General features: G+C 40.4%; 4 protein-coding genes and 1 long non-coding RNA gene across 11 annotated transcripts; 1 reads left to right on the top strand and 4 right to left on the bottom strand.

Moving 5' to 3' along the window:
* Nucleotides 1-42,012: 42,012 nt before the first annotated feature.
* On the bottom strand, nt 42,013-154,836 carry TJP2 (tight junction protein 2). 7 transcript variants are annotated; one of them, XM_033122868.1, is made up of 25 exons: nt 154,264-154,836; nt 150,189-150,301; nt 125,999-126,101; nt 78,227-78,280; nt 76,004-76,128; nt 74,357-74,459; nt 72,304-72,943; nt 68,799-68,902; nt 67,995-68,148; nt 66,634-66,742; nt 66,395-66,528; nt 64,672-64,738; nt 63,688-63,838; nt 60,015-60,123; nt 58,480-58,690; nt 57,627-57,814; nt 56,880-56,975; nt 55,935-56,014; nt 55,317-55,527; nt 49,690-49,790; nt 48,241-48,453; nt 46,920-47,030; nt 45,400-45,732; nt 43,924-44,009; nt 42,013-42,997 (listed from the first exon to the last, which is right to left on the bottom strand). In XM_033122868.1, the coding sequence occupies exons 2-25, from the start codon at nt 150,209-150,211 to the stop codon at nt 42,832-42,834; spliced, it is 3,672 nt and encodes a 1,223-aa protein (XP_032978759.1). In that variant the 5' UTR covers nt 150,212-150,301; nt 154,264-154,836; the 3' UTR covers nt 42,013-42,831. The 7 variants fall into 7 exon arrangements, with proteins under 7 accessions (XP_032978759.1, XP_032978764.1, XP_032978757.1 ...); XM_033122873.1 differs by lacking the exon at nt 150,189-150,301 and having other exon boundaries at nt 154,264-154,454; XM_033122866.1 differs by lacking the exons at nt 150,189-150,301; nt 154,264-154,836 and adding an exon at nt 154,013-154,140.
* Nucleotides 154,837-173,164: 18,328 nt separating this feature from the next.
* FXN (frataxin) lies at nt 173,165-188,354 on the bottom strand. Its single transcript, XM_033123941.1, has 5 exons — nt 188,037-188,354; nt 186,623-186,720; nt 182,230-182,350; nt 174,890-174,987; nt 173,165-173,638 (listed from the first exon to the last, which is right to left on the bottom strand). Exons 1-5 carry the CDS (start codon nt 188,205-188,207, stop codon nt 173,488-173,490), a joined length of 639 nt encoding a protein of 212 aa, XP_032979832.1. The 5' UTR covers nt 188,208-188,354; the 3' UTR covers nt 173,165-173,487.
* An 18,121-nt stretch (nt 188,355-206,475) lies between these two features.
* PIP5K1B (phosphatidylinositol-4-phosphate 5-kinase type 1 beta) lies at nt 206,476-488,522 on the bottom strand. The gene is given in 16 exon segments (XM_033123070.1): nt 206,476-207,222; nt 221,375-221,492; nt 280,339-280,483; nt 285,004-285,159; nt 294,218-294,302; nt 296,703-296,751; nt 296,868-296,951; nt 298,325-298,536; nt 320,234-320,533; nt 324,518-324,585; nt 324,588-324,669; nt 332,693-332,810; nt 346,480-346,610; nt 384,359-384,427; nt 389,477-389,561; nt 488,017-488,522. Coding segments are annotated over 14 exon segments (1,620 nt in total). The 5' UTR covers nt 389,477-389,561; nt 488,017-488,522; the 3' UTR covers nt 206,476-207,219.
* On the bottom strand, nt 421,415-422,706 carry PABIR1 (PP2A Aalpha (PPP2R1A) and B55A (PPP2R2A) interacting phosphatase regulator 1). Its single transcript, XM_033123071.1, has one exon. It carries the CDS (start codon nt 422,569-422,571, stop codon nt 421,708-421,710), a length of 864 nt encoding a protein of 287 aa, XP_032978962.1. The 5' UTR covers nt 422,572-422,706; the 3' UTR covers nt 421,415-421,707.
* Nucleotides 488,523-488,617: 95 nt separating the features above from the next.
* On the top strand, nt 488,618-495,073 carry LOC117032162 (uncharacterized). The gene is made up of 3 exons (XR_004424689.1): nt 488,618-489,053; nt 491,643-491,786; nt 492,584-495,073. It is a non-coding gene; the product is annotated as an uncharacterized LOC117032162 (long non-coding RNA).
* The last annotated feature ends 27,870 nt before the right edge of the window (nt 495,074-522,943 follow it).

Raw genomic sequence — 522,943 nt, 5'->3', positions numbered from 1 at the left:
CGGAAGAATTCTTAATGTGTTAGAAGTGTTCTTATAGGTAAAACAATGATAGTAGATTTTTTTTCCAGGTTAAGAACCAGAGAAGTGTCGTTTTCCAGTAAGTCAGTTTCAGTGTTAGCTCGTTTTCTCAGAAGGTGAGGGTATGTAACATCCTCCTGCCCAATAAACCAAGGGAGATGTCTATCTAGTTCTATGCCCTGCTTACAAAGGCTGTGTTTATTTTGGTCATTACTCACACTTCAACCCACAATGGGATGCATTGCCAACGTGCGTGTTGGTTTACATGTACACTTTCTGGATTATTAAAGCACCAGTGATTAGTAATCCTTCTTTTACAAACTTCAAATCCTCCTTGGAAACAAACTTCAAATTCTGGAGAAAAGGAGATCTGTCTTTTAAAGTAAATGCAATTTAAAAACACCTTACAGTACATGTTCTTAAATTGCATGTAACGGTAAATTAAAAGCTGCTTATACGCTGAGTTTATTATACCTTTTATTTTATACACAAGCTCACAGGTATTTAATGTTTAAGATTCTACTACACCGTGCAATATAAAAAGTCTGAGTCTTGAGAAATCCTATCAGCTTAACGAATCTATTCCACTGGTCAATCCTTAACACTTGAAATTTACTATTAAAAATGTCGTCTTTGTGTCTAGGAATGTTGGTGTTCGAAATCAGATAGCCTCCTTCCCTTTGGATGGTTAATGACTAGAAAGTAGGAGTTCCAGGGGAGCTGATAACCATCTGTTGTTTGTTGCTGTGGGTACTACTTAAACAGGTGAGGTTCATTTTGAGAAAATTCATAGAGTTACACATTGTGCATGCCTTTGTATTTTATGCTTAAATACTTTAAAGTATATCTCAGTTCTTTACCCTTAAATTTTTTGTCTGTTTCCCTACATAGAAACAGCTGATAGCAGAGGTAATTAAAATCTATTGATAGTTTTATCCAATAGCTTTACTTATATTTTTCAGGCCACTAAACCTTTTCCAAAGCTGCTAATTAAGAGTTGTTGCACTGTAGTTTTCTTTTCTTTTTTTATTATTGGCCTCATTCATAGCTGTGGGTTTCATTTTCTGCTTATCATAAATACAAATCCATGTAACATTGCCCCAACCTTTAAGGTTATACCAAATAACATTCTTGAGTATTTGAGCTTTGGATTTTTGGATTTTGTAACCCAAGCTTAATTCTTCATATCCTCCAAACACTTGCTTACGTACAATAAATCCTTCGTTACACCTGATTAAGCTGAACTGTATGTAACTAAGCACCCATAGGGTGAGTCAGAGCCATTGATTTCATATTGGTTAAAAAAAATAAAATGAGGAGTTTAGAAAACTGTTTTGCAAGTCCTCAAAAAGTTAAACACAGAGTTATCATTGGACCTAGTAATTTCACTCCTAGATATATATATAACCAAGAGAAATGAAAACATATGTCCACACAAAAACTGATACACAAACAGCATTACTCACAATAGCCAAAATGTAGGAGCAATCCAAGGGTGGATGAATGGATAAACAAATGTGGTAATCCATACAATGGAATATTTTTGGCAATAAAAAGGAATGAAATATTGATACATGCTAAAACATGAACAAACCTTGAAAATGTGCTAATGCTAAACAAAATAAGTCAGACGGAAAAGGACAAGAACCATATGATTTCACTCATATATGAGATATAAAATGGAAACAACAAATAAACAAAACAAACTCCTAGACACAGACAACAGTATTGTGGTTACCAGAGGGGAAGGAGGGTAGGAGGAGGTTGAAAAGGGTAAAGGGGGTCAAATACATGTTGTCGGAAGGATACCCAAATACATTGGGTGTTGAACACACAATGCAATATACTGATGATGTATTATAGAATTGTACACTTGAAATTTATATAATGTTATTAGCCAATGTCACCCCAATAAATTTACTTTAATAAAGAAAATATTATGCTAAGTGAAAGAAGCCAGTCACAAAATACCACATATTACCGTGTTTCCCCCAAAATAAGACCGAGTCTTATATTAAGTTTGGCTCCAAAAAACTCATTAAAGCTTATGTTCAGGGGATGTCCTCCTGAAAAATCACGCTAGGGCTTATTTTCCGATTAGGTCTTATTTTCGGGGAAACATGGTATATGATTCCATTTATATGAAATCTCCAGAATAGACAAATCAACAGAAACAGAAAATAGGTTAACGGTTGCTTATGGATGAAGGGTGGGAAGATTAAATGGGGAGAAGGTGATTGCTAAAGGATATGGGGTTACTTTTGGAGGTGATAAAATGTTCTAAAATCAATTGTGATGATTGCACAACTGTGAATATACTAAAAACCATTGAATTATACACTTTAAATGGGTGTATTGTATCTCAATAAAGATTCATGTGATTTATATCTGAATAAAGCCCTCACCCAAAAAGTTTTTAAAAAGTAATGAAGAACATATGGAAAAATGTTCTTTTTTCCCAGACATTTCATTAATATAGGTGAAAGTTCAAGGAAACTGTAGTTATTGTTCCATGGAAGCAAGCTGCTAGCTTTCCTCAAGATCAAAGCCGAAATCCAAGGAGAAATTTCCACCAACTCTTCCCTTCTCTGTACCTCATTTTTTACTGTCTGCAATCAAAGCCTTTACTTCTTAGGAGTTTAGGCTCTTTCGCTAAGGTTTCACTAGTCACCATTAAACTCCTCAGTGCCTCCCACCCTTTCTCAGAAGACCCAACCTGGCAGCTAATTACAGGAGGTTATTCCCTGGTAGAGTGGGAGCTGCTGCTGAAACTCCTTAAAACACGTTCCCTGGCAACCTGCCTCCAGTGCTTCAATTTAAGAAAGAGAAGAGTTTCTCTGAGTAAGGCACAGTGGACTTTAGACATCCTCAATTCATATGGTAGCTCTGGAACGGCTTCTCAAAGTATGGTCCACGGAGCACAGAACCACTCAGAGAGCAGGTCAAAATGCAGCTGCACGGGTTTCCCCCACACCTGCAGGATCTGACACTCTAGATGGAGGCCTGGGAACCTGCATTTTAACAAATGCCCCAAACCATTCGTGGATGAAACTACTCATACTCCAGAATTTTCATACGGGAATTTTTATGTGGCAGGGGACTAGAGGGAGCAAATTCGCTGGAAGGGGAAGGCAGAGGATTTGATTGAAAACAAAGTTAGATGTAAATATGCTGGGAGTAGGGATTTTGCTGGTCCTCAACCAGGCACTGCTGCCCAGGTGATTTTTATGTACAGGAAGGATTTAGATCACTGGCTTCTAATGGAAAGGGCACCACATATTAGGAGCCAGACATCCTGGGCTGTTGCCCCTCCTCTCCTCAGGATCTTGAGCCGGTTCCAAGCATCTCTGGCCTCACTTGCTGCATCTGTCAAATGCAAGTTTGTGATGCTTCATCTGCCTGAGGCTGGACCATGCCATCCTTTGGACTCCCCAAGACCTGCAGTTTTGAAGTTCAGCCATTCTCATTGCCATGGTTTCTCAGATGACCAGCAAGAGAGCAGGAACCAAGAACAGCAGGTGAATTGGGGTGTGGAATCATTACTTACAGACCCCAAAAACTGAAAACTTAGGCCTCAGGTTCCGTGGCTTCATGGGTTTCCATGAGGGACAATGTTGTATGAAGATTGTGTTGCGGTGATGATGAAGTGGGAACTTCAATGAAAACATTTCACTTTGCAGAGAAAGTAATATAGGAAAGGGGCCTGAGCACTATTTTTACAGAAGAAGCCAGGAGGTTGTATTCCAAACCAGCTGATTACATGCTCCAAGACACACCACTCAGGCAGACGTTTATCAATCGTACAGAACAAACCATCCAAAGGCTTTATTAAGCAAAGAATCCGTTCCTATAGGTAAGCCCACTGCAAATAAAATACAGGTTGTGGCTTACAAAGGTTAAAGGTAAGCCTGCCCCTATTTTTCTTGCATCTTACAGAAGTTGCAGATAAACTTACTCTTGTTCTTTTTTCCTCCTTTCCCCCCATACCAATAAATTTTCCATGGAAACAGAAAACACATATAATCCCTAGCCTGGGAGATGGAGGAGTCTCTCTTCCATTCGTGATTAGAGACCATCACTCTGTCTGTGGGGTGGTCTTTCCTCTTTTTCTTACTTACTCTCAGCTAAATACATTTATTTTCACTTTAAACTTTATATCGGCTCATGTTGGAATTCTTTCTATGTGAAACCAAGAACCTTCTTAGTCCAGAGTTTGAGTCCCCACTCTGAGGGGGGATTCAACCCAAATCTGGCGTCAAAAGGACTGTGGCACTTTTTTTTTTAATTAAGAGAGAGAATGGAAGAAAGCAATCCTGAGCAGAGCTGGCCAAATTAGGCATTCCATTATTTCTGAAATAATAGTGCAGACTGGTTATTAAGGATTTTTAATGCCGTTGGCCCCCAAACAGACTTACTTGTTAAACAGAAGAGCTGCACCCATACTTTTTTCATTGTTGAAATTAAATACTGAAAATGTCTTATAACACAAATCCCGCAAAAACAAGTCAGCTGCCCTAAAAAGTATTTATGGCTTGTACATTTCTAGGGGAGATAAGCTAAGCACATATATACCGTGTATCCCTGAAAATAAGACTGGGCCTTAAATTCATTTTTGCTCCAAAAGACGCATTAGGACTTATGTTCAGGGGATGGCCTCCTGAAAAATCATGCTAGGGCTTATTTTCCGGTTAGGTTTTATTTTCGAGGAAATGCGGTAGTAAAGGATGTCTTATAAGTGTGTGAGAGTGTGTGAGTGTGTTTGTGTGTGTGAGAAAGAAACCTCCTAATAGCAGACCTTTCTGCAGGATCGAGTTTCTGTAGAAGTCAAAGCTATAATTCACCTATGAGCAGAGACCATTCCTTTGTTCTGGGGCAATCCCTTGAGCAGCCTTGTAGTGGGGCCAATGTGAAGCCTAGACCCTTGGGAAACAAAGATGTCTAAGAAAAAGCTGTAGGATAAAAGAGGCTGTCTTTGCCTGGTCTGAGAGGAGCTGCATATCCTCCTCCACTAAGGTACACTTGGTCTAGGGTACTGGTCAGACTCAGCAGGAGAACTTTCAAAAATATGTACAATTTCTAAGGCCCTAGTTGCAGAGATACTGACTTATGAGGTCTGCAGAGGGGTGAGGCACATGCAGATATATTTAATAAAAGCTCCCCAGAGGTTGGAGATGTCCTCAAAAGCTATGTCTCAGAGACCAATAAACCTTTCTGCGTGTGTGTGTGTGTGTGTGTGTGTGTGTGTGTATGTTTCTATGTGTTCTTCTTTCCAGTGACTATTCTTAGAAGAAAGGACCGTAGGCCCCCAAAGATAGTCCAAGGATGGGCATTCCTGCTCTTGAAGCTGGAAGAGAGACAATGAGAGGAACCTGCTTTGCGCTGAGCCCTGCCCCTGTAAACTGAGCTATTGATGTCCTCATAATTGCATTTTTGTAAGACTAACTCTAACCTTGGGGAATGTACAAATTCATGGATTTAAAATGTCATCGCCATTGACCCACTGAAGATTACAAAGCCACCTAAGGAGAGAGAGGTGCAGTCTACCCTGAAAGGAGAGGTGACAACTGCTGCCAGCCATCCTGTGACAGTTCCAGGTCATTGCCAGGACAGGAAATGAGAACTGAGGAAAGTGGAGTTTAGGATGTAGGAAGGGAGGCAACGCCTTGCTTTCTCTGAGCCTCCGGCTAAAGTAGGTAGTAGTGGTTTTGATGCTCAGGTTTTGTTATTAGGCTTTGTGTACATTATTTCTAATACTCACAGCATCTCTACTGGGTATCCGTGGCTTAACTGGGCCAGAAAGGAAGAGAAAGAAACAGAAAGCAAATTATTAATCTTTGTGCCTCTAGCACTCATAATCCCTATTTGCCTTTCAACAGTCCATATGGATAGCAGACAAATAAAGTTGCTCTCCATAAAATATTATGATGCTAAGTCACTCTCCCAGCTATTCTGATCCAAAAACGGCTGCCCTTGGTAGCAGGTGTGAGTTCTGTGCATTTGAAAGCCTTTCATATAGTCCTTCCCCCACCTTGTTCTGATGTAATAAATTTGCATCCTGACATATATGTCAGTCTTTTGTGCCAGGTTCATTTTTACTTTTGAAGTTTTAAACATGCTGTTTCCTCTGCCAAGGACACTGTTCCATGCTTACTCCCTTGGTCCCCAACTCACATACATGTTTCCCCGGGACACTCCTACCCATCCCTAAATTACACAGTGGTGCTCCTGTGCTCCAGAAAGTCACCTTCAATATCCCCACGAGCTGCTCCAGACACTAGATGTGTCCCTGCTTTGTGTTTGACATCACTCTCTACTTTCATCATAGCTTTTACTACACCGTATTGCTATTACCTGATTTCTTGTCTAAATTTCTGTCTAGATTCTACATGCAGGAGACACTCCATAAATGGCAGCTTGTATTTTTATGGCATGATCAAGACAGAATCTTTTTTGAAACAATAGAGCACTCCCGTTTCTGTTCAGCCACGGCAGTGATGGCTGATGAGGACATGTACTTTGCTGTACCAAATAGAGAGCTGGCCATGTATACATACCCTTCTTGCCAGCTTGAATGAGTGAACGAACCAATGAACAGTCTTTGCCTTTTCTCTCACTTCTATGTGATCTTAGACAAGTCACATCACCTCAATGGGCTTCAGCCTTTTCCATCAATGAGGCGTGGGGTGGGGGTGAATAGGGAGGGGTTTAGACTAGCTTACATACACAGTTCTTTCTAGTTCTAACATAAAATTCTAAATGCCAGCATTTAGAATTGCTCTCTTCTCAAGGTGCCTTGATTTCCTGATTATGAATCATGTCAATGGGAAAGTAGAAAGAAAGGTGTGTGTGTGTGTGTGTGTGTGTGTGTCGGTGTCTGTGCGTGTGTGTAAATGAAGCTGAAAGAGAACCCAGGGCCCTGAAACCCTGGTGTCAGGCTACCTGCCACCCGAATATCAGGTGTCCACTAACACTGGTTATGTTATCTGTCAGCCTCAGAACTTAGCTCCAGGGAGCAGGAGCTGTGTCCATCTCCAATTCAGAGTCTGCAATTTAGGATCTCACTAAGGATGAGCTCACTGTGACATACTTTTGAGGGGACTGATGTAATTAACAACCAAACTGTCTTTGCTGGGATTGGGTGGGTAAGTGGAGACCAGGAAGCAAGGGGTGGAGGGGGAGGTGGCAGGCAGTGGTGCATGATTTCCAATATTCTTGGAAGTGGTGGGTGGATGTATATGGAGAAAACCTCTGAGGACCCTAACCTCTGAGGAGGCCACTAACCATGAACCTTGAAAACAGAAACCCCAATGTCAACATGAAGTAGAGGGTTAGATGGTGAACAATGCTGAGTGCACTTAACCAGAGTTGAATCAGAAACAGCTCCAGAAAGCAGTGGGCTATGGAGCAACCAACCATGCAGGATATCAAGAAACAGAGAGAGTGAGAAGACAGATACTGGACACTTATATGCACTTATATGTTTCGTAACGTTTGTATTAATCTTTCAGGTGCATTATCTCATATAATATCACCAACATGAATGATATTATTATTCATTATTATATACATCATTGTTATACATCATTATTCATCAAAAATGAATGTTATTTTTATTCATTTAAAGATGAAGAAGATGAGGCTCAGAGATATAGAGTGACTTCCTTAAATTCAAACTGCAAAGCCAAAGCAAAAACCTAGGCCTTCTGACTTCTAACCCAGTATCTTTCCTAGTACACCACAGCAATATTTTATGCGCACCATTACTCATCATTCAGGAAAGCATGGGAAAGGGTCCTCAGATGGCTGAATTAAAGAAGATATCTTCAATTCTGCCTGTCTGTCCCCATTTCCAGGGACTACTCTTTCCCTTATCCCAACCATGTGGTCCCAGTCAGGGCTGCCACGTTCTTCAACCCCTGTCTAGAGATTGGGTCTAGGTCAGGCACTTGACCTGAGGGTGCCCTCCCAGCACCTCACCTCTGGACCACAATTGGTCCATGTCAATAGAATTACTCCATCACTGTGACTGCAAGTCAGACAAATCCGTATGAGATGTCCAAATCAAAAAGTAGAATATCCCTTGTAATATAGCCCAAAACAATATTTGATCAACTTCAGCATCTATTTCTCTAAGTGAAAGAAGCCAGTCGCAAAAGACCACATATTATATGGTTCCATTTATAGTAAATATCTAGAAAAGGCAAATTTATATAGAGACAAAATAGAGTAGTGGTTGCTTAGGATTGGGGAGAATGGGGATATAGCTAAAAATTATGGGATTCCTTTTTGAGATGATGAAAATGTTCTAAGGTTGACTATGGTGATGGTTGCCCGTATCTGAATACTCGTATACTAAAAATTATTGAATGGTACACTTTAAATGGGTGAGTTGTGTAGTATGTGAACTATATCTCAGTAAAACTATTAAAAATCCATTTCTGTCTTTTAAAAACTCATAAAACAAGTGACAATTTCTTAAGATATATCTATCTCAAATCATCATTGAGAGCATATAAAACAATTTCATAAAGTGTAGGAATAAGTTAAGAATGTCAGTGTTCTCCACTTGAAATGCTGTTTTAGGCTTCCTAGCTAATGAGTGACAAATATTTCAAAGCAGAATAATTATTATAATTTCAAATATATGACTTATACCTGGAAAAAGTACAATAATCCTAAATATCCAGAACATGAAAGAATAAAAGAATCTGTGTAATTCAAATATCTTTAAAGTTAAATGAAAAAACATTTTTAAATCTTATAGGCTCCCATCAGTTTCAAAGTGGGATGGAAAAAAGACATTTACTTGTTTTTCAAGTTTTGAAGTCATGTCACAGAAACCAAAAAAGTCACTCTCAGTATGACAGCAGTGTCATATAGAAGAAATGCCCTCGGCATCTGCAACTCAGGTCTCATACATAGCCTTAATTTCTAGTTTTAAATAATGTCACTTAGCTGAGATGATACCATAGTTCATCCACTTAAATTTAATTTCAGATAGCATTATTTTATGTAACGCGAAGAAAGACTGCATGCGATCAATTAAGATGCCATTAATTGTAAGACATATCAAATTTCAGAGATGTTAAAACGTGGGGGGGAAAGTACATCTGAGAAGACATGAAATTTCCTCAATGAGTGAGCATCTTTTAACCCTGGAAGAATTTAGAATGAAATATTCTGAGCTCTCATGAATTCTACTAGTGTTTCCAGGTTTTCATTCTGGAAATATTTAAAACTAAGCATTACAAATTTTAAGGGGGTCAAAATCATGCGTTAATACTTTGGTGTTTAGAAAGACCCTGTACATATTTGATATTCTATATGTTTGCAATATTGAAAAGAATTTGGCCTATTAGTGGGAAAACCTTTCAATTCTGGTTTAAAATATACAACTGAATAACTAAGTTAGACTTACGATGCGATATTGAAATCCTACCAAGTTCATGCACAATATTGGAACACCTAGGAGAACTTCAAGTTTTAATTATTTATAAGGTTTATTTATTGTATTTCTAAGAGTTAAAGCCTCAAGAAGATTTGCTTGTTTGGTCAAGCAAAGGAAATATTTTAGGAGAAAATCAAATATATTAAATTGATCAACATTGCTTGAAATGTTGAAGCAGTTTAATTAACTGAGTTTTTTAACAGACCAAACAACATTTAAATATCCCTTAAAAAGTCATTGTTAACAACTGTTAGACTTATAAGTAGAACAAAAAGTTCTGTAAGAATTAGAGATATAATACATTAAAAACAACTTATTTAAACCAAAAGTAAATTTCTGAAGAGTCTTTTCAGCAGATAAAGCCCACCCTCAATGTTACCAGATAGCTTGTATTAACAGCCAAGAGGTACACATGTCCCCAGTTCACCAATCAGAGATCTTGCCTAGAATTATTCAAACTGGAGCTGGGAAAAAGCTCTCTGGTGGTGAGAGCTTGGAGCCCAGGGTCTCGCAAGTTGCCTGTAGCCTTGTCTTGGGCTATGAGGAGAAGCCCAGCATGCATGGAAAGAGAAGCTGATGGACAAGAAGAAAAGCAGGTAAGATCCAGAGAAATAGGTGTGTGTGTGTGTGTGTGTGTGTGTGTGTGTGTGTGTGACAGAGAGAGAGAGAGATTGAGAGAGAGAGAGAATGTGTCCTGTTCAAGTTCTAATTCCAGCTGTTCCTCAGGTCCAGCTATACTTCACACTTCTTGCCATCAGGCTGTTCAATTCTTCCTTCAGTTACATGAAATACCTCAATATCTTTCTAACAAAATCCCCTTTGTGACTTTTATGATTTGGATTTCTGCCCCTGGCAACACATATTTAAATGGCCACGAGCACATGACCAAAAGATGTTCTACATCATTAGTCATCAGGGAAAAATACCATAATGAGACACCACTTACATCCACCAGGATGGCTAGAATAAAACAGACAGACAATATCAAGTGTTAGAGAGAATGTGGAGAAATTACCACTCCCACACACGGCTGGTGAAAATATAAAATGGCGCAACCTATGGCACATTCTACAGGATACATTGTATGTTGGGCTACAAAGCAAATCTTAACAAATTTAAGAAGACTGCAATTATGTCAAGTATGTTTTCCAACTACAATGATACAAAACTAGGAATAAATAACAGGAGGAAAATTACAAATGTGTGGAAATTAAACAACACAATAATGAACAATCAGTGAATCAAAGATGAAACCAAAGGGGAAAAAGTATCTTGAGACAAATGAAACTGGAAAGCTGGATATCCACCGGCAAAAGAATAAAATCAGACCCGTACCTCATACCCCACACAAAAATTAACTCAAAATGGATTAAAAACTTAATTGTAAGACCTGAAACCATAAAACTACTAGAAGAAAACATAGGGGAAAAGCTACTTGACATTGGTCTAGGCAATGATTTTTTTGGATATAACACCAAGAGCAGATGTAACAAAACCAAAAATAGACAAATGGGATTAGATCTAACTAAAAAGCTACTGCACAGCAAAAGAAACAATTAATAGAGCAAAAAAGCAATCTATGGAATGGGAGAAAATATTTGCAAACCAGATATGTGATATGGGGTTAATATCTAAAATATATAAGGAACTCATATAACTCAATAGCAAATAAACAAATAACCTGATTTTTACATGGGCAAAGGACTTGAATAGACATTTTTTCAAAAGAATACATCCAAAGGCCAAGAGGTATATGAAAAGATGCTCATCATCACTATTCATCAGAGAAATGCAAAATCAATATCACAATAGATATCACAATAGATAACAGGATGGCTGTTATCAAAAAGACAAAAGATAACAATGTTGTCGAGGTTGTGGAGAAAAAGGAACCCTCATACACTGCTGGTGGGAATGTAAATTGGTGCAGCCACAGTGGAAAACAGTATGGAGGGTCCTCAAAAAATAAGAATAGAGCTGCCATATGACCCAGCAATCCCTCTTCGGCGTATCTAACTGAAATTTTTGAAAATATTTATTTATAAAGATATATGTACCCCTATGTTAATTGTAGTATTATCATGGTAACCAAGACACGGAAACAACCTACGTGTCCTTCAATGAATGACTGGATAAAGAAGATGTGGTACACGTATACTATGGAATACTACTCAGCCATAAAAAGGATGAAATACTGCCATTTGTGACAACATGGATGGATCTTGAAAGTATTATGCTAAGTGAAATAAATCAGATGGGAAAGGACCAAAACTGTATAATTTCACTCATATATGGGATATAAAACAGAAAGCAACAAACAAACAAACAAAACAAACTCATAGACACAGCCAACATTATGGTGGGGAAGGGAAACCGGAAGGGAAACATTATGGTGGTTTCCCTTCCCTCTGGGAAGGGAAATGGGGGGGGATGAAGAGGGTAAAGGTCAAATATATGGTGACAAAAGGAGACTAGACATCAGGTGATGAGCACACAGTGCAGTGCACAGATGGTATGTTACAGAATTGTACACTAGAAACCTGTATAATGCTATTAATCAATGTCACCCCAATAAATTTAATTTTAAAAAAAGAAAAGCTGTGCAAGAAGCACATGGATTGAATGCATGTTACAGGTACCACCCAAAATGGCACATAAAGAAGACAGAAAATAAACCATCACCATCTAGATAGTCCTATCCTCCTCTCTGTTACGTTAATTGATTACCCTGGAAGACTCCCAGAGCTAATCACTTAGCTGGGTGGCTCTTTTATTTTCAATACACTATTTCGAAGTGGGTTATATTGCCCATGCTATTGTTTGCTACTTCCATATAAATGCCAAAATGTTTAAATATAGTCTGCTCCAAATTCTACTAAACCACCAACAAAGTGCACACGCACAATTAACTGTGTCAAATAGTTCCTTCCTTACAACCTCATTCTTCTTACATTTTAAATGTCTGTTGAAGAGAATTACCTAGAATGTCTATTTTCTGAAAACAAGCTAAAGAGCAATCACCTTGCTTATCCAAAGGAGCCATACCGTGTTTGGTTTTTCCATTCCAAAAATAACACAGAAATTTTCGGAGACAGTCTCATGGCAGGAAACCAAGAGTTGGAATGCAAAGGCTTCCTGTCTCTTCTGGAAAGCCTCTTGAGTCCTTAAGTAGTTACATTCCAACTTCACAAGGAAGCTGAAGTGGCAAATGCAGGGAGGAGAGTGTTAGAGGCAGCCCTGGCATTCCTCTCCTGGGAGATACCAAGTTTGGTCATGCCCTAGAGAAGTTAGGGTGCCCTGCAAGAGGGGTTGCCATCACTAGTCCCTAAGGCTACCTGGAGAAAAAAGGTGTCTTCTCCAAGTTCCAAACAGCTGCGTATGACTTCTTCAAACACCCACTTGGTTGCTGCCCTGTTTTACTCCTCACAATCCTTCCTCACTCCTTAGAATTACATGACAGCCTATGTTGCTACTTCATCTAGTGGCACACGTGCAGATCAATTTCTTCCATTCTCTTTCCCACCATACTTTCTCCCTCTTAAAAATGGAAAATGCACCGGTCAAATGCCTCTTTACGTTCCTTCATTTCGAACAGCACTTAACTCAGTCAATTCCTCCTTCGGCAATCCTTGCCTCTTACCTAATCATTTTTATCCCAGGGTTCCTAAACCTGCCACCACTTATGCTCAATTACATCATTAAAATCTCTCTGTCTCTCACTTGTGAATGAAAAACACATAAAAATAAGAACACTTTCAACAAATGGTGCCGGAGTAATTGGCTGTCCACAAGGGGAGAAAAAAAGCATTGACCTAAACCTCACACCTTATACAAAAAATTAATTCAAAATCAATCACAGACTTAAATGTAATATTAAAATTATAAATCTTTCAGAAAAAATAGGAGAAACTCTTTGGGATCTAGGGCTAGGCAAAGAGTTAGTTTGGATACCAATCATACAATATATAAAAGGAAAAACTGAAAACTGGACCTCATCAAAATGAAAACTTTTGCTCTGCCAAAGTCCTGTCAATCGGATGAGAAGACAATATGAAGTAAGGGAAGAATTTGCAAATCATATATCTGACAGAAGGCTAGTATCTAGAACATACAAAGAACTTCAAAACTCAACAATAGAAAGACAAAATCTAATTAGAAAATGGGTGAAAGACATAAAGTGACATTTCACTGAAGAAGATATATAGTGATCATTAAACACATGAGAAGAAGTTCAGCATAATTATCCATCAGGGAAATGCAAATTAAACCCACAATGAAATACCACTACACAACTATCACTATCACAGTGACTAACAAAAAATAGTGACAACACCAAATCCAGCAAGGATGCAGTTTACTGGATCATTTATATACTACTGGTAGAAATGTAAAATGGTACAGCCACTCTGGATAATAGTTTGGTAGTTTCTGGAAAAACTAAACATGCAACTACCATGCAACCCAGCAGTTGCACTCATGGCATTTCCCCCACAGATGTGAACTCATATCTTCACGTAAAAACCTGTACATGAATGTTTGTAGCAGCTTAATTTGTACACTCAAACTGGAAGCAACCGAATTTTCTTTAAATTAAACAAACTGGGGTACACTGATATCATAGCAATAAAAAGGAATGAACTGTTGACACACACAACAATTTGGACGACGCTCCAGGGAATTATACTAAGTGAAACAAGCCAATCTCAAAAGATTGTGTACAACATAATTCTATTTATGTAGCATTCTTATAATGACGAAATAATACAAATGAAGGGAAGATTCATGGTTGCCAGGGTTTAGGGATGGCAAAGGGAGCAGAGGTAGTTACAAAAGGTCAAGAGGGAGCCTTGCAGTGATGGCACAGTTTTATATCTTAACTGTGGTGGTGGTCACCAGAATCTACACGTGATAAAACTACACAGAACAAAACACAGGAACACACACACACACACACACACACACACACTCACACACTTGAGTACATGTAAAACAAAACAATGGGATGAAATCTCAATAAGGTGGATCAATTGTATCAATGTCCTTTCCTGGTTGTGATCGTGTTCTATAGTTAAGCAAGATGTTACCACGGGGAACCCATGGAAAGGGTATAGGGGGTCTCTGTGTTATTTCTTACAACTACGTATAAATCTCCATTATCTCAAACTTAACATGTAAAAAAAACAAGCAAGCCTGATCATGGCTGATAAGCATAGGTAGGGTTAAGGAAACACCTGGATTAGTGAAGAGAAAAGGCCATAAATTTCTGAGGTAAAACTGGCCTCACCAGATAGAAGCAGCTTGGGAAAAAATGTCCAGAATGATCTTTGCCCTATGGAGCCGAACAGGAAGTTACCCTGTCTGGAAGGCCATAGATTTTTATTTACAAGGTACTTGCTTAAGACTAGGTCTAACCATTGGTAACTCTTTTTTCCTACCCATGGGAAGAGGAAATGAAGAAAACTGCTCTGAAAGGCCCGTGTCGCTTCCTGAAGCCCAGGAGCTGAGGCTCCCTTTCCGCCCTTGAATGGGTGCTTCTGGTCTGTCTTACCCAGGTTTTCCAAGACCTGCCTCCTCAGTCAGCTCCTCCAGCTCTGGGAACCTGCACAGGCTTCCACGTGCATCACTACAAAGGAAGGAGGGATCAAAGGAAGGAGGGACAAGCAACGATGTGCAGCTGACCTCACGCTGTTGTCTCTGTCTCCCCATCTTCCACCCCAGAGGAATCCAGTTATCCACACCTGATTGAGAGGGAAAAGGAGGTCCACCTCAGCCAGGCAAGCGTACATACACACAACTTTCAAGAATGTTCTATCAGTTATTTAATTCAGGCTCAGGCAATATAATCCAACCCATGTGAGCTGCAAGGTAATAATTCCCCTTTCTATGCTTTAATCTTAGAAGTGCCAGGCTCAAGGAAAGGGGTGGAGAGCAGTGGGGAGGACATACAAAATGACCACAATATAAAGTACCAGAAGGTGTTTTGCAGCAGGGGGATGGATGGATTAGGCAAGAAGTGTCAAGATATCTTAGAAAATTAAGTCACATTATCAAAGAAGTAACATCAGCATGATGGCAGACTAGGAGGTCCCAAGCCTCATTTCCCCAGAAAACAATTTAACAGTGTTTGTACGTGATTGAAGTTAAATTGCTATCAACTTAAAATAGATGGTTGCAACTACAAAATATTTCATGCAAGCTTCAAGTTAACAAGAAAGAAAAAACCTATAATAGATACACAAAAGATAAAGAAACAAGAAAGCAAATCACTACGAAAAAAATCATCAAATAACAAAGGAAAACAGCAAAGGAGGAAGAGAGGGACAAAAAAATTGCAAAACAGATAGAAAACAACAAATAAAATTAAATTAGTAAGTCTTCATCTATTAATAATTACTTTAAATATAAATAGATTACACTCCCCCATCAAAAGGCATACAATGGATGAATATATTTTTTAAAAAAGATTCAGTCATATATTCTCTATAAGAGATTCACTTTAGATTTAAGGACACACATATTCTTAATGTGAAGAGATGAAAAAAGATATTCTATGTACACCTGAAACTAATATAATAATATAATTTTAAAACCGTAAAATTGTGTGTACCTTAAAATAATTAATCATGCAATTCTTTGTTTTATGTGGTTTCCTGTATTCTTGTCAATTTAGTTTGCTTGAAAACTGAGCAACAAAAAAATTTAAACATAAATCAGAACAACAAAGAAAGATATTTTATGCAAATAGTAACCAAAAAAAAAAAAGCAGAGATAGCTACACTTTTATCAGAAAAAATAGACTTTAAGTCAAAAATTGTCTCTAGAAACAAAGTAGGTTATTATATAATGATAAAAGGGTTAATTCAGCAGGATGATAATAACAATTATAAATATATATGCACTCAACATTAGAACACCTAAATGTATAAAGCAAACATTGATAGATCTGAAGGGAGAAATTGACAGCTATGAAAAGATAACGGGTGCTGGAGAGAATGTGAAGAAGGAACCCTGCACACTACTAGTGGGAATATAAATTGTTGCAGCAATTATGGAATTCAGTATGGAGTTTCCTCAAAATATTAAACTATGACTACCTTATGATCTAGCAATCACATTTCTGGGTACATATCCAAAGGAAGTGAAATCTGTGTCTTAAAGAGATATTTGCAGCATTATTCACAATAGTCAAGATATGCAAACGGAGCAGCCTGTTAGCCCGGTTGGTTAGAGCGTGGTGCTCTTAACAACAAGGTTGCCAGTTCAATCCCTACATTGGCCACTGTGAGCTGCACCCTCCACAACTAGATTGAAACAACTACTTGACTTGGAGTTGATGGGTCCTGGAAAAACACACTTAAAATAAATAACAGTTTTTAAAAAAAGATATACAAACAACCTAAGTGTCCACTGACTGATGAATGGACACACATTGTATATACATTATCTATATACATTATGAATATCTATCTATTTATACACACACACAATGAGCACTATACACACACACACACACACACATATATACACACACCAGAATATTATTCAGCCTTAAAAAAAAAGAAGGAAATCATGCTATTTATGACAACATGGATGAACCTGGAAACTTAGTGTATGTAGAATCTAAAATAGTCAAATTCATAGAAGCAGAGTAAGTAGAATGGTGGTTTCCAGGGGCTGGTGGGAGGAAAAAATGGGGAAAAGTTAATGCCTGTTGACGAGTCTTCCCTGGGCCGGGCTGTTTAAGATCCAGGCTAGGGGTGTTTGGGAAAAGATGCTTCACCGAGGTTGTACCTGGCATTCAGAAAGCCTTTGCTTCAAGAGCCTCCTGGTGACAGATGGTGTCTTGTCGTTTTGCTCCTGGCCACTCAGAGCCCACATGGAACACATAGGATCAGGCCCATACCAACAGCTAGTGTGCAGGTCAGAATAAAATGTCCAGACCTGGCCCATGTTGAGCTTTTGTTAACAACTACAGATCTGTACAACACTGATTAAACCAAAACTGAAAACAAAACAAATGTTTCTGGTCTGGTTGTCACATGAAAACATCTTTGTTTTAAGTCGATAAAAGTGGTAGCTGAAAAAATTGCTACAGTTTTTTTCATTCCCACAAACACAGCTGCTCTCGCCCCAGATCAGAATGCTTTGTTTTATCACTTCCACTGCCAGGAAGATAACAAAGCAATTTAGAGCCTAGGAGAGGAAGTAGATTTGACCTTGGCACAAAGCTTTTCGTCAAGTCAACAGATACAGACACTGAGCATTCTCTAGACCATGTCTTTGAGTATCTAGGAACGGGAAGATCAGAGCATTACAAGAGCTATTAGCCCCAGGACAACTACAGGGACGAGACTATAGGCTCGGGAGCGTTCACCCCACAGGGTGTGGGTGGGCCTGTACCAGTACAGTGTGCCAGAAAGAGAACCTGGTCACAAAGCCCAACTGAATGCTTTTGGTACCCAGGGGAAGGGTCCAGACAGGGTGCAGGTATGTGTTTTATGGACAAGTTGTTGAGATAGTCAGATGGGTCTCTCTGTTGTCCAATTTTTGTCAACAGTGTTGTTATGGGGGAAAAATCGTCATGGAGTATTCCATTATTTGCAGTCCACTTGATAGTCTAAAATATCATCTTTCATTTACATCTCATCATCTGAAAGCTATACACCAGGACTGCAGTCTTCTGGCCATGTCTGGAGATTCCTTAATGACATTTACTTCTGTCTCACTGCTTTCTCACATTCCAACACATTCAGAAAGAGCCCCTTGAAGCCACCTATTGTTTTTGTGAGGGTGATTATGAGGATATGGTCCCTTACATCACACAGAACCTCTTGGGAATTATAGGAAAGGAAGTTCCAGGAAAAGTTCTGATTCTCCTGAACAGCTGGTTTGTTTTCAACAATTGTGTGATTCTTGTTATTGATGGCATTGTCCACTTTGTTTTGACTGCCAAGAAGGTCAGTGTCAAATCTGTATCACACCACCAGCAAAGAACACAAGATCCTGTGACACTCATTGTGTATTCCCAGTGCCATCTTATTTTCCTAAGCCATGCTTTCTTCATTGTGATGGCATCACCTTTTAATTTTCTAATTCTATTGCACTCTACACATCTCTGAAGCCATTTTAAATACCCGGGGGGAGACATAATGTATAAATAAATGAACAAACAAATCAGGTGGATAATTGATAGAAACAACTTATTTTAAAATACTTTTACCCTGCCCCCCCCCCTTTTTTTGTGATCTTGCCTTATCTGTCTTTCAACGACTGTGTTTACAAACCAACATCTTCCACGTTGAGGTGTAAAGTGTGTTTTTAAGTGACCACTGGTATTTTTCAGTTTGATAGATTTATTCTCACTTTTGGACTCCCTCCAAATGATGCAACATAAAGAGCTTCTACTGAGTTCTGCAAGAGCCTTCCGGGAGTTTTTTCCAAGACAAAACAGACTTCTAGATAGTTCTGGGAGCACAGACAAACCTGGGCAGCGGTGAAAGTCAGCACAGCCAAGTGAATGAACCCAGAGGTCTGAAGTAACATGTGTGAAGTGCAGAGAATAGGAGCAGGTCACACTTATCTAACCCATCCCACTGCTTCCTTCCTCTGGCCACAGTGAATGCTCCATCGAACTCCTCTGGGCCTCAGGTTTCTCCTCAGAAAAATGAGAAGAGTTGCCTGATGGTTAGGTCTGGCTAGAAGGAGAAAAAGACAGGCAGAGCATGGAACCCTCTCTGAGAGGGCAGGCTTTGCAGCTGGGAAGGGCACTGAAAGGATGGCTGAAAGGCATGTCAGAGAAGCGCTGCACTTCACTATTTTGTCTGCGACTGGTCTCTGAGGCACAGTGGCTCCTGACTCTGAAGCTCAGGGACTTTGGGGGAAGAAGGTCAGGACAAGAGAATCAACCAGAGAATCTGTTTAAGGAAATGTCAATATGTATGAGGACGGAAAGGATTACCACAGTTTGTAGAGATCAAGCAATGTTTATCACATTCACAGATACTTTGAGTTTTTCTCTCTACTTCTCTCTTACTAAGACCATTTTTAAAAACTAGACATATTTTCAAAAAGAATTGTATTGTGCTAAAATATGTATAACGCCATTTAAAGTGTACAATTCAGTCAATAAGTACATTCACTAAGTACATTCACATTATTGTGCTACCATCTCCAGAGCTTTCTTCCCAAACTAAAACTCTATACCTATTAAACAATAACTCCCATTCCCGTCCAGCCCCTGGCAACCACAATTCTACTTTCTGTCGCTACGAATTTGACTATTCTAGGGACCTCTTATAAGTAGACTCCTACAATTTGTCCTTTTGTGTCTGGCTTATTTCACTTAACATAACATTTTCAAGGTTCATCCATGTTTTAGCATGTGTCAGAACTTTTTTCCTTTTTAAGGCTGAATAATGTTTGATTACATATATATATTTTGTTTGTCTGTTCAACCATCCATGGACAATTGGGCTGCTTCCTCTTCTGGGCTATTGTGAATAATGTTGCTATGAACATGGGTGTAGAAACATCTGTTCAAGTCTCTGCTCTCAGTTCTTTGGAGGTGTATACCTAGAAGTGGACTGCCGGTCCATCGACATATCTTTTTTAAAAAGTGTTTTTGTTATGGAAATTTTCTAACATCCACAAAAGTAGAGAGGACAGTATAAATAGCCCCATGTCCCTACTACCCACCTTCAATTATGACTGACCCACTGCCAATCTTTGTATCCATACTCTACTCCCTTCACCAGTGGAGTACTTTAAAGGAAACCCCAGACACCATATCATTACATTCGTAATATTTCAGACTCTACTTCTAGCAGAAATGATCTATATATTTATTAGGGAGTAATGTACATTGTGAGCACCTAATGAGTAAACACCAATATGGATAAATACTCATTGAATATTAATCATTATTTGGAACTTTGTTGAAAAGTGGCAGCCTTTTAAAGAAATGCTTCATTTAAAAAATTTTCAAAAGCATTACAAACTAGAGAGAATTGAACAATAATCTACCATGTGCCCCTCACCCAGCTCCAATGACTGCCAATAGCAAAGTGGTACTGCTTTTAAAGACCTAGACATTAGATTGCTCAAATGACATTGTGACATTTTATTCCTTTGGAGGCGAGAACCAGATAGGAATGGAGCTAACAGCAGGAAGAACCCTTTTAATGCTAGAAAGGTTTATCACACGTCACTAAAAACACATATTTTTAAATGACTGAATGTTTGTTATAAATGCTTATAAATATCAGTCTGAATTCCCAGCCACAATGTGATTTGTGGTTTATCTGAGCTCACTTGTCTTTCCTCCCTGGCCTAAAACTGGGTGACTTTCAGCTTTCCCAAACTAGATGGTTATTTACAGAAAGAACAATTTGACATTTAAATAAAGGCAATGGCTAAGGAGTTAGTATTTCTCCTTTTATCCCAAGCACAGAAAATGTGTGGTCAAAAACGGATGCTGTACAGATGTCTAACTTTTTATTTAATGAGGGATTTGTATAATTTTAGAAAGAGATACATGTCCTGGTTATTTTTATAAATGGTTATATCACTAAGTTTTTGTTGCATAACAAATCACCTCCAAAATTTAGTGTTTTAAAACAACCACCATCAAGATGGAAGGATTTTCCCTGTTAGATATCAAACTTATTATGTCGTTGATTCTAAGAACTATTTTAGTATCTTTGAAATTAGGCTGCATAGATTTAACAGCCTATGAAATGGTGTGATTACTCTTTGCCAGGCAGCAGTCAGGACATATCTACTGTTGCCTTTACAAAACAGAACTTGGTCGTGGCCGGTTACGCCATCATCACTTTAGCTGAGCGGTACACAATGTGGTATGCATGTGTTAAGTAACCTTCAAGAAGATTATACTATAATTCAGCATGGAAATGAGAAGTTATTGTGAATCTAGAAAAGTGCTGAAACAGATCAGTTGGGTAGAAATTTGAAATTAGAAACAAATTTTCATTATTGGAGGAAAGACCTTGATTAGATAGGTATTTCCTTGCAGAGCTGTGCTTCATGAGACCTAAGAAAGGTTTAGATGACACTGCCACGTTTTGCAACTGAAATACATGCAAAAGAATTATGCATCACATACTAAGAAAATGTTCAAAGTGAGTGTCAGAAGCTTAATCAAAATAACAATAATAATAATAATAATAATAATAAAATACTATAATCAACAGTTGAGTACTTCTTTAAGAAGTGCCACATCTTCAGTGCTCCTCATGACTGACAGAAAATCTCAAATACCACTGCTTCAAGCTGTAAGTTTGTTTCTCTGAGATACAAAGAATTCCAGAGGCAGCCTATAGAATTGGTCACAAAGTTATCAGGGATGTACGTTTGTTTTATCTTGCTGTTCTACTGTTTTCTGCACTTAGGACTCCTGCCTCACAGTGTAATATAGCCACTTCATATCCAGACATCATGCCCATATTTCAGCTAGCTGATTGGAGAAAGACATGAAAAGCAACCAAAGGGCAAAAGCTGACTTTCTAGGGAGTTTCTCAGAAGTTGCCACAGAATTTATTCTATTTCATTGATCAGAACATAGTCATAAAGCCACTCCTAGGAAGCCATCCCTTACTAATTACAAGGAACGTTAGTAAATGTCTTTTTTATTCCAAAGAGCCACGCACTCAATTCAAAATCAGAGATTCCATTATTGAGGAAGAAGAGAAGAATGAATTTGGAGAACTGGCAGCCTCTGCCACATCAAAGTTTTCTAATTTATTGGCGTGAAATTGTTTATAGCATTCTCTTTTTATTTTTAAAATCTCAATTGTGTAAGTAATCATTTTCATTATTTTGTTCCTAATATTTTATATTTGTGTCATCTTTTTTATTCTTTCTTGCTCAGTCATACCAGCACTTTGTTTCATATGTTTTGTTAAAGTACCACTCTGGTATTATTGGTCTTCTCCACGGATTCTTGTTCTCTATGTTATTAATATTATGTTCTTTTCTTTATTAATTCCTTTCATTTTCTTACTTTAGGTTACTCTGTTCTTTTTCTGGCTTCTTGAATTGGATACTTAATTCATTTATTTTCAACCTTTATTTTGTTTCATTTTGTTTTGTATTTTAATTTTTAATTTTTCAATTACAATTGACATACAATATTATATTCGTTTCAGGTATACAACATAGTGATTACACATTTATATAACTTATAAAGTGATCACCCTGATAAGTCTAGTATCCATCTGATACCATACTATTTATTCAAAATAATAATAAATTAGACTGTATATGTTGCTTTAAAGGCAATAAATTTATATATATATGCAATAAATACATATATATATTACTTTCATAGTCATTTAGTTCTAAAAATTACGCTAGTTCCTATGATTTCCTCTTAGACTCATGCAATAAATCATTTTTAAAGTTCATAATACATGTGTGATTTTAAACTATCTTCTTAATTTCATTTCACTGTAATTAGTAAAATGTTGTCTGAGCTGTAATATCAATTCTTGGAAATGGGTTATGTCTTCTTCTGAAGGTAGTATGTGGGCAATCTTTTGTAAATATTTCATCTCAAAAGAATGTCTAAAAAAGTTTGCTTGTTAATTTGATTGTTAAATTTTTAAAATCATTACTTTTGTTGTCTGGTTTTTAATACACCTCTACTAGAGGGCTGTTAAAATCTTGGTTTGTGTTTGTGGATTTGTTCATGTCTTCTTGTAATTCTGTTAGTTTCATATTTTGTAGTTAAGTTGTTAAGTAGAGTGTTCCTCTTTATACCTATTAATGCTTTTGTTTTTTATATTTCTCTGCCATAAGAAGTTTTCTTTTGGTTAGTATTTGCTAACCAAAATCTTTTCCCATTCTTCTAGTTTCAACTTTTCTGTGTGGTTTTGTTTTAGTACATAGTATCTGTTGTTAAGTATAGTTATACTTTGAAGACCCAATCTGATTATCACTGTCTCTAATAGGTAAATTTAATACATTTAAATGTATTGTACTAGTTGATTCATTTTTACTTATTTCTACAATTATAGTACATATTTTTCTTTTACATCCCTTTCTTTGCTTATTTTTCCTCTATTTCAGACTGATGAGTTGATAATGTTTTCTTTCTCCCTCTACTGGTTTGTATGTTGTATTTGCATTTGTAATTTTAATATTACCTTTAAGGCCATCCTTTTTCTTTTTCCTGTGAATGTTGAAAGTTACTCAATATTTCTATGCTACCCCAGGACTTGGAAAAGACCTCACCACAATTTGCACATAGTAACTCTTCCCCCACCTCCCATTCCTTCATGTTATCGTTAACCTGAATTTAAATTTACCTTTCCATCTAACAAAAAAATAGCTGTACTTTTGAATTTATAACATATAAAAATGTAACAACCGTGACAACAATAGCACAAATGACAGAAATGGAGCTGTATTTAAGCAAAGTTGCTATATTAGCAGAATTAAGTCAGTATCTACAGGAGGAATATTATTATAAGTTAAAGACACATGTTAAAATTCCTAGAGCACCACCAAAAAAAAAAAACCGTAAAAACAAAAACAAAGCCTAAAAAATACCTGAAAAATCAATAGAGGACACCAAGAACATAAGCGACAAAAGAAAAACAGATAAATTGGATATTATCAAAATTAAAAACGTTTGTGCTTCAAAGAATACCAATAAGAAAGTGAAAACACAACCCACTGAGTGGGAGAAAATATTTACAAATCATGTATTTGATATAAAATATATAAAGAACGTTTACAACTCAATAATAAAAAGACAAATAACCCAATATAAAAATGAGCAAAGGGCCGGCCCGGTGGCTCAGGTGGTTAGAACTCCATGCTCCTAACTCCGAAGGCTGCCGGTTCGATTCCCACATGGGCCAGTGGGCTCTCAACCACAAGGCTGCCAGTTCAATTCCTCAAGTCCTGCAAGGGATGGTGGGCTCCGCCCCCTGCAACTAAGATTGAACACGGCACCTTGAGTTGAGCTGCGGCTGAGCTCCCAGATGGCTCAGTTGGTTGGAGGGCATCCTCTCAACCACAAGGTTGCCGGTTCGACTCCTGCAAGGGATGGTCGGCTGTGCCCCCTGCAACTAGAAAATGGCAACTGGACCTGGAGCTGAGCTGCACCCTCCACAACTAAGATTGAAAGGACAATAACTTGACTTGGAAAAAACGCCTGGAAATACACACTGTTCCCCAATAAAGTCCTGTTCCCCTTCCCCAACCAATAAAATCTTAAAAAAAAAAAAGAGCAAAATACCTAAAAAGGCATTTCTCCAAAGAAGATATAAAAATGGCCAATAAATATAAAGAGATGTTCAACATGGTTAATCATTAGGTAAATGCAAATCAAAACCACAATGAGATATCACCTCACATCCTCTAGGATGGCTAAAATGAAGAAGGTAGATAATAAGTATTGGTAAGGATATGGAGAAATTGGAACCTTCCTCCACTGCTGGTGGGAATGTAAAATAGTGCAGGTGCTTTGCAAAACAGTTTAGCAGTTCTTCAAAAGATTTAAGGTAGAGTTACCATATGATCTAGCCACTCCTAGATATATACCCAAGAGAACTTAAAATATTATGCCCACTCAAAAAGTTGTATACAAATGTTAATAGTGGCATTATTCATAATAGCCAAAAAAGTGGAAACAACTCAAATGTCCATCAACTGATGAATAGATAAATACAATCTGGTGTATCCATACAATGGAATATTATTAGTCAGTAATAGAAAGAACAAAGTACCGATACATGCTACAACAGGGATGACCCTTACAAACATGTTAAGTGAAAGAAGCAGTTATAAAGTACCATATAGTATATGATTCTATGTATTTGAAATGTCCAGAATAGTAAATGTATAAAGATAGCCTCTTCCTCCTTCTTCCTCCCTGGAAAATTTGGACAAAAATGTCTGGATCTCCAACGATGACCTTGAAGATGGAAACCAGTGCTAGGAAGGATGGGGAAGCCTCCCTCTAGGTGCCTGTGGATCCACCATACCAGCCCTGCAAAGACTACTTCCCAGCTTCTTTTCCTCGAGAGAGGAAAGTTCTGGTAAGTCACTGTCATTTTGAGTTTTCTGATATATGCAACTGAACCTATCTTCACTGATAAAAGAACTCTACTGTGAAGACGGTGGGTGGGAACGTATGTAGTGACGTGGTTAAGAGAGGCACGTCCTCAATAACAAAAAGAAGTCACCAGACAGAAAGGAGATAAACCAAGAAAGAGCAAAAGAAGCACATTGTTTAGAGAAGGGAGGAGTAAGAATTAAAAAAATAAAATAACAGCTAAATGGTTTGAAAACAATTGCCTTAGACAGTGGAACTGAGGCATGGGAACAGACAGGGCAGGGGCTACTTCATTTTGTCATAGGTTTTTTAAAAAAAAGTTTGATTTTTAAATTTCATGCACACATGACTTTGATAATAATCAAAATTCACTCCTTTGAGAAGAAAAACATAAATAACCACAAAACATTTCTCTCTGGGAATGCACATCTAGACTCAAAAATCTGAGGCTTTCTCCTTCAATTTAAGACCAATCCTCTTAGTTCTCTCCCTTGCTGCATACCTGGCTGGTCCCTGAAGGGACACTCAGAATAGCTGTTTACCCATTTACAGATGACCCACTCCCTCTTCTCAGAACCTCGATGTCTCCAAACTCGAAGTCTGCCTCAATTAAACTGTCTCTCCCTATAACATAATTGTCCCAATATTGGTGCAAGTGTTAGAAACAAAATACATCAGGGGTGTCATCACCTTATGCAAGTTCTCCATCTTTTCTCCTCATGCTCTTTTGACCATGAAAAGTCTAAAGGGAGGAAAATGAATTAATGTATCTTTTCCTGTTACGACACATATTTACTTAATCCCTCCATGCGCTCAGTGCCGAAGCTAAAATGGAAGAAAAAGAAGTTCCTTCTCTCTAAGAGATGAGAGCCTAGAGGAGGAGAAAGACTTTCAAAGGGCAATATTTAGAATGATTTAAAATCATTGTTTAACAATGATTTGTTAAATGATTTGTTAAAGGGGAAGCAAAGCTGCTCTGGGAACCCATAGTAGGGCCACATACTTGGAAGTCTTCCTGGAGGAGACAATATTTAAGATACCTAAAACAAGAAAGAACAGTGCTAGTGGAAGTTGCTGAACTCCTGAGGAGGACTAGTTACATTGAAAGAAGTAGGAATCTGGGGGCTTCTGTAGCTCCTTTTAGGTGAAGGAAGCAGAGCAGAGAAAGCACAGAAAAAGAGAGACACAGAGGAGTTGAAGACCCTGGATAAGTTGCTCTTCAGCTGACTTCTGAAGGCACTGAAAAGACCTTGTAACAACTTGATAAATGTTTTATAAAGGAAATTTCCACGAGCACAGCCCTGGTGGTCTGAGCCTGACTCCCTGGAATGTTCTAAGCCAGAGGCTTCCCCACGCCTTTCTCATATTTCCTTCCAAACCCTTGGTCTGTGATTGTATCATTACCTGCAGAAGTGTGCATGGCATGTAGGAAGTATATTCCACTTGGGGCTGGGCATGAAAGAGTGGGTGTGAGCAAGAAGGCATTTGATTTAAGGATTGAGACGAGAGGCTTGACCAAGAAGAGTATGTGGAAGAAGCTTGCGGAATGCTCCAAACCGTGCCAAGAGCCCTGAGCAATTGGAGATTCTAATTCTCAACTGTGCAATTTTCTACCTGCATCCCCAGTGGCTTCAGTGGGAGCGGGAGGAGGCTATGTTGTTAAAGAAAAGAGTCCATACAATCTGGGTCTCCAGGAGAGAAGAACCCTTCCCCAGCTATCCACTGTTGTCTACTTTAGGCCCTAAACGACATCAGCAGAAAGTTACCTGCGAGTCGATGTTGAGAACCCAGAGCATACTTTGTGTGAACTTTTCGCTAAGGGGTAGTCCCAAATTCGCAGTAAAAAGAAGGGAGCAGAAGTTTCAGCCTCAGTCTGTTCTCCTCCCTCTTCCTCAGGTCACCTATCCCCAACTCTGATTATCTCTAGTTCTTCTTTCCTTTGGTGGGCATTTCCCTCTCAGACTCTAGAGCAGGGGTGTCCACCCTGCGGCCGGCGGGCCAACTGCGGCCCATTGTCCATTGTTAATTGGCCTGCAGCAAATTCCAAAAATATATTTAGTTTACTTAAATAATCCAGGTGAGGCAATACGTACTTCACCTCGAGTGAGTGGCCCGGCCGTTTGTGTATTTTACCGCATATGGCCCTTGGTGAAAACCGTTGAAAAAAGTTTGGACACCCCTGCTCTAGAGACTAATCAGGCTATGGAGTCAGTGAGACACAACCTTACCCATATCCAACATCTGGTGCCTAACAATCACTCAATAAATCCACCCAGGTTATGTGAATCTAGGCAATTAAACATGTTCCCTCTCAGCAGAGAATGAATTTCTAACGGAGTCATATCCAACTGTCAGACCGCTTCCTGAGGAAATGGGATGAATGAAGCATTCGGCCAAAGACACATAGGAGTCTCAGGGTCCTCTTCATAGAGCACCCCAGAAGTTTACAATCCTTGTGTGACCTCTGGAATGTCAATATATTGACAGCACAAACTCTCCCTTAGGACACTCAGAATGTAACCTAGCCGTCAAGCTAGGGACACAGCCTTTATTCTCAGATCTCTGCCAACACCCAACCCTTTCCATGGCCCCTTCTCCACATGTGTTGCTGAAGTTATACGTGCGAGGCTCTTTGAACGCATTTTAGAATGAGGCAGACTTGGTCTTTCAAGTTTGTCAGAAGATTCAATTGTTTAAACTTAAGATCTCTATCATGGGACAGGGTGTTTTGACAGACCAGGTGACTTTTTTTTTTTTTTTTTTTTTAACGTAGCATCCTTCCTTTGGCACTCCTTTTTCTTGGACTTTCTCTGAGGGATTTTGCAGGGAAACTAGACCAAACATTATCTTTGTTTATCGCGGGGGAGCCAGCCATGGTTCCTTCCCAATACTGTCTCCTTTTTTCTATTTCAAAGAATAATTATCCAAAGTCTTGGAAGCACCTTGATATAGTCCTGTAGTGACCTGTAGGCAAACATGGCAGACTGCATTTTCCAAAAACAATCACAGGAACATTTTCAGTCCCACATTCTTCTAGAATCTAGCCTCTCTCCAGATTCCATTTAGTCTCCCCGTGAACTTGAGTGGGACATAAGACTGCTTCAATTAATAGAAAGTGGTAGAAGTAATGACACGTGACTTATGAAGCTAGGTCCTGAAAGGGGAAAGCATTTCCTCCTGGCTCTCTGTCTTGGAATGTTTGCCTTTAGAACTCAGCTACCATGATGTGAGGAAGTCCAAACCAACTCGCACAGAGAAACCACATGGGGAAATTGAAGTGGAGAATCTAGGCCTCTGGCCAACAGCCAGCATCTTTGACTAGACATGGCTGTGAATGAGCCTTCAGACGATTCCAGGTCCCAGCTTTCAAGACCTCCATCAGAGGCCCCAGCCATTGTGGAACATAGACAAGCTGTCCCTGCTGCACCGTATCAAAATTCCTGACCCAGGGAATCCACGAGCATTATAAACAGCTATTCCCACCCTTCAAGGTTAGGGAAATTGATTAGACAGCAGTAGTCACTAGAACAGAAAACCATGCATGAAATGTGAAACCTTCCCAGGTCCCTTCACTACACTGCCATCTGCAGACTTCTACGCATCCTCACTGTGTCACAGCAGGAAGGCCCTGATATTGGAGGGACAACCACAGGAACGGTTCTGCTGCCACAGCCAACTCGACCATGAGGGAAGCAAAGAAATGGAAAATGGGAAGAGACTTGCCGAAGCATAAGAATGACTGGGAATTAACTGTATGATGTATGGAATGTAATTGCCCAACACTGACCATTTCTAACCCTTATGTTGTATCTGCTAAAAACTCTATTTTTGGCATTTTATAATCTCCCCTGCTTGTTTTTAAGCAAGAAGAAATGTGGGGAATGGGGCTTTGAATCAGTACATCCTCCTGGGCCTTCTCGTCTCCAGCTTTCTGGCTTCCTTCATAGGCCTCTCTCCAGCTCAAACACCTCCACTCCTTACCACTTAACTTCCTAAAATCAGAATTTACAGAAGTTAATGAGCTTCATATCCAAGTTAGGGGCAACATCAGCAACGACCCCCCCAATAATCTCAAATCAGCATAATTATTATCGATATTGTTGTCATCAGAATCTTTGAGATGATCAAACGATTCTTAATCTTATAAAAATTGTAACTACAAACCACTTCAGAATACTCTGCTGCTTTGACGCATTTGTAGGTATCACACTCTCGGTTCCCCCAAGCAGAGCCCAAGACACAGACCTCTGTGCAGGAAGTCTGTATGGGAGGTGATCCCAGGGAGCCAGAAGGAGGCCTGGAAGGTGGGAAAACCAATATAAGGGAGTATTTTTGAGCTCGCTACTCTAGACAGGGAAGCGTGGTTCCATGGGACCTCTGTTCTAGGCTACTATTAGCTAGCATCTGTTGGGCACTGATAGAGCTATGTGTTTCCAAACACTCATTTCATTGCCACCACCACACTGTGAGGTGGGTTTTAATAACCCCCCATTTTACAGATGACAAAGCTGAGGCTCAAAAAACTTAAACTGCCCAATGCTACAGAACTAAGCTGAGATGGAGCCCCGCCCTCTGACTTCAAAATCTTGCGGCCACTTTATAACATCACCTACAGTGCAAAGAGGGCAGTTTCAGTAGTTTTTCCTCAGACGCCCTTGGAGAAAACAAAAATTCGCATTTGCAAAAAAAAAGAAAAGAAAAAAGAAAAAATCCTTGTGGCCTCAAATCAAAAGCCTCTGAGGGAAAAAGTCCCCAAAAGTACAATAGAGAACTAACTGTTTAGCCAACTTCAACCCAGGGCTCCCAGCTGGAAGCCTGGCTGAGAAGGAACACACTCTGAGACCCTTGATAAGCTTCTCCAGCCCATATTATTTGTGTGATTATGCAGCTGACAAGACTTCACAGAAACGTATGGAACCACAAAACCACAGACCAATGGCAAACCTAGGAGCAGAGAGCAAAACCGAGTTGTAGGTCTTTTAAAGAAGACTTGGCAGAGAACAGAGTTCCTCATGGCCCCTTTGCTCTCGCCCGCCTGCATCAGTCACAGCCCTATTCTTAGCTTGAGGTATCTCAGTTGTCGCTGAACTCTCAACTGGCTGAATAATTACAGTGGCCCAGAATAGCACATTGGAAGCGGGAAGAGCGAGCCAGCAGGCGCTGCTAAATTGTTAAGTGAAACTGGGCGGATAGGAGCAAGATTCTGTGAACACTGAGGATCCCAGAGCCCGCCTGTAACAGGCCTTGCTTTTTACTTAGGGAAAAAGCCAGAATAGCCTGTTTTGTTGCAAAAATAATGCTACAAAGGAAGAGAAGCAAATGCAAAGTACAGAGCTGTTATAGGACAAAAAAATATATGTTTTTATCCATGTGTTGCCTTTTGTTCATTTTGCCAGATTAAAAAAAAAAACAGAAATAACTTTGTTGCCTTGTGGTTATAAAATAAATATTTCCTCATTGTAAAAAAATTCAGATATAAAGTATACAAAAGAAAGTAAAAATCCCCAGTAATACCATTATCCAAAGCTCAGAGATACAAACACTATTTACTTTTTGGTGTTTTTCTGTGTGCAACAACTGGTATTTGGTACACAGAACTTTCTCCTCTTCCTCTATGACAAGTTCCCCCAAACTGTCTTTGGGATATATTCTCTCCCCTTAGTTTTCATCTCGGTGGTTTAGGCATTGCCTCACTCTCAGCTCCACTGCTGGGTACTCAATAGCTCATGCTAACCGTTATGAAAGTCCATCACCCTGGCCAAGGAATTTGGTTCAGGAATGACCACGTGGCCCAACACAGTCCAATGACACTAAAGTTCACGTCATTTTCTGGGACATTGAAAGAAAGAGGCTCTCGGCTTCTTACCAGACCTGAATGAGGAACCACGTAGCCCTAGGAACTGTTGGCAGCCACTTAGGAATCATGAGAAATAAAGCAACTCCATAGAATGCAGAAGAAAAGACAGAAAGAAACCAGACCCTTTGGGACAGTATTGAGCCCCTGGAAATCTGCCTTTTCATGTATAGAGTCAGTAACTTATTTTATTATTAAGTCAGCCTTGAGTCGGGTTATCAGTTACTAGCTCAGGGGTTCCTGGAAGTAATGCTGTGGCTACTGAGAGGCGATTGTAGTTAAGTTTGGGGGAGTCAAAAGTTATATGCAGATTTTTGAATGGGCCCCTCACCCCTGAGTTGTTCAAGGGTCAACTGTATAGGCCAGGTCCTGATGAGTGCTCACCTATATTATAACCTGTGACACACACAATCAACCCTTTGGGATAGGTGCAATTTTTACACTTAGCTTATAGATGAGGAAACTGAGGTGATAACAAAGAGTTACAGAATTAGCCAAAGGCCACATAATCAGTCGTTATCAGAGAGGGATTCAACCACAGGCAGTCTGCTCCACGGCCAACATTTTCAATCCCTGTGTTTTGTTAATTCACTGCCTTCAGAGGAATTCTACGCCCTACGCTTTGTCAGAGAAGAAAGGAAGCTCACATGTATTAATGGTAGGATTGGGCTAATATTTTTGTAGTACCTACTCTGGACTGGTCACTTACATCGATTCCTCATTTAATTCTCACAACCACACTTGGCAAGAAGAACTACTGCTATCCCCCATTTGACAGATGAGGAGCCTGAGGCTCAGGAAGGTTCGGCAACTTAGCCCAGGTCACAGGACCAGTGAGTAACTGCAGCCAGATCCGCTGAGATGTCAATCCTTGCTCTGAGCCGAGGATGGAGATGACTAGCTCTATCTGAGCCACTCAGGCTCTCTCACGGGACCCTTTCCCTCAATTAGCTCAGTCATCTGAGCAGCAAATAAGAAAGTGATGGATAGGGAGAAGGCACTTGCCTCCCCTTCCTGTCCCACAGAACGAGCACTGCCGTCCTTCCATGTGACCCCCTTCCTACCCAGTTATTCCAATTGCAGAAGACTGTAGAGTTGGTTTCCTTTCCACTCTTGTCATGTGCATAGCTACTGATGGCTAAGTAATGCCTAATTTATGAGATATTAATTAATTTAGGCCTGAACAGGAACACAGGCACTGGAACACAAGTCCTGCAACTGGACCTACTACTACTATCTAATCTGCTGTTAATGTACTAGACATTATGTTTCTTTAGAGAATTCTTCAGAATGCATTTCCCCAGACCGAGTCCACAATTCTGAACTTCGCAATCATCTTGCTAATAAAGATGGACGGCGACCCCTCAGAAATCCCATTTAGTCCTTATTCAGCTATTTTGGGAGGTAATTTTCTTTTTTAAAAAAAAAAAATTTATTGGGGTGACAATTGTTAGTAAAATTACATAGATTTCAGGTGTACAATTCTGTATTACATCATCTATAAATGCCATTGTGTGTTCACCACCCAGAGTCAGTTCTCCTTCCATCACCATATATTTAATCCCCCTTATCCTCATCTCCCACCCCCACCCCCTTTACCCTCTGGTAACCACTAAACTATTGTCTGTGTCTATGAGTTTTTGTTTCTCATTTGTTTGTCTTGTTCTTTTGTTGTTTTTGGTTTATATACCACATATCAGTGAAATCATATGGTTCTCTGCTTTTTCTGTCTGACTTATTTCGCTTAGCATTATACTCTCAAGATCCATCCATGGATCTTGCTGTCACAAATGTTGTCACAAATGTTCCTATATCATCTTTTCTTATCGCCGAATAGTAACAAGTGTTGGAGAGGCTGTGGAGAAAAAGAAACCCTCATACACTGTTGGTGGGAATGCAGACTGGTGCGGCCGCTATGGAAGGCAGTGTGGAGGTTCCTCAAAAAATTACGAATAGAATTACCATATGATCCAGCAATCCCTCTCCTGGGTATATACCCAAAAAAATCTGAAAACATTTATACATAAAGACACGTGTGCTCCAATGTTCATTGCAGCTTTGTTTACGGTGGCCAAGACATGGAAACAACCCAAATGTCCTTCGACCGATGAATGGATAAAGAAGTTGTGGTATATATACACAAGGGAGGTAATAATCTCTAGGTCTTATTCCAACCGATTCAAACCGTAACAGCCACACAGAAAAGGACTGAAAAAGATAGGCTCCTTAGTTTCCTTTCCAGCCAGGTGAAATTTCTGGCCCATGATGTAGAGTAAGTTGCAAACCTGCCAGAGTTCCTCCTGCAGGTTCAGAACGCTGGCTTCCCTGGCAGCTGTGTGGATGCTACAGACTGCTTGGTTCTGGGAGGAGAATGGGGACGCAGGGAAAAGGAGAGCAAGGTTTGCAAACCCCGTGCCCTCAGTGATCACAAAGGCCCTGTTCGTGAGTGATGCTGGGTGAGTGCTGTCTGTCTGAGGCATCAGCCACCCAGCTCCAGCCTACAGTTGTCATCCAAAGGTATGGGTCCAGAACCGCCAAATCTATCATTTTTTAAAGAAAAGCCCCAATTCTGCACTTGTATGTAAAATCTGCCAAGTTTTTAAATAAATAAAAAAATTTCATTGCCCTGTGTAGGCCAAACAAAACACATTTGTGAAATAGATTAGTTCCATGGATTCTGGCAATTTGCAGGCTCAGTTCTAAAGTGCTATTTTGTTTGTTTGTTTGTTTGTTTCAGGTGTACAAAACAATATAGTGACCAGACATTCACATGTCTCACACAGTGATATCCCTAATAAGTCTATTACCCTGCTGACACTGTACATAGCTACGACAACATTATTGACTGTATTCCCTGTGCTGTACTTTACATCCCCATGACTATTCTGTGACTACCAATTTGTACTTCTTAATCCCTTCTCCTTTCTCACTCAGCCCCCGAGCCCCTTCCCATCTAGTAGCCATCAACTTGTTCCCTGTACATCTGAGTCTGTTTCTGTTTTGTTTGTTCATTTATTTTGTTCTTTAGATTCCACATATAAGTGATGTCATACGGTATTTGTCTTTCTCAGTCTGACGGTATTTCACTTAGCGTAAAGTGCTTTTCTTAATTGTAAACAGAAAAGTATACAACATGATCAACAAACTACTTTGAGAGATCCTCTAGAAGGGACCTCTAGATAGAAAGTGAGGAAGCCTGGACTTGAAGCAGGAAACTTTGTTTTGAATTTAAACCACACTTCTGATCCATTAGCTGAAGGATTCTGAATAAGTTGCATAACTATGTTATGGATTACTCATAAAAGTGGTATAGGCCCACCTGCCATTTTTACTATGCAGGGCTAAAAGAAAAAAAAAGGGTAAAAAGAACAAATTGGACTATCAAGTCAGGAAATTCTCATGCAAATAAACAAACTTATAATTTACAGACTTTTGGAAAGCAGAGGATAGGCTACATTCAGCACCTAGTGCTTGTGTTTATCTGCACACAGACATACTCAATAAATATTTTTAATTGACTTAGCTTGCCAACATGCCTGCTATAATCAAAATTTAGAGAATTAAACTTTTAAATGATCTACAAAATAGTATGTGTGACTGTTAAGCATAATAAGTCATGTAGTGGCTGATTAGTGCAAAAACTATTGATCAAAGTTTTCAGACTTAGTGAAATTACATGATAATGAATAGATTTCTGTCTGGTACAGATACAAATAATTTCTGTCTGGTGGAAAAGATATCTGCAAAGGTTATCATTTACTCTTCTGTAGGATATGAACCAGTTTTATATTTAATTCAGAATTTTTATTTTAATATTCCTTAATTAATTGCTTGTATGTACCTGGTTCCTCAAATGCTCTTCAAACAAGCATTAACATCTTACTGGCTCCTTCATTAAGTAATGGGTTGAATAAAATTGTTGACGTGTGTTCCTTTTATATTTGTATGAGAGTCATAATTTTATCGTTTTGCAAATTATAGTTTAATATTAGCCTGTCTTTCTCTAGCCAAACTAAATTCTTAGCAGTTTTTGTCAACTTGTTTTACTAATCTTCTCCAGTTTCTATCAGTGGTATCAATGTTGAAGTTTAAACAGGGCACAATGTCAGAAAATCATTATGTCATTGACCAGCTTTTGTGATAAAAGACAGACATTACATTTCAATGTATGTCTCCTTTCATTCATTCATTCCATTTTTTACAACAAACATGTCTGGAATACATGCAGGACACTGAAGAGGATAAAAAGATAAGTAACAGACACACACACACACATACACACTCCTTTTAAGGAAACTCAGAAGTGAGTGGGGACAAGATCTGTACATGGATAACTAAACTACCAGCAGATACAGACCAAGGGTGGGGGAAGCTTTCTGAAGGAGTCAGTGTTAAACTTGACAGGGGCCATCAAAGAAGGCCTGACAGAGAATGTGACACATTAGCTGGACCTGGAAGAGTGACTAGGATTTTGAAAGATGGTGAAGAAAAGCGAAGGGTATTCCCAGTGGCAGGAATAACAGAGAATTCAAGAAAAGTATTGGGGACAAGTTGCCCTATGAAATTAGAACATACATGGACTTTGCAGAAGAGAGTTACCTGAAAAAGGATTTGGCGATCCAATGCTGCATAACAAACTATCCCAAAAGTCAATGGCTTAACACAACACCTGTTTACCATTTCTCATACATTTACTGACCTAGGCTCCACTCGCTAGAATGTTTCTGCTCCACATCCTCTCTCATCCTGCTCAGGGGACAGCAGGTGGCCTGAGGAGTGTCCTCTCATGGGATGGCAAAGGCGCAAGAGAGCAAGTCACATTGTCAATCCAGAGCCAAGCGTTGAGGAAATAGATGCACACTCTTTAGTGGAAGGAACAGTAAAATCACACGGCAAAGAATATATCTACAGAGAGGGGTGAAGAATTGGAGCCAATGATGCATGCCTTCTATCACAGGGACAGTAGAAAAACCTTGATTGCTGTGATAAAGAATTACACTTTGTTGCTAACAGACTAGATCTTAATTGCTTTCACCACAAAAAAGAAACGATAATTTTATGATATGATAGAAATGTTAGCTAAAGCCAATGTGGTAATCATATTGCAAGATATAAAGGTAACAAATCAACACATTGTATACCTTAAATTTATAAAATGTTATGTACCAATTGTATCTCAATAAAACAATACAAGAATTAAACTTTGTTCTAGGCAAGAGGAAGTCATCACTGTCTTTTTAAGCAGAAGAGACATGTTCTCAGATCAATGTTAGATGATTCTGCCTGCTACCTGGGTGGAGGATTAGAGAGTTTACAACCATCTGAACTAGGATAGTGGCTGTGGGAAAAGGGACAGAGGGACAAATTAAAAATAGTTTTTTAGTAGAATAAAGTAGGTCATCATTTGGAGGAAGAATAAGAAAATCAAAGACGTCAGTCAGGTTTCTAAATTGGTATGGTAAAATTATTGATAGCTATAACAGAAGCTACTTTTACTGAGCACTTATTTTGCGCCAGTTACTATTACAAATATTTTATGCACACCATTCTATTAAAGTGCCACCAAAAAACGTATGACATAGTGTTAGTTAGTTTTCTACCCCTATTTTATAAAACAAACAAACAAACAAACAAACAAACAAAAAACCCTGAAGCTTAAATAATTTGAGTAACTTGCCAAAGGTTCAAAGCTAACTGAAAAAACTGGGGTTTGAAAATAAAATTGCTTTGATTCCACAATCTGAGCTCATCATCTCTCTGCGCTGCCTTGTCAGGACAGGGATAACAAGGAAACCAGCTCCTTTAGTTCCAAGGGAAGAACTAACATTGAATTTGGGGAAAGGACTGCGTTAGTGACTTTTATATATTCTGGCCCAATATACTATTTTTAAGTAATAAATGCCAGTGTATTTGTTGGTGCAAAACATCATTTTGACGTTTTTAAATACTTGATATTTGAATCATTTACATTTTTTGACCCAAAGGTGCATTCATTTGGAAAGCATTCAGAATCCTTCCCTCTTGTTTCAAACCCTTCCCAAGTATCTTGCAAAGGTTGCCATTCCCTGTGTTTCTAATGAGGTTTAAGTGTATGCATCAGTAATGCTTTCTATAGGTCCTTTGGGTGCTTCTATATTTCCAACTGTCCCTAATGGAGTTGTTTTAGAATGGCTGGTTGGGGGCAGCTGAAGAGGAAGGAGCATGCATGTGGGTGGGGGATTAGAGAAGGAGGAGGACAGGGTGTTGGGAAGTTTCTGGCTCAGCCAGCCCCTCCCGCTCATTTTTTCCAGTTCCTCCTTCTCTCCACTCCTCTTTTCTTTTATCCTCAGAGACAGATCTACTCTCAGAAGTTCAACTCATCTCTCGGGATCTTACCCAATCATCCTTCCTAGAGAGACTCATACTCAGAAGAACAGAGGAACCATGTTTTCTGGCCCCCTCAGAGGTGAAATGGCATCTGAAGACAATGTGGAAGCAGTGAAACCACATCTCCCTTTTTATTGCACAAAATAAATACCAAAATGGTGCTATTGCCATGCAGTCACGAGTTTGGGGAATGTAAACTGTGCCGATTTTACACTGTGCCAATTTGACCTCTATGGTTATGTAAATTTCTTTTAAATCTCACGTCTTTCAGTGAATATTATTTTTAAATGTCAAATAGTTTATTTTTATTGGGATCTCTCAACTGTAGTATTTGAATCCTTATTCTTCTTGTTTTTCTCTTAATTTTTAAGGCTTTTCTACTGTTAAAATTAAATTTACTCTTCTTTATTTAAAACAAAATATAAATATATAATATGTGCACATGTAAAGTATGTAAATATACCATATAAAGTCTTTTCATGTGTCTAAATATGTAATTCTCCCTTCTTCTGGTTCATACCTCCCTTCGTTCGTTCGTACTTTAACACTGGACAAAAGTACAGTTGCAAGGGTGGCTTATGAGGTAAAGGGGGTGCGGTACTGTGATGGTTAATTTTTTGTGTCAGCTTGGCTGGGGGGAGTCAAGGGGACCAGACTATTTGGTTAAATGTTATTCTGGATGTTTCTGGAAGGGTGTTTTGGGGCTGAGATTAACATTTAAATCAGTGGATTTCGAGTAAAGCAGATTGCTCTCCCTAATGTGGGTGAGCCTTGTCCAATCAGTTAAAGGCCTGAATATAGACCAAAGACTGACCTTTCCTGAGCCAAGCAGGAATTCTGCCAGGAGACAGCATTTGCACTCAGACTGCAAGTCTTCCCGGGGTCACTAGTCTACAGGCCTACCCTGCAGGTTTTGTATTTACCAAGCCTCCACAATCATGCGAGCCAACTCTTTAAAATCTCTCTCTCTCTCTCTCTCTCTTTCATATATATATATATATACATACACATATACACATCTGTTGGTTGTTTTTCTGGAAAACCGTAATTAATACAGGTATGGAAGCTTCCCCACCCCCGCCCGCCGCCACTCGCCCTAGAAAACAAGCCTCCAGTTTTTCTCCTGTCTCTCCCGGCCTATGACCCCGTGCAGAAAAACCTCTCACCTGGAGGACTCAGTAGATTCACAGCCCAATCAGCATCGAGGCTCCTCTCCCCAGGTCTTGGACCCCTGAGGGTTCCAGTCTTTCAACTGCCATGCACATTTCTTTGCTTGAAGCAGGGTGAAGCGGGGTGAGGGCACCCTGAACCCGACCAACACAGGCAGGGAGGCCGGCAGGCAGGCAGGCGGGCAGGCGGGCAGCTAGCACACACGCACGCGCAGAACTGCCCTCAAAGCCTGAAGCCAACTGGTGAACACATAGCCCAGCTCCCAGCTGCCTGGCTGGGAAAACTGGGAGGCACATTTTATCCCATTCACCTGCTCACCTGCGTTTCTTGGGGACATTAAGTCTGGTCTCCCACTGCAGAGTTTCCTTGTATTCCCCAAATGACTTACATTCAAAGCCTGGTCTTAAGGTTTGCTACCCAAATTTAAACCCAGCCCAGCCCCCAAATTACCGCTGTTCATTCACCAAACAAAATTGGGGTTGACAGAAACAGTAAACTGAAGGATGGACGGAAAGTTATGCAACACTTCTCTAACTGGCAGGGACTGACCACGCTGCTTGTGAAGTATGATTACAATGCAGACTCCAGACTTCTCCGGGGGGAGGGTGGAGGACGTCGCCCAGAGACCCGCTGAGAGTGCAACATTTCAAACGTACGACGTTTTATCTTACAAGTTAATGGGAGGTTTGCATTCTGCTGTATCAGCTACCCTTCCCCCTCAAAATCTTTGAGTAAAAGGGATTTTCCAGAATCGTGGATACATGGTTACCTTGGCGCTTCATGCCTGTCATAACGCTATTTGGGAAATGTTGACCCTAGATATTCCAGAACTGCTCCCTAGATTAGGTCATAGTGCAGAGTGGCGATTCTATACTGCAGCTTTGGGTGTTTTCTCCAGAACTTTCACTGAGTGGCCCTTGGAACTGCCCTAACATGAAAGAACACAGTAAGAGACCTCCAAAATCATCCTTGCAAGTAAGTGGCCATGATTGCGTGATGCAACCTAAGACCTCACAGGACAAACAGAATGAGGAAGGGGAGAAAATGCCCAACAACTTTCCCCTTGGGGACGTCCTCAATCAGATCGCGTCCGTGGCATCTTGTGCCCCACACTGGCCTCCGAACAGCAGGCACCCGGACAGAGGGCCGTGACCACCACCCTCACTGGCTTGGGCTTCCCGATTTTGTTATTTTTCCCTTTCTTCATATGCCTAGCTCCCATTTTTTCCTTAATTGTACTACACATATATTGTAGACAGCCTGAAATCCTTCCCTGAACAAAGCAGAATATGAATGAAAAGTGGGGGGGCAGAGACTGGTGGCTTCTCCGGCACACTGTGGGGACATCATGGGACATTATGCACCACTTGAGATATCACAAAAAGGTGCTGGATCCAGATGACAGCCCAGCTACTGCTGAAAAGCCTCATCTCCTTCCCTCCCTGCGTTTGCAAAAGGTCTCATTCCTGTATTCGAAGGACATAAGCAAATTAAATCATCACGTATTTAACCATTGTGTTTTTTCTATCCACAAAAGTGCCTTTCATTGACAGAATATGCAGATTTGAGTCAGTGCCTTGAGGACTGCTCAGAAATTCAAGGTTCTGCACTAAAGGGTTCATGAATTTCAGCACCCAGATTGATAGAGACACAACCGAGGACGTATTTATAATGTAACTCAGTTATGAGTAAGCTGAATTTCTAACTCGACTAAAACACAAGCTTAAAGCTTTTATGTCAATTCATATTGTATAAAAGACCCTTAATGGAACCAAGACTCTTCCTTTCCTAAATTCAGTATACTTTTGATTCATACAAGCCTAAATTCCTAGGCTGTCTTGCTTAAATTCTAAACATATTTTAGGCTTTAAAGAGGGAATGTGGGAGTATAAATTGATGCAACTTTTCTAGGAAGCAATCTGTCAATAAACATTGAGAGCCTTAAAAATATTCCTATGCTTTTGCTCAGTAATTCCACTTCTGAGAAATCTACCTGCAGGAAAGGATTGAAATGCTGATCATTGATATTTAAAAAATGGATTATATACAGAGGCATATTTCATGTAAAAGAGGGAAAAAACTGGAAACAATACAAACAGCCAATAATAGCAGCAGTCTATTGATGAAGCAGTCACACAATGTATTATTCTACAGTTATTTGCAATGATGTTTGCATGAGTTTTAACTACCTGAGAGCAATATTCATAATAGAATGTTAAATAGAAAAACTAAGAAACTGCAAACAGTTTACCCCAAATATAATACACACAGACATCCACAAATATACAGAGGGTACCAAAAAAATGTACACACATTTTAAGAAAGGAAAACAACTATATTAAAATTACGCTGATGGTAACCACTTTGAGCACCTCTTCTAACTGTGGAAGTAAACATGACTTGTATTCATCTTTTGTTATCAGTATGTATTGACTGTTACAATTTTAATACCATTTTTTTCCTTTCTTAAAATGTGTATACATTTTTGGGGCAATCTCTGTATAACTGGAGGGAATGCACCAAAATTATGAGGAATGGGATTATTGGTAATTTTTGTTTTTCCTATATCTCCATTTTCCAATGTTCAGCAGTGGGCATGTTCTCACTTTTATGATCAGTAAGTGAAATAAAAGTTACATTTAAAAATAAGAATTAGAGTCCAGCCCAGTGGCTCAGGTAGTTGGAGTGCCATGCTCCTAACACCTAGATCGCCGGTTCGATTCCCACATGGGCCAGTGAGCTGCGCCCTCTACAGCTAAGATTGTGAACAACAGCTCTCCCTGGAGCTGGGCTGCCGGGAGCAGCCGGAGGTTGGTGTGAACTGTGGGGAGCTGCTGAGTGCTGCTGTGTGCCAGCCGGCGAGAGCTGCCCTGAGCTGCTGTGAGCGGCCAACCGACGACGGACTGCCTCAGCCGGGGGAAGTGCAAGGCTCATAATACCAGCCTGGGCCAGGGCGCAGTGTCCTACACAACTGGACTGAGAAACAATGGTTTGAAACAGAGTGGGGCAGGGGGGAGGCGGAAAGAAAGGGGGGGCGAAGAAATTAGTGTAGAAATCCAACACAAAGCAAATTAATTGATTGCAATGTCCTCCTTTTTATTAAATTATAAAACTGTTGTCAATACACACACTTTTGGAAATAAAATGTGGTTTTCTTGAGTATATGCTTTTGTGGAGCACATAGTTTTATACAAACAAAATTTCTATACTTATATCTTGGTCTTCAAGCTGTTTAGCAATGGTAGCCAAACTACCAATAATAGCTCTGATATATACAGTCAGAATTTGTGGAAAATATTACAAAGACATACGCCTTGAAAAGATGACACAGTGCAGAGGAAACCATAGCTATTAAACTGGTACAAAAATTTAGTCAAAAGGTTTTATAGTCCATTATGGCTTTGCATAAAGCTTCAAAGGAAGAAAATTTAAGACACTTCTCGTCAAAGGCACTTATAGAGTTGTAATAAAACACTTCTTTGAATTTAGTTGGAGTCCGACAGTATTTTTATTCCTTTTTTTACATTCTGTCTCACATTGAAACAGTTCTTGAAGACAGACAGCTATTAATGAGGAAAAATAGTTATTACTTCTTAATATACATGTTAAAAATATGCAAACAGAATTAATACAGATTTTGGTCCACTGAAGCAGGTAACAGTATCAAACTGTAGTGTTTCTCTGAATTCTGAGCAAAAAAGCCATAATCTCCCCAGACCCAGTCCCACAAATAGAGTCGTCAGTTCTGAATTTGCATTGGCTGTCCCCTGGATGGGAGCTCAAGGTCCCACTTTTGCACAGTGCATTTTAACTGGAAAGAACACCCGGTGGCTCCGCAGGTGTGCTGCTCTGAGGTGGCAGCAGCAGGGTACATAAGAGTCAATTCTCAGATATCTACAATTCTGTGTCCCGGTAGCGGGATGCCTGGCCATAATAACCGCGCTTTGAGTGTTCTGACAGCTGCTGGCGGTATTCTTCCTCCTCCGCATCACTTCCATAACTTCCTCTGGCATCTTGATAGAGTCTGGAAGGACCCTTCTGTGGCTCAGGGGGTCTGGAACTAAAAAACACATTGAGAGGGCTAAATGCTCAGTGGGCAATCGCCCAAGATGGCTTACCCCTGAGCCACACTCTGTATTGACAACCCAGGGACAGTCCTGGCCCCACTTCAGGTTCACAGTTATGGGCGTGGGGGTGGGAATAAATAGGTCAAGACTGATGCCCACCGGGGGAGTGAGGGAGGAAGCCAGCAAGGTGCTCCCTAACCTAAGTATTCCCTAGCGAGACCCAGGGGCTGGGGGCTCTCCAACTCTAAGTTCATTGACCCAAGTGCCACAGTTCAATTGGTAGAGATATTTGCCGTTAGTTTTCCATTGCTGTAAAACTACACTCTAGCTTCCAGTCAAAAGAGTCACAAGAAATGTGATTTATTTACTTATTTGTTTACTATTCTCGGAAGCAGGAAATGATCCAGTGTAAAACCTCAACAGGAAGATGCTGTGGTAATTCCTAGTGCTTATGTAGCATTTTTTAAACGCAGCATCTTACCAATACCGGTCAATGGATTGTTACCCTCCCTTCAGACCACAGTTCAGCACAAGTGGCCTGACTTTGCTAAGTGATAGAAAGGAATTAAGGAGCTTGGATAAGAGCCCAGAAACAGTAGCAACAAAACAGGTCTAGGCCCCAGGAATTTTGCTCATGTGTTATTATCCTAACACAATTTCACATATCTGTGCTCCAATGTGTCAAAGGGAACTGACTTGAATATCAATGATTACACTTTGTCAGAGTTTTTGCACACAAGCAAAATTACCATGAAATTTTGATTCTGTGATCTTTACAATTAAATTTGTCTAAATAAATAAGTTAACCACAAATAAAAAAAAATCTTATTACTTTGAAATGCAGGTAAAAAAAATTCTTAGGAGTCCAAGTCCTAGGAAAGCCCCTCTTGTAGACCTTTACCTGCCAAGCAGCCTTTACCTTGTGTACTGGGGCAGGCCAGGATCTGGCTTGTGGGTTTTGATCGGAACTGCATAGATATCAGGATGCTTCTGAGCAATTTCAATCTGTTGTGATTAAGGAAAAAAATAATAAGAGGGAAAGAATGAACCATTAGATAGTCAACTTGTTGATTTTCTGCTGGTCCCATTTTCCAATGGCATTTCAAGGAGAAGAAGAAAACCTGAAGCAAGTCTCTAGCTTCCATGCTGCTGTGTGATGTCCAGTGGTACATGTCAGAAAGAAAAAATGTTTTAAGCAATGAAATTCTGACACATGCTACCACATGGCTGAATCTTGAGGACATTATACTAAGTGAAAGAAGCCAGTCACAGATGGACAAATATTATATGATTCCCATTATATGAGGTTGTTAAGTAGTCAAAATCACACAGAAAAAAAAAAAAAAGAAAGAATGATTACTAGGGGCCGATGGGGGCAGGTGTGAAATGGGGAATAACCGTTTAATAGTTTAGCAGATACAGAGTTTCAGTTGGGGAGGATGAAAAAGTTCTGGAGATGGATGACGGAGATACCTGTTTCCCCGAAAATAAGACCTAGCCGGACAATCAGCAATAATGCTTCTTTTGCAGCAAAAATTAATATAAGTTCTGATACTGTATTGTATTATATTATATTATATGAGACCAGGTCTTATAGTAAAATAAGACTGGGTCTTATATTAATTTTTGCTCCAAAAGATGCATTAGAGCTGATTGTCCTACTAGGTCTTATTTTCGGGGAAACATGATAGTTGCACAAGAATGTGAATGTACTTAATGCCAATGAATACTTAAAAGTGGTTAAAATGGGAAATTTTATATTGTATATATTTTACCACACTAAAAAAAGAAAGAAAGAAAGAAAGAAAAATGCTAAGAAGCACTGCTGATGTTGTGACAAACTTAAATGAAGAAAACTCCCATGTCCACTGGGCACAATATGCTCCACAGACCTTGACATAAATTCTTCTTTGACTTTTGAAAGGTTATATCTGCACATGGTACAAAAATACAAATAGTATCAGAAAGTATAATCTATGGACCTATCAATTGTAGAACCCAAGGTTTGCTTGGTTTCTACTATGGCAAATCTGGGAGCAGATTAGAACTCCGCGAACAAACATACCAAATGTTTTAACAAACAATAACTCCTGAGAGACACTGATTCTCGTGTCACACATTCCAGAACCCGACATAAAGTTCTGAAGTACAAAGAGCAGAATCTTATTCACCTATCGTGTGAGGTTTTCTTGATTGGAAGAAACAGGGATGCACAAATAGCTGACAATCTGCAAATGACACGCACAGGATGTGCCTTTGGTGTCATGCATGTGAACATCCCTTTTATGTCGGTGGCAGTGGAAAAAGGACTGCGAATCATTATACGGAAATGAAGCCCATTTAAAACACTGCCTGTTGATGCGCTAAGATAACCTAGTGGTGTACAAACAATTACCCTTGCATTCTGGGCTTCTTGGAGTTCTTGCATTCTCTGTAATCTTGCCTTGTGATCCATCTTCTCAAATATTTTCACTTTGCCCAAAACAGACTTGGGTGTGTTATCTTGCTCCTCACTGCCCTCTCCCACCTCCTCACTCTCCGGAGGAGGGACGGGAGTGGAGGGCTTCAGTATAGACCGGCCAATGGCAGGTTTCGCTGCAACAGGAGGAGGATGACTCTTGGCAGATGCACCGGGAATTTCGTTCCCAACAACAGCTGTGGGGGAGTTTGACTTGTATTCATAGGACCTGGAATAGTCAAAGGACTCTTCTCGGTTCTGGGTTCTGGCCTGCAGAGAGCAATGACATATTTTTACCTTGGGCTTTCAGTTTATTTTCACATCTATATTAGTGATTTAATACACTCCATTTCCTGATCAGTTTCCAATGGTGGTCAACAAATACCATTCCGACAAAGAATCAAATATGGCAGGGCAAACAGCCACTGGGCGGGCATCCTGATCCCTACCTCACGGCCTACAGAAGAGTATGAAGAGCTCTGGAAACGAAGAGGATGCTGAGGAAGTGCTGGGAGCCCTGCAAGTGCTAGAGGTAGACCAGAACTATATCATACTGGAGGAAATTTGAATTTGGAAGACGACCTCAGAACAAGTCAGGCTTCAGGATGGAAGAGTGGGTCACTGAGTTCACACCACACTGAGGGTACATGCCCTGGCCTGGAGGTGAGGCCCAAGTCCAGTCAGGAATGAGACAGGGGTGGGGCGTGGGGAGGGCATATCATGCTAACAGCCACTCTCCCTCCATACTTCGACCCTAGGCCTGCTTGTACATTTTCACTGATATGTTGTATGAGGTCACTAATTGCACTTGATAGCTCATGCAATCAATTATTACTTTCTTCTCATCTAAAATATTGAGTTAAATGGAGAAATCTGATGGGGTTGTAAGGTAAAAACTATAGTCATAGCTTTGATTCAAAGAGGAGACAAAGAATCACATGACATACACCCATGTGTGCTGATAACTGATTCTGTTCCGGATAACGATTTATTTAAAAAATCAATTAAGCTGCCATTGTAATAAGAGGCATTGTAAGCAATGGTGGTGATTGTTTTTTTAGCAAATCATCAGTAAGGATTTTCTGGTGCATCTATTTCAGACTGTGGGCAGACAACTCTACTTGGACAGAAAAAGAAAAACAGATTCTGAGATTGCTGATTCTGTGCACGCAGTATTTGTCCAACTTCCCTTTCTACATCAATTAATTAATTAAAAAATACTAACAATCCTAAAATCATACACTCTCCTAAGCCTTCCTTTCTCTCCTTCCTATCTTTTCACACTTCTCTAATTTTTGGATTCACCCAATAGGCCAAAAAGGCAGGTTCTAATAGAGAAATAGTCAACAACATAATTCAACACCATCTTATTGTGCGTGCTCTTCCCTGGCTATGCAGGGAGCTCCAGGGGCATCTGCTTCCTTTTCCTTCCCATGCTGGACTTCCCAGCCACGTACCTTGGGCGGCTCTGGTTTGAATGCCGGGGGCGGGCTATTGTCCCTAAGTTGATCTCTGCTAGTATCCCTCCTCATCTGAGCTCGTGGCTCTGGGCTGGGTTTCCTTATGCTCTACAAGACATAAAGGTTCATGCACAACAAGAACATCCCAGCAGAGAGAAAAGAGCACTCGTCTGCTTTGCTGGAGTTCTGAGGACTTGGCATAAGTTCAGATCTGAGGTCCATAGCTTGTATAAGCTGAGATACTGACCCAGTGCTTCTTTACTGTAAAGGCAGATACCAGGCATGTTCCCATTAGCAAATGCTTAAGATACATTTTTCAACTAGATGCATCCACTGTAGTAGTCTCTTCATTCAAAGTACAAAAAAAGTCTAAAGCTAAAGTCTAAACTCTCTTTCGTCACATATAGCTGTTAACATTTTTTAAGCATTAGATTATCTATATCTGTAGACATTGAGGAGTTAATTTAGTCTTTATAAGTTGTCCAGTGGTATACACTAATTTTTTTGTCATGGTGGATTTTATTCCCACCTTCAACTTAATTTTTAGAACTTCCGTTTCATAAAGAATAAAAACATTCACTGAAATGAGCTAAATTGCTCAAGGAAAGTCCATAGCAATAATTATCCAACTATATGGATAACCTCACCTACGAAGATTGTTATCCCAATATTCTCTGAGGTGCAACTAATAATTGCTCTGGTTCTAACTTAGTGCTTGTTGATGTGATTCCTAGGATCACAGAAGCCGTCTATTCACTGGCCCGTGGATGCATAGTATATGTGATCAGGCGTATATTTGATTATGAACTCAATTCAAAAATTGAAATACAAGAGAGAAGGAAACTGATGGGGAAACACTCAGGAGCTTTGGCAAGATTAGAAACGTTAAAGGTAGGATGGAGAAGAAAAGGCAAGGATACCTAAGAGTACAGAGAGAGAGAGAGAGAGAGATACCTAATCAAAGGTTACAAGTAAATACAACAATATTGTATTTAAAAAATAATGTTCCACCTGTAATTTGGACGCCGGCTCATAAGGCCGTTCAGGTTACCCTCGTGCCCCAGGGCACGGGTGTGAGGAGTGCCGATCACTCATCGTCGCCCAGCGCCTGGTTCCTGCCCCGCTTTCCCAAGGACCACTACTGCCGTCATGCAGGCATTAACTTGGAATGAGACTCCCTAGAAGTCATCTGTTTCAACCCTTAGGAATACCTTCTACAGCACCCTGAATTAACAGCTGTCGAGAAGAATTCGAGTGAAACACCAGAAACTCCTTTTCCTGCCCGTGGCCTCGCAGCCTGTGGCCTGCCTCGCCTCACCTCCTCATGCTGCACCGGCTCCGAGGAGCGGGTGATGGAAGACACCAGCGGCTCCTCAGCTGGCTCATCCAGCTCATTGTCAGTGTAGGCGCCTCCTTCGCCGTCGGTGTCTTCAAAGTCACTGATGAGGCGGCTGTCGCAACTCAGATAGTCCGCGCCCATGGCGGTTAAGTAGGACATGCGGTCTTCGGGATCATCATCCATCCCTTCCATCTAGAGGAATTTGTTTCGGAGGGTCAGTGGTGTGTGCCATTGGCTCATGGGAGTGGGGACTCAAGAAAATTCCCAAGGGCACAGCCAAGTGACTGAAACCGTGACATGTTCTAGAAAGGAAAGTCACCTTTATTTTCCTGAAATCACTTGGCTTTAAATAACTATGTTAATTTTTGTGCAGGGACTCAAATTAGGAACCCTCCACCCTATCTATCCTTGCTACTGTCCAAGCTATACACTGCTACTGTGTCACGCTTCCTCACTCCTCAGACTGTTGTGCTTTTCTTCCAGAATCTGGCTTCTCTCAAGCTTCTTCTGCTGGTACTTGTCCCCTAGGCATAAATGCATACTGTCTTGTGCTGCACACCTCTTCGTTCAGCCACCAGATTCTCAAATCCTTGAGGGCAGAAGCTCTGTCCTATTCAACTTGTCACCACAGAGGCTAGCACAGAGCCTTAGCACGCTGTAAGGGCTCAGGAGATACTAGACACCTTGACTAAACATGCGGTTCCCAAAGGGCAAGGCTAGGACTCAACCAGCTCATTGGCTATTGACTCACTGCCACAATGAAACTGTACCTCTGAAGTCTCACCAGCTACCTCAGTTCAGCGGGACTACAGAAGATGAGCACCAAAGGCTCCTAAAGCCACAGGAAATTATACACTCTCTCTCTCTGCATCCTCCCTGCAGTACGGCTATGCGTAAACTACATCCACCGATGAGAAGCTAGCCAATTTTAGAAGTCTATATGAGTTTCCTGACGCCCTTTTACCATCTATTCAAATGCCTAGGACACATTCTCTGCCAGCCTTCTTTCTCAGCAAATGATTCCACCTCCGTTCATTTTTCTTCTTTCCATTAATTTTTAACCATGTTCTCCATGCCCCTCCACCTCACCTCTCACCTCCACTCTGAGTTTCCCCCGTCCTTTGTAAGCCGTGGAGCTCAGCTAGAGATCTTGTAAGCTCTGATTAGTGTGCTTGGAACACAATACTAGTTACTACGTTAAAAGTAAAAAGGAAGTGAATGTAGGGTTGCATATATCACATTCTGCTTTTCTTTTAAAAGCCCCTTCGTTTTATTACTTTTTCACAGAATTTATAAAATTTCAAACTTGATTGGCTCATATGTTGAAATCACTTCAAATGGGCATGGCTTTACTACATTCACTACCCTCTTGAGAAAAGATTCAAAACGCGAACTCTCACCTCACAGCAGAGTATCTAGGCCACATACCTTTCCTTCAGAGACCCAAACTGCTTCTCCTTGCTGATGCTGAATTGCGTCCTTCAAGCTGCCAAACCAGCTATCATTGGCTGAATTTAGGTTGATTGTAGCTATAGAAATATAGGCAAAAATGTTTGCATCAATTTCCAGAGCAATGTTTACGTAAAAACTTATTTGACATAATTTATACCCATTTCTGAGTTAAAACTTTGGCAAATCAAGAGAAAGTTCGCACATATTTAAATAGTAAATCCCTTTAAGTTGAGTTTACACTATGTATGGATCTTATAAAGCCAAAAATGGATGAATTTCTTTTAAGAATATCTATTTTTCAGAAAAGTTACCTTAAATATGTATACATACATATATGTATACATGTTTTTAAAGAATATATTTTCAGGAACCAACACATCTAAAACAAATATAAAAGTACCATATTTTAAAGATCATTACATAGACATGTATATTATATAAATCAGAAAACTATTCACTAATGTGCTGGATAGCTCCGATAAAATACTGAAGGTAACATTTAAATGTATACCATTTTGATAGTGTTAAACATTTCAGAATATACACACAGGTGTATATTTAAGTAATGTACAGTTTCTACTCAGAACAAAATGTATCTTACAGAATAGCACTTGCTACGGGTTGACCAAGCACTCTTCCAAATACCTTACATAGATTAGCTCATTTCATGCTCACATAAACCTTGTGAGGTAGGAATTGCCATCATCCCATGTTACAGATAAGAAACAGGCACAGCAGTGAAAGTAACCAGCCCCAAGCCTCACTCCAAATAACTGAAGAGGGACTAGATGCAAACTCAGAAGTGTGCTTTTAGAGCCTATGGCCTTTGCCACCGCACGACACAGCCCATCTATCTGAAAACATGAATGTAGAGCACCAATATAAAATACCGGCCAAGTACAACAGATGCAAATCATTCTTCAGCAATATGTATTTAGGGGCCAAGTGGGGATAAACCAGACAAGTAAACTGGTCCAGAATAACAAACTAAAATGGACCTAAAAGATCAAACAGCAGGGAAATTAGGATTTTGTTTTGTTTTGTTTTGTTTTTGTTTAACTACAATTCCAAGGCTTTTTATTAGAGGGTATAGCATTCTGTGTAACACTCAAAAGAAAATTGGGGCTTGCTGGTAAAAGTTGTTCAGCACCCAGCTCCATCTATCCTGAAGTCTACATAATTCACTATAGATAGCCAAAAAAGAACCATGAAAAAAATTTTGTAAGCAACTATGCTTCAAGTTTTCTTCCTAGTAACATATACCTTTCTTTCATTTAAGAAGTTCTAACACTGACCTTGGAAAATCCTGAATAAGCTTATAATTTCCCTGGTTATTAATTATTTACAGCATTAGAATAAACTGATACATTGGACACCTGAAGGAAAATTAACCTTGATTCCTTGGACTTTTGCATCCTTACTACAGTACTTTGCAGATTTTTTTGTGCTCTTGGGTAAAACGTGATTCCATAATATTAAATATAGAAGTGAGATTGTACACCCCAGAGACAAAATGAGTGATTTGCATCCATTGCATACAGAATATTAAACTGCCTTTTTGAGCTTTAAGCAGGAATTCTCTGAGTTTAGTCTGTATTTATCATGAGGAAAACTTAATGTTGAAAGGGCCGTTTATGAAAGCAGAAAATATGTTCACGCCCCCTGGTAAAACGAAAAAGGTCATACAACCTCTTGCTGAATTGACATTGAGTCAAGTACATGAAAAGAAAAAAAAAAGGAAAGGAAAAAGAACTCCACTGTCGCTAATTTCCTAAGCCCCATATAAAGGTAACATCTGACTAGGTTGGTAACATCTAACTCATGCACTTGACCTCTCTTTAACAGGTAGGCGCACAACTACGACGTTACTTTCCTTTGACTTGGAATCAATACCTTTGGTTAACTGTTGGCTTTTGCTCATTAGATCTCAGCCGGGAGTCCTGGAACTTTGAGGAGATCCATTCCCAGCCCTGGCACCCGTGTGGTCACTCCTCCCTCCCCAGCCCAGGAGGTTCGGAAGTGCCAAGGACAACAGCAAAAGGCGAGATTTAAAGCTGGACTGGACGGGGACGGAGGGAGGAACTGGGAATGGCTGCTAATGGGCATGGGGTTTCTTTTTGGGGTGATGAAAATGTTCTGAAATTGATGGCTGTACAACTCTGAATATACTAAAAACCACTGAACTGTACATTTTAAATGGGTGAATTGCAGGATATGTAAATTAAATCTCAATTAAGCTATTCATGTGGCAGGGACGCCCTCTAAACAGGCAAATGTCAATCCAGGTGCCTGGCCTGACAGCCCAGCATCTTCCATCTACTTCCTGTGGTCTCCAGCGTCTCTACATTCACTTGGGAAACCAACAATTGCCTACTGCAGTTTCGGTTCTTTCAGCTGGTATAATACAAGACCAATTTTTCCCCCCAAGCTTTTTCAAAAATTATATAATGACACAGAACTTTTTTTATAATATGTAACATTGAAAGATAATAAGTATAAAGTAGTATCACTAATAGTAATCGTAGTTTGTTCAGCACTTCCAGAGTCTCCGGACCGAACTGTACAAATTTCACACTCACAAAACCTGTGAAAGCTTATAAAAGTGCTAAAATACCCTGTGGTTCTTTAAAAATCCCATAATTTGACACATAGAGTGGCCCTGCTTGGGTCTTTAAGTTCACAGTTCCATTTCCATGATCTTTAAACCATGAACCGAGTGCTTCAGGAATTCCAAGAAAACATGTAATTCAAACTTTATGTTTTAATAAATAACTTTTTCGACATGTACATGCAAATGTATTCTATAATAAAACATTTTAAATTGGGGGTGGAAGGGGTCAGCCTACCATTTTAACCTAGGTTGACAAGTTAACTTGCTTTTGGGGAAATCTCAGAACAAAGCTTCTTTTCTCATCTCCACTTAATTGTGGAGTACCTTGAGTTTGCTAGGACAACCATTGTAACATTGTCATACTCATCTGCAGGAAATGGGATTTTCTGGTTACTGTGCAACAAGGGAAAGAGGATATTGAGCCTCGTGAGACTACAGGAAACACAACTCTTGGTTTTGAATTATGTGTTCATCAAAGCAGCTCTATTATTCCTACTTATTAATTCATAAAAATGCCATAAATTTAAAATCATTTGAAAAAAAAAACACCCTCTGACTCTGGAGCAACACGATCACCACGTGGTCTGGCTGAGCGAGACATGGAGAACAGGAAGCACTTAGTGGGGCAGGCCATCCACGCGGCTTTGAAGACTCCCACGTAGACATTTAGAAGAATACTGTAAAAGGCCATTGGTGGACAACTGGGGTTTGTCGGTACAGTTATCTGTTCCCTGCTTCATCTATCCTTGAAGACTGCATAATTCCATAGCAGAGCTGGCAACTTATGGTGAGGGCAGGTCACTTCAAAGTTCTAGATGAAACTGGATGCTACATTTCCATTCCTGCCTCGGACTCTAGTTATTGTAAAAATTTCAACTTGTTGATTAGCTTAGGCAAGACATGGTTTGGTGCACCAGAGGTAGTTCTCATTAAGTCACGGTGATGCCCTGCCCATTGGCTAGGCCCAAGGCTGCCTTTGGCACACAGAGCTGGGTAATGTATGGTCCCTGTGTTCAAGGATCTCATAATCTGTTCGGGAGCTGAATCAGGATTTGTCAAACCCTCTACACACCTGGGCCCCTCCAGATCCTCGATCACATACAGCCAGCAATTGTGGTCTGGACTCCAAAGAGCCAATGATGCTGACTCCAAGGTAGATAAAGGGAGGGCCCCAGAGTCACTGGCTAAGCTTCTGCCCTGCCCTCCCCCGCCTCACCAGCCTCCTTCGGCCTGCTGCTTCCTCCACAGCCCATTACCGCCTTTTCTGGTGTCTCGTATCCTCACGTGAACCCCAAATTCAACTCTCTGAGAGAAGCCCCTAGCCATTCAACGGACTTAAGTGAAGGTGGAGAGTGGGGGATAACGAAGTAGACGTAGGCCTAACATGCCACAACCGCGTGAGCGTTAGTTAAATGGACACATTGTCTGTTAAATGGAAGAATTGCACCATGTGATACCTTTCGGCATTAGAAAAATACGTCTGTGCTGTAACAGGTGTAGAATATGGGACAGAAAGTCAGAGATACCAGTTTCAGATTGGGCTTCACTATACATTAGACGTGTGACCTTGCAAAAGTCACCTTTCTCATTGCCCAATAAGACAGGGCACAGGAAAGGCTGTACCACTATTAGCTATTACTATAATAAAAAAATAATAATGACTATTATTGTTATAGTATTATTATCATTATTATCATTAGTGGCAGTACAAACAACAACAGAGGAAAGACTATGAATGAATAAATCAAAAGCACAAGGTTTTATGAGTCTACATTCGCAAAATTCTAGTTGAGGATGGACCAGTCCCTCCTTTGCATTTGGCTAAATGACCTGTGAAAGCATTTCACCATAGTGGTATGTAGCGCATCTCACTCTGTCACAAGAAAAGCCAGTGACAGTAGAACAAGAGTTTAAGGTGGACGTACACTCATTCACACCCTCCCCCACCCCCGCATTGTCAGAGATGCTAAATATGACACAGGCCGACAACGATTGGTGCTGGATTCAAAAGAACTATCATTATCTCAAAGATATCACATCCAGACAGTCTCCTGTGGCTCCCACAACCTTGCATGACCCAAAACTTCAATAACCCTTTAAGCCCTTAATTATACCATAGTCACAAAACTAGTCACTCATATCAGTAGGGGACATATTCAATTAATAAAACTTGTCATATTCTTAAATCATTTTACTTTCATGAGTAGTGGTGGGTCTTCATTTCAGGAACTTTAAAAAAAAGACTCTATTATGGAAAATTTAAACATACACAAAAGTAGAGAGAACAGTTTCATGAACTCCTGTGTCCCCACCACCGATGGCCCAGTTCATCCACTCTCAGCTCCTGGCCAGTCTTGTCTACAGCCCTACTCACTCTCCTCCCTCAAGATTACTGATGCAAATTCCAGACGCCCTATGCCATCACCTGTAAGTATATATTAGGTCATCCATAACTATTTTATTTAGTAAACATTTCTAAAAGACAAGGACTCTTTTTAAAAAATATATTCACAATATCATTATCATCCCAAAACAGGAGTAATAAATCCTTAACATCATTCAATAGCGAGAGTGTTCAAGTTTCTACTGTGGGGACATTTTTTAATAACGAAACCAAATTCCTAACACTTTGTAAGTCAGTGCATGCACAGATGGTAAGTGGAGAACAACGACACAATCGATACAGAGATGTAGGCGCTAGGCGGTACGCTAGGCTCAATCACCAGCCTTGCAGTCCCACACTCATCAACATGACCACTTACTGCATGTCATGGATCTTTATGATCATTTTCAAGGAAAAGTCAAAGTTACATATACAAACGCCATGAGACGAATATACACATTTTGTAGGATTAGCTACTTTTCAAGGAGTGATGAAGATTATTTCAGATTACTATTCTCCACTCAGATGAGTTTCTTATTTCTTTCTTAATTTTTCAGTTCTCTAATTTTCACCTCGGAGCAAAGAGACTACATTTGAAATTCCACTTACCTGTAAAAAGATGTGCACAAGTTTTTTTAAGCTTGTTGGCTTGATCATATAACTTGCGAGAACTTTTGTTGGATGTTGGATTCAACCTTTGTCTCATGGTTTTGACACCCTGTCTAGAGTCTGGGTTGAAAAAAATCACAATCGGAAACCACTGAGTATAATTCAACAGGTCCACAGCTTTAGGAGTCACATCCAACAGTGCATGCTTATCCTGTTAGAAATGGGAAAACGTTATGTAAATGGCATGTAAAATCATATAGCACCGAAGAGTTTGTCTCAATAAGTAAAGGCTGCAACAGATAAATCTTGTCAATTTAATTCAAAACGCGGAAAACGTTTCTCTTCACATTATGTCCAGTTATTACCAACCTGTTAGAATTTCTGAGAAAATGAATTAACAGGTTATTTGGTATCGTGCTCAGAACTCTGAAAAAACCAACACATCACTACTACAGACTATCGACTAGTTTCCACACAATGAAACAGCTTGCGTTTACACTCATTTTTTATCATTAACATTTAGTGATTATTAAAACACAGAGTCTATTCTAAAAAAGACTGCAGCAAACCATGACTTAATTCTTTCAGACAACATGGCCTTCTGACGAATATTCTCACCTGTTCAATAATTTGCCGTACAGTATTTAACCGCACTACCCCGCTGGATTTCTCAGATCCTGCATCTTTTGGTTCTGTTTCTGCAGAAAGCAAAAACATGGGGTTAAATAATGTTTAATGTCAGTGACATGCCAATACCCCAACCTAGCATGAGCAATGCCTGAGATAAGGTGCCACCTAATGAGAGACAAAGGGAGGGACCCACACCAGCTGTTTAATCAAAATCTGATCATGAGGAAAACAGGCAGTCTCACATGTAAGGCAAGTGGCTTGGACTCTTCAAAATATCAGTCACCAAATAATTCAGAAAAAAGGAGATGACTAGAAAGACATGAAAATCAAATGTATTGCAGGATCCTTGGTTGCATTCTGAATTTTTTTAAAAAGCCATGAAGGACTACATCGGGACAATTGAGAAAATTTGAAAAACTGACGACATGCTAAATACTATTGTTGTATCGGTGTTAAATTTCTTGGCTGTGATAATGGCAGTGTGGGTGTGTAGGAGGAGAACGTCTTTAGTCTAAGAAAATTCACAGGGATCAAAGGTGTTTATAACGCCTGCAACTTAAACTTTCAAATGGTTCAGAAATTTTATTTTTTATTTTAGTAAGATTTTTATTAAAATATAGCTAACATACAATATTACATTAGTTTCAGGTGTGTATCATAGTTATTCTACAGTACCCACCTAGCACTACACATAGTTATTACCATATGATTGACTATATTCCCTGTGCTAAAGAAGTGATCATCATGGTAAGGCCGGCACAAATGATTCAGAAATTTTAAAAAGTGTGTAAGTGTGTGTGCCTATGGAGGAAGAGTGTATATGGAAAAATGGTGACTCCAGGTAAAGTTATGTGGGTGTTCATTTTTTCTGTAGGATAGATATTTTTCAAAATAAAAACTTTGTGAGGAAAAAAAAATCACGGACAGACTTACTAGCAGTTTGGAACAGGTCAGGTAACTCATTTGCCAACTTTTCCAGTGCTATATCTGCTATGGGGCCAAATAAGACCACAGGTCTCTTGAAACCAGCTGTAATGAGACAAGAAAGGCCATGAAAACACATACACTTCCTTAGCTGTTAAAGAAGAAGCAAAAATATTTTATAAGCTATTGATAACATGACTAAATGAAAGAAAGTGTGTGTTCTCCCACCCCCAATTCAGCCCAGCTACCATGTTTCCCCAAAAATCAGACCTAGCCGGACCATCAGCTCTAATGCGTCTTATGGAGCAAAAATTAATATATGACCCGATCTTATATTATAGTAAAATAAGACCAGGTCTTATATTAATTTTTGCATCAAAAGATGCATTAGAGCTGATGGTCCAACTAGATCTGATTTTCAGGAAAACACGGTATTTTCTGAAGAATATGCCTTCGTTTCCCTGACTGTCGTGAAAGATAAACTTTGCTACAGGTAATGTATAAAAACTTTTAAAGGGCAGTATTGAAAAAAAATAAATAACTGAGGTTGTGGAAATAGGCCTCCATTTACAAGTTTGCACAGCTCACATTTTTGTTAAGTCTTATTTTGTGTTTGAACATGATTCCCACTCTATAACCTGGCTTTGGTCTAAATGATAACGGTAAGTTTCAACTTGACAGTTCTAATCTAAAAATGAAGAAAGGGAGGCTCAGAGCCCAGTCGGACCAGTTCCTGGCCCCACCTGCCCTCCTCACCTTCTCGTAGCAAAACCCTCTCATAGGCCGGGAACTTGGTGCTAACTGACACAACAGCGGTTAGATCTTCCCGACTCTTCCTTAAGTTCTTCTTCACGCCAGATCTCTGGCCGCGCATTCTCCAGAAATCTGCCCTGTCACCAGCGTTGTCTCTCTGGGCATTCTGAACACTGGCCATCTGTTCAGCTCTGAAGGAGGAAATCACAGGTAGTAAATCTCTAGAGCTGGAAGAGGTGCATGTCATTCAGTACTTCTCATGAGCTTGGATTAGAGAAGATGCAGCTTGACAATGAAAAGGTTTCCCAGTGTAGGAAATGTGGGGACTCTCTCTTCCCAACAGAGGCAGATAAAGGCTGGGTTCCCATAAAATCCACCAGAAGCTCAGCAATAAACACACTAAATGTGGCTTGTTCTGGCAGGATGGCATACAGTAAACAAGACAGGAAACCTGTGCCCGAGCACCAGTGTCTTTCCTATTCTCCCCACTGCCAGCCAACCAACAAGTGTGCACTGGGGTAGAGGATGAGGGCCGGGCACTGGACAGGGGCAGTGTATCCAAGAGATGTGCTGCTGTGCTGCAGCTACGTGACGTCTGATCACGACTTTGCCTCACGGAATTCATTCAAACACCAGCCCGTCGCAACCACCCACCGAGTGATGCTAAATACAGAAACCAGCTGGTGGCTATTCCACAGTTCCAGGCCACTCCTCATAAACAAGAAGTACATGATGGGAGAGGACATGAGGACAAATAATGAAGCCATGTGTTGCTTCCTTTTTTTGGGGGGTGGGGTGGGATTGCAGTTTATTTGTGGGGAGAAAGTGTAGAAGAGGGGCTTGTGGGGTCAGATACCTGCTTTTGTTGGGGATTAAGCCTTTCTCCAATTCGTTTCCGATCCTCACGGCCAGCCAGTGGCCCAGCTTGCCATCATACAGCGTGTCTACCACTCGGAAGACCTCCCCCCTGGTGAAGGCCAGGCTCTGTGGAGTTTCCTTCTCACATTCAAAGTGGCTTCTTATAAAAAACGAATCCCCTCTGCCACAAGCCAGTATGTCTCTATACACTGAAACACAAAAGCATCATTGTATACTGTATTCTGCTTAGCTAGAGGTCTTTTTCTCCCAATTACAGTTAACATTCAATATTATTTTACATTAATTTCAAGCGTGCAGCATAGTGGCTAGACATTTATATAATTTATGATGCGACCCCTAGATTAGTCTAATAGCCACCTGGCACTATTACTTATATTCCCTATGCTGTACTTTACATCCCCATGACTATTTTGTAACTACAAATTTGTACTTCTTAATCCCTTCACCTTTTACACTCAGCCCTTCCATCTGGCAACCTAGAGGTCTTTTCTTAAAGAGTTATCAGCTTCTCCTATTTCTGATTACCCTCTTTACCTTCTCTCTGTTTAGTGAACTCAAGTGTATAGGCCCTATGGGAATCATGGCTCAAACAGGAAGAAGGATAAAAAACTATCTTTAGGCGTTGCTGTGATGGTTAATTTTATGTGTCAGCTTGACTGGACCATGGGGTGCCCAGATATTTGGTCAAACGTCATTCTGGGTGTTTTGGGATGAGATTAATGTTTACATTGACAGACTAAGTAAAGCAGACTACACTCCCTGGTGCAGGTGAGCCTCAGACAATCAGCTGAAAGTGAATACAATAAAAAGGTGAATCCTCTCCTGAATAGGAGAAAACCAACTCTTCCTGCCTTTGAACTGGTACATCAGTTTTTTTCTTGTCTTGAACTTAAACGGAAATATCACCTCCCCTGGGTCTCCTGCTTGCCATTCACCCTGCAGATCTTGGGGCTGGCCAGCCTCCATTATCAATCAATCAATCTATGAATCAATCAATCTCTACACACACAGACACACACAACCCTATTGGTTCTGCTGCTCTGAAGAACCCTGACTAATACAGTTGTCAATCAACCCAGAGAAGGAAGATACCATCAACCCTCATTTTACAGATGAGAACAATGAGGCTTGGAAAGGTGAAGCCACTTGTCAGACTGATAAGGGTTAATGTGGGAGCCAACCAGTGAGTTGGCTCTTTGCATCCATCTATGGAAGGTATGAAAGACTCAAAAATAACTCTAGGCAGTACTTAAAGATGAACCACTGTTCCGAAAAGCAGTTTTATTCCAAATTGAAACAACTAGTGAAATTATTTCAGTGGGTGCATAAAAAACATTTCTATAGAAAAGTTACACGGTACCCAGATTGTCTCCAGAGATTAGGTGTTAAGATCTACTTCAGTTTTCTTTAATACCTAGATTTACCTATTCTGATCCCAAGACTCCCCTCTCGTCCACCCCACTATCTCCCCGCCTCCCCGCCGCCATTACACTAATGACCAAACTTGCTCACCGTCAGCTCGGCTCTGAGCTAAAATGGTCACCATTTCACCTTTGGGGATTTCTAACAGGTAGAGAACAGCATCCTCCCGGACCAGCCCTCTGAAATCCTGTGTGTTCACCTGATAGAAAGGGCAAATAGGAAGGGGGGGAAAAAGGTGTTTATAAAAAGGTGCCATCTGAATTTTTGTATTATCTGTTTGGCCTGCCCAGTGCAAAATCCAGATGTAAAGACGTTCTGTAGGTCTCTACACAAACCCTCCCAACACCCTGCAATGGGCATAGGCTATGTGGGCAACTTCACACTTTCCTGCTTCCCCACACTGCCAACAACCCTTAGGAATATACATTCCATCAAGGGCCTGTCACTGGATCGGTTGCAAATTTTTTATACTTGTGTGTGTCTCCCTGTTTTCTTTGAGTCTCCCAGAGAAGTGGCCAGGGAGATAATAATCATGAAACAGATAACTGTAATGCAGCAGGCCGTGGCGGGGTCTACGGCAAACTGGCACGCTGGCCCAGCTTACGGCGTGAACCCTCTTTTTAAGTTGGTTCAAAGAAAAGCCTGAACATAAGCATTCTGACCAATTCTACCTTTCTCCTATAGCTTCTATTACCTAACAGGTGTTTAATATGAGTTCATGAGATTGAAGTGCATTCGCCTTACATGGCAGACCATTAATTTAATATATAGGCTTATATATCTAATCTTCTGACACACACTTATTTCTGGCAAGGAGCCCCCATTTATTCCCCACTGACTGAGGTGGGGGACACTGTAAACAGATTTCGGAAGATACATTAGAAAGCAAGTAAAATTGAAATGTGGCACAAAGAAAAAGACATTTTGGTATCTTTGTTCTGTACCTTTAGAACCATTTTAAAAGAGAATAATTACAAGTAAGTAAAATGCAAGCATTATTTTAAAGTACTCAATATTTTAATAATGTATTACAGAAGTGACAAGATACAAAATTCCTATGAAATATTTTCTTCACTCATTGAGCACTGTAGAATCCTTTAATCGAAGAGTAATGCTTTAGTACTGAAAAAAGATCGTTAACTGAGTCTAATTTAATGTTAGAATTTATGATTAAATAAAAATAGGCATTAGATGAAAACTTACTTGGTGTTTTTAAAATAAAGCGATTTGCTAAAGCAATCATGTTGACTTTTCCGTTGAAACAATATTTAGCATTTAAGACAACTGTCATTCCCATTTCTCCATCCCCCCAATTAGGGACCATTGCACTTTGGTATCTAACCCTTTCTTACACCATTTCATTTGCAGATCTATATCTGTGTCTATATAGGGCCACACGTATATTTTTAGTGCACTGTATATGCTTATGTATATTTAAATCAGACAGGGCCATAGGGCTGGCGGAAACCCTGAAGTTCCCTGTGTCCATGTCTACGGCCACCTGAGACCCTAATGGTCAAAATTAAAGCACACATGGTAGCTACATTTAAAAATCTACACGGTTAATAGGCAAACTTAGAGGACTTCTTTTCTCTTTTCCATCCCCTAAAAGTTTCTGAAAGAGAAATGACAACCATACCAGATAAATAAGAAGCAAAGAGATAGTAAAGCCCAGCACAAAAGCACGTCTAATTCTGTTACTTATACGGCACATAATTCTGCCACAGCACATTCATGTTTTCCTTCCCCATCCCAGGCTGTCACCTTGACAAAAGAGCCGCACTTAAAAAACCGGCGACAGAAAAAAGAGGTTAGTATATGTTCACAGTTCACCAGATATATTCAACTTGGCCATGAAAGAGTGCTGAACCAAATTCAAGTCAAAAAGGCCAGGGCAGCACTTCGATACGTGAAGGTTAGGGTGTCCAGTTCTCTCCAATAAATATCCTCTTTCATTATCTATTCAGTAGTCTACAGGGTCTGCTGTGTCTGCTGGGAGCCTGAAGTGGATTCTGTATCAGCTAAGCTTCTGACTGTGCAGAAGTTTCTCTGCCCCAGCAGACGAACTCTGTTATTTTCACCCCTTTGTAAACCTGACGGCTCCTTTTGTAGTCAACAGAAAATGTATTTACAACCAAGAATGAGGACCATTGCCTGACCTTCAGATAGGATAACTGCAAAAAAAGCCACTTCCCCAAGTTTCTTCCTTGTCTCCAGGTGATAAGAGGAAACAAGACATTTTCTTAAGTATAAAGAAACACTGCCTACCATAACTTGTAGCTGTGGAAGGGACTCTCCCCGTCTTTAACAACTTACAGAGAGGTCACGCAGTCAAGCACCGAGGTGAATTTTCTATTTTCTTTCTTGAAAATTCAGAAAATCATTTTACCCCCGGGGTACAAAATTATTTTATCCTTGAATCTTCATGAGCAAAGGCTTCCAAACTCCTACCTGACTTCCTATGGCCCCACACTTGTTAGGAAACATGCGTTTTCTTTTTTGGCATCAGCCCAAGAGTAAATTGGTATGAGCTGGCCCTCGGATGGGATTCTTATCTGTGGCACTTGGTAAGTGGTGTTTCCTAGGATCATGTGGTACCACGAGGTTCACTCAGGTACACTTAGTCTTCTAGGATCCTGCCCAGAGCCAAAGAGGGTCTAGAATGTCACTGGAAAGCTTCAGCAAAGCTCATGATCAAGGTTTGCCCTTCATCTGCTCCAGAAATGAAATCTGAACTACTGCAATCGGGCCCAGAGCCAGGAAGGAAGAGGGCTCTGCTGCTTGCCTCCTCAGGAATTCTACAGCTTTTATTCCCTTTCCTTTGAGGCTAGATGCTCTTACCAGACCTCCTAGTAACTCTTACATAAGAAATGCTAGTTTACAGAAGCAGGAATTCCAGTGAAGACACTTCCCTAGCGGTCTGTATTTGTATAGCCACAAGGTACCTGACATTCTTTAAGTTTATTCTGAGGTCAATGGAAAATACATTACCCGTATCTCATAAAATGGCAAAGCTGAGTCGGTTATCATTTTTTTAAAAACCAACAGATTATATAAACGTACATAGAGTAACTTTAAAAGTACCATTATCTGAGTAACCAAGAATTCCCCCTCTTGGACAATTATAGAGGTAAGTAACATATTGAAGGACCGCGACTTATTATTTTCCAATGGGGATAATAAAGTGACCTTTGGACTTTGCTAGGTGCCTTGTGAGTACTACCTATTCTAATTTTCCCAGGGTCCCTGCAAGGCAGGTATTCTTACCCCCAATGAACACATATAGAAACCTGCGTCTCAGAGGTTGAGCCAGGGTCACAGAACTAATGAGAGGCTCGGATGCGATCAAATCAGAAGATCTGGTGCCAACACCCACCTTTGTTCAATTACAGTACACTGCCTTAAGAGGGACAACCAGGCAGGGGAATCGATGAAAAAACAAACATTAGCAAGATCTTTTGAAAGATCTTCCTCCTGACCTTTAGTTAAAGAGTCTCAATTTTTTTGTTAATCAAACTGTTAATAGTAAAAATATTTGCAAGGGTGTTGAACATTACATAAATTCCCACAGACATAGCAGTGAGTTTTGGGTTCCAGGACCCCATTTTAGGGAAACAGAGACCTTGATGCTGGACATCAACAAACTTGCAGCTGATCTATTTTCACAAACTTCCCCACGTCCCCCATCCTTATGTAAGACACCCCGCCAGAAGATCCCACTCTTTCCCAGTAACTTCTAGAAACAGGGCCAGGCTTTCCTTACCTTCAGAATCTGGTCCCCTTCTTGAAGGCCTTCTTGCTCTGCCGAGGTACCCTCTTGAATGCCAGCCACAAATATCCCAACGTCATTGCCACCGGCCAACCGAAGGCCCACGCTGTCTCCTTTTTTGAACCTCACCATTTTGGTATTGGGGCTGCAATGGTTTTGATTGCAGAAGAGAATCATGTGAGATTATTTTTGTCAAGGGGGACCAACATTAGCAGATGATGAGAGATTTAATTTCTTCTATCTATGGAGTGATTTATAGTTTAAGACACTCTCACTTTTCTCATGTAATCTATAATGTTATTCTCCTTGGGACTGTAAAATGACTATAATAGGCCCACTTTATCAGAGAAGATGTAGAAATACAGAATGTTAACATGAGCTCATTCAAGATTAGAAAGCAAAGAAAGGGCAGGGTTAGGGCTAAAATCGAGGCCATCCGACTCCCAGTTCAGGATTCTTCCAAAGGAAAGCATGTTGCCCCCCCAGGGCTCTTGTCAAATGGACACACAGCCTGGGTCCAAGGAAGCCAGAGGCTAATCCAGGAGCTGCTGCTCTTGACCACTGAACCGGGGGGTTCTCAGTGTCAAGTGCAGCGGGCGCTGCGTCACTTCCCTCCCCCCACTCACATCTTGTCACGGCTGCCCTCACAGGGACACCATAGTTAAGGAGTACTTCATTTAGCTGGGAGTTACTGATCTGGCAAACTCAAATATTCAGAATCACATTCTGGAGAAGAAGCCAGATAAGTGACAAAAACAGACAAAATTAACATCACAAACTTTACCTACTTCTACATTTTACTATTCCTACAAATGATTTCTCTTTCTCATAAGTACTTGTAATAGGGGTTGATGAGATGCGAAATCGCCATCTTTAATGAACAAAAAACAACAACATCATTCTTCTGGATTTCAGTTAAGGAGACAGAGCTGTGTGGAAGACGAAAGAGGAGAAAAAGAGAGAGACTGAAACACATACCCGTATATGGCTTCATCTTCAGGACTAGGACGAAGAAAAGTTCTCGGCACTGGTTTTGGTTGAGGAGCTGTGGATTAAAAAGCACCTGTCATCATCAACCTGGACTAAAAGGAGTTTGTTTATTTGTCTCAAAACACAAATCTCACAAAACCCACCAAAAATTTGAGTCTGTACCTTATGCTGCATTTTTATTATCACATCAAACAACAAAAGTAAGTCTTTAAAGCGAAGTTTAATTTTAAGACGTGAGCAGGTACCAATGGTTTCTCGATTAGTTTCTCAAAACCAATTGGAGGAGAAATGAACATCCAATAAGTAAGGTGCATAATCAAATGTCCAAGAAGATAGCATTTTTTTATACCTAAAAAACCCACGTAAGAATGCTGTCTTTCCAAGGATAGATACTTACGCAGGCAAAGTCATGATGATAATTTTAGGGTGATAGGGGAACAGTTAGGGGATGGGGGTGACATCAGAAATGGGAGATAAAAGGAACTCAACTAATCAAATATGACAAAATGTGACTGCCATAATTAAAAATATATATTTGGTCTTTGCTCCCCATTCCTGAAACAAAATTCCTAAAAATCCCCATAATTTCCAGGTGCCAGGAGGGCCAGGGGCATCTTTTGCTGCAATGTTTGGTCTTTGACACAGAGTTCCTACATCCCTTGGAATATCCCAGGTGATAGGAGGATCCTTTGTTCTAAAGGGATGACTCCTGCGGGATGGCCTCGGGATAGAGGCTGGTCGCCAGCATGAGCAAGCCATGATGAGAAGCTTGGAACTTTCAGCTGACCTGCCCATCATCCAGGGAGGGGGCAAGGGGCGGGAGATTGAGTAAATAGGTTACTACAAAAGTAACGGCAGTTTAGAAGGTTAAAAATAATTGCAAAAACCGCAATTACTTTTGCACCAACCTAATAATTAATGATGCTCATGACAAAGCCTCCCTAAAAATCCATAAAACTATGGGGTTTGATTGCTTCAGGGTTGGTGAAGACATGGAGGTAACGGGGGGCAGGGGGGTGGTGCTGGTGGTGGTGACATGCCAGGAGAGGGCATGGAAGCTCCACGCTCCTTCCCCATACCTTGCCCTATGCATATCTTCCACTTGGCGGTTCCTGAGCTGTGTCCTTTATTTTTAAAAAACCAGTAATAGTAAGTGAAGTGCTTTTCTCAGTTCTGTGAACCATTCTAGCAAATGGTTCGTGGCAAGATGGCAGGGTGGGGGAGTGCATGGGAAGTCCGGTTGGTCAGAAGTAAAGGTGATAACCTGGGACTTGTGACTGGCATCTGAAGTGGGGGCACGTTATGAGACAAAGCCCTTAAGCTGTGGGGTCTGCACTAACTCCAGGCAGTCAGTGTCAGACTGAATTGAAGGGTAGGACATCCACTCGGTGCCTGGAGAATTCGAGACATGGTAGTTGGGGGAAACATTTGGTGTCAGAGTGTTATAAGCAGAAACAGTGCAAAGGTAAGATGAAATATGGGAGACAAAAGGACCACAACTCATCAAATGTAACAAAATGTGACCTAGCTGTCGGCATATAGAAGGGCTGTTATTCTTTGTAGTTTTTCAATATTAAGAGAGAGAGACAGGAATTCCCGTTGCATGTTTGTAAACGATTTTTTTTTACCATTTCTCTCTCTCCTCCCAGCCACCCTCTGGATTTACCGAGCAGAAGAAACTCTGAATGCGACTGTGTAACATGAGCCTCACCTGGGGCTTCCTCTTGGTATCTGGGTTCCTTGCTGGTCTCTGTGCCCACTGCAGCTGCAATATCCCCCGTGGACTTAAAGGGAGTGGGGGTGGCACCCATCCTGGACCACCTGCTCTGCATCTCCTCTCTTGAACTTAAGCACATGTCATGTTAATATCTCATAATACAGCAGATTCACAAATACGTACATGTGTACACTCTGAGTGACATGTGCAAGGGAAAATACCCGTGACCTTACTTTGGCCTTTCCTTCAGTTTTTCATTTGAGGAATGATAATCATAATCGGAATACTGCCGCCGTCTCTCCTCTGGAGAAAACGAATGGTTTGACTCTATTTCCGAGATATCTGGTTTCAAAATAAGAAAAGACTTTTTAAATTAAATATTTAAGACCTGTACCAAAAAGTATCTTATTCTCTGGGTAGGAAACATGGGAAGCGGAAGAGAGGCAGGCAGTAAATGTGCTATTAGCCTAATAGTCTTCCTGAACTGAAAAATAGCTGATAGTTTGATGGGAACAGTATTAATTAATAAAGAGGAAGCCAAATACAGAATGTGACATTCCTCTTTCATTACACTTTCCATTAAAGCTGCTACTGAAGAGTCACAATGCAATTACTGGGCCATATACGTACACACTCATTTCAACCACACAGACCAGTGTTTCTCAAACATCAATGCACATACAAATCACCTGGGCTCTTGTTAGAATGCAGTTGTTCTGGGGTGGGGCCTGACACTCAGGGTTCAATCAATCTCCCAGATGCTGCTGGTGGACCGAGGACCACACTTTGAATAGCAAGGAGATAAATTGTAACCCCCCAGCACGCTGGGATGACTTCTCGTGCTCCTTTGGTTTTCCTGCACTGCACTCATGGCAATAACCCACGACTTAGACTTTTGATATAATGGAAGTTAAACTAAGCTTTATTAAGCAATTCTTTTAAAAGTCAACATCTGTTTTAAAACTTGAGAAGTTAATATGTTTGTTCGAAACTTTCCTGCACAAAGACAATACTAGACAGTTAACTAGGAAACACCATGATTATTTCTATTGGGAATTTGTATGTGGTTAAAATGTTATCCTATGTATAAATTCATATTCAAGAAATGAATAGTTTCATAAAACAGAAGAGGTGACACGATTGCTAACCAAAAAATACAATCTAGGCCATTCTAATTCTTTATAGCGTTGACCTGTTCCTGTTATCCTCTGCATGTCTTCTCTTTTTTGGAAATATTAATGGCTACCTTAAAAAAACCATGAGAAAGTGCAAAAACAAGCAATTTACAAATGTATGTGGTTAGTTCTTTGAATTGCTAATACAAACATTTTTCACATTGTTTTCAGTGGCCCAATCAGAGTCCACTGGGAGTTCACAAGTACACTAGAATTTCCTATTGGAAACCTGATTTCAACAGACACTTTAATAAGAAAATAATGACCAAACGCACTTATCTTGTGGAATTAAAGTTTAAAAGAGAGGTTTTCGTTGGAAATGTAACTCGCAGCTGGTGGCTATGCTACACAGAAACGAGAATGCAGACGCAACAGGCTTCCTGGATTCCGGCTAAGCGCCCAGCCTCCTCCTTCTTTACCTTCTATTTCTGAGTCACTGTCATTTAACGATGGGATGTTGATGAGTGTCTGCTTGCTGTCTCTCAACACCACTAGCTGGAGCTTTCCTCTTGACTTTTCTATCAGTTTTCGAGCATCCGTTAAAGACATGTTCTCAGTTACAGTTCCATTTATCTGTGTTTGTAAAGAATAGTAACGTTATATGCAACACAACTATTCACGGCGCAACAGAAAATTTCCTATTTTCCATTTTGAAAATGTCTAAGGCTTTGTTTTTCTCATCTGTTCAAACAGACATGGGCTTCAGGATGACTGCCTAAATAAAAATGACTTATCCTTTAAATTAAATATAACCCTGCATGCGTGGATCCCAAATACAGGCGTGAGGGAGCTGTAGTGTACTTAAGTTACTCTGCTAATTTATTTAACTTCCAAGCTCAAGACGATGGTTTGGTTTACTACTGGAACATGTTTCCTGACCGGAGAGGCTTACAAAAACTATTAAATATTCAGCATTCATATACCACCAATGCTCCCTCTCATCTTTCCTTAGTTTAGGGAATAGGAGCTTAAACTTTAAATAAACAGGGAAGAAGAAAGGCATTCGTTGAGATATTTCTTAAAACTGACATTAAACTATTACAAATCCCCAAGTCTGGTTTTTCTGATAAAAATGATCTCTCTCTGCAGCTCTTCCCTGCCTGTCTTACTATCGACTTTGACTCCCATTCCAGCAAAGTTTCACTGTATTGGCACTTAAATGTGAAAATGCAGACTATGAAGCCAAGCATGAGTCTGATTGTCCTCTACGCCTGTCTGCCCACCTTGAGAATTATGTCCCCTTCGTGCAGGTTGCCATCTTTGGTTGCCAGACCGGTACCAGTCATTTCCTTTATGAAGATCTGACTCCCAAGGCGGAGACCATACTCTAGGAGACAAACACATAAACATACGCATAGTTCATCAACTTGTTCAGAAAACTTAGCTTGGTTTTTACAACTATTTAAACATGTTTACGAAAAATCAGTTTTGCATGTGAGGCATTCTGTAAGACAACTTGCCTGGAATCATTTAAAAAGTCAGTGTCATTAAAAAAAAAACACAAAAGAGGCAGAGGGACTATTCTAGATTTAGAGACATAAAAACCAATCGCAATGCATGAACCTTCACCAGATCCTTGACTCAATGTGGGGAAGAGGTGTGTGTGGGGGCGGGTAGGTGGTGGTTGGGTTACATTATTTTGGAGCAACTTCAAAATGAACTGTACTATAATATATTAAAAGAAATAGTAATGTTAATGGGATAAAGGCATGGTTATGTAGGAGAATACTCTTACCCTCAGGAGGTACCTGCTGAAATATTTAGGGGTTAAGGGTTACACTGCTTGCAACTTACTTTAAAGTGGTTGCAAACCACCACTGACATACAGGAGAGGTGGGGAGGAAGGAGAGGGAGAGGCTGGAGAAAGGGGAGAAAAGGAAGGAGAAAGGAAACAAATGTGGCAAAACGTTAGCAACTGGTAAAACTAGGCTAAAAACTATATATGAGTACTTGCTATAAAATTAACACTTTTCAAAATAAAATGTTGGGTCAAAAAATCCAATTCAGCACATCTTAACAGGCATGTTATGCGGACAACGCAGTTGTCTAAGGAAAGCATTGCAAACAGAATAGACTTCATCTGTAACAATTTAGATTGAGTGGGGTTTGGTACTGAAAAAATTTCAGTGTGTGAAGAAAAGGGTTAAATAAGCCAGGCAAAGCAAAAAAGTATTTGACTAAAACCAGCATAGCTCTGGAGGTTTCCGGACTTTGAATTACTCAAAAGAAAAAAACACTGCATTTACTAAGTATGCATGTTTTAAAATGTATTAAATACTACTCAGGCTATTCTGATTTTACTTATTCAAGTTGTAAAAATACATATTTTAAGAATAAATTTTGGTTACTTTTTTGGAAGCTACCACAATCTAGCAGGTTTTTAAAAAGGCACATTTTAAAAAGGCACATTCGTATTATTACTAGTCTAGACTCAAAAATCTTACAATTATGAAACAAAGTAAATTTTTGTCGCTTAGCAAAGTTATGAAGTAGGTTTAAAGGTAAGTTTTAAATGACTTACAGTAACATCAGATCTAACCATAATGATTAAAAGTGGTGAGGTCCACCCACACCTCCTTAGGAAGCTGATACTCAAGAAAATAAGGGTAAAACAGCATCTTCTTTCCTGGATGACAATTCCCTATTGGCCAGGACAGAAGGCTGAGACAAGCTCGGGTGATGACTTCTTTCTCATATATCAACAATTCCTTTCTTAAAAACTGCACTTATATTGTAAGGTTGCAAATAGATTAACTGTTGTGTATGTGGACATCACTTCAATGAAGGAAAATAAAAATCAGTTGACCCGCTTCTAAGACATTTACCAGGAGGCTATTTGGTACCCATGAAATGCAATAACTGACCATACACATATGAACAGATATTTTTCTTTATCAAATGTAGGTCTTGTCTACTGCCATATTTCTTTAAAGATTAATTCGTATGCAACGCTAGCCAGTGATAGCTAAGTTATTCTGTAATCTCAACAAAGATGGCAAAAAAAATCTTTTAAAAAGTAGAACTTTTTTTTTAATGAATTCTAAGTTTGAGGAACAAAATGGCCCAGGAGTAAAATGCTGTATCGGCAAAGGGGCATAACCCTCGTTTCCTGGATAGTATTACTAAGACCAGGCATGACCTGGGCAGTCTCTTCGGACAATGTCTTTTTAAATTGTGGGTCACGACTCATTAGTGAGTCTTGAAATCAGTGTAGTGAGTTGTGCCCAGCATTTTTAAATTTCATGTAATGGAACCTCTCAGAATGCATCACATAAAGTACTATTTCCATGAAACTTCTCAAGTTTTTATATGCAGATACATCCAAGATTGCTTGCAAAATGTGGTTCTTACTGCGGCAGGAGGAGGAGGGGGAAAAAAAAGAGGAAGAGGAGGAAGGGAAGGGAAGGAGGAAAAGAGGAGGAAGAAGAAGAGGAAAGTTTGAAAAGCATTGCTTTACGTAACTCAAGAAAATGGGGTGCAAGTCTTACGGAATGTGCAACAGACCCCTCTGAAGGAGGTCTCATGCCTAGTCACCTTTCTCAAAACTTCTCTACAGTCCACCTTTCAATCTGGGAGCAGAATGGCTTTGCAATTTCTTGGAGGTTGATGAATTAATACGGCATTATGAATGGTTATACAGATTCTATAGAATCCTTAAACCTCCTAAGATGCACATTCCTCAGAGGTAGGCTAGTTACAATGCAAATCCCCAATCTGAAAATCAGTAAGTCTTTCCCTTTGTATTCTCGGGTGCTCTTCATCTTTTTTTCCTCTTAGAAAGAGAACAATTAGAGAACAAAAGGAGGTAAACCATTTCTCACAAGGAATTTAAAAAGTCAGAAGCCAAGAATCAATGCAAGGAACAGCTAAACACCAGGCTCTAAAGCCCTACTTGTTTCTTGTTTCCTACCATCTATTTCCAGGAGATGGAGCTTGAGTTCTAGTCCACCACTTACTGGCTTTAGGCTGTGGGCAAGGTGCTTGCCCTTTCTGAGTTCTAGGACCTAAACTGCGACAGCTCGGAACTTCTCTGGCTGCCACACAGGACTTTAGTTAATTCTGGGTGTCATTAAGTATGTGCAGGTTCTCCAGCCATGCAACGTCCGACCGACAGACAGCCTGAGCCAGAGCCTGCCTCATGCATGGCCATAACCCCAAACGTCTCTGAACTTTGATACTCTCACCTGTAAAAGAGGAATGGCGTCTCCTACTAACACACAGGGTGCTGGTGAGGATTAAATGAGATGATTCAGCATATGCCCTGGCACAGAGCAAAAACGTGATCAAGATTAGCTAGAGTATTGTCCTCGATTGCGGTTTCATTAATTCAAGCCGCACCAGGCTCACCAGGAGAGGTTGTTAAGACACAGACTCCAGGGCCCACCCCAGTGTTTCTGGGTCAGTATGGCTGGGCTGGGGCCTCAGAATCTGCATTTCTAACAATTGTCCAGGTGATACTTATGCTGCTTTGAGAACCACTGGCCTAGTAGTTTAAACGGAATTTCTGCAGCCTATACAAGTTGTGTGCAAGTCAATGAACTTTTCTGTGCCTCAGCTTCCTTGTCTATAAAGTGAAGATATGAGTGACTCCTACATAAGGTGGTGATGGAGATGAAATGAGCTAATCTGTGCAAAGCATTTAGGTCAGTATTTGGAGCAAAGTAAGTGCCATGTAAGACTTAGCCATTATGATTATACTAGTGCTTTGTCTCCATCAAGCATCACTACCTTCATTTGCTTTGCTTTTCGTCAAAAGGACCCCGATGGGCCTGTCCGTTTCCGGATGGCCTGGGTGGTCTGGCCGTCCTCTGGGCTCGGGGCTGGGGCTGCGCAAGCGGAGGTGCTCACGGCTGCGGCTCCGGGACACCTCGTACCAGGCATCTGGCTGTGCCCTGCGGCTGTACTCCTCCTCCGGGCTGTAGGCCCGGTCATAGGCCTGGTCAGCGCTCCGGCCGCGGCTGCTTTCTCGGGCTCGCCCATAGTCTTGGTCCAGGCCCCGCTCCAGGCTCCGGCCACGGCTCCGGTCTCGGGCTCGGCCATAATCATCATGGTCCAGGCCCCGCTCCAGGCTCCGGCCACGGCTCCGGTCTCGGGCTCCGCCATAATCATCATGGTCCAGGCCCCGCTCCAGGCTCCGGCCGCGGCTCCGGTCCCGCTCCCGGCTGCATGGCCGATCGTGGGGACGCCCCCTCTCCAGGCTGTCCTCCCAGCTGCGGAGCCGGCTCCTCTCGCTGTACCTCTCACTGTACCCGCTGCGGGTACTTCTACCATCAAACTCGTCCATCACCTCAAAAGCCCGGTCATCTTCACTGAGAGGAGGGCCGGCCTGCGGCGGGGCCAGCTGGACCTTCCGGGGCCTCTTGACCACCTGTTAACCAAACATAGTAGGGATGCAGGACAATCAATTAAATGTAGAGAATGCAGTGGTTCAGAGCTCTGGTTCTCCTGCCAGTAAAATTGTGTGTCCCAATATCAGTAAGCCTCCGGTTCCTCGTGTGGAAAACAGGGCCAGTAAAGACCTCATAGGGTTGAGAATAAAATCAGACAACGATTATAAAACTTTCAACACAGTGCCTCAAAAACTTGCTTCTACTCAGTGTGAAAAGCACCCAGGGGCTTTAATTCACTAAGTTATAAAGATGGGAATCCACAAAGCGAGACGTTGTATATACAACTGCCTAGATTCTTGCAAGTCAATGTCATTTTAAAAAGAGGAGTTGGGGAAGAGGGACGGGAAAGAGGAACCATCCCAGAAGGAACTAAAAAATAAAGGACCAAATGCAATGAATGAACTTGGAATCCTAGATGGGGAAGAAAAAAAATCTGTCAAAGACATCTTAGGATATGGGCTGGATAGTACATGATATTGTAGTTATTAATTTTCTTAGAGGATAATAGTATAACAGTCACATAGAAGAAAGTCCTTATTTAGGAGATACATGCTAAAGTAGGATTGAACTCTCATGTTTGCAGCTTCCCTTCAAATGGTTCATTAAAACTGTGTTTACATACATTGTAAAATCAAGAGAAAAATCGAGTAAATATGGCAGAATATTAAGAGATAGAAGATATATGGGTTTATTACATTAATCTTTGAACTTTTCTTTTGTTTGAAATTTTTCATAATGTAAAGTTGAAAAAAAAATGGAATACCACCTACTCGGTGCAACCCCTTAGCAAGGCCCTTAAACTCACTGGATTCCAAACACTCCGTTTTGTGTGTCCCCTTGCCCCACTAGAGTAAACACGCCTTGCAGCACAAACCTGCTCCAGGGCCAAGTGGCACCTGGCTCACACTTGATTCTCAACCAATGTTTGCTGAATGAATGAGTGAGCAAATAAATGAATGAATGCTACAGACTGCCAATATTTGCTAAGAAACTCTAGTTTATGAAAATATAACATCTTGTTTGGGCCTTTACAAATGAGTTTTTGAGCTGAAATTTATTTTCTAAATTAATGCTGTTTTACCATTGTTCTCAATCTAGTTCATTCTTATAGGGAATAATTGTCTAACCTGTCTTGCAAGGCAAACTCGCTCAGAGAAGAGAATCAATGGCCTTAAGAAGTTAGAAGAAAGACAAGGAAGAGCCACGGAGGAATTACATACATCTTTATACATCATCCATTACATCACCCTCGTAAAGTACTGAGGATGCAAGACGTAGCGGTCCCTAGATTATGTAATTCTGTCCAGGGTTTAAAAGCAAGTGGTAATTTTCTTCTGTGCATTAAAAACAAAATGCTGTGGAGGCAAACAGAAAACAAACCCCGAACTTACAATGGAAGCAATCTTCCCACTTTTTCTCAGCTGCTGAACAGCAAATGAATGGAGCACACCCTCCATGGGGGTGCCATTAACCATGACCACCCTATCATTTTCTCTGCAAAGAAAAAAAAAATAAAAGGAAACGGGATGTGAAAAACTCCCATGTGTTCACTCACTGTAAATCATTTACTTAGGAACAAATACAGGCACCACATTGATCTGAAATGCTTATTAAAGGGCTCGGTGTGTGATAACTCCCAAGGTTTAATCAGTCAATTCAGTCTGAGATCTTCTGAGGAAGAAACCCAGGAACCACCCAGTCTACTTTTTGACACTTCTAGTGTCTACTAGAAACCAGTCAGGGAGAAGGACCCACCACAGGGTCCCTCCATGAGCCACTTGACAGTGGCGAGGTCTGAGCACAAATGAACTCCTGCATCAGGCCTCCTGAGCCCAGGTGCACAGTGGGCCTTCAGGAAGTCTACAAACAAACTCCCACCACCCGCCGCCCCTGAAGAAGATTTATATCCTCTTGTGTTTGGAACGGGAAGAAGTGAAGAGCTTGCCTCAGATTCTTAAAGAAATTTGGAAGTCACAGAACCCTAACTCTTAATTTTTTATCATCTCAAAAATCATTTTAAAATTCTACTTTGGTCTCTATGAAAGATTACTAACTATGATAGACTCATAGAGACTTGAAATGTCAATAGAACCTAAACTCTGGGGCTATCCGGCCAAGGCAGTCACGTAATTAATTTTAAATTCTGCCCTGAGAAATGAAGCTGAGGGACTCAGACATGCATTTGTTTCAAATGGCATTATGTCTTCAGACCAGAAGGCTGGCAAGTGGAAAACTTGTGTTTTCATGTCATAAATTTTCCAAATTTCCACAGTCCTCTTACAAAATCAGATAATCACTAAGTCAGAGTTTCCTCATTAAATTCTTAATGAACATGAATTAAAATAAATATAAAGTGTAAGGTAGGCATTAGGGCAAAACAAAAGCATGCCAATGTTATACTCCACGTTCAGAAGTGGTCCCGAAATCTAGGAATGATAGTTGTGACAGAACAATCTTCCTATGGAAACAACTGTTCTTCTTACTCCAAAATTTGGATGTTCCCAAAGGACTAGGGATTGTTAAAACATGGTGTGTTATGGGCAGCCAGTTGGCTCAGTTGGTTAGAGAGCTGTGCTCATAACACCAAGGTCGCCAGTTTGATTCCCACATGGGCCAGTGAGCTGTGCCCTTTACAACTAGATTAAAAACAACACCTTGACTTGGAGTTGATGGGTCCTGGAAATACACACTGTTCCCCAACATTCCCTAATAAAAAAAAAAATTAAAAACAAAACCAAAAAACATGGTTTGTTATGGTCTCAATTCCCTCTTGAAGACATATACAGAGAGGGTGCCAAAAAAATATATACACATTTTAAGAAAGGAAAAAAAACTATATTAAAATTGCAATACTCAATGTATACTGACAACAAAAGATGAATACAAGTCATGTGTGTACATTTTTTTGCTGGGCACACACACACACACGTAGGTTTTTTTATTTTTTAATTTCAAAAGTGTACACCACCCAAAACCCCTTGTGTGGGGCTAACCAGTGGGGCTGGCAGGGGTTGGGGGTGGGAAGCAAATACACTCACTGAAGCAGCCCATCAGCGGGTCCACCCGGAAGTACGTCAGAAATGACGATTGATGTTTCTCCATTTTCAAAGTGGGGGTTGTCTCTGCCTCCAGACACTGCAATTCCAAATCCTCTTTTGGAATCCTGTTCGTTAAAGTTGAGGGAAAAAATTGAAAAATTGACAAAAACAAAACGAAACAGAAAACAACAACAAAAAACAAAAACCCAAACCTTCCATAAGTGGTTTTCAGGATTTATTAGAAGCACTCAATAAAATAAAGGTTAAACCAATCACCGAGACAGCTCAGGAACAGTGGGTTTACAGAAACAAAGGAGAAACAAAATAAAGCAGCATCATAGCTAGCTGACAGGTTTATAAAGGGAAATTCCTTATCTAAAAGAAACAGCCTTGTGAAAGCTGGAAAAGATTGATAGCACTGACTGGAGTTATCACTATAAGCTGGCAGGGGATGGGAAATAACATCTGCTGTCCAAATAGGGCTGTGCTAATCAAATCACCAATCATATCTGTTCTCATATCCTGGCCTGAGCTGGAACACCTTCAGCTACAATGGAATCCATGCTAAAACCATATTTTCAAAGTACACCTTTGGCTTCTAAATTAGATGAGCTGGTGGTTTCGTTTTAATAGAGGGTGAAAAGAAGTAAATGGGTTTTAAAGGTAAAATAAAATCTGAAGATAAACTTAGTTTGGAAATCTTATGAGACAGCAAAGCATTAAATTCTTTTCTACATGCATGCAAGATGAAAATAAAGATTAATTACACCCTGATAGGTCTAGAAATGTATAACAAATGAACCCAGATTAAGACATCATCCTAATTCATTTGAGTGTTTAGAAAAAGCTAAGCTCCCAGATTTCCTCCCAGGATGATACGGGTATATGCGACTATAACCCTAAATCAGGGTTTGATTTATGTAAAAATCTACTCAGAGAATAAAAGACAAATGTCCCTCCAAGAAAAGTTCCCACATGGGGCCCACTATGTCCACTGATGACAATCAATAACCAACACAAAACAGGCTGGGTTGTTGTCCAATAATCAAATGGCTTTGAATTTGGCAGCACCATCAACAGGTACCTGGTTTTTTACGCAGAGGAAACTGCATCCTCCATACCAGGTCTAAAATGTCTCTCACTTTTGTAAATTTGGGGTCCATGACTCGAAGGGTATGTGAAACGCTGGTGGAAAGGGCACAGAGAAGCATCAGAAGATGACTAGAACTGAAAAGTGAGACCTACGGGGGGAACCCCCAACTGAAGAAACTGATTACTGCCCCAGAAGTTTCAGCACCTGAGCACTGATCTGTTTTCTTCTATCTGGATTAATTTAATACCTACTGATTCAGAAACCAAATTTTCACTGAAGACAGCCCCCGAAGTTGAAGAAAGAAGACTCCATGTAAGGAACTTACAATCCTTCTAGGAAGCGACACAGACTGGAGGGATTCAGATCAGGAATAAGCCCTCTGCGAGGCCCAGGAAAATCACAGAGATGCTGATTTTGATGGAACAAAACTTGGGAACCATGAGTTCTAGCCCAGCTCAGCTGCGCACACAAATCACTCACACACACTCGGTGGCTACCCTGGTTTGGAGTGGCGTTCACACCTAGCGTGCCTACCTTGAACTTTGCTGTCAGAATAAAAAGGCACAGAGCTAACGTTTATTAAGCAATGATTATGTGCTGGACTCCCTGCACTAGAAGCTGTTTGTATTACATCATTTAATCAAGACGGACAATACTTGTGAAATGACTCTAAAAACAAAGTCAAATCTCTTTACGTGTGGTATGACTTCTACTTTCAATCCCACTGGGGGAGTATTTTCAAGAATCTGATGAACTCAACATCTCTTAATATAATCAGGAATGGGACAAGGAAAATAACCCATGTTACCTGATCCCTAAACCAAAGTTTTAAAATTTAGTTTGGACTTAAAACTCACTGAGGGGGGTTATAAGTTATAATTAATATTTAACCTATACAATCTATAATTTTTTCCATATTATACAGACCTTAACCAAAAAAATGAAAGAAAGAAAGAAAAAAAGAATAGCTTGCAAATCTTTGCTAATGTGGTAATTACTGCCAGATATTACCTATAATGTGTTATCCACCTCAAGGGGAAAAACACTGTGTCTTGGCAATAAGAAACAGGAGCCATGATCTGTGAACTCAGGAACATGTTTGTAGCATATATGACATGGGCGGCACTCACCTTTTGTAGGGTCACAGTGTACTGTTCCCATACCAGTTCTTCCATGCCTGGGGCCTATTTGAAAACAAGCAAAACCAATTTGATTAAAACCACAAACATTTCAGTACTAGAAATAAAGCTATAATTCAAAATATCAAAATATAATTCAAAATATAAAGTCCAGTTTATACTTTCAAACTACCAAAAAGAGCTAACGTTTTTTAGGAATAGTATGCTGCCTATTTTCAAATACACTCTCCTTCAATGAAATGGCAAGTCTTAACTGGAAAATTAGTAAAATATGTAGCGAGAGATATACGTTAAAAAGAATAAAAATTAAGTGTTGAGACTTTTTATTATCACCACTCCAAAATACTGTCATTATAAAATCCCTTAAAAAGAGAACTAGATAGTTTCAAACGGACAGTTTTTTCATACTTTTTTTTGTAAACCACTCCTTCCTGCTCCTGTCAAAGGTAATCTCCTAGGCAAGTTTCCTGCATTTTTGTGTCTCAAAGAGTCTATGGCCTTAATCACAGAGAGTGACCAGTTGGGTAACCTGTGAGATACCTTTGCTCCATCAGTACTGCTGGGTGTGAAAGGTGAAAATGCCTGCATAAATATACCACTAGGGCTTCAGTTTCTAACAATAGTCTAAAACAAATGCTTAGAAAAACTGGAAAATAGTGGATATCATTTTTTTTAAATAATAATAATCCAATAATGCAGGTGGCCTCTAAGGGTAAATCCTTAAAGCCTAGAAATGCCAAGAAAGCTCAAAGCTGGAGAGAGAAGCCAGCACTGAAGCAGGCATTAAAACAGGAGGCTGGGAAGAGAGATAAACTTATAGGACCCAAACAGGGTGGAGATCAGATCAAAGTGGATGTACTAGGGGGACAAAAAAAACACCACCAGACAGATGCAGATGGCAGGGACACTCACAAGTCTCATCCTTAGCTCTGGGTAGAGTGGAAATAACTAATAATAGCTCCCTGGAGATAGGAGAGTTGTTCTCACAAAGGCCTGGGACTGAAATTCATATTCTGCATGCGAACACCCACTTCCCCCAAAAAAGAAAACACCGCTCTCAGCCCAAAGTGCTTCTGTACTGGTAGTACCCAAGTACACAGAGGCAGATGCAAATTCTTTCCAAGGAACTAATACACAGGCTTCAAAGAATCCCCGAGATAAGCAACTGAGGAACATGAGTTCACAATTTAAACACACACATAAAACAAGTCACCATGAGCGAGAGTTAAAAGAAATTTTAAAACTGCAGAATCAAAGACGGTAAATATTGGAAATATCAGTCACAGACCCCAAAAAAGTATGTTAAATACACATCACATGTTTATCATAAAAAATTAAAGGGTATATTGAAAGTATAATGAAAGAACAAGAGACCATCAAAAATGACCAAGCAGGGCCGGCCCGGTGGCTCAGGCGGTTAGAGCTCCATGCTCCTAACTCCGAAGGCTGCCGGTTCGATTCCCACATGGGCCAGTGGGCTCTCAACCACAAGGTTGCCAGTTCAATTCCTCGAATCCCGCAAGGGCTCCACCCCCTGCAACTAAGATTGAACACGGCACCTTGAGCTGAGCTGCCTCCCGAATGGCTCAGTTAGCTGGAGCATGGGCTCTCAACCACAAGGTTGCCAGTTCGATTCCTCGACTCCCTCAAGGGATGGTGGGCTCCGCCCCCTGCAACTAAGATTGAACATGACACCTTGAGCTGAGCTGCCGCTGAGCTTCCGGATGGCTCAGTTGGTTGGAGTGCATCCGACACAACTAAGACTGAAAGGACAACAACTTGAAGCTGAACGGCACCCTCCACAACTAAGATTGAAAGGACAACTTGACTTGGAAAACAGGCCTGGAAGTACCCACTGTTCCCCAATAAAAAGTCCTGTTCCCCTTCCCCAATAAAAAAAAAAAAAATCTTAAAAAAAAAAAAAAAAAGAAAAAAGAAAAAAAAATGACCAAGCAAATCTGAAAAAGAAAAAAGCAAGTAAACTTTGTAGCAATGAAAAACTGCAGCAATTAAAATGAGACAAACAATGGATTAAACCACATACTACACATAGATGAAGATGCTAATCAATGAACTGGAAGACAGATATAAAGAAATTACCCATAACGCAGCATAAAACATTAGAAAAGTGGGACATGTGAACGGAGAGTGAGAAATGTCTTAGAATGTGTCTGATGAGATTTCCTGAAGATGATCAGAGAATGTAGAAGAGAGACAATACTCGAAGACATAATGGCTCTTCCAGAATTGAAAATGTTTCAGGTTCAGGAAGCCCAGTACATGACAAGCAGGGTAAATTTTTTAAAAGAAAAACACCCTTTAAACATGATAATTTCACTGCAGATCTAGAGACTTGAGAGTAGCTACACAGAAGAGGTTACTAATAAAAGAACATCAATGAGAATAACAGCCAACTTCTAAACAGCAGTAATAGAAGCCTGAAGCCAGTAGAATACCTTTAAAACACCTGTTGATTTAGAGGACAGAAAAGACATTTAAAAAAAAACTAACAAAACAAAACTGGGACACATTATTACCATAGACCGGCAATTTCCAAAGGATAAATTTAAGAAATTAAAAAAATTAATCCTAGAAGACCTAAAATACAAGAAGGAATGTAAACCTGCTTAAACACATATTGGCTGTATGAAATTCTAGTAACAATGTACAATGTGTGACAGTTAAACAAATAAGATAGAACTAAAGTACTGGGCAAAATGGTTATGTAAATCCAGAAGGCTTTAATATGATTATTCTAAATGTTTTATTTAGAATGAGTTAAACTGTTGATCAGTTTTGAACTTCACTGAGTTGAATCTACACGTTAAAATTTGTGGGGTAACCACTCTAGGAATAGAGTATATAACTTCTAAAATAGCAAAGGGAAAAATAAAATGAAAAAACAAAACACACTCTTAGGTTTGGGAGGAAAAGAAGCTTAGCACCAAAGGCAATTCTATCAACTGACACACTGGAGCAGATCATTTGCTTCCTTTGGCAGAAGGGGGTTAGGACAAGACAATTTCGTTTGTACAGTAGAAAGGTAATCCAGCCTGCTCTTGAATAGCCATAACTGATTACTGAAATTGAGAGAAATTTACAATCCTTTCTTTTCCCCATTCACCCATGCACTCAGTTTGGGGACATTTCCATAGCTAATGCCATCTGGCTCCAAGAGATCATAAGTCTCTTTAAAAATTTAACATTAAAAAACAGAAGTCAAATCACCTAGGGGGTGAAAAAGAAAACATAAAATGGTGCCTGGAAAAGGCAAGAACTAGGATCTGTTACCAGCACACCTGGTAATGGTGCTATGGTGGTGAGAGAGCACGACCATCCAGGAAGAGGTGATGTTTAGGCGAAACTAAGGCCCATCGACACAATGAAATACGTAAATATTCAAGAAGATCACATCTACACTGTGTACATCACCCCAATTACTTCTGTTCACCGTGACTATTGTTTCTCCATTTAAAAAGATGAAAGTGGATTTTCAGGTAACATTTTTATACCTCACTCACTTTTGTCCCATCTCTCCGAGAACTGTCTTTGGCACACAGAGTAGGCACTCAAAAGGTTTTCTTTTCAATAAACTAAGAGATGGACACACTACCCATTTAGCACTCAATTAATATGACGAAGACACTGATTAAGGAAATTTCTATTACACTGAGTGGCCCTGTGCTCGCACACCTGAGGTGGTTAGGCTGGAAACTCAGGTGCTTCTGGTCTAGTGCTCTAGGTGTTCTTTGCAGCCATTCTCCTCTGGAATTTTGTTGTCTATGTCTAAAAGAGTATTTTCCAATGTGTGCCAGCATAACACAAATGCTCCAAGATTTTAATAAAGTTTTCTATTTAAAAACGAGTTTTCTTAAAGGGAAAGAGTAAGCAGAAACCCAGTTCATCAGAACTGATCATCCATTTCCACAGAACACCTCCTAACTCCTTGGCACCTTGGTTTCGATAAGGCCTTAAGAAAATCAGTCCACTACCACCTGGAAATGACCTTGCTAGCATGGGTGCCTCCCACGTTCATCTTCTCAGCATTGTACTACACCTTAAAGCTGGCAAATGTCAACAAAGTGAATTATTCTCCAACTTGTTGTAAAATAAATATAGTTGCCAACTCTTCTTTAAATATAGTTATTTCACCCACATCTTAAAAAAAAAAAAAAATCACACAACACCCTCCCCAAAATACTTATTTAAAAATCAGCAGGTAAAAACCAACCCCTAGGATTAAGCAGCGCTAGGGGGTTGAGGGGACAAGTGTCCAAAAAGGGAGTGAATATTTAGGTTAAATAAACCAACACAATGAAATACATGAGGAATGTAAATAATTATTTAACTCCCATCAATCTTTCAATCTTTTAAAAAGTTTGTTCATCACGACGACTGGGTTTTCTGTTAGAGAGAGTTACTTTTATATTTTCTGGTCTGTCCACTATGGGTGGAAGCAGTGGGAATATAAATTAGTACAAATCTTCCAGGGGGCAAATTGCCAATATGTATCAAAATGTAAAATCTGCATAACCCTCATCAATCAATTCCACTTCTAGAAATTTATTCTACAGAAATATTTGCACAAGTGCACAAAGACATACGCATAAATTTGTTTACAGCTGCTTATAATTTTAAAAATAGATATAATCATGAAATGTCCAACAAAAGGAGATTGGTTGTATATATAGAGATCTATACTTAAATGTCTATTAGAGGGGGGAAATCAAGATACAAAACATCATTGTTTTCATATACGCACTTATATAAGAATATAGGAAAAAGACAGGAAGAATAAATACCAAAAAATATTAAATTTCCCCACGAGCTGTGGTATGGAAGAGAATTATTTTTATTTGAGCACATTAATTTTAGAAGACATTTTTATTTTAAAAATTGAAACAGCAAACTTCCTTTTCAAAGTTTTGAACTTAAATGTTTTTATTATTTAGCCGAACAAATGAATTGCTACAAAATTTCATTTTAAAATGTTACCCACGTAGAATAAACCTGGCTTTTGAAATTCACTGTTCTTCCATAATAAGATTATACTGTCTTTAAGTATTCCTGTGCTGCCTATAGGAATTACATTTGCTAGAGAAGATTCATCTCCACCAAGACTACAATAGGACTGAAGCAAATTTTTAATCAATCAGACTTTGCCAGGTGCCTAAAGGCCTTAACGATTTGATATGACTCTGAGCAGATTATAAGGGGTTTCTTACCCAGGGTTAATGGGTTGGGACATAAACCATCAACTATTTACACATCATATTAAAAGAACATATGTTCTGTTAAGCTAAGTGATACATTTAAAATCTTAACTTAAAAGGTGAGGAAATTGGAGTAACACTAAATTTTAATACCTCCTTGGAGCATTAAAAAATACCATTGCTATGTATATATAGTCGGAAGAGCTGTGACTGTTTGCAAAGGTCTCAGAGGAAACCCTTCATTCATTTATTCACTCATTCATTCATTCATTCAAAAATACTAAGTGAGCACTCACTTAGTTCCAAGCATATGGTGCATGGCACTTGGGATACACTGGTGAATAAAAAACAGCCAAAGTCCGTGTGGAGTTTACCAACCATGGTGTGCCCCCAAAACAAAACCCTGAGTGTCTTCCCTGCCTCTTCTATATATAGTATTATCTTTTCAGAAACCTAGAGCACCCCACATAATCACACGTATCCCTCAGAACATCAGCTCTGTACGCCTCCCCGGGGTCGGGCTGCCAGCGTGCAGCATGTTGGCTGAGAGCTGGCGCTCACACCTTTCCAACTGAACCTCTGGGCTTGGGCCCCACCCAACCTGTGCTGGGCTGTGCACAGACCAGAGAACCCCTATCAATATTCAGACACCCTGAGCGAATACCGGCGGGCAGCTGCTTAGCAACAGGGGAGCGTAACATGCAGTCATAGGAAGAGCACACATATCTCAGAGTTAAAGATATTCCATATTCCACGACACACTGATTCCTCTCCCAGACAGAGGCCTGGGAGAAATGTGCACAAGGAGACACACAAAAAGTATTCATAGCAGCAATGTCCTCAACAGCCAAAACCTAGAAACAACCCAAATAGTAGTCAAGAGCAAAATGATCAAATACATCGTGATATATTACTAACGGGAATGTCAGACCGCCACGAAAGCCAACTAGAGCCACACATACCACACAGAGGCATCTCAAACATCACATTCAGTGAAAAACATCCTAGGAGAATTTGTCGAGCGCGATATTTTTATATAGTTCAAAAAGCAAACAATGTTGCCCAACAATGTGAATATACTTAGCACAACTGCACTATATACTTAAGAATGGTTAAGATCGTAAATTTTAGGTTATGCCATTTTTACCACAATGGGGAAAAAAGCCAACAAAGCTAACCTTTTGTTTAGGAAATATGTATGTTTGTGTGTGTGTGTGTGGCAAAACTATGAAGAAAACGCCAAAAAAATAAAAAATAAAAAACGCAAAAAACAAAAGAAAAGAAAAACACAAAATTCAGTTTGAAGTGACCCCGGAATGAAGTAGAGTGCGATAGGGAAGGATACAAAAGTGTGTGTCTGTCTTTGGAAGGGCCCATGGGTATGTGTGATGAGCTCCTGGGGATTCGTTTTATAATTATCCTTCATGATTTACCTATATAATACTTTTAAATACTTTTATGTGTACCAAACATTTCGGAAGTTAAAAACTTTGGGGGGGGGTGTACATGAGTTAATATCAAGGGGGTACCTGACTCCTGGCCAAGGACCTTACGCCAAGTATTTTTTAACGCAGTACAGATTTTGCAAAGTGAAAGAGAAGACAATGTGATCATTTTGACTAAAGGGAGGGCACGACAGGGGATAGCAGCATTAATTTGAGAGAGGTGCATAGAAGGCATGGAAGGGAAAGAAAGGTGGACAATCAGGTTAGCTCTGGGGGAGCAGCAAGGCACAGAAGAGTACAAATCTCCTTTTCACCCCCAGAGTCAAAATTCCAGGCACAGGACCTTTATTTTAGTGTGCTTTTCACCAGCTTCTTCTCATCACTTTCACTTTTCATGTAAGTAGAGTGAATAACAACCCCCTCGATATTACAGAGTCATTCCTAGAGGACTGGGAAAATTAAGCGAGCTAATTTTTCTACCATAAACAAAAAAGCTTTGTGTTAACAGCTTGGGTAAGGGATTTCTGTGAAAAAATGAAGAGAAATGGACCAAGACAAATAGTTATCTGATCTGTCTTTTTCAACTAGCCTCTAGTTGTTATAAAGTCCCTTTCCTTTGAAAAATCTTGGCCACTTGGGGAAAGCCCTATATTTTATACAAAGAATACGGAGGTGTGTTAAAAACCAACCAGAAGACAGATACCAAAAGTCTTCAGTGCCATAATTCCCCCGCAACAGGCAACTTTTAGGCTTTTTATCCACAAACTGCCGCTTCCCAGTGATGGAAGTCAAAGCTAAAGCTAAAGAAAGATTAATTGAAATTGGCCCTAGAGCGACATGCTTGATAAAAATCCCAAGCCATAAACGTAAACACACACATTACACTACATTTGTTCAAACTGTTAAGAAAAAAAGAACATGTGAAAACTTTTTCCCTTGTAACATAGAAGCCTAGACATAAGAAGAAGAATGAAGATTTCTGCAGCATAATGAAGCAAAATGTTCCACCTCCTACAAGAAATTCACAAACAAGCATCTTATACAAGGCAGTATGTTAATTCCGGGAAGCAACACCAGCTTCCAGATTCCCAACACCTGGAAAACAGCAGTCTTTGATTCACAAATCCCATACGCAGTTAACAGTTGCACATAACTCTGCTAAAAATGAGACAAGTGTTTAAAAAAAAAAATCCCGCCACTGACTACAACCTGCAACTTATAATTTGTTACTGAAAGCTGCCAGAAGCACACATAGAGGAGAAAGCTGTCACTGTGGCAGAAATTTTGCTGCCTCCTCCCACTTCCTGAAAGGAAAGGTTGGGAAAGAAAAGGTGCTGAGAGAGCTTGCAGAGAGGGACTCACATGGCCTTTCAGTCTCCCCAACTTTTTAACAGCCTGGGTCCACAGCCTGTGCAGGATCTGAGCAGTCTTCATGGCCTTTGGGAAGTACTCGGCCAGGCCACTGCCTACCCCCGGGCTGCTCACCCACTGCCATCACTCCACGTGGTTACGGTAACGGAAGGCGGATACAATAGTGGCCCACATTCCCAGCAAATCCCGTTGTCATCTCGCAAAGCGACACATCCATACAGCAGGGATGCCAAACGCTTTGAAAAGCACCCGTTGTGAGGGGAAAAAAAGAAAGCAGTTTGGATTTGCATCCCTTTCACCGTTTTTTTTTTTTTTAGTTCCTCCCTCACTCCCATGTGACGGGACCGGAGAATCAGAGTGAACATTCCTTTCAGACATATAAAATGATTCAGTATCTAAAGTAGAAATTAAGTAAGTAGGTCATTTTAGAGCAATACTATAGAAAGGAATGTTTGCAGAAGTATTTATATAGAAAACACACTCATGCAGTGTAAGCTGGTTGGAAATAAACTGGTAGTGTTTCAGGTGAACTGAATTGCTAATGTTACATAGAAATTAAACGGTACGAAGATAAGATGTTTCACATCCTTGGAGATAACTAGGCCTGTACTCCAGAGGAAGATAAGACTTGGGGAGTTGGTGCAATGCAGAGCCAACTCAGGGGACAAAGTGCTCACTCAGCAGTTTTCCCTCCAACCTTCCTGTAAATGTAGCAGATAAAAAGAAAAAACAAAGAGCCCTGCTATCTGCTTCTTGCTTTGTACCACATAGGAAGTATTGGAAAGCACATTTGAGGTCTCTGAGCATCTAGGTAAGATTTTAAGGGCCACCTGCATTTGCAAATTGGGTGTGCGAGTTGGGCAGCAGGGTCTCGGGGAGCCGGGGACCATTCTCACTACAGTAGTTACATGTTACACCAAGGGACCAGACTGAGCAGTTTCCAAGGGAGGAGTGCACCATCTGATTTGTTGGAGGTTGACAGGTGTAATAATTAACTTGGACCATGAAATAGAGACCATATAGGAAGCAACCAGGAACAGGGGCAAGAATGTGAATTTTAATGGCAGAAGATCTGGGGTACATCCTCTGCTCTGTCACTTAGCTTCGATATCTGTCTCCTTCTTTATAAAATGGGGATAATAACCATCTACATCTCAGAGGAACAATGTCAACGTGAAACGAGACAACTTCTATAAAATGCTTGTGCTGAACAGGCACTCGAAACGTTCACGACAAGGATAAATTCTTCCTAAGTGTCCCAACAGCAAAACAGGATGGGCCATGAACAAAAGTTTTCCCAGTGTTACACTGAAGAGAGCAGGAAGTACAAAGGAGCCCTGCTGAAGGAGGGCCCTTGGAAGCTGAACCCCTGCCCGGGACTCAACCCGGGCTGTGTAGACGCTGGCAGGTTCCCTGATCATCAGCCAGACTCAGCCCTGGGCTCTTTATTTCACTGGGCCCTGGTGCAGAGAATCCAGTGTGTGTGGCGGGGGGTGGGGGGTTGGGGGTGGGGGGGCACTTAAGGCAGCTCAATCCTACATCTGCCGGTCCTTAGGAAATCACTTGAGCTTCCCTGGTGAAGAAATAAATACTTCTTTCCCTTAAATTGATGCATACTGCCCAGAAGTCTTAGGCATCCTACAATTTAAGAATTCCAGATTTCCAGAAATCAGTTTCTCCCTGCACTAATTCTTGTTTTTAATTGTGCTAAAAAAAACACGTAACAAAATAATTTAACCATTTCTAAGCGTGCTGGTAGTAGCGTTCAGTCCATTCACATTGTTATGCAACCAATCTCCAGGACGCTTTGATCTTGCAAAACTGAAACTCTGTTACCAACTAAATAACTCCCCACTTCCCCCTCCTCCCAGCCCCAGGCAACCATCATTCTACTTTCTATTTCTATGAATTTGACTACTCTAGATACCTCATGTAAGTGGAATCATAGAGTATTTGTCTTTTTGTGTCTGGCTTATTTCACTTAGCAGAATGTCTTCAAGGTTCATCCTTGTAACGTGTGTCAGAACTTCCTTCCTTTCTTAAGGCTGAATAATATCCCATTGTATGTACAGACCACCTTTTGTTTATCCTCCACCTGCCAATGGACACTTGGGTGACTTTTACCTCTTGGCTATTGTGGGTAATGCTGCTATGAACATGAGTGTACAAATACACTATCACTAATTCTTTACTCATTCATTCAACAAATGTTTGCCAAGTGCAACGTGCCAAGCTCTGAGGACCAAATGAAGGTCACTACACGTACAGCATTGCCCTCAGTAAGCTTGGCAGGAGACAGCATCTGATCCGGTCAGAGTGGGTGGGGAGCGCAGGGTGTTTTCCAATGCAGAGAACATTGAGAGGAGATCTGAACAATGAATAAACTGAGGGTGTGGGAGGGTGAGGGATGTGGGGGGAGGGAGTGTCAGGGCCCAAAGAACAGCACAGGGCAGGAACCTTGAAAAGGGAAGGGAGAAGGCAGAGAGAAAGGCCATCAAAACCACTGCAGTCTGCTCTGACTAGCAGTTGTCCTACCGGTGGCATCAAAAGGGCATTTTGTGGCACACAGCTGCCTCCATGAGAAGATCTCAAGAATATAGGGATTTACTTCTCAAAGATTCCAAACTTCCACATTCATATATTCAAGAGACATTTATTTACTGAGCAGCAACTGACCCCGTGGACCGAACAAAAAAGTACACGAAGTCATTACCTACGGCAGTCCGGGTCCAGGGGGGAAGTGAGGCTCGGAGACCATAATGCCCACTCAGGGCAGCTATAACCTCAGACAGATTTACAAAGCTCATTCATTCAACAAACTTTCCTGGAACACCCCTGCTGTATCAGGCCCTGTGCTAGGTGTCGGGGGGATACAAGCCCAAATCTTTCCCTCACAGGGAGGACTGTAATGGAGGAAACAGACAATAAACAAGTAAATATATATTACAATGTCAGGGAGCAGTTAAGTGCCATGGGATGTGACATTGGAAAGAACTAACCATAAGCACATCTGGACAGATCGCCGAGGAGAGGGAACAGCAGATGCACAGGCCCTGAGGTGAGAAACCGGGCGACAGGAAAGCAAAAGAACGATGTGGGCCTGGACTCGGATAAGCGATGAGGTAATGGCAAGCACCTAAACTGAAACTGGCGGCCTAGGTGGGAGTTATTCCCGGGGGCTGGGCGGGCTGGGGTGGGGGGAATGTGCACCAACCGCAGGGCAGGCCCTCTCTCCCACACGGAGTTAGCTCTCGTGAGCTCCGTGCTGAAGGATGGCTCACCTTTTGGGTGGGTGGACATTCTAGGAAGAGAGAACAGCATAGTTAGAGCCAGGAGAGATAACCGGCAAGGTGTGTTCTAAACACTGCCAGCACTCAGTGTGGCTGGGAGGTCAACTGTTTAATCACACACATGAGGCTCTACATTCTCAGCGTGGAGAGACATGTCAAAACAACTTAATCGATAGCTTGGAAGTCTTAAAACACACCCAGCCCGAAAACACAAGGCCAAATGGTTATGAGAAGTGGACAGAAAGGCAGGCATTACCATGCAGCAGAGCAGCACACCAAGGACTCTGGACAATTTGTCATGGAACGCCCACAACCCGGTGAGCTAGCGATGATTGGCCAAAAGAGGGAACAATGACACCACCAAATGCTAGTGAGGATACGTGCAACAAGTACTCTCATTCATTGGTGGTGGGAATGCAAAATGGTGCAGCCACTTTGCAAAACAGTTTGGTGGGTTCTTACAAAACTAAACATACTGTTAACCGTGGGATCCAGCAATCATGCTCCTTGTATTCACCCAAAGGAGTTGAAAACTTATGTCCACAAAAAAATCTGCACATGGAGGTTTGTAGCAGCTTTCTTCACAATTGCCAAAACTTGGAAACCACCAAGATGTCCTTCAGTAGGTGGATGGATAAATAAACTGGTCCATCCAGACAATGGAATATTATTCAGCGCTAAAAAGAAATGAGCTATCAAGCCATCAAAAGACATGAGGGAAACTGAAATGCACATGACTAAGTGAAAGAAGCCAGTCTGAAAAGGCTACCATACTGCACGATTCCAACTATGTGATATTCTGGAAAAGGCAAAACTAGGGAGACAATAAAAAGAGGAGTGGTTGCCAGGGGTTAAAGGGGGGGAGAGATAAATAGGCGGAGCGCAGAAGATTTTTAGGGCAGTGAAAATACTCTGTATGATACCATAATGGTGGGATACATGTTGTTATACATTTGTCCAAATCTATATAATTTACAACATGAAGAGTGAACTATAATGTAAACTGTGGACTTTGGGCGATAATGACATGTCCGTGTAGGTTCATCAACTGTAACAAACACACCACTCTGATGGAGAAAGTGGACGGTAGGGGAGGTTATACATGAGTAGAGGCCGAGTGTATAAGGGAAATCTCTCTACCTTCCCCTCAGTCTTGCTGTGAAACTAAAAATTCTCTAGAAAAATAGTCATATATATATGTGTGTGTCATATATATGTGTATGTAATTATATATTAGGTTGGTACAAAGTAATTGCGGTTTAAAAGGTTAAAAATAATTGCAAAAACCGCAATTACTTTTGCATCAACCATATATATATATATATATATATGTATTTATATATAAAATCTCCTGAGATATTAAGGAACTTGAACGTGGCCCTACAGCTAGCAGGTGGCTGGTCCAATCTGAATCCAGACTTGCATGAGTCCAATTTTAACAAGCTACGAGGCAAAGAAACATCAGCAGATAATTACATTGAAGACATCTATGTTCATAGTTCTGATACACTGAGCTATAAAGTCTAATTATAATTTAAATAGACCATTCTTATTTGTAATTACAAAGCAGCCATTAATAATAAGCCAAAAAGGAAGGTGCTAATTTGCAAACACAGACACAGCCCTGTCTACTCTGTGATTTTAAACCTAAGCCTATATGACATTACAACACAGCTTCACTTTAAAACAAACAAACAACAATAACAACAACAAAAACTAAACACGCATACAAGCCACCACCCCATGGCAGGCACCAAAAAAGAGAAAATTATCAACTGTCAAAAGGCAGGTTAGAAAACCAATTATTAGAGTGCTCAGCTAAAGCCTGCCAGCAGGTTGGCCCTGTATGAAACACACGATGTAAACTGTCCCTCCCAGACCCAAGGCCACTTCCGAGGATGATGGCTCACACAGAAAACAACAACATGATGCTATCAATATGCCTTGTTCATCCCCAGAAAGTCAGCAAGTCTACATACAGCGTCCTGAACCACAAAGACACGCCTTTCCTATCCGAATCAGGGGATCACTGCAGGAACTTGAAGACCCTAACCTTTAGACACTGTATTGCCAGCACCTGGGAGCTTGTTAGAAATGCAACATGTCAAGTCTTCTCTTGGACCTGCCCGGTAAGAATTTGCATTTTTACCAAAAGCCCCTCTGTGACTAATATGCGTATCAAAGTCAGAGAAGCATGGGTCTAGCAGCGCTCTCTAGCAGAACCAGTGGCTACTGAGCACTGGAAATGTGGCTACTGCAATTAAGGAACTCAATGTTGAACTTAATTGAAACTTGTGAACAGACACATTTAGCGTATAACGTATTAACCATATCCCTAGCAGTCTTTTCAACTGTTTTCACTTTTTGGCTACTATAACTAATACTGTGGCAAACACTGGTGTGCAAGAGGTGCCCTACACCCCGTGTGTTGTAGTATTTCTAGATGAAAGAGCATAAACATATGTACTGACCCATTACTTTTCAGAGAATTCTAGCAATATACAGGTCTGCACCAAGATGTGTCCAATGCCATGTTTTTCAAATGCTATTTTGAGAAGAAAAAAGAAAACTACTTATCTACAGAAACAGTACTTGCTTCCATACTTTAAGGCTCTTTTTGATAATCTCTTAAAATTTTTGCTGCAAGGAAAAAAAAAAGACCAGAGGTGAGGGGTGGGGGTGTGTAGGTTGTGAACTCCTTGTGTAAGCACACTGATAAAATTTAGGAAATGACACTTTGAAAACACTAATTTAACCAGCTCTCAGTAAGACACTCAATGATTTTATATTAAAACACGAATCTGTGGATAAGATGAAAGAGCTTAGAATTTATGGCTTCAACTGCATAAATGTTTGTTACATATTTAAAATATCATAAAACTGATAACTGAATGCGTTCTTGCAGGGTACCTTTAGCCCAAGGAGTGTCCACGGCATTTCATGGAAATTGAGGGAGAAAAACAAAGAACTGTGAGTGGTACTAGAACACACACCATTAAGGAGAGGGGGCATCAAGGACCAGGGACAGGAAGGGGAAAGGTGAGATTTCCTGCATTCACCTCCCACCCAGATGACATGTGGGAGCCCAAGCCCAGCTATTAAAAATAATGAAAACGCAAATCAAGCCTTACTATATAAAGACTTTGACTTACTGCTAACACAGAGTGGATAAAATTGAAGCAAGCTACGTTAAAATATTAGGCTTCTGATTTTTGTTTTCTCACGACAAAATTTTAAAAAAGAAAAAGTTCAGATGTTTGAAACAGCCTATTTCTAAACTTAGAAGAAAACCTCATTCTTCAGTCTTGTATACCTTTATTATATAAACTGAGAGCCATAAACAAATGTGTAGGACACCCCCCCTCCCCCAACTCTATTGTTTTCCTTTGTTAGTAACAGGGAAAATTTCAGATATGGGGCAACTTTTTTTAAAATTCTGAATTAAACAATGTTGGGCTCATCTCAAAAAATTTGTTTCTGCCTAGTAACATAAATTGTGGGCAGAAATTGTACGCAATCTTAAAGCATAAAAAGATACCGAGCATTTCCCTTTTGTGGAATTGTGATTAACAGGAAATCAGCCAAGGCCACCGCACAGTAACAGACACATAATCCACTAGGTGGTGCAATAATGCAAAACAAAGGTGGGGGGGGAGATTGCTGTTTCCCTTCCAATTTAAAATTTCAAATGTAATTTAGAGGAGATTAGAACGGACTTTAATAATACAACAAAACCCTTCCACTATAGCTTTTATAAGAGGCAAGGTAAATTTGCAAATAGCAGGAGTGAGGGATGAGAAGGAGAAGACTAAAAGTGAAAAACTACTAAAAGTGAAATTTAGTTATCGTTCATTAGCATGAAACGAAAACACAAAAGCATGCTACAATCAATCGACATCCTACAATGTTTATGACCCTGCTCTGGGTGCTGTGGGATAGTCAAAGGAATTTAAGCCATCTGGAAAGTAGAAGACAGCACTTTCGAATTGCTGATCTTTGGACCTAATTGGTATGGAAGAAGATAATTTCCGGAAAAAAGAGCTGCAGGAGTTAAAGTTTCACGTAGAAGGTGGGATCCATTCATCGGTTCATTCTATAAATATTTATTAAGCATCTCATTGATGCCAGACTCTGTATTGAGTACGAAAGAGTAAACAGTAAGGATAATAAACGTGGGCCTGCCTTCATGGAACTCACAGGCTACTGTGTTTCCCCGAAAATAAGACCTAGCTGGAAAATCAGCTCTAATGCATCCTTTAGAGCAAAAATTAATATAAGATCCGGTCTTATTTTACTATAAGTAAAATAAAGTAAAATAAGTCTTATAATAGTCTTATAGTCTTATAGTAAAATAAGACCGGATCTTATATAATATAATATATAATATAATATAATATCCAGTCTTATTTTACTATAAGACCAGGTCTTATAATATAATATAAAATAGTATAATACCGGGTCTTACATTAATTTTTGCTCCAAAAGACACATTAGAGCTGATGGTCCAGCTAGGTCTTATTTTCGTGGAAACACGATAATGAGGGTCAGCCGTAAATCAAGGAGCCAGTCAGCAACTGTAGAAATAAAACAATGAAAGGAAAGCACAGAAAGGTCTAGAATGGGAGGACTTGGCCTCTTCGGGGAGATCAGGGAAGGCTTTCCTTCTCAGTGACCCTGTGGAAATAATAAAAAGTCTTAAGTAGGTCAATGGGACAAGTGGATTTGTATTTTTATTATTTGAGTCCCGATTCCTCATGTTACTAAGAGGCAGGGAAAAAAAGTAAGCCTAGGTGGGCAGCCCCAGCAGGACACAGGAATTAGGAAGTAGGAAGACCTGGCACTGAGTTCTGCACGCAATGATGGCTTTCTCAGGGCAGTGGAGGCCTAGGGGCCCATCCAAGGGTGTAAGCACCAGTCAAGATCCCCTTTTACTGTGAAGAAAGACTAAAGTGAACTATCATTTCTAATCCCGGTTCCACAGACAACTTTGTAGTATGTTATTTAAGGGTGGCCAAGAAACTGGTATCACAGCATGCAACAGAAATGTTTCTGAGGCATTCTAAGAAATGGATATACACAACAAAACATGTCAAAGGGCCAGGAGAACAAACTGCACTATCAAGAGTGTTCATCCGAAGAAGAGTCATAGCAACAACCAAAACCTGTCTTTTGAAAGAAAATCCAGGGAAGGACTTCTGCATTTGTCAAGATGACCCAGGCTTCTGCTTCCCTTTGGGGGCTGGGGGGTAAACAATAACACAACACACTACGCTTTCTCCAACTGTCCTAGTCTGTCAGTGGTCCAAATCCCATTTGTCACTAACCAGCTACGTGACCCCTAAATTATCTGAGCATCTTGGGTGATAATACGCACCTCATGGAATAGAGCTGGAATTTTATGTGGATTTTTTATATAAACACTAACGTACCACAAAAAAAGAGGGGTGCTGAGCTTATTAACAGATTTTTTAAATAGATTGTATTTAGTCATTCAATATTTAAGTATGTACTGTGCACCAGGCTTTGGAAACAAAGGCCTATTGACAACTGAGTTCCCACCCTCAAGGATGCTTGTGTTGGGGATGTAGAAAGGCTTGGAATCATATATGCGTATTGAGTCAGGGTACCAGTCACTGATAATGTCTATTAGTCCAAAGCCTTTCCAAATGCCCTGAGCCGGATGAACATCCTCTTCTGAGCTACATTTCTACAGGACTTTTAGATGGTGGGTTATTGTAACTTTGAAGTTTTCTCTGACAGGAAAGAATGGTTTAGAATTGAAATAGTCAACAAGGAACAACAGCATCCCTCCCAAAGGTGGCAAACCAGAGAAATAAGAGCATCCAAAACCTAGACAAAAATGTGCTACGGTCAAGGCACATTTCAGTTTTATGGCCTTTCTACAAAATGCGCTTTTAAGTATACTTTCTCTACATTTTCTTGTACTGTTGTTACTGCTTAACCAGAAAGTCCACACTCATAACTTCTCAATTGGCCCCTGTTGTCAGTCATCTCCCTTGACTTAAACCAGAAGCAAACCAGCCCTTCCTCGCTCACAACCAACCCCTTCTCCCTTCAGTTTTCCCACAGTCAAGAGGGACCACACAAGAGCATCCTCATGAAGCCAGAATCTTTCACAAGTCAGCACCATGACATGCAACGTGTGATCAAACAATACAGTGAATGCTTAAATTAAAAAAAAAAAAAAATTATTAGAGTAAAAGACACATTGCCATTAATCCCCCTCAAAATACTCCCCTTTGCTTCGAACACGTTTATCCCATTGTTATTGCCTCTTTCTGAAGCAGCTCTGGAAGTCCTCTTTCGTGAGTGTCTTTAGTTGTGCTGTCGTGGCTGCCTCCATGTCCTGAATCATTTTGACTTTGGGGAAGAGCCAGAAGTCGCATGGTGCCAGATCCAGTGAATAAGGTGGATGGGGACACACTGTAATGTTTTTATTTGATAGAAATTACCATATATCAGAAACGATGTGTGACACAGAGCATAGTCATGAGGGAGGATGATTTTCCCTTTAAAACACACCTTCTCTCAACTGTAGCTCACACCTGACTGACTGCACTGAACAAGTTGAAACTATTACTAAAGTTCGATGCGCTGCTTCCCGTATTGAAGATCCCTGCCTTTCCATTGGATGGCACTCGGCAGTAGTATTCACCATATTTTTTTTATCACAATGGAAAGGCTCTGTGTCACTCATCGCTTCTGGTATACATCAATTTCTGTCAAATAAAAACATTATGGTGTGTCCCCATCTACCTTATTCACCGGATCTGGCACCATGGAACTTCTGGCTCTTCCCCAGAGTCAAAATGACCATGAAAGATAAACTTTTTGAATCAATTCAGGACATTGAGGCAGCCACGACAACACAACTAAAGACACTCACAAAAGAGGACTTCCAGAACTGCTTCAGAAATTGGCAGTAATGATCGGGTAAGTGTGTTAGAAGTAAAGGCGAGTATTTTGAGGGAGGCTAATGGCAATGTGTCTTTTACTGTAATAATTTTTAAAATTTAAACATTCACCATATTTTTTGATCACATCTACTTCTCTGATGGCAGAAGAACAGATGAGAAACTTCGAGTTCTGAACCAGGGGCCAGGAAACATATTCTTAAAGGGCCACATAATATGCATTTTAGGTTTTACAAGCATTATTTAGATACTTATATATCACCATTTAAAATGTAACCATTTAAAAAAGTAACAATTCTTAGTAGGCAGGGGGCGGAAAAGCAACTAACCAAACAGGCAGCTGGCTGTAATTTGCCTTTAGCCTAAACTTACGCAAAATTTAGTGACCCAAAGACTGATATGCAGGACCAAGACGCTGTCTTTACCTGCAAGGTGCTCACACTGGTACCGAGGGAGGTGCACACACTTGATTCTTACTTTCTTTCACCTCGGTTTTCACTTCTATCTTCAATAAGTCTTAGGGCTGTCCTTAGCATCCAGTCACTGTCTGGGGATAATCCTGTTTTGTTTGCTCATTTATTTCTTTTCTTTTTTAATTCGTGAGTGGTAAATTCTTAGTAGGTACATAATCCAAAAGCGAGGTCAATTCAAAGTGAACGACACTTGGTTTTGGTAGCCATGGAATTTCTCTGGTTCTATTTTATCTAAACTAAAATCTGAACTTGTTCACAATTTCCAATCACACTCTGAGGGGGAAGCTGGCCGGAGATCAAAATCTTGCTTCAGATTTTCCTCAAAGTAGATAATTAACTACATGTGTTAGTATTATCAACACATGTGTTGGGCAAGACACTGTGCAAAGAAATGTGTTGGATGCAGAGACGTAAAAAGCCTTGGTTCCTGATCTCAGTCTGGAAAACTGTCTGTGTACCCTCACAAAAAGACAATGAGATGTGGCACCCACGACCCAAGGCAAACACTGCTTTAGAAGAAATCTTTGAAAAAGAGGGGATAAAACACTGTACGTTTCCACTACCCACCATGAAGTTAGAATCTGGTCAGAATTACATATTCAGCATTTGTCCCGGCTGAGCTTACAACCAAGAAGCACTATTTCATACAGTGTCGGCCTTATTAGACCATCCGTGGAAGCTCGTTTAACTCATCAATTCTGGGTCCTGGGAGGAAGAAAGCCATGTGGTGAGGCAGTGAGGAAGGGACAAAAGCACCCTTAACAGGATTCTGGCGGAATAGGAAAGAAAGTTTATATTTGTAGGTTTCCTGGCTCTTTCTAACCCCTGTGCTCGGGGTTTCAGTGTCCACCTATCCTACCACCCCACCTTTTCCAAAGGCAAACCCTGGCATTCCATAATGGCTGCCCCATCACCAAAATGTTCTGGTTCCAAACACCCCTCTCTATCTTTATCCCCAATCAAAATTCTCCCTCTATCAATGCACATGGTCTCAGCTAAATATCAGAAGAAAGCTGACGGTTCTACTTCACACTGAAGAGTGAGTGCCTTGGAATCTCAACCTCTTGGAGGAATGTGATGTTTTCGAAGATGTACTTTGAACTTCAGGAAACTTGTGATGCTGTTCTGATCCCTAACAGACAAGTTCCCAAACAGAGCATATCTAAGATGCTCTTTCTAATTCTACAACCCATACGCTTTGTAACCACACAAGTTTTTCTTGACATAACACTTGTGTGGGGAGGAAGGGTTGATGGAATAACACAGTCATTTCTAACTAGAAGCAGTGGACTTGAAGAAAGTAGACTCTCACTTGACAAGACATAGTCTCAAAATTTCTATAATAAAATTGTGATTTTAGCTCATTGTCTATATAATCTACTTCCCCATAGGGCTGTGTCTCACTCATCTTACAGTCTTTGGGGCCTCATACAGTAATGGACACACACAAAAATGAAAACATCTCTCAACAGCATTGTTACTCACGATTCCCCAGGGGAAAAAATGTACGGACACTTTCAATGATAATGTTTTAACTCCTAACAATCAACAGAGGGCCTTCAGCTTCGTCCCCTATTTCTTTGTTGGTCTGATTCTGAAAAGCAGAGGCTGGTGGAGTTGAAAGAACCTGCAGGTTTCAAATTAGTCAAACGGACGTTGGCTCAAATTCCCTCCCGGTCCACAAGCTGTGTGACACCGGGCAAGTTACTCAACATCTCTGAGCCTCAGTTTCCTCCCCTATAAAATAGCTTTAACACCTACCCCCAGTCAGTTGGGAGTACTCAGTGAGGTCTGTACCAAGGGCCTAATACTACACCAGCCACGTGGCTTCCTTCCCTAGCCTCCCTAGAGGCAAGTGAAGAGAAGTCTTAGGGCATAGAGCAAAACCAACTGCATCTGACTCTGTGTTCAGGGCTCCTTCATGATTAGGCATCTGCTGAACACTTGGGAACTCAGCTGGGAGTCTGGCCCCCACACGCCCATAATATTTATAGAAATCCAGGACATGGCACAGAGCTGTTTTACAAGCTCCATTGGTGCGTGCATATTTTAGATTTGTCAGTCCAATAATGCAGTTTTGCAGGTTCCAACAGTCTCCATGCCACCTGCAAAGTGCTTTTCTGGGGGGAGGTAAGGAATCTAGTAAAAAGGGGAGAGACTACACATTCATGCTGACCACATTTCAGTCCTCTGGAACTCACCTTCTCCTTTCTCTTCCTTTATCTACTGAGCCCCTATTCTCTGCTTGGCCTAAGAATGCAAAAAGCCACACTTGGCCCTCAAGAACTCACCATCAACCCCCACAATGTTAAAAGTGAGCCACCTCCCCACACCAGGCAGAATCCAGGCCTCCCTGGAAACACGCTGCTCTTCTGAAAGGAGACATGACTGAAGTTTAGGTTACACTGAGCATATTTTTTGCAGTTCACTGCTTCCAAGCATTCATTTTGATTAAGTCCATCCCAATCAAAAAGCGTACGTTGCTTCTCATGAAGATAATGGACTACCCAGGTAGCAGACTACACATACAGAGCCCGCATACCCAAGTCGGAAGAGACGAAAGAGAGACACGTGACTGCATCCCAGTTTCTACGACACTTCACTGCATAAATCATCATCCCAAATATAAAGCCAAAAGATCAAGTCTGGTGTCTGTCTGGAGTGATACGTTACCATTTTTCACAGGACAGGTCATTGCTGGGACAGAATCCAATCAGGTCAACATTTACATTTAATCATCCAATCACACTCAAAGACAACTTAGGACAACAATGCAATTGTTACACGTGGAGCTGACTACTAAGCCCAATGAGCCGTATACCCCATGCCCCGACCCCCACCCCAGTGACATGTGTACTCTCCTTTGCTCCTGTTCTATTAATAGGCCAGAGATAGTCTTTGAGCAAGTGCATGCTGACTGCAAATATTCTGTGGTAACACATAGGAAACACATTGCCAATTTGTCTTCTGGACAAAGTAAATCACAAACATGATACTTAGAAATTTAGCAATGCCCAAGTTAATTTTTCTTTTTAACCCAGTTCTGTTTCCCCACATTTCAGAGAGGAAAGGCCCACAGAGAATTTTATCTTTAAAAAGCGGGTGACTAACCAATTCCCGAATGTGAGGAGGTTTCCGGGACTGGGGAGAGTGACAAGGCAATTTCAGATGCCTTTCTTAATTCCTTAACTTCTGAGTAGCAGTTCAGGTCAGAACTTGACTTATGCTTCAAAACAAAATTTTTAAGGACACTGTCAAATAAAAATAAAGGCCATACTTCACAAAAATACACAAAGCAGCACCACACATCCTTTCTTTAGGCTGTAACACTACTAGCTAAAATATTTCTAGACAGACCAGAAGTATATATACTGCCAAGAAAACCGTATATATGTTTTAAGAAAGGAAAAAACTATTAAAATTGTAATACTGAATATATACTGATAACAGAAGATGAATACGAGTCACGTTTGACTTCTGCAAGAGGTTTGACTTCTACAAGAGGTGCTCAAAGTGGTTACCATCAGCGTCCAGACACTTCCGATTACAGTGAACTACTGCTTGAGCAACGTTGACCAAAGTGTCCACTTGTATACATTTTTTGGCACCCCGTATGTGTATGTATATATATTTAAAACCAACCATTTTTGTCAAAGGAGTGAATTAGGTCAATGTCCTTAGGAAACTCCCCTTCAGCTCTATTTTCTACTCTCCAAACAGTGAAGCCCTTTGTCCATTGTTTTAGCCACTGTAAACTGTTTGGACATCCATTGTTAGCCCTGGTCGACTGGGTAAATCTGGTGAAAAAGAGATAAAAACGGGATTCTGTCGATATAGTTCTAGTACAAATTTAAACAAACTTTACAAAGACCCAGCTCACTCCAGCTGCTAAACCAGCGGCTGAAGTTACTGGTCATGCTTATCTCAGCCCTTAGAATATTTACTTTCCTTATCACTTCAAATTTCTCTGCATGGAGACTTCAGAAATAACACTATGGATACAAGCCTTAAAAAAAAATGTTAATCAATAAATCACTCGGCCAGTCTGTTTCTTGCTAACCACCTCAAGGCAATAACAGTAAGGTCCCTAAAAAGTAAAATTGGTCAGGGTTACAGGGAAAATTAATGAGAGAGAAGATTCACAGACATTCTAAAGAAAAACTCAGTTCTTTCCACATATGACATCATAGGGAGGATTTTGCCGGAATTGATTCAAGATTTTTAAATGTCTCGAGAGCAATACATTATAGCTCATATTTCATAATATAAGCTAGAAATAGGACAGCCACTATTGCCAAATGTGTTGTTAGACTACAACATGCTGTCAGTATGAGATTTGAAGCCCAAAATAGGATAAAAATCTCATCTCTTTCCATTTTGTTTGTCAAAAGATAAAGGACGTTAAAGACCAAGGGAGAAAAAGGGAATATCCTCTTTAGCCCACCTATAAATCAGATTTATATATCACCGTTTACTTTATTAAAAGCTAACAAATCAGATGACTTCAAAAATAAAACACTCATTAAGTGTCATAGTTATACATCAAAGCAGTTCTTAGAATTAAGTCACCTTCCAGTTTCTGCATTAATTTGTCGGCTTGCAGATTACAATTTCTCAAAGCATGTTCATACAGAAAAGTCTCTAGGGGCTGGATGGCTCAGTTGGCTATAGCGCGAGCTCTGAACAACAGGGTTGCCAGTTCGATTCCCACATGAGCCAGTGGGCTGCTCCCTCCACAACTAGATTGAGGACAATGAGCTGCCGCTGAGCTGCCAGAGGGGTGGCCTAATGGCTCAGTTGGTTAGAGTGTGAGCTCTTAACAACAAGGTTGCTGATTCAATTCCCACATAGGATGGTGGGCTGCGCCCCCTGCAACTAAAGATTGAAAACGGCAACTGGACTTGGAGCTGAGCTGCACCCTCCACAACTAGGTTGAAGGACAATGACTTGGAGCTAATGGACCCTGGAGAAACACAATTAAAAAAAAAAAAAATGTCTCTAGAATCACAGAGTAGTAGACAAAGAAACTGAGATCCTTCAGAGAAACAATGCCTTATATGACAGATAAGTTTCCCAGGTAAGTCTCCTTATATGACAGATAAGACCATCCTCTAGCAGGTGGTCACAGAGAAAGGACTGCTTGGACTGCTTCTGGACATGCCTTATAGAAAGCTGTCTCACGACTGCAGGGGCATCATTCTTTCAGTAATGATGATGATACTATAACGGCTGCATTTAGGTTGCCACCCCAGGGAGCATCTACTGCATTTCTCGTTTACTGGCACTCAGCTTCCCTTACTCCCAGAGGTCAGCACCCCACTCCCACCCCTTGCCAACCGGCGTACGTATTTAAGATCTGGAAGGATGAAAGAAAGCAGGTGCCATTTGTTTTCTTTTCCTATAGCAACAGTCTCAGGCAAAAACTGGATTTCCGAGACCTGAGCTTTGCAGCTGTCTCCAAGCTCCCTACCATAGCAGCCGTCGTGGGGCTGCAGAGGCTGAGATGGTCGAAGGGTTTTCTGAAGTTCCTGGCTCTGGGTGGCAGCAGTTTTCTAACTTCCTATCCTCCTGTGGGGCAAATCTGAAAGCTAGTGGTGAGGCCTTGGTGTTTCATCCCTCCAGCTTTTCCATTATTCTGTAGATACTTAATTCTATTAAATCCCTTTCTACTTGAAATAGCTGGAACGTCATCTCTTTTCTTCACTGAACCCTGACTGAGCGAATATAGAATGTTCATTTTATAGCTAAAGCTGAGAAAAGTAAATTACCTGAGGCCACGTAAGTAATTAGCAAGACGAAAGAATTGAGATCCAAGTTCATCTGACTTCAAAGTGATAGAATGAAAGTTAAACGTATCTCCAACCCATGACCCAGCAATTTTAGTCCTAGAATTTACACAGATGTGTGCAGAAGTCCACAACAAGGTATAGGTGATTTTCATAGCAGCTTGATTCATAATAGGAAAAAAGAAAAACTGACAACCCAAATACCCATCAATGAAAGAAGGACTAAACAAACTATGGTCAATTCATATCAATGGAATACTACGCAGCAATGAAAAAGAACTGTCAAATCACCTCACAACACACAGATGAAGCCAACAAAGGTTAACTGAGTGAAAGAAGCCAGACACAAAATCTTGATTTCATTTATATGGATCCTCTCAAAGTCAAGCAAAAGTATCCCACAGTGAAAGGAGTCAAAGAGAGGTTCCTTTGTGGGTGGAATGGTAAGGCTCAGAAAAGTGGCAAGAGACAACCTTCTAGAGTGATGGAAAGTTTTATTTTTTGATCAAGGTGGTAATCACACAAGTGAATGCATTCATGTATAAGTTCACCCAGCTCTGGAACTAGATAGTGGTTGCAGGACATTGTGCATGTATTAAATGCCACTGAATTATAGACTTTAAAATGGTTGATTTTATGCTACATGTATTTTACCACAATAAAAAAATTTACCAAGCCCTCCACTTGAGATTTGTACATTTTACTGTATATAAATTATACTTCAATGAAACGTCATAAAAATAATAATATAGAAAAAGTTTCCTGATGAGTAAGCAGGCTTGGGAGGAGAGACTCCGGATGACCACTGTTTCTATGAGAAATTTTTTCTCGGTTTCGGGCAAATTTTTTTAACCTCAGTTCTGTAAATTGAGTCAACCTTTCCTGCCTCTTCCTGACTGTGCAGTAAAGAAATCTGCAAACTACGCCTTAAGCCATATCAATAGACTCAATATTTCTCCCAGACCTTTGATTAAAATTCAAATTTAGGTTCTGCTAGAAAGAAGTCCACTGATATTCAAAACGAACTCAGAGCCTCTTCATTTCAGTGTGTCACCACTTGCCTGTTTTTAGACTCTAACAATAACACCAGAAGGAAAAGCACAAATGTTTCCAGTTCCATTTCTGGAAAATTTCAATGGGTGTCTAAGATGCCACAAATCTCTCTCCCCTCTTAAAACTCACCCAGACACTAAACAGACCAGCCCAAGGTAGGCAAAGTGCTCTGCCTGAAGTTAGGCTGAAAAAGTGAGATGTGCCTGGAGGGATGCTGAAACTCAGACGACAGCGAGTGATTTTAGAATAGTGAGCAGTGAGGTCTCACAAGAGTAACCAGTAGGCTCGCTCATCTTCAGGGCATTTGTGAAAAAAACATCAGAAAGGGCTCCCAGCTGCCTGCCTGTCTTAACTTCTAGGCTCATGCTATAGTTTACATGCTCCTCGGGAGAGAGGTCCATGGGAACACAAGGGGGTGGTGGTGACTCCCAGAATGCAAGCTTTTACCGGGAAGGACAGAGGGGAAGAGGACGGAGAAACGATTCTCATGAAGCTCAGCAAGACGGTTCTGGTTGCTGGCTTGGGCTACCGAGTAAGGAAGAGAATACAGCACACACCGTGCTGGTACATTATTTAAGCTGCAACTGAATAATAGATCTTTCCATCACCCCATGAGCTAAACAACTATAGCCACTCGGGTTCTCAGTTTGTCTTTGAGGCAAATGCCTTTCAGAGAGAATCCACTGGATCTCAAAAAAAATAAATAAATAAAATAAAAAAGAAAAAAAACACATTTAAGAAGCATGAATGCACTCCAAGATAACAAGAAACCAACAGAAATTATTTAGAATGTTCTCTAGGTTTTACACCCAAACACTCAGAACCCTCAGAAACTTAAACACCACAAAGACTTCAGAGACCATCAACTATAACTGCTCATTTCCCCATTTAAAAAACAAAACAAAACTGAGCTACAATTATACACCTTGGCTAACGTCACCCAGATAATTAGTGGAACAGCTTATACACCGCTACAGAAATGGACTATGTATAACTCTACACATTTCTTTTCCTTACTCACATGCTATCATCCACTGACTAGAAATGTCAGGAATCCACTCGTCGAATTTCTCAAGGCATCTTCAGTTCTTCCTAGTTTACACAGTAAGCCTTTCCCAAATCAAGTCAGCTGGATGACGTGGTAAATACTCTGTGATGTGCTTGGTGCCCTGTCAGTTTCTGATGACTCAGACCAGGGAGGGGCTCCCGGCTGAAGGAAGTGATAAGGGCGCTAATAAATACAGGCATGTGCGCGCTGACCAATCGCAGGCAGGAAGGTGGTTGATTCAGCCTGAATGAAGAAGGGTTAGGGAGGAACTGGACTTCTAAAAATGAACTCACCAGGAAGTTCCTTCTACACAAGTCGTTCTTTTCCAAAACAGAAATGGTTAGTTTTACTAAATTAATTCCCTCAAATAATTTCAGGCTGCTTTGCCAGATATATTTAGGAATAGTCTTTCCAGGTTTGGGAATGGCCCTTTCCCCCTTCTCCCCATCATCAAGCTCCATCCACCTGGGGTACATGCTGCTATATAAGGCACCCCACAACCTAGAATTGAGAAGATGGCCTTTCAGACGGTGATAATCAATGACTCGCAATGAATGGAAACACACAGCTACATTCGGAACCTTATTTCTTCCTCTGAAGAACAAAAGTCCTAGAAGCTGTGTGTCCTAGAAGAGTTCATTAATTCCTACTGATGACTAGAAAGCACTATGTCCTTTGTTCACCTTCAACTCAAATGACAACATCCAGGATGAATATCTGCAGTGTTCTCACATCTCTATCAAAGCTTTCTTTAATACAACAACAAAGCTATAACTGGCTTTTAATCATGATCTATTAACCACAGCCTAATAACTGTTACCTACCAACATCTATCCCAGTAATTCTGTCCCACAATGTATTATATACTATATTCCCTCCAAACGCCTGACTTGTGACCATATTATCATTAACTATAAACACATAACTACAGTATGTATTTAGTCCCATGCTTATACAGGGTATCTAACAGATGAGGGATGCTATAATTAATGTTTCGAAAGATGATGCCATTTTTTCTTGTGAACATAATGTTTATATTTCATATGGCTGATTAAAGTCCATAATAGAAATAATTACCATATTCATTCATTGTAAACCCATGTTTACATATGTATATAGGTAAAATTCAGTAAACATTTGTATTCAAGGATGTGACATGAAATCTTTGCCACGATTCACGGTATGATTTGAAATTTTTTAAGATCGCCAGCTTCCTAAAACACAAATATTTTATACATGAAGGATCTACCAAGAATATGTTTTCTCCACCACTATCATTCCTGCCACAGTCTCAACACCTCCCCCGACACGTACACACACACACAATGTTGGGAGATAAGAAACACAGAAACTATAATGCATGAATATTCTAATCAGGCTAAATATTAGTCTGAAAGATAAAATAAACATTATTATAAAAATGTATCTTCCTATACTCTGCAACTTACAATGGTGTGTAAGTGATGAAGGAAAGTTATACTACTATATTTTTAAGGTTAAAGACCTTATTTAACTAACCATCTGGCAGAGGCACTAAACAAATGTCTATGCTGATTTAAAATGACTGAAGCACAAGTTACTAATTGAAAGCTTACTTAGGATTTCTCATAAATGGTGTGGGAATGTGCGCACACATACACACAATTAGGGATTTTGGTGACTGAAACAAAGTATTATCTATTCTGGTTTTTATTTACCTATGTGAACTTCAATCACTCAATTTTCTAGGTCAACGCAGGGTTACTTTGTTTCTACCTCAAGACTTTCAATTCCTCTGACAATCCTTGTTAAACCCTATTTTACATACCAATGTAAGCTACATTTTTAAAAAGTTAAATACATTTACATTCTTAAGCACCGATGCTGAAGACGAGCAAGATGCACTTGATAACAGAGCCATGTTCCTCAGGTCCTCTGTATCCTACAAATGTCATACCAACAAACCTTAAAAACTGCAGAATGGCTTGTGAGAAGCAGAGAAAGGAATGAGAATTAGACAAAACAACAGCTTCGCAAAGTCTGCAATAACAGATAAGGAGCTCAGGGGAAAAGAGCAAGATGCACATATTAAGACAAAGTCTGTCAAATTCCACCTTCCTGGCTTTTCTGGGCCACTCTGTGCCCGACTTTCCTGAAGGTATAGAGCTGGGTCGAGGCATACCCAGCTCTCCATAACTAAACGTCACACGCATGTTTGAGGCAGTATTTCCCAAGTCTCAGATTTCAACGGTTATCTTCACAACTTTTGACTTATACCAATCACCCTGGTAATTTACTATTTTTCTTATATTGAACTCATTGTTTTACTTAATACTTATTTTTAATTCATTCTAAGCAATCTATCGATGAAATAAATGAGTTTGGTGGCTGGCTTTATGTTTATTATTATTATTATTCCTAAAGTACAATATTTGTGCACAGCAATTGAAAAACAGGATATGCCCTTTCCTGTGCCACCTGTACGTCTGTCTGTATGGAACACTCTGGGAAACAGTGTTTGGGGGACAGCAAAAGAGGCAGAGAAAATGCTTAATCAACCTCTTAGGTATTTTTTCACTGACAGTCCTCAGTCTGTCTTCTGAGCTCACAGGTTATCCAGGCCCATGAAGCTTTGGGTGCAATGGCTGGCTGGATGATGGAGGCACTAGTTCTTTAAAAACCCAAATGAAACTGTCATCTCTATGGCAAGGCCCACGTAGGCCTCCTGGCGCTGTAACAGTCAGTCACCAAGTTATAATCTAAGGAGTGCATTTCCTAATCAAGTTAAGAAAGTGGGAGCAGGTACTTTCCAACTCAGAATGTCCCTTCTCCTGCAATAATGTAGGTGGCGTACAAGCTTCATCAACAGCTTTCCTAGGTAACCTTCAAAACTGGAACTAGCGCTTCCTGCCAGTACCAGTTGTTGGGACTGAGCACCTGATATCGATTTCCATTGCTGTTACATGGTCTTTTAAAAAATGTTTAATGGGGCGACCATCTCACACCATCATACATTTGCTGGGTATATACCGGTCGGCGTCTACCAACAAGAGGCATCATACAAATTCTTGTGGGGGTGAAGTAGGCCCCAAATAGTTTTAGGGAAGATTTCTTTTTCAACCTTAAAAAAAGTTCACGTAAATATTGACGTTTTTAAACCAACTATATACATGTGAAATCTGACGTCTGAGTTTTGGGGCGTTTCTTGTTTCCTTTTGTTTTCTGACTCTTGACCCTTGGATAGGATCAAGAAACTCACTCAGTAAAACACCTGAGATAATCATTCTGCCCCACCCACCCAATTGCCCAGGGAAACTGCCTGCCTCTCAACACCAGGGCTGACTGGCCCAAAGCCATTCTCACCAGCAATTTCTGGCCTCCTGATGACTGCTTCGAGTCTCATTCATCAATGAGGCATTTTAGAGGGAGTCAGCTCTCAACCTAGATAAACTGATCTGTAGTCATACCTCCTTCCCTGGGATTTGTCTTAGGCATCAGGCAGAAAAAATCCCTGATGGCTCATATTCTTGGTAGAAAGTATGTTGAAAGTTTCAGCAGTGATTACTAACTCTTTCTACTTCTTCACCCCACCCCAGGCACTCCCACAGCTCATGCCACTCCTGGACCAAATCTGCATGACTTTTTAAACTACAGTACACAGGACTAAAGTGGCCCCACCTAGTTTCCAGAACTTATCTGTCTCCTAAAAAGAAAACCTGCAGGGGAGAAAACCTTGCAGACTCAAAAGTCACTGAAGGAATTTTATCATCTCCCTTGCATTCCCAAGCACTTCTGCGGACGATAATGGGTGGCCAGAGACCTTTTGTCAAATGTATAAAAAAACTAGATCAAAAGTTAAACAAATGCAGGCAGAAGTCCTCGCAAATGGAATTCCCTGGAAAGGGGGAGGAGGGGTAATGTAAAAATTCATTGGTGTGAAGCATATGAGGGCTTCAAAAGCAGTAACATTCCCTGTGCAGGGGGTGGCGTGGAGTGTTTGCTAAGCAACTTGTTCGCTTCTTTGTAGGAAAAGTCGAGTCATTAATACCTTAGGGATTTCTAAGACTTTTTTTTTTTCTTTTCTCAAAGTTCTCTTACTGGCATTCAAGGTCTTTAAAGAGAATGTGAGCAACTTTCTCTTTCCCTCAGCTCCTGCCTTTGACACCTACCTGGCACCTCCTACCTATACTTGTAGGTCCCACCTCCCTTATCGACCCAGGACCCAGCACTTACATAGTTACTAGCTACTGCTTACTTAGCACCCACTACATGCCAGGCACCCTACGTCATTCAGTCGTCACTCGACCCTATGAGGGAGGGGCGTTATTAGTCCCATTTTCTGTACTGGCTTACATTGTGAGGTATCTGATCAAATGCCACGCGTTTCTTCCCAGCAAAAATCCTAGAGTGCAGTACAGGACGGTTGCACTGCACAGCCCCTCTCTCAGCCAGGTATCCCAACAGAGAGTCTGCAGAGTCTAAAACACATTTGCAGAACTTTCAGGTCTAACAGACTCTTGAAGGCAGAAACTTAGTCTTGCTCAGCCGGTACCACCTCAAAATGACAGCTACAGTAGGTGCCCATTACGTTATTAGCTGCCCAGTCCTGAAAAAGTTGCAGGCAGTATTTCAGGGTGAAAAAAATTCCCCTTCATCGATCTCTGGCAGCTACTCTGAAAAAATTCAAGAAACACCTCAGAAGCCGCTGTTGCCTTAATCAGGCATCCCATTCTTTCATCTCCCAGAGAAGGAAAGCTGCAGCGTCCTGTCCATATTTCTAGTTGGAACTCATCAGTGTTAATTATTTTCAAGTTTCCCCAACAAGACTATGTAGCAGAGGCCCCTCTTATTGTATTCCCCACAGTGAAGTGAAGTTGTTCATGAAAATGTACTGAATAATTGAATTTCATTCTCTTAGGCAGGATATTAAATGGCACTTTGCTATAAATGCAATCACTCCTACAAACACGTCACTTAAAACACCTTCCCAGGTGTGCAGTAGATGTTACCCTGGGAGAGACGTGTCCTCACAAAGAGGGTCCTGTTCTCCCAAAGTGGTGGTCAGTGCCCCCAGCACAGACCACCTAAAGCCTGAAGAAGAGGGCCTCTTTCTCTGCTGGGATTCCCCCGAGAGGAGGGAGGCACTGTGTGATCTGGGGGCAGTCTTTATGATGGGAAGAGTCTCCGCTGGGAACTGGGGCGAAACCACAGACATTACTCAGGGAGACAGCTGCCAGGGAAGCAGCACTGCCTAAGAACTGAAGCTAAAATAGAGGTGGGAGGCTGTATTCCATTACTAAGCCCTGGAGTATTCACTCTCAAGTTCGTCCACACTTCAAGAATGTTAAAACCCTGTAGTCAAAACCCTGATTATTTATAACTTCAACTACTGTGTAAAAGCCGAAACTCGACAAACGAAGACATAAAAAGAAAAGGAACTGGTGACAGGTAAGATAATACCAGAGTAGAAAGCATTCATCACTCCCTTTTTGTGGTTTCTTACAAAACTCCATCTCCGCTCCCCACTGACAATAACTTTTACTTATATTGCAGAAGTAGGTGATTAAAAGGGAAAATGACGATCCTGGCTTCCAAAGAGATGTCAGTTTGTCTCAAGCACACATGACTGTAACTTTGCATCAAGTACAGAGTGTAGTTTGAAACAGAAAAAGAAAACACAAAGGCATACTTGCAGCAGGCGATACAGCAGACTCAACGAGATGCCCCCAAGGTAGCAGAGATACAGGGTAGAGTTCAAGATAGTTTCCCCTACTGGAGTCCTAATCTGAAACCCAAGTGACTTCAGAGAACAGAGAAAGAATCTAGGAGCCCTGGAGACCAGGAGCCTACCCCCTTCCCATGAGCCCCTCATCCCGGTGGGAGAATCCCAGCTACCTAGAGTAAGTACATCAGGGAAGCCCACCACGCACTCCCACGCGCACTCCTGGCGACCCTCTCCCAACCAAATGGACACAAGAGGGCACTTACATGGAGCCACGCTGACAGCTCCCGCCGGGGTGGAAATCCGCGATCTCCTCGCACCAGCATCTTGGGCGCGAGTCCCGCGTGGGCCCCGCTCCTCCTCCTTCTCTGCGCAGTGGATCAGTCCCGGGACCTGCTGCCTGGGTGCCAGCCCGAGGGGACCCACCCCTTTGTCCCTCCTCCCGAGGAGGCGGCGTAGGTCCGCCCTCCTCCCCAGCGCAACGCCTCTGCCCGCCGCAGGGCCCGGGAAACTCTCAAATAGGCCGCTACCACCCCCGCGGGGCCCCGGGGGAGGCCTCATCGGCGCCCAGCCCGGGAGGAGGCGTCCCGCGCGACTCCCGGCTCGGGGAGGGAGAAGGAGGCTGCGGCTAAGAGATCCTGTGGCCCAAGCGTCCCGCCGCCCCCACGGTTGCACCACTACCCTCCCCCGGCGTGTCCGATGGTTCACTCCGCGGCGCGCACTGGGGACAGCAGGTCCCGCTCCAAACGCGCGCGCCCTGGGAAGCGCTGCAAGTTGAGTGATCTTGGGGGCTGGCCTGCTTGTCTGCGGATTCTTGCTTTGAAGTCGCGTGCGCATCCTGGACGAACACTTTTTGGAGAGGTTTGCAGAGCCTCTTCCTTTCTCTTCTGAAGGGAGGAACCGGGAAAACCCCAAAGTTTTCCGTTCTGCCTAGAGGCCTGCCCGACCAGCCAACATACACGGCATTCATTGTGCCCCAGATTTCTCAGCTCAGGCACGGATTACCCAATTCCGAGGGTATGTTAGTGTTAAATAATGAAACACGACTTTTGAGGGAATATACTCCAGGTTATCTCTTTGACACATTTCCAACAACTCCAATAAAGAGACTGAAACTCCTCTCCCATCATTCAGCTTCTAAAAGGCTACCAGGCGGTCACAAATGCTTAGCCGGCAGGATCTAACGCAACTCAGTACCTTTATTCATTTTAGAGTTTTCTATGCACAAAGAACTGTGCAAGATAAATAAAAGCTTCCTTATTTTAAGGGCAATGTAAATTATTTGGAGAATCAAAACCGGTACACCGATTAAAAATATGACTTTGGGTGTGAAGTCTAAGGAAAGCACGTCGTGAGAGAAAAAGATGCGGCCCACACGGCTCTGTCCTTAAATTGAAAAGCAAAATTCCAGCGAGGCTCACTGGTAGAAGGTAAAAGGTCCGATTGCTGACAAGATACAGATGTTAGGCTCTCTCCCTGAAAAGTTGCTTCACTTCCTGCCTAACCAAAACAAATTTGGCAGTGCATGTGGAAAAACAAGTCCAGCAGATGCCTCTCCACAGTGTTAGGCTTCTCGCCTCTCTTGGAGTAGCCACATAAGTGCATGCCTCTGAATGAAAAGCACTGTGAGTAACATTTCTCAGTTTCCTTCAGGTCTCCAGACTTAGGCGTTTTGGTTGTATTCCTTGATGTAAGTAAGGTGTTACTCTCCTGATCTAAGCACCACTTAAAAAATGTTTCTCAAATGAGGTGGTGCTGACTAATAATAACAATGACAGCATTTGCGAACTGGTCACACCTTCGTGATGAGCTTACACCACTAGCATTTAAAAAGGAAGAAAGGAATCCAGAAGGTAGCAATTACATATGCCCAATTATTCCTTTTTTCTCTCTAGCGTTGCGCTGTCCAATATGATAACCACTGGCCACATGTAGGTACTTAACATATTCAAATTTACATTAACTAAAATTAAAGGAAATGAAGTTTCTTAGTCACACTAGTCACATTTCCAATATTGAGTCAGCGGTCACGTGTGGCTAATGACTACCATATTGGACAAAGTAGATACAGAATATTTCTATCATCACAAAAAATCCTAATGGACTACAGCACTGCAAATGATGAAATATTCGTACCGTACAAAGACCAACATTCCAGCATAATAAATAGTTCTGACTTAGCTGGTTGTGGGGAAATGATTCACTTGACAGAGAGTAGTATTGCTGGTGGCAGTATAAATCAATACAACTCTTTGGAGAAAAAATTTATCGTACATATTTTTCACATGTGGATTTGCACATTTGAACCCCACTCCTAGAATGTGTTTCTCCAAAGATCTTCTATCCAACAAATAATTACTGAACAGAACGCCTATCAAGCCAGAACCTCCTCATAAAAAGACTTATGCTCTCACGTCATGGAGCTCAGTCTATTGCAGTAGACAATCAGAAAACAGTAAGAACTCATGTTTTAAAAAGCAGGAAAGGAAGGAACTATTTAAGTGCTGAGATTCCTGGCAGGCTCAGCGTGGTCTGTGGGCTTTCAGGAGAGGTTCCTCACCCATATGAGGGGGAAGGGAATTAGAGACAGCTTTCCAGAGATGCCTTGTGCACTCTAAAGGATGGGTAAGAATGAGTGTGTGAGACAAAGAGGGGGGAAAGCTTTCCAGGTGAAGAGAATAAATAACAAGTGGAGAAACAAGAAATGAAGAGACTGTGGACTTGCTCTTGAGGTGCCAAGAAGTGAGGTTGCCCAAGCAAGCATGGGCTGTGTTCTACTGTGAACACAGAAGTGGGATTAGACCAGCATTTTATTATATGTAAACATCACTGTCAGTTTCTTGGAAGACGGAGGGGTCAGATGGGAATGTGGGGATGGGTGTCAGTAAGAATGACAAGACCAGCAAAAAATCAAAATAAAAATAAATAAAAATGCATTTTTGTGGGAATGCAGGTGACAGATGTCATGGCTATGCAGTAAAGCAGTGTTAAAAGGGAACCAATTCAATAGAAATTAAGGAAGTATAATCAGCAGACAGGATGACTGTCTGATTAGATATGAGGTAAGGAAGAGGGAAGTGAGTGTAAAATGACTCTCAGGTTTCTGGTTTAACTAACCTGTTTCCCCAAAAAGAAGACCTCGCCGGACAATCAGCTCTAACGCGTCTTTGGGAGCAAAAATTAATCTAAGACCCGGTCTTATTTTACTATACTATATAAGACCGGGTCTTAGATTAATTTTTGCTCCCAAAGACGCGTTAGAGCTGATTGTCCGGCGAGGTCTTCTTTTCGGAGAAACACGGTAAGTAGATGGCAATGCCGTTTAGTAAAACAGAACAAGTAGTGGAAGCGCATCTCGGGAGGGGCTTGAGGAAGGAGGGTGAATTTAATTAAGGACTGACTAAGTTTTGAGGGTTACAGTTCCTCAAGGTGGAGGTGTCCAAGTGTCCACGATTTGCTAGGCATTGATGAATACGTGGGTAGTGAGATTTGGGATAGAGGAAGAGATTTGGGAATCGCCATGCATCAAGAAAACTGAAGTCATTGAAGGGAATGAGACCACAGGCATACGGTAGAGATCGTGCAGGTTCAGTTCCAGACCACATTAAAGCGAGTATCGCAATCAAGTGAGTTGTAATCTTTTTGTTGGGGGAGGGTCTTGCCTTCGATTTGTAAAAAAACACAACATCTATGAAGTGCAATAAAGCAAAGTGCAAGTCAAACTAGGTATGCCTATATTCAGACATGCTGTAGACTAAAGCAGGTGAGAGGAGTAAGGATAGGACCCATTCCTGGGAATGTCCATATTTAGGGGGCAAGTTCAAGTCCCCAGAACAGACACCAAAGAGGAACTGCCAGGAAGGGAAGAAAAAAGCCCTCTGGTGGGGGCAGAGTGTCCAAAAAGTCAAGGGAATAATGAATTTCAAGGAGGGGAGAACAGCAAACAACACGCAACACTGTGGTCAGTTAACAACAGAAGATGTTAACCAAGAAGAGGACCTTTGCTCACCTTGGCCAGAGCTGTTTCAATCGAGTGGACTAGAAGTTAGATGACAGCAGGGGCCTGGGAGGTGAGGTAGCACTTCATTGCAGGTCTATTTATAATAACGTAAGATGAAAACCATCAAAGCTACTCCTTTACAGCAATCAACTGAACTGGTATAGCAAGTCAGCATTTAAAATTATAATACGGAAGTCTCTATGGCCACACGGAGAATAATGATACAATGAAAACTATATAAAACAATTGGGAAGTATGTGGAAACATGACTCAATGAAAGGATAGGATTGTGTGCATTTTTTTCTTTTTAAATTGTAGTTATTATTCGTCCAATGGATAGTTTTTCAACACTTTTTTCAGCATGTATGACAATGTATAAAGTTTCTGAAACAACTTGGTCAAAGGATCTCAAATAAATGTGACAAACCAAACACTTTTAAACATCCTTGTATCTCCTGAAGAACATGAGGATTTGGGGAGACACACACACACACACACACACACACACATATTTGTGTATATACACATATGTGTATATTAATAATATGATGACAACGTGTCAAATGAGAGCAAAGGAATCTGAGGTTGAAAAGTTTACAGGTTCACTGAACCATTTAGTTGGCCTGTACACTGAACGGCAGACTGGAATCATAAAGACACTCTCTCCTTCAACAAACATTTCTTGAGCGCCTACCAGGTAACCTGAGGTAGGCACAGAGAAGAGAAAGGCAATATGAAATGGGGGGCGTGCTCACAGTTTAATAAAGACAAAGACACGTAAACAAATAATAAGAAGGTACGAGAACTGCTCAAGTACAGGTATGACTGCAGTGCTGAGGCAGCAGCTAAGACTCTGCCCAAGGGAGGGGCCCTTTTCAAGATAAAAGGCCTGGCATTCCCTCATCTTCCCAGTGGCCGCCTCTTCTCTCCTGGCCTCTCTCACCCTTCTCAGCCCAAACAACCATATCAATAACCATGCATATTCATTCACTTTCAGGATTCTTTCCTCCACTAGCAGCCACCCCACAGCTCCTACAAAATAACATCCAGGAGAGACGCATCGCAAGTTCTGCTCTGCCCCTCATGCCTTCCCTTTTAATTATTTAGAATTATTCTTACTCGCGTTCGAAGTTTATACTCTACGTGCATGCATTTGGGAAAGACCACGTGAGCACACAGCAAGAAGGTCGCTGTCCACCGTAGGAGCCAGGAAGAGGGCCCTTCCTGAGAACCCACCTTGATCTTGGACTTCTCAGCCTCCAGAACGGTGGGGAAAAAAATGTCTGTTGTTTCAGCCACCCAGTCTGTGGAAAGACTGCCTCCAGATCCTATATATGCGTTGACCTTGCTGCCTTCTCCAACCTCAACACATCCTGCACGCTCCCAAGCTCACTTCCTGGAGCCTCCCTGGCCTTTCTTTGTGGCTGTTGGTTTTGAGACCCTGCCAAGCTCATTCCTGCCCCAGAGCCTTTGTTCCAGCTTCTCTGCCTGGACCACAGAGCCAGCTCCTGCTTAGATTTCTCTTTCCATCTAACGTAGGCAGCGTCACCTAAGGTGGCTACCGGGACACGATGTTCTCAGGAGAGAGCCAAGTTTAAGTTAAAGCGAGCAGGTGGGGTCCAGCTGAGTGTTTCACTAGTTGTGAAACAAGCATTTGAGAGCACAGCTTAGGGTAAGGGAAGCCTAGAGAGGAGCTAGAGCTGAAAGGGAGAAGAGCTCAGACAAACCAAGGAGCCTATTATCCACCTCTCTATCTCTCTCTCTCTCTCTGGCTCTTTTTAAGTTTATTATTACGATTGGTAATACATTGGCATGGCTGTTGTTATCACCACAATGAAAAGATGTTAGAGCACGTGCAAAAGTTATGAAAACTTTTGTAGTCAGACTCACAGGGAAAGTTCTCAGTTCTCAACGAATAGTGCATTCCGTTCCCTCTCCTTTCCCTACTACCGAAGGCACGAATCCCAAACCCTGCACTCGCCTCCTGGTGTTTCTGGGCATGACGGGTTTAGCTGGCTACAAAGTTAACGAAAGAATTAGCTGTGCAATTCAGAGTCGCCTGTGCGCTGGATGGATTACAAGTCTAAGGAGACCTGGACAGGTGTTGGGGAGCGTTCTGATTGGAAGGAAATGGCTGTAGCTCTGGGATGACTTCGTGATGCCAGGTTACCCCTGGGCAGGCTCCTAGGGGACTGACGGGGCTGGTCTGGGAGTGCTCAGGCCGGCAGGCAGAGGCCAAGGTCAGCCTGGTCAACCAGAGCTAAGGCAGAGCGTACTCCAACTCCAAGCTGGGAGATCCTAGTAGCCTCTTTTGGAGCACAGTCTGATCTAGACAGATCCTGCTAGGGAGAGAGCCGTGCACCGTGGAGGAATCTCTCCCTCCTGGCACGGTGCCCTGAGTCCTCAAATGCACTGTGCTCTGCATTTCGACTGCTTTTATTATTTTACTACTGTTTACATTGCAGGCTATATGAAATCCAACTCTTTCAGAGTCAGAGCCACTTCTTCACCCTCCATTAAGAAAAAAAACAACAAACCAGGAACAGGGAAAGACAAGGATCAATGAAACAAACACTGTGTGCCAAACGTTTTCAAACACTATTTTAGCTCAGTTAATGTAAATCCTCACAGTACCCCTGCCCTCCCTTTAGAGATGAAATAACTGTGCTGCAGAGAGGAAAAGCAGCTTGACCAAGGTCAATCCCAGGGTACATGGTGGGTGGAAATACAAACCCACATCTGTTGGATTCAAAGCCCCTTCCGTCCCTGCTCTCCAGCGCCTCCCTGTGTTCTCTGCCTCTGCTGCACTGAGATAATTGCTCGGAGTGAGGGCGGGGAAGAGGTGCGTTTTTTGTTACAGTTTCCCTTTTGGCTCCTTTTAACAGAACACAAGAGGGGTTTTGCTGACACAGCAATTGAACGAACAATGTTGGGGCATCATCGTTTGTCAAACTCTTCCCATGCAATATTAAAAAGGTAAATGCCACAAATGCCATTTGACTCCAGCCGATGAGCTAGTAAATTCGAATCCTTGATTCCAATGTGATTCTGATGTCTAACTGGATTTCAGAGCTCCCTCTGCCAAAACAAGTACATTTAAAAAACAAAAAACAAAAAACCCCACACATTAATAACATTTTCACTAAGTGAAAAGGCCCTCAATCTCACAGGTAAGGAGGGAATCTAAGGTGAGAGAGACCCAGGGGACTGTCTGCATGAGGTACACAAGTCCTCCAGGGAAACTAGAGGGACCTTTGGCAACACCTGAATTGCTTTAAAAAAAGAAAAAAAAATTATCATCAGAATCCTTTAGCCCTAAGAATTCAGTATCCCTGATGGACACGGATAAAAGTTGTTGAAGAGTCTCCTACATTTTCAAAGAATTCTCAGACCTGAAAGGGGCCTTAGAAAAAACCTGCCAAACAGATAGTTTCCCAGGGCAGCCATGCAAATTAGCACAGGCCTCTTAAAACAAAGGAAGCTGGGTCTGGACAAAGCACTTTCAGGAGGCATTCAATAAAAATGGAAAATGTGGCTTGTAACATTTCTGGTTCTATAGGAAAGCGGCCTAAATTCTGCTTATGACAAGAACCACCTGACGCATCCAAGACCTGTCCCCTGAGATTCTGATTCAGTAGGTCTGAAAGGGGAATTGATATTTTTAGCGTGCACCCCCAGGTGAGTCCCATCATGAAGGAGGTTTGGGACAGTGTTAAGATTCTCTGACACCAGACAGGAAGATGACCATTCTGAAGGCAGGTAACACATTTTGAAGGTTTGAAAATAACTCTATTTGCAAAATGTTGTCTTTGGTTTATAAAAGAAAAGGTCTAATCCTACAATCTTTTTAAATGTTTATTTACATATACATTTGTGTACATACATAATTTGGATTTCAATTATATTTATGTATAAATGATACTTGTTTATTTCCCAAACCATACAGTAGATCATAAAAAAGTAGCCAAAGGCAATTAAAACGTCACCATCCAGGACAAAGTACTTGTTAGTAAGTGGAGGAGCATCCTTCCAGGTACCTCTCTTCACAGGTAAGCACGTAGGTATGTCGTATACACCTGCATTATACACCTGGGCTATACTAGACATGCACTTTTGTTACCTGTTATTCTACATAAGAACATCACTAGACTATTTTTTCATGACAATACATATAGAGCTATTTCATAATTTTTCTAGCTGCATAATATTACATTTGGATGAATATAGTACTATAATCTGCTAAATAGATTATTTTATGTAAAGTTCTTTTTAAAATGGGTGTAGAGGGGCTGGCCCAGTGGCTCAGATGGTTGGAGCTCCATGCTCCTAACTCCGAAGGCTGCCGGTTGGATTCCTACATGGGCCAGTAGGCTCTCAATCACAAGGTTGCCGATTCAACTCCTCAAGTCCCACAAGGGATGGTGGGCAGCGCCCCCTACAACTAACAATGGCAACTGGACCTGGAGCTGAGCTGTGCCCTCAACTAACAACTAAGTTGTCCTCCAGGGAACAACTAAGACTGAAAGGACAACAACTTGACTTGGAAAAAGTCCTGGAAGTACACACTGTTCCCCAATAAAATCCTATTCCCCTTACCCAAGAAAATCTTTAAAAATAAATAAAATAAAATGGGTGTAGAGCACAAGGAAAAAAATGAAATGGATGAAACCTCTATGATGTACTTCACAGTGATAATGAGGAAGCAAGTAGCTTATAAAACTCAGGTAGAATTCATAAGATGTGTGTAGTGTAGACAGTAAGTAACCTATAGGATGTGTTAAAGATAAAGAGAATAAATGGAGAATTTGTGTGTTAACTACAGATGAAACACATGAGAGTGGTACTTATAAATAGAAGGGGATGGAAGGACAAATTAAATCTTAACTAGTAATCAAATTTAATAAAATATTAATACATTTAATAAATATCTCATTTATAATTATATTTTAGGTATCATATATAATGTTATTATATAACTTATAATTTATAGTGTTGATAATAAATAGTTCCTATTTAATAAAATATTAATAATATATAATAAAGCCCAGCTCATGTTATGTCCAGATTGACAGCTATGTCACCCCTAAATGCATCACCTATTGATGACACCCATTATATTCAATTCTGGACCCACATATACTCTGCGTCGAAATGCAGACAAAACAGAGATCGCTGGTGAGCTACAGGTGTTGGCCAAGCACACTTGCCCTCCAGTCCTCCGACAGAGCAAACATGTGTTGGCTTCAGATACCTGATGATACCCCTTGTTGAACCTCAACTCTGGTCTTTGTGACCACGCCATCACTGGGGAAAGCTGACACTGCAGAGAAGGACACGTGAACATTGCAAGGACACGGTTCCAGAAGTGCAGACCTTTTACCCTATGTGCATCCCAACCTAATTATGTTAACGTGTTCTAATCTTTATCCCCTTGCTTCTCCCTGAGTGTTTTCAAATTGAATTAATCGAATCAATGGTGTGAATGGAAAACTTGATTTTAGTCTCTGAGCCTTCGTGTCCCTTGATCTCTGGGAGAGCTTGCCTGCCAACATCCTTGGAGGCTAAAACTACATCAAGCTGGTTTCCACCACGCCTAGAGTAATGAAGAGAAGCAAGCAGGGTGGGGAGCCACGAGGTTTACAGAAGGTACCTCAGATTCTTTGCTCATCTGGGAGGTGAGAGTGAGAATCACACAAGAGTGAAATCTTTCATTCAATTTCCGGCAATGGATGGGGACTTTCAGCTTTTCCTGCCTCCAAAGTTACCTGTTTTTTAACAAGTCGATCAAGATTTAGTTCCAAGAGATGCAGAGCTCTCTGAGACTTACATTCTGCCCAGTAAATCACATAAACTAAGTGTTTTTCTATTATTTTTTCAGAAGCAATCCTGACTATTATTCCCAATGACCGTATTTTTTACCTATCTTTTCTCTCCTTGACCTAGCTCTGCCTCTGCTAGAACCATCCTCCAGTGCCTAAGTATTTTGATTCTTGTTCAAATCTTGAGAAAGTCAAGATTTCTTACCGTAAATATTTTCTTACCATGTATATAGTCTGCTGAGCTAAGCCATTAGAAGAGACAAATTTACCTCTAACATACTATGAAGCCTCTTTCAAAGTGGGTTCACAAAGTTATTTTAGCAACCGAATTTAAGAGCTGAAGCAAAAATAATCATACATATATAATTATGTTGATTTCTTGAATATCAATAATTATATCACAAGTATCAATAACAAATACGAATAATTATAACCAAATAATTGTTTTCAAACATCAATAAGTTTTTCAAGTAGCAATATAATTATGATTAGGTGGGAAAAATCTTGTCCACAGTGTTTTGTCTAACCAAACAGATTACAACCATACAGTACAACCAGATTACCTTTAAACAAATAAAAAATTGGGCTGAACTGAAAACCTCTGTCACCAATCACTCAACTGATGCAAATTTGATAAAGTACCAAAATCAGGGCTCCCATGATGGCACCCCTCCCAACCAGAAGCTGGTTGCAAATTCTTTACCTCAATTTTATCAATTTAAATGGGAATCTGATAAAATGGTAAGCTGCCTCCAGGCTCCCCCACACAACCACAGACCACGGGCACAGTACACGCAGCCACACCGCACTGCATGTGGCGGCTGACTGCAAAGTAGACGTAACTCCCAACCAGGGAAGAGCTGGACACCATGAAAATTTTCTAAGGCAGTGCAGTGCCTAGCCCACAGGATACCTGAAACCAGTTCACCAGACCCCGAAGTGGCTGGAATAGGTGGAGGAAAAAGTGTTGGAGAGAAGGGCAGGGCAGGGTAAGGAAAATAAGCACGGAGAATCCTTTTAAGAAATGTGGCTCTGCAAAATAAGAACAAGAGGACTCTAGGTTTGCAATCCCCAGGTCATCTTTTAATTCGTAGGCTCTGGATTCTCTTAAACGTGTAGGAGTATAATTACATTTATGTTTCAGAAGCTAGCTTTTGAGTATTACTGATCTGTGTACTATACTGAAAAATGTCCAGACATCTCAGATTTCCAGAGATAGGCCAGGTGGCCAAAAATTTGTCTTGTTGATTTCAGGAGTAAACCATGCACTCGAATTTTTGTTTGGAAAACATGTGAGACTATAACTAAAACATTTGAAATGAAGAATAAACTCGTCTTATTTTTTTCTTCCACTTAAACGGTATACCAATTTTTCATGATGAAAATTTGCTAGAATTGCTTAGAATGACAAAGTTTTTGTAGGCAAATATTTGGAGCAATGCTCTTTCATTTTAAATACTTAGAGAAGAAAATATGGAATTATTGTGTGGGTTCTGATAAAACTACTTGTCTGAAATGCTGATGGCTAGAAATTAAGTAGCTTGAAGCCCTGAATGCTGAGAAAATTCTAAGTACTTATAACACAAGTATAAGGGCTAATACATTGTTTACAAGCATTTAGGCTGTTTTGAGAAGGAAATTAAGAATAGGACATCGATATTCAGATAACCTGTTACAGGTATTTAACATTTTAATAGCAAAACAGCACACATCATCTTGAAACATACAGCGCATTTCTTTCATGAAGTTTCAATGTTTCATAATACTCTAATAATTTCCCACAGTCTTCTTAACCAGAGAAGATAGGAAACTGAAATATAAAGTATCTTATTCAAGAAATCATCAACCAGAAACTAACAGGATAGCAGCTTGGTACCTCGACCTCCGCAGCACTGCTTTTCCCAGTAAACCATGAGGAAACATAGCAAAACACAACGAAAAAAAACCACAAAACTACAAGCCAGCAAAGCACAGGGTGAAAAAGCACAACTATGAGGTCAGACCTGAGTTTCAACAAGTCCCAGTTCTGTTACTTCTTCGGTTTAACCCATGACAGTGCCACTGTCCGACTGGTTTTGATCTATAAAATGGTCAGTTTTCATGGTCCAGCCTAATGGCTGTATGGCTTGGGCAGCTTACCTAATCTCTCTAAGCTTCCATTTCTTCATCTGTAAAATGATGTCATGGGTAATACTGGGTAGCCTCAAAATTTATACATTGAAGTCCTAACCCCCAGTACCTCAGAATGTAACCTTATTTGGAGATAGGCCTTTACAGAGATAAGCAAATTAAAGTGAGGTCTTAGGGTGGGCCCTAATCCATTATGACTGGTATCTTTATAACAAAGGGGAAATTTAGACACAAAGCCTGACGCACAGGGAGAAGATGGCCATCTGGAAGACCTGGAACAGTCTTCCTTCATAACCCTCAGAAGGAATCCATCCTGCCAACAGCTTGATTTCAGACGTCTAGCCTCTAGAACTGCTCGACAATAAATTTCTATGTTCAAGCCACTTAGTTTGAAGTCATTTTTCACTGCAGCCCTGGAAAACTAATACAAAACGGGATGATAGCTGGACCCAAACCTCCAAAGGTGGGTATGAGAATTAAAGGAAGACAACGCAGGTGAAACATTTAGCACAGTGCCAACCACACCATAATAGCACCCAAACAAACATAAAACTTTCACTGCTATTGCTACTATAGGTTGATCCTTCACTTTATACTGGAATTACAATGGAATTCTCACCACAAACACCGTAACTTTTATTCTAGCCTAGTGCAGCATCTCTGTCTCTGCTCCCCAGGCTTTCTTCTCCCCTCTTTTCCCACCTGGTGAACAACTTTTCATCCTCAAGTTTCCTCTCAAATATCACCCACCTCCCCCAGGAGGAGGCTCCCCTCCGTCACGGTCTCAAGCCTTTGGCTCAAAGAGACTGTAAGGGGTGAGTGCGGCCCTTTTCACATAGCAATGCAATTACTGATTCTAAATTAGAGTCCCATGAGCCCCAAGACAAGCCTTGATATATCTCTAGATTTCCCTCAGGCAGTGCTGTGTGAGATGCTCATTAAATGTTTAAGGAAGAATCCCTTCACCACAGTTAGGGAAAAACACTGGCCACAAACACCACCTATAAATAAGCCCATGCTCTAAAGCAGCTGTTAGAAGTACTTTCCAGGTGTGGTCCAGAAACCAGAAGTATCAGCCTGGTTGGGGACTTGTCAGAAATGCAAATTCCTGGACCTCACCCCAGACTGATTGAAGCAGAAATTCTAAGGGGTAGGACCCAGGAATCTGTTTAACAAGTCCTCCTGGTGATTCGGATGGGGATCAAGTTTGAGAACTATTGCTCTGGGTCTATCCATTTCAATATGAGGAGCTTTGGCTGCTGCTGTGAGCTCCTCAAGTATTCCTGTAGAGTGAGGAGCCCCTAGCAGAGAGGGGGACTGCAGAGGGCTCCCAGGTGCACAGAAGTAAAAGGTTTAAGCTTTCACTTTCAACTCACTTTTCTAAGCCCACGTTGTGGGGCGAGTCTGTGATGATGCTAAAGTATCTAAATGACCTAACAATGAGAATCCATGTCTAGGAAATGGGGCTCTGCCCAGACTCTTAGCATCTTTCCTGCATGCAGAGACATGGAGATGATTTTGCCATGTCAGAAAAGTGATCATCAAAGCCCCTTAAAAGTACCAAGAAGGAAGCATCAGGCAAACAGTGGTCTCCAGACTCCAAGACTATAAAGGAGGGCAGAAAAGGTAGAGGCTGATGATGATCAAAACCCCAGGCCAAGAGCAGGCTCTACAGGCATCTCCCTCTACCCATGCCAGACATTGCTAATGGATCCCAACATTCTTGTTCAACAAACTCGGACAGCACCTACGAATCCTTAAGTCCAGGAAGCCACTACCCAGTGATCAGAACTGGCCCTTGAGAAAAACCTGTTTACTATCCGAGCTTAGGAGTTCAATCTTCAAGCCCTGTAGAGTGAGTGTAGGCACCAGCTGGTCTTATAGGAATCTCGCTGAACCTGGGAGTCAGGGGCTGTGCAATCTTGGGGAAATCATTTAAAACCTTTGAATCTCAGTTCCTTATTTGCAAAAGGGAGCTGGTAATACCTTCCTCTCAGGGTTGTTCTGAGGATAAACAATATGGGTGAAAACACCTTGCCCAGTGCCTGGCAACTAAAAGGCTCTTAATAAATGTTTGCTGGATCTGAAACTAGGGTGACGTGAGACGCTCTAAGAAAAATCCTTACCACCCAAGCTTGCCTGAGGCTAATTCATCCTAGAAAGCCACCCTGAAGTGTTTGCAGATATGAAAGAGCTTTTGGAGTAAAGTGTTGACTTGGGAAACCAAACTCACGTTGACGAGCGTGTGGTCACTAATACAGGAAATCCAAACGAGGGAGGTATTTATCAGAAGCCACTTTGCTTGAAGGGGAAAGAACCTTCCCTCCAACAGACAATGCCAGCCCCAAGCCCCCTTCACATACTCCATGCTGTCCCTTCAACTCATTTGACTCAATCAACAGATCCTACCTAGAAATCTACCCGCAGGAAAACCACTTCTGGAACCTGGGCAAGTATCTGTCTTCTTATGTTTAGAACCTTTAAGAGCTCCATAGAGGACAATGTCTCATAAACAAAAATCCATTCCCAGTCCTGTTGAATCAGTGGAAACTGAGATTTTTCCCCATTCAAGTGTCCCTATTTGGACAACCAGACTCCAAGAAAGGCCTCGGTATGTGCCCAGTGCGTGCTATACATTAACCCATTTAGCTTCATATTAACACTCCTTTTTAGAGATGAAGAATCTAGGGCTCAGAGACATTAAGATGTGTGCCCCAGATCACACAGTTAGAAGGCAGGAGCAGTAGGATTTGAACAGCTGTGTCCTAGTCACACTCCACTGAACTCCAGCTCTGTCATGTAGCTGGAATCCACCCTAGCAGGAGGGGGTGTGAGTTTCAACAGACAGGAATTATGAAACAAGCAAATGGAAAAAAAATTCCAACCCCATTCCATCCAGCAATGGACTGTCCTATAATCAGGGGTTAAAGAGTAACTAAGAACAAATACATCCCAGCATCTGTCAAAATAAAATTTAATACCTTGTAAATCTCATTTAATTCGTACTTGAATTACTTGAATCAGTAAATAGATAATACTCACTCTTAATCTTTAGCTAAAAGCTTGTACATAATTAATCTTTGGAAGCCAACATGACTGATGTCTTTTATGTAATTCTGCTACCTCAAATATCATGGAAAAAAGTCACCTACCCTAATGACCCATAACCACAGACACAAAAATACCTTGCTAGGCATTTATTCTGAACCATGGGAGTTGTACTTACATGCTTTAGCCAGGAAGAACCTCAATTAGCCTTTACCCAAAGTTATACATAGCAATTCAGACCATAAATGCAGGTAAGATGTTTCTGCTCTTTGGTAAATAGGATGTTACAATGAAGTTTTCTTTGATAGTAAACAATTTCTCTGCCAGCGACAGTGAAAATGATGGTCGTCATGACCTCGAGGATATGAACTAATTTACATCAAACTTTTGGTGGAGGAGAGCCAGTAACTAGTTTTGATGAGAGACTGAAAAGAAAAAAAAAAGCAAGTACCTGGTAACGCAGGCTGTGTTTTGTGGAATACTTGTGCCAGGAGGTACAGCCGGGGTGCCAATCCCACTCACAGGGAGATGATAACAATGTGGTATGCTGCACCCTGAAAGAGAAAGACAGTGTTGTTAAAAACCCAACATAGTCATTCCCAGCACGGTGAGATCTTGGGAAACGCACTTAAGTTCCCCTACTGTACAATTCGCCCATGCATTGTATGGCTTTCAGTATATTCACAGTTGTATAACTACCACCACAAGCCATTTTAGAACATTTTCATTACTTCAAAAAAGAAACCCCACACCCCTTAGATATCACCCGCCATCCTCCAATTCCCTCCCCTCATCATATCCTGGTCCTAGGAAACCGCAAATCTAATTTTTGTCCCTATAGATTTACCTCTTCTGGAGATTTCACATAAATGGACTCATACAATATGTGACCTTTTGTGGCGGGCTTCTTTCACTTATCATAATATTTTCAAGTCTCATCCACGTTGTAGCATGTGTCAGAACTTCATTCCTTTTCATGACCAAATGATATTCCATTGTATGGATATATGGTACCATATTTATGTATCTCTTCATCAGCTGATGGACATTTGGGTTGTTTCCACTGTTTGGCTATTATGAACACACACACACAAGTGTGTATGTGGACATAGTTTTCATTTTTCTGGGATCTATGTCTAGAAATGGAATTGCTGCCCTTAATATTTTCAGTCTTCAAACATTGGAGGAAATGAGTAACCATGTAAAGTTTGGCATCATCGATTCCCCTGAGATTCATCCCGAGGAACAAGATCTTATAAGAAACTCACTTTTCAGGTTTAAAAAAAAAAAAAAATACTCAGCAAGTGGGAAAATACTTAGAGAAAGCTTTTTTAATTGTGGTAAAATACACTTATCATAAAATTTACCATTTTAAAATATGCCATACACATTTTAAACTAAAAGGGAATTCATTCTTCACTACATTTATAATACTGGCTCATCTTTATTTTGATGTGTGTGGGTTGTACACAAGCAAAAAAAATGGCAAATACTTTTCCTTTTTACCCCGTATCTTAAGAAAATCCAAGAAATCTCCCTTCTGACATTTTTATTAATCTTGCATGTGCCTTTCCAACAGCACAAGGAGACAAGCGCACTTCAGGGCTGGGCCTGAGCCCCAGCAGCTGTGAACAGGGCAGTCACAGAGAACTCTTCTAGTGGGAGGAAGAATGTGTCTTCTCACCAGTTCTGGACATACTCTTCTGTTTGCTAGACAAAGTGATATTGTGGCATGTGTGCAAAACACTCCCTACACAATAGAAGAAAAATAAAAGATGGTGTCGATTTTATTTGTACAGGCAAGGGATACATTTCCCTTCCCTAAGGATCAGCAGGAAATATAGGCACTGGCCAAAGCAAGGCCATCTGGACATCCTACAAAGCAAGCAACAGGATTAGAGCCCAGCCCATACGTAGTTTCTATTATTACTTCCAAAGATAAGTAAATGGCCAGCAAATCAAAATGGGCTTGGTTATGCTTTGGGCCTTAATATGAAATTTTTCTACAAGTATCAGCTCCAAAGAGAGCTTGCTTCTTTTATTAAACTGGCTTGCCTTTTAATTAAGTCAGTGCTTTGCATTTCTATGACACCCTGATTTTGATTTTCTTTTATAATATTCCTGAGGTTTTCGACATGTATGGGAACTACCAATAACAACCAGCCAATTCTAGTGTACGACATGATCAACTAAGGCCACCTTCCGGTTAAGACAATACTTGGCAGAAGGAACTCAATTATATTCTTGGTTCTCAATAGTAGTAACAGATATAAGTAAAATTATTGTCAGATAACATGAGTGAGACCTGAAAAAACTACAAAATTTCACAAGGAAAATCCATAGGCAGCTCCATATTTTTGTGTTTGGCTATCAATTCCTTTCATACATAGTTTTCTTCATCTGTGACTATGCTGAAACAGAGTAAAGAAGCATGTGCAAATATTTACTGAGCACCTACTCTGTGCCAAGCAGTGGGGTAAATATGCACATGTATAAATCCTCTGATTTGTGCTTCTGTGAACTTGCAACATTCAACCAATTGATTGGTGATTTGGGCCTGTGAATTTACAGGCCTACATGACTATACAGTTTGCAGAGTAGAAGGCCAAGCACAGTCCTGCTGGCAGACAGCAAGAAAAAGTACTAAAACGTCAGGAGCAGGGGGCTGATGGTGAATGAATTCCAGGTTTTGAAAACAGAATCTAATTAATCAGATCAAAATGGCGGCGTGAGGTGAGCCTCTATAAATCTCCCCTGGAATTTACAACTAATCGAACAACTATAACTCCACAAAGGACAGCCCACACAGCAGACAGGCAAGACAAAGAAGCCCACTACTGAATTCACCTGAAGGTGGGCAAACCACACGAGCTGGGGAGGAGGGAAGGGAGAACTGCGGAGACGGGGCCGCGCGGGCGCAGGACGCAGACCTGGCTCAGTGCTCCGAGCTCGCTGCATCCACTATCGCACCTGCGGGAGAGGGAAGGACTCGGACTGCTAGGGCTCCGTTTATGGCCCACAGGGCTGAGGGGGCAGCATATAACACGGCTGAACCCAACGTTCACGGCAGAGACCTCGGAGAAAAGACTGAGGGAAGAAGGCTGAAAACGGTGGTTTAAGCCCTCACTGCCAAGCAGAGAATGGAAGCCTTAGCACTGAGACACGCCGCCCCCTCCCTACCCTCCCAGAGTTGCCCCGCCCCCACCTGCCCGGTGCTAGAAGCGGAACAGTAGCAGTGTCAGATCAAAAGAACAGAATATTCGCTGTTCTGAGAACTGTGGACCGCAGACACAGATTCGCAGCCCAACTAGTTCCGGCAAAGGGAGGGAGCTGTGGAAGCAGGACCGGCTGTGGTGGTGGTCCCTGCCATTGCTCTGCGACACCTCTCACAACTCACCCCGCCCCTGGCACCACCTATCTGGGCGGATCCCTGCAGGAGTAAACAGAACTGCTGCAACATATGGGCTCAGAATCTGGTGCAGGAAGAGCTTTGGAACTTCAAAAGCTCTCCACATACCCACACGGACACTGCGCCTTGTGACCCAGGTGAACTATTAACAGAGGAGAAACCCATCTTCCAGGGAATCCCCCCATGGTGTGAGAAGCTGGAATAGTGCAGAGAAAACATAGCACTACAGTGTGAGAGAAAAAATAGGCTGCAGTGGGAAAGAAAATAAAACATTCTACCAACAAGTACTGGAAAACAAAAGAAAGACCTCTTCCTATCAACCTGTTGCAGAAGCCACTCCTGTAGATGTCTAGGAAGAGAAATAATAAATCACTAATTGCCATGAATAACCAAGGCAACAAGACAGCTCAGAAAGAAAGTGAAAAGTCTCCAGAAAAGGAACTTAAAGATACGGAAATACGTGACTTAAATGACAGAGAATTCAAGATTGCAGTTCTGAAAAAACTCAATGAGATGCAAGAAAACACAGAAAGGAAGTTTAATGAACTCAGAAACACAATCAAAGAACAACATGAGCATTTTACGAAAGAGATTGAAATTTTAAAAAAGAACCAAATAGAATTTCTGGAGATTAAGAACTCAAGAGAAGAAATTAAGAACGATATAGCCAGCGGTAGTAGAGTTGACCAGATGGAGGAAAGAATCAGTGACATTCAAGATAGAAACCTGGAAATGACACAGATGGAAGAAGAAAGAGACTTGAGACTTAAAAGAAATGAAAGAACTCTACAAGAACTTTCTGACTCCATCAGAAAGACCAATATAAGAATAATGGGCATACCAGAAGGAGAAGAAAGAGAGAAGGGAACAGAGAATACATTCAAACAAATTGTCGATGAGAACTTCCCAAACTTATGGACAGAACTGGATCCTCGAATCCAAGAAGCAAATGGAACACCTAATTAGGTGTTCCAAGGTGTGCTACACCGTCAAGGTGTGCTACACCGCCAAGGTGTGGAGAAGGTGTGCCTTCTCCAAGGCACATTGTATTGAAGCTGTCTAAAATCAACAATAAAGAAAGAATCCTCAAGGCAGCCAGGGAAAAGAAGACGGTAACTTACAAAGGAAAGCCCATTAGATTATCATCAGATTTTTCAGCAGAAACTCTACAAGCCAGGAGGGACTGGAACCAAATATTCAAACTATTGAAAGAGAGAAATTATGAGCCAAGAAAAATATATCCAGCAAAGATATCCTTTAGATATGAAGGAGGAATAAAGACCTTTCCAGACATATAGAAGCTAAGGGAATTTTCTAATACACGACCTGCACTACAAGAAATACTAAAGTAGGCTACTCGACCACCATCAACAGGGACAATTTGTGGCAACCAAAACGTAAAAAGGGGGAGAGTAAAGGCCTGAACCGGAATATGGGAATAGAGAAAGTAAACGTGCTGAAGAAAATGGAATACTCTAAATATCAAACTTTCTTTTACATAAACTTAAGGGTAACCACTCAAAAAAAATCCAGAACTGAAATATATACTGTAATAAAAGAAGAAACAGAGGGAAACATCATAGAATACCACTACGCAGAAATAATAGACTACAACAAAAAGGCAAAGAAACAATGGAGACACAGCCTTACCAGAAAACTAAAGATAGAATGACAGGAAATCCTCACATATCAATAATCACTCTAAATGTAAATGGACTGAACTCACCAATAAAAAGACACAGAGTAGCAGACTGGATGAAAAAACTAAACCCAACCATACGCTGTCTCCAAGAGACACATCTCAGCTACAAGGACAAGCATAGACTCAAAGTGAAAGGGTGGAAATTGACACTCCAAGCAAATGGTATCCAGAGAAAATCAGGTCTAGCCATAGTGATATCAGATGAAACAGACTTCAGGGTGAAAAAGGTAACAAGAGACAAAGATGGACATTTCATAATGGTAAAGGGGACTATACAACAAGAAGACATAACAGTCATCAATATTTATGCCCCCGATCAGGGAGCACCGAAATATACCAAGCAACTAACTACTAATAGAACTAAAGGGAGAAATTGACCAAAACACAATTATACCAGGGGACTTAAATACATCATTGACAGCTATGGATAGATCATTCAAACAGAAAATAAATAACGAAACAGGAGCCCTAAATGACACATTAGATGAAATGGACATAATTGACATATATAGAGCACTTCATCCTAAAACATCAGACTATACATTTTTTTCCAGTGTACATGGAACATTCTCAAGGATAGACCATATATTGGGACATAAAATCAGCCTCAGCGAATTTAAGAAGATTGAAATCATACCAAGCATATTCTCTGATCACAAGGCTTTGAAATCGGATATCAACTGCAAAAAAAAAGGCAGGAAAAAACACAAATACATGGAAATTAAACAACATACCTTTAAAGAACAACCGGGTCAAAGAAGAAATTAGAGGAGAGATCAAAAGATACATAGAAACAAATCACAATGAAAATACATCCTACCAAAATTTTTGGGATGCAGCGAAAGCAGTTTTAAAAGGGAAATTTATATCATTACAGGCCTATCTCAAGAAACAAGAAAAATCCCAAATAAATAACCTCATGTTACACCTTAAAGAACTAGAACAAGATGAACAAATGAAACCGAAAGTCAGCAGAAGAAAAGAAATAACAAAAATCAAAGCAGAACTAAATGAAATAGAGAACAACAAGACAACAGAAAAAATTAATGTGACAAAGAGCTGGTTCTTTGAAAAGATTAACCAAATTGACAAACCCTTGGCTAGACTTACTAAGATAAAAAGAGAGAAGACACTAACAAAATCGGAAATGAAAAAGGGGAAGTTATCACGGACACCACAGAAATACAAAGGATCATCCAAGAATACTATGAAGGACTATACTATGCACCAAATTCAATAACCTAGAAGAAATGGACAAGTTCTTAGAAACATATAGCCTTCCTAGGCTGAACCATGAAGAACTGGAAAATCTAAACAGACCGATCAACAGTAACGAAATTGAATCAGTCACCCAAAACCTTCCCAAAAGCAAAAGGCCTGGACCAGATGGCTTCACTCGTGAATTCTACCAAACTTTCAAAGAGGATCTAATATCAATCCTGCTCAAACTCTTCCAAAAAACTGAAGAAGAGACAGTACTCCCTAACTCATTTTATGAGGCCAACATTACCCTGATACCAAAACTTCGTAAGGACAACACAAAAAAAGAAAACTACAGACCAATATCTCTGATGAATACAGATGCAAAAATCCTAAACAAAATTCTAGCAAATCGAATACAACAATGCATTAAAAAGATTATTCATCACGACCAAGTGGGGTTCATCCCCGGGGCACAAGGATGGTTCAACATCCGCAAATCCATCAATGTGATAAATCACATAAACAAAATAAAGGAAAGAATCGTATGATTATATCAATTGATGCAGAAAAAGCATTTGACAACATACAACATCCATTTATGATTAAAACACTTAATAAAATAGGTATAGGAGGAAAATACCTTAACATAGTAAAGGCCATATATGACAAACCCTCAGCTAATCTCATAATTAATGGTGAAAAACTGAAGCCCTTTGCTCTACGTTCAGGAACACGACAGGGCTGTCCCCTATCACCTCTGCTTTTCAACATAGTGTTGGGAGTCCTTGCCAGAGCAATCAGGCAAGAGAAAGAAATAAAAGGCACTCAAATTGGGAATGAAGAAGTTAAATTGTCACTCTTTGCAGATGACATGATGCTATATATAGGAAACCCTAAAGACTCCACCAAAAAGCTATTAGAAACAATCAACGAATACAGTAAAGTTGCCGGCTACAAAATCAACATACAAAAGTCCATTGCATTCTTATATACTAACAATGAAATCTCAGAAAAAGAAACAAAAAACAATTCCTTTTGCAATTGCAGCGAAAAGAAAATACCTAGGAATAAACTTAACCAAGAATGTGAAAGACCTATATGCTGAAAACTATATGACATTTTTAAAAGAAATTGAAAAAGACACAAAGAAATGGAAAGACATTCCATGTTCATGGATTGGAAGAATCAACATAGTTAAAATGGCCATATTACCCAAAGCAATATGCAGATTTAATGCAATCCCCATCAAAATCCCAATGGCATTTTTTAAAGAAATAGAAGAAAAAATCATCAGATTTGTGTGTAACCACAAAAGACCCCGAATAGCCAAAGCAATCTTAAGAAAAAAGAACGATACTGGAGGTATCACACTCCCTCACTTTAGCTTGTACTACAGGGCTACAATAATCAAAACAGCACGGTATTGGCAGAAAAAAACAGACACATAGACCAATGGAATAGAATCCAGAACCCAGAAATAAAACCACATAAATATGGACAGATAATTTTTTACAAAGAAGCTAAAAACATACAATGGAGGAAAGACAGCCTCTTCAATAAATGGTGCTGGGAAAATTGGATAGCCACGTGCAAAAGAATGAAACTGGACTGCTATCTGTCACTATGTAGCAAAATTAATTCAAAATGGATCAAAGACTTAAGCATAAGACCTGACACAATACACTGCATAGAAGAAAACATAGGTACTAAACTTATGGACCTTGGGTTCAAAGAGCATTTTATGAATTTGACTCCAAAGGCAATGGAAGTAAAAGCTAAAATAAACGAATGGGGCTATATGAAACTTAAAAGCTTCTGCACAGCAAAAGAAACCATTGACAAAATAAAGAGGCAACAAACCGAATGGGAGAAGATTTTTGCAAACAGTGCCTCCGATAAGGGGCTAATATCCAAAATATACAAGGAACTCATGAAACTCAACAACAAAAAAACAAGCAACCCAATTGAAAAATGGGCAGAGGACCTGAAGAGACATTTCTCCAAAGAGGACATACAAATGGCAAATAGACATATTAAAAAATGCACAACATCACTAGTCATCAGAGAAATGCAAATAAAAACCACAATGAGATATCACCTCACCCCAGTCAGAATGGCTATCATCAACAAGACAAATAGTAACAACTGTTAGAGAGGCTGTGGAGAAAAAGGAACCCTGACTGGTGCAGACTGGTGCATCTGGAATGCAGACTGGTGCAGCTGCTATGGAAGGCAGTGTGGAGGTTCCTCAAAAAATTACGAATAGAATTACCATATGACCCAGCAATCCCTCTCCTGGGTATCTACCCCAAAAAACCTGAAAACATTTACACATAAAGACACGTGTGCTCCAATGTTCATTGCAGCTTTGTGCAATGAACATTGCCAAATGTTCCTTGTCTTGCCAAATGGTGGCCAAATGGTGGCCAAGACATGGAAACCAAAATGTCCTTCGATAGATGAATGGATAAAGAAGTTGTGGTATATATATATACACAATGGAATACTATTCGGCGGTAAGAAAAGATGATATAGGAACATTTGTGACAACATGGATGGATCTTGAGAGTATAATGCTAAGCGAAATAAGTCAGACAGAAAAAGCAGAGAACCATATGATTTCACTGATATGTGGTATATAAACCAAAAACAACAAAAGAACAAGACAAATGAGAAACAAAAACTCATAGACACAGACAATAGTTTAGTGGTTACCAGAGGGTAAGGGGTTGGGGGGTGGGAGATGAGGGTAAGGGGGATCAAATATATGGTAATGGAAAGAGAACTGACTCTGGGTGGTGAACACACAATGGGATTTATAGATGATGTAATACAGAATTGTACACCTGGAATCTATGTAGTTTTACTAACAATTATTTTGTCACCGCAATAAAAAAATAAAAAATACACTAAAAAAAAAAAAAAGAAAATGGAATCACGACCTGACTTCCAATTATGTTTTAAAACGAAAAGCCAGCTGCTCTTGAATACTATGCGTATTACAAGTACAGCAGATCCTTGAACAATGTCATTTCTTTCAACATTATAATGTGGATAAGAAAAAAAAATCAATTCCCAGCCGGGGCCACTCTCTTTGTGGGTCTGCACGTCCTCACCCTGTCTGCACAGGTTTTTTCTGGGGATTCTGGTTTCCTCCCATTTCCTCCCACATCCCACAGATGTGCATGTGACGTGAACTGGCATGTCTACATTGTCCCAGTCTGCATGTGGGATGTGGGTGTAAGTGTGCCCTGTGATGGAAGGGCATCCTGTCCGGGATGGGTCCCATCTTGCACCCTGAGGGGCTGGGAGACTCTCCACAACCCAGGACCCTTAACTAGAAGCAGCAGGTTGGGAAAGAATTTGCTTATCTAAATCTTTCTTAAAAATTTGTACAGCTCACATTTATTATAACGTTTAATATTAGAAATGTTTTGGGGTCTTTATTTAGAAGTTTGGTGATGTTTTTGAGACCAGAAATATGCCACAGGAACTTAAATTTTGTTTATATCCATTAGCCTATAGTAAAATTGTGTTTGTCATACATTGGTTCACTTAAAGCTGGTTTCCAAAACCCTATCAAAGACGCTAAGTGAGGACTTACTGTATATTGTAGTGATTGGAATACTTCTTGAAAAGAATGAAAGGGACAGAATTCTTTGGAAGAAATAGCAGCCTCACTATTTAGTCCACCAGCCCAATAGAAATCTCTGGGCAGAATGCTCATGGGCAGATTTCCCACCACAGAAGCATAGCCAACCACCTACCTTCTTACCGGTAAGATCTCTACCACTGAGGTCTCTAACAACTGCAGGTAGGGGAGGCATTAGGACTAAAAGTCCTCAGGAAGATCAGAAAGTTCAAGGTCAAGAGAAAGCAAGTAGGCTATTATAAAAAGCAGTTCTCTAGAGGCTCGCTCCTCAAAGTGTGGTTCATGAACTGAAACGTGAACATCATCTGGACCATCCACTGAGCATCAGCCGGGCTGACAATATTACCCGAAAGCTTATTAGAAGGCAGACTTTCAGGCCCCTCCATACCTACAAAATTAAAATCTGCATTTTTAACAGAGTGATTCATATGCACATTAAACTTTGGGAAATAAAACATTAAGGTGCTTCTGAACGATGTAGAATTAATAAAATTAATCAGAAGATAACCCCTCCTAGCATACCCAGAAAGGAGAGTTTACTACAAGCTTAGTGAAGGATATTAGTATGTCCAAAGGAAGGCTGTGTCACGTGACAAGGGAGTAGCAAACAAAAAAATGGGGACCAGCAAAACCATGGGTATTCAAAGTATTCCAGTTACAAGGAAAATCTTGTCCTGTGATACAGTGCTACTTTATCAGGCTTAAGGGAATGTGCTCTTAAAAAAAACACAAAAAACAAAAAACAAAACAAAACAAAACAAAAAAAACATTCACCTTCCCTTACTAAGGATCGTACTGGAATGAATAACTTAACTTCTGTCTGACTTGACTTAGGGAAATGGAGCAAAGCAGAGATGGTTCTATTTAGGGTACTCACTCATTCCAATTGCTGGACAAGATTATCTCCAAAAAGAAATGAATAATTTGGCAATCAATTCACGCCTCTGAACCATGTGAGTTTGTTTAGGGTGAATCCCTTAATGAATGACCCTGAGTCAGAAACTAAGAACATCCAGTTGTTGTTTGAAGGCCAAGCCCTCAATCGTGACTCAAATGAGGCTGAGTTGTACACATGTAAAATTTGAAGACTACATGAGCATTAAGGAATGGTAAATGTATAGACCGCGTGGAGCAGCTCCCCATTCTCCAATTATATGTCCAGAACAAACATCCCTCATCAATCATGATATTCTTTTCCTGCTAAGCCCAAAGTTGGCCTTGGGGTCCTCCCTTGACACTGGCTTTGGTGTGCCATATTCTACCTGTTTACCATTCCTGGTAAAAGGTTCTTTCGGCTCTAAACTTCCACCATTCTAGGGCATATGTCCAGGTTACAGTATGTCTGATCTCTAGGGGCTCCTTGAAGAATCACAATTTGGTCATTACAACAGGTTTTCCATAAACCCCAAAAAGAACATTAACCCACATGGACTATCCTAGAGTCACCATATGCCCCTTGCCTCCTCCATACATATAAACACTTCCCTTTACTTTCCAAAAGAAGAATAAAATAATAATAATAGTAATAATAATAATGCTGTCTCAGGATTCCATTCTAAAGCATCTCTAACATTTCCAGAAGAAATACCTCATTTATTTCTAATAAAAACTACCTTTTAGATGGGAAGAAAATCTCCCTAAATCGCATCTCAATAGCAGCACTATTGACATTTTGGGCTGGACAATTCGTTGCTGTCGGGGACTGGCCTGCACGTTGGAAGATGGTGGGCAGCATCTCTGGCTTCTACCCCCCTGCAGTGATCCCCCCTCCCTGCCCCTTGTAACAAAAATGTGCCCAGACACTGCCAACTGTCCCCTGGGGGGGCAAGTCCCTCCAACTGGCCCTCTGCCCCCATTGAGAACCACTGACCTAAATAATTACAGCAATTCTCTTAGGGAGATGGGACTATGGGTGATTTTTCCCCCCTTATTTTTTTGTATTTTCTAAATCTTCCATAATGAATGCAAAGTGTTTATATGATTTTTAAAAATAAAATCATATAAGTAGAAAGTGACTTTCTACTTTTTAAAAAGAAATACGAGCTACTTACATGTCTTGAGTTGGTTGATCCTTGGATGAGTGCCAATGTGTGGCTCATTCAGTTTAAAAATTAAATTCAGTCCCTAAAAATACTGTCTACCACATAAGTACCTTAAATTAAACTTCTCCTCAATGTGTAAAAGACACAAAAGGGGGACTTCAGCGAAAAAAGTCGAGATTGAAGCCGCTAGCCATTCATAAAAGAACATTCAAACCCTCCTTACACTTGGTAGTGAGTGTGAGTGAGTGGGGCTTTAGAAAAAGACATGAAATTAAAACTGCTGCTTCAAGAAAAGTATTGACCCGAAACATAGTCTGCACATACACGTTAGTCAGAAAAATACTTGCATGGTAGAAAAAAAAATAAGGCGCATTTACTTCATCTTTAAGAATTGCTACATTGCTAGACTATATAAAAAATTTTCAAAATTAAAACATCTAGACTTAAAAATCATCTTTTTGTCTGTTAGGCCAGGAATTTTCTTAGAGTATTCTTACCAATTATTTCATTACTGAATTTTTAAATTGGTATGAAAAGGCTATATCTGCCAAGTTCTCAATGAAGAACTCAACATTTATTACCCTTACGATAGAGATGACGCTTTAATCGTTTTAGGCTCCCAAACACCCACCAAGCATCTTGTGGGCTCCTCTGCTTACCCGGGATGCTGCCAAAGGTTCACGTGTCTTCTGCTCTCAGGTAGGAGTTCTCTTTTGTTAAGAGGGGTGATACCAACTGCTGCTTCCAGAATAGCCATGTATTTCTTATACCTCATCTTGTCTCTCTCTCAATACAAGGTCATGCAAATTTCGGTCACTGTTCAGATGAAGCAACTGAAGTAATCTGCAATACTGGAAGCTGGAAGCCGCTGTGTTTTTAGATGCTCTTTGTATCCCTAGCCAGAGCTATTAAACTCTAGGTGGGGGGTAAGGGTGGGGGCCAGGCTGAGGCCAAACCACAAATAGATAAAGAAAAGGCTGGTTCAGATTTCCCTGCAACGTCAGTATTATCTAAGGCTAAAGAATTTTGAATAAAGGCCTAATATAAATGATTTGCAGGACAACCGTGGTTCTAAACACAGCAGTCTGAGGTACACACTCCCCAATTAATCCGCACGTAAATCTTTGAGGCCGATAATCCTTCAAGTACTAATGGTGCGGGAGGTGATTTATCTCAAGGTCTGGTAATAATTGGTCCGAAAAGCCTGCATGCCTCTGGATGTACTAAAATCAGAAGCAAGATTTCCTCCTTCTACAAAAATCTCCCTCTAAAAGGCTACCTTTTGACAAATGAAGGCGGTCCCGTTGCCATTTTATAGCAATGCATTTCTAAATGCTCTAAGCTCTTGCTTGAGTCAATAGCAAAGATTAATTAACTGAGAACCAATTCTGTTTGGGATTCTTTTTTTTTTTCATATTGTTTTAAATATCTCCAGAACCCAACATGGGTGAGCTCTGCTATAATGAAAATACATTGCTTGAAGATGTTCAGAATCTACTCCCTCCTCCGTTTTTGTAAGTGTCTCTCCTCAGCTTTCAGGACCTTTCTTGTCCTCTTTTCAGGGGGTAAAGGTGGCTCATCCATCACAGTGGCCCAACTAGTGGATCATCATACACATGACCTAGACTGGGCCGCCCAGTTTACCCTGGGATGAAACTATGACATTCAGAGCAACTCTCATTGGAGTTGCTAACCAGGGCACATAGGACGTTAGGGCTATTGGCAGTCATGTTCCCCACCTTGTGGAGAGAGGGCTCATCGCTAGGAACTGAGAAAAACAGTACCAACAGCAATGTGGTAACATCATTTGAGCTTCTGGATCCAGCTATGCCTAAAGGCCACTGTCATCCCAGGAGATACCAGGCACAATTTTATTAAAGCTAATAACTGACCTTTTTGTGAAATTTAGTTTTCATTGAGTTGCTGTCACTCTGAATGAGTTCTGACTTAAATACCTCCTTGACCAATTTCTTCAAGCTATTTTTTTCTATTTACCATGTTTCCCCAAAAATAAGACCTAGCCGGAAAATCAGCTCTAATGCGTCTTTTGGAGCAAAAATTAATATAAGACCTGGTATTATATTATATTATATTATATTATATTATATTATATTATATTATATTATATGACCTGGTATTATATTATATATTAGACCGGGTCTTATATTAATTTTTGCTCCAAAAGACGCACTAGAGCTGATTATCTGGCTAGGTCTTATTTTCAGGAAACATGGTACTATGTGTAAGAGTTGTGCTGCTACTTGTCTAAACTCATACAAAGGAACTAAAATCGAAGAGAAAGTCATTACACAGTAATTCTGATTAACCTAGATATCCACAGAGAATAAGTGTCCCAGACCTTTCTCCAACACCCCAAATCTTGAACCTCCTTCTACAGATCGCAAGCTTTTTTTTTTCCTTTTTTCCCCTGAATGACCTAAAATAGTGGTCTCCAAAGTGGGGGACACACAGCAATAATCTTTAGGGTGTGGAAAGAAAATATTAAACTATTTCCTTTTTTTCTCTCATCCATTAAAAATTTAGTTTGCGTATTTATATTTTTCAATATTCATATTTACTTTGAGAACTAATTTGAAATTACATTAAGGTATATCATTTATAAGTGAATATACTCATATGTATTATAGGGTATGCTTAAAAATAGGAGTGTATGAGCCAAAAAGGTTAAAGGTCAGTAACTGAAATAGCCCTTCAACTGCTCCCTAATCTTCCATTTCCCTATTTATAAGATGAGAGGCCTGAACAGATTAATGCTAAATTATCATCCAACAACAACAAAAGACTAAGAGCTCCCACTTCACTTGGCCTGATTATACCAATAATCTGACCACAACAGAGCGGTGAAAACAAGGGATAAACCATTTGGACTTGGAATATTTCATTTCCACAGTATTCACGAACATTACTCCCACTGGTTGCTCTGCAAACAATTAGTACCAGTTAGTCACAGGAATTCTTTTATAGGCTGAATTTGGTTGGCTACAGCTGCCACTGCTGAAAAAGGCTCTAATACAACCCTCATTTAATCATACAGGAAGATGTAATTATACTTACACAACAGTCTTTGTTCTAACAAATTGTATTTCTAATGACGCGTGATAAAAATTACTATACAACCCTCTCAAATAAGAAATGAAGCCTGAGCTAAGAAAAAAAAAATCCAGTTAAACTCGCTACCCGTTGGAAGCTGTTTTACTACAATGAAAGTGACACAATACTTTATAAATGGCATGTTTTAATGTTCTATTTTTCATAGGAATTTTTGATGCATTTAATACACACTCTTACAAAGTGATTCTTATCTATGATGATCGCATACAAAATTAAAATTGGGCCTTTCATTAGGAAAAGAAGTCTGCCTTAGAAAATAATTAGGAAGAATTTTTTTTTTTATAAATGAGATCGTTCATTTTCGTTATTTATTTATTTATTCATTTTTTAAAAACTGTCATCTTTGTGAGAACTCCCTCAGAATAGTACATAAGGACAATAATAAAGAAAAAAACTCTAGTTAACATACCCCATCCGGATATGTAATTACATGGCATTTTCTTTATAATTCTAGAAATTCTTTAGAAATATGCATTTATTTGATTAATTCCCTTCGAGTTCTAGAAAGTCTTTACAACTGAAACTATCTGATTAAAAATCACTTATCTATTTAAAAAATGCCTAATACACATGATCCAAAAATATCTTTTAAGTCGGGATGCTTCAAGATCTGTTTCTGAGTGATTAAAATTGAACATAAAAATTCACAGACCAGACGAACATTTCCTTTGAACTGATTATTTCTACAGAGGAAAACAGTCGGCATCCTTTTTCACTGGATCGTTTAACTGTTCCTGTACTTTAGAAGGATAAAAATGGAAATGAACTAATGCCACAAACAGGCTGTTTTACCGGGTGTGGTCTGCTTTTCAAGGAGCTGGAAAAAGCTTTACTGAAAGTAGAAGAGTCAGGGAAACAGCTATTTTTCATTTTTTTAAAGCTCTACTACTAGTGAGTCAGATGACTATGCAAGTCATTTCACTCCCCCCTTAAAATCTTCATATGTAATATATGTTTACATATTTGCTACTCAGGTGAGCCACCAGACATCTGTAAGAGAAACAGGCTACATGATGTAAAAGAGTTATGCAAGAGTTCAAGAGAATTCGTTGTGGTTCCTGGATTCAGCCCGAGCCCAAACTAGCCCTCTCTTCACTTATCTATTTAAAAAATACCTAATATACATGATCCAAAAATATCTTTTAAGTCGGGATGCTTCAAGATCTGTTTCTGAGTGATTAAAATTGAACATAAAAATTCACTAGCCCTCAGAATGCACTCACGACTGGCTTTATACTATTACCTTCAACTGGATGCCACCGAATCTGTCATTGCAATCGTGTCCTCCCACCCGACTCAATAGATTCTGCAATGACCCACTGCTCAGCCCCCAACAGCAGCCACCTCGCACCTTTTCCTGTGTGTTGCATCTTCCTCCTGGTTCTCTTGGCATAAACCTTGTGGCCCTGCTCAGCTGTTTCTGTGGTGCCCAATCATACCAACCATGCCACAGGGGACGCGAGCTGCGGTTTAGTGGGGAGGCTCGCTTTGGACCCCACCTGTGCTGTTTAACACCTGGAGACCTTGAACGCGGGACTTGACGCTTCGAACCTATGTCACCATCGGTACAACTGGAATAACACAATAACACAAGGGTGGTTTTCATAACACATGGGATGACGAACATGCATTCAACGGGTATCATCTCCTCCCTCCCGCCCCTCCCTCCACCTCTCCCATCTGTCCTTCTGTTTCCCATCCCAGGACCTCTTCAAGAACCCTTCCTCAATCCTCATTTCTCTGCAGGCAAGAACAAGGTGCATTTACAAACCTCTGCCCCTGTCCTACAGCTACAACTTCCTTCAACACCCCGTGAAAGAACCAGAGAAGCCCAAGGCTGAGTGGTTTTGTGGGAAAAACAGAGACTGAAAAAAAAACAGGCTGGCTGAAAGATACAGGGACCTCAGCACTAGGCTGAGGGCTGAAAACCCTTTAAAAGAGGGAAACATAAGGTCTTGGGGTCTCAGGTGGTACCCACCCACTGGGGAGGTTCTCCCTTACAATTTCCCCAGATTGTTAACCTCTGCTACTGAATAACTAAAAGCCAAACTTAAAATCACTTAATTGACTGACCCTCCCAAATAACTTGCATAATAATTCATAGATTCTTTAAGGACGCTCACTCCTAAGAAATAAAAAACAACCTGCCAACTCATTATGTGAAAGACATCCACTCCCTATTACTGTTGGTAGAAATTGTGTTCATGTTACGTTTCTACTCTGAACCTGAGAGCAGGTCACCAATGAGGCATTGCACAGAACTTAGCACTTTGAGAGAAGCTGGTTTAAGAAGGACTTGGCTGGCCATTCGTGGGGTTGGAGAGATATCAGTCACCTCTGCCCTGCAACTGTAGGAAAGGGACAGAGTCTTGGGAACTTGGTAGGGACTACCTGGTGTGAAGTGTTGAGATATAGCCCTCTGCTGTCAGCAGCTGGAGACAGCAGTTCTCATAATCCCATGTTCCACCTGCTGACACCCCCCTCCCACTCCCCAGTGTTAACTGAGGCACCACACTACCCAGGATTGAAATTCCACCACTAATTAGCTGTGTGACCCTGGGCAAGTCACTTAATCTCTGCTTGGGTTTCTTCATCTGTAAAGTGGGGTTAGTAATAGCACTGACCTCATAGGGTTGTTTTAAAAACTAAATCAGTTATTACATGTAAAGTAATTAGCACATGTAATGGCCAGCATATAATATACGTCATGTAAGTTAAGTGTGTGTTATTTTCTTTCCCTTGCTAACTAGTTGTGGCTTCAATCCTTCCAGAAAGCTCTCGGGTTGAACTCCCCTGGTAGTATTGTATATTTTGATACCTGTTACCATCATTAAGTTATTCTCATATATTATAAACTAGTATATTATAAACTAGTATATAACAAACTATTATAACAAAAACAGTAAATTTTAATTTGATGAGTCAGCCCACTAGCCTCTAAACAATGTATTTTTTGTGAGTTCAGCCACTAAACATACTCGAAATAGCAAAACACTTCCCTCTGCCAGAGTCAATGTACCTCAGTTCAAAGAAACGTAAAGAAATATTCTTGTTAGTCTTACTAAATTTTAGTTGACTTCAAAAAATAATGTTTTTACGGGTCTGTCTCCCTCAGCATTCTCTCACAGCCTAAATGGTTGGTACAATGTCATATTCATCTTTGTATCTCTAGTGTCTCTTGCTCAGGAATTAACATAAAACAGAGACCCAGTAATATTAGGGTTTACTTTCGAATTAAGAAGCAGCAGGGTGTAATGATTAAGACCCTGCACTCTAGAAGCAGATTGCCTTGTTTGAATCCCAGCGTCAAACTTACTTAGCTGTGTGACCTGGGCAAGTCTTTTTTTTTTTTTTTTTTTAATTTATTGGGGTGAAACTGGGCAAGTCTTTTAATCTCTCCAGCGCCTCTGTTTCCTCATCTAAATAGCAGGGGATGATAATAGCACTTATTAGTTAAGGTTGTGTGAGAATCAAATTCAATGAATATATGCAAAACACGTAGGACCTAGGCCATCCAAAGTGCTAGTAATGATTATTATTTACTAAGCAAATATTTACTGACCCGGGTTATTATGGACTGAATAATGTGCTCTTCCCCAAATTTACATCCAAGCCCTAACCCCCGGTGTGATGGTCTTTGGAGGGGGACCTTTGGGAGGTAATTGGGCTTAGATTAGGTCAGGAGAGCAGGACCCTCAGGATGGAATACAGGCCCTTATAAAAAGAGGAAGACAGAAACCTCTTTCTCTCTCCATGTGCATGTACCTACGAAAAGCCATGTGAGCAGGTGGCCTTGTGCAAGCCAGGCCGAGGGTCCTTACCGAGAACCTGACCAAGCCAGGGCCAGCCTCCAGAATACGAGAAATAAACGTCTGTTGTTTAAGCCACACAGTCTATGATATCTTGTTATGGAGCCTGAGCAGACTAAGGTCCTAGATCCAGCTCAGACAGGTCTTTCAGTTCACAGGGTGCCATTTCCTCAATCAATCCTGAGTTTCTCACCCCAGTTTTCCGTGCTTTCAAGTGGACCACCACGCATCCATTTAGATCTCCTTGTGGTACTGCCCTTTGACAGCTGAGGTGCTGCTAACCTTTATCCACCTACCAAGCCCCATCTGAGGGATTCCTGGTGTGGCTCCCTGCCTGCCCAGTCCCTCCAGCCTCCAGAAGACAACAACACCCTGCCCAGGGCATCGATAATGTGGACCTCCCACTTCTTCCTGGTCCGGCTCCCCTCGCACCTGCTGCTGGACCCAACTCTGTTTTCCTTGAGTCATTTCTCAGTCTCTAATCGCATATTTGTGTTTGCCTGGTTACCATCTGTCTCCTCTAGACTGTAAGCTCTGTTCTGAAGGCAGAAACCGAGTTTGTTGATATTGTATGCATTTCCTGTTGCATTTTCTAGTCTAGCCTAACACTCATTCATTTATTCACTTCCCGGACAACCACTGAGCCGCTCCTTATCAAACCCTGTGATTGACATTGGACATACAAATACCAAACCATTCCTGCCCTCAACAATCACCCACTCTAACGGAGCGACAAGTAACACAACCCAGCATGCTGAAATAGAGATGTGTAGCCATGAGTAACCGTGGAACAGGGACACGACAAAGGGAGGGTGGATAATTCTGTCTGAGGATCTTAGCGTGGGAAAGACTTCACAGAAAAGGTACTTGAGTTAAGTCTTAATAATATAAGTAGACATTCCTTTGGCTGACAGAGAATCTGAGGTATCCCAGGCAGAGAGAAAAGTATCACAAAGAGCCAAAAAAAGCAAAAAAATGCAGTGTTCTTGGACCAGTAGGCAGAATGAGCTGGCAGAAACACAGCCCACAGTGCACCTCTGAGCCCAGGGCTGGAGGGAGGCAGGGATGCCTTCTGACATTCGGCTTTGCACAGAACAAGGGTAGGGCAGATGTTGTTCCCTCTGGCTAACACACCCTTTTCCTTGCCTGGATGTCACCAAACCACTCGTTAGTAAACATGGCCACTATGCCAGCCACTGAGATAAGCACTCTACACGCATTGCCTTATTTACATCTCACAACAGCCTTAAGAAGTGGGTATAAAGTCTCCCTGTTTTCAGATGAATAAACTCAGGCACCAAGTGACTAAGGTACTTGCCCGGCGCCACAGAGGTAATAAGTAGTGGAGGTGTAATTCCTACCCAGGTTACAAAATTCATGCCTTCTGACACCCATAACCCAAGGTGCCCTGGGGCCCTTCGTATGTCCCTGTCATAATGAAATGTACTTGCCTCTTGACTTGTGTGTCTCCCTGTAGTCGTGGGAATCATGAGGGCAGAGGCTTTGCTGTGCTCACCACTGTATCCCCAGCGCCTGGCACAGCGCCTGGCAGAGTACAGGCATCTACAGTGCATATTAAGAAGGAATGAATGCATGCACGAAGATGGCTTTGAACTCAGCCAAGGTGTACTCTAGCCCTTCTTCTCTGTCCCTGTAGTAAAGGAACCCCACTTATCATTCTGAAACCAAGATCTGAGTGCAAAATCCAAGTTCCTTTTGGCCCCATCCCACTTTGGTCAGAGGGAAGAAAGTTCCTGCAGCACCAGTCTCGGAAGCTGCATAAACAAACTTCTTCCCAAGTGCAGGGGTGTCTGCCACCATCCTCACTTTCCGCCCTCATCCCCATCTGTGCACAAGAGTTAACATCCTTTGAAAGGTCTGCTTACAAGGTTGCCCTTGGCTGGCATCTGGGACCTTGAATTTCGGGAAGGTTCCCACCATTCCCAGGACTGATAAGCGTGGCTCACTGTCCCTAAACTGTTTGCACAAACATTGTAGTTTATGGTAACCACCTGCTTCCCTTCGGGGAATGTGAACTTTTGGGTACATGCTATGCAGAGGATGCCAACATAGCAAGTCCCGAGCACAAACCCTGGACACCGAGTCTTTAATGAATTTCCCTGGCTGACAACATTTCATGTAGTATCGTCACAACTCCTTGCTGTTGGAATTGAGCATATCCTACGGGACCCACTGGGAGAGGACGCTGGAACTTGCTCCTGGTTTCCTGGGACTTGGCTCTGTGTATCTTTTCCCTTTGCTGACTTTGCTTTGCATCCTTTCACTGTTATGATCATAGTGGTAAGTATATGCTAAGTCCTGTGGGTCCTCCTACCGAATCATAGAAACAGGGTGGTGGTAGGGCTCCCAACACACTCTCTCCACAGAAGCAGGATTGTGAAATACTCCCTGTCCAGTCCTGTCCAGCAACCAGAGAGGGATCACACACGCCGGGTCTGCAGGGGCCAGGCACGCATGGAAAAGTGTGCGACTGGCTGCGTGGGATTGGGGACACCAGGCGAGTCTAAAGTAGGCAGCTTGTTCCACCAGCAAGACCCAGGCAGAGCTGGGCAGGTAGTTTACAATCTGATTAAACCCTTTCCCTTTGCTAACAGGTGCCTCCTACGATAACACAGAACACCCTGGGGGCAAGCTTTGACCTTTATCCCAAAACCAAGAGAAATTGCCTTACATCCTCAGACACAATGAGGATTCCCGTAAGATAAAATATACAATAAAATTAGGAGATATTTGTCTCGATTTTGTAAAACCAGAAGGAAGGGTGGAGCATAACTCAGTTTCACAGGACCCACCATCCGTGCGCCACCATCCTTCTTGGATTTCTTTTCTGCAGCAAACCTGACCTTCATAACATGGATTGTCAGCACCTGCTCTCAGAATCGGCTTATACACCAAGTTATGCTAAGGAGACTAGACACATGGTAGCACAGATATTAAAGCTATTAAGCTGAGCAGGCAAAAGACAGATAGGAGGAAAACTAAAACTCGAGGGCTGCTCCTTGCACAAAGGACTCTTGCTTCTGGTTTACAAAGCTCACGTTCCTTCAGGTTGATGATGATTAGAGACAGGCAAGAGGAGGGAGCATGGTCAGTTACGACCCCCGGACTGAGGCCTCCGGCCTATTTTACGAAGGGAATTCCACACTTGACCCTGAGGACCCAAGCAGCACATCCACCTACCGGGTGATGCTGGACTTCCTGAAAGTGGTGGAAAGGCAAGACCTGCACAGCCACCACAGCCACCATCCAGGTGACAGCCCAGTCCTTTCTCTGCAACCAACATCCCAGACATATCCTCACTCCTGTTTCCTCAGTTGGTGGGGCCTTCATTAGCTCTGGTGTCCTCATACCCCCACCCCCCACCCAGTCCTTCCCTAACTCAGAGGCTGTTCTTCCAGCCATTGCTCCCCACCACATGCCTACATTTCAGTCCTCAGCACTTGTCTGTGCCCCTCCACCCCCATGATACCCACTTCCCTGGCTCCACCAAGCTCCTGTGTGCACAGGATGCCCAGGCCAACCTTGAGCCTTACCCCTGCCCTCACCCTTGCTCTGTCCTACGCTTCTAAAGGCCTCCAAACCACTGATGACCAGAGTGTGGTCCCCAGCCCGGCGGCATCAGCGTCATCCAGGGACATATCAGAGATTCTGAGGGGCAGATCCTCAGGGCCCAAACCCAGACCTACTTGAATAGAAAACTCTTAAGAACTCAGGACAGGGCCCAGCGATGTGTTTTAACAAGCTCTCCAGGTGACTCCGATTTGGGCTAATGTTTGAGAACCACTGTACCACACACTTCCACTTGCCTATCCCGTGGCTGTCTCAAACAATTCTCAAACTGAAATCATTTTCTTTTTCTAAATCCTGCCGATTTCCCTATTTCTCTTAATGCTTACCTACATTTACCAGCAATATACGATCAAAACAGCACAACCCAAGTTCAGTATACTGGGCCTCCAAAATCCAACAGTTGTTTTAAAAAATTCATGACTGATTTGTAATTGTAGAGCATAAAGTTAATTCTCTGCATGACTATAGAGAGGGGAAAAAACACTGCCATGCAGCTTGGGAAAGAAAGAACAAAAGTATACTAACTCATACAAAAATGTTCATCAGTCTACCTCCTTTTGGAAGCACATGAAAATAAAATAAAAAGTACCCCAATAAAATAAAGTTTCTTAATATTTTTAAATTGATTTTTATATTATTATATATTTTAATAAGTAGAGTGGACAGATATTAACCACGGCAATATCAAACAATATTTTTAAATGTTTAAAATGTCTACCATTGTACCAATGCATTTTTTATTGTTATTAACATTTGAGAGGTGCATGATTTTTTAGTGGGCATTAAATCGCCATGTAGAATAATATGTCCCTGCTACTGACTCCCCTTCACCTCCAAGAACCTGTATACTCATTACTTCTTCACTCAAATCCTGTGAAACATCAGGTGCTACATGCACTAGGTCCTAAAGCAAATAAAACGATATGTCAAAACTGAAATACATTTCAAAAGAGCAATGGATTCAATTTACATTTTCAGTATTCTTCTAAACCACTGAAACTAGGGAATCTACTCAAAATTGGCTTTCTTCCTTATCTAGTTTTCCCTTGGAAAAGAATTTAAAAAAAAAAAATCAAGAAAGAATGGCCTTATAAATAAGCACACAGAGGTGCTTCTCCATCATTAGCCATCAAACAAACGTGAATCAAAACTACTTCACACCAACTAGGATGGCTAAAATAAAAACAGGCATACAGGAAGTGCAGATGAAAATGTAGAGAAATTGGAATCCTCATGCATTGCTGATGAGATTGTAAACTGGTGAAGCCACTTTGGAAAACAATCTGTCACTTCCTGAAGATGTTAAATACAGAGTTATCATATGTTTTCTACTTGTAGGTATGTACCCAAAAGAAAACACATGTCCACATAACCTGTACATAACTGTTCATAGCAGCATTATTCATAATAGCCAAAAAGTAGGAAAAACCCAAATGTCCATCAACAAATGAATGAATAAAATGTGGTATATACATACAATAGAGTATTATTTGGCAATAAAAAGAATAAAGCACTGATACCTGCTACAATACAAACCTTGAAAACACGCTAAGTGAAAGAAGCCAGACATTCAAGACCACATGGAATTATATAATTTCATTTATATGAAATGTCCAGAATAGGCAAATCTATAGACAGAAAGTAGACTAGTGGTTGCTTAGGGGGGGGGAGATAGGGGATTGGGAGTTGCCAGCTAAGGAGTGGAAGAGGTTCATGGAGATGTGGGTAATAAAAAACATATCCTAAAATTGATTGTCGTAATGGTTACACAGCTCTGTACATATATTCAAAACCAATGAATTGTACACTTTAAATAAATTGTATGGAATGTGAATTACACTTCAATACAATTTTTTTTTAAATGGCCTAAAGCTAGAATTACAGACTCAGTTCACTAAAATGTGTTAGGTACCTCAAATGTGAGACTTTTCTGTCCCCTTTGCATGTAAATTTCTCTCCAAAGAAGGTATGAGGTAGTTTTTTATTATCATTTGACAATTTGCAAGCACTTTTACATATAAGGTCCTTTTGAGTCCTGACTATAATCTTAGAGGGAGATAATTATTCCCCTAATTTGATATTCTGGGATGTGGCAGCTTGCCCATTTGAATGATTTTCATTCATCCTTTTCAATCAAAAGAAGCTGTAAATTTGAGGTTTACTCCTGCTCAGTCAGCTGGTCAGGGTAGATGTCAGTTCTTCCACACCTAAATCCTGGGCCATGTAGGGTACCATGTAGACACTGTCAGGCCGATATGCATAGATGGCACGGCTGATCAATCTCAACAAGGAGAATACCCATGACTTGATTTTTCTGGGAGCTGGCCCAGCTACACTAATGCTACATTCAAGCCAAGAACAATCTTAACTGATCACTCATCAGAGGTCTTGTGGTACCATGGAAAGAACCCTTTGCTCTTTTGGAATTTATTTGTTTTGGCTCATCTTCTTATTTTCCTCAGGGCCTAGTGCACATAGTACCTGACGTTCCAAAAGATATTCATGAATACATAGATTCTGAAGGTGAAGGGGAGTTAGCAGACAGAGATTTATTATTCTACCATGGAACTACCATGGACAGAACCATGGTCTTGAGTAGGAAGACCCAGGTGGGCTTCAGTTTCCTCATCGGTAAAACTGAAGAAAACAAGAAATTCCTTGCTCAAGGTCACTGTAAAGATTTAATGAGAATATATCTGAAAATACTTGATTCACAATAGGCACTAAAGTGTTCGTTGACACTAAATCAAATAGCCCAATACCTTGACCTCTCCTATGAGTTTTTCTGGACGTTCAGAATTATTAACCTCAGATCTTAAGAATGATGATGAACATTAAGAGGGGTTGATTAGATTTGCCAAGCCTGAAATAACAACTACCTAATTTTAAAGAAGAATTCATTATTAATTTTATATCACGTTTAATATAAAATTGTACTCTCTTGTACCTTCAGATTAATTTTCCAATATCTTAGTTTGCATGAATGTGTATGTTTATCCTACCAACTCCCAAACCTAATTATACATCAGAATCACCCAAGGTGTGATTAAACCTACAGATTCCAATGCAGAGATTCTCACTCAGGTCTGGAGTAGTTGGGAGAGTTTCAGATTTTACTAAACTCCCCAAGTGATTTTCCAGGCATCACTGAATCACTGAACAAACCATTCACTGGACACTTTCTAAGGAATTTTTTTCTCATGTGTGGACTACAAAATAGAATTTGTTCACCAAATAAAACACTGAACTATACTACAATTTCAGAAGAGAACATAGTGGAGGAAGGGATAAGCTTTTCTCTCTTGCCATACTAGAATTAAAAGGAAATAACAATCTGAAATCCTGTGAATGCAACAATCTACTAAAATGGGAGAAATTTTCTGCCAAATCTTGCCCATTTGAATGATCTTCATTCATCATTTCAAAGGGACTTTTCAATCGAAGGAAGCTGTAAATTCCTTCCTACAAGCTGATAGCCTCATTCTGACAAGAAAGTCATAATACAAGAAAAGTCAAGGGTCTTAGAATGAGAAAAAGAATCTGGGAAGAATTTGAAGAATCTGCTATTATTTGGCTATGTGTTAAATCTTCCCAATATCCCTGATCACTTATGTATTCTGAACCATAGTCTTGATCTTTAACAATGACTTTCTTAGATCAAGAATGAAACCACTTTTATTAGTTCGCAAATTCACATGTTCTCATCAAAAAGCATGCCCTCAAATCACAAGTTGGACAATTTTAAGTAGATGCAAACAGATGACTTTTCATTATTACAAGGTTTTCCTGTATACAAGCATTTTTTCAACTAGAAATAATGTTGTTGGACCATTAGATTCATTTAACATCAAAGCAGAAACAAAATAATCTGGGGTATTTTAGAAAAATTGTTTCAAATCTTCTTTCTATGACCTCTTCCATATACATATATATACCAAGCAACAACTTTTTTTCTTAAGGTTTATTTCAACTACTTTCAAAAATAAATTTGAGTCAGTATAAAAATTAAAAAAAAAACACACACTAAACTCAATATAAACAGGACATCTAAAATAAAACCAGTTAAAAGACGCACAGAGAGATTTTACCAGGCATCTACGCTTAGTTAATTAGTGCAGTTTGAGCCCTGGGTAGCTCCATTCTTTTCCAGCCAAAGCAAAAAAGAAACTCTCGTGGGTTAATGTTGTCTCTATTAAAAGAAAGCCCATGCACTCTAAGAACCTGGAACTATAGTGCCTTGTTCACCAGGCCAGTGACCAAGGAATTTCCAAATGTTTGTTCATATTTTGGGAACATGATTTTGCTTTTACTTTATATTCCTAATCAAACTTTTCTGTACTCTACAAAAAAATGTCATTAACCATCTCCAGAAGCTCAGGGGCTGGAGATAGGGGGAAATGGAGTATTGTTTAATGGGTACAGTTTCTGTTTGGATGGATGAAAATGTTCTGGAAATGAATAGTGCTGATTGCACAACATGGTGAATGTACTTAATGCCACTGAATTGTATACTTGAAAATGGTTATAAAGGTCAATTTTATGTTGTGTATGTTTTATCATAACAGTAAAAGAATAAAAGTTTTGAGAAACAAAAAAACTCACCAGCTGGTATGCTACCTGTCCAAATCTTGCTAGGGAATCTGCCTGCCACCCTGGGGCGGAAGGGCTTTCACCCACCAGCTGTAATGTGTTTGTCCTGGTCTGGCAAAAAGAAGGTTTAAATGCAGGACTGGATGGAAATGTGTATCACTTCATTAGACTAGACACAAAACCTCCGATGGTGCTTCGCAAACATAAACATGCAAATGATCCCCTGGGGATCTTGATTCAGCAGCATATAGGGCCTAAGATCCTATATTTTTAACAGGTCCCCAGTGATGCCACTACTGGACCCTGGGACTCATGTGAAGCACCAAGGCCCCAGGGCACTTGAAAGTAAACAGAATGTCACCCTATCAGCCTAACCATCTAGAACCAGGTCCCCTCACCGGCCAACACAGTGGGTTGATCTTATCTTTCAAGCGAATTGGTGGTTAAGCACTTAATTCACCTCCCAACCACCATCTGTAAAAGTGCGTTGAGAAACTGGGATAGAAGGGGGTTCCCGAGAGAACCCACCCACCTCGGGGAGTAAGCAGCAGCTACAGATGATATGTAAGCGTAATTGACACGGGCAGTTTCGCAGAAAGCCCTCATGCAGACTTCAAAACAATCTTGAAACTACCCTTCTCAGGCTCGAAGAATGCCTGGAATTCAGTGGCCTTTATCCAACATAAAGATTCGCAACTCGGTTTTGACTGGGTTCCCTATAGAAGAACCTTGCAATGGAGCCCTAGAGAACTGACAACGCCCAGCATGTTGACAAGTTCGCCTCCTCCCCCTTACAAGTGGGTCAGAAAGTGAAAAAAGAAAAAGAAAAAAAAGGTTCTCCAAGGCTGTGCCGCACAGGAGTGCACAGATCCTGGGTCTGCGGGCCCGCGAGCCCTCCAGGGCGATAGTCAAGCTCCCAGGTGTGCGGAGAATTTTCAAGGCCCGCAGCTGAAACTCCGCTGGCAGCTCAACTCACCCTGGACCCGCGTATACCCCAAGGCACCAGCTCCGGCCCCCTCCAGATAGTACTGCAAACAAGGGCTGTGCCAACAGAAACTCAGAGGCTCTTTAAATCTGGTTAAAAAGAAGCTCAACAGGAAGTGAACCAGTTCCCATCCCTTGGGGGCGATGGAGCAAGGCCAGGTAGGAAGGAAAAAGAAAGTGACTCTCAAGTACCTGTAGTTGTCCCAGGTGCATGCTCGAACCCGCTTCCAGAGGATTCCCCAAGAGAAACCCTATGAAGCGCTGTTACACATACCCCCGGGGGGCGAGAGTGGGGCGGGGAAGCAAAAATCTGCTAAGCATCCCACAAAAAGGGATAAAAAAAATCAATACCCAATAAAGTAGAACCCGCGGAGTTCTGGAGCGGAGGCATCAACTCGCATTTACTCGCGCTGCCCCTCACCTCCGTCCGCACAACGGATCCAGGGTGCCGGCCACACACCCCGAGAATCCATCTCCCTTGCTAAAGCCGGGGCGAGAGGAAGGTCTCCTGGCGACGCCCGGGCTGCCGCGCCTGGCAGCGCCGGGACGCCCTGCCCGCGCTCCCGGGCCGGGGAGGGGAGGGCGGTGGGTGCACTACTCGCCTGGAGGTGGGTGGCGGCCGCGGTCGGCGGAGTCGGGCGCAGGGTGAAGGCAGCTCTGGGCGACGCTTGGACGCGCTCCGACGCGGCACTGGCTGCTGGGCCGCTGTCGCCTGCGCTCCCCGCGCGCGTCTCTGGCGGCGCCTTGTCCGAGCCGCAGTGCGGGAGGCTGCCCCGGGAATGGGCGGGCGTGAGTGGCCTCAGCGGCCGCTCCTGTGTATTATTGTGACTCAAGCTATTTCCTGTTTGGAGGTTTGGGAGAAAGAAAAAAAAAAATCCAAGGTGGGGGCAGGGGAGTTGTGCAGCGGCGTCCCGGAGGGGACAGGGGTGCACAGCGGCTGTCACCTGCTTCCACGAGACCCCGAGGGTGCCAGGTGCGCGAGCCCCGGCAAGGAGACGCAGTTTACTGCAACTTTGGGGTGTCGGGAAGGACGGAGAGGGTCCACCCAGCGGTGGGCTAGGGGCTGCGGCCGCAGGAACCGCCTGGTCACTCCAGCCAGCGCGCCCACTGACCTGCCTCTTCCCTTCTCTGTAAAACTGCGCTGAGCTTTCTTCCCGCCCAGGGCAGGCGGAATGGGCTGTGCTGCTTCCTTTATTCCTGCCTGGGGTGAGCTTTCTAATCCTCTCCCGGAGTGTGCGCTAGAAAGGGGGTCGCTCCGCCGCTCCTCAAAACACCACAGGTGGGAGGGTTGTGGGCCATTGTGTGTTTGGTGGGGTTGGGGTCTTTGTTTTTCGGGCAGGGATGTGAAGCAGGTTAAGGATTTTGGTGGAAAGTTTTGAGATCGGCTTCCGTTCCCCTCCCCCACCAACCTCACCCTTAGCCGGGATCACAGGGTCTGAGGCCCCAATCCGGAAATACCGGTTCCTCCCGCTGGGACAATAGGTGAGGGCGGGAGTGCTAACCCCGGAGCCTGCTTAGTCACAGGCGGAATCCCTGCTCTGCCGGGAAGGCAGAATCTTCCTAGTTAGTGCCCCACTGCACCTGGCTAGCAGGTGAACCTTTCATCCAGTCTTGTTAACAATCCTGGGAAGGTAATGGGGAGTTACTGTTTAATGCGTGCAGTTTCAGTTTAGGATGATGAAAAGGTTCTGCAGGGTGGTGGTGTTTGCACAACAATGTGAATGAATGTACTTAATGCCACTAAATTGTATGCTTAAAAATGGTTAAAATGGTCAGTTTTATGTTATGCATATGTTACCATAAAAGAAAAATTCCTGGGAGGGTCATGCCTCCTTTTTTCTAGACCGCTTTGCTTATGACTGCCAAACCCTCCTTCCCTCCTCCCTACACAAACCTTTGCCTGTAATGGAATGAGTAACAGTGCTTCTTAGACAACTCAGGTTCACTTACTTTAGACCTCTGTGGGTACCTATCAACAAGTTATTCCAAGAAGTGGGTAGATTGAGCCTAGAAAACAGTACAGTTTTTTAAAAAATGAAGAGTAGTTTGTCAGAAACAAAGTGTTAGCAAGATGAATAAAGGTGTAGATAGTATACCACTTTATCTAAGAAAGGAGAAACAAACATACATGCGTTTGCTTATGTTTTTTTTTTAATGGAACGAGAAGTTAATAAATAAAATGGTTACCTATTTGGGAGAGAGGGAAAAGATGCAAAATACAAGATAGAAGCTAGACTTTTCTGACTATATCTTGTTTTGTAGGCTTGACTTTGGCATGATATAAATTTTACATAATTATGAAAAACTTAAATCAAAACTTTAAAAAGCAAAATTCAACAAATGAATGTGGGTATCAACTTGGCGGCTTAACCATGTAAAGAGAAATTTTGTCAAGTGACTTTAAAACACAGTTATTTGCCTCTACATCCCTTAGGTATATACTCTAGGATGGAGAGAATGTTAAAAACAAAAACTACAACAACAACAAAAAAACCCTGCTTTTCAGTCATCATAGTGTAATTATATTAATGTCTTTAAGAATCAAGATTTTTTTCAGTATAAAAGATAAATATAAAATCAGAAGTAGAAGTTAATATTAAGTTTGAATTGGAATTATAATTTAGAACTCATGATATATTTTTCTTTAAAAAAAATAATTCCAAGGTCTGTTTTACTCAAAACACCTACCACCAAGGGACCAACCTGGTAGGTGGTCACTGCAACAACTTCTAGATGGTCTCTACCCAGCTTTATGCAGAAACAACGTGAAAGAGCCTCACCTCGTACCTCCCACCCCAGTTTCTCTGTTAATGCCAGTGTGGGGAATCCATGGAAACTTGGTGCCCAAGCATACACCACCCCGAAGGGTGGTTGAGTTAATGTTTCATGGTCTAACCTTCCACCAGTGGGGGATAAAAGCTGATAAGTAAGTATTCTTCCCTTTTCCCCCAGGAGGAATGATCCTGAGACTCAGTCTATAACACCTCTCAGAACAGGCCCCCCTGAGTTGGCTCTCTCTGCGTCCCAGTCCCTCACTCCTTTCCCGAGGACCGTGCTCCCCAATAAAGCCCACGTTTCAAGGCTTTGCTTCCTGGGAAACCCAGGCTAAGATATGTACAAACTGTATCTCGAGATAACCAAATAGTTGGTGAGGAAATGATTCTACTCGGTCAATAAGGAATGAACAAAATTTGAACCCCAGCATTTCCCAAATCCCTACTAAAATAATGGATCAAGGCCACTGACATCACAGAAAACATCGCCAGACATTAGGTGCCATCTGATGGAAATGCACAACACTACACATGATACAATCTTGCCCCTAAAAAGCAAATCAGAGTCTGATCAAGGTTCTAGATCCAACTGCCAATTTATAGAAAGTACTGGAAGAGAGGAATGTGTTAACATTACTACTGGGGTAGGATCAACAAAATCCAGAATGTGGGAAACTCGAAAAGGCAAATGACCCACTTTCCTAAACAAGTAGCAAGGCATTCAACATGAAGGGGGAAGAAACCTATAGATCAAAAGACTTAAGTAATGTCCGTGAAATACAATGTGTATTTCTTGTTTGGGTCCTGATTCAAGCCAACCAGCCACTAAAAATTAATGAGATAATTGGAGAAACTTGATATTCCCTAAATTAGTAAAAACTTAGGAAATTTAAAAAAATGTTTTAATCCATGCCATTGACTTAATCTAGTATACGGTGTTGATGCTGCTACCACATGTATTTGGGTGGTACATTTATTTTATATACACCCACATATGCATATACACAAAATAAAACACCTGTTGAATTTACTTCTGTATCTGAAATTAACATTTCAGAGAAGAATAGGATTTTGGATTTTCTTCGAATGTGTTCAGGTTGGAAGAAAAGGACTCTGGCTGGCGTATCTGGTCACTGACATTATCTTTGTTTTTTCCCACCCACTCTTTTCATTCCGGGTACATGCTGTATGTATTGCTTTGTCTGTGCTTTCCTGTCACCAGCAAAATGCATCTTCAGTAACTCATAAACATTTCCACTCTGAAGACTAAACATTTCAAAATCTGCTCAAGGAAACAAAGAGACGCCTCCATGGGCCACAGGGGCAGTATTGTGAAAAATGGGGCAAGAACTCTAGGTTCTGACTGAGAGCTCAGCAGAGGTTTCCTCCCTGCCACTGGCACCAACGCAGTCCCATAGAAACCATCTTGCTTTCCCTGGAGACAAAGCCCTATTCTGCTGCCTCCTGTGACAGGGAGCTCTTGTGTTCTGTGTCCTGAGGTTCTGAAACTGATACCGTGCTTCACCGGCAGGCTGGAGAGACAGGGTGGGGAAAGGGTCAAATCACAGTCTAAAGTGGGGCACTGCCTTGATAAGACAGGTGTTTTCTTTACTGGCAATATGTGCACCACAAAGCCGCAGACAGAGCTTTGTTCCTAGTCTTGACTTTGTTCCTACCTGCTGCCTGTGTGACCTTGAGTTTTGCATTTAACTTCTCTGCGTCTCAACTTGACTCTCCTCACTCTTTGACCCAGCAACTCCATTGCTAGGTATCTATCCCCCTCCTCAATACTCACACAAATATTGAAAGAAATATATTTAAAAATGCTTATTGCTCTGTGTTGGAATAGCAACAACAACAACAACAAAAATTAAATTAAAATTAAATGCCATCAAAAGACTGTCTGGATAAACAATTGTACATCTGTACAATGTGCTAAATGTATTTTGGTCCCTTTCAGGATAGTTTTCTGTGTGGACTATTCAAAGGTTAGCTTTGTTTCCACAATGAATATTCAATGAATTCAAGTTACAAATCTCAAACCCTGGTTGTTCTATAGGCTTAACTTTACATGTTTTGTTATTCTGTTTTGCAAGTCTAGCTGTCATTTTCACTTATAAAATTTTATTATGTAATTTTTGGATACATACAAATTCATGAATGTAACATCTATGTAAGCTTAGGAGCATATAATAAAATGAATACATGAACCCACCACACAGTTAATCGATTGAATTACCAGTGCTTTTGACCACACCACATGCTTCCAAATCCTTTTCCTGCCTCTCCATCCATTTCAAGGGGATCATTATCTTAAATTATGTAGTCAATTAAAGAGAAAGTTTTACCAAAACATGTAATCTTCCCAAACAATGTATTGTTTGGATTTGCTTCTTTTGAGCTTTTAAAAAATAGAATCACACTGTATTTAGTTTTTTGCAATCAGTTTGTTTCATTGCAAATTATATATCGAAGATTTATTCACATTGCTAAGTATAGCTATATTTCATCCCACTTTATTGCTGTGCAACATCCCATTTCTACATTTGATTTTAAATTTTCCTTTGGATTAAAAGACGCCCACCCTCTTAGGCAGACAATTACTTTCTTGGTCAACTTTGAAGAAAAGATGTCAGATCATCACAACATCAGAATTGGTAGACGACAAGAGTGATTCTTCTTTTCACCCACCATAGAAATACATGTATCATCCCATGTTATTTGAGGGTTTTGCCTTCTAAGTACGTCCAAAGTGTTTTACTGTGCTAGTCTTTCCACTATTTTGTATGTTTGAAGTTTTTCCTATATAAAACTGAGGGAGTTGAGTTGAAATGATATCTGGATGTCTTTCTTGGCTTTGTCTGATTTGGGGAGTCACAACGTTTTAAGGTGTATGTGCCAAGGAATGCCTTCCGCCAGTTAAAAGCAGTTATATACGAACATTCATTTGAACCAATAAGTATAAATCTCCAAGATGCATCGCTAAGGATAAAGGCAAGCTGCAGAACAATGCTACGGTATGAATATGTTTACATATTAAATACATGTGTACATATGCAAATGAGTAGGACAAGGGCTGGCAGGATGCTCAGCCTCAGTGGTTCTGGGAAAGGTGAGCGGGAGAGGCTGTGATTTAGGGGGATGGGGAATGGTGGTGAAGACTGATGTACACGTTTTGGGTGCTGCTTTGAATTTAATTAAAAGCAAAAGTAAAACAAATGCATGGGGGTAGACTAGAAGATCTGTCAGTTACCTTCTGGTTGACACTTGCAGTGACCCTATTGGGATGGAGGACATCTGTTTTGATGGGGATTTGGTGAGAGGTCTTGGTCACAGTGTCCTGGTGCTTCCTGAAGATTGAACGGGGACAGCTGCAGCTCTCAGAAACAGCTTGGCCATGAAAGCTTGGGTCACGTGATGGCTGAATGCTGTTTCAACACTGAACCCTGGCCTCACTCACACCTGCCTGGCCTGAGGGCAGGGCTGCCCCTGGGCCTGGAGATCTGCCAGTCAGCTCGCTAGTTGATTAAGGGATTCTTCCACTGAAATCCCAGGTCCCTCCTCCATGGGGCCAAGGCAGGCAGTAGTCCCTCCTTCTCCCCATGCAGAAGCAGAAATGGGGCAGGTCAACACCATACATGTAGCTACCAGTCACGGTGTTGAGAAGAAAGGCAAGAAGAGTAGCCCAAGGCATTCCCTTCTCCATGCTCAGCAATCAATGGGTTAATTAATTTGAGCCCCTTTAACACACTTTATAGTCCACCTATATTGCTGTTGATACCTTAGGTTGTGCACTGTATAATTCTGTATAGAGCCAGGGGGGGGACCTCTAGATTCATTGTTCCTATGGCCAAAGCTTTGGATGTTTTTCTTTTTCTTTTAAACTTTATTTAAGTGTGTTTTTCCAGGACCCATCAGCTCCAAATCAAGTAGTTGTTTCAATCTTCTTGTGGAGGGCACAGCTCACAGTGGCCCATGTGGGGATCGAACCAGCAAACTTGTTTATAAGAGCACCGAGCTCTAACCAACTGAGCTAACCAGCCGCCCTGAACATTTTTCTCAGAAAAATGTCAGTTCAAGTAAGTGGCACACTGCCTGCTTTATGGCATTCAACGACGTTACTTATTTGGACTTTGACCAACGGCTCATAAAGAAATAGTACTTTGTGTTGGTCACTTGTTAACAGGTCAAAGATCACTGTAGTTTTAGTTAAGCCTCTGGCGAACACTAATTTTAAACACACATGATAAGCAGAGGAGTTTCGCTGGAGCTGGAATTGCCTCTAAATTTCCAGGGAGAAAGATGGAGACAGAAATATAGAGAGAGATATGGATAGAGATAAATTCATTGAATGACTTTGCAGAAAACAAGGATCTGATCACTTAGTGTAACGTAAAAGTCATCTTTCTCATTAGGAGGCTCAAAAAGCTCTAAACAACCAAATAATGTTAATAGTTCTGTAATAATTACAACTAACATTGTATAGGCCAGGTGTATGGGCCCCGCATAGAAATTAGAAGCTGAGATACAGATGATGCTTATTGTGTATTGCATGACAGTCGGGGTAGCGGTGACATGACCAAAATAATGGGCTCACATTTTAATGGGTACTTATTTGGCGTAATATTCCTGTGACACTAAACTGAGCTTGATAATTGATTAAGGGATTCTTCCACTTAAATCAATAGCAACAATTTGGAACCAACAAAAACCAGGGCAAGTGAGGGTGTGGTGAAACTGCTACATTGTTATTGCCATTGTAAACTGTGCCTGCCTTTCAAAAAGCATTTTCATAAAACGCATCAAGACTTGATAAAAAAATTGCCCAAATTATTTGGCTCTGTCATTTTACCCTGGGCCTCTATCTTAAGACCATAGTACAAATGCAAGAGAAAACTATGTGCACAAAACTTGCCATCAAAACATTCAGAAGAGCAAAAAACTGAAAACAATGGAAAGACCCAGCAATTAAGGGAAAGTTAAGTAAATTAAATCATATTCACGAAAAGGAACATTATATAGGCATATGTACGTAGGTTAACTATGAAGTATGTAGCAATATTTATTCAGTCAACAAATACATATTGAGCCAGCTTTACTATATCGTGTTAAAACACAGGTGACACAATGATGAACAAAAAATGGAAGTTTTGCCCTCATGGAGCTTGTGGATAATACTTGCAACGTAATATTCAGTGTAAATGACAGAATACAAAATTCACATACTTTGATTATCACGATGCAAAAATGAAATGCATTGGCCAAAGGACAGGAACAAAAATAAACCAAAATGCAACCTAAGTTTTATCTGGGGTATTTATGGCACAGATTGGTCCCTCCCTCCCTTCCTCTCTCTTCTCATTTTACGGATTGCATTCTGCATTCAGTATTTTAAAATTTACAATATAGTGAGACATATAGAAACATCAAGAAATACTATTGCTTGGGGTGGCCGGATGGCTCAGCTGGTTGGAGTGTGAGATCTGAACAACAAGGTTGCCAGTTCGATTCCCACATGGGCCAGTGAGCTGCACCCTCCACAACTAGATTGAAGACAACAAGCTGCGGCTGAGCTTCCAGAGGGGCAGCTGGCCGGATGGCTCAGTTGGTTGGAGCGCAGAGCACGAGCTCTTAACAAGATTGCCAGTTCAATTCCCTCATGGGATGCTGGGCTGTGGCCCCTGCAACTAGAAATTGAAAACGGCGACTGGACTTAGAGCTGAGCTGCGCCCTCCACAACTAGATTGGAGGACAACAACTTGACTTGGAGCGGATGGGCTCTGGAGAAACACACTGTTCCCCAATATTCCCCAATTAAAAAAAAATACTATTGCTAGCTGAAAAAAGCAGAATTATTATGTATAGAACTTCTACAGTTCTGCATGCAGATGAACAGGGACTAAAAACACTAAAAACAATCATGCTAAAAGGAAAAGTATTATGAAAAGCCCTAGGGTCTGAGCTAACGCATTTTTCTTTTTAACAAATGCTTGTTAATGCTGTTGGTTCAAGGTCTGATAACAATGTGTCCTTTTAAAACAGACTTGGAGGAGTCTCTTCCTCTGCCAAGTCCAAGACCTCTAGAGAGGCACGTGGTACAGAGAAAGAGCAGGGGCGCTGGCGTCCCGCTGGCCTGGGCACATGTCCCAGTGTAGTCACTTTCTAGTTGTGTGACTGAAGCAAGTTCGCTGGACCTACTTGAACCTGTTTTCCCTTTTAAAAATGAGGATAATATTACCTGCCTCTTAGATTGTTGTTAACGTTAGAAATTATATATCTATACATAGAGAAAAAAAGCTCCAGAAGGATTTTGTATCAGGATAACGACTGGTTACAAATAACAGAATCTCAACCACAGTGGCCACCAAACAAGATAGGCCTTCCTTTTATTTCACATCAAAAAATATTTGGAGGCAGACAGTCCAGTTTTGGTATAGCAACTCTAAGGTTAAAACAGGGCACAAGCCTTTACCAGTCTTTCTGCCCTGCCATCTTTGCCTCTGGTTTCGATCCTTATAGGTCCTATATGGCATCTACTATATGGCATTCTTCACCTTCAGGCATCTACTTTTTGCATAGCGTAGGCAAAAGCTGGTGCCAGCTGAATCTGCCTATAAGCTTTCCTGGAATCTTTTCTGCTTATATCTGGCACAGTGACATATAACATGTGCGCAATAAATAATGTGTGTTGAATTGAAAAATTGAGTTGTCTCATCAAAATATGAATTCCTCTATGAATACTAAATCAAAAGTTAACTACTAACTTCTTGACTCAATATGACTAAACGCTCCTGTCAAGAAAGTTCTATATGTTCCTTCACTAGTGTGGAAAAAAACAAAAATCACCCACAGTGCAGAAAAAACAAAAAGCTACTTACCTGGCTCCCAAGCCATCCTACAAACAACATTGTCCAGGTTGCTTTGCCTTGCAGTTGCTAATCTGAAACCCAGGAGATGGAAACCCAAGGTAGTCCAGTGTGTGGCCTGTTTGGAGAGCATGGTCCACACGCTCCCTCAGAAATGGAGGACCCACAGGTGCCACGTTAAACTTCCAGAAGAAATATGTCTTGAGTGTGGTTCTGACAATTGTTAGGCAGCCATGTCTGTGAGAAATTGTATCAAGAACTGAAAGAGTCACTAAAATGAGGAGCTGAGTTAATTATCCTTACCTGTGGTTCCCAAGGCAACAAGGCAACAACCCCCTTAGGATCCTGGGTAATAAGATCCTTTCAAACTCTCTTGGGAGATATCGGTTGTCTGTGCCCTACACCTGCCTTGCTGGATATGATTCATAAGGTTTCTGCCTTTTGGTGAGTCAGATAAAAACACCCTGCATATTAGTACTTACTTGTGTGTTTTCTGGTCCCACTGCTATAAATATCCCCAAAGGACCTCTGGTTACAGACACCCACTGTGTGTAGAAGGATGTCAATATTAAGCCATTCAGATGCAGTCTTGATTCAGAGCATTGTGGCTAACTTAGGAGATTGGTTTGAGCAATTCCTCGCTTTTTTGGAATTACACAGAAAAAGGTAATATAGAGCCACAATTCCTTAGCCACAATTCTGAAATTTCAGAACTTTGTCTCAGAAACCAAAAGTTTGGTGCTTAAACTAATTTGGCAGCACAATCTGACCTGAACTAATGATGTAAGTCTGTTTATGGTCCTTACTTATTCTAGTAGGTATAAATAATCATACATTTCACTGGGGACATGTCCATGGATTTAATTATGGGGTACCACCCCTGACTCTGCAGGAAGTATGTCATGCTATGTATGGACACCATATTTCTGAAAAACTCTGAATTCCAAAATATGTGGCCCACAGGTTTCAGATAAAGGATTGTGGACCTATAAAACCAAACCTCAGTTATTGATGGGTTATTCAGCACATCAAATTGCACTTGTAGCACCATTATAAACTGTAGATTCTTTGCTTTCCCTGCCCGAGCATACAGTATGTCTAACCCTGACTGTTGTACGCTGTATCAGCCTTGCAGAAAATTCTGCAGATTCATTATACACACCCCAAAATTGTTATACTACGAATTTGCACTAGCTCTGCCTATATTTATAAGGGCTACCCCTCCTTACGGGCAGGACAACTCCATTTCCTCTTACTGCTTTTCATATCAATAAGAAAACAAGCATCCACCTAGGGCAAATATACTCAAGTTTCTCTGCAAGTTTCCAGGGGAAGCAAATTAGAACAACTGAAAGGAGGAGAACATGTTCCTTTTCTTTTGTGTATTGCCCGATCTTCTTTATGTGGCTGTGGCATGGCACTTGGTTTTGTGACTGACTTCTGTACCCACTACCACAGCAAGGTCATTTTTCAAATATCCAGATAATTCAGAAATCATGATTTAGATCTTTCATTGAACAGGAATCAGGTGCAGAATGCAGAGCACATGAAGTTTTCACGGATGACAAAATTATTAGATTGGATGAATGGATCAAGCTTAAAAGGACCTTTATTAAGGCTGAATAATATTCCATTATATCTCTCTATCATCTATCTATTTATCATCTATGTATATGTGTGTGTGTATCTATATATATCTATAACTATATATCTCACATTTATTTAAAAGTCAGAGGAGATATAGGCATTTCCCTGTTGTCCTCAGAAAAATGGATTGTACTCAATAATGTATGACTAGTTGCTCCTGTCACAGATGAAACACATACCAATAGGCCAAAGGACATTCCAAAGACTACTCATGGCTCCTTACTCATATCTCATGGAAGAAATTCCTATAACTCAAAAAGGAAAGTCAGTACATTTGCCTCATACGTTTGCATTCACAACTACCATGTATTCTCTGATGCAGGATCCCAGGACAGTTATGAAATCCTCCGCAGGACGAAAGATCTTGTGCTTAGCACGCAACTGTCTGTCTCTTCATGGACCTAGGTTGGCCTCTTTACTAAATGAATTACTTCCTGGAGAAAGTAATTGTCCTTTGTGCTCTGGAGGTGGGGTTTCCGCTACACCAAACCTTTTTGTATCAGCTCTTACTAGGCTATTGCAACAGTCTTACTGTTCCCCTACTGTTTCCCGGGCCTAGACCTTGCTTCCCTGAGCTCAGAGCCTGTTCTCACTCTTCATTCAGGCTTCTGGTCAGAGTCTACTGTGTTAGAAAAGCCTTCAAGTACCCTATCAAAAAGAGCTCCGCCCAAACAAGTTCTGGAGATGGATGGTGGTCGTGGTTAGGCTTTCCAGGCGGGAATTCCCGCCCGTTCTCAGGAATATTTTTCGCTTTCCCGTTCCCAAATCCCGAGAAAAGTTGGTTGGGAAATCGGGAAAATCGGCTCCTTGAACCCAGGTGGTTGGTAGTATCGGCCGTCACTTTGTGAAAATGATTCATCATGGAGAACAGAAAATAGTTTACATCTCAGGATTCGGGAACCAGAAAGTGAAAAAACTTCCTCAGAACGGGCGGGAATTCCCACCTGGAAACCCTAGTCATGGTTGTACAACAATGTGAATGTACTTAATGTCATTTAATTGTACACTGGAAAATGGTTAACATGGTAAATTTACGTCATGTACATTTTACCACAATTTTTTAAAAAGGAGGGGAAAAAAAACTCCACCCAGCATGTTCCATCCTTCTCACCTGTTTCCTTTCTCTTCTTAGCGCTTATCAGAACCCCGCACTGTAAGTGCGTATGTCTGTTGTCTATATTCCCCCAGAAGGAAGCTCCAGGAGAGCAGGTGTTCCATTTGTTTTCTTCACTCTCATGTTTGTGATACCCAGAACAGTGCCTGGCACATTGTAAATCCCCCTAAAGATGTTCTGAGGATGGCCAGATGGCTCAGCTGGTTGGAGTGCGAGCTCTGAACAACAGGGTTGCCAGTTCGATTCCCACATGGGCCAGTGAGCTGAACCCTCCACAACTAAATTGAAGGCAACGAGCTGCCGCTGAGGTTCGGAGGGGTGGCCAGATGGCTCAGTTGGTTAGATCGCAAGCTCTCAACAACAAGGTTGCCAGTTCAATTCCCACATGGGATGGTGGGCTGTGCCTCCTGCAACTAATGATTGAAAATGGCGACTGGACTTGGAGGTGAGCTGCGCCCTCCACAACTAGATTGAAAGGACAATGACTTGGAGCTGATGGACCCTGGAAAAACACACTGTGCCCCAATATTCCCCAATAACAAATTTAAAAAGATTTTCTGAAGGAATGAATGAAAGCAAGCAAGTAAGCTAGGTCTCAAATTAGTATTCCCATCTCTAGTTTCTCTCCATCTAATGCAATTCCTCATAAACATTGACCCTAGAGTTATCTGAGTTATCTTTTTAAAACATAGATCTGATACTATTCCCATCCCCCCAAACTCTCCGTTTAGAAGAAAAACAAACACTATTTTTAAAAGAGAAGAAAACAGTAAGTGCTAACCACAGAATGTTACATACATAGATCGACTCTGAGAAATAACTTCCTAATTTCTCCGCATGCCAAAGTCTCATGAAAGACTTAATTAAAAACACTGAGTCATAAGCTATCCAACTCCATGAGTAATAATCACAAAAAAATTCTTCAAACTAGCAGTGGCATAAAGTCCACATTGAATAGATGGCTTGACATCTTAATTTCTTTGAATGAATGTAACAGTTCCAGTACAATAGTTAATAAAGCCATGTAATTTATAAGCATGTCTCCTCCTTCCCCCAAATAACTGTATGGAGCAGGAACAGAGGTGCGTAATCCAACTCCTCTTTAGCTACAGCTTCATGGCTTCTACAGTCTAGCCCCTATGTATCTTTTCTATCCCGTCCACCCAATGCCCCCCACACTCCAGCGACACTTCTCTACTTACTTTATCTGATCCATGTTCTTACCCTGCTCACCTCTGCCCAAATCTCTCCCCCACCCAGAATGCCCCTACTTCTCCCTCCAGCTGACCCCTTTCATGGAGTGCCTTTATCCTCCACCCTTCTCCACCTGCCATAATTGCACTCAGCTTCCAAGGCCTTCTCCTCTAATCTTGCCCTACATCAAAAGCAATTGCAAATTTCCTTGAGTTCATATGGTATTTTTCTTTTAAGCCTCTCATTGAGCACTATGTTTTGGATCCAAGTCACATATGCCTCTGCCTCTCTTCCCAATTGTCAACTTTGAGAGGAGTATGGCAATGTACACAATCTGTGCTCAAAGCCATCCTTGCTGTGTGTGTCTTCAGAACGTTACACTCCCCTTCTAGACGCTATCAAAGCTATTGTTCCTCAGCTCTTGATATGGGTGCTGGTGGCTGTGGCCACAACACAGTGGTGCCTGGTGTGACTTCATCGCAGGTGCCTATTGGCAGAGGGAAGAGACGGCCCTGTCTGCATGCACCTGACTGAGCCCCTAGGCCCGGTGGAATTTCAAGGAGAGAGTCAAGAAGGTGGATGTTTCCTGTGTGTCATCACAGGAAAATGAAGGCTTCTGATAAGCGGATCCTGAAACTGGGGAAGGCAGAGCTACGTCGGTGTTTCGCTTTGAGTCAGTGTGGAGAGAGAAGTCAGTTTCGACCCACAAAAACCCCCATTGTCTGGTCCCCATCACCACACGCGTCTGTCATGGATCGGGGTCCTATCAATGGCCAGTGGAAGATTAGATGGAGACAGAGACTCAATCTGGTGAACATCCGTTTGTTCTCTGTACCTTTGAGTCTGTGTCTATTTTGTTTGTTCATTTATGTTGTTTTTTAGATTCCACATCCGAGTGAAATGATAGGGGATTTGTCTTTCTCTGTCTGACTTATTTCACTGAGCATAATACCTCTAGGTCCATCCATGTTGTTGCAAATGGCAAGATTTCATTCTTTTTTATGGCTGAGTAACATTCTACTGTATACATGTACCACCTTTTCTTTCTCCGTTTGTCTACCAATGGACACTTACGTTGCTGCCGTATCCTGGCTATTGTAAATAATGCTGCAATGAATATAGGGTGCATGTATCTTTTTGAATTAATGTTTTGGATTGCTTCGGATAAATACCCAGTAGTGGAATTGTTGCGTCATAAGGTAGTTCAATTTCTAATTTTTTAAGGAACCTCCACACTGTTTTCTATCGTGGCGGCACCAATCTACAACCCCACCAACAGTGCACAAGGGGTCCCTTTTCTTCATATCTTCACCAACACTTGTTTGTTAATTTATTGATGATGGTCATTCTGACAGGTGTGAGGTGATATCTCATTGAGGTTTTGATTTGCATTTCCCTGATAATTAGTGAGGTTGAGCATATTTTCATATGTCTGTTGGCCATCTGTATTTCTTCTTAAGAGAAATGCCTGTTCAGGTCCTCTGCCCATTTTTAAATTAGATTGCTTTTCCTAAAAACGTCATAACAGAAGTACAGTTGCTTAACATTCTCCTATGGACGTACACACCTGGATTTTAAGTCTTACAATAAGTTGTAGTTATTACAATATTTAGTGGGAAATCCGCAGTGATTTACTGAATGAACACCAGCGCTTAGCCCACCATATATGTGGTACAAATAAAATAAAAAAGCTTCTGGGTTTTGCCCTAGCAGGGTAGCAACACTGCTTTTCTCTTCTCCAAGAGAAACAGTAGGAAAATGCAAGAGGGTGAGTGAAATCTCCACTAGATCGATGGAGCACCAATCTGGGGGTCTCCAACTCCCAACCAGGCATCAAACCAGGAAAATGCTGCAATAGGACCTCCTCTTCCTAACTCTGCTCTCCAGCTCACTCTCTAGTGTTCTAATTCCTCCTACCTACCACTTGCTGATGACCAGAAGACCTATTGAAAATGCACAGTTACTAGGTGGAATGATCTCCAGGGTATGTTGTACAGGAAAAAACAAAACAGAACCCGAGATGCAGAACGGTTTGTACACTGTACTGCTACCTTTTAAGATTTAAACAGCCGCCCTACATATCCTTGTGTTAACACCAGGTGGTCTCTGTAAGCTTATAGTACACACTCTTTGCACTGCATTTTATTCGGTTTACCTTTCTATTTCTTTTGTGAGATCATGACTTCCTTGAGAGGAAGGAATGCCTGTATTCACCTTTGTATCCTAGCATGTGGCTTGGATCAAACAGGCAATCAATAAAAGTCAGTTGAATAAATGAATATTAAATACAGGTATAAACACTGCCTTTAGCAATTTCCTTGTCTCAGTTAAATTTGCTAAGCCAATTTTTTTTAACATAAACACAGATCCATCAAGGGTGTTTGTCACTTCTTACCTCTTTAGTTTTTTTTTCTTTAAATCAGGGAGAGCCAGAGGCAAAAAAAAAAAAAAAAAAGTCATGAAATTACACACACACACACACACACACACACACACACACACACGCCAACATCTAATTAGAAAGACCAAAACAAAAGCAATTTACAAGCCCCAGCTCATCATCTCACTAGATACGTGCACGGATCCTATAATTTATGGCTACTAAACACTGTTATTTTCCTTCTCTGGGCATTAGGCAACTCAGGATAGGGTTCCAGAAAAATTTCAACACTACTGACATTCATGATGATTACTATTATTAATACTGTTTATTTTTTTTAATGGCCCATCTTCTAAACCGGTGTATCCAACCTTAGAGAAGAATGTATTCGTAGAATTGCAGCCAAAGGCAGCCCTGAAGTCTCCCGCCTTCCCATTATCCACTTGCTTCCCAAAGTCCCTGGGAATCTCCCCTCCTTTTCAAGCGGCCCTAGCGATTTTTCTTTCAGGTCTCCTTGTCACTGACACACCCCAAAGGCCCACTACGGAAGTTCCGCCTGTGCAGCTTCCTAGCTCTGAGGTTTTTCTTGGTTCCAGTGCCAGTCTGGGCTGGGAGGGGCGGCGGGGGGGGGGGGGGGAGAGAAGTGAAAAGCGGGTGAGGGGCGAGGCAGGGGATATTAGTAATGCCTAGTTCCAACTTCCTCTGTCTCCTCCCTGCCGAGACCACTTCCCTCCACCAGAGGTGCCTACTGGTTCCAGGAAATAATTGCTCTCGTCAGCCCCCTCTCTGAGCTGAAAGGAAAGGTCTGGATTCTCCTCCTTTTAGGAAGGAATCCACCCACCCTCTTGTATGGTTTTCCAAATAACCTCTCATAGCATCTCTAAGGCCCTTGATTTTTCTCCTGCTGCAGGCAGAGCAGCTTGAAAAGAAGGGGCCAAGAAAAATTGTTCTAGGGAATCAGAATCCATCACCAAGGTCACAAATGAGTATTTCCACTAAGTTTGAGGTGAAGAGAGGATGTCATAAATATACTGTGGGGAGAAAACTCCAAATTTGAATATGAAATTATCTGCACATGTGATAACAATATTTGTCATGCACTGGGTGCTCTGCATGTGGGCCCAGGCACAAGTTAGATATCTACATTTTAAAGATGAGAAAACTGAGGATAGGATTAACAAACAAGTGGCAGAGTTTGGATTCAATTTTTAAAATCCTGATGAAAAAACTCAGGTTCTGTTTTATACATCCCAGTGATTCTCTGTATTTTCAGAGAGAGGTAAATAAGTCATTCTGGATAGTTTATTTTCTAGTGGCTAAGGATCTATCCACTCAGGAAGCTAAACATAATTGACAGCTTTCTAAAATTATATTACACATTTTCTTGCCTCTTTTGTTATACTGAAATGTTTACAACGTTTTCCTGAAAACCCATCCTTCACATGGGTGATACCATAAAGGTAATACTTCCAGGGTCTGAGGTGTGTGGGTGCCACATGGTGGTGCTTTTCCCGTTTGTCAGAGTATTTTTATTTGCCCCCATGGTGGCTGTTCCTGTGCTTGCAGTCCTTTCACTGACGTAACAGGAATCTCCCAGGGCCTTAGAAACTAAATAAACCAGTTAGCATTGTATGTAAAGTAAAAGTAAATAGGCCTGAAAGGCTGGCCCATTAGGAAAGCATCAAGAGCACAGATTCCCTGACTTTCATTTTGAATCTCCCAGGGCCTTAGAAACTAAATAAACCAGTTAGAATTGTATGTAAAGTAAAAGTAAATAGGCCTGAAAGGCTGGTCCACTAGGACAGCATCAAGAGCACAGGTTCCCTAACTTCCATTTTCACGTCACAGCAGCCTGATTAAATACCTAAGTTTTATGTTGTGTCCCAGATAGATGAGCGGCCCATGCAACTGAGTTCCAAGTGAGGTACAACAAAACTTTCATTGAGACACACACACACACACACACACACACACACGATTTTCTCGCTGGTCCTGACCTACCACACTTAAAATTTCCACCAGACTAAACAATTTTATTTCTGAAGAAAGGAAATACTTTAAATACCCATTAACATTTGTTTGTAGTGTTTTATTAAGTTTTTTCTAACAGTGGAATGTTTTTGGTTTACCCACTGCAAAAACCTTTGCTACACATTTGCATAGACTTCTAAAAAAGATGAATAACAGGAGTGTAACTTCGGATGAGTTTTAATGTACCTGCATGTGAGTAAGTATTCAAATGAGATCATATGGTATCGCAGGCCGACCCCGGCCAGGCCATCCAGGCTGCTGTAACAGAATACTATCGACTGGATGGTTTAAAACAACGGAAACTTATTCCTCAGTTCTGGAGGCTGGCACGTCCAAGGTCAAGGCCCCAGCAGCTTGTGTCTGGTGAAGGCCCCCTTCCCGGTTCTCAGACAGCTGTGCCCTCATCTGGTGGAGGGGCTGCGGGAGCTCTCCAGGTCTCTTTTGTAAGGGGACTGATTGCATTCAGGAGGGCTCAGCCCTTAAGACCGCATCACTTCCCAAAGGCCCCACCTTCTAATAGCTTTGCGGGTTAGGATTCAACATCTGAGCTTCGGGGGAACATAAACATTCAGTCTATAGCGTAAACTTAGCACAGGACGGGAACAATAAAGGATGGTTATTATTTGAACATGAATGCAACAGAAATTTGAGTAATTCCAATACCCATGTATTTACTCTACAGGTTAAAAAACTTGTTCACTGTCATCCCCTCATCTGCCAGAGGGAATTAAAGCTAGCCTGCTGTTGCCCGACAGGAAAACTCAATGTCTAAAGTGGGAATTAACGATACTCTATCAAGTTCAACGCTCTCATTTAACTCATGGGAAAACAGAGAGGTCCAGGGAGTTCGTGAAATTTGCCCAGAGACAGACAGCACTTTGGGCTGGGCCAAGTGTAGACCAGGGTTCTTGGCGTTAACACAAAGACGTCTTTCATTTATGTAGCCCTTCACAATTTACAAAGCACCCCCTCAGCTCCATTACTTCGTTTATTATACAATATCCACGAGCTTATGGAGATGCCTTTTCCCCCCTCTTGTCTTGGGGAGATTTTTTGGCATTCCCAGACCTGTGTTGCAGTAGCTAATTCTATACTGACCTTTAAATGAAAAAAATTACAAATATATGTATGTGTACACACACACACACACACACACACACACACACACACACTCTCTCTCTATTTAAATGTGCATGTGTACATATGTGCGTATTTATGGGAGAAACAGCACACATCTCTGAGTCAGCCCTTGCAGGCCTACACCTTGGCAGACACAAAGCACAAAGAGAATGGTCGTTGGTTTCAGAATTCCTGAGTTGCCACTGACTTTCCAATACTAAAGGGCTTAGAAGTACGTATTTCCATTTTCAAGAGGCGTGGGAACATTTCTAGGCTACTCTTTAATGAGTCTCATTTTGAGACAGAATAGTGATGTCGGCCAGCTGCTCTTCATGCAGCTTTTCAGTAAGTCCTTCAAAGAATGAAGAGTGAAGCCAATTCATTTCTCCTCTCAGCATTTTTCCTTCTTATTATTTTTCTTTGTTGTAAGGTTATATAAAAAGATATGGATATATAGACATGATAAAGGTAAGGGATATCATGTGAAGGAGGAAACCAGACAATAAATCCAAAAACACTACGGAAATTAAAAATCCAAAGTCAGGGGGAGGGTGGGAGGTGATGTAGTCTTTTCACAGAGCTGTTATACACAATGTAACTGTCCTCAAAAGCAGGAATGGAACAAACTAGACATTCAGCTGCAGAATGAAGCTGGGGTCTTGGCTTAATAGTTTTTAATGTCTTTAGAATTAGGCTGGGCATCAAGTGTCTTTTCCAGAATAGGCCAGAGAAGATAAGTCCAGTTTGGTTTTCAAGGCTTTAGTCATCTCCGTGGCCAGCAGCTCGTGGAGGGACACACCATCGTGGGAGTACACCCAGTTTTTCCCAGTCCAGTCATAGCGCTTGGGTCCACTGCAAGACAAAAACAGTACGCAGAGCGTAGCCCAGAAGGAACACTGATTCCACAGATGTTACCACCAAGAATTGAGGGAAGTTCTAGAAAGTAATACTAAACGAGGCATATATTTGATTTCTTATCTTAGGGTCTTTCTATTTAAGAATAATTACACAATTTATCTTCTGGAACAATTCTCAAGACCTGAAAACATCTGAACTCTATAGATAAGGGTTAGGACAACAGTTTGAGGCAGAGAGAGCAGGCTAACTGGTCCACACAGGGTAAAACCCCTCAAATAAACTGAGTCTAAAAAGCAATACAATTTGTGAATAAGGGCCTTGCTAGAAATAACAGTGATTTCCAGAATTGTTTTTGTTGAATTCTAACATACTTCCTAGATGAGGTGGGGATGAAGAAAGCATAATGCTTTATTTATTTGACAAACAGTATAATATTAACTGTTGGGGCAGGGGAAGAGTTAAATGTTTTAAAAATGCATCAACATGAGGCTTACAAAGAACTCCAGGGGTAGTTATATTTGGGCCTTTCCCAATTCATAGTCAATATGTTCTCTTTGGAAGTGCTAATGAATGACCCCCAAAAGTTGGCCTAAGCTTTCTGTGGTCGTCTCTCTTACTTTCATATAAACAACAGCAGCCAAAAGGATGAGGAACCCTCTCTCCCTGCATGTTCTCAGGACTGGAGATGCAACACAAGCCATCTCCAATACAATCTTTTATTCCACTAGATTAAAAGCACAGCAACGGAAAAGGCAGGAAGAGTTAAATATGGAACAGCAGCTTAAACACTCTCTCATCTCCACAGAGCAAACAGTCCAATTCTGCAAATGGAATTTAACTAACCTTTAACTGAGACGCTCCAAACAAACTAGGGGTCAAACTTTAACTTGCTTTGAAGACAAAGTGCAGCTTGTTCAGATGCTGCAATATCAAAAGTGGCTTTTTAAAAGGCAGGGCAATGATCTAATAGGGAAAAACTGTCTAGGCCGGGTTCTGAAAAGTTGTATAATTTTCACTTCAGATCCTGTTAACAACCCAATATCTGCTTATAGCAGCCAAATGATCCCCAGCCAGACGTTACAGAAACAGAGTAAACTTTCCTCCTGAGAATGAGACATGCTGTCAAACACCAGGAAAGTGTCACTTACATAGACACTAACACATGAGGGGGACACTTCTTAAATGGTCCACAATGTTATGTTTCAAACAAGCTGAACAATAAGAGCTTTTGATTTCTGAACATACCTGGATGGCGAAGACAACCAGATTTGCTTGTTTGGGGTCTGCTTGTTGATCACGTAGGTTCCCAGATCTCCACCCAGTTTAATTGTTAAAACACCACTCTAGTGGAGCAGGTGGAGAAAAGCATGAGGTAAATACAGTAAGACAAAGTTATCACTTCATCACAAGTGCTTCATATTTTGTTGTATGTCAACACGTTGCACTTACACAAGTATATAATATACATCATAAAGAAACGTCTTTAATTTAGTGTTTAGAAATAGGAGATCACGCAGAAGGAACACGATTCTCAATATCAGACTACGATTACTCTCACAGTGCTTTCCCTCATTCTGAGAGGCTGGCAAAGTAAGAATGATCCTTTTCCCCTCTAGAGACGAGGAGACAGAAACACAGTGCTCAGTCACTTGTCTGAGGCGTCACAGCTGGAAAACGGGAGGATCCGCATCCTGACTGCTGCCTTTTTTAATCAGAAAAAAAGATTATTAAAAAAACAACCCAATCGGGTCCTCGCCTCCCATGCCTGTCAGTTATATTCCTATTGGTACTTACTCCACATTTTCAATAGCTCCTTGTGAACTACCAGCCAGAACAGACTAGAGGACATTGACAAATGCAGAAACCAACTTTCCTGGAGTACTACATCGGCTCAATCATTGGAGAGCACAAATTCATTATCAAAAAAAAAAAAAGGAAAAAAGGCAAGAAAGAAGGAAGTAATCAAGCCACCTGCTTTGCTCGTCTTAGCAGTAGCCTTAGTTCTGCTGCTCATTGAAGACACATACGTAAGACTACGGTGTTTATTTCCAGACCCTTCCCACATATCTCATAAGCTTCTCAGACGCTCCTCTCCAGCTTTATTTTCCTCTACAGGCACCTTGAATTCTTCAAAAGACCAGTTGGCCCACCTTTGCTTCATAAATGCTCATTGAAGTTTGCAAACACTCTTTCAACAAAGGAGTCCTTCCCTCTCAAGGCCTGAGGTCTCTTTAGAATGCACAGGATAATGACGAAGCAGCTACACAGCTCAGTTCTCTTTCTTGGAGCTGGTGAACTGGGAAGCCTTTCCTGTTCCCCAGCCCGAGCGTAACCCGCAGAGACACAACACGGTGGCCTTTCTCCGTGCTTTCTGGAGCAGCCCCGTTCCAACCAAGGGGCCTTGAATGGTTCTTAGAACATTTTGTGTCTGGTCCAAGAACAGAAGGAGCTATTGAAAACATGGAGACAGCACTACTACTAATATAAGTAATAGGCATGGGATTGGGCGGACGCTAGGGGGTCCTTTTAATAACTTTTTTTCTGATTAGAAAAGAAACAGAAACTGTAGAGACACTGGAAATACAGATGGTATAAAAAATGTGAAAACATCAATAAAAATATTAACCACTATTCCGTTCCCACTGTGTGCCAGGTACTGTTTCACACTTTGTGTAACATTGACTCTACCTGGACCATACCCATCGGAGGTGGGAATTATCATCCCAGTTTTACAGATGACGACAACTGAGGGGCAGAGTAATAAAGAATACTTAGTAGCTGGCCGAGCTGATCTTAAATCCTGGTCTGTTTGGATTTAAAAGGTGCTCTTCTTTCCACAACACGAAGTGCTCTCTCAATCCCACCAATCAGTGAGACGAGCTGTTCGCTCTCAAGTATTGGCTGCCAGCTTTTATTTTATTTTCTAAAAACATCATGCACAGGTTTTATTTGCCACCGTGAGAAGTCTGAACTTTAACTGGACCGGGGGCTCAGCGGCGTCAGCTCGCTCGGCCTCAGCACCGGCTCCGCCCCGGAGCCCGTCCCAGCCGGGCCCTTCCCCGTGAAGCTCCGTGAGTCCCCCCCGTTCACACTCGGGCGTCGTGGGCACTGGCACTTCCCTGGCAAGGCCGGCACGGGCGGCCGGACAGCCTGGCAGGCCTGCTCGGCGCCCTTGCAGGGCCGCCCGGAACCCGTGTACTGACCGCGCCTTGCACGTCCCGTGCCGGCCCCTCGGGCAGGATTTCTCTCGTCCGCTCCGGACTCGGCCGGCCTGTTCACGCGGGCCATGAGGTCTTCCCAATCCGACTGTTGGGTTTTGTGGTGAAACCAGCACAGAACAGACGAAGCAAATAACCATGGGTCGTCCTGACAGCGACATGCGCTTCCGGCGTGGCCGGCCATCTTTTGACCATGGAGCACATTTTGTCACCGGGGAGATCCACGCCAGGGAAATTAGCCAGGCGGTTTTTGCCCTGAACACTCTCAGTAATTAGCTTGAATTTTCTAAATGCAACTCTTCATTCTGCAGATCAGCTCGGCTCACTTCAAAACCACGGCCCTTGAGACCATCAGATGCGATTTTGGCTGCTTGAGTTTGCATGACAGGTATTTTCCCAATATTTCTTATACTGAACGTAGCGGGTGCTTTCATATCATACCAATGTTTCTTAGAAAATGGCTCAAACACTTTTTTCTTGGCTTCCTTCTTGCCGCCTTTCGTAAGGGGCTTATTCTTGCCGACCACCACAGTGCTGCTCAGAGAGCCCAAAGTCTGGGCTGCCAGTTTTTAAACTTTTTAAACGCATTTTTTCAAAGGGCTACGATCACAGTGTACATAAGCTTTTTGTTTTTTGTTTTTTAAATTTTCCCGAAACCCACCTTTATTATTTTGGTAGGAATACATTTCATTTCTTTCAAAATTTCTTAAAACTGTGTAATTCAGTAGTTTTTAGCATTTCACAGTGTTTGCATAAAATATGCAAACATCGTCGCTATCTAATTCTGGACTACTTCTGTCATCGCAAAAAGAAACCCTGCACCCAATTAGTAGTCATTCTCCATTTGTTCCTTCGCATGTATACAGTGTTTAGCTTATTTTTCCCAGCGATCTCAGGCTCAGAATCAAGACGTAATTGTTTCTAATTTGACCTGTTTGTGGCCCTTATCTGCCCCACTGTGCGTTGCACCCTAAACGTGGGGAGGTACGTGATGCAGCAGAAAAGGCAGGGGGCTGGGTCTAGAGTTGAAAGTCCTAAGTCTCAACAACCAGCCTGCTCCGTCAGGACAACATCTCTGCTCCTTCAGAGAGTGTGCAAGGACGGAGGGGCTGATGGGTGCTCCAGGGTCCTGCACAGGCTCCTGGTAACCATCATGCCTTAGAACATGAGGCCAAATCGGGGACGGCAGATACAATCCGTGAAAGCCAAAATCCACTCTTTCCAACCCCACATTTGAGTGACTCCAGGGAATAGGCCACTCATGAACAAAAAGGCCACTTGTGAACAAAAAGCATACTAATACGACCACCACAAGAATCCTTCTAGATGCACAGGTTCCACCTGGCACTTTCTCTGCAGTCCTCTCCCTCCCTGCACAAGACCAGCAACTCCTCTGGCTCCGGGTCCCACCCGAGGGGCCTCTGGGAAGGTTACCCTACCCTGATGCCCCTCAGCAGCGGCCAGGTCCTGTGTGTGTCCCCACAGCCTTTCATGCATTCCTCACTGCATCTGAGCTGCTGGCTTGTTGGCTGGTCACCTGCCCCTATTCTCCACCATTTCAAGCATCTGAGAACAGATCTGTCTGGTCACCCCATCATCGTCAGTGTCTGGCACATCCATTCTTTGTGCAAAATACTGGACGGATACAAAATACATTTGTGGAGAAATGAACAAGCAGATGATAACCAGGCACTGGGATAACATGTGCCAAAGCTCAGGGCAAGGTTACACAAGGTAGAAAGTCTCAACACTCACTCCCCTGCTTCCTGTTCACTGTATGTAATTAGGTTTTTTCCCATTGAAGTTGAGCTGTTTCCAAAGGAAAGTGGCAAGAGAAGGAAGGAAAGAAGGTGCCTTACTGGTTCCCCAGGAGTTCTTACTGCTTTTGGAACTGTCTGCAATAGACCAGATGAAGAGGGCGTTTTGTTCGTTATTAGTATTCCTTACGTGGCAGTCTGAGTCTATTTTGGAAGTGTGGACAGACTTCAGTGCACGGGAGGGGGAGAGAGGGTAGAGACAGTCAAAATATTTAGCAGCTGCTGAGACACGGGCACTAATGAGAGCAGACCCTGGCCACTGGTGAGGCTTATTAGTTCCCACCAATCACTATCAGCCCTACCCACGCAGAAGCAAAAGGAGCAGTTTCTGCTGTCACCAGCTGATCTGTATAGACATATGGGGTGGCGTATTAAATTAGGGGATTTCACGTACACATGGCTTCCCACATACAGACACCGACCTCCCCTTAAGGGATAAGAATAATGAATATGAAGCACGTTTTTGTCGTATTAAATCCTAATATGATACCAGAGAAGTAGAGGAATGTCACAGATGATGAACCTGCCACTCACAGAACTTAGATAATCACTGACGGGCTCTTGGAAGGAACATCCATGCCCAGGATGCTAAGCCAGACCCTGTTTGCATTTCCAATAAATGCTTTCTCTGAGCAAGTGTCCAGAACCTGAGACCCAGAGGTGGTTTTCAGGGGTCTGCAAACAGCCCCCACCCTGAAGCGGCAACGATGCTCATGGATGTGTGGGGAAGTTTTTCTTGGGAGAAGGTCTAGAGCAGTCAGGTTCTTACAGAGGGTCCTGACCCAAAAAAGGTCAGAAACCTGTGCTCCGTAGCAGTAATATGCTAACAACTTAGTGAATGAACCACATGGTAACCAGCAAATCTCACTTCAAAAAACAACAACCAACTAGTGTGTTCCTGGGTGTATCTAGATTACTGCTCTCCTTTGCTGACTTGGCCAGTAGTTAACTTGGTAAAACAATGCTACATGCTGAGTAGCATCAATGAAAACGTGTTTTAGAAAAGTAATGGGCCCCATTTCATTTACACAGTGAACCAACATTTATTACTTGGCAATGCCCCAGGCACTGGGAATACCAGGCAAGAATGGACAGTGTCCCTGCTGCCAAGAAACTTGGTCTGGCCACAGGAGCTGATGCATAAACAGACAATTACAACACAGGCTGATGAGTGCTCCAGAGTCAAGCTCAGAGAGCTGGGCAAGGAAGAACAGGTGGTGCCTGCCTGGAGCATCTAGGAGGGCTTCACAGAGGAGGTAACATCTCACTGAACCCTGTAGGGATTCAGAACAGGCCTCTCCCCAAAACGTGCCACTCTGGCCTGTGACTTACTTTGAGCTGAAGGCGATTGAGACCCTGCGAGCCCAAGAGAAACTTTTACTTCTCCCATAAAGAATTTAAATTTGGGGCCTCGCCCACAATGAAAGCTATGACCCGAGATAACTTTTGATGACCCATCTGTCTGGCCGGGCAAACTTCTCATCACTTACCATTGGCTCTTCCCATCGTCCTGCATGACCTCCCTCCCCTCTGAAACTCCAAGGCGTCTTATCTCACCTTTGGCTCACAATGCCATGTAGCTCACTTTTACTTTCTGTCTCTGAACCTCTAACGTATGTGGCATTTCCACATGTAATTAAATTTGGTTATTTCCTCTTGTTAATCTGTCTTATATAAATTATTAAACCTAGTGGGGTCAAGTTTCTTCCTCCCCCGCAACCCTGAGGGCAGGGAAACACTGCACTCCAACAAAGCTTAAGTAAAGCACCTGATGGACTCTAATCAGGAATTCATACCCCAGGGTAGATACTTAGCATTTCAAAGTATTTAATCAGAAGTCCAAACTACGGAGGCAGGTACTGCATGCCTTAGCTTTCTATATCTACACTAGAGAATTTCCTAATTAGCAAATGACTTGCTACAAATAATTTTTTGCCAGTGAGTAGAATGTACTCAAGGTATACGGATTGACTTAGGAAAAAAAACAGGGGCCCCTTCCCTTGCAGGAATGTGTCACAGGCTTTAGAGAGCCCAGCAGCTGAATCACTCCTCAGAGAGTTACCAGAGGTAGCTAAGGTCCTGTGACCCACCACAGAGCAAAAGCTTTTGCTGCTGAATTCAATGAGGTAAACAGAATCCAGCTGCTAGAATACTGGCACAATTGCTTCCAATGAAGCATTTATGCAGAGAACTTGGGTCAAGGTGAGGCTTCACCAATACTCTGAGAACAGGTGGTGTGACTGTTTCTGTGGCATGTTAATATGTTTGCCTGTGTGGCACATTGTAGCCTGACACTTGGCTTCCCTGGAGCTACATACAGCCTCTGGTAGGGAGACAGGGAGAGGCAAAACCTGTAAGTTCCACAGTTGCAATCATCTCACAGATGGTCAAGTTGGCCAGGCCAGTTTGTAATGGTTCCCGGGCAGCTCTGCGCTCTGGGGCTGTTTGCATAAACACGTCTAAAACCCCGCCTGGACACTGCTGCATTTTCTGCTGCCGACAGCAATCACTGAAACCACCTGGAAGGCATTCATTCCTGTCTTGCCTCCCACTCTATTTTTACCAAATTCCTCACTGTCCCGACAACCAGGCCTTACACCTCCAAGACTTTGCTGCCTGCTCCATCTGAGAGAGTCCTTTTCTACCCAGCACTCCAATAGCAATATCCAACAGCATTTCTATCACTTTAGTCTGACAGCTGGTTGTCCTAAATAATTCCACGATTTAATAAAAAATGCACACTTCATGACATTTTCTGGTATTAATTAATTGCTGTCAAGAGGATTAACCTCTGTAGGGGATTTTTCCCACTGGCATAAAAGAACTCCCTAAGGCCAAGCGTTAATTCTAAATCTAAAGGCGGCCCATTGCTCAAGTCTGCCACCTGGTGGTCAGTCGATAGGACCAGCACTCTCTTGGCGTCCAGAATCTATCTGGGGCTCAAGTTTCATCCAGACCAGAGGTTTTCACCCACGCTGCATATTAGAATCACTTGGAGTGGGGATTTTAAAAACTTAAAAATCCCCAATGCCTTGCCTGGGTCACACCCCAGACCATTAAATAAAAATTCCTAGGGGCGGGACCCAGGGATGCACATTAGAATTGTAGGTAAGCTTTTCAAAAATATGCTTCCTCTGAATGCACCCTGACCTACTGTATCAGAATCTCCCAGGAGTGGGGCCATCTCTGTGTGGTGTGAGTACCACTTGGGCAATATCTTACCCTGCTTAAGAACTAGTGCTTTAGCTCAGTGTTCCCCATGCCTGCTTGATGAGATAAACACATGCTGGGTCCCTTTCTGGTTTCCCTTCATGGGTATTGAGTGAAGCTGGAGAATCTGCACTTTGAAGCAAAAATGAGGCTCAGAGAGGCTGAGTGACTTGCTTAAGGTCATAAACCAGGTAGCGCAGGGTAGGAATATAAAGCCGAGTCTTACGGTCTCACCCGTAACCGCCTGCTGCTGGATGCTTAACTCTGCTGGAGGGGAATTCGTTAGTGAGCTATAATTCTTAGGGAGGAAACAGAAAAATAAAAATAAGTGAAGAGGTACCCCAAAGGAGACATCGTAGTCTTCAAATGTGTAAGGTTGGTCTGCAAGGTCTTCAAAAAACTCTGCCAAGGAGTCCAGTGTCTCCTCTGCCAGTCTTTCATAGGTGGTCTCATCTAGAGCACTGCATGGAAACAGAACCACCAAAAACATGTGATCACCACACCACTCCACTTTATTAACATCAAATCACCATGTTTAGTTCTTAGATTTTAGAAATTGATGCAAAATAGCTAATATGTAGAGCAAAAATTTAAACAGCATGCCAGGGTTAACAGAAAAGTAAGACTTTCTTCCCAAATAGGCAGCTGCTATCCCCAGTCGACTATGATGAGTCTTTCTTGTATCCTTCCAGAAAATGTATATTCTTTTTAGTATACGAATGAAGCACCTTTCAGTTTTCATTTACTATGCCTTGCAAATTATTTCATTTGAGCACATATGGATTTTCGTAGTATTTTAGTTTATGTTATTAATTCAACCCGTCCCCTTCAGCTGGACATTGCGTTGTTTCCATCGCTTTAGTGATTCACATTTTTGTTCAGCAAACCACACAGTGGGAGAAAACATCTGCATTACATATCTCTGAAAAAAGCCTTATTTCTAGAACATATAAAGAACTACAAGTCAATAAGAAAGAGAAAACCCAATAGAAAAATGGGTAAAATACTTGAAAAGATTTAATTAAAAAACGGTATCTAAATGTCTAACAACCATGTAATAAGATGTACAACTTTATTAATCTTTAGGAAAACACAATAAAAAAAATCACAATGAGAGACCACCAGGATACTTAAAATGAAAGAGATAATGTCAAGAGTTGGTCAGGACAGGACGTAAAGCAACCAGAGCTCTCAGATACTGCTGTGGGCCAGTAAAGGGGACAATCCCTTTGGAAAACTGTTGTGCAGTATCTATCTATTGGAGTTGAATACATTCATATGCCATCAATTCCACTCCTGGGTATACACCCAAGAGAAATGCGTACGTAGGAAAAACAGACTCTAGATATAAGAATAAAATGATGGTTGCCAGAGGGGCGGGGTGGGAGATGGGCAAAACAGGGGAAGGGAATTAAGGTACAAACTTCCAGTTATAAAACAAGTCTCAGAGATGCAATGTACAGTATAGGGCATAAGATTAATAACATCATAATAACTTTGTAGGGTGACAGATGGTTACTAGACATATCGAGGTGATCATTTTGTAAGGTATGTAAATGTTTAATCACTATGTTGTACTAAAACTAATATAATATTGTATGTCAACTACACTTTAATACAAAAAAAAAAAAAAGAGAAATGCGTACCTTGGTTCACCAAAAGACATGCACTATACCAGAATGTTCATAGCAGAAGTACCCGATAGCCCCAAACTGCAAACTGCCCGAGTACCCACATGTAATACAATAGATAAACTGTGGTATATTCATACAATACTGTAGAGCAAAACAGAACTGCCTACAAATGTAACAATATGGACAAATCACAGAAGCATAATGGTGACTGAAAGAAGCCACACATAAACATACTTAATATTTAATGATACAATTTTATACAAAGTAAAAAAAATCAGGCAAAACTAATCCAGGCTATTGGAAATCAGAATGGTAATTACTGTGGGGCAGGAAGGGGTTAATAAGTGAGCAGGAGGCTTGCTTTTGGGGGTTGGTAACATTCTATCTCTGGAGCTATCTCTTGAGTTACATGCTATGTTCAGTTTTTGAAAATTTATCAAGCTGTATACTTATGACTTGGAGACAGTTTTGTATATATACTATTTTTCAATTTTTAAAAATTGCTATAAATCCATAGAGACAGAAAGTAGATTAGTGGTTGCCAGGGGTTTGGGAGGGGAGTCATTATTAATGGGCACGCTGTTTCTTTTTGGAGTGATGAAAATGTTCTGGAATTAGATAGTGGTGAAAATTGCACAACCTTGTGAATATACTAAAAACCACCAAACGGAACATTTTAAAATGGTAAATGTTATGGTATGTGAATTATAACAATAAAAATACTGCTCTAATAGACATCCTTGCATGAGCTTTAGAGCCCCTATGAGGATATATCTGTAGGTTGCAAGAGGTATCCCAGACACCTCCATCATCTGAGAGTTACCAGGAGGCCTAAAGTAAGACACCAGTGGCTGCTAGACAATGAATGCAAGACATAAAGATTTGCCATGTGACCATCCCCCACCCAACCTGTCACCTGCCTCAAGGGTATGTGAGGAAGGTTACAGGACTGTTCCGGAGATGGTGAAGGGCTGTTCTTTAAAGAGTGGTAGGCCTTGTTAAGTGTGGTGGAGAGAACCTGGAGAAGAGGCTGACATATGTCACAGACAGAAGAGTGAGAAAGTCAAGAGTTTGGCAGGGGCTACCCAAGAGCAGCCAGTTGGGCCACTGCAGAAGTGGGCTGTCCTCCTATATGTGGCAGGACAAAGGTATGCTTCCCAGAAATAGACCCTGAAGAAGGAACTGGACGTGGGGCATCCTGCAAGGCCCCTACCCAACTAACCTCAGAGGACCGCTTGTAGGAGTGAGGGTAGAGCAGCAGAAAGTCTGTGCAGAAAAGAGATGCAAATGGTGCCACCAAAGCCAAAACCTAACATAGGGGGCATATAGCACTCACTCAGAGGCTATGTGGAGGGGCCACCAGACACAGACACAGTAGGCTGGGCGCTCATGCGGCCCTCTGTCAGCCCACTGCCTGCGATAACCTGGAAGGCCAGCATATGCTGCTTCTGAGCCTGTAGTTGTGGGGACAGTTAGAATGTTCCTGTGTAGGGGTGGCTCCTTGCTGCTGTTAGCTGGTGTGACATGAAAAGGGCGAGGCAGGAGAGAACTGGCATGTCTACAGGTCAATGGGATGAAATGGAGTGTTTGGGGATTAAAGACTGCCCCGAGATGGAAAAGCCAAAGGGAGAATGTAAGGCTCTGAACTACCGAGGCCTCTCATTGAGCCAAAAAGAGGGATCCAAACCTGTTGCAAAAATCAGGTTGAGAGAGCAGAGCATGGGATGAGGATGCAAAAAAATAAGGCAACCTGAGGCTTCATCCAGGGAAGAAATTTGGATGTGATTATCCGCAATGGGACTCACCGGGAGTAAAGAGATCGGTTTTTGAGAAAACCCTGTTATCAGAGAAAAATGAGTCTGGTGTACAAGAGCCTACTGAAGCCTTAAGACGTAATGGCCTCTGTGAGCTCCAACTGCCAGCAGTGGGGACACACTTCCCACCGCCTGCCTCCCCTATGGCCAAGTGGGGTAACGGACAAGGAGGAGACTCCCAGGGGGCAGAATTGGGGTTTCTTGGAGGACTGTCCCCCTTAGCTGGGGCAGAAGTCGTCCCAGTGGTGCCCAGGGGGACTCCGTCACTGCCATAGACCAGGGACACATCTCTTTTCTGAATGGGAGTTGTGGTAGTATTTTGTTCCTCTCCGTTTGTGGTGTGTGTGTGTGTGTGTGTGTGTGTGTGTGTGTGTGTAAGTCAGAGAAGCCTAGGCCATTCCTAGTCTTGGAGAGAGGAGTGCATGGCACCTGGAAATCGTGGTCTTTGAGGTGGATGAGTGACCACACGGTCCATGGCTGCAGCCTTGGGGCTGGAGGCAGTGTGTCTGGTGTGTAGAAAGAGGGTCTGTGTAGGTGTCAGTGGCAGAGGGTAGAGTGGAGCAGTGCCTGGCAGGCTTCCACCAGAACCCTTCACCTCCTCTTCTAGGTCGCCCACGAAACCAAATTTCCCAGCCTCCCCTGCAGCTAGCTGGGGTCATGTGACCAAGTCCTTCCCACTAAAATGTGAGTGCGGGATAAGTGCCACGTCAGGCCTCCCGTGCTCTTGTCTGTTTCTGTGGAACAGAATCTGGACAGGGCGACCTGGCCTTGACCATGCAGAGGATAGTAAAGTACAGACAGGTGTTAGGAAGGTGGAAGGAGCCCGGCCCCCTGAATTATTTCAGAGAGACACACCCACCCTGGGCTGTCTGGAAACGGGGACACAAACCACTCCTGGTCTGAACCATTACAGTCTGGGCCTCTTTGCTACAGAAGCTTGGCCTACCTTAACGACTACGATATCAAAGCTAATAGTAACACAACTTGGGAAACAACCTAAATGTCCCACAATAGGGGACTGGGTCAATGACTTATGGTGCATCCATAAAATGTAATACTATTTCATTTGAAATAGTGTGGTACATAGTGATGTGGAAAGATGCTTGTGAGTGCTGCTGCTAAGGGAAAAAACAGATTCCGTATGCGATGGTCTTTTTTCTTTTTTTTTAAAAAGGTAAGAGAAAGAGAAAAAAAAAGATAATAGAGGTGTGTGTATGTGTGCATATGTTGTGTATTAAGAAAGAGAGAAGGAAGGGATCTCTGAGGTGGAAGGTGTTTATCTTACCCCGGGTCGCCCCACGTTCCTGTTGTCCTCAAGGTCATCAAACAGACATTCTGCTTTTTGACATTCAGCATCTGGTTGAGGCAGTGGAGGCGCAAACTCTAAAAGACAAAATTAAGACCACTACCATTTTTCAGTATATTACAGTCCATTAATGTACGGTCTAAATATTGCCACTTCTACATTTGAGAGTAACCATGTTAGTGTTTCTCAAGAGTATGTCTTAGGAATTTTTTTCACCTTTTGATGCATTACACTGGGTTCTCCCCGGCTCTCTCTAAGCCTGGCTGTCCAGCATGGTAGCCAGGAGCCACATGCAGCATTTAAATGTAAATTTGTTGAAATAAAATAAAATTTAAAGTCAGTTGCTCAGTCGCACCGGCAACATTTCAAGTGTCCTGCGGCATCACATGGCTAGTGGCACAGACAGAACCAGTCCGTCATTGCAGGAAGTTCTACGGGGCGGCGCTGCTCTCGGCTGTTCGGGTTCCATGGTGGTTAGCACAGGTGATGCGGGGAAGCATCACTACCCCTCCTGGCATTGGACTAAAACAAAGCAACAACACATAGCAAGAGGCAGCAGTCTGCTGCCATCCAGAAGAGAGGTTCTGACTGCCGACGGCTGTCTGACAGATCTGAGCAACAGGATCTGCAGGACACAATGTGACCTGTCGATTTCTTTCAATACGTAACTGCTGAGTGGCCAAGGTGCCAGCTCTGAGGCTGGTATGAGTGGATTATGTCCAGCCCTACTGACCAGCTGGTGAGACCAAGGAAATAAGGGGGAGAGGGAGGCGGAGAGAAAGAGCCCTCGCAGAGGGACCTATCCATCCCAGTGTGGGAGGGCACGGAGTCTGTGAAGGGAGACAAAAGTGGTACAGCCGGAGTGGCGGCAGCAAAGTGATGGAGAAAGGCAGCGGCCACAGGGATTCATGAAGGCCCTTAGCTGGACTTCATCCTGGGAAGGCACCGGAGGGCTTTAAGAGATAGGCGATAAGAGTTACATTCTCCCGAGGTCACTCCGGTTGCCACTATGAGCAGGGGTCAGAGGCTGTCCTTATGGCTCTTGAACCATCAGTGCCCTTAGCAAGAAAGGAGACGGCAGAGGACACGGGGCTGAGAGGTGAGCAGAGGAGGAGGAAACGCGGGTGCAGAGCGCAGACAGTGTGTTTACAAACGTTGGCTCTGACGGAGACGTGAGAGCCGTTGTGATAACCACAGTCACGCCCACCGCACATTCCAGACGGTTCACTACCCGCGGGCCACTGTCCTCACGTCCCTGCAGCGGCCGACCGGCTCGGCGCGCCGCCGCACTGCCCGCCCGCGCAGCCCAGCGCCGGCCCCGGGGACCGACGCGGGCGCGCGTGCGCGCAGCGTCACCGACATGCGCGGTCTCCGTCCGCCGGCGCGTACTCACCGCAGGGCCAGGCGCGCAGGCCGCGGCGGTCCCCGCACGCAGGTCCCGGCGGCCGCAGAGTGGGATGTTCTTCGCGGCCCACGATGCCCCCGCGCCGCGGGTCTTGGCCGAGCCCGCGGGCGCCGAGCGGGACAGGAGGCGGGTAGCCGTGCGACGTCCGAGCGTCCACATACTCCTGGCGATCTGCAGCCGCTCCGCCCCCCGGCTCCGGGACGCCGCGGCGACACCTGGTGGCCACGGGGCGCAGGCGCGGCCACTCAGCTCGGCGCTCAGGGCCCCTCTTCTGTGGGCTTTGTGAACCGGCCAGAGGTTCCCGTGTTTCCCCGAAAATAAGCCGTAGCCGTTATGATAATCAGCTCTAATGTGTCTTTTGGAGCAAGAATTAATATGAGACCGGGTAATTAATAATTAATATAAGACTTATTTTAAGACCGGGTCTTATAATAACATAAGACTGAGTCTAATGTAATACAATACAGTACAATACTGGGTCTTATATTAATTTTTGCTCCAAAAGACGCATTAGAGCTGATTGTCTGGCTACATGTTATTTTCCGGGAAACATGGGAGACCTCAGGAAGAACTTCCCAGCATTGTACTTTTTGTGTATTTAATAAAATGGAGAGCCTACTTTGTTCAAAGCATGGAGCATACCTCTTGGGCAACATAGTGAATGAGTAACCAAGGTTCACGACCTCGGAGGCCTTAACCTAATGAACCACTGCTGCAGAAATTCTATATAGGAGGAATTTGGGAGCTGCAGTCTTGCTGGGAACTGGTTGGGGTGCAGATCTTGAAGCTGTAAAGTGGGGCTTATAAAAGTTTCTGCTTCATAGGATTGTAAGGATAAAATGAGGTAATCATGTAATGTTGAACAGGCCCTGGACCCTGATAAGTGCACAATGAATATTAAGTTGTTAATACGTTTTTAAAAGAAAATTTTACTTAGGTCGTATATTGCAAAAGAATACAAAGTGTGAGGGTTTCCTTCATATTTTGTATATGCTTTAGAAAATGTCACATGTACATACCAGAGAATATCATTTATAGAGGGAAGGTAATGGGCAGAGGAGACCGGTAATGGGCTAAAGTTCTTCCAGAGTCACCGTGGTACTTTGTGAATAGTGGAATGTGTAAATACATAGGACACTAAGTGACAAGTGTTAAAGAAGAACACAAACTAATGGGTATCATCAGCCTTGAGTGAGAGAGTACATATAACTAAGGGTGAGGGCAATCAAGGAAGTCTTCACAGAAGAAGTGGTATTTGTCACAGGGCCTCGAAAAATAGGGTAGAAGAGGTGGGATTTGACTATCAGGTAGTCCAGGGCATTCTTTTGGATGAGAGACATTCTCCTGCATTTAATTAATTATAAGCAGCCATTTACTGAGCACATGTTAATGTATATACGAGACATGGAGAAATCATTTTAACGCCTTGTAAAGAGTCTGAGGATGCTTTTGACTGTCACAACAATGGACGGGAAAGGTGGTGTGTGTGCTATTGGCATCTAGTGGGTAGAGCTCAGGGATGCTGTTAGATATCCAGCTGTGCACAGGACAGCCCGACCATGACTGAGAATTATCCAGTACAAAATGTCAGTTGTGCCAAGGCTGAGACTTCCTCACCAAAGCCACGTGGGAAAAATCCACTGAGGCAAAGGAAAGTTTTGGTTGTTGGCCAAGGCCCCAATCCTGCCATACTAACAGGGACGCCCCCCCTGACATCCTCAGAACTTCATTATATACTTGGAGAGTTGTACTATTATTAACCAGTGTGTTTAGCACTGTTCTGGCACAGAAAGGGCCTGGCACATGCTCCTACTTCATGCAAAGTTGATATCACTGCCCTATTGTTTCAGCCACAGAAACAGGCTCAGAGAAGCAGAGCAGAGATTAAGGCCTCACAAGAATCTGTCCTTCTCCACATTCTTGGAAGTGGTCAAAGGGAATCAGGCACACCTTGTAAGAAGCTGGGGCACAATGGCTTGTGCAGACAAGGGTTTTGAGGGACCCTATAGGACCCTGCACCATTTCCCTCTCTCTGGGTTGCTTCATCCCTAGGGCAGGTGCTAGGAGGTGGTGCGTAGGCCATCCCAATGCCTGTCTGGTTGGGGGTGGGGGAGAATTTCCCCAGAAATCACATTCCCTGCCCTTAGGGTACTTTGATAGGGCTTATTCTAGGGCAGTGGTTTTCAAAATGTGTGGACCAGCAGCTTCAGCATCGCCTGGGGACTTGTTAGAAATGCACATTCTCCGTAAATCTATCCTGATGTACTGAATCAGAAACTGGGGGTGGGCCCTGCAATCTGTATTTTAACAAGCCTTCCTGGGACATATGATGCATCTTAACCTTTGACAACGACTGCAGTAGGGTACGTCTTGGGCAAAATTGTAAGTTGAGCCAGGGTCACCAGGGTGATTTTTCTCAATTTAAAAATCTAAATCTAAAATGTTAATCTAATCATAGGACCCCTGTCAGTTCCCTTTCACCACCATCAAGATAGGTAAGTGCTCTTTCTACTCCTTCTGTGTACCCTATTCTCCAGCTAATCTGAGTTTACCAATTAGGATTAGGTTTTGCTGAGTATAATAGAGAACAAGAAAATAATATTTTACACAATCGAGAAGATTATTTCTCTTTCACATCCAAAGATGTCAAGGAATTGGCAGTTCAGGGTTCTTGGGCAGTTGAACAAAATAATCAGGGATTTCGGCTCCTTCCAGCTCACTGCTTTACTAACTGGGGTGTGGCCCTGGTCCTCCTGGTCTAAAACAGTTGCTGGTACTTCAGCCATCCCATGTGCATTCCAGGCAGCAGGGTAGGTGGAGAGAATGACACCTCCACCTTTAAAAGACACATTTTGGAACTTCCACTTAATATTTTCACTTGCATCTCAAAGGCCAGAACTTAATCATGCGACCTTATCTAGCTGCAAGGTAGGCTGGGAATATAGTCATTTAGCTAAGCAGCCAATGTATCCAAGTAAAATTTGAAAGTCTTGTTAAAAAATAAAAAGAGAGAATGGCTATTAGGAGGCATCAAAACATCTTTGTCTCTCCAAACTACACGTGGTTCCCAGAATCAGCAAAGCTTTCTTTCCTGAACTATGGGTTCTCCCTCATGTTGTTCCCTAGTCTTCCGTCTCTTTTGCTGTGGAAGACTGGATTTCTCAAAGAGGGCCACACTAATATGTATCCCATCTCACATGATCTTTCAGACTTTGAAACTCCCTAGAAGTGATGCTGTGCGACTTCCAATTCTAAGTCATAAAAACGATATAGCTTTTTGGGGTATTCTCCTCTCTTTGGGATTCTTGCTCTGGAGACCAGTCATCATATTTTGTGGAAATCCAAACTACCCAAGCAGAGATATGATGTAAAGAGGGACTGAGGCCTCCAGCCAACAGCCAGCATCAACCACTCAACATGTGAGTGACCTGGTGTTCAGATAATTCCAGCCCCGCCCTGGAGTCTTCCAGCTGCTGTCCCAGACACCATGGCACAGAGACGAACTCCCTGTTGTGCACTGTCTGAATTCCAGACCCCCAGGTTCTGTCAACATAAAAGATATTGGCTTGGGTTTAGCCAGTATGTTTTGGGGTCATCTGTTACACAACCATAACTGGAACACATGGCTGTCTCCTCCTCATTCTCGAGCAACTCCAATGCCAGATGTGACCTCCTCTAGTGTCTTTTCTGAAACGAACCTCTCTATACCCATGAGTGTGTTTTAGGCACCTCTCCCCACCATGTGTTTCTACAGCCTGCAATGTAATTGTGAATTTTCTTATTTAGTGAGTATCTCTGATACATAAGGGACACTCTATTGAAGAGTGAATGAATGAAAGAAAAAAATGAATGATGTTCTTCTTTGTTGGTCTCCTACTTCTTCAGTGGTGACTTTCATGTCCGGTGGCTCACTGCCAATAAACAGTGTGGAATAACTGATACTGACCAATAATGATTTACAGAGTAAAATCCCCTTCAAGACAGTTATTTGCATTTTACTTAGAAGCTTAAAACTTTCAAGACCCAATGAATGGATTTTAAAATCTTACCCCAAATCTGAAATTTCTCCAGTCTATGCCATCTCAGTAAATAAAATCTTTAGTCACCAAATGGTTCTTTCCAGTAACCTGGTGTCATCCTCTCTACCTTCCTTTTTCTCGCTCCCACACCTAACCCACCAATGAGTTTTGTCAATTTTATCTCCAAAACGCCCAATCCCAGCCAGTCATTTCTTCATACAGAAGGCAGTGTGATTTCTCTTCCCAAAACAATGACTTAGTGTTTTGCACAAATGATCTATGTTTTACAAAAATTCAGGAAATAAAAAAAAATGTATTCAATAGAAAGCAAGAAATCACCCCTCAGAAATAACCACAGTAAACATGTGATGAACACCGTTCTAGACACTTCAGTAGGTGTGTTTATTTTGTTGAACAAGCTGGTCTCAGAAGAATGCAAGGTGAAATCAATCTTATTCTTTTTTAAATGCATGACTCTACCTAACTAGAATACAAATTACATGAGAGGAAGGAACTTCTCTGTCTTTGTTCCCTGATATGATTCCAGAGCCAGATAAGTGCCTGGTATATATTGGCACAGCTTGGTATATTGTGCTTCACTTTATGGCACTTCAGATTTTTTTTTTTTCTCACAAATCGAAGGCAAGACCTTTCCCCAGCAAAAAGATTGTGACTTGCTTTATTGAGATACCTATTTTATGGTGGTGTCTGGAACTGAATAAATTCTCACTCATTCTTACTTGGCCTTGGGCTTCAGCTCAGTGCTGTGACTCAGAGCCTAACACTTCCCGTCCGTCTTGCCAGGAGGTGACTTCAGCTACCGGAAAAAGCAAGCCCATTGCATTTGCTTGGATTGATTAATAAGAGAAATTGCTGGGGAAGTTCTTCTCTGACATTTGCTCAGGGCAAATTTTTCTCTAATGAGGGATGAGAAATAGCAGTGTGTCCCAGGAGAATGATTATGGGACCAATATCTGAATCCCAGCTCTGGCATGCAGTTTGATACATGATCTTGACCTTAATCTAGTTTAAATTCATAAGATAGCAAAATTAATCGATCAATAATTCCAGAATGTTTTGGACAATAAACATGAGCCATGCAAATTATTTAAATAATGTGCTAATTATTGAGACTTTCAGTGGCCAGAGAAAAATGAGGTTTGGATTTATTGACTGAGAAAGGTTCCCTGCAGGATCCCTTGTGGCCATGCGTGATAATGTTTGATCTTGATCTGATGGATTCAGAAAGCTTCAGGCAAAGGACTCTCCCTGTACAAAAACTCTTAATGGAGGTTGGTTGAGAAGACAAGAAAAAACAAGCAAATATGTATCTGAAATATCACTTGAGAGAGTCATTTTTCTTGTTGAATTTGTGTTAGTACATCAACAGCCCTCAAAGAAGCAGCCTGGTGTGGTAGAAACATGGAGACTTTGAGGACCCACACAAGATATACTTGCAAAGCATAATTTTCAACAAGTTACAAACATAATTCTCATTCAAATATGTACCGAGCATGTGTCAAAGATTAACTAGTTAGAGAGGTGTTATGGGCTGAATTGTGCTCCCCCAAAATTCATATGACGAGATCCTGACCTTCAGTACTTCAGAATGTGAGTATATTCGGAGATAGATCTTTTAAAGAGGTAACTGAGGTTAAATAAAGTCATAAAGTTGGGGCCCTTATCTAATATAACTGGTGTCTTTATAAGAAGAGGAAGAGACATCAGGGGTGATATAAGAAGAGGAAGAGACATCCATATCTTGGACTTCCAGCCTCCAGAATGTGAGGAAATGAATTTCTGTTGTTTAGTCTACCCAATCTGTGGTATTTTGTTTTGGCAGCCCTAGGGAAGGATAAGAGAACCAGCAGGAAGGCAAAGCTGGTTTCAAAGAGGGTGGCAGAGACTGATCTGTATAGTCAGCGATAATGAGAATGCTGGAGGAAGATGGCTACGTTGGATACACGACTGCTCAGTGTCCTTCATCCCTTCACAGGTCCTAAACTACAACCTGTAGGTTTACCTTCTTAGCAATCATTTGCATCTTACCAGTTTTTTACAGGTTGACATTCTTGAGGCCTCATTAATAGCAAATAATAAGTCAAACATAGTCACGTTGTCATAGAGCAGTTTCTCAGTAGTGCACTATTGTCATTGTGGACGGGACAATTCTTTTTTGGGGGGCTGTCACAGGCGTTGTAGATGTTCAGCTGCATCCTTGGCCTTTACCCACTAGATGGCAGTAGTATTGGCTCCTCCATCCACTCGTGACAATGAAAAAACGTTTCCATTGTCAAATGTCCCTTGTGGGGTGGGCAAAATTGTCCCCTGTTGAGACCACTTTCCTAGTATAACTTTGAATTAAAGACCCAAAGCCATCTTTTTGCCTTACTTCGAAGTGTTAGGTAAATGTGCTGTTAACTGTGTGCAAATCCCTACCCTGCCCCTTGCTGTGTGTCCTTGGTCTGTTTTTTTCACCTGTCTGAGTTGTAGTTTCTTCACCTATAAAACCAAGCAAATACACTTTTACCTCAGAGGTTTTCCTGAGGATAAAGTGTAGTTATATGTGCAAAACAGAGACATCAGCAAACTCAAGTGACACATTGGGTCTCATGGTTGGCCGTGTTGCCCTTTGAGAGGGATGTTCACACAGTTGTGGCCCGGGAGGGCAGAAAGCACCTTGGGACCGCGTTGGCAGGTGGGTCACAGACATCCAGGTCTGGGCTTCAGGGGACTGCAGGCTGGTTCCCATCCCTGAGGAGCCAGGTCCCTGCAACAGATCTGGTCATTTCCCTTCACCACTTGTGCCAGGGCAGAGTGGGTGGTCCTTACGAGAGCCAGGTGAAGAGAGGAAGCATGAGTTACCCTTCCTTTAGCCTCGGCCATCACAGTGTGCCAGCTCTGTCCTCTCCTCTCCTGCTAACCTGATGCTGTGGTCAACCCCTCCACTGCTTTCTGCCAGCAGTAAGGGCCTTCCTTTCTTTTTCTCCTCTGCCCTAGACACTCAAGAATGACAGAGTATATAGGGTCACATGAAAGTGTAACTGGCATCTTTGTTGGTGTTTTTCTACTTTTGATTATCAGAGGTGAGCTTATTGATCAACTGAATTACATTTACATGCGTATTGTTAAAATAGTTTATGCCTAGGTAGTTAAGGGGAAAGGAGCTTTTGTGGTCTCCAGACCCTTCCCTAAAGGAAACAACGGGATTACTTAGGAAACCACTTTAAGACCAGCCCAGATACCTCCATGGGACTCCACTGTCCAGCAGCGGCCCTGGGACTGGATATGGGACTTAGGAAGGGGTTATGTGGAGGTTTCTATTTTTTTAAGCTGCTAAATTTGTGGTCATTTGTTTTTTTATTAAAGGGGAGGTTCACAGCTGGTTCAGCCTAGTGTGGTGCAGCCCTCTCCTGTTCTATGGGGACAATAGCTCCTCATTCCCTGTGTATAGAACCCCAGCTGAGGCAGCCTATACTGGAGGCTCTGGCCTGGACCTACTGCAGAGTGCAATGAAACTGCCTCCAGACAATGGAGAATTGTGTTGGCGTATTCCCATGGTATCTTCTCTCCAGGCTTCTCAGCTCCGCCTTTCATTCCAGCAGTGCCTGGCTTGCCTGAGTGAAAGCCATGTGAACTAATATGAACTATTAATTATATGAAGATGTGAGCTGACAGTGAACTGTTCTGTGTGGCTCGTAACTCGTCAGTCCTGCAAAATGCTGCACGGTGCAGCGGGGAGGCCCTGGGAGAGGGAGTGTGCAGGGCAAGGGCTGGGGAACCGGCTCCAGAGCCACCAGCACCATTGCTCACCCTGGATTTCAGGTTCCTTAGGAACACAATGGGGGATACAAATGCTGCCCTGTTTTCCGCAGAGAATGTGAAAATCGAGCACAAGGATTTCTTTTTTAAAGTGGGGGAGATACTTAAGAGCTATGCTATTCTGGGTGGGAACTCGAGCACATTTCTCGTAGAAGTGGTGTGGCTGGGTGAGTCATTATTCACCATTTAACAAATATTTAATGAAGCCCTACTCTGTGCCAGGCACTGCTCTAGGTGCTGACGATACAACAGAGAATAAAAGAAGCAAAAAAAATCCCTTCCTTCTTGTGTTCTATTGTGGGGAGACTGAGGATAAACAAAATAAGCATGTTGAATAAGGTGTTAGTTGGTGTGAAGAAAAATACAGCAAGGAAGAGGGAGAGGAAGTGTAGTCGCCAGCCCCGAGTGGCCCTCACCCCTGGTATTTAACCTTTGTGTAGTCTCTTCCCAGGTTTGGTCTATGCAACCAATGGAATGTGGCAGAAGTGATGGCATGGCACATCTGAGATTAGTGAGGTTTTAGGAGACTGGCTTCCTTCTTGGGCTCTCTCTCAGATCACTCAATCTGGGGGAAGCTGGCTGCCATGCTGTGAGGACCCTCAGGCAGTCTATGGAGAGGCTCACAGGGTGAGGAGGTGAGGTATCCAATCAAAAGCCAGTGAGGAAAAGAGGCTTGCCAACAGACTACAACTTCACGAGATACCCTGAGCCAGCACCTCAGAGAAAGCCTTTTCTTCAATACTCTAGAGTTGAGAATGTAGACTGAATGTGTTCTCTGCTCTGACTCCCATCACTAGGCACTGAGCTAAGTGCTTTATGTAGACTATCTCATTTCATTCTCTCAACAGCCATACTGATGGTTATTATTATCTCCATTTTGCAGACCAAGGCTCAGAGGCGAATTCACTTGCCCCAATCCTCCAGCTAGTAAGTGCCTGAGCTGGGACTCACACTGGGTCTACAAGCTGTTAGGCAATTCTGCCTTTCCTTTGTCCTTTGGACATAACACTAACTCCACTTTTCCTTTCCTCATTTTATCTTTTGTCCTCCAACTTATTCCTAAACAGTGACATTTATTGAGCAATTTGGGCCCAGGCTACAGTCCTCCCTGTATTTCAGCCCCGGAGTATCAAACGGTGAGTCCAATATTCACAGGGATGTTCTATCTATTGCACACTTCATTTTCACAGTTTCTGAAATCTTCTTTCTGCCACCCTTCTCAAGTTGCTACAGCTTCAGCAAGCCCTTCCCATGTTGGGCTGTTCATTGGCCTCTTTGCTCTTAGAACCATTCTCCTCCATTCCTGGCCTATTTTTCTCTGTATTGCAGGAGAGCTGATCTCTGCAAATCACATTTCCGAAAGCCCATTGTCAATTAACTTAATAATAAATTCAGCCAATGAGAGGCATTTGTGGGAAATTGGAGGGTGGGTGGAAGAGAGAAGCCAGGGAGTTCCTCCCTTCCTTCCATTTCTGTCCCATCCTTTTAGGCAGCTTCTCTAGCAGTCAGTGGGTTTCCTCTCTGGTTCTACCTCTTACTGGGTAGGCCACCGTGGTTTCAATCCTTTGCTTATTTTTTTAATTGGGTTATTTGTGTTTTTTTTTTTTTTTTTTTTTTTTTGCTATTGAGTTGTAGGATTTTATTATATATTTGGATAGTAACCCTTTAGCAGAGAGATTTGGCTCCAGCTCCCTTTGCCCCTTATAATGGACACAAAGTTGTCAAACTTCCTGCATTTCCTTAGTTCTGGAACTCACTGGTGCCCTGGTGTGCCTCTTTTTCTCCTCACTGTGTTTATGTAGCTGTCTCTTGTAGTAGAGAGCCATCCAACTATTAAGATAGAGCTGGGAGCTCTCACTTCTCAGCTCTTTGCTCTATAGGCTAAGAGGCATTTTGGTGCTCCTGCTGGGAAACACATAGATTCAAACCAAGGGCACACACCCAAATGCTGTAGGGACCAGGCAGGCGCGGGGAATGAGTGGCAGGCCCTATGGACCAGATGGCCCTCCTGGACTGCCGTTTGCTTTCCTGCTTCTGGTGGAGACACCGTGATAAGCACTCCTATTTCACCTCTCTTCACACTGATGTAAGAAAACCCACAGTGCAAGCTGGATGATAAGCAGCAACGGTCAGTGGCCCTGTGCTGTGGCGATAGCGGGGCAGGAGGTGGGGAGGATTAAGGAATGCAGGGAAAATGCTTATATCTGGGGTGGCTGCAACTCAGCACAGTTGAATAGTGTGTCCTGTGGGAATGCAGGCCTACTGTGTACAGCGATGCCAACAGAAGCGTGAAATCTGGATGACTTGGGGGTATGTGAAATTGACTAACTGTAAACATACTGTACAGGCCACTGTAATGCCGATCACACAAAACATATGTCTGGGCTCATTCAGTGGTTCTAAACCTTGGCGGCCCAGTAGGATCACCTAGGGAGCTTTTAAAAGTCCAAGTCACACCTCTGGCCAATTAAGTCAGACTCTTGGGAGGCTAATTGGACTCTTGGGAGGCAGAATGAATTATGAGTAACTTTTAAAAAATGTTCCAGGTGATTCCAACATGCAGTTAAGACTGAGAACTACTAGGCTTGATGGACATCAGTTTGTGACCTCTGATTTAACATGGCATATTTTAGCAGAAGACGTGGTGCGTTCTCTGCTGACCCGGGGCCTTTTCCAGTGTTAATTGGCAGATGTGCAATATCATCAGATGTCAAGTGCCTTAGATGAGACCTCTGAAGGAGAACATCAAGTGCTCTCCTGTTTCTCTGGAGGGCTCCAACTCTTTATCGTGGAATGTGGGTTGTTATGGTGATGGCAGAAGGGGTCGCTGAGAAACTCATATGCTGTTTTATCTTAAATGATTGCAAAAGCTCCTTGCACAGTCCACACTATCTGATCTAACATCTTGTCCTGTGCAATTTCTTATTCAGTCACCTGGCTACACTGTCTATATGTCATAGGATAACGACTAGGCATCATGCATGTGCAGTCACACTGCAAGCACGTGACTATACCCAGTTGGTAGGTATGCCCAAGAAATTTTCTTCAAGGTCTCATCAGATACAATTATGGTGGGCAAATGACAGTGTCTGATATTCTTTCCCCCATCCTCAAATGGCGGTGTTTCTCACGGTCCCATCCTTGATTCTGTTACCTCTCTCGAATCACATATTTTGGCTAGAATTCTCATCCCACTGTGCTGCCAAGTCTTATTCTCTGCTGAGTTCCAAACCCATATTTCCAATAGTCTATGAGACATTTCCACCTGAATATCTTATAGGAAACATGGACTCAGTGTGATCTTTCCTGAGTTCATTATTGTTTTCAATAAATTTGTTTCTCTCTCTCCATTTGCTTTGTTTTAAAAAAATAGAATCTGCTAAAAGGACACGTAAAGGAAGAATTGAAAAACCAGGGCTCAGATAGACAGGAGCCCAGGAAACCTGTTGGTTAATAGCCTCAGAAACACACGGGCCACCTCTTAAGATACTGCCTTTGGATGATTCATTACAAATGCCTCCAGTCCCCTTGTGTTTCTGCTCACGATTCAAATTCCTGAGAGAGATAAATGGATTGGCCTACTCTGGGTCATGTGGCACCCCTGACCTTGACTCAAGTGTGGGGGGAGTCTGTGATTGGAAACCCCACCAGAATCAGATAAAATGGGATAGGAGAAGTCCCTCAGAATTCTGTTACCAGGAGAAGGGGGAGAACTTCCAAAATAGGGGGAAAAGGATTTTATAAAAATTGTCCAGTTTTTACTGGTTTATATATTATACAAGTAGCACATAAGGAACTGTATTTGTAAAAGACCAAACAGTGAAGAACGTCAAAGACTACCTTGTTTCTCAACCTACTCTCATCCATGGAGGTAAGTACTACTAAGTTATGGTGTATTCTTACATTTTTACAGATCTTTTTTGTGCTCTCAGGCATATGTGTAAATATATATGTAAAAATATATGTACATGTATATGCATTGATATAACTCTTTTCCCTTGAAAATGACTTACTGTTTTCACTTAATGTACAGATCTTTATGATTTCACAACTTACAATTCTGTCTCATTGCTATTTTACTAAGTAAAGTAATTCATGGTCAACATTAAGTAGTTCAGAAGTTTATAAAATGAAAAGTAAAAATTTGTCTCCCTGTAATCCACATTTTCCTAAACTCCTAGTGCTATATTCCCTAGAGGTAATGACTGTTAACATATGTATATACATATATATGTATGTATATATACATATGTGTATATATGTATGTATATCTACACATATATATGTATACGTATACATACATACATATATATATATATATATATATATATATATATATATATATTTAAAAAGCTCTTAGGTGAACAAGTGGGGCTTATTTGTAAGACAGCTTTCTTTTCATATCCTGAAAATATTACTGTGCTGATTATTTTGTGTGTCAACTTATGTCTACAAATATTAGAGCAAAATCAGTGGTACCACTGTATGGATGATCGCCAAGATTTTTGTTAAGAAATGTGCTTCTATATAAGTTATTGTTAAATGAACTCTTTCTCCATCTTCTAAACTTCCTGACTCCCATAATATAATTTTGTCCTCTTTCATATAAGAAGCCATGCCAATTTTTAAAATCAACATTTTATGGATATGCTTGCTGTTTATAAATCTGACATAGAAACCTGGTAGTCAAAGATGTTCTCCACTATTTTCCTAATAGAAAGGAAATATACCAGAAGCTGGCTTGTCCAAATCCACTTATGATAAGTATCTCTCTGGACCAGAACATGCAGTGTTACACAGGGAGATAGACATTTGCCATTTTGTTTGTTTGAATTCTAGGGGAGTTCTTTGTTCCCAAAGATTATTTGGCAGATAGAGAGGAAGGTAGAACTGAATAATATACAGGCATGTCTCATTTTATTGAGCTTTGCTTTATTGTGCTTCACAGAGGTTGCGTTGTTTACAAATTGAAGGCAAGACCCTCCACAAGCAAAGATTATGACTCGTTTCATTGTGGTGGTCTGGAACGAAACCCACAACCTTTCTAAGGTATGCCTTTAAGGCTTCTTTTCTATTTATTAGCTAATGTGAAACAGCTACATAAATCGGAAAGAGGAGAATCAGCTGGTGTGACTGCTGGTGAGCAATTTTTGCTGAGCAATTTTCGGGGAAGAGGATATCTTAATTGCTTTTAAATGGGCACTCAGGAAGCAGGGTTCGCTCTCACCTCTTCGTTTGGTTCCAGAGCCAAGCTCCAAGAGGACGTTGTGGGCACATGGTGTTCTGTTACTCTAATCTTTTCCAATCAGATAAAATGGTTTATTGGAACGTAAAGAGATCCCCATTCCCTTGGGCACGCTAAGGACTCCCCTGCTCCCCAGACCATGAAGAAAATTATAATTGAAAATGGAGAGAAATAGTGTAATTATTCTGCATGGGTTCTGGGACAGCTACATGCTTGATGTTCTGACCTAGAAACAAAGCACGGTAATGTTTCTAGTACGCTAAGCTCACTCAAGACCCCTATGTTTCTTCTTGTTGAGCTTCAGGGACTCATGCCATGTGAACTCGTCATACCGTACAGTGGCACATGGCTGCTTCTAAACTTCCAAGGCATGGGACTACTGCTAAGAGGTTAACTTAGCAGTATTTGCTCTTTGTATCTCAATTCTATTGAATAATCTTGAAGTGTCAGAAAGGGCAGAATCTTAGCTGATTTATTGTGATGAAAGTGAAAAGGGGCTCTCTAAGGTTATTCTGTGGGGAAGACTGAGGATTCTCATCTGCCAGTGGATTGCCTTGACCTAACACACAGAGAGCCAATGGACCTCCAATATGTTCGTCTTGAGGGAAGGTGGGTTTCCCTTTTGTGCAAGTTGGGCTCCTCTTGTCATTAACACTAGGACTTTTCTCCTTCCTTTCCCCCTCAATCTGATCCTCTCTGAATACCCCAATCCCTACTTACTGGCCCAGCAATTAACCAGAAGCTCAGAACGAGGCCTTGTACACGGTACACACTTGCTTGACCAACATTTGCTGAGTTGACTATAAAGAATTCACAACCACAGTAGAAGCCTTCCAATCTGGAATTCCTCTTCATTTTTTTTGGTTCCAGGCTGCAGGGCTGGGTGAAAGAGTGTTGTGTTTACTTGCAATAGCTCACTGTGCTGTTGCCAGGGTGGGTAATTAGGACCGAAGGTATGCAGAATTGATTGTCAAACTTAAAGGACAAGATGAAGAGAAAATGAAAGGATAAATGGTTGTGTCTGTAGCTAGGCATTTGCAACGTGGGACACAATCTATTGTATTAGCACCAATTGGGGAGGGCATTTCAGAACTCCAGTGTGAACTCTGAGGGCATGCTGGCTCGCTTCTGGTGGGTGCGGTGGGGCTGACGTGGTGGGCTGAGGGAGTGGTGCGGGAGGGCCCACCACTGACGCACTCTGACTTCTCATAAATTAGTACAAATGGAAAATCTAGATAGACCATATTCTGGGCTATAAAACCAGTCCCAATATATTTAAAAGGGTTTAATTCCTACAAAGCATGTTTTCTGATCACAGTGGAATTAAATTGGAAATCAGTAACAGGAAATTCTTTGAAAAAAATTTCTCAAATATTTGGAAACTAAATAATACACTTTTAAATAGCCCATGGATCAAAGAAATCAAAAGGGAAATTAGAAAATACTTTGAACTGAATGAAGATGAAAATGACATATGAAATTTGCGGGATGCCACTAAAACAATATATAGAAGGAAATTTATAGCACTAAATGCTTCTTGTATTAGCAAAAAAGAAAAATTTTAAATCAACAACCTCAGTTTCCATCTTAAAACTAAAAGGAGCATATTAAACCCAAAGTAAGCAGAAGAAAAGAAATATATTTTTTAAATATAATTGACTTATATTAGTTTTATGTGTACAACATAATTTGGGATATGTATATGTTGTGAATTTATTACCACTATAAGTTTAGTTAACATGTTGTTACCTCATATACAATTTTTTTTCTTGTGATGAGAACTTTTAAGATTTACTTTCTTACCAACTTTCAAATATGCAATACAGTATTGTTAACTAATCACCATACTGTACATTACATCCCCAGGACTTATTTATCTTCTAACTGGAGGTTTACACCTTTTGACCTCCTTCACTCACTCACTCACACCCCATCCCCCCACACCCTGTCTCTGGCAAGTACTAATCTGAATCTTCAAGTTGGAATTTTTTAGATACCATATAAGTGAAATCATATAGTATTTGTCTTTCTCTGTCTGACTTATTTCACTTAGCATAATGCCCTCAAGTTTCATCTATGTTGTTGCAGATGGCACAGTTTCCTTCTTCTTCTTCTTCTTTTTTTTTTTTTTATGGCTAAATGATCTCTCTCTCTCTCTCTCTCTCTCTCTCTCTCTCTCTCTCTCTCTCTCTCTCTCTCTGAGTGTGTGTCTGTCAGATTTTTAAAAATCCATTCATCCATCATCAATGGACATTTAGGTTGTTTGTATCTTGGCTATTGTAAATAATGCTGCAATGAACATGTGGATGTTGGTATCTTTTCGAATTAGTGATTTTGTTTTCTTTGGATAAATACCCAGAAGTGGATTGATGAATCATATGGTAGTTCTAGTTTTAATTTTTTGAGGAACCTCCATACTGTTTTCCACAGAGGCTGTACCAGTTTACATTCCCACCAGCAGTGTGCAAAGGTTCTCTTTTGTCACATCCTCACCAGAAGCTATTATCTCTTTCCTTTTTTGATGATAGCCATTCTAACAGGTATGGGGTGATATCTCATTGTGGTTTTGATTTGTATTTCCCTGATGATTAGTGATTTTGAGTACCTTTTCATGTACCTGTTGATCATTTGGATATCTTCTTAGGAAAATCATCTATTTAGTTCCTCTGCCCCAGTTTTAATTGCATTATGTGTATTTTTGGTATTGAATTGTATGAGTTATTTATATATTTTGAATATTAACCCCTTATCTGATACATGGTTTGCAAATATTTTTTTTTCCATTTTGTTGGTTGTCTTTTCATTTCGTTGATTGTTTCTTTTGCTGTGCAGAAACTTTTCGGTTTGATGTAATTCCATATATTGATTTTTTTTGCTTCTGTTTGTGCTTTGGTGTCACAGCCAGAAAATTGTTCCATGAACAATGTTGAGGAGGTGCTTTCCTATGTTTTTTTCTAGTTTTATGGTATTAGGTCTTATGTTTACATCTTTGAGTTAATTTTTGTGAGTGGTGTAAGATAGGGCACAACTTCATTTTTCTGCTTTTGGTTATCCAGTTTTCCCAACACTATTGAAGACACTGTCTTTCACTATTGGGTGTTTTTGGTACACTTGTCAAATATTAGTTGACTATACATGCATGAGTTTAATTCTGGGCCTTCTGTTCTGTTCCACTGGCCTGTCTGTTTTAAGGCAGTATCATACTTGTTTTAATTATTTTAATTACTATAGGTTTGTAGTGTAGTTTGAAATCAGGAAGTGTGATGCCTCTGGCTTTTTCTTTCTCATGATATCTTTGACTATTAGGAGTCTTTTGTGAGTCCATACAAATTTTAAAATTGTTTTTTCTATGTCTGTGAAAAATGCCATTGATATTTTGTTAGGAATTGCATTGATTCTATAGATGTCTTTGAGTGGTATTGACATTTTAACAATACGAACTTTTCCATGAGCACAGAATATCTTTCCATTTGTTTGTATCCTCTTATTTCCTACAGTAAAGTTTTGTATTTTCTGTTGCATGGGCCTTTCACTTCCTTGATTAAATTTATTTCTATGTATTTTACTGATTTTGATGCATTGTGAAAGGGATTGTTTAGTTTATCTTTCAGATGTTTTATTGTTAGTGTATAGAAAAGCAACTGATGTATGAGAAGCATACAGATGTATGTTGCTTTTTATATCCTGCAACCCTACTTGAATTTGTTAATTCCAACAGTTTTTTTGGTCATCTGTGATTTTCTGTATATGAGATGGTATCATCTGTAAATAATGACAATTTTACTTCTTCCTTTCTGATTTAGATGCCTTTTATTTCTTTGTCTTGCCTAATTGTGCTGATTAGAACTTCTAGTACTATATTAAATAAGAGTGGTGAGAGTGGGCACTCTTGTTCTTGATCTTGGAGGAAAAGCTTTCACTACTGTTGAGTATAATATTACTTGTGGGTTTGTCATATATGGCCTTTATTATGTTGAGGCATGTTCCTTCTATACCCAATCTGTTGAGGGTTTTTTGTCAGGAAAGGATATTGTATTTTGTCAGATGCTTTTCCTGCATCTATTGAGATGATCATGTGATTTTTATTTTTCATTTTGTTATGGTGTTTCATATTTATTGACTTGCGTATATTAAACCATCCTTGTATCTCAGGGATAAATTCCATTTGGTCATATAAAGGTGTATAACTCTTTTAATGTATTCTGGAATTCAGTTTGCTAATGTTCTGTTGAGAATTTTTGTATGTATATTCATCAGGGATATTGCTTTATAGTTTTCTTGTAGTTTCCTTCTGTGGCTTTGTTATCAGGGTAATGCTGGCCTCATAGAATGAATGCTTTTTAAAAGATTTTTATTTAAAATATAGCTAACACACAATATTATGTTAGTTTTAGTTGTACGCAATGGTTATTCCACATTTATATGCCTACAGAAGTGATGACCATAAGCCCAGCAACCATCTGACACTGCACCATGTTATCACAATATTATTGACTATATTCCCTATGCTGTACATTACACGCCCATGACTTATTTGTTTGTCTGTTTTTTTCATTTTTTTAAAATTGGGGAATGTTGGGGGACAGTGTGTTTCTCCAGGGCCCATCAGTTCCAAGTCATTGTCCTTCAATCTAGTGGAGGGCGCAGCTCAGCTCCAAGTTCAGTTGCCGTTTTCAATCTTTAGTTGCAGGGGGTGCAGCCCACCGTCCCATGGGGGAATTGAACTGGCAACCTTGTTGTTGAGAGCTCGTGCTCTAACCAACTGAGGTATCAGGCTGCACCCCCCTCGCAGCTCAGCGGCAGCTGGTTGTCTTCAATTTAATTGTGGAGGGAGCAGCTCACTAGCCCATGTGGGAATTGAACTGGCAACCCTGTTGTTCAAAGCTTGTGCTCTAACCAACTGAGCCATCCGGCCGCTATGTAAGCAACTTTTAAGCCGACGCTTTATGAGCTCCCATTACTTGGTTCCACTATTACTTTTTCCTTCTGCTGTAAAAGTGGCATGTTCTAGATAGGGACTGCTCTGGATCCCTTATCCAGAGATTTTGGGATTTACTGATATTTTTTGTTAGTTTATTATTATTTTTTTTACCACAACATAACATTGTAAATGCTAACACACCAGGACATTTGGGAAAACCTCTTAACAAGTTGAGCAGAACTTGCTACTGAGTCTTTTTTCAGGGTCCAGAGAATTGTCTCTCCATTTTCATCTGTCATGAGAGTTTTATTTAGGATTCCAGAATATCTAAAAATGAGGCATGTCTCAGTTATTTCTTTTTAATTAATAGGAGGAATTATAAAAGACCATAAACCATTGGAATCACTGTACCACCACAAGTGAGAACAAAATATTTTATTTCTCTCAATAAAACTATAGTTTACAATAGTATTTACTAAATAAATTATATACTTTCTTTTACAAGCAATAAACTAAATCACAAATATTTCAAAGACAATGTATGTACACGACATAAAGCCTTTTATAAATAGCATTGCCTTTCTCATTTCACTAGTAAACAGTGAAAATATCTTTATAGAAGCTAGTTATCTATAAAGTATATGCAGACCTATTATACTGATCTTTATATGAAACCAATTTAAACTTTTAATGACATGGACTATGATTATAATTTTGCAAAACAGTAGAATTTGTACTTTATTTACCATTTTGCACGATGGATTCTAAAAAAAATAAGCAGATTACATATGTTGCTTATGTATAATCACTGGAGGCATGCAAAATGAAACAATGCAAGTGTCAATAGGAAAATAGCACTTTCAAGTCCAAAAAGTGATTGGCAACGGTATAGAAAGCAGCTTAAATATAGTTCATGCAGTTCTTCACAGTTCAGCAAGCAACAGCAAATGACAGAATAGTGTGGTATTTTTCACATCACATCTGCTGATCAGCCGATGGACGAAGGCTCCCCTGACATCTCGCAAACTCCTAAATCCCTTTGATTAGTACTTGGTGTGTCGTGGGGCTCAGCCAAGTTCTTTTGGGTAATTCCGGAGTGGAGGAACTTCTCTACCACGAATTGTTCATGTCTCATCCGTCTGCTCACGCAGCCACCACTTTCACTTACTGAGGGAAAAAGAAAGAAACCAGCTGTCACACTTGGTTTTGGCATTGATTTATAACTGCGCCTCATGAGTAGGAACACAAGTGCATTATTTCTCCCCATGACTTGTTCCTGGGAGATATGCTGGTGGAAGTGGGAGTGCCTTAGGCTGGGATTCCGCTGCAATGATAGCGTACACTTCTCTGGTGGATTCCCAACATGGTAATTATACCAAGGTTTGTCACGTCCCTGCTAAATCACAGCACTGGTAGGGACTCAATCCTGGCTAAGACATACTCCTGCCCTCCCAGTGCACAGGGCTTTGCGGATGTGCTGTGGTACGTCGGGCCCCAAGCCAGTTGGAACAACGTGAACATGGTCTTGGACTCATGGGTGCTGTGTTCATTTCCAAACACCACCCCTGTGGCCAAGGAGTAAAAATATGTCCAGTATATAGTGAATCCAAAACGAGAACCATTGAAGGTCAGAGGCAGCTAATTCAACCTGGGATAGTTATACTAAGAGACATATGGGGAAGCAGTACCGTGCTCAGTCTTTAGAGACAGACACAGTGGGTTAAATCTACTGACTTCCTAAGTATTACAGCTATAGGGCATTCTGCAAGTTACTTAGCCTTCTTGGTATCTTATTTATTTGTAAAACAGGGGTAAGAAACACCACTTTATAGGGTAGTTGTAAGGAGTAAACTTTTCTATGGAGAAATATAGTGTGTGTGCACACATATACACACAGATACAATACACAAAAATTATATACATGTCATTTAGCACAGTGCCTGGCATATGCTAATGCTCCCAAAATGGTAGTTAAGAAGGTTGGAGCTGGATCACGGGGATTGTGTGGCCCAACACCTTCATCTGGAGGCTGAAAAGGCTTGAGGAAAAAGTTTGACATGACTCTGAAAATTATTAGGAAAGAAACTATATCAAATAAAGAGGATGCTATTTAAAAAATGAGTATTTTATCATGCAATTTGAGCCTGTTGTTAGTTGTAATTTTTACTAGCTTGCCACTTTAATAGATCATTCCCTCTTACTAACTTGTTACTAACGGTTACTCAGACATCAGCTTGCAGGAACCGCTTGAGTGTTTGGTGTTGGAAGCTATAGCAGCAGGCGAATGGAAAGTTGCCTACATCCTCAGGACAGATGTCCCTAAGGTGGACTTTCTTTAGGTTCAATTGTATCCCTTTGATGTGCTCACATGATGTTTATCAATCAGTGACATAAAAACCCCACAGAAAATGGTAAGGTCCTACTAATTAGATTTGAGTCCTGGTTTCTTAAAACCACAAAGTAAAAGTAGGTAGGTGATAGTTCAGCTGGAGTTCTGGGTCCGGTTTCTAATGCCAAACCCTCAGAGGGACATTGTCCAATCTGAGTCATGCCTGAGAAGATCCACCAGTGAAGGGCTCCAACTCCAGGACCCCATGGAAATGGCTGCACACGTGGGCTTTTTGGTCTAGAAAATAGGAGATGAAGAGATGGAGCATAATAGTTGTCTCTGAGTATCTGAAGGCTAGCCACGGGAAAGAGGGGTTAGGTACCAGTTTGGTCCCAGGACACACGGATGACAGTGTGACAATGTCATCAACAACAGTGGCACAGATGGTCATGATCCTTGGGGTAGGGGCTGGGCTATCAGAATGTGGTAAAGTTTTGCTCTGCCCCATCCCCGCCATCAAGCATCCTGATACTCAGACCCATGGCCTCCCCCAGCACATGGGCCCAATTTGCCATCGGTTGAGACCCAATCGGTGAGACTAAATGGCTCCAAGACCAGAACTGGGACAAATGCGTGGAAGCTAGTTTTGCTTTATCTTGGAAGTGCTTTCCAATCAGAGTAAAGAAACGAGTGGTCACTGAAGAGGGGCAGTTGCTGTCCCTGGGGGTGAGGCTGAGGCTGACGGGCTTCTGGGTAGAGCTGAGGCAGGAAGCTGTATGTCCTACACCTGGTACCCAAAGGCATTTGACTGGTCAATGGAGAGGTCGAGCAGTTATGGCTGCGCTGTGGCAGATTATCACAAAGTTCCATGTCAACCACAGATTCTATTAAATACTGTTTGTACAGTTTTTTTGTATTTTACATTTATTTTTTACTTAAGTATAGCTAATATGCGTTTTATATTTCAGGTGTACAATATAGTGATTTGACATTTTTATACCTTACAATGTGATCACCCCGTTAATTCTAGTAATCATCTGTCACCATGTCAACTTATCACAGTATTATCAACTATATTGATTACAATTCTCCTTCATCTTTTTACCCATCTTCCTCCTCTCTGGTAACTATCCTTTCGGTCTCTGTTTCTATGAGTCTGTTGTTCATTTGCTTTGTTTTCTTAGATCCTACATATAAGTGAAATCATACTTTATTTGTGTTTCTCTGACTTATTTCACTTAGCACAATATCCTCCAGGTTTATTCATGTTGTCGCAAATGGCAAGATTTCATTCTTTTTTATTGCTGAATAATATTTGATTGTGTGTGTGTGTGTGTGTGTGTGTGTGTGTGTGTGTGTGTGTACTGCATCTTCTTTATCCATTAAGTTATTGATGGACACTTAGGTTGCTTCCATATCTTGGCTATTACTAGTAATGCTACAGTGAACAGAGGTGCATACATCTTTTCAAATTGGTATTTGTTTTCTTTGGATAAATACCAAGAAGTGGAATTGCTGGATTGTACGGCAGCCCAATTGTTAATTTTTTGAGGAATCTCCATACTGTTTTCCACAATTATTGCACTAATCTACAATCCCACCAGCAGTGCATGAGGGTTCTTTTTTCTCCACATCCTTGCCAACACTTATTTGTTGATTTATTGATGGTGGCCATTCTGAGAGGTGTGAGGTGATATCTCATTGTGGTTTCAATTTGCATTTCTCTCATGATTAGTGATATTGAGCATCTTTTCTTATGTCTGTTGGCCATCTGTATGTCATTTATGGAGAAATGTCTGTTCAGGTCCTCTGCCTATGTTTTAATTGGATTTTTTTTTGGTGTTAAGTTATATGAGTTCCTTATATATTTTGGATATTAACCCCTATCAGACGTATCATTTGTGAATTATTTTCTCTCATTTCATTTTGTTGATGGTTTCCTTTGCTGTGCAAAAACTTTTTAGTTTGATGTAATCCCACTTGTTTATTTTCTTTTGTCTCCCATGTCGAGGAGACATATCTAAAAAAATAGAGCAATCTCAAGGAGTTTCCTGCCTATGTTTTCTTCTAGGAGCTTTATAGTTTCAGGTATAATATTTAAGTCTTTAATCCATTTTGAGTTTACACTTGTATATGTTGTAAAAAAGTGTTCCAATTTTATTTTTTTTGCATGTATCTGTCCAGTGTTCCCACCACTTACCCCACTGTATATCCTTGCCTCCTTTGTTGTAGATTAATTGACCGTATAAGCGAAGATTTATTTCTGGGCTCTCTCTATATGTTTTTATGCCAGTACCACACTGTTTTGATTAACCTTCAAGGTTGATGTTCTTTTAAAACTGCAACTACCTCAGGATTCAGCCCCAGGATGCCATGGAAGCAGGATCTTTCCCTGTCTGGTGTTCAAGCACCTTCTCATTTTGGTTTCAAGTTGAAATTCTTTGCCAAAATACTCTGGAGTAAAGCATTTTTCTCCAGGCCTTATTTCCTTTTCTTATTCCAAGCCCGTTTCCACCAGCAATTCCTGACTTCTGTTTTCCCCACCCAGCCTTCTCTGTTTTCTATTTTCTATGTTTCGTATTCTTTGGGCCGATGTTCCTCCTGCCGCCATGAGGACACAGCAACTCGTCCTGCCGCACCACTCATTTCAGTGTAAACTCACACACACATAAAGCCTTCACAATGCCTCATGCTGCCTCTGGAGTCCCCTCCATCTCTGGGTCACTAGACAGCCCTGTGTTTGAAATTCAGGAATTTCTGAGAAAGCAGCTCTGGGAAGTCTTTTCTTTTTCCATTTACCTAAGGCTCTATATTTACATTTTATCATATTCCTGTCTACCTCAGCTTGGGGGTTACTTCACAAGGCCCAATCACTTGGGGATAGACTAGAGTGGGGAGTTTCTCTTTGGTCAACAGCAGCAGGAATCCAAAGCTCACCATTTTCTTAGGAGGTAAAATGACTACACATGTTAGTGCTACAGAAATCAGGACACAGGGTACAAATGGAGTCAGATGGCACTGCTATGGGATTTTATAGATGGAGGGAACTTAGAGAAGCCTGGGTCCAAATGTCCTACCTTTGTACTTAAAAAAAAAACACAAAAAAACTTAGATTCAATCAGAGGGGAAATTATTTCCCGAAGGCCAGGGCTGCAGGCCTTTAACTAACAAGCCTTGAGGCAGAAGGGGGAACTTGGAATGTCCTTGATAGGTGTATACAATTGGGATGAAAACTACCATATTGTGACCCATCTGGGAGAGTGCTGTCGTCTGAGGTGTTGGCAGCACGTGGAGCACCAAGCCTCCTGCCAGCCTCCAAATGCCCTAGCAAAGCGTTCCATACCAACCAGCAGCTAGATGACTGAGAAGACGAGAACAGACCCAAGAAAAAAGCTGGCACTCACCGTGGACGTCTTATGGGATGGATTTAGGATTATGGCCTGTCCTTTCAAAACCGTTAGTGCAGCGGCAATATTTTAGCGCCGTTCCCTGCCTGATTAACTTGTTTCCTGAAGACCCAAGGGATGCCTCAGGGCACCAAGGATTTATATGGGCTGACAATTCTACAGCAGACTTTCCAGCATGCGAGTGATTTCTGCTAATTGTAAATCCAAATGGTTACCTTATTACCTAATATATCACATAGCTCTGGGGCCATAACCGAATTCACTCCGACTCCTGCCTCTGCCACATTAGGAAACTGTGCTGGGGAGGAATATGGGCCTGGTCTCATTCACCCGGGAGCAGCACCTTTGGACGAGGCCACTGGCTTCTCTCGTTCATACGTAGTAGCAGGAAAGCATAAGATGCCAGCGGGCCCCGGCCATGGTCTCAAGGGTAGGAACTAGAAGTTCAAGCCCCACCAAGCCTTTTCCTCTCAGCACTTCTAGCAATTATAGGTTGAGTTGTCTCCCCCAAATTCATATGTTGGAGTCCTAACCCCCAGTATCTCCGAATGTGACACTGTTTGGAGATAGAGCCTTTACAGAGGTAGGCAAGTTAAAGTGAGGCCCTAATCCATTATGACTGATGTCCTTATAGAAAGAGGAAATTTGGACACAGAGACACACATGGAGGGAAAACAAATGTGAAGACACTGGGAGAAGATGGCCATCTATAAGCCAATGAGAACAGCCTGGAACAGATCCTTCCCTCACAGCCTCCGAAGGAGCCCACCCTGCTGACACCTTGATCTTGGATTTCTGGCCTCCAGACCTGGGAGATCATAAATTTCTACTGTTTAATCCACCTATTTTGTGGGACTTTGTTATGGCAGCCCTAGGAAACAAATACAGTAGCCATTACTGAAATGTAGAAAGTTTCTTAAAAATTAAGACTCTGTATTTGAATTTTCTTATACTCAATCCTATCCCCTATAGTGGATTACTTCAAAAGCTACAGTCACCTAGGAGTTGAGTGGCTCTAAGGGATGACCTGCCAAAGATTTAAAGTGAAGAAAAGGCTTTTTCCACCTCTTGTTTATCGATACTTTGTTAAAGTTGCTGCCTAAGGGGTAGAAAGAAGCACTTTCTGTGTTGAATCCCCAAACTCCCAGGGAGCCCTTTCAAAGAGGCTCAAGTGGAACTGGCCGTGATGGATGAGAAGGGCACACCTGAATCTGAGAGAAGATCGGCCCCTTCAGTTTTGTGCCTGACTGTAACTGCAGCCTTTAGTCCAGCGTGGAAGGTGGTAGACGCTGGGCCTGTCAGAGGGAGTTTCCTTTGACGTTTGAAGGATGTGCTGAATGTCCCCGCACAGCTCTGAGAGGCTACAGTGAAGGACCTGGAGTGGAAACAGTCCATTGAGCGGCACACTCACTCCTGATTAGCTTTCAATTCAAGGGCTTCAATCTCGTATCCGCCTTGGTCAGAGGTGCCTTCCTACCAGTAGATGGAAGTGGGGCGTGCAGGAAGCAGGAAGACAATCATCAGCCCAGTTCAGAAACTTGAATGTGGTAGGAGCCTCCTACGCACTTCAGAATCAGGTGCATTTTTTTCCTCTAATGTAAAGCAAAACTAACTGGCCAACCATCTTAGGAGGGGACCCCGGGGAGTGACACAGCTCTCACTTACATCTAGCACAGAAGAATTACAGGATGCTCAGCGCTGGAGAACCCTGTCAACCTGCTCAGTGCATCTCAGCCCTGGATGTGTGGAGAGCTTTTAAAAATACCAATGCTCTGGTCCACCTCAGGGATTGCATTTCTAACACAAAATATGTCCCCAACCGGTGACTGTATCTGCTAAAAGGTTCATTTACCTGATGAACTGTAAAAGGTTCATTTACCTGACACCTTTTTGTGAGGATCCAAAATAATTTGGAAACATCTACCCAACTTCATAGGGACTTAGCCGGGGAGATGAAAAGCGAATGGACAAATGGGGCCACGCCTGGTAAGGAGTAGTCCCAGGCCTCCTGAGGAAGGCAGTGTAGTTGATTCAACAGTGTCCCCCAAAACTTCATGTCTACCTGGAACCTTGGAATGGGACCTTATTACAGATATAATTACATCTACAAGTTCAGACGAGGTCACATGGGGTTAAGGTGGCCCCTCAATCCGATGACTGGTGTCCTCATGAGAAGAAGAGAGGACACGCAGAGGCAGAGTCACAGGAAGAAGGCCACAAGAACATGGAGGCAGAGATTAGAGTGTTGCAAGTCAAAGAACACCAAGGAGCAGGTGGAGCCACCAGAAGCTAGAAGAGGCGAGGAAGGATCCTCTCTTAGAGCCTTCAGAGGGAACATGACCCTGACGTCTCGGCTCCACAACAATGAGAAAACAAATTTCTGTTGTCTAAGCCACCCAGGCGGTAGTTCTTTGTTACAGCAACCCTAGCAAACAAACACAGCGGAGACAAACCAAAGGGCAGCTAAGCCCTCAGATCCTTACTCCCGAGTCCTCCTCATGCCGGTCATCACTCCCCGGAAGCCTTATATTTTATTAAGTGCAGTACTTGAGGCATTCTCCCTTCTACCACGTTTTCCCATTGCGCCTCAGATGCCAGGCGACCAAAGTGTATGAACGATGACAGCCCTGTGCTCTAGGCCCACGGCACGATTGAAATGTGCTTTCCCTAAAATTCTCATTTGTTCCTAACCTGGTTCATTTTGCGTTTGTTTCCTGCAGGCTCAGGGCTTGGTAGACCCCAAGTTCACACCGTTAGAGACTGTTCTTCCTCAAACGCTCTTTTCCCAAGAGTTGGAAAGACTCAGGAGACTAGAAAACACTGGCTTCCCATGACAAGGTAGGAAACAGAAACTAGAAAGAGAAGCAAAAGGGAGCGTCTGGAGGCAGTGGGCAAGGGGGGAGAGGCCAGTGTGAGGTAAGGGATGGAAAATGACGGGGCTGCCTGTGGAGCACCTGGATGTGATAAGACTCAGGCCAGCTGCACAGCACAACTGGCCTTGGAGAAGGCGGGGATCAAGCTGGCCTGTGAGGCCACAATTCACTGTAAAGCTGGGCAAAACAAAAAAGTACTTAGCCTCGCAGGCTGTTGTTCAATTGCTAACTCTGGGACTAATTTAACTGATAAACCAGAATGCCTTTATAATTCCAACTCCAGTTCCGTAAGCTCACCCTTAAACAATAGTTTAATGCTGTGGTTTTTTTTTTTAAAGAAAATTTTATGGGTGCCCTGCTAATGCAGACGGACAGGTTGCCTCATTAATTTGAAGCGTGCATCTCTCATTTCAGTGCGGGCATCACTTCTAGGTGCTGTGGGGCTCAGGCAGCGGGATTCATTTTTTTCAGCTCTTCCATATGTCTTAGAAATATTATTCAGCCAATGACTAAATGGGGCCAAGCATTTCTGGAGATTAAAAACCAAAGGGCCCCGTTTTGCCCTTTCTGAAATCTCATTTCTCAACAAGTGGTCCTGTGGTGGAAGGAAGAGGCATTTTGGTTAAATGCCTGACGAGCCAAAGGTAGGGTTTTCCTCTTCTCTTCCTGTTTTGCTCTCACTAAAATCTACCAAAATCCTGAGCAGCATCAATGGTGGGAAATCTAGGTCTCTGCCGAGAATAGAATTGCCACTGTTTCAAATAAACACCCCTTGCAGCAGCCAATACTGGCTCAGACAAGGAGTGATTAAAGGGATCCGATACTTCACATATTAAGTCATTAACTTCAATGCCAATGGAAGCAAATCCAGAAATGCAGTCTCTCTTGCCAAAACGTGCCGCTGAATTTTCTAAGACCCCTGTGACCTAATTTACAATGTTTTTCTTCTTTTTCTCAGGCATAATAGCATGATAAGCTGTTAATTCAAACATTTTCTATTCTCTGCCACCCTTCGTGCTATGATCAAAGAGTACTATTAACCACCCTAAAGACACATTCAATAACCACGCTGTCGAACAAGTGCACATCAGAGCACTAATTCCCAATCCTGGCTCGGCTCAGAAATCGCTTAACTGTTTCTTCTCCTTTGCCCACAGCTACTTTTGCATTGCAAACAGCCATTTTGCAGAGGCACATATCTGGATGAAAGTACCTATCATCGAGAGCATGTTAATACGGAAAATGTAGAAAGAAAGGGCATATCCTCGGGACTGAAAAATAGAGGCAAGAAAGTCACTGTTGTGTGGCAGCCATCTTTCAAATTTCTATAATTTTAAGAAAGCAATCCCCTATCTCCCACTTATCCATCCATCCACGCTAGTCACCCATGACATTTTTCAACTAACAAGTTGTTCCTCTTCCCATTAACACCAAATTGCATTCTACATCAGGCAAGGAAGCTGTCTTAGGAACATTTCAGCTGTTATTTCAAACAGCTACTGTGACAGCGTCAGTGCCTTGGAATATCAGGGACTATTCAAACAGTGGAATCTAGCTCTCTTATGAAGGCTGTGTGATTGCCTATTTTAAATCAATAGAGTCTGCTCATCTCTGTATTCTTTGAAATACCCTAATCTATGTCATCAATTCAAAATTCAATGGAAAACACATTTTTTTTGGTCACTGAAAATCATCTTCTAAAAACACCTCCCTTGATTTGAATATTTGCAAATGATTCAGATAGCCTGGAACTCTAGAGCATGAAGGTGAATGGCCTTTTCAAAGCAGTGCAGGCTAGCTAGGAACATGGAGCCTGACCTAAATGTTTTAATAAGGACTATGGAACAATTAGCTTCCTGTTAAGGTAGTCTACATTTTTAATTTCATATCAAATCACAGAAAAAAAGCAGGATAGCTGGCCTAATTTACATGCACATAATGTGGTTGGATCCTTAAAAAGGAAACTTCAGGTGTTATATGGTGTGCATAAACCATCTGGGTTTAAATCGTATACTTTTAACGGGATATAAACAGTATTGTCCACTAGTATACAACTAATAGCACCTGGGGATTAGATTACAACTACCAATAGAGAAATGCTATATCTGAAAGGAGGAGAAACATTACAGGAGAAATCTATGATTGGTTCACAACACTGAACATGATAAAGCCTCCAACTGGCCTTCAGGTAAAGATGACTATGATTAAGAGGATTCTAATTAGGTCAAGAGGAGGGAGAGTCAAAGATGTAGGCAAGATTGGTTTTCCCTTCTCGTGCTTTTCTTTTCCATTCACTCTTTCATAATGTTGAGGCAAATGAAAATAGTGAAGGGAGGGCAATGAGCTATATCCTTTCAGATCTGGATGACCATGTAAAATAAAAAATAAAAATCATCCTGGAATTACAAGTTAATGGTGCAGAACTTTCTAGATGTATTGCCATAAAATGTGACTTTAACTACTGTGAAGGTTTATAGTAGAATATGTGATGAAACAGCGAAATTTGGAGAAATAACGTTAGCTACTCTGGAAAAACCTTATTTCTGCAATTTCTTGTAATTTAGAATAAGTCATAGCTGGTCAAAGCTAGAAGGGGTCTTAGAGATGAATTAATGATCCATTTTATAGATGAGAAAACTGAGGTCCCAAAAGAGTTTATTCAAGGTCAATGACTAATGAGCAGCAGAGACAGGCATAGAATCCAGATGCCTATTTCTCTCTAATTCATATCCCATTTGGTTCTGTAACGTGAAGAGACTAAGTATTAAGACAACTGTGGGGGGATGGGTACCATTTCTGGGGACCCATGAGGTCTAACTATTTTCCTATCAATACCAAGATGCTATTTGCCTTTTTATTCTTATTTCCTCTCATGGGTGTCCAGTGGAGTACAGTGACGTGCCATATCGCAATAGACTAATGTAGAAACATATGAGAATCCAGTTTCTAGTAAGTCAGACATTAGGGGTTGCAAAAATCTAACATAATGCCTCTCTTCTCACTCAATTTAATTTTGTCCTGGAAAATATAATTATTTTCATAAAAACTTATTTAAATTAACATTTGATAGTTATTATTTTGAATGAATTAATATTTAACATATTTCTTGTTTTAATATTTAAAAATATGAACTCATACAGAAAAGCTCTTTGGGATCCTCAGTAATTTTTAAGAGTATAAGGGGGTCCTGAGATCAAAAGGTTTAAGAATGATTGTACTAGAACTACCGTGTTTCCCCGAAAATAAGACCTAACCGGAAAATAAGCCCTAGCATCATTTTTCAGGATGACATCCCCTGAACATAAGCCCTAATGTGTCTTTTGGAGCAAAACTTAATATAAGACCCGGTCTTATTTTCGGGGAAACATGATACAAAAAACCCCCACAAAACCCAGAAATAATGATGAAAGTGGAGTTTTATAGAAACTTCTCTCAACATAAACCCCTCTCATTCCTTTCCTTCTTCCTTTTTGGATCTATCTCTCACCTTCATAAGGAGCATGATTCCTATGAGATGGATGTGAGACTTGTTCCAAGCATCAGGAACAACCACAGAGATAGGGTGTGGCATGGTTTCAAGTTTAGGTAGGAGCTGGATTCGAATTTTGGCTCTGCCATTTACCAGCTCTAAGAACTGCCAGTTCAACTTCAGTTTCCTTAGATGTGTGGATGGAGACAAATGTAATACCTACCTTCATGACGGAGCTAGTGTAAGAAAAGGACTGAGACAGTGCTTGGCACATTGTATGTGCTTAGTTTGACCATTATTAGTGTTCAAAATCCTATGTTCTTCCGGGGAGGCCAGATGGCTCAGTTGGTTAGAGCGCGGGCTCTCAACAACAAGGTTGCCAGTTCAATTCCCGCTGTGCCCCCTGCAACTAAAGATTGAAAACGGCGACTGGACTTGGACAAGCTGACTTGTGCCCTCCACAACTAGACTGAAGGACAACGACTTGGAGCTGATGGGCCCTGGAGAAACACATTGTTCCCCAATATTCCCCAATTAAAAAAAAAAATCCTGTGCTCTTCCAACAATACCAAACTGTTTCCCTGACACCATCCTTGAACTTCCACATTCTATATTGAAATTTAAAAAGAATCAATGTTTATTAACACAAATTTGTCTCTGTAACCTTTTTCCTCTATATTTTTCATGCCCCGTTACCTTATTGTGAAACTTTGAATAAGTTATTTAAGGTCTCTGGGTCTAATTTGCATATTGCAAAGGCCGGATGATTCTTAATCCAGGTAGCATAGCTCAGCAATGGAGGCTCTGCACTGGTCTCCATTGGTTTGAATGCCAGTTCTCATTGATCACTGGCTGCATAACTGGCGGCAAACTGGATAATCTCCATGTGCCTTGATTTCCTGATTTGTAATTGGAGCTAGTAACCACATCTGCCTCATAGAGTTGTTGTGAGGATAAATGAATTAGTATATATAAAGTATACTATTTAGGACAGTGCCAGACATGTAGGAAACACTCAAAAAATGTTTCCCAGCTTATTGTTATTAGCTACAAAACAAGATTACACTGATCAGTTTTTCTCCAATCTTGGTGAGAAAAATTTCTACTGTCTTGTTACTCTATCCATAGCCTGACTGCCCTCTCCCTTTTCCTTTCCTTTCTTCAATGTTTCTGAACCACAACAAAAGCTGTGGAGACTGCTGGAACGCTGGTCAGGGGACCACACCAACCTGCCATCTCTCTCAGTTCTAAACTCCCATAACTCCTTTTTGTCTAATTGGTCCGCAAGTGCTCTCGAGACAACCAATGATTATCACTGTGGCTTTTCCTTATGGCTTCTGAGGCAAGTGTTATTATCCTTTTCTGAAATGCTTTGCGTTTCAATATCAAAGAAATAAAAAAGCAATAAAATTAGACACTAACAAAACCAAATAGCAGTGATCTCATAAACTAAACTGATAGTAGCAAGGAACAACCAGAATGACTAATAAGACAACAAACTTTTCTACCAAAGGAATAAGGGATAAAGGATGAGGAATCGGCACCAGCAACGCCATTTAACCACCTCACGTGCCACTCAGGGGTAGCACGTGCCCCTGGTAGGTGCAAAGCTGGTTTTTATGAAGCTACACACAAGTGGCATGAACCCTCAGCTCATGAAGGTGAGATTTCACTTATTTCACTTGGTCTTTCATTTCGGCTTTCCTGATTTCTACTTTCAGATGAAATTTACCATGAAACCAAAAAAAAATACTGTATATATTTTTCCCTATTTAATTCCCTATCTTCTTGGTTATGGAAAAAAACCAGCTCTTCTGTAAGGATCTTGCAATATACTATACCTTACTTTCTTTAAAAAAGTGGGGGCGATGTGGGGAGGAGCATTGCTCAGTGGAAAGAAATTCTGTGTACCACAACCATGATATTCAGGGGTTCAAAAAATCCTTTCACAGTGGTGGGTGAGGGTCTGCTATTTTATATAGAGGCTCAAGGAAAAGCCTCTCTGAGAAGGCAATGTTTGGGCTGAGACCTGAAGGAAGTGAGGGAGCAAGCATAGGTATACTGGAGATAGTGTCCAGACAGTAATAGTACATGCAAAGGTCCTGAGACAGAAATGTGCTTAGTCTGCGGGAGGAAGGCCAAGGAGGCCAGTGTGGCTGACACAGCATCAGGAAGGAGGATAGAGGCAGTAGGGAGGACGCCAGAGAGGCGGGGGAGACCAGGCAGGTGTAGGGTCTTGATTTGTCTCCAGGAGAGGTGGGAAGACACTAGAGGGCTTTGGGCCGAGGAGCAACATTTTGGGTGACTGATGTCTTGTACATTTGAGGAAATACAGTGCTAGGTTGGAGGATATGGACAGGCATAAAAGGAGGTGCGGAGATGTGCTACTATGAGACAGTAGTGCAAGTCCCGATGTCGAGCTTGCTTCCTAAGAGTGATGCAATGTACTGGTTCAGGCTGGGCAAAACGTTTAAAAAGGAGAAAATTCCAAATCAGCACTTTCCCTGTTTCATGATACTTGGTGCAGGTCTACAAGGACATGGAGAATGAGTGTGAGATGTACTTTGCAGGAAAAACACTCAGTCTCCTCTTTCACAGTCTAGCTATCAGAGAATCTTTCTAGGCCTCATCTAACAATTCAACTAAGCCTCTAGAGACAACTTGGCGGGCACTAAAGGGTGTCCACACACAATCACTCATGGTCCTCCAAGAAGCCTTGTGAGGTGAGCAGGGCAGGCATTATTTCCCACCTTTGACAAATAAGGACACACGGTAGGAGAGGTTCCTGCTCAGATCACATGGCTGGCTAGGGGTGACAACTGAGGTTGCCAAGGTTCTTGGTGCTGAATTCAAGTTCTTTACCTGATTATCAGGCTACCAAGATATCAAGGCAGTCATTCCCCAGTGAAGAAGATTCACACATAAAGGGATGCAATAGAGTCAAAGAGGACATTACTTTGGGAATAACTCCGAGGAATCCCCTGCCCGGACGTTAGGGGATTTGTTCTCTTATGACATATGGTGAATTAGTATCTTACCCTAGATATTTTTTTGTGTAATTTTCTATATGAATGGTGGGAAAACGTGGCTTATGAAAAGATGCACCATTTGTAAAAGGGAAAAGGTGCCACTGTTTCTTTTAACACCCAAGCACAGCTGGCCTACTAGAACTTGTTCTTGTGTAAGCCAAGGATCCATCCGTAAACCAGAAGGGAAGGGGGAGAAACTGAAAATTACTTACTAAATAAACATCGAGCACGGAGGCATTATCATCCTGCATGTCCACGGCATTTGGCTCAGAAGTCAAGTAGATGGTTCCCTCTTCCAAGGTAAATGTTGAACTGGAAGGTAAACCTTTACTGAAAAAATAAAGAAGAAGAATGATGAGATGTGGCCTCCAGAACAAAATCCAAGGACACCTCCAAAGTTGGGGTTAAAGAGGCCAAGGTGGGAAACTTTTTGGGATAAAAAAAAATTATGGGGAGTTTGAAAGAAATACGGTCATGCCTGGAGATATGCTCACTTGAGTTTAAATTGGTTTTACTAGCAGTGAATTTTCTACTCTGGTGCATGAAACATCTCTTCACATTTCTGAGAGGTGATTTGTGGGTCCCATGCCTTGTGATGGAGAATTGCTGTGAATTTGGAGGCCCACTGGTCACCTTTGACTTTGAATAGTTTGTTCTCGCTGCTTAAGTTCTCCTCTCACAGTATTCATGTTTTGCTAGTTTATAAACGATAACCTTGTTTATCATTCACATTGATGATTTCTTTCTAATGGTTTTTCTTTTTGGTAAGAAATGTTCAATTACATCCATGGTTCTCATCCAAACTTTACTGTGTGCCGGAATCCCCTGGAGGGCTGTTTGAAACCCAATTTCCTGGGCTCCAGCTCCCAGAGTTTCTGATTCAGTTGGTCTGATGTGGAGCCCGTGGATTTGCACGTCTAGCACGCCCCCAGGTGATGCTTCTGCTGCTGGTCCAAGGCCTACACGCTGGGTAAGAATTACATAAATACAGAGCATTGTATTATGTGCTCTGTGAGGACAGCCTAAATGTGCCCTTAGTAACAACAACAAAAGCCAAAGGAATGCAGGTAGATAGTTGTATTGAAGACTCATTTATGAAAGGAAACCACTTTGTTTTGTGGTTTACATGATATTATATGATATTATATGTTATATAATATGTAACTATATTATAACTAGTGTTAACTGTTTAAGTAATTGGTCTCTTTTCATGGTATTTAAATCGGGAATGAAGAGCTCAGGAATGTACAGTCTTTCCCCTACCGAAATAAAAGTTAGTTAGGTTTTAACCTATGGAAATTTGCCATGTGATGGTTTTGCGGGAACAAAATTTCCACAAACAAGGTTAGAAGTGGGATACTGGTGTTAGACAAGCTGGGAGAAGGGGCCGGCCATTGACCACATGGAATACCTCGATGGCAGAGGGCTGTGGCTTTCTCTGGGCAGTAGGGCTGAGAGCAGGAGTGCAGAAGACTTCACTCTCGCATCTTCCACGTTACCGGGACCTGTCCCCCTTCTGGGCTCAGCTCAGAGCTCACCCCTTCTGAAAACTCCCATCTAAAGTCATGTTCTGAGTTACTTGTCTGAGCCTCTCAGTTAGATGGGAGACTACTGAGGACATTGTAGTCCTCTGTCCTTCTTTACTCTGGGAACTACAATAATTCTATTTCTGTACATATTTAGCTAGTAATTGAAGGTTTGTGAACTAGATATCCTGACCTTTTCAAAAAAAAAACTTGTCAAAAAATTAATAAAGGAGGTTCATTTGTATTTTTTTCCCGATCATAAAAGACATAATGAGAAAATTGTAAAACTACAGGCTAGTGGTAGGAGGAAGTAGGGAGATCTCTCTTAAGTCTTCCATTTGGTGATATTTGAGAATGTGGAAATCAAGGGATTAAAGCCACTTCACTTTTGGCTTGATATATTTTCTCCTAAATTCTAGACACGGTAAAAAAAAAATTTAAAAAGTCCTTTCGCTTTTAAGAAACCTCAGATGGGTCATGCAATATGGGAAACAGTTTGTTCCAACTGATTTTAAAGGGCAGGGTTAATGCGGCCTTCTCCCATTGAGCTATCGACTTTATGTTGTGAACCTTTACAGATTTCTTGCCTTAAGTAAACCATCAGTTTTCAAGGGACATTGTTTTGAGAGGCACTGTGTAGCAATAAACATTGCTCAGGTTATTTTTTGAATCGAAACAAGGATGCAGTTATGGGCTTCATTTGACTTTTGCCTTTCAATTGTTAAGATGCCATTTGCTACTCCTGTGGGTAGGAAATGATCCTGCCTCGTTAAGCCTTATGAGAAAGATAAATTCTTCATCTACTGAAACATCAAAACAAACAAGGTGGTCAGAAAATATGTAAATTGTGTCATGCCCCTTGATTTATATTTCTATTTTTTGAGGGTTTTGTGTTTTGTATATAATTAAATACAATTTTAAAATATTTAATTTATATTCTTATAATTAAAAAAAAAATCTCTAACGGCTCCTGGGTTATTTTGTAAACATATAATTTGATGAGATTCAAAACTGTTTTCCCCTTCTTGTTTGAGTTTTTAGTTATGATTTTTATTTCCCACCTAAGATTAAGGGTATATCCAAGAATATTCTAGAAGTGCTTTTCTTTTAAAACCTTTTTTAATGGCACTACCTGTAGTGTAAAATATTGCTAAAAAGTAATCCTCCTCTCTCTATTGTCCTCTTGTGATCCAGAGTTCACCTCCCTAAAAGTAAACTCACTTTGCAAGTATTTTTCAATCCAATATTTATATTTTACTCTTGGAAACTATGAGTTAGCTACTAGAATGTTTAAGACAAAATAATAGAAAAAAGAAAACCCTAGAGTATTCTTTGGGATTTAACAGGTACATTTATGAATTATTTTAGCTAAAATACAATATGATTACAGAAAGAAGATGGTCAAATACACGGTCAAAATTTGATAAAATCTAACAGGCATATTAAAAAAAAATTATTATTTACACTTTTTTTAAACATGTTTTAGAATAGTTTCCTATCTTAGTAAGTACTGTAAGTAGAGTATTCTAAGGATTTAGGGGACAAAAAAAGAGACTCACAGGGATTTGTATCAGATTATATAAAAAACTCTTATAACTCAACAATAAAAAGGTAAATAACCCCATTTAAAAATGGGGAAAGGATCCGAATAGACGTTTCTCCAAAGAAGATATACAAATGGCCAATCAGCACATGAAAAGATGTTCAACATCACTAGTCATCAGGGGAATGCAAATCAAAACCATATGAGAGAGCACTTTGTACCCACTAGGATGTCTCTGAAAAAAAAGACAAATGTTGGAGAAGTAATGTAAAATGGTACAGCCTCTTTGGAAAACAGTTTCGTGGGTCCTCAAAACCATATGAACCAGCAATTCTACTCCAAGGTATACATCCAAGAAAAATGAATATACCGGGGGTGCCAAAAAAATGTATACAAGTGGACACTTTGCTCAATGTTGCTTAAGCAGCAGTTGGCCATAATCAGAAGTGTCCGGATGCTGATGGTAACCACTTTGAACACCTCCTGTAATTGCAGAAGTCAAACGTGACTTGTATTTATCTTTTGTTATTGGTATATATTGAGTATTACAATTTTAATACAGTTTTCCTTTCTTAAAGTGTACACACATTTTTTGGCACCCTCTGTATATAGCCACACAAAAACTTGTACATGAATTTTCACTGCAGCATTATTCATAATAGCCAAAAAGTGGAAATAGTCCAGATAAATAATTCACACAATGGGATGTTATTTGGCAATAAAAAATAATGAAGTACTGATGTATGCAACAATATGGGTGAAACCTTGAAAACATTATGCTTAAAGAAAGAAGCTGGTCATAAAGGACCACATATTATGTGATTTAATTTATGTGAAATGTACAGAATAGGCAAATCTATAGAGTTAGCAAATAGATTAGTGGTTGCTAGGGGCAGGGATAAGAGGGGACTAGAAAGTGACTTAGGTATGGGGTTTATTTTTTGGGGTGTTGAAAATGTTCTAAAATTAGATTCTGGTGACAGTTATGTAACTCTGGGGATATATTAAAAACCACAAAACAGTATACTTTAAATGGATGAATTTTATAATATGTGAAATATATCTCAATCAAGTTAAAAAAAAAGTTTCTTAAGGGTCATGATTTTAAACTAGCTCTCTCAGCTCATACTATTAGAAATACCAGAAATTTGATGGAATAGATATTTTAGGTCACATACATTTTAGAACTGTTTTGAATAAAGCGCTCATTTATTTTCCAGTCTTTCAAAACACATTTTCTTTTTCCTACTAGAGAAAAAATTCCAGTTGACCTGACAACATGAGAGAGTTGGGCTCTGAGATTTCCAGCCCTGAAGAGACCATGTGTGCCGCCCGTGGAAGCCTGGGAAACCTACAGAGTCACAGGCCAGTGCTGCTGCAGCACATGGCGTAGGTGAGGGGCCCTCCATCCTGGAGGATGTCCAGCCTAGAGGTTGCAAACCGCTGACCCACAGACCTGCTCTGGCTGGGACAAGTGTGTTTGTGGTCCAAAAAGACTTTCTGAGTTTGAATTATTGCTAAATTCAGAAATAGGAAATTCCCACAAAAACCCAGTTTTCCACTACTTCTTATGAGAAACCAGAAGAGCTGGCAACTCGGAGCCCATATTTTTTGAGTAGCAAAGAGGTTGTGGTTGCCCCCTTTAAACTGGGCATGTCTTCTTAAGTTCTCCATCATTCCCACTACGCTCTTCTGTATCAAACCAGGCCTGTTCTACTCATTTGCATCATCTCTGTCTGGCTCCTCTGGGTACTTGTCAGCCCAACACGTTTATTTCACAGATGAGAAAACTGAAACCCAGGGAGGCACGGGAGGCACAGTGGCTTGCTCAAGGTCACACTGTAATGGAACAGAGTTAGGATCTGAACATTGTTTTCCGATTGAGCATGTTTTCTATGGTCATCTCTGCTGAAATGTGCCCAAACCAAGGGAGCTAAGGCTAATGTGTTAGAAACTTGAAAATCATATAAACCAGCAAAACCAAGGGCAGTATATGATGCTTGGTGTGAGCTGCGGTGATCTTTATTCTCTTGAGAAGAGTGTGATGGACTGAAAATTTTGAGGAAAAATAAGTAGGCAAAATATGCTTTACAGAGCAACATTTTTTGGTAGTTATATCTTTGTTATGTTAAATTGTAAACTGGGTGTTCTAGAAACAAATATGTCAATGGTCAGAGTTTGAAATGTTCCATGTTACTTGTTTTACACTTAAAAGGTATATATATATATATACACACACACACACACACACACACACACACACACACACACACCAGTACTTTTAAAAATTAAATGTATTGGGGTAACATTGTTACTAACATTATATATGTTTTAGGCATACAAGTGTGTAATATGTCATCTGTATATTGTACTGTGTGCTCACCACCCAAAGTCTAGCCTCCTTCCATCACCATATATTTGACCTCCTTTACCCTCTTCATTTTCCCTCATCCTCCATCCCCTCTGGTAACCACACTTTTGTATCTATTAGTTTTTTTTTGTTGTTGTTCATTTGTTGCTTTGTTTTATATCCCACATATGACTGAAATCATGTTTCTTGTTCTTTTGTGTCTGATTTATTTCACTCAGCATGATACTCTCATGATCCATCTATGTTGTCACAAATGGCAGTATTTCATCTTTTCTTATTGCCAGTAATATTCCATTGTATATATGTACCACATCTTTATCCAATCATCCATCGAAGAACAGTTAGGTTGTTTCCATGTCCTGGCTACCATGAATAATGCTGCAACGAACATAGGGGTACATATATCTTTGCAAATAAAATGTTTTCAAAATTCAGGTAGATATCCAGAGGGATTGCTCTGTCATAGGGTAGCTCTATTCTTAATGTTTGAAGAACCTCCACACTGTTTTCCATAGTGGCTATACCAATTTATATTCCCACCAGCAGAGTATGAGGGTTCCTTTTCTCCGCAGCTTCTCCAACACTTATTACTTGTCTTGTTGATAATAACCATTCTAACAGGTGTGAGGTGGTATCTCATTGTGGTTTTGATATGCATTTCCCTTATGGTGAGTGACATTGAGCATCTTTTCATATATCCATTGGCGATCTGTATGTCTTCTTGGGAAAAGTGTCTGTTCAGGTCCTCTCCCCATTTTTCAATGGAATTGTTTTTTGTTAAGTAGTCTGAGTTCTTTATATATTTTGGATATTGGCCCTTTATGGAGGTGTTGTTTGCAAATAAATGCTCCCATTTGGTTGGTTGTCTTTTTGTTTTGTTGATGGTTTCTTTTGCTGTGCAGAAGCTTTTTAGTTTGATATAGTCCCATTCATTTATTTTTGCTTTTAGCTCCCTTGCCTTTGGAGTCAAGTTCACAAAAACCCCTCTGAGACCAAGGTCCATAAGTTTAGTACTTGTGTTTTGTTCCATGTATTTTATTGGTTTTGGTTTTATATTCAAATCTTTAATCCATTTTGATCTTGGACTTCTAACCTCCAGCACTGTGTGAAAAATTTTTGTTGGTTAGGACACTTAGCTTGTGGTACCATGTTATGGCGGCCTTAGCAAACCAATACACCCACGTTCATAGCAGCATTATTCACAGTAGCCTATAGGTGAAAGCAACCCAAGTGTCAACTGACAGACGGAGACACAAAATGTGGTATTATATACCATGGAATATTATTCAGGCTTAAAAAGGGAGCAAATTCTGACACATGTCACAACAAGGTTGAACCTTGAGGACATTATGTTAAGTGAAATAAGGCAGACATAAAAAGACAAATATTGTATAATTCCATTTATATGCAGGTCCTGGAGTACTCAAATTCATAGAGATAGAAAAGAAGGTAGAAGGGTCGGTGCTGGTGGCTGGGGAATGGAGAGTTGTTAATGGGCACAGACTTGCAGTTTTACAAGATGGAAAAAGCGTGCTGGTGATTGGCTGTACAACAAAGTCAATGTACTTGATGTAACTGAACTGTACACTTAAAAATGGCTAAGATGGTAAATTTTATGCTATATATATTTTACAATTTAAAAAAGCAACATATTTTAAAAATAACAAATATCTGATATTTAGTAAGAACTATAAAACTATTTAAGCTAATAGTTTAATACTTAAACAAAAAAACTCTGTATAGAGCCCTATGTAATTAGGCCTTTATATAGTAAAGTCCCATTCAAAATATATTCTGACTAATCTGACTTATTAACATGTCTTGGCATTGAGTGAAATCTTATTATCCTCATTATTCAGTATGTACTAAGATCAGAGTACAGAACTGGCATTTTACTTCTCTAGAAATCTTAGATTGGGTACTGTCTGCCACCTAAGAAAGGATGAGAATACATTTCAGGGAAACAGACACCTGAACTGATAAAGCATGACAGGCAGAGGATGAAATCGGGAATCAGATAATTTACCTTTAAATTTTGGCTCTTCTACTTTGTTCAGTGTGAAATTTGACACATTTCTTAAGCCTTCTGGGTTCTAGTTTCCCACGTGTAGAATCAGAATACTATTGAACATGCAGGTTTATAAAGTGATAATGAGTGTACGGCACAAATACCCATTGAGGTACTAGGATACAGCAGATACCAAAATAAATAAAAATCTCTGCTGGAATCTACATAGTATTGAGGAAGACAGACAATGAAATAAATGCTTAATATATGCTATATTTATGTTGGTCCAAAATGCTAAGGAGAAAAACAAAGCATGGAAAAGAGAAGAGAGGGAGTGAAGGGCTTAGGAGGCCTTCTCCAAGCAGCAAACTCTGCTTGCTCTGCCCTTGGAGTTTGTAGGATCTCAGGCCTGAGTCAAACACTAGAAAGAACTATATGTCCCTTATACTCCCTAGGGCACATATCAAGCTCTCCAAAGTATCTCACTCAAGCCCCTTTCCCTGGGCTGGGAGAAGCATCCCCAGTCCCTGACTGGTCTCTCTAAAGTTCACATTCTAACTTCCAACTCTTTTCTTGGTCTCTCTGACTTCTTTTAAAGGCTGGAGGTAGCTGGTCTGCTAACGATTACAAAACTGGTTTTTGATCACTTCCTTTGTGAGTCCTGTAGTCTCAGACCTTGCTTTTGTTTTGGGTCTCAGTTGAAATTGATAGTCAAAATATTTCATTTTAACATTCTATTATGCTATTTTTAGCAAAAAGATTAATTGGTAAAGGTCATCACATAATTGAAAATAAAGGCGTATTTTTTCCCTAATCAAGAGATATTTCATGCAGGACATAAAGTATTCTTTGGGCTTAAGAAACTTTATCCGTGAATATGTATGTTTATGTCCATTGCTACTTATGAAAATTAATGAAATGTAATTACTAATAGAGTAGAGAGATAATGCAAGAATAAATCATCCAACCCAAATAAATGTACCCAGAGCCTTCCTTGGCGATGCCCCAAGTAATAAAGGTCAAATGTGTTCTAGAAAGGATTTTTACTTAAATATCTGTGCCACCGATCAATTTCATGTTTGTTTCTCTTCAGTGCTGATATTGGGAACTATTCTGTTACTCCTGTTTTCTTACTGTAATGTTGGTTTCCTGGGCATAAGCCTATTTGGAGTCAATTTCTAATTTCTCTGGCTGAGAATTTCCCAGATTCCATTTTAGGGGTCACTTATAAGTGAGGGCACCTCTCTTGGGAAGAATGCCCTCAAAATCCAGAGGTCAAGTCAGAGGCCCTGCCATTCTTCTGCCTCCTAGCTTGGGAATATCCATTTCTAGCAGCAGAGTTACATGACTGGGTTGAAGGGTCTGGCTGCCTGCCTGGGTTCTGCACCAGCGAGTTCTGCCACAATTCCCTCCAGTCAGACTGTCTGAGGGCTAATTGCACCTAATTTGTAATAAGGCATGGACACTTAATCTACCCGTTCTGTTCTTCCCTTGTAAAAGCAGAGGAGCTGCCAATCCTCTTCAGCTGCTCTCTGCTCTGCTCACATCGCAAACTTGTCACAGGCAAGAGGGACAGGAGGGGGAATTTGACGTCCTCCAAAAGCTCTCTCTGGGAGCAGACGGTAATGGTTCTCTGATGCCACGCAGGCCTCTGTGTCATTTACAAAAATGTTCCTTTCTGCGACCAGTAACATTAGCTAAGGCTCACTGAAGGGCATTAGCCTGGCTGGACTGCTGAAAAGTCATCAATCATTTTATAGCCTGGAACAGTCTGATTTCTTCTGTTTGCAGACCTAATGAGTGTTTTATAGCTAATTCGCATAGGGGCATTTGCTCAGAGAACATAAGGTACGATCCACAGTTTTTGTCTTTTAAAAGTCATCCTCTCAGTGCCTTTTTAAATCAAAGTAATTATATCAATATATATCACATGATACAGATGACTTATGATGAAATAAACAACCTCCTGCCCCACCCTACCCCAGTAGCCCCAAGGGGCAGCTCCTTTAATGATTTCTCTTTTCAGCTCTTCTGGTGGTTCCCTTCATATCTTTTGATAGATCAGGGAATAAAAGCTAGTCTCAACCAAAGCATCTATTGATTCCAAATGAAGGACATTGACCCTCTCCTACTCTGTGCTGCCTCCTGACATTTACTGTTTCTATGTTTTTTATTTTGTTACTGTGAATAATATACTAAATAACCTTTTTTATTCCATCAACCATACACTATACATCCTTTCATTTTCCACATTATTTCATCTTTGTCCCTGCTTTTCCCTCTTACTTTGTGTTAGGTACACTTAAATTTTTTTTATCTCTGCTTTGTCATGGCTGTTGTTATTTATATTCTATTTTGAAGTTATAGCCAAATTTTTCCTGCTTTGCCCATGGATTGGCTCTAAAAATAGAAAATCAATATACATAGTTTATATTATTATGACTATGCAAATGCTGTTAATGCCTGGCCACAAGGGAGTTAGGGTTACATTCCCCTCCCTGGGTTCAAAGTCATGGTTGCTGGGCCATGCAAAGTCAAATGTTCCCAACATCAAAGTTAAATGGAGTGTCTCCTCTCCCTCACTTTTGCTTCAATTCAGGACCAGAGAGTGTTTGGACTAAGAGCAGAGGCCTAGATACAAGCCCTGCTTCTCCAATTATTAGTTGTAACACCAGGCAAGAAATGAAACTGAGCTCCTGGTTCCTCATCTATAAATGAGAATGACAGTTCCTGCCACGTCCAATTCACAGGGCCATCAAGAAGACCAAGTCAGATAACGCAATGAAAGAAAGACCGACAGAGGGTATGCTCTTTTGTATAAACAACGGGAGTAACCCTGTGACTTCCACCTTTGGGACTCTGCCTATTTCCTGGGGAGGGAAGGGGCTTTGATGAGCTCTGGGTGCATAGACACGATTTTGGAAAGAATTCCATTTCTACTCTTCTAAGTTTAGCTACCAGAACATTAATTGATAAGAAATGTGGGTAGGAAAACTCTACCTGCAGAGAAAACCCACAAATACAGCTGTCTCACTTGTTCAGTCCTAAAGCCACCTTCTGCTTAAGGGAGGGCACATGCCAACATGACTCAGGCATTTCGGATGTGATGATTGGCAAGCCAATGCAGTGAGCCCTCCTCTGGGTGGGGCTGCTTTAGGGTGTGGCATTCTGAAGCGCAGGCACTGGTGGTCCTATTTGTAGCCTGGACGGTGTCAGGTGTAGCTCATCCCATTCCACCCTCTCCCCCACCCCCAGCATGGAGCATCTCTTCCTCAGCTCCTTGCTGAGTGTACAGCCAGTCTGCAAGACTCCCCAGCATGGATCCAGAGAAGTGGGAAGCCCTTGGCCATGGTCACTGTGTGCAGACTTTACACCCACCTTCCTAACCCACCCTGCCAAACGGCCTCTCAGAGGGATCTGTTTCTTTCTCTTTGTCTTTTTAGTCATGAGCACGGCTGCTGCTCTTCCATGCTTTCCCACTTTTGCTAATTTTAGACCAGGAGGCCTTCTGCTTCAAATGAAGGCAAGCAGAGCACAGGTTCTCTCTCTGGAATGCACTAATGGCTGCCATGTGAGTGTAGATCTTGGGTTTAACTGGGTGCTGCCACGTCTGTTTGTGAAACTGGTCCCTAACACTGACACTGGACCCTAATAGTTTTTTTCTTCTTCTAGTTTTGAGTGTGTTTCAGGAGATAACAGACCTCCTCACAGTGCTCCAGAAACTACCAGACCAAGCCAGATCAAACTGGTCCCAGAGGCTTGAGCAGGCACAGTTCACAGCTAAATAACCCTAAGCTGACCTCAAGAGCACAGCGCAACCAAAATTTATGGAACTCAAGTAGCAGAGCTGCTACTTTTACCACCCGGAGCCCATTAAGAAGCACGAAGTCCATCAATAAGCAAGATCCAGTGCAGGGACCAAACGTGGACACACAGGACTGATCAAACTCTGCCAGATTGGAATTTCTTTGTTCTGTTTTGCCCCTTCCACATCCCTAACCTTAGAAGTCTTAGTTCCAAGAATACCCAATCAGACCCCCTGAATTAGACTAAATAAATAAATATGTATAACTTCTCCTTACCCTCACCTCTTAAAATTGATCCCAACCCTTTGTTCAGGGAGGCTAATTTGAGTTTCCCCTATGGTCTCCTCATTCAGCTGGCCTGATGAATAAATCTCTTTCTCTGCAAAAACCTGCTGCCTTGGACTTTTGGCTTCTCTGTAAGTGACAGGCATCAAACTCACCACCTTTGTTCTGTAACATTAGTTCTGGGGACAGGAAGCCACCGTTGTTCAGAGAGTGGGCAGCAACTGAGCTCCCACCACTGGCAGCCTTAGAACTAAGCATAGAAATGCGGTGAGAGCCCTCTCTTTGAGGACAGTATGTATACGGGTGTGGGTGGTGGTAGAGGAAGAAACTTTTTCAAAAAGGAACCCTTATCCAAGTTCAGGGAACTTTTTCACCATATTGCTCTATAAGGTTTATTTTTCTTTCCAACAGCCACCCACATACATTTAAAGCCAGCAGTCACCACTGACTGATATTTATACTGAGATGACTGTATTATAGGCATTATTTCATCTAATCATTAAAGTTAACCCTGGTAGGTTGGATCTCTTCCTATTTATTTTGTGCATGAATATTAAGGCTAACTGTCTAAACAGTTAATAAATGGTGACACCTGGATTTGAACCCAAGTGTGGGGACACAGTCCCAGACAGCAGTTTCCATGCTCTCGGCCTCACGTGGAAAGGTGCTGGCTCAGTTATTAGATGGCCATCTGCTGTAATCAGATGGCCATCCACTGTGGCTGGGTGGCCATCAGCTGTTACCAGTTAGCCATTGGCCACTAATATAACTGCCGTGGCTACGTTAGGGGGTTGGTTGATGGGTTGGTGAGTTGGTTGGTTGGCAGAGAAGCAGATGGCAGATTGCGGCTCCTGCTTCCTGTGTCTGCAACCCAGTCGCCAGCAAGAATATAGTGATATGACTCCCCTATCTATGGCTCATTTGATGTTCCTTTTGGCCTTTCCATATCCTGCATTCTTATGTGGGGAGCTGGACCTAAGACCCCGCATAGCACCAAAGCTGACTCTGGAGCCATGTGCAACATATATTGCCTGAAGCCATCTGACCACAGCAGAGAATTAGCCGTTTTTCTGTGTTTCTAAGGTAACCCAGCAACAATAGCTCACTGATAAAAGAAAAAAGTAGATTTCCAGTCAAGATAGCACAATAGGTAAACACGGTGCTTGCCTCCTCCCACAACCACGTCAAAATTGCAATTAAATTACAGAACAACCATCATTGAGAAGCACCTGAAGATTGGCTGAACAGAAGTCCTATATCTAAGGACATAAAGAAGCCACAGAGACTGGTAGGAGGGGTGGAGAAGTGGAAAGGGCAGGTCTTATACCTTTGGTGTGGCAATCAAAAATCAGGAGGGACATCCTGGCTGTGGAGGTCTCCCCCAAGCAGCACGGGGTCCCAACCCCACAGCTGGCTCCCCAGCCTGAGGAACCAGTGCTGGGAAGAGGAGGCCCTACAACACGTGGCTGTGAAAACCAGTGGGGATTGCATCCTAGTAAGACAGAGGGCTGCTGGAGTCCCAGGCATTCCCTTTGAGGGGACTGCACATGGACTCGCTCACTCACAGACTCACTCATTCTGGGCTCCAGTGTCAGGGCAACAGCTTAAAGAGCACCAGGGACAGATGGGGAGGAACTGAATTGACTGGCTTCAGGGCAAGGGCTGGAGGGGCAGGGGTCAAGGCAGCTCTCTCCAGGAACTGAAGTGCTGACAGGCATCATTGTTCCTTTGTTGAGCCCTCCTCCCACCTAGCAGGCAGGTGCAGGTGGGCACCAAATCAGAATTCTTCATTAATCTAGCTAACACCATTCATCCAGCCCTGATGAATCCCTGAGACCCTGCCCAATCCAATTCACACATCTAGCACGAGCCACTCCCAGCAGCTTTTCCACACAAGTGACCAGCTTTGGCTCATGATGTGAATTTTCCTAAAATCTCTTAAAGGTCCATAAACCCCAAACAAGTAGTGGCTGGCCTCAGCATGCCCTCTACCTCTTGATAAGCGACCGCATGCCTGGTACAAGTGGCAACCAGCCTCAACTTGCATTGTAGCTCCCATCAGGTCGCCCCAAACCTGGCATAAGCTGCAGCCAGTATTGGCTTGGAACGTAGCTTCCACTAAGTGATCACAAGCCTGGCACAAGTGGTGGATGGCCTTGGCTCACATCATGATGCTGGCCAAAGATTCCCAAGTCCAGCATTAGTGGCAGCCAGCCTCAGTTCACAGCATGGCCTCTCCACAGCATGGCACCTCTAAGTCCAGCATAAGTGAGAGCTAACTGCAGATAACTTTGGAGCTCCCACCAGGTGAGGCACAAATGGAAGCTGACCTTGTCCTACACCACTGCCCCACGTACGTGGCTGCAGAACCAACACACCTGGTGGCCAGCTTCAGACCACACCAGTGCACCACCCCACGAGCTCCACAAATGACATGCTTGAAGGGCAGACTCGGCTGGCACCAGAGCCCCACTAAAGAGACTCCTGCTCTGTGGGATCATCCCTGAACAACAGCTTGTCTGCAGCCACTCAGCCTAGGGGTGAATCCCACTCACTGATGGACCAACAGCAATGAAGGTTCAACTACAACAGGAGGGTATACAGAACTCACACAAGGGACACCCCGGAACATCCACCTCAGGTGAGCAGGAAAATTGCACCACTGGGCCCCACAGGACTACTACATAAGGCCACTTTGCCAAGACTGGGAGACATAGCGGCCCTACATAATACATAGAAGCAAAAACAGGGAGACAGAATAAGGAGACAAAGAAAGATGTCCCAAAAGAAAGAATAGGACAAAACTCCAGAAAAAGAACTAAATGAAAGGAAGACAAGCAATCTACTAGATGCAGAGTTCAAAACAATGATTAGAAGGCTGCCCAATGAACTTAGGGGAAGAATAGATGAATTCAGGGAGCACTTCAACTAAGATAAGAAACCATAAAAAAAGAACGAGTCAGAAATACAGAATATAATAACTAAAATGAAGAATACATTAGAAAGATCAATAGCAGGTTAGATGATGCAGAGGATCGTATCAGTGACCTTGAAACAAGGGAGGGGAAAACACCAAATTGGAACAGCAAACAGAAAGTAGAATGCAAAAAAATGAGGATAGTTTAAGGGGCCTCTGGGACAATATCAGTGTACCAACATTTGTATCATATGAGAAGAAGGAGAAGAGAGAGAGCAAGGGATTAAAAATATATTTGAAGAAATAATGATGGAAAACTTCCCTAACCTGGTGAAGGAAATAGACATACAAGTCCAGAAAGCCCAAAGAGTCCCAAACAAGATGAACCCAAAGTGTTCCATGCATCATAATTAAAATGCCAAAGATTAAAGACAAAAAGAATCTTAGAAGTAGCAAAAGAAAAGCAGTTAGTTATGTACAAGGGGAACTCCTGTAAGACTGTCAGTTGATTTCTCAACAGAAACTCTGCAGGAGGGATTGGCACAAAATATTCAAAGTGATGAAAAGCAGACTTACAAACAAGATTACCCAGCAAGGCTATCATTTAGAATCGAAGGAGAAATAAAGTTTCCCAGAAAAAGCTAAAGCAATTCATCACCACTAAACCAGTTATTACAAGGAATGTTAAAGGGACTTCTTTAAGTAGAAAAGATAAAAAATACGAATAAATAAATACTAGGAAAGAAAAGAAATGTCACTGAGCTAGTACAAAGGTTAAAAGGCAAAAGTAGAAAGATGTGTAATTACATGTGTAATTACAACAATAAATCAAGAGATACATACAAATTTTACTAACAATTGTCACCCCAATAAATTAAAAATAAATTTAAAAAAAAGAGATACATACAAATACAAAAAGTAAAAAAGGATGACAAAAACATAAACATGGAGAGAGTAAAAATTATAGTGCTTTTAGAATGTGTTCAATCTTAAGTGACCATCAACTTAAAATAGCCTGCTATAAGTGGGGTTTATTCCCAGGATGCAAGGTTGTTTCAATACCCGCAAATCAATTAATGCGATAGAATACATAAACAAAATGAAAGATAAAAATCATATATCATATCAATAGATGCAGAAAAAGCATTTGACAAAATCCAACATCCATTTATGATTAAAAAAACTCAGCAAAGTGGGGATGGAGGGAACACACCTCAACATAATAAAGGGCATATATGACAAACCTACAGCTAACATCATACACAATAGTGAAAAGCTGAAAGCTTTCTCTTTAATATCAGGAACAAGACAAGGATGTCCACTATCACCACTTTTATTCAACATAGTATTGGAAGTCCTAGCCATGCAATCAGATAAATGAAAAGAAATAAAAGGCATCTGAATTGTAAAGGAAGAAGTAAAACTATCATTATTTGCAGATGATGTGATACTACATACAAAGAACCATAAAGATTCCACCAAAAAACTCTTAGAACTAATACATTCAGTAAAGTAGCAGGATATAAAATTAATATTCATAAATCCATTGCATTTTTGTATACAATAACAAACTATCAGAAAGAGAAATTAAGAAAGCAATCCCATTTATAGGTGCATGAAAAAGAATAAAATACCTAGGAATAAATTTAACTAAGGAGTTAAAGACCTATACTTGGCAAACTATAAGACACTGAAGAAAGAAGTTGATGAAGACACAAATATGTGGAAGGCTATACTGTGCTCATGGATAGGAAGAACTAACATGGCTAACATGGCCATACTGCCCAAAACATGGCCATACTAGCCCAAAACATGGCCATACTAGCCCAAAACAATATACAGATTCAATGCAATCCCTATCAAAATACCAATAACATTTTTCAGAGAACTAGAACAAATAATCATAAAATTTATATGGAACCAAAATAGAGCCAGAATTGCCACAGATATCTTGAGAAAGAACAAAGATGGAGCAATCACACTACCTGACATAGAGTTATACTACAAGGCTAGTAATCAAGACAGCATAGTACTAGCATAAAAACAGACATATAGATAAATGGAACAAAATAGATAGCCCAGGAATAAACCCACACCTACACGGTCATTTAATCTATAACAAAGGAGGCAAGAACGTACATTGGGGTAAAGACAGTCTATTTAATAAGTGGTATTGGAAAAACTAGACCACCTTCTTACACCATATACGAGAATAAACTCAAAATGGGTTAAAGACTTAAGTGTAAGACCCAAAACCATAAAACTCATAGAAAAAAACTCAGACGGTACACTCTTTGACATCGCTCTTAGTAATATATTTTTTTGGGGGGATATGTCTCCTTGGGCAAGGGAAATATACAAATGGGACTTCATCAAACTAAAAAGTTTTATGCATAGGAAAGGAAATAATCAACAAAATGAAAAGACAACCTACTAATTGGGAGGAGATATTTGTTAATGATACATCTGATAAAGAGTTACTATCCGAAATATGTAAGGGACTCCAAAGGGAAAAAAACACAAAGAAACACAACAATCTGATTATAAATGGGTAGAGGACCTAAATAGACATTTCTCCAAAGAAGACATACAGATGGCCAATAGACATATGAAAAGATATTCAAATCACTAATCATTAGGGAAATGCAAATATAAACCACAATGAGATATCACCTCACACCTGTCAGAATGGCTGTCATCAATAAATCAACAAACAAGTGTTGGTGAGGATATGGAGAAAAGGGAGCCCTCATTCACTGTTGGTGGGACTGTAAACTGGCACAGCCACTATGGAAAACGGTATGGACCTTCCCCCTAAAAATTAAAAATAGAGCTACCATATTACCCAGTGATCCCACTGTTGGGTATTTATCTAAAAGGTAACAAGAGACAAAGATGGACATTTCATAATGGTAAAGGGGACTATACAACAAGAAGATGTAACAGTCATCAATATTTATGCCCCCAATCAGGGAGCACCGAAATATACCAAGCAACTACTAACAGAACTAAAGGGAGAAATTGACCAAAACACAAGTATAGTGGGGGACCTAAATACATCATTGACAGCTACGGATAGATCATCCAAAGAGAAAACAAATAACGAAATAGCAGCCCTAAATGACACATTAGATAAAATGGACATAATTGAGATTTTATCCTAGAACATCCTAGAGTAATTCATCCTATAACATCCTAGAGCAATCCATCCTAGAACATCAGACTATACATTTTTTTCTAATGTACATGGAAAATTCTCAAGGATAGACCATATATTGGGACATAAAACTAGCCTCAGCAAATTTAAGAAGATTTAAATCACACCAAGCATGTTCCCTGATCACAAGGCTTTGAAATTGGATATCAACTGCAAAAAGAAAGCAGGGTAAAACACAAATATATGTAGATTAAACAACATGCTTTTAAAGAACGACCAGGTCAAAGAAGAAATAAGAGAGATCAAAAGATACATAGAAACAAATAAGAATGAAAATACATCCTACCAGCGAAAGCAGTGAAAGCAGTTTTAAGAGGGAAATTTATATTATTACAGGCCTATCTCAAGAAACAAGAAAAATCCCAGATAAATAACCTCATGTTACACCTTAAAGAACTAAAAAAAGAAGAACAAATGAAACGCAAGCTCAGCAGAAGAGAGGAAATAATAAAAATCAGAGCAGAACTAAATGAAATAAAGATCAAACAGACAATAGAAAAAACTAACATGACAAAGAGCTGGTTCTTTGAAAAGATTAATAAAGTTGACAAACCCCTGGATAGCCTCACTAAAATAAAAAGGGAAAAGACACTAATAAACAAAATCAGAAATGAAAGAGGGGAAGTTATCACGGATGCCACCGAAATACAAAGGATCATCCAAGAATACTATGAAGGACTATACTATGCACCAAATTCAATAACCTAGAAGAAATGGACAAGTTCTTAGAAACATGTAGCTTTCCTAGGCTGAATCACAAAGAATTGGAAAATCTAAAGAGACTGATCACCAGTAAGGAAAGTGAATCAGTCATCCAAAACCTTCCCAAAAGCAGAAGTCCGGGACCAGATGGCTTCACTAATGAATTCCACCAAACCTTCAAAGAGGATCTAATACCAATCCTGCTCAAACTCTTCCAAAAAATTGAAGAGACAGTACTCCCCAACTCATTTTATGAGGCCAACATTACCCTGATACCAAAAGCTGGTAAGGATAACACAACAAAAGAAAACTACAGACCAATATCTCTGATGAATACAGATGCAAAAATCCTAAACAAAATTCTAGTAAATCAAATGCAACAATGCATTAAAAAGATTATTCATCACGACCAAGTGGGGTTCATCCCAGGGGCACAAAGATGGTTCAATGTACGCAAATCCATTAATGTGATACACCACATAAACAAAATAAAGGAGAAAAATCATATGATTATATCAATTGATGCAGAAAAAGCATTTGACAAGATACAACACCCACTTATAATTAAAACACTTAATAAAATACGTATAGTAGGAAAATAACCTTAATAAAGGCCATATATAACAAACCCTCAGCTAATATCTTAATTAACAGTGAAAAACTGAAGCCCTTTGCTCTACGTTCAGGAACACGACAGGGCTGTCCCCTATCACCTCTGCTTTTCAACATAGTGTTGGAAGTCCTCACCAGAGCAATCAGGCAAGAGAAAGAAATGAAAGGCATCCAAATTGAGAATGAAGAAGTTAAATTGTCACTCTTTGCAGATGACATGATGCTATATATAGAAAACCCTAAAGACTCCACCAAAAAGCTATTAGAAACAATAAACGAATACAGTAAAGTTGTCTGCTACAAAATCAACGTACAAAAGTCCATTGCATTCTTATATACTAACAATGAAATCTCAGCAAAAGAAAGAAAAAAAAATTCCTTTTGCAATTGCAACAAAAAGAATAAAATACCTAGGAATAAGCTTAACCAAGGATGTGAAAGACCTATATGCTGAAAACTATAAGACATTTTTACCAGAAATTGAAGACACAGAGAAATGGAAAGATATTCCGTGCTCATAGATCGGAAGAATCAACATAATTAAAATGCCGTATTACCCAAAGCAATATACAAATTTAATACAATCCCCATCAAAATCCCAATGACATTTTTTAAAGAAATAGAACAAAAAATCATCAGATTTGTAGGAACCACAAAAGACCCTGAATAGCCAAAGCAATCGTAAGAAGAAAGAACAATGCTGGGGGTATCACACTCCCTGACTTTAGCTTGTACTACAGGGCAACAATAATCAAAACAGCATGGTATTTGCAGAAAACAGACACATAGTCCAATAGAATAGAATTGAGAACCCAGAAATAAACCCACATAAATATGGACAGATAATTTTTGACAAAGAAGCCAAAAACATACAATGGAGAAAAGACAGCCTCTTCAATAAATGGTGTTGGCAGAATTGGAAAGCCACGTGAAACAATAAACCGCATAGAAGAAAACATAGGTACTAAACTTATGGACCTTGGATTCAAAGAGCATTTTATGAGTTTGACTCCAAAGGCAAGGGAAGTAAAAGCTAAAATAAATGAATGGGACTATATAAACTTAAAAGCTTCTGCACAGCAAAAGAAACCATTGACAAAATAAAGAGGCAACTAACCGAATGGGAGTAGATTTTTGCAAACAGCGCCTGTGATATGGGGCTAATATCCAAAATATACAAGGAACTCATACAACTCAACAACAAAAAAACAAATAACCTAATTGAAAAATGGGCAGAGGACCTGAAGAGACATTTCTCCAAAGAGGACATACAAATGGCAAATGGACATATGAAAAAAAATGCTCAACATCACTAATCATCAGAGAAATGCAAATAAAAACCACAATGAGATATCACCTCACCCCAGTCAGAATGGCTATCATCAACAAGACAAATAGTAACAAGTGTTGGAGAGGCTGTGGAGAAAAAGGAACCCTCATACACTGTTGGTGGGAATGCAGACTGGTGCAGCCGTTATGGAAGGCAGTGTGGAGGTTCCTCAAAAAGTTACAAATAGAATTACCATATGACCCAGCAATCCCTCTCCTGGGTATCTACCCCAAAAATCTGAAAACATTTATCCATAAAGATATGTGTGCTCCAATGTTCATTGCAGCTTTATTTATGGTGACCAACACATGGAAACAACCAAAATGTCCTTCGATAGATGAATGGATAAAGAAGTTGTGGTATATATACACAATGGAATACTATTTGGTGGTAAGAAAAGATGAAATAGTACCTTTTGTGACAACATGGATGGATCTTGAGAGTATCATGCTAAGCGAAATAAGTCAGACAGAAAAAGTAGAGAACCATATGATTTCACTGATATGTGGTATATAAAACTGAAAACAACAAAAGAACAAGACAGACAACTGAAAGAACAAAAACTCATAGACATATACAATAGTTTAGGGGTTACTAGAGGGCAAGGGGGGAGGAGGGTTATAGACGAGAGTAAACGGGGTCAAATATATGGTGATAGAAAGAGAACTGACTCTGGGTGGTGAACATACAATGTGAGATATAGATAATGTATTACAGAATTGTACACCTGAAATCTATGTAACTTTACTAACAATTGTCACCCCAATAAACTTTAATGAAAAAACAGAAAAGACATTTGAAAAATAGATACACCGATCCATTTCTGAATGACAAATCTATTATTATAAGCAAGTCTTGATGATCTGATTTAATCAAGAGGAGCAGGAATAAATATTAAAGAATAGCAAGAGAAACTTTGGTACCCACATATGCCAAAATTAAGTCGAAATAGATCATAGACAAGATGTGAAAGCTATAACTATTACGCTTCTAAAAGAAACCAAAGGAGAATGCCATGACCTTGGGGGTCATGACTAGGAAGGGGCAGAAGGGAACTTTCTGGTGTAATGGTAATGTTCTTTATTTTGGTCTGGGTGATGGTTACTGGAGTGTACAAATTTGTCAAAATTCATGGAACCAGACACTTAAGACTTGTGCATTTTACTATATAAAAGTATTTCAATAATGAACTGTCAGCATTAAAAACTGCTTTTCTACTTAAAGAACTATAATATCACCTATTCAAATATACACTGAATGCCTACTTTGTCTTAGGTACTGAGCTGAAAGCGAAAATAAGTTGGCAATAGTTCAGACCTGGCTGGGTCACTGACTAAGAAGCTTTTAAAGAAAAGGAGATAATAAATGTTAATAAGAAGAAAATAACTACATATATCATTACTGTAAAATATAAAGATGCAAAAAGCCCCACCCAGAACAGCAGCAAAAAATTAAAAACCTTGACAATCAAAGTAATTTCTATTGGACTTCACAATACTGAATGGCCTCTGCTCTTTTAGAAAATGTGCTTTCTTGTTCACATTTGGCAGAGTCTAATGTCAGAATCAGTTCTCTTCTCTGAGCTTTCACCTATGGAGTTGACAGATAATATATTCAAGTAGGTCCCAGAGGTAAGGCCTGGGGGATAAAAAATTGTAATATGAGCGGTCCCCAGATAAGTGGCATGCACTGAAAAGTGTTAATTGTACTCTCTCCTAGAGAAAGGTCCCCTGTTAAATCACAGAGGAACCGTGGCCTCCATGGCTGGGAAGAGCAGCATGGTATGTAGAAGAAAGAGCTAGAACAAGGGGCAGGGTAGCTGAGTTCTGGTACTAACCAGGCACTAAGCAGCCAAGTGTGCTGTATTTGGGTGAGCCATTTAACTTCCCTGAGCTGGTTTCTTCCCCTGTAAAAATAAGGACTTCGAATTTGATGAGGTCCTTCCAGCTTCCAAAAGCTGTGATTCTTAGCCTAGCTGGTCCTCTCTCAACTCCCCTGGAAAACTGAAGTTTGGTATCAGAGTAGCATATCAGAAACACAGTATGCTGACATGGAAAAGCCCTTTGCTGTATAAACAAATGGAACTAATAAGTGTTTAAGATAAAGTGAACAAAGAATTTCCAACTACAGCATCTCATCTCCAGTACGGCACCTCAAAGACTTAACTCTACAGATGGTGGTTTGCAGTCAGATACTCTGCAATTTCTTTACATCTCTTGCTATTAGAACTGAAAAATCCTAAGAACCAAGATTTATTCAGAGAGACGGTGTTATAGGTTGAATTGCGTCCTGCCCTAAAATTCATATGTTGAAGTCTCAGCACCCCAGTACCTCAGAATTTGACCTTGTTTGGGAACAGGGTCATGGCAGATGGAATTAGTTAACGAAGTCATAGTAAAGTAGGATGGGCTCTAATCTGACTTGTGTCCTTATGAAAAAGGGAAATTTGAACACAGACATGCATACAGGGAGAACGCTATGTGAAGACAAGGTGGAAATTGGGGTGACGCTTCTATAAGTCAAAGAATGCCAAAGGCTGGTAGCAAATCACTAGAAACTAGGCCACACACGAGGCATAGCCTCTCCCTCACAATTCTCAGAAGGAAGCAAGAATACCAACACTTGGACTTCTGGCCGCTAGAATTGTGAGACAATAAAGTTCTGTGTTTAAGCCACTGGTGTGTGCTACTGTTTCGGCAGCCCTAGCAAACTTAGGAAACAAAATGTTTAATGCAGGTGGTATGAATGAGTAAGGGCAAACCCTGCCTTGGCAAATAGACTGGCTCACTCATTTCCCTCCCTTTCCTTAGCCCATAAACACCAGTAATGGCAACCTGCAGGAAATGTATACTTCGGGTACCTGAAAAAAGTACCAGTCCAATTCTTTGCTAAACACCACATTTTCTATCTTTAAAAAGTAAGGCCCTTCTTCAGCAACATCCACCAAATATTTGTTGAGTCTTTTATTATTTACCAGGAACATTTAGACAGTGCTTGTGCCTTAGCTTTTAGACTTTACTCAGGTCCTCCCCGTATCAATGTGCTAAAAATGCACAGGCCTGAAATGACCACCCTCAGCATAAAAGTGGCATCATTTAGTAAAAACGCAGAAGCTGCTGGAAACAAATAATATGAGAACATTTCACAAGGCAGCTTTGCCATTACAGATGTATGTTATAATTATAATTGTTCAGGGCTATTGAAAAACCATAAGCAGAATTGATTTTGAGTGTGCTTGTTAGCTTCAGAAAGGTGCAAGATGACAGGAAGGTTTCTCATACATGGCTAGGCTCATGCCAGACTAATTACAAGCTCTGACTTGAATAACAGGAATATGTCACAGAAACTACGGCTCCTTGCTGGTCAGGTGAACACCCTGTCCTGAGTCATTAGGAACATAAGCAGTGTAGGGAGAGAGAAATCGAACAGAACCCCAGTGAGCAAAGAATGAGAGGTACTTGGCTGAGAGGATTTGGGAATCTCAGTACAGTACTGGTGTCTCCGAGAAGAACTGGGACTTACTTGGACTCTCAAATCGTGGCTCAGCTTTAATAATCTCTGGCAGTGGCCCTTTTATACACCAAAACCCTTCCTATAGGTTAAGGAACAAAGCTAGGTGTTGTACACAAATTGGTGACCACAAGATTGCCACGGGGATACGAAAGTCAGTTTGGGGAGTATAATCAATAATGTTGTAAAGATTTTGTAGGGTGTCAGATGGACACATGTCTTATTAGGGAGACCACTTCACAGACAGTGTAGATGCCTGACCACTGCACTGTACATCTGAAGCTGAAGCTGAAGAACAATGAATGTAAACTATAATTTAATATATATATAGTCACAGGATGTGGAATACAGCATAAGGAATAGAGTCAGTGGAATTTTAACAGCTATATACGATGTCAGGAGGGCAGTAGATTGGGGGAGAGGGTTATCATTTTGTGAGGGGTGTAAATGTCTAACTATTACATTATTTCGTACGCCTGAAACTAATAATATAAAAAACCCCCAAAAACAAAACAAACAAACTAGGAGCTGTAGAATCAAAGGTCAGTACACGCCCTGCTTACTTAAACAGTGGTTCTCAAACTTGAACGTGTATTAGAGTCGCTAAGAGGCCCGGGAAGTGGCGTTTTTAACAACATGCCGTTTTTGAAGTAGGTGGTTCTAGCACCAATACTTTAAGAAATACTGGCTTACAGACACAGAAAAATAATGCTGCGTGGTCTTGCTTATATGTGGAACCTAAAAGAGTTGAATACATAGAAGCAGAGAGTAGAAGGGTGGTTATGAGGGGCCGGGAGATGGGGGACATGGCAGATGTTGATCAAAGGGAACCAAGCTGTGGCGACTGTAGAACGAGTAAGTCCAGAGACCTATGTACAGCGTGAATGTACATATTAATGCTGCTGAACAGTACCCTGATGCATACTGAACATTTGTTGAGAGTAGATTTCAGGTGCTCTTACCACACACACAAAAAATAGTGGTACAAATTTCCGGTTGTAAATAAGTCCTGGAGAGGTAATGTACAGCATGCTGACTTGAGTTAACAAGACTGCATTGTATATCTGAAAGTTGCAAAGAGAATAATCTCAGATAAAAACAAAAAACCCAACCCAAACCAATCAACCAAAAACAACGAAACACAAAACACAGTCCCTATCTTCAAGAGTCCATAATCTAATGAAGGAAAGAAACAAGCTATCCTTGAATAAATAGATCCAAGCGCTTGGTCTCAACTACAAACCCAAAAGGTAACTATGTGAAGAGATGGGTATGTTAACTAGCTTGACTACAGTCAGCATTTCACTATGTATGTGTATATCAAATCATCATATTGTACACTTGAAAGTATATACAATTTTTTATTAAAAATATATATTATAAAAAATAGTTCTGAAGGAGAACAGTTTGTAATCACTTACATGTGAAATAGGAAAAATATATTTGGAATTACGATAAATTCCAAATATAGCTAGCATGATAGAGCGTTGACGAGTTGCATATGTACTATTTCTTATGTAACCTTTTGGAAACTAGTACTTTAGAGAAATTTGTCATAGAGATTCAAAATTAATGTATCAGGTTGTCATAAATAAATACTAAACTCTAAAACAAAAAGAAATACTGGCTTAGAGGAATGATAAGGCAGTGATAGGTGTAGTCCAGAAACAATGTGATATACTTCTATGAATGACCAAGGGCCAGAATAACCCATCCTGGGGAGTCTGGCAAAGAATGAGGAGGAAGGTGCTGGTTATTGCCCAAGGCCCTGCCTGTGCTTTTGGGATTTGATGCTGAGAGGACCTGGAAAGGTTGGCCGTGCAGGTCCTTAGACTGGGCCTGGCTGGGTTTAGGAGCTGTGAATTCCACTGACTTTACTGGGCTCAGATACGTGTCACACTCAGTAAGTTCTACCTTCCAGAAAGCACACAGAAGTAAACTAGTATATGATTAGGCACTTTGGAAAACACCATAAAACATGGTATCCAATTAGTTTATGTTGTTCATATACCTGACTTTTTGTGTGTCCATGTGCTTAGCAATCTGTAAATACAGATGTTATGTTTAAAACCTGTCACTGAACTATATACCCTTTCCCATTTATTTTACCTACTGTGTTTCCCCGAAAATAAGACCTAGCCAGACAATCAGTTCTAATGCATCTTTTGGAGCAAAAATTAACATAAGATCCAGTCTTATTTCACTATAAGACTGGGTCTTGTATAATATAATATAATATAATATAATATAATATAATATAATATAATATAAATACAAATACTGAGTCTTGGGAAGATGTGGAGAAAAGGGAACCCTTGTGCACTGTTGGTGGGATTGCAGATTGGTGCAGCCACTATGAAAAACAGTATGGAGGTATCTCAAAAATCTGAAAATGGAACTACATTATGACCCAGCAATTCCACTCCTAGGTATCTATCCAGAGAAATCCAAAACTCTAATTCAAAAAAATGTGTGCACGCCTATGTTTATTGCAGCACTATACACAATAGTTAAGACATGGAAACAACCGAAATGCCCATCGGTAGATGACTGGATTAAGAAACTGTGGTACATTTATACAATGGAGTATCACACAGCCATAAAGAAGAAGGAAATCTTACCATTTGCAACAATATGGATAGACCTAGAGAACATTATGTTAAGTGAAATAAGTCAGACAGAGAAAGGCAAATACCATATGATCTCACTTATATGTAGAATCTAAAGAAAAGAATAAGTGAATGAACTAATCGGAAACAGTTTTGGAGACAAAGAGGAAAAACTGAGGGTTGCTAGATGGGAGGGGGGTGGGGATAAGAGGGAAGGTGATGGGATTAGAAAACAGTCAGTAACCACAAGATGGCCACGGGGTTTTGAAAATTAATTTGGGGAATGTAATCAATAATGTTGTAAAAATTCTGTAGGGTATCTGATGGACACTTGTCTCATTAGGGAGACCATCTCAGGGATGATGTAGATGCCTGATCACTGCACTGTACACCTGAAGCTGAAGCTGAACAATAATGAATGTCAACTACAATTTATATATATATATATAGTTACAAGAAGCGGAGTACAGCATTAGGAAGAGACAGTGGAAATGTAATGGCTGTGTGCGATGTCAGAGGGGTAGTGGATGGGTGGAGGGGGGTTGTCACTGTGTCAGGGACATAAATGATAAACGTCTAACTATTACATTGTTTTTTGCACCTGAAACTAATAAAAAAATGTTAAAAAAAATAAATACTGGGTCTTATTTTACTATAAGACTGGGTCTTATATAACATAATATAATAAATATAATATAATATAATATAATATAATATAATATAATACTGGGTCTTAAATTAATTTTTACTCCAAAAGATGCATTAGAGCTGATTGTCCAGCTGGGTCTTATTTTCGGGGAAACAGTAATCCTGAGAAGCCTAAATTAGGCATTTTTGGAGTCTGATTTAAGCTCTAGTTATTTTGGATAATGCCTATCTTTCATGTGTGTGTCTAAGTCCTATTTACATGAAATTTCTCAATAGCTAGTAATAAAAATGCTCTCATTTAGCGTCCTCCACAGCTTCCTTAGGTGAAGTTGTTATATTACCTCTGAATTGATTTAGGAGGAGGCACTTGAAAACTTTGGTTTGGTTCTCCCCTTGTGGTTTCCCCTTCTAACCAGGGTTACTTTGCTGTGATTTGGGCTTATTCCATATCCACATAATAGTGGTAAAAGTCATTTTCCTATTTACCACAAGGTTGATATGAATAATTTATATGCAAGTGTCTACCATGCTCCTTGCCCTTGGAAGGCACCTAGTAACTGTCCTCTTCTCCACTTACGCCGGAGATGCCTGAACGGACCTTCCTTGCTGTCTCCTTGTGTCTGTATAAGAGCATTTGAGAGGACTCGGTGAGGTAACTTCTATGAAGTCTGTCACTTATGTTCAATACATTTTAGCTGTTATTAGTTTATCACTGAAGATTATTCTAATAAAGAAACAGACATTTTATGGATTTCAGTGGCACAAAAGGAGTCATATACCGGTAAATGTTCACAACCAGACTTCTGGGAAGAATATATGTGGGTGTATGTACATACATTTATTACAAATTTTACTGACAAAAATTGTGTAGCACACAATTTACAAATAATAAAATATGCAACAGTTTTATTGTGACTTCCATATAACGAATTGATTGTCAGAATGCTTTTGCTGATTTTTGTAGAAATTTTGCATCTACATAGCCAACTTATATTTGCAACTGATGAATGTGTAAAGCTAACATGATGTTGCTTGATATTTTTCTTTACACTAATAAAGACAAAAATGAAATGAAGACATCTGTCAGAACTTCACTCATTTGTCAATGATATGAGCTACTTCTCTGACGAATGGGAGTGTAGTTTTCAAATACTGGAAGAATATTTCCTCAATTTTTTGTGCTACTTACAATGCGACAGCTATAGACACAACACACTTTTCAGTTTAAAAAACAGACAATCAACAAAACGATAAATCCAGCACTGACTTATAGCACTTGACAATTGCTGTGGAATAAAGACTTCTACTGCAATCTACCAATGTGATGTCACTGAACCAGCAGCTGGGAAGAAATGCACAGCAGCACACCATTACAGTATAGAGTACTTCTAGTACACAGATACAATACACATAAATAGAGCACATAATAGTGGATACGTAGTAAAATAACTAGAAAGGGATGACTGCTGAGTCTTACCTTTTAAAATATGTTACTCATTTAGTTGTAAGTTTATAGAATTTAATTTCTTACAATGGCTGTGCTTAATAACTGGTTCACGAAATTGACAGGTGACTCTCACAAACCAGAAAGAGCAGGCTCCAGCACACCACTGCACAAAGGCAGAAGAAAACCTAAGGAGCCGTTCTTAGTACAGCCTATTGATGTTGCTGCTTCCATTAGAGTCACCATGTCTGCTTACAAAATATTACCAGTCAGCGAACCACAGAGCCTGGTGGGATTTCAGAATAATCACGAGGGCCACTCAAGTGCATATGTCCATATGTCATTTCTTACTCAACAGACCCTAACGACACAATTATGTGAACATTTTGACTTTGACGAGTTAGAGCCCCCTTTTTTCAGTTCTAAAAACTGAGAAGTAAAAAGGTGTGTACACTTTCGTGTACGGAAAAAAATATGTATTAAGGGAATAAAATCCACCACATTTGGATGAACAAAAGTTCATCTGTTTTGGTATTAATGACCTACTTTGTCTTGCCAACACTTTTCCTCACACTGAGGGAAATATGATCTCAGATGATTCACTCTAGGCAATATTGCTTGCGTAGGATGATTACTTACTAATTTCCAGGAACGACCGAACAACTGTGGTGATCAGCAAAGCTTAGGTCAGTCCTATTACAAGTACATAATGAATAAGCATCTAAAAGACTTGGCATAATGCCTGGTATTGACAACCTGTAATTAACCGTAGCTATAATGCTAGATGGCACAGAGTTTCAATGAAAAACAATGTAAGGGAAAACAAATGCTCTTTGAAACAATTTTAGACTTTATCCGTCAACGATTTTAGAAAGTCAGTATCATCCCTTATAATATTTAAGAAAAGATCATTGGAAAGGTCGCTGGATTCAGAGTTGAAGGACCTACAGTCTGTTGTTTTGTTTTGTTTTGTTTTTGTTTTGTTTTTACCTAAAGTCTGGTCTTGATTCTGACACTACCTATCTGGGTGATGTTGAAATGATATCACTTCTATGTACCTTAGTTTCCTAATTTTAAAAGTAAAAGTGTTAGGCTAAATAATGGCCAGTGTTTTTTTTTTTTTAAAAATAAGGACATCAAACTCCATAATCAAAAGAATTTCATGTCCCATGATGAATTAAAAACCTCAACAAATATATCCTCAATGTTATTCCCTTGAACAACCATGAAGATCCTCTTACAGATTTTCAAAGTCACACTCCCCTTTGTTCTTCTGAACAAACACTGATTCCTCTAGGTTCCAAATGTATATTTGACCTCCTTTCAAATGTGTATTATCAATTTTCCCTTCTGAAGTTTGTTTACTTGTGAGAACAAGGCTATCTTTTCCAGTGGATCATAAAGCAATTGCCGGAAGGGGCTGGGGTGGGAGGCATAGGATATGCTCAGATACAAAAGATAACTTACAATGTTGATGCATTAGGAAAAATAGGGTGTGGTGGTCCCAGCTCCTGGGCTGACGAGTATTCTTCTAGCTTCTGGCAATGCAGTTCTTATAAATGGCTTAGTCTTATTTTAAAGTTCTGAGTCTGGTCTTTTTTTCAACACTGTTCAATAAAATAAATCTATAGTTTTAAGCATATTGTGCCTGAGACCAAACAACAACGATAATCACCATCCTTAATAATAGTAATAGCTCCCCCAATTGAGGTACTAACCTGGCACTTTACATATATTATCTCTTTTACAGTTTAGCAACCCATCGAGATAGGTATTATCACTACAGTTTCATACATGAAGCAAATCAGGTCCTGAGAAGCTGAATACTGTGCTCAAAACCCAGGTTTGGCAGGCTAGTAAGTGTATAACCTCCCTCACACTGCCTCCCACGACACATAAACCTCAGAATGATCCAGGTAAGACTGATGCCTGCCTCGGTTTTGAATGGGGAAGGCAGAAGTGGAACAACTTGGAGAGTTTGCATGCCTGGTGATTTCACTTTTAACATCTCTCCTGAGACACAGCTGGGAGCTGGGATGGGTTGCCTATCCTGAAAGGGCCAGCGTAACACTTGACCAAAGCTTTACGGTTACTACATGCAAAAAAGGATTCAACCCAGTAAGGACTGTCCAATACACTGTCCAACCCAGTAAGGATTTCCATGCAAAGATAAACATTAGACCAGCAGAATGGACTGGAAAACCATTTACTAGAAAAGCATGAAAAATATCGGTAGATGCTATGTAGATTTCACAACTGAGAGAAAATACAACTAATTAAGCAATTTGCAGAACAAACTCTCAACTAGCTACTAAATGTGATCCAGATTTAAGAATCAAAACAGTTCCACGATAATGCCAAACATAGGCAAGGATGTGATGCAACTAGAATTCATATGTATTGCTGGGGGCAGTATAAGTTGAAAACTAAATGAACACTCGCATACCTTTTGACCCAGCAATTCTAATCCCAGATATATACCTCATAGGAATGCATTCATATAATACCAAAAGTCATGTATGAAAATGTTCTTAGGAGCTTTATACAGTAGCCCTAAACCAGAAACAGTCCAAATGTCCATTATCAAGAGAATGGATAGACAAAGATTGGTACACTCATACAAAGGGTATACAAATTCTCATTCAGCAATGAAAATAAATACAGCCACACTAACCAACATGGATGAAACTCACAAACATAATATTGAGCAAAGAGGCTAGATACAGAAGAGTACATACAGTATAGTTCTGTTTATACAATATTCAAACCCAGGCAAAATTAATGTACAGTATTAGAAGTCAGGAGGGTGACAAATGGGAAAGAGGAAGGGAGTAGTGATTGCAAAGGACCTTGAACAAGTTTCTAAGAAGAACAACAACAACACAAACAACAACAAACAATTCTATGAGATAGGGATTATTATTTCCACTTTATATAGATGACGAAAGGGACTTTTAGAAAGGTTATGGAAACACATCCAAGGTTATACTTATTTATATATAAGTAGCTCTGGCCAGAATTCTCAGCCAGATCTGAGCTTTCTCATTCCTGTCTTCACACTATTAATATTAAATATGGTGGACTTCTCTTTTTGCCCACCCAGCACTTGTTTCCTCTGTTGGTAAGCGCGGCCCACTTAGTCTTTGGGGAACCAGGCTTCCCCCATTCCATGTGGACCTGTTGAGAATGCCTATCATGACATGTCACCCCTGAGGGTGAGCCTCTGACCAACCTATGTTCATCAGACTCTCTGAGGGACCTGAATCTTGGGTATTGTGACGAAGGATGGATGAAAAGTGTAGGAGTTCAGTAACAACATCAGCAGGCGCCAAATGTGAGGCTGTCCATGAGTCTGCTTCCTCCGGGAGCAAGCTCAACGAGAGCAAAGGCATGACAGATCCCCCATGCTCCTGTACCCTCAGCCTGTCGTGCAGGCCTGGGACACAGCGGAGGCTCAGTAAATATTGGTCAAGGAATGAATGAATCCACTGAGCTGCTGCATTTCATCTTCTCCCCTTGGCCTGAGAGTTTAGCCTTTCCTTCAGATTGTGTGAACTAATTGCTATTTTCTCAGTGACTTCCTTTTGCAATGCCAATTTATCTTGCTTGCAAGTAAAGAACCCTACCTGATTTCTATTATTTCCACAGAATGGTTACATGTGCCATAATAGTTGAGGACACAGCCTTATGGAGTCCTTTTTTCCTGCAGCAATACACTTTACCCATTATTCTCACCTGAAAGAAGGAAGCTGATAGAAAAGTCTTTAATTGGAGCATCAAAGTACCCATATAAACTCTTAGGAGAGAGAATTTATTAAGTGGCATACAGGTCCCCACGAAAAAAGACCACGTACACTATGGGGGGAAGTAGTTTATCTCTATACCCTACTTGATTCATTCTAAAGTCAGACTAACTTCCACATGTTTATACAGGGAAGTCATGCAAATGAGACCAATGCAAATAGCATAAGAGTTCACAGGAAATGTTAACGTTTTCTCAGGAAGAGATAGGCTCATTGTTTCTGAGAAAAGATATAAAGATATAAAAATCAATAGTGTGCAAAGACCCAGTTTCAGAGAAATCATATGCCTTCTTGCTTTGACTTTCATCTCCTTGAAGGTGAAAAAAGCTGGAATTGATGCAAAAAGAGCACATTAGAGTAATACGATGACAAGTATTGCCAAGTCAGCAGTCTATGAGTAAAGTTTCATAAGCCTGCAGCATTTGGGATACAGTCTGACAACGTACACCTTTCTCTCAGGAGATACATGGCCTGGTTTTCTATATTTGGGACATAGTGCAGTTACAGCTGTCTGTATGTCCAATATAGGCAGCTAAATAATAGCATGAAAATTTTGGGGTGACCAGATGGCTCAGTTGGTTAGAGTGTGAGCTCTAAACAACAGGGTTGCTGGTTCAATTCCCACGTAGGTTGGTGGGCTGTGCCCCCTGCAACTAAAGATTGAAAATGGCGACTGGACTTGGAGCTGAGCTGCGCCCTCCACAAGTAGATTGAAGGACAACGACTTGGAGCTGATGGGCCCTGGAGAAACACACTGTGCCCCAATATTCCCACCCCCAAATTAAAACAAACAAAGTAAAATCATGAAACTTTTCCTACCCTTGGCATGTATGCATGAAAAATGTCTTTGATCCAACCCAAAATACTGGAAACTGGGAAGTTTGAGCTATAAGAACCAAAGTTATCCATATCCAGCCTTATGTGGATGAGATTCCATGGCAGGTTAAAATATAACCTGCATAATACACTAATCACAGTTCAGGCTACTTGCAAAAAGGTCATACTATTTGACAGATTACCAAGTTGTCTGTGTGTGTACAACTGATATACTAAGTACACCTCATTTCAAATAAATCCTCAAGAGGAAGTTTTAAAACATGATCCCCAACACTCACACTACAATGAAATACTACTGCAGTGTACCATCGGTGATGTCACATAGGTTTCGGTGATGTCACTTTTAAGGAAAATGTACCAACTATTTAAAACAACACTCCATATCGTATTCGAACTTTGTAAGTTTTCTTTAATGCTGTTTTTATGTTCCCTTCAAGATATCACGTTACAGTTAGTTATCTTATCTCTTTGGGCTCCTACAGACTGTTACTGTTTCTATGACTTTCCTTGTTTTTGAAGGCCTTGACAGTTCTGAGTACTTCTTAAGTATTTTGTAGAATGTCCCACAATTTGGGTTTGGCTGAATGTTTTCCTCATGGTTATACAGTATTTATAGGTTTCTGGAAGGAAGATCACAGAGGTAAAGAACTATTCTCATCACATCGTATATACAATTTATATGACTTATCACTGATGATAGTAACCTTGATTCCCTGGTCAAGATGGTATGTATCAGGTTTCTTCACTGTAAGTTACTCCCACGTCCTCTATTATTTGGAAGCAAGCCGCTAAGTGGAACCCATTTGTAAGGGGAGTTATGCTCCACCTATTTGATGGCAGGTCACTACATATGTTATTTGGAATTTTTCTGTATCGGAGATCAATCTCTTCTCTCCAATTTACTTATTTATTCAACCATATAGTAATATTAATATGGACTCTTGTATATTTACTCTTTGGGTTATAATTCAGTGCTATGTTATCTTAGTGTTCAAATTGTTCCAGCTTTAGCCATTGGGAGCTCGTTCAGTTTGCTCCTGTGCCTTCTCACCTATTCCCATTGTTTTGCTTTTTGAAGACCAACTACTTTTTTATTTTATTTTAATAGAGAAGGGTAGATATCTGAATTTTTGGATGGCTTATGTATAGAACTAGGAACTAGGTTGACTCTAGTCTAATCCTTAGTAAATACAGAGTTCTGATAATTTTACAGTTAATCCAAAGATTTAAGACTGACCTCATTTACTTGGTCATTCATTTACTGGACAAACTTTGCATGCTTCGTATGTGCTAGAAGTTTGGAACTAGGTTAGTTTCCTTAAGCCACTCCTAGTCCATGACTGGTATTAATTCTGGCGGAAAGGCTAGGCTTTTCAGAATGAGGCTGCCCATCAGAGGTGGCAATGGTAAAGTAAACTCTGCTACAACATTAGCCTTTTCAGGGATCTCCTTTATCCCCATCTTCACCTTGCACTTTCAAATTGAAGTGCAGCTTTACAATCACTGGTTGGAACCAGTCCACTGATTGAAACCAGCTTCTAGATTAGAACTCCAGGGATGAGGTAAAAAGAATATGAAATTATTCATCCTTGGGTACTCTGGAAGTTCTAGGTGTCCTCTGATCCTGCTTGTTGGGCACAGTGCCCAGCACATAGTATGTCTACAAAAATGTTGGAACGATTATCTTATTAAAAAATGGTATTTGAGCATAAGTTGTATTCTAGGCATTGTACTGGATAGTCATATACATTTTCTCATCTTATCTTCACAAGAACTTTGTGAGGTAGATATGATTATTGTCTTGCTATAGGTGAGGAGATGGAGGCCCCGGAGGTTAAGTCATGGAGCTGGTGAATGGCAGAGTGGAATTCTAATTCAAAAACCTCTATGCTAGGTTAACTGTCTAAACTGGAAATCATGGCTCTGTAATCGTACTGTTTCCTTAGAGGAAACACACTGTGCCAAGTGTGGCAGTGTAAGCCTCAGGTCTATTTAAGGCCACATGCTTGCTGGTTTGGTTTCACTCCAATTAGAAGGAAGGAGAGGGGTTATACATGTGTAGCAGACTTCTTTCTCCTCCCTTGAGGCTCTATATTTGTTGTACTCAAGTACTCTTCTCTTGGGAGTTGCCTGAAGACAGACTCAAACTGCAGGGTTACAAGGAAACCTAAAGGCATTCTAGTTAAAAAAAGCCACATGACGTTTCTCTCTCCCCTACAGCACTCCTCCCAGATGGTTGTTCAGCTCCAGTGAGAGGCTTAGCATTTTCAGAGGTAACCTATTTCTTCTATAACCGCACTGCTAAACTCTTCCTGCTATGGAACAATCATCTCTTTGTAACTTTCATGTGTGGGTCTGGACTCTCTCCCTTGGGTAGAATAGCTCTCAGCCTGCTTCCCCGTGCCAGCTCCATCAGCTTCCTGGACTGCCCGGGGAGTCAGGTTAGCACTGGGTCAGCTACTGCTTATTTGTGGAAGCCTCAGGGGAGCACCCTTCACAGCAAGGTGACCACAGAACTGAGTTGCCAATTTATTCAAAATTCAGTTTATTAATACATGCCCCTGTTCTGAGATAGCTAAGATGGGATGTTTACTCGTGATGAATAAAATGTCCTTAGGGTCTTTATTTCTCTTAATGATATCATAAGCATCCTTCTGAAACCCTTACGAGACATTTCAGTCCACTGTGTTCATGCAAAGCGCCTTGGTGGGTGAGGGTGGAACCACATACATTTCTAAGTGTCTATCAGACTCAAAGTTCAAAACAAATAAGTCAAGGAAATCGGGGACATGCCTGAATATAAAAGCGGTCTTGAAGAAGAATGATGACTTACTGGCAAAAGAGAAGGAAGTTTAAAGACTGCCACCGGGGAAGAAAAATACTATTGATTTCATTTCCTTCTGATATGAATAACAGGTGCTCAGATGCACTGAGCAGAAAAACAAGTGAGATGTGGGGTAAAATAAATAGTTCTGCCAACCGCCAGGAGCTGAGAAATAGGAGATGTATTTTTATTTAAGTTGTTTTTCCCTTGGGGATCGTATCTCAAGTTTTAATTTAATTTGGCTTGAAGACTTTGACTCATTGAAAGCTACTGTCAGAGCAGGAAGAAAGCACCTGAAAATCATCACCACCAAATACTGAATGCGCTCAATGGGAAGCGTGCAGTCTAAGAAGCTGTTGTCAGAAGTGTAATAGCTCTGCGGGTTAACTCTAGGAAGTACCTGAAATGTAGAGTCTTAGGCAATGGCTGTATAATTAATGTCCCCAGCTGCTCTCACAGTAGAAGTCCCTGAGCAGGGGAACTGTTAGTCCCTTTAATGGCTGAACCAAAGTAAACTAACATCGGAAGAAACATCAAGTGTCTTCCCTCCAGAAATGGTTGCAGGGCTAAATTCATGGACATATGCCCTTAGAGGGTCCCTGTGTTTGGTTTAATGCTCTGCTGTTGCCATCTTAAAAAATGTTAATAATTTTGAATCAAGGCGCCCACATTTTTATTTTGCATGGGATCCTGCAAATGATGTAGCCAGTCCTGAATGGCTGCAATGCTTTGGAAAGGGCAAATGATTCTGCATAGTAATCTAAATCAAATAGAAGTTTCTTTTATCAATGTAGTGCGGTAAAGGTCCTTTTCAAAAGTAAAAGAAGAGTGGCATTTTTGGTTGAAAAACAGAATCATAAGGTTTTAGAGTCTGTGGTAATCTTAGAAATCATGGTTATTAACAAGCAGAATTTGACCCAAGGTTATATTATATGGAAATGTTTAGTTGGAAGTGAAAACAATTTCGAATTGTCTTGAAGTTATCAATATATATGACACAATTGCACTGTTAGGTACGAAATGGTTCCCTCTCTTCTTATTCATTTGATAAGCATTTAAGAAATATTAACTGGATACCAGGTGCACCAGAAAATGCAAAAAATCCTAGGCACCAGAAGTGGAAAGAGGAATTAAGTCAGCGCCTGGCCTCAAGGTCAAGTGTCATAGAGGATGATAAGCTTGGCCACTGTCCTTCCCATCATTTTAATACCTTGTGCTCCAGATTCAGCCTAGACAGGCTGAATGGCTCACTTCACATCAAAGAATCACACAAGAAGAATATTTAAGGCAAGTACTAAACATCTAATTTTATCTATGGAAAATTAACAATAAAATCTATCTAATCTTTATGAGGCAGTCAGAATTTGAGAACTTTGATCACTTGCTAAGGTAAAGAAATGCTTCATAACTTGAGAAGAAGCTAACTTCATCTATTTATCTTCAATCAGTTCATTATAAGCCTTAAAATTTTTAAAGCACTTTCCTGGTTCTCTGAATTCAGAGAGGATTAATTTTTCCATTTGCATATGAAAAATATTAATATTTCCTTCTTTGGTATTGTCAAATCTTTGGATTCTGTATCAAACAGGAGTATTCTATCCAGAAGCAAATGTTTATTCTGTTTTATTTTTTTCCAAATCAGAATTTTAAGTGAAAAAAATCTCAATCATATATAGTTATGTCCCTGAATAACTGCAGAACGCAAACGTGTATTTATGTTCAGGTAAAAATGGTGTGGACACATGCTTTCACCTTTGTTTCTAACCCCAAAACACAAAATAGAGGAAAAAGCCTAGAACCAACCTGATTCACAGAACTCAAAAAAACTCAGGAATTGGAGGTACCAGGCATCTCTGAATGTGTGTATGAGTCGGGGGACAAATAAGATAAGTATGTTTGATTGTAAGTCTGATTAAGAAGCAGGCAGATCATCTCCCCACTGCCTACCATGGGGCAACTGGCCTTTCTCAACCTTGGTGATAAAAAAAAAAAAAGAAGAAGAAAAAAAAAAGGATTCATTCTCTACAATGGATAGAACAGCGGGTCTCTGGACTGACGGGGTCTCTAGGTACAGTGGAGGGCTAAGGGACCATACTGAAAATGAGCTTAGGTGTTAAGTCTGCTGGATTCAGAGACAGCTGTCTTCCCTCACTCAGCTCCCAGAAAGCTGGCAGCCAGATATTTTAGGTGGAGGGCACTGAAGATTGGTAGTTTCTTTCTTAGGGAATCTAAATAATTCAAGAAGAAAGACAAAGATACTGGTATTAGAGATTCCCCCAACTAAATAGGCTCAGCCAGATCACCCTACAGTGAAACCCACAGATGACAAGCCCCAGCCATGTGCTTGAAGCTTTTAATCTTGTTTGTGTCTTACTTTTTTGTTTGAAATAGTTTCATTGAGAAATTATACACACACCATACAATTGATGCATATAAAGTGTGCAATCCAATGCTTTTAAAATATATTTAAATACAGTGGTACCTTGGTTTTCGAATGTAATTCGTTCCAGAAGCCTGTTCAAGTTCTGAAACATTCGAAAACAGCCGACAGGTAGGCCTCAGGATCTTGCACTCAGCGGAATCCGTGTGATACGTTCGATTTCCGAGGCGTGTTTGAATACTGAAGTATTTACTTACAGGTTTATGGCGTCCGTAAACCGAAAGGTTCATCAACGGAGACATTCGAAAACTGAAGTACTACTGTATAAGTAGATTCAGCTATCACTACAACTATCACTACAACCAACTGTAGAACATTTCCATCACTCCAAAAAGAAAATTATACTCTTGAGCAGTAATTCATTTTCCTCAACTCCCCCAGCACTAGGTAACTTCTAATTTACTTTCTGTCTCTACAGATTTGTAGGGGAACACTTTTCAGTATAAGTGGACAATCAAGGATTACCAGAAAGCTGATAAAAGTCACCATTGTAATAGAGGTTGAAAACCAGAAAAATACTAATTGGAGGGAAACTGAGATTATGCTGGGAGAGGACAATGCCAAAAACCCACATCTCAATTATCAATTATATCCTCAGGTAAGTTACTGTAACTATGAAATAAAAGAATATGATACTTAAAAAAGAAATAATTGAAACAAGAAAGAGGTCTTGGAAAATAAAAATATAACAGTAGAAATGACTCAATAACAGGGTTGTATGAAAATTTGAGGAAATTTCACCCCAAAATGGAGCAAAGGGACAGGGTGACAGGAAAAAGCAACAGAAATACGGAAGACCAGTCAAGTAATTTCAATTTTCAAATGAGGAGATATAGAAAAAGAGAAGAGAGAAAACAGAAGCAAGGAAATCATCAAGAAAATGTCGTAGACCTAAAAACAAAAAACAAAAATAAAGGAAACAATAAAATTTTTATAAAAAGATTTCCTACGCCTGAAGGACATGAGTGCACAGAATGAAAAGTCCCTTGAATATACTTTCAAATGTATGAACATATGACCCACTCCAAGGCACTTTATCAAAAAAAAGATCTAAACTTTCAGAGAGTGGGGGAAAAATGGGTCCTATGCAAAGAATCAGGAAGCAGAATGACTTTGAAGTTCTCAACAGCAACCTGATGACAAAGGAATAATGCCTTTAAAAACCTAAAGGAGAACTATTTCCGAAATAAAATTCTATACCCTGCCAAATTATTACTTACAAGTGAGCTTAGCATGAAGACATTTTCAGACACACAAGATCTCAAAAGTTTTACTTCCCACGAATCCTTTGCTAAAAAGGTACTCAGGGATGTGCTCCACAAAAACAAGGGAGGAAGAAGCAGAAGATATGAGAACTATGAAGCAGGAGTGCCAACATCAAAACCAAAGGGAATCCTCAGAACAAAGGTGAAGAAAGTTCCCAGGATGACAGCTGTGCACTAGGCACAGCAAGCAGACTGGATAAGGTCAGAAGGCTCTGGGGAGAGATTCTTCAGGCGAATGACAGTGATGCCATGTCTGATGCATATGAACCAATCAGACGTTAGTGAAGAGCTTGAGATTCAATTAGTAAGACGTACATAGACTACTTGGTAAACAAAACAGAACAGAACATCATTCATTTGGATAAAAATACAAGGAAAAGTAATGATACTTTACAACAGGACACATTGTGAACAGTGTTTATGACATAATAAGGTATACAACAATGTAACCAAAATTAGGATGCAACTCTACTAGGAGGATAAAGGGGATGAAAAGCGTTAGTGGTAGGCAGGGGTGATAAAAGAGAGCTATATTATCCTCTCCCAAAGGGAGAACAAAAAAAAAACACCATGAAGTATCAAAATAAGCATTTTGTTTAGAGACGAAGGGGAGCAGCATTTACCACTCCAAAATATGCCTCTTTGGAATATTGATTATTTTAAGCCGATTATATTTAAGTCCTGGAAGGCTCAAGAAGAAACTTTGACCTTCCCCCTAACTGCCTAAACGAATTTAAGATAGAGACTTGTTCTGAAGGAACTGTCACCATAGATAACTACCGTGTTTCCCCGAAAATAAGATCTAGCCGGACAATCAACTCTAATGCGTCTTTTGGATCAAAATTAATATAAGACCTGGTCTTATATTATACTAAAATAACTCAGTATATATTATATTATATTATATTACATTACATTACATTACATTATTATATTATATTATATTATATTATATTATTATATTATATTAATCATAATATATAAAACCCAGTCTTATATTATAGTAAAATAAGACCAAGTCTTATATTAATTTTTGCTCCAAAAGATCCATTAGAGCTGATTGTTCAGCTAGGTCTTATTTTTGGGGAAACACAGTATAGTTTAATCTGAATTAGGTGTGGTGGATAGGTCCATTTAATCCAAGTCCTCTGTGTCCCACTGCCTCTAGATGGAGTAGCAAACATTTGTTTACTAAACATTAACTCTTCCTTTACCCCTGAATTGCTTTACTTCCCTTTGAAATCCTAGGCCCCTACCTCCTCCTTTGTCCAGAATGACATATATATATATCATTTTGCCTTACTATATTTGGGATTCTTCATGTTTATGAGACTTCCTTGTGTGTATGCATTAAAACTTGATTTCCTCCTGTGAATCGACTTATGTCATTTAAATTATTCAATCAGTCATAAGAACCAAGAAGGGGGATTTCCCCTCTCCCACAAGGAGACAGAGAGAAATAGCCAAAAAGTTAGATGAACAAGGCAAAAGTGATTACCTTTGGTGAGGAGGAAATCGGGGTGGGAAATGAATGGGATATATTTTTATCAAAGTATACCCTTGATAAAATAAAGCCTATGAAAACATGAAAAGAAATATGAAGAAAATATTTAGTGTCCTAGAAATATGTAGGATATAATATAAAGTGGCATTTACATTATGATTACAATAATATAATGAACCACACATATCTGAAAAGAGCTTGACTGGGGTTTACAAAGGCATTAAAAATTGTATGAAGATGGTGGGATTAAGAAAAACTACTTTTTCCCCAAATTCCCTATCCTATATAATTCTTACATAACTTTTGTAATCAGAAAATAAATTCACAAAGTTGAAAAGGTTTATTCCTTATCATAGACTAAAAATTGCTTCAGTATTATTTCTATTTTTCAAATCCAAGATTTCAAGTTATCAAGGAAAAATCCTGGGTGGCTGGTGTTTTCTTTCTTTCTTATTCTTTTTTTTTCAAGGTAGCACTGGGAATAGTATGAAACAATCCTATAAAAATTATCAATTAATCAAAGGTAATGGTTATGTTCAGTTTCTCCACTCTGTGCCGCGTATGTCTGAAACGGTCTCTGCAACACAATAAAAAATAATACTTTGCTCTGTGACTTCGGAGTAAATGAGAAAAATATCTCCAAATATGCAAAGTTAATACCACTTGAATAAAGGAAAGTTAACCTTTTAAAACTTGTGGTGTGAGACATTTGTATTACAATGACTTTCACTTTAATGTTTAAGAAATGAAACAAACTGAGCTCTGTGGTCCAACTCTTGACACCTCACACAACATTCTGAAGAGCACATCAGATTTAAAAATAATTAAAAATAGCAATGGCTTTTCATTGCAAATGTAATACATGTTGAAAAAATTAGTAAACGATTGAACAGGAGGACAAAAAGCAAAAAAAAAAAAAAAAATCATACCTAGTTCTACTAACTCAAAGCTACAAATCACCCCTGCTGCTTGTCTCTGAATGAAAATGAATACTGAGAAAACTGAAATTTCTTTGACTAATATTTCCACAAACCTTTCTGTTATCGGTAGGATGTTCTATTTTAAACCCACTTCCCCAGAGGAGGCTTTCAGTTTCATGGGTAAATGATCGCGTTGGTGATATTTTAGCAGAAACAGTCTAAATAATTATTTAAGAAGCAGAAAATACGCCTCATCAAAATTTTTTTTTAAAAAAATCCTGGCTCCTTCCTTCCAGGCTGTCCGGCACTACCACTGGTGCTTCTACAACCACCATAGCTGTCTGTCTTTGTTAACAGAACGCCCAATTTTGAGTTCAGCTGGGGGGTGGAAATCAGTAGTGTCAGGGCAGGTAGGCCTCTTCCCAGTCTCTTTGGCAGCAAGAGGTGGTCATGCGATCTGCTAGGGACACGACTGGGAAAGCTCCCCCCAGGTCCCCTCCACACGGGTAAAACAACAGATGCTGCGATGAGAAACACCCTGCCTTGTCTTCTTTGCGTTTTGTTTCTTTTTTGCATAAACCCATGGAGTGAGGACATGATGTGTGAGGCTGTCGCAGCCAGCCATCTTATGACTACGGGGCAACAGAGAGGAGAAGCGACAACCAAAGGCAGCTGATGGCAAAGCAGAAAGATGGGAAGAGCCTGGATCCATGTCACTGGGCAGCTGCACTCACCCTGGAAAGCATATTTCTGAACTTTATGTCAAGTAAGTGACAAATATCCTTTATTATATTTTGGGCCAGTACTGCCCAACCTTTGTAGTGTCATGACATTCTTAGGACATGATAAATTGGAAACATGGAGCAGACTGCTGGGGGCTTTGGCTGCCAGGGGATAAACATCTCTGCTCATCTCTTTGTGGCTCACCAGTGGGCCTCACCATATAGGTTGTGCCTTCTAATGCGTTTTCTGTTACTTGGGCTGAAAGCATTTCTGTTACTGGGCTCACTTCTACTTCTCAATGCAAAGTGATAAGACTTCATAAAATACTGGTCGTTCTTTAGCAACATATACTACATGCAAAGAAACCATGATCTAAGTTTAAAGCACATCATAGGATTCCACTGATTGGACTATTTGCTATTTAACTCGTGTTCTTTTTTCTCAGTCATGGGGACCACTTTCTAAGTGACAAAGGTTACATTTCATGAGACCCCAAAATAAGAATGCTTTCAAGTGATGCATCTGAGACTATATTCATAATGGTTGAAGAATTATAGATTTTAAAGGAAAAAATTTCATTAGTATCTTGAAGTTCATTTTATTGTTGAAGTTATGTTGTTTATAGTCTTAGGCTTGGATACACACGGCCTTGGTAATCACTGACTGTTTTATGTCCCTGTCATATATGTAGTAAGTCCCTTTTAGTCACTCTACCAGTGCTTACCTTATAGGGGTGACAAGTGCATTAAATAAAATAACATCTGTAGAATGCTCAGCAGACTAAATAGTGTAGAGTAGGCATCTATAACATGTTCTTAGGATTATTATCATAAACAAAATATGTGAAAACTGTGCACTAACAGTAGCCAGAACTCATCAGTTTTCAAAAAAATTATCTTCCATGTTTAGTAAAAGGCTTCATAAATATGATTAGGTAAGTGCTACAAAAATATGAAGCTCTCACTATCCTGCAGAATTCATGTCAATATTAAATCTGAGGCCAGCTCCCAGGTGACCTGTCTTCCTGTCTTGGCAAAGAGGTGCCACACTCCAGTTACATCGGAGAGCTGTATGTTCTTCAACAAAAATATCCAGTTCCCTTGTTCTCCAGAACTCACACTGAGAGGGCTTTATGTGGGAGCCCCTTGTTTATTAAGAACTGTTTCCATGTCACTGAGGCAAGGAAATGAATTTTAAATCTCTCAACCACAGAATGACACTTGGGACTATATGACAATTCAGAGCAAATTGGAGAACCCTGCTATCTCACAGTCCCTGCGGTGATAAACTCAGTGCATTGGTCTGCACTTGAAAAAGTAGATGTATAATCATTGTTACAAACATGGCTAGAAGCAAGTGATCAACACACAGCTTCCTGGAATTAAACTTTTAAATAAAACAGCATTTCCCTTTTCAGGATTCCTTCTTCGTTCAACCAAGACAAGCATCTTAAAAGTAGCATTGGATAAGGAAGAAACATTTTCTGTGTCCTTATTTTGCCAAAGACAATGGACAATATTATCAGGGATATGCAGTTTTTGCTTTCAGCATTCTTCCTGTGCCACGGGCATCACAGATAGCTCCGGGCAAGTCATCTTTCCTACTCTGTCCTCCTAACTCACTTTGCATAGAATTTTCTTTGAACTGAATACCACTCATTTTCTCTTGTATCTATTTATATAAATAGAGTTTCTCAAGAGCATAAATTTTCCATCTCTTCCATCCTCTCTACAGTCCTATACAACACCCTATGACTAGAAGACCCTCCCAATGTTTGGGGATATTGGATTAAAGTATGTGAGTATGTGTATTATCTATATGAATAGATGGGGTAAGGATCTGAGCTTGAGACTCTGGGATGCAGCAATGTCTATTTGCAGGATTTAGATCTCTCTGGTGGGCATGCCCAGTGCAAGTCTATTTGCTAAGGGTTGAGGAAGGTCTATAAGAGCAAAAGCATTGAATCACGTTTTAGTTATCAGAAGGTATGTGTAGTTCACTGTAGCAGGCTAACCATAAGGACTCATGATTGGTTCCTAGGATGAGAGACACAGAGAAAGTCACAGAGTGGGAGCGGGGAGAGGGACAGTGTGAGCAAGCAAGAGAGCTTTAAGGAAACACCAGAAAGAGCTATTTGACTAAAAGTCTACAAAACATCAGGCCCAAGTAGTATTGCTTTGGGGCCCCTCTGACAAGTAAGGGTGCTCTCCTCCATGTGACAGAGCTCCAGGACCTCCTGTGTGGAGGGCGAGGCGAGAGGCCCAGCAGAAGGTAGATGGGACCTCTGATGACTGGTGGGAGACTGTGGTGCCTGCTGAGGGATGAAGGAGAAGTGATGGCTCTCAGTGGGACTGGACCTGTTGCTGAGCATCCAGGAGACACCTCTGGAGACTTACAGGCATATTTGGAGGGTCCTTTGCACAGCAGATGGGGCAAGCACCAGAGGAATCTGGGTATCTGGCTGTAACCCCATTTGTTCTCACATGTTGGTGAGACCTGGGACAACTCCAGTTACATGGAAAATTGAAAAAGCACAAAAGTTAAACGCAGGATAACTTAGCATAGCCACTGCTGTCTTATCAACATTTTTCACTAGCCCTTCCCTTCTGTGGGGCTTGCCTGTGGAGCATGAAGGTGTTGGGAAGACCTTAGACGCTTCCTGATCTGCTGTCTCCTCATGAGACACCAATCAAAGCAAAAATGCAAAGGACTATTTACAAAAAAAGCCTTTTAAACTCTTTGACACCGAACCAGGAACATACTCATTGTGGGTGAATCCATTATTGATGATACTATTTTGAAAGAAGCTGCCCTGAATAAGGAAGTACTGGTCCTAGTTCCGGATCTGCTATTAATTTATGTTGCAACCTCAGAATCCTCACTCAGCAACTTTTGGGCCTCTCTTAATTTATAGACAAAGAAGCGAGGCAGATGGAACACATGTCAAGTGGAAGGATTAGGAGATAAAGTAGAGGAACTCTCTCAAGAAAGTACAACAGCAAGACAAATAGATGAAAACAAAGAAAGAAAAATAAATTGGAGGACAAATAGAGGAGATCCTATATGTATAAAAGGAATTGCAAAGAGACTAAAGTAGAGGGGGAGGAAACAAAAAATGGTTAGGAAAATTTCAAACTCAAAAGCATGATTATACAGATTGAAAAGGCCCTCTGAGTGTTCAATACGATGGTTGAAAATAGACTCACACCAAAGCATATCATTGTGAAACACTGAGACACTAGGGGCAAACTGAAGAGATCATAAGCTTCTGGAAAGAAAAATACAGGCCATATACAGAATATAAGGAATAAGAACAGCACTGGATTTCTCAATGTTAATCAGAAACTGGGATAATAGAACTAAGACTTCACAATTTTGAAAAAAAAATATTATAAAGAGTTCTATATCAGCTAACGTATCAGTCAAGTGTTAGGGTTAGAATAAAAACTTGTTTAGACATGCAAGGCCTTGGATATTTTGCCCCCCATGAATCCTTTTCTTAGGAAGATACTGAAGGATGTGCTCAACCAAAATGGGGGAGTAAAACAAGAGAAAGGAAGACACAGGATATGATAAATGGAAATCAACACACACCAGAGATGATTAGGATCCCCAGGATGGTGGAGAAGGGGAGATTCCAAGTTAACATATGTGCTTCTGGCCCTAGCGGACAATCGGTCCAGACTGGAGCAGGTCAGAAGGCTTTGGGGGAATTTTCAGGAAGACGATGAAATTAATAGGACTTGATACAGCTAAACAGTTTGAGAAGCAATTAAGACAATTAGTGGAGAGTTTGGGATCCTATTAAGAACAAATACAAAGAAAGCTAAGCAAACAAAAAGAGATGACTATTTATTATAAGGAAAGCAAAAAAGTCATACGGAAAAGAAAAATCAAACATAGTATTCACATAGTCCTAATAAAACATTCAATATAGATCTAAGCACAACCGTGATGTAACTATCCTGGACGATTACAAGGGTGCCCAGTACAGTTACATCATGGAGAAGGGATGGGAAGGATGCATGAAGTGATGGTGTGGTGTCGGCCAAAGACAGTTAAATCTGTATCGTCTATAGTGGGAAATTATTAGCTAATGCCTAAACCTGAACGATCAAGAAACAGCAATATAACCATGCTATCTATCTATCTATCTATCTATCTATCTATCTATCTATCTATCTATCTATCTATCTATCTATCAATCATCTATTTATTTATCTTTTAAGGAGGGTGCAGCTCACAGTGGCCCATGTGGGGATCGTACCAGTAACATTGGTGTTACCAGTACCATGCTCTAACCAGCCTGCTAACTGGCCACCCCAAACATGCTATTTAGAGACATGGCATTAATAGTCAAATGAATCAACTAAAAGAGCCCAAGGTGGTTGCATCCGGGGACAATAAAGTATAGGGGATGTGAACAAGATGTGCTCAATTTTCTAAAAAACTTTATACAATTATACCACTGTTAAACTTGGTGTATAGAATTTTGATACAAAAATAAAAATAAAAGAGATGGATGTCAAAAAGTCCCTTCCATTTCCAAAGTACCATGATTCTTTGAGGACCAGTTGTACTACTAGGATTGGAAAAGCATCAGGAGGGTGGGCAGGAAAAATGCAAAGAAGTAAAAACTTGATCCATTTCACAAATTAGTGTTGCCTTAGCCTTGGAAATATGCCTGCCTTCCCTCATGTCACAACTCAGTGATGGCAAAGAAAATGGCCAGTGACAGCAGTTAGAACTAGTAGGGCACCAACCCAGATGCACCCACATATGAATAAAAGATAAACTCCTTTTCCCAAACTACATGCCTAAACACGCAGAAGCACTCTTGCAGTGTGATGAGAAAGAATGAAAGAACAGACAAATTCTAACATAGATTTTTCTCCGACTAGCCATCAGGGTGACATTTTCATTTTAGCCATAACAAGTCCGGTCGTTTTAAAGTTCTTTTGTGACCTTCCAAACACTAATTTTTAACATGACTGGCCAGAAAAATAATGAGCTCCTTTACATCATTATGTATTTCATTTTTATTACTTTATCCTTGAAAGTAGGATATTAAATAATTATATTTTGAATTAATATTATTCTGACTTGAGATTTTTATTATTGCTTCCTAAGTCCCTCATTATACTTACCTAATTCTCCTAATTCTCCCCTTACCCAGACTATCATGAGCTAGTAGAAGCAAAAGGCTGATTGTGTAGATGTGTTCAGTCTGCCCGCAGGGGGGGCTGGGTCTGTTAGTTTCTCTGAAATTAATAAGTCCTCTGTAGCAGATTTACTATGGACTTCCACTGTGAAATTCCTCCCCGCAAAGATAAACAAGTCATCTAAATTATTGGGAGATAGAGCAGGCTATTGTGGAGATAATTCTATAGGTAATAGAAGGATGAAACAGATATGTCAGGGTTCGACTTTCTTCTAGCCTTGGAAGAAATTAAGTTTGTTGTCCTTTCAGGTACATCAGAGAAGCAAAATTAAACTTCGGATTCTGGCAGAGCCTGGCACCAGAGGGTGCCAGGGGTGGAGGAGAAATAACAGGAACTGGAAAAGTGAGCATGGAGGAAGTTCACCCATCATGGCTCTCAGGCCCAGGCAGTTACCACTACTTTGTATGTGATATCAGAGCTAGAAGAGAGGCGATGGCTCAGAAGGCAAATGGGCTGAAAGGGGACACCTCAAAGAGAGGCCACAGCAGCTGATGTGGACAAACCCGTGGTGCTGCCCTGTGTGGGGCCACTGGGGCAGGAGCAAGACACCAACTTGTATAAGACCAGCTTAGCCAGAGGGTAGAACTCGCTATTGAGTGGGATGTGGAGAAATCAAAGGCAGAGGGAAATGGTCAGGACTGAGAGGGCAACTTCGGAAGGACGAAATGGCTCTCTACGCAGAACAAGACAGTAAGTGAAGCCCATGAGATCTACAGAGAATGACTTTGCTTGGCCACTGCTGAGTCAAGGATCTCTGCAGACTCAGAGATGTCAAGAATAAAGACCTGTGTGCTCCACTGTTCATTGCAGCTTTGTTTACGGTGGCCAAGACATGGAAACAAGCAAAGGGTTCTTCGATAGATGAATGGATAAAGAAGTTGTGGTATATAAACACAATGGAATATTATACGGCGGTAAGAAAAGATGAAATAGGACCATTTGTGACAACATGGATGGATCTTGAGAGTATAATGCTAAGCGAAATAAGTCAGACAGAAAAAGCAGAGAACCATATGATTTCACTGATATATGGTCTATAAAACAGAAAACAACAAAAGAACAAGACAAACAAATGAAGAAATAAAAATTCATAGACATAGACAATAGTTTAGGGGTTACCAGAAGGTAAGGGAGACGGGGGGCTCTAGGAACGGTTAAACGGGGTCTAATATATGGTGATGGAAAGAGAACTGACTCTGGGTGGTGGTGAACACCCAATGTGAGATATAGATAATGTATTACAGAATTGTACACCTGAAATCTACGCAACTTTACTGACAATGGTCACCCCAATAAACTTTAAATTAAAAAAAAAAAGAATAGCTGCTGAGCAGAAAGGTCATTTGGTCTGAGGTCAGACGGGCTGGACTGAGAAGTAGGTTTGGGGCAGGCTGGGGTATTCCCCAAGTGTGCTACTAACCTAAACTACCTTTAAGGCAAGGAAACCGTTGTTTAGGGTACGTCCAGGGCGGGTTGAGGTACGAGAAAGGAACTGAGGTCCTGTCTCCTCACTACAATCTGAAAACCCATCCACTTTGCTGTGGTTTTGTATTTTGGGCATTACATGTTACATCCTCTTAATTCCTTGAATAATCCCAGCTGTGTTTCAGCTGAACAAGGCAAATAGCTTCCATCCTCAGTACATATAGAAAAGGAGAGGAGTATCTCCAAAGAATTTTTGTTCTTAAACTCGAGTGTGCATAAGGATTCCTTGAGGAGTGCACTAACATCTAGATGGAGGAACCAATCATACGTTGAGAAGCATTTTTCTAGAGATTTCAATGAAGGAGGGCAGAGGACTGGGAAGGACCTACAGAGATACATCCACAACCAGCAAACCATTCTTCCAGAAAGTAGCACTTGTGGCTGAAGTCAAGGGAAATAGAGATGCAGTTTTTCGGTCTCAGAATGAAAAGTCAGAAAATTGATGAAAGATGTTAATTTTGAAAAGATAGGATATCCAAAGGCTGGCCAACATTTGCCTTTTTGTTTTTTCAATATCGCTTACCATAAATTGGATCTATTAAAAAAATTTAATACATGAAAAGCACCTAGTAATACTACCATGTACCAATTCATCAAAAAAAAAAAGTAAGTGTTCTTTGAATTAATGTTGAATCCTAAATTATTCTTCATAAAATGCCAGAGAGCTGAAAAATTCATTTCAGTTTCCTGCCCATGCCAAAATATATGAGGGATCATTCAAAAAGCTAATCACTTTAGAAGTAATTCTGTAGTCTGTAAAACAAAAAACCCGAAAACAAAAGGCATCTAGTAAAATTCAGGTGCAGACTATGTGCTGTACCTCCTTTAATTTCCCCTGCGTTGAAGAGGGGAAGCTAAACTAACAGGCATATTACGAAGCTTCTATCAGGTTCCAATTTTCTCTGCAGGTGCCCCAGTCACAACTGGAAAGAGACGTGACACCACTTTTAGGTTCATCTGTAATCTCAGCATGCCGAAGATGGTCCTAATTCCTAAAATGAGAGGCTGGGTAACAAAGCAGGTTTCTGCTTCAGGACTCTCCGGAGTGTTGTTCTCTCCCAAACATGGATCATCATTTGCTTGGGGACTTAGTTTCCTGTCACTGGAGAAAAGTTGACTAAATCCTTCTCTACACCATAAGAAGAAAGGAAGTACACCATATCACCCCCTCCTTCCACTGTGCTTGTTCCAGACTGAGTTATATTTGGTTGATGAGATGGGATGGCAATAAAGTAAAGGTATTTTGCTAGAGCATGAGTGATGGCTGCTATCCTGTCCCCAAACTATATCTCCTGCTCTATCAGAGCTGGCTTCACCGGGGTTCCCCAGGCTTACAAATCTTTGTGGAATTTTTGAGCTGAAGAACCTTTTCATCTATGCCATGTGCCTGGAATTAGCGAAATCATTTCTATAAGCATTTATAATCTGCATCTTCTCTAGCACAGTACCAGAAAAGCATCAGACAGATTTGTTGGTAAATACTGGAGTCTCTAATTGCACAGATTATTAAAAAAGAAATCACGGCTACTTTTATACTACTCTTACATTGTCTATATGATTCCTTTTATAAGAGTCTAAGTCGATTTCTATGCTTGCACACACATTCTACCTTTGTAAAGCTTTGACTTTTGCAATTTTTTTTTTTTTTGTGTGTGAAAGATCTTACATCTATATAGTTTTTGCTCTGTGTACTGTGGCTGTTATTTATATCCTGTTTCAACTCTGCTTTGCAATGCTGGGGTGGAGAGTCACAAACTATATTCCTCAGGCTCTTTTGCCAGGTTCCACCAGTGGACGACACTGGCAGGAGATGTGAAGGAGCGAGAGAAGCCTCCTCTCACTCATTTTTTTTCCTTCCTTCTTTGGGTGGTGGCTTTGGAGGCGGCTGTGCCTCTGCCACTATCCCAGCTCTTTAAGTGATATTCTCCTCCACTGTTCCTGCTCCTAAGGTGGCAGCTGGTGCCCTGGTGGGGCCCACCTTCCTTGGTGAGTCCAGGTTTTGGTAAGGTAGCAGCGCTGGGAGCTGTCTCCTGCAGTTACTTATTTGGGTTTCTGAGACTACCTCCTTTCATTTTTTCCAGCCTCTCCACACTTGGTAACCAATTCCGTTTACTACATTTTCTTTGAAATTCTAAGTGTGTTTGCTGTTTCTTTGACTGGAATGTTATCAGTCAAAACTAATAAAGTATGCTATAACGGCTTTCTGCCAAGAACAATTATATCTTGCCCCTGACAGTGGAACTTACTGGAAAGCCTCAAGGTGTTAGAATCTGGAATGACATGGTTATTTTAACAAATACTTTGATGGTGCTTACTATGTGCCAGGAAGTGTTATAAATACTTTCCAATTATTATTTTATTTAAACTTTATAATAACCCTTTGGGGCACTAGTATAATAATTCATATTTTACAAATGAAAAAACAGGCATATAAAGGTCAACTGACTTGCCCAAAGCTAGATTGCTAGAAGTGGCAGTTTGAGAGGTAATACCCTAATTTGCAAAGCCTCCTTCATCCATAAACTGAAGATAATAAATATAATCACCTTACAGGGTTGCTGTGCGAATTAAGTGATTTGATGCATGTATAAATCACCTAATTGGTGATTTATAATAATGAAAATGCAAGAGAAAGACCCAGCCGGAGGTGGTGGTAAGAAGGTCTGTCTGCATGGTTGGAGTAACCAGATTAAGAAGCAGAAAAGCACAAAGAGTGTGGAGAGGTCAGATTCAATTTTAGCATTATGAGGAGGGCTGCAGAGACCTTCCAAGGGCCCAGTGCAACCCTGGATTGGCATCCAGGTGTAGCAGGTAGCTGCCATGGCCATAGTAGGTACTGCAGGCCTGTGTTGGACCTTCCCTGAGGTGATGGTTAGAAAACTGAAATTACTAGAAAGTCCTTGCAACACCTTTCTTCACTTTTCTTCTATCTTGCACTGTGTTTCCCCGAAAATAAGACTGAGCCAGATGATCAACTCTAATGTGTCTTTTGGAGCAAAAATTAATATAAGACCCAGTATTATATTATATTATATTATATATATATTATATTATATTATACCTGGTCTTATATTATAGTAAAATAAGACTGGGTCTTACATTATTTTTTGCTCCAAAAGATGCATTAGAGCTGATTGTCTGGCTCAGTCTTATTTTCAGGGAAACACGGTAGGTAATGAAGGTTCCTGCTAACCTTACTATGTCAACAGATGATACAAGATTTTCTAAATCAAGCAGACACATACGAAACAGAAGTCTCTTCTCAATGATCATGTAACGATTTGGAGTCCACCTGGAGAACTGGAAATAAAAACTTGAGGAAATACCTATTTTAGGTTTCCTGTGACTTTAAATTAATATGTCATATTTTCAGTCTTTGAACACTCAGTCTCTGATGTCTTAGAAAGTGAGAATCCTCACTCAAAATCACATGAAAAAAGAAAAGGCAAAAACAAATGAGGAAGAAGTAAACTTGTGCATATGTTACTGAATTTCCATGAAAAGCATCATCTAAAAGTCATCTTGTCTGAGATGTTTGACAATATGGATGAGGGCAGCTGTGGAATAGCTGAGGCTCGTGCCTTATATTCTGTATCAGGGCTGTGGGCAGAAACCATGGCTCTACTTTTTAGCCATTTGACCTCAGGAAAATTACCTAATGTTGCAAAGCATCCTTCATCCGTAAACTGAAGATAATAAATATAATCACCTTACAGGGTTGCTGTGCGAATTAAGTGATTTGATGCATGTAAAGAAATTAACACAGACCCTTAATACAGTCCAATAACTAGCGATTATTGTAGTTATAGTTATTAAACTATTATTGATGGTCTGAAGTATGACTAGTACTATGACAGAAAAGTTCCCATAGCCATCATGGTTTTAATAAGCAAACTTAGCCAGTGACTTTTAGAACAAATGCCATAGGTAGAGAGGGACATAAGCCCACTCCTTTGTCTACTGGAAATACTTTAGTTATTAAGCAGCAAAAATTGGCTCAAACACAGGGCCAGAATTCACGTTAGGAAAAAAAACAACCGATCAACCTTCTATGCATATCATACACAGCAAGGATAAGACCAGAAGAATTTGGAGGCCATGATGGAAGGGTGGTACGGTAGAAAGAACACGAGGCTAGGGACCTGTGTTCCGGTTTAACTCCTACCAGCATATTGTATGACCTTGGATATGTCACATAATGCATATCATTGCATTTCTCTTTCCTTATCTTTTAGACAAATTTGTAAGATAATGGGTCTGTCTAACCTTCTTGGGATTGGCTCTACGCGCGTGTGTCTTTAAATTTGAGTGGTAAGCGATTTGTGGGGAGGGGCTTGTGGCTAGAGGCAACTGTTGCACTTCTGTATTAGGTTTATGATACTCGACTGGCAGGAAGAAAGGGGCACAGACCTGCGGTCAGATACACTGGGTCAGCCTCTGAGATCTAGAATGGTAGACTTGTCATTTAGGGCGATTTTCCACCTGTCTACTGATGTGCAAATGACCAGTGGCTTTTCTTTTGATATATTTGCCCTTCTCATAAAATTCCAAATGTCTGCAGGGTGAGCCAGCTATTAGGAATAGCCACTAACAAAACAGGGCACTGGACAGAGTGGAGCTGTTGGTATAAGCATCTTTGATGGGAAACTATAATTGTCAGAGGGTCAGCTTTGCTACCAACATTTGCACAACATTACATTAAATGGTTCTTAATGTTGAGATAAAACACATGTGCCTCTGCATTTCTCAGTGCTCAATGTATACCTCTTTTAAAAAACAGTTCCCCTAGGAAAGAAAAATTTAAGGATCAAAAATTCAGAATTTAAATCTCACTATTTGACTGGGAACCATGTACCCACAACAGTTTCTCTTTATTCCCATGAATTGCACTCTTAACACAGAACTGTGCAGTGAAACTTGAAAATATGTACTCCCAATCATCAGGTTAAATATATATTTTAAAAATAACACTATTTTTTCCTTTGTTTCCTAGTCAATTTTTTTTTACATAAAAAGATGGATTGCTGTTGACGTTTTTGAAGTTACAAGGAAGAATCCTTTAAAAAAAAAAGAATCTTTTTTTTTTTTTTCCCAAGCGACAACAGTTTCCCACTGTAGTATATAATTTAGGTGTGGAGACATCCAGGCACTAATCAACACCTTTCAAAGTTAAGCATTCTAAAAAGTATGACAGAATGACAACCGCTAGTTGAAGTATATATAGCTTATTTAAGGGTGGATATGTATAGCACAATGTTAAAATGGGAAAACGACCATTGGCTTCCACAGAATAATGACTCAGATAAAAAAGAGAAAAACTAAACATGTGAATTATAACACCAATATTCAACTCATTTTCTTTCCAGGCTACCTGGATTAAGCTTTAAAACTTAGTAGGGCAGATGAGGCTTAGCATATACTGTGCATTTATTGCTTCGAGAGACACCCCTATGACTAGGAGGTCACTCAAGGGAAAAATGACAGAAACAAAGTATGATCATGTCTTTTCAGTTTGCCGGTAAGGTTCCCTGTTGAGCAGTGAGGGTTGGCTGTGGTGGGTGGGGAAGGGGAATATTGATTCTCAGGAGCTGGCACGCCATTATTTCTCTTGGGAGTTCTTTGTGCCTTCTTTGCACCATTCTTTATGATTTCCCTGAGGCAGTGGTTAAGATCTCTGACTTCTCTCCTACATCAAGGCTAAAAGCAGAAATGCCCACAGGAGAGGCAGGCAAAAAGCAGAGATGAATGAGATGAATGAGGCAGAGGGTGGTAACCTGAGGGGCTCATGCTTTTCCTCTCCAGCTGGGAAATGGCAGGAGGCAGTGGAACCAAGTGGTGCCAAAGCTAGTGATTTTTTCAAATGAATCCGAGTATTTTAGTGAAACTGCTGACTTTTTAAACGATAGCTTATTTTAAAAACATTCTGGGTTCACCAAAATGCTTTTCTCTGGCTTGCATTCTGTTGGCTGGGCACCCACTTGATTGTGGAGAAGCTGCAGGGCTGCTGGGGGACCAGTTGGGTGGTGTGTTCCAGGAGTCATTTCCTGATGTCCAGCCGGGAGTGCACTGCCCCAGTCTCTCCACAGATCTCGTAAGCACTGAATTTCCTCTATCAAATCCCTTTCTACTTAAGATAGAATGGTTTCTTGTTCTTGCAACTAAACCCAACCTGGACTGATAGGTGTCAAATTGGAACCTGGAGGTACAATGCCAAAGAAGACTTATTTCAAATAATTTGCTTCAAAAAAAGAAAGGGGAAAATATCATAGATAACACTGATGTTTTCCCCATCCAAGCATATATTATAACCAGTGTCAGCATAAATAAAAGTACCACGAATTACACCACAGGCCTGGAGTTTACAAAAGTCGAGCATGCATGGGGGCTCCCAAGCTGGCCATGAAGGACTGGGGGTCAGCAGGAGGCAATGCCAGACCCACGGGGAACCTTACACATTCCCGAGAGCTGAATACTTCTGGCCAAGAGACTGGACACTTAGCCACAACCACAGCCACCAAAAACAAGCAAAAATACCCTTTAAGGAAAGTTCTAGTAAATAATTTAATAGCATATCCAAGTCCATGTCCCTGAAAATGAGAACAGAAGCAAACAGTAAGTAACCACCACGGCTTCACATGAAAATTGTTGTTGACCTTGCAAAGAACTTCCTGTGACTTTTCAGCCATCTCTCGAGCTGCTATTTATATTTGAGAGCAAAAGAACAGTGTTCAGCTGAACTACAGACAGGAAAAACTGTAGCTTGACTGATTTACATAACAAATTTGAACAGTCAAGGTACACATTAATGTTAGGTATAAGTCACCTTAAACTTTTCTAATCCAAGGAAGCTAAACAAATTACTTTTACAGTTCAGGTGAGGTGAATAATTTATGATGGAACCTTACTTGTTGGCCCTGACAGTATAGCTATCCAAACCGAAGCCCAGCTAAGATCTGTGGCTCACCTGGTGATTTGTTCCACTTCTCCAGACCTAGACAGGCTGCCTCACCTGCGATCAGCTAACTTGTATCTAGCTGAGAAAGGGGGAAACAGCAACAAAAAAGAATTTCTACAGAAACTCCAACTACAAACCTTAACTTGCCAAAGGACTAAGCTAGAGTCTATAAATATGCATATATTAAAAATGAATCTACCATACCGAGTCCTTTTTCTGGAAGTGAACCAAGCTGCCAGGCTGGAGGTGGAAAATGACTTACAGTGTAAGAAGCACTTTACCTGCACCAATTTGACCTTGATACTCAAGAGCTAGATTTCACCAAGAACTAGTTCAACATTCACGGATAACTACTGACAATGTATACAAAGTAGTCCCCATCCTGGGATCAAAGCTAATTACAAAATTGTATATGTAAAAACAGAAGTAAATAAAACAGCTAATCCCACAATGTTGTGAACGCTTTGAGAAGATAGCATTTTCTATTCTCCTAGAGCCAATGTTTGGGAACATTTTGTTTAAAAAGGAAAAATATCTAATAACAAATTAACTTCTATCTTTAAGAAATTTCAGTAACCCACCCCAATGCTCGAATTCACATTAAATGTTTGAGAGTCACTATATTAGTTTCCTGTTGCTGCTGTAGCAAATTATCATAAACTTGCGGCTTAAAAGAATAAGAATTTATTATCTTACAACTCTGGCAGTCAGAAGTCCTATCATTCAGGGTGTTGGAAGAGTTGTGTTCCTTTGTGGAGGCTTAAGGTAGAGGCCTTGCTTTTTTTTGGCTTCTAGATTCTCTACCTGCATTCCTTAGCTCGTGGCTCCTTCTTCCATTTTCAAAGCCGCAGCTGTAGCCTCTTCAAATCTCTCTCTGCCTCTGACCACAACCCTGGCATCACATCTTCTTCCTTGACTCGAATCTTCCCATCTTCCTCTTTCAAGCGCCATGTGATTACAACTGGCCTATCGGGATCATTCAGGATACTCTTCCCATCTCAGGATATTTAACTTAACCACATGGGCAAAGTCCCTTTTGCTATATAAGGTAACACAGTCACAGGTTCTGGGGATCAGGATGTGGACAACTTTGGGAGTGCCATTATTCTGTGTATTATAGTCACTAAGATCACCCCTACGAAAAGAGAATATTCAAATATCTTTGCAACTATTGGTGTAATTTTAACCAAGAGTGCTTGCTTAAAAAAATCTACTCACAAGTAATTACAAAATGGAAAAAGAAAAAAATAAACAAATAGGACTACATAAAACTGAAAAATTTTTGCACAGCAAGGGAAACCACCAACAAAATGAAAAGACATCTTATTGAATAGAAGAAGATATTTGCCAATGATACATCTGATAAAGGGTTAATATCCAAAATTTATTTTAAAAAGTCATACAGTACAACACCAAAAAACACAAACAATTAAAAGATGGGCAGGGGACCTGAACAGACTTCTCTCCAAAGAGGACAAACAGATGGCTGGCAGAGATATGAAAACATCTCAACACTACTAATCATCAAGGAAATGCAAATCAAAACCACAAGGAGATATCATTTCACACCTGTCAGAATGGCTACCATCAATAAATCAACAAACAAGTGTTGGTGAGGATGTGGAGAAAAAGGATCTCTTGTGCACTGTCGGTGGGATTGTAAATTGGTGCAACCACTGTGGAAAAAAGTATGGAGATTCCTCAAAAAATTAAAAATAGAATTCCCATATGAAGCAGCAATTCTACTTAATTTATCTGAAGAAATCCAAAACACGAATTTGCAAAGATATATGCACCTCTATGTTCAATGCAGCATTATTTACAATGGCCAAGATATGGAAGCAACCTAAGTGTCCATAGACAGACAAATGGATAAAGAAGTGGTACATACATTACCCAGCCAAAAGGAATCAGATCTTGCCATATGTGACAACATGGATGGAACTAGAAGGTATTACGCTAAGTGAAATAAGTCAGACAGAGAAAGACAAATACTGTACGATCTCTTTCATATGTGGAATCTAGAAAACAAAACAAATGAACAAACAAAACAGAAACAAACTCATAGATACAGAGAACAAACTGATGGTTACCAGATAGGAGAGGGGTTGGGAGGTTGGGTGAAAAAGGTGAAGGGAGTAAGAAGTACAAATGGGTAGTTACAAAATAGTCATGGGGATGTAAACTACAGCATAAGGAATACAGTCAATAATACTGTAATAACTATGTTTGGTGTCGGATGGGTACTAGACTAGTCAGGGGATCACTTCACAAGTTATATAAATGTCTAACTATTGTGCTGCATAGTTGAAACTAATATAATATTGTATCTCAACTGTAATTGAAGAATACATTTAAAATTATTAAAATAAAAATGGTGAAAGATTGTTTTCTTCCACAGAACCAAGTATATAATCTCTACAGGACATAAAGATTAACTATAAAGAAAAATCAGGAGAGTCTTCCCTCAGATGCATTTCTTGCCACAGTAAAAATCAAGCATGTTCTCCCTCTCCCTCCCCTTCTCTTGCCCTTGTCCCCTCCTCCTCCCCACAGAGCAGGTGCCGGGCACGTCCTGGTTGTTAGGGACAGCATATTCTCATTCAGAGATATCAGTCTAGTGATGTTGACGTGGTAACAGCCAGATTGGTAATTTGATCGCGCTATTACCTGTTTGAATAAAGTGTAGTCCTGTCGTGAGAATAATGTTCGTTGACATATAAGGAAGAAGACGAAATTGTGGTCGCCAAGGAAGCAGCTTCAAACAGCGACGGTGTGCTAGGCACCAGGTCTGGCCGGTGTCGGGATCCCAGCGCTGCGTAACAAAAGCAACACACACACACTCAGGAATCTCAGTAATAAATGCTGCTTTAGTATCTATGATAATTTAAATGAGTCAATTTAATAATTTAAATGAGGATTAATTTTACATATCAGGGTGCAAATTAAAATATTAATTAACTGTGCTCTTCTGAACTGCAGCAGAAATGTACAGTAGCTTCTTGCAAACAAGTTAAACAAAAAGGAAATTGCATTAATTTACACAATGGCTTATGGAAATGACATTATGAATGCTCTTTTCAAAACCTAATAAAGTGATTTACTGTTTCAAAAGATGACATAAAAAGCTCCTAGGGGCTTAAAGAGATAATTTGACAGAGATTAAAAGGATGATTGGCAAATACATAAACAGAGAGAGACCCTGCTTTCCCCTTCCTGGGAGAAGCACGTATCTGTGATTCTCAATTTAGATCTAAGAACTCAGACTTTTTAAGAGCCAGGAAACAGGCTTCACAGCCCAACAGCTGGCTTATACCTTAACCCTGTTTGAGGCCACATATATCTTTTTTTTTTTTTTTAACACTTAGACGTTTATCATTTATATCCCTCGCACTGTGTGAACCGCCCCCACACATATCTTTTGAACATTATCCACTGCTCTTCTTGACATCATATTTTAACAGCAAGTCTGCCCTTGTAAAAATGAGAAAACTCTTATTTTTTCTTCAAAATGTCAGTGCCTATAAAAATACATATATAAGACACCCCCCAGCCCATCAGGAAGTTGGAATATGTGAGGCGGAGCAGTGACCTATGCCTACTTTATCTGAGTCTATGTGGTTTCTTTCTTTCTTTCTTTTTTTTTTTTTTAAGAGTTGAATGTGGGTCATCTTAAATCTTATTCTAAACTTTAGACAAATTTACATCCATTATTGGCCATCCATTATTGGTCAGACAGTCCTTTAATTAAAGGTCCAGTCACACAGAACAGAGCTTCTCTAAAAAGAGACGTGCATGTCCCCAGAGAGAGAACACTGGACAAATCCGATCCTTCAAGTTCTGCAGTTGGGTTCACTCTGATTTTTTTTTTTAACCTAGACAGATATTTTATTTTTTAATGAGAGCTAATTGACATATAACATTACATTAGTTTTAGGTGTACAACATAATGATTTGATATATGTGCATATTGCGAAATAATCACCACAATAAATTTAGTTCACATCCATCACCACACAGTTACATCATTTTTTTTCTTGTGATGAAATCTTTTAGAATCTACTCTCTTAGCAATTTTCAAATATATAAACAGTATTGTCAACTAGTGTCACCATGCTTTATTGCGGATTGTTTTTAATCATTCCCCCAGACTACACTAAAACAGACAATAATAAATACAATATAACTTTAGGGCGTTTCTGGCATTCCTTTTTAGACACAACAGGGTCAAAATGATGTATTTTCAGGAAGTGTGTGAATGGCAACTGATCCTAATAGGCACTAATACATGAGTGTGAGGTGTGGGATTTTGGATTTGAAGGGGAAGAGATGGAGAGGTGGAGTGAGGCATGGAGGAAAAAGGTGGCCACCACAGAAAGACTGGACTCTGGACTAGAAGACTGGATACACATTAAAATGTATGAGATGGTGCAGCTCTGCCTCCGACTCAGGTCAAAATAAAGAACTGCTGTTAAAAATAACAGATGATAATCATATAAAAATATGAGTAAACAAAGTGTGCAAAAGGCAAAAATGAGAAAGGCTTCAATTTAATATGACAGCTGGCTAGCAATCTTGATCCCACCTTCTCATTAAATACAGAGAAAAATATGAAAACTCTCAATAACATTGAAAACTGGGTCTGAAAAATAACCTCACATCAGATTCCAATGAATTGCCACTAAATATTAAAGCTGATGGAACTGAACTGACCTGAGAACGACTAATGCTGACTTGGCGTGACTTCACAAATCAGAGGCCACCTGAGTGATATTACATAGAAAAACACTATCCGTCCACTGACGTGGGCCCAGGTCATACATAACCCGAACACTGGGTAGCTGATCCCTCAACACCTTATGATAAGCCTTTGAAGCAGAGAACTGACTGTTTCTCCATGCCTTTAGTTTTTTAAAAACCTAGTATGGTAGGCAGAACTCTAGGATGATTCCCCAGTGTACTCTACTCTCCTTGAGTGTGGGTGGAACTGTGAATATGATGAGAAATTACTCCTGTGATTATTTTATCTGACATGGCAAAAAGAATTCTGCAGATACAATTAAGGTTACTAATCAGTTAACTTTGAGTTAGTCAAAGAGGGGATTATCCAGGTGGGCCTGGCCTAATCACAGGAGCTCTTGAATTATGCGTCTCGAGGTCAGAGATGGTGATGTCAGAGATTCAAAGAATGAGGGAGACTGACTTGCGAAAAATTCACTGTTTGAAGATGGAGGGGGCTGCATGGTAAGGAATGTGGATGATCTCCAGGGGTCAAGCGTGGCCCTCGGCTGTCAGCCGCAAAGATACGGGGACCTAGGGCCTACAACTGCAAGGACGAGAATTCTGCTGGCGATACGATGAACCCACGGGAGGATTCTTCTCCCGCACCTCCAGGTGAGAACTCAGCCTGGAGGAAATCTTAATTCCAGTTTTTGAGACCCTGAGAAGCTGTGCCCAGAGAACCCAGGCTAGCCTTGTCAGTCTCATGACATACAGAACAGCGAACTAATAAATGGAGGTGATATTAAACTGCTAACTTTCTGGTATTTGTGACATGGCAATAGAAAACTAATAGAACCAAGATATACTGGGAATGACAGAAAACAAATGATTAGAAACGAGAGGGAAACGGTGACGACTTGGTGCCCTGTGAAAGAGGAAGTCCCCAAATATAGAGCAATATAAATAGGATGAACTTTCGGGCAAAATTGGTAGATGCATAGAATTGTCAAGATAAACACATTTTAAAATCGCATGTTAACTTTTTCAAAGAATATGCTCAATAAGTTTTTCTTTCAGAGATCTTGTCAGGTGAACCACCTTTCAATTTAAGCACTGAGTCCAATAGTTCATCTGAAAAAAAAAAAAAAGCGCACTATGTGCCCTACTTTCCATGTTCCCAGGCTTTCTGGATGCTCTGCAGTGCATTTATCATCCAGATTAATATCAAGACTCACTGCTCTAACTTTGGAAGTCATATTAAACATACTATTTGAAAGTAACCAACACACTTTAAAAATAAGCTTATCCTGTTTCCCAGACTGCAGATGCCTTACAGTTTTAGGTGTGTTGTAAGAAAACCAGGCATGTGAGATGGTAAGGAAGAGATGCCTAGAGAAAGAGGGTAGATGTCTGCCAGAAGGTGGAGCCATCAACTCAGACTGAGAAGCAAGGGCAATTCATTAGCTCTTTTGTTGAAATCACTAAATCTGGGTGAGAGTAGGCTTATAGGAAGATGAGAAAGAAAGAAACCCAACATGGCACATATGGATAAGTGCCACAGAAGGGAACAAGAATAACATCCTATTCTAAAGACTCTGAGGAAAAGACAACCCAGAGAAGAGATCTAATCTTCTACAGGAAGTAGAAGAAAATTTCAGGAAATGTTGCTATTCTCAAAAGAATATACTACACTGATAAAAAAAGAAATCTAAAGTGTCACATCCTCTTACAGGATTACAAGAGAAAAACCAAATGATCCAGTCATTGGATAGAGAAAAGTATTTGATAAAATTCAACAGTCATTCTTGATAAAAACCTTTAGCAAACTAGGAATAAACAGGAACTTCCGTAACCTGATTATGAGCAAACTTCTCTCTCAATAGTGAAACATTAGAAGCATTCCCTTTAAAATCAGGACAAGGCAAGGCTGCCACAATCACCACTTCTGTTCTTCATTGTGCCAGAAGTTCTAGCCAGCAAGTAAGAAAGAGAGGAAAAACGATGTGAGGTCTATGCAGTAGCAACGAACTGCCAGAAAACCCAAATCTTAAAAAAATACTATTTGAAAAGACACAAAATATAAAGCTATGTCTATATATCCATCTGAGGATAAATCTAACAAAAGGGAGGTATGTATGACATGCAAGGAGAAAATTATCAAACTTTGATTAAATTCATTAAAGAGGACCTAAATAAATTGATAATTCATCGTTAATTGTGATTGTATATATGTATAAGTATGTGTATATATGCATATAATGTGTATGTGTATTTGGAAATAAAACATCTACATGCACAGAATAAAGTCTAGTAGTAAAAACACCAAAATGTTCAGATTTGTTACCTTCAGGTAGTGGGATTATAGATCTCTGTATTTGACTATTTCACTATCTTTTAATTTTTTTTTACCATAAACCCCAAATTGTATTGTTCATGCATTTAAAAAATTTTACATTTACTGTATCATACTGTAAATATCTTTTCAAAAGTTAGTTAATGGTCATGTTTCTCACAGCAGGTATTTTCTAATTTTTCTACTGTGAGTTTATATTACTTGTAAAAAGAAAATCACAAGAACTTTTTTTCCTTTTTTTTTAAGTTACATTTCTTTACCTTCTTCATCAAGGCTGCTAAAACTTTGCCCTTCGGTCAGTAAATCCCGCTTCTCATCCTTCCATTCCTGGCTCATTGAGGACACAATCTCCTGTGAGGTTGCCTTCAGGGCAGCGATGGAATTGCACCTTTTTTTAGAAGGAGAGGCCTTCAAAGCTAGACACAAAGGAAAAAGGAGACAAATAAAGATACTTCTTGTAAAACCACATTATTGTTTTATTTATGAAGATTTTACTTACCCTTTATAAACATTTTAATCATGATTTGAGTAGAATGCAAGAAGCTGTGTTTTATACACATAGCAAAGGGAAAGGAAATTGTGTTTTGGAAATTTTATTTGTCCAAAATGACTTGACTTAAATCAGAATATCTTAGAATAAATTCGAGTTGAAACGTCTCTCCAGATTTTGAAACAAAGTCTTATTTGAGGTGAAATTCAAATGTTTTGCTGCTGAAGAATTATTTTTCCTCCTCCAAGCAATGCTTTTCTACTGCCAGGAGGAGGTTGGGTGGGCTGGTAAATGCAGATGGTAAAAGAAGGAGAATTTCTCACGACCCTAGTTTTATTAACTTGGGACTGGGAATTTCTCAACATGCCAATCTTATACTCGTGTTGCCCAATTTAGTCCAGATACTTCTGGTTGCTTTTTTCTTTCAGTGACTTTCTTCTGAAATTTCCTGCCCTTTGGGTTTTTCTAGGTCACAGTGACGTCAGATGTATAATTTAGTCCCGATCTTTGTCTGAACAGCATTCTACAACTTCAGAAGTGTGTTGGGAACCTGAACCAAGGCAAACGTACTTCCCATCAATCATGCTCACTGATGGCTGTGACTTTACTTGTGATATGTCAGTGCGTGCTGTGTCAGCTGCAGCTGGACCATCCCCATTTACATTCACTCTTTGCTGCAATAATTCCTCTTGGCTTAATACTGTTAGAGAATTTCCTTGGAGGTTAGGGGGAGAGGAAAGTTGAGGCTTGTTTATACTTTCCCTTGAACTTGTTTTTGGCAGTGTCTCTCCTCCTTTGGAGGTTTGCATTTAGGAGTAATCTGACAGAGGATGCTTTAGAGTAATTGTGTTTGGCCTTGGGAATCGCAGAGTTTAGATTACACAGAGGCCAGCCCATAGGCAGCCTGCAAAAACTTAATTGGAGAAGGACTTTGGGACACACAAATGAGGGCAGAATAGAAGGCAATCTCTCCACTTACAGAGAAGGGAAGGTTTATGTATCCCGTGAGCATTCTTATAATCATAATATTATCACCACCATAAATAACTTTTGTAGAGGGCTTCAGAGTTTGGAAGTCAACATTCACATTCCATATCTCAAATTGTCCACAAGGAGGTAAGCCCTGTCGTAGGTCTAAAAACTGAGGGAGGTACGCTTTTTTATAGGTCCAGAAACTAAGAGTAGAAACGTAATGGCCTGTTCAAGTTCACAGAGCTAGAAAGCATGAAACCCCAGGTATCTTTCTTTGTTTCTTAAGTTGTATAATTGGCGGTTCACTTCATAGCTCTTTAGCATTCTATTTTCTGGTTAAAGTAAAAGAAAAAAAAAAGATAAAACGAGATTTTTTTCTTTGAGGAGATTTTGAATGTTTAAAAACAAATTAAAATTGTACTTAATAGTAAATAAGTTGGACCAAATAAGTCACATTTTTCTTAACTTCTCATCCTATCAAAACTGTGTTCACACTTGCTCTGTAGGTGTGAAGTAATCAAACAGACACTGGTTCTTGCCTTTTAATATTTTATCTGCTAACTTTTATAAACCCCCAACTCTTGTCTTTCGATACAGTATTTTCAAATAAAGTGGGGAAGTGGACGGGGGCCACCTTTTCCACTGTGGCAGGACTATAAGCATTATCAATACTATCCAAGCAATAAAAGAGCGATAAAGTATTCAAATGTGCTTAGAAGAGGAAAGACTTTGTTCAATAAATAGTACTGGGACAATGGTTAACTACTCAGGAAAAAACAAGGTTAGATCTACCTTGCTTCATACATCATAGTAATACCACATAGATTAAAGAAAAACAAAAACCAATCCATACAAGAAAAACCAAGTACAAGAAAAAAATGAGTGAACATTTATCTGATTCCTCAATGGGGAAGTACTTTGTAAACATAAGAATGAGTAAGAAAACAATTCTAGTTATAACAACCTTAAAAAATACTTAAGAATAAATTCAACAAAAGTGCAAGACTTATACACTGAAAACTACAAAATATTGTTAAAAAAAATTAATGAAGTCCTAAATAAAAAGACATCTATATTCATGGACTGGAAGACTACATACTGTTAAGATGGCAATCATTCTACACATTCAACACAATCTTTATGGAAATACCAGCTGCCTTTTATTTTTCTGCAGAAATTGACAAGCTGATTCTAAAATTCTTAGAGAAATCCAAGGGACCCAAAATAGCAGAACAATTTTGAAAAAGAACTCACATTTTTGAAGGATTCACACTTCTGATTTCAAAACTTACAATACAACATTAAAATAATCCGGACAGTATCTTACTAATATAAGGATAGGCATACAGATCAATGGCATAGAACTGAGAATCCAGAAATAAATCCTAACATTTGTGGGCAACTGATCTTCTTCTACAAAGGAACAAAGATAATTCAATGGGGGAAAGAATAGGCTTTTCAACAAATTGTGCTGGGACAAGTGGCTATCTACATGCAAAAGAATGAAGTTGGGCTCTACCTTATACCATATAGTACTAAAAATTAAACCAATAGCTGTAAATCATGTATATGGTACCAGAAACTTGTGTCCAGAATATATAAAGAAGTCTTAAAACTCAACAATAAAAAGACAAGTAATTCAAGTAAAAATGGGCAAAGGATTTGAACAGACATTTCTTTAAGGAAAATATAAATGGTCAATAAGCACATAAGATATTCAACATCATTAGTCATTAGAGAAATGCAAATCAAAACCACATTGAGATACCACTTTATATCCACTAGGATGTCTAAAATAAAATAGCCAATAACATACATTGGGAGAATGTATATAAATTGGATTTCTTATATGTGGATGGTGGGATTGCAAAATGATGTAGCTGCTTTGGAAAAGAGTTTGGCACTTCCTCAAAATGTTAAATGGAAATTTACCATCTAATCTAGCAATTCTACTGCTATATACCCAACAGACATGGAAACATAAAACATATGCCTATATAAAACCTTGGACATGAAAAACTGCATTACTCATAATAGCCAAAAATGGAAACAATGCAAATATGCATCAACTAATGATGGGAATAGTCATAAAATGGAATACTATTCAGCAATAAAAAAGAATAAAATACAACAAGATGTCTAAACATTGAAAACATGTTAAGTAAAAACAGCCAAACACCGAAGATCACATACTATATGATTCCATTTATATAAAATATCCAGAATAGGCAAATCCATAGAGACAGAAAATAAATTAGTTGTTGCCAGGGGCTGGGAAAAAGAGAATGGAGAATGGCTGCTAAATGGGTATGGGACTTCTTTTTGGGATAATGAAAATGTTCTAAAATTAGATAGTGGTGGTGGTTGCACAGCTTTGTGAATATACTCAGAATCACAGAATTGTACACTTTCAAGGGATGACTTTCATACTAAGTAAATTCTATCTCCATAAAGATTTTATAAAAAAGTAGACTGAAAATCAAAATGAGAAAAAGTCAATAGATTTGACTGCTTGAGAAGTAAAATACTTGTTACATTAAAAACATACAAACTGGGTAGACTGGCAACACATGTCCTAGTTCACGGAGTTGAAGACCACTGATGGTGCCACTGATTTATATACTACTACTAAGACGGCAAAAACACGGTTCTCCCACCACCGGTCCTCGCAGTTCAGGCAGCAGGAAGAGCCCTGGAGAAGTCTGTGATGTTGTCAGCTAAACCTGTTCCTAGGAAGCCAAAAAAGGCTGCAGGAAAGGATGAATCTGCAAACAAAACAGTGCCAACAAGTGGGAGAAGGGGGAGCACAAGGAAAACAGGCCGAAGAGGCTAACCAAGAAACTAAAGATTGACCTGCAAAAAACGGTGAAACTAAAAACGAGGAAAGTTCAGCGTCTGATGAGGTAGGAGAGAAGGAAGCCAAGTCTGATTAATGTCACGTATCATGTCTTATCAGTGGCCCCTGTTCCCCTTCTTATACAATCCAGAGGAACATTTTAATCAACCATTGTATAAATGCAAGTTTTTTTAGTAGCTCTAGAATCATTTTTAAACAGGAGGGAATTTCCCCTTACCCCATTTTTTAAGTGTAAATGCTTTTTTAAGAAGTCAAATAATTTGCTGGCTGTTTAGTTTTTGGTACAACCGAAAATTAGTGGGATATTGAATATAGAAGGCTTTGATTGTCTTGGGTGTCAGCTTAACATTACACAGATGGGGGTAGTTTTTATATCCTATTATACGAAGCATACTAAGTGGTAATTTGGAGTCAGTTGTTCATTTAATATATCTTGAACATTTTAAATTCTTCTATTCCTGTGTTTTTGGCAGAATTGTTTCCTAAAGAAAACCATTCCTTGATCTTGGCTTTCCCTGTCAGAATTCTGTGCACTCTGTGACATTTTTGGTTGTAGTAGTCCAGTTTTCCTAGTAACTTTGTTAATGTGTTATGAAAGATTGAAAATTTGATTATGTAGTGCATATGATATTTTTTTTTTTTTTAAATTTATTGGGGTGACAATTGTTAGTAGAATTACATAGATTTCAGTTGTGCAATTCTGAATCACATCATCCATAAATCACACTGTGTGTTCACCACCCAGGTGCATATGATATTAAATTGAGAATTAATGGGACTTTGATGCATATCAACAGTGTATTAACATTTGAAGACATTGGTACTTGATATTCTATTAAGCAAAATTAGCTTCAAAATTTTAAGCTGCAAAGTCACTGGAATAATTGGTTAGAAAAGAATCACAACTATGTGACTTTTTAGGTTTTTGGTATGTATGTTAAAAATTGTGTACATATTGAAATGTCTGAGTACTTATCCTCAAATCAACCAATAAAATTTTGATTATAAAAGAAAAAAACAAAAGAAAGAAAAAACTCCCATGATAGGGAATTTCATGGAGGAGTCTCACTAAAGCTGGGACATTGAGGGCCACATCCCCCATAAACCTACCAGGGGCCACAAGAAAAGTCATGCTTTTCCAACTTGGCAAAGGGTGAAGGGACGCAGAAAATCTGCCTTGAAAATTTGAACCACAAGTTGATATTCACACAGGCATGCAATCTTAATAAACACTATAATATCCCATGGTCCATCTTAGGCAAACCAAACCAAACCAAACCAAACCAAACCAAACCAAACCACACCAAAAAACCAATAAACTTTCTTAAAGAATTTAATTTAATTGGTCTTAATTTGAGACCAATTTTAAGATACCACTGAGATAGTCAAATGTGAAACAAAAGTTTTTCTTAGAATAAGATTGAAAAAAGATTGATATCTTTAAAATGTAGAGTTCATATAAATCATTTGGAAAAATAATAAACAGCTACTATAAACAGGCAAATATTATGAAGCTCAATTCTCAAGGGAATGACAAATGGCTAATAAACATGAATAATGGTTGAATGTCACCAGTACTTAAGAAATGCAAAAGAAAACAACCATATAACATTTTTTTTTTCTTTTCAGGGTATTATAATTTAAAGAGAACAATTTTGGCTAAGGGTTAGAAGGGTGCGGACTCTTGTGGAAGTCTACAGTGACACAATCTTTCTGTGCAGTTATGTGCATTTTAACCCCCTCGCATTCCTTCTTGGAATCTATCTTAATCATAAATTTGGACACAACATTTATTTGAAATGATGTTCATAAAATGTTAGTTAGAAGTAGAAAAAGGAGAAACAATTTAAATGTCCAATAATGAAAGAATGGTTAAATAGATTACGGCACACCCATATAATTTTAATCTTGTATCGCAATTTTGAAGGGCGTTTTTGTATAATAAAATATACAATGATACGGGAAATGACGTTATAATATTATGCAAAAAATAGAGGAAATATACATAAATTCATACACCATTATACTATCATTTTAATAGAAATACACCTAGCACCGAAATAAAGATTGGTAGGAAGTACATACATTAATATATTAGTAGTGGATATTTCTGGGTTACGGGATATCAAGTAATTTTCATTGTTCTCTAAATTTTTTTATAGTTTCCAATATTTTTACACTGAAAGGGTTTTACACTCACAAAAATTAACTCAAAATATATTAAAGACTTAAATGTAATGTTTGAAACCACGAAACTCTAGAAGAGAACACAGGGGAAACAAGCTCCTTGCCATTGGTCTTGGCAATGATATTTTTGGATATGACACCAAAACAAGCAAAAAAAGCAAAAACAAACAAGTGGGTTACATCAAACTAAAAAGCTTCCACATAGAAGAAGAAATAATCAACAAGATGAAGAGGCAACTTACAGAACGGGAGAAAATATTTGCAAACTATATGTTAGATAAGGGGTAACATCCAAAATATATAGAGAATTCATAAAACTCAGTAGCAAAACCCAAATAATCTGATTAAAAAATAGGCAAAGGACCTGAATAGATATTTTCCCAAAAAAGACATATAAATGGCCAACAGGTAGACAAAATGTTGCTCAACATCACTAATCATCAGAGAAATGCAAACCAAAACCACTGAAGTTGAAGCTGAACAATAATGAATGTCAACTACAATTTTCTAATATATATAGTTACAAGAAGTGGAGTTCAGCATTAGGAATAGAGACAGTGGAAATGTAATGGCTGTAGGTGATGTCAGAGGGGTAGTAGACGGGGGGAGGGGGTTATCATTGTGTGAGGGATATAAATGATAAATATCTATTACATTGTTTTGTACACCTGACACTAATAAAAAATAAAAAATAACAACAACTACAAAAAAACACCATGCAGTATCACCTCACACCTGCTAGGATGGCTATTATCACAAAGATGAGAGTAAACAAGTTCTTGGCGAGGATGTAGACAAAAGAGAACACTCTGCACTGTTGATGGGAATGTAAATTGGTACAGCCACTTTGGAAAATAGTATGGAGGTTCCTCAAAAAATTAAAAATAGAACTGCCGCATGATTCAGCAATCCCACGTCTGGGTATGTAGCCAAAGGAAACGAAATCACTGTACTGAAGAGATATCTGCACTCCCAAATTTATTGCAGGATTATTCACAATAGCCAAGACATGGGAACAACCTACGTGTCCACTGACAGATAAGTGGATAAAGAAAATGTGGTCTACACACACACACACACACACACACACACACACACACACACACACACAATGGAATATTATTTGGTCATTAAAAATGAGGAAATCCTGCCATTTACAACAACATGGATGGACCGTGAGGACATTATGCTCAGACAGAGAAAGACAAATGCTGTGTGATCTGACTTGCCTGTACAATCTGAAAAAGTTGAACTAAGAGAGACTGAGAGTAGAAGAGTGGTGACTGGGGATAGGGGGTGTATGGGTGAAATGAGGAGATGTGGTCAAAGGGTACCAACTTGCAGTCATAAGATGAATAAATTCTGGGAATCTAATATACAGTATGGGGACTATAGTTAACAACACTGTAGAAAGTTGATGAGAGAATAGATATTAAATGTTTTTATCACACACACAAAATTTGCAATTATGTGAGGTGATGGATGTGTTAAGTAACTTAATTGTGATAATCATTTTGCAATGTATATGTGAATCAAATCATCACACTGTACACAAACTTACACAATGTCAATTATATCTCAATAAAGCTGGAAAAAAATTAAAGCCTTAAAAAAGGAAAGTCCTTTACTTTCATTAACAGAAATAAACTTCAACAAATATTATTTAAAAATCTGTCATATAAATATAAAATATGAACATTCTACTTTTTCAGGCTTTTTTGTGTGGCTAAATTGTCATGTTTTGGGTTATGAAATTGGATCACAGAATACCTAAATGATAAAAATAACATATGTAATAATAGGTTATTTTTTCCTTTTCACATAGCTTACAAACTTACTACATAAGTAGTACATATCCCTTGTGGAAAATTTAATAAATATTGATGTAAGGAAAAGAAAATCCACATAATCCCATGATTCCGAATAACTATTGTTAGCTTTGGGTTTGAGCATCTTCTTCTAGTTCCTCCCTAATGGTTTAGTTAGGGTATGGATCTGCGACCTTTCTTCTTTTTTAATGTAGGCATATAAATTCCCCTCTACGCAAGCACTGCCTTCACAGCATCCCATATTTTTGGTATGTGTGTTTTCGTTTCCACTCATCTCTAAGCTTTTTCTAATTTCCCTGTGCTTTCTGCTTTGCTCCACTGGTAATTTAAGAGTGTGCTGTTAAATTTTCACCTATCTGTGATTTCCCAGTTTTTGCTCATTATCGATTCATTCCATTGTTATTGGGAAAAAGGAGAAAGGGATTAAGAAGTACAAACTTCCAGTTATGTACAGCCTAGGGAATATAGTCAATATTACCACAATAACTATGTACTGGGACAGCTGGTTACTAGATTTATGGTGGTGATCACTTCATACGGTATATAAATGGTGAATCACTATGTTGTATACCTGAAACGAATATAATATTATATGTCAGCTATAATTAAAAATAAATTTTAAAAAAGATTCTTTGTATAATTTCAATCTTTTTGAATTTATTGAGAATTGTTTTGTGGCCTAACAATAAAGTCTATCCTGGAGAATATTCCCTGAGAATAACCACTGTTAACATTTTGATATATCCCATTAGAATTTATTGTGCATTTAGATATGCAGACCAATAAGTATATATTTGTGAATAAGTCTATATCTATAAGAATTAAGTGTACCTTTAATACACCATTTTTATTTGTTGCACAGTTTTCCATTATTTTATTGTGTTATAATATATTTAACAAATATATTATAGGGTTGAACATTTAGGCAGCTTCTAATTTTTTCCACCACAAAATAGGATTTTAATGATTATGGCATCAATAAATATTTGACTGGGATGCTTAACCATAATTACTAAATGACAACTGCTATTGGGAAATAAATAAGGCCAAACCCTTCCAATAAAAATCTTGCAAAGACACACATAGTGAAGTCAGTATGTAAGTGCTAAAAGAAAAAAAAAATTTCATAAGAATCTTACCTTGAATTTTCTTGAAAACTCTGGAATTCATAAACTTTAGAAATCTGTCTGCATAAAAGCTTGGTCTATGAACTGAAACGGTGTCCTGAAAAGACAAACCAGGTATCACAGATTCACATCTCAGACAGTTCATTTCAAGCTGGAAGAAAGAGCTATGCAATTGGTTTTCTCTGAGCCAATGTCCTTAACGAGAAGGTGTGGACTTTGAGAACCAGAAAAGAGCAGTGTCCTGTGTTCTGGGGGCCCAGGAGTTGGGCTGGGGAAGAGGCACAAGATTCAATCTAAGCAAAGATTCTAGATACTCATGATGAAATAAGAGCATGAAGAGGGGCAGGGGAGACACAGCAAAAAAACCCCTGCTATTTTATAAACCAAAACAGCTGATCCTCATTCTATTGTGCGCCATGAGGAGCTTTCAGTCATTTTTTTACATACAGGCCGACAGTGCCCCAAGTGTCATCCAGAATGCAGGATAACACTTTCAGTCAGGAACAAAAACTGGGGACATAAACAAACAAAACCACCCTCATGTAAGAGTGAGATCTAGGTCAAAAAAAAAAAAAAAAAAAGTGTGCTGGTTTCACCTCCCAGGAATAAGGTGCAAAGACACTGGGAAGATTCCTAGGAGACAAGGCTGGCTGATGACCCCTGTTTTATTGAATTATCTACTAATTACATAGAGTTGAACTGCATTAGATCCTTAACGCAACTCTCTCATGCGTGGTAGGAGTCTTTAGGACTGAAGAAGCATTGTATTGCAAATTCAGGGAGAGGGATGGAGGAGCTACTTCTGTATGTTATTCAGTAGTAATTTATTTACTAGCCAAGACATACATTTCTAGAAATAGTATATTTGCTTATTTAATGCGCCATTTTGATTACAGTTTTGTGAATTCCTGTAAGTAAACTTCTAAAAATTAAGTTTCGATTCTTTACAATATCTGCAGTGGGTTTGGAAGAAAAAATATACATTGGACCAGAGGTGTTAGCTCTAATGTAAAAAAGCTGTGGGATCCTGGGAAAAGACAGTGTCTTGGTGCCTCCGTTTTTTTCTTCTGTGAAGTAGGGTGTTCATGAAGCATAAAGTAACTGTAATCAGCATGTTACGAAGGACATGCCATGGAGGAACCTTCTTTGGTTAAATTACAATGGAGGATGAAACAGCGTGTTTACTCTCTCTCTCCTCCATATTCAAAGAATTATGTAGTCTCACCTTTCTCAGCCAAAAGGGAAAAAAAAAATTAACCCTGGCCTTTTAACAGAAGGAATAGTTGATCTGAATAATAAGCCTAAGTTTAATTCTTAGAAACTAACTTGTGAACATGTTGTTTAAAAGTGCATTCTGATGGAAGTCATTCCTTAGCATTTGGACAAAATACAGACATTTCATGCCGAAAGGTTATTACCAGTCTTCCACAGAACTGAGAAAGTGGGTATTCTTCTCCAAGAAAGGAGAAGAATAGCATCTATGATTTATCCTCTTTCAAAGGAAAGCATCTGCTAGCATCTTAAAAAAATGTGTGAGTGAATCTTTGACCAATATATTCTCTGGAACTGTCACTTCAAGTTATTAACCGAGGGAGGCTGAGGCCAGTGAATGTTCTGTCAGCAACAGGAAATTGAAATCTAACATTTAGATAGGAATGCGTGTGTGCGTGTGTGTGTGTGTAGAGGGAAAGAGGGGATAGGAGGGGAGGAGAGAGAGAGAGAGAGAGAGAGAGAGAGAGAGAGAGAGAGAGAGAGAGAGAGAGAGAGAAACTGCTCCTTGATAATTTTCTTCTGTTAATGCCAATTCTGGGTCCAAAGGACATCCTCTGTCAGTCTTAGTTGTGTATAAAAATCCATAACAATTTAAAAGTTTTCACTTCCCATGTCTTTATTATGTGTTGGGTATCAGGTTGAAAACTAAAGTGCATTATTTTATTTAATCCTCACATCAGCCCTATGAGGCAGGTACTAGGTACCATGACTATGTCCCTTGTACAGGTGGGAAAGCAGGCGAAAAGAGGCCAGATAACAAGCAATGTGTCTGGGTCACATGGCTAGTAAAGTGGTGAATGCAGGGTTCAAATCCAGGGCTCTCAACCATCAAAGTCAGGTTCACATCCTTCTGTAGCTTGGTCTAATGAGAACTTCATTTCAACTGTCCTACTGATCTTACCATTGCCTATGAAAAGAGTCTCCATTTTCTCATGGTCATCTCAAAATCGGGCCCTTCAGATTTCACACGGAAATAAGACATCATTTTGTTTTCCTGGCTTCTACCTAGCCACCAGGCTGGATGTCATCTATTTGAAGAGCTATTCAAATTTATGTTGTCTTTGTTGTTACATTTGAACCTATCTGCTAGTCTGATTCTGAGTTTAAAAAGACACTGTTTCCTCTGCTCTTCAGGTCTAGTGACACAGTTTCCTAGACATACTCTGAAGTCTCTGAGAAATCAGAAAAACATACAGTTTAACAAGGAACATGATAAGCCACTTACCCCATCATAAACAAGAGCTTTCCAGGAATGTTCTAACTTCTTCATTAACCTAAACGCAAACAGAAAGACAAAAATGAGAATGTAAAATCACTCCCACTTGAATTTTCAGAAGCTTTTGTTACTTTATTTTGAAATAATAAAACACTACTTCCCCAAATTTCTTACCTATATGATTGCAGAATATCTATAATGCCCATAAATAAAAGTAGTTTTTCTCCCTTATGGCTTTTAGCTGGAATGCCTCCCATTCTGTTGATAGAGCAAAAGAGAAAATATTTTATAATATAAGAATAGGATGTTAAAAACAATTTCTAACAAATAGACTATAAGTAAAAATGGACAATCTTTAAGAATTCTAAACTCTCTCTCCCTTCATCATTTTTTTTTTTTTTTCTGGAATCAGTTAGTCTTCCTGGGAATCTAGAACGATGTACTTCCCACAAAGGGGAAAGATATGGGTGCCAGCACTGAAGAATTGGGTGGAAAGAACCCAATTAAAAAATTATTCCTATTTTAAAACCATGAGCAATAATTTAAAAAGTATTTAAAAATATTCCTTTTAAAAAAACGTAACACTTTTATATATTTACTGTGAGATTTTAAAATAAAATATAGAAAAGCACAGAGAAAAAATATATAAAGAATCCATACATAGGATGCAAAGAAAATCACTATTAACATTTGGTACACCTTTCCTGTGTGTGTGTGTGTGTGTGTGTGTGTGTGTGTGTGTTTATTAACCCACAAAAGTCATTAATTTATCATGTTTTATAACCTGAATTGTTCACTTTCTAAGTGATAAATATTTCCTCATATTCAATGCTAATGTGATTTTAATGGCTGTGTGGTATTTCACTCTACTGAGAGAGAATAATATTTTAAATCAATTATTGGACATTTAGATGGATTTACAAGCAAGGATTTAAAAAAATAGTTTAATATGTAAAGATTTCCTTTATAAAAGTGAAATATGCCTGTGATTTAGTCATTGTTGAAGACTCCTGGAAGGCACACTTATGGCCAAGGAAAATGATTTCTTTCTGTCTCCTTGCTCAGCTGGTACACACATGTGATGCAGTCAACCAGTTCAATAATTTCTTTGGTTGTAATTGTTTCTTTTAGTCACTATGTACTTTATACATGCAAACTCATCCTCCAGTTACTACACACCTGCCTGAGGCGAGAGACCACATTTGCCAGAGGACAGGACTAAAACAACAGAATCCTCTTACGCAGATAAGAAGCTCTGAATTGCAAACATAATTCCTATCATGTATTTGCTTAAATACATGTTTATTCACATTCAAAGTATATTCTCCCTGCTGTGGTGGATGTTTTGAATATGTAGTAAATGGGGGTAAAAACATTTTCAGCCATTGTTAAAAAAAATGGAGCCACTGAAACAAGGAAACCATGTGAGTAAAAGAATGATAACTCAAAGAACTGCCACTCATCTAGTTTTCCACAGATGAAGAGAAATGAAGGCTGGCTCACTCCATTTCAGCACCAGCTAGGAATCTAGTCCCAAAGAGCCATCATGAAGGGAACACGATTGCATTTAATTACCCAATGACGTGGGCTGCCCCAATGAAGAAGGTGTGTGGGTGAGTTGCGGTACTTACGTGTCAGGGTTCTCTGTGATGCCTGCGTCTCCAGATTTCCCTGGACCCTGGATGGATTCCATTGCTGTTGAATAGAGGACCTTCTGCATCCCAGGCCGCTTAGCATCAGGCACATTTTGTGGGGTCTCTTCTTCTTTCTCTTTGAGGGAATGGTCCAAGATATGGATTCCCAGTAAGAGGCTATAGTCCATGATCTTGAAGCTTTCCAGTACCTGAGAAAAAAAAAGAACCAGGAGGCTGGTCAGCTTGAATGGTCCATAAGTCTCCTCTGCACAGAATCACTGCACTCTTGACATACAGACACATAGACACACAGCTCCTGCATCCCTCCCAGGGGGTAGCCCAGAGGAAACATCACAGTAAAAACATTTGAGGGTATTAGTAGCTCATGTGCAGTAAGGATTATCACAATGACTTTGAGATGATATTTTTATACAAATCCAAAGTAAGCACATCTTTTCGTAACCCTCCATGAATGTTTCACTAATAGTATTTATTGAACACTTTCCATGTAGCAGGTACCAGTGGTTGACTTGACTATGACTGTCTCTATTTTACAGATGAAACAATTGAGACACAGAGAGATAAAGTAATTTGCTCAATGCTACACAGCTCGTAGTGGCATTGTCAGGATTTGAACCCAGGCAGTCATCTCCAGCATCCACACTCAAGCGCTAGCGCAGAGAAACCAAAAACCAGGGGTCTCTACAAACGTGTAGCCCCCTCAGCATGAAGACTCAGCTGGAATGTGTCCCTGTTTGAATTCTGTTCTTGACATCTTAATCTTGATGGAGTTCATTGGTCTCCCTTCCAAAGCTTGTCTTTCAAATCAGCAAGTCTTTTTTAAAAATTATGATCTCAATGAAAAACAGGACTTAATGCTTAATTATCCATTCACCAAACAGTGGGGGAGAGAAGGAATTAAAAGTAATTGGATGCCACCAGACAGAAAGAGTGAAGCTCTGATAGGGAAGCAGGGGGGGACAAGGGCAAGAGCAGAGGCAGGCAACGTGGCTTCTGAGTATGGTGGGGCTTGGACATCAGGACCCTGGAAGAGTGTGCAGGAGGAGAGCCGAAAAATAGGGTAATTCCCTCTATGATAAAGTTCTTTCCCTAGTAGCTTGCATATGGTTCTCTTCTGCAACAGAATTTTCTCATTTATTTTTTAAATTAAATTTACTGGGGGGTAACATGGGTTAACAGCATGATATAAATTTCAGCTGTAAAACTTTATAATACGACATCTGTATACTCTATTGTGTGCACACCATCTGAAGCCTAGTCTCCTTCCATCACCAAATATTGATCCCTTTATCCTATTCATCCTCCTCCCATACCCCTTCACCTATGGTAACCACCAATCTTACAACAGATTTTTTAATGCCTGGCATTTCTTATACAAAACTGCCCAGGCAGTAAGACAATCCTGTGTGGCAGAACAATTGTCTCTGAACCAATATCATCATCTATCACTATGCCCCAGTTAGGAAACGCATTTCAGGATCAGAGTTCACAGGTACTTGTTTAACCAGGGTTTGAATACCAAGAATTTCTTATGCTTCTCATTCTCCCTCAGCCCAACTGCTTTTTGATCAGACATTTATGATACTACAAAGAGGGTCAGGCCTGAGGAGTCAAATACCTGTGGCTGCCACTTCATGGATACCATCTGACAGCAGAACTTTGTGAACTATGGCACACGTGGCCTTGGAAACATATGGTCACATCTCTGGGCCTTATGCATCTTTGCTGTCAATGAGGAAAACTGAAAGTGGGCTGCAAAGGAGTATCCATTATCCCAGAGTGTTCACCCTTCATCTCTCAGATACTGAGTACTTTCCGAAAGGAGGCAGGTAAGAGCTGAGAGGAGAGTTTTAAGAGGTTTAGACCATGGAACTTTCTAACCCAAGAGATCAGAGTGGCCCGACAGGAATGTGGCACCAACTTCCCCAACCTACGGAGCTGTGATGCCAAGATTGTTGGAGAAGGAAGCAAGCACGATAGGAACGGTTCTTCACCACTGATCCAACGCTTTGGCATCAGACCCATTGGTTGGTCCTCCATGGAGATTTATCAGCGCTTTACCCCTCCGTAAAGTAGCACAGAGCCGTGGAAGAAGAGAGAGCACAGCTTTACCCTGGGGTTGCCAAGGAAAGACCCAGTCGCTTGAAAGAAAACACTAATAGAGACTGGATGCTTATTTCAGACAGAAACAAGTGTAGAAGGATCTTAGCCTTTGTAATTCTCAACCATACTGAAAGGATGGCTTGGGAATCGTGCCCACTCAGACAGCTCCATAAAGCTGTACAATGATCACCACCTGCAGATGCCATTTTGTCTGCTCACATTTATTAGTGTTAGTGCGTCCCTTCCTAGAGAGACTGTTGGATAAGGACATGCAGGATAAAGAGCATGGACTCTGTGACCTTAGGCCGCTTATATCACCTCCCTGTGTCTCAGTTTCTTCCTCTATAAACGGTGACAGTAATATTACCTCGTACGTGGGGTACTTGTGAAAATTAAATATGGTAATGCAGGTAAAGTGCCCAGAAAAATTCCTGGTACAAAGAAAGTACTCAGTTAACTGTGAGTGGCCATCCTAATTATAAGTCATGGTGACTCGTTGCTCTTATTAGTGCGAGAGACCAGAGATGTCAGCTGGAAGTAACGCCTGGAGTTACACTTCTGAAAACAAAAATTCGTAAAAAGCCAACAAAAATAAGACTGCACTTCTAGCTGCTTACCAGGTCCCTTTTGGTGTGCCCCGATTCCTTTAGAAGTTCTGTTAGTAGGTACCCAGTAGCATCATTTAGATGTTCAACAGGAAAAGGTCAGCTGGCACTAGAGCACTGCTGGTCACGGGGCTATCCAATGATGGCCCCATGATCCGTCCAAGGGTACAGTGTCCTTTTCATGGGCAAACGCCACAGCCCTGTGCCCTGCGCAGCCCAAACTACTTATTGGTCTGAGGATGTTCCCTCCAAGCAGTGAACTGGCTTCAAAAGCAGACTGTAATCAGACCCTGTGACGACGTGGGGAGGGTCCCTCACAAACATCCAGAGTGGTACAGTGGAGAGGTAAACACACAAGGCACTCCGGATGCCACTGTATTTATTTCATTTTCTTCCGCAAAGCATCCACAAATTAATTCTGCTTGTCAAAAACCTTTTTTTTTGAAAATAACTTTTCTTATATTTTTAATGCACTCTTTAACCTGAACTGGTTGTAGTCGCAGTCTCTTTTCCTGTCCAAGGACAGGCCAAAGAGAACATGTGCATTTTAGAAGTGATACAAAGTCAAGCTGGGGTCCAACGGTAGCTATTCATGCTGTCCCAATGCTTTAAGTCGTCAAATATTTGTACTGTTTTTTTTTTTTTTAAATTAACTTCAAGAGAGAATTAACTAAGAAAAAGCTACAGATAAATTTTAAAAGAGATTCATTTTTCTCTCTACTCTTAAATTGGATCGTCGGCATTCCTCAATGGTGCTGAACTGTCCTTAGGACGTCAGTCTCCTACTTTCAGAGTGAAAGGCTTAAAAATGATCAATTCTGTTCTCACGGTATGAAGAGCTGACCATGATAGTTAGCTTTTGGGTTAGGTAAAGTCACCACCCGTTAAAAAAAAAGTTAAGGAAGCAAAAGATAAACATATAGGCATATATTTTTAAATCAAATTCAAAACTTCTGTAATGGAAATTTCTGGGAACAGGTTTTAGTCATGTGCATTGCAGATCTGCATCAATTAGGAATGAAATAGTTCTGTTATTCATAGCCCTTCATTTCCTTAATTAAAGGAATCTGTAAATCTGCCAAAATCTTAACATTGTGATCTTTAAGAGTACGCAATATTCTGCAACATGACAGCCACCAATCCGTCTAGTCTGTCCCTCAGGCACATATTTTGTTCCAGACTGTCTGCCTGACCTGGCTGTTGTTGGTGGATTCTGTACCTGTGCATCTGTTACGCAAAATACAGGTTGCAATGCAAATACAGCTGCTTTTCCATCTACCTTGGGGAAGACTTTATTTCTTCAGTTGTTCCAAAAAAAAAAAAAAAAAAAAAGCAGGAACGGTTCACAGACATATGTAAAACTGAAAGCAAGTTGGAATACCACAAAGTTTTCTACTGTCAAAGCCAGACGTTTTTTTCTCTCTCAAGGATAAGTTAATAATAATAATGGAATGTAGTAAAAAAAAAAAAAAAAAGTCAATGTCAAAGCAGCTGTTACAATATCCTGAAGACATGATGGAAACTATCTGTTCCTGAAATAAAAGCATACTCTCCAGTCCCTCTCTTGGCCAGTGATGCATTAGGGAAGCCCTATTCACATATAGTTTCTGTAGATTTGGTGACCCGATGTGGGAGGAGATGTTCTCACTCAGAATGACGGACACTGCTGTCCTCTTTTCACGGCCAAAGGTCATAGAGAGTGGCCGGCCCTCTTTTCCATCTTTTCTGCCCTGCTCCTTAGACCTGCACACTGTTACCCGTCCACTGCTAGAAGAAGCCAGCGTAGCTTCACAGTGGTTAAGACTCCATGCTCTGGACCCAGGTGGCCTGGTTTGACTCATGGCACTCCCATTAGTTTATCCTTGGGCAAAGTATGTAACCTTTTCGGGCCTCAGGACTCATCTGTAAAGCAGAGGTAGCAGGAATACCTACTTCACAGAGTTAGTGACGAGACTAACTGAGGTAATCCATGTTAAGTCTTAGGACACCAACTGGCATACAGAAAGCACCCAGTAAGTGTTAGCGATTCTTTATTGTCTTTGACACTCCTCTACCTGTAGAATCTCCCCTAGAATCTCCACTTACCCTCAGCTACCGTGTCCTGCCTTTTCTTGATTCTTTGCCTTTCTGTTTGTCTTTCCTGCTTTTCCTTCTGTGGCCTAAAGATGCTCACCAGAGTTCTCTCTTCAACTCTTTTCTTTCTCTACTTTTCAGCAGTGACATTCACTCTTTTCTTGGGGGGCAAAAAAAAATGAGTATCCAGTCTGTGCCATCCACCATGGAAGTTGCTGGATCTCAGAGGTAAGTAAAACAGACAACTAACTACACTTGTCCTCAAAATTACACGAGGCTGAATTACAGATGAGAGTAAGGCCTAGGAGGAAAATCAGGGTGCTGGGGAGATACCTCACATAAAGAGTACCTACTTTTGACTGGGGAGTATTTCAAAAGTACAGGTAAGAGATGGTGATACTTGAATGAGGTGGCAGCAAGAGAGTTCAAGGCAGAAGTGGATAGATTAGAGAACAGTTAGAGGGAGATTCTATCATCTCTCTATACACAATTCCTAAAATGTTATCTTTAGTCCGAACTCACTCTTAAGCTCCAGGCCTATATATTTCCAGTGGCCTCTGGACAATTCTAAATTTGCATTAGAAATGTCCAGACACCCTTTCTGACCCCCTTGCTTGACCAGGTCACCTCACACCCCTACTCAAAGCCTTCTGTCTCTCAGCACTGCTTGGTGCCCACGCCTCATTTTGACATCGAATGTTTGCACGACTACGGCTCCAGCCAACTTCTCTATGTTATTTAATACTTGCCTAGAGATACCTTCCAAGCTAGTCAAACTGGAGTCCCTTAATGATCCCTAAATGGGTCCCAAAGATGTAACCCCTGAGGTTTTGGCCATGTTATTTCTTCCGAAGGTCTTACTATCTCTTAAAATCTTACTAGTTGTTCAAAGCCTATCTCAATTCTTACTTCCATGAATATTATATTCATGCTCTCAACAAAGTGTTGGGAACACATCTTCTCTCTGAAAACCAAAGCCCATTACCAGTGTCCCTCTATGGAATAAAACTTTGACCGCACGTTGTACTTGTATTTTTCTATCATACACACAAGAGAGCTCCCTCACCAAAGATTTGTTTTACTTTGTGCTCCCTGCTGTGCACTCTGAACACGGCAGCAATGCAAATTTGTTATATTGTTTTTCACGTGAACAAACAAGTAAATACCAAAATTTCAGCAGCAAGAATGTATAGCACATCTATGTCTTAGATATGAGAACTTGATCTTGTGCTTCATGATTACCATGCTCGTGAAAAATCTTCAGCAGTGAAAGCATTCATTATGACTGTGTGCCCTACGTTGTCAGAAAAATGAAGATAATCGTCTGCAGTATTTTCAAACCTATCTACACCAGAGGTATTTAGACACACCGTGTCAAGGGCAAAAATCAAGCTGTTATTTACAGAGACTTTTAATTGTTGTTTTGTAGGCACACAACGAAATGGCAGATAAAAAGCTTGTTTTGTTATAAACTAGGCAGAGTTCAGAGTTGGGTAAAAACATCACTTTTCTTTTTAGAAAGCCTTTGCAAAGAGAGTGCATCACAGCCTGGGTCAATAGCAAGAACTCAACCATCCGAGAGGTCAGAGGGTCGTTGCTGGCCCTAAGATGGGGCTCCGTTCTGAAGCCCATCTCAGGGCCTCCTTAGCTTTCCTGTCCTCTGTTTTCTTCGCGTTTCCAATATGTAAGGAATGCAGAGTTAAGTTGGCATAAGACTAAGAAAGAAGAATCATCAGATAAGTCTAAAGGACTTCAAAACATAGATGCATTTAAAAATTAGTAGCCAGCACCAAAAGACATGGAATGGAGCATACAAAAACAATGCAACTCAAGTAATCTGTAAGTGATGCTGTATGCAAAATAGAGAAAGATGGTGATTCTAGGATGAAAAGAGAGGCTTTATTAATTGGATCTGAGGCAAGCAAGGTTTCTATCAAAGGCATGCAATAATTTCCCATGTCATGGAGTTCTTATTAATCCATTCAATCACTATGCGCCAGGCACGCTCTTGTTTAGAAATCCTTTGAGTATGCTAGCTAATGTGTGATAAAATGATAACATCACCATTTTACAACCCCTAATGAATTAATGGATTTAGTCAGTGGTCAACAGCTGCTAAATCACAGAAAGGCATTCTGACATTATGTGCCTCCTGACTGTGAGAAACACCGCCAACAGAAGTCAAACCTAAATTTGACCAAACCGCTAGGTTCACCAACCAATCTACTGGAGAAACAACAGAGAGAAGCATGAAAAAAGAAACCATGGGGATGTAATCAGCAAAATATTGCCTATGGATAAACAAAACCAATTTCTTCAAAGAATACTCTCACATGAAAAAAATAAATAATGGGGGAGGGGCTTAATAAGTGAGTCCTATTTAAATCCTGATCAAAAGTAAAAAAGTCATTTCTCAACAATTAGAAAATTTGAATATGACTATGTATTTGATGATTATTAAGAATTATTATTTTGTAAGGTATGATAAAGGCACTATCTTTTTTTTTTTTTTTTTCTTTTTTAATAAAAGGAGTCCTTAATTTTTAGGCTTCTACTAAAACATGTAAGGGTAAAATGATGTGATACCTGGGATGTGCTTCAAGCTTTATGGGGAGGGGGACAGTGGGATAAAACAAGATTGGCTATGAGCTGAAAATTATTGAAGCTGGGCACAGGTTACATGGGGGTTCGTTGTAATATTCTGTCCATTTTGTATATAGTTTAAGTTTTAAAAATAATTGTAACATGCCTTGTTTGAAATGCTTAAATGAAATGCATTTATATACCTGTTTAGTGTTAACTTATCATCTCTGCTGAGGACAGGGTAGAGATGGTACAGATAAGAAATAAAAATTAATATTTGGGATCTTAAACTCAAGTGGTTAAAGCAGAAAAGTTGCTATGTTCTATACTCATCTCATTCGACCATCCTTTGATAGAAGAGCTAAAGAAAAACCAAGTTAACAAAATGTGGAGCTGACAGGAAGAGGTATCAAGGGCCCTGAGTAATTTTTTTAAACTGGACTAGTATAGTCCTTGAATGACGAGCAAATGATCAGCAAGAACATTGTGTTAATTCAACAATATAAGATGATTCAAAATAGTGTCCTAGAGAATTTAAGCAAACAGACATCCCTGGACACATTGGTTGAGGGGAAGAAGGAATCCAAGGTTCTGTCATTTCTCCCACAGTAGGCCCCTTGGAGTACAGCTCCGAGTACTTGCATGTGTAAGTTAAGTAAATGCTGAATGTTGCCTTTTAAATATAATTTAATTTCTTCAGTAAAGCTCAGAATGTTTCTTTGATAATGTAATAAAGAAAAAAAAATAACAGGCTGTGATAAGCCATACAATTTTGGCTGATAAAGCAGACTGAAATAAATATTCCATCTATAGCCTAGTTATGGCAAAAGATGTGTTTTTCACCTGTGTCTGGCACAGTGATCTAGAACTCTGGTCTGTGCTGGATTGAGCTGTACCACCACTATTTTGCTCACTTAGAAAGCTTTAAGTAATAGAAGAATATCTTATAGGCATTAGAAGTGGCCATCTATCATTTCCAAATATTGTATATGAATGTGAGGGGTGTGTGTTGTGTGTGGTGTGTGTGTGTGTGGTGTGTGTGTGTGTGGTGTATTTATCAACTACTACCGTGTTTCCCCGAAAATAAGACCAGCCAGACCATCAGCTCTAATGCGTCTTTGGGAACAAAAATTAATATAAGACCCGGTCTTATTTTAATATAAGACCAGGTATAATATAATATAATATAATATAATACCGGGTATAATATATATAATATAATATAATATAATATAATATAATACCAGGTCTTATAATAATTTTTGCTCCAAAAGATGCATTACAGCTGATGGTCCGGCTAGGTCTTATTTTCAGGGAAACACGGTATATTGGATGAGTTTTGGATTTTTTTAAATAGACGCTTTGTTTCTACAAATAAAGATGTTTTAATAAATTATTTTCCAAACACTTTCAAAGTAATATTTTATAATAAAATTGCCAAGTTTTTCTAATTATATATCTTCCAGTTGGCTTCACCATGAATGATTTGTGGCTTCATGGCTGAGAGCCCAGGGGTTGTCCAGCTGTCCAGTAAGACTCAGAGGCCGCTCTCAGTCTAAGTTTCCACATCCACTTCAATGAGTGAGGTGGAATTCCTGAATCCTCACCACTGTCTACTACAGTCCACCCCCTCTGAAGAACTGCCTCTCTGGGGAAGCATTCCTGCTCCCCTCTCCACTTACTCTAATGGACAAAGAGGGGGAAGGTATAATAATGGAAGAATTTACCCATAATAAATAAGGCTTTCATAGCTTGAACTTAAACTTTAAACTTGAAGCTTCTTAGAGGTAAGGACAATATCCTATTTATTTTTTGTACCTCCCATGCACTTTGCACAGAGCCTTATGCATAGCAAGAATTCAAATTATTGGTTCAATGAGCTATAATTAACTCAGAAGGAAGGTGAGGCAGGCTTTATCAAACGAGATTCCTGTGGTGGTCTGAAGCCCGAAAAATCAAGCCGATCCATGTTCTGAGATCATCAAGTTTCCACAGGGCAGAAAGAATCTTAGGTCTGGAAAAGTCACCATTGGCACTAAACAACTTATAATTTAAGAACAGCAGCAAGTAGCTACCTACAGGATGAGGTTTAAGGAGAGGTGGAAAACTTGGGCTGTGCAAGTTATTACTAGAAATGAATTCTTTTTTTTGAGGTCTTATCATTTACTTTTAAAATATTGATATATAAATACATTCTCAAAATTAAAGAAAGTATAAGAGATGGCTCAATGCCACATCCCCCTTAGCAATGAGGGCGATAATTTGAGAGGGAAATAGATATCATAAGTGGAGGGGCCTATAGCAAATATTCTTGTCTTTGTGAGTCACCAACATGTGGTGGAGAGTCTACATTTCCAATGGTGTTTACCTCACAAGATGGAGTCACAAGAAGGACAATTTATACTCACCCTGCAAGCGAGTTCAACCTTGAGTAAGGAGACTATTTAAATTAAGAGGTGACTGCTTACACTAGAAGAGACTGTCATGTTATGAATTGGTAAGTTTAAGTTTGGGGAAGGAGATTTCAGTGAGCAGAATTACTAGTGGAAAATTAAGAAACAAAGAGGAAAAACTGAGGGTTGCTAGATGGGCGGGGGGGGTGGGAGTGGGAGGGAGGGTGAGGGGATTGGAGGGCAGTCGGTGACCACAGGATGGCCACGGGGTTTGAAAATTAATCTGGGGAACGTAATTTAGTGGTTACAAGAGGGTAAGGGGGTGGGGGGGGGGGGGATGAGGGTAGGGGGGATCAAATGTATGGTGATGGAAGGGGAACTGACTCTGGGTGGTGAACACACAGTGTAATTTATGGATGATGTGATACAGAATTGCACACCTGAAATCTATGTAATTTTACTAACAATTGTCACCCCAATAAATTTAAAAAGAAGAAAAAAAAGAAACAATTTTCCTGCACATCTGAGCATAGAGAAAATAAATCTGAAATCTGGATCAACAGCTTTCTCTGTTCCTTGAAAATTAGGTTATTGGCAGCTTTTTCTGAAATTGCTAACAATCTAGAAAAAAGTTGGATAGCTGTTTCAGAAAGAGGAATATTTATTACAGGATGGTGACTCTCTACCTCCACAGAACATCAGTCATGATCTGAAGACAGATTACCAGGTACTGGTGAAAATGCAGCAAATGTTGAGTTGGCATCTAGAAGAGTTTGTCTTGGAACAGCTGGAGCAGACCGAACACGGGCAAGCTTACAAATGAGATCTTCGTGTGGAGAAATGAAGGGAAGTTAACGAGATGCAGACTCCAGCCAGGCTCACATTCAGGCTGGATGAGGATGTTTTAAATAAACATTAGGTTTTTGACTTCCCTGCATCCCTAATAGCTATGGACAGCTAACATGTCCAGTGGACTCTATATTATTTAAACAACTTTTGTGAAGTATACATGTAGAAAAGGACATAGATGTATCTTCTCTAATGAAAAGTTGAAATTTAATATATAAATGCGTTAGTAACAGATTGGTTTTGGCTATTTCACTCTTGGGGGAGGCAGCAATTCTCCCATGGAGATTTTCTACCTCACCATGTAGAAGTGCAGATTCTAAGAACAAAAGTGAGGAGAGAAGAGTTATAATTGCTGGATCAAAACACTTAACCTCGAAATGTCTTGGGAGGGAGAACATTGGTGACATCAATGGGACATTCACTTATAGGGGGACGGGGCGTATAGAAAGCACTGACTGATTCGGACAGGAATGCAGAACCATACACATGAGCCAAAGCCTCTCAGAGGCCAGCAGTACGTGACCTTTCTGAAAAGAACTAGAATCAATGTGCAACCGAATGAGTACCTTGCCTTTCCCAAGACAGTCGAGCAAGTGCCATTCCTACGACCCCCACTGAGTGGGTACTCAGTAAATGTGGACTGGATGTTGAATGAATAAAATAAAGCCCTACAAAAATCAAACCCATTTTCCTCTTTAAAACTGTTCCCGGTTGCCTAAGTTGAAGATAGGTTGTGTTTGACAGGTGCACAGCAAGTTGAGTAACACACCACAGGCATATTTCAGAACCATTTTCTAAACTTTGTAACATTTTCCCAGATCCTGGAAACCCTCAACGCCTTACTAACTCTCTGTAACTCAGTTATCACCAGATTCCAGAAGTTTCTGCAAGCTGTGGAGACTCAACTCCATTTTGTACGTTGCTAGGGTGTGCCACCCTCTGTTTCCTTTAGCCTGGGGTATTTACAGCCCTGCTCTATTTCACGTGGTCATCTGTGTGACTGACTTACCCTGGCGTCCACAACCGGATGCACACTGGCTAACCTCAAAAGCTTTCCAGACACATCTTGAAAGCCAGGGTTATTGCTGTCATCACCCCCACCCTGCTCTGTGGCCACTTCTCCTTCCTACTAGCGTTTTTCTCTCTGGTTTCCCAGCATTCCCAGTAGGGAAGAGGATATGGCCTGTGGGGACATTTCCTTCCCTTTGCTCCCTCCCCTCAGACACTTGGTAAGTCCTATTTGGCACCTACATTGACCTTACCTCTAGAATCTCCAAAATCAAAGATAGGGAGGTTCTTTTCACACAAAAGCAGGAAACCCCAATATACGTACTAGATATAGCATCATTCTATTTCATAAGCCAGAGATTTTAGCTAATGTTAACTTGGATTATTATGTCTTTATATTTCTACGTGACAAGTTACTTAAAATGAAAGGTAGCTGGACACTTTACCACCACCACCACCACCACCACTTCAGGAAATATGTGAGTTCTCTAATCTTTAGGGATTATTTTTTTTCTTTTTCAGGAAAAAATGTTTGCCTCTTAGGGTCAAGGAAGAGTGTTTTCAATCTCCCCTTCCATTCTTTCTGTTAAAACGTTTATAATACTTCACTGGGTTTGAAATGAGGGTTAAAAAAAACAAAAACAAACCCAAAACTACTGGCTTGATAATACTTCAATTTTTGTAGTTAATGAGAATTCTCAAAAGCTGCTCACACAGGATTCAATGGCACACATCTAGTCTCATCTCGCATGCCACGAGATATGAAAAACAATCACTCCACTATAACCATTACATTCTCAGAAAGAAGCTTTGCTTTCAAGTTAATAGGATTTCATGTACATACATGTTGGTAACAGCTGGCAAGTGTCAATGTGCTTGATTATACTTTGCATTAAAGTTTTAAAATTAAATGTTTGGATCACTAACTTTACTTTGTATTCCTCAGTTACTTGGCACTATTTTCCTCTCTCCTGCCCTCCTTGAGGTAGGCTGCAAGATTTCATTAACTCATTGCCCTGGCTAAACCAATTCCTCTATTCTGATAGAGTCCTTTCTTAATTCCTATAGAACCTTCTCCAACGGCTCTTGTCAGAGCTAGAAAACCAGTCATGGGGCACCTCCAGCCCTTCCCGTCTCTATCTATGTCATTTACTTAAACATTTTCATTTCAGCAGACTTTCCCCCATTACACCTACAAGGGTCTTAAAGAGAGTATACTGATAAAAGAACCTGTTTTGGAGTTAGAGAGACCTGGGTGTAAACCATGGCTCCAGCACTGCCAGCTGTGTGGACCTAGAAAAGCTTCACCTCTCCCAAGACTCCACTTCATCTATCAAAAGGGATCGTGCCACTAACTTTGCAGGGCTGCTCTGAAGATTAATGAAAGAATCCACCTATACTGTCAAGCATTGCCTGGCTCAGAGCAAGCCCACAATAATTGATAAGTGAACCAACCTACGGATGAATAGAGCCTTGGAAAGGTGTCCTTACAGTCCACAAAATTATGCATTAAATACTGTATTTTGTATATGTATTTTCTGAATTTATATTATGTATGCTGTGTTTTAAATGTTAAGCTACTTTGGTATCCATAGGTTACAACTAAGATGGAACCCTCCCTCCACCATAACCGGGAATAGCTCGTTTTGAAATACTGAGAATTACTTGTCAGGCTCAAATTGAGGTATGTCAGGCAATGAACAACAACAACAGAGAGTATTTTGATTTTCGTAGCTACCCTGAAACACACTCATCCTGAGCATCATGTCCTTTCTGTTATGCCAGTAGAAGCTACTTTCCATCACCCACCTGCAGCAACTGGCAAAAGCCTGGACAACATCGGCCCCTTTCCAGGGCCGATGAACAGCTGTGTTGTACAGTCTTAAATGGAGACCCCAGGCACCACCTAAATAAACAACTGAGTAGATTGCGAGGTCAACACAGTTGCAATTGACTAATTTTCTGGTCACTAACAGACAATGGCCAAATGATTATCCACAAACGATTATCCACAAATGATTCTCACAAATTCACAATGTTGATACGATGATTGACACTGGTTGGTCGCATACCAAACCGTGGATAGGCTATTACCAAAACCTGCTCTTATTACGTTTACTGATTAGGTAAGATTCACATTTTTAAAAATGTTCACCATTGTTATCTCTTAGGCTTCATCAAAAGGCTAACATTGAGACAATTGCTATCCTGTTAAGTGATTTGAAGGGTAGAAAAATGAAGTCCCCAGTTCCTGGTCTTGCAGATAGCAGACTTCAGTAGGCAAACATAAACATGGACCCAAGTAATTACAATATAATGTAGAAATACCAATGGCTGTAGAATAGAGTTAAATGAAGCGCTATGACCCTGGCAAACTCTCACAGAAATACTTATTATTAGAAACACACGGTAAATTCCTGTATCTTAGGCCTCTCCTTCTCGGGAATTCCTAGCAATTGCATTAAGTCTACCCTTCAAATCACTTAACATGCAATTGGACCAAAAATAGAGAGCTCTCCTGTGCCCTGCACCTAGTTTCCCCGGTGATACCATCTTGTACAACCTTACCACAATAATGGCAACCAGGAAATTGACTTTGATACAGTCCACTGACCTCTTCCAGATTTCACCAGTTTATATGCGCTCATTTGCATGTCTGCAATGGATATGTGTGCATGTAGTTTTATGTAGATTTATGTAACCCACCACAGTCACGTAAGAACAGCTCCTTCACCAAATCCCTCATGTTACCCTTTATATGTAGCCACAGCCACCTTCCTCCCTCACAATGCCTCCCCAGTCCTTTGCAACTACCAGTCTGTTTTTCATCTCTATAATTTTGTCATTTCAGGAGTGCTATATAAATGGAATCATACAGTATGTAACCTCAGAGATTGGCTTTTTTCACTCAGCATGATACCTTGAGATCCATCCAAGTTTTTATGTGTATCAGTAGTTTGTCCCTTTTATTGCTGAGTGATACTGCATGGTATGGATATACCACAGTTTAGCCATTCACCACTGAAGAGCATGTGGGTTTTCTTTGGTTTTTGACTGTTACAAATAAAGCCGCTGCAACATTTGCATACAGGTTTTTGCATAAGCATAAGTTTTCATGTCTCCAGTATAAAAATTGAGTGCAGTTGCTGTGTCATGTGGTAAGTACATGCTTGGTTTTGTAAGAAACTGTCATACAGAGTGGCTTGTACCATCTTACATTCCCACCAGCTGTGTATGAGTGATCTACTTTCTTTTCCTCCTCACTGGCATTTGCTGTTGTCACTACAATTTTTTATTTTAGCCACTCTGATAGGGGTGTATTTAAGTCTCTTGTTAAAAAAATTACTTGAGTGTGTGCTCCAGCAAAGCAAAAGATAAGTCCAATAAAAGAAGCAGTTTGGGGATATAGGAAGAGTGGTGAAAATGAAACAGAAAAACTTACAGTTAAGTAATGTTTGCCTACTAAAATCTGCTATCTGCGAGACCAGGAACTGGGGGACTTCATTTTTGGTAAGTAATCTTTTTAAGGCATAGGAAAAGATGTGGAGTCAATGATATTCCTGTCCCATTCACATGTTTTAGCTGAAGTCTGAAAACAAAATCCAATTCCTTAATGATAAAGGAAATAGCTTAAATGTCAGCACTGTCATCAGTAAGAGAACTTTATATCTCTTTTCTTTAGGTTGAAGCACTTTTTCCTGTTTAATGATAACTGGGAAAGCAACCACATAAAAAAGAGCAGAAACTGCTAATTAAATGCAAAAAGAAAAAACACCCAAAAAACCAATAATAATAATAATGTTAAACAAATTATGGGTGGGGCTAAGCACTAGCCATAATGCTAAATTAAGTATTATAGAAAATAAGCCCCAGTGCAACCCACACAAACATAGCTGAGAAGACTCTGATCTCCAAATTTAGAACTTGTCAGCATAGTTAGATTCCCCGTTTGCACATCAAAGAGTCTCAGTATTCTTAAGATTGGCTTCATTAATTCTGAAACCTATTAATATTTATGGTGACAGACATTTGTGTGAAAAGAGAAAATTGGTTCCACCCTATTTAAAAATTAATAACTTTTCTGCTCAACAAAAAAATGATAATAAATGTAAAAATAAGTCACTTAGGTCATTAATTATCAAGACTGTGTCTGATATGACTCCCACGTGAAGGAATAAGAAATATTTGGATTATAAACACAGTTCTCATTAATGCTCTTTGTCAATGTTATTTCCTCAGTTATCAATAAATATTGCAGGATATAACACTTTATCAAGCTAATGAAAGCATATGTTACTCCTCCGGATTACATTAGAGAAGAAATAATTACAGTAAACTAAAAATGAATACAAAACAGTTCCTAATTGTTTTTCCAAAATTAACACATACGTATTTCCAAATAAAAGAGTTTTTATTATAATCTTGTAATATGTATTGAGTATCTACAATAACCAGGTACTACAGCTGCAGAGAGGTAAAGGAATGAGCTTTGGCCTTTTGAGACATTTGCAGTCTAGCTGCAGACAGTACATACACTTAAGGGAGACAGGGGTCAGTATTAATGAAATCAAGTCTAATGACTATTTGCAACATTGCTTCTATGGGTAAATAATTGAAACATAAATATACTTTTGTCACACCCAATAACTCTTAATTGGGATAATAGGTCCAATTTTTCAAATAATCCCAAGTGATTCAAAACAGAGATCATCTGCTTTTTAAATTCTCAATGCCATATTTGGCAGGCATTGCAGTGGAACTTGCTCCAAAATAGGCAGAGGCTAACAAACAGCTAATACACAAGAGTCACCAAAGATAGATTTTCTTGGAGGTATATGCAACCTGTCTTTGTCATCAGATAGTTTTTTGTGTTTATTCCTTTGTTCAAATAGAAATTTCAATAAACTTTTACTAAGTACCAGGCAATGAGAGTATAAAGACAGATTAAGGTTTGACCCTCAGACTCAAGGATCTATGAATGAATAAATAAAACAATATGTAAAATCCCACAAAAGAAGTAAACCCAGGAGGCATGGGGGACTTAGAGGAAGTGATGCCTGCGTAGTCCTGAGATGAGTAGGCAAGGACCAGGTGAAGAAGAGAGCAGAATCGTCTAGCAGATGAGGCAGGCATGGAAAGACCAAAACCTTTACAGAATGTGTCCAGTAGATCAGAATGGCTGGAGAATGGGGGGTGATCCAGGAGACGGGAGAGAGAAGGCTGAAAAAGGAAGCCGCAGGAGCATCTGGAGCAGGGGGCAGGGACCAGATTAGGAAGGATCTTAACATTCCAAGTTAGGAAGTCTGGGTTTGGGCCCCAAAGCAGTGGAGAATTTCAGCTAGAGGACCCTAAGGAGCTGGTGGTTTCCTGATCAGAGGATCACTCTGGCAGCTGTGCTGGGGAGGGGCTGGAAGGCAATGACATTGAAAACTACTGCAAAACTCTGGGAGCTGAGTTATCAGGGTCTCAATAAAGACAGTGGCTGTATGTATGAGTACGGAGAGGAGTAACTGAGGAGGCAGACTGGATGGGACATGGTGATGTACTCTGTGGAGAACGAAGAGAGAGAACACAGGAAGCCAGGAAAGGGTAGCTTCAGGGTACTGATCTGCCAACTGGCTGCATGATGAGCATGTTGCCTGGGTCACAAAACACAGGAAGAGGAGCAGGCTTGGCGGTGGGGGGAGAGGGTGGAGATTATGGAGTACTTACGAAGAGCAGTTTTCAAATAGGATGTGCCTCTCAGCTTGTTTGTCACATGGGGGCCGCAAGGGACGGTTTGAATGAATCTTACTTCCTGCTTTTGATAGCAAGTGACCTGTGATATCTAGCAGTACTCTCTGCTGTCACAACTTTCAACCTGGGCTGTTCACTTAGGGGTGTAGATGGCTATCACAGGGGCAGAAGGTGAAGCTAAGGGAGACATTTACACGTCCAGAAACATGGGGGTTGAGAAGAACCCCAAGAGCTGAATCCCTGATTTTGGAAAAAGCCCTTTGTTTGAATCCCGTGGGCTTGGCAGGGTTGACACAAAAAGCAAGTTCAGTTTTCTAGAAGAGTGCCGGGTGGCCAACGTGCTATATGGAGGACTTGGTCAGGGATGGACCATCACTGAGGGCGGGCATATAGACAAGGGCCCGAAGCTGGACTGGGGAAGCTGGGGAAAGGGTAGGGGAGGGGGAAGATGTCACCTGTCAAAAGGTAATTCAAGCCATTTCAGATGCAGAGTCCAGAAGCAGCGGCTCTGATTGGGAATCAGGGATGTAAGTCTGTGGGGAGTGGGGACCACTGCACATAGTCAAGCTGGGTCAGTGTGTCATGCAGGTATCTTCTGGCCAGCAGTCATGCAAGGGAAGTGGAATCCTGGGGTCTCAGACAGCAAGCCAAAATATGAAAGAACAGATGGGGGGGCAGGAAGTAAGAGGAAGTCAGCAAGAGGTTACGAGGCTTATAGTATCTGTCTGGGAACAACAGAAAAGCTGAGGGCCTAAGGTCTGGGATTCTTGAATTTGCCACTTCTAAGCTCTTAAGAGGACCCTGGGACCACCAGAAAAATCTTTTGACATTGTTTGCCTCCTGAATACATTTCTCTCCTACCTCACATGCTCTCACTCACTGTTACACCAAAACACTCGAGTTCTTGGAACGTATCATGCTATTTCATGCCTAGCTTATAGTGTTTTATCTTCCTAGAAATACACTTCTACTGCTTTACTACTTGGAGAACTCGACTAATCCTTCAAAACCAAGCTATGGGGCTGGCCCGGTGGCTCAGGAGGTTAGAGCTTCCGTGCTCCTAACTCCAAAGGCTGCCGGTTCGATTCCCACTTGGGCCAGTGGGCTCTCAACCACAAGGTTGCCAGTTCAATTCCTCGAGTCCCAAAAGGGATGGTGGGCTCCACCCCCTGAAACTAAGATTGAACACAGCACCTTGAGCTGAGCTGCCTCCCGGATGGCTCAGTTGGTTGGAGCGTGGGGCTCTCAACCACAAGGGTTGCCAGTTCGACTCCCGCAAGGGATGGTGGCCTGCGCCCCTTGCAACTAGCAACGGCAACTGGACCCGGAGCTGAGCTGCGCCCTCCACACTAAGACTGAAAGGACAACAACTTGAAGCTGAATAGCACCCTCCACAACTAAGATTGAAAGGACAACAACTGACTTGGATAAAAGTCCTGGAAGTATACACCCTGTTCCCCAATAAAGTCCTGTTCCCCTTCCCAATAAAATCTTAAAAAAAAAAATAAAAACCAAGCTATGATGTCACCTACTCTGATTCTCACAAGGCCTTAGAATATTATCATTGCACTTAATATGGTATCTGGCAGGTGATTAAAATGGAGGTCACTCACCTCCTGGTGGCACGGAGTAGACCTGCAATGCACGTCTGATAAGGGAGTTAAAGGATGTATACTAAAATGGCACTATTTCACTTTTCTCTGGCTGGGCTGCTGATACCGTAATACAGTCACCTGAATGATTTGTTTCTAGAACCAGCCTCAGTAGGACCACCTCACTTAGACAGAGAAATGTTAACAGCAGAGATTCCAGACCGATCGTTTGGCACTGACCTCAGCCCTGCGGTGACCTCATAGCCTCCCTGATCTCAACAGCATCTCAGCTGGCATGAAATCTCAGGTCTGCAAAGGGAGGCAGATGTCAGGGCAAGGGATGCTCCAGGCAATGTCAACCACAGATCCCATGCAGGGAGCTGGCCGACCTGAAGGAAGAGAGGGATGACGGCTGCATGGCTCTAGGATGGGAAGTGTGTGAGGTGTGTGAGTGTGTGTGTGTGTGTGTGAGTGAGAGAGAGAGAGAGAGAGAGAGAGAGAGGAGAAGGAGAGAGAAAGAGAGAGGAGCGAGAGGAGAGGAGAGAGAGAGAGAGAGAGAGAGAGAGAAGGGGAACAGTGAGCCCAGGGATCCTGAACTGAAATGTGGACGGGCATTTCTGAGGAGACCGTTTACAGCTTTCATCAGTTTTGCAAAGCGGTCCATCACTATTAATACTAGGGCCTGCCTTCCAGAAACGTGCCTTCCTTGAGGCAGCGCTGCTCAGAGAAAACCGTGCTGACCTCAGATCACAGAGGCCTTGGTCACCGTCAAGGCGGATCCTAGAAGGGGACTCAGGCTCCCCTGCAGTGCAGCACTTACACGCTGCCATACCCCCAGAAAAGCCTTCTGAAGAGAACACCTTGTGTGCAATTTAAAGAATTTGCATGTCTGTGTACTGTACAAAATCAAAGAAATGAGTGAGAAGAGTTAGCTTTAGAATACCTCTACGATGACCTTTATGTTCCTTAGAACAACAAATATTCCAAAAAAATAAAAGGCAGATCTCCAGGGTTTCCCTCTTGATGAAAAGTTGTGTTTGAACTCGTGCTATCGGTATTGGGCCCAGGGAACAGTAATAAACAGACAAATCCTGTGCCATGGCTCTTTTACACTTGACCTTTCCTTTTCTGGTGTAGAAGCCTATGGTTTTAGAAGACAGCAGAAAAAAAGGCTTCCCATATTAAAGAGGCACACACACACACAAACACACACACAGCAAATCTAAAACTGGAGAGGCTTGTACTAAACCCTGGGGAATTGAGAGTCACTTTTCACCCATATCCTGCAAGGGCAGAAAAAGCACAGGGAAAGGTTTCCACTAAAACGTATGTGTGTTTGTTTTTTCTTTTTAAAAGAAAACCATAAATCACTCCTATATACCCAGATATCTGAAGAACTCAGCCGGGCATTTTTTTGTTTTCTTGGTTCCCACTGTTCCCCTGACTCCTGAAAAAATAATTTAATAAAATCCTTACAGTGAATATTTACATTTCAATTAAGAGCACTGGCTTTGTAACCAAACAGGTGTGGTCTCTGCCACTGACTTGCTAAGTAAGGCTGGACAGGTTGGTAATCTCTTTAAGAAGCTAATTATTCATCAATTAAAATGGGAGTATGAATAGTAATAACTTCTGGTTGCTGAGAGAATTAAATGAAATGATGCATTAAAAATCTCAGACTAGCTTGACACATTCTAAGCATTTACTAAATGGTAGCAAAAGAATAGGAGCTGCGAAGTATACCTTTTCCATCAATGAAAAAAAAAATTCCAAGGACATATCTTTGTACATTATCATACATGTCAGAACATGTAGAAAGAAAAACAAAACAGAAATGGTAAGGTTGTGCTTCTTAGTGAGGATGAGGATTGCCCATCTTCTATGTCACAAAACGTGGTTAGACTGCCTCCTTCATCTTCAGGTGAGCTCAAGTCTGGCAGACAAGGGTCCTTCCCTCCCCTGCAATAACGGGTCATCTGTCCAGGTCCACAAAGGGCCCAGGAAGCCACGGCCTGGAAGGCACACCCTTTTTCCCAGTGACCTGGCCCTCTGATTCCAATCTGCTCCTGCAGAAAGCCCAGGCCATGCCAGGGCCCAAGCTGCACCACAAGCCTTCTGCCTGCCTCCACTATGCTCAGAACCTCGATGGTTCTCCTAAGTTCATGTGGGCCAGGAAATGATACTCCTGAGAATTTGTTAATGAAATGATCTTCATCCTTAAGAACTCAACAAGTCGCATTTGCATCTTTTCCTCCAAAAGGACTTTTACCTACTTTCTGTAAATTCACCATGTCAGCAAAATCTTCCCAGGGTCTTACTCTCCCTTCCTTTCCCCCACCTGCAGTACTGCAGTACTTAGTCTGGGGACATCAGATGATGAATTTCTCAATCACTTTTGACAAGAACTCTGGCTAAGTTTGCGCAGACTGGTATGTGCTCTGTCAGGCCTCGTTCCTGATCGCCTTTTATTCAGATGGCATAAAACACTTGGAGCAAATGGGCTCACCGTAGGGTCCTGCATCCACAATGGCTTTCCAGGGATCTGCTATCAATACCACCAAGAACATTTCCTCTAAACTTCTCTCCACGGTTGGAACCTTGGTTCTTCCAAGATTTCTATGTGGCCTAATCAATGCATTAAACCTACATTTCTTTTTCCCCTAGCTTAATTACCTTCCCCACAGGGGTGAACAAAAAGAAAATTCTTGTTTCTAAGACGAAATGCTGAAATGTAAAGAAAGCTGATGTAGCTTATTAGTAAAATCAACAGACACGCCAGACAATTCCCTCAGCACCCACCAATTCCTTCTCCATCAGGGGTGCATAGAGCAGCCCCAGGATTGGGACTGATGGATTTCCACGTGTCCGCTTTGGACACTTCTTACAAAGGGATATCACCACAGATGACTTTTCAAAGAAACCACAGCCATGACGTTTCCTTACCCGGCAGTCTCTCTGAAGCGTTTTCATGAGCGCATTGTATGTGTCTGTATCAAAATACAACCCTTCGTGCATGTCTTGCAGGAAATCTAAGTCCTTAAACGTGGGGTTGGATTTCTCTCTCTCTTTTCGGGATGCTCTTCGCTTATAGGTTGAGCCTTTCAAGTCATATGTAAAGTGCATTCTCATGGAGCGAGGCAAGACATTGTTCATCACCACGATCCTGATGTTGATGCCCCCTGACTGCATGCAGTACAGTCCATAAAATTTTGGCAAAAGAGTCCTTGGATTCTGGTTTAAATTCTAAATAGAGAAAAAGGAAAAGCAATAGTTAAAACCTCCTATTTTTACAAAATAAGCTCCACTAAAGAGGTGTTCTCATCTAACATGGGAATTAAAAATAGAATGTGATTATCTTTATTAATGGCCATTGCTAAAATTTTGCTGCTTCTGATCTATCTAGTTCTTAAATTGGCTTATTGGAATAGCAACTTTATCATTCTAAACTCAGGGCATTAAACGTGGCTGAATTGAAAATGGATAGAAGGTCCCAAATTAGCTGCAAGCAAAAAACGGGCAAAGAAACTGATTAGTGCCACGTGTGATTATTCTCTAAGGTAGCCAAAGAGGAAATTAATTGCTGGAGTATAAGAGATGAACATTTAAATTTTAATAGCTCCTGAAAAAAAAACAACCAAAAAACTGTCTTCCAACGGGCCAGACCGATTTGCAAGCAATCTTTGTTAAGATTACATATTTCTCATCACTCTTCCCAGTGCTGAGTCTCAAACTTTAAAATCTTTGCATGACTGGTGAAAAATGGAGACTTGTTTTTAATAATTTGAATACCACTGATCATTAGAGAAACTGAATATTTTCTAAGTATTTTTGGCCACCTCAAAGATAATTTTGTGTTAATATCCTATTGCTCATTTTTTTCTATAGGTTTTTGTCCCTATCAGAGTTCTTGATAGTTACCGTTTTCCTATTTTATATGAAGTAAATATTTTATTCTGGTATGTTGTCTTTTTTTACTATAAAAACAAAAAAATACATGCCTGTTTTTGTTTTACTTTAAAAGCAGGTGAGAAATGAAAGAGTATATCTATATAATGAGAAGTCTCTATTGTCCCTGATCCTTCCCGATTCCCCACTTTTGAGGAAACTAGTATACCCACTTCCAAATATTCTATGTGCTTATCTTAATTTTGTGCCTGGTATTTTTTTCGATATATAGATACTTTGTCTTTTGATGTAGTCACATTTATGTACTTGTTTCTTGTGATTTCTTTGGCTTTTTGTTTAACAAAGCTTTTTATATCCCAAGGTTAAAAATTTCTTCTATTTTCTTCCGGATCTTTAATAGTTTTAGTCACTACATTTGGTTTTTACACCATGTGGAGTTAATTATTTGTGTGTGAAAGATCTGATATAGGCAATTTAATTGTTTTCTCAAATGAGCAACCATTGAATGAACAGTCTGTCCTTTCCTAATTGAGCTTAAGTCCCTCCTATATCATACAAAAAGTTGATAAGCACCTGGGTTTATTTGTGGACACTTTATTTGAATCCACTGATCTACTTGTCTGTGCCTGTACTAATATAGTTCCATCACATTGTTAACATTTGTAAAGCTTTACAGATTTTTGGTATATGTTAGGGCAGGCCCACCATTTTCCTTCTTTATCAAAAATGTCTTGTTCAATTCTTACAACTTTTCCCTTCCACTGTTTAATTTTTTAAACTCTTTTAATACTTGTTTTTACTTTTAAATGAATCACCTTTGTCAAATTCTGGGTAAAATCCTACTGGAATTACACTAGATTTATAAATTTATTTGTGGGTAATTAAAATCTTTACAACACTGAGTTCAGGAATGATGTATATCTCTTTACTATTTCATAATTCTTTTATGTCCTTCAGTAACATTTTGTAGTTTCCTTCATATTATTAGTCTTGTACATTTCTTTTAGTCTTGTACATTTAGTCATGTACATTTCTTTTTATAGACTCAAGTATCTTAGAGTTCTTATTACAAACAATCTTTTTGGATTATTGTTTATATGTTATACTTACTATAACTTGCTTTCCCAATCAGAATTGTAGTATGTCTACATTTATTTATCTTTATTTTTCTATTAATGTTCATTATAAATTATTTTTATCATGATGGGATCTCCTTCCCTTCCTCCCCATTATATTCTCCAACTCTATATGATCTCTGTAATAGAATACAATGGATTTTGTAGACTTATCTTCTATCTTGCAATGCTGCTGGACTCTCATTATCTCTAGAAACTACGGGTTTATGTTCTTGCAGTTTTGCTCATTTTTAATTTTATCATATGCAGAAAACAGTGTTTATACTTTTCTTCCATTTTTTCTGTACTCCAAATTTATTGCAAGGAATTCTAGCAAATACATCAGAAAGGACCACCGATGAAGGGCATCCTTGTCTTTTTCTATTATTTCCGGTGAAAAGGCTCTTGTTCTTCTCCATGAGATATGTGAATTCTTGGAGATTGATAAAGGTATGATATGTGTATATTCATTTATTTGCTTATTATGTTAACAATTTTGCTGCCAATTTTTAGAATTCTAATTAAGAGAAGATGTTGAATTTTGAGTGCCTTAGTATCTCTTCAACGTCTATTTGGATAAACACATAATGTTCCCATTTTTTCTTGTCAAGGGGATAAATTATATTGTTTGTTATACTACCTTACTGGGATAAACTGGGATAAAACCACTGGGATAAAACCACTTGTTCATGTAAATTTAACATTTTTATTTAATCTTAATTTAAATTTAACAGCCACATAAGAGACTAGTCTAAGCTTAGAACTATAGAAGTTTAAGATTTACTCACTTAGCAGGTTAGCAAAGAGTGCAATGTCAGTTTGATCCCAATTTTAGATTATTTTAAAATGTGTGTATGAATAGAGTACATCTGAAAGGATATATACCAAATTATGCCAAATGTCAGTAATATGTATCTCTGGAAAAGCAATTACAGTTGGTTGCATTCTTTTTCCTTTTCTGTATTTTCTATATTCGCTAGCATAAGGTAGACAATTTGCTCTAAAAAAAGTTAAACTACTTGTTCAGGATCAAAACCTTTTAAGATCCGAGCACTCTGTTCACTAAGATTTTTATTTAGATGTTTGATTCCTATATTTATATGTAGGACTAATTTACAGTATTTAATGTACTCTCTAGCAGATTTCGGAATTAAATTATTTTTTTCACATCAATGAGTTGTGTGGCATCTCATCAATTTTGTTTTGAAACAAAAGTGACAGTTGTCACCTCTCAAGCAAGTGAATAGCTGACTGGGGCTTTTGAAATCTATACTTCGTCCTGTTGCCATTCCAATCACAGATAATTAATAACTGTTATGAAAGAACAAAGAAATATAAGATGTATGAAAATGACAAGATTACTCAGGAAAAGTGCTTATTTTTGAAAAATTGGGACTTGATGTCTAGTAAATCCACCTGGACTAGGTGACTGTTTCTTTGTCTCTAAAACATTACATGAGACGTGATTTTTCACGGGATCATATTTAACCTGAATTCTGAAGTGTAGTGACTAAGAATAACTAATATTGAATACCTGCTGGCATATCATGCAGGGGTTAAAGATGCAGCCTTTTGGAACCCTACCACTTGTGTTCACGTCCCACTTGTGCAGCTCAGTAGCTGGAAAACCCCTGGCAACTTACTCCATTTATCTTTGTCTCAATTACCTCATCTACAAAATGGCAACGACTGAAGTATCCAAGGTTGCTGTGAGGATTATTAAATGGATTAATGCATGCAAAGCACTTACAGCTGTGTATAACATATAGCTTAGCATTCAAGGAATGGTAACCATTCATATTACTACCATGTGCTCCGTGCAAAGAGCTTTGCAATGTAGTGCTTCCTTTATCTTACATCCTGTATCTTTATCATGACCACCATATAAGATAGGTATTTCCCAGCTTTCAAAGACGGAGGGGATGAAGGCTCAGCGGTTACCTTATTCATGGTCACAGTTAATTGATGGCTGAGCTGGGATTTGAACCCAGGACTGAGTGAGTCAACAGTTACGCTCTACTACTCAGCTCTACTTTGCTTTTTAAAATCTAGTCAACAAATGTCATAGTGGACTCTAAATGCAAAATAAAGTTTACCAAAGAGAAAGAAACATGCCAAAGAGTCACTGAGGAAGAAAGCACATGGAAAAAAACTTTTGAAGTAATTAAACCTCAAGTAGAAGCGTTAAGTATGTGCAGTTACGTACCATGTAATAGCCTGGCAGTAGCTTCTGAAGGAACTCTGCTTCTTTATGCTGAACTGTTTTGATGATAATTCATCGTCACTGGTAACAAAAAACAACGATCCACTGGCTCCGGGGTTGGATAGCTCTATTAGAGGTTCACTGCAGATGGAATACTACAAGAGTAAATAAATAAATGTTTAAAAATATATTTAACGTACATGATGCTTCCAAGGAGGAAAATCACAGCATTATCTATCTTGGTCATTTTATAGCTCTCCATGAGCTTTAAAAAGAGGGTCCAAGTATACTAAGAAGGCTCTTGGTGAGATTTCTAAAACTTTAATTGATCCATTCATCTTAATAATTCTATAATGGGAAACAGACATGCCCTTCCCACCTCCAGTATTATATGATAGAATCATAAATCATATCTATTCAATGAGATAACTCACTCAGTAGTGCTGACTAAAGTGCTTTGTTTCCAGCAATGCTCATAAAATAACTAAAAGTATGATCCCACTGTGTTTTTGTCACTTGAACACCACCCTTTTCTCACTATTCTCCTAAGGGATGTCATGCACTCATGGTTTCAACAAGGAGATGACTCTAACATGTGTATGTCCAGCCCAGATCTCTCTCTAGGGCTCCACATGTGTACACTTAACTTTTAAACAGGTATTTATACTTGGTTATACCACAAACAGTTCATATGTAACAAGTTCAAGATCAAATTCATCTCTGGACTGTGGTTAGCCCATAAAGTGCCTTAGTGGTAATTAAAAAACGGGGCTTCTTTCTCCTGGCAGATGTAGTGCTGGGCCAGATACTAAGATGGTGAGTAGAAAGGCTAGATTCCAGGCTCCACTCCTTCACTTTGGCCAGGTATTCTTGGTCAGTGCACACCCTGCACAACCATACATGGTGACTCTAGATCATCGCTGTCTGCACCCCTCCCCGACAAAGCGATGCTCTATCTTCTCCCTCTTTTCCCTATCAGAGAATGGAAGCATTATTCACTTGTTCCCCAAATCAGAAACTTAGGCATCATCCTGAATGCCTCACGTTTCTTCACCTTGCATATCCAGACTACTGATCATACCTACCCTCTTCATGCCATCTCTTTTGCCAATTCCCTAAGTTCAATGGCTTCATCATTTCATGCCTTGATTACTATGGTAAGCTCCAACTCATCCCAACTATCCACTCTCCACCCCTCCAGTGCATTCTCCACCAGAAAACCATCTTTCTAAATACAAATCTGATCATGTCCTTCCATGCCTTCATATCTTTCAATGGTTTACACTCTCTTGACAGAATACCCCAGCTTCTCAACAGAGTTTTCAAGGCCATGAATGGCCCAGCCCTGACCTCCAGCCTTCTCTCTCATCCTTCCCTCCTTAAATTCTAGCTCTAGTCACAGAGAGCTACTTCCCATTTTCTCAAATGTTCCACACACTCTTGACTACTGGACACACCTCCACACTACCTTCACCTGATTGACTACTACTCATCCATGAACTCATTCAGTATTTAAAATGTCTATTGAGCATCTGTAATGTCCCAGGCACACAAGAAGCTTCTATCCTTCTTAGTAGAAGGAAACAGACAGTAAACAAACAAGTAAATAAATTATACATCAGAGAGTAGTATTATCAAGAAAAATGAAGCAAGAAAAGGGGGCAGAGAATACCAGCAACGAGTGAGGACTGGATCGCAATACATTTTCAATAGGGTGGTCACTGAAAGCCTCATCAGGAAGATGGCATTTGAGCCGACGTCTGTGGACATCTGGGATAAGGGCGTTTCAGTAGAGGGAAGGACAAGTGCAAAGGTCTTGAGACCGGGAGGGTTCACGGCACAGCAAAGAGACCAGTGGCTGGAGCAGGTAAGCAGGGAGGAGAGCTGAAAGGATGCAGGCAGAAAGGTCGAGGTGGCTAGACCACACAGGGTGTCACAGGCCACTGTAAGGATGATGGCCTTTTCTTTAGGGGAGCTGAAAGCCATTGGAGGATCTGCAGCAGAGCACCACTCTGTCTGCTCCACTCAAAGTGAACAAAAGGAAGACACGGAACACAGAGAGGAGGCCATGAATGACTTTGGCTTTCAGTGTCTGCTAGACAGCAATCGTTCTAGAAAATTCTTCCTGGTTCTGTGAATCTATATCTTCTAGGTTATCTGCTTACCAGCACTGGACGTTCTCATCACAGAAGTTACCACAAAACACCTTAATTGCCCATTTACTTATTCCGAGCTCCCATATGACTGGAGAACTCTATGAAGGCAGAAACTATGAATAACTGATACTGCGATACAGTTCAGGACTTGTGCCTTGCACACAGCAGGCATTCAACAAGTTTTTGTCAAATAAATGACTCAACTCCACCAACAATTGAAGGGCTGTAAATCTCAACTAAAGTGCCAAAAACTAGCAGAGAAATCAATTTTTGGTTATTGAGCTCAGTGTTTATTAAACAATAATCCAGATTACTGACTAGAGAAACACTAGGAACAGAGAAAGACGTAAGGAGGCCAAATGCGTCTGATCAGACTAGCCTTGGTGAGTGGCCAAAACAGGGATTTAAAGAACCATAACCTGAGGATGAAAGCCTCTGAAAATGCCAGGACGGAACAGCCCCCAAAGTTTTTTATCTGGGCTTGCGAATACCTAAGTCTGCATCATGGAAAAATCTGAGAGGAGGGGTGGGAAGGCAGGAGGGAGGGGAAGGGAGAAGAGAAAGGAGAGAGAAACTGGGATAAAAATGATTAAAAGGCAGTTTATAGATATTACCTTTGAAATTATCTTGTTTTGGGAGCACTGTGGATAAGGGAAACAAAATTCTCCAAGAAAAGAAAAGAAGCAAGTGTTTGCTGCCTTCCTAAAAATCATTGGCAACTTCTATCGTCTACCTCCTCCTTTTTCCTCCAGCCTTGATTCTTGATGCTCTCTTGCAAAGCAGCATTAGGACCTCAGCTAATGCTGGACGAGTGGAGGATAAGGTAGGAAAACAAAAATAGCCATCAGACTGCACACAGGATGCCATAAAACCCCAGAGGAAGCAGAAGGCACTTTCCCTTCTGTGAGCGCAGTGTCCACGTGGCAGGGTAATCATGTGGGAAGGGCATGGGACTCAGAATCAACTGATGTCTGTAAAATCGTGGCTCTGCCAGTTGCTACTTATGTAACCTTAAGTAAGTAAGGTTCGCCTCTTGGAGTCTAAAGAATCTCCTCTCTAAAACAAAGATAATAATACCTACATGAAAGCTGTTGAACGTTTTTAAAGGGGACGCTTTCGAAACCCCTGGCAAAGAATGCCCACTTCGCTGTTTTTTTATTACATGATCATTCGCAGGGCAGAGGCACAATCGGTACTACACACAACCCACCGGCAGGTGAGGAACGGCGGGCAGTGCCTTAGGATGTCCCGAGGGCTTCAGCCTGACTCCCACGGCAGGAGGGCTACCCAGGCATACACTGGGACGTTCTTAGAGAAGCAAGAAAAAAGGTGGGTCTTTTGTATAATCATGAACTTGAGATCCTGTAAAATAAAGGTGCCGACCCCAAGCTCTCATAAAGAGTGAAGGTAGACCCTGGACTCTCTTTAGAAATTCTGACTCTTTGTTCCAAGGGGTTTTAATTCTTGCCTCAGAACCTTCTTATAGAGAGGAGTAAATGTTGTGAAAGTACAACAACAACGAAGAATGCAGAAATTAGAGGCTGCAGACAGAGAAATGACGGGGTGATTCAGGAGGAGCTGTCTAGAGAAAAGTGGATTCAGACCTAAACATCTGCTCCCAATTAAAGTCTCAGATTCTTCCATAAGCAGTGACATAATCTGGAGACTATTTCATTGGTTACTTAATTGTCAAATACTCCTTGCTTATGTAATTTATAAATTAATGTGAAGGCAAAAATAAATTATTTGACCCATTTTAATAACCCTTTTTTGGGGGGGTCTCTACTAGTACAGCATTGGTGCAATAAGAAACTGGCATCATGTTGCTGGAGAGGAATATTACTTTTGTCACCTACAATTCTATGGTTTCGCACCCTACAACTTGGCTACCATGTTCTGTCCTAAGCAACCTTCCCTGAAATGTTGCCTTTTAAGAGCAAATAACGAGGTGAGCTCGGAACATTTTAATTAGCCCTGATCAACAAGACTCCATGTGCATTCCCGGGAATTAGGTGCCTTCCAGGCACTTCCGTCTGTGCCAGCTGTTCCAATGTGTTAATTCTCTGGCTTCTATTTCCTGCAGGGCCTCCCTGCTATACCCACCGAAAAGAACACAGAGTACAACCCAGCTGGGCGCTGCCAAGGCAAATTAACAATGTAAACTTGCGCAGTGTGGGGCAGGTCATTTTTCCTGCCATGGCTTCCCCCTTGACAGTGTTAAATATTCACCCTGATCTCTTTCTTATTGGTGTTGGTGAACCTGAAATGGCGTCATATAAATCACCCTGGATTTTGGAATACCCAGGCACCTGGTGGAGAAGGAAATGAACCAGGGCCTGTCGCCCAAGCAGAAATGAGAGAAAAGGCTCTGGGGCCCTTTGGCCTCCCCTTGGGAGGCATTTAGGAACAAATAAGAAAGAAGGGCGCTCACACTGCTATGTGGGACAGGCAGAAGCACCTTCACTGTGCTGTTTCACAATCCAAATTATGCATGTTTCAACATGACACTTGAAATCAGCATGCACGTGGAGAATTTTAGTAGTATGAGAACGTAAACAGAATAATTCAAGCTGAAATCCAGATGCGATAGCAGAAAACTAAGGAGAAATACGCACATATCATGGGGATCCAATACCAACTCTATCTAAAGAGTTATCAATCACTATGTAATGTTACCCCTCCCCCATTTAGATCAGTATATCTTCACAAATTTGGGGTTGAACAGCCCCCGTTTGACAGATGGCAGAATGTATTGTGAAATGCACCGTTATCCTTTTTTGCTTACAGTTTTTCAGGGGATGTCTTATTTCATTTCTCTGTGCTTTATTTGGGCTTAACGCTTCCAAAATGTGCTTTGTTAGGAGCGTTTGACCTCTTTGGCCTCAGAGGGATAATCACAGGTCACAGTTTGACGGGCTAAGGAGTGGCTCCCACACGAGGCCATGGCGAAGGGAAAGGAGCGAGAGGAGGAGGAGATGGAGACCACTGCTATGGTCTTCTGAGCTCTGACGCCACAATGCGGGTAAGCGTGGGCACCTCCCTTCACTGATCCCCGCTTCACACTCCTCTTTAAAGTGCAGGGTTGGGCTAAAAATTCGCTGAGGGTGATACCTGACTCTCTGACGCATGCTGTGTCACGTGAAAGACCCTTTCTCTAACTATCACACTCCAGATCAGCAGGTGAGGCTCCCAGATTGAGTGGTTGGAGGTGAGCATCTAGAAACTCCAAGATCTATAGGGGGAGCTGCGTCAGTCCTGGGCTGTGGGTGTCTCCAGTGCAGCGCAGGTGGGTGGCTATAGCCGTAGCCACTGGTGGTGACCAGGCCCTGTTTAGGTAGAAGGCCACTACCCCTTTTCTGTTTCTTGCAGGTCCCAGAGATGGGTCCAGTTATTGGACTGCATAAGGGGAGGTGGAAAAAATGAAATCAAACAAAAACATACTTACCTGCCTTGACCTATCTGTTTTCCCTCCTAACTTTTTATTACGGACAATTTCAAACATACTTAAAAGTAAAGAGAACTATATGAGCAACATCCATGTATCTGTCTTCCAGCTTCAACAATTACAACTTACAGCCAATCTTGTTTCCTCTGCACTACCAACCACTCACTCTCCTGCCTGCTTCTCTCACATTCTTTTGAAACAAATCCCAGACATCAAATCATTCCATCTGTAGATATTTCAGCATGTCTCTAAAAGATAAGGACTTCTTTTAAAAACCAGAACCACAATATCGTGATCCTACCAAAAAATAATTCCTCAGCATCGTCAAATATCTAGTTAGTCTTTACATTTCATTCATTTCCTATAATTAAAGAAAACTGTTTATTTGAATTATCTGGCCCTATCTTTCTAATATTCCTGATCAAAACCATCCCCTCCTGCTGTAGTGGCCCAGTTCAAAGTCCTTCTAAACATTTAATGCATTTGCCTCCCTGGTATCAAGTTCTAATCTCCCTCTGGCCCCCTCCACTGTCTTTCCCTTCTTTTCTACCTACTCAAATCCCCTGTAACTTTAAAATCACAGTTAAACCATACCACGCCCATAAGAAGCCCTCCTATTTATGGATCTAACAGAGAGAGATGCCTCCCTCCTCTGAAATCGTGGAGCATTTAATGTCCTTTCAGTCCTTTTATTTACTGCCTGGTAGAATGGGTTGTTTTCTCACATAAACCAATCACTATTCCAACTGGATTCTAAGTTCTCGGAGTGTCATGTTTTGAATGTCCCTATAATCATTTGCAAAGTATTTTGGTTACAATAGTGTTCAAAACACCTAATAATTGATTAATTTACCTTTTATCAGGTACATGAAGGAGGACTTTTGCTTTCAGAAACAATCAGCTTAGTCTCCGGTGCCCCTTTTTAAATACTCTAACCTCATTATGAAAGTAACTTTCTAGCTTAAAGACTCCTTAGGAAACTGCATATGTTGTGAGAGAAATTGTTCAGAAAAGGGCCTTCCCAAACGACAGCAACTTTCTGAGACAGAACACGTTAACAGATGGGCTTCCCAGCCCGGAGGTCAATGGTCAGGGAGGGCATATGGATGGGTAAAAGGAAAACAGGTCACCATCGCAGCATACCGATTCAGTCGGGGTTATGAAATGCAAGTCTATGGCAGCTTCTTGGCTGGCAGAAGGTCAAGTAAACTCGGAAGGAGAGAGTCCATTCATTTCTAATGTGTGGCAGAAGATGAGGGATTCATCTTGTTTTCAACAATATGAGATCAAGAACCAACTGGGTTACCCTGAATGATGGTTACCCTTAGTATTCACAGAATGGCCAGAAAACAATCTTCTAACACACACACACACACACACACACACCTACCTGGGTGTGTTTCTGCACTAGAGTGGTTGGGAGGGCAGGGTTGGTAATGCTGGGAGGAGACATCTCAATTAAAGGGTGAGGCAGAAAGAACATGGACACACATTTAAGGGCAGCAGAATGCCCAGTGACTCTTTATTCAGGTCTCACTGCTCTATGAAGACTTATTAATGTGTCTTGAGGAACCAGTATTATTTCATCGGGCAGAAAACATATGATTTCCTTAGAGCCCAACTAAAGAAGAGGGTCATTCATGAGTTTTCATCGGCACAGAACAGAATCAGCTTGGAATTTAGTCATTTACATCGCATACCCAAATTATCAGATGCATCTTAAATACTCTCAGTTACAAGTGACAAATGGTGCTATACTTCCTTTGCAAAGCATCATTCCAGGATGTAGCTCAAGTCTTATTACGATCATTCAGAACGGGATGAACAATAAATATCTGATGGCATCCTTCCTACAGCATCTTGAAAACCAATTTTGCAAAGCCCCAGGGTGTTAACTGTGATCAATTTATGAAATAAACCATTTTCCTCTTGAAATAGAAAGGAAGTTCCTGGCTCCTTGGGCAGGAATAAGGTAAAACTCTGAGGTCACATCAGACTACCTTACACAAAGGCTGTTATGTTGGTACCTGCTGCACGTCAGAAGGAGGACAGGGAGAAAAGAAAAGTCTAAGGATAAAACATGCCCTTGTACCAAATAAAAGCACGTTTAAAAAGAGGCTACATAAAGAGATTTTGAGAACAAAACTATTCAGTTTCCTTAAAATGATATTCAATTGTAGGTCAAGATGAAAATGGTGGACCAAGGCAGGTTTGAGACGAACGGTATAAATAAGGCAATTAAAATAGGAAGGCTTTCAAAAAGAATCCAATCAGCAAAATTCACAGGAGTATTTAGAACTAATTATAATATATCTGTTAGAACAATTATCTGAAGTAGCAACCAATACCACGGTTATTTAAATATCAATTGCCATAGCAGATTTTGTAGCTATCAGTTAAAAACTGCTGTCAAACCTCATTTTGAAGCTAAATTTATAATCATTATAAAACTTGGAACTTTCACTATTCTCCAGAGCTTTATAAAATAAAAGACACAAGTCACTTGTCGCTGTTGCTATGAGACAAATGTTTACATCACATGTTTCTGGAAAAGGAAGGAAAATTATAGGTTCTTACCAAGTAATCATCAGGCTTTATACCAAAAAGTTCTCTGAAATATCGGAATGCTAGTGGAGCATATGTCTTAAATCTGAAGTCTGGGTAATGATGTGCTGGGGTCAGATTGCTCCCTTCGCTGCAGTTAAAATATGTAAAAAAAAAAGAAAGAGAACATTAGCAAAGACAATTTTGACTTCAAATTCTAGCTCTACTCGTCCTGGGCCAATTTCCCCTCTAGGAAAAACACCCCCTGATAGTGGGTCTCTTGAAGCTCATGTCACAAAGGCTAGTAGCCATCAGGTAAAAACAGATGCTAACTCAGCAAGGGCCAATCCAAGCAGGCATTGCCTGCCAATCACAGTGTGTCTTCAGCCTGAAAATTCTTCATCATTCCTCAGTGTCTCCTTCCTGGGGAAATCAATCCATATTCCCTGCAGAAACCATAGTTGTAATGGTTTAGGTAAAAGATCCAGGGCCCTGTGTGTGGAGCAATTTTAAAAATGCATTTTTTAACCATGAATTTTGAACACTGGAGAAACATTTTTAGCTAGGCATACGTAAAATAATTTTTAAAATATCTCACCAACAGAGAGAACCATCAAAGTGGAAATGGTCACAAGTGTACATAACGGATTCAGCAAATGCATGCCTATAATTTATGTCACAGATGAATGACATATGTGTACCCGGTTATTCATTATAACATTACTTGTAAGGATGAAGGATTGGAAGCAATGGATGTCTCTCAGAAGAGGACTGGTCAAATTAATTATGGTCAGCCACACGTTGAAATACGATGGAGCTATTAAAAAAGAACAAGGAGGCTTAACATGTATTGAGATGGTGAGATCTCTAGGATAAATTAAGTGAAAGAAGCATGGCGCAGATACCGTGTGTGGCAATGCCACCATTTGTTTACAAAAGGAAAAAATATATCTTTGGCATGTATATCATAAAAAAATCCTTGAAGGATAAACATGCCCCTAGTGACAATGAACGTGGGTTAGACATTGGGTAAAAAAGGCACAGGGGCAAAAGGGACACGTCCCACGGTATTCCTTTTAAAAGCAGCAGCAGGAAGATTAAACCCTTCTGTGTACTGGTTAAACCCTTCTATGTTTCCATTCAAAACATTTCAAAAAATTCTTCAAAGTTAGGGTTAAAAGCCATAGCCTGATATACACCCCACCCCGCAAATATCTCTGCAGAAGGGTTTGCTTCTGCATATTAAGCTGCTCTGGTGAATAACAAATACCAGCATGACTTGAATGAAGCTCTACACAAGGAAATGTAAATTCATGGGACTGCTGGCCCCAGCCGGAGTCTGTCAGGAGTTACAATGCACAGGAGCAGAACCAAACAGCAGGTCGTGCGAGGATCAGCCAGCGGACACCAACCTGGGTTTTCTGAGGTCACGCACTGGGTGTGGGTGCTTGGCCCACAGATGTCCAGCACAGAGGCTCCTTAGCACATGTATGAAATGGTCAGCTAAGGCACTTAAACACAACCACAATCAGCTTTAGTCTGCTGGCCATCAAAGAGCCCCCTGGACTCCTGCAGGCGTTCCTTGCTTGAGCCTGGGCTCGGAAGACTGTGCCCAGCACCTTGACCTACTCAGCAAAAACCAAGTCTACCGAAGAGCAGACTTCTTCACAACGTAAGATTTATAACATGTTTCTTCAATGCATTCATGTATTTTTTTGGGGGGTAAACCCCCACTTTCCCGTCTGGGCATAAAATCGAGGCTTTGGAAATTTCAGCTGGAAGGTTTTCAGTGGTGGTTCTAGATGTCTGAATCCCAAAGGGCTGATAAAATGTCAACAATAAAAATCTGGAGGCCAACGTGTAATTTCCAATTTTGTTTCGCCAAGGTAAGCACCTACATAATTAAGCGAACACATCGTCCTATCCCTATCAAGTTATAACAGAAAGGGTATGTTAATTCTATAAAAGGAGGAAGAAACTTTGAACACAGAACAGTACTTTTCTCTCTTATTTGTCCTCTGTTTGTCCCTTTCTCTCTTATTTCATCGAGAAGCAGTTAACGCTTGATCACGGACTAGTTCTGGCATTTTGATATTCACCTCTTCCGAGTAGACTTCAATTTTAAAGGCCAAAGCCAGTGTTCATCTGAAGTCCAAAAATACCCATTTCTTAATGGCATCAGATGTTAGAATTACACAATGTTGAAGCCTGAGGAAGCATTAGCTGTTTGTCTGGAATTCCCCATTTAGCAGATAAAGAAATCCAAGTCCAGGCAGGAAAAGTAATGGCCTCCCCTGGTTAGGAGCAAGCAAGACTTGGAGACTAGATCCACACCAGAGCAGTGGAAAAGTCACAAGCAGACAGGTTCACCTTAACATTTCTCCGTGTATCTTCCTTTTTAGGATCTAGTCACAGGTTTCGGGGTACAACCTGCCCAAATACCCAAATCACTTCTCCATGAGTGACTCACTCTGCAGGGTCAGGTGGACTGAATTTGATTAATCTTCTCATTTGTTTGTCCTGTGAACACCTCAGTTTGTGTCTGTGGTTTTGGAGCCTGATAACCAAGTGCTATTTTTGGTGGCACTGGTGGAGAGATTTGATGCTAAGCACAGGCGTGAAACTAATTTAGTATCTCCAGAACACTTAAGGGGTCCAGTTTTAGAGCTCAGACCCAGAGCTTTGATGTTTTAGAAGCAGCATTTTATATATGGTAAACTTCCTTGATTTCAAATTGTAACTGTCAGTAGTGGGTCAGCTATTCGTAGGTAACAGATTTATTATGAGGGATTGGTTCATGTGATTATGGAGGCTGAGAAGTTCCATGATCTGCCATATGTAAGTTGGAGGCCGAGGAAAGCTGGTAGTGTAATTCTAGTCCAAACCCGAAGGTTGGAGAACCAGAAGAGCCAATGGTCAGTCCTGGTCTGAGTCTGAAGGCCCGAGAACCAGGAGTGCTGATGTCGGAGGGCAGGACGAGATGATGTCTCAGCTCAGCAGAGAGTGAATTAGCTCTTTGGCCACCATTTTGTCCTGTTCAGGCCTTCAACAGATTGTATAACATCCACTGGAATTGATGAGGTGGTTTTCTTTACTCAGTCCACTTATTCAAATGCTAATTTCTTCTAGAAACACCCCCACAGACACACCCAGAAATCATGCTTGACCAGCTCTCTGGTCCTCTACCTCTTAGCCAGTCAAGTGGACACATAAAATCAACCGTCACAGCAAGCATGACCACACCCCCTATGAGGCAGGATAAATGAAAAGTGCTTTGTCCTAATGTACAGATGGTGACACTGAGACAAAGAAAATTTAAGTGGTAATACAGTCGGACAAATAACACCATGTTTCAGGAACAAACTGGTGGTGACACACAGTCTTCAAACTGGACCTTTGAAAGTCAGGGTCTGTAGAAGCAGCTTAATTCTCTCTGACAATTCGGGCAAGACGAGATCCCTTAGTTTCCCCATATGATTCTACCTAACCAGTGAAATAGAAATTGGTCCTCTTTCTTGCCAAATTAGATAGTGCTCTTGAATGGAAAAACAAAGCAAAACAAAAGACAAGTTTCTTGCTGGTGCCAACCTCCCTCTGCTGAGCTGCCTTGTGCAACAGGAGGCTGTACCATCTTTTGAGGCCAGTCAGCTGACAGCCAGTCTTTAGAAGTCAATAGCTGAAAATAGCTTCAATTCCAAAACAAAGTAATTCATTCTGGGGTGTCATTTACTGGGAACATGTGATATTATTGATTATCTAAATGTTAAACTTCCCAAGCAGTTATTACCAGACTGGGAAATTGTGTTTGAAGGCAATTTCAAATAAATGAAAAGGTTATATAATATTCAGCATGTGCAATAAATCTTTCATTTTCAACTAAAGGAAGAGGTATATAACTGTTACTAACAGGAAATCAGTTTCTCTCCTCCACCACTACATACGCTGAACAAATATTTAAAGAGTTTTGACTTGAAGGGACACCATATTATTGGCTTGCCTAGTGACAGCCAAGCCAATATCTCAATGCCGAGAAGAACATTCTGGTAGCTTTGTGTTCTGTCCACATATACATAAAACCTGGTGCTGAAGTTTGTATAGATCAGGGGTTGGCAATCCTTTTAGAGTCTCTGTTGCAACTACTCAGCTGTGGGAGAAAAACAGCCATAGACAATATACAAATGAAAGTGGCTGCATTCCAATTAAACTTTATTTATAAAAAGAGGTAGGGAGCCAAATTTGTGCCATGGGCTACAGTATGCTGACCCGTGGTATAGATACGCTTCTTGCATGAGTTTACCTCAGCATTACTTGAAATGCAGGTAGTTGGCTAGCGTTTCTAAACTATACTATCCTACACTGATATCTGGCAATGCTTACAGAAACTTTTGACATCCATGTTTGCTTGTCATTTAGAATAATGTTTTACCCTCACAGTCGTTCTGTGGGATTCCCTTCCACAGTGGCCGTGTTACTGTAGACAGGAAGAATAGGGCTGCAAAGGAGTGGGGAGAAAAGGAAGGAGGAGGTAAGGTCAGCAGTTAAGGAAAAAAAGCCCATTACAATTCAGCCAGAACTGGATTTCCGCAGCCAAGAGAGGATCCAGGAAGCCATCTCTCCACTTTGGGTGAACTTTTGCTGATTATAATAGATTATAATGCTATTAGCATGTGGCCAAGAAAAATCCCCCCCCCCCCACCATGGCAGTTCTGAGAGAGCCACATAAGGACAAAAATGCCCCCTCCCAAGGAGAAGGAGTGGTCAGCAAGGACCAGCATAGGAACACTGACAAAGCCACCTTAAGACCTGAATACGCCACCCTTTTCACTTGAAGCGTAATAAAGTCCTATCTTGGGGGCAGCTGCTCTTCTCTGAGCCTATCTGCTCTCGCTATCTTGAGCATGCACTATCCTTTTAAAATAAATCTACTGCTTGCTTGGCTTACTCAGTGCGCCCTCAGTGAATTCTTTCCTGCAATGAACACCAAGAATACATTTCCAGCAACAAGGGTACTCGCTACCATGTTTCCCCAAAAATAAGACCTAACTGGAAAATAAGCCCTAACATGATTTTTCAGGATGACATTCCCTGAACATAAGCCCTAATGCGTCCTTTGGAGCAAAAATTAATATAAGATTCCCTCTTGTTTTCAGGGAAACACGGTAGCTATTCAAATAAATCCCGAAGAGCACATTCATCAAATCTGAGGGCAGTCTATTTTCTGCAATGATCCTCACAGCAAGTTCAACTCCATTTTACAAGTGAGATTACAATGCAGGAAAATTTTGTGAATTCCTCAGTTAGATAGTTATTCCTGAATATGGAAATATGTAACTTTTACTGCCAGCGTTCAAACCATACTTTCTGTCCCAGAGAAGGCAATGTCTCCTGGAGGGGAGCAGAGGAATGGAGTAGAGCTGGCTGTCAAGGGGCCAGCGAGACAGATTTCTGTTCACAATTCTGAGGTAAAAGCTGGATACTTTTTCCATTCAAAAAAGCAGAAATGCTGTTCCTGTGCTTTATTGCCATAGTGCAGGGGAAAAAAACCCAAACTTTGGAGCTAGCCACCCCTGAATTCAAATCCTGGCTTGATCATTTATTGGTTGTATAGCCTTGGGTTAAGCCACTTAATATCTCAGGGCCTTTCCTACTTCATATGTGAAATGGGCTTTTTTTTGGTAAAGATGAATGTTAATAATAATTTAGCATTATATCATATAATTATTATATCAGTAAAATTATTCTTGGTTCATAGTTGTACTTAAATCTTTGCCTCTAATTGCCACCTCTTTTGCAACTACTAAACATGTAAACATGGTGCAAAGGTTATGAAACATTCACTTTCTTCCTAATTCCATTTACACATGAAAATGTATCTATAACATGGAGTTTCTGATCGCAGCACAGAATTTGGGGTCAAAAGATTAAGATATGGTCATGGTTCTCTTACTCATCTACTTTGTGATTCTGGAAGATCATGGAACCAAATTGTTGAAAGGGATTTTAGAAGACCCTTCAAATCTTGAACAGATCTGGAGCTGTTTCCATCTACAAAATGAAATAATCTGCAGAACAAATACATAATATCTAAAACTAGCTTTGAGCCATATATAAACAAACAAACAAACAAACAACAATGCATTTAGTTGCTAAGGGAAACCGATTCTGCAGCTTCACAACAGAAGTAATAAAAATATCTCAAGGCACCCCAAGCAATCAGTTTCTATGACGCAGATAGACGCACCGAATTTTAGAGCCCCACAGGCTTCAGAATGTTTCAGTTGCTTACCCCAAGAGCCAGTCCAGCCCACCTTCCCTCACGTTCCTCCCCAGGCAGGGGTAGAAATATGGATGAGTAGGGAGGAAGCATTATTTAGCAGATTTACTGAGGTATAATTGACATATTATAAAGCATACAGTTTGTTAATCTTCTCATGTGTATACTCCCCATGAAACATTGCCACAATCAAGACAATACATTTATTATTCATCACTTTGTGGGGCATTCTGATTGCTACAGTAACAAGGAGATACACTAAGTCCTCACTGAACGTCGTCGATAGGTTCTTAGAACTGCTGAGAAACGATGCATGAGGAAACCAATTTTACCACAGGCTGATTGATATAACAAGAGTTAAATTCTCACAGCATCTCATGAACATTATAATGAAACAACACTGAACAAAATGATGTTATTCTACGACCTACTATATGTATTACTGGCATGGCCTGGAGATGACAAATATCCTGAAATGTGGAGTCCTGCACAAAGAGTTTTCTCATCCAAAAAGGCCAATAGAACCTCCACTGAGAAATACTGGGCCCAATCCTATTGCTCAACTCTTGAAGAAACTGAGCCCAGATGAGGAAACTGAGATCTATGTAAGTTTCTTCTGTTTATATGTAAATGCATCCAGAGCACGTATTAGTTAAATAAACATAGTGTTTGCTGAAAGAAATTCTTGTCTGAATCAAATGTTTAATGTCATATTGACATTTACAAGCTATACATACTTTAAAATGGTACATTTTAAATATGACAGTGGATTCCTCTAAATAGGGTAAGTTTCCTAGGTACTCCTCTCCCTTGTGACATGCCTGCCATTCAGCTGCTGCTGCTGCTACCTTGCTATATACAGTGAAGGTGAACGGTACAAATTCCAGACATGTACAACTTGGGCTTCCTACTCCAGAAGAAAAAGGTGACAAATGATCTCATTTTGTGTTAATTATAAAGGTGCAGCATACTTATAATGAATAATCCATGAACACAAGGATTCACGACACCCAGAAAGTGCCTATGAAGAGAAGTGACAACCAACACCACAGAAATACAAAAGATGATAAGAAAATACTATGAAAACTTATGTGCCAAAGAATTGGACAACATGGAAAAAAATGGATAAACTCATAGAAACATATGATCTTCCAAGACTAAATCAGGAAGAAACAGAAAATCTGAACAAACCAATAACTACTAACAAAATTGAACCAGTATTCAAAAAAAACCCCTGCAACAAACAAAAGTTCTGGACCAGATGGCTTTACAAGTGAATTTTACGAATAATTCAAAGAAAAATCGATACTTATCTTTCTTAAACTATTCCAAAACATTGAAGAGGCAGGAAGGCTCCTAAATTCATTTTACATGGCCCTGATACTAAAACCAGACAAAGACATTGCAGAAAAGGAAAATTATAGGCTAATATATAATACTTGATAAACATAGATGCAAAACTCAACAAAATATTAGGAAACCAAATTCAGCAATACATTAAGAAGATCATACACCATGATCAAGTGGGATTTATTCCCGGGATGCAAAGCTGGTTTGATACCTGCAAATCATTTAATATGACACACCACATAAACAAAATGAAGGATAAAACTCATATGATCATATCAATAGACACAGAAAAAGCATTAGACAGAATCCAATGTCCATTTATGATAAAAACTCTCAGCACAGTGGGAATAGAGGGAACATATCTCAACATAATAAAGACCATATGTGACAAACCACCAGCTAACATCATACTCAACAGTGAAAAGCTGAAAGCTTCTTCTTTAAGATCAGGAACAAGACAAGGATACCCACTTTCCCTTTTTTATTCAACATAGTATTGGAAGTCCTAGCCATGCAATGCGACAAGAAGTAAAAGGCATCCAAATTGGAAAAGACAAAGTAAAACTGTCATTATTTGCAGATGACATGATACTATATAGAGAGAACCCCAAAGATTCCACCAAAAAACAATTAGAACTGATAAATGAATTCAGTAAAGTAGCAGGATACAAAATTAATATTCAGAAATTGGGTTATATTTTATATACCTTTCAGGAACTACCAGAAAGAGCAATTAAGAAAACAGTCCCATTTACAATTGCATCTAAGAATATAAAATATCTAGGAATAAATTTAACCAAGGAGATAAAAGACCTGTATTCAGAAAACTATAAGACATCAAAGAAAGAAATTGAAGAAGATACAAATAAACGGAAGGCTACACCGTGCTCACAGTAGGAAGAATTAACATCGCTAAAATGCCCATACTACCCAAAGCAATCTCCAGATTCAATGCAATCTCTATCAAATAATACTAATGGCATTTATCACAGAACCAGAACAAATAATCCTAAAATGTATATGGACCCACAACAGATCTCGAATATCCAATTTTGAGAAAGAACAAAGTTCAATGTATCACACTACCTGATATCAAACTATACTACAAAGCTATAGTACTCAAAACAGCATGACATTGGCATAAAGACACAAAGATCAATGGAATAGAATACAGAACTCAGACCTAACCCCACATCTATATGGCCAATTTATCTACAAAGGAGGCAAGAATATACAATGAGGTAAAGACAGGCTCTTCAATAAATGGTGTTGGGAAAACTGGACAGATACATGCAAGAATGAAACTGAATCACTTTCTTGCACCATATACAAGAATAAACTCAAAATGGGTTAAATGTATGACCTGGAGCCATAAAACTCCTATAAGAAAATACAAGCAGTAAACTTTTTGACATTGCATCTTGTAGTATTTTTTTTTTTTTGGATATGTCTCTTCATGCACAGGAAACAGAAAAAAATAAACAAATAGGACTACATCAAAATTAAGTTTTTGCACAATGACGGAAGCCATCAACAAAATGGAAAGACAACCTACTGAATGGGAGAAGATATTTGCCAACGATACACTTGATAAGGTGTTAATATCTAAAAAATATAAGAAATCATACAACTTAAAACCAAAATACAAACAATCCGATTAAAAAATGGGCAGAAGATTTGGATAGACATTTCTCCAAAGAGGACATACAAATGGTTAATAGATATATAAAAAGATGCTCAACACCACTAATCGTCAGGCAAATGCAAATCAAAACCACAATGAGATCATCTCACACCTGTCAGAATGGCTATCATCAATAAATCAACAAACAAGTGCTGGCAAAGATGTGGAGAAAAGGGAACCCTCTCCCACTGTTGGTAGGGCTGTAAATTGGTGCAGCCACAATGGAAAAGAGTATGGAAGTTCCTCAAAAAAAATAAAAACAGAACTACCTTGTGACCTAGCAATTCCACTTCTGAAGAAACCTCAAACACCAATTTGAAAAGATATGTGCACCCCTATGGCCATTGCAGTATTATTTACATTAGCAACCTAAGTGTCCATGAGTGATAAAGAAGATGTGGTCCATATATACAATGAAATATCAGTTGCAGAAAAGAATGAAATTTTGTCCTTTGTGACAACAAGGATGAACATAGAGAGTGTTGTACTAAGTGAAATAAGTCAGACAACGACAAATATCATATGATTTCACTTATATGTGGAATCTAAAAAACAAAATAAATGAACAAAGAACACAGAAACAAACTCATAGATACAGAGAACAAATTCATGGTTGCCAGATGGGAGAGGGTTGGGGTAAATGGGTGAAAAAAGGGGAGGAGATTAAGATATTCAAATTGCTAGTTTTAAAAACAGTCACAGGGATGTAAAGTACAGCATAGGGAACACAGTAAATAACATTGTAACAACTAGGTATGGTGTCAGATGGGTACTAGACTTATTGGGGTGGTCACTTCGTAAGTTAGATAAATGTCTAATCACTGTGTTGTACACCTGAAACAAATATAATATTGTATGTCAATTGTAATTGAAAAATTAAAAAAAAAAACTTTGAGAAGTGCCTATGAAGACTTTATTTATGTGCTCCTTACCCGTAAAGTATCTCATAGGGGGTCATGTATTGTTTCATTGCTAATTAGATGTAATTTTAATATTTAAGATTAAGCTAAAAATCATTCGGAGTTTTCATCATTGCAAGAATCATGTGGTAAGTCTAAGAACAAAATTTGGTATTTACTAGAAAGATTATCTCTCTAAAATGGGAAGAAATATGCTAGGTCCGTAGTCCTCCAATTTTCTCGTGCTTAGAATCACTTGGAGGGATTGTTAAAATAAATTCCTGGGTCTTAACGCCAGCATTTCTGATTCAGCTGATCTGGGGTGAAGCCCAAGAATCCTCATTTCTAAAAAATTCCAGGTGATGCTGGCGCTGCAGCTCTGGAGACCACATGCTTGGGCCATGCTTTCCCCCAGGGCCTGTGAGCGCTTGGCTGTGTTGACCGGACGCTGTGAGTAGCAGATCAGCAAGGATGGAGCACCTTGCCCTTCTTTATACACCCACCTTCAGCTGGAAGTGCTCCCAGCACCCTGAACTCACTGCCAGCACCCTCCCCCAAAAGGCCCTCCCATCCCTCTTGCTCTTTGTAGCTGAAGGAAAATATAGGCTTGACATGTCTGGGTAGAGGCCCTAGGAGACCATGACAGCTAGAACATCCTGCAACCACAGTTATAGGAATTAGGAGTCTAACAGATCATACCGTGTTTCCCCAAAAATAAGACCTAGCCAGACAATCAGCTCTAATGCGTCTTTTGGAGCAAAAATTAATATAAGACCCGGTCTTATTTTACGATCATATAAGACAGGGTCTTATATTAAGTTTTGCTGCAAAAGAAGCATTAGAGCTGATTGTCCGGTTAGGTCTTATTTTCGGGGAATCATGGTACCAAAAGATTAAGATACATTCATGACATCCTGACTTTAAAAAGAGAATATATAGCTAATACATTAATTTTTTGGAATGATAAACAGATCATCGACAACAAAAACAAAGAAAAATTTCCAGTTATAGGAAGAAAAGTAGAGCCATGAGCAAGCAGGATTATATCTTAGGCCTTGAGATCCATTTTCTGTATGGAAACTAGTTCTTGTACCTGCTAAAGGACCCTAGAGAAGCAAACTTCAAAATTTCTGATAGACCAACTTTATTCTTCAGCCAAGAGCATTTAAAGCAAAACGAGTCTCTCTAGATTCATAGCTGACTTTCTTTTATTTATGGGCTCCTCTGTGACTACATGGGCACGGTCACCTTAAGGCTTCATTTCTAGGTAGTTGACACCTGGACATACAGGTAAATGTTAAGTAGCCTTCCTTGGAAGATTTTTTTTTGTTTTAAATAAGGCAATATGAACAGTGAGAGTAAAAGTGTTACCCCAACCACTTTCACACAAGTCCAGTAATAATTGATAACAAAAGTGGCTTATTTTGGAGACATACATTTAAAAAATAAATGTGTCTGACAAGTCAATCCTCATAGCCCCAAAGCCAAGAATAATTACCCCCAATCCCCTTGACTGAATTTTTATTTGCTAGACTATTTTATTTGCTTGACCATTTTCTTTGAAAAATCCTTGTCTGCAGTGGTGAGATTTCCAATTTAATAATGATTACTTCTCTTCTTATACTAAGCTAGTACTAGACTTAAATTTTTTGTTTATTTATTTTGGTAAAGTACACATAATATAAAGTTACCATTTTAACCATATTTAAGTGTACAATGCGTGGCATTAAGAACATTTACACTGCTGCACAACCATCATCACCATCCCTCTCAGATATTTTTGTTGAATTGATTTCCACCCCCCCCCCGCCAAATACAATAAAGTTAGAGGTGACATGTATGGGTAACTTGGATGTTTTTGTAAATATGATTATCAAAATACTGAGGTTCTCATAAGGCTTCGTGAGGAAAGTTAAGTTAAAAGAATTATTAAAAAAGGGGCTATATCAGTGAACTCAGATGTGAAGTCCAATTATGGGCCCCCAAACTCATCTTTTAAATTCGGGGTAGCAGAAACCTGATACCAGCTGCTGCTTTTTGGATGCCCTCTCCTAAACCTGTGCAGACATTACTCTGATTACTGCACTCTTTCCCACCACATCTCAAAGTCTTTCTCCATACAGTCTCCCAGGCATTAGCACAACTAATTATAACTGGCCCACAGGACGGAACCCATTTACCATCTCCATATAGAAAATGCAAGCCCCCTGATTAACAGAAAAAAACAGTCACTTATTTGGGCTGCTTTGGGCCTGCCAAAGGTCCATCATATACATCCATGCATTACACATGCACTGGTAGAAAAGTCTTCAATGTGGGAGGTTCTTTAGCATGGAAAGTTTCTTTAGCATGAAAGGTTCTTTAGCATGGAAATCATCACAAATAAAATCTTCTTACCCTTGCTCGAGGGAAGTAAGAGAAAAAATAAACGTGGGATTATATCAAACTAAAAAGTTTTTTCACAGCAAAGGAAACCATCAAGAAAACAAAAAGGGATCCTACTGAATGGGAAAAGATATTTGCCAATGATATATCTGATAAGGGATTAATATCACAAATCTATGAAAAACTCACTCAACTCAACTCCAAAAAAACAAACGACCCAATTAAAAAATGGGCAGAGGACTTGAAGAGACATTTTTCTAAAAAGGATATATAGATGGCAAATAGACATATGAAGAAATGCTCAACCTCACTAACCATCAGAGAAATGCAAATAAAAACCACAATGAGATACCACCTCACGCCAGTCAAAATGGCTATCATCAATAAATCAACAAACAACAAGTGCTGGCGCGGATGTGGAGAAAAGGGAACACTTGTGCACTGTTGGTGGGATTGCAGATTAGTGCAGCCACTCTGGAAAACAGTATGGAGGTATCTCAAAAATCTGAAAATGGAACTACCCTATGATCCAGTAATTCCACTCCTAGGTATCTATCCGGAGAAATCCAAAACTCCAATTCAAAAATCTTTATGCACTCCTATGTATATTGCAGCACTATACACAATAGCCAAGACATGGAAACAACCAAAATGCCCATCGGTAGATGACTGGATTAAGAAACTGTGGTACATTTATACAATGGAGTATTATGCAGCCATAAAGAAGAAAGAAATCTTACCATTTGCAATAACATGGATGGACCTAGAGAACATTATGTTAAATGAAATAAGTCAGACAGAGAAAGATAAGTACCATATGATCTCACTTATTTGTGGAATCTAAAGAAAAGAATAAGTGAATGAACTAATCAGAAACAGTTTTGGAGACAAAGAGGAAAAACTGAGGGTTGCTAGATGGGTGGGGGGGTGGGGGTGGGGGGGAGGGTGAGGGGATTGGAGGGCAGTCGGTGACCACAGGATGGCCACGGGGTTTGAAAATTAATCTAGGGAACGTAATTTAGTGGTTACCAGAGGGTAAGGGGGTTGGGGGGTGGGAGATGAGGGTAAGGGGGATCAAATATATGGTGATGGAAGGAGAACTGACTCTGGGTGGTGAACACACAATGTAATTTATAGCTGATGTGATACAGAATTGCACACCTGAAATCTATGTAATTTTACTAACAATTGTCACCCCAATAAATTAAAAAAAAAAAAATCTTCTTACCTGGGTAGGAACACACTTTCCACCACATAAAAGTCTTGCATGAGAACATCTCTGTCTGGCTTGGAAGTGAGGTTACCCACTGTGTATCCTATTCCCAGCTGAATAGCACCTTTGATAGCAGATGATGCAGTCTGGAAAGAAAACACAGGCAGGTCTCAGAGTTAGCCTTACTGGTTGGGGCCTTGTTCAAGGTCACAAGCAGCAAAATCTGGAGTTTGATTTCCATGCTTGCTCCTGAGCAACGAGGAAGTTAGGTTTGGAAAGATGATTGGTTGCTTCTTTTGATGGAGAATTTACTCCATCAAACATGAAGGACTCTTCTGGCCATGAAATTATTTTTGTGGTAATCTTTCCTATCAACGTTCCCAAGGACGGATTATTGTCCCAAACCTCCATCTTTCTTTTACTAAGAATTTAGAAATTTGGTAGAACACTTGCAGTATGTAGCATTATAATGTCTACCAAAAGATAAACGGCACAGTCACATTAAAAAAAAAATCAGAACTTCTATAACATATCTATGGTCAGGAAGAACATTTTATCTTCAAAAGAAATGAAAGAGCAAAGAATCATTTGAGTCTTTGGAATACCCAAATATAATTTGGAAACTGCTTACTAGTCTTGCCATAGATCCATAATCAAATTTTCCTACACGGACATGTGATAAAGCATATAGCATTGCAACACCAATATTTCCAATTACTACTTGTCTAATATCATTCCATAATTGACATAATGTTAACTGGGGGAATAACAGCCACATGTATGTGTATATGTATATATACAAATGTATATATGTGTGTGTATAAACATATGTGTGTGCATAGATATATAGATATATAGATATAGATATATACCGGGGGTGCCAAAACAATGCATACAAGTGGACACTTTGGTCAACGTTGCCCAAGCAGCAGTTCACCATAATCAGAAGTGTCTGGACACTGATGGTCACCACTTTGAGCATCTCTTCTAATTGCAGAAGTCAAACGTGACTTGTATTCATCTTTTGTTATCGGTATATATTGAGTATTACAATTTTAATACAGTTTTCCTTTCTTAAAATGTGTATACATTTTTGGCATCCTCTGTGTGTGTCTGTGTGTGTGTATGTGTGTATATATATATATTATATATATATATATATATTATATATATATATTTAACCAACACAATAGGAGAAAATAGCAGAATAAGAATTTAGGAAAATTAGAATACATTGTTCTTAATGGTGAAAGTGTGTGATATTTGTATGCCTTGCAGTGCCTAATGTAGTACCATGTATATAGTGGGAGCTGAATAAATACATAAATCAGTGGTTCTCAAGCAGGGACATGTGGCCTTGTCTGAAGACATTTTTTGGTTGTCATAACTGGCGATGGCAGTGTTACTGCTGGCATCAAGTGGGTAGAGGCCAGAGACGCTGTTAAACACCCTACAATGCACAGGACAGCTTTTTATAACAAAGAATTATCCAGCCCAGATATCAACAGTGGCGAGGTTAAGAAACCCTGACTTAAATGAATATAATAAAGATCGTCCGCTTTATAAAAAGAATACTTTCTTTTTGAGTTAATATTTTCACTTAGCAAATTCAAGACCTATCCCCACCTTCCCACATGCTTTATTCTTTTTAATTTCTTCATGCTTTTAACATTAAAGAACATATCTCTCTTCTTGAAAGAAAATGTATCCTCTTGATTTCTATGATAGAACATGGTCTTGGTACAACTTCTACCTTTTCTGATGGTCTCCCATTTCTTCACTGATTTCTCATTATTTGCTATAATCGCAGTGTCCCTAAAAGTTTGTTCCTTGATCCTCAGATTTCCTTAATTAAGTAGATAATCCATTCTTTTATTTACTTTTTAAATTTTTTAATTATGTTTCAGGTGTACAAAACAACATAATGATTAGACATTTGCATACTTCACAAAGTGATAACCCCCAACAAGTCGACAACCCATCTGACACCATACATAGTTATTATAATACCATTGACTATATTCCCTATGCTGTACTTCACATCCCATGACATATATGTGTATATATGTATATATTTATAATTATAGTTGACATTCAATATTATTTTATATTAGTTTCAAGTGTACAGTGCAGTGATTAGGTATTTATATAATTTATGAAGTGATCTCCCCGTCTGACACCAGAGTTTTTACATTATTGACTCTATTCCCCATATTGTATTTCACATCCCTGTGACTGTTTTGTGACTACCAATCTATACTGCTTAATCCTTTCACCTTTCTCACCCGAACCCCCCTTCCATCTAGCAACCATCAGTTTGTTCTTTGTTAGATAATCCATTCTTAATGGCTTCAAAAACTGTCTTTATACATATGACTCTCAGACCTTTTAATCCTATTTGGATGCTGTTCTATCAGCACAAACATAGTAGATAACAGAACCAAACTAATATCTAACAATATCTTCCACCCCAGCCCCAAGACTGGTTTCTTTTCCTAAGGCACTGTAATCCTCAGTCACCCAAGGTTGAACCCCAAACAAACCACATCTAGCACAGGGCTGGATCCCTAGTTAACACTTGTTGACATCACCTGAAACGGCCATGATCAACCAGTCCTGTTCAGTCACACCCATCACTTTCCCATGGAGTCGTCATTTAATTGCTTTGCTTACTCCGCTGCCAATATTACATCACCCTTGGTCTGAGGACAACTACCTACCCTCTTCCCTGTAGGAAGTGGAAAAATGTCTCGGTGTTTTTCTTTTTGCACATGCCTGTTTACTTAAGATCCAGAGGCGGCAAGATGGGAAAAGACTGAGACTCAAGCCCATGGTGCAGCTCGTTCTTAAAAGACAGAGCATTTGCTATTTTAATATTCCCAATCTGAGCTCTGCAATGCTACCAACTGCATCAGGGACCTTTTGTACCAACAGCTCTGACTTCTGAAGGCTGACATGATTTTCCTCCTTTTATCTCACATAAGAATTCAAAAGGCATCTCTTCTCCTATCCATCATTCAAAGTGTATGGCAGAAGATGTGTCATCAACACTTTCCAGAGGACCCAACGTCCCAAAACATTTTGTTCTAGACCTATCAATAGGCTCACGTGCTCTCAAAGTGCTTTTCCCTCCCCACACCTCATGACTCTGCTTTCAAGAACTACCTGTATTTCTGCTTAATTTAGTCAGTTAATAACTCTTGGGCTGGAACACCTGTCAAACAACAGATGGCATACCCAATTCTTTGTTCACATCCTCCCCACTGACTGCCAGCAATAGAAGGTGGTCAAAGTTGTAAGAGTCTATTTTTGGTGTTTTCAAACTTTAGAAAGCATAAGAATCACCGCGACATGTGTTAAAACGGACAGAAGGCAAAACGGGAGAGAGGAGGGATGAATAAGCAGAACAGAGGATTTTCAGGGTAGGGAAAATACTCTGATACTATAATGGTGGACAAGTCGTTATACATTTGTCTAAACCCGTGCAACACATTGTATGAGTGAATTGCAATGTAAATTATGAACTTTTTATGAACTTTGGTGATTATGAAGTGTCAGCATAGGTCTTCAATTGCAACAAATGCATGATTCTGGTGGGGGATGCTGGTAACAGGGGAGTCTGTGCATGTGTGGGGACGGGGTATATAGGAAATCTCTGTACCTTCCTCTCAGTTTTTCTGTTAAACTACAACCACTCTTAAAAAAAAAAAAAAAGCAAAAAAAGTCAATGGGTATTGAAAACCAAAACCAAAACCAGAAACAGATGGAAGGGTTCCATCCCCAGAATTTTTGATTGAGAAGATCTTGGGGGAGGTGCAAGAGTTTGCTCTTGCTCTAAAGGCTACTGAAAAAAATCTTTCTCCTTGGGTATAAGATTATATTTTGAGTCCCTGAAGGAATAAGAACTTTGGGAAAGATCTTGTTGACATTTGCTTAGTTGAACCAAAAAACAGACTTGAAATACTATTACTTTTCTTTCAGCTTCCTTAAAATTCAAGTGGTCTGATGGGAGAAATAATAGAAATTGTAATAAAAGTTAATCTTTTTTGATCAACTCTTTGTGCCAGGCACCTAATATATGGATAGCCACAATTATTATCACAATCTAAGCACATACTTACATAGTGTTTACTAAACGGCAGGCACTATTTGAAGTGCTTTTCGTTATATAAAGTCCTCGATCCTCACGACCATATGAGGTAGGTACTATTATTATCTCCACTTTACTGACTCAAGAAGGTTTACTAACTTATACTAGGGGAGAGGTAGAGGTGGGAATTATACCTGGGGATGAATCCAAGTTATAAACAAGTACACTGCTGTCTGTGTTTAACCCTTACATGGACTCTGAAAATTAGTGACACTCACACCCATTTACAGGTGGGGGATTTAAGGCTCAGCAAGATTAAGTGACTTGCCCCAGTCACATGGCTAGTGTGTGGTACAGTCTGGCTGTAAAGCCCACACTGCTTATACACCTGTTTTTTTTTTTCCAAAATGAGCCTAGCATCGAAGTCAGAAGTTCTCTTTTAAGTCTGGCTGTTTGACTTCAGTAAAGATAGCAGCTTTGTGGGAGCCATTCCTTTGGATGAAATAGGGATAAAATCGTTTATTGGCCTCTAATCATACCCACCCCTGGGTAAGGCCAAGAAAAAGAATCTTGGAAACCACTTGGTAAACCAGTATTACCACCACCGTGAATGTCACTACTAGTAGCATGAGGAGATATACACGAAAGGAGCTGTTTTGCTGCCGCAAGAGGAACGATGCCCCCGAGGTTTCCTTCTCCCCATCTCCATGTAAAACTAAATGCTTTAGCATTGATGTATTTGGGTATAATTAAAAATCATCTTGTCTACTTTATGCAGTGTCCGGTTGTGCTCAGTGTGGTACGTGGCACCTCGAGTCACGGGAATACAGGCCCCATCACCTGACATCTTCCCACTGGACATGAAGCACAGCAGGCGGGTGGGCGAGGCTGCAACATTTTCTTCCACAACCATTCCTGAGCAAGATGTGCTTTAAAACTGAAAAACTGAAATGCTCCTTGGAGTGTCTCTGATGAGCAGACGAGTAAGTCATGAGGACGCCAAAGAACCTTCTGTGGACTGCTGGTGGGTGCTCTTCTAGAATCAGCAGTTCTTCCCCTATCAACTCTGAGCCACTAGCCTTCTCCTGCTTTTTAGGGGCCAGCCACCAGCAGACGACTGAGCCTGCTGTGCGTCAATGGCTTCACACGCACGTACGCAGCCCTCCCAGTGTCCTCTGCACGGCTTTGTGTAGGCTCTCCAAGTGCTGGGACATGATCATTTCCCCGTCTAACTCCAAAGGGGACCTTTGACTCCTTTAAAACAGATAGCTGTAGATTTCAGAATGCAGAAAAGCAGAATCAATTTTTAATTCAGGATTTTTCAAGGGCTAAGTGGGAGTAACATGCTGCCTGGGTATTAGAAAAATCTCTAAAGCATTTGATACTTGGAGGGAGAACCACAGAATAGCACAAAAGCTAACCACAAACATTTACTTCCATAGCTCCTCTTTACTAACCCAAACTTGTTCAGGGATGACGGTACAGGGGGAATTAATGTCAGCTTGCATTTGTGTCACATGTGAATATTTTTCAACGCAGTATCTTTTTTTTTTTTGAACTGATATCACATTGTGGGTTATTTATTTTTTAGTATTTTTTAAATTAGTTTCAGGTGTACAAAACAATGTAATAGACATTTACACCCCTCACAAAATAACCCCCTTTCTCCAATCTACTACCCTTCTGACATCGTATGCAGCTGTTACCATTTCATTGATACTATTCCCTATGCTCATCCCATGACTACAGACATATTAAAGTATAGTTGACATTCATTATTATTCAGCTTCAGCTTCAAGTTAATCTTTTAATGATTGCATGTGATGATCACAATTGTTTCGTAGGTAGGGTTTATAACGCCCATTTTATAAAAGAAACTGTGGCTCTGGGAGATTCACTTGATCTAAATCCCTTGGCTAGTGTGTGATTGAACCAGGAATGATATTCTGGTCTGGAAGGGCCCCAGTTCAGCGCTCTACCACTGCACAGTGCTTCAGTTGCCTGAATTTTCTCTGCTGGAGATGAATCTGGCTGAAGCCGAGAAGTACATGAACCATGAGATAATAATGACGATAGTAACAATAAGACTAAACATCTATGTAAACCTGCTATTAGGAAAGCAAAGATTCTGACAACAGTAAGATTTTAATGATCTTACATTGGTTATAGGAAACTGCTTTCTACAGCACAATGTCTACGAAATCAGATAATTTGATACGCTATCTCATAGCATTAGTTTTAAAAGGAAGTACTGAGATATGTCATGTGAACAGCATTTTTCTCCCTAAGGTGTCCTGATGAACTAATTATGGGATTATAGCCAATATGAGTGATTTTTTTCCAAAAGTAAAGATATAATGGTGCCACTATCTTGCTTGAAACCCTCTAACGGTGCCCAGTACCCGCACTGCAGGATTAAGACCAAGCCTCTTAGCTTGACATGGAATCCCATCTTACAATTACACCCTCCCTATATTGGGATGCACTGACTCCTGTATCCCAATATAAAGAAGTATCCCAAACAAACACACTCTATCCTTCCAGCAAGTTGACTTTACAGTCCATGAAACCCTAACAACTGCATATGAAATTTTCTGTTTGTGTGTAGTTTTCCCAAGGAAGAGGTCCACTGCTTTCTCTTTCTCAAAGCGTCCAATTTCCCCAAACCACAGGTCTAGAGTCTAATTCTAAATTAGAAATGTTCACTGACAAGGTACTTTAGGCCACAGGAAAAAAACACAAAGGTTCAGTAACACCTCTTATAATCAAGAGAAAGCAATCCTTGTCTGGCAAGGAAAACCTCTACCTGTCTCCCTTGTTTCCATAGCTCAAGTCCAGCTCCATGTTCTCCCTCCTGTCTCTGAACTTATACTCAAGAAAGAAGACCCAGCCTCATTTGTCCAGGATGCAGTTAAGGATACAGAAAGAGGGATTAACTGCATGAAACTGGCTGTAGGACTATGGAAGTGGCACAGTTTGCAGGTAGGCAAGCCTAACACCTTCTAAAAGGAAGTGGGACCACCTCTTGCCTTCAGCTTCCTCAAAGCATTTCTCCAGTCCCACCTTGTATTAGTTTTTCTATTGCTGCTGTAACAGATTACCACATACGTAACGTCTTCAAACAACATAAACTTATTATCTTACAGTTTGGGAGGTCAGAAGTCCTAAAATCAAGGTGTTGGCCGGGCTGTGTTCTTCTGGAGGCTCCAGGGGAGAATCCATTTCCTCGCCTTTTCAAGCTTCCAGACGCTGCCCACGTTCACTGACTTGTGGCCCCTTCCTCCACCTTCAAAGCCAGTAGCATCTTCATATCTCTCTCAGTCTCTTTCGACCTCTCTCTTTCTCTCTCACGTCTGCTTTTGTTAGGACACCTTCTCGACTCTGACTTCCGGGACTCCCTCTTATATAGACCCTTGTGATTACATCAGGCTCACCTGGGTAACCCAGGCTACTCACTCCATCTCAAGGTCCTTAACGTAATAACACCTGAAAATTCCCTTTAACCATATAAGGTCTCTCTATAGGTTCTAGGGATTAGGAAGTGGCGAGGCTCCATTATCTGCGCTCTACACTCCTCTGTTTCAAGACTGACTCCAGCATCTTTTCCAGTGTTGTTCCAGGCAAAGAGAAAATCTCCTCTCAGAACTCCATTCAGTAAGATGCTGTTCATTCATTTCACAAAGATCTGAAAATTTTCTGTGAGCTAGGCATTGTGCTAGGTGTTGGGAAAAGCATGAACCAAAAAAAGGACATTGCTCTTGTTCTTATGGGAGCTTCTAGTCTAGTGAGGGAAAGAGATATTAAACAAAGATACACATACATAATGATGATTGTTATCAGTGATACACAGAACAGGGTGATGTGACTGAGGTCAAAGGGCAGTGATAAGGGAGGTCTACCTGAGGAATGATATGCAGACTGAGACTTCAAAAGTGAGTATGGGCCAGTCAGGGTTATATCAACAAAAGCTGGCTGTGTGCCCACCACATGCCAGGTACTCTTCCACAAGTTGGGGAGACAGAAGTGACCTTGCCAGAGTCCCTGCACTCAAGGAATTGAGAGTCACTTTAGGAGATTAGGGGAATCTATTTTGAGGCATAAAGAAGCAGCAGTTCAGGCACCTGAAAGCTAACCATTGTGGGTAAATTATGGTGGGAAACAGGGAGAGCCTTAGAATTGGAAGCTGGAAAGACAGGATTGATCTAGGTCTGGGCCTTATGGACCAGGCACAGGGTTTGATGTGTTTCAATAAGGGAGCAGCATTCTAATTCGAAAAGGACCACTCTGGCTGCTGTATGGAGAATGGATTGGAGGGAATATATGAGGGAAAGCGATGAAGAGGCAGTTGTAATGGTTCATATTGATATGCACGTGGTTTAGAGTAGGGTGATGAACAGAAAGACTGACAGAAGAGTTGAATTTGAAATATATTTAGGAAGGAGATAAACAGGACTTGATATGAGCTAGAAATGAGGGAGAGAAAAGTACTAAAATGTCTCCTGGTATTTTCATTGAGCATTTGAGAGGACGGAGGTTGCTTTACTGAGTTGGGGAGACTGAAAAGACGAATACATATCGGGGGTGAAGAGTAAGCGTTCCATTTGAGATGCCAATGAGACATCCAAGTAGAGATGTCAAGATACAAATCTGGAGCTCAGAACAGAGGTTTGGGCTGAAAATTTGAATTTAAGTGTTTTCAGCATATAAATGGCATGGAAACCAAAGGTCTGGATGAGTAACCTAAGGAGACGGGGAACATTCTAGAAGGTCCTTGATCATGGTCAACATTTAGGGATTAGACAGAGGAAGGAGAACCTTTGGAAGAGATTTAGGAGTGACAACAAGAGTGGGAAGAAAATCAGAAAAACATAGCTTCAAAAAAACCAAGAAAAGGGAATTTGAAGAAAGGAGTGACAGTCTCAACATAGCTCTTTCATTTGACGATATGAATTTTTATTTACAACTTGATGGAATATCTAAAGCTATGCGTTAAATTCTCTATTCTTTTCTCATTCATATCATTGATTCATATATAAGTCCTATACAAGTCTAGATCTAGAATATTTGACAAAATTATTTGATAAATTCCAGTCAAATTATGGCTTCATTTAAACCATATTTAAAAAATATTCTATAACTTAAAATATAATAAGTTTAAAAAAGCAGGGCATAAAATACATATAATAAAATGTAAAAAACTCATAAATGTGTTTATACACATCTACAAAGGAAAACAAGACAGGAAGGAAATACCGGGGTTGCCAAAAAAAAATGTATACATATGATTTATATTCATCTTTTGTTATCAGTATATATTATTACAATTTTAATACAGTTTTTTCCTTTCTTAAAATGTGTATACATTTTTTTGGCACCCTCTGTATATTAAATTATATGATTATCTCTGGGTGCTGAGATATTGGGTGAGAAGTACTGTCAAACCTTGTACTTCTCAGAGCTTCTAAATTTTGTGTTCTACATTGGAAAGGAAACGTCCTCCAGTGAAGGTGCTATTACTATATTTATAAATACATTTTGACAGATGACAAAGGCATGTTTGGGATATGTTCATCTTTTTATCTCATTTTCTTTTAGGTCAAGGCCGCCATGCTAGGAACCTATGTAACTGCTATACTCTTATGAAGTGCAATCACGATCAACTTTATTTTTGCCTCCCACTGTACCTCTAAATTTATTCTGGGCTTAGATCATTCCCTGCCCTAGGATGAAATTTAGGGCAGGTCTAGGAGCCTTCTGGCAAGTCTCAGAATAAAAGGTCTACTCATTTCTACTTGAGATTGTTAAAAATGATCTCAATTGGGGATTTGGTATGTCTTGCCCACTTAATAACAAAAACTTAAAATATATTTTCAGTAGCCATCTCCCCTTCCCCCAGCTAGCCTGGCACAAGTTGGCCACCAGCAGTAGGAAGGCTTGAGGGGACTTTTTTTCTCTTTTCTGATTGCTTGCTGGAGGGAGCAGGAAAGGTCTTAGTTAAGGAGTACATAAGACGTCCCAGGCACTCAAAAGACTTGCCAGGTGTACACATCTCTTTCTCTTGAGGGATGCTTTCATAGGATCTGCAGTTATTCCCTCCAAAAGGCAGTTGTGTTCTTCCCTTTAGAAGAGTAGTTCCCTACTGGCTGGTAGTTTCATATTGTTCTTCCAGATCCTCACTTGGACAGGCTCAGAGATGACCACATATTTTAATCTCCATCTCAGTACCTCAACTGATATGTGAACTGGCCACATATCATTTATCTTGAAACTCTGGGCCTTGACAAGCAGTCTCTCACCACCACACTCCCTGAGAACCCCCTCTTAGTTTTGCCACCATCACAGCAGCTGGCCAACAATTCTCTTGTTCTTCCCATTTCCCAGAAAATACTAGTCTACTGCATCCCGCAGGCTCCAAGGAACACATATCACGCTCTTCAATGGTCTCGCTTCCTTAGGCTTAACGTGATGGGCAGACCCTCTCCTAACACTCCATCTTGTGGGAGTTACTCATGACATATCAACCACTCTCTCCAAAATTCCTTTTCCAGTGTCCACATCTCACAGTGGGCCAGCCACGCTCTTTCATAGACCTGGGGTGATTACTAAACCTAGACTTCTTAGACCAACTCTTTTCCCAAGTTCTTCCGGACCATGGAATGTGATGGCATCTGGCCATGGAATGTGATGAAAATGTGTCCACTCTTTCAGCCTGTAGTGTCCTAGACTGATTCACAGGTCCTGCTGATAACACGGGCTTTCGGTCAGCTGCATGAACTGATTGCTCACTGTGTTCCATTCCACTTGCCACGTGACTGTCAGACTCATCGTTCTTGGGCTTTTTTTTTTTTTTTTTTAATACCATCACCTAGCATAAAAAATATCACTGTTTTTAAACCCTCTGTACAAATATATTTAAATTCCTTGCTTGGCCTTCAAGATTTTCTACAATCTAATTCCTGCTAATGCTAATTGCAATAATAAATAAATCCCCAAATGCTAACTTCTGTAAAAAAAAATAAAAACAAAAACAAAACACCCTCCTGAAATGTGGTGTCTTTATTCAACACAAGTCTATTTTTTGCCCAGGAATAGGCCATCGTGGGTATCCCGGATTGGTGTGCTTTCCTCTTTTGGGTGGTATCCAGCATCCTGTGGCTCTGACGGCCCCTAGGATGTCAAAGTCCTCCATATGCAGCTGGCTCATAGGAGAAGCAGGAATGGTGAAGGAACACCCACTTCCCAATTCTTATTGCCTTTGCTGAAGTCACCGTGCAGGATATATACCCCACGTCTGCTCCTCGGCCCTGCTCCATGCTACTCTGTGTTCTGGGACACTCCCTGTGCAGCTATGTTAGAGGCCTTTCCAGCCCTCTGACTTCCAGTTGGGTTTGGCTAATGGGGCACCCCCACAGGAGATCTAAGAGTGACATCAGGGTGTTTACTCCCTTCCTTCCCTTCCTGTGGGTTTGACTTAGACTGCTGTGTCCTTCTGAATGTTACAGTTCCTTTCTTGTGAGCTTCTCCAGATAACTCCTATTTTGGGTTCTACAAACTATACCATTCTCTTACCTCTCAGGGAGGTAACAAGATACATTTTGATGTCAACATACTTCAGTATCACTTGTAGTTTCCTTATACTCCTCTCAAATCTTTGCAAACAGTGCCTTTCTTAAATTCTCTTCAAATTACCCAGTTTGAGTGTGCCATCCATTTACTGTCCAGACCCACTCATAGTCTATTAGCAAGGAAGAGTCACATGACCTCACCAAGGTACAAGGAGGGCTGGCTTTGCAGCTGTTTTCCAGCTCCAGTTTTGCTGTAGAGGAAGGACCACAAATTCGGGTGGACAGTTTGGTGTCTCAGCCACACCACAGATATCCTATCGCCTCTACACAGATTCACAACTTCAGCCAAACTATCTCACTTAAACTTGCCTTGTGATTCCTGGTCTCTGTGTACTTTGATCTCAATGCCTTCAATGTCATCCTTCCCCATTCTTTGGTTTCCTATCTACTCTTCAAGGTCCATTAGTCTCTCTACATAGTCACCGTTCACACAGCAGCTAGACATGAGTATGCCCTTTCCACAGTATGAGTGGTTTCATAGCTGACTGTTGGAGTATTCTGTTACTTTCGTGGCTGGCAACTACTTTTATGATACAATTTCTGCAGCCATTTACATTTTCAAAAATCAGCATACTGCAGTGTCCTCTTCTGTGCCTGCACGGACCAGTTCTGTGGTGAAACTGCCTTGCAACAGGGACATTCTGACCCACTAGGCACTAAACACCTTGGAAGAAGCACAAGACAGACTCGCTTCATATTTCATTTTCCTTATTCCTAAGCAGCCCTTTAACAAGAACCCAGTGCATCCACTTGTTTGAAGGAAGATTTGATTCTCTAAATGTGATAGAAAAGGCAGAAAAAAGAAAAGGTGTTTCATGGTTTCTTTTAAACGATCTCCACCTATTTATATGATTGGCAGTGAAATGCATACTCTCATTGGAATGAAAACGCATAATAAGCAAAAAGATCTCATTAACAGAAAATACTGTACTCTTAAGTTTTCAGCAGAGGTAAATTATGCATACTTAATTGCCCTTAGAAGAGATATGCCATCAATTGCTGATAAAATTTTTGATTTAGGAGAGAACAGCATTATGAATGCTGCTATATCAGCCCTTTAGAAATGTTACAGTGTAGACTGACACATTCATCGTAAGTATGGCACAGAATAATACTATTCCTACACACTAGGGAAAAAGTTTCAGTGCTTGTATACTCAAATAAAAATAGTACTTATTTGACACAAATTTAGATTCAATAGATTAAAAATAAGGATTGGTTTTTTCTTCCTTCCAGAATCAACAAAAACCAAATTTCACATAGAGTACTGTATCTCTTGGCAAGGAAGTTGTCAATTTTAAAAGTAAAATAGTATATCAGTGCTAAGCACTGTTTTGAATAACAATGCTTATGGCAGATGTTGTTAGTTGTTGCCAGTGTCTATTTGCCCTTCTGATTTAGCAGTTTTTCTCAATTTGTCCCCCAGGGGACCTTTGGCAGTGCTGAAGCCAATTTTGGTTGTTACAACTGGGAGGTACTGCTGACATCTATTGGATAGCGGCCAGGATGCTGTTAAACATCCCACAATGCACCTTCCACAACCAAAACTAATCCAACCTCAAATGCCAATACTGCCAATGTTGAGAAACTCTGTTATACAGTAATAGAAATTTTAACTGGGTATTTTGCTTGGTTCTCTTGTAGCTAGGTGTAGTCACGTGACTAATTTCTAACCACTGACACGTGACAGGAAATGATTTGTCCAACTCCCAGGTCACACTCTTAACAGAAAGGGGAGTGTCCTTTGCAGATGTGAGGACTGAGATATAGTAGCCATTTTTTATCACGTTTGGAAGCAGTGAACTGTGGACAAAGAAAAACAAGATAGAAACCTGGGCCCCTGATGACTCTGCACAGGAAGTAAATTATCCTTACACTGTTATGTGAGACAGAAACAAACTTCAGCTTTGCTTAAGCCACAGTCATTCTGGTTCTTGCTTCTACAAATAATTGCACCTGTATTCCAAGTGTTTATACCTGTGAACTAATAACCAAATGCTCTTTACTTGAAAAGTGATGCCGATTCAAAACGATCGCAAACCAAAAGAGAAATGTCTACACAGATAGCATTGCTTAATTTAAAAAAGTTACATTGTAGCCCATGTTTACTGAGAAAAAGTCAAACAGCTATTATAACTATAGGAAGAAATCACAAATGTTCCTTCTCAATCTTGCTCTTTAGGGTTAACTAGTGTCACCTGTTTGGTGTGTATCCTTCTAGATTTTTTTTCTCTACACATTGAAAATATATGCACATGTCTATACATAAAAAATAAAAATAGGATTCTCCTATTGATGCTCTACTGCAGTTTTCTGTTTTCACACAATATCCTTCCATGTCCATCTATGCAGATCCTCATTATTTGTGGTTACTGTATTTTGCCATGTATAATGTGCTCCTGGGTATAATGCACACCCATGTTTTTAGCCCAAACTTTCAGGGAAAAATATCTTTCATTTTAATTTTGTAATTCAAATTTTTATTTGTCCACATTTAGGTACTTGTTTTTTGTATTATAAAAGAATTTTAGCATTTATTTTTTAACATATTGTGGTACAAGAAATTTTATGTAACAAATACTTACAAAACACAAGAACAGATACAAGGTACAAGAAATGTTATGTACCAGTAACAAATTTACAATATTTATGCATCATAGAAGGCCAAGAACTCTTTGTCATTGCAAGTTCGTTGTAAATACAACAAAACTGATTATTGTATTCCAGGGTATTATTTTGCATACAGATATTGTTATTGACTTCCAAAGTTACAGTTTTAACTCATAAGCATAAATAAAAGACTTAAAAACATTTATATAGGTAAGGAATTAGTACTACCCATGTATAATGCGCATCCTTATTTTACCCTCACAAATTTGGCCACAAAAGTGTGCATTATATACGGCAAAATATGGTATATATATTTTCACAGTTTGTATGTAGCATAGCTATTTTAATGACTCTTATTGACAGACATTAGGGTGCTTATTCTCTCTTTTTAACAGCAAATAATGCTGTAATGAACATCTTTACACCCTTATTTCTTGTGTATTTCTGAAGCATAGATTCCTAGAAAAATAGTTACTGAGTTAAAGAATATGCATTTTATGCTTTTGATAGGTATTGTCAAAATACCTTCTAAAAGAGATTTCATCAATTTATACACTCACCAGCAGAGCAGAAGAATGCCCTTTCATCAAACCCTCGCCAGCACTGGTACCATGAATACTGTTCATTTTCCCCAATCTTGCTGTTTTTGTTCTCATTTTCCTGATCACCAGTGAGGGAGAGCCTCTTTGAGTGTTCATTGCATTACTTGCCCTGAACGTCATAATTTTCAGTTGTTTGTGGTTACACACTAATAACCATGCTCAATTATTTTATACCAATTAGAGTTAAACTGCATTTAGAAAATAATCCCTATGGAAACTTTAAAACAATAGGACTCTGTACCAGCTCTTCAGAGTTTTTATTTATTGAAATTGGAAGCTCTCAGAGGGCAGAAACTGTAGCTAGTTTTTATCAAGTTCTTCTTCACTCCTTTTTACTGTAATAAAAGTTTGCACGTCTCTAGCTAGTTCTTAAATTTGCAATAGTACTTTAGAAGACTTTACACCCATATTTATAATTAATTTTTTTCCAATAACAAATAAGAAATATACTCTGTATCTGGCTCAGTGGGACAGGGACTCTCGGAGAAACACATACCTGGTGCGGTGGGGGGTTGAGAAATACATCTAGGGAGAGAGAGGCACAGAGAAACTGTACAAGTGCTTGTCCATCTGTCCCTTTAGAGTCCTACACTGTACGGTAGGAAAGGACCTTTAGCACTGGCTTCTCTGTAGCGAGAAGCAATCAAGTTACCTTTAGCCAGAATTTTTTCACATTATGGTAGTATCTTTCTTGCGATCACCTCTGCTTCACTCCTTTTTGGGGGAAATAAATATTGGACATTGAGACCATGTCGCACCATTCTACTAGCTAGCTGGCGTTTTCCGAGTACTTATTGTCGTCCAGGCATTGTCCTAAGTGCTTTAGAGGAGCTTTCTCCTTTGTGCATTTATCTTCACAACAACTATACAAGGCAGGTACACTATTACTCCTGATACACCTAAAATGAAACTGATTCGGAAAGACAAAGAAGCTTATTTGATACCATGCAGTGAGAAGAGACAAAATTGGTCTTTAAACCCAGATCAGCTAATCCCAAATGCATGCTCATAACCACCACATCTGACACCCTAAAAGGACATAAAAATACAGACATGTCAGCTTTGCCAACTATGCGTTTCAAATCTTTCCCAGATTAATTTTTCCCCCTTAATTTTCATGGTAAATTCTTGATGAATAGTGGATATATCCCTTTCACACACATACACACATTTTATATATATTTATTCCTATAACATATACATACGGTATATACCCTAGGTATATGTTATAGGAATAAATAACATTTATGGGCTAGAAAGGGAAAAAAAGGTCAGGGATCCAAGAATTAGAAGGAAGAAACGAGAATGGTTATAATTGCTAAATGAGATAGAATCATACATAAAACAAAACTAATTTTACAAACTAAAAATGCAGTGACTTTTGTAGATTGAAAATGAAAAGCATCATTTGTTAGTGATGTGCTGTTTTCCGCTATTCAATCCCTTTTCCATATGCACGCCCTAAACATTCCTTATAAAGTAGAACCAGCAGATGTAAGGACTAAGAAATGATGGCAATTGATATGGCATGAAAAGAATGGCTTCTCTTTATGTTTCTATGATCAAGCTGTCTTTTCTGAAAGAATGGGGAGTGAAGCTACCCCTCTTTTCACAATTACTTTAAGTGATTGTAATAATAATTGTTAACAATGTTACTTCCACCTGGCCATATTCATGGAAAGTCACAAAAAAACAGTGCCAAGAGTGTTTTAAACAAAAGATCTGAAACGTCAATGCCAGTATTTTTGGGGGAGGGGCTTTAAAATTTGGAATTTAGGTGTTTCCTGAATACAAAAGATTGGTTTTAAGCATTAAAAGGCTCTCATCTAATAATTTCTTTTGTGAGATACATATATGAACTTACACATTTATATAATATTACCTTAAATTCTGCTGTAATTGTTTTAAGTGCTTATTATGTGCCTTGTCATTTGCATTATTGATTTATCATAACCTATTCTTTCCGTTTTACAGATGAAGAAACTGATGTTTAGAAATACTGCATGTTTGAAAGATAAATCCTAGTCATTTTCCACAAAAGACTATCAAATGGACCTTTCCTAAAAATGTACAGACTGATATATCAGTCAATTTCCATATTTTTCAAGAATCCCTATAATCAGGGTAAAGTACTTTTATGTTTGGATTGAACATTCTTTGAGCATGTGACCTCTAGGTTTCAAGATCTAGGATTACGTTGCATTCAAGATACGATTTTCTCCTTGCATGCTTTGTCTCTTAGAACCATGGAATATGGTTTCTAACATCCTCTGTCTGAGAACATTTGATTTAAAAAAACCCCAGCCATCTGAGGTGCTCAGGACTCTCCCATCTGCCTGCAGCTCCCTTACCTCATGTCTAATGGCGTTTCTTCCCTTGCCTTCTGGATCTTTCCCTCATGTCCCTTCAAATAACTGTGGTTCTTTTGTGTTTAGTTTTGGTCGTAGAGGCTGAGATCAGCCCTTCTACCAGGAAAGCACTTAGGTTTTTGGAATGGAAGCACTATCAAAACCCAGCTGGACATGCAGGTTGAAAATAGGTATGGAAGAGAAGATTCCCTGACCAGGAGCTGCTTGTCACCGAGGCAAATGTGATAGATTGACAGGGGCCAGTACCTCCCCAGGCATCTCTGAGAATCTCTATGGTGAGGCCCTGCCTGCCTACGGTAATGCTTCTGCAGGCACCACAGCTCTGGCTTGCAGGAGAAGCTTCTCCCGATTCTTTTCACGGCACTATGTCGCCACTTTACTATTTGAAGCTCTCTCCCTCCTCTAGCCACTAGAGCTGGGTGCTGGGGTGGAGGATAGGACACAAGTGCAAAGACACTTGAATGGAGGCTCCTAGCTCTGCCACCAGCCAGTGTTTGACCAAAGGTAGAAAAAGAAGAAGAAGCATTTATAGACAATGACTATTGCTCTCATTTCTTAAGCACCCCCTTACCCCCCAATATTAATTTGAAAATATGAACAGACATTTGGGACCATATAGCATAAAAATCTGAGTTTGGGACCACTTCTGCTACCAGAGGGCTGAGAGATTCTGAGAAAGTTACATGATATCAGTGAGTCACAGTTTCTTTCTCTATAAAATGAAGGCATTTGACTCGACGATTGCCAAAATCTTCCACATCTAAATTTCTGCTTTCTAATTTCATTTATTTTTCAGTATATGCGATCATCGACCAGAAATTACTTGTTGTCTAAGGTTTAACCGTACTTCATTCCAATATTTTCTCTCTGCTTTTTAAAAACTTATAGTTCCTCCATTAAAAAAAATACAATAGAAAGTAAGTGCATTTTGCCTACTTTAGATTATAACTCTTAAAGTAAGTCTGACACTGAGAAAGGAGAACAGAGTAATCATTTCTCATGAGAGAAGCAACCTTGCTTTGCCCATGTGCAATTTCCAGAAGTACCGGGCAGAAGCTGAGAGTGCTGCTTACTGCTGTTTTGTCCTTTCTCTTGAACTCAGAGAGGGCATTATTAACTTCCTTTTGATGTTGCCTAAGGTCATAAAAGTGGGTGTCAGAGCTACCAACAGACAAATTCCTAGTTCAGGGTTTTTCCCACCAGAGCTCTGACACCTTTTTGGACTATTAGGTGATGTGACCTTTCTCAGCAGGTTTCCTAGAACCTCTTGACTTGAACCCAACACACAGTTTTCCACTGGGCCAGCCCAAAATGGATCACTGACAGCCCTAGCTAATGGATGGCCTGCCACTGCAGCACAAGCGGAAGTGCCTGACCCATCGCCCATTGCTCAATAAAGGGGTGCTTCCTTCCTCCTTCCCTGGGAACAGTTAGAGGAAACTAAGGGTGTAGGTTTCTGTGGCTCAGATCTCTGATCCCACACTCTCCCTCCAACTATGCTACCCTGCCTGCCATCTAACCACAGTGCCTTATTCAGCGCTCAGCTCAGTGTTGGCTAAATGACTGATTGGAGATGGATTCAGCCCATCTCCACACGAAGATTCCATGAGGCTATGGCTACACCACTCCTGAGGTGGGGGTTCTCTTCTTTAGGCTCTGCAGCAGGTGATGCTCAGCATACACATAAGCAAGCAGTTCTCTGTCTAGAAATTTCTGTTGTGATCTCTTATAGGCTCCTTGAGTCTGCTGTACACAAGGCCTGGCTGATTCCCGACCTTGTCTTGCCCTCTGATAACCTCTACCTGTCTTCTGACCCGCACTTCCAGCTTCATCTCTTCGAGGCCCACTTAGATATGGCCTGTCCCTGTGTGCATTCCTTTCCCCCTTTCTCCAGCACTGGTATCTGATACTTGGCTTTAGGTGGCTACATGAAGGGTCGATTAGAAACAGCTTAGTTTGTGAAATAGACATACCTGGTAGAGTATATGACTTGGGGGACATCCACAGTCTAGCTGCTTAAAAGAATAGTGCTTTCCAAGAGGAGAAGTGTTTTACTGAGAATTGAAGTAGGTGAAAGCAGTCCCAGACTCTTCAACCACCACCACCAACCAGGGCTGCTAGACAACAGGACAGGTGGTCCTGACACCAAGCACCACAGCTGCTCATAATTATGGGCTTGCATGGTCCAAGGGTGGGGAACCACCTGCCATCAGTCCCATAAAATGAGCATGATTGAAAATACCTGTGTCTCTATCCCATGATTTAATTTGTTTGGAATTTAACCAATGGGGAAATTCCAAACAATATGGAAATTTTTTTTCAAAGATTCAAAAAAGGAACAAGGAAATACAAATCATCCGTATGCTACGCAGTGGCTGAGTAGAACACAGTGTACGGAAGGCCTCCTGACCGTTTCCTACCTCCTTGGACCCCTCCCTCTTTACAACTACTGCTGCTGTAAGTGGTCTTGGCTACGACTGTGCTCAAGCTCGGGTCCTCACCTGCCATCGGGTTCCCTGACTGGGGCTGTTTTTATAAAGTATGGATCTTCTTTAATTCTGTGTTTGGTTATCCACACTATATCATGATCCCCAAACAAAAACAACACGTCCAAATCCTCCACCACAGACTCCATAGATGTGAAGAGCAAAGGGAAGCTGATGTTTAGTTCCAGTCACTGAGAACAGAGGGCTGAGAGGGACCGCACAGGGGCTGTACTGGAAATGTTGGGCAAACTTATTCCCTTACCCAGCTGGACTACAGAAATTTCCCCAAGCCACAGACTATACCAGGTATGTTTATTCCCCAGGGCGAGCTGTTTCTAAACCACTCAAGTCTCTACAATGCCTTCTAAAATAAATCATAAATTCCCTCAGGCTAGGGTTGCTCAACCTTGGCACTACTGACATTTTGGAATGGCTACTTCTTTGTTGTGGGGGGGCTGTCGTGTACATTACATGAGAGTCAGCAGCATCCCTGGCCTCTGCCCCCTAGATGCCAGTAGCACCACTTCCTCCAAATGTGACGACCAAAAACGTCTCCCTACATTGCCAAATGCTCCCTGAGGCGAGGTTGAGAACCTGGCTGAGAACCACAGCTTCATCTTAGTGAAAACCTCTCCTAACGTACATCTGAAATCCTCCTTCTGTCACCGGTAAATGCTGCACATCAAGGCTTGTTTTGTGGTCTGACTATATGCTTTCCACGTCAATGGAACGCCATATACTTTAGGATTGTCAAGAACAATGTCTGAAAATTTCACGATTGTTTTATTTCACATTTTGTTTCATTCAGCCAAGTGTAAAATGTAATTACTGAAGTGATCTGAAAACCAACCAACCAACAATGGAGAAGGGGACAGGAAGGTCCACTCTGTTCACCTGTGTACTGATCCTACTACTTAAAAAAATGCAGATGGTGTAGTGTGTGTGTGTGAACAAGCCTGCCCACCCTCCCTGACTTCCATGTATATACCGTCTTTCCCCAAAAATAAGACCTACCCGGACCATCAGTTGTAATGCGTCTTTTGTAGCAAAAATTAATATAAGACCCAGTCTTATTTTCCTATAATATAAGGCCGGGTCTTGTATAACATAACATAACATAACATAACATAACATAACATAACATAACATAACATAACACCAGGCCTTATATTAATTTTTGCTCCAAAAGATGCATTAGAGCTGATGGTCCAGCTAGGTCTTATTTTCAGGGAAACACAGTATGTACACATAGACACACAAACATAGGGGCTACTGTGTCCCACAGCAGATGACACTCTAGTTCTCCAGGGTAAAATGCACAGGAAGTATTTTAGCCATCTGTGCATGAGAAATGTGCAAGCAGAAGTCAACACGAAGGGCATCGCTGGGGAAGATGGCTTGGTCTGGTCACCCCAGCGCAGCCTTCAAAGGCACCAGAGATGAGGGCAGAAGCTGAGAAAGGCTGAGGATCTAGAGACTCGGAATCTGACCTCCAGCTCTGCTTCTTGCTCTCAGCACATGCTTGGCTGGGGACTTAAGTAGTACTGGGGCTTCTACCGCCTCACATCTTAGTGAATAGTTTTATCAGAGCCATTTTCAACTGTAACAGCCTTAGTTTCAAAAAATATAATGCAGATAAATGTCAGTTCCACTCATCCCACAATCCTTCTCCTTTCAAAGTTAATCATTTCTGCTATTTCCACCTCAAGTGATGGTGACTTCCCTCAATTCAACAGAAACTGCAAAAACACATGGGATATCCAATTACTTTAAAGAAAAAGGACTAATCCTGTAATCAGAGGTGATGACCTTATTCCTTTTTTTTTTTTTGCCCAAGATTAAATCTCTGTGGATAGTTAATGTTCCATTTTCATAGAACTATTAAAAAGATCCATCCAAGTTTATCCAAACTGTGGAAAATACCAGTCCCGTGGTACCTATACAGTCACTGGTATATTTATAGCCCTTGATTCTATCCTAGGGATCACTTGACTCTATATCCCATGTAGAGATTTTCCATATATCATTTCCTTCTTCCAGACATGCTTCATAAACATGACTTGCTTCTGTAAATATCAAAGAAATAACAATGGCAAATGGTACTGTGGGAGATGCATAATAATACAGGAAATGAAAGACATCGTCTGTGCTATCTCCAGCAGTGAGCTAGCTCAAAATTTTGTTTTCGAAATTATGTTAAAAAATTGACTGCTTTATCTGACAGTGATAACATGAGACATATTTGTTTTTCAATCATAAAATAGCATCATCAGAAGCCCAGTTTCATGCCTATACCTTGTAAAATGATCTCTTACCTAGGGAAATTTATTACACGGAGATTTAAGTCCTGGAGGTGTGTTTATTACACTTATTGATTTGAGGGAAGGAGTTAAGTAGAAGAAGGAAGGGAAAAAGAGAAGGGTAAGGAAATACAGACATGAGACACTCTCCATACATCAGGACCTCAATCAATTTCTACTGAGAGTCCCAGACAGACTGACAGTATATGATAAAGGGATAATAAAGTACTCTAGGGGCACAGAGGAGGACACTGTTAAATTATATTGTGGTAGATAGAACAATGGCCCCCAAACATGTCCACATTATAATCTCTAGAACCTGTGAATCCTATGGATATATTACCTTAGAAAGCAAAATGTTACTACACAAGGCTGATGCAATTGAGGTTGCTAATCAACTGACTTTGAGATGGAGATATCGTCCCGGATTACCAGATGTGCCCAAAGTAATGTCATGCGTCCTTAAACGTGAAAAAAGAAGACGCAAAGGAGAGGGTGAGTGAGATATAAAGTGAAAAGGATGCAATTTGCCATTGTTGGCTTTGCAGATGGAGGAAGGGGCCATGAGCCAAAGAAGGTTAAGTGGCCCGTAGAAGCTGAAAGAGGCAAGGAAATGGATTCTCCTCTAGAATATCCAGAAAGGAATGGAGCCATGTCAATATCTTGAGTTTAGCTCAGTGAGATGTGTGTTGGATGTCTATCTTACAGAACGGGAAGATAATAAATTTGTGTTGTTTTAAGCTACTAAGATTGCAGTAATTTGTTCCAGCAGCAACAATAAACTAATACATACAGTATATCAGTTTTTAAACACTCTCAGTAGTTTTAGGTCCTGTCTACATGAGGCATCCCAACCTTTTCACTATGCATCACTAACTCCAAAAGGACGAGTCTATTTATAAACAAGGTGTTCTACTGGGATGTGTCTGCGGTTTGGAATAAGTTACTTTTATGTTAAACCAAAAGTCACTCTTGCCCATCAGTATACAGTAAATTTAAACACAGTGAAGTCAGGCCAAGGGGACTGACTATTGGCTGAATATCTCTTTCTTTAAACTGAATACTTACAACTAATTATTTCCAAGCCACTTTTCACTGCTAATTTGCACTGGGCTAAAATGAAAGAGCATGGTTTGTATCTCTGTGGTCCCAGTATATGGCACAAAATAGACCTTAGATGACCAGTGTTGAATGAGTGGATGGCTGATGGGTTTGACATGGAAGAGGGCACATCTGGTCTTCTATGGGAAGAGGTCTCTACAGGACCTCTTTGGACTAGACATGACTAAAGATGAACCCAATAGAAATACAGTACTCTGGTCTTTCTCCTGTTCTTTCTGCAATACCACCTCTACATCTTAGATTCTGGTTATGGTAAAACTCCCCTAGGCTTGAACAGCAAGTATGGTGGGGACATAGTGCCATGCTTTATGCACATTTAAGTTTATTTTCCTACAAGAGGGAAACTTTCAGACAGACTTTTGATAATTTCCTGGTGTATTCATTTTCCCTGGACCACAGAAAAGAGGAGAAATCTCCACTTATTCCCACAGAGAATTAATCTTTTTAATAAACCCATAGAATCATTTGAATTTCTAATCCACAGGGTATTTAAGGAAAGGTGGGAAAATACGCAAGATACCACCTTTGCACCAAAGGAAAGTGAAGTCAGAGTCTCTTAAAACAGATGAGAAATAAAATGTAACCCTTTCTCCACCTTTCACCTTCTTCTCTTTCACATTTCCACAGCATCTTGTATGCCCTTAATAAAGCAATTGCTGCAGGGAATGATCACAGAATAAAAAACAAGCAAACCAAACACAAAACAAATATGAAAAACCCAAGAAACTTACAGGGCATTTAACTGTCATCCGCACCCCAAATTTTACAAATAAAGAAACAGAAGCCCACGTACAATATGAATGTACGTTCAAAGTAAAATCGAAATGAGTAAAGAAAGGATTTCAGGCAAAAAAAAAAAAAAAAAAAGCCAAAAAACAAAAAACGCTTTTTTTGTTCTTGCCCAAAACAACATTTCTCAGGAGGAATGATTTCAATAACTTGCTTAATCCAGGATAGCTTGTGAAAAGCATGAAATCTTGGGATAATTTCCACACAGATTACTCCACTATGGGGGAAAGATCAACACGCCTATAAGAAGACATTCTAAAAATTGTCCCAAACTATAAGGAAATAATACAATTACCTTGTCCATCTGGACTGATACCAAATCTAAATTAAATAATCTTTTATGGGAAACATGGTTTTACTATCTTCAAGTAGTTGGAGTATCTCAAAAAGCTAACTGAGTTTTCACTGACTATCTTTCCATAGTTTGCTTAAATCAATTATATAAAAAAGTCAATTATCTCATTAAGATTTTAAAAAACTTTCAGTAAAACTAGAGTCAGAAAGAAACACTCTTAATATGAAAAACAATTCTTGAGCTAAGTATCAACACTATACTATTGGAAGCACTAGAGAGATACTTCTCCAATGTATTTAACCAAGGGATTTTTATTTATGTATCAATAATGTGTATGTGCTGAAAAATGTACTCTAGGAAACAGTACAAGAGCCTTTTGTCTTTTAAAATCATGAACAAGACAAGACAGGACTTGTCCTTTTATAACAAAGATTCTTCGTTATATATTTGTTTTGGAAGATCAAGCTAATAAAATAAGAAAACCAAATACAAAAATACTGGTTAGAAGAAGAAAATTTGTGATTTAAAAATGATGTAACTGCTACCTACAATACTCAAGAATCATCAACCTAGCAGACTAGTTTGAAAAAATCAAATTGGCAGTTTACAAAATAAATTCATACAACTCAACATCTTATACATTCCCAGCTAAAATAACACTATAATGAATAATAATAATAAAAAGAATTGTATTCATATTAGGAAAAAATATAAATCTCAAAACAGTAACAACAAAAAATCCCCATATAAGTTACTCAGGAATATATTTAACTAAAAATGGGGACAAAAATCTATGAAGTAAATAAAAACTTACTAAGGAACATAAAAGACAATAAAATATGTAATAAGCATTTCATTCTTGGAAGCGAAGACCCAAAAGTTAAAGATGCTAATTTTCCCTAAGTTCATTAATAAAAGTAGTACAATTTCAACAGAAATTACATATAAATACTTTTAAAGGAAATGATCTTGTAATTCTAAAGTTCAATTAGAGTAATAAATGTAAAAACATTACTAGAAAATTCTCAAAAATTAAGAATACCATGGAAAGTCTTGCATTACAAATATTATAACTTAAACAAGGTATCAGTAGTACAAAATTAAAAATGAGAGCAAAGAAAAAAGCCTTATTAGGGAAAGGGAAATATTAACAAATTGGGCTTTATAAAAGCTTGGGTCCAAACATAAAACAAAACAAAAAAAAAACGGTAAGCAAAATTCAAAAACTAATTTAAAACCAGAAGAACGTTTGCAACAAAAATACAATGCCCTCAAGTAGCTCTTATGAATAAAACAGCAAGGGTATTCATAGGTAATTCTCAAAAGAAGACATACAAATGAATACAAATCATCTGAAAAATATGGTCAAACTTACTAGGAATAAAAATGAATGCAAATTAAAATGAAAATTAAGGCATTTTCACCTATCCAGCTGGCAAAAGATTTTTAAAAAGAATAGTGGTCAGTGCTAATTAGGAGCTGGGAAAACAGGTCCTCCCCTAAATCAGCTGGGAATCTAAGATGGAATAACTTTTTTGAAAGGTAATTCCGTAATAGTGTGAACATGTCCGGACTCTTTAACTTGGTTCTGTGAAATCACAGGCCAAGTCCTTTGTATTCACTGCTGAGTCCCTGCTAACACAGGAAGGTGCCCAGATTTATGTACTGAGTGAGAACACATGGCATTCTGGGGCCTTGGAAAGCTGAGAACAATGATGCCGTCCTGGGCCACTGGGTGGCCAATGCTCTTGGGCTCATGGTTCACGTGACCTCACTGAGGGTGAGTTTGGATCAACAGGCAGGAAGAGCACGAATGGCTGTAATGTTTCCTACTCAAGAGTAGATTGTTAGTTTAAATTCTTCCTTCATGGGGAGGGAAGCCTGAAAGTAACAGGGCTGTGGCCAGCTACCCCAGATTTGGCCAGACTATGCCTTGTGCACAAGCCACTGTGTGTTTCTCCAAAGGGATTCTGAGGGCCACAGGATGCCCCACTGAGAATGACCACATCTACTTTGGCTCTGTGCGGCCACCTGGCTTCTGACAAGACACCCTTTCCTTGTCTAGATCAATCAATCATGCTGTGTAGTTTCTTCTCATCCACCGTCAAACTCACCTGAAACACCATATCCAAAAAAATACAAATTTAAAAACTAGTAATATGCTAAACAAAAAATTTGCTTAAAAATAAATGAATGAACAAATAAAAAGTATGGAGGTAACCATGAAGGCAGCTGAAGTTAGCATACCCTAAACTATGAAAGGAAATGGAAACTTAGCACTCTTTTTACATTGAATACTTCCTTGAAAAACAGGATTTCGTCTTACTGAACAGAATCAGAAAGACTCCATCCTTCGATTTTGTTCACAAATGCAACTTCACTGCTTCAAAATCTGTTTTGTATTTACAACTTTAAGACACCCCTAATTTATAATATTACTTATATTCAAATTAAATATTCCACAGAACATAGGAGGGGAGGAAATGGTGGAATAGATTTGTCTTCAAGTTTAAAATAATTAAGTTAAAAATAAGGAAATAAATAATCTTGGGGGTGAACTGTGCTGATTGTACTTAGTTTTTCCATGATTTTTTTTTTAAAAAAGCATGCGATGCAAAGCTGGGTGTTTCCTGCTCAGCCCCAACTTCCCTCCTCCTGCCATCTTCAATGACACACCCTTATGCCATTCTCTTGCACTGTGTCCTTAGAGAGATGACATTTCATTTTCCCCTGGAGAATCTCACTGGTAGCTAGAACATGTGAGGGTAAAGACAGATGAGAAGAAAGGGCTCTTAAAGCACACTACAGTTTCCTCAAATTAAATCAGACACTGATAGATGAATAAAGCTACAATAGAAAATGTTTACTTTATTTAATACGTTAGAAGGGAAAGAAAGCGTTTTCCCTTTCTGGACATGGGGGAGTGGTGTGTGTGTGAAAGTGAAGTGTCTTTAACGGACAACAACCTATCGCCTTAATACTCAATAGTGGGGACTGCCGTCAAGACAGAATAGGGTCCCAAGCCATTTGGAATTCCAAATTTGAGCAATGTTCCGGTATGGAGAAGGTAACGGTAATATCTGTTCCTTCGCAGAACATTGAGTTCTACACGGTCTGCACTGTCTTTGCTCTCATTGGGCTTACGTTCCATTGGCGGTGAGCAGGGATCCAGCAATAACAGTAGCAATTCAGTATTTGTCCAGCCAACTACCATCTTCCAAGTATCTTCTCATACATCCTCAGATTTAATACTCAAACCACATGTGGTGTTGTTCTGCTCAGACACTGTCTCGCACGAGGCTGAGCTCATACGTAGCACAGCCAGCCTGAGTGCTCTGGCCAGACATCCTTCTCAGGCAACTGCTGGTGAGGAAGGAAGTAAGAACATAGCAGCCAGTGCTCTCATCACTGTCTGCCTTTAAGGTGCTGAGTTACAGCTTTAAATTCTACACTCCTCCACGATTTTGTGAGGGATGTAGCTGCTTTTAAAACTGCTAGGTTATTATTTCCTCTTCCTTCCTTGGAAATAGCAAGTCTCTCACATTACAAAGAAAAGAATGCTTATATGCAGCTGTGCTAGAGAAATGGGCTGCCCACTGAGCCCAAATTCTGATCCTCCCTGACAATTACTGGCATCTATCTAAGGGCATCCTTTAATTGAGCCAGCATCTAGAAAGATGAGAACCTTTTAGGTACAGAGCTGAGAAAAGACCGCCTTCTTAAATTCACCGCCGAGGCTCTTCCATGAGTGGCTGATCATAAGCAGCCTGTAAACTATAGACAAGGGATTTACAGAGGCCATATTATTAACAGCTAACTTTCACAGAGCCATACAGTGACCCGTGATAAGATCATCACTACCATCTTCGAAACAGAAAAAGCTAAAAGGAGAGAACTGAGCAGCTCTTCCAGTGTTCTTCCTGCAATTCAAACAATCAAAGCACAAATTCCACCCCTCTCCTCCCCTTCCTTTTCCCAACATATCTCACCTCTAATTGCAGATCTGTAGTGGTAGGCTCAAGAACATATCTCTCTGCAGCGTTTCTAACAATGTTAGAATTAAGAAGAAAAAAGTGATACATCTCTTGACCGCTATGTGCCAGGCACTGGGTGGGACCCTACAGATGCTTTCCAGTAGCTCCTGGAGCAGTTGGCAATTGGTTGTCAACAATTATTACAAAACAAAGTCATCCATGATATAACAGAGGTAAGTACAGGTTGCTGAGGGAGGCCTGGAAAGCAGTGACTAACAATTACTACCTGGGAGGGTGAAGAAGGGCAACGACAGAGCTGTTTTGGGAATGAAGACATTCTAGAGTGATCAGAATGGACAGAAAGCAACAGGGATGGACACAGCCAATGTGGCTGGAGCTGGGAGTGTACGGAAGAGAAGAAGGGTTAAGACATGGCCACCGGGAAAGGACTGTAAACGACGCATATGCTGTGCTTCAGAGCATAGATTTTTCTCTGTAGGTAACAGAGGCCAGTGGAAGATTATAAGGGAATGACTTGGCTAGCTTTGTTTATTATAGAAAAATCTCTCTGGAGGAGGACCTTTGAAAGTAATAGCAAAATATGGATGTTTCCTAGTCCTGGGGCCTCCCTTCTCCATCTGTCCTCACTAATTCCTGTGGATAAAATTCCTGCCTCCTCTTCCTTTTGTAGGACAATAAAAGTCCCAGACACATCACGCACAGACAGTGACCAGAACTGGCAGAAAGTACAAGTGTCCTCTCTGGGGGAGCTCGATTCCCACAGGGGAACAGAACTTCCAAAATATTCAGCCTCTTACCTGTACTTTATTAGGCCCTTTGTGCTACTGGGCAGATTATTAGTGAGTTATTACTCCTTCTGTGACAGTCTACAGAACAGTTGGGCTTGAAAACATGCTCTTCTCCTAATCTCACAGTTCAAAATATGTTACCCCCTGCACGTGGATCTCACCTCTTACTGTCAATCTTGAGTTCTCTATACAAGAGTAATTTTTGAAATTATCACTTTGCTTATCATTTTATTCCCAGTGTTTCTCACAGTGTGCAAGGGATTGATTTGTTTTTCATTTGGAAATTATTATGTACTTTCTAGAGAAAGGTATAGTTCAGATTCTGTACTCATAGGGGAGACACACTTTGGATGAGGAACGTTGGCTTTGACCCACTGAACTGGGAAAAACATGTTTTAAATTTGTTGAATTCTATCCATTTATTCCCCCACTCAAAAATGGCTGGGTTTATCCGTGTCACTGGCCCCTACTAGACTAGCAAATAACTGAGACTTTTCCATTTTAGTAACACGGGCATCACAGCGTTCAGACAACACTACAGTGGTTATGGTCCGAAAGACCCCAGAGAGACACAGTCGAGGTTAAAATCCCAGCCTCATTCTGCCACTTACTGTGTACCCTGGAGCAGGTTACTTACCCTCTCCGTACCTCAGTTTTCTCATCTGTAAAATGGGAATACTAGTACTACCTCATAGGGTTGTGAGATCAAATGAGTTATTAATTCTAAAGTGTTTAGAATAGTGGCTGGTATATGCAAAGCACTTAATACTAGATGTTAGTTCTTTTTTTTAAAAAACAGCTTTCAAAATTGCTTCTGATTGGTAATAATTATGTTTTAATTTGCTGAATTGATAGGCTTCTGATTAGAATAAACTCAATGTAATTTGACAAATAAGATTCTTCCAGCAGCCAATGATTCTAACTCCATAAATAGCAAAACTTCTGAATAAGAACATGGCTGATGTCCTATTAGTGGTTAGTGTTTGTTAAGCAGATATAAGACTAGAACCTAACTTACATTGCTGGTCTTTTCAAAATCCAGAATAAACAATTCCAGAATTTTAAATTTCTATGTGTTTAAGCAATTGCTTAAAAGATACCTTTAAAAATATCGATTAAGTATCCAGGCAAGGGAAGGGGGCTGGCAGTGATTAAAATGGCCAAGCCATGGGCCTTGGGACAAAGAGCCTGCCGGCCACATCAGAACCCCAGCTACCCAGGGAGACGTGTAGATTGCTTGTGTATACTAAGCCTTTGCATTAGAAACAAAAGCAACATTTTGCCCTGAGAGCAGGAACTCCAGCTCAGATGGCGCAAATGGCTGCAGAAACACTGAAAACGCCAACCTGCCAGCCAGTCGTTAACATCAAACTCAGCAACGCCCTGGCTGTTGTTGCCCCTGAAAGAAGCTGCACAGCAAGTTTGGGGTACAGCATTTATTTTTCCAGGAGTGAGTGTTTTGGGGACACCAATGCGATATTTATTGGAATCCGGGACTAAAAGGCAGACAGTCCATAGTTAATCAGAATGCAGAAATGTAGCAAACCCAGGGTGGGGGGGTAAACATACCATTGCCCCCTCCAAAGTGAATGCTAAAAGAGGTCACGTTAGAAATCAAGGACCCCAAGGAACCCCCTGATAGGAGGGTCGGCTTCTTCTCCTATGTGAAGTCGTCCATTACTTTTTGTTTAATTACCTGCACCATCTTGCTGAAAAGCCATAAATGCAGATTTGAAATCGCTTGCTTTAGAGCCTTGCGAGGAAGAAGACAGAAGCACAGGCGATCCGATACAGACGCTGGGGGTTTGGAGGGAAGATCTGCACAGAAGGCTGGATGGTAATAATAATAACAGAAGGGTGGCTGATGATAGTATATGATTATACATATTTTTAAGTCTAATGGGAGTATTTAAAAATTCCCCTTTTCTGAATGCTACAGCTCACCTCCTTGCTGCTTAATCTTAAAAACACAATGGCCGTTCACTATCAGATGTGCAGTTTTTACTCTTATTTCCAAAGCCACTGCTCTTCGGAAGGATCGTGTCCTGTTCCAGCACTCACTGTCTACACTCCCATACCCAGGCCAGACCGGAACCAGCACCAGGATGTTAAGTGACTTCTCTGCCCAGGAGCCCCACCCTGGGGGTGGCCGTCACACTGGCTGCCACGCTCTGTTCTAACAGAACTAATCTGATTACAGATCTAAAGCTGAGGGAATCTTGCTTTTGCTAATGCAGACAGTGACTTCACTCACTGGTATTCCACCTTTCCCAGGATGTGTTCACGTCTGCTAAATCGTTTGATCCTCATAGCACTACAAGCCGGTCAGGGTAGGTATTAATTACATTTCCTCAATGAGCAAAATTAAGATTCAGATCAATTCGGGAAAATAACTGATAGCTGGAAGAGCTGGACTCACATCCACCCTTAACTTAAAAGGGTAGTTTGGTTTGGGCAAGGGTGTTCAGCTTTGCCACTATCAGCATTTCCATAACGCTTTCTTGCATGATCTGTTCTGCGCACTATAGGATACAGCATCGCTGGCGTCTACATCCTAAATGCCAATAGCACCAGGCCCCAACTGTGACAACCAAAAATGTCTCCAGACATTGCCAAACGTTCCCTGGGGGACAAAAGTGGTGCTGATGGAGAACCACTGGGTTAGGGTGTTTCGGATTAAGGAGAATTAGAAATAACACTCGGAATGCCAAAGGATCACTCTTCCTAGAGACCAGGGCGGATGCTACTTATGATACGGACACTCAACACCCAGACAGGGGTAGCTCTGTGAAGCTATAGGGTGTAGTTCCGATAGGGCAGGAAGCAAGTGTCTCGTTTTAGACAAGTGGTTGCTTTCTAGAGTCTGAAGGAAAGGAAGAAAGGTCAGGGCCTGGGACATGCGCCAGCCACCTCGTCCTCTATCTTAAAATGTTATTCATTCCATTTTGCAATACGTAAACGATTTGCATGGCTCAAACTTAAACATGCATAAACGGTACGTACAGAAAAGTTTTCCCCAACCCAAGATTCCCACTACCCGCTTCTCCCCAGAGGCAGCCAATGTTACCAGTGGCCTATGTAGTTTCCCAGAATATTTTATAGCATAGTTTGTATTTAAATAAATGCTTCCTCTTCTGAGTCATTACCTCACTCAGGTTTAAAAAAATCATAAAAGACATCTTTCCTTGTAATGGGGTAAACGGCAGGTGTTATTCCCTGCCACCTCATTGCTGCCTGCCTCGACTGAGAGGAACACTGGCTGAGACCCTGGAATGAGAAATGACAGCCAAGGTCTTAAAAAATAAAATAAAGCCAAATGGAAAAACTGGGGAACTTGAGTCAATGACCCTGTTTGTGTCCTAGTCTGGTCAGTTTCCTACCACAGCACTCTAAGCACCGTCATCAGGTTGCCTGTCAGGGTGGAAATCAGTTAAAGAGGTTCATGACGCACCCGAAGTTGGGGTGTTGGTACCAAAGGCAGGCAACCTCCACACCCCAGGCAGCCTGCAGTAGTCATCAAAACCTGAATCTCCCAGTGGGGGTCTACTGTGGGCAGGGCCAGGATGGAAGGACAGAGAGGGGCGGGAGGCCTGAAATGACAACTTTTGAGTGGAGAAGTGAGGCAGAAAGAAAATCGAACGGTGGTTATAAAAATGTCCCATGCCAGTCCATGTCCAGGTGGCTGAGAAACACTGATCCACTCTGATGGACAAACTTAGGACATCTTATGGTGGGAGATTTTAATCATCTCCCTGACAACGTCCTCTTAATGCCTGTCTTCACTGGGTGACCTGGGATGAATCACGGAACCACAGTGACATCTATTTGTTTTAGAAGGATGGGGGTGGGGTAGGCAATTTCTTCACATATAAAATAGAGAAAACTCTGGCATTGGTATTTTACCTGAGTTTCAACCATTCTTAAAGTGAACTGATGTCCTGCCTTCTGCTTCCTTTTTACTTTACCACCTTGTTAATAAATATATATATATATATATAATAACAAACTTCTCCAGTTCCATCAACGGCAGAAAGTTTCTGATAGTACTTACTCTTATTGGCAACTTTCAGCTCATCCTTCATTGTGATTTGTGCTGTCATTTAATCATATCACTAATCTCCAAAGCAATGTCATAGTACCTGACTGCCTAGAACCATGCTGTCCAACACGGGAGCCATTAGCCACATGTGCTTATTTAAATTCAACTGAAATTAAAATTAAATATTCATTTCTCAGACGCACTGACCACATTCTGAATACTTAATAGCCACTTGCAGCTTGTGGCTACTGTATTATTGCAGATTACAGAACATTTCCTTCGTTGCAGAACGTTCTGATAGACAGTACAGAACATAAGTCCAAACTCCTCAAACCAGCACCCAAGACTAGCTGTCACTTAGAGGCAGCCTATACTTCCCAAATCGCCTGGGAGGTGTCCCGAACACCGCATTTAGTTGCGTTTAGGCCAGGCTCTCCTGTCCCTGCAACAAATCATGTTCATCCATGATTCTGTGCCTGTGCTCAGCACATTTCCTGTCACTGAGACAAAAGAGTGGGTAAATCAAAATAGTCACCTAAGGAGTGAGATTTTCTGCCATTCCAAAAAGCAATGAGACATCTAGGAAATTTTTATCCCAGGAAAATGCTTTGCTAACGAACAAGTCCAAGAAAAGGACATTCCCCCCAAGATTGTAATGCGATTTGGGCTTGTCAGGACTTGCTAGAGGATTAAATGAAATGTCACCTGTCTTGGCACTTAATACCAATTTGAGTCATTATTAATTTTTTTCACGTGGGCCCATATTTTTTCTCTTAAATAAGTTCCATGGTTATAGGAAGCAGGGAACAGATCTTACATGTGTTTCTTCTATTTCATATCTTGGCCCAAACACTGGAGAGGTTGCAAATAGCCCCCTGCATGAGGGCCAGAGGTGATCGATACTGGCTTGTTTACTCCAGAGTGTGTTTTTGAAATGTTTCGAATCAGTTGCCAACCTTTCAAAATTGGAAGATTTCACATCAGAATTCACATTTTTGGTTTCTTGAAAAACCAGTATATCTGGCAACCCCGAGTGAGCACTCTCCAAAGCTCTCTTAGCTGGAGCTGAGTGCTACCTGCCCCCTTTACAGAAGGCATGTATTTTCCTGTTTATCACTTTCCCCCTGGTTATTTGATTCCCTTGTTACCTGCCTGGCTCCTGTAGGCTTTTGCATTTACAGCTCTTATGGAAGACACTCAATAAATGAACTGAGAAGGGAAACACTACACTCCGTAAACACAGCCAGGCAGCCCTTAGTGCCTATCTTAATGGGCAACATGTTTGTTTTAAGCAGTTCTAATCAAAATTCTTATTTTAGCCATTAGCTTGAAGACACTAACCTCACCAACGGACTTTAGCTATTCTTCCTGGGCTTGTCATGAGCTGATAATAAATTAGGGAAATGGTCAGCTGGAAGAACAAGAAGCAATCAGCCCAAACAATCATGTGAAACAATTCAGACTCAGAGCACATAACATTGTTCCATGAACACTGAGTTCCCTAAAAACACATGGAAACCTAAAAACACATGGAAACCATAGCACTTACGATTCTGTGAGTGGCTGGCAGCTGCCCAATAAATCTGGGGCTTGAGACAGAAAGCCGAAGCCAGCTCATTTACTCGAACCCACACTGATTTCTTCTTTTTTGAACACTTTATTACAGACTATTGTGTTCTAAAACTGTTTTCATGTCCTCCCTTCCCCACTGGACTGTAAGTTCCTTATAAACTCCTTTGAAATCCTTCTCAATGCCTAGCATAACAGATCAGGGGTTCTTCACCTGGGGCCAATAGATTGGCTTCAGTCACAGGCAAAACCCCAATGGGTCATCAAAGCTCCTTATTAAAAAGGTGCATACCCCATGGTCAGGGCTTCAGGGTTGGGGGAAAAAAATGTAACTAAAAGGTATTTGTAAAAGGGACAATAGTTAACGAAGTGGTTCATGGCCTAGATGACACTCATCTAGTCTCTCAGTTATCAGTCCCAGATTTTTGTCATTTGTGTATTTGAAAAGCTCAGTTTTTATGCTTTCATTAAGGTCATGGGTAAACAATGTAAAGCTACAGGGTCAACTCATGCATCACGCTGGTAGAGACTAAGTGACTGGGGAGCAAGACTACCATTCTTTGGGAACATTAGTTCAACCAAGTACCAACACACTAATCATAATATTTAATCCACATGTCTTGTCTGAAAGGGCGCCACAAGAATCTTCCAGGTGCTTTTAGATCCATAGTCATACAACTTGAGCATTCTCCTTGTCTGCGACTAATTTAATAGGAAATGTGGTTCATTTGACAAACTATATCTTTATGAAGCTCTGCAGATTTGTGAAAGATGTGTTTGTTCTCTAAAGGCACATAAACCATAGGTTTACTAACCCAATGTCAAATTACGCCAAGGAACAGTCTCACATCTGGTTTCCAAAACGTACCTTTTCCTCATTTTTGAAAATAGAGACGATATTTGCTGATCTCCTGCCTTTTGACAACGTTTCCCTTCTTCCAATTTTTCAAAAGTAATACTCAGTGGTTTCCCTATTCTAGCTTCAAGTTCTTTCATTTAGGAAAGGGTTCATCTGGGCCCAGGGACAACCATATTTACAATAGCTAATGTAACTCTTATTATCACGTCTTCTAACTCCAACATGAACACTACCAGTTTGAGGATCTTTTTGCATAATTGAGAAGAATTAAATTGAACAGCTCAGCTGGGCTTTTAACTGTTAGTAAAGCGACCCTTTCTCTAAGTGGTCCCTTCTTGCTGTGCATATCAACACGGTGTTTACTGAGGACTGAAATCTAGGCACCGTGTTCTCTTTTTGGTGCTTTTCTTACACAGAGACCACCTACCTCCACCTCCATTGCTTACGTTCCTTTTAAAATCAGAGATCATCAAAAAGATCCACATGCCATCACACATTTAAAACAATTTTGGTGTTTTTTTCTTTTTTTGTCCTCTTAAGTTTCCTGCATCTTCTCTTACTTGTTGGAATTGTGGTCTCTCAGAATCTGATTTTCAGTGTTTGTAATCTACCCAGCATTGCTGAGTCAAATATCGTGTTAGAGACATTAGAGACATTAATCATAGAATGATCACTATAATATTATGAAAAACTTTCTTTACTAAATGATTGGGCAGGGCACACTTAGCAAACTCTAACACGTCCCGGTCATATTCTATTACTTTTGCATCACGAAAAAGCTGCCATAGGCCAGAATCCAGTCAAGAATCGTACCGCATTTGATGCTGATTGAGGAAACTCCCAGAAACTGATCTGAAGTAATGACAGGCTGACAGTTAGACCATCTCTATGTTGTTCTTATGTTTGACTGAATTTACAAGGTATCTTAAGTAAACGAGATAGGATTTGGTTTTCCACCTGTGTCTAAAAATGAAATCTATAGTTGCCTTTGGCCAGATGCACAAACTTGATGTCCCCTCACATGACTTCTGAGCACTTGAATCTTCACCCTATTCTTCCCAACCACACCATCACTCTGGATGGTCACCTCTCTGTTTATATTGCTGGGTTTGATGGAGTAGAAAAGTCAGAAGAAAAGATGCACCAGGAAAAAGGGCATATTTTCCCACATTAAAATGGAACCAAAAAAACATATTAGTTCCATAACCTGAATATATGTGGACAGATCAGATGGCTCACGTACTTCATGACAGAACTTCTTGCTAGCTATGCATTAAAGACTAAAAGGCTAAAGGAAAAGTCCAGAGATAATAAATCTCCAATACCCAAATCTCCTATTCCCAAGAGAAAAGGAAGGCAAAGACTCTTAAAAGCTAAAATGTTTAGCCAATTTAAAATCAGGAGTCGTGGTACTTGGGAACATATATTAATGTTTCTGAATGTTAGCTTGGTTGCTAGAAGCCAAGCATTTGTCAAAGAGTGGTACCATACACTGGGAAGACTGGAAAGAGATTTCTGTGAAATGGGCTGAAGACAGAATCTGAGAGGCTTAGAAGGGAGTGAGGCAGAATTTCACCTCAGAAAAAAATTTTTTTAAAATCAAAGGCAGAAAATATTTAAAAATTTTGGTGGAAAGTAGTGAGTCAATTAAAGGATTCACATACAGACCACAGAACTGCTCATCCATCCATAAGGGCCTTCTTGTTTTGAATGAGAAGGGTTTTCAAATCTCTACCTTCTGTTAATATTCTATATCACAGTACCTGGTAGGCAGAAAAATGGCCTGCCAAAGATGTCCATGTCCTAATCCTTGGGACTTGTGAATATGTTGTTATATGGCAAAGAGGAGTTATGGTTGCAGAGGAAATTAAGGTCAATAATCAGCAAACTTTAAAATAATAGGATTATCCTGGCTAATCCAGGAGGGCTCAATATACTCACAAGGGTCCTTTTCAAGTATCAGGGTGATATAGCTTGTGAAAGGCCAGCTTTCGTGGGCTTTAAAGTTGGAAAGGAATTATGATACAGGGAACACAGGTAGCCTGGAAAAACTGGAAAAGACAAGAAAACGGACTCTCTAGAATCTCCAAAAAGGAACACAGCCCTGCTGATACTTGGATCTTGGCCCAGTGAGACCCATGTTAGACGTCTGAGCTGCATACAGAACTGTAAGATGACACATTTGTGCTGTGTAAGCCACTCAGTTTGTGATAATTTGTTACAGCAACAATAGGAAACTAAGACAGTACTTATGTATATCTGCTTTGGAGGAAAAAGGGGTTTATAACAAACAATATTAACAGTCTAAGCAATAAAAGCACTCCTCTTTCTGAGTTGAAGAAAATAAAATACTCACCTTTTTATAGGTTTTTTCTTCGTTTTGTTTTCCAGGTGCTGCATCTCCATTTTCAGCAGCAGACGACATCTACAAGAGAAAAATGTACCTTTTTGAGTTGACAACACTACTCTGAAATACAGTATGCTAACAATATTGTTAACTAGAGGATCTGTTTTGATTAATTACATTTTTGCTGTTATTGCTATTATCTCCAAGAAAGGGAGAGATTTCTCAGAATACTTAAAAAAGAAAAAAATCAGTGTTCCCAATCTTTCCAAAATAAATCTTTACTCCTAAATCATTTTGGTAGTATACTTTACTCCATATTCTACAAGAAAGAGGCTATGGAAGTCCAAGCCTGTATCATGTATATCAGTTTCTTTCTACAAAGCCTTTAAAAAAACCCTTTTCTTCTGGTTATAGATACTTCCTATAAAGCTATCTGGAAAGTACCAAAAAAAATTAATCAGAAAAAAAAAAGTACTTAGTTCTATTACCCTTGGGCAATTCCACCATTCAGTTTGGCATATTTGTTGCCACCTTTTGTTCTACGCACTTTCATACTGAAAATATTATACCATGTTACCTAGCATTTCCCTGAACATTTATGTAGTAAGCATTTTCTTATATGGTTATAAAAATGTCACTGTAAGAATAAAAACTTTTTCTAGTTTCAAGATACCACTGTGTAAACAAAATTGTGTGTGTTAATACTATAGTTAATAATGCTAATATTGACGGATAGTTGAGGTAGTCCAAGGATTTTGCTTCTACAAATTATTTTATGCTTCTATCTTTGCTCAACTTTAGTGTTTTCTTGGACGAGATTCCTATAAATACTAGGCCACTAAAAAATTGAAAGCACTTATTACATACTGCTGAATTTCTTTCAAAGAAGAATATATTCATTTACATATCAGCAGTGAGTGGGAGCTGGTTTCATTAAGCACTTAGCAATGGCTGTTGTTTTAATTATCTTTTCTATTTTGACAGGTATAAGAAAGCATCTCTTAATTTTAATTTGCATCTTGAAAATTATTAGTGAATGTTAACATTGTTTGCATATCTTTTTAGCTCTTTGCATTTCTTCTGTTGAGTTTTCAATTATTTTATCCATTTATCCAGTGGGGTCTTACTGTTTTAGTTGATTTTTACTTATTATCGTTATTGATAATTGTGGTTTCCTTATTGATGTTTACATATTAAGATTATTAATCTGTTTCCAAGCACATTATTAATATTTTCCATGCTCCTGTCTTTTAATTTATTTTATAATTATGCCATAGAGAAGTTTTACATTTTTCATACTCGAAAGTATTGACTACCTTTGTGATTTCTTCCAATGCTTTTACATAAAATATTTTTTTCCATTGGGGGCTATTTAAACATGTATTTCTCTCTCTTTTTAATAATAAGGGTTTTGCATTTAAATTTTAATTCATCTGAATTTTTGAAACCAGTTACTTATGTAGTAAACAAAGATAAGGACATCATCAGGGAACCATGATATCTAAGGGTCTTATCTCAAATTGCATGAAGAGCATTCTATACACCAAAGAGGGGTAAAACTGACTTTCTCATAAGCCTTTGAAGTACATTTTAAATCTTGTCCTTTTACTAAACAGTGTGTGCTAAACCTAAGAATTTACCAGCCACTTCTCTTCATTGGAACTCAATGATTGATTTTACTCACATTATCATTAGCTTGATGTGACTAAAAACCATACAACTAAATGAAAGAATGGACCATGGCAAGCCAATCTTACCAGACCAATGTATCATAGCCCACAATAGATAAAGTTTCAATTCCATTTGCATCCATTCAATCTGTCCATATTAGAATATGAAGTTTTCAAGGACAGATGTTTCACACACTACTGCTTCACACACTATATCTGCTTAATTTGTTTAGAGAATAACTGATTTTTCTAGTCTTTTTGTAATAGGTTAGTAAGTTTGGAATGATATATTAGTGGAATTAGGATATCTGAATGGTTTTACAATATCAGGCTCAGGGTAAAAAGCAAACTCTTGAGCTTTTTACCCCTTAAAAGCTCAAATTACATAATCATTTTTAAGAACACATAGGCATTTATTTGATATTTGATCCCCGAGTAGGCAAAGATTTTTATAAGCTTAAAAGTTATAGGAGATGGGGAACGTAATTTAGTGGTTACCAGAGGGTAAGGGGGTTGGGGGGTGGGAGATGAGGATAAGGGGGATCAAATATATGGTGATGGAAGGAGAACTGACTCTGGGTGGTGAACACACAATGTAATTTATAGATGATGTGATACAGAATTGTACACCTGAAATCTATGTAATTTTACTAACAATTGTCACCCCAATAAATTAAAAAAAAAAAGTTATAGGAGAATCACAAATGAAAAAGTTAATTGACTATTCAAAATCATCAGCTTCTTAATGTCAAAACAGATCATGAATAAATTAAAAGGCAAGCAGGAAGCTGAAAAATATTGGCAATAAATGTGACAAAAGTTAATAATTCCCCAACATAAAAAGCTTATTTAAATTGTGCAGATCCTGTCCCCTCTCACTTATTCAAGCACATCCCTCCTACAATTGTCCCATTTCTCTCTTTACATCAATTTTTCACTCTGTTTCATTCCATCAACATTCTTCTGTTTCTTCCATCTTAAAAAATAAAAAACCTTCTCCCTCTTGATTCCACTTCCCCGTTACTTTCTTATTCCCCCTTGCAGCAAACCCTTGAAAAACATGTCTCTGCTCTTAATCTCTGATTCCTTTTCTCAAATTCTCTCTTTAATGCAATTCAATCAGGGTTTTGCTTCCAACACTGCCCTAAGAATGTCCTTATCACCAGTGACCTCCATGTTGTCAAATCCAATGGTTAACGGTAAGCCTCCATTTTGCCTGACCTATCAGAAAATCAATATAGACCATCAATCACTCACTTTTTAAATGTTCTTCACTTTGCTTCTAGAGCACCATGCTATCTTGGTTTAATATCTTCCCCCATCTCCTTGGTCACTTCTAAGTCTCTTTAGTTTGTTCCTCTTCCTTTCTCTGTAACCTCTTAATGTTGGAGTGTCCAGGACTGAGTCCTTGGTTCTCTTCTCTATCCATACTGACTTTCTTGGGGATTTCTACATACCATCTAGGTCTCTTTTTTGAACCCCAGACTTACACGTCCAATTGTCTTCTTGATATCCTCACTTGGATATCTAACAGACACCTCAAATTTAGATCATCTAAAACCAAATTCCTGATATTTCCTACCAAATTCCTTCACTTGCACTTTCCCCTGGCATCTCCAACCTCTTGCTTCTCAGGCCCCAAATCTCGAAGTCCTCCTGTGTTTACACCAGCCAATGTGTCAGCAAAGCCTTGGGAAGACATCCAGAACCCAGTCACCTTTCACCACTCCGACTGCACATTTCTGGGCAGAGCCATCATCTTGCGTGCATCAAAGAGGAGAGAAGTAGATAAACTTCTGTTTTGTTTTGTTTTAAAAATGATCCCCTTTAAGCAGCACAAAATAGATAAAAATAATAAAGGGAGGTTGTGACATGCCACATGGATTCAAAGGTTTTTTTTCTGTAGCGTGATGTTTAACAAAGGTCACACAAACCTATTAACTAGGACATCAGGGTAGGAGAGAAAAATGAGAGGCTTAGGCATGTACTGGTAAACTGCAAATGGCTATTGAAATGAAAAAAACGCTCAACTTCACTAGCTGTTAGGGAAATGCAAATCAAAACCACAATGAGATATCACCTCACACCTGTCAGAATGGCTACCATCAACAAGACAATAACAAGCATTGGAGAGGCTGTGGAGAAAACAACCCTCATACACTGTTGATGGGAATAGATTGGTGCAGCTGTTACAAAGACAATGTGGAGGTTCCTCAAAAAATTAAGAATAGAGTTATCATATGACCCAGCAATTCCTCTCCTGGGTATACACCAAAAATCTGAAAACATTTATCCGTAAAGACATATGTGCTCCGATGTTCACTGCAGCTTTATTTACTGTGGCCAACACATGGAAACAACTAAAGTGTCTTTCGAAAGGTGATTGGATAAAGAAGATGTGGTACATATGCACAATGAAATATCACTCAGCCATAAGAAAAGATGAAATACTGCCATTTGCAACAACATGGATGGATCTTGAGATTACTACGCTAACCAAAATAAATCAGACAGAAAAAGTTGAGAACCGTATGACTTCACTCATATGTGGGATATAAAACTGAAAGCAACAAAGGAACAAGACAAACAAACAAATAAACAAAAACTCAGATAGACAACAGTTTAGTGGTTACCTGAGGGTAAGGGGGTGGGGAGGATGGTAGATGAGGGTAAAGGGGATCAAATATATGGTGATGGAAGGAGAACTGACTCTGGGTGGTGAACACACAATGTGATATATAGATGATGTATTTCAGAATTGTACACTTGAAACCTATGTAATTTTACTAACCATTGTCACCCCAATAAATTTAATTAAAAAAATATATTAAATATAAAAAAAATGGTTAGAATGATAATTACTCTTTGTTCCTTGATGTGCTATGTTCTTACACCAGTTAAGGTGCATCACTTGGAAGCCAAAATAAGTATGGAAGCCAAACTATGGAATAAGTATGGAAGCCATAACTATGGAAGCCAAAATAAGTATGAATTAAAAACATTGTTTTAAGGAACATTATAATCATGTACATATCTATGTACACATAAAAGGAAGGAGAAAATAAATTCATAGAAATATGGGTGATTATCTGTGGATGATGGGATTATGAATGCTGAAGGTTTTCATTTTACACATGACATATTCTCCAAGCATTCTGCAGTGAGCACTGCTACATTTAAAAATAAGGAAAACACTAATGCTATTCAAAAATTTAACCATACACCGTAATTAATATCAGAGACCACATCTGGGTTCTGCTCCTATAGGCATACTGACATTCACAAAATGCCCTGTTTTTATTTGCTTGTTATTTATTTTACATTTGTTATCAAAGTTGCAGGTCATGAACTAGATATATGATTCAGAATATTTGTAAACAAGTATAAAATAAAAGAGGTAATGACTCTATAATGAGTCAGTTGGAAGTAATTAAAAATATAGATTATATTTCCTTACCTTAGAAAATGAAGTGGCAAGTCATCTGTAGTTGATCGTGACGGGTGGCCTATTCATTGTTGAAACTGTTTTCCTTCCCAGGTTCCTGTAAAAATAGAAATCACTGGTCATTATTTACTCATATTTCTACTTTATCTCCCAAAAAGGATCAGAGGTGGCTATAGGGATACATACAATGCAATCAGTTAAAACTAAAATGAAGAAAGGAATGTGTGTGAAGGGAAAACAAAGGTGGGGAGAGCAGTATGGGCTATGCATAGGATATTAGCCACGTGACCCTGTCTCCAGTCTCCAGTCTCCAGTTTCACTCTGATATTCCTTGTGGTCACAGCAAACAAAGAAACCATCAGTTACCTAAATGCCCAATGTCCATATGATAAAAGCAAACCAACTGCTCAAACAAACTCCAGGTATTGGGGTGATTAAGGCTGGACAAGAAATTCCTCTTGTGGATCTTCATAAAGGAGTCCCCATATGATGTGTGGACATTTTTCAACATTATCCTTGTGGTAAATCAACTGTGATTTTCATGAGTTTTGTTTAGTTGACACAACCTTCAAGAACAATTCAACAAACCTCCTTTGCAGAAGAGATACTTGTTCATGGTAACAAATTTTAAAAATACAGAGACAAAGTAAAAATGAATAAGGACCCACCCGTATCTCTCCCCTGAGACAACCAATGTTACCAATGTGTTGCATGTCCTTCCAAAATCTTTCCTATGCTTGTTTACACACACACACACACACACACACACACACACACACACACACACTTTATTTCTGCTTACTCTTACCAATATGTTTCAGATATTTTTTCAAATCTCTATATATCCGTATCTATTTCATTTTTAAATAACTGTAAAATATTCCACAAGATGCATATACCATCACTTCCTTGGAGACTATTTCCGGGTTCGGCCACCATAACCAAAGCAGGAATAAACAGCTTTATTCAAACATTTTTAAAGTTCTAGTACTTTCACTTCTGTGGGAAAGAACAGAATCCTGGAAGTTGGGCCAAACTCGATGAGCACATTACTATTTGAAGGACCACTGTAACCACTGTTACATTCCTTTATGTAGAAAGGTTAAAGCAGCCAGTCCAATGGTGCATGAAGAGCAGCTGCTTGCTGACACATACTTATCAGCACTGTATGTTCGCCATCTTTACAATGTTTGCCAACCTGACGGGCACATCATGGCACCGCAATTGTTTTAGTTCTCATTCCCGTACCACTTATGGGGCTTATCCTTTTCACAGGCTGCTGGTGATTGACATTTCCAGTTCATGCCCTTTGCATATTTTTATACTGTGCTATTTATCTTTTCTCTCTCATAATCACTTTGTATTAGGTTGGTGCAAAAGTAATTGTGGTTTTTGCAATTATTTTTAACCTTTTAAACCGCAATTACATTTGCACCAACCTAATAAGATGTCCCAGTATGTTAAACACCAACTCTGTCATATGAATTACAAGCTACTGTTAATTTTTTGGATTTGTTTATGTTGTCTTGTCATGTAGACATTTTAAGTATTTATATAGGCTAATTTTTCCTTTATGAGTTATGGATTTACTATCTTACTTGGGACAGTTCCCCGAACCTGATGCTGCATGCATTCTATATTTTCTTCTAGTAATTTTACAGATCCATTTTAAACATTAGATCTTTATTCTATATGGAATCTAACCTCATCTTCCCCCAGATGGACAGCTAATTGCCCCAACATTATTTACTTTTCTTACTAGAAAGACATGCTACCTTTAGCATATATTACGTTTTCCTGTATATCTTAATCTATTTCTGGACTCTCTAATATGTACCAAAGACTTACTTAGGTTCCTGAGCTAATATTATTTGTCCTAACTGCAGGAATATGATAGTATATACTTCGATAGCTGCTGGTGCAGTTTTCCTATACTGTTTTTCTTCCAAGTTTAGCAATTTTCTTGTATTTTATTTTTATATGAACTTTAAAATCATATTGATTGATCTGACATGTTCTCCCTCCAAGTTGGAATTCTGACTAGAATTATATTAAATTTATATATTAATTTGGGAAGAATTGATTTTTTTTGAATTTTGAGTTTTCTCATTCAAAATAGATATAGTTCCATATTTCTATGAATGTTATGTCTTTTACTACAATCTTGTTTTTTGTTTTTGTCTTATGTCTTACTAAATTCATTCCCAAATATTTTAGCTTGTCACCTTTAAAACAGGGAATTTTCTACTTGCATTTCTAAACAATTATTAATTCACAGAAAGAAAAACTATTGAGTTTCATCGATTATCTTTCACCTAGTAATTTTACCAAACCCACTTTCGGAATTTTAAAAGATTTTTAAGTAGAATCTCAGTCACAACACCTGCAATATTTATACAGTTTATTTCTATGTCTTTTCTTATTACATTCGCTGAACAACTAAAACAATGTTAAGTAACAGCAGTTGAGTAACAGTAGTGGCATCAGGCACATACAGCAATCTTACAGCAGTCACCCTCCAACATAATGCTTTTGTTTGTTTAGTAGCATAGTAGGTTCTCTCTGCTATATTCTAATGTAATTTAATTTTTTATAAGGAATGTCTAAATTATATCAAATGTGTTTTCTTCATCAGTTGGTGTAGTCATAGATTGTTCTCCTTTATTCTGCTATGTCAACCTGTAACATAGATTTTATAATGCAAATCATCCTTATATTTCTAGAATAGACCCTAACTTGGATTTGATTTGCTACCACTTTAAAAGCATATTTTCATGATTGAAATTGATAGATTGTTGTCCCATCTTTATCAAGTTTTGGTATTAGAAATTAGTACTTCTCATAAAATTGGAAGACTCTCTTTACATGTATTCAGATTTTTTTTTTTTACAATTATTCACTTCTTGGAATTTATAACCAACCTCTCTTTGGATTGAATTTTAGTATAATAATTTATATATTTTTTAGAAAACATTTTCCTCTAGATTTTTAAATTTGTTGCCATGAAATTGCACGTAATATTCCCTTACTGAATTCTTACAATTCTTTTGGGATCTGAGTATTGTCTTTTTCTTCATTCCTGATGGTGTGTATGTGTATGTGTGTCTGTGTGTGTGTGTGTGTACATATAAATATGCATAAGTCTCCTTGTGAATTGTAGTCTTTATCATTAAAAGTATCTTTTCTTATTTGATAATTTTGGTGTTGGGTTCTATCTTAATTGATGGTAATATCTCCACTTCTGTTTTCCTTTTATTTGCATACGCTTAGCATATCCTTGTCCATTTATATATCTTCAATATTTTTGGTTGTCATTTTATTTTAGCTGTATTCCTTACAAATAGCTTAAAACTGGATTTTTATTTTGTTATTGCCAATCTAAGAGTGTTTGTCATTTGACAAGGGGACTGAAACAAATTCACATCTATCATGATAAGATTATATTTGGTGTGCTTCCATCATTATCTGTTTACTATTAATTACATTTATTGCTACTGTATTTATTTTTATTCATTCCTTTTTTTGCTGGATTAATCAATTTACAATTCCATTTTCTTCCTACTATTTAAAAATATTTATTCTACATATCTTTGCTCGGTTATCTATTTTTAAATCATTAAAAAAATCTATTTTTCTATTAAATAAAGTGACTGTATGCTGTCCTCACAATCCAGACATTGTTCCCTCGGACTACTGTAGTATACATGGAGATGGGCCACCCAGATCTCCCTTCCAGGAAGGAAGGTTGCTCACCAATGAGGGCTGCCAGCTCTGTTAGGGTCTGTCTCTGCAGAGAGTCACCGCACCCCAGCTTACAGCCTCCATGGGGCAGCCCACATGCTTTGACTAAATAATGGGGAAGCTCCCCACCAAGCTGGCTCAGGATTTGTGGGTCTTATATAGGAGCTGGCCTTCTCCCTCTGTTTGCCCAACCAAGCTTCTTCCCTCCTCCTTTCACAGGTTGTATTATCCTTCAATCTCCAGAGCTTAAAAAACCAGAAATCTGTTCTCCCATAGTTCTGAGGCAGTGAGTCCAAAATCAAGGTATCAGCAGGGCCGTGAACCTCTGCACAGAATCCTTCCTTGCCTCTTTCTAGCTTCTGGTCATGGCCACTGGTCCTTGGCGCTCCTTGGCTTACGGCTGCCTTACTCTAATCTCTGTCTCTGTCATCACAGAGTTCTGCTGGTGTGTGACTGTCTTCACAGGGCCTTTTCCTTCCTTATAAGGATACCAGTATTATCAGATGAATATTTTATCCTAACTTGATTACATCTGCAAAGACTATTTCCACTACGGTCACGTGCACAGGTGGAGGGGGATTAGGACTTCAACGTATCTTTTTGCAGGGCACAATTCAACTCAAAACATAGGTGTTGACCCCTTAATAAACGCCTCACACCCAAAACTCTGTCCCAGGGCCTGCTTCCAGCGCACAACCCATGACATTTCTTCTCTCTTCCTGGTTCACAAGAGGAAATATTTGAAATATTTTTACTCTCTCACTGATCGCTCCATTCCAAACTACTACATGTAATACCTTCTCTTAGTTGACATGGCTCTGCTGTTTCAAGAAACCTTAATTAACAATTCATAATCCATAGTCTCATATCATCATTTATTTAGACTTGACCGTAAGTTTTAGGAGGTTCATCCTTGTTTCTTTGGCTCCTCATTTCCCCCTATCCCAGCACCTTTGTTCTGATTCAATTTTCACTTCGCTGGAATACTTCTCAAGTAGTTTCCTCACAAGTGGCATATGGACGGTCCACTCTGAGTCACTCTATGTCCAGAAATGTCTTCATTTTCTCCTCTTACATGACTAGATCTCTTGGCCAGTACCAGATTCTTGGTTCACAGTTCTTTCCTTTCATCTCTCTATTAATATGGTATTGTTGTCTTCTTGCTTCCTGGTTTAGAGATAAATAGCTTCATGCTACTCTGATGCTCCTGTCTTGGTAACTTACTGGTTTTCTCTGTTTAGAAACCTATTCAAGTTTTCTCTTTTAACACAGAGTTCAAAAACTCCATAAGGATAGATGTGTCTTGTTCATTAATCCTGACCAGGAAAGGGAAATTGACAAGAAGCTATCACATGGGGATCTGATGAGCTGACCTAAACCATGAATAATATTTAGACTATCTAGAGGAATGAACAGAATGCATATCCTTCAGGCAGTTCTCCGTGAATATTGTTTCTCATAACCAACTTTTGATAAGAATTGGATGGTGGAGCACTCAAAATTATAGTCTCTGGCAAAAGCCTGGAATGCAGAAATTCTAGCAGCCAAGTAAGGGCATAATTGTAAGAATCACGTCTCCTTAGGAAATGTGTTAATATGTAATTTGAGACCAGGCTCTCAGTATGAACTTATTTTCTTAAATTATTTCTGACATTAAACAGAGCCAGCTCATTGTGTCAGATGGTTATATTGTTGAGACACCAGTTCAGCTAACAGTAATACATGCCAAGAAGTGACTTTTTTTTTTTTTTTTACTATTTCATTGCTTATCTATCCTTTCTGGTATTCAGTATCTGGATTCTGTTAGCTTCAGGAATAAATAACTTACATTATTTCATAGCTTTCCACATTTCTATGCTTTTGCTCAATTTGAGGAAAGGAGAGATACTATTATTTATCGAGCAACAACTATGTATGAGATGCTGTCACATACATGATCTCATTTAATTCTGCAAATAATCCTTTCGCATTCTCCAATTTAGCTTGTGCTGTTTTGACACTTTTAATGTACCGTCTTATAATATCCACTGGATGTAGTCATTATTAATTTTGCCAAGGCTCTTATGTGACGCTGGTTTGTAGACGTGAAGTCCTTAGTGGGTGAATGAATATCGGGGACCTCTCCAGAACCTCCCCTTCAACATGGCTTTGCTGTACTTTATACTAGTGCTGGGCATCAGAACAACCTGGGGAGCTTTTTGAAAATTCAGAATCTTGGGCCACACTCCAAATACAACTAAATTACTACCTCTGCATGGTGGGTTTGGGGAATCTGTATTTTCAGCATTGAAAGGCTTGGGATCTAGGCTACTCTGACTATTAAAGGCAATAAAAATGTTTTTATTACTTCAAGAGAGTTGGCAAGGTCCAGTAAGGAAAACAGAAACCATTCTGGGTGTGTTAGAGTGAATTTAATACACGGAATTAATTATAAAAGTGATGGGTAAGCTGAAAAGCTAAGCAAAAGATAGTAATGAAATGCAGAGTAAACATCAGCAGGAAGCTTTTAGGGTTAGAGGCACACCAAGAGGAGGGGCTGTTCAGAGACCTCAAAAGCTAGAGGTATCTGTTGGGGCCAGGACATCTTGGTGAGGGCTGACTGGAAGCAGTTGGAACTACAGAAGGGGGGGTATGTTTGGTGGCAGGGAGAAGAAAGTCACTGTTGGAGACACCACCCACGATAGAGAGAGGGGACAACATCCTGAATTATCCCTTATCCCCTCTACCCACCCACCCCCCATTCCTGTCTATGGCTTCCATCTGACATGGGGAGTCTGAGAAATACATCCTGGAGGGGATGCCTGCCCTGTGATACAAAGCAGGAGGAGAGTGGGGAATGGCTCTGAAGGCAAACAGGCCAATGATGGGCCATAAAATGAGATATAAAACTGTAATGAAAGTGAGAAAGCAGATATGAGTTAACGATATGCACATGATTCTCAAAGGAAATGTGGACTGGGAAGTAGGCTAGGAGCTGGTACAAACATTTCTACTTTTATGACTCTGGGGATTTTCGAAGAGCTTAAATAGATCCCTACAAAGTAGTCAGGGTCTACAGCAGGCGTTTCATCTAGTGTAGGAGTGAAGCTGTGACTTGGGATAATTTGCCTGGGATCAGGTCAAGAGGCGGTAGAGTTCAGATTTGATCCAGAGTCGTCTGACTCTTTCCACCATACCACACTCTCTCTCCTAGTTATTTGTCAAAACAATTAGAAGATTGTCTAATAATTGTTGCACTGTATTTTTAATTTGTAAATGCAATCGAAAATGTTAGCCAACCATATTAATTTGCATAATTATTTCCTGTAAAACTTGTTTTGCATCAGTGAGTCTCAATCTAGGGGCATTTCTGAATTTACAAGGTAGTAGGGGAGTTTTTAAAAACTCTAGAGTTTCCACAAGTTTTAGAGATAATATACGTGGGGGTATATTCAAATTGCTCAGCACCAACGTTTTCAAGTTCAGTTTCCCCAGCTAGGGCCATAGAAGTTGGTATTTTTAATTTGCCATAGAGGAATTTGCTCCTCATGCAAGGCCAAATGAGGAGGAAAACAACTAATTACCAAATTACCCAGGTAAGTAGGCCAACCTGTAGTTGAAAGAGGTGAAGTACACTAGCCACGAGTCTTTGCTGGTCTTTCCATAAAAACAAACACTTCATTAAACACCGATAAAGCAAAACAACAAAGACTCATGGGAAGAACATTTGAATAGGCCTCTGAAGGTTTGAGTTTTATGTCCATCTCGGCTACTAATTCTCTGTGACATTGGGCTCACTTTTCATCTACCATGAATTTTGCTGTCTCCATCAGATAGTGCTTCTGGTTTGATGCCATTGTCAAGTTTCCTGGGTAGAACCTTGTCTCAGATTCTCCTTGGAATGAAGAAACTCATTAATTATCTGATCATTACGAGTGCAACTTGCCCTATGGGAATTGATCTTCTACAAGATAGCCATATTCAAATGTTCGCGACATTCAGACTACACATAGTAACATTTCCTAGAACATTTCCCAATACAGAAAGCAATTAAAACATAATTTTGGCCTTGGTAATAGCTGAATGTTAATGTTAATCATTTTTGTTTGAATTATACTCTGCTGAGTTCATTTTCGTCACCTGCCAGCAAATTAATTCACTCTTTCATTCATTCAACAAACATTTCTTAAGCATTACATGTTAGGCAATGAGCTTGGCCCTGGAGTCATAAAGACAAAGACAGATCCTAGTCTTTAAAAAAGTCGCATCAACAGGAGAGACAGATGTGGACACAGCTACAATACAACATGACATGTGCTTTACTCTGGGTTCTTGGAGGAAGAACTGCCCAAGTCAGCTTGTGGGGATAACAGAAAACTTCATTCATGAGGGACACTGAAAATGGACTTAGAGAAGTTTTCCTGGGACATAAGGTGGAGAGACAGAGGATGAGGACAATGCCAGGCAACATGGCCACTTGCTTAAAGAAAGACCCAGGAGCATGAAGGAGCATATTTAACATATTTTCCTGAGTGTGCTCTGAGATTATGTAAAAAAATCATCATCAAAAAAAATGTAATAAAAAGTTAAATCATGAATCTTGCATTTTAAGAATTTACCCAGAAAGAGCCCAGAGTTTCGGATATTACTTAAGGGGTTACAAACAGATTTCCGGATTATTCATTCCAGCCATGATCATAAATCTCTTCTTTTCTACCCTTTGCCTGAATAAAAACACAGTTGTGAAAATTTATATGGATTCATGAAAACCTAGAAAGCCATTCTTAGGAAAATGTCAGCCTTGTAAATAGTTTTGCTGGGGAGGTAAGGATTATTGCAGTCCTTCCAGTGTATGTAACAAAAGGTTTAATACTCTTTTAAAGTGGTTTTGGCAATATATAACAACAATAAAACAGAAGGGAAAAAAATCAGTCTTAAAAATGTAATGGGTTATTTTCTAAGGCTTACATAGAAACAACAAAAATACACCAAACTGAAAACAATCTTTGATGTAGTTTCCAAAGTATGAATGCCTGTATTTTTCAGACCAGAAAAAATTTCTGTTATATTAAGAAATCAGAGGCTCAGATTTATTTCTTTAAAATATCGCATAAACTCTCAACAAAATGCAGAAAATCTGCATGTTAAATATTTACACAGTGAGGACATCTATTGCACATGTTCAGACACATGGCAGGTTACACATTTGCATGCTCAGAAGCAGTAAAAATAGGACCACGGTGTCTTATAGTCAATGTAACGCTCCCCTATTCTTACTGATGAAAATAATGTAAATGAGGTTTCGTTTCATGTAGCTAATATTTATATAACCAAGCTACCGCCCAGACCAATTCCAAACGATGGCACCTGCTTGGAGACCAATCAAAACAAATTACAGGGCTCTTATATTCTCTCATAAAACACATTCATGAACTCGCAGAACGGCTCTCACAAAGTGAATAAACAGAATAGCTACAAATGATGATGCCAAGAGGCTCAGCATAAAATGAACCACCTGTAATTCTTTTTCCCAGCAAAGGATTTACAGAAAGAATTCGTAAGTCTTCCCGAAAACTCCATTATTGCACCACCTTCTGCCACCCTGATTTTCATTTTAAATGCACAAAGACATAGTGTGTGTTTGTGTGTCTTTGATTGGTAGTGTTCAAAGGTGGAAGAAGAAAGCTGAGAGTCAGGAGAGTAAATACATATACGGTCATGATATACGGAGCATGCAGCATGCGGGAAAAGAATCCATGAAGACTTAACAAACATTGTTACTTTTTTGTCTCTTCCCAAAGACACTGAGGATAATCACTGAAGACCTCACAAAGTTGGACTTTTTGCCTCTGTATAATGCTTTTTTTCCTTCCCCAGATTTTGCTAGATGTTTGATATCCAGTAGACTTCACAATATTTTATTTTTACTACATTGTAAAATTTCTCATTTTTGAAACTTACCAGATCATGCTTTCTGTCCACATTTTATTTCTAAGCTATTTCTCTCTTTTTTTTCCACACAGAGTATATGCCTCAGGAATTATTCAATTACTACAATAATAGTTGTGTAAACCATACACAAATTAAAGCCAGTTAATGACTGGTAGAAAAATGTTTGGACTAAGAGGTAAACAACCAAAATCTATTTGGTTTTGTTTCTGCAGGAGTTTTCTAAGCTCTTCTGGGCCTATTTCCTCTACTGTAAAAGTCAAAGCAACACAGATCTCTTATATAGCCCCAATATTAAGGACAGCTGGTAGTTTACCCCAAAGAACTGCCTCTGAATCAGGTGGGGTTTTGTTTTGTTTTTGTTTTGTTTCTTTTTTGTTTTTTCTTTTGGGGGGGAGGGCTGTGTGTCTGCGGGGAAGCCTGAATAAACAGAGGGGGGTAGGTAGGAGGGTAGAAGAAAGGCCCTGGCTAGAGGGAATGGAGAATGTGGCAAGGAGTAGAAAAAGATTAAGCAGGAGAATAATTTTGTCCAACCAGAAAGTTTCTATAGTCCTGGGCTAATAACTTTAATTGTCAACAAATAACAAAAGTGGTTTCAAACTAGGCCCAAATATAAATATCTAAAGTGAAAACAGTAGTGAGATGACCACTTATGACACATCCTCATATAGAAGGGTATTCATTTGCTGAAACCTTTATCCCAGCACTCTTCTCTGTAAGGTACTTTGGGGATACCACCGTGAATAACATGGCCCCTGTTGTTAAGGAGCCTAAAAGAGAAGCCACAACACAAGCGCAGGGAATCATGGGAAAGTCTTTTACAGGATTAGGAGTTAATACCTTTCGCTTGGCTTTGCCTCTAACAAGTATTCAATTAACACAGTCAGAGGGCATACATGTAATGTTAGAAAAAAAATGTAATAAAAAGTTAAAAAATTAAAAAAAAAACACCATGGCTGAGAGATCACAAATCAGCCATTAATCAGTGATATTAAATTCCCAAGTGTTTGATATGCGGTCGGTGGTATACAGGTTTGAGACATAGCAGGCAGAGAACTACTTTCAACAAATCAACAATTTAACTGGAGAATCAAGACTAAAAGGGGTTGTTCAGAGGAGCGGGAGGTGACAGAGGTCTAGAGCAAGAGGTCCTCAGGGGTGGGTGAGATGTCAGGGCAGGAGGGAAGAGCAGGGATGCAGAAGGAAGTGACTGGTGCGTCTGGGAAAGGTACACCTGGTGAGAGAGGAAGATTCGTCTGGCCTAATAATGGGAAATCAAGTTGGAGACAGTGATTAGTTCCAGGCCAAATGGCCTTGGGAGCCAAGTACGGATATGACAAATTAGGGATCATCTGCTGAAGGCTTTCGAGTAGGCCAATAGGATTTTTTAAAATAATATTGCTTAAGAGGAGACCAGATGAAATGGCAAGGGAAGATCAGATTTAAAGAGTGACTCTAACAGCTGCTGCAGGGATTGTGGTCCTGAGAACCAAGAAGACCAGGGCCAACCTGCGGATGGAGAGGAAAGAGAACTGCGTGGTGCTTCCTCAGAACCTGGGCACTGACTGGGTCCATTTTCAAGCTTCACTAACTGTCGATCAGGGGAACTGTGAGAGCAGTGATCTCCCTGCCTCGATGGCCCCCCTCGCCACATCCATCCCAGCCTCGGAATGAACAGAGGACAGACAACTGACTCAGCTTAAACCACCGGATTATCCACATGGAGAACTTTTCTACAACGCAGGGACTCGGTGGGTCAAGAGGTGTTGGCTTTGGATTTGTCATGTCAGGTAGAGCCAGGGCTAACCAGAGTCATAGGAGCGTGAATCTAAGAACTGTATAATTTAGTCAGAGGGCAGAAAGGCACACAGACAAAGCCCCGTGTTGCCAGACAGACAGACATAGTACTACCTCCTGACAACTTTCCAGCCCTGTGGAATCCAGCCACATTCTATAGCTAGCAGCTGAGTTCTGAGAGGGCCCCTGCACAGAAAATATACTATGAGTAGGCGCCACAGGCTTAGCTGAGGCCGTCACCCTCTCCTCTGAGCCACGCTTTAATGGGAGAGGTGGAAACAGTGCGCTGATGACGGAACAGGCTCTCAGCAGTCAGACTTCCCAGCTGCCCCAGCTGTATGTGGTCCTCAGGTCACTGAATCTGGTGCTTCCCTTCCTCCTCTGACAAATGGGGAGAATAACAGTACTTCTGTCACAGGGCAGTTGTGAGGAGTGAGCAATGCATAAAGTGCTTACCGTGTGTCTGGATCCTAGTATACGCTCTGTAAACTTATCACCACCATCATCATCATCATCACCTACGCTCACCGGAAGGAGCACTGTCAGACACAGCAGGTCCTGTCACTGCTCTACGTCCAAACTTCCTGCGGCTGCAGAAGAGACTGGGGGCATCCAAGGCCCTGCTCAGCCTGTGCTCCCCGCTCTGCTCCAGCAGCCCCTTCCTCCCTCATGGAGGTGGAAGGTGCCTTTCTACTCACTGCTCCTACACCTCACATGCTCCCCAGTAAGCCCCAAGAGAGGGCACTCTTCCACCGTGTGGCGGGTTCTCCCACGGCCTCGTGCCTGCGCTCACAGCGCTTGTCCTACTTGGAACGGCCTCTCCATGACCCTGTGTATCAGTCACGTGTCTCTCGGCTCTGAGGACGTCCATCACTCCTTCCATCCTGCAGGCACACAGTGCTTTCTTGGCTGTGCCTCATAACTCCCCGTCAGTCACTTACATCTTGGTGTTTACGTGACCTCAGACTGCATTTGCCTTCCATCCTGTTAACAACAATTAGTATAGCTAATACCCATGGAGCACTTCTCTGTGCCACATGAAGTAAGTGCCACATGAAGTCACTCAAATATTTAATTCTCCCACTAACTCCAAGTAACAGGTTTCTGTTATTATCTTCATTTTACAGATGAGGACACTGAGGCACAGAGCGGTTCAGTAAATTGCTCAAGTTCACATGGTTAGTAAGTGGCAGAACAAGGAGGTGAGTGCACAGGTGGCCGAGTTCCAAAGTGGGCTCTTAACCAGTCTGTGAACACTGCCCACTATAGGATTTTGCGTATTTCTTCAAGTCCCCTGCCTGACAGTCTCTGCATCTTGTCTCCTGCATGACAGAGGGATGAATGGTCCCTTTATTTGCTGCCTTTCCCAACTGTGAACTCATGCACCAATTCCCATCCCCTTCTCTCCTTCTCTCTAATGCACAGCTAAGGTGTGTTCTGTATTCCCTCCAACACACCCCTGTCTGGAGCCCTCTCTCCATCACTTATCATTTTACCTGGATCTTCACCCTCTTTCTCCCATCTGGCTCTTTACTTTGAGAATATGAGCCTGTTAGCTCTTTCTTAAGACCCTTCCTTCCTGATACCTTTCCTTTTCCCTGATTCTTCCTTGTGTCTCACTCCCCTCACTCTAAAGGTCAAACCCTCCAAAGACTAGCGTCCATTCCCTGTCTTCCTTTCCTCTTCCCCTAGTCACTTCTGCAACACAGCAATCCAGCCTACCCCACAATGACCCCAAGTTCACAAGTGGCTGTACCCTGTGGCTTTACCCACACAGTTTCATTCATTATCTCCCTGGATTCTCTGAAGCACTGACCTGAGAGTAACCTGCACTCAGCATCACTAACATCTTTGTTGAACTGACAATGACCAGTCCTCCTTCCCCAAGAGTCCCTCTTCCTTTGGCCTCCCTTCATGTCCAACACTGTCTTCTGCCTACCCCAAATCCCTTTTCTATGTTCTCTACTAACAGAAGCCTCACGTTTTTTTTGGGTGGAGACATTGTGCCCAATTAAACAAGCAAAAAGAATTTGTATTCCCAGATGTTCTGGAAATAAGATGTCAGTAGATGTTTATGTCCAGGGAAACTAGTTAAAGAGGCAAACTCAGGTGGCCTGAGCATTTCTGCCACTTGTCATTTGCTCTTTACCCTCTCTTCCTTGGTTGGCAGACTGAAGAGCGAGTGTGAGCAAGGATTCCACACACGCCTGGTTTTCCCTTCCTGGTATCCCTGGCTCTCTCCTACTTCTCTGAACATGTCTCTGTCTCTTTGGCAGACTCCCTTTTCCTTGGCTACCTCTTAAAAATTCATGTTCCTCATGGTCTTCAGTATTCTTTTCTTCCCAGTCCTTCTGAATAATCTATTCCATTGCCAATGGGTTCAATGGCAACATACTTGTGATGACTCCCAAATAACTCTTGAGCCCAGGTCTCTTTCTTGAGCTCTAGATCTAGATTTTTCAATCACGTTCACAGTTCCTATAGTGCCTTACAGGCACTATACGTTCTCCATGCTCCAATCACAGTTTATCATATTCTACTCTGCTCAGAGAATGCCATCATCGTCCACATACTTGTCCAAGCCAGACATCAAGTGGCTATCCGGATTCCTGCTTAACCCCCACCCCACAGCCCATCAATCAATTTCTTTCCAATGAATCTCCTTAATGTTGATTCTGACTCTTCCTAGGCATTTTCCCTGTAACTATCTTAACTGAGACTTCATCATTTCTTGCACAGATTACTGCCTCAGCCTCCTACTGTGTCTGCCATGCTGGGGCACAATATTGCTCAATAATGCAAATCTGCCTATGCCACTCTCCTTTAAAATCCTGCTGTGGCTTTCGACTGCTTCAGGGAGGAACTTAAAGTCTTTAGCACAGCATATGACCTCTCATGACCTGGCCTCTAACTCATTTCTCCTCACTGCCCACATGCCTTGCCTCCTGTCTTTATATTTATGTCAGAGCCTGACGTGCCACTGCCCTCTCTCCCCGGGGAGGTTCTCCTTGTCCCTCAAGACACAGCTCAGGCATCACTTCCTTCTTACCTTTTCCAAGTCAGGGTTCAGTGCCTTTCCTCTGTGCTCCCATGGTGCTCTGGACCTGCCCTTATTGTGACACTTACTATATTGTAATCATCAGTTTAAATACCTTTTCTTTCTACTACACTATCAACCCTTTCTGGGCAATAACCTCTCTGCCTTTACTTGTAACTCACAGAACCTAGCACAGTGCCTGGCACGTGGACAGACTTAAAAGTTGGAAGTGTAATGAATGTACATATGAGTAGTCCACTATACTCCTTAAAGAAGCCATCTTGAAGGCAGAAAGGATTCTTATTTTCAGTCCTTACATATTAACTCGATGCTTAATACATGTTTTCTTCTCCCTCCCTTTTAACACTGGATAATAAATGTTCGATTTTCAGAGTGATAAAACAAGATGAAAAACTAGGATAGTGATCAATTTAGCATCCCAAATACTTCCATGAGAAATCTTTTCCTGCCCTTCCCTCCTCATCCCGCCCCTCCCTTCCCCTCTCCTCTCTTCCCTGCCCCTCCTCTTCCCTTCCCTGTTTTAGGTTCATTTCATACAAGTTTCTGTCTCTTCAAACGAGGTCTCTTTCTGAACATTTAAAAAAAATATGATTATAAATGCAACTCATACCTACTATAGAAGTATTGGGTAAACACTGAAAACTCACAAAGAAAATAAAAGTGGCCAGGAACCTTGCCACCCAGATGCCGCCCGTAGTTCTTCCCTTGGAGTACCTTCTTCTAATCTGTTTTCTGTGGTGCTCACACACAGCCTTCACTCTCCATCTGCCCACTGCTTCTAGAATGGCACAAGAGGCTGAAACAAGCCGTAATGCTCAGGGGCAAACATGCACCATGCATTCCATTAGAACGCAAGACAGCATTAGTCACAAAACAAAATAAGAAGAGCCTGTGTAGGAGCCACTCTAAACAGTGAAGATTTCAGCCTGAGCTTGGGCTTTTCCTGGAGCGAGCTGCTCTTTGTCTTCAAACCCTGTGTTGGTACATCTATGACTCTGCAGTCTGCAAAGTAACCTTACCTTTAAGTGAAAACACAATTCTGGGTTTTCACTTATCTGTTGAATGAGACTCAGTCCACTCTGGCAAAGATTTCTTGTCAGTTGTATGAAGTTCACAGGAGTAACTCTTAATCTTATTATTAAACACTTTCAATTCCTATGGTTTTGAAAATTGGGGGACATTTTTCAACTCTTCAGCTTTAGGATATATTTCAACGCCTACACCTCAAAGCTCTCCACTGTGCTGCTGTGTCAGTACTGAGCAGGCCCTGTTTTCTCAGCATCAAGGAACAGGATAAACCTATGATAATCTTAAGTTCAGCCCAACTGAAAGAAATCCAGACAGGATGGAGCATTATTGTGATTCTTTGCAATCCACAGGAAAATTAGGTGCCCTTTCCCTGGTGTTAATACTGCTAAATCTCTCTGGAATTCCAGGCTCTCTCCTGCTAAGACTTGCTGTTTCCTGTTGGAGAGCCCCATTTGAGGAGTTTTCATCAGAACACACAGGACTGTGTCCTGGCTCAAGGAAGCACCAGTATGCCCCTCCCCCCGGAACACAATTTCAACTCACCTTATCAGAAGGCAGGCAGAGCAGTATGGGAAGTGATGGCCTAAAATACCTATGGACCAATCTATTTATGTGGAGGCAGCAGGTGCTAGCTGAGAGAGGCCTGGGAAAAATGGGAATGGCATGGATACCTGTGACCTGGATCAAGTTTCCTGTCTGGGCTTTTGGGGAAGGGAAAGAAGGAGATGCAGGTTCGGAGACCATGGTTCAAAATATTCTCACACTTGCAACACTTACAGCTTGAGTATCTTAAAGACTTAAGATACTTAATGGAGAATTAAGTATCTCCATTGGAGAATTTGGAGCCGGGTACTCAAATTTCCTACCCTCTCATGACCATGGGAAAGTTAGGGCACTTTTGTTTGAATGGTTTAAAAAAAAAGCACCCCCTCCTGATTCAGCAAAAGCTCACTTCTCCACAGAAAATGAGGAAAAGCTATCTTCTCTGGGCAGATTCAACCCTGTAAAGAAAACGCCGTTTTGGTCAGCACGTTCAGGGGGTGGCCGCTGAGTGTGGGCTGGAAAGCAGCTCTCACCTGCCCTTCAGGGAACACCTTTGTAGAAACACACACACAGCAGTGAGCACCCTCTTGGCACTGACGCCATCCACAGGCAGTCAGGTAGGATGGGTCTCTCAATGGCAAGGGAGGAGTGGGGGTTCAAACTGCCCCCCACTCATCCGAAGGCCAGAATATCCTTGGAGGACTGGTTTATTCCTTCACTGAATGAACAAGTACGCACATGCAGGCCCTGTGCTCAATGCTGGGGGAAAGGCATGGCCCAAACCTCAAGCCCTGACAATCTAGGGAAAGGCCCACCCCCAACAGTTGCAGGGTCTGGGCAAGAGAACAAATGGCGGCCCACATACCATGTACTACGAGGTTTCTCCTCATTCCCAGCCTAAACTGGGCCCCTACTGTCCACACGTACCTCCAGCCCCCTGGGGATCGCAGTTCCTCTAAGGAATGCCCTGTGGGAATCACTTGAGATTTAGAAAGCTCAGACTCTGCAGTGTCCTGGGACAGAACGGGCTAGCCCCTGATCCCTGGACCTCTGCCTTCTCTTCCCTGCTGCAGTCCTGTCCCACATCTCAATGGGCCTGGTACGTACATGTGTAGACACCCCAGCAGACATCACTCACCATCCTTCATGCCCAATGGTGTAGTCTCTGGGCCATGGTTCTCCCTCAGGAGGATGGACTTGGGAAAAAAGCCCAGGCCCTCAAAACACATTTAGAGTAATGGGGTAGGGAATTCTGGAATTTGGGGTCCTGGTTCCACCAAGTGTAGCACAGTAAAGGAGTACATGGGCTGGGAACATCCAGCTGGGAACATTCCCTTGGTTTCTCAGACTTCTTCCTCCGTGGAGAAGGGGCTCAGTCAAAGGAAGGCCAGAGGGAGGGCGCTTTCAAGTACAAGACCCAGAACAGGTGGTTTTGAAGAGGGCAGGGCCCCTCTGGCTGGGAGTAAGAGCAGTACAGTCTGAGAGCCAGAAGGGCCATTTGGCAGCCACAAAGCAGTATAACTGATGCACAGGTGGGGTGAATACAGGTAGCTCGGGGGCACGTGAAAGGGGAACGTAGCCTGGACACTGGGAAGGCTCTTTTGAGGAAGTGATGCTACCTGAGTATCTTAAGTGAATACTTGCAGGGAACGAGGTAGAAAAAGCCAGGATGGGTGTTTCCAGGACACAGGAGCAGCATTTGCCAAGGCATGGATGTGAGACAACATGGTGTCTTCTAGAAAGTACCAATTGTTTGTCATGGTCGATATAAAAGAGTACATGTTGGGGCACGGCCTGGCATGAATCTGGAAGGTTCTACAGGGAAGGTCTCATATACCACGCAAAGGCACTTGGAATAATAGAGGAATCACCAAGGAGGACTTCATTCATTTTCATGTGCCCGAAACTGGCATGTGCTCTAAACTGAGTGATGAACAAAGGATATATATACACATAGTGTCAGTATTATCAGTTATACTCCAAGTGCTCTTTTATTTAAACAAAATCTATTAAATCCAACGTACTGATGAGCAGCGTGGTCATCTCAAATGTAATTTCAGCTAGAGCTCAGACTTCATTGGCAATGACGTCAGTATTTCTCTCCCTCTCTCTCTCTCTCTCTCTCTCTCTCTCTCTCTCTCTCTCTCTCTCTCTCTCTCTCTCTCGTAGCCCCTGTTATAATATAAACTCCATGAAGCCAGGGGATTAGTCTGCCTATTAGAAACTAGACATAAAATTGTTCATGAAAGCTCAGTGTCTGGACTATTGTAGGTGCTCGAGATATAGTTACCAAGTGAACAATATTACACCATTATTAGAAATTCACTCCACTTATCACTCTCCAGATTTCTGTTACTTAGGTAGGCTTCCTAAAGATGAAAAAAAGAAATCTTTGTTTATAAAATAAGCTCAAAATTCATGAAGGTATCAATGCACTTTGAGGAAGTTTAATTGAAATATGGGCTCCAATAGATTATTTTCTTCAAGTATTCACATTGGCTATTATGTGGAGAATTTTTAAAAAACTATCGTGTATGCAAATTCATTTATCAAAAATAAACCATGGCAGCAACATAACAGTACTACATGCCTTATTTAATGTGGAAAATATTTAAATAAGATCGTTATGGCTTTCTTACAACATATCTATTTAGTCTAAAGGTCTGGTTCTTTTCCACTATAAATCTACTGTGTTTGAAATCTCAGAATGCACAGCCCAAGGCTTTTTCAATGCTAAGTTCAACAGATGTGTACAATGATCTCAATTATATTTTGGAATATTACTAACAGCAGGAAAAATTCAGCAGATAATTTGAACTACATATTCTTTGTCTATTTTATCTTTCTATCTCTGCGAATCTGCAGCCATAATTTCTAAGCTATTAAATCTAAGGCAGGAAAAAAGTTTGTCATTAAGATTGCAAGTAGTTACAAGAACACCTTATTAAGCCATGTCCATTTCATTTACTCTTTTAGGATCAAATGACTTATTAATTTCCTAAAAAGGAACAAACAAATAAACAATTAGGTGTATATAAAATAAACAACCCAGAAATACAGAGAAATAATAAAACATTAAATTAGTAAAAAATACTTAAAAACTAAACCCAAGAATTGTTTTAAATGAACACTGCAATTCTTGCTTGCTGGAAACTCCTAGAATACACTCTGTCTTTTGCACACTTTGCATGACACTTTTTACAGTCCCCTCACCTCCTTAGAGAATGTCTGTTCACTTATCAACCTGCTAAAGAGTTCTTCTCCTAAAAACACCTTTGTTACTTCCTTCCTCTGGATTCCTGTAGCATCTTGGAAATATGTCTATTATATATTGCAACAAAGTACTACAACACACTGTTGGTTTTTTATTTGTATGTGTACCCGACCTGGAGCAGCTTAACGCCTCACTCACTCCTCCGTAACAGCAGCCCTTAGCACAATGCCTGGTATATTGTTAGGCATGGGACAGACATTGTAAAAATGAATGATTAAGTCATCTCTATTATTCCTTCTCTTAAGATCTATAATTTTGATAACCATATTTTATAACCCTAATATGGATAAACATGATGTCGTAAAGAATTTTTGTCATTTCTAGGTATATAAAACAAAAATATGCTGCTTCTAATGTCAAGACCTCTGAGATGTTTCCATAGGCAGCTGGAGGCAATGTTTGATATCTTGACTAAGAAAATATGGGATCTCAAGTTGCCATATCTATGAAAGATGGAAATGGTGGTGACCTCCAGTTTGTGGGGTAGATATCTAACGCTAGCTTCCTTTTCTATCACCACCCTCCCCAGCACTGCCATGTTCCAGCCTTTCTTCCACTGAAATGACAACAGTAATAACTGAACTACTGGTGGCCTCACTAAGCTTGACTTACAAATCAATACAGCAAAGGAGATAAAGACTTCAGAACAACATTTTCCTGATGACATTACCAGAACTCTCTAGAGTGGATCAAATGTGGAAAAAGCTGTCTTAGACTCATGAATAAAATCTAAACAGAGAACCACACTTTTTCTGTTTAGTCACGCACAGGAGTTCCAAATGTGACCATCAAATAAATCATTCAAAACTGACTTGGAAAAGAATGTTTTTAAAAATGGATGAAATTTAATTGAAATTAACATGACAGCTATTTTATATTGGCAAGTCCAAGAGAAATTTGTGGTCTTTAAATATTATAAGTTGTTTAGATGTACATCAGAACACTGTTTGTAATTGAGAAAAAATGGTAAAGATGCTAAAGAGCCTCAAACAGTTGCTTAACAATAATATGGTGCAGCCATATTGAGTAAAATGATGCGGAAGTATATTTAAAACATTCACTTAATTACATGGAAAAAAGCAGTTTATGGAGCTGACTGTACAGTATGATGTCATTTTTGTGTGAACATTACATATGCATATTTAATCACAGAAAAATCCTGGAACAATATACATGGGAGTGCAAATAGTGGCATCTCAATGTGTTCTTCTTTTTGCTTACTGGAATTTTCTAAAGTTTCTAAACATGAACCTATCTTTTTGCTTTTATCATTAGAAAATGTAATTTGTTTGTTTTAGCCTATTTAGTTCTTCTAATCTTTTTTCATGTTATTAAAATACATGGCTTATAAAAGGTTACTAAAAATAAATGTCATCTAAGCTCCTCTCCTAATTATACAGAATTTGATAGACTGTGTTGAAATTACTGCAGATTTCTGTATTCTGGGCTGTGAAATGTGAATGACAGGGAAAAACTCCAGCAATTTTCATGAATGTTTGGAAAACTAAAACGAAAACTTACTGACTTTATGCACCATCAAAGTGGCAACATCTTTTTCCTAGACTGTGCATTGTGAGAGTTTTAGTCTGAAAGACTTTTTAAAGCCTGAAACACTCACTAATGTGCAACAATGAAATACATTATGATGTGCACATCACAGTTTCCATGAGCAAACATTCCATGTTTCCCAAGCACTATCTATCATCATTAATAAACACTGAGTTCTTTCTATAGATAAGAAGTGCTTTTAGGAAAGATACATAAGCCATTGTCCTTTTCTTTCAGGAAATCTGCCCTAAAGATAGGGGATTATTTTACATGTTACATATATTTTCCAGGTTTCCATTTATTCAAGTTACCAGCTTTCTGATAAACACATTTACAAGCTTTATGCCCTCTCATCCTCACTACTTTTGAGGTAGGAACTACTCCCATTTAACAGTTGAAAAGACAAAGGCACACACAGATTCATTTGCTTAAAAATCACAAAGCTGAGGAGTGGGAAGGCTAGGTCTGGAATGCAGTTCTACAAGTCTGCAGAGGCTGTGCTTTTAACCCTTACATTATATTACCCTCTTCCCAAGATCCCCCCGCCCCCACAACCAAACAACAAAATTAAGGGCCACAGCAGCACGTAGCACCAGGATTCAGAGATTCAGAGGAAAGCAATACTACCTAGAGACGGAGACGCAGAGGGGGCTCCTGGAGTGAGCAGCACTTACTGGGGTCTTGAAAGAGAAAAATGCAGTATCAAGAGAGAGAGGTAGTTCCAGGAGAAGGCATTCTCCCCTCCTGGGTACAACTATGGCTTGGCTGTCCTTGAGTCCCTTCTCTAAAGGACTGGGGTAGACTGAGCAACCCACAAGAATGAACTTGACGATAGTTTATGATTAGAATGAAACCTGAGCAATTCAAAGTGAGGAAAGCATTCTTTCCTTCTTCTTATTACCGGTGCTCCCCTCTCCTGCCATTCAGCAATAATTTTAAAAAGAAATAAGGAACAAAGCAACAACAACAATCTGTCCCTAAATAAAACCTAAGACGACAACGAACTACTTTTTAAAAAATTCAACAGCACTCACCGAAGAGGAAAATGTCTCTGGGTTAAGAAACTGGGCCAAACTTACAGAAATAATTGTGTCATGGGTGTGGAATTAAATTTCAATTTCTAAGTGGAAAAAAGCCATCAAGAGAAAAAAAGGTGACAAGGGAATAAAATGAACCAGACGATTTCATGAAGGAAGTGAATCAGTAAGTCCTTGGCTTTAACAGTTTACTTATGTTTGGCATAAAAACATTTACTTATGGATTTTTCCCCTCTCAATAATGCAAAAAAAAAAAAAAAAATCAGGAGAGAAAAGTTTTACTTGGCCTTGGTTTTTCCCCAAACTATAATCATATGTATGTAAAAGGATATGTCTTGTGAAATCCTTAATAACTATTTACCAATGAGAAAGGAAGGGGGATGATCTTTTACTTTGAGTTCTTCTTTATCCTTAATGATCTAAAAGAGCCCCATCTTTCTTCAGCCATCTGGCTGTCTCCAGTTCTGTTCATCCCTTCTCTCTTGAACCTACTCTAATCAGGCTTCCACCCTACCACTCCAAAGAAATGACGACGCTCACCAAGGTGACCTGTAACTTACATGGTACTAAATCCACTGCTCCATGATCAGCCCTCATCTAACTTGCCAGCTGCCACAGACACACCTGATGATTTCATCCTCTTTCATACATTTTCTTCACATACCTTCCATGATACCACACTCCCTTGGTTTTCCTACCTCCCTGGTTGCTCCTTCTCATTGTCTTTTTCCTGACCTCTTAATGTCAGAAAGTGCCCCATGGTTCACTTCTTATTCTTCTAGACACAGTCACATGGCCCTTAGTGATCTCCTGTATGCTCTTGACTTTAAATACCACCCACAGGCAGCCAGCTCCCAAATATATGTATATTTCCAGCCCATCCCTCTTTCCTGAACTTAACTAGTTGCTTACTTGACATCTTCACTTGAATGGCTAGTAAGGATCATTTAACCTATCCCCAGCTGAGGTCCTAAAGCCCTCCACCCATCACACCCTCAAACAAACAAACAAAAATCTTACTTCACCAGCAGATTTCCACATCTCAGTTGACGGCAACTCCATCCGTCCAGTTACTCAGGCCTAAAATCTTGGAATTATCCTTAGCCTGTCTCTCTCTCATGCCCACCTTACATCTGTGAGCAAAATCTGTTGGTTCTACCTTCAAAAGAAATTTAGAATTTAACCACTTTCCATTCCCCCACCTTTCCACTGCTACCACCCTCATCCAATCCACCATCATCTCTTACTCAGAATGTTGGCGAGCCTCCTTAATTGGTCCCCCTGCTGCCACCCCTGCCCCTCACTGTTGTCCACACAGCAAGAATGTTCCCCTTAAAATCTAAGAGAGATCATGTCACTTCTATGACCAAATCCCTGCAATGGCTTTCCATCTCTCATGACCAAAGCCAACACCCTTCAGTGGCACACAGGACCCTATGCCATCTGTATTTGCAACAACCCCCACTCCTGCCCACCTTTCCAAGTCCCCTCTAACTATGTTTCCCTTCAGTAACTCTACTCCGGCCATTCCGACCTCATTGCTATTCTTCGCTCTGTATATTACGTAATTTACTTCACTGTTATATTTATTGTCACCCCTCCCTTTACCTTGTGAGAATACAAGTAGAATGTGTGCTCTATGAGGGTGGGAGTCTTTGTTTTACACACTGATTTATCCTACGAGACTACCCAGTGTGGGGCATATAATAGGTGCTCAAATCAAAATTGCTTAATGAATGAATTTCCAGTCTCTTAGCGAGCCACAAAGAGCCCAGCCATGTGACTGGATTTGTTCCACTAAAAATCTTACTACATTCCTTTCTCTTAAAAATAGTCTGTGCCTTTTGCATTTATTCATCCATTAATCATCCACTCAAAATAAATTTGAGCAAGTACAATATGCTATGCAGAGGCATTAGGGAAAGAAGTAAAAGGCTGAGGCTTTGTTTTTGCATAGGGCAGAGACAAGAAATCACACAAAACAACTCAGCCTGTTGACTGCCCTTATAGAAGGAAGCCCTGGATATCACAGGGGCACTGAAGAAAGCCATCTAACTGGCCAGGGCTGGAGAGGCAGGGGCCATCAGGAAACGCTCTCCAGAAGTTGTACTCCTTGGGTAGAATTAGTTAAGTAAAGAAAGTTGGTAGGGACTCTAGAGGAAGAGGAAGAAAGAGCCATTCTAAGCAGAGGAAACAGCTCATCAAAGCATAGCCAGAAAAGGGGAATTAGATGAAATGACTCTCACCAAGCTGACTTGTAACTTACATGGTACTAAATCCACTGCCCAGTGATCAGCCCTCATCTAACTTGCCAGCTGCCACAGACACACCTGATGACTCCATCCTCTTGCAACCTCAGGCCACTCAGTGTGACCAGTCCTGGAATTCAGGGGACATGTGGAGGCAGAGAGGTCTTTTTCACTCATAATGAATGATTTGATTTAAGCCTGAAGTTAAGGGGTAGCCATATTTCTAAAATGCAAACCTGAAGTTGCATTTCAGGTTTGCATTTTAGAAATATCCGGTAGCAAGTAATACAGTAAAATGGACCCTTGAGAAAGACCATACAGATAGGTATAGAATTTTAATTCAGAGTTAGAAAACTGGTATAAACTGGTAAAGACTTCTAAGACTGGTAATTCTTGACTCAAAGTCACTTGGCAATTATTACATTATTTGCCACTTTTTAGAAGATCCAGGGGAAGAGAAATTAAGGGAAAGCACTCAAATTCTCAAACACATTCTGATTCAACTCCAAATCCCAAATGAAGTGGAACAAAGAGTAAACAAATGTTCATGAAGAAAACCACCATCAGTGTCACTCTTCTCAATGGGGCGCTCGCAATGATAGTGTGAGAGAGGGCGCACATGCCAAAGGGAATACCCTAACCATCCATCATCTCCCCGCTCCCATTCCCTCCTGAATATCTCATATTTTTCTTTCCAAAAGATATACCAACACTCAATAGTAACTTGTCACTTTGGAGTTCCGGCAATCCTCCTGGCATTGCAACAGTAAAATCATTCTTTGTCCTTAAAGCATGGGGGAGGAATTGCCTGAATCACAGGAATAGTTACTTCAACCAACCATTTTACTTTGCAAGGGCACAAAAGATCTTTTTTCTCAATTGTCTTCTTTCACAACATGCCTTGCTAGCCAAGCCTTAGATTTAGTTTGGTTTGGAAGGCCATTTTAGGCAATTGGAAAAGAACCAGAATATTCCTGGCATTGATATAGAACTGAACTTTTACAGGTAAATAAAAGCAATAGGTTCTCTGTTCTCCAGTTTCAGTCATACTGCCTTAGAATTTGTTAATGATTGATTTTCACATCTCTCCAAGTATTTACTCCAGACGTTCAAAAGGAGAAATAGAAATCAGGCACAAAGAGATCCTAGGTCCCAGAACCAAATACTTATTTTTCTTGCAGGGCAGCATTTGGAATTCGGAAAGTTGATGAAAATATTCATGCCAACAGCGTGTGTGTGTGTGTGTGTGTGTGTGTGTGTGTGTGTGTGTGTATGCACATATGTGAGTGTACCTTTGGTTGTACATGCACAAGACTCAAGTATTTGTTATCTGCCTAACCTCTCTGTTATAAAATTATTTTCTCGAGGCATATATAGAACTAAAAGTCACTTTTGAGGCCATTTAAAAACATTTATTGAATTTCCAAAAATGATACTAACCTTTTGGAACAAATAGTAGCTTTTGGTTTGTTTGTTTCAAAATGTCTAATGCAGGCAAATGACACAGGAAAACTTGAAATCTAAACACCAATTCTAAAATGTGTTCAAAGGGGTTTTCCTTTTCAGGTCCTTTCATTCAACTGTGAAGTGACTTTTTACAAGTAAAGTTAAAACAATAATAGTTTCTCAAGGATTGCCCAATTGCTCTGAATTTAAATCTCTACCTCTGGGAAAAAGAGCTTCTTGTTGAGAAAGAAGGCAAACTTGTTATTATTTAGGTAATAAAAAGTTTTGGATCATACTTAAATTCTGTGGTTACTTTTCCTCTAAAAAATGATACATTTTTAACCCACAGGGATTTTCTATTGGCGGAGGGGGGGGAGGGTAGTGTCCAAATGGTTCTTGCTTTTGTTCCCCTAGGAATAATGGTAATCTAAGGACAACCAAGGACCCTGTACAACTCAAATATAAGAAAGCATGTACAGTACGCATATTTTAAAGCAAAATAAATAAAAATCTGAAATCGGTGGTTTTGGAATTTATTTCAAAGAGCAAATCAGTTAAAAAAAATATGTGAATCCTGATTTCCTTCTGTACCACGTTAATATTTTTTTACCTTTACTAAAGAAAACAATGCTCCTGATAGCTTCCTCTCCATGGTAATAATGTCTAAAGCCATAATTTTTACAAACATGTTGCTTGATTCAAAATAGAGGCAGCAGCATTAGCAAGCTGGAAAATAGGCTTTGTCTCAAATTAAAAAAAAAAAGTTTATTCATAAGGAAAAGATAAAAAGGACCTCAATTCAAAAGGAAAAAATAAAGTATTAGAGACTCACAAAAATGTCTTTGATTTTCTCATGTGTTCATGGAAATCATCAGAGCACCTACTCCCCAGTATTACCATGAGGATTAAATGAACCCATACATGCAAAGCACTGAAAATAGTGTCTGGGTGCATACTGAACGCTCAATAAATATTAGCACTAATTATTATTATTATTGGCAATGGTTCATGATATTAAACCATCTCTTGCTTTCCCAGTAGGGAAAGCAAACAGTCTTAAAGAGAACACAATCTTGTGAAAATCCTGGCTGCCAAAGCAGTGACAGACCTATTTTACAGAGGACGTACACTGAAAAAGCTGCTTAAGATTTCTCTGATCCAGAAGTACTTACACAACAATCAGTGTTTCTGATCTGTGAAGGGAAGGCTATCATCTAACAGAGAGAGACGAGGCTTGTTTTGCATTTTCCAGAGAGCTGGATTTGAATTAAATGGTGGAGATTATTACAGAGGGAAATGTCTGCTCAGTATAAAAAAGACTCTTGAACATCCAACACAATCGGCTCAGAAAAGGACAGGCTGCCTTAGAGGGTAGAGAGTATAATGTGACGGAGTGTGACGGTAGGAGTGCCATCAGTGAGGGATGATAAAGAAAAGATTCCTTAGGAAGTCCACACTAGATGAGAATGACAACCACCACAACAATAATAGTGACAGTTAACACTTCGACAAAGTGCCCAGCTTTGCTGTGAGGGTTTCACATAGTGATCCATTTCATCCTTACCACAGCCACTGGCTCCAGTCTGTGGTCTGAACCACTACAATGCACTGCCTACCTCTGTTGTGGCATCCTGAGGTTACTTAACCTCTCTGTGCCTCCATTTCCTCATAAAATGAGGAGAATAATAGTACTTATCTCAGATGATGAAGAGTAAATGAAATAACACCTTTGTTTAGCACCTAGAACAGTGCCTGACACATAGCGAGTACTTTGTAATTTTTTTTAAATATAAAAGTCACTTTCACTTTTAAGAAAAGTTTTACTTCGATGGCAAGTTATGGAATGCATAAAGAACTGTCTTGGCTATCGTGAGCAAACGAACTCAAAAATAATTTTTTATTAAGTAAGTGGAACTCAAGACTTGCTGATTTAGATTGATTTTCTAACAAAATTAGCCATGAAAAACATGGGTGAAACTGCTCAAATGAGAGTTCTGCAGTGAGATCAGATTTTCTGTGGACTTGTCAAGGCTGACTGTAATGTAAGCCCCTGAGAAAAATGGCCTAGTCCATAACCCACTGTTGACTTACCATCCCGAAGGCCTTGGCCAATCATTCAGCTCCACTTTCAGCAGAATCCTTAACTGCTTCACGCACTGGACTTTACCTAGTACCTACTTAACCAATTCCCAAACCTAGGTCAGTCCAATCCACTTTTGCACCTGCCATCCAACTGCAACCTGGCATCCAATGTGGCTTAATAAATCTACTCACCCTGTCACTACTTCACAGAGTCTCAGAGGCAATATTAAACTTCTATTTCACTCAAGATTCCAAATCTATGCTTGCCCAACCCTCAAATATTCTAGATTCCTCCATAATTGGAAAATAGTAGCCATCAAATACAAATGCTTTTCATTTCTCATGTATCTTCCTCATCATCCCTAAACTCCTGCAACAGTAAATCATTTACTGATATCTTTGCCTAGCTGTTTCACTCTCTTTTCTGTTTCAAAAAAAAAAAGAAAGAAAAGAAAAGAAAAAAAAGCTTCCAGACCTCTTTCCAAGACCAGCTCTTCTACTCTCTGATGCTGCCCAGGAAATGTCGGTGATATCATCATCTTTGGTTTGTTGTTCTGGCAGCTATTCCCATTTCCCACTTCTCTTGGATCTTCAAACTTTTTCTACCCATCTAGAAACATGCCCATAAGAACAACATTCTCAGTCCTGTTTTCCTTATAAGCCTTGACCTTTCCCCATTTTCCTGCAAATATCTAAGAACAGTCTCTTGCTGTACGTATGGAACTGGCTCCACTAATAAATGGTAATCGCTGGAAGGCAACTTGATACAGATTATTCTTGATTACAATCAATCTTTTAAAGATGCTTAAAGGTCCTGACATCCAGCAGTTGCAGATTTGGTGACCATTAATTATTTTTTCCATTTACATTGTGTTTTTTAATAAGCATAATAAAGGAAAATATACCACAGAGGTTTGTTATATGTGACAAACTATACTTAACTATGTCTATATGTGCTTTGGGACTTCCCACACAAAGTTTATAGATTAGCAACACTAATACCATAAAAAAGTTTTTTGAAGGATAATTCACACATGAGCTAAGTCCTTACATTCTACAGAGTACTGGCTGATGTTATGAACAATAATATAATAATGTAAATTGTCTATATAAACTTAGAGACTCATCTGATTTAAAACTTACCACCTACATAGAAAAATAAGCTTACAGAAAGAAAGGTTTCTCTGTACCTTCAAGGAAAATGATCTGGCAAAAGGACCTAAAATAGGAGAGAACATGATTTAACAAGCAAGCAAACCAGTGAAGGTGGAGCACTGAAAACAAGGAGAGGGAGAGGCAGGGACCAGATCCCATAGCGCCTTCTGGGCCAGAATTGATAGATTTTGGTATACCAGAACAACAAAAAGCAATGAAAAGCCTGAAAGCTGGGAGATGGAAGGATTAGAGCTGCAGTTTTTAAATGATTACTCTAGTTGCTGTATGGAGAATAGCCAACCAGAGCAAGTGTGAAGGGGACAAAAATGGGCATTAGAAGGCTGCTTCAGAAGCCTAAGACGGAAATAACGGTAGACTGGATCAGGATGGCAGTAGAGATGAATGCAGGACAGACAGATTCTAGAAGATAAAATCAGTAAGATTTGGAGAACGAACAGATATGGGGGAAAGAAAGGAAGAGAGAGGTAAATGACATATTGGTTTTCTGAATTTATGTACATACTAGGGTGCCAAAAACATGTATACAAGTGGACACTTTGGTCAATGTTGCTGAAGCAGTAGTTTGCCATAATCAGAAGTGTCTGGACACTGACGGTAACCACTTTGAGCACCTCTTTTAATTGCAGAAGTCAAACGTGACTTGTATTCATCTTTTGTTATCGTTATATATTGAGTATTACAATTTTAATAGTTTTTTCCTTTCTTAAAATGTGTATACATTTTTTTGGCACCCTTTGTACATACACGGAGGTGTGGAGTAACACATCTTGTATAATATATACAGACTTATTGACAGAAATTACCTACAGGAATGGAAGATGAATTTTACATAGTAAAAAGCAAACCCATTTTTTTTACTATACAGATATCTGCATTGTTTAAATATTTTATAATCAGCAGGTATATATTATTTCATAGTTAAATTCACATGCAATAAAAAGAATCAGCATTTGCCTGGCTGAAAAGGATAGAAATGGCATTTTAAGAAAGAACAATGCATCCAAAGGTACAAACACATGAAAGTACATGGTAGTTTAAGCATCAAGTAGTCTATCCTTTGCAGAGTAGAAGGAAGGATATGTATTGAGACAGGATGAGCAGGGGATACAAGCTGTATTGGAGCACGGCCAGTTCATGAAAGAATTTATGTGCCAGGCTAAAGACAGCATTACCTAAACTGTAGGAAATGGTGAAGCATATAAAGTTTTTAAGCAAGTGAGTTTATATTTTAGAAAGATCATTTTAAAAGCAGTGTGAAGAGTGGGCCAAAAGGGAGGCAAGAAAACAGGCTGGGAGATCACTTAGGCCAGAACTTAAGCTAAATCAGGGGCAATAGAGATACAGGAAAGATTTGAGATTCATTTCAGAAGTAGACAGAACTTGGTGATCAAGTCGGACGTGACAGATAGGGAAAAGGGAAAGTCAAGGATGCTTCCCAGGGTTTCTAATTTAGGAACTTAGATGGTGATGACATCGATTTAAGTTAATTCAAGAGCAGGTTCCATGAGGACAATACATTTTGCTTTAGAGATGCTGAGAGTAAAGTACCTCTAGGTCAAGGTGTCCTGCAGGGCATTGGACATACAGGTTTGATTTGAGGAACAAGATCAGGACTGGGGTACATGAACACTATTCCCCAAAAGAGAGAAGTTTAAGCCTCTGCACACGATCTTACCCTCAATGTAACATCACTGAATTCTTGAGGCAACTGTTAAAAGTTGACCAGTTCCATTTATTCTCATAGCTGTGAAAAGACCAGTTCCATTTATTCTCATAGTTGTAAAAAATCCATGTAATTGTTAAGTCTCTGTCGACTGTAACTTAAAGCCAGACCTTTTTCTCTTGGTCTCTCTTTTAGTCTTTTATTTTTTCCCCTTTGTCTTTCTTTCTATCTAGTTAAGGATGATATAGGAACTATAATGTAGAAAAATGTGTCACTAAATATTTTCAGTCTTAATTGTAAACGGCAAAGAACAGAACATTTCACAATTCTACCTTTAAGAAAACCTACGTCAAACAGTGATTTACTTATGTGACACTCCAGTGATTTTTCTCTTGCAAGTCACTGACCCTTAATTAACTGACATCCCCAAAGCAGTCAACTCCAGCTGCAGCCTTCACTGCAGAGGTTCCTACGACAACTCAGACGTGTTGTTGCTCACTGTCAGAAATCCGAGTGACACTGTACCTTTGTCTAAGCGATGATGCCCTACGTTGGTGGGAGGTGGACAGGAAGGACCTGTTGGCAAGGAAACAGCTGCTTCCTTCCTGAGCCAGGGAAAACCAGGAAGGTGACAGATGGGCAGAGCAAAGAAGCAGCCAAAAATTACTCTGGCTTTTCGTTGGCAAGGATTTTCACTGAGGCACAATTGGATATTTTTAAAGCATATTAACGATTGATGAGCATTTTATCTGCCTGGATGCTCTGTGAAGTTCAACAGGGCTTCCCACACATTTTCTGCATTTAAAAAACTTTTAAGCTTGCAGTGGTACAAAGAACCTGGCCTCAGCCTATGTGCAGTGAACTAAGGCTGCAAGGCACTGTCCATTTACTTTAGGATTATACTCAAGAAAATGCACTTGCTGGTAAACACAAAAAAATTCATTTTCTGTATAGTGGTTATATTTGTACAACTTACCAGAATTACTATTAAGTTTCACTTGAAAATGTTTTTCTTAAATATGTTTACTTTTATATGTTTAATTTAAAAAGATTTCTTGCAAAGGTTTATATTTTGTTCTTTTATCGTTCCCCCTCCCATCCATTTCTGTACCCAGAAAATTAAATATCCAAGGATTCCTGGATAAAACAGACAACCACTGGATTGATATGTTATAACTAACATATTTTAAAAATAGCTGTAAATAGGTTAAGTTATTGTTCTTCATCACACAGAAAGTAGCAATCACTAAAAATAACATTAAAAATTAGTGTGGGCATGAAGTATGGAATTTTAAAACAGTTTACTATGCTGATTAATTCAACATTTATATTTGCATCAGAACTTAAAAATCCCATAAATAAATAGAGCTCTCAATTATTTTTAAAAAATCAAGGGATAACATATGTATTTAGACATATTAGCAGCGTAAAGATGTATGCTTCAACACACTTATTGGGAAAACGTCTGAAAATATTACTACACTGAATTCAAGGGCATCCGCAGGAACCTGACATAAAAGTTCTCTAGAATAACAACATTTCAGGAAATTCCAAAAAAGGAAAAGGATCAAATAGGAAAGAGCCTCAAATTAATTGACAGAGTTCAGTGCTTGCTCCAACCGATTTTTCTCTCCATTGCAAAAATAAAACAGTCTCGGGATGGGTCGGCGAATCATTTAGATGAAAGTTCATCTACTGGAATAAATGGAGAGGCCGCCTGGGCAGGTGACACCGGAGAGTCGGTGGTAGTGCTGACTTTCGCTGGTGAGTTACAAGAAGATCCGGCACTGCTGCTGTTTCCATCAAGGGTATCAGAGGATACACACACACCAGGATCTGACAGCTGTGCAACGTCAGAAGAAAGCATGTTGGTGATGCCCTGGAAAAATCTCTTTGGCTGATATTCAGTTTCCATTTCACATTTTCTTTTCAATGGTCCAAGAACACTTGGTCTGATGCAATTAATGGGACTCTGGCTTCTCCGAGTAGTAAACCGGGTCGTTGGGCTGGGAATAGGACTTGGGGGCAATCCATTGCTACTCACAAAACTTTGCAAGGATGGTGAAAAACACTGCTTCCCAATTCCCCGGGTGGGTGACGGTGCTGGTGACACCGGAATGAAATCGATGCGCTTCGGAGAGGCAGATTTCTCCACATCGTTGTCACTCAGACTGAAACTTTCCTCCCAGGAGTGGCTTATCTGCATTGCGTTCTGCACCTCGCGCTCGTGGACCGTCTCTCGGTTGATCAAGTCCATGCCCTCCTCCTGTTTGATCTGGTGCAAGCGGCTGCTGTGCATGCGGACCGGGGAGGCCGGTAGCAGCAGGCCATGGCGGTTCGGGAACGTTGTGCTGTTCCGCCTGGCGCTCGGCGCCTCGGCCTGGAACACCGGGGAAGTGTCACTGAGGCCGTGGATCAGGGGGGCGCTATTAGACCTCCTGAGGCCCCCGCCGCCGCCACTGCCGCCGCCCTCCGCTGGGCTCCCGCCCGTACCCGAAGGCAGCTCCAGGTCTAGTTCCATCTTCTCCTGAGCCATGTCGGGGGGCAGGGAGGCGGGGGCGGTGCTCAGTCAGAGACCTAGGGCTCCCATTCCCCGCAGTCCAGGGCCGCCGCCGCCGCCGCCGCCACCGAGAATCTGTCAGCGGGCTCCTCCCTCTGCGCATGCGTGCCCCTTCGCGCAGGCGTCCTGCGCGCGCTCTCGCGGCGCCAACTTAATGCGTAATAGATGCGCCGCGGTCCTAGGGGGAGGGGTGAGGAGCAGTTGGACATCTAGTCCTTCAGTCCCTTCCGCAAATAGCTTTTGAGCGCAAGCTCGCATTGACATGTTAATCAAGTTACCATATTCAGGAGTATATATTTATAAAATAAAAGCTCTGAAAGAGAGGCCCTTGCTGATGTGAGGCTGTGTGACGGGGATTGGCCCTTGGCCTAACCAAGGACGGCTTCCCTAAGGGACAATCTGAGATCCGAAGAAGAGAAATGGGTGCAGTGGAGAACTGTCCGGGAAGCGGGAAGCTCGGGCTACCAGCCAGGTGGCAGGCGGGAACCAGGGTGGGAGAGAGGGCTGGCCTGATGTGACGTGGTGGAGCAGCGCAGATTTCTGGTCTTTATCCTGAGAACAATGAAAACTCCGAAGGTTTTCAAGCATAGGTGTAATAATAGCGACTGGAAAGCTCGCTGGCCGCAGTCTGGAGTGTAGATTATTGGGAGATTAGAACCCACAAGAAAAAGATCAGAAGGGAGGCGATCCTTTAGGTCAGAGAGGATGGAAGTTTGCACTAAGGTGTGGGAGAGGAACGGAGAAAACGGCCAATTTGAGAATTATTTGGGTTAAGGGGAAAAAATAACCTGTAACTGTATTACTATTGTTTTATTTAGTCATATTTCTAGCACAAGCATATGTGCTCAATAATGTTCATTCAGTACGAGACATTAAATGAAGGGAAAACCAATAGGTTCGCATACTTTAAAAATAAAAAGCACAATACTTGGCTCACGTAGTTAACACAAATTTTGATATTAAAATTTGTTGATATTAAAATTAAAATGGGTTTATACTTAATTCTTCATGTATTCATTCATTCATTCATTCATTATTCATCCATATTTTTTCTGTATACCTACTATGTGCCAGGCACTGTGTTAGGAATTAGACCCTAATATGGGGTCATTTATACAGGGCACAAAGAGATAATAGGCTATTTCAGATAGTAAAAAAAATAAAATAGGTTATGATAGAGCACTACTGGTAGAAGGCAGGGGGCAATTAGACACAGCTTAGATCTAAATGACAAGAAGTAAGTCATGTTGACTTCTGGTGGATGAATGTTCCAAGTACAGAGAATAGCAAGTGCTAAGGCCCAAGGCAGACATGAGCTTGGTGAGCTAGAAGAAGGAAACAGGGCCATGCAGCTGAAGCATAAGGGGGAGTGTTGGAGGGCGTAAAGGGGTTTGGATCTCATTATAAGTACGATGAAAAGCCACTGGGGAGCTTTAAGAAGGAGAGTGATATTATCTGGTTTAGGTTTTAAATATCACTTTGGCTCTGTGGAAAATAGGCTGAAAGAGGGAAGAGTGTAGGCAGAAAGACGGATTAGGAACCTTTGGCAACAATACAGACAAGATTATTGGACTAGGGTTGTAGCAGTGGCAATGAGAAGTAGATGGATTTAGGATATGTTTTGGAAATACATTTTATGTTTATATTTAGATGATGAAAGAAATAGATGATTCAAAGGCAACTCATATGCTTTTTTACTTGAACTGGGGCGGTAGATGATAGTATCATTTACTGAGATAGAAAAGGAGTGAGTTTAGAGAAGTGGAAATTAAGAGTTCTGTTTTGGTTGATTTGAGTTAGAGGTGGTTATTAGATATCCATGGGGCTATTTGAACTGAAAGAAAGCTTAGTGATTTTTGTTCATCCCCCTCTTTTTGCAGCTGAAGAAAGTAAGATCCAGAGAGGCTAAGTGACATATTCAGCATCACACAGCTTGTTTAATAGTGGGAACCAGTACCAGAATCCAGGTCTCTTGGTTCCTAGTCCATGCCTCTTTCCACCGTGTCTCAAACAGCTTTTAACTTGAATTCCCTGTAAAATACAGGTCCTGATGATAAAATAACGTTGATTATTCATGCCTAGAATTATGCAGAAACTGATTTAAGTTTTCCAAGTGCCAGGCATTCATTCAAAGTGCTTCACATGTAGTACCTCAGTTAATCCTCACAACAACTCTATGAAGTAGGTATTATTGTTCTCATTTTGCAGGGGAAACTGAGCTGCAGAGATTAAGTAATATCCCCAGGATAATAGTAAGTACCAGGATGTGGACCCAGAGCCTGGCACAATGTTACCCAGGGTTCTTCCTCCAAGTGCCATTTCCACTTGCAGATTGTTAGCAGCTTTGTGAAGGCAATGGGTTCTGAGACAGGATCTGAAGCATAGGTATTATAGAGATATTAATATAGAGATGACATTTCGAAGTGGCAGCATGATAATAAAATAGTGAATTTGGCTAACACATGAAGTACATGGAGAAGAATAGTAATGGGAAAAATGTTTTAAATGGAAGTTAGAGTGAGAGAATTGGAGCTCTGGATGCCTGTATTTAACATGTGAGGCCAGAGGGAACCATTGATGGTGTTTGACAAGAGGAGTGACACAATGAGAGCTGTACTCTAGGACCTGCCAGGCAGATCAAGGATGGAGCTAAGTGGAAGAACAGAAGGTGGAAAGAATCAACGTTTTCTAAGTGCCTACTACCTGCCAAGCACTTTACACACTCCATAGACCCTCTTAATCCTCACTGCGATCCTGTTGATACTGTTATGCTCATTTCATAGAAGGACAACTGAGGTTCAGAAACTGCAAAAGGTGATACAGCTATGTGGAAGAGCAAAGGTCTGAACCAATCTGAATCAAGGTCTCATTTCTAAATCTATATTTTTTTTGTTTCATTTCCCATGGATTAGAGAAGGAGAATTTGATGACGAACTCTGAGATGAAAGTACGGTCTCAACTAAAGTTGGGAATGGCAGGAAAAGGAGATGAATTTTGGGAGACCGGAAGGTAACAGCGGAACCTGCCAGGATGTACAGAGGATGAAGACAGAGGAGTCACAAATGACTGAAGTTCAAACATGAGTATCACAAGGAATGGTACATTATTAATTAAAAATGGAGGAGGATGGAGGAAGAGCATCCAGAAGAAAACTAATATTAAATAGAAAAAAAAGCATTAACTACAGAGTTTATTTTATAATATCCATAGCATTTTGCTAAGTTGCATATTACTAAATTATTTCCAATGTTTCTCAAATGTGATGACACTGTTCATCCATGCCTGGATAAATACAATTATTATCTTTACTGATAAAGCACAGAGATGGTGATAAGTCCACAAAATCAAACATCTCTGCCATTTGGTTTCTGTCTGAACCCACTGGAGATCTTCACTCATTTCCCTGTTTCTACCCTTGTCTCTGCTGTCAATTTTCCACCCAATGTTCCAGATCAGCCTTAAAAAAAAAAAGAAAGAAAGAAAAATACTTGAATAGTCCCTTCTCTGTTCAAAATGTTGCAGTGGATTCCTGCTCAGAGAAAAAGCTGAAGTTATTACAATCATCAATGGAGCCCTATTTGATGTGGGTCACTTCTCTCTCTCTGTCCCCACTTCTAACTACATGCCCCCTCACTGCCTCCCCTCAAACTGCAGAGGCCTCCTTACTGTTCTTTAGCCCACCAGGCTTACTCTTCTTCCAGTGGATGTCCACACTGTTCTATCCGTTCAGGGCTCTGCACAAATATCATTAACCGAGAGACCTTCCCTGACCTTCCTTATAAAAGCAACAGCAGTTCCCAACACCAAGCCTACTCTCCCATGCCCTTACTCTGTTTTTATGTTCCTCCAGAGCACCACATGACATATATGTATATACTGTTTTCTTGCCTCTTATACTCAAGGAGGTCATCTCCATGACAGCAAGCCTTTTGCTTTGTTCCCTGCTGTATGTCTAGTAGCTAGAACAGGGCCTTGTACACAGCACTCTAAATAGTTGCTGAGTCACTGTGTCAAGTAAATGTTAAATGAATGAATGAATGAATGAATGAACTAACGTAGCTTTGTCCAAAAGAGAAGAAAATGATTATTTGAAAATACAGTCTAACAGGCTTTTCTAGACTGACTCCAAGTGCTCCTAACTTTGACAATTCTTTTTCTTATATCGAGATTATTATTATTAATTATAGCGCCCTCCAGTCCATGGAGATAGTTGACATAATGGTTAGTTCAAGAAAACTAACAAACTGAAGCCCTAAGTTTCCATTCTTTTTCAACAGTATGCTGATACACGCTTGACAGAATTAAAATGCTCAGTGCTGAGGATTCTAAGCAGTGTTTAATATATTGAATTACTGCTTCCTCTCAAAGGAATAAAGGATAAATGAGAGAAAATAGCAGCCATAAAATGCAATTCAGCCTGTTGCAAAAGTGACACCAGAGGAAGGATCCAGGAGATCTCCTCTGAGTCAATTCACCCTTCTGGTTTCAATCTGGTATGAATTAAATACTATACTTAGTTGATACTCACTCCTAAGTCAGAAAACAAGACATCTATTCAATAGTTAAACTTTACTGTGATTAAGATTCTATTTTTTCAAACTAACAGGTAGTTTCCTTTTAATTCCTAGGGGAAGTTTTTCAATATTAACCCCACAAAAATGTGACAAGGCAAATATCCACCTGTGCAGATCCATACTGAGTGGATGTGAAATACAAATGTGCTGTACATGTGTAATCTAAGATGAGCTGGCAAATATCTCCACAGTCCACATTAACTAGCATCGCCAACCTAAAATAAAAAGGGAAATTGTACTTTCAAAGTACAGGAACTTAGGACTGTTAACTGGTACAACCACTTAGGAAAATTGTTTGGCATTACAGTGTCTAATAAAAGAAAATATATGCATGTTTTATGATTAAGCAATTCCACCCTTGGGTATATATCCAAGAGAAATGAGGAAATAAATCCAACCTTATGTCTACTAAAGGACATGTGCAAGAACGTTCCTTGCATTATTACTCGTAATGGCCTCAAACTGGAAACAACTCAAATTTCCATAAGCAGTCAAATGGGTGAATACATTATACAATGGAATTCTTTACTCAACAACATGGATAAGTTACAGTATAATGTTAAATGAAAGAAATCAAATACAAAAAAGTACAACTCCATGACTCCATTTTAATGATGTACAAGAACAGCCAAAATCAATCTATGGAGATAGAAGTTAAGATGGCAGTTACCGTTGGGACCACTGCATGGGAGGGGCACAAGGAAATGTTCCATATCCTGATCTGGGTGCTGGCTCCACAAGTGTACACAAATGTAAAAAGTTATTAAACTAAATACTTGAAATTTATACACTTGACTGTATATGAAGTTAGATCTCAAAATGTTATTGATATAAAGAAAGAGAATGGGAACTTGGAATGTAAATGGAGGACAGAATAGAATAAGGATGTACTTCACTTGGAAGGAAGACGCTTTGTACAAATATTAACCATGAGTCTAATTCTCAAGTGGAATGCTAAGCTTCTAACGCTCTCTGACACACAACAATATCATTGACAGAACACCTAGCTGGCCTTGACTGTAGAAAAAGTGGACATACACACACACACACAACACCTCAAGCTACATTTCACTAGGGCCCTAAACACCAATAGACTCCAGCAGCCTCACATAACCACAGGACACTTCTCTGAAGCCAATCACAGATCCCCAACAGAGCCAGCGGCTCTCCTAGGTCCTGTTCCCACAGAGCCCTCAAAGTTAGTTATTTCTAAGAAGGTCTGAAGGAGGAAATTCAGCCCATTTTATAGCCTTTGACTTGCTCAGCTGCAATCTTTGTGTACAAATGGGAAATGGCCCTGCAATCTCCTCCTCGCGTAACTCATGAAATGGAACCAAGTTAACAGCAAAGGAACTCAGCAGAGGCTGCATATTACATATGGGAAGAACGAGAATTGGGTTTAAGGACACGGTTTTGGTCAGAAGGAACTCATTATCATCGTGAAACAAAAACGGTGGACGATCTCAGAAACTGCTGTCAACCATTCATTCTGCAATCATTGAGATCCCACTAAATGTCGATGTTCCACAGAGTTTACACTGGAGGTTGGCTACTCTCGTCCTTAAAATTTGAAAGCAACAGCAAGGATGAGAAAATCAAAGCGGAAGTTTACTAAGTGGCTTTTGACCCCTCTCACCTTTCATTTTTGGTAATAGCTAAAAGCCACCACAACACTTGCATGGAGGCACGTCCACTCTATGGAAGAAGTAAAAAAGTAGGACAGGGCCTCAAAGGCCTGATTGAAAGAAGCTCACAGCCTAGGCCCTTAGCAAAGTTCAGGTAAACAAATAAATGTGAATTGTAGTTACTTTGTTCAATTTTTTCACAGAAGAATATTAGGGAAGCTATTAAAAATAGCCACCCACTCTCTACTGCCTTGAGTCTTTTAAATAGAATAGAAAAATGAGTTGATATCATTTGTTCCTCCAATTTAGGCAGTGTGTCCATTTTTGGTGCCTTCTCTTTGGCATCAAACTTCTCCTAGGCCATAAACCAAGATTACAATTGGTATCCGTTTTAGTGGCTATATGCTTCTCTCTGCCTGTCTGCTATCTTTCCCTTGAAGGATTAATGCATTTGGCAAGAAGGGAAAAAGGACTGATGGCTTTATGGATAATGTAAAAGGTTAACTTTAAAACATGCAAAAACTGCAAATCTAGTTAGATTTATATACTTGGGCCTTCCAGTTGAATGTTTGGGAAACTTCTGTATAATAAAAAAGTATGAAACCTGGAGTCAGACTATCATACTTCTACCACTGTGACCTTGGACAAGTTTGTCAACCTCTCTGGGCTTCACATTTCTCATTCATGAAATGGGGACACGACCCTTTTTGTCAGGATCGAATGATACAATGTCCATAACAGGCCTAGCAAACAGTAAAGGACTTACACAAACAGGTTTCTCTCTATTAAAATACTCAGTGCTACCATCACGAAACGGCCCTGCCCATTGTTCCACTACGCTCACCAAAGGGCTTCCTTTGTTCTCTTGCTTTCAGTTTGAGTGTGTGGAAGAAAATGTTCTCTTCATCTTCTTCTCTGAGACCATAGTCATTTTTAGAGGCATACAGTTCTGTGGTCTAAAAAGGATGAACCAAAAGGTTCATATGCAATCAGGTAGACAGTGTCTGAGAAGGAGAAAGAAGAAAAACATATTTCTAAGACTTGGACTCTCTGAGTCTGTCTGAGAAGCGATGGACTCCAAGGGGCAGAGGAGCCATCAGTAATGGAAAATGTGGCTGGCTCAGTGAATACCATTCCCTTCGGCCAGCCAGTCGTTAATCCCCACCAGCAGCAGCTACCCATCCTGGTCACTAGGAACTTTTCAATTGGGACTAATCCCAGGGGCTTACTCTTAATTATTCATTTTAAACCCCGTTTTGAATTACTGCTGTCATGTTACTGTCCTTTGTGGCATATAATAAACGGCTGTGTCTGACAAACAAGTTAAACCCAGCTTCTCTTAGGAAAAAAACAAGAGGAGTAAAGGGGAAGACACTGGGGAAAGATTCAAGAAGTTTTGAGGAATATTGACCATTCCTCAAGATTTGTCTTTCCCGCCCTGTAGCTGATACCGGCCGGGTACGTACATTTTGAGGAGGAGGCCAAATTTTCAAAGAAATTTGAAGCTGCTGCCCCAATCTGAGAGATTCATAAACTACCTGCTTTGGGGAAATTTTTTTGGCTTTAGAGGGTGACAAATGCAGAGCCAAGAGCCAGCAAACCTCTAACACACTTTAAGACAGCAAGGTTTACCACTGAGAACGAGGGCAGCTCCGAATTTGTTCTCCTTTCCGCCCGCCCGCTTTACATTAAGCTAACAAGAAAAAAGCAACAGAAAGAAAAGCATTAGGGAGGGGGTGCTCTAATTCCCTCTATTCTTACCAACTAATTTATAAACTGATTGCAACTGTAACTCAGTATCCATCTGCCTTTTCCACCTGCAGCTTAATTTGTTATTAGGAAATGAACTGTTACCGCCCATGGAGTTCAGCCATCTGAAAGTTCCCACCTATTAGGCAATGGTAGGGATGTTTCCTCTTCACTCTCCTTTTGAAAACTAAAAGCCTAAGATAGTTCGCTTCTTCAACCCTCACAATTCATGCACGTTTCACCAAACAATGTTGTTGTTGTCATGCTCATACAACAGTAGCTTACATTTATTAAGGGCATACAGGCTAGGTATCCTTCTAAGTACTGTGGTTATATTAACTCGTTTAATTGCTACACCATCTCTAGGATTACTATCCTTATTTATAGATGAGGGAAAGGAGGAACAGAGAGGTTAACTAAGCTGCCTGAGGTGACAAAACCAATTTAGTGGTAGAAGAATTGGAGCCCAGAGGTCTCATCACCACGTTCTACTGCCTCTCATAAAATACTCTTGGATTCCTCAAACCGGCCATGTTAGTTGTTCTCCAGGTTACCTTTAAAGAACATTGATGAGTTGACATGTACAGGATAATGACCCTGCTTATCAGAAAGACAAATAAGGGGGACATGTAATCGCATGGATTTAGAAATACATGGAGGCTACAAAATTAAGCAATTTAATAAATGGCCTATTTTCCCAAAGTACTCAGTCATGAAAACAAATGCAAAAGATTAGAACCACAGAATGTCAGATCTGAAAGGGACTTTCGGAATCACCTACACTGACCTTTCTCAGCAAGGAAAGTGAGGTTCAGAGAGAGCCAATGACTTCTTCCAGGTCAAGGAGGCATCCAGGATAAAGCATCCTTTATGAAATTTGTAGGGGTTGGTTCCTAATATTTGCTTCCTAGGTTTCCCTTTCACTTTAAACTCTCTAAACAACAGCACTCACTTCCATGGTTTAAACTCTGACCAATGTACTGATGATGTCTCTCTGATTTATATTTCTAGATAGGGCTTACCTATCTCTAGACTGTCACCTACTATATAAGCACCTACTAGACATTTCCACTTTCTGTTCCACAGGTCCTTCAAATTCGTCTACAAACAAACTCACTCCTCCCTACCCCAAATCTACTACTTCTCTTGAGAATTGCACAATCTATCCAGACAACCACTTCAAAATGTAACATGTTCCAGGTATCTCCTTCATGTCTCCCATATCATCTATCACTAAATCTCTTACCTGCTTAACATCTGACATCCTCCTCTTTCTTTCTGCCTCTATTATGAAAGCATTCTATCTGCCCCCAACTACGGCAATAACTTCAAATGAGTCTTGCTCATCTTAGGATGGCTCCAACTCTATCCAACTTGCATAACTGCTGCCAGAGTGAATTTTAAAAAATAATCTCATCAAACTAACGCCCTACCTTTTGCTAAGATTCTTTAATTAATGTGCCCCTGGAGGCCAACTACAGAGAGGAAAGCAGACTGAAGAGGCAGAGGGCAGCAGAGAAGGAAGAAGAAAGTGGCTAAGCCAACATCTGTCCAAGTTTCTCCGATGCTCTACTCCCTTTGAATGAGAAGTGCTACAATACAGTATTTAAGAACCCAGGTTCTGAAGTCGGAGAACCTGGGTTGAAATCTTGACTGCAACTTACACATATGTGACCTGGGGGTCAAGTTACTCACCCTCCTTGAGACTCAGTTTCCTCATCTAAAAAATGAGGATAACAGTCCATCTGTCAAATAATTGTTGTGAACACTGAGGTCATATGCATGAAGCTCTAAGAACACAGCCAGACATGAGATTTCTCAAAAGAGATCCTGGAACCATAACCAGTATATCTTACTTAACTAGACTGTTGTCTCACTTTTCTTTCCGAGGCACCAACCACCTAGCCAGCTCCTCACCCATTATTCATGGAGCACCACAACTATACACAGTTCAGTTTGAAGAAGAAACAAATCCCAGTGACGAAGCTTCTCGGCTAGAACCCTGAGATTTCAAACTCTTCCATGCCACAAAACACGCAGGATCTGTTGTGATTAAGGCTCTACAGAGGGTATTATACATATGAAAAAGACCCCAGGGAAGGTGAGAGTCCAGGAAGGAAGCCAGCTGCACATTATTAACTGTGATATAGGCAGGCGTCCATGCTCTCAGCCTTGAAAGCATCAGAATCATCTGCGGAATGTTTAAAAACAAACACAACAGAGCCCCAAAGTAGAGATTCTCACTCAATAGGCCTGAGGCGAGGTATTGGGATTTTTATTAAAAAAAAAAAAATTATCCAAATGAATCTAATGTGCTCCAGAGGTTGGAAACTACTGGGGTCAAAAGGATGTCTACTGCTCATAAGTCCTTATTCAAGTACTAACAGTTTAGAAGATAAAGAGATTGCTTTCTGAGTAAGGGGAAGAGCAGAGGTCTATGAAGAAGCCCTGAGAAAAGCCCTCCAAGAGAGTCCGTTTTAAGCCAAGTTGGAGTATGAGAACACATGTTAACAAGAGTACTAGTTGAGTAAGACCTTTGAGTGTTTTCATTTTCTGTTATCTGGACTTTTTCCTATCAGTTTTAACCCCAAGGGATTACAACCTTAATAAATTGGAAAGAACTGATGACCAAAAGCCGGAAAAGAGAGGACTGTGCCCCCCTCCTCAGGAGTTGGCGTTTTGCCTCAGCAGGCCCTTGCCAAGTGAGGGGAGAAGCTGAAATGAAGTTGCAGGCTTTGCCAATTACACGGCCCCTGACATTTGAGAAACCAGCTCAAAACAGTGATTTAAAGTGACACTAGGACATTGTATTGCCTAAGAGTGAATAGAAAGGTTCCTGAGTTTTTATCCAGTAGATCTCTCTCCATTGAATATCTTTACAGGGAGAGGCAAAAATAAAGAGAAATTCTGATTATATCCCCTGAGTGCTGCTTGTTACTCATGGATGGACATAGCAGAAATGCTGAAGAAAATAAGAATTGTGTGGGGTTTTCAGTGTCTGGGAGACACCTGGTGATCTTGGAGAGAGGACTCCAGAGAAACCTGGGGAGAGTATGCAGAAAAACATCAGACTGGAGAAGCTGCGCCCTAAGTAGATGGTTAGAAACTAGAGGCAGTCAGACAGACTGTACTTTGAAAATCTTGGCTGACTCAAATTGAGAAAACATTTTTCAAGTTCTGACTGAGTGCCAGCTGCTTTTGCATAGACTGTGAGGAAAGCAAGCCATAAAATGTCACCATGATGGGTCATGGAAAGGTTCTAAGGACAGGATTTTCTTAAACATTTTTCTTTCCTGAAAAGTGACTAGTGGTAAGACAAATACTAATGATATAAAAGACAATTGAGACAGAAAGCCCTGGAGATGGAATGGAGGGCACAAGTAATAGGTTATAAATATTTATTTGTTTAAAGTTTATAAAATAACTTTTAGCTTTAGATCAGCCAAATCTGGGGAAATTACATTTTTCTTTTCTTCATATACATTGGCTAGTGTCAGAGTGCTGCTTATGTTTAATCAGCTTCATCACTGTCAACACAAAAACTTCCAACTTTCTACAGCAAAAATGCAGGGAAAATGCAACCAATGCTATTCTAGAATATCCAGCAGATCTTCCAGCCAGCCATAGAATAGAAGCTAGGAAAAATAAAAAAATAAAAACAAAAAACCCACAGCATAAATGACAGTGAAAACCGATCCCCTTTTTCCTACTTAATTTGCTTTTGGTATCTGTAAATCCCAAAGGTTCAATTAATCTTAATGATATGTCAAAGAACAGAAAGATTTCCCTGGTTAAAAAGAATTCTCCACATACTGCAGAATTCAGAAGAATGCACGCACTGAGGCCAATGTAGACAATGGCCAGTTCTCCACGAAGACGGGCCTCCAATCTTTTATTTTAATTTTACAAATAACAATTTTTCAATTTTTTAAAATAAGACGGTGGAAATTTGGATGTATTATTGGGTATCAACAAATTGTACATTTAATTAAGCCTACATTTCTTAATTTGTCTAAATGCTTCCATTACTTTTCCCAATAGGGTGACCAGTCAACTCCTGTTAAAAAAAAAATGTATACAAGTGGACACTTTGGTCAACGTTGCTCAAGTAGTCGTTTGCCATAATCAGAAGTATCTAGATGCTGACGGTAACCACTTTGAGCACCTCTTGTAATTGCAGAAGTCAAACGGGACTTGTATTCATCTTTTGTTATCAGTATATATTGAGTATTACAATTTTAATAGTTTTCCTTTCTTAAAATTTGCATACTTTTTTTTTTTTGGCATCCTCTGTATATAGACACTGCCTTACAACTAATAGTCTAGCAAGTTTGCCCAGTATCTCTCTGGTTTATTATCAATACCAGGGGTTCTAACTGAAATGCTTCCCAGGGTGGCAGATAGAGTGCTAGCACTAAAAGAAAGAGCATTTGCACTTAGAATGGAAAGACCCTGGGCATCTAAGAGAGGCAGACAGCCACTGCTCAGTTCCAGCCAACTCTTGTTGCCCTTGCAGAAAAGGATGATATACGAGTACATTGCTGGAGCTTCTGATTTTTCAAGAGACGTTGGAAATCCAGGTTTTCGAAAATGTGGACTTTTGCAATTTGTAGATAACAAATAATTAAAAAAAAAAATTAAAAGGCTAACATATTAGGTAGGCCTGATCAAAAGGGTATAAAGGCTGTCTTAGGCACAAGCTCGTGACTTCTGAAAACCCCTTCTTTCTCTCCTTACTTTATAGTCTCAGCCCACTTCTTCCAGGACTCTTTTTCCATAGCGACCTTGTCATTTTTACTTATACTCAACCCCCATTTCTGGTCACATGCTAAGAGAGGGCAGCAGCCATGTCTTATAAGTGAAAGAATGCCCTGCAGTGCTTTGCGTTCATGGTACATGAACGACGGTGGGGGATACCTCTGAAACCTCTCCTAGTGGAAGATGTATATGCATCCAGTTTTTCCTTTTCTTCCCCCTCTACCGCCTCCAGCAGCAGTTATAACTAGCCACATATTTCACGGACTTGTTGTTTCTATTTTGCAGTTCAAAAGTCTATAAATAACGAGGTTTGCAACTTCCACTCTAATGTTTCTCTCTATTATTTCTTTCTCTTATCTCCTGGCTGGTATTTCTGAGTCAGGTTTATAATTTCAGTGAAAGTGAGTATTCTTATCATACATTTGATTTAAATGGGAATGCTTCTCCTGTTTCACAAAATATGATGCTGGTTTGGCGTGAGACTGTATGTTTAAAATAAAGCAAGAGAAGTAACAAATTCTACTTATTCCAATTTTACCAAGTTTTAATGTTTTTCTTTCCAATCAGGGATGTGTGTCAGATAATGTTTTCTGTTACCACAGACTAATTTTATGTATTCTTCTAAAAGTTAAGTTTATTTACGTAATTTACATGAAATCAAATTCACCCTTTTAAAGAATACAGCTCAGTGAGTTTTGACAAATATATATAGTCACGTAACCACTGCCTCAATATATCATTGGCTATTGAACTTTAGCAAAGCATTTTGGCCCCTATTGAGATGACCAGATAGAGTTTTCTTTTATGATCTGATATGGAGATTAGATTCTCCAGTATGAAACCAAGCTCACATTCGTGTGATATACCCCACTTGATCATGGTATTTATATAATGTACTGCTAAATTTTATTTGATGGCATTTTACTGAAGGGTTTTGCATCAATATTCACAAACAAGAATGATCTGCAGTATGTGAGAGCATACACGTGCACATATGCACACACACTGTCTTCCAGAGTTCTGGTACAAAGAACATTTGGCGTCTTAACAAAACCTGAAAGTTTGCTTTTTGCTTTATGCTTAGAAAAACAGTGGAAATAGTAATGTGAACATTTGTCAGGTTTGCATGGGACAATTCTGATTTACACTCACTATCCCAATCAAAGCCCTTTCAAGAAATTATATGGTCACCATACGTAATAACAGTAATGTCCTTGAATGCTGGAAGAATTCCCGAGGCCATCTGAGGCTTACACTTGAATTTAGAGAGTGCCTTTCAATAACTTTTTCATTTCTTCCATGGTTATTGACTTAGGCTCTCTCTCTTGGGAGTCACTTTGATAAATTTTCCTAGAAAAACCACCAACTTCATCTGTCTCTATAGAATTTCACATAGTACCTTAGAATATATTTTGTTAGTTCTCCTTTTGGTCTCTACTTTGTTGATTTTTCACTTCCTCTGTAATAAAAGAAATATTTGTTCATTGTATAAAATTTAAAAAATAAAGACACGTAGAAAGAAAAAGTTGAAAATTACTCATAATCCCATCATCCAGAAATAACTACTATTGACATTGTTGTGTAAAACATTTCAGACTTTTATCTGTCTCCATACTTAACTTCCTACCTGCACACACAAAATGTTTATTAATCTGCCCTTTCTATGTTATAGGATATGAATATGTTTTTCATATCAACAAATACAAATTTACATCTTCAATTTCAATGGGCTGTGGAGCATGGTTATACCATGACTTTCTTACTTAAATTCCTGATATTAGGGGAGGATAGGTAGATAGGTTAATTTTTTTAAATTATTTCTAACAATGTTGCATTGAACATTATTTAACATCTTTGCATGCTCATTCAGTTATACTTGTAGGGCCGATTATTAAAAGTAGAAAGTGCTAGTCAAAGAGAGATGCATTAAAAAACAACTTTTGCTTGTAATAAAGTCCATTTTTAAGTAAATAAAATAATCAGCAAAGAACAAAGTAAAGATTTCCCACAATCCATTATCCAGTGATAGCTTGTTAACATTTTGTTAGTTGTATATATACCAAGTTTTCATGCACAGTCTTTTAAACCATAAATGAGCGACATTATACATACTAGTTTGTAATTTACCAGATTATGTTGTCTTTTCCTGCACAGCATCATTCTGTATCACTGTAAGGTATTCAATAAAAAGAACGATAATTTGATTTTTTTTTTTTTACTGAGGGAAATGTGAGATGTTTTCAATTTTTGCTATTATAAACATCACTAAGGTAAATATCATTGTCCTTATTTTTTTGCCCCATTGTTCAATTATTTCCTTAGGCTAAATTCCCAGACGTGGAACTACTAGATCAGAGGATGTATACTTCAAGGCTTCTGATGAACACATCACCCTTGAGAAAAATCGCAGCAATCAACATTCCCAACACAGTCTAAGTGTTGGTTCTCCACACCCACTTCAACCTCAGGATTATCATGCTTCTTAGACTTAGATAACAAAAAGTGGCTTTTTTGGTTTGTTTTTTGCATTTTAAAAATTAACAAATTAGACAGTTTTTCATGTGCTTTTTGGCCTTCAAACTAAGTAAAATATTTATATGATCTATTGTCTGTCTATAAACAAAAGAGCCACCTAAACTTATATTTGTTTCTTAAAACCTTATATCCCATTTTTCTGGAGAATTGAAAAAAGAAAAACATGCCTTGCATTTTTAGAAATAGCTCTGGTGCTCTTGCTGGAATTTTGCTTTAAGTGTATTCCAAGTAAGGGAGAACAACCATTTTCTCCACGTTGTATTAACATAAACATGTACCAGAAAATCATTATAGAATGTTTGCTAGAACACAGAATTCAGTATAGCACAGGTAAACACCCGACTTTTCAGGATAGTATGAGAATTTTAATAAATATTTCATTCTAATACAGTCTCACCTCTCACTGCTCCATGGGACCGGCCGCTACAATAAGGCTAGAGGCAAATTCTGTTTCATCACAATGTCAACATCTGTAATCCTGAAGCATTAAAAATTAGGAGCAATCTTTCTCAGAGCTTTCATTTTTATTTTTTTCAGAGCTTTCACTTTTAACCAACCACCCATTATGAACAATTGTGACTGATTTCCTTTGGAGCAAAACATGGTGAACATTCATTTTTTTTTTTTTTAAACAGTTAAGAACAATGACCTGCAAGTGAATTCAAGATAATGAGAAGCGATTGCAGCATTCCATCAAAGCACTTTTGTTTAAATATTAGGAACAATATTCAGAACACATTCTGAAAGGCAGCGAATACTTCCATGGGCCTCCACTTTTAAAAAAAATTTCTAGTTTTATTTTAAAATGCACACGTCAAATGTGTAACATGCTTCAATGTTTTTAATGACTGTCATTAAAAAGATCAAGGTAATTATAATTTAAAATACAAAATCAATTTTTTGTGATACATTGATGTCTATGATTAAGAATCACATAATAAGGAAAGGGCAAGATAAGATTTATTTCATCAAGTATAACTAGGATAAATTATGTCTTTTTAGTATTATTACTTTTTCTTTTGATAAAGAGTTGCCTAATCTGCCTGACCTTGAATGCTTGAAGAATATATATGTAACATTATAGCATTAAATGACAGCATGAAACCCAGTAAAATAAATGTTTATATTCCTAAAGCATTCAGTAGATGCTAAAATTCTAAAGTCCTACAATAGTACTTTGATAAAAGAATGTTTATTTCTTTCTCAGAAACCCTCTTGCCTTTATTCCTTGATCTACTTGTTAATTGTAATGCTTTTCCTCCTACTCCTCATGGCTTCCCATCAAGCCACAGGGATTTAGGGGAAGTTGTTGGATGATAAGACAACTCCTGTGCCTTGTGTATTACAACATATTAGATTCTAGTTTTGCTCAAATACTGAGCATACTTTAATTATCAAATCATTTCACAGTTTGGATAGGAATGAGTACTTTACCAAGCAATTAAAAGGACATGGTACCTGTTGTTTAGGAAGGAACAGGTAAACCTTGATATGGATTAGCCTAAAGAATAATCAGGCATACATCAAGGGGTAAAGGGGAAGATTGTTGGATGTTTCACTTTATGCAACTTAATTTAAGGAAACCGGTTGTTTTAATAGGTGAAGTTAAAGTTTCTCCTGGATCCCAGAATTCAGACTATATTTATAAATGTATAATTCAGCTATTGCTTTTTCTAAGTGGGCTAGTTGGGCTAGCCTGGGAAATGTTACCATTTTTAACTATTTCTACTGAGAAAAATATTTCCAATTTATGTATCAAGTCAACAAACTGTTGAAATACAACACGATTTTACATTGGAGTTTATTTGTGCAGTGGTTTCTTTACAATTGTACATAAAATGTTTTATTATAAATTGAGTTAATGTATAAAATACTACTTTATGCCATAATAAATATATTAGTACTTACAAAAAAAAAAGAATGTTTATTTCTATACAAATATACCAATTTCAAGAGACAAATCTTATCCTCCCACTCATTCATTGCAATACAGATCCCCAAATACAACAGATTCCAAATCTAGTGTAAGAGATGATTAAACAACAGGTTAGAAAAATGAGAAGACACAAAAAAATACAAAGGCCATTCTACGTAATTAATAGTTCTGTGAAGTCACCCACAAAAGATGGGCTCAAATATTCCCAGAAATAACCCATTTAGCTCCGGAATGCAATGAAAAAATGACCACTATAGAGAGTTTTTATTATTGAAACTAAGGTAAACCCAAAAATATCATCAAAGAGCAACCAACCTTAAAGAGAATCAAGATAAAGTGGAAAAGTGTGACATCTCCTGAAAGCATGCTCAAACAAGGTGATGATTTAAAGGAAAACAAAAAAAGGCTGGGGGAGGCGTGTGTCCAGAAAAAGGAATATCTGTAAAAGGAGAGAAGTCAGAGTGTCTCTAGCATTTCCAGAGATGATGCCCAAACCACAGGCGCTGAGAATTCTCACCTGCCCAGCAGACATGTGGTTAGTGAGCATGGCTGACTCACGGGGTTGACATTATCTGTTAAAAACCAGCCCTTCAAAGCACTCATCCACGTTCTCTGACTCCTCATCGTCACATACATCTGCTGTTAAAACAGGAGCTCAAGAAATTTAGCAGTTCATGGCAGGAACAACATATCACCTCATTGCCGTAATTATCACAGCACGCTGAGTGGTTTCCACTTTGAGCATAAATTGGATAAAGTGACATTTTTTCTTCATCAGTCTTTGATGATTTTGAATAGTATGAATCAATTCACCAGGGGTCGAATCAGCCTTGCAAAATGACAACACAGCATTTATAAATCTACAAAGCTGCAAATCACAAGTTTTAAAAAATGTTGTAAAAATCCTGCAGCAATTTCCCTTCCCTGCAAACAGCATTATGTGAAAACTCCTTAGCGTGGGCCCTACAGACTTTGCGTACTTTTTCAACCTCCTGTAATATCACGATTACCGGATCATCATTGAGAACAATCGCTGACATTTGCTAAGTGTTTTTTAATATGTCAGGCCCTGTCCTAAAGTATTTTCCTTAAGACAGACATCTCATTTAAAACTCACAAAAGCCATGAGGTAGCTCGTGTTGTTTTCTTTGTTTCTACTGAACAGGGAACTAAGGCACAGAAAGGTTAAAAGCTTTGCCTTCTCACAATCCCACATGATCTCATACTGAAATATATCCAGCTCCTTGCAAATTCGTATGCCTCTGCACACCTCTGTTTCCTTTGCAAACTATTGGTTTTGCCCAGAACTGTTCAACTTCTTATCTGACCATCTCCTAATGATTCTTCAAGACTTAGTTAGTCTAAGAACCTCCTTTGAGAATCCTTTCTAGACACCCTAGCTTTCTAAGAAAAGTTAGATGCTCCCTCTTCTGGTGCTCCTATTGTCATATGCACCACTCACACATACCGTGTTTCCCCGAAAATAAGACTAGCCAGACCATCAGCTCTAATACGTCTTTTGGAGCAAAAATTAAATATAAGACCAGGTATAATATAATATAATACCGGGTCTTATATTATTGTAAGAATAATATATATTATTGTAAGAATCTATTTGTAAATCATTTCGTATATTATATTGTAATTGTAATATATTATAATATTGTATATTATATTAAATTATATATATTTTATTGTAAGAATAATATAATAATATCATATTAGTTGTAAGAATCTATTTGTAAATCAGTTCCGCATTGGCCTACAGACGCTCCTGTGGTCACTGCCAATATCACTACACCGACCTCACAGTCTCTCACTGCACAACCCAAAGGGCATCCTTCATACAGACACAGAGTGATATAAATGGCGAATCCTGGAGTTGTAACTATAGCAGCTCTAAGGACACTTTCCCTTTGCCGTCCAAGGATTTGGCACAGAGCAGGCACTCATAAATACTTCTAAGTAACTGAATGGCTGAGACAGATCTCATAATAAATGTGACCATGGAACTTAACCAGTGAAGTCTCCCAACCAGTTGGTACCCTCCAAACCAACACTACATAAGGTCAAGTCTAAATAACCGAAAGGTAAGTGCTAGATTTGCCCCTCAGTAGTAGTACACTTAGAAAATCTCTGCCTTATCCTCTCTCTATCAGCTTCTTGCACATATTCTCTAAATGCTAACTGTGAATTCAGACTTCGCTCTAAGCCTTTGATGATGGCATAATTAATCTGCAAATAGATGTGGCAGAGATGCAAATAATCATAGCAAGAGGCAGATACACAGATCTACCCAAAAGAGTGGACTGAAAATGCAATTAATACAGTCCAATTTTTCTACGTTAAATGAGCAAGTTCACAAGGATATTATGATTCTATATTCAGAAAAACAACATTCCACAACTTGCAACTAGCTGCTCAGCAGAGAGAAAAACAGCACACTGAATTTTGGCAAACATTTATATCTTTGATTAGAGTTTGAAAAAAAAAAGCTTAGCCATTAAATTCCTATTTTCTTTAGAAGGACACAGTTTCTATCTTTCCATGGATGGGAACATGGTCAAGACAGAGCTAGAGATTGAGGCAGGTGTCACTGAAGAGAAATTCTTTAGTCATTCGAGGTCACTATTTCACGCCAATCTTCTTCAGGTGACTCCTGCCTTCTATTACATGATGACTGTTCTCTAACTCAAGTGGGAAAAGGGGGCAGAGAGACAGAAGCGACAAGCTCTGAAATTGGACTGGTAAAAACTACGTAAACCACAGAAACGTGGCAATAGGCTGGGCAGAAAAATGGTCCTCCGAAGAAGTCCATGTCCTAATCCCCACACCTTATGACTACGCTGTGATTACGACAAGGGGGGGATTAGGCTGCAGGTGAAATTAAGGTTGCTAATCAGCTGACCTTAAAACAAGATTGCCCTGGATTATAAGGTAATCACAAGGGTCCTTAAATAAAAGGGGAGGCGGAAATGTTGACGTCTGAGCGATGTGATGTTGATGTCTGAGTGATGTGATGCTGAGGTCTCAGTTGCTCTTCCTGGCTTTGAAGATGGAAGGGAGGGCCAAGAACCAAGGGATGCTGCTGGCCTCTAGAATCTGAAAAACGCAAGACAACAGGTTCTCCCCTTGAGCCTCCAGAAGGAAGGCTGCCCTGCTGAAACCATAATTATAGCCCAGTGAGGCCAATTTTGGGCTTCTGACCTCCACAACTATGAGGTAATAAATGTCTGTTGTTTCAAGACACTAAGTCTGTGGGAATTTGTTACAGACAATAGGAAACAAATGTACGCAGTTTCATCTGAGAGATCATTATTTCTTTAATTTGTACAGCATGTGAACATTTATTCCCCCAAAGGACAACGAGGAGCTCCTTTGGACTACCATATCTAATTCCCTCACCCAAGCTATATGTTAATGAAACATAACCCTGCACAGTTATCCATTTTAGAGAAATGGTCTGAAATACATTCAAATTGGTGTGGCATTTTGCAGCTCTGGGCATACAAGATTCATAACATTTTATGAGTTCCAGAGGGACCTCAGAGAAGAACATCTGGTCCATTCCCCCTTACGAATTAATTTATAAATGAAGACGTCCAGGCCAGAAGGCTTTGGGTAGTACCATGCTCCAGGTCGCACAGTTAATCAATCACAGAGCCAACTAAGTCTTTCCTCTCCCCCTCAAGCCAATTCTCTTCCAATTCTATGTGCTACTAGTCACTAGGATTGAATGCTGTGCGTAAAACTAAAATGGCATTTGAAGGATATGTAACTGAGGAGGTGAGCTTTTACTTTAATTTTAATTAAAAAAAATTAAACGGATCCCTGTTTTTGTTATTGGGAAAGTTCTAAGTATGTTTAGAACAACCTGGGAATGTGTCTATGTTTTCAATGGCAAAGCTATTGAAATCTAAATACACATCAAGTATTTCTGATGAAAATCCAGTGTCTGCGTGTGCTGTAAATGTTAAATGCACACTGGATCGGGAAGATTTAATCTGAAGAAAAAATATAAAATGTGTCCTTTTTTTCTGACGATTAAATGTTGAAATGATAGTATTTTTGATATATATTAGGTTAAAATGCATCATTAAGATTAACGTTACCTGATTCTCTTTACTTTTTAAAGGTGGCCACCATAAAATTTAAAGTTATTTATGTGGCTCTCATTATATTTCTATCAGACACTGTTGTCCCAAAGGAATAGACCGAGACACTCGTGTATTTTAACTTAAACTTCTAGGAAATGGGAAACACAGGCAAAAATACAAGATATCTGTTTGATGCCAAGAAGAATTTATACAGGGAACATGTGGCAGAAGAATATATGTATACATGATCAGAATCCTCAAACTTGTAACAAAGTAAAAAATAAAAGCAAATTATTTTCTAATTTTATTTTTAATCAATTGGAATACAAGGATGATTGGGACAAAAACATGTTAAAAATTACTCTTCTGAAACTTCCTTTGTTTGTTTGTTGGCTCTTAATTTACAGATGACCTTGTAAAACAAAACTGTAAACTAAGAATGAGTACACAGACTGCATAGCAGCCACCACACATTTTCAGAAATCTGTTATTTCTACAAATATGTCAGGCTGACAAAGTAAGAATACAAGCAATTCACAAATCGTTTGCATTAAATTTCTAATTCAAGCTCTCCCTTTTTTTTTGGCTTTGGTAATAGGTCAGTTATAAATTTTTAGAACTAATATTACACCATGGAGGGAGGGGGTTATCTGTCAAACAGAGGTGTTAAAGAATATTTATGTAACATGGCACATGGCATGGCCAAAGGACCCGAAAAAAATTCTTGGAATTTGGCCTTAGGAGTATGACAATTTATCTAACCTCCTCCTTCATGCTATTGTTTATGCACAACAGGAGTAAGTCTACACTGACAATACCCCAGTGGGTCAGATGACTAATCAAAGATGCCAAGGCAAAGTCTACACTGCAGCTCTGAGAGGGAGGCCAGCTTTCAGAGGCCACTCGGTCACTCAGAGAAAAGGAGTGTTTTGTTCAGGTCACCCTAAGCCTCCCAGAGGTTATGTGCGATAATCTCAGCTTTGTTTTCCAGGCTTTCTGAGGACACCTGGGTCACTGATTATTTGAGGACCATGGTAGACAGTGCTGAGATCATTCTGAGATTCATCCTCAGGACTCAGCCAGAGTCCTGCACGGGTCACCTCATCTTCCAGATTCTTGCAGCCCAACAGGACAGTTTTCCTACTTAAACACTCCACCTCTAGGAAAAACACATGTGATTATAATGTTTAGATGAAAGGACAACATACAAATCTGTACAGGCAGTGTGATAGCAATGACATATGCACAGGAAAAACAATATGCCCAAAGTGGGGATCTCTATCGTAGGACTTTTCAATGTTTCCCCCCACTTTTTTGGGGGGAAAACTAATATTACGTATACAGGCCAATTTTCCTTTTTTTTCTTTTTTTTTTTGGTAAGAGAGGAGTGTTAAAAAATAAAAAGGGTCCATATTACTAATGTATTTGAATATATTTTAAATTAGCATACTCCTCTGATTTTAGCATCTAATACATGCTATGAACTGCTTGTGACATCATTAAGCAGAGGTTTATTCATAAATATACTTTCACAGGGCCACAATGTTGATCTAAAAATTAGGATCCGTACGAAAAACAAAAGCGTATTCTTTAGGAAAGTTGTTTCCAAAGAAGCACACAATAAAACAAACTTATTTCTTCTTTGAAGTATGAGTGTAAACTTCAACCATTCAATTATACTGTACATCTAAGGTCTTGATAATACTGCATGAAAAATTAAGACTTTACATTACATGCATTTTTGATCCACTTTTCTAAGTTGAGTATATTTCAAATTATTTCTTACAGAATTTTTAAAAATTCAGTAGGACAGACAGAGAGGTACAAATCATTTAGAATCTAAAATACAAGGTATTTATTTATTAGAGTGGTATGTCATCTTTTAGTCATAGAGTTCCAGGCAAATGTAGTTACCATTTTCAGAGAGTTTACCTGTTATATGTATCAGGAAGGCCATCCACAAATAGCATATTATAGAAATATCTTATTTGGAGAGGAAAGAGACTAGTATTGCCAAAGTACAATAGGAACAGAATCACAAATCATGCATCATGGTGAACACTAATGACATTCCTTTCAAAGTCAGAAACCAGATGAGGATGCCTCCTTTCACCTCTGTTATTTTAATATTTTCCTGTAAGTGTTAGCCAAAGATGTGAAAACATTACAACTAACGGAAACTGGAAGATATAATTAAGATTATTTAGAAAGGACATGAGAATTCACAGATAAAACTCAGCAGAAACAAGTGAAAACAATTTAGAGCCCATATATAAAAACTGATAGCTTCCCTAATTTCCAGAAATAACCAGCTGGAAAATACAATGGGGTAAAATTCACATTCATAAAGGAAAAAAAAGATAGCAAACAAACATGAACACATGAAGAGAAGTATACAGAACCAACATAAAGAAAACCATATAACTTTAATGTGGGTCACAAAAGGAGATTTGAGTTAATAAAATGATGCACCCTTTTGCTTACTGTGAAAGCTTAATTGTAAAAATTACAAATTCTCTCCAAATAAATTTAGAAATGCACCACAGTGACAATTAACACCTCATTAGAAGTTGTCTTTAGAACTTGACAAAATTATTCTGAAGTTCCTTTAGAAGAATAAATAGGCAAGAGTACTCAAGAAAATATGGGGGGGGGAGATGAATAACTAGAGAGAGCTTGGGCTACCAGCTATAAAAATGTTATGAAAATGTTATAAATCTATAGTCCTGTCTTACCAGAAAAGAATGTCCACGAAGAGTCTAGAATTCAGCATACAATCAAGATGACATTACAAATTAACGCAAAAGGACGGATAATTAAATTAAGTTGTTCAACTGGCTATTCATTTTGGAAAATATAAAGTTTGGTTCCTATGTCTCACCTTGCACAAAAAATAAATCTCAGACGCAATAAAAATGAAGTATGAAAAACGAAACCACAAAAGTACTAGAAGAAAATTAAAGTAATATTTATATAATAATGGAGTGGAAAGACCTGTGTTAGCATGACAAAGGCCAAAATCATAGAGAAAATGATATTACATTTGACCACATAAAGTCTATTTTTTTCACATTTAAAGAAATGTAAATCTTTGAAGAAAAAAAAAAAAAACTACCAAACTGAAAGGCAGGCAAATTGAAGAAAATATTTGTCATATATGGCACAAAGGGAGTTAATAACCTTAATCAAGAAAGAGCTCTTGTGAATTACTTTCAAATGTTGCTTTTAAAAATAGGCAAGTGACATGCGGCAATTTACAAAAGAAACCATATAAATAGCCAAAAATACTCAAACATACCTGTAATCAAATACAGTATATGCAAATTAAAACATGAAACAGTGCTTTCAACATCAGCGTGCCAAAGATTTTAAAAAGTTATTACATCCAATGATTTTTTTCTTTTTTTCCCCCTTCTTCTGCCTCCCCCACCGCGACTCCGGTTCAAGCCATTGTTTCTCAGTCTAGTTGTAGGACACAGTTCCCTGGCCCATGCTGGTGGTATTATAAGCCTTGCACTCCCCATGGCTGAGGCAGTCAGTTGCCAGTCATCGGTCCAAAGTTTTCAAGTAACCAGGGTCTTAATCTATATACATATCATTTTTCTACAGAGAAATTTGGTGACTACATAAAAACACTTAACGTTTTGTCACCCCACTGATCCAATAATTGCATTTCCAGGAATTTATCCTGTGCAAATGACTATAGATGTTTATAATGGTTAATGATTAAAACAAATTTCCAACACTAGTAATATGTATACATTATGCTATGTCCATTAAAAATGCAATCACAAAAATATTATAGGAGACTGTTGACAGGAAATACATTCATGCCATCTTAACTTTCTAGAAAGCATATTCTAAAGAAGTAGATCCTCTATCATTCTGTTTTTGAGAAGATTTGCAAGTGAGTGCAAATGGAAAAGATTGAATGACACATACCAAAATTATTAAATGGGATTATTTTGAAGTGTGATGTTATGAGATTTTTATCTTCTTTCATCGCTTATATTTTTAAAATCTTCCACATGAGAAATGTATTCCTTCTATACTAATCAACATATAATTTTTAGGCAAAGTGGATGTACAGCAGATTTCTGTGGAGGAAGACTTATAAGGAGATTGAAATGGAACTTGCAGATTTCAATATGCACATGGCATTACATTAGCCAGTAAGCTCAAGTACGGGACTTTTTTTTTTTTAACTGCATCTTTACAATCCATTTCCTTTTCCATTTTCTCCTCCTGCCTGCTCTCCTTGGGTTATTTCCCTTCTTTAAAAAAATGTCTTTTTCATCCTTTCTTTTCATTAAGAAAACACCCCAAAACAAAAAAGCACACAAACAAAAACCCTACTGTTTTGAACGCAGTTGCTGGCCTCATTGTTACGTCCCACTGCTAATGATCCTGCTTCTTACAACCCCCACTTAAGCTTTCTAGTCTCAACCAACCGTGCTTTATTATACCGAACTTAACATTGAATAGAATCCCTGTCTCACTCTACATATGACCCTTTTCCATCTCTTCCACAGCAATATCCACTCCTCTGATATCTTTTTTCAAGCACTATCATAAAAACAGTACAAAGAATAAAGATTTATAATCAGAACCTGCAATAGCCCCACACCTTTAAGTTAGCTCAAAACAAATCCACCAACTAATGACTGAATTGGGATGTGGAATTAAAAGCAACCTCAAAAGGACTTGTAGTCTGGTCCCTGGCCTTTAAGGCAAGAAAAGCACCACCTTTCCCATTTGATAGGTGAGTTATGAGAAACCCAGAGAAGAACTGGCTAAAACACCCAATGGAAACTAGTGGAAAAGGAAGGAATGAATGTTGGGCCTTATGTTCCTAGAAACATGATTTTGCTACAGCATCAGGTTGCCTGAATCAAGGAAGGAAGGAGGGAAGTAGGGAGGGAGAGAGAAAAAAGGAAACCAAATCATATTCCAATGGTTATTGCTGAATGAATTATCTACACATGTCTTCACAAACATTAAGTTAAAAAACAACATCCTGTGAGAAAAGGGAACGCTGTGCACTGTTGGTGGGAATGTAAATTGATACAAACAGTATGGAGGTTCTTCAAAAAATTAAAAATAGAACTACCATATGATCCGGCAATTCCACTTCTGGGAATCTATCCAAAGGAAACGAAAACACCATGTTGAAGAGATATCTGCACCCCCATGTTCAGAGTAGCATTATTTACAATAGTTAAGACATGGAAACAACCCAGGTGTCCATCAAAGAATGAATGGACAAAGAAATTGTGATGTGGTGTGTGTGTGTGTGTGTCTGTGAATATTATTCATCCATAAAAAGAAGGAAATACTGCCATTTGATACAACATGGATGGACCTCAAGGGCATTATGCTAAGTGAAATAGGTCAGACAGGGAAAGATAAATATTATCTGATCTCACTTATATGTGGAATCTAAAATAAAGAAAAACCAAACTCATAGCAAAAGAGATCAGATTTGTGGTTATCAGAAGTGGGGGTGCAGGGAGGGGGAATTGGATGAAGGTGGTCACAAGGTACATACTTCCAGTTATGAGATCAATTAGTAAGGATGTAGTGTACAACATGATGACTATAGTTAACACTGATACATGGTATGTTTGAAAGTTGTTTAGAGAGTAGATCCTAAGCGTTCTTAACACAAGGGAAAAACCAGTCTTTTCTTTTTATCTATATGAGATAATGGATGTTAACTAAACCTGTTGTGGAATCACTTCACCATAAATGTAAGTCAAATCATTATGCTGTACATCTTAAACATACATGGTGCTGTATGCCAATTATCTGTCAATAAAACTGGGGGGAAAGACCATACTGCATCCCCACCTTGCCACTAACTATATGAGTAACCTAATTTCTCTGGGTCTAGGTTACTCATCTTAGAGTAAGTTGAACTTGAAAAATTTCTAATACTGTACCATTCCACTCCACTTCCATTAATGTATTCAATTATAACATTATAGGCAACACATATAAGGCAAATGACTTTGGGCATGTCACTTAACATCCCTAAGGCCCAGTCTCCCTGTAGCCTTTGTCAGGATTAAGTGAAATGATGTATTGAAAGCACTTAGACCTGTGTCAAGAGCATAGTAAACCCTCAGAAGAAGCTGGTAGTTGTAATTGTACGATTAGCATAGTAGACTATTTCTAAGGCAGAATGGAAATATTCATGGTAATTGTAAAGCATACCTGTAATTGTCAGTTTCAAATACATGCAAACATTTCTCTAATAAACGCTGCCTGCTAAAGGAAGGTGTCTACATGGAGAGCCAGCATTAAAAAGATGATGTACTTGACGTAAAAAACAGTACTCTGATCTGCTAGGAATACTCCTTCTCTAAGACTACAGTACAATGCCAATAATTCTCTCTGAACCATTTCTAACAAGAATTCCCACGGCAGCTGAGATAAACCAAAGCCACATGGCTTAACTTTGAAAGACTCTCCCAGGCAGTACTGTGGAGAAAGAGCAGAGGTTTAACACCTTTTAAAGACTCAGGTATTCCAATTGTTCATCATAAGCAGAAGTGCATTAGCAAGCATTGGTTTCAATCCACATCATTTTTATTTATCTCTAGGAAAATGTTAAAAAATGCCTCCACTCTTATTCAAGATAGCATCTTGCCCCCAGTGCCATCACAGCACTCTGAATCCCCTCTTACCCTAGATTCCTTGCTTTCCCATAGTTCTTATCACAATCTAATACACTATACCACTTACTAATTCATTGTGCATTTTATTATTATTATTCTGTACTAGAATGCAAGCTCACTGAGAACAGGGAATCTTTTTTTTCACTGCTGTATCCCCAGTGCTTGCAGACACAATGGCCCAAAGGATAGCTGGAGCGCATTTCTCCTCCTTACCAAAGGAGATGATGGGATCTATTCAAAACACTTTCTAACGTTTTACCAAAACTGCTAAACGGGGCTAAATATTTCGCACGTTTGAATAGAGACACTGACATATCCTGGAGAAAGCTGTAATTATGGAATAATAGAAATATCACTGGCAGATGGAAGGGGGTTTTCTTGCTGTTATAGCTTATCCAGGGAATTATGAGAGAGTTCGTGGTAGCATGACTGACAGGTAATTCAAGCATGCAAATCAAGCCATAATTCATCATCTCTTAGGTGCAGTGTTGGGGAGCAGTGGGTGGGAAGGAAGGGCAATGAAAGACCGCTGTTTCATTCAAACACTGATTTTATAATAGAAGTCACTATTTGGAAAAGCTTTTAAATGCCCATTATTTCCATAAAGGAAACTACAAAAAATAACGTGATAAACTAGAGTGGTGGAGCATGGGTTAATAGTTTCCTTTTATTAAAACTTTACTAGGTACCAGGTACTATTCTGAGGCATTTACATATATCACATCATTGAATTATCCTCACAACCACTGGGTGATGTAGGTACTACTATTTTATAGATAATGAAACTGAGGCTCAGAGAGGCTGTCTAACCTGAAGAGGACCACACAGCTACTTCGTGATGGAGCTGAGATCAAACCCAGGTTAATGGTTCTCATCAGGGAGTATTTTGTTCCCCCGGTAATATCTGGCAATGTCTGGAGACTGTGTTGTTGTTGCTACTGGCATCTAGTGGGTAAGAATGCTGTAAAACATCCTACAATGTAGAGGACAAACCCACACCAAAGAATGATCCATCCCAAACCGTCAACAGTGATGAGGTTGAGAAATCTTGCTCTAGAGCTAAAACTCTCAACCACTGTACTCAAGGTTTGGGAAAGACCACCTTTGAAATAAGGATAGAGGGAGGAAAACTAAGTATGACACGCCAGTTACAGGCAGTCATAAATTCCCTTATAAAAGAAGTGTATCAGTTTCCTGTCGTAATAAATTACAAACAGTGACTTGGAACTACTGCAATTTATTCCTTCACCGTTCTGAAGCCCAGAAGTCCAAAACCAGTCTTACTGGGCTGAAATCAAGGTGATGGCTGAGCTCCTGCTGCAGGCTCTAGAGGAGAATCTGCCCCTTGTTTCTTCTGGCTTCTGACTGCAGTCAGCATTGGCACTCCTTGGCTGGTGGCCACATCCAGGATAATCTATACTCGTCACAAGATCCTTTATCTCATCTTCAAAGACTCTTTTTCTCAAATAAAGGAACATTTACACGTTCCGGAAATTATTAGGACATAGATATCTCTGGAGGCCATTTTTCAGCCTACCACAAGTAGATTAATATCTACCCCCATTTTACCCATGAGGCAACTTAATGACATGTGCCTACGAACAAGTGGTTAACAAACGGTGAAGGCGGAATCTGAACCCAGCTCTATCTACCACTGAAGTTCATTCTCTTTTCTTCAGAGTCAAAGTCCTGAACTCTTGGCACTGTACCTCATTCTCGTTTGTCTGTCATGCCACCTACAAAGACTGAAGAAAAAAGATCTTAAACCAGCAGGTCCCATCCTCCAAATGCGACTAATGTGAGGAGACTAAAAAAATCTACACGTGCTCCAAGCCCTGCCTGTAAAACTCACCAAAGCATAAACTGCGCGACGCGAGGGTCTTGAGAATATTTGCGTTAATTCATTATTGTCTTTACATAATTGAGTGAACATTCCTCGTCTCCTAGGATGTATCTTTTTATACAAAGATCACCTGCCATCCTTACATAAAACAGGCTACATATACCCTTCCTTCTGAGTCTTAAGAAATTGCAGCTTTAACTGCACATACGCCTGTAGGGTTTATACGTTATTATGGACTAAAATCCCAAGCTCACTGTGAGAAAGTTGTTGCCAATGCAGGGAAGGCTATGGTGCGTCTCGGTGTGAGTGGGTGCTGAGGTTTTCACAGCCCCAGAAATTTTTTGATATTAAGAATACTGTGTATGCAGCCGTAAAAAGGAATGAAGTACTGATACATGCTACAGTGCGCATGAACGTTGAAAACCACGTTCGGTGAAAGAAGCCAGACACAAAAGGGTACATAGTGTATGATTCTATTTATATGAAATCTCCAGAAGAGTTAAATCCACAGAAACAGCAAGCAGATTAATGGTTGCCTAGGGCTACAGGGAGTGGGGAATAGGAAGTGACTGCTTAGTGGTATGAGGTTTTAATTTGGAGTGATGAAAATGTTTTAGAATTAGACAGAGCTGGTGGCGCTTTGTTTTTCCCTTTAAAATGGCTAATTTTATGTCATGTGAATTTCATCTCAATATAAATAGGAATAAATAAATGAAGGCCTCTATTCTAAGCAAACTCTGGGGTAGACAACCTGTTTCTTTACAATGTAATGTTAAATCATATTCTGGTGCAAATTCTAGAACAGTGGCAAAGAGCCAAGAAGTTATGACTGATTTTCTATGACCCTGGGCAGAATCCGTCTTCTACTACTCTGCTGGTTGGACTTTCACAAGACGGTTTAAAAGAACTAGAAGTCATAAAAATTATTATTGTAACTCATTTTTTAAGTTTTGCTACTAAAATAAGAAATGCTTGCTATAAAAAAATAGTTATTTATGCCAAAATTTATTATCAAGTAATACCTGGGATGAAAACTTTACCTCCCAGTCTCTCCTACATACTAAGTTGTCTACTTGGATTTTCCTACAAAAGAACCAGAAGAGATAATAAAAATGAAAGTGCTCTGTGAACGCTGAAGCATGTTTCAAATATAAGGCTTTATGATTAGTGTAAATAATGATAATCATCAAACAGCATAAAGTAAAATGCTTGCCATGTTGCACTTTCAAATGACATGACAGTAAAAACTAACCCAGGATATTGGTGGTGTACAACTGTACAATCAACAGACAGAAATTAAGCAATAAATATCAACGGCTACAGTTTCGATGTGATAATAACCAGACAGGACGGACCAGAAGAATGTGCAAGCATGAGATAAGCTTCTCTCGCCTGAACTGAAGATTGTCACCTCAGGGAGTCTGAACTGCCCCAAGGGGCCCTATGTGGGGTCAAACTTGTCAAAGGGAGAAGGTGACGTTCTTTGACTTGTGGTCGGGGTTAAGACCGTTTGTTGAGCAGCCAGGGAAAGAATGAAAAGCAAGGCGATCACCAAGCCTCCTTCAAGCCCCACACTGTCTTTCAGAATCCAGCTTCTCCTGCTCCCTCAAGAGGAAGGTCTTCCCGCTGCCCATGAACGAACCTCCGTTTGTGTGGGCCGGGGACAGGGAGGGGATGTGGCACTTGCCAGTGCCTTGTGGGCCACGAACTAGTCTTTCCATTCCAAACTGAGGCGGGGCCACTGCGGCCTTTGCAATTCAGAAGTGGTAAGCTGGGCCATCGTCCTGCTGCAAGACCACTGGACAGCTGTGACAAGAGGGACAGCAGGAGAGGCACAAGAGGACAAGCCCAGGAGCAAGCTGGGGGTGCAGATCTCTGGGCCACGCTTGCCATGAACCCCTGCAGCTATCTCACACCTGACTTCTCCTTGGTGTGGTCATCTGTAAAATGGGGCGACAGCCCTGCCCTCCTTGCCTCAAACAGAGTTCTTGTGAGAAGGGAGTGAGTGAACATGAAAGTGAGAATAAAACGTGTGTCGGGAGGGACAATAATGAAAAGTACAGTACCCCAAAAGTTAAGCCTTCTATCGGCATTTCCTAAACTCCGCCCAAGCATCCCATGTAACCAAGTCCCCAGATGTTAAGAGTTAAGACGAAAAGAAGAGATAGATTTGGGAAGGATGGTTTAAACAAAGTTGATTTTTCACTTCGTGCCTCCATTCATTTATGAAACAAGTATTAGCAATTACCAATTAGGTATATATTACTAAATTAAAAAGATGGACTTTTTCTTCATGGGGTTTATAATTTGATGGGAGAGAAAGATACTAAATAGTTGGTATGATTTATTTGAAAAAAATGATCACCTGTAATATGAAGGAAATAAGGGGAATGCAGCAGCAGAAAATTAGGAGGAGATCTATTGGAGGGAGCAAGATAGTCTTTTCCGGGGCAGCAGGAGCCAGCAATGAAGAGAAGCTCAAAGAGAAGCAATGAAGAGAAGGAGCAGGGAGAGAGGCCAGCTGGGGAGCATCTAGAAGGGACATACAGCATGAGCCCTGGAGGACAGTCAGGAGAAAACGAGGTTAGGGCAAAGCGGGCAGGAGGCTTGGGAGCCTTTTCTATGTCGTGTGTCTCGTGAATCTCCAAGAGCAAGGGATATGGTAAGCATTGCTTCCCCCAAAACAGTATTATAAGGTTAAAACGGACATGTCAACCAAGTCACTAAGAGACTAGGCATCAGATTCCAAAGTGAAATGCCTGGCCTACATGCAATTCTTAAAAGGACATAGCCCCAAACCATTTTCACTTACCTTCAACACAGTGAGGGTACAAACAGGTCAGGCTCTTGGTGGCTGAAAGGGGGAAATGACTGAAGCCAACAGTCTGCAGGTCTGCTTGCCGCGCAAAGGACTAAGGGGAGAGGTGGGAGTACCTGCCCTTCCTCTTCTAGCCTAGTGAGGGGCCTCCACAAGGCTGGCTGGAGATCATGAGACTCCTGTAACATGGAACATCTTACTGACGACTTCTGCCTGAGGAACCTAAAGCACTACAGGTAGGCTGGCAAGATGCTGATTGACAAAGCGAAGGAAATAACACCTGCATTGGGATCAGCCTGCACTCCCCAAGTTGTGGGAACAAAGTTAAGTGTATTTCCCATGGACCACACCACGAGCATATGTATGGACTATATCACGCTCTGCCCAACAAGAGCTACTACCTCTTGCACAGCAATGGAACTCAGCAAACAGGAGTACAAATGAACCAGTGGGCTTTCGAGAGACTGAGAAAGGAGAGTGTGTGGCAGCCACACCAAGGAAACTAGAGGTAAGACGTCCCAAGAGACAGGTGAGGGGATATCTCTGAAGAATCCACCAAAAGGTCCCATCAGAGAAAGAACTGATTCTAAACACCCACAACACAACGACAGCTCTCCTGTGGTACCTCTTTCCAATAAAAATGTTTCTATGTCCCTTCCTGTCCTCCCCACCCCAGCCCAAGCCGGAAGTAACAGCTGGCTACAGAGTAAGCAAGAGAAAAACGTCCAACCACGGCCCCTTCTCTCTATAACAGGCCCTAGCTGGAGGAAGGGGAGCAGCTGTACACAGGAATGAAGTCGGAAGCTTTGACTATTACATGATACTAGACATTTTAAGGATCTGGCAGATTAAAGTAGGACTTTTTACGTATTAAGTAAGAGGAATCAGAATAGTCATGTGATATATTTTCATCTAGAAACAGGGGAAGTGCTTTCCACTGAATACTTAATGGGAGGATGGGAGACTAGATAAAGTTGTTTTTGTGATGGCATCCCATGAAATCTATTTATTCGAGGCAGATTACATATGGAAGTTCTCTGTGGCAGCACATCTCATTGAAAATGTACGTTCCAATACTGCACCAGCTTAAACACTAAGATCACCGTAGTTTCTGGATTTACCTTGTAACATCTCCACCCTCTGCAGGACCACACAGATCCTTCAACAGCTGTAGCAACTAAGACTGCTGACCTCCTGCCCATGGCAGAGCTTCTCACTCCTATACTTTCCTCCTCTTCAGAAACACAAACAGGGTTCAGGAAGGGATCCCTGCCACAAGGACCCACCATCACGCCCAGCTCTGACCTGTGTGAAACAGGCTCGGACTTAGTTCTCAACTTTGAGCCTCATGAGTCTTCTCCTTAGATGTCATTCGACTAGGATTCCTTCCACGGGGATCCAGCTGAGAAGCCCAGAGCCTCGACTCATACCCAGCAAGTCATCCAAGGATATCATGACGGGAGCCTAACTCCTTCCCTTCATTCTCCCTTGTCTTACGTCTCATGAGAAACACACCTTAGAGCTTAGAACAGTAAAATGTGGAACAGAACTCCTCTTCAATAAACTGGCACTTTGGTCAAGCAAATGCACAAAAGTCAACTGTTTCAGCATCATTATAGGTCATTGGGATTTACTAAATCAACAGACACTGGCTGACACCTTATGTTTTTGGGAATATTGCTTAGCAATCCATACATATGAAATAGATTTCTCCTCATACATATGCCTACTCTTGTCGGAGCTCACTGAAAATTGAGATAATTTTAAAAGATGTTTCTGGGCTTGCTGCCCACTAGGTTTTGAGCTACTTAAAGGCAGGGACTGTGTCTCATCTACTTTGTGTCCCATGGAGCCTGGCATGGCACCTGGCACCAATGCGTAAGAGGGCTCAATAAACGTCCTATAGGTGATAAATGAATGAACGGACAAATGAATACCCTGGCTCACATTTAAGTTAGATTTACATGAATAGTGTAATTCAATATGTGTTTAATAAAGAGAAAGACCTGCTATCCGTCATCGCTGACTACTCCATTCTGTTCTCTGCAGATGAACTTTAGTATGTTTATGTGAATCTTGCATGTAACTGGATACGTCGGTGTCATTTTACATAAAAGATTTCCCTAAGGCTACTCTTTTCCACAGGCCTCTGAGACCGTGTCAACTGCCCTTTCACCCTCACTGAGAAACAGTAAAGATCCATCATGTTTGTGACTCCATCTAAGGGAAGCGACGGTTCAGGTCGCTCAAAGGGAATAATACTGCTTTAAAAACAGATATATTAAAAAAAAAAAATTGACTTTCACCTCTCTTGCGGAAGGACCTTTTGGGGTGAAGCAGAAAAAGGGAAGGCTCTCTAGCCCAGTGCTAGGAGGCATCGGGCACGAAAGAGAAAGGTCACAAGACTGGGAGGTGGACAGGTCTGCAGTCACGTTTTGGCTCTGCTGGGCCTCAGCTTCCTGATCTGTGAAATGGAGTAAGAACGCCTGCCGCAGAGAATCATTGTGAGGAGGACGAGGGAATGTATGGAGGCTCTGACAATAGTGCCTGACATATAACAAGGGCTCAAACAGTAGTTTTATTACTGTTATCTACACATAAAACCAATTGCATACACCTACCTGCATAAAGATGGTTTTATATGCAGGGGGTTGGCAACTCTAAAGGAGCTGAGATCCAAAGCAGCTGTTTAGAATCTGGAATGCATTTTCCCACAAGAACAATGCTATAAATCATAGAATTCTGGAATGAGAAGGGGCCTCAGCCTACATCTAGTAACGTGGTAAAAGTGCCCACTGAATGTGGTGTTTCCTAATTTAGGCTCTGAAGTGTTGAAGTTCCAGCAAACCTACCAAAACCAGTGCAACCCATCATATAGTTGAAATACTACACTCAAGTAAACGAAACAGAAAATATTTTTAAATGCTCAGTAATAGTTCATTTTCACATGTTTTTCTAACCTTAGGTAAGGTTATCTTCCAACTCGGAAATTCACTGCCATAGAAAATGGGGAGACATAAATTCTTATTGTTTATAACCTACCCTGGCCCTCCCCAGACCTAACAACTGCCACAGAAACCTTCCAGTTACTATGCGATAAGAACTTTATCTGCGGTGTGAACAAAATGAAGCAGGACCACAGAGGAGAGAGAGATAACTGAGGGAGGGGAAAGAGGGGAGCCAAAGGGGGCAAGATGTGGGGTGAGCAGGGCACTGAAAGGAAAGCCAAGTTTCCCTCCTTTATCACTTTGCCCAGCATCAGCCCTGTTTCACCTGGTTGAGCCCAAACAAAATTATTTGTAGAGGTCATTTGAAACACTGGGTCACATGCATATGCAATTTTTTAGGATTCATCTATCACCCTGACTCTGACCCCTGGCTGTGGCAGGCTCTGAAATATTCCTTCCTGCTTATTCTTTGGAATGGCCTAAGCTGGCTGTGTGGACTTACAGGATGTCCACTCGCCAAGGGTGTTTAGCTTGGAGAATGCTTGTAACGTTGTCTCCAATACTGAAATTCAGCACAAACTGCTGAAATAACCCAGGGAATCTGATTTCGCATAAAAGCTCTAAGCACTACTCAGATGACATGGGCTATCACTCATGCTACAATGCTAAATGAAACAAAAACCATTTTAGAAAAATGTATGTACAGTATGATTCTAATTTTGAAATATTTGTACACCCTATGTTTTACATATTCTTACATATCTATCTGTTCGGGGAAAAAAAGACTGGAAGAAAATACCCCAAAACATGAACAATTATTTTTATTTATGTTAGGGAAATAGAGGGTATATATATATTTCTCTTTATAAGTGCTTCATTTTCTAAGTTTGGTTACATGAGCAATTATATAAAAAGAGGTAAAATGGCATCTAGAAACACTAATTAGATATTTTAAACCTAAAAGAATTTTATAAATGACTTAATCGAACATTTCTTCCAGCCCCTCTTCATTTTGTAGGGAAAACACCTGTGGTCCCTCAGGTGACTTAGGAGCCCGAAGTCTTACAACTAGCCAAACAGTTGCTTGAAATCAGATCTTGTGACATTTATGGTCTGTGCCGCTCCCAAGATATTACGGTGTCCTAAAGTTAGGGACCAATGAACGTCACAAGGAAATACTCCACGAGAAAGGATCAAGTCTTACTGTGTACACCAACACTTCTCCCTAAATAAATATTTGCCTAAAGTGATATCATGGTTTTATGACATGCAAACCAATTAGTTGCTAAAGGAGCTCTGGTGATTTCATCAGAGTTTCTGTACCAGAGTCCTGGTTACAAAGTTTTCACTCCTGCATGGCACAGAAGCCCACCTTCGGAGAGTTTGCAGGGAAACTATATCAGAAGGCACCACTCTCCTTACTGTCCTGCTAGGCATCTCTGTGACTATAGAGAAGCAATGGGTTCTCTCTGTCCTCTGCTGCTGCTAACTACACATATAATTGCCACTAAACTTCCATTCCATCCTATCATGCTGTATTAGAACAACTTAACATTCATCAAGCCCACAAACATGTATGGAAAGCAGACAGACTGAAAACTTTCTTGAAAAGCACCCATATCCTAAAGGCTTTAAGTGCTTCCTATTATAAATATGAAGCCTTATTATATTAGCAACAGAGCACCATCTAAATCTGACCCAAAAAATCAGTTCTAATATCTTTGTTTACTTAAGGAAGAAAATTCAGACATTCAACGCAAACACATGCATAGAGAAAGGAACCTTGGAAGTGACTTCCTATTTTGCTCTGCTTATCTTGAGCTAGTTGGGCGGGGAAGTTTTCTAGGCAAGGGGTGGGGAGTGGCCTCCAAGGACACAGGAGAAGAGAAGGACTGGCCACAGGTGGCAAAGCAAAGAACTATTTTTCAGATAAGCAAAGAGGCTCTACCCTTGGTCTCAGCCACAGCAGATAGCTTGTTTCCTGCCCAATGTGCTAACCAGAAACAAAATACATGAACCCAAGATATATTTTTGGCAAGCAGAGAGCTTGCAGAAGCCTGGACAATATGTTTGTCAGCTGGGTTAACAGCAATTCACTGAGCTTTAGAACCTCAAGTGGGCTGTACATGTCACAAGCATATAAGGCAAAGCCTAGAAGATGCAGACGCACAGCAGAGCAGGGAGTGCCGGAAATGAGCTGTGGAAATGCTGACACTATGGGAAGGACTCATGATAGAAACAGCTCAAGGAGAAATTCCGGTAAAAGCAGGCCAAAAGGTGCTGAAACTGGAGGTATCCCAGATTGTAAATATTCCTTCCACCAAAAGTGGGAATACAGTATTGAGGGAAGCCCTACAACAAAACCGCAATTTATATGTTTAACTTAAAAGCTAAATTCTTAAATGTTTCAAAGTTTAAGGAAATAATGTAACGTGCTAAAGTGATCTCTCTTCTTTATTCTATCAGTCAAAATAAAAGCACCCCAAATGAAACAAGGTCCATATCAGTGTATCTACCTCTTAGAGACTCTCAACTCTGAGACTTTGGTCTAGTAAGACAGAAGAAGCAAAAGGCTACATTGTACTTGTATGAAGATGTATAATACATTGTGTCCCGTAAGAGCAAACATAGAAACGTTAGATTATATTTGATGACTGAAAATAGAGAAAAGTTGATTAGGCAAGAGCAAATCAAGGCACAGGAAGTATTCTCAATCCCTTTAGAAATGACATGAAGATACAGATTGAGAAAAATATGAAGTTTAAAAATTCAAAATTAAACATGTATCAAGTAAGTGGTGCTGGGGAGAAAGCTAGTAGAAGTGTCAGGGATCAGGAACTCATGGTCACCAGGTGATCTGCGGTAGGTTTACCCAAATACCTCTTGGGTAAAGCCATGGAGAAGTTTTTGGGCGGGTGAAGGAGAAATCCAGAGATCCCAAGAAGTGGGAACTTCTAAACAAGAAAAGATGCAGTCTCCCGAAGCTCAAACCGGGCTCAAGTGCAGTGCTCAATTAACCTTGGATTGAAGGGTTGAGAATAAGGATGGCCTAAGAGGACTTTGAAGGAGGGAGATTTGAACGAACTTGCAGATTAAAAGAAAATGGCCTAAAAGGGTCTGTTTAATGCAGAAAAGTGTGGAAGGTTCCATTTAGAAATTTGGCCAAACTCACTGAAGAACATGAGGATAAACTTGTAACTGCCTGATAGAACGTGAGCAGTGGGAATGGGGCAAAATGATTAGTTTCACCCCACCCCTTGTGTCCCCAACTCTCAGATAAGAAAACTCAGACCCAGAAGGGCCACACCAACTGCTCACCCAAGGTGATAACTGATTCATGGAAGTGCTAGGATTGGCACCCACATCTTTCCCTCTCATTCCAGCACTTTTTACATTATATCATGCTCTCATATCAACCATATACAGGTGAAACCAGCATTCCCCCACAACATACCATGTTTCCCCAAAAATAAGATCTAGCTGGACCATGAGTTCGAATGCGTCTTTTGGAGCAAAAATTTACATAAGACCCAGTCATATATTAAAATAAGACTGGGTCTTATATAATATATATAATATAATATAGTATAATATAATATAAAGACTGGGTCTAATATAAGACAGGGTCTTATATTAATTTTTGCTCCAAAAGACACATTAGAGCTGATGGTCTGGCTAGGTCTTATTTTTGGCGAAACATGGTAGGAATAAAACTTGAAATAATCATTTATCACTATACGAGTACTAGTGCTTTATTTTTAGTTGGGGGAAATTCAGGAAAGCCAAAAAAGAAAATCAACTACAGTTTCGATTTTAAAAACCTTAGTTTTAAAAAATTCTCATTATTTCTGATAAATTTATCTAGTTGGTTTTAGGCCCTTTTCATAGTTGGTGGGTATTTATTTCATAATGTGAATATTTAGTTTACAGGTTAAGCTAACCTACTGAACTTCCTGTCATCAGCCACATAAAATAATGGCTGTGTTAGATTTCCATCCAAGTCCTAAGGATCTTTCTTAAGTTGGCCCCAAAGAAAACCATGAAGGCCTGCCACTGGACTCTTTCCAGGCCACCTGAGACTCAGTAACTGTGTTACGGCACATGAATAGAATCAGACGTGAATTTATTTAATTATCCTGTCATCTTCCAACTTTTCTCTAGTATGTGCATAAGGAGACCGATGAGAAATTTTTGTCAAATGCTTTCATGTCTATGGATTCCTCTTCTTGTACCAATCTAAAACCCTTATCTTAAAAGAAAATGTGATGAATTGGTCACTACACATTAGTAAATGTATGCTGGATCCTAGGGATCAGCTCAGTCTCTACGATGGGCTCATAAATCACTTATATGATGATAATCCAGAATTTTTGCAAAAAAGCATTTTTACACTGATGGTTTTAGGAATTCCACTTTTTCAAAAGCTGTCTAGAACACCTGCATGTCTCTGGTCTTCTGGAACCTCTCCCACTCTCTAAGACTACTTAGCAGTCACTGGCTGTGGCTCAGAGATGATATCTGCTAATTCCTTCAACACCGAGATGCAATCTAGTGTGCCCTAGAGATGTGAACTCATTCCAATTACCTAGATGCTCTTTCACCGTCTTCTAAATCCCTCTTAATTAATCCCTTTTCAGTTTGAAGATCATTCTCTATGATGGAGAAGTGAAAGCAAAATAGTTCTGTATTTGTCGTCTATTAATGCCAGCCTTACCCCCTTACTTAAGCAACAGTGTACCTCTGTCTCTATTCTTCTAGCTCCATATACAACTAAAAAACCAAAACAAACTAAAACACTATTCTCAAACTACAATTATATACTACACATACCCCAAAGGTCAACCTTTTAATTAACATAACAATAAAATGTCATTTTATAACCATGGAAACACATGTATGTGTGGTATACCATTTGTATTTTGACGACTCATTACTTTGCTTCCTTCTAGTCTCTTAAATACCACCATCTTATGAAGAGGCTTTCGTTGACCACCTTTTATTAAATAACAAGCCCATCACCCCACCACAGAATTCCCCATCCCCCTTATCCTGCTTTACTTTTCTCTAGAGCATATGTTACCATCTGTCATACTAAAAATACCTATTTGTTACCCATCTCCCTGAATTAGAATGTAAACCTCACGGAACACAGACTTTGGCAGCTCTGTTCATTGATGTATCCACAGAGCCTAAAGGAGTTCACATGGTATGCATTCAATAAATATTTGTGGAGTGAATGATTTAAGATTACAGATGACTTCAGAGACATGAAAAAGACTCCCATTTTACTACAGCTGGTTTAAAGGTAAAACCTATAACTTCATTTAGTGTAGTCACAAATCAGCAGCTAAGTAACTTTTGATGATGCTGTTTTTAGAAACTCTCAGTTCAATCACGTCTTCTGTGTACGCCTTTTTAAAATCCAAATTAATCATAAAGGGTCTTCTGAAACCACAATGTTTTCCTTTGGTGCTGTCTCTCCATCTTTCTCATGAAGTTTCATCATATTTGTGTCATTAGAATTTCATTTTCCAGAAACACTCATCCCTTCTGGGTCTCATGTCCCTTAAAAGTCTTGAGATTCAATGTATTTCCACTGACTGTTTTAAAATCTGTTCTCCGAAAGCCCCAGTAATATTCCTTATGATCGAAGTTATTTCTCTATGGCACAAATTCCAAGAAATCTAAAACAGGAAATACACCAAATGAGCCAGGAGCATCTCATAGTGTCAGAAAGCAGGTGCTAAAACAAACAAACAAAACTCCACATTGATAAAGATATGTCAAGGGATAGAGAAGAAGCCAATTGAAAGAGGAAGTGAAAAAGAAGTCAAAGTTGGAACAATCTGAGTCAGACAATAAAGTAGTATTGGATTATAACTCAAAGTATAACATGAGTCCATAGTGATTATAAGTGATTGGATAAACAAATGGGGACAATAGACAAATCTCCCATGCAGAAGAATTTCACATCATTTTTATAGATATTCCTCCTTCAAAGAAGAGGAAAATAACTCCCACTCCTTAAGTGTGGGCTTCACATAATGACTTCCAAAGAGTACAGGGTGGAAAGGGAGGGAAAGAAAAGAGTGACTTTATCATTGAGAAACCTGACAAACATTATTTCAGCCAGGTAATCAACATCAACAGTGACATCGTATTAATAGTATGTATCCTTGAGATGATGTGATGAGAATAGCACTTTATGTCCCCAGAACACAGTAAGCCCAGTCTAATCATGAGAAAAACATCAGACAAACCTCAGTCGAGGGACATTCTTTATAAACTACCTGACAGTGATTCGGAAAACTGCCAAGGTCATCAAAAACAAGGAAAACTTGAGAAACTGTCACAGCCAATAGGAGCCTGGGGGGACATGACAACTAAATGTAATGTGGGATCCTTGGGCAAAAAAAAAAAAAAAAAAAAAAAAGCAGGAGGGAAAAACAGCAAATCTAAATAAATGATGGACTTTAGTTAATAATAATGTATCAATATTGGCTCATGAGTTGGGATAAATGTAGCGTACCAGTGTAACATAATGATAGAGAAAACTGGGTGGGAAATATACGAGAATACTCTGTACTATATTCTCAAGAGTTCTCTAAATCGAAAAATGTTCAAAAATAAAAAGCTTGTTAAAAATAACTCCAAGAGATCATGATCACTGTCTTCAATGGCTCCTCTATATTCCACGTCATAAATTAATTCTTCCTTAGTGGTCAGTGTTAAGTCCAACATAGCAACTTCCTTGTATTCTGAGAAGTTTGATTGTATTCTGAGAAGTTTCCCCATAAAATGCTAAAAGGTATTAGATTTTTTTTTTTTTAGCCCAATTACCCATCCAGAGGCTGAGATGGTCATCTCCTATTGCCTCTTCAGTTTTGCAGTGTGTGTCCACAAGGTATCGTCAGCCTTAGCTTCCATCTGTCTGGTTAGTAGAAGGTCACACAACAATCAAACCGATGGGCTTATTTTCCCCTTTTAACCTCACCAAATGCTCTGCAAAATGGTTTCTCCATCAGATTGTAGATTTGTAAATAAGCATGTTCTTCCTTTCTTTTTTTAAATCAACCCCTGTTTCTCCTCTTCTCTGTTCATAGGCCAGAGAGATATTTCCATCCGTGTAGTCTCAGGACTATGTGAGCAGGGAGCCATGGGAGTAAACATCAGTCATCACATTAAAGAAGAGAAATATGGGGGGAAAGGAGTAGGGCTGTCCATATCTGGTCCACTTGACCCATTCTGGCCTCAGCTGTCTGCTACCACCAGTCCTCACTGACCAAGTTCTTACCCGAGCAGTAGAGATACGCTGGGCGAAGCTTTGAGCCTCTGTTCTTGCTGTCTTTGCCTCCCACCTGGAACATTTCCCATTCTCCTGTTTCTTCTAGCGTCATTAATCCTGCATGCCTCCCACACTGCAGTGACCATTCCCTCCTCGGAACTCTCATAATCGCCCTCTTACTTACTTTGCATTCCCAGCACGACTGGCTGTGTTTCAGGAGTGTATCTCCTCAACTACACTGTAAGTCCCTCACTTCATCTACTTTTCTGTACACACGTTGTGCACTAATCATTCAAACTGTCCAGTAAACATAGGCAAATATTTGAGTGCTTGCCATTGCGTAACGTATCTGAGAACCCCGAGATAGGCACATAATTACTCCCATTTCATAGCTGAAAGCACTGAGGAATAAAGGAGTTGGGTGACTTTCCCAGGATCACACGGAAGTTGCACAGCCAGAATGTGAACCCAAATTCAAGCTCGTAATCACCAGAGTACATGCCAGTGTCTCTTACTCAATTTTTCCCAGTTAAATGACCCCTTATGGAGTCCAGGTATGTTAATAATGAATGCAGAAAGAAAGTTTAAACCCTTAGGTCTGTGGACCTCAAACTGAGAAAATTTTAATTCAAATTTCCCCCTCAAAACCTAAAAGTCACACAGAATTTGTGTGTACAGCATAGATAATAGGACTCAAGGGAGATGGTACTTTTTAAAAATTTCTTTAGGACACCCCGTGCGTGGTTAGTCATCATTCTTCACACACTGACCAGTTAGAAGGACTTGTGGACACAGAATGAACAAATAGAGAAAAACGAAGTACGCAAGTCCGTACAGTGTGGACTCGATGCCAGGCTGGTCATGTGCTTTGAGGAAACGGGGCAGAGACGAGGCACCATGCTAGAGGAGTAACCAGAACCCAGGAGCATCCTGCGTGAGCATGGACAACACACTGCAAGGTCTCTTCAACCAGCTGCTTCTCATTTCCCACTGTCAGTCTTGGGGTTGGATGATCAACTTCTTAGAAGACTTCTAACAGTAAGTCACCACCAAATTCAATGACACGATACACAAGTATTTACCGTCACCTAATGGCCCATACCGAAATTAAACAACCTTCCTTCTAGTACAGTGAAGAAGGTGCTGAACTCCTCGGCAAAGCATTGCCATTGATAAAGGACTCCAATGTCTTCATCAGCGGCAGCACCAGCAGAAGAGGAGCTTTTCAAGAACGCACGCTGAGCTGACAATGAATTACAATGTCCACTCCATCCAACCAAGAATTACCAGGTTTTGCCTAAGGGGCAAGCAGACCTCTTCGCTGTTTATGCCGGATGCTACTTAACTGAGCACTCCCAGAAAGCCTTGCCCAGGAAAAAAACAAGCCTTCCTACATCTTTTAGAGCTGTTCTTCTCTTTCAGGCCCCAGAACCTTTCGTTTACCAGACCCAAGTGTCTGGTTTAGCTATCAGACTTGAGACCAGTACCTCTTCTTCTGATGGCCATAGCTCTGCATTTCCAAAGAAATATGAATGGACACTAAGTAAAACATACTGTAGCTGATCCCACCCCTAAATGGACTGAAGGAAAAATGCCCGCAGAGGGTAAGTGAGAAATGGCAAGGGAATGAATTTCTTTTGAATCCCAAATATGCCAAAAACCAAGTGACTATATACGTAGTTGTAGATACTCCAAAGTAACATTATTAAACACACAAACAACAAAAGTGATCCCTGTCATTCAATCACTCAGCAAGACTTTGGAGTAAAGGGAACTGCTTTGCACAAAGTTTTACTTATTAAAAAATAAACAAGAGAGCCTTCTTCCCTCAAGGAACTTAGAATCCAGCAGGGAAGATAAGACGTGCCTGCAAATAACTGAAAATGCACACTGAAAAGCGCTAAGCCCCACAAGAGAGGTATAAATAAAAGGCTTATTTCCTCCAACTCGCTATTTATTCCAGTGTCTCAGGTAAGATTTCAGGAGCTTCTAGAAGCAATTCTACCTGGGGACTAGCACACAGGGTCCCCGCTAAGGCCACTGTGGTGGAAGCACAGAAGTCCTTGGAGGATAAACATGAGCTGCAAAAGGCTGAAAGTCATCTCCCGCACTTCCTAGCTCCTTTCACCCACACTGTAAAAAGGGTTGCAATTCGATTATTATGAAATACTTCCATTTGAGCAGGGAGTACAGTGAAAAAGAGGCAATTTTCAAAAGCAAACAGCATAATTCTAACATCTTACCATTTTAAAAAATTGGACTTTCCGAGTAATTTTATAGCACGTGTTAGCTGTGTGCACCAGCCTATATTCAAATCTGAAGAGAACCAGCACACACCCCAAGCTCAGAGGCTTGATTTGGAACTCTGAGGCTGGCTTCTACCCTAACTCCAGCCACATTCAGCACTTTTGCCACCCTTCTTTTAATTGCATTATACTCCCCTAATTAAATGTGTTAGCCTGGCTCCTCTAATCTATTGTAAATTCCTTGAGGATACAGACCACTAATTTGTTTTTGCAATCTCTTCGTACCCCATATAAATGTTACCCTTTTGCCCTCAGCACCTTCCAGAACGCTTTGCTCATAAAAAGTGAACGAAAATAACTTTTACTTAATTCCTACTGTTTTTCCCCCAAAATAAGACCTAGCTGGACAATCAGCTCTAAGGCGTCTTTTGGAGCAAAAATTAATATAAGACCCAGTCTAATAATAATATAATATAATATAATATAATATAATATAATATAATATAATATAATACTGAGTCTTTAATATAACATAGTATAGTATTGTACAGTATAGTACAATACAATATAATGTAATGCTGGGTCTTATATTAATTTTTGCTCCAAAAGACACATTAGAGCTGATTGTCTGGCTAGGTCTCATTTTCGGGGAAACTACCTGTGTTCCATTATCTCAGTTAATCCTCTCAACAATCCACTGAAGTAAGCAAGATCACTTCATTTTAGAGGCTCTTCTTTGCTGGGCAAAGAGACTGTATCATCTTAGATCTTGTCCACTGTACACAAAGCAATGTCAAGTTTACCTCACCTCACTTTCCCCCTGCAAGAGACACATCCTATCCAGGCATCAGAAGTATCAAAAATCATATTGGTGGAACAGATACTCATAAACTGAGGTTAAATGGAAATACGATTTAAGTTTTACACATCAAAAGTTCTAAAACGGCCTCTAAGAGTCTAAAGCAGCACTCTGAACATGACATATGACCTTTGAAACTAAATTATCATACATATTAAAAAGGATCCATAGACCTGTGCTAAAGGTAACCTTCTTTAATAGTGATAACTACAGAAGTCATATGGCAACTTGTTAATGATTGAAGGGTGAGTAAGGAGGAGCAGCTTTCAATTAAGACTGCAAGTTAAGTGCCCCAGTCTGGCCCTATCTCAGTGAAAAGAGGAGATATACCAGGAGGAACATCCTAAATTCAAGGCAATCAAGAAATCCATTATTCCTTTTGCTGTTTCCATTCTGATTGATCTGTATTTGTATACACTAAATACATAAAATGGGTGGGACCCATTTAAAGGACCCAATCAGATCCTTGGAATTTACTGTCTAGGTTCAATACAACCTGATGTGACAAGCCCAAGAGTTTTATTTTCAACATAGTCCAGGTCAAATTCCATTCCCATGACTTCTTTGGGTTTACTGAAATTCTCTGCTTTTCTGGAATTTAGTTGTATATGCTAGTACGCGAGGTGTGATATCAGTGGAGAATTAAGAAATTTGTTTTTATTAGTGGAATTAAAAAAAAAAATTCTAACTGGACAGGGACTGTGAAAACAGATCTAAAAGTAATTTTGAAGTAATTTTTTAATCCAAAAATAAATCTCATCTGCTAATATGGCTCACTTTTTGGGAACGGATGCCAGTTCCATTTAGGCTTGAAGAGTATTTTTCCATTACCCTGTCCTCACCAGGCCGTGTTGGTATGCAGTGCTGCAAATCTCGTTGACCCTGCTGCATATTATTTTCTACATATTGTGATATCCTTTCAAATGTGAATTATATTCTCTTACATTCTTCATATCATATTCATACATAACCAGATATACAAAAAAAGGTAAACAAAGTCATTAGAGCAAATCGTACAAAAGTACTCTCTGCTTTCTCAGTGTACTTGATTATAAACAGTCTTTCATAATATGGGATCTTTTTCCCCAGTTATTTTACATAGGCTTCCCCATAGTATCTTATCTGCAAATAACAGTACATTGTTATGAGCTAATACAGTTTGTTTGATCATTATACCACATGGTAGTTAACAAAGCTATTTTTAGTCTTTCATTATTAAAATTCACATTGTTCTAATAAGATGTTTTTACCCCGAAAAGAGAAATTACTGGATCAAAGGGTATATTCAGTATAGTGGCTTTTGTTAAATACTGTTGGTACCCTTCAGGAAGCATGCAATAATTTGAATACTACCAATCATATGCAAATATTTCCAAGTCTACACAGCCATACCAACATTGCAACTTATCGTATTTTTTTAAAAATCTCAATTTACCGCATTGTACTTCTTTCATCGTTATTATGGATAATTAATTTGCACACATTGGTCTTATGTTGTAAAAATGATAGTATTTAGCCTTTGGCCATTTATCCAAATAAAGACTAGTTGTGACATCATTATCTACGTGCCTTATATATTCTGCATACTAACTTGTATGTGTGCATATACAGATATTGGTATGTCTCTTATTTCATTGCTTTTCAAAAAGTGTTAGTTTTATTAGTTCTAATGTAATTTCTTAAAATAATTAAACCTCTTAAGAAATTATCTTCCTTTTATATTTTGGATAGAGATTTTTAATAGCTCTCAGAAATAAACCAAAATATACTTTATCCTAGATAACAGAAATTAAGGATTTACTTTTACTCTTCAATAATCATTTATTTAAAAATATATATACCTTGAGTAAGCAAATTTTAAAACGTCCTTATAAGAAAAATATTATAAAAAGATGAACATTTTTAGATACTTAGTATCTCTATCCAAATATTTCAAACTCAAGGTAAACCTTTCCTTCAAAATTCCCCACCTTTCCTTATGCACCATCTTCACACCAGTTTCATAATGTATTCTTGCAATTACTATTTTATATCTAAGAATGACAATTTTTTTAATGGTGGTTAGACATATTAACTTCACTAAACACAGGAAGCAATCAGTGACAGTGCCATGAATTAGCATCTTTGTGTAGCCACAACGTAGCTACTGCCCCAGCCAATAAATCACCTTTCAGGAAGGTACATGTTAGTACGGTGAATGCAGACACTTCCCTTATTCAAAAAGGACCTGACTTCCCTAGCAGTTCATTCATTCAAACATTCATCGACCAGCAAAATGCTCTCAGCTTCAAAACTCTTCTTGAAATACTGCTTCTTCATGAGATTCAATGCAGGACGTTCTTGTTGCTGTCCTTTCCCTTCTTTCAACCCTCTAATGGCTTCTCGTCACACTGGAAATAAAAAAAAGTCACTACCAGGCTTATGAGGCTCTACTTGCCTTGGCCTCAAGTATTCCCCTCCACTGCGTCAGCTCTGGCCATTTGCACAGAACATCAAACGGGCCAAAGGAGCTCTACCTCAGGACTTTGCAATTACTATTCCTTCTGCCTGGAATGCTCTTCTCAGCGTAATTCAATAGACAGAATAGTTCACTTCTCCACGTCATCTAGATGTGTGTTTGTTGGGAAGTGTTTGCATCCCCCGCAAATTCCTATGTTGAAACTGTAACCCCCTGTGGGATGGTATTAGGAGGGATGGCCTTTGAGAGAGAACCGGGTCATGAGGGTACAGCCCTTGTGAATGATATTAGTGCCCTTATCAGAAAAGATGAGAGAGCTTGCTTCCTCTGTCTGTGCGCTGGGCCACGTGCGGATACACTGAGAAGACAGCCATCTGCAAACCAGGAAGTGGGCCCTCACCAGACACCACACCTGTTGACACCTTTACAAACGTTTGCTGTGTAAGCCACCCAGCCTGTGATATATTTGTTACAGCATCCCAAGCTAAGACAATGTTCATGGTTGCTGTTCTCAGAGAGGACTTCCCTGACTTTGCGTTCTAAAATAACACTCTTCCACCACCACTGCCATCACTCCTCCCCTTATCCTGCTCTATGTTTTTGTCTACAGCATCTTGTACTAACTCATACATGTATTTTTCTTTATCATTGGCCTCGCCACCTAGAAGGGAATAATCCTAGTACCTACAACTGAAATATCTGTTGAATTATGAATGAGCCAAAGTTAATTACAATAGTCCCCCTTATCTGCAGTTTCACTGTCCATGGTTTCAGTTACCTGTGGTCCAAAAATATTAAATGGGAAGTTCCAGAAATAAACAAGTCATAAATGTTAAACTGAGCACGGTTCTGAGTAGTGGGATAACTTCTCGCACCATCCAGCTCCGTCCTGCCTGGGATGTGAATCGTCTCTTTGCCCAGCATTTCCATGCTGTGTATACACACTCACTGCCCGTTAGTCCCTTAGTAGCCACCGAGGTCATCAGATCAATTGTTGTGGTTTTGCAGTGCTTGTATTCAAGTAACCCTTATTTTACTTAATAAGGCCACATTCACATAACTTTTGTTACAAAGTATATTGTTATAATCCTTCTACTTTAGTATTATTTATTGCTGTTAACCATTTACTGTATCTAATTTATAAATTAAACTTTATCATAGGTATGTAGGTATGGGGAAAAAAATTAGTATATATAGAGTTTGGTACTGTCCATGGTTTCAGGCATCTTGGAATGTATCTCCCGTGGATCAGGGGGAGCTAGTGTACCTCTTTAGGAGATAGTCTCGGTAGACAAGTCATGTCACCCTGGGATTAAGGGGCATGCACTGTGGAGTGTCACACCCATCGTTCTACCATGAGACATAACATTGAATCACAGCTAAGAGAGACGGCCCTGGGGTTGGAACTCTGGCTTTGAAACCTGGTTGTGTGGCCTCCAATAAAGTACTTACCAGTCAGCTCCACGGTTTCCTCACTTATAAAATGATGACCATAGTACCTATAATATTAGTGAATATTAAACAAGTTAATGTCTGTTTATTGTTTACAAAGTACCTGGAATGTGGTAAACACCCAAATAAATGTTAGATAATCATCAGCAATTACTGTTATTTTAGAGCCCCTCCTATCTTTACACAGCGTCTTAAACATAGACTATTGCATTAGTATTTTTTATTTTATACTATTCAGCTCTTACCCTCCACCCATTTTAGTCACTTCATGTCGCTTTTTATCTTTATGTTCTAATTACCAATATAACAACGATTTACTTTCATCAAAAAAATGCATGTAACAAGGTAATAAATGATATAGAGGACTTTGTGAGAACAGCCATTTCTTGATTTTCCTGTTCCTGCCACTAGTTGCATTCTCCCAAGACAACCATTCTTAAAATTTTCTGGTTTGGTCTCTTGGTGGTTATCTCCTTAATACTTGATAACATGTTTAAATCTCTCCTTCTAGATTCTGATCAGGGACTTTCCTCCTACTATTCCACCCGCCCAACCCCGTCCTCCACTCAGAGGTTGACTTATGATTGTTTTAATTCCTCTGTTCATAACCATTGTAATTTTAAGTACTCAAATCTTCATTTGTGTTTCCAACAATTTTTTTAAGTGATAAAAAAAGACTACACAATTCTTTATGTAAAACATTCAATGCGTGCTACAAAAAAAGTTACTAGAATTAATACACGAGTTTAACGGCTCACCAAAGAACATTTAAGGATGGCAAATAAACACATGAGGAGATGCCCGATACCATTAGCCATTAGGGAAAAACTATTTAAAACCAAAATGGGCCACCACTATACACCTATTAGTATATCTACACTGAAAAAGACTAACCATTACAAAGTGTTGATGAAGAAGTGGAGCAACGAGAACTCTCATGTGCCACTGGTGGGAATGCAAGATGGTACAGCAACTCTGGAATTGTGCCAACTTTTAATGACTGTACCTTGCTTCCCATTTTAAGAGCTGAGAGAGTAGCACATCTCTCTCTGCTTCCATATCCCACCTGCTGTCAGCTATGATTTCACTCTGAGAAGGTTGCTACCATTTGCAATCTAGCCTTCAAGCAAAATGAAGTCCGCCATACTTAGGTCATCGTCTGACTCTAAGGACTGAACACCAATAACCAGCACCCGGACGACAATGATTATGCCACTCTGCTCACTGCCAGGCTAAGTAAGGAAGTAAGATTTGGGTCTCTTATTCCGGGTCCAATGTTGATACTACAGATCCAATGTTGTGACCCCTATGCCAATGATGTTAAACTCTGAGTTCCCCTCACTTTTGATCAGGTGTTACCTATGTCTTTTGCTCCAGCCACACCACTCTGCTATTTGATACAGGTCATCAGATGTTCCTATAATTAATTGAAGTTTTCATTAGCATTTGAGGAATGTGCAGTTAACCTCAAATGACCTTAAAGATTCCACAGGTGTTAAAAGTGCTTTCTGGATGACTTCTAGGAGCTTCTCTTAGTCCATCTCAGTAGGAACTAATTGAAACACTGACCATCTTTGCATGTGAGGCATAGAGTTTGGCACTCTGCGAGGTATGATAATGACAACCACAAACTGTACAATCTAAACTGAATAAGCAATGAACTTGTTTAATACACTGAGCATCATGTCCTAGTTTGGACTCGATCGTATGAATTATTTGTGACCATCACCGTTCCTTTCCTTTCACAAGCAAACATGAGTTTTGCTTTCTTCAACAAACCTCAATATCTAAAATCCATCTCTTTTTAAAGATAAAAGTTCATTGCTCTCCTCTCCTTATCTATGTTGAGGGTATATTTAAACTCTGGAATTCTGATCACAACGACTCTGGCAAAGCGTCCCACTTGTACCCTCGGCCTCTGGGGATAGGGGAGGAGAATTCTTCTATGGGAACCTCATCAAAGCAGATGTCACATGCTTTGCTTCAGACCCCCTTACTCAGGACCGATAAAGGTGGCTGTCTGGAGTCTGACCTCCAGCAATTCTGATGAAATAAATTCTCTAATGTGCATGATGCTTTTGTTTTAAGGACCTCAAAGGCCATCTCTCTTATTGGCCTCACAACATGCTTTTGAACTAGTCTAGGAGCCAGTGCATAGATTCACATTCCCCAGATGAGAAAAGGCACACATGAGGTCAAGCCACTGGACCAGAGGTCACCAAAGTGTCAGGAGAGGGGCAGCATAAGCCAGAATTTCCGCTTCTTGGATCAGAGCTCTCACTGCATCCAGACTCAGCCTGTGTAAATGTATGCAAAGTGTCATTTAAAAACAACAGGAAGTTTGACCCAATGAAACCAGGAGATAAACTCTGCTCACAATAAGCAATAGTAGAGGAGCTGCCAAAAGATATGTTCTCTTCCGCTGAAAGTTTCAAATAGTGAGAATGATAAATGACAGAATTCTGCATGGGTTTTGTGGACCTGTGGGTTTTTCTAATATTATTATTATTATTTTTTTAGTGAAAAATAAAACATTCTAGCTACAAACACATTGCAAGCAGGCACTTTCTATTTAGTTCAGGCATATCAGCTGATATACATCCTTACACAGCTTTGAGTTGTTCATGTTGTAGCTTCATTCTTCTAAAGGAGAATAATCAAAAAGTAGTAGGAGCAGCAGCTAGGTAATGTGTAGAAGACACTGTAGCTGAGAGGCTGGGTGGGAAACACAAAGTAGGAGAAGACATGGTCCTAGCTGTCAGGAATTGAGTCTGCTTAGAGATAAGCGGAGAACAAATGAAAAGTCAGCTTTAAGGGAAAGCTCCACAAGAGTCTTAAGAGCAGGAATTCCAAACGGAACGTGTGCCTGATTTCTCTGGGCAAGTGTGGGGATCAGAGAAACCTTCCAGAACAGTGACATATACGTGGTGTCCTGAAAAATATGATGTTATTTCTTTAAATAGAGAAGAATATGGGAGACGATTCAGTAAGGAAAAAAAAATGAACTATGGAGAAATGAAATTGCAACTGAAGATCAGGGAATGATGCTGTTCTCAGACATTTGCTCTTCTTAGCCTACAAACCTTTTCAGGGAAGTCTCATTTAATCCCATGACTTTAAATGTTGGCGAGAGAACATAACACTCTGTGTCCACCATGGGCCTGACTCCTTACATTCACACTCATATAGCTTCCTTCTAGACCCTCCACCTGGATGTCCGGCAGGTAGCTCAATCCCATCTCCTCCTATGGTTTAAATCACTGCTCAGAGAACAATGACCGTAACACAGCGTCTCCATCACGGACCTCTCTCCTTACAGCTGCACTCCACCTGGACATCCCATAGGCATCTCCAGTGCAGGTTCAAAACGGGATGCATCCTCATCGCGTCTGCCACCATGTACATGCTGTCGCTTCCCAATACACTCTCTCAATTGATCGTCATTCTCCAATCTCTCCAGTTACTCAAGCCAAAAGCCAGAGTCGTCGTCTTCTACTAATTCCAATTCCTTAACATTTGTATGAAGGAGCCCCATGTCCTATAAAATCTCCCTCCTCAATCTCAAGCCTGCTTCTTTCCCGCATGCCCACTACCTTGACTCAGGAGGCTCCTGTCTCCTGTAATTAGTCTCCCCGTCTGCAGCCGCTTTCCCCTATCACTCATCTCTCAGTCTACAGCCCGCGCCACGCTGCTGATGCAACATAAAACGTGAGCTCACCACTTGTCCATAAAAATCTCCCAGTCGTTGCCTCATCGCCGACAGCAGACAGTTCAAACTTCTCAGCACATCTGACAAGAGGGCCTGGTCTGGCCCCAACAGACCCCTCCAGCCCCTGTCTCCTTCCACCCACACCACTCCTACCCATCATCAGATTACACAGCTCCAAACTCACTAAGAACCTGGATGTCGTCATGCCTTTTTATGTGTTGTGCCCGGTACAGAGTAAGAATGTAAGAGGCGGCAGTGGCTATCACTGCTGTTCCACTACGAGGACGACCATCAGGACAATGCTGCTCACGATGCATCGTCAGCTAGGTCCAGACTGCAGATGGCCTCATGGACCAAACCGAGGCACTGAGATTTCAGGTACAGTAAAGCATCTGAAGATTTGGGGGCACGGTAGTGACAAAATTCTAACCTCTGGTATTAGTTATCATACATGATTAGAGAGGACAGAAAAAGAAGGTATGGAAGCTATTTGGGAAGCAGTGACAATAGTCCCGGTAAGAGGTGTTAATAGAGGAAATGAAAGTGAGAATAGAGAATATTTTTTTTTAAATTCCTAAGGACTTGGTATCTGCACAGAAACAAGCAAAATTAAAAGACTGCTAAAATACCAAAGGTAAAAACTTAGGGTATCTGATAAACATTTAGAATTTGGGGAGGAAAATGGATTCAGGTTTTGAAAAGGTGACAAGTATGCGTAAAGATTTCATGATAGAGGTATTTCTCATAGAGGTAAGAGTTGGGGTGACAAGTCAGATGAGTGGCTAAGAGAGAGTGAGGCATGAGTTATTAAATTAGTCCACACATTACGGGCCCAAAAAGCAAGAGATGGAAAAAAAGACTAAAATATGGCCCTGAGCAAGGCTGCTCGTTAGTGAAGTAACTTGAAGCCATGGGCGGCTAGAAGCTAGAGGCTGTTGACATTTTTAAAAGGGGAATACGATGTTGAAGAAGAGACAGTTGTAGCTTAAGACAATGATTCACTCGTTCAACAAATGTTCATTGAGAGCTACATTTGCGCTGGACATTTTTCTAGGTGCTGGGAATGCAGGAGTGAACAAAACATAGTCCTTCTCCCTGTGGAACTTTACTTTCTAGAGAAGGAGGCAGACAGGGAAGGAACCAATAAAAATGCACCATCAGGGAGGGTTGGTGACCATCTCCGAAGATGCTATTGCAAGGGGAGGATAGCTAACACTCAGTTCCAAACTGCTTCCAGAAGTCTTCTGACATATGTGGAAATGATTGTTCCTTATATAAAGTTTGCACAGAGTGAAATGACGCATCATGTTGACATTATAAGTTGCCACGTAGGAGAGGGAGTTTCTGAGAAACTGCAAAGCTAAATAACGAAGCCCAAATGTACACAAAGCTTAAGAGCTGAATTTCCATTTTGTTTCCTATACACAAACATAAACAAAAGTCATAGTTCTCTCTTAATCCTTAGCATGAAAGACCAATTTCCCATTTATTCCATTTCCCATAAATCTTTACCACACTGTCTAAACTACATGTCTTGGGAAAAACAATAAAAGGGCATCATTTTAAATATAGTTTACCAAAGTAATAATGTTATTGTTTTGTTTGTTTGTTTCCGTATAATGAATTTATAAGCCTAAGAACAGTCTGGTTTATATCACTCCTTAAAAATAAATTAAAGTTTTCATATTCATTTTACTTGTTTTATTGTGGGTATTAAAATTTGTCTTCCAATGGAAAATGGACATCAGGATTCTTGAGGAAATTTTCCATGTAATTTCTCCAATGGAAAGACAAATAAATACCTTTGGTAATCTATAACCTCTCAAGGCATAAAACACTAAAAATGACACTATCACCAAATCACCCATAAATTACCACTCTGTTTAAGTTAAATAAAAAAGTATATGAAAGTGTGCTTTAGACCATAATAAACACATAAAAATTTTATATATATAAAAAAAAACCCATGAATATCTCAGTCTAAAAGGTAGCACTTTATTTATTTGAACAACCCAAAAATAGGACATAAGGAAAACAGGCTCTTTATTGGCCAATGAAGTAAGTGACCGAGAAAGAACTAAAGCTTGCTTGCTTTACAGATAGAACTTTTGAGGCCCTCCCTCAAAAACTGCTTTTTTTTTCTTTTTCTTTTTCTTTTTTTTTTAAAAAAAGATCAATTTCAATGCATAATATGAATCTATTTGGGAAACACAATTCACACAATATGGGTGTTACCTGGCTCCCAAGGTCACAACAGATTCTCAATAGCAAAAACTGAGTGAAGGGGCTGTCACGGCTGAAAGTCACAGAAATAGCACCCCACCCCCAAAATCAAGAAAAGGCAGATAAGATTTTTAAAAAATAGCGAAGTGGGGCCAATTGGTTCAGGGGTAAGAGTCTTACATCCTGAATGGATCTGGAAGCGATCATTTTATTACAGCAAAAAAGACACACTTTGTTCTATATGACAATCTTTTAAAAAATAAGAGAAAGTTGTGACAACTTTGGGGAAATTTTCTTTACAAAAATTGGCTATAACAAATTTTGACACTTAAAGGAGCACGAAAACCCTTGGTAATCAGGACATTTATTCTAGAACTAAAACAGCCTGCCCCAAAGTTCTGAGTAACCAAGAGTTCTCTAAAATCCTTTCACTGTGTGCTTGAACAGCCAATTAAAAGGAGCAGGCTTGATAACTCAGAAATGTCAGGCAGGACAAATATTGCTGTCAAGTTGTTCTCAACATATTTTTAATGTAGGGTTTTTCCCCCCTACAGTATTTAGGTTCTTGCTAAACTAAATTAGTATGAATTTTAGAGTGCACATTATATGAAAAAATACAGACATGGCACAGTTGAAAGGTCATGTGTCATTACTGTAGCTTATTTGTCCTGTGTAACAAACAAGGCGGCCTTAGAGTTGCTTTCCCCCACCTCTCTCAGATGTCTACTCTACAAATTTCACAGTGCTTCCTTGACAGAAATGTAAACTTTGCAGGGGGACCCTCTTGGATTTGTTAACTCACACCCCTCTGTGAAGACACTGGGGTGGAAAGAGCACTGGATGAGGAGTCATGGTCAGCTTCTGAACAAAGGCACACCTCTGGCCTGAGCTACTGAGGGGACCAGAGATTCGATTCATGCTTTCCAAGTTTCAGGTGTCAGCCCATCTCTGGGGAGTAAAGTCAATTTGGCGGATCACGACCAGTGTTTGGTAGAGGTTGAGGTGAGAGGGAATGTATCAGAAAATACCAGAGCATGTCTCATGCAGTACAGCTCCAGTATTGTTCCAGGAAAACTTTATTTTGAATATATTTATTATTTCTATGTCTATGTCTATACTGAGTTACAGAGTAGAATGTGCTTCTTAAAGGGCACTGATGGTTGTGCGACAGACTGAGTGTTTGTGTCCCCCCAGCTACGTATGTTGAAATCCTAACTCCCAATGTGATGGTTTTAGGAGGTGGGACTTTTGGAAGGTAACGAGGTCATGTAGGTGGGGCCCTTATGAGTAGGATTAGTGCCCTTATAAAAGGGACCCCAGAAAGCTTCCTTGCCTTCTTTCCCACCCTAAGAGGATACGAAGAGAAGTTGGCAGTCTGCAACCTGGAAGAGGGCTCTCACCAGAACCCGACCAGGCTGGCGCCCTGATCTCAAACTTACAGCCTCCAGAATTGTGAAAAATAAATTTCTGTTGTTTATAAGCCACCCAGTGTGCAGTACTTTCTTATAGCAGCCCGAAATGACTAAGACCGTTTGGTACGTCTCTTTTATTTACAGTTCAAGGGACACTGAGTAACTGGAAAAGCCATGTGCAAAGATTAAATGCAAGTTTAGCTCAGGCTAATTTATATTAACTGGTTTCTACCGAATCCTACAATCCTGTTTCTTATTCCATCCTAAAGATACCTAGAACTTTTAGCCTCCAACTAACTCCTTCTTCAACAACTGCTTTCCTCTTATCTAATTAGCAGTTTTTGGTTCCTGTTTGAAGGAGTTCATTCCAAGGATTCCCAGAGCACTCTAAAACCTTAGTATTTGGGGTGGGTTGAGCAGGTCCCTAGGACCATGCTGCCACTCTGGGATCTTTATCCTGTGCCTGTAAGAGCAGCCAACTATAGCTACAACTGTGGGCTTGACTGCACTCCAGAAGAGCAAAAGCATTGGCATCGAATGCTCTTTGGAAGAGGAAGTCCTTAGAGGTTGAGCAAGAGTTCAAAAGGCCACCAACCTGAAGAGCCTCAGGGGCCAGAATGTGTCGGCTTCCGTGAGGGCTGGGCTGGGTGTGCGAGGTAAGGTTCCGGCCCCGAGAGTCTAAGGGCCTCTCCACCCATCTCAACTGCTTTGCTGCAGTATGGATGATGGATTAGAGGAAGGCCAGAATGGACTCAAGAGCCCAGGGAGGCTATGGCTAATAAATTAAACGAGCAGAGAGATAAGAAGCTGGACTAGGATAAAATCAGCAGAAATGATGAGAAGCAGATGGATGGGGAGATATTCAGGAAGCAGAATAAACAGAAATGGGTGATGGATGAGATGTGGTGGATGAAAACAATGGGGTCAGGATGGCTCCCAAGTCTCTGCCTTGTGTGAGATGGTGGTCAGCGGTACCCATCACAGAGCTGGGCAGCCCTGCAAGAGGAGCAGGTATGGAAAGAAAAGAGCACGATTCTGGTCTTGGACATGTAGAATTTAGGGTGCCTTTCAGATATCCAAGTACAATGTCAATGATGTAATCTAGAGCTTGTAGATATAAATTTTAGGCTCCTTTATGTTTCCCTTTTTAAACTCTTCTCCCAAAGCTACATTTCGAGGTGCAACTGCATGAAGCAGAAAAAAGAATGTGGGCTCTAAAATCAGAAAAGCCAAGGTTTGGAACCATTCCTTACTGGCTCTGTGCTCAGGACATATCTAACCTGACTCAGTTTCCATTTCCTCCTCTATCATCCAGGATGCTACAGCCCACCTTCAGGAGCAGGGTGCAGACAAAAAGAAACAGCCCTTGAGAAGGGCCCGGAATACAGCACATTCTCAACAAAGTCGAGCCAGAGCCATGTTCATACATGTTGGATGCCCTACAGCACCTGCTACTGTCCTGGCCCAGGGGTCCATCAATACCTAGTATATTAAACTGACTTGAAATATTCTGAGAATTCTCAGCAAGACACCATTTCCTCTTCCGAGACAATCACTAGCTCCAGAAATAATTCTTCCACCTGGTGTCCTACTGCAGCGACATCCAAACATAAATTATACCCGGAGCATGTCTTACCCTCATTACCCATGTACCCTGGCCTGTCTCCCAGTCCTGGGAGTACCCATCACTTGGCAGGGCCAGTGACTATCAAGAGCCTTTTTTTTTTTTTTTGTACTATCGAAAGTCCTAGATACCCAATCTAGTCATGTGCATTTGTTTTCTTGTGATCCATGCAGCTCTGAGAAACACCAAGATCGGTTTTACTTATTTCTGGCAGAGCAGGCAGATGTCACCCTGTCCACACACCCTGGGATTCACCCGGGAATACCAAGCACTTCAGGAGGGTAACATTTCCTGCCAATATTGTGCATCAGAATTTTCTAGATGACTGTGGACACTAAGGTTGCTCAGCCCCATCCCACAGTTTCTGATTCAGCTGGCCTGGGGTACAGTATGAGAATTTTGTTTCTAACAAGTTCTCAGGCAGAGCTGCTGCTGCTGGTCCAGGTGCCATACCTGAGAAGCTCTTCCCTGGTACTGGGATACTGACGCATCTGTGAAAGAAAAGCCAGCTGAGGTTGGAAAGTTTTTACCTGAAGTGTCACAGGATTTGCCTTGTATATTACCACCAGGGTGTCTTCATTAAGAATTATATGTTTATGATTTAGGTACCTTTAGATCCCAGTTTAACAGTTTTGGAATGTTTTATGTTTGATAATTTCTACTCATCTGTTCTCTACTCTTCATTTTTGAGTAAATGAAAAGGAATAACTCTTTAAAGATACTGTTTCGTACTCATGCCAAAATTTATTCACCTCCACAAGTGTTGTTTCCTCCTCCTGCAGGACTTGGTTGTCAATCTCATGGAACTGTCATCACTAGCTTTTAAGAACTGTCTTCACAGCTGACTCTGTTCACTTGAGTTAGCTTAACGGTGACTCAGCTCATCTTGACCAGATGGACGGGACTTACTGATTCACTCATTTAAAGGTTTACTGGGCACCTACTATGTGCCAAGCACTAGAGAAACAGTGTTCAAGAACCATGACTTTTCAAACCTCAAAAAGTTTATAATCTTGGGCTGAGTGTGAGTTTGGGCAGAGGCAGTAGAAAAACAACTGAAATACAGAAATGTAGAAGGATCCATTGTGATAAGTGAAGAAAACATATGAAGAAGATCCCTTCATGTCAGATGATCAGAGAGGGCCTCTCGAGGTGACACTTAAATTGATTCACTTAGAGCTTAAAGTCCATTCTGGGCTGGCGCCAAACTCACTACTAAGCCACCACTGGGTGGTTTGAAAATGGTTATCTGATACTTAAAAATAATAAAAAGAATAACACATTTCACACTCATATTGTTATTTTTATGAAGAAAAATAAAATCATTCCTACGCATGTTGGTTAAAAAAAGGTTGGAGGTCTAGTGGATAAATACCATTTACGATGAAAAATGAAGGACACTATTAAACTATTGTAACTAGTGTGCATGGGCCTGCCTGACATTTCCAAAATGGTCTGGAAAACAATAGAATCATCAGAATAATTATGAAACATCCAAGGTTTTGATGAGTGATTTTCATTTGGATGCATAAATTGTTCAATAAACATTTATTAAATCTAGACCACTTGCCAAGCATAGTGTGAAGTCCCAAAAATATAAAGATAAATAAAACATGATGCCTAACCTTTTCCGTTGACAAATGCCAGCTAACCACCTATAATGTGCTTACCACTGCCTCAGGCAGGACACAGCACTGCTTCTTTTAATTGCTGCTGTCCTGTTTCCTTCCTTTATCAACAGATGTAACGACCAAATGATCCAAAGATCATGACAGTACACATGGATTTTTACAAAAAGAAAGAAAAAAAAAGTGTGTATTGTTGAAAACCCACTACCCAACATGTTGAGTCTACTGAATTCCTTGCGCCAAGCTATGAGGCAAAGAAACACATTGTTACGGCTAGCTATACCCTGTCGTCCTCCCAGACCCCTTGCTCAGCATACTGAATGGCAAGATTTAAATATTACCTTTTTCTTACAAAATGGATGAACTTTCTATAGTCCTGTCTTTAGTCGTGGAACTTTAGTTTCAATTCACGTCAATTATATTCCCTGAGCCCCCATGCTTGGATTCCAACTCTTACCTGCACCTCAATTGAAAGACACACACGCCCATTTTTAGTGGGATCAATACTGCACAATGCTTTATATTTTACTGCAATTTCACAACCGACTTTCTGAAACTCCATAAGACAAGTCTCAAGAACTTACTGCTCACGCATTATGCGAACTCCACCAGACAAACTGCACACCCATTGTTTATTCAGCCCCATACACAACACAGAAGACTTTCTACAAGAATACACACTTGATGTTGTTGTCCATTCAAATATAGGTTTGTCTTAACTCAAAATGATAATACCAAGGCACTGCCAGCTGACTAAACATGGAACCATGACCCAATGATTACCAATGTTTCAAATCTTTCCAAGAGTAATCTAGTTTGGGTAGGATTCCTGTGTTTTCCTATATCCCTGTCTCCTTTATATGCCTCTGGTGTAGTTAGACAGAACTAGATACAATTGAGAACGAGATACACAAAATCAAGTCTGTTTTCCCTGGCCTAATCTTTTATACTGAAAGGAACCTGACTGAATAAAACATTTCATCAACAACAGCTAATTGTTTACTGGACAGTACACTTCAAACATTTTATCAATAGATTAAGTTTAAAATTTATTTTTAAAGAGAAAAATACTAATCAGAAGGCTAAGTTTCTCCCCTCCCTGATTTCCCTGGTATTTAGAAGAATGGCCATAGATAAGTCCAAAATGAACAGCTGAGCTACATAATGTGGAGTTCTAACAGGGCAGCTTCTGATAAAAGAAAAGGATTCCTTCCAAGTCCAGTTAGTGTACTTGATACAAAGTGAACGTGTTTCTGCCACAAATACATTTAGGACTTGGTGTTTTACAGAGTAACTAATGAAGACTCTAGCCATAGGGGAAAAAATTAGTTTTCCAGGATATTAAATGTTCTGACTCATCATTTAACAGAAGTACAAATACAATGAAAATTAAATGTATACATATTTATGACTTTACTGGCTGTATGACAGGGCCACCTTTGGCTTCTGGCTTTATTTACCAGGAAGAGAAGCTTGAAAAACCATACATTAGTATTTCTATTCAAACAGTACCCTGTCTCCAAGCAAAGTATTAATTTTGAGTCTGGTGATCTATATAAGCCAAGAGAAACATAGTGAATAGATTAAAAATGGACATTTTCTCCTTACTGGTATCTGTTTGGACAAGAAAATGTTTACATATAAGTATAAACCATTTAAAAATGTGACCCCTCACTAATAATTACTAGTAAACACAAGTCTTCTGTTAATCTCTAGGATATCTAAAAGTTAAAAACGAACCACCTTCACCATAAAACCCCTGGCACAGCTTTAAATATGAACCTGTTTAAGAATTCCACATTAGCCCTGGGCCTCCTGCTAAACATCTGTGCGACCATGAGCAAGTCGATTCATCTCTCTAAGCCTCAGTGTCTTACCCATAAAAGGTGTGAATGTCGAATCAGTAGTTAATATTTGAATTCTCTATCAGAAAGGATCATACCTTAATGTCCAATGGCTGGATCTGTCAGTAATGTTTAAGACCCATTCTAATTCTTTGTCAACATTCTTCTAAACATAGAAACACCACTTTTCAGTATACAGGAAGGAGGGATGGAAAGAGAAGAGGATTCTTAAAGGGAACAGAAACTAGGTTGGTTTTGTTAATTAGGTTCCCCTTTAGAAACCACGCGCTGATACTACCATCTGCTGAAATTTACTCAAATATGAAAAAAAGAGTGGTTGGTTTCTCCCTCTCAAGAAGTACTCTTTCTTTCATAAAACGGCACAAGTCGATTTCTAGACATGTATCTTTCCGTGGGCTACACATTACTAACGACGAAGGGATTGGGGGAGGCAAGCAAAAGAGCATGACACAAGATGACATAAGTCTACTGTTTACATGGAGAAAGAAAAACACGTCTTTATATGATGTATTCAGGAAGGAGAGCAACAATGAGCACCTGTACTTGCCAGCTTCAGGAGGCACTCCTCTTGTAGGTAACTTACCACATGGGTCAACAGATGTTAGGATTTACATGAAGAGATGCGTGTGTTTTCCTTAGGAGTGATTTCTTTCATCTCCGTCATCAAAAAATGAAGGTATGAGTTGACTGTCTGGAATATTCAAGTGAACCCTGACATGTATTTTAGGGTAGTTCAGCCCTTCAGAATATTTCCAAGTTAAATAGTAATACAAAACAGTATAGATGCTGAGCTGAAGTACACTTGGTATTTTCTTTCCCTTCATTAAGTGTTTTGTGCCAAAGGGGAGGGGAGAGGAAAGTCCAGGTGGAATAATTAATTAAATCCCTTTGTTAAGATAGGGTAAAAAGTCTTTTTTTTCCCCTGTAGAGAAAATAATACTGGATTACAAATATATTGATAAGCATTACAGAACGCTAAAAGTAGAAAGAGAGATAATTCAATACAAACCTCTTGTTTTCTATGTGGAACACTTAAGGCTCAGAGGTGATGATTTGGCCCAGGTCATATAGACAATTATAGTGTCAGAACTAGCACCCAGTCACCAGCAGGCATGCTTAACAGTCCTTGATGTATTGCAGCTCTGTGATGTGTCCTAATTGCTATCACAAGTGGAACAGTGGCACAATCCACAGAGCAAAGGACTCGACATCGGCAGCTCTGAGTTCTAGTATTATAAACTCCACTGGATTAGACATAAAACCATGGAAAACTCCCATCACTTGTCTAAATCTCAGTCTCCTCCTCTGTCAAGTGTGAACAGTAATTTACAGTGAGACTGTGCAGACCACAATAAATGCAGAAGCTCTGGCCACTGTAAAAATGTTATCCAAGTACAGAAACAGTACTGAGTGATGACAGTGGTGGTGGTGTGGGCTATTTTACAGAATCTTGCTGTGACTCGATTCCGGCCACTTGTTACCTTGCTAAGTCCCTGAACCTGTGAGCCTCATGTTCCTCCTATGAATATATGGTTAATAATCTTTGCCCTGCCGCCCTCAGAAAATGGTCAGAATTAAATGAGAACACTGAGAAGCATTTACAAATAGCAAAGCATTGATACAAATTTAAGGTATTATTAAATCCCTCTAGTCTTCTCACTTGGGACAAAAATGTAACGTAGTTTAATCATTCAGTGTTTAACAGTTTTCCTTCTCAAGTAAAGACATCATCATACATCAGTCTCAGACTTACCAGCTTTCTCACCAGTCCTGCTAAGTCTCCACTCACACTGCTGTACACAGAAGCCACCATTTCCCTCAGCTTGGGATCATGCATGAGGCTTACTCAACTTCCCACTGGCATGAACTTAGCTGAGAAAGGTGTTTTTTTCAGGGCCTCTTTTCAGCTGGAAATACTCTGACAAAAGCTTCCATGAACACTGTTCTACTTCATCACATTAGAGTGGTACTGAAACCAATCTCTCGACTTTTGTCCACTCCAACGACTGCAGAACAGCAGCCTTCCACAGGACAAGAGACAAGCCTGGGTGGATGCTGTCCACCAGAGGGGCAACAGGGCTTCCCCAAACCCATGCCCCGGAGGACTGATGAGGCCGCCGCTTCTTCTTTGCAGAAGACTAACACATTCTGAGGCCCAACGAGTCCCTCAAGGTTCATTCACCTTAGGGCTAGGACCTCCCGCAGGCTGAGAATGTCATCGAAAAATGGGGGGTATTTGTGGTGGGCAACACTCTGCCTTTCAACAGCATCAGAGTACTTAGCATTTCCTCGGATGAGAGCCCTGAATTCTATAGATGAAGATGAAATAATTCATCAACCTACCCAAACAACTTCTCTGGAACAGGTTTCTCCCCAACCAAGCTGGGCACCAGAGACAAGTATGTTGGGGGACGGGAGGTGGGGGAGAAGGAGATGAGAAATGACAACAGATTCATTTGCATAAATGAGCAGCGTTAAGCAGACATGTGTTGTCTTCTGTTTTGGCGACTCCTGGCAAACCCAACCCTGGCATTCTCCCGCTCGGTGGCCCCATGCTCCCACCCCCCGCCCAGCTGTTTTAGCGTCACATTGACGGGGTTGGGGGAGAGAAGCTGGGAAAACGCGTAAGTCTGTTGCAGCATTTAGGCTGGAACCATACCGCACCTGTTCAATCTGGCTCGGGTGCCAGAAACCACTAGAACACCGACTTGAAAGCCCCTCCTGAGATCCCAGGGGCGCCTAACAAGTTCGCCGCTGTTGAATACCGGCGGAGGGTGGTGGGAGATTTCTCCTGCTGCTGCCAAACTCAGCTCGTTCCCCCGAAAAGGGGAGGAGGCTCCTGCTTAAGTGAACCCATAATGATCCCCGAGTGTCACTGCAGCCCCGAAGATCGGGGTGGTGAACGGGTGGGTGCTCTCCGGCAGCACGCAGCCGTGGCCCCCGCGGAATGAACGTCCCGCTTCGGTAGCCACGCGCACAACGCGGACAAAGTGAGAGCGTAGAGACCGCCAGGATTCATCAGAGACACGGAGCCCCTAAGCCCGAGCCCAGAAGGAGGGCCCAGGGAGGAGGGGTCGGGGACGCGCAGGAAACTTACCTCACTCGGGCAGCATTCGGGCGCCTCCGCTTTCGAGACCAGTTGCGCCACAGTCCGCAAGTTACCGAGATGTTGTTGCTTCCCCGGGCGAAGGGAGAGCAGTGCAGACCCGGATCGCGAGGGTCTGCGGGCCAGGGGCGGGGCCTGGAGTAGCGCTGAAAGCTGGCAGGTGCCGGGGCCGGGGCCGCGGGGCCAAACTCGCCCGGACGCGCCTCGGCGGGGGCGCGCGGCTGTGAGTGTGCAATGCGCGCGCGCCGCGGCAAGTGTGTGTCCCCGCTTTCCCCTTCCTTCCCCGCCAGTCCTCCGGCCAAACTGAGCAGCGAGCGGCCGCCAAAGCCCCAGCCACTCGGAACTGCACCCCCGCTCAACGTAGCTTCGCCGCGTCGCGCTCGTGGGCCGGGGCCGGGGAGCAGCGGCGCCCCCGGGGTGGGGCGCGGGTCCCGGCACAGTGCGCGCCCGAGTCGGAGCGAGGGGCAGAGAGAGCAGGCGGCGCCGCGGCTGCCGCGGCTCGGGGAAGCTGCAGGCCCCGCCCGCCCGCCCGCCGCCCAAGCTCTTCCCCTTTTCTCTCCACCCCCTTGCTCCATCCCGCACGCCCTGCAGGGAAGCCAGACCGGTTTGCAGCAGCGGCGGCGGGAGCCTCCGCGGCAGTCGGACTGGGCTCCGGACTCAGTGCCAGGGGATACGGCGCTCTGTCCCGCCGCCGGTTACCTTGTACCGAGAGCAGTGCGGGGCGGGCCCCTGGATTGGGCATGTTCCGCCAAGGCTCCAGAGCTAGCCAAGGGCTTTCCGGCGGTTTCCAGAGTCCTGCATCCCGGTTAAACAGAGCTATGTTTGGGATAGGACTTCCCCCTTCCTTAGGTCGTTGAACTCTGCAACCGCTGGTCGCCTGCCCGTTGGACTCCGCTTGAGACGAAGCCCACACTTTAGCACAGGTGACCCCTCCACCAGGAAGGAACAGGTTAGGATTCCAAGGCGATGGTGTCTCCCCCCCTTTTAAGGACAGCAGGTGTTTCCAGGAAGTAAAATCTACCAAACAGGTAAGGGTAGGTGGGCGAAGGGGTCCAAGGACAGAGAAGGTTGGAGGGACATAAAGCGCGAATAGGCTGTGATGAGGGTGGGGGCTATATCCGACTAAGAGCTGTGAGTGGGAGTGGGACACTTGTCATCTTGACTGATGTCAGGCTAACTGCGGAGAGGGTAAGGGCCAGATCTAAAGGACTCTCGGAACAGATGCTGTCATGGAAGCTATCGCTAAATTTGCTTCATAGGAACTGAAAAGGTAATGGATCTCTCCTAGATGAATTGAAGCAAGTGGTATTTCTCACCCTTGTCACTCCCTTCCACTTTACTCTTGTTTAAAAAACACGGATGGAAAACGTGGCATACATTCTGTCCAAGGAAGACCAACATTTCATGGTCCTCATCCTTAGATATCGCTGGCTTGGTGAGCCAAAATGAATTTGTTTGAAACGATACTGCCGTAGTTCTCAGCAAATGAAACACCATTTTTCATCTTGAAATCGTTTTGTCCCCCCCACCTCCTACCTCGGGGAAGTTTTATGGTTTAATATCAGCTCAGCAATAATTCCTTGGTAACACGAATACCTATTATTCTTAGACTATTTTTCCAGCCTACTTCGTCAAGATGTGTCTGGCCATTACTGGGAGTTTCAGGGTCTGTGATTTGTGTCTAGTTTATTGTGGCATCCTAGATCTTCAAAGGTCAGAGCAGGAAACACACATCTAGTATAGCTTGCTCATTTTACACGAGAGAAAACGAAAACCCAAAGACATTAAGTGACCCAAGGGCCAGAACACAGGTTCTTTGACTCCCAATTCCTGAACAATAAATAACAGAAACACTAACAAAGTTCAATTTGGGGTCGATAGAGGGGGCAGTGGTGGAAAGAGGACCAGATCAAAGAAAGCTTCATCTGCCTGTGTAGGGGGCAGCAGCACACCGCTGCAAGTAGCAGGCTGGCTGGGCTCTGGGAACTGTAATCCCAGCCTCCCTTTCTCTGGTCCTCAGACATCCCAGGAGTGGAAAATGAATCGGCTTCCCTGAGAGGCAGTGATAAGTGAAAACGCAAAGTCAGTTCTCAATATTTCCTGGAATGCAGTAGAGGTGAGCACAGGTAAAACCACAGTGGATCAGAGGTGGTCACACACATTACATACAAATGCACACATGCATGTGTACACAGAGCCCTCCTTTCCCATGAAAAGCCTGAGTGATTCCCATCTGTAAAGCACAGATGCTAACAATCTTTGGTTTTCAGAGAGAGTCACAAAGCAGACTGACCACTAGCTATTTAGAGAGCTAACTCTATTAAACAGGATTCCAAACAACTCTACCAAGAGCCTTAAGATCATCATTACTGTGAATTAAGTAATGGAACACAGGACCATATAGTGTGAGACCTAATATTTCTTCCCAATTCTCTAAATCTATCAACAGGAATTTTGGAAAGTCACCCTCTATTGGAAATAAATCAAGATCAACATCACTAGCAATAGTGACTTGGCCAGAAAATCTGGAAGCATTTAAAAAACAGAAAATGCTCATCTAATTGTTTTACTTAATTTCGAGCATAATTCCTTCAGTTTATTCCAGATCTTAGTCCAAATTCTTAATAATGCTATTTATTACTTCCCTATGAGAAACATGCATAGATTCCTTATAGTAAATTTGATAGCATTAAGGACCCCAACTAATGACCTACCTTTATCCAGGTCCTTTCCCTCAGACTTTGCAGTCGCCTCCCACTCTGGGCTCACCCATATGATTTGCTTTGGCCAGTGGAAAAATAGCAGACTTGAGGTAAATGAAGCTTTGAAAAATGTTCATGCAACAATGAGATAACACTACACACCTACTAAAATTTCCAAAATCCAGAACACTGATAACACCAGACGTTGGTGAGGTTGTGAAGCAACAGGAACTTTCATTCATTGCTGGTGGGAATGCAAAATGGTACAGCCACTTTGAAAGACAGTTTGACAGTCTCTTACAAAACAAAATATACTCTTATTATATGATCTGGCAACCACACAGTTTGGTATTTACCCAAAGGAGTGGAAAACTTATGTCCATACAAAAACCTGAACATGAATGTTTATAGCAGTTTTATTCATAATTGCCAAAACTTGGAAGCAACCTAGATGTCCTTCAGTAGGTGAGTGGATACACTGTGGTGCATCCAAACAATGGAGTATTATTTGGTGCTAAAAAGAAATGACCTATCAAGCTATTAAAGACATAGAGTAATCTTAAATGCATACTAAGTGAAAGAAGCCAATCTGAAACGGCTGCATACTGTATGATTTCAACTATATGACATTCTGGAAAAGGCAAAAGTATGGAGAAAGTAAAAAGATCAAGTGGTTGTCAGGAATTAGGGGGAAGGAGGGGTGGACTTTGGGTGATAATGACGTGTCAACGTCGGTTCCTCAATTGTAGCAAATGTACCACTCTGGTGGGGATAAGGACAGCAGGGAGGCTATAGATGTGTAGGGGCAGAGGACATATGGGAAATTTCTGTACTTTCCTTTAAATTTTGCTGTGAACATAAAACTTCTCTAAAAAAGAAAGTCTGGGTTTTTTTGTTTTGTTTTGTTTTTTAAAGTTTGTGCATTTCTGCTTCTGGTCTTGGATTTCTGCCATCACCATGAGAACAAGCCCACTGGAGGATGAAAGACCCTGTGGAGCAGAGCTGAGTCATCACAGCTGAGACCATCCTTGATCAGCCAGCCCTCAGTTGACTGCAGAGGTATAAGCAAGTCCAATTTGAGATTGACCAGCCTTGGTCCAGATCAGTAGAACCACCCACTCAATACATAGATTCATTAGAAATAATACATGGTTGCTATGTTAAGCCACTGCTTCAATGACCTATTGCTGCATAACAAAACACCCCCAAAACTAGTAGCCAAAAACCACCACCACTTATTATTTCTCATGATACTGTGAGTCAACTAGACTCAGCTGGGTGTTGGCTAGAGTCACTCACTTGGCTGCATTTAGGTGGCCACGGGCATTGGGGCTGAACTGGAAGGTCTGAGAAGGCTTCACTCACACATCAGGCCCTCAGTCTGCCTCCACATGACCTCTGTCTTTCTATGTCACTAGCTTGGGCTTCCTTACAGCATGTGGTCCTTTTGGCAGGATGGTCAGACTTCTTACATGGCAGCTGACTTCTAAGAGAGGAACTAGACACTGCCAGTCTTCTTAAGGACTGACCTTAGAAGTTCTAGAACGTTACTTCTGTTTCATTCTATTGGACAAAGCAGTCATAAGACCAACCAGATTCAAGAGGAGAGGAAATAGACTCAACTTTTGGGTTGAGGGGCAGCATGTATGTGTAGGAATAAAAGGGCCTTAACTGTGGCCATTTTGGGGAGATTATCTCACCCATTAAGTTTTGGGCTGCTTGGTATACCACATCAGATAAATTCTTCTAAGCAACGGGACTTTGGGCTAGTTACAAATCCTTTTTGGACCTTTCTATGAAATGAGGGAGGTTGGGTTTCCCTAGGTTGTTAATGCATATTTAACTTTTTTCTTTAGGGATGTCTCAAGGGCAAACTGAAGTCCCATAAATATCCAAAGAGGAGTTGCCAGAGGGAATTTGTGGAGTGTTAGTCAACTATGGATACTTCTAGCAGATCATCTTCTATTTATTCTTCAACTAAAAAAACCTTCAAGCATCCACAGGGAAGGCATGCGTTGCCTCCATGGGCATGAAACAGTAAAGTACAGGCTGCATCCTTCACAACTCCTGAAGGATCATCTTTTATCACATTGTCTTCTCTTTCTAGAAACTTCTTTTCTAAGCAGACAAGAAAAACTAAATGCTTAGCGGACTCCCCCCATATAACTTGAGATTCTCATTTCAGAGTACCCTATCTTCTCTAATTTCAGGTTTGCTCTTAAGGTTAGCAAAGGCTTCAAAACCTCATCCCCAATTCTCTTCTTTCTCTCTTTCCCTCTGTACCATCCTCCTTTCTTCTAGCTTTGCGTTCTTTCCCTGCGCCATCTTTTCTTCCTTAATCCTATCCATCTCTTTGTCCCTCCTTCCTCTCAGGATTGGGAAGACTATTGAACGAGGAGTCCTAAGGCCTGCTTTCTCATCCCACTTCTGTCCCTGCAACAGTGACATCTGCATTCTCTCTGGGCTTCTGATTCCTTGGATTCAGATTCTTTTCATGAGGGTGTTAGATGAGATGCCCTGAAAGGTCACAAACACAGTCTGTGATCCTTAAACCCCTTCTACAACACACACAGTGGCAAGGCTCAGAGGAGGTTGAATATTAAGGACTCAGAACCCTTTAGAAGAGGTGTGCATGTATTTCAACCCTCCTCATACAATTCCCAATACCTCAGTGCTTTTATCCTAAGTTGTTGTTTTTTTTTTTCAATTAGAAACCATGTAACTCTACCAGATACAAACCCTACTTAACCTAATATGCTTTGCCCAGAGGTTGGTATCATCCTAGATCTCCTCAAGACTTGCTGATATTTACATTCTTCAGCCAGAAAGAACCTGAATACTGGAGACCCAATGTTAGCAAGCATTCAGGTCTGACCATAAAGAAGTTCTCCAGAATACCTGGTAATTCATCTAAGAAATATGAAAAAGAGCTAAAAAGTTTTCCCTAACAAATTCACACCAAAATATAAAATGATATACATTGAGATTATGATTACGTGAAAAAATATGCACATGAACCCTCCTGAAAGAAAATTAAAAATTAAACGTCTTGTGCTAGGGTGGGGGAAACTCTCAGATTTTTTGATGTTATGTTGTTTTTACATTAAAAAATACATATGCCATTAAAACTTCAAGTCTAATTTCCACTAGCCTATACCATCTGTTTTCTGTTTAGTTCAGTTACACCTTTTCTCTTCAACATTTTTTTCTTGTTACAAACAGACTCACACGCATACCTTTTCTAGGTGAATTTTCACTTTGCCCAGGAATTACAAAACTGACAGAACCTCAACAGGGTTTAATTTGAAGAGTGAACAGGAAGCTAGAGAATATGAGAATGGAGGGGAGGAAGAAGGGGGGAAAAAATAGAGTATTGGTAGGATAGCATAGAGAACCAAACTGCATTTCATAATGTACCATAAAGGCATATATAATGTATACACACGTTTTGTATATCAAGTCTGAACTTGAGCGTTAAGGAACACGAAAGTCAAAGTCTACATAAGAGAAAAAGAAACCCCCTTTTGGTTGGAAAGCCTGGTTTAAAAAGCTTGAAGTAGATAAAGGAGGCAGAAATGAGCAATGTTCCTCAAAACCTGGCAAAATCTATTGCAATTATTATAGCCTGGGAAATAGTGTGTTGAAACAACTTACCTAAAGTCACAACAAATGAGCCGTAGAACCAGGAATAAAACCCACGGCTGCCGTCTTGTATCTCCAGAGGAGGCGATGGTCAGTAGACTGTGCCCTGGATTCTTCATGACTAAGCATAGGTCTTTCATGCCATAACCTTCTTTATTCTAATATGTGAAATACTCAGTTGTTTTCTACCTCCTTGAAACATTGAAAAGATTTCTCATCAATAGTGAAAACATTTGACACCAGACAGATCACAATAAAAGAGTAACAGGTCTAGAAAATACCGAAAAATAATGGAACCTACAGGGAAAGCTGAAAGAGAAGGAACGGTAATGAATTCAACAAAGATAATTGAGTTTCCTAAATAGAGGCAATAACTGTCCACCCGAGACACCTGTATACCTGATGCCTTCCTGTCACCATTTTGGGAAGGGCTCAGGTGCTTACAGTGAGTGAATTTAGCTCTGCCCTGTATGGAGTGGCAGCTTCCAGGGCTAAGACTGGAGTTTCTCAGTTTTGTTTTCTGAAGGGAAGTTGTGTACATGATGCTAATGACACAATGCTTGTTGAAGAGAAGTGAATGTTAACTTTAGTCAATCAATGAAGCTCCCTTTAAGATTTCTCAAGATCCCTGTGACACCTTACCATCTGAATGCACCAGGAAGACAGCACGGATATTTGCTTTTACTTCTCAAAAAATTTAGGAACTTTCCTAGACTTACGACCATTTAGGCAGAACCTTACTAGCAAGCCTCTCCTCTTGGTAATAGTTGAATTTCAATGCTTTGCTAGCGGAATGGAGCTCTCATTTTGACAACTCTTTAAAGATATTGTCCACAAGCTGTCACAGCAACCTAGAATATTTTGCTGGGGTGGGGGATAGAAAAAGGAAGTATGTTAATCAGGGTATGCAAACTGATATTTGCTTTTACTTCTTCATACTCCCTTCAATACTCAGCGGACTAATACAATAAACTTGCATTTTTTTGTTCATGTCGCTGTTCAACATGGTTTGGTGATAGGGTTAGCTTCATATAGTCCTTCAAGGAACCCTTGCTCCTTCTATCTGTGGCACCATTATTTTCAACGTTTGGCCTCCAAAATCCCTGCTGAACTGGCAGAGAAAGCAAAGGATTTAAAATGCCAGGTGTAGAAGTGGTGAATTTCACATCCACCCACATTCCACTGGCCAAAACTCAGGCCATGGTGCTACCTAATGGCAAGGAGCCTGGAAAAAGGTGTCTAGTTGCTGTGCTGGGGAAGACGAGGAGCACAGAGGTACTGGTGAGCACGGTATTCTTTGCCTAATGTGCTGCATTAAAGAGAAATCATTCATCTTAAGTTTATTCTATGATTGGAGACTTAGCAGGGAGAGTCTTCAGTAGTCAGGTTTATTCACCTATGCTTGTATCCTGGTGTTTTCTCTGTATTTTTAGATTGGAAGCAGGGTGTTGCACGTGTATATGTGTAGTTTTGGATGACATTGCTTTCTTGGAAGTGTTTGCGGACATACATAAAAGCATAGAGAGTCAACAGCCTATATTGTTACAGAAAATTGACTACTTGAAGCACGTGTAAAAATAAGTGTCTTCGAGAGCTCTTGACATCAAGGGAGTGCTATTGCTTCTATTATCATGGGAGAGGGTGGAATCTGTGCAGTCAGCCTTTGCTGCAACTGGTAACTGGAGTTTTGGGGAAGAACAAACAGAAAGCTATCATAGCTCTACCTGCAGTCATCCTGTCCTGATGGCACAGGTGATTTGGGCAGAAAGGGTTATAATGAGGGAAAGAGGAGGATGGGGCAAGTAAGAGGGATGTAGCTTTTCCTAGCTCAAATACCCTTTAAGGAAAAGTATGGATATTGGGGGGTGCTGGGGGATTTACAGACACTTTAATCCAAAAGGCAAAGCCATACCATGAAGATATAAGTAAGATATGTTGGAGAGTTGCCCAGCTGCTTCACATTGCGTAAGACTTTGTTCTGTCTTTTTCTATGTGAAGTGGGGAGAGAGCATTGAGACTGCAGCAAAGGACCAGGCTAAGTCCTCTCCAAGTTCTACTGCCCCCTTGGTTTATATTTTCATGGGTTGGGGACATTGTGTGTACCTTAATTTTTTCCCCCTTAATTTTAAAGTAGTTAGCATAAGAAAGAAGCCCTTTCTTGTGACCATTCTGCACACCAAAGGATATAGTGGTGTTTCCTCTAGAGCCTTTAAGAAGAAAGTTAAAGAGGTTTGGTTTAATATGCAGTGGCTTTCTTATAATATCATGATAAGAGGCATACTTTGAAGTTGCACATATATGCACAGTCTCAAAAAAGTACAGAAAGTACAGAAAAATGTCCTGGAGGGAAATATGTAAATATGCAAAATATTAGCTATTATTGCCTTTGGGTTAGTGTTTTGTCTGCTTTTTTAAAAAAAATCTTTTGCTACTTTTACAAATCAGGAAAAAATAAAGAATTGAGGGAAAACATTAACATTTGACAATGATAAAAATTTATGTATGTTTTAAAAATTTAGAAAAGTTTAGAAAGGCAAAAGAAATTACTCGATTTCCTTCACCCAGACATTACCATACCCAACATTTGGTGTTTGCTTACTATGCTTGAAAACATTTTATACTATTTTTTAGGTTAAAACAACATGTGCACAGGACAAAAGATTTGAATAGACATTTCTCCAAAGAAAATATACAAATAGCCAAGAAGCACATGAAATGAGACTCAACCTTATTAGCCCTTATATAAATGCAAACCAAAACCACAGTGAGATACCATTTCACAACCATTAGGATGGTTAGAATCAGAAAGACATAAAAACAAGTGTTGGTGAGGAGGTGGAGAAACTAGAACCCTCATTTGGTGCTGATGGGAATATAAAAAGGTGTGATCGCTTTGGAAAACAGTCTGACAGTTCTTCAAAAAGTTAAACTAGTTACTACATGATCCAGCAATTTCATTGCTAGGTATATGCCCAAGAAAAATAAAAACATACATTCACATGAAAACATATATGCAAATGTTCATACTAGCAGCTTTATTCACAATGGCCCAAAAATGAAAACAACCAAATCTCCATTAACTGATAAATGGATAAATAAAATGAAGTATATCCACATAATGAAATATTATTCAGCAATAAAAAAGAATGAAGTACTGATACATGCTACTATATGGAGGAATCTTGAAAACATTATACTAAGTAAAAAAAAATCAGAATAAAAGGTCATATGCTCTTTAATTCCATTTATATGAGATGTTCAGAAGGGGCAGATCTAGAGAGACAGAAAATAGATTAGTAATTGCCTAGGATTGGGGAGAAGGGTACTTAGTGGGGAAATGGAGAGTGACTACTAATGGGTATTGGATTTTGGGGAGGGATGATAAAAATGTTCTCAAGTTGATAGCAATGATGGATGTACAACTCTGTACAACACTGAAAAATATCAAATTGTATACTTTAAATGGGGAAATTGAACAGTATGGAAATTAATCTCAATAAAGCAGTTTTTTAAAAAGGCATAAAAAATGCACATATCAAAAACTTTCAAACCATATAAAAAAGTCTAAAATTGAAAAAGTAAGGGCCGGCCCGGTGGCTCAGGCAGTTGCAGCTTTGTGCTCCTAACTCCGAAGGCTGCTGGTTCGATTCCCACATGGGCCAGTGGGCTCTCAACCACAAGGTTGCCAGTTCAATTCCTCAACTCTGGCAAGGGATGGTGGGCTCCGCCCCCTGCAACTAACAATGGCAACTGGACCTGGAGCTGAGCTGCGCCCTCCACAACTAAGACTGAAAGAACAACTTGACTTGGAAAAAAGTTCTGGAAGTACACACTGTTCCCCAATAAAGACCTGTTCCCCTTCCCCAATAAAATCTTTTAAAAAAAAAAAAAAAAGTAAGATTTTTTTTCTTCCCATCCACCACCTAACCTCTAGTTCTAGTCTCTGAGAAGACCACTTTTAAAAGTTTCTGTTTTTTTGTTCTTCTGGTGCCTCTCGTTTTAACATTAGATAATATAGTTATACCTTTTTAAATTTCGCTATCATTTTTAAAAGTATCTTGACATTCTACTCTGAAAGAGAACATAGTTGTACTATTTGCCACACCCTCACCTTTCTGCCTCCCAATTTTTGTGATATCTTACTTTTGTGAGAGTTTTTTATTTTTATAACTTTAAATAATATACTCACATCTGTATTCTTTTCATTTATCAATTTTAAACATCATCTATTAACTAAAAGAAGGTAGATCATAGATTTTTCATAACTATAAGCCACATGGGAGAAGCTCAATTACACAAAATACTGAGTCCTATTGACAGAAGACTGCAGCCTACTCCGTTTAATAAAGACATTAAACACTTATGTTTCTCAAAAGTGTTTCAAAATACAGTTCTTTGAAAACTAACTGTAGCTGGTAAGAAAGCTGACTGGGTTGCCTGGGGGCTAAGAATAAAGAGGCCAAATTCTAGTCTCACCCTAAATTCATCATAGTGTTTATCTAAAAGGTATTACTTAATACATCATAAGAAGAGGCCACTACTGCTGACAAAAAAAAAAAAAAATGTCGAGCACCCAATGGAAAGTTGGACAGATAACTATAGGGTTTCAACTTGGAGAGTCTGTGATTCTGGAACTCTGAGTTTGTGGGGAGGATGCTCTGCTGTATCCTGCTAGCACTGTACCTGACGTCTGGATGTCACAGTGATGGCCTTGGACTAGGTGGCAAATAAAGAATGGTAGAGTCTAGTTCAAGACTGGCATCCTGTGGGACAGAGGAGATGGAGAAGAGCAGGAAGGGACAGTGGCTTTCAAATATTCTACAGGCATTCCAATAACAAACAATCACCTGAAACAAATGTGCAACCTCAGCAGAAATAAAGGAAAAACGAACCTCTGCACACCTGTTAAGGGGAAGGAGGAGGCACTGGCCACCTATGTACTGTGTATCCGGCCCTGTGCCACGTGTTTTGCCTGAATTATCTCATTCATTCCCCAACCTGGAAAAGTACTCTTATCCACATTCACAGATGAAGCAGTTGAGGCAGAAAGGCTAAGTAAGGTCCCTAAGCGAACAGGGCTGAGATTCTCCCTGGCTCCAAATGCCTCAAATTACCAAAAGCAAAGTAATAATTCAAAACCCAGTGTTGATGGGGGTTGAGGGGAACACGAATATTGGCTCAGTCTTTCTAGAGAGCAACTAACAAGCATACTATTATCAATACCTCTGTCCCAGTCACCCCACTTTGGGGAATAGGTACTAGAAAAAATTAACTTAAAAAAGTAATAATTGTACAAAAATATTCATTGCATTGATATTTTAGTAATGACAGGAAATAAACCCAATAGCCAACATTTGAAGACTGATCATGTTATAAACCATCACTAAAAAATAATACACCAAGGGTGCCAAAAAATATATACAAGTGGACACTTTGGTCAACATTGCACAAGCAGTAGTTCGCCATAATCAGAAGAGTCGGGACGCTGATGGTAACCACTTTGCGCGCCTCTTGTAATTGCAGAAGTCAAACGTGACTTGTATTCATCTTATGTTATCGGTATATATTGAGTATTACAATTTTAATAGTTTCTTCCTTTCTTAAAATGTGTACACATTTTTTTGGCACCCTCTGTAGTCTTATTTGGAAAATACTGATGTGCAAAGAAATGTACATGAGATAATTTCAGACAAAAAAGTGGAACACTATATTAAAAACATGTATACTCATAGCGTGGATATGTCACTTTTATACTATTTATAAGTCAATTCAGATGTTTATGTTAATTGGAATATGTTTCCTGTAAAGTTAAATGCATAACAATATGTTGACTTAAAATTCCAAAAACTAATTCTGAAGTCTATGGTTAAATGTCCTTTGCTCTCTGGAGCTGGGATCCACGTGAGGGTTTGAAGAGAGGCATGAGAGAAAGGGGAAACACCGTGATGCACTCCAAAAACAAAGAAGCATGGCCCCGAAAATTGCTCTTGTGTTTTCCTGAAGACTTTCCTGCTAGAAAGAGACAAACTCTTCTGTGATACTGATAATACTCCCTGAGATCAGAGTGATATGAGTCAGGTGTTTGCCCTGCCCCTAAACCAATCTGTGTATGACACAGCCATAAATGCTGTTGGAGAAGAATTTGCAGTGAAAGTCCATGCCTGCAGAAAGGACTGAGTCACCTTAAGAATTTCCCAACCTGACTGAGGTATTCCCTGTCATCTCAGCTTTGGCCTTGCTTGCCCCCACCCGAAGTCCTCCTCCAAGCCTTTCCTCCAGCCTGCAATGCTCCTGTGTGGGACGTGGGTATTCACGTCCCACACAGCTTTCAAGACCTCCTTCGACTCCGCTTCCCAAGGAGTCTTCACAGGAAGCCATCGCCACCTCTTGGGTTTCCTGTAGCTCTTAGAATCCACTTAACTCTTCTGTCCCCATTTCACATCGAGGTAGTAAACCCCACGTGGTGAGAGACCCCCGGTTTGTGTAAACTGCCCGTCCGACCTCGGTGCTTAACCAAGTACTTTGAACGACAGCACAGAGTGTTCAACCAATATCTGTGAAACTGTCACCCATTTCTCCCTAAAGAGGTCTCTTTGCCCATGCTTCCTTAGTTATAGTACTAGTGTTTCAAGCACTAGTGTTTTCAGCAGATGAGTGGATCTGGGACTAAATTTTCCCTCTTAACATTTTTCTTATGACTTCGGGCAATTTTCTTAACTTTTCTGAGTCTATTTCCTCATTCATCACATCGGGATAGAAAACATCTCACAATAGCGTAGTAAGGATTAATACCAGTCATCTTCCAAGTCTCAGTCTAAATATGACTTTGCTCAGGGTCCCTTTCCTGACGCCCCTCTTCACCTCCAAGTCTAGATGGGAGGGGCGTGTCTCCTCTGTGCTTTCCAAACACTCGAACCCAGGGCTGTCAGATGGAATTCAGCGCAATGACTGTATTCCGTCATCTGTGCTATCCAAAGGGTCGCGACCAGCCACATGTGTTTATCGAGCACTTGAAGAGTGGCTAGTGTGACTGACTTTGAAGTGGGACTTACTCGTAATTAATTTAAATGGAAATAGCCCAATGTGGCTAGTACTAAACACTCAACACACTGTTATTTATCTCTCACAAGACTGAGCCCCATGATGGAATTCACCTTGACTGTATTCACAGCACCTAGCACAGGAAGTGCTCAGTTGGGCAGCTGTCATCACCATCAACATCATCTTGTTCCTCCTTGTATCCCACAGCTTAGCCCAGCACACACTCTAAATCAGGGGTGTCCAGACTGCAGCCCGTGGGCCAACTGCGGTCCGCAATCCATTGTTAATTGGCCCGCAGCAAATTCCAAAAATATATTTAGTTTACTTAAATAAACCAGGTGAGGCAATACGTACTTCACCTCGAGTGAGTGGCCCGGCTGTGTGTGTATTTTACCGCATATGGCCCTTGGTGAAAAACGTTAAAAAAAGTTTGGACACCCCTGCCCTAAATGCTCAATAACTGTTGCTAATTGAGTGAATTGATATCCAGGCTTACGAAGCAACCAACGATCTACTCCTGGAGAATGTTCAGCCAAAGGGAGTTGCCTAAATGTTCCTCTGATGTATATTTTTGTGTGTGGCATAGACTTTAGGAGCATCTGCTTGGATTCAAACACTGGCTATAGGACCTCTAGTAGGGAACCTTTCTGTGTCTCAGTTTATTGCTCTGTAAAGTGGGGGCATTAGTAGCCCTGCTTCATTCAGTTGTTGTAAGAATTACACATGTTGTGGTTTACAACTTGATAGGAATAGAGAGAACAGAGGGCTGTGTTAAATGACATCACAAGGATTCAGGCAGCAGAATCCAGACTGTAAGAAACTCTTCTCAGAAAACAGAAGCAGCCATCCTGTGGTCTCAATACTCTGAGACTGGTGATCTGGCTGCAAGGCAGGTTAGGAAAAATCTCTGGGCTCATTCCTCTTTATAAGAAGGGGCCAGCTCTCAAGTGAGGAAGAAGTATTGGACAGCGGCTTCTGTGTAGCAATCAATAATGTGGGATCTATAGCCTTTCGTAAAATCCCAGTTGCCTTTAACTTTCTATGGGCTTAAGGACGAGTAGGCAGAAAAGAGCGCTCCCAAGTTTCAAATTTTGGACTGTAGGATATTGGCAAACTGGGCACAAGAGATGTGCCAGTTAATGGTCTCAACCATTCCATGAGTAGCAGTTGTAACACAAGCTCAGTCCTTTATTAGTACTGAAATGAGGGTGTGAAAATAAGGGTTAGGATGGGAAGGAAAGAGCTGGAAAACATTGCTTGGTTCTGCTTCTCTCCAAAGCTCCTTGGAGTCCCCAAGGTGACAGTCTCAGGGTCACCCTTCCATTTTCTCAGGACGTATCATTCTTAGGTTTCCCTGCTTGTTCTCCAGTTTGGGTATCCTGAATTGTGGTTGATATAGTTTTAAGTTCTGTTTTTATAAGAAATTTTCAAATCCTTTTTATTTTATAAAATGAAGCAAAACAAACAAGGCAGTCATAGCACTAGGAAAACAATATCCCTTCAACAAACTCCTAACTGTCTCCCTTCTGCTCCTCTAGTCTGCCATTACCCTGGCCCAAGGGGCCATCGCCTCTTGCTGGGATGACCACAGGTACCTTTTCACTAGTCTCCTGGCTTCAGCTCTTGCCTCCTTAAAATCCATTTGCCAAACACTGCACAGTGTGATCTTTAAAACAATGGATATCAGACCTTGTCACTCTGCTGCTTAAAATTTTCCAAAGATTTTCCACTGTCTTAGAATAAAAGGTAAACTCTTGACAGTGACCTCCAAGGCCCAACATGGCCTGCCCACAAAGTATATGCATACATCTTCCCTGTCACTGCAGACCACTCTGCGCCTTCCTCCCCACAGTTCCAGCCAGACTTGTCTATTTCTTTGTTTCGTGAACATGCTAAACTGTTTCATGCTCAGGGAATTTAAACTTGCTGTGTTCTTCTGCTCTTGAGGAACTTGGTTCCTATATTCATTTCCTGCAAGAGGCCTTTCCTGACCATTGTACTGAAAGACTTATGATAACCACCTTCACACACACACACACACACACACACACACACACACACACTTGACTCAATGTATTCATATATACAAAGTAAAGGGCTTAGAATAGCACATTGTAAGTCTTCAGTATTGTTAGGTATTTTCCCATTATATACCACATAGCATGTAAAATTCTCTTGTGCATTTATGCCTTTACTTTTCTATGATGGTCTACCCCACCTCATCATTAGCTCTATAAGGGCAGGGACTATGATTGTTTTGTTCATTTATATATTTCTAGCACCCGGAATAAAGCCTGGTACATGGTGGGTTCTTGATAACCACTGTTGCACAGATCAATTAACTATAGGAAAAACATATACATATATGACCAAAAAAAAAAAAAAATCAGAATAAAACCACCACCAATAACTCTGAGTAGTAGGAGACTAGGGAGACTTTTGTTTTCCTCTCTCTAGCTTTTCAGATATTCCCATTTTTTACAAAGATCATGTATTCTTTTTAATTGTAAAAAAAAAAAAGAGAGTTAATTTTTGCAAAAAGGCTTGTGTTCCTATGCCATATGGAATATCAACTGATAGCTTTCTACGGGCGTGTGGCAGGCTGTACTCTCTGGGTCTGTGTATAACCACTTCTTGAATCAGAAGTCACCTGATGTTCTTCAGGAAGCACTCTCAGTGCTGTGTTCCATAGTGTCCCACAGGCAGACCCTGGCGAGAGCTCCCTGGGAGGTTTGACAAGTCTCGTTCAATGAGTGGCGACATGCCGTGTGACCGGCCACCCTCCTCTTTATCTCTGGCTCCTTAAGTCAGGAGTTCTGTTTAGCTACAGACCTTGATACGGAGGTCAGCCAAGGTCAGGGCTCGAGTAAGAATGACTCACACCCTGCTCCATGCTCTCAGCTGGGCACAAGTTGGAGCGCAGTGGACACCAATTTTCCAGGCTCGGCTCCCAGGAGATGAAGTTCATTCCCTGAAACAATGATCCATGAAAAAAACCCTGAAGCTGCCACGAAAGGGGTGTTTGGCATAAAAAAAAGAAGAAGAAGAAGAGGAAGCTTCTACTCACTGGTTCTAGCCATGTGGTTCTGATTCAAAGTTGCTTGCCCAATGTGTGCCTGCTTTTTAGGCTTATCTAAAGGAAGGCAATCATTATGATTTTAAAAAGGGGGCCTTTTGATGTGATTCTCCATTCTTGGGAAATAGCAGTGCATGTGCCAAGCATCTCTGATACAAAGAGTGATGTGACAAAGCCCTGCCCTCAGGAGGCCGTGATCTAATGGGAGAGACACTCGAACAATTGCACTACAATGTAAAAGTGAGTATGTACGAGGTGTGGAGGTAAGAAGCAGGAGAGAGGCAAGACTGATCCTTTATCCATATTTTGCAAGGTATTAGGTTGGTGCCAAAGTAATTGTAGTTTTTGCAATTATTTTTAATCTTTTAAACCACAATTACTTTTGCACCAACCTAATAGAATTTCTACAGCTTCCTACTTAAACCCTAAGGTATAAAAATTCCCTTAAAATTACACACACACACACACACACACACACACACAAATGTATGAAGTCGGACAATTAAGTTCATGAACTCATCCTAGGAAAAGTGCTACATAACTCATTGCTGAATATCACTATGGTCACCTTTAAAGTACTCCCCTTGGGAAGCCATGCACTGATGCCAGCACCTAGTCCACCCTTTAAAGCAATTTTGGGACTTTTTCTGGAATGACCATCAGAGCTGTCATTGTATTACGCTTGATGTCCTAAATGTCATCCAAATGTCTTCCTGTCCATGTTTCCTTTATATTTGGGTAAAGAAAGAAGTCATTGGGGGCCAGAGCAGGTGAGTAAGGAGTATGTTCCAATACAGTTATTTGTTTACTGGCTAAAAACTCCCTCACAGACAGTGCCGGGTGAGCTCATGTGTTGTTGTGATACAAGAGCCACGAATTGTTGGAGAAAAGTTCAGGTCGTCTAACTTATTCATGCAGCCTTTTCAGCACTTCCAAATAGTATACTTGGTTAACTGTGTGTCTAGTTGGTACAAATTCATAATGAATCATCCCTTTGATATCAAAAAAGGTTAGCAACATCGTTGCAACATGTTCTCAAACTTGTCAGACCTCGTATGTATATCACATATATTTATTATATGGTACTGTTTTAATTTCAAATTGTAATCAATAGGTAAAGATCCCCTCTTTGTATTCCCATTGCACCTTCTGCTTTTTCCCATTCTAGCCCTTCTGGAGCCTACATTTACTGTCCTGCTACTCTCTAAGTTGTACGAAGGCAGCAGCTGAGCCTTATCCCTATTTCCCATTATATCCCCAATGCCTGCCATAGGACCCATTTACTGAGCATTAAATGCTCAGTAAATGCTTGTTATAAGAGAAGAAAACGATAAGACTAAAGCACACTCATATTTAATTTCATTTGTTTCTCTCCACAGCGCTGGGAGATAAGGCAGGGCAAGTTTTCGTACCCCATTTTACAGATGAGCAAACTGATGTTCAGAGAGTGTAAGTGACTTGTCTAACGAAGCACAGCTATGGTTGGAGGGCAGAGTGTCAGGATCCCAGGGCTCTGCCTTTCCCTGGGTTAGGATATTTTTCTTTACTACGCCCCTAGCCGGTGCTGACTTTTGGGAATATGCCACAGAATACGCAGGTCAAAACGATGGGCTTGCTTCCAAACTAATTTACTGGTATGTCTTCTAACTACTGAGATAGCTCCAGAATATTATGATAATTTATTAAATTATGTTTTATTGTACAATGTGTCACATATCCAGAAGAGCATAAAATGTTACAGTTTGAAAAATAGCAAAGATCTATGTACACCATATCCTGGATAGGAAGTGGATCTTTACCAGCACTTTAGAAGCCTGCTGTGCATCCCTCCCCAGTCACATCCTCTCCCTCCCGCCTCGAAGGAAACATTTACATTACTTTTGGTTAAGCGGTCCCTTGTTGCTCTTTATAGATTTCCTACTTATACATATTATCTAAGCAAAATATGTTCCCGTTTTAAAACACTGCAGAGCAAGTGCAAACCTAGCAATGTAAGGACAGGGTGCTCTTGCCTCTATTAGATGAAGACTTCTAGGAAAAGATAAGATGAACAGGCCAGAGCCAGTGTTTGCCTTAAGGTTCTGTAGGATTACACGGAAACTCAATGGGCAAGGTCCCATCTGAGTCCTGGGGAATGAAGTCGGAGAAAAAGCGGTAACACGGGACTGTAACTCACCCCTTCCCCGTGGAGGGATGCCTCAGCCAGACCTTCCTGTAACCCTTAGATTGGTCATTATAAATAAACATAGAACGTATGGATTAAAAAGCATGGCTGGCTGAAGAATGTGGGGAATGGGGGCCCGGGGAGTCCGGTAAGCATATCCTACTTGTATAATTAATGAGTTGTAAAATCAAGAGGCTCCAAAGCAGACACAGTTTCTTTTGAGAACAACTGCACACATGATTCAAAACTCCTCAGGTGATCTGACACCAAGATGTGTCCTAATATGGGAGGAAGGGACGCCGTTTGGAAGCTGGTGGTTTTAGGACCCCCCCCCCCCAGGAAAAAGAATGTTCTGTTTGTGCTTAATGCTGGCCTGTATCCTTTGAATCATTAGTAACGTTTGATGTTCAGATCTAGGATGTTCATAGTCACATTTGACCAATCCACATTTTCTGTGAACTCAGATCACCATAGTCGGGGCACCTGTCAGTGCAATGAATGGCCCAGATATTAGACGTCTAACAGAAATGTGCTCAAGGGTAGTGTTCTCCGGTCTGGGTCTGGTGAGTTCATCATGGATTCCCCAACTCTCAAGAAGAGGGTAAACCATGATGAGATGCTACCTCACATCCTTTAGGATGACTACTATCAAAAAAAACACAAAATAACAAACAATGACGAAGATGTGGAGAAAGTAGGATCTTTGTGCACTCTTGGTGAGAATGGAAATCGGTGCAGCCACCATGGAAAACAGTGTGGAGGTTTCTCAAAAAGATAAAAATAGAACTACCTGCGGACCCAGCAATTCCACTTCTGAGGAAATGAGGAAATGAAAACGGGATCTAGAAGAGATATCTGTAGTCTCATGTTCATTGCAACACTATTCACAATAGCCAAAGTGTGGAAACAACCTAAGTGCCTGTCAATGGATGAATGGATAGAGATGATGTGGCCTGTATATGTGTGTGTGTGTGTGTGTGTGTGTATACATGTGTATATATCATATATATATCATATATATATGATTATTCAGCCATGAGAAAGAAGCACATCCTGCCTTTTATGACAACATGGATGGACCTTGAGTGTATTATGCTAAGTGAGGCAAGTCAGAGAAAGACAAATACTATATAATCTCACTTATATGTGGAATCTAAAAAAGCTGAAATTGGGCAGCCAGATGGCTCGGTTGGTTAGAGCGCGAGCTCTCAACAACAAGGTTGTCGGTTCAATTCCCGCATGGGACAGTGGGCTGTGCCCCCTGCAACTAAAGATTGAAAACAGCAACTGGACTTGGAACTGAGCTGTGCCCTCCACTAGATTGAGGGACAATGACTTGGAACTGATGGGCCCTGGAGAAACACACTGTTCCACAACATCCCCCAATAAAATTTATTAAAAAAAGCTGAAATGACTGAAATGGAACCAGAATGGTGGGAGAAAAGGGAAGATGTTGGTCACAGGGAACAAACTTCCAGTTATAAGATGAATAAGTTCCAGGGATCTACTGTACGGCATGGTGATTATGGTTTAAAATACTGTATTTTATACTTGAAAGTTGCTAAGATAGATCTTAAATTTTCTCACCATATAAAAATCAATGTTAATTACGTGGCGTGATACAATGTTAGCTAACACTATGGTGGTAATCATTTTGCAATATATAAGTGTATCAAATCCACACATTGTTCACCGTAAACTTACACAGTGTTACACAAACTTTCACAATTATATCTCAATAAAGCTGGAAAAAAATAAAATTATGACATGATGCAGCAATTCCCCTTCTGGGTATGCATTCAAAAGAATTAAAGCAGGGTCTCAGAGAGATATGTATACACCCAGGTTCACAGCAGCATTGTTCAAAAGAGCCAAAAGGTGGAAGCACCCCAAGTGTCCATCAATGGGTGAACGAATAAACAAAATGGGATGTGTACATAGGGTGTACATTCAGCATTAGAAAGGAAGGAAATTCTGACACATGCTACAACTTAGCTAAACTCTAAGAACAGTGTGCTAAGTGAAATAAGGCAGTCATAAAAGCAAATATGCATAATTTCACTTATACGAGGTACATAGTAGAGTAGTCAAATTCATAGAGATAGAAAATAGAAGGAAGGTCCAAGAGCTGGGGAAATGGAGGACGGGTATAGAGCGTATTTAATGGGTATAGAGTTTCAGTTTTGCAAGATGAAAAGAGTTCTGGAGATTGGTTGCACAACATTGTAAATGGACTTACTACTAAAAATACTTACATTCTTAATGATTAAATAGGAAAATTTAATGTTATGTGTATTTCACGACAATTACCAAATTAAAAAAAAACAAAAAACACACAAACAAACCAAAACACAGGGCAAAGCAGATCATATGGGCGGTGATGGTGATAGATGTCCCTGCTGATCCAAGGATGGGAGATTAGTCAAGTGCAGATAAGAATCTAGGCCAGTTCAACCCAGACTGTTGCCTTCAGTTAAAGAGAAGACAGTGGCAGCTCGCATCGTGATGAGGACAGCTCTCTTCTCATGCCACATTGCTTTGTCTGGACTGCTGGCACTCTATACCTGCCCCAGAGCTATCACCCTGAGCTGTTTCTCTGCCACTCTCCTGGGGAGGTGCTTTCACCTATTTGCTGTGTTGAGCTTCCTGTTTTCTGTGTCTCACATTTTCTGTATCTTGTTTCTTGGTATACTTCCTCTTTTGGTGGGGGCATGCATGGGAGGTAAATTTTTTGGGATCCTGCATTCCAGAAAACTTCTTTATTCTACCCTCATACACAAAGATAGTTTGGCTGAGTATGGCGTTCTAGGGCAGAATCATGTTTCTTCAGAATTTGGAGGTATGGCTCCATACCTTCTTGATTCCAGCATTGCTGTGGAGAATCCCAGTATTGCTGTCTAAACCTGTTCTGACCGCTGTTCCTCTGTTCCTCTGTTCCGCTGTTCTTCCTTTGTTTCTCTTTGGATGCTTTTAAAATAAGAGCTTATATTTGTCTCCAGTGTTTTGGGAAACTTATAACAATGTGCATTGGTGTGGGTCTATTCTCATTAGTTATGCTGTGAGTCCTTTGAATTGGGCAGCCCATCTCTTTCAGTTCTGGAAATTTTTATTGAATTATGTCATCAGTGATTTTATGCCACCCGCATTTTTTCTATCCCCTTATTCACAAAATCCTATCATTTAAGTGTTGAACTTTCTGGACTACTCCCCTATTTTCTTATCTTTTTCTCTCTGTCTTTTTACTCTACTGTCTGAGAGATTTTCTCAGCTTTATCTTCTAACCCCTTTTGAATTATTTTTATTTTTGCTATGAAAAGCTCTTTTCCCAAAAGCTCTTTTTGTTTTCTAAATTTCCTCTATGATAGCATCCTGTGCTGATTTCCTGGATGCAATATCTTTTCTCTCTCTGCAGATATGTAATACAGTTTATAGAGATGAAGTTTTCTCCCTGAAGAGTCTCTTTCTTCCTAGTTCTGTTTTCATGTGTTCATTTTGATCACTGGAGACTTTCCTAGGTTGTCTGGTGATCTTGGTTGTCTGCTCATAATGAAGACTGGGAGGGGGGAAGCTAAAATGCTGATGAGAATCTCTCCAGATAGAGGTAGTGCTCGTTAACTCTGAGTGTCCCTGTAGGGTAATCTGGGCAGGCTTTTGGGGGGTGGTGGAGAATTTAATGTCAGTATCTTAGAGTCATTCCTCCTGGGCTGGCCCGATCCCCCCAGGAGAAGAGGCTTAAAATCACTTGCCTGTAGGATGAATGTCTGGCCACCACCATTCTGGAAGACCAGTGGGAAAAGAGGACTTAAGGTCTCTGGTAACTACTCAGTATGCTTATTGTTGCTTAATTTCCCTCTTATTGGCATGGTTCCCATTCCTATTTGTTTTTAAAGGTATTTGCTTACTGGATAAGTTACAAATCTTTGAGCATAAGGAGATAGCACACAGAGAACCACTTTTGGAGAGTTTCAGGGGTCCTGAGATATAGAGGAAAGAGGGCTTCCTGCTTACACTGCTGTCTCGTGGCCCCCTTTCCTGGGCCACCTCTCTTTGCCTTTCATCAGCTTAATAATCCAATGTAAGAGTTTCTTATTTGACTAAGCTCTTGAGTCTTGACAAACTATAAGTGCATTTTTTAGGCTCTTAAAGCTTCACACCCACTTATTTGTTGAGAGTACATGAGGTGCATCAAATCAATTTACTATTGATGTGTCTCAGATTAACAAAGGGTGTGACTCATAGAATCGTATTTCCCCAACAAGAACCAGAGATTCCTCCTCTTTCCCAGAAGCAATATTTTTTTTGTCTCCTGTAACTCTGGGCTCTGAAACACAGCTTCATGAGGAAGGATCTGAAAAATAACCAAATTTATTATGACTCTATGCAGGGAGTCTCTGACCGTAAAAATACCTTCGGGAGCCAGAGAGCTCCAGCAATACCTTTGGTAAATGGGATGGAGAATGAGGTTTCAGTGGGTTCCTTATTTTCATTCAAGCCTCAACTGTTGGGCCTCAACTTAGTGCCTCTTAAATGTCACCCAGTCTTGAAAGATGAGAAGGTGGAGAAAGAAGGAAAGAGAGTTCTAGACAGGAAGGAATTATCACGTAATCTGGCTGATTTGGAAGAATGGCAGGGAAGTTAGAGAATGTGAAGGATGAGGGTGGGTTTGCGGGTTGGGGCGGAGGGAGAGCAGAGATTGGCAGAGATGAGTGCAACAACCCAGCCCAGGCGATGACCAGCTGGCAACAAGAGGAACACGAATGAAACCCCAACTGGGTGATTTAGAACATGAAAGAGAGTCAAAGGCACCAAGTCAGGAAACTGAGAGGATGATAATAAAAATAGTGACCCAATTATCAATAATCACCTCATTAGTATGCCAGGTGCTTCAGTACTTTGTCTGCACTCTTCATCCAGCCTCCCCAAGAGACATCACTGTTCCCACACTACAGATGCAAAAGCAGAGGGTCCCAGAAACCCAGCATGGCAAAGTCTGGCTGCCTCTATGACCCCAGGATACCTTCTAGTTCTTGCCAAGGTTATTCACTCATTCAGCCAGCCAGCCAGCTAGTGCCTACTAGCTGCTGAGCTGTATGCAACAAATATTTTTGAAACAACAAAGATTTTTGTCACTAAGTGGCGGAAAATTCTACAGTCTTTTAAAATCCATTTACTTTCTCAAAAGCTTGTTTATAGTACTGCTAGCACCACCCCAGTCCTTTGATGCTACTTTTGAAGGTGAGCCTGTCTTATGTGGGTTGATAGAGCAACCCAGCCTTTCTGACATAAACATCAGGCCCCACGTGAGATCAAGGAAGCTCTCCTTCAGACTGATCAAATCTGCCTCCCAAGCCTAGAAAGAGCACGAGTAAACATGTCCCCAACACAAGGTATGAAGTACTGCAGGGCCCTTAGCTGATGTGTAGCTTCCTAACCACCTACTGCCAATGTGGGAAATGCCAAGAAAGCATCTTGCCCCTCAGAATGGCAGCCGTGCTATCATGGCTGATGATACGGTGCGGTGTATGGACAGCTGCAACATTTCACCCGGGTCCTGGGTGAAACTTATTACATCATGAAGCCGCCTTCCTTTCCATGTAAATCCTTCCCAGGGCATTTAGGGAAACATTCAAATCTTTACCATAATCCTTCTTAAAGCTCTCACCCACCAATCCCATGTGCCAAACACCAACCTCACCAGTCTTTTCCGGGACTTGCCCAGCAGGCTTGTGCACGTGCTGTCACTGCTTCCTGGAACACGTCCCCCTCCCCTTCCAGGGTTAGCTCCTTCCTATCTTCATACTCAGTCTGAATGTCACCTTCCAAGGGAGGCCCTCGTTCAACCATCCTAACTATAGTACATTCTCTCTGTAACACCCCTGCTCAGCCCCTTCTTTCCATCACAGCATTTATTAAAACTCCAAACATTTTTCATTTGTTTTTCTGATTGCTCTTAGCGTTTTGTCCTTGCATTTGTGTGAGCTCCGTGAAGGCCTGGGGGATACCTGCCGTGAATGCCATCGCGTGCCCTGCGTTCGGCAGGAGGTACCTGGCAAAAGTAGAAGTTCAATACATATATGATGAGTAAATGAACGTCAGAATTACACACACAGGTTCACACTGCATGTTCTAACACTGAATTGGCATTTCTTAAAATCTTAAAATTCTGGGCAGATGCGTTTCCGTGTGGAGGATTTTTGATTCTACCTTCTATTAGATTCTCAGTAGGATAATTTCTAATTATGAGACTTCTCTGGGATAATGCTCACTGATTTCCTTGTGAGCAAGTATCACCTGCTGATCATTTTCTTTTTCATGTGTGACAGAATAGGCATTGGTCCAAATGAATCACACCGGGGAATTTGTTCTGAATTCCTGAACTACGAAAAAAGCCAACCAAGAATCACACGGCTCTTTCCCCATCATTTGCTTAATTGCCTTATCGAAGATTTAATCGTTATAGGTGTTTTAGCTCTTGATTTAACAAACAATGAGTGTTTGTTAGAAAACTGAATTACCTATAGTCGGCTTCCTGAAATGGAAAACTAAAGTGTTGCAGCTATAATGTCAGTTTTGCTTTGCTTCTGGGATACAAACTATCCATGCAAATCAGTACAAATCTGCAGCTTCAGAGATTTGAGGCTGGACTGAACAAAACAGGCTACAGACAAATAAGAATTGTCATGAATTTGGAATTTTGAGCCACTGCTCTGCTACAGTGTATTACAGGCACTTATTGTTCATGCCATTGGTAAGCAACAGGTGGCCTTATCCTTTCTTTAATTTATTCTATTGTGATTCTATTTTGTCTTGCTCAGCCTCCGTCTGTGGGACCTTTTCCTCCATCTACTGTTTCGGTATCAATGCTCCCCAGTACTCTGCTCCCAAACCTCTTTTCAATCGGTACTGTCTCCTTAAGCCATCTGGTCACACAATTTCATGGCTTCAATCCCACTTGGATGCTTATAGGACCCAAATATCCACCGTCAGCCTGGGGATCTCTCCACAGAGCCCTAAATCAACATTCCCAACAGCCTACTGAATAAGTCCTCCTGAATGTACTGCAAGAAACTCAGATTCAACATTTACAGAATCAAACTCACTAACAACCTCTGCCCTTCAATTAAATTCCTACTCTGTCTGCTGTGATGGATACGATCTCACCCCAGATGCTCAAGCCAGAAACCTGGGGATCATCCTTGACTTATCCATCTTCTTCACCCCCACATCTCATCATACTCTGAATGCTTTCAATTCTACTTGCTAAGCATTTTTTGCAATTGTCTATTCTATGTTCTCTTTTTTTTCCTTTGGTTCAGGCCGTCATAAAGAAAAGAGAGTAAATACTTTTTAACTTTTAGATGAGCCCTGTTCTAAGTAAGCACTTGGTATAAATTTCCATTTAAACCTGCACAGCTCTCTCATCAGTTGTTATTATTACAAACCCCATTTTCAGATGAGAATGTTGAGACACAGAGAACTTGAATAACGTGCCCCAATTAATAAGCAAAAGAGCTGGGGTTTGAATGCAGGAGTCTATACGCATAACCAGTAGGATATGCTGCCTCCATAATCTGTAGTCTGGCACACTGCAATTGTCTCCTACTTGTTTTTGCTGCCTCTTCTTTCTTCTTCTAAAACCCGACATCTAGGCACCCAAATGATGCCTCAGTTATGCAAATTGGATAATTTAAAACCATTCAATGGTTCTTCGTCTCCTTGTAAGGCAAAGTTCAAATTTCTTGGCATGACTGGCTTTGCTTTTCATGATTTTGTCCAGCTGAGTTCTCCAACCCCCATCCCTGGAATTCAGTCATCACCTGATTAGGGGCTGATCTTTTCCTCTGTAATATACTCCTCAGGTCCAGGCCCAACCCCTTATCATCCTGATAAACACCAACCCAGTCTTCAAGATTCAACTGTCACCTCCTCATCATTTCCTTTTCTAAAAAATAAGGTGTTCCTTCCTTTAACTGCCCAGATCACCTGCGTTATATTAATAGCAATTGCCCCATTGCAATATAATTATTGCTAGCCATTTCTCTAACCTGGACTGTGAGATTCTTTTTTTTTTTAAGATTTTTTTTTTAATTATTAGTTTCCGGTGTACAAAACAATGTAATAGTTAGACATTTACACCGCTCATAAAGTGATAAGCCCCCCTCAATCTACTACCCCTCTGACATCGTATATAGCTGCTACAGTTCCGTTGACTCTATTCCTTATGCTGTGCTCTACATCCTGTGAATATATATATATATATATATATATATATATATATATATATATTAAATTATAGTTGACATTCATTATTATTCAGCTTCAGGTGTACAGTGCAGTGGTCAGGCATCTACACTGTCCTTGAAGTTGTCTCCCGAATAAGACAAGTTGGACTGTGAGATTCTTGAAGGAGAGGTAATGCCACAGACAATTTTATGTCCTAGACTTCCTTGGTGTACTGTGCCGTTTCTGACACATAGTGCTCACCCAACACTTAGTTAGCATTTAAGGGATAAGAAACTTGGACCTGAGAGTATGGAAAATGATAGCTTAAACAGTAGAGTAGCATCGGCTCAGTATATTTTATATGAATCGTTTCTAGAAATTTCCAGTCACTGAGTCCAATCATCCATCTAATACTTGATGCTCTTCTACCAAATTCACTCATTCAATTGACATTTCTTGAATGCTCATTATGAGTTAGTACCATGCTAAGATGTGGACAACCAAAACAAGGCACAGTGCCTATTTCTGGTAAGAATGAGTCCTTTCTGAAGCTTAGGTTAAGTATGTGGGACTCAAATAAGAACAGACAGTACCCACGCAGTGCGGCAGCATCCACCACACGGGGACACACAGGGAGAAGAAGAGCATGGAGAAGAGGCACCAAACCTAGTGTGGCGACTGAGAGGAAGCTCGGTGGTGGTGATGAGAACCACAAGTGAAGCAAGTCCAGAGAACAAAGAAAGCACGGACTTTTCTGAGCTCGGATGTAACTTGATTTTACACAAAAGATAAGCAAGAGACAGAAGATGAAGGGCTGTGAATGCCACGCAAGGATCTTTGGTGTTATCCTGAAAGTTATGGGGAGTTTTGAATAGTTAGACCAGGCAGTAATAAAAACTGATATGTGTCTTTAGAAAAATTACCCTGGCAATGGGAAGGAGGGAGACAAGAAGTTGTCCAGTACATCAGAGCACACATATCTTTACGGATAAATGTTTTCAGGTTTTTTGGGTAGATACCCAGGAAAGGGATTGCTGGGTCATATGGCAATTCTATTCTTAATTTTTTGAGGAACCTCCACACTGCCTTCCATAGCAGCTGCACCAGTCTGCATTCCCACCAACAGTGTATGAGGGTTCCTTTTTCTCCACAACCCCTCCAACACTTGTTACTATTTGTCTTGTTGATGACAGCCATTCAACAGATGTGAGGTGATATCTCATTGTGGTTTTTATTTTGCATTTCTCTGATAATTAGTGATGTCGAGCATCTTTTCATACGTCTATTGGCCATCTGTATGTCCTCTTTGGAGAAATGTCTATTCAGGTCCTCTGCTCATTTTATTATTTTTTTTTGTTGTAGCTTAAAACAAAACAAATTTTATCTTATATTTCTGGAGGTCAGTAATCTGACACAAATGTCACTGAGCGAAAATCATGGTATCAGCAATAAGTTCCTTCTGGAAGATCTAAGGAAAAATCCATTTTTTTTCTCTTTTGCCTTTTGCAGTTTCTAGAATTCACCATTGAATGTTTGGTTTTCTTAGTTCAACTTTATTTGCGGTGGCCAAGACATGGAAACAACCAAAGTGTCATTTGATAGATGATTGGATAAAGAAAATGTGGTATATATACACAACGGAATACTACTCTGCCATAAGAAAGATGAAATAGTACCATTTGCAACAATGTGGATGGATCTTGAGATTATTATGCTAGGCAAAATAAATCAGACAGAAAAAGCAGAGAACCATATGATTTCACTGATATATGGTACATAAAACTGAAAACAACAAAAGAACAAGACAAACAAATGAAGAAACAAAAACTCACAGACACAGACAATAGTTTAGTGGTTACCAGAGGGTAAAGGGAGAGGGGGTGGTAAATGAAGGTAAAAGGGATTAAATATATGGTGATGGAAGGAGAACTGACTCCGGGTGGTGAACACACAATGGGATTTATAGAGGATGTAATACAGAATTGTACACCTGAAATCTATGTAACTTTACTAACAATTATCACCCCAATAAACTTTAATTTGAAAAAAAAAAAAAGATGAAGAAGTTGTCCAGTAATCTAGGTAATCTAGGTAAGAGAGATTGAAATTCTGGCTGAAGTTCTGTATAGTTGAGAACGAGCAGTAGGCAGATGTGAAATAAATTAGTGACACAGAATCAACACAACCTGGTGACTGAACATGGACCGTGAGACAAATGAGAGGGAGGAGTCAAGTATGGCTCCCAGACTGGTGGGATAACAGAGCCCTTCCTGGAGGTATGGAGCCTGAGAGGAAGAACATATTGGTTGTTGGTGGTGGGGGCATGAGTTCATATTTGGAAATGTCTGAGATTGCGGGCCTAGTATTGCATCCCAGTGGAGTCATCCCATAGAATCTATTCAAAGTTCAGGGAGGCAAAAGAGTTTGAGTTGGAGATAAATTAAAGAAGAGGGAGGAAGAAAAGGACGGACCCCTGAGGAACATCCATTTAAGACATAAGAGGAAATGCTAGTGAAGTGACCAGACAGACACTCAGATGTCCATATTCACAGGAAAGAACTCACGAAGTTAAAAGTGCTCTTAGATACATGGATATTGGTGTTTGCATTTGGGGAGTGGGGGTATGCTAAGGCCACTGAAGAGTAGAGTTGCCTGTATAGGTCCATGCCTAGACCTATGGCTTCTCAGCAGGCAGAAGCAGGCTGTAGCTTTAATGAATGAACGTGATTTTTTTTTAAATCCCTGCTATAAAGTCAGGGACACAAAATATATTTGAGGGATGGTATGAATACAGATATGAATAGCAATCATTATCCCTTGGAGAAAAGTGTTCTTGAATATTTTCCCTAATGTGCTAGTATTTATATATTTGATTTCATCCAACCTCCAGCATGTATATTTTCAGATTTTCATTTTGCAGGGAGGCACTCCTGGACCCCGTGAAACTCATTAATAATACACAAGTCCAAGCAGTTCGTTCGATTGTATCGAAGTTTCATTATGTTCCCTAAAAGAGAGACAGAGCATGCAAGCAAGAGAATCAAAGCCTTTTCTAATGTATTACTTCGCAACCTTCTGTAGCAATTCTTTGGACCTCGTGTCTGGGAATGTTTATCTATGTATTGATGTAATATGCAGCCCCCATGTACCCAAGCACCTGGAAAATCTAATTAGCCTGGTCTCGATTGACTGTGTGCAGGGTAATTCCCTAGTCCTCAGTCTGTTCTTCATTCCCTACAGTGTGCTTCCTGATATGAAAATGAAGACACAGTAAGAGTTTCCATGAGCAGCTGCCAAATGGGCTTCTTACGGTATCTTGTCTGCACAGAATAATTGCCCATAAATAAGGAGGTGTCTCCACCAATCAGGGACTGGGAAGTAGACTGCACCCAAGGAGAAATCACAGCAGCCGTTTTTATGACTATAACCCAGTTACACCATTAGTGGCAGAGCACTTTTCAACCCTTGCTGGGGACAGCCCAACAGCAAACTGCATTGCATAGGTAGGGACTACAGCAAAAACATCAAAAAGAGGAAAATCAAGACATGTATTGTTTTGTTTTTTTTTAATTTTATTTTTTAAATTTATTGGGGTGACAATTGTTAGTAAAATTACATAGATTTCAGGTGTGCAATTCTGTATCACATCATCCATAAATTACACTGTGTGTTCACCACCCAGAGTCAGTTCCCCTTCCATCACCATATATTTGATCCCCCTTACCCTCATCTCCCACCCCCCAACCCCCTTACCCTCTGGTAACCACTAAATTACGTTCCCCAGATTAATTTTCCAACCCATGGCCATCCTGTGGTCACCGACTGCCCTCCAATCCCCTCACCCTCCCCCCACCCCCCACCCCCCACCCCTCCCACCCATCTAGCAACCCTCAGTTTTTCCTCTTTGTCTCCAAAACTGTTTCTGATTAGTTCATTCACTTATTCTTTTCTTTAGATTCCGCAAATAAGTGAGATCATATAGTACTTATCTGTTTTGATTTTCTTATCATTTAGCAAAATGCTGCCATCACCTTCGGCACTAGTGTTGAAAGTCTATAAAATTCACCCCCTAGAAATGGTCCAAACTACCCTTTGTAGGATCTGGTAGAACTTGATTGGGACATTGATTAACGGACAAGAGCAGAGGTGGCTTAACTATGAAACCAGTGAAGCTTAAGCTTCCTAGCTTGTGACCCTTCCAAGGTCCCGTTTTCATAATTTCATGGTTATCCATTTGCATTCCTCATCTTAAAGAGAATCCTAAGAGTTACATAAGCTTCAGTCCCCATAAAATCTAGATCTACCCCCTGAACTTGGGCCAAAAGTTGTTCCCTGTGGAGCCCAGTAGTTTTCCCACAGGATGCATTCTCCCTCACTCCCTTCGGTGAGTCAAGCTTTCACCACGCATGACTGCCCATGTAGCAACTATATTTCCCAGCCTTATAACAAGGTAGGTCAGGCCATTGACTAGAATTTTGTCAGTGGGGATATGAACACAAGCAATGTGAGCAGTTTCTAAGGGTGTGCACTCCCCTTTTTCTCTTTCCCCCTTTCCTGCTGGCTGGCAAAAGGCATTAACTGGAGCAGCTACTTTTGATCCAGAAAGAGATGCTATGTGTTAATGATAGCACTTCATGATAGACCACATCCCTCTGGACTGTTACTTGAGAGATATAAGCTTATATCTATTGAAGCCTCTATACTTTTGGAGTTTTTCGTTACAGCAGCTGAGCCTCTACCCTTCACTGCCAGTGAGCCCACTGGATCAGAATTTGCCAGGTGTGGAGTCATGATTAAGACAGGATTCAGAGTCAGGAAGCTGGTGGACACAGAACAAGAGTGGGAACAAGACAGATCGGTCAGACAGCATTGCCTGTTAGGGCCCATGGCCTGACACTGGAGCTTGGGTGTATTGAGCTGCATTCGGAGAGAAGTCAATGGGGAGAGCTAAGTCATCAGGCTTTGTACTACTACCTGACCTCCCACCCCGAGCCCCAGCTGTTGGAACCAAGGATGAGTAACCGATTCTGAGCTATCACTTGCAGGCTGTTTGGTAGTCCTGCATTGTTCTTCCCACAGGTGTGTTCTACTCTTAATGGGATTGATTATCTTAATCACACCCTTTCTTATATGGAGTTTTAATGAGAGACCTAGAAAGAAAGAGTCAGCAGTTCGCAGCACGGGAATAAGCCAAAAGACACTAAAGGAGAGACAGTAAGAAAGCAATAAGACAAAGCCACCAGGCAACAGAAACAGAAGTGTGGGGAAAGACTGTAAGTGGATGGGGGAAGCTGAGTCAGGAGCATGACTCATTTGCTTTTAGGTCCCCAGACTTTAGAAGGGAGAACTAGTGGTACTGCTGAACCCCACACTTCATGAGTTCTTCACGAGATGGCCTGGCTTGGCTGCTCTGAGAAAATGTCCTGCCCTCTTTACCCCTCTGTGTAGACTTCCAATAAACCCCTTTAACCAAGACAGATGGGACTGCTTTAGATACAAAACTGAGATCTCCAGAAAAATCTGCATTGTTTCTCCTCTAAATTTTCTATTTCTATCTCAACCTGCATTCACTGTCTTCATGAGAGAGCTATCCAATAAAGGAGACTAAAAGTGAAGCTGGAGTTATTTTCTTGGTCATGCAGGGATGATGTTGAAGTTGGAAAAGTCAGGAAAGCGACGGAGCATGCATGTCCCTTCTTTGCATATAATTTGCCTGGATGAACCTCACAGGAGAATGGCACGGTGACACCGTTCATGTTTGCCGCAGATACAAATTTAGAAGAGTTGATGTGTATTTAGTCTCACTGCTGGAAGAGCTGTTAGAACATTACATGCTATTCTGGTTCCCTCGGTGAATGCCAGCTCTGTTGGAGGGAGGGGAAGAGGTTTTACATCGTGTTCTGAAGACACCTGCATTAAGGAGCTCTTTTTCTGACAAAGAAAGATGATGCCTCAGTAACACCTGCCAGGCATCTGCGGTGCTCACAGCCATTTTACGTGATCTGATTTGTCCTCACAACTCCTTGAAGATAAAAATGAGTGAGCCAAAAAAGCATTCTTTCAACTTTAGAAAATGAGATCCTCTAGCATTCCTACCTTATCTCTCATTTTTCTCCTAGGCCCTTTCTTATCTCCACCTCAATTAGCCTTTTTGACGCCCTTGTTTGTTCTTCGGGGGTACATGCTTTTTGCACCATGATCTCTGCATCTGAACATCTATCCTTCTGAGCCAAGACTCAGCTTACATCTCAGGTCCTGTGTGAGGTGGGGTTGCAGGAAGCTCTTTCTCTAGGTACAAAACAATGCTCATCTGTAGCAGACATCACATGGCAGGACACCTGCAGAGATTATGTGTTCCCAGCCAGGTGTTAAGCACCTAGAGCTGGGGTCAGCAAAGTATGGCCTGTGGATCAAATCTAAGCTGCCACCTATTTGTGTGAGTGAAGTTTTATCTAAATGCAGTCATACCTATGCATTTACATCTATGGCTGCTTTTGTGGTTCAAAGACAGAGTTGGGTAATTGTCTGCCAAACCTAAATTACAGACTCTCTGGTCTTTTCAACAAGTTTATGAATCCCTGACCTAGAGGAAAGGGATCATACTCAATCTAGCATGCAACACAGTGGAAACACTCAGGAAATTCTTATTGAAGGAAAGATGGAAAGAGACACAGGGAGATAAAATGAATGGCCCCCAAATTCACATGTCATGTAATGCTATAAGAGTAAAAACAGGATTCAAATCAGAATACACTAAGGGTTGGCAATTTCAGGTGAGAAAGCCAGGGGATTGGAGGGATTAAAATAAAGGGGTTGTTCTAGTTAACTATTGCTGGGTTACAAACTACCTCTAAACTTGATGGCTTAATACAACCATTTTAGTATACCTCACAATTTTGTGGTTGGAAATCTGGACAGGGCTTGGCTGGTGATCTTTTTGTTTCATGTGGCATTGATGGAAATCACTTGGTGATATTCAGATGGCAGTTGGGCCCATTCAAAAGGTCCAATTCAGCTTTCCTATTTGCCTCGTGCCTTGTTGAGGGTGGTTGTAAGGCTGGGCTCACCTGCGTTTGTCCACAAGAGCGTCTACACGTGGCCTTTCCAGCATGGCAGCCTCAGTATAGTCAGACTTCTTACACAGCAGCTCAGGGCACTGAGAGCAAGTGTTCCAGTGAGTAAGGCAAACGCTGCTTTATTTTTTATGACATAGCCACAGAAGTCGCATAATGTCACTTTCATTGTACTCTATTGGTTGATGTAGTTTATGGCCTGCCCAGATTCAAGGAGAGGGAACATACACCCTCACCTCTCAATGGGAAGAGCGTCAAAGACTTTATGGTCATAGCTTAAAATCAGCCCACGGGAAGAGGATAGAATAGTTGGGGACAAGTAACCAATACGAAAGGCTTTTCATAGTTACTTCACAGCAACCTTATGAGAAAGGTATTCCCATTTTACAACTTAAAATCTAATTCCAGCTCTGGAGCTTCTCCCATTATACCAGGATGTTTATCACAGAGATATGAAGATGAGTCAACCATGTCAGACAGTGTACTGCTGGGGGTTAAAGGGTTCAAGGGGGAAAACCATGGCCTTACGTTTTCGCTCTTGACAAAAAGAGTCACTGGTGGCAAGAGGTCCCTGAGTGTCCTTCTGAGAAGACAGTATGCCCTGGCATAACAACACCTCCTGCAACCCCAGTCTGAGACGTGCTAGATGCCCCTATCTCTTCTCCAATTCCTGGTCAGCTATGCCAAGCAGTCTCTGCCCAACATCACACACCTCTGACAGTTGAAGAGGGTGATGTTGATGGAACAGCTCAACCATTTCCTGCACAGTAGCTAACGCTCACAAGTCTGCCTTCAGACTCAGCTTCTCACACAGGCACCTGTAGTCCACCCCCACCTCGATGTTCGCCCACCACAGACTCAACGAGTCAGGACACAGCACCCTGTCTCAGTGCAAGTTTCTGCTCCTCCTGCCCTCCTCAGTTCTTACATGGTAAAGAAGAGGTTTTCTATTACATGCAGGATATGTGTCCTCTTCACAATGAAACATGAAAATTTA

This window comes from Rhinolophus ferrumequinum, chromosome 12 (genome assembly GCF_004115265.2).
Source record: "Rhinolophus ferrumequinum isolate MPI-CBG mRhiFer1 chromosome 12, mRhiFer1_v1.p, whole genome shotgun sequence".
NCBI classification, from domain to species: domain Eukaryota; kingdom Metazoa; phylum Chordata; class Mammalia; order Chiroptera; family Rhinolophidae; genus Rhinolophus; species Rhinolophus ferrumequinum.
Note: the sequence above shows the minus strand (reverse complement) of the source record. Positions and strands in the feature narration are given on the sequence as shown.

What these genes read in the sequence shown, in the direction of transcription:
- TJP2 (XM_033122866.1), bottom strand. Translation starts at nt 154,062, where the DNA reads ATGCGAGTTGATGCCTCCGCTCCAGAACTCCGCGGGTTCTACTTTATT. An exon ending in GAAAAGCAAAGCAAATGAAG is followed by an intron (nt 68,903 to 72,303) that starts GTAGTGATGCTT and finishes TTTGTCTCCTAG; the next exon opens with AGTATGGTCTCCGCCTTGGG. An exon ending in TACGGCAAATTATTGAACAG is followed by an intron (nt 55,528 to 55,934) that starts GTGAGAATATTC and finishes CATTTCTAACAG; the next exon opens with GATAAGCATGCACTGTTGGA.
- FXN (XM_033123941.1), bottom strand. Translation starts at nt 188,207, where the DNA reads ATGTGGACGCTCGGACGTCGCACGGCTACCCGCCTCCTGTCCCGCTCG. An exon ending in CCTGCGCGCCTGGCCCTGCG is followed by an intron (nt 186,721 to 188,036) that starts GTGAGTACGCGC and finishes TTTGTCTTTTAG; the next exon opens with AGTTTGCGCCTCCACTGCCT. An exon ending in GGAACGTGGGGCGACCCGGG is followed by an intron (nt 182,351 to 186,622) that starts GTAAGATAAACA and finishes GTTTCCATGCAG; the next exon opens with TGCTCTAGATGAGACCACCT.
- PABIR1 (XM_033123071.1), bottom strand. Translation starts at nt 422,571, where the DNA reads ATGGCTCAGGAGAAGATGGAACTAGACCTGGAGCTGCCTTCGGGTACG.